The sequence below is a fragment of the Eleginops maclovinus genome, chromosome 2, assembly GCF_036324505.1.
Source record: "Eleginops maclovinus isolate JMC-PN-2008 ecotype Puerto Natales chromosome 2, JC_Emac_rtc_rv5, whole genome shotgun sequence".
NCBI classification, from domain to species: Eukaryota; Metazoa; Chordata; class Actinopteri; order Perciformes; family Eleginopidae; genus Eleginops; species Eleginops maclovinus.
In genome coordinates this window covers 13,372,920-13,936,031 of record NC_086350.1, presented here as the reverse complement: position 1 = coordinate 13,936,031, position 563,112 = coordinate 13,372,920, and the positions used below count along the sequence as shown (strand labels likewise).

Genomic DNA, 563,112 nt, shown 5'->3' with positions numbered 1-563,112 from the left:
CACACACACACACACACACACACACACAAACTTACAAGAGTTTACTGGGTATTGCAAGGAGGGAGGAGGGGTCGGAGTTTTATACATTCTCCAAACAATTCTCTATCCATTTTAGTCATGGCAAGGCTTTGGCTGTGGAGCGGAAATAACTTTGAGCCCTTGTTAACAGTGTTCCCAAACTTTATGTAAGGTGTGCTTTACTCTTTTTACATACTGTTATTTTTAATATTATGTTTTTACAACAAATGTATTGTTGATGTATTGCTTCAAAATATTTCCAAAATGTAAATAAAAGAGAAAGGAGCAGTTCAGGTGCTACAGTATGGTGAACATATTAATATAAGGCAAAGCTCACAAAGAGTCCATTCATTCATGAAATAAAATGGCTAGGTCTTTTCCAAACCTTTATTGCAACAGAATCATAAGCTACAAATAAAAATTGGCTTAGTGATCATCCTATAACATGGAAATATCATCAGGCAAGGTTTGTAAGATATATATCTATATAAAAACTTGGTAAAATTCAGTTTCATCTATTCAGCTATGGAGGCCAATGAATTGAAGGAGGTTCCATCTGCCTATGTCTTCCTTAATTTTTGAATTCAGGTAATCATAGTAGAGGCTTTAAGGTCTGTCTAAATCTTTCGGAAAATACATTTTGGAATATTTTATTGATTTTGCCTTTCAATCCAGGAGAATCCCTCACTTTCATTCATTCATCAATGCTGACTGACTTTCCTGCTATCCCTATTTTGGCAGGAAAGTGATGGTATTCATGATTTTAACAAGCCACAACTTAATTGTCCTTGTATAGGTTGTCTCTTTACTCAAAGTTATATCTCCTAACCCCTTCCTCTCCTCTCAAAGCAGGACTGATGTCCAGATGGTGTGCCCTTCCATGTGTGGTCCAGTTCAGCGCTCCCTGACCGTTTCATGGGCCACAAACCGACCTAAGCACCCACGGCCTCAGCTTGACTCAACCCCACCGCGCACCACCCTTAACCCCTCACCCTTAACCTTCTCCTTCAGGCCACCACCTCCTGCTTTCTCACTCTGTGTCACGCCTCTCCTCACATTTTGACAATCCTAGCCCGCTTTGAGCCCAACATGGTGGCCTGCATCCCTGCTCTAATTTTGGTCGTGATGATTCGGGGCGTCTTGCTTTCTGTCGGTGACCCGCCTTCGTCCCGCCGGGAGATCCGCATCGAGGGAGATCTGGTGCTCGGCGGTCTGTTCCCTGTGCATGAGAAAGGTGCTGGGATGGAGGAGTGTGGGCGTGTAAATGAAGACCGAGGGATCCAGAGACTGGAGGCCATGCTGTTTGCCATTGACAAAATCAATAAAGACACATATTTGTTGCCTGGGATATCTCTCGGGGTTCACATCCTGGACACTTGCTCCAGAGATACCTATGCACTCGAGCAGGTGGGTCAGAGTGTTCACCCATAACATACGGTACACCAGTATAGAAACCCTGCATGTTTGACAATGGAAGATGATGCTGGTTGATATTGAAATACACTTTTCTGTCAAAGGAATACCTTTGGCATCTTAATGGTAAAATTAGCTGGATCAATGTTGATGGTAAGTGCTGGAATAATCCCACTTCCGGAGCTGTGTTGTCGGTGCCTACATGTACTCAGCAGCTGGGAAACAAAAAACAGGAAACTTTTGTTGGTCCATATCATTCGCATTCATCCTCAGCATTTATTTATGCACAAAATGCAAACTCTGCTGCACATGCACTTGATATCTTCCTCGCTAAACTTAAACTTTCCTCTGCTCCAATTGCTCCCTGTAGTCCACTCTTTCCCTGCACACACACACACACAATCGCGCACACACACACACACACACACACACACACACACACACACACACACACACACACACACACACACACACACACACACACACACACACACACACACACTTACACACAAACACATACAAACACGCTACAGCACTGAATCTCCTCCAAATGAACTTCCCTACCCTTACAACAACCAGACTTCTGATTTCTGAACCAGTCTATGTGCTTTTAGCAGATCAGGTTCGGTCCCCTTCGCCATATTATTCATGCTGCAGTCAAAGCCATCGGCCTCTCTTTGCTGCAGTTCTTCAGCTTTATACTCTGGCTTAAATAAACACGACTGAATATCAAAGTAAGCTAAATGTATCATTGTCCATAACATCCTCGGCACCGTTTTTGTAATGGCAATTTTAAGAGAAGCATGAAGGGAAGATTTGTTTTAAGCGGCATCTAGATCACAAATCCAACGAAACCCCAGAGAAATCCAAGCTTAAATATCCTTCAGATCTTTCTTGCCTACAACTACATCACCTCAAGTGAGAAGAACTCATCTTCCTTAGTCAATTGATAGATAGCATTGTTTTAATTGACTGCATTCACAAGCAACATCGATTGGACGTCCACATAAAGGGGGGAAATTTCTCTGTTAAGTTTATGCTGCCATCCACCTAGAAAGAAACTGATCACATACAATATGTAGGTTATCTCTTGTGCCTACATTTACACAAAATACTGTTTACTTTCAACAGAAGTGTGGCTTTTGCAAACAAACATGCTGGTGCTTCATGCATTTCATTTATAATTCAAACAATTACAAGAAAAGACTCTGCTAGTTTCAGTACTAGCAACAATGTAACTTTTATTTGCTTTGTTTCTTTCAAATGAAAGAGTCGAAAGTATTGTTATCATAAACAATAGCTACACTTCCGCACATCAAACCAGCACAACCTTAAAACAATAGCTCTTTTTTTACATCTTATATTTTGAAAGTTGCTCTGCAAAGTAAGTTGGGATGTCAAAAGTAAAAATTGCATTGTTTCCATAAAAGTAAATCTATAAGGGCTCATTAAAAGTTCATATTCAGATAAATGTACCTTGAAAATTCTATCTTATCCACAATGGTGAAAGGATCCTGCTTCGATAACAGCAAATCCTTGATAAGAAATAGAGTTTGAAGCTATTGGTGATGAAGGAAATGAGCCGGATATCAAAAATTGAAAAAAAGCACTTTCCCTCAGGGATTTTTATCTTCAAAAAAACATATTGTATCTTATTTCTGAGCTAGGGATGATGCATCCAGTGATCTTATACAATGAGGTCTTTGACTGATTGTATAAACCTTGCATTCTTGATGTTTGATTTCCCTTATGATGTCAGGGGAGATGATTTGCAATTTGGACTCTGTTCTGAAAGCATTTAAGAGCCCAAAGGGTAAAGCAATAGGCTTTTATATCCCCTTCAAAAAGAAAGACATATTACATTATATAAATGTATCGATTCATCTTTATTTATGCTTCAAATTTATTTTAAAGAATGTTATTCAAGTGTGCAACATGCTGATTAGGAATTATACGCAATATAGACCATATGGTATCCCTTATGTTGCACAACATTGATATGAAATATCTGTGTGGGTTTGTTTTCCAGGCTCTGGAGTTTGTAAGAGCCTCCCTCACAAAGGTGGATGACACTGAGTTCATCTGTCCAGACGGATCTTACGCTCTGCAGGACGACAGCCCACTCGCCATCGCTGCAGTCATTGGTGGATCCTTTAGCAGCGTTTCAATACAGGTATTATTTACTACCACTACCATTTAAAGTGGACATACTATGCTTATTTTCAGGTTCATTTTAGTATTTTGTGCTTCTACTGTGACATCTTTACATGCTTTTATATTCAACAAGTGCTTTATGTTTCTCATACAGCCTTAGCTTATGCATCTCTTTTTGCCTTCTTTCTAAAACGTTCATGCTCATACCCCACAAAGCCTTCTCTACTATGATTGGTTAGCTGGCCAGCTCTGTTGTGATTGGTATACCGCTTTGAGATGTGTCAAAAAGGTCCCGCCCCTTACCATATCACATTAAGTGTAAACACACCATTACAATAAGCAAGTTTCACATGAATTATTACACAATAAAAGACGTTATATTGAACAGCTTCAATTAAACATAGTTCCAAGTAAAAGACACAATGTACATTTAAGCTAGTCATCTTTTGCTGGGAGGCTTTTAGTCTGAAGTAATGCTACTATAACATTTGAAGAGTGACTGAGTGTATTTAATACAGCGCCAGAGATGTTATCAAGTTAGCTTATGTTTGCAAATTAGCATAACCAAGTTAAAGTTTGCAATCTTTTCTGAGCAAGGCAGCCAAGCTTAAGTTGATCGCGGCGTTGATATTACAGCTTGTAACCATAAATAGAACTTGAACACGTTTCAAGGTGTTGTATTAAAAACCATCTCCATATTTCTACATAATTTTAGGTAAAGTGGGAGGGCATACAGCCAATAAACACAAGACAAAAACACATGACAAAAACACAACCTGTATAACACAGTACATGAAAGGGTTACCCGGCGCATAAAAGGGCCTCTTTTACCCTCCAACCTTGACTTCCTTGGTGGCTTCTTGTCTCTTCTTTTAAATGAAAAGTTGATTTCCAGTGTCATGGCGGTGCAAGTCAATGTCTGTTTCACTGCATGTGTGTGTGGGGGGGTGTGTGTACTTATTTCTAAGAATCAAGTTTTTCCATTGGTGTGTTCTTGTGTGTCTCCCCAGCTCTTGTAGCTCTTGTCACAGAGCTGGGTAATTTGCATAGTTTAGCATAAAACCTCCTTCTCTCTTACTCCTCTGTGACTGCACAAAAGCATCCTCCTATCAGTCCTTAAATCCCTAATCTCTGCAACTGTCTTCTCTTTCTCACCCTCTTTTTTTTCTCGCTCCCCATTTGATGTATTTCTCCATCCCTTAAATCTTTGCTCTCTTTCCTTTCTCATCACTGCCTACTTTTTATCCTTCTTTATATGCATTCAGAGGCATCCCTCGCGGCTATTTGGGGAAGAGCTCAGTGTATGCTGACCTCAGCCCGCTTCCTCTCCTCCTCCTTCTTCGCAGGGCAGCCATTGTTAACACATCTGCGCTGTCTGTTGTCCTCCATCAAACATAATTATCCCTTGTTTTGTTGCAGCTCATTGTTGTTGCCCTTTGTTGCTGTTGTTTTTACCTGTCTTTTCCGAGGGCAGCACTGTTTACGAGACCCGCACTGTGCTCTGCTTCCTGATCTATTGCCATTGGAGCTAATCCAGCTACTCCTCCATCCTTCTCTACTTGGCCAGTATTTCTGTTGCCTTCTGAATGAAGTAATGGGGAATTATTGTATGTTTAACCATGCACAACTAAACTCCAGTGTTTTCAGGGCATTTACATAGCATTCATCATCCCTCCCATCCGATCGTACATGTGTGTGTATGTCTTTCTGTATCTCTGTGTCTGCGTGCGTGTGTGTGACTTGCATTCCAAGCAGAAAACACACAGCAGCTTCCACTGCACCAATTTTTCCTTCAGCCCTTTCAGTTTTTTTATTCTTATCCCTCATATTCAACCCATTCCTATTCCTACAGTTCCTTTACTCTCTCACATGGAGAGAGGAGCTTTCAGCAACAGAGTAAACTCTCATGTCCCTACAGACAGGCCTCTTAGCTAGCTGTAATCATTGTTCAGTGGTAGGTAATGGAGCAATGCGGCTACATTTTGCAGCGTGACCTTCCCTGACATTTAAGTCAACTGCCATCTTAAAACCATAAAACCTGCCCAAAGTGCTATAAACAGCCATCTGTGTGTGCATGTGTGTGTAGTACACCAACCTAGTGCAGGTGTCTGTGTATGTGTCGACCTGCTGTTCTGCACTTCAGTGTATGCATTGGAGTGTGTTTTGTAATCTTCTACATTATTAGTCTAATGACATTCTGACGTGTTGTCAAAACAGCTCATAAACTGAGCTATTAATGAAATATAGAGTGATGCGCTCTAAAAGGATTAAACAGAAGCAGGAACAAAATGTGTGTGTAGTGTGTGTGTGTGTGTGTGTGTGTGTGTGTGTGTGTGTGTGTGTGTGTGTGTGTGTGTGTGTGTGTGTGTGTGTGTGTGTGTGTGTGTGTGTGTGTGTGTGTGTGTGTGTGTGTGTGTGTGTGCGTGTGTGCGTGTTTGCATGTGTATGTTTACATGTAGTTGTGTGTATGGGATTGTGTAGGAATTATATTTCCACTGTTGATGTACGAGTAAAATTATAATGAAGACAATATTACCAAACCCTGTTCAACAGTTAAAGGGAATATTATATGGACATCAGTAGAACCCAGATGATGTCCATCACTAATGCATGAGTCAGTGATTCATTGAACCCCTGTGTATGTGTATGTGTGTGTGAGTGTGTGTGTGTGTGTGTGTGTGTGTGTGTGTGTGTGTGTGTGTGTGTGTGTGTGTGTGTGTGTGTGTGTGTGTGTGTGTGTGTGTGTGTGTGTGCGCGCGTGCATGCATGCGTGTGTGTTTGTGTGCACTATTTTGTGTTGACGCCTGTGTTGTCAAATAACCACATCATGCATAAAACAATTCCTACAACCTTCTTAAAATTGTAATTATCATAGTTGATTAATGACTGTGAAAAATTGGCGCACATGGATATCTGTTCTCCAACACAGACCAGTCGGATAAAGGGAAGATTTAACAAAAACTAAAACATTTGTCACAACAATGCTCCCCCATGCCTTTCAAGAGCTGTGGATGAGCAGTTTCATTTAAATTAATAATATCGTTGGACATGTTTAGACATTATTTATACGCACGCTTTATCTGCTGGCTCACCATTCTAATGTGAAATCTTTACGACCACCAAGAACAAACTTACAAAGACACAGACTATTTTGTGGAATTCATTTGCCTCAGGGGACCACATTACAGAAAACTCACAACAAATTGAAAAAATTGGGAGGACATCGTTGTGTAAATAATACATTGCATTCTAAGTAAAAGATAAATTTCCAATATCACTGAGTTTCTCGTTCCCTATAACTGACATGTGGTTTTGTTATTGAGATCCTTTTTCTGCATATCCTCAAGTTTCCCGCTCTCTAGTGCTTCTTTCAAGTGCTCTATTAAATAATTGCAGAGTAATTAACTCTGTTGCTGCCATCTTTGAAAACATTCGCATTGTAAACAACAAGTGACTGCTAAATGCATTCAGTCTTGAGTTTAACAAAGTTCCACACTGCAGCAACATACTTTTAATGTTACTTTGCATAAATTAATAGCAGGTTAATGGGAGCAAATACAATTACATTCAGATTTGATTCAAATTTGAGTTGCTCTGCATATCAAATGAGTGTTCACGCCGAAATGCACACAAAATACAATAAAATTGTTATTAAAATCAATCAGTCAATTCAAATACAATCTAATTCAAGCAACAAAAGGACTAATTCAGATAATATTTTGGGAATTATCCTTTAAGTTCTTGTGCAGACAATGATCATGGTCTCTCACACTGATAATTTAGTGCTAATTATGAAACAAAATCAATAGAAAAATATTACTTTTTTATTTGATACCTCCAGGTGTTGGAGAATCGAAAAAGAGGTACCCATCATCAATATAAAGTTCCTTCGGTTCACTAAAAAGTTGTGATGGTTTAATTTTCAAGAGTAGGTTTGGAATTACTGTATTTCAGCCAACTTATTTCTCATTTCACTGTCTGTCCCCACAGGTTGCCAATCTCCTCAGGCTGTTTCAGATTCCTCAGATAAGCTACGCCTCGACCAGTGCCAAGCTCAGTGATAAGACTCGCTATGATTACTTTGCCCGCACGGTGCCCCCTGACTTCTACCAGGCCAAAGCCATGGCCGAGATCCTTCGCTTCTTCAACTGGACATACGTGTCCACTGTGGCATCAGAGGGTGATTACGGTGAAACTGGTATAGAGGCCTTTGAACAAGAGGCTCGCATGAGGAACATTTGCATCGCCACTTCAGAGAAGGTAAGGCATGGGATGGAATATAATAGAATATGAGTTTATTTTTGCATAGATTTAAGCAACCATTGCTCAAAGAGAGATACCAAAGACCCCAAACTTTAATCAGCAGTGTCACACTGATGTATGGCCTGAAGCTGCACAACTAACAATGAATGGGATACTAAATGTGTGAGCTTATAAAAGTTAGTCTCCTTGTCTTATCTTGTCTTACACACAAATGGAGTTTATATTACAGTGGTGTTATCAGTTGTGAACCAGAAAATGAAAGCTTATCTCTAAGAACTCATTCTGGTTACATTCACAGTCACATTTTTCATCTCATTTGCTACGGCGTTGCATTTTGGTGTGAGATGGAAGTTTGTTTCTTCCTATGTATAATTTTGATTTAAAAAAATCACATTTAAGATATGACTTAAATCTTATTTAGGAGCAAAAGGAATATTTACATTACAACTGTCTGCAAATGAATGTCCGATTTCTGTCCAGGTGGGGCGTTCTAACGCTAAGAAGTCCTATGAAGCTGTGATCCGACAGCTACTCCAGAAGCCAAATGCCCGTGTTGCCGTCCTCTTCCTGCGTAGTGACGATGCCAGAGAGCTGCTGGCAGCTGCTGCCAGGCTTAACACCTCCTTCATCTGGGTGGCCAGTGATGGCTGGGGTGCCCAGGAAAGCATTGTCAAGGGAAATGAGGTCACTGCTGAAGGAGCCATCACACTTGAACTGGCAGCCAATCCTGTGCCAGAATTCAACCGCTACTTTCTGAGTCTGAACCCTGTCAAAAACCTTCGTAATCCCTGGTACAGGGAATTCTGGGAGCAGCGGTTCCAGTGCTCCTTGGGTGGTGTAGCAGCAGGAGGAGGGGGGGGAAATCTTGGACTTGGAGGGACACCTCTCCCGCCGTGTGACGTGGACTTGTCAATGGACAAGAGTAACTTTGAGCCAGAGTCCAAGATCATGTTTGTTGTGAACGCTGTTTACGCCATGGCTCTTGCCCTCCATCATATGCAACGGAGCCTTTGCTCTAACACCAACGATCTGTGTGACAGCATGAAGGCACTTGATGGGCGCAAACTCTACAGGGATTACATCCTCAATGTCAGCTTCACAGGTAAGAGAGCTGGAGAATGGCCAAGAGAGTCACAGATAAGGTGTTTAAGGTGGACGGAGAGTGAGAAGAAGTGAATGTTTGAGAGGGCATTTGGGAGGAAATGGGAAGATAGCAAGAAACAGACAGGAATGTGAGTGCTGTGCCTATTTAAAAGTCTTCTCATGAACAACACAAGTATGTTGTTGTCCTCCTCAGCCAAAGCAGCCAGACCACAGAACTTAAACAGTACTGAGACAAATCCGCTTAATTGCTAAGTATTGTCAGAGCCAGCCATGCCATTGACACCTATTACCCATGCGTAATTGATACGACACTACAAAGTTGCTTTGAGGAATGAGAGCTGCAGTTAATCCTTCAGCCATATTCTTCTCTCTTGAACTAATGAGATTGTGTGTGTTATAATAGCCCCTATAGCAGGCTGCTTGTATGTCTGTCAGTCTCTGCAGAGTTGGGAGAGAAGAGACAGAGGATTGGCTTGAGTGACAGACGGTGTACAAAGGATGCGTTATAAATAAACTGCTGTGTCTCTGGGACTGACACAGGTTTAGAGGTGCTTATTCCTCCACCAACCGTGACCAGGAGCAGACATCAAAACAGCCTAACAAACAACGCTAACACGGCAGCTTTGCCACTAGAAGCTAGGGAGAGAGCAGAAGGGATGGGTGGAAGACGAAAGAATGGTATCACATATGGAGGGAGGGGGAAGGAAGCTTACAGATAAGACTGACAGGCAGAGTCAAATGAGAAAAGAGAGTTTGGGGTAAGGTAAAAGGGAGTAAGATAAGCAAGGGAGAACTGAGGCAATGCCGGAGTGGGACAGGGTGCGTCAGCAGAAGAAGACGATTCTCTTTGAAACTCCACATCTTCATTTCTGCCACAAATCAAAGGACTCAGCTACATTTCTGCATTAGAGGAAGGAGACAGAAAGAAGGGAAGAGGGAGAAAGAGTGTGAGTAAGGAAAGGAGAGAGATAGAGAGGAAATTGTCAAGACGATTGCGGTAGGCACAGATGATAACCACTCCCTTATAGAATGCATAAGAGGGGTGGAAGAGATTAGCAGATTCACACATAGAAAGTTTAAAATTGTGTGGAGTAAGTTGAAGAGGAGGTTTGAATCCCACTGTGATTTTCCTATATCTCTAAGGCTGATCATTTTTCTCCCCCCTTCCTTCTATTCACTACTGATTATGTCCACAAGGTGCATGTCTTTTTCTGCAAGGAAAATTACAGCATGTACATGGATCTTGAATTTTTTACAGCTCAGTGTCAACGGTGACAGCATGGCTCACAGATTTGTCGCTTAAAAACATGCATTCAAAGAATCTGCGTCGGTGAGAGGGTGAGGGTGTTGAGGATGGTGGTATAGTTAAACTGGGAACTGTGGCAGCATTCGCTCTGAGTTATTAGTTTAAACCCCCGAATGACACACTCACAGTGCTGTACATATACATCTTTCCATCTACAGTATGTAAGTAAAGGAGCTGAGGTGAGTTGAGGTTGAATGTGGGGTATGAATACTGCAGCATCACCATCCGCAGTGCTCTCAGTCTGAACTATAGACAGAAAACTAACACTGTGCAGCGCTCTGGATCTCTCTGCCATTTCCTTCTCTCACACACACACATGCATGTTCATTATACACTTTCCACATTGCATCAAAGTTTGATCTATCTTAAATCTTAAGGCTTCCCATTACACTGAATCATTATCCCCTGTCAATAATCCTACAATCATAACACACCGGAGTGTCACAAACCTGCGTGTTACCGACGGCGTATGTGGTGCACTGAGGCATTATGTTGTGTGGTTAGGAATGTGTTTTCATATGCCGCTCTCTTCATCCGGTCTTGACTTGCTAGTTGCTATGGTAATGAAGCCGACACTATTGCCAATTGTTGAAGGGATCTGGTAGATCATGGGAACTGCTCCCTACCATCTAGTAATAGACACAGGGGCACATTTGTGCATTTTTATGAGGCCTCCCAACACAGAACACACATACGTACACACAAGAGACGCATAGAGTCAGCTTTTTTATTTAAAAAGAGGCAGCTTGAAATGCTTGTTTCTTTACCAGCATGAAATTGCAGACACCCCAAACCCACGCACTTCTCAAAGCCATCATTCAACTCCCACCCACCCACCTCCCCTATCTGCAGCAAACATATCAGTATATACACACATGCACGCAGTCTTCTGTTCAAATAGTGGTGATAGATGTGATATTCCCTCTTCTCTGCGCATTTGTGTGTGTGCGTGCGTGTGTGTGCGATATGTCTGTGTTAGCAGAGGCGGTGTGCCTTCAGGGCCATATTGAGCAGCAAGCTTACTGCAACGTTTAGATGCTAGAGAACAACCTTCACTCTTTCTCTCCCTCATTTTCTCTCCGCACTCACTCCTCTATCTCTCTGCCTCTGGCACTCTCTTTCCGTCTCTTTTTCGCTCACTCTTCATCACCCTATCAATCTCTCTACATATCTCTTTCTCTTTCTGTCTACATTCTCTTTCTCAAACCAGAAGTGCCCTACTCTTTCTACATTTAAAAACAGCACATCCCACTCAGACTTCACAAGGTTTTCTATCCTGCCACACCGCCTCTCTGTGCCGATCTGTTTTTCCACTCCTGCACTTTGCTCATCCCTTCATCTATCCTTCACCTTTCTTCAATTGATTCCTTCGTCTAAAGGCTTTACTCCGTCCACCTATATCTTTGCTGCCATCACACTAGTTTTTTGCTTTTCTCTCTTACTATCTCCTCCCTCGTATTCTTCTCCTTCTCCCTTGTCACTTCCCTCCTTTCTTTACCGTTATCTTGTCTCTCGGCTCATCCTCCCTCCCAGCACCTCCTGCTTTTAGCCTGCCGCTTCTTTCTTTTGTCTCATCACCTTTCTTTCAGTCAAGCTGTAGCTTTCTGCTGCTGCACCTTTCCTCCTATACATTTTTTACTCTTGTTCTGGACTTCTTTGGTTCCTTCCTCTGTTCCCCTGAGGCCTGTTGGTCCGTGGCAAAGGCAGCGCCTCTGTCCCTGGTGACTGAATCTGCAAGGAGAACAAATATAGTTAATGTGATGTGTGTGTGTGTGTGTGTGTGTGTGTGTGTGTGTGTGTGTGTGTGTGTGTGTGTGTGTGTGTGTGTGTGTGTGTGTGTGTGTGTGTGTGTGTGTGTGTGTGTGTGTGTGTGTGACATGTGAGTGCATCCCTGTGTACATATCTGTATATACTCAGGGATGTGTGTCTCTGTGGGGCACAGATGTGTAAGGTCAACCCTCTAGGGAAAGAAAAAAAGGGGCAAGAAAGGTTGATCACACCATTAGCGTGCAGGGTAAAGTATATTTATATTTTACCTGAAACAGGTGTGAATCGGCACTTAGAAATAGAATTCTCTATTCCCTAGTCGACAACTAATCAACAGCCAGCTTTGGATTTTTAGTCACACAAAGAAAAGATTTGCCCTTTCTCTATGAGTCTGTAAACCTCTCTCTCTCCACTTTCAGATTACTTATTCCTACTTATTCCCCCCAAGCCCCTTTTCCTCCTCTCTCTCTCTCCCTGCCTTTAATACCCACAATCCCCCTTGGGCTTCGCTTTAGCCCGACATGGCCGAGAACATAATTAATTTCACAGCTTCTGAATGAAAAGCCTGTTTTCACCATGCTTCTAATTAAGCTAGAAGAATAAAGTGTTTCTCGAGTTAGTGGGATTGCTATAAAATGTCTCACAAAAAATCTAGGGTTAGGCTGCTTTATAACCACAGTTTGTGTCAAATTCTGTGTACATTCTGTGGCCGTAGCTCTTTATTTAATGACATTCACAAAAGTTAAGAGAATATTTTGCTTGACAATGCAAGAAATCCTCTTAGATAAACAGCAAAATAGTCAATTGGTCTGAGAAGAGGGCTCTTTGTTTTGCTCCATGGTAATGTGTTTCCAGTGAACCTATACAATGTGAGTGATTTAGGGATATTGTCACTGAGAAAGCATGCTCCAACATCGTATGCTAGTGACACATTGTAGGCATCTAAAGTCACTCAAATCTGGGAGTAATGCTCATGGGGGGATGGGCTGCTGTGGATCTCAGCTGGGTCGAACTGGGCCAGTATGGATGAGGTCACAGAGAATCATTAATCAGCGCTGTTTCAGGGCTGAAGTGTGTTACAGTATGACTTAACACACCACAAGCAAGCCCACAAGCTGCTGTTAGGAAGCAGTTACCACATTCAACTCTTTAAATGATGAAATTTGTTCAGTTCACGGTTCATCAAGTTACATCAGACAGGAATACGCTGTAGAAATGTAGCTGAGGGACAAACTTCCTCTCAGCTGCTCTATTCACCGTCCATTGTGCATCTGAGGAAATGTAAATGCTTTTTAGTCATGCCAGTGGTATGGCTGTATTCATGGCAATGTCAGTCTGTTGGTCCACCACTAGACTGTCATGTGATTTAATTCAGACATTCATGGATCACAGGGAATGAATCCTGTTTAATTGTGTGATTCTGTGTCTTTTCCTGTAGGGCCACCACTAGGTCAAACTTGTCACTTATCCTGTTAAATACATTTTTGCTCAGACATAGAGAATGGAGCCTTTACACCTTTGGTGATCTTCTGATTTCCAAGATGGTCTCTGGTGTAAATCTGTTTTTCTTACTGAATGACTTATTTCCCAAAAACTTGTAATCACATTTCTACACATTATTTAAAGTGGTGCTTTTTTTCTGATTCTTTGTGGGCAAAACTCTGTTTAAAAGAACTGTCCATTAAATCCACTAATGGTATACTAAACAAAACCGTCTTATCCGTTAGTAGACCAACAATTTCTTTAGTCAAAGACAGCCTTCTCCCTTAAGGTTATAAGTTGTAAGAACATTCAGATTTCTTCTGATTTTTTATTTTGTTTTTAGCAAATACGTGCAAAACTATTGTCACTCCCATCAGCTGAAGTTGTACTTTATGTTTAGTTCCTCAAGCAAATGTTAGCAACATGTTAGCAAATGTTAAACAGTATACCTGCTAAACTTCAACATTTTGGAATTGTTCTAATGAGCATGTTAGCATGCTCAAACAAAGCCGTGCATTGCTGCATGGCTGTAGACTCTTCAGCTGTAGAAACCCTCATCACATTTTTTTATTTTGGCCGGGACAGTGCCGAGGGGAGAGAGTGGTCTCCTTTAAAAAAGGACATGGGCTGCCATGATTCTACAGTCACCAGAGTCAGGCTGGCCTTCGCCTTTTCTAACTTGCACCCTCATACACTTTTCCTGATAAGCTGCTCTGTCACGTCAGCAAGGTCGCTGGTGTTGGTTATAAGGAGGAATAACCCGTCTTCTGAGTCTATTGCTCCCTAAATGTGATCTTTTAGAGTGAATTCAAGGACAGCACAGCGCCATCAAATGGGTCTGTAGGCTAATGCCGTTATCTCTTTAGTCTGTATTACACGTAATTACCACATTCAGCTAATTAGGCTTCAGCACACATCTAAGGTCCTAATAAGGTGCAGTTATGATAATTAGCTTGTGGCAAAGTGTTTCTGTGAGTGTGTATTGGTGTCTAGGAGGAGGAGGGCTCTGCTTGTCTTATTGCTCAGTGTTATTAGCAGACTTTATTATCTGCCAACTTGCAATATAATGGATTCATATCTCTTTTTCGTCTGAAGATATTATCACCATCTTATTGAAATCATTTTCATTTAGCTGTCACCTAAACATTTAGCCCCCAAATCCAAAGAAGACTTGACACATAGAATTTCCTGTGACAGAGAGAGAGGAGAAGATAGAGGGTTGTGCTGTCTCTGTGATTTATGGATTTCATAAACCCTAACCCCCTCTGCTGCCATCTGACAAGCCATTCTTCTCTGAACACACAGAGCTTTCACAACAATAGCACAGCTTTAGCCCTTGTCAGGGTTGCTTGCAGGCACACACACGCGCATGCACACACACACATACACCACTAACAGCGGGGTCAGATCTTTGGTACTGTCAGCACAGCCTCCCACAGCGCTCAGAGCAATACCTTAAACCATCACACTGTAAAGTCAAACCTAATGGAGCTTCCACAAGCGTGTGTGTGCGTACATCCTCACACACACATACCCAATCTGTATTTTGATTCATTCCACTGATCCCAAGCGCTACGCTTGACTAGTGATTTCTTCAGTTACCCAGTGACACAGAGATATGAGGAAGGCAGCACAGTATCATCAATGCTGCTGTGCACTGAAGACCGAGAGCCTTGTTATATGTTGAAGAGTGATGCTTTATAAACCCAGTGTACGATGCACTATCACCAGCCACATCATCATTTGACAGGGGAGGCAGCAGCGTATAACACCCAGCGCTGTACAGTGTGTCAGCAGCATGGAGTTGATTGCTCCGCTGTAAAGCCAGAAATGGCACTGTAGGAGTGACATACACTTTGTCTGTGTCAGAAAGACCAAATGTCAGCATTGTCTGGTCCAACACTGCCTGCAGCACATCAAGAAGTTATTTCTTTCAACCAGTCCTTGCCCGCTTCTCTCCTTTTTTTCCTTTCTTTTTTAATAGTTTCAGCATCCTGCCAATTTTACAATCTCTTCTATTCCCACATCCTCAGGGTAGATGGTAATCCTTTCATAACAACTTGTATACAAACCAATTTGGCAGTTTCAGCAGTGTACCTCCCTCACATAATAGACCCAGAGGCTAATTCTATCAATGTGTGGGTAGCCATAGCACTGCCCAGGGATTCAGTCTTCTGCCTTCATGCCTATCTGACTTTATAGGCAGTTTATTAATGATGCATTTGGTAATAAACTTTGTGAGATCGGATTTTTGAGCAGTGTTCTTGACCCTATGTGACCTCAGGGACATCACCGAGCATACCAGGCATTTATAGCCTCTTTGCAAATACTATGGTAACTGGCTGGTCTTCAGTAATGAAAACACCATTGTAATGCCCCTCACTGTCTGTTCTGAATTCCTAAGGCTTAGCTGACCAAAGCCCATTGTCTCTGTCCTCACTGTTGCTTTTAAGATGCATCAATGGGACGTCAATGGGATGATTGTAAGCAATTGTTTAGCTTTAATCTCCTTTTTCCACCCTTCTTATCACTTTCTTTTCCACTCTTTGTATCCTCCTACCCCCTGCAGCCCCTTTCTCTCCTCCAGGCAGTGAAACGTTAGTGAAATTTGATTCCCAGGGGGACGGCGTGGGCCGATACAACATCTTCAGCTACCAGCGCTCTGGCGATCGTTACGGTTACGTGCCGGTAGGTGAATGGGCAGAGAGTTTGACTTTGAGCAACGATCTGATTCACTGGCCAAGAGAAGTGGTGCCCACCTCGCAGTGCAGTGATCCCTGTGAACGCAATGAGATGAAGAAAATGCAGGCAGGTAGGAGACAGAAGTTCAACAGTGTTGTTTTTGTCCAAAACAGTACAAACAACAGCAGTGGCTTTTGAAGAATCTCACACTGTCTCATTCTGCTATTAATATGGTTGTTTCCCAGGTGAGTACTGCTGCTGGATCTGCACAGCCTGTGAGCCTCATGAATACCTGGCTGATGAATTCACCTGCTCGCCCTGTGCCCCTGGCCAGTGGCCCACTGAAGACCTGACAGCCTGTTACGACCTTCCTGAGGACTACATCATGTGGGAAGATGCCTGGGCCATTGGTCCAATTACGATCGCCTGTGTAGGGTGGGTGATAAAGAGCTGTCAACATGATGTCAGTTTGACTGGTCCTGTGTGTGTGTGTGTGTGTGTGTGTGTGTGTGTGTGTGTGTGTGTGTGTGTGTGTGTGTGTGTGTGTGTGTGTGTGTGTGTGTGTGTGTGTGTGTGTGTGTGTGTGTGTGTTTGTGTGCAGTAGTAAAGAAATGGATTAAACCGTGTGCTCATCTGCACATATGTAACATTGAGTTGTTAGCTTACTAGCATTCTACTTCCAGTAACAGAGTATTACTTTCATAATTTGAAGAGCAAAGAGCAGTTTAAAAGCTTGCTTGATTGTAGAATGTTCGTCACCAGCACTTGTATATACTGTTTTGTATTTCCCCACGGTCCTGAACGCCATCAGAGTTAAGGACAATGTACAACTTACATCTCTTTCCTGCTTATTTGAAGATTTAAGGACGTTTACATTACGTTTGCCAAGCACATCAGAGTTAGTCATCATCCTCTTGTAACGTTTAAATGAAATAACCTCATTAGACTCATTACAACAATTTCCTTATAATACTTACAGCAGGATATACAACAACAATGATGATACTTTTTGATGATCAACTTCTTAAAAATGGTGACGTTATTATACTGCCTGTCTGTTTGGCTAAATAACTTCCCGTCTGTCCTCAGGTTCTTGTGCACCGGTCTTGTGTTCTGGGTGTTCATCCGACACAACCACACACCGCTGGTGAAAGCTTCAGGCATAGAGCTGTGTTACATCCTCCTCTCAGGAGTCTTCATGTCCTATGCCATGACATTCCTCTTCTTGGCCAAACCTTCTCCTGCCATCTGTGCCCTCCGGCGCCTCGGCCTGGGCACATCGTTTGCTGTCTGCTACTCCGCCCTCCTCACCAAAACCAACCGAATAGCCAGGATTTTCAACGGCGTGAAAGACGGAGCAGGGGCAGTGAGACCACGCTTCATTAGCCCATCCTCTCAGGTGAGTGATTGCAGCATTGCATTCATCCATCTGCATCAGTCAGATGGATGGATGGACAGACAAACATTGGATCTTGATGACCTACCTTCCTCTCCTCCATTATTTTCAGGTGTTCATCTGTTTAAGTTTAATATCCGTCCAGTTAGTGATGGTGTCAGTTTGGCTGTTGCTGGAAGTTCCCGGGACACGGCGCTTCACGCTACCGGAGCGACGACAGACTGTCATCCTCAAGTGTAACATGCGTGACTCCAGCATGCTGCTGTCACTGGGATATGATGTGCTCCTGGTCATCCTGTGTACTGTGTAAGTGTGTCATAGCAGGTTTAATGTGCCAGCTTCGTTGTGTTAAAGGATCCAGATAAAGGGCTTTATGTTCTCCATCCTGACCACTTTGTCAGTATATTTGGTGCCACATTTCATGAACACCTGGAAGAATCATTTTACATGTTGCTGATTTAAAACTACAACATTCTCAATATGTATATTCTTTCAATTTAAAACATTTTGTGTTAATGGCAACACTCATTTCAGTGGAGTAGGTTTAATTTAGTTGTTTTTTAGATGGTGCCTATCTAATAAGAAATATGATTCCCTTTCCTTAGGTATGCCTTCAAGACCAGAAAGTGCCCTGAGAACTTCAACGAGGCAAAGTTCATTGGATTCACCATGTACACCACCTGTATAATATGGCTGGCTTTTCTTCCTATCTTCTATGTTACATCCAGTGACTACAGGGTATCTTCATCATCACACACAAATACCTTTCTTTGTCTTTTGCACTGCATTGCATTTACTTGCATTAATGTCCTGCCCCCTGACCATACGTGCTACATTCCTAATCTTAAAATTACTAAATGAAACCTTAATCTAAAAGGAAAAATCAACATGTTGGCAATTCTGCCTTCTTGTCAAGATTTAGATGAGAATATTGATAAAAACTAACTTAGTATAAAGACTGAAAATGGTGGACACACCTAGATTTACTCCTAAAACAAGAGTAAAGTCCCTTTAACAACTATACCTTACAGCCACATTCACAAATAGTTATCTATGACGAAAGATATTTCCAAAAATACCTTTAGATTCAAAATATAATCAAATATATGCCCAGGTGTAAATAGCACTGTCTACTACGGATACTTGGGTGCATGTGTCTCTGCCATGCTATACACACCCAGGGTGTAAGTAGCCAATGTGACTATCCACCCAAAGGCAAATAGCCATGTTCACTGTAGTCACCCAGGTGCAAATATCATTGTTTGCTAAAATCACCCAGATGCAAATAGCATCTGCCTTAATATAATTATGTTTGTAGTATTTTGTCCCCTTAACATGAAAACAGTGACAGCATAGCTGTAGTGGCACCTTAAACAATGTATAACCCTGCTGGCAAATGTCCCAGTGCTGCAGTATTGGCATGACAAACAGACAAGCTCTGTCAAACTGCTGACACATGTCCAGGTTTAACGGAAAAGGGGAGTGGGCATTCACCTGATCCATACAAGTCTTGTGGATACACACACACTAAACACACCCTTCCGCAAACACACTCACACTATGCACTGTATCAAAGGGCATAAGAGAGGAGTGCTGATGCCAAGGCCGCTCATTTGATCCCTATAAAAACATCCTCTCTCTCTCTCTCTCTCTCTCTCTCTCTCTCTCTCTCTCTCTCTCTCTCTCTCTCTCTCTCTCTCTCTCTCTCTCTCTCTCTCTCTCTCTCTCTCTCTCTCTCTCTCTCTCTCTCTCTCTCTCTCTCTCTCTCTCTCTCTGGGTATAAACACTGTTTGGCCTTGTAATCTGACTTTAAGATTAGTCAGGTAGAGGCACACCAATATACACAACCATCCACTAATACTCACACACACACACACACACACACACACACACACACACACACACACACACACACACACACACACACACACACACACACACACACACACACACACACACACACACACACACACACACACACACACACACACACAGAGGAGATGTTGAAGGGTGGATTACTAATGTGCTTCTGTGCACTGTGCTCTGATTCTCCATGAGCTGCCGTTATTCAACTCTGTAAAACCTTTTCTGCCACATAAAGTTAGACAAAGCGATCATATGGCAGACTGAAAGAGATATACAGCATACAGAGAGGGAAGTCAAAACTAAAAATGAGATACTGTTTAGTCTGGCCTCTGTTTTCTCTTTTGATTAAGTCTTTTATTGACCCATCCTGTAATTGTTATCCTCTCCACCGTTGCAGGCAAACAGTGTCTGCCAATAAATAGTTACAGCCTCCCTTTACAAGCCTCATTGGCTCTGTGTATGTATGGAGATTGGTTCATTATGTTAGGCATTTCTATACTTAAAATGTATCGATTACCATGTATTGGGTGTTAAGCACTTTGTGTTAGTCATTCAAAAATATTTCTTATGTTAGATTATTATCATCCGTTTAGCTCCTAACAGTACTTAGTGTACAGCATTAGCATAAGATGTATCCATCAAAGTCTGGCTACTACTAATTACAACCTCCTGCTTTATTCTCTCCAGGTTCAGACCACCACCATGTGTATCTCAGTGAGCCTGAGTGGCTTTGTGGTCCTGGGCTGCATGTTTGCTCCCAAGGTCCATATCATCATGTTCCAGCCCCAGAAGAATGTGACCAGCCACAGGCTTAACCTCAATCGCTTCAGTGTCAGCGGGGCTGCCACCACATACGCATCTCATGGTAGGTTACATGCAGTTACCTCATTTTTAAAGAGGCAGGGGTTTAGAGCAGCACTCTCTTTCATTAATATGGCTCTGTCAAATGGTTGTTGCATTCAATATTAAGCTCAAGCTTCCACTTTTGCTAAAGGGGATACAAAATCTGTAATTATGAAATATAACACTGTTTTTCTGACGTCACAACCAAGCAAAGGTATCCAGGTATGAACCACTGTGACTTAAAGGTCGCCTATTATGCTATATTTGAACAATATACTGTAGAGCAATATCTATACAACGCATACTGAAGTGTTTTGCTCAAAATACAAAACAGATCCCCCATTGTAGCATGCTTCATACCCCTCTATTTCTGCCCTGTGCCTGAAGTGCTGATTCTGTGACTGTCGCTTTAAATTTGAGCGGACCTGAAGCTGGTCATTGGAGCGTCATGCATGATCTCTCTCAAGTTTCTAACGGAGATACTCAGCTAAATGCTGCCCTAATTAAACCCCATATTATGTTCCAAACCACATCAAGCATTATTCCTGAAACACTTCTCAGTGTTTACCACTAGAACAGTGACATTATATGTATTATATATACAACAACTCTAATAGAAGTCCCTCTTGCAGACAGACAGAGCTGCGCAAGGGGATTCAGCTTGTGACTGTGTATGGGGGACCAGGCCCAGTCCTGACCATTGTGCTGCCCTAGGCATGGTTTCAGCTGGCGCCCCATAGTTTATGGCTGCTGTACGCAATGTAGGCGTACAGCATTGTTAAACATTGTTAATATTATTTTTTTAAAGTTTGGACTTTTTTTTCCTTTTTTTAATTTACGGCGCCCCCCATGGAAATATTAAAAAGACAAATACATCTGATTGACAGAGAGCTGTGACACTGTTTACACAAAGAAAAAGTTGGTAAACTTTTCAAGTAAAGGCGTGGACTTAGCCCTTAGCATTCACCCATAATGACTATGCCCAGGGCCTGTGGGGGACGGCAGGTTGGGACGTGTCACGTGGGTGGGACATTGCCAGGAGTTCAATGTAAAGCCAGCCCACATTTCTGATATTACGTCAAGTCCGCAGTAAATCTGGATCAGCTTGTTTGTACCCCCGTTTTTAGAGATGTGCGTAAGGAAGAAAAGAGAGAGGGTTGTGTTTTCTGACACTTTGTGAGTCTCCTTACACATCGGGACACATATTTACGTATAAAACACAGCAAAAAGTGCATTTTACATAATAGGGGACCTTTAAAATATGATACCTTTGCAGTATTGTATGATTTACAGTTGCATACAGTTGTATGCTAGTAGAATGACATCCTACTAACATAGGACTGTTGACCAGTAAAAGCAGATGCCAAGAAAGGTACGTAATTGGGCACTTTTTTTTAAATTACCTGCAAATTGACAGTGTTGCTATGTTTATTACCAGTAGATTAAGTCTGCATTTAAATCACCAGTGATATCATTTTTGTTTTTTGACATCTAGACATCCGTCACTTTTTAGATTTTTTTTATTTTATTAAAAGTGATTCCAGGTCAAATGTAATGGAATAATGTGATTTATGGCTGATTTATTGTACGTTTTTCACCAGCAAAATGAGTTACCGTTTTCCTTTCTCTGTTTCTAGCTTCAGTCAGCGCCCACCCCGTCCCAACAGTGTGCAATGGGAGAGAAATTGTCGACTCCACTACTTCCTCTCTGTGACCACATCCTATCCTCTCTAAATCAGCCCCTGCGACTGTTAGCCAATCCATGAACATTGATCCCCTTGACCGTCATTCCCCTCCCCATTCACACACACAATATACACTCAAAACACACACACACACATATGTAGACATACACACAAACAGAGAAACAACCTTCCTTGTGGACTAGAACAGTATTGTTTCAAAAATGTAGAAAATGTGTAACTATAATTAAAATATTTTCTAGGGATGTACATACATGAAATCAACATTGTTGTAAGTAGAGAAACAAAAGAACAAAAAAAGTTTTTAGGAGGAATTTTTGGAGCCTTTGTTTTTGATAGCTTTGTTATGATGCCGTGTAAATAGACATGCGCTTAAACATGGTAGGAGGGTTGTGTGTTCCTCAGTCTGGATGCACATTTGTGGCTTGGCTTGCCTCACCCGCAATATCCCACAGACTTTTTATTCTCATGCTTTTTTGTAGGTCTCATTGTAATAACCAATTATGTATGCATTTCTATTGTGTATCTGTACATTTGTATATTATACTACTGATGGTTCGAACAGCACAATATTGACAGTCTTGTTACCCTAAAATGAAAGTGGACAAAAGCATAAGCTGGATGGTAAAGGATCCACCCATCAATTTACCCTTACTGGGGCAGAACCCAATTTTCAGTTTGATAAATCATCTGTTCACATATTGATAGATTTTCTTTGCATCCTAGATCTGTATAAAGAAACATTGTGGCTGTTTTTCAGGAAAAATATGTTTTGCTTTTGATACAAATGTTCATTTTTCTATTTCTAATCATAGAATCCCTTTATCTAAACGGCCATAGTTCCAGACATGTGTTCCCCAAGGCTACAGTGTGCGCACTCCCACTCTCAAACTGCCTGTTTCTTTGGAGGATTGCTATAATGGATTGCTAATAGCAACTCATAACAAGGCTAAAAATGTTACATCAAATGCATTTATTTTGCCTCAAAACTGTCAACACAGACAGTGCTGCGAAAGTTCTGCCAACAAACACAAATTGGTGTCTACCCAGTAATTATGAATTTCTGCACATGACTCAAACACTAATGAGGGGATTCTGTCTGCTTTGCCGAACACATGTTGAATTTTTCCGACTACAGGGGAGTGGTAGCTTATGTTTTTGTGCCCTGTAGATACAGTCTGTGGTGATGTTTAAAATATGGCTATGTGCCTTAATGTATGTTTGGTAGTGTTCAAAGTAGAGGTTGAAAAGTGATCAGTTTCACATTACCAGCTGCAAATCCTTGTTTGGTAAATGTAAAAGTGACCCCAGTATATTACATGTTTCAGGCCAACACAATGCCAGTTAGTTTATTCCCTAGCGAGCCTTTCGCTATTGATTGTTTACCTGAAGTGTTAAAACAGTGAATCTGAGAAATCCTGCAGTTGAAATGACTTTCTCTACCCCCCCCTCTTCTGTAGTCTGTGATTAAAAATCATCAAATGGACATTTCTGATGGACACCTATCAAACTGATTTTACATTTTCACAGCTTAGCAGCTCCAGTGAAAGAAGGAAGGGGAAGTGAAAAGATCATACACCATTTTGATGAAGTCATGACTTGTCGACTTATTGAAGTGTGCAGTTTACATCTCTGTGTTAAATTTGTTGACGTTGAGAGGCGCAGTGGAGCAGCTGGCTGCGGCAATCCCAGAGAGGCTCACGAGAGGAAGCAAAGCACACAATGTCAGCTGCTGGCTGATCCAATCATCTAACAAAAGGATGTGAGGGTAGAACTCATATGCACAACATACATTACAATTATTAAAACATCCCATCAAACTCGAAATATGACAGACTCTCAGCTGGGTGACACTTGTGAGTTTGGTTCAGATAAATGGCAAAAACACGAATGAAGTTTTTAATGAGAAAATCGAAATCGTTTAAATTAGTGGAATATTTTAGCACTAGCTACATCGTCATTTATTTTAAAGGGTGGACTCATGCAAGAATGCATTGCATTTAGCAAATTATTAATAAACAGATTTTAAATGGTTAAATACTATCATATGCTGTCTAAAATAAAATGTGACTGTTACACTTGATATTTCTAACAAAATATGTGACCAGAATCACTTATTTTCCACCCCAGACAGGCATTTGAAGTGTAGTTTTTCCATGTTGAAATGTGTGTAATGGCAGAACATTCATCTGTTGGCTGGTCTACACCTTCGCACAGCCGCTCTCCTACGGCTCCCTGTGATTATTACACTGAATGATAGATTGAAAGAATTTTAGAGGATGCGCCAAGACGAGCCGACCTACATTGGGGCGTGTGTGTGAGGTGCAGAGAGCGGGAGGAGAGTGTGATGTGGCAGAGCAGAGGGGAGCTGCTGCTGGATTATGTAAAGCACTCCCACAGCCCAGAAGTCACAGCGCTTCTATGGAAGCTCAAAGCATCTCAGAGATTCTGAGTCTTTGTTAGCAGAAGGCTTAGCCATTCACTCAGTGGTCCTGCTCCCACAAGATACACCCCGCATGGCAGGTTGCTATGGACAACCACCGCCACATCCGCTGCCGGAATGTCTATTTGTCTGCATGGAGAGGAGGGTGGAGGAAGGAAGGGTGAGGAGAGGGCGAAAGAAGAGGAATAGAAAGAGTAAAAATGGGTTGCTGGTTGTGATTCAAATTGGCAGTGACTAATGGGATTTGGCTCAGCAAGGCCCAGTACTCAACTCCCAGCTTTTAATGGCAGCACAAATACAGCACTTAACCCGGATTCTCCTCACATTTAGTCCAGACAACAGTCTCACACTCTTCCTCTGACCCTGTCTCTCTCAAGCCACCTCGGCCCTTGAACCTTTCCCCGCCACCTTGTTTCCCCGCTTCATCTCCACTCTACAGTGTATGTGAAACTTTGGTCTCAGCCAGGACCACCTAAAGCCAGACCAACAGAACGGTAACCCACACTTAAACTGAAGCACTTAGATCCGGGTGCCCACCACTGCAGTGTATGCCAAAGAGGCGGCCTTGAGGAGGTGGGAAAAGGGATAAGGGGAAGGTAGAAGATAAAGGCTTTAGAGACTGTATGTGGAAAAGCAAAACGGACTCACACAATAAGAAAATGCATCACTTTGGAATACATCACCTTTCTCACTCCACTGTACTCGTCTCATATACCGACCAACTCTCTGCAGAAGCTTCTTTAATTCGGCATGAATATCCTTTTGATTGAGACAGCCCTCCACTACAGACATTGTTTCTCTATTCAGCCTCTGCCAACTGCCATGTGCTCTACAAAGATCTCTGTGCTGCAGCCCCCTGCTTTACAACAGAATTCGTCCTTGGCCTCCGGGCTTTGAAACAGGACAAGATTTTTGCGGCGAAATGAAGCCGAGGTCAAACTGAATCCTGAACTGGTCAATCAAAGCAATAGTTTTGTGTATATGATACGTGCAATAAAGAGGCTGTGATGACATCAAAATAATAACAAACAAGCAAACAGCTGGTGTCGCCTGCTCGTTCTTCTGTGTCCATGTCTGTCTATCTGAGGAAAAAGCGATTCATTGTGTGTCTGTCTATTAATATCAGATAAAATCTGAACTTCGAATACAAGTGTAGATGTGTCTCTACGGCGCCATTAGCAGCCCCTTACCACCACTGTCACACAGACACACATGCTCTATTCATAGCGTGTTGGCAATGTTGAAAGACGTCTTTAACACTCATGCGTAATCTGTTCCCTAAGTGATGGCACTCCAATTAAACCATCTACTGGAGTGCTCACTGCCTTATGACAATGCACCCCAGTGTGTAAACTCAATCTCCTCGAAAAAGACTGAAAGACAAAAATAAACAACAAAGAAATAACTCAGTCGTTTTCTGTCTTTCACGATCAGGTTGTTGATCGATCTCATGACGATACTGCACATATTTTACATATGTATCACATGTTATTGTTGCCCTTGGCTCTTACCTCCGGCTCCATCATACTGCATACACTTCCTACTTTTGCAGAACTACATGTTGACTCTTTTCTTGTAGCAAGACAGTGGTTGCCCTCTGGTGGTGGGCTCATGTCATTACACGTACATGGCATTGCTATTTATCAATGATACAGCCATGAATGTCATTACCTATTACAATTAGACAGCATGAGTGTTTACTTGGCTAGAAGAACTTGGCTTACTTAAGCAATAGCACCAATATAATCATGTAATAATGCACCATTGCAAGTAAAAGTCCTACATTCAAGATCTACTTGAGTAAAAGTACAGAATTATAGTCAGTAAAATGTGCTTTAGTAAGTATCGATACTAAGAGTATTTGTTATGCAGAAATGATGTGACGTATAGCTCATTTAATGAACAATGTTTCAGGAGTGATTTACTGCTGTGGAGTATTTTGAAAAGTAATCTAAAACTAATGTGTATGAGAAAAACAACACATTGCTTAACAAATTTGTGAAAAATTTTTTGGAGCATCAAAACAATTAATAACCTTGAAAATACCTAATGTCAAGATGAATTATGATATAAAGGGAAACGTCATTTTTGGTTCTGAAAGTGAGCAATTTCCATCATAGGAGGAAATCGTAAAATGATGGGAAATGAATAAAAGGACAGACCAATTGTTGTTTCGGAAAAAAGGGGAAAAAACTATATAGTCCTCCAAGATTATTTTTTTGGCATTACTATGCTTGAAATCTATTTCATACCACCCGCAATTCAAATTAAACACATCTGTCTCAAGGCCTTGCATAGGATCTCCCAAAATAATCGCTTGGCAAGAGAATCAATCAAACTGTCTCTGTTTATACATAAATACATCATCATTTATTTGACCGACATACACACTCACCACCACAACTTCATCTGCATAATATGACATCATCATTTCCAATTGGTCAGCAGTGCGCTTTTCCGCAATACAACAATATCAACTAAGCAGAAAAAACAAACGATGAAGGTAGGACCTCAAATTGGACAGAATATAGCAGTCTGTGTAAACGTTAAAGTGAGATGAAAACACACACATTAGACACAACACAGAATGAATGAAAGTAGGACAGAACATCAATCAAATAGGTCTTTGTCGTACCCTGAGCTATTCTAACTCATTGTCACACTTTGAATCAGAATACAACCAGAAAGGGTCTAACTCACACACCTGCCTCCCAGCACTTTGCTTTCAGTGGACGGTTCTGTCATACCGAACTTTAAGGCCACCATGTTTTTGCGACTTCTCTGAACCTGGCTCTTGATACATGATGTGTGTATATATATATATGTACACACAGTTTGTTCTCCAGGTACCATAGCTCGTAAAGGGGGTGGTTGGCTAAAGTGGTTATTCAGTGAAAAGTCCCATGAGGGTCAAATCTCTCCCCTCGCCTTACCACTTTTCTAGCTCCACACCAACGCTTTTGATTGAGATGAGTTCAGCTGCACATGTTCATAGTTCTCTCCGTTTCCCTGAAATCGAATAACAAACAGAATCATTTCTCAATAACATATTCTAGGCTTTTTCCAAAGACTGTCTCACTGTAAAAGAATGATGCTGTGACTCTCACCTTGGATGCTATGGCTTTCAGTTTGCCAAGTAGTGAATGTTTTTTGTACACAACTTCATCCTCCATGTCTCCCTCATTCTCTCCCTCCATCACTGCACAGCTGTCAGCTCCAGGCATCTCACACTCTTTATTGGCAGACATCACCAATCGGGAGTACTTGTACGCCAACCTAGCAGAGAAACAAGTGACAGAATCAATACTGTGGCGAAAATATATAGTTTTGTCCTGACAAAAGCTGATATGTGACAGGTAAAGGATGGCAAGAGGGAAAGGATCGAACAACAGGAGTTCAGAGGAGAGTAAGAAGTAAAGTAAGTAAATAATAAGTCAAGCAGGTGGGAAAAAAATAAGAGAGGTTCAAAAAACACATTAATAAGGCAGAAAAGAGTAAGTGGCATGAAGTAGGGAGGAAGGAAAGAAGGAAAAATTAGGAAGGAAGAAAATAAGAGAATAGAGTGAAAAGGGGAAAGAGGGGCAATAGGAAAAGAAAAAAGAAAGCAAAAAAAAGGAAGGTGATGAAGACAGGAAACAAGTGTTGAGGAAGAACAAAAGGGAATCGTACCTTTTGTTTTTCTTCCAGAAGTAGCAGGTGAGGGAAACGAGCAGCACTGCGGTGAAAGCCCCGAGCCCTCCACCCAGCTGAACCCAGAACTCCATACCAGCACAGGGCAACGTTTTCTTTTCAGGCAGGGTCATACCTCCCATACACAGCTTTGGTTCAGTCCACACATACAGCAGGGCCTGAGGATGAACATAAAGAATGAAATAAGCCACAGAAAATAAACACTTCTCTCACAAGCAGTCAGAAACTATGAGGAGACTTCAAATGGCTTAACTCAAGCACACTGCATTTCAAGTGAAACACAGACATGTAAAGTGTTGACTTTCATTGGTAGGGGTGTTGGCATCAGTATTGGCTGGGGTAGAAAAAACAGTCTAAATTCTACACAGCCAATAGGATGGGCTTAAAATAAGCAGCCAGTGCATTGTTTTTATTTCAAATCCTTTACTAAAAAAGAACACAGCAACACTATCACAGCACTTTCTCAATTTGTCCACACCCACCTGCTGTCCTCCCTTGCACGCTCCCTCTATCTGATGGTAGTCTCTCTCTGTGCATGTAGGACAGGCTCCTGAGCTCTCCCATAGGAAGTGAAAGGTGCAGCCGTCACAGGTTCCTGCAGGGCACTGACTGTAACATCCAAACACAAGCTGTCACTTCTGCAGCACATCACAGCTTACAGTTACATGAGATATTAGACAGGGAGTGGGAGAAGCAGGAACAGATACCTGGGAACTGAGAGCTCTCCTTTAGTGCTCTTCTCTGGGTTACAGCGAAGTGTCACCACTGCGCTCCGACCTGACTCACAAGATGAGGTCGCCTCCAAGGATCTTTCGATTGGATAATACAGAAAGCACATCAGACCTTTTTAGCACTACATCTTCACCACACAGAAAAAAACGTATGAAATAAAAAAAGTACCTATAATAGAAGTTGATATCAGGGACTTTCTTGGAGCTCTGGGGATAGCTCTCTGGGCTTGCCCTTATTCCATCCAGTGTACTGTCAACTGTCGCTCCTGTTAATAATACAGAGAATTATTCATTTAATGTGTGAATGCGCAATTAGTGTGTCCTCGATTTTCTCTTCAAACACGTAATTGAAATTGAAAGACCAACATGTTTTTGCCTTTCTATCTTTTAAAGGAACAACAGCAGTATAACTAACACCAAATGTAGTTCTCCGTGTGTGCATCTTATGCTCACTAACCAAGGAAAGTGTCAGCAAGGTTAATGGACTGTGAAGCGAGCGCTGTGTGGAAGCCTCGTCCAGTCGCAGGGATCACTGTTGACTGACAAATGAAAGTCTTCACAGCATTGGCTCCTTCACCTTTCTCTCTCTGGGCGTCGTTGACGGAGAGGTCTGTTACATTGTCTGTGCATACTGCTAACTGATCCTTAAACAAAGAAAGAGAGCAAAAAGCAAGGGCATTGCATTTATACACACACTTTTCACTGTATTTTCCCTTCATATGAATGTGTGTTTTCAGCTCTTCACACCTTTCCTCCACACAGGCTGATATTGAAGTGGTGGAAGTATTTGGTTCCTTTGGAAGTAAAGCTGGGGCCGTTTAACAGCGATCCTACAGACCCGAGGAGGCTGAAGTTATAAGTCAGAGTTACATTGCCCTCTGCGTGGGTGAAGTGACAGTCATTGTAACATAAACTGTGGTCCTGTAGAAAAAAAAACCCCATAAAGACAAGGTTATGATTTGTATCATACAGACACATTTAAAAAAGTTCCACAAAAACTGCTGATAGGGTCGGCTCGATACCTTGTCGCTCTTGCTGCCCGCTCCACAGGGTTTGCAGGCGTCTGGTCCTGGCATGGCGTGAGGGACGAGGTAAGTGTTTTGTGGACACTCTGTGCACTGGCTGGTGCGTGCGTCTATGTAGTGTCCAGGTGGGCACGGCACACACATCGAGCTGGTGGGTTGGGTGCTGAGGGCACAAGCACGGCACCCAGACGACACCCCATCCATCGCATTACTCACAGAGATAGAGTAGATGCGCACCACGTCGTTGACAAACTGTCGTACCTTAGAGAGCACCAGAGAGAGAAGGTTATACAAAAAAAACTTTTTCAAGAGACTCTTACAACAACCCTTTAACACGACTGGATTCGATAGGATTTGTTACTTTAACAAAAATAAGTTCTGCCCTCACTTGAAATGCCCTCTTTCCTGAAAACAAGTGCTTTAAAAAGGATAGGTTAATGATTCAAGCTTCCCCTTTTTAGAGCAGAGATAAAGTAGGGCTTTGGTTGAAACACCTTGAACTAACACCATGTCAGATAGTATCTTTAACAACCAACATGAGGGAGTGTTAGGTGTACCAAGTGTGGAGTGGATTTACATAACTACAAGACCCCAGGAAGTTTTCTTATTTCTGGGTGGAACCACCAGACATAAGGTCAGGTTTCCTGATTTTTTTGAAGGACCAACTGACTAAATCCTAGGTCATTTTGAAGTGAACTTCAATCTTGTTTCAAAAAGATGAGGACATTCATTTTTGCATGATTCTTTATTAAGAAACGATTGAGTTTTATCGATCTGGCAATTAAATCAGCTAATTGATTAGTGGTATGAATCATATTGTTAGTAAACCCAGAATATTTTTAGTTTAGGACAACCATAAGTGGAACAATGCAATTATATTGATGTGAACTTGTTGGATCATCTTCTTTAAGAAAGGCATTCAGGGGGGACGTGTGATGACTGGTAATGTAAAAATCATTGAAAGTACACAACTCATACTTACATCTGAAGGTTGGTTGGTCCTCTGGAAAGCCCAGGTGTAGGAAACAGAGGCATTCTTTGTCATGACGTGTGTGTACGTCTGTCTTGTTTTTGTTCTCTCCCATGATTCCACAACAGTAGTACTCTTCCTGTTTACATCCTAAACAGAAACAAAACCATTGAGTTCACATCACCCACATAGCAATATTCATCTAGCGCAAAACATTTAGCAAGAGCGTTCCTCACCATCATGAAGTAGAGCTCGCAGTCAGCTACACACACAGTTTCAAATTCAAATGTGATGCGACCAAACTCTGTCCCAGCATGGCTTGACATGGAAGTAGGGAGCCTGGGGGCAGACGCAAACAGAGAAGAGTGGAATTAAGTCAAAGCAAAAAGAAACAGACAGCTGAGGGAGGAAAGTGACGGAGACTGAAAAACACAACATGAAGTTACATACTTGAAGCCAGGAATATGGATGTTGAGGATGAGGTAGTCATTATCAGAGCTCCCTGCTCCGCTCTGGATATGATCACCTGCCACTTCCCAGCCTAAAACACAGAACAAATCCACACCACTCACAGCTATTTAAAGATCTATATAGTTTGAGATGATAGTCCACCCCCAATAATGGATAGGTGGCTGCAAGGAAGTACAGTAGTCTTTCAAACTGAAAGTTGTGGGTTTGATCCCAGCCTGTGCAGTCAACATGTCAATGTATCCTTGAGCAAGATACTTAACCCTGATGCCATGGCCAACAGTGTATGAATGTGTATGAATGTTAGCTTCCCTAGAGCAAGAGGTACTGCTCTGCATGAATGAGGTGTGGATGGGTGAATTACTTGTAGTATGTTAAGCACTTTGATGGGTCGAAAAGACCCGATAAAGCGCTATATGAGTACAGCCTATTTACCATCACAATGCATACAATAATCGTATTTGCTTTCTTGGAATCAAATTGGGATTAAAACAAAGAATAAAGACTGGTAACTGGGGGACACCAATACAAGTCTGAAAGTGTGAAAACAAGGTGATGTTGTTTTCCTTGGGGCTATGTGATGGACTATTTCTGGATTGTTGTTGTCATCGTGAGGTTGCCAGTGAAGACTCAAGAAAGTTACTGCCCCTGTCCAAGAACTCGTCAAATTCATAATGTGTTAAGGTGAGTTGAAAGGTGCTCACAGGCGGACTAGGTTACCTTTAAAAGGATGCAGGAAGATCTTCTCGCCCTACTAACAGACTTTGTGCTAAGCTAAGCTAACCATCTCCTCAATAGACATTGTGGTATTAATCTTTACAGCTTACTTTCGTCAAGAAAGTAAATAAGCGTATCTATCCAATATTGCTCCTTTCAAAAAGGCATAAAGATTGCAAGAACCAAAGAGCAAAAACATTACAGGAAATATCGTGCAAGGATACCCACCATTCATATTGTCACATTTTGAGTTGCCCACATTGAAACAGGAGGTCTTCATTGTAGGAGGAAGAACATTCCACCATTTATACTCATAACCCAAGCTGGGCTCAGTGCCTGCTGGACACAACGTACATGCTGAGGGATAAACACAATTAAAAAAAACAATTAGGAAAACAAAAGTAGATAGAAGGGAGGATTCAAATATAGATCAACAGAGCTCTCAGTACGTTTCATCCCATCAGAATAGGTCCCAGGTGGGCATGGTGAGCAGGTGGCCGTGTCATTGTTATAGAAACCCGGGTTACAGGGGGGGCAGGGCTCCCTTTTTCCACTTGGAGGCAAAGACTCGGCTCCAGTCACACCCTCCAGACAGATTTTAGGTTCAATCCACTTATATATGATCTGTGTCTGAAATCACACAGAGAAGGAGGGTGATGAAGTAGAACAGAAACTGTGATTACACAATGGCACTTCTCTGGGTATTTAATGTGTAGCTGGCCTCTATTCTCTTACCTTTCCTTCGTGATCACATGCTGTGTGGAATTGGAAATAGTCTTTCCTGGAACATGGAGGTTTTTCTTTACACAGAGCAGATCCTTCAGCTTGAAAAAGTAGGACAGGGCAACATTAAACCACACTGGCAAAAAACTAAATACTGTATCTAATACTAACTAATATAATCCAGAATAGATTTTGGAATTTATAGAAAATGTGTACTATAGTAAAAAAAAAAAAAACAGTATCACAGGGAGGAAGAGGAATAGAAAGAAACACAGCAGTGAAGCAAAGGAATCATAAAATATGCATCAAGAGGTGTACTGAATTAAATATGTCTAACGTTCTGAATGCTCTAGACATTTTAACACAAATTAAGGAGGATAAAATAATCTCAAATGTCAAAAAATGGACAAAAGCTGTCAGAGCAGTCAGATTTATGTTATAATAACGTACGTTATGTTGACTTTGAATAGCTAGCAATTGCATTGCCTCTTAGACAGGGTCTACAGTGACATGCCTTACATGTGGAAATGTATTCTAGGAAATCCCTGTAGAGAAATATACTAAAATAGATCCGGGAGCAAATCACTTGCATCATCAGAAATAGCATTTCTTGTTAAACAAAATCTGTTAAATGTAAGTGCAATAGGAGCTATGAAAAACAATTGAGCACGCACTTGCTACCCCATCTGCTAAATGTGCTACTCCCTTGCAATCACACAAGTCCTCCACACAAAACTAATAAGCATCTTTTTTCATCTGAAGTTAAAAAGTGGCTGAAAATAGGACACGCTCCTCTCTCCATGCTTCAGCTGTGTATGCAGCTGTGAGCAGCACTGATAAGAATTAGGCTATACAGAACAATGCACTGCAGTTTCATTTTTATGTTTCAGAGCTTCACCATTTGGGTGAATGTGAAATACTGCACATCTTTTCTGCATATTGGAGTGCCTTCCTACCTGCATATTCAGTGGTAGTGTTACAGAGGGTGCAGGAGCTGGCACCGTGGCCAGAATAGGTGTTGCGTGGACAGGGATCACATGTGGTGGAGCCTGGGACTCTGCTGAACGTCCCCGGCATACAGGGGAAACACTCTGATGTGTAGGCAACTCCTGGTAAACAATATTTAATAAAAGTATTAATTAATCATGGATTGCAGCAAGGAGCTGGGCAAGAGATGGGAATGTGATTCTGACCTTCGATCTGAATATTTTTCAGCAAAGCAGGCTTTGCCCCTTTGGTCCTCATCAGGACCCCACCTGTCCTCCAGTAAAGGATGTTGGTGCCAGATTTCAGGCTCACCTAGAATACACATGATTAAATGGATTATTAATCAAGCATTGACAAAGCCATTACAGCTGATAAGAGAGCCTATAAGTCTGTCTTTGCTTTTAGCGGTTACAATTAATGAGATGTGCCATCTAAAATTATTGTAACAGAGCAGCCAAAATGCCCGAGCTGCACTCTCGCTGCATCAAGTACATGGAAATAAAGCTGCATGACGAGTATTCTGAAATTAAAATCTGAAAACAGTCAGTAGTTCATATACCTATATACAAGAAAATGAATGCAAAGAGCTTTAATGGATAGGAAAATGGCACTGAATCAAGATATTCTAAAGATACGTTTCAAATTACCATTGGTTAAATCAAAGTTGAGAAAAGAACCATGTGATAAGATTGTTGTATAAAGGATGTAAATTAAAGTGACACAAATCTATGCTGCCATAACAAATGCTACATACAGTATGCAGACTAAATTGCTCCTTTAATGAACCATCTAGTAGAAGCATTTCCTTGGACACATCAACTAAGAAGTATAACAGGTAAATCTAAATATACAATTATTCCACCTAAATATCCTCACTCAACATAACCCTTATCCACACAGTGCCAGAACTGATCTATCATAGCAACTCATTTCCCAGTGTGCCTTGGAAAATACTGGAGTCAATAATAAATGATGCCTGCCTGTTCATGTTTACTAATAGGCTTCCTGCTTGTATCCACCCTTTTGTCACTGCTCCGCCTGAGTTCAACACATTTCATTTAGGAGGCCAGTTGTCAGAACCGTTTCCTCAGAGGCTGCTGTTAATTTTCCAGCATGAAAAACTTACTGTATGTGTCGCCCATTCACCATGATTGGTGAGCTTGAGCCACTTGGTATCAGCAGATTGATCCATCTCCTGACACTGGTCATTCTGGATCTAAACACAGACAAATCATCAGCGTCCATCAGCTGAACCTCTCAACAACAATATCCATTATGGAAATTCAAGCATTCAATGCAACATAGTGAAGTACTGACATTAATGTTTGTCTCATGGTAGGATTGAGTGTTGTTGTAGGGGCATTTTTATTGAAAAATTAAATGTGGAAAAAAAGGTCCTCAGTTCAATATAGATAGCCAAATTGTGTTTGTTTTTACTGCTATGATGTATTCCCACCAAGAAGATTTATATTAACAAATTCCTGGGAACAGAGATTTAGGTCTCACATAGTATAATATGCCGTCTGATTGATAGCTCAAATTAGAGTGATGATAATCTAGGCTATTTTTTACTTATATCAATCATTTTTGCCATTAACATTATAACTGTGCCCATTACATTTTTAGGGTAATCATTTAACAAATAAAGAAAATGCAGTACTCTACAGGCAATCTGAAAAAATATGGCTGGCAAGTATTAAAAAAAAACAGACAGCCTCCACAGTTATCATTTTCCAGGAGCAAAAAGATAATGAACATTTAAAACTCACAAAGAACTCAAACAGCAGGTTGTTGTCTGGATACTGGTACTCAAAGCTGACAGAGCCCTGTTTCTTCAGATGAACAGCATAGATGAGAGAGACTGTGCATTCATCCCTGTTGGACTCCAGGTAGTTTCCTTGAGGCACCCAAGAAGAACTGTAAGACAAAAATGGTGTATGATTCTTTATCGCTTTGAGAGGCCCCCGGCTGTGGAGGCACAGAAGGCCCAGGATCCCTGCTCATTGGTTTTAACCAGTGCAGATGTGTGTAGATCTCTGAAAAGGATCAACGCACACAGGGCTCCTGGACCTGATGGCATCCCTGGCCGTGCTCTCAAGGTGTGTGCAGTTCAGCTGGCAGATGTGTTCACAGACATTTTCAATAGGTCACTGCTCCAGTCTGTAATCCCCACATGTTTTATGAGTCCATCATTGTCCCATTCCCCAAAAAGACAAAACCCATCTGTCTCAATGACTACCGCCCAGTTGCACTCACCTCCATCATTATGAAGTGCTTTGAGCGGTCAGTCAAAACTTTTATCACCTCCTCCCTCCCTGACTCACTGGACCCCCTGCAGTTTGCCTACAGGGCAAACAGGTCCACGGATGATGCCATCTCCCTCACCCTCCACACTGCCCTCTCCCACCTGGACCAGAGGAACACCTATGTGAGAATGCTGTTCATTGACTGCAGTTCAGCATTCAACACCATTGTGCCCTCCACGCTCATCATTAAGCTCAGGGACCTTAGGCTCAACAGCACCCTCTGTGACTGGATCCTGAGCTTCCTGACGGGCAGATCCCAGGCAGTGGGGATGGGGAACATCACATCCTCCACCTTGACCCTCAACACCGGAGCCCCTCAGAGTTGTGTGCTCAGCCCTCTCCTCTACTCCCTGTTCACGCACGACTGCGTGGCCACACACAGCTCCAACACCATCATCAAGTTTGCTGACGCCACGACCGTCATCGGCCTGATCACAGACGGCGAAGAGACAGCGTACAGAGAGGAGGTCAGAGCCCTGACATCTTGGTGCCAGGACAACAACCTCCATCTCAACGTCAGCAAAACAAAGGAGCTGATTGTAGACTACAGGAAGAGGCAGAGAGAAGCACACACACCCATCACCATCGACGGGACTCCTGTGGAGAGAGTCAGCAGCTTCAGGTTCCTCGGGGTAAACATCAGTGTGGACCTGACATGGACACATCACACCAGGGTCATATCCAAGACGGCTCAACAGCGGCTCTTCTTCCTCCGCAGGCTGCGGAAGTTCAACATTGACTCCAGGATACTCTGCAACTTCTACAGGTGCACCATCGAGAGTATCCTGACTGGCTGCATCACCGCTTGGTATGGCAGTTGCACCGCCCTCAACCGTAAGACTCTACAGAGGGTGGTGAAAACTGCTCAGCACATCACCAGGACGGAGCTGCCATCCATGGAGGACCTCTACACCCAGTGGTGCAGGAAGAAGGCCGGTAGGATAATAAAGGACCCCCATCACCCCAGCAACAATCTGTTCTGTCTGCTGCCGTCTGGCAGACGGTACCGCAGCATCCGGACCAAGGCCACCAGACTCAGAGACAGTTTTATACCACAGGCTATAAGACTGCTGAACTCCTGGGCTCTGTGATTGTCTACTCACATCTGTTTATAGTATATTGTTTATAGTACACATATATATACATATATATATATATCTATATATTATACATATCTGCCATATACATCTGTTTATATGTAATATATGCATCTGTCCATACCTCCTCATTCAACAGTGTAAAGTATTTAAATTACTGTACAGTGTATTTAAATACTTTCAATGTATTCCACATATGTTTTACATCCTTAAATCTTTATTGTTGTTACTGTAAATATTCTTCTCTCTTTTGCACTATTTTATTTATCTTATTTGCACCATGTATGTTGAGCTGTTGGAGGAGCATGGGATATAAGATTTTCATTGCCAAAATATACATTGTATATGCTGTGCATATGACCAATGAAACCTTGAAACCCTGAAATTATACACACACAATTACATGTCTAGTTTTTGTTGTGTCCTACTGACATACCTGTTGCAGGTGAGCTTGTCATCTCCGTGGGGACTGTTTTCCAGTGAGGTTGCCAGGCTACTGAAACCAGCAGGCATGGCATCCCATTGGTCGAAGCGGATGCCGCTTCCGAGGGAGTAGCTTCCTGCTGCACACTGCGTACACTCCTGAGACAACATCTCGAGAAACTCCCCGGCTTTGCATGAGAAGGCTGGATGACACAGAGGGAGGTACAGAGTGGTGGAAACCAGAAGAAAATCACACGTTTATTTTTCAACCATGTTTGCATTATTCAAAAGACATATACACAATTTAGACTTACGAAGAGACTAAACATGAAAAACAGATTATCACGCAAATCACTGCAGCATTCAGCCACAGTGATCAGGGAACTTAATCCTTACTTGACTTTTAACTTTTCCTTGTTTAGCCCTCATTTCTTTTTGACCCTGAGCTTTTCTTCATACCTGAGCTCGTGGAATGCCATTGTTATGCTTCTTTATGCTTAAAATCAACCAAAGCAACATGTGTGCGGTTAGAGAATTTTTGTAGCACACTGTGAGAGTAAGTAGTATGTTTTAATGGGCGCTGTGATTTGGTTTATAGATAGATTAATTTATTGTTGACATCGTCTTTGCATCATGCAATGCAATATGGGGCAATCATAATATCCCGTGCAGGATAGTTTTTTAAATGACTACAAGGAAACAAGTGTCAAAAAAGGCACAAAGAGCATGTCCAAATAACAAAACACAGATGTGCCACAAGAAGATGACAATGGCTACATGCATGTGGTGCAACATGTCAGGATAATGATCCTTTGTTATCATATGAATAGTGTACCTTTCATACATATGCAACATATCAATGTAAAAAAACCACTGGCTGTCCATTGAAATGCAGCGTATTCTGTGAGTGGTTTATGTTCAAATCTTACACACTTAAAATCTTCTGATTCTGATTATTATTTTTATCTGAGCTGAGCCATAAGTGAAGTGGTGTTATGACATCACAGGGCAAACTTGTCCTGGGAGATCTGACAAAGAGTAGACTTCTTCGTCTTGTTGATCATTAGTGTGCTATAACACAACTTCCTGCCTTCCTTGATCTATCATGATAAAGGCACCTTTCACCACTATTAACATTTTTGTTAGCACCCCTCTCTCAACAAAGACATACTGCCTGTGACTCACAACTTACTTACTTATCTGTTTCCATGGCAAACAATCCAGCTCTGACAAATACTCAAATAATTACATGGGCCTCTGAATAACTGTGCCTATTGAAAAGCATCCACTTCTAATCATTAATAACTGAGAAAACGTCATTCCCCATTATGACAGATGTTGAAGTGCCACCAACATCTGTCATTAGTTTCTGTCTCATATTAGACACATACCATTATTGTGTGCGACACCATGGCTCATTACCAATTAAGTGAAAAGCATTTATGTGTTCAGTATTTTGCAGCTGTGACAAGTGGGAAAATAGTCCTTCACCCGGAAGGTAGTTGGTTCGATCCACAGCTCCAGCAATCAAAATATCAATGTGTTTTAGGGCAAGATAATTAACCCCAAATTGCTCCCAATTGCATGGCCAGCGGTGTGTGAATGTTACTTTTTACTGCGCAGATGGCACATTTCATGGCAGTCTCGGTATGATTGTGAACGAATGTCTGTGGGAGTTTGCAAAGCCTCGAAAACTGCAGTACCTTTTGGCCTATGGCTTTTCTTTGTGCTTTGTTGTGGTACGTTCAAACGGGCTCAGTCATGATGTAGTGACAGAAATATCAGGATACTGATAAGAAGCTAAGACACACACATCAACTTTTAGTACCACACACACAAACCAAACAAATACTTACTGCACTCTGTGCCACGTACAGGCTCTGGTAGTCCTGGGCAGGCCCCAGGGCTCTGAGGGATGGCCACTCTCCAGCGAGATCCTGTGCTGTCACACTCTGTGTACTCATAGTAGTAATCAGTCTGCCAATTACACACACACACACACACACACACACACACACACACACACACACACACACACACACACAAGAAATCAGTGGCCACGACAGTCTAGGACCCAAACAATAGGCAAATGTAGGCCAGTCAGGTCAGTAAACATCACACCGCAAGAGGCCTACACCCACCAGAGCCCTGAGTCATCTCACTCTGGGTGAGAATGCATCAGTGGTGAATAACTAGCTGGTGTTGTTGCTCTAGAAATGAACTTCCCTATCCAGCTGCTCAAAGCTTTTAAAACATGACTGCCTGCTATGATGTGATAACACTCAAGCCCATCCACTCTTCTGCTGTGGATATACAACATACCATCTCCATGGTGATGGAAGCAGGGGGGTGGCAGCTGGTGGAGGAGATTTTACCAACAGCTTTTCAAATTTTAAGGAGGCACAATTAAGACATTTGATAATAAGATGTTTAATCTGTGGTCAAGAGTAAAAACCATTAGCTTGATGATCTTGCCTCAACAGACAATCTTGCTGTCTACAGTGGACGGTGGCCTAATTTCCTACAGTTTACATAATGTTGCATCTTGACACCAACCAGATTTTGACACTGCAGCACATGCAGGCTGTTGTGTGGGAAATGATTTTCACTGGTGTCTGTTGGTCTGGAGAAAAAGCTCAGTCACACTGATGATGAAGAGAAAGAGGCCAAATCGAGCAGAATTGTCAACAAAACTCAACCTTTAAATGACTTAGTGATTACAGACACAAGAAAATATTCTAAGACAAATGTATTCTCTACTCTGTTGCAGTATTATCCTGTGTTACTCATACAAGAGCTGTGGTCAATAACTGATCTGGCAGACTTTCAATATCTCATCTGCCACACTTCCAGATGACAGTCTCTACTCCTGACTGCATTTCCTGGGCTTTAGACCAAGATATAATGTCATAGGCTCCAAGAACTTTAAACACCAGGTAGCCCTTCACTGGAGAGCTGCAGAAATCTGTAAATCAGTGTGAAAAGAGAGATTGAGCAAATCATTTAAAGGAATGTTGCTCCTCTATCTCGGGACTGTTTGCTATGTGACTAAGGAGGTGTTGAGCTGAGCCAGACCAGAGGGAAGGAAAGGCCACTCCATGCAGGAAACTGATAACAGGCTGAACAGGACTGAGTAGCGAAGTTCAACATACAACAGACCTCAGCAGAGATTCATGCTCCCTATGTTATACGGACTTACTCTCTTTACAAATAGACCAAAGACAAAGGTGCATTTGTCTTGCCACCTGCTGTGCGATGATGATTTTAAACATCATACCATAAATCTGCCCGGAAACGTGTCATCAATTTCTAATCGTATTTGATGTGGTTACTGGATTACCAACTCACTGTCAGTTTGTTCAGCAGCAGCCTGATCTGTGCCTTTCTGTAATGTTAAGATTTAACAATAAGCAGTGAAACCAGATGACAGCCTTATTGATCGATTGTAGCATCTCTCACCTCGATACACTGCCGCTGTCCTTTAGCCCCGTCAATCAACCGGAGCGCGCAGAGGATGAGAGCGCATTTGGCGACAAACCAAGCCGAGGACCGCATTGTGATCGAGGGGGCGAACAACACAAACGCGTCAATCCAAGACAGATGACTTTAGCATAAACCTGAGCCAGATTAAATGTATGTGTCAGATACTAATCGACACCTGCTTCTCCAGTTTCTCGTCGGCAGATTGTAACCATCCACCACCTGCGATTATCCTCAGACTGTGCACTCCAGGGCTGCCTGACCACATCAAGCAGGGCAGAATAAAACTGTACTTCCGGTTGATGTTTTCAAAATAACAGTCGTGACGCATGTTTGGGGAAATAATTGCCCAATAGTAAAATGATTCCTTCTTGTATCTTTTATTTATGAATGACTTGAGTTTTATTTGTATACACTTAAGTGTTCATTGACTTAGTGTACCCTTCACATGGAACCATATTGTCACTTTATTTTGAAGGCAAAACAGTAATAGGCCTAGATCTGGTTCTTTTCTGGCTGGAAATGCTCACTTGATGAAGCTGTATGTGTCTCCTACAACCACCGGCTCTGACGCTACAATGACGTCGCCCAGGGAAAATTAATATTTGTTTTATCTTTCAGATTGGAGAGAAATAAAGAAGTGATGCTCAATCCAATTTGTAGCCAAAATTAGAGGAATTTGGGTGAAATTTTATAAAAATGATTCACTAAATGAGAGCTAATTTAAACTCTCTATCGAAGTATGTGTAGGATCTGTAGGCTAACGTCTCTATAAGGTTATGGAAGATGTTTTGAAAGGATTGAGTTGCATTTGTCCTTATCTTGAAAACAGCTCTGGTTGCAGTGTATTGTTCTAAACCCGTAATTACTGCAGTCCATACCACTGACCACCAGAGGGAAGCAGAGCTCTTTAACCCTTCATCATTACTTCAAGCTGTACATAGGTTTTTATCTGACTATAATGTAAGCCCAGAATTTACTGAGATACAAAGTCCTGGACCGGGTACTGGGGGGAAACTAAATAACTGTTGATTAAGAAGGGCCAGATTTTATTCTAGAGAGGTGAAGGTGAAAACAATATGGGTCTAAAACTGTAAGTTTTGGTAGTGGAATACCACTAAGGAATCACTTGTTTTCTTTCTTTAACAAATGCTATTAGATCCTGTTCAGGTCTGAAACAATGTATGTCTTTAAGAGTCACATGTCATTAATGGTGCTTTCACAAATGGAAAATATTATCCAGCTTTCTTTCTCAACAATGTTCTACCCTTTTTCACAGTGTACGTTTCCTAAAAGTATCCTATACATCAAATGTAAATGGTTTCAAAATTGTTTTCAAAACAGTTTTGAAAGTTATCACAAGCTTTTTATGACATACTTTTGATACTATATCCGTTCTAAGTTCGTAAATGGTTACTGACACTATATCTCTGTTTACGTCCTCAGACAAAAGAGCTCATGCATGTTTCACGATCGCACCCTGTTTCAATTTGTAAGGGGGACACTCTTCAAATGTGTCTTCCGTGTAAGACAGCCGGTCCAGTTTAGTGTTTCTCCTCTTCAGCTTCCTTTGTTCCCTTAATGTGACCAAATCGTTTTGTTGCTTAAACCTACCTAAGGTGATTTATTGCCTTAAATTTACCAAGCCGATTTGTGGCCTAAACCTAAAAAACACATAATACGGAATATTAATATAGATAAGAATTTGCACTATGAAAAAAATCATGGAGGGCATATTACTACAAAGTTCCAGGTCAAGATGTGGGAGACTTGTGCAGTCAAATACAGCAGCCCTAAAATCATCCTGCTTCATGGTAGCTTTATTGTTTAGATTCATTTAAAACAGTTTTAGAACAAACATTTTTATGTTTTTATTTATAATATGACGTGGTTTGGAATAATTTTATAATATAGCATTAAACAGTGAGGTGTTTTTGACCGCTGTCCAAGGTGCTGATCCTGGGACCACCAGGTTTGAAGAAACATTCCACGTGACTTTCCTTTGTTGATACGCCAACACGCAGGATTCCTCCTATTTTAACTCACCTGACATGAGTTTTCCCTTTTCTTTCGTTGGTGTAATGCCAGCACCAATAGTACTTTGCTTGAATCTCAAATATTTCTGCAGCATGATCACAATGTAGCATATTCGTTTGAACTATCATTTGGACCAAAAGTGCACCTGTAATTCAAACCAATTGCGTGTGCAATTCAATTTTATTGTTTGTATAAATTCTACTCTTTTATTAACCTGTTATTCAGTAGTAGTTTTTTCACAAATGTGTGCCCCCTTATATTCTATATGGCCAAGGCATGCTGTTTTAATTCACATTGGTCATCCCGGGCAATTTCAATGGTAGATATCTTACCCCTGATGAAGCTTCGAAGATGGATCACTTCGGATCTGATTTTACCACACAGACTCTCAGTTTTATTGGCCTATATAATTGTGTTTTCTAAACCTTTTTACCTAAAAACTTGAGCCCGCATTCAGAAAGTGGTTGATGTTCTGGTGAGATAACCAAGATAGATGCCTGAAACCAACCACAACTGCATTCATTACCTGCATGTTTGTCACATTGCTCGCTTGATGTTTTTACCAGCAGACGAGGCTTGATCAACTATTAATGAAAGTCTGCTTTATGCGATTGTATGAATATTTAAGAAGCCTGGTCCCAGCACCCAAGGGCAGCTCTCTCTCTCCCTCTCCCTCTCTCTCTCTTTCTCTCTCCCCTCCTTTCTCTTTCTCATCTGAAGCCTATCGCTTACGGTGTTTGCCTGTAACTTGACCTCTTATATTCAACCATCTGTAACACCCCAGTAACCTTTACACTCTAGGCCACTGCTCTGTGATCAGATGAGTTCATTAATTAATAGCAAGGATGTTTAGTGCATGTGTATCTGTAACTGACCCTGAATCAGATGGTAACCAGAGTCCCTGTGGCCCAACCCCTGCCTCTAATTCACAACAGACGAGGGACTACCTGGTCAAGTAATGAGACACCATGCACTTACACACTGCTGCTCACATACACACAAACCCTGAGACTCTCACACACACATCAAGAACACAGAAATGGGACTATGAACTGCTATCAAGAGGGCTACAGTAAGCTGTAAAGAGGAAGCACCAAGACGCTCCCTGCATGCTGGGAATCTCTAATCTTTGAGAGAAAGAAAGAATAATGTGATGACAGATTGACAGATTGACCTACTGACCGAGAGATGCTGCCACAGTCTGGACTTTTAAGGTTAAGTCTGGGATAAACGGATGATCGAGTAGTATAGCTACTGCTGGATAATGCTGCTATGACAAGAAAAGAAGACATGCTGAAACACCACTGAGGATATTTGTTGGCATGGATTAAACTGAATGATTTCCCTGGATAAAGAGATATTTATTTCATATGTCTCTTCAAAAGTGTGGACATGTTTTGAAAGTTCTTATGTAGTCCATTAGCCTTTTTTTCACTTAAAGGAAAGGATGCAAGTTCCTTATTGGGTATCTCATAACCTGCTCAAGTATTGAATAATGTACATAAAGCAATTTCTGACAAACTGATGTTGCCCCACACAACAGGAAGCACCAGATCCACCTGATGTCAGTGCACTTAGGTTTTATTTTATTGTCTGTTTTGGTGATATCTGAATTCCCCAGCATGCATGGACTCCCTTGTTCCTCTCTGGGCCACTGTTTTGGTAATCCGTCTGATGCTAACACTGATCCAGCACCTGCTCAGGAGCCAAACAATTTTAGACGAAGCAGAAATAACAACAGAATTCCAGCAGCAGATCCCATTCTGTCCCAGCCAGAAGCCCTGCCATGCAGCCTACAGGAGCAGCAGCACAGGCAGCCTCACAGGACTGTCAGCTGCATCTCAGATCACTCAACCAGGACCATAACAGTAAATGGTACCAACTCAAACTCAATCTCAATCTGCCACCTGCAAGGCGAAGATGAGGACCTTTACTTTGAGTCCCCCCTGGCCTGCCATAGCCTCTCTCAGAGCTCAGAGGGCGATGAGCTGGAGGGAGAGTTTAGTCCCAAGCTGGAGCTGAAATATCCTCAAATTCCCAGACCTTCCATTATTATTAAACAAGCTGAGGTAAGGTTGCTGTTCTCATCATGTTTTTAAAGGACACATTCAAAATGGTCATTCAATGACAGCAATAAATTAGTCAGGAAAAAAAACCATAATAGAGTAAAATCTACCCATCTGAAGTTGATTGTATATTAGATGTAATGCATTATATCACCACAAGGTGGGTATAGAACCCAAATCCAATTGATTCATGCAACGTGTTGGGTGTAGGTAGACCCTGATCTCCCTCTGTCTTAAATTAATTAATTCACTTCTCATCAGAATGCTACTAGGTGTTCTTCGTTGTCAAGAATTGAAACACACATGTACACTCACACTTCCACTTTGCGGTCAGAGTGCTAGATTGGATGTCAGCGAAAAGAGTCCTGGGTTCAGCTTCAACATGATCTGTGTGCCTCCTGATTTCTCTAACACACTCAAGTATGCCTTGCCATGGTGTGTGTGTGTGTGTGTGTGTGTGTGTGTGTGTGTTTGTACGTGGCTTTATGTGTGAGCTGTTTAGTCTTCATCCGAACCTTGGCGCACACTCTTAAGATTGTCCTCCCTGTTCCAAGAAAAGTGTGACACATTCTATAGGCCGTGGCTCTAATCAATAATGCTGATCAGCAGTGGAAACTGCGGCAGAATGAGAGGGAGGATGGGTGGGCTTCAAAAGGAATCCAGGAATTGACACTGTTGATTATTTCATTCAAGTGGAGACTTCTCATCAGCTGAGGTTTAGACATCTGTCGGCTTGATCGTTTTAGGCCAGAGGCCCTTTGGATACGGACTGGGTTAGTTAATGTGCCTTGAAAGCATAAAAACATGGTTTATTTATTGTGACAATTGGATTCAAGCTTAATTTGAGAAATCCTTGTCCAACGAAAACATTGAGCCAACTGAAACCCTTACCTAACAATATAAAGACGCCCTCATACCAGCCTCCCAATAAAACTGCAGCACAGCCGCTCATAGGCCAACAGCACAATACATGTTCGTAGTGAACACCTACCAGTGTTATGAGACTGAATGTCTACATTTGTTCCCTCCCCCAACATAGCTTCGCTATTATCTTTCTGTACCAGTGCTGCATAACAGTGTTTTAGGAATATGATTGTAACTTCCTGTGGAAACAGGAAAGAGGTTTCACAATGTTTACTTGAAAATGGAATTATAAAACAAGTGTGACACCAAGGATTGCTTCCTCTTTGAATCAATGTATTGATCTAGTGGAGCACAGGCATGATCTGAGCATCTGCATTACCCCTTGTTACGCTCCACCTCCTTAACAGCTGACCCCTTACGAATCACAGCCAAAAGTAATTCCTGCCCTGGAGGCGTTAATTTATGCCCCTCTGTTAAATATTTCAAGGGACTGAATGTAGAAAGGCATATTGTGAAATGTTTGTACAGTATGTCCAGAAAGAGAAATGAGCAGAAGTGTTAGAATGACTCACAGAATGTGACTTTAGGTGCAGCATGCCATACAAGGGTGTGCAATTCCTCTGACTTAATCATTACTTTGTTAAGATACCTAGAACAGCATTCATCTCCTGGGCCACGAGACTTTATCTTTGTATGTGAGTGTGTGTGTGTGTGTGTGTGTGTGTGTGTGTGTGTGTGTGTGTGTGTGTGTGTGTGTGTGTGTGTGTGTGTGTGTGTGTGTGTGTGTGTGTGTGTGTGTGTGTGTGTGTGTGTGTGTGTGTGTGTGTGTGTGTGAGATACTGATGTTGACTCCTCCCTTAAAGCCGGACGTGTTTATGGGACACTTTCAATATCTATATCAGAAACAGCTGTCCTATCTAAGCATTTAGAACAGTACACAAAGGAACCATAATCTTATGATTCATGAAAGAATGTTCAATAGACAATCGTACAAATTCTTGAGCCACACACAGAAGTTAAAGATTACTGTTATTATGGAAATGGTTGGGTGGTTTGAACAGGACAACAGGGAGCAAAGAACATGAACACTGCCTTCTCACTGACTATCCTACAAAGGCCTCTTACTGTATCTGACAGTCATTTTGAATTGTGTTGCATACGACATATTGTAAGAAATAAAAGGGTTTTTTCCTTGACCCTTTTATGGCATTATTTAGACACCATTTGCATGTTAAAATACTCCCTCTTGACAATATGCATAGCAATAATGTGTGACATCAAGTGTGACGAATGTTGTCTAAAATGAGTCATTGTGTTTAGACCCTTGGTCTTAGTCATTTTAGCTCCATAATTACACCTTTCTTTTTTCAGCCTCATACAGGCCTGTTTGTGTGCCTGATCATATGCAATTCATTTGATGTGTTTGTTATTCAGCAATGGCCTTAGAGTGACTGACAGTATCCCTTTGTGTTTCCTTTGCAAACACTCCCTTCAGGAATCAGAATTACAGGAAACGGTGTCTGACAGGTCGGATGGTAGGGAGACAGAGGATGGAGGGTTATCAGGTATGGAAAACAAAAACCAGCTTCCTCTTCTCTTCTCTGTCCGATCCCTTCTCCTCCTCCAGCTCTTGCAAGCGGGAGTTGTTGGGCACAGATTTAACAATGGAAAAAGTTCTGGCCGGAGTCGTCCTGTGCTGATGGAAAAACAACTTGAATGCATGTGGAAAGAAACAGGAACAAGAATTGCTCTGCGTGTGGAGAAATGATAGGGTTCACACAGCTCTGCCCCAAATGTGTTACATATCTTTGTTCCATAAGTTGTCTGATGAGTGATGAGGGAGAGTACATTATCTTGTCTGTCGCAAATAGTGATCCAGAGGAAAGGATGGACATTGTGTGTGTGTGTGTGTGTGTGTGTGTGTGTGTGTGTGTGTGTGTGTGTGTGTGTGTGTGTGTGTGTGTGTGTGTGTGTGTGTGTGTGTGTGTGTGTGTGTGTGTGTGTGTGTGTGTGTGTGTGTGTGTGTGTGTGTGTGTGTGTCCTTCACCTTGTCAGGATGTCAAATGCTGCCAGTTACCTTGGCAATAAGTCTTGGTGCAAATCACTGGGAGGGGTGGTGGGCTACAAATGGGTAACAGGATGGAGTTGAGTGGCTGATTAATAATGTGAATGAGTGTGTACTTTGTATCTCTACAAATGTGGCTAAAGGGTGCATTGGAGTGTTGCAGTGTATGTGTCATTAGACTGCAGGAGAGGGTGTGTAACAAAGCCTTGGCATGCCTCAAACAAGGCTGCCCCATCTGCTCTCAATCTCTCTGTCTTTTGTTTTCCAACCCTATCTGATAAAATAACTAAAATGCTGGTGATGGGGGTTGGGAGAAATAAACACAAAATGATGCAGTTCAGTGAAAAATCCCACTAATCTATGACCTCCAAAATGAAAATATGAGTCAATTAGAGATAACAAAAATGTATATTTACAAACACGCCATGTTTTTCATCACCTAAAGAACACCTTTAGGTTTAAAAAAAAAGAAGGCGCTCCTCTCCTGAACGCAGGGTGGAACAGCAGGAAGAATAATTTAAACAAACTGCACAGCCATTAATGCTTTACTAACCCTGCCCAATGTTTCAGTGCTTTTAAAGGATTAACATCTTAAACTATATGCCATTGTGTCCCAAGCACATGCACACACACTAAAATAGAAAACAAGAGAACATCTGCTAGACAGGGCTCTCTACAAGTTCTGATATTCTAACAAAGAGCACAGTAAGCCTGACAACTGGGGTCTTTATTCTAATTTAAGGTATTTAAACAATACAAGCACATTTTTGGTCCCCCCTTGCACTGAGGATAAAATTGGAGAGATTATGATGCAACAGGTGGTAATGTAAGGACAGAACCTTCTCTGTCTCTCTTTCTCTCTCTGACACACACACACACACACACACACACACACACACACACACACACACACACACACACACACACACACACACACACACACACACACACACACACACACACACACACACGCACACAATTGTTACACTGACCTTGATTTCCTGCAGTGTGTGCGTGCATGTTGTTGGAAGGGCCTTCCTGCTCTCTGTGTTTGAAATCCTGCTTATTCAGCTTATTCACATAAACACAAGGACAGACAGACACTCAGCCACACAGATAGAACCACCGACACACAGACACAGAGGGGACACAAAGAAAGACATAAAGACACACAGATAAACAGAAAAGCAGTTGGACATAGAGAGTGTCTTGTTTCGACACAGTTTATTATTAACTTGTATGAATGGCATACAAAGATCCTTAAACCTGTGAGCTTATGTCAGTGCTCTGAGGGAGTACTTGAGTTTGTTTGTATGGTATGTGTGCACATTCTCTGGAATAAAGGGCTTTTTATGCACATATTTTTGAAATTGTACAGACACTAATGAGTAAAAAGTTCTTATTCCCAATAGTTTGAAGATAGAGAGACATAAACTCACTGAGGGATAAAAATAGACATTGCAAATATTGGGCACTTTTGTCCAGGTCTGTAGATATATCACCCTCACTGTACCCGAGCCATCTGCTCTCATTCCTGGTGGCAGTCATTAGGCTAAGTGGAAAGGCTCTGTACAGTAAAGCTCAATAAATCTGGGTGGCTTGTCCGATTAATAACAGTCTCTGTGACAATATGTAAGGACTGCAGTTAAATGTCCGTGGCTTGATCTTTTTGAATGTGCTCACATGCATGACATTCAAACACATGCAAACACAGACACACGCAGGCATGCAAATGCTGGAAATGGCATGCATGTCATTTTCTCAGCTGCTATGCTAAAGTGAAACATTTTCAATTTGAATAAATTATGTTTATTTTCAAATTTAAAAAATGTGACTGGTAGAAATTAGATAATAACATAATATAAGAAAAAAACATGTTTAATGCAATGTTTGATCCAGATTAAACACAATGAACAACAGAGAGTTAGCCCTAAAAAGAGTTAATGTTTGATAAAAATTACCTTTATTTAAGTATTATTGCTTGAGTCTGCATTATGTCTGCTTCTGCTATATATTTATAACTAGAGAAATGTCTGGGTTGGTATCAAAAAGAGAAATCAAGAAACAGGGAATGCAGTAAGGAAAAAAGGTGAATGACATAGAAGATATATAAATATAGGAAAGAAAAAATATGACAGTGCAGTTGCTGATGTAAACAGAGACAGGGAGACTGGTAATGAAGCTAGGGAACAAGAGATTGTCTCATAAGTGTGCTGAGAGGCTGACACAGCACAAACCTCACAAATGCCTCCATGCCTGTGTGTATGTGTTCATTTGTGCAGAAAGGGACACTGTGGTGTGAGTCATCCAGCTGTGATTGAATTTGCTGAACTTTGGCTAAACACTAACAGGGAAGAGAGGGACAGGCAGGGAAAGCAGCGTGCATTACGTTACCCCAACAACTGTAAACACATCTCAGAGAAAGACAGGCTGACAGTGGGAGTGTTATCCTGATTTTATTAAAAGAATTAGCCAGCTTTATTAAAGCTGCACAAACAGCCTGCACACACCCTCTTTGTGGGCACAGATATACTGTACACAACTCATAAAGTTGCTTACAGTGACCTACTTGGCAATTTCTTCTAAAACCCATGTTGTAAATCTGGAATATTACTTCAGAGTTGTATCTGTGGTTTCTCCCCCAGTGCAGTGATGTTATATGCATAACTGTCAGTGGGTCAGACATGAGGGGAAAAAAGAGTGGAAAGAATGCAATATCTGTATGACACAAGGTAGAAAAAAAGAGACGAGTGGTTTCATGACAAAAAAGAAAAAAACAAAGAAGGACTTTAGATTTCATAATGATTAGTACTGATAGTATACCCCCAGTACCCCCAGTCATGGAGAAGTAGGTCACACACGTGATGTTTATGTGCACTATAATTACATGCAATTATTTACCATCTACTCCTTTCCTGTCCTAGTGTAATGATAATTACGGCTTTATGTTCTTCACAACAGCAATGAATACAATATTTTGTTCTTAAATTTAGCCTATCATTGTCCATTTTTATCTCAGGTTAACATAACATCTTGCCTGAAACAACATCAAACCTCTGCCAAAAAAAATCACTATTATCAGTTTAAAGACATCCCCTCTCTTACAGGAAACTCTCTCTCACCATGGTTTTCAGATAACTGCAATGTCCTGTTTAAAGTGGAGGCCCTTGGAGGCCTGACAAAGAGAAAACAAGGCCTCACATGCAAACTTACAAACACATGTGCACACACAAGAACTGTGAGAAACCCTATGACGATAACAGAAACATCTGTCCCAGGAATCAGACCGCAGATACCTGCAGTGTGAGATAGTGAGGAGGCGGCAGTGAGGCTGTCCACTTCTAGGCAGCGACTGTGATCAAGGAAACCCTCCATTACTGTACACACAGGAAGAGAGAACAACATGACCTTCAGTGTACAAACCAGTGCAGTTAACCTAATCATCCTTTATTTACGGGAAAAGGATGTATTCAGTACTTTGGACTTTGTCTATTTGTCTACATGTGTCCACACGGGTCAGTGCAGGTACACATTGACTTTTTAAACCGTTATCTCATTGTGTAAATGCATAACAGAAAATGTAATTATTGAGGGTAAAGAGCACAGTGTTTTAAGGGGAATTTTGTGTATTTTCTAGAGCATAGGAACAGGGTTTTCAAACCACTATTGGGCGTGTCACAGCAATGTAACTTTTCCCACTCAATCTGTTCACCTCAGTTGTGGTTTATCGGAAGACGTAATGTGAAACTTCAACAGAAACCACTGCCGGATGCAACATTTCTGCATATCACTGGAGCGGTTCGGTGATTAACACAGACCTGTTGCCATAGCAGTGAGGAAGTACTTTCTTCCTATAGTGGTAAAGGTTTTACACCTACAATGACTTGAGTTTAAATAGCGATGAAAGTGTTTGTTTTAGTTGGATACACAATCTATCTTTAACAAATAAAGGTGTCAAAAAGAAAACCTTATGTAAATATGGTTTTCTTAAATATATTTACTTATATATTTTGAATACAAAAAAAGTTTTTTTCTTTTCTAGAGCAGTAATTAGGGGTTTTCAAATTAATATTTGGGCGTGTCTCAGCAACGGAACAGATGTGCTCAATTTCAGTTGTGTTTTATGACAGTTAGTGTCAACGGAAACCACTAACAGATGCTGATCACTGGAGAGGTTATTTCACTTACATAAGCCTTGGCCACTCTTGCATGAAACAGACTTACTGTTGTACAGGTGCCATACTTGTTTGTGCAATTAAAATCTATAAACAGATGTTTTGATATAGTGTTACTGATGGTAAACACAGCTCCCACATTCTTCAATTTAACAAAATGGTCGTCTACACACATTAAATATGGTTGACTTATTGGTATTTAAATGATAATTATGTAAGTTAAGTTTTATTTTAAGGTAATTGTTTATGTATAAAGACAAGTTCCAAATTTTGAGTTCTACACAATTCATTTCCAGGTGTTTGACGAGAAAGTTTTGATATAAATTTATTTCAGCCCACGGCAAGAAAGCACACAAGCATAGTTTAAAAAAATGTTGGACTACAATATGACGATGGATATCGCTCTAACTGAAGGTTTCAAAGCTTTTACTATCTTACACACACTGACTCATACACTGCATACACATCTGTTTCCTGCATGTTGGGAGCTGTGAGTGTTGGGGTCTCAGGAGGGAGTGTCCTCTCTGTCAGAGGCGACCCTCTCATGACTCATCCTATTGTTCAGCTCAACACTCTCATGTCACCCTTCTCTTAAATTATGAGAAGTTCCTAAGGAATGTTTTACTTCTCTGGTGCCCCCACCTCCCACATGTTTGGATTTCAAACCCAACTCTTTGGTCGTTTTCTTTTATTTTTGTCATTTCATTTTTGTCTTGCTCTGGTAATTGTACAGAAACCTAGATTTTTATACAACAGAGATTGAACCCAAGGAGATATTATCACAAAGGATGTAGGCCCCCTGAAATAAGTAGGGCAATGTAAATGACACCGTGAAACTATAGGGGTTTCAATGAGCCGACTTAACAGAAGGGTGGTGGATAAGCAGATTCCCTAACCCTTCATCAGTAAGCAGATTACTCTTCATCACAAAGAATGTGAGAGATACTCAATCTGTGAAAATAACAGACAGCAGACTGATCTGTTGTAATCAAAGTGAAGAATTCACTTCATAAGGGCCTGCTGCATACCTCTTACTTCACTAGTGGAGATAATACATTAACCAAATGATCTTCATCATCTTCATAATTTAGGCTATTTTACATTTACTATTAAAAATACAATAGGCCAACTGATGTATTTTGATTAATACAAAAGAAGTAAAAGTGTCTTCACCAAAATAAAATTACTGATGGCAGGCTTTAACTCTTTAAATGGCTATCTGGACAAAATAGTTTAGTTGTGTGCGCGTGTTTGGGGGTGCGCGAGCCCCTCTATCAACGCCCCGCCCTGAGCGCGAGGAGTCACCCTTATCCACTTCAGATGAAGACAGAGGAGGAGGAGCCCTTCCGTGACGTCACTCCATCCCTCCCACCCAGCTTACATTTACATTTTCTATGGGTCCTCGCTGAGTGAATGTGTGTGTGCTACGGCTACTGAGCAGTTTACAAAAGCAGAGTCTCGCGGACACACCTCGAGCTTAAGAAGTGACCCGGAGACGCACTGATGTGGCCTGAACCACTTTGTCATCTTTAAATATTAAAACTCGAGTTGGAGAAGTCGCGTCGGGGTCGACTTTGAGGTAGGTGTGTACGTGTGTGTCTGGAGCTCGTGTGTCTGTGTTTTTTAAGGTTGTTTCACGAGCGCACTAACAAAAGCAGCACGTTTGAACAGGACTGTCTGTTCCACTCGGCAGAAGCTGCAGGTTTAGGGTTTTTAAAAACTGGAAAGTAACGAAGAACAGAAAGTACCAAGGAGAGAAGGAATGAGATTGCAAAATACAAACTCTTGTTTCATTGTCTCCTTTTGTTGCGGAGCTTGGATGTAGCCAACGGGACAGTGAGGAACAAACACGTTGGGGTTGTTGGACAGCATGTACAGACCATACTGTTATGCTACGTTTACTTTGGAGCTGCTCATTGATACTATTAATGGTACTTGATACTTTGTACTTTGAGGGAAGAATAGTTCAAGAACAACAGTCACTGTTCATTATTTCTGGTGTGTCTGAGTTGTTCACATTAGATGTTAGGGGTGCTTATGTGACATAACAGTTGACAATATCTGTTCGCAGTTGTTCTAAAATATAGTATAACTCTTGTTTAAAGCCATGGCAAGTTTGTTTATATACCATAAATTCATATGTACGTCTCAGGGGGATTTACAATGTGCACAACACAAGACTTAATTGTCACCATAGCCTATAGATAACAATGTGCTCTTGAAAAGCAGATCAGTAGTGAAACAGACTACTAGCAACACAAGAGATCATCTATGGATGGCCATATTTATCCTGTGTGAGTAAGAGTGTTATCGCACAGCCATGACTGCTGCCTTCTGTTTAAAGCACATGGCTTCAGCCAGAGCTGACACACTGGCCTGTGGCTGTCAGCAGTCATAGACCAACTGTCATGTGAAGAGGTGGTTGTGTTGGCCTGTGTTCTTTTTTTTTAGATGTGGCATTTCTTAAACTTGTGTCCTTTAAGGACTCCTTTTATTTTTCAGAGTGCCTTTATAGTTTGTTTAAAGGCTTTAGAGTTGCTGTCAAACTTTTACAACATGTTAAACAAACAGGGCTGAGTCCAGTTCTAGCCAGTGTGTGTTTGCTGGGTGGACGCAGAATAGCAATGTCTGAGCAGCTCTCACGTGTGAGGTAGTTTCACCCTGGTTCATCAGATGTGTGCCAGTGAGAGGAGACGTGACAAAAGTAGATGGTATGATTGAGTATGCCATACTGTCTAGGTGCAGAACTTTCAAGAGTGTGTGTGTGAAGGGAGGGGAAAGTTGCTCGCACATGTGTTAGTCATTTAGAGTCGAGTTTGCTAAACGATTTACATCTGTTTTCTGATCTTTGAACCCCCTCCTTTCTTCTTCTCTCTCCAGTTTCTCTTACTCTGCTGCCCCTTGCTGTCTTATTTCTGTTTCCCGTAAGGGCTGATGCTGTCATTGTGTGTGTCTCAACTTGAATGCTCACTGCTCCATTATTACACTCAAAGGAATTTAAACATATGAATGAAATGTCTATGTTTCCATTCTATAATAGCATGTGTCCATTAGTGTTTCTGGTTCGTTTCTGGGATGTATCATTATAGAATCTGAGTCCATGTTGAGGACTCAGCCTGACCTCAAGAAAAGCAAGGTATTTGGGTCAGGAATGGGTGTGTGTGTCCAGGAGGGATAACTTGTAACCACATGTGTGTTGACAGTATTATCTCCCACAGTACTGCTGGTCTGTCTGTGGGCACACAATCTTCATTACTCAGCAGAACGCACTGATCCTTTAGACCCACACTGCACGAGACACAGTGTTTCTGTGTGTGTGTTTCATGATGCTGTTCTGTTACTAGACATTTTGCTCGCTGGTGAAAGACTGCCCTGTAGCAAATGTTTTTGAGTCTGTTCCCCTGTAATGAGCCATGTAAACATAGAGTAAGGTTTCAGAGGGTCTCTGTCCTCATGGTTTGAGCAAACGCGCCTCTACTCTGTCCAGTTCCAGCCTGCAGGGATTCCCTGTGCAGTGTTCTGTTCATTTCCATGATTTTAAAAATGTACCGCTAACAGTTTTGTTTTTAATTTTACAAATCCGTCAGGGTGATACTTGTGTTTTGACACTAATGCCAAAACAATACTTTTGAGCTGCGCTTAGCCGGGTCGGGTAGGTCCACAAAAGCAAATGTGTATTCATTGGGAATTTGCACTTGTTTAAATATCTTACTTATTGTTATGGCTAAACCTATGCAGCAGTCTTCAGTGCTGTCAGACAGCGATAGAAGTCAAGCCAGGATTTTGACAAATTCAAACTTTTGGCAAATAAAAAAGTTATGACCTAAATAAGATCTTATAAGAAGGGACTGGGCGATATGTTTTCAATACTGTCTCCTGATATAGTTAATATCTCGATTAATGATATTATGTATTTCATCATATAGATAAATAGATAGATGGATAGATAGAGATCTCGGCAAGTCAATAATATAATAATATCTATTTGAAATAATGAAAAAAAAGCCTATTTTTTTAAACTCCAAGATAATTAAATTCAATATTTTTCTAATTTCAAGAACTTTAATGCAAAATGAAAAGAAAACTTTTAAGTGATAGAGGAAATAATAGAAACAATAACGGGAAAAAATATACAATAGTCATTTGAGTTTTTACCCTTACTAATATCATCATTATTTGAAATGAAATATTAACCTTTACACACATAGGGAGTGTCTTTCACTTCAGTGTTTCTTAACGCTGTCGTATACTCGCTTAACAAGACAGCACGTGTAGATCTCGGGTGGCACGCTCACCTCTGCTCAACATTTCATACAGAATCTGTGTGGTTAGCCACCCCGACTCAACGTTTCGCAAGCGGAAACCCTGAAGACCTTTAGTAAGCATTTGACGTTTATTATGGCAGCTTACCTATTCATCCTTGATGCTGTTAACACATTTTAGTCAGCCCTACATGAGATTGCCCTTTTGATGGGCATTTACTAATAAACATTATCAAGTGAAGTCATTTAAATCTCTGCTTTTGTTTAGCTGTTTCCAAATCTGTTGTGAACAGCGGTTTCTGTTCTATAATGTGTTTTTAAAAGAAACCGTATGCGTTACCAGCACTTTCTAAAGCAGGCAGGATGAAATATTATGATGCAATGAAAACACAAGTGAAGCATACTTATAACCCTACAACAGGACAAACTATCTGTTCACTCTGTGCTGCGGTTTTGTTTCTATGTTTTTAGATTCTGACGTCCTGATGTGGTTGTTGAATGACCTGATAGAGCGTGTGTTACTTATGTGTGTTTATGTGTCAGTTCAAATCTAAGTCTTGCGTGACATGCACTGGCTTGACTTTTATTTGAGCAGGCACAGGACTTGATTGATTGAACTGATTTCCAGATGAGATATACCAAAGATTAAAGACACACACACATACTGCGAATCATCTCCTCAAAGAATCCCATCGATTTTCTTGCTGTTATGCAGGAGCTTCAATCACAATAAAGCACCATTACTGTGCTGACCACTTTGCGTAGTCTTGTAGAATGGATAGCACCAACGCATGCACATAGACTCTAAATGTCTTCCTCCTTGCCGCTTGTGAGGTTGAAGTCTAGAGAAATTGGGAGTCTGAGCTGCATGAATCGAATTAAGCTCTTTGTAAGTCGGTATCAAGATATATGATCCTGTCTTAAAAACCAACAGGAACATACGCCCAGAGAAGAACAGAGCCACTTCTTTCTGTTACAGCCTGAAGCCAACATGACGTTCAGAATGTATACAGCTTAGGAAAGTTGCAGATGATTGACTACTATCCCGACTGAAAATATGCATGTACATACTGTGTATTCTTAGCCACATCTCAAAGAGTCAAGAGAGAACAAAGACTGCTTTTGGACACCTGGTACCCTCAGTGTGTGTGTGTGTGTGTGTGTGTGTGTCATCAGCTTGTCTGTCTGGATAACTGTAGATTGTCTGGTTGCCCAAGGTAACAGTTGTTATTGGGGTTTTCTCTACTAGCATGTAAACAAAGAAGAAGCTCCCCCAATCCTCCCCGGAGTGCCCCCCCAGCCAATGAGAATTGAGCTCCCAGCTGGGCCAAGCCAGTAGACGGTGAGGAGGGGCGTGACTCTGCTCCAGGAGGAAAAGCAGCAGTAAAGCACAAAGCTTTGAATCTGGAAGAGGAACAGACAGCAGAGCCATAACAAAGACTCCTCCTTTACGATGGAACGGCACTCCACTCTGCTGAGCCGGACCAAACGGCCGTGGCTTTTAAACTATAGCCTTTACACAACGAAGGAGACAGATATTGGAACCACATTTAAAAGACTTGTTCATGTGTGTGAGGAATATGCAGTACAAGGGCACATGTTTACATCCCAGAGAGGAGGAGTCACAAGCTCATATCTTTATAAGGATGTAGCAAAAGCGCCGATGCATCTGTTTCTGTCCACCTGTTTTTATCATCCTATACATATACATACAGCACGGTGTCAGTGTCAGCTGTGTCAGAGGATAGACCAGCCCTTTGTTTGTGACTGACAGGTGTGACCCCAAACTGTACCCCCTAACCAGTGATTCCCAACATGTGTTCAGAGCCTGGTGTGTGTAAAGACTTTGATTTGAACTTTTGAAGAAAAGTGATGTCCATATGTTGCTGTCACTCCAAGATGTCGGTGTGAGAGTATAGGTCTGTTTGTGCCACTATGTGCTGTTGTGTCCAAAGCAATAATCACTTTGCAGCTTCATCACATTCCAACAGCGTGACTGAAAGTGGTGTCTGTGCCTTTTCAGTCCGCCCCATTCATCCTGTAATCTGCCTCCGCCCGGGGCTCAACATGTGGCAACAGGACGGCGCACTAGCCTCTTCATGAAATGACTTAATTTAGTTCGAAACACTAACTGTCAACACAAGCATGTTTTAATTTCAAACGGGGGGAACACGGCCCGATCAGTTAGTGCTTATCTGAGTAACATCTTTTTAACATTAACATACAAACAGTTCTCAAAAACATTTCGGGGCCTATCAATTTGTAGATCTGGATACTTGCTCGTCTTCAATCAACTGTTAAAATATATGGAAAGAGGCAAACTTGCATTAGAAGCAGACAAGACCAAATGCAACCGCTGTGGGCATCCCACGATGCAACACACACAGACATACATTTAATATAATCATGAGGAAGTGCTTTTTTAATTTTGAATTTGTGTTAAAATAGCAAACTTGGTAGTGCAGAACATAAATATGAGAAGTAGAGTTGTAGAAGTTCCTCTATTTAGGCCCTTAATCCAAAAGGTATAATGTCAGATGTACTTAGTTAAATATTCAAACCTTCTTAACATCATGAGAAAATACAGCTCAAGCAAATAAATAACAACCTATCAGCTGTCTTAATTTTACAGAAGCATATCAGTAAATATTTTTGAGAAGTTTTTCCGGAGCTGTATTTGTTCTAAATTAGCGCCAACACAAATCTATCTGTAATCTATCTGTATCTGTAGTTGATATCTGTGTCAGGTGTTTATCAGTCGAGGTTTAATATTACTGCGAGTGAAAACCAAAACCGTCTTTGGTTAGCCAAAAAGAGCAAAAGTAAGTTATAATGAGAGTCACAGTCTCTGAAATGTTTTAGTGTAAATATTACTCCAGGCTGCTAGGCTTGGCTTTGGGTGTTTACTTTTCTTCATGACGGTCTACAGCAGCCTAGTACTCCCTTAATGACATCAGAGTTTTAAACACACACACACACACACACACACACACACACACACACACACACACACACACACACACACACACACACACAGCACTGCGTAGCTAATGCAGCGCTCTCCTCCCTCACATGATGCGTTATATTATCCTGTCATGGTGTGGGTGTGTCTGCATGGATGTGCATCTGGGTTTTATGAAACCCTGATTGTAAATTCCCATACCCCTACATCTCCCTAGTGACATCATGGTATTGTGGGATTGGGGCGTTTGCTTTTGGAGGTCAGTACATGATGAGGCCCCAGAACTCCCTAGCTCCTCTTCTCCTCTGCGGCAGTCCTGCACTCCAAGGCAGGAAATACAAAACAGATCTCAACCCCCAAACTCTCAAGCCTACTTTGAGGAACTGTTTCCCTACATTTCTCCCTCAGATCTTCTCATGATTTGCCAAAAGCTGTAAACGTTAGATGTATTTGGAGTCTAGATATACTTGAATAGAGATCACACTATATCTCCATTCGCTTCATACTCTTCTGTGGGCTTGAAGCTGCTACGTATGGAATTTAGTTGAACTATTGACAGTAACAGCAGGAGCTGAACTTTGCACTTATGTTTGCACAGACCGATTCAGGTTTTTTTCTTTTTTAACTATTGGTTGCTTCTTTCTTTTGCATGCTCTGGCAGGTCAGTCAGGGGAACCCGGAATATTTTGCTTACACATACAATAAACTGATAACAAATCATGTGGTTTTTTTTTTCTTTGGTCGTAACAGACATGGAATGTATTTGTTGGAATGAATGAATGAAAAGTGTGTGTTTCTATTGTTTGTGTGCTCTGGAAGTACGTGCGTATGTACGTCACGGTGCTGCCATCCTTGATTTATGTGTCATCACTGGGAGGCTTGTAAAGGACCACGTACACGGGGCCCATCCGGGAAATGAGCTCATCGTCACCTCCAACTCTCTGCTTCTCCTTCACTTTCTCTGTCACTTTCTCTCACACACACACCCCCTGCCTGTTCTCCCCCACCCCCCTACAGCTGTCAGTTAAAAGCCCATCTATTTGTGTGTTTTAATTAGGGCCTCTCCTATTTATGGCTGAATGGACGCTTCATTAACAGAAAGACTCAGAGACCCACACTCAGATCCGTCCGGCTTGCAACACACTGTGAGGGGGGGAAAGGGTGTGTGCGCGTGTGTGTAAGACGGAGAGGAAAACAGGGTGTGGGGGTTGCTTTAGGGGTATTGATGACGCAATTTCCCCTGAGGGGAGGACCTCCCATCTGTGAGTGGAATAGACAGGATCTGGCCGAAAAAGATACAGAGAGGGAGCAAGGAAAACTATATGGGACACAGGGGGAGGAAGAACAAGAGAGCTGATCCTGTATCCAAAAGAAATTGATGTATTCATCTTCAGTGCTTCATTAATTTATACTGAAGCAAAGCCAGCAGATTTAGCTTTGTTTTTTATTATGTATGTATCTAGGATCGGAATATAAGCAGTGTATGCATTTTTGAGATTCAGCTCTCAAAAACTGCTCTTAATGGCCAAAATCATGAGGAATAATTGGTGTTTATTTCCTTGTCATTTATTGTTAAGCTTCCTATCAACCAATAAGATGAACCACCCATGAGTTAAAATGGATTCTCTTTGGGTCTGATCTTTTTGAAGTCAAGTCACTTTTTTATGTTAGTGCCAATGATCAGCATGTATAAAACCGCTTGTTAAAATGCTGATCAATCCTTTTTCACAAGCCAGAACCCTCAGCACAGGATAGAGTGGAAAACAAATCCTGCTGGAGTGGGTGTGGTCAGCCATGTGGCCTCAACCAATGGCGGCTAACGGCCCAGCCCCACACTGTGCAGAGCTCTGATGGCCTGCATCCTGCAGGAGGACGAGGGGGTCAGATGGAGAACCAGGACACCAGCTGCTCTCCTCGCCTTCAAGGCAGCAGCAGGAAGAAGGCCACTGTTGACTTATGATATATAAACCATGCTGTTTCTCAGTTTATTACCCAGGCTGTCCATCTAGGAACTAATTCCCAACATATAGTGATCAATCTCTCTCTGTTATTGCCATGTCATTCACAATCCCCTGTTGTAATTCATCCTTTTTCCTTTTAGTATTCACTTATTTGTGTTGGTCTGCTTCCTAGCAGCGAAAAGAAAGAGAATTGCCACTAATAGGTTCTCCACCCAGTTCCCCATCATTAGTCTTTCTGCCCATCTGTGCTCTACACTGTTGGGTTAGAGGAAGAATGCTTATCATGCATAGATATCCGGCTCTTTAACTGTGCTCCTGTATGTTCAGAGGCTTGTCTTGCCTTGTCTGTCCTGAGCATGAACCACCCCGTGGCTTTATCATAGCTTTCTCACTGAACAACGCCGTGATGATGCTGAAAGGAACTCAATCCCTAACGGTGTGGGCTGGAAAACAGAAACAGTCAACAGAAAGAAGCTAAAAAGCTCAATCTTTGGGTTTATCATTACAAGCCACACCTTTTTACATTTCACATGGCCATTTAAATCTAGATTATAGCAGCTATAAGAACTATTAAACGGGTGTGTGTCTGTTGATGAAAGTAGTGTTGGCTGTTGCAGAGCTTCAAGTGTCAGCAGCTTCTTCCTGTCCCTGAATGCTGTGTCACTGAATGCAGTTTGAGTGATGGCAGGTCTCCATGGCGACTTGGAGAAGATGACAGTTGAGGGGGAAATTGAGAAATGAGTCTGTATTATGAATGCACGTCTTTGTGTGGTGTCATATAGCAGAGCCAGGCCGCGGTGATGCAATCACTTAGCACACTGCAGCCACTCTTATCCTGCTCGTATCGTCCTATCAGCGCTAATGCAAGCAGCCGCCACAGGTTACTCTCTCACACACCGCCACGACTGCAAACAGGTTGATCAAACAATATCCAATGACCTTTTTTTTAAAACCTCAAAACTCCTATACATTCACATTTATACAGAAGCAAACGCCTGAGTTGAGTTTTATTCAAAACGTTTGTGTATAGTTCCAGCCTCTACATTTATAAGAATTGGTATTTTTGATTTGGTTTTTGATTGGATATTTCCTGCACATTTCACAGTGCATGAGTCATACACAGGTCATGAAGAAGTCTGGCCAAGAGGGAAGTAAACAGAAGAGAGCTGCTTTCAACTCTCTCTCCTCCTTTCCTAGACTCTCCTCTGACCCAGTTTTTTTCTCCTTTTTTGTTTCCATTGTTTTTGCCACTTTTCTCTCATTTTACCCCTCATTGCTTGGATGTTTTGAATCCTCCAAATGCTGCGCTGTTTCCCTTGGATATCTGGATTCAGGTCTTTTTCTAAAGGCTAATTGTCTGCCTGTTGTCTGGGCTGTAGTGGTGTTTTTCCAAAACCAATAAACAAACCGTTTTAATGGGATTCCTGGAACCACAGGAAGTGTTGTCCCTAAATCGGTGCACCATAATCAACACACTGGCATGTTTGGATTATTGTAGTGTACATTTTTATGTACTAGCAGTTATCAAAATGTACACTCTGTGTTGAAGTGGCTCTTTGTGTCCTTAAGTGGTTGGTTAAACAACATACACTATTAGGAAAAAGGAAGGGACATTGAGTACAACATGCAGAACTAGCAGTGATAAAGCAGAATTTAAGGGGCTACAGGGCTCCAATTTGAGGTTGCAGGTTCCTTTTGAACTCCCTATGTCACTTCCCCTCTCCCTGGGGCAGAGAGGAAGTAGGAGCAGATGTGTTAAGCTAACGGACATTTTGACAACACTGCCAGTCTGTAAGTTCCTCGACCCCCTACCAGCGACATTAACACACACCGCCTTTGATGTACACAGCCAGTGTGTGCTGACACGCAGCGCCTGATTACAGACACAAGCTTTCCTGCCCACCTCTGCCACCGCACAGGCTAAAAACACTGTCGCTACACTCCTGCTGTGACACAAAATGCACCTCGAATGGCAAATAACAACATTACAGCCAGTGACACAGCATGGAGATGAAAAAAACGTGTTAACTTGTTTACTGGTACAGATTTGTGAATCCTTTCTTTTCCAAACTTGACCCTTAACTTGTGTAACTTAAGGTGATAAATTCATGATTTGACTGTTTATCTTTTAGGATTTCCTTTGGCCGCATCATTTAGTAAACAGAATTTTTAAAAGGTTACTCATCTCAGATTAGAAGGGATTACCCATCACTACTACTGTAGTAGTATTGTCTTTTGTCAACATATTCCGCTTTGTCCATCACGCATGTTTGTTCTGATGTATGCTTCCTCTTTGTTCCATGGTGTGCAGCCACAGATCATGTTTATCTCCTTTGTTATGTAACTGGTTTTGCCTCTGGAATGCATGAATATTGACCTCTAGTGGTGTCTTTGAACAATTACAGCAATCCTCTGCGTTTGTTTTGATTCTGAGGACACACTCCCCCACCTTTTGTGTCTAGCACGTGCAGGAAAATGCATCTTTGGTACCACCGATGATTGGGATTGGCTCGCTCGTGTTCCAAAACATCCCTCCATGTTTTCAGTCGCTCATAGGAGAGCCTACAGGCACTGAGTCATTGCTCAGACTGTGGGAACAGAAATGCATGTGACTTCATTATCTAATCTTGGCTCATTCTTTTCCCAACACGCTCCTTAAAAGGAGTAGAATTGTAAAAAGTGAGCATATTCATTATATTAGTGAAAAACACGAATTAAAAAATGATATTATAATATGTTTGTTGCCTTGATGTATGTAAGCGAGTGGGAGGGAGAAGGTGAGGGAGGGTTTAGAGATGGAGGGAGAGGGGGCGGTGAGACAGTTTGAGCGCAGCTATAAAACAGACTTTGAACTCCAACCGGCTCAGTAACAGACAGCTGCAGGAGGAAGCATCTCTGCTGACTGAGGCTCAGCAACACAACAGCACAGAGAGTCCTTTTCTGGAAAATACTGCGCTGACCAAAATAGCAGGGATGACGACCATGTTCAGATATTCCGTGTTTTTGCAGGGTGAGTTAAACCAGAAATAAATTCCATGCATTTTTAGATAAGTGCTAAGCTGATTCAGTCTTACATGTGCTTACTGTGATTTTAAACATTGTTTTAGTTAGACATTTAGTTTTTAAATCAGTTGGTAAATCAAAACTTTTATTTGTCGGTGTGTTCATTTAAAAATATCCTGATATATATTTATTTTAAATGAAGCCTGTGGATATATTTATTGAGGAAAGCAGAGGGGGAAACAACAGCATTAGGCTGCCATTACCGGCAGCAATCTGTTGTTGTATGTGATTTACATGAGGCACTTTCTCGCACGGCAGTTATTTCGCAGCTTTATTATGGCTTAGGTGATACCCCTGTGAACAAAATAGTAGATTTCCAAACACCTCTAGGTGGTGTAAATTCTAAAAAAGAAAGAAATACAATACAGCTCCGGAAACAATCCCTCCAAATTGTTCTTTAATCTTTATCTCTACATATATGGCAGCCATTCCAGTGTCTGTTGAATTCCAACACCGAGACCAATTGTCAATAGTTTTATAGAATACAATAAAAACATTTTTTTTTAACTCAAAGACATATCTATAAATATTAAAACAAGAGAAAAACGATAATGCCGAAGTGGCCCCCTAATTTTTTCTGCAGCTGTATATGGAATACTGGATAAAATATCAAATATGTATGATTTTAAAACATATTATGGGAATTTGCCTACATTGTGGCGTCATGAAAAGGAAACTCTTAGATTTTTGAGGTCATTGCTATTGTATTGTCATTATTGATCCTTTTTCACTAATAGCAACCCCTGCAACACTTGCATAACTATGTGCCTGAAAGATATTGACTGTACTTTTGTGATTAAGTTCCTCATTATATTGCATATGACTTCTGCCAGCAGGATAACATGTTCCTCTTCCCTTAGTGAACAATTATGTAATTCCAGCTCTGAATCCTTTTCATCACTCGAGACCACTCAATTTCTGAGCTCGTGCCAGAGGATCAGCCAGATGCTCACATCACTGTTTGAAAGGAGAAAAAAATAGATCCCCTTTGAAGATTTCTGTTTTCACTGCACTGATACATCCCAAAATTGCTTGAATTTAAGTCTTTATGATTATTTTCGTCCCTTCAGATCCGTGTGAACCTGGTTTAGCACTGTCACCGGGGAGGAGTGTCATGGCGGAGCCCGACTACCTGGACGGAGACTGTGATGAGCTCATCAAACCCAAGAAGCTGATCAACCCGGTGAAGACTTCTCGTAACCATCAGGACCTGCACCGAGAGCTGCTCATGAACCAGAAGAGGTCAGGATAAAGAAAGACACGCCTTTCTCCCTTTGTTTCTTCTTTATTTCATTTGGGTAATCCATGTGGTCATTCCCAGGGTTACTTTTAAAAGCGGAATTCTTATTTCACATTCAGCAGCCCAACATTTTATCATGTTTTATAGCACATCAACTAAATCACAGCCATTTTTATTTCCCAAGCCTATGATTATAGATAACGGTTTATTCATTTATTGGATTGTAAAGCGGTGTTCATGTCCAACACCACCCGGATCATCATCATTTCCTTGTTTGTTTTTGGGAACAACATGACAGTTGCTCCAAAGTAAGTTAAACTAGGGAAACAAAACAGAGTCCAGATCAAGGCTAATGTACTAAAGGAGGAAGAGTTAAAACAGTTAGCATGCTACTTTTTTGTAATTGGTCTGATAGTATCCATGCAGACTCTACTGATGCGTCCCCAAACTCCAGCAGCAGTATTATGTAAAGCAAAGGATATCAAACTTTCATAGGGGGCTATTATATAAAACCCCAAGTGCATTAGTATATCAAAAATGGGTTATGCAAAGGTCAGCGATGTACAGCACAGGATGAACGTGGTGTAGCTGCTGATGCCGGATCATACAACACAGGGTTTAATGCAGCCTGTGTGAGTACCCAGCATGCTACGGCCTGAGCTCACCCTTTTGACACTAAATGTTTGCATTTTCTCTCATCACACAGTGGCAGCAACCTTGTGCCTGAGCTATAAATAGCTGTGTAAACACACATGCTGTTGACAGCTGTTACATCACATCAGCGATGCTCAGTCCCAAACAGGTCAAACAGTGAGGTGTTTTTGTAACGATGGAGGCAGGGCATTATTTAATGATGGAAAAAGGGACCAGTGTGGGAAGGATTAAGAAGGGCCATGCTAGGAATGTAATACAATAATATTAGAAAAATGCTGCTGGATGTTGTTTCTGTTGGGCTAGACGGAGAATGTCCCAGAGTGAGATAAATCTAGCGGGCTTTTGGGGGATATGCTTGTTATGACGGGGCTTTCAGTCGTGTACTGGAAGCAGAGAAAGCTTGCCTGCATAGTAGATTAGTCACGCCAGCGAGAGTGCTGAGGTAGGGGTGGGTGGATGGATGCATGGATGGATGGATTGGCTGCATGAAGAGAGAAACATGCGTTATGTAATGAAGATTACAAAGCAGTCTCCAGCTGAGGGCCTTTCTCTGCTCTGCCACCTAGCTGTGGTTACTCTTCCTACACACAATTGCATCTATAAGTAGGAGAATTTCAGAACTTCATCCAACTAAACTGGTGAATCATTGGAGCAGATGAGGTAATGCATGCGTGGGATTTAGAACATACATTCTTCCCAGTTGGCTACTTGACAGGGTCATGGATGGGGTGGGGGGGGGGTCAGTGATTATGTAAATGATGCCAACAGAGGAAGGAGAGTGTAGTGAGCTTTTGTCTTATTGCTTTCAGTGACCTTGACCCTCCTCCCTTCCTGCGCGTGTTGTTTGCAGCCCGACCCGACCTTGTCTTTGACCCTATGCTCTGATTCAGCCCGTTAAGTGTTGTCACAAGACCCTCTTACTGTCAGGAGAAGCAGGGCATTTAAGTAGTGCCCTCTTGTAAATTAACTCCCACTCCTTGTTGGAACACCGGGGGCTCGGTTATGCAATCTTCACGATTTAATAAAACATTTAATTAAGACATTGTTGTTGCTGAGCAGCACACTGTTTTCTTTCAACAACAAAGGCTGCCTGTGCAGAGTCAGGCTTTCCTGGCTAAAGGAAATATTAGAAGGAACAGGAGGAGAGTAAAGGCATCTGAATAATGTGATTTTAAATAAATTAACACCTGAATCAAGGGCATGGATACTACATTTTGGACAAAAGGATAGCCTCTTAACCCATTGGCTTCTGCCTTTATAGCTGACTCCAACACATCTCTGTTCTCTCTCTTAAGTGCTGATGTAATTTGGAGGAGTTTTGAGCATTGCATAGCATTTGATATTATCCTTTTTTGCAAGTCACGCTCAGACTTTACAAGAAGGCAACCTTTCTGAATGTTGCTGCACGACCCCATGCAGCTGCGTAAGAGGGTTTCACAATTATGTATCACCCAAAGAGAGCTACCTTGTGAGGAGTATGTTAGATATAAATATATTTGGAAGAGAAGAAAAATAGCAAAGGTTTAAACATTCTTTTCCAAAGTCAGTTGCTCAGACTAAACAGACTGGTAAATATGGAACAGTCTGTGATTGGGCTCCAAATCAAAACTTCCTGAAACATGAATGACGTGTTTAATACAGAAGATGTAAAACAGATCTGCATGTCAAATAAGGAGGTCACGGTCATCATCTGTTACGCATGGCTGTGAATGCTAATCTTCCTCTGAGTGGGGCCCTGTAGTGACATCATAAAGCTTTGCTTTAGTAACATGCTGTCTCTCTGATTCTGCACAGGGGTCTGGCTCCTCAAAACAAACCTGAGCTCCAGAAAGTTCTGGAGAAGAGAAAGAGGGAACAAGTTCTCAAGGCTCAGAAAGAGGAGCAGGAGGCCCACAAGAAGAGGAGTGACCTGGAGATAGAGCTCATGAAAAGACAACAGAAACTAGAGCAGGTGAATAATTGAAACTTAAACATTTAACACTTGCATGGATGAAGATTTATATCATATCTAATCACAAGAGAAGATGAATCAATGTATAGATATTGCTATTAACCGATTATAACGTCTATAATTAGTTTAATCAGAATGTCTTTGTTCTTGCAGCAGGAGCTGGAGCAACAGAAAAATGAGGATGAACAGGAGAACACCCCAGAGTTTGTGAAGATGAAGAGCAACCTTCGCAGGACCAAGCAGGAGACCGACGGGGAGGAACGGACCACCTAAAAACCAGCAGGGGTGTCTGGGTCTGGCTGATTGTGCGCGTGTTTGTGGGCACAGAGACGTCAGAAGAGTGTGTACAAAAGAGAGAGTGTGTGGCCCAGGTGCACGCTGATGACCTGGCCATGGTCCGAGATGAACTTCCTGGCTTACCCAACCTAGCAGATCCTTCCCGCAGTGAGGAGAGAGACTTTACTGACTAAAGACCCCCCTCTGCCTGCCTGCCATGGACCGCCAGTACTCACCTCTGCTCCTCGCACCCATTCGGCAGCACACAGCACCCCCTGCAGGAGGGACCTTACACAGACATGTTACATGTAAAACGCCTTTCAGCAAGGGCGCGCAAGTTTCCAATGAGCTCTGATGGAGATAAGAACCGAACACACACACCCATACAAACACACAGGAGTTTTCATCCCCTCTGTTTTCTCTCCTTACTCCACAGAAAGCTGTTGATCTCTTTACTGTTATCAATGTTGTTCTTGTTGTTGTTGTTTTTTTGTTTTCACCTTCAGAATCAAATAAGGAAAAGTGGACACTGGATGGACTCTTGAAGCTGTGTAATGTAAAAGCCAAACATTTGTGCTTTTCTTATTTATGTTTGTAGCTTTTAGCCCAGGTATAGGGGTGGACACCTTTTTTTTAGTTGTTCTGTATTTTTAGTTTGTTTAACAGCATAGTTTATGAAGCCAGAACGGGACAAAGGGAGTGCACGGTTGTGAGAAACACTCATCATCTTTGCTTTATTTTTTGTTATTTTTCAATTCCAAACATGTCATTTCCTCAGCTAATGCAATTTTGAGCAATAGTAGAGCTCCCAGGCATGAGTGACATTTTCTTTATATATTCTGTTGTTTTGTATGAAAAAAGTGTTACTTAATAAATAATTTAAGATTTTGTTAGGGTGGTCAATAAGAGTGAGCGTTTAGCTTCCTGTCCGATCAGTCTTTGTGTGCTTTTATGAACAAAGGAAGTGTACACATCCAGACCATTCCACAAATATTGAATTGATTTGTAGGAGCTCTGCCTGGCTCCTGAAACAACGCTGCTAAGTGTTTGGGAATTATATCTCTGCAGTATTTTGTCTATAACAATTGAGCCATAGATTTGCAAAGGTAATTTCAATCAGTGAATCTTAATAAAGTGGCAGTTTAATTACAAGGCCCACATTCCAATAGGGTTATATAACATGAGAATCTGTGATAACTTTGGATGGTTATTTAAAAATTTCACACAATTATATCATGGGTCTACATTTCTGGTGCGTGGGTCTCTTACAGATGATAACTATTATTCTAATGGGAACAATCAGATTCATAATGACATAACCCTGTGTTCTCCAGAATTTTCTTTTTAATAAACATAATTTTAACACGTTCCAATTATTTTCTTTGGTTTGTGTGCTGCTGAAGTCTGTGGATTGTGATTTCTTCCTAAATGGAAATTGATGCTTTAACAAAGAGAAGCAGTACGGTCATAAATCACACTGTGATGAGCTAAACTTATTTAGTCTGAATTATTTAGGAAAAGAAAGTAATAATCACGAAAGTAATCCCCCTACATTCGCTCCCAGGGAACCTAATACACAGGAGTATTCACCAGAAATGTGATTAGATGAATATATATGTATGTTATGTATAAATATATGTTTTATATTGTATTTTACTTTATATACTGTTGTTAGCATGTGAGTTTCATCCTGGTAATCAATATAATATGATTCCAACCTTTGATAAAACACCTGATTTCAATTTAGAAAACGCTATTCAGGTAGTAAATGATAAACTCCAGGGGGGTGTTATAAATCCTTATTGAAGTTGAAAGGTGAGGAAAAATTGTGTATAGGTTTTCAATAAAAAATAAATAAAAAAACAGGATTAGAGTAATACAATCATTTGATATTGTATGGAAATAAATAGGACACAATAATCTGAACAGCATACCCACAAGGACTGGAGTGTAGCAGTTGTGGACGACGCAGATGTAGCAGAATGAAATGAAAATGACACGTAATGTTGGTCAGCTCCCTAAAGAGGTGTTTATCTTTAGACTGCATGTTAAAGCATCTCCACAAGAGGACAGCAGTTCACACTGGGCGCCAGCTGTCGTTAAACCCAGTGGGGGGCAGTGAAGAGCTACTGCTGCCTCTAAAATCTACGAAGAATAATTCAACCCATGCTCATCAGTAAGCGACAAAGATGGCCGCCTGTGGGCTACTCCGCTCCCTGTCTTCCAACTTTTTCACAGTTTTGCCAATACTTAACCGCTCGGTAACACTTTCACCGTTGCGGCTGGCATCTGCCCCTTACTTTGGAAGAACCATAGCCACTTCTAGCCGATTAACAGCAGGTATTGCCTTGTGAATGTGTTTTGTTGTAGCAAAATTAGCTAAGATTTTCGGTAGCTAGAGGGTAACATTAGCTAGAGAAAAGGACACGACACTGCTGTTTGTCTGTCTGTTGTTTTTCTTGTTGTCAAACTTGACAACTACTAACTACATCAAGTGCACAGCACTCCAAAGTCTCCTACGAGGGTGCTGTTTGTGTTTCTAAGGTTGTTGTGTTTTTTTGCAGCTCTTAATTTCACAGACAAGCACGAATGGATCCGGGTAGAAGACGACGGGATTGGCACTGTCGGTATCAGCAAGTTTGCGCAAGTAAGTTCTCTGGTCACACTGACATTACAGTATGCACAAGTTCCCACAGGTGTACGCAACAAAGTAAACAATTCGTGCAACTTCATTTGACCTTGCTCTCTGCCACTTGCAGGAGGCTCTGGGGGATGTAGTTTACTGTGGACTGCCAGAGGTGGGAACACAGCTGGCTCAGCAAGGTACGATGTTCAGGGCAGTGGGGCTCAGGCTAACATCACAGCACAGACTTTTATACATTTTTGGACATATCAGACACTACAAGATTATGGATTACATTAGTAAAACAATTCAGCAGTTGTATTGATTATGAAAAATCAGCAACCCAAATATTGTGCATTTTATCTCATACATTTTATTTGAGGGAGACTTTACAATACCTAAAATACAACTACATACCTAAAATACAACATGTCTTATCTTTTGGTGGTAAGAATATGAAATAACTTTACGCTGAATAGTTTTTGATGCTGATATGTGAATTTAGTGATTTGAGACTTTTTAGATTACTAGTATAGTGTTAAAGTTTTACTGTTATTTCCCGTAGACTTGATAGCTACAGTATAACCCGCAAAGTGAGGGTGTGCAGTGAGCAAACAACTAATCACCTTAATGTATTTATCCAACAATAATTTTGTTATTAACTAACACATTTTCATGCACCAGCTTGAAAACCAAATTTCCTGTTTGAATGGCGTTTTCTCTTCTGCCAGTTTAAAATCCAGTCAAGTTCACATTGAATTTATGAGGCATAAAAGGTGACATGCAGTGACACTTTTTATGTCTTGGATTAAGGGAACAAGTGTGAAAGCATTCTCCATTTGTTTTCTGTGTGTTAAGAGTTTCTGTGTTACGTAAGCCTGCATGATTTAAATAATAATAATCAAAGCATATTATTATGCATTATAAATCAAAAGCTTTATATTTTTGTGTTGATAACAATCAATTTGTTTTCTACTTTTGACCAACAGTTTAAACCAAATATGTGGTTGTAAACTTGTAGCACCTGTGTTTGGACAAACATACAAATTGTTGTCATGCCACAAAAAAACCTACCCTAATTAAGTTGAACATAACTTAACAATATTTGGCTGAACGTTCTGCATGGTTGCCATTGAGAAATGAACTTACTTTGATGTAAATCTGCCACAGATGAGTTTGGCGCTCTGGAAAGTGTGAAGGCTGCCAGTGAGCTCTATTCCCCCCTGACTGGAGAAGTTGTAGAGGTCAATACTCTACTGGCAGACAACCCAGGTCTGGTCAACAAATCTTGCTACACAGATGGTGAGACAATCAGAAAAATGTGTAATCCAGTTATTTAAAGAAGGCGTTTGAAGGTGAAAGCAGAATACTTTAAAGGTGCCATAGAATGGAAAACTGTATTTACCTTGGCATAGTGGAATAAGGAGAGTTCGGTACATTGAACTGACATATTGTGAACCTCAAACACCATTGTTTCCTCCTTCACGTGCAAATCATGAATATGCATATCACAGCGGTAACACGGGCGAATTACAACAATCCCTGTGTGTGACGTAACACACGGTAGTCCAGCCCCAACATTAGCATACACCAGCTGCTGGAAACACTAATGCTAACACTTACCACTCCCTAACGTTGCTCTCCAATCTCCGACCAACTGGCTGTTCTTCAAATTCATGGGTTTCCTCCTCCGATAAAGGCTCAAACATGTAAGGTTGGATGTCAATAGCCTTCATGGTTCATCTCTCACAGGTTCGTGAACTTCACTTACTTCTGTGGGCTCTGAGGCAGCCATGGATTACTCTTTGTAAACCAGCCAATCAGAGCAGAGCTCGTCATACTTATTTAAATGAGCCCCCAAATAAGGCAATTCAGCTTGTTTCATTCTAGGACCAAATCATAAATGAGCCTGTAAAACCGTATCTGAACATTTTTTGGATCAACCAAAGTTTTATACCTTCTTTGTAGACATCAGAGAACAATTTAAAATACCAGATACATGCTTTCTATGGCACCTTTAAACCAGCATTAGAGCTTACACAGATGATATTTGACTATGACAGTCTAAGGTTGTATGTACAGGTTGAACACCTGACACTAGTCATCGTCTAGGCCAGGGGTTTCCATACTTTTTTCCCTGAGGGCCACATACAGAAAAACATACAAGGGTCTGGGGTATGAGGTATTTTGCCTCATAAGTGAAGTTAACAAAATCAATCAGATGTAGGTCAATTATTCTTGATACTTGAATAATCTTTAAGAAACATCGCAGCTCTCCGTAAGGGTTCATTTATTTAGTTACAAACAGTGTTGCAGCTCACCCTTAAAACAGAAGCCTCGCGTTATAGTAGGGGAAGTATGAAGCTCTCAAGCTGGTTATGTGAATAAGTTATTGAGGTTTTTTTTATCAACTATAATTTGTTTGAACATGTTCAACTTTAATTTACTGAATGTATTTGAAAATTAGGCTTATTAACACATGAATACTGTGTAATATATTATATTTACATATTTAAGAAGTACAATATAATAAAAGCACAAGTTTCGGGTGTGGGCCATATTCCATTATACTTTTAGCATGAGGGCCACAGTTTGGACACCCCTGGTTTAGGCCTACCCTATTGCAAGACAAACTTGACGTTAGTCAATTTACATCAAAAAAGTCATTGCTTTACTCAGCTTTTAACAGTTGAATGCTTTGTTTTTCTGTGCTTATTCCAAATATTTGGCGATTGATTTGAAAGATCAATTAATATGTAGTGCTAAAACATTTTTTACTGTTTTTAGTTTAACCAACCATAATAATTCACAGTAATTTTCTGTGAGTTTTACTGACTAGCTTCATTGTTTTATTTGGACAGTAGGTGGCAGTAATGCAATATCACTGAAGGTAATAGTGCTCTGGAAAACAGTGGCAGTGTTGTCAAAAATGTGTCTTGTGCTAAGCAGATCCAAGTATGATAAAACTCTGACGTTGTCCTTCACTCATGGCTTAATCTGATTCTCAACGCTTCAATACAGGCTGGCTGATGAAGATGACCATTGATAACCCTGCAGAGCTTGAAGCTCTAATGGATGAAGCAGCCTATGACAGATACATCCGTTCCATTGAGGACTAACCCAACACTTTCTCCTTTTTAAACACCACTGGCAGGGAGATCTACAAGCTGTACCTGTTGTCAGCTACAACGCCATGCTTAGCATCACCAGTGGAGCTCCAGAGCTCCACATATCTGACCTGCCAGTGTTGTAGAGCTGTGAATATTAGGAATCATTTATCTACTGTTAAAGACTGACTTTAGGGGACCAGTCAGTCTGGACTGAATATACATACAGTGTTGAATTGCTGCAGCCTCAAACCACCAAACAGAAGAGACTGAGACTCAGGCAATTAAACACTTACAGTCAAAGCAAAGATTTCTGTCGTAGGACTGTGTAAGACATAAAAAACGCACTTTGGTCTTTATGGTATTAATAATAATGTTGGTCTACACTACATGTGTGACAGCTATAATGCACACATGAGTCTGTAAATTAAAAAATAAACATTTCCTGAGACTTTATTTTCTGTCACATTTTATTCCCCAAAAGTTTTTAGTTTTTTTAGAAGTCACTCATGTGACTAAATGTGATCTTTGGTATATTACACCTTAATGCAATGATGGACATTATGTAAGTGTCACATCATATCAACTCATTTGCATCTTTCCAAATCTATTTAAGTCAACCTATTATGTACACACACACACACCAAGTTTTACAACACTGTAAAATAAGGCATTTTAAAGATAAAAAACTATCTGCTGATAAACAGTTTACCTTTGTTTCCAACAAACAACTGAAACGCTGCTCGTACAATCATGTGTAACATATTACAGATATGCGAGTTCAGAAATAAGGACACAGCCTTTAAGAAAGGAACCAGCATGATATTGGCGGACCCAGATACATACTTCTTCAATCCTTTGGTTAATACCTCCGATTACACTTATTCTTAATTAACTAAATGTTCAAATGAGCTTTATTGCAAACACTTTGCAACTTCTCAAGTGAAAAAGAATTGTATTTTCTTCTTTCCAAATGTTTTGCACTTAAATAATATTGTTGCGTAGAATTTGATACTTTTGCATTTTACAGCTAGTTACTGACACTTAAAGCTATGAACTTTCAACCTTGGGGTCACCTGCGTGAGGAGACTGCTCCACCAGGTACTAGGTTCGTCTGGCCCTGCCTCGAGGTGCAGGAGGCAGAGGGAGTCCCTCGATTCTGCGGTAGTTGTTCTGCAGCCTCTCCTTTCTCTGAACTCCCTCGTACATCACACTGGCAGTAAAGTCTCTCTCATTAAGGAAGGCGATGGTCTCATCCCTTTTGCGGCTCACGTATCCTTTCAGAACAGCATTGTAGGGATTGGAGGCAGCATCTGCATCTGGATCTTCGAGCTGGTGTTTGAATTCCATGCGGGTGATAACAGGCAACAGGAACTGCTTTCCCTCTGTCACCATGCCGCCATCCCTGTGTGACAAGCCCAGAGCCTCAGAGACCAGACGTGGGGGCAGAGGTACCAAGTCACAGCCTGAGCGTTTGTCCACATACTGTCCAAACTCTTTCCGCACCAGAGCTACATCTTGCAGGGAACGACTCCTCCGCTCCTCTAGATCTGTAACTATTCGCTCAGGATATGTTTGACCAAAGACCACACCTAGGCAGAGCAAGGAGTTTTGTATGTTAAGGTGGGGAACAAAATATTTAAGGTAGCATTTTCCATACAAAACAACCGTTATCTTATATATGTTCATAATAACATTCTCACCAGCACGGCGTAGCATGGACGCAGGACATTTCCATGGTTTGTGAATAAGGTCATCAGGTAGCTCAGCAAGGTCTGGACACCATTTTCGAACGTAGCTGCCGTTGGGGTCGCAGGTCATGGCTGCATCGACGGGGTGCATGACAAAGTTCCAGTGATCCAGACCACACATGCCTCCATTCTGCCACATCATAGCATCTATGGCAACATCTGCGTCCACTAGGGTGTCCTAAACACATGAGGGGTGCTTATTATTCTGTGTGTTGCTGCTATGACATCTGTGTGAGTGCATTTTGTGCATGTGTGTATGCATGTGTTACCTGAAACCAGCGATAGCCTTCTTGCCAGGGTAGATAGAGATATGCTATTAGAAAAGATGCCACCACATGTCTCATGTAGTTGTTCATCCAACCTGTCAGCCACAGCTGCCTCATGGCTGCGTCTACCAGGGGGTAGCCTGTTCGCCCCCGCTGCCAGGCCCTCAGGTGGTCTCCATCATTGCTCCACCGCAGAGCCTGCACATATGAATAATGCTTTATGATAAACATCGTTCTTAGTGGTGTCATTAAGGCGTTTAATCTTTCAAGACAATTAAGAGTTGTTGAACTTAACATATTTAGTGTTAGTATTTGTTTGTTTGTCATCAAGGTGTCTTTAGCCAATTTCTACCTTGTATGGAGGTCTGAGGGATTCCCAGGGGAGATCAGGAAACAATGTCAGCTGCCAGTAAGCCAAATCTCTCCACGCCAATTTGCGTTGGAACTTCGGGGGTCTACAGCGCGCCCCTTTGGCATCCCATAACAGCCAGCGAGGGCTTAGCTGACCAAAGTGAAGGTAGGGAGACAGACAGCTGGTATTTGGGGCATCTGCCCTGCCTGATTCTTTTTCATATTTATACACACCTAAGAAATGTGGAGGAATCATAAGATACTGTTACATCAATGAGACAGTTCAAGAAATTTCTCCAAAACAATCTTTATTGTGCATCGCTGTTTACAATGTGCATGCAAGATGTCTCACCATCATTCAGAAAGGCCTCTAGTCGGGCACATGCTCCATCCTCACTGAAATCCCAGGATTTGCGGATGTTAGCTGCCCAGTCAATCTGAAGGACAAAATGAAAACAATGAAAGGTTAATGAGTTCATGTTCTAATCTCGACTGTGTTTTGGATTATAACTCTGCTTCACAGCGCTTTTCTGCTCTGGTTACTGACCGTTGTGCCATCTTTCCTGCGGGGCATACGAGCCAGGCCTAGCATGTCCAAAGAAACACCCTGCGGCCAGTGGGCGGGTGTGGGTAGAGATACAGGAGGGTCCAGAGGGGCCCCTAACGCAGACCCTGGGTTCTGTTTACAGCAGTTCATGAAGTGAGACACTGAACCTATTCCTAAATCCAGACAAGACAAGACAGTTCACCATTTATTAGACAACTTGCCAATTAACTTGTACTGCTAGCCGATTTAAGCTTTGATATTTACCAAAAATAATTTAAGTTCTGTTCAACAAATTAAACTGGTTGCAACTTACCTCTGAGTCCCACACCCTCAGTGCTGACAGAGTAGGGGTCTCTGAGACAGTATGAGTGGTACATCTTGCAATCAACACCATCTTTCTGAAGGGCTGACTCTACATCATCATCCCTCTCCTTCAGCCAGGGCTCATAGAGGGCATTAGCCAAGACCGTTCTAGCCCCAGTCTCCCTTACTAGCTCCTTAAGGGTACGCAGAGAAGATCCATTTGCCTTAAGAAAGACAAGATGGCTGCCAATGCGCTCCAGAGACAAAGAGAAACAAGACAAAGCTTGATGAAGCCAGTATTTACCTGTTAAAAATAATATTTGTTAGAGGACATCTGTCTGGAGACATTAAACTCAATAAAAAATCTATATGCAAAGTTATATGTCGACAAAGATGGACAACAATTATTATTTCCACTGTACACTTACAAGCTCCTCCCATAGCCACTGTAATCCCAGGTCCCTCCTCCTCTTCTGGGCTCCAGATGAAGACAGGGATGACGGGTGAACCAAGCTCTAATGAGCCGATGAGAGCAGGATTGTCTCCAAGTCGCAAGTCCCTCCTGAACCACAGCAGAATGGGTGTTGGTGCTGATGGAGAACCGGGCAAACCTACAACCTTCTGGCCAGCATCTTTCCGCCTCTGCCGCCTGTTCTTAGAGCGTTTTGGTTTCTCTGGTTGATTAAAATCTCCCTCGTTTATCATTTGGTTATCTTTTTCATTCGTGTTTTGCTTTGAAAAAAAGTCAGATGGTCTGGAGACACACACAGCCAGACTTGTCCCCGGTGTCTCCATTTTATATTTGTCTACATTTCTTTTCTGATGCTCAGTTTCTCTGAATGTCTGTAGTGAACTCGCCTTGGCTCTAGTTTGTGTTGGGCTGGTGTGATCTCCCCTGCCAACTCCATCTGCTTGCTGGGTGTGGCAGCTTCCCAGAGGCTGAGATACTGATGACTTTTGAGTAGGGCTTCTATGATTCATTCTGTCTGCAGATGGCTGAAGTGGATACTCTCGGCTGGATGTTGACAGCTGGTCATCTTTAACTTCCAGTAGAGAGAGAGCCAATGCGAGTTCCAGTTCATCATCTTCAGTCTACAGTTCAAATAGGAAAATACAATGTTAGTTCTGTTAAAAACAGCTGCTTATTGTCATTGGGGTAGAGATGAAAAAATGCAAATACGATATTTGCAGTATGCGTTTGTAACAGGCATAACAATTGCTAAAAAGAAAGCTGTTGCCGTTTAAACTGTCAGATGTTTGTACTTATAATTTCAAACACCAGGGCAGGTGTTTTACAGAAACTATGCAAAAATATTTCTACAAACCTATTCAGGTATGTATTTTATTACACGTATATACATGTCTGTACGGACATCTCTCTGACTCCCCTGTTGTCTATGTTCCTCATTTTCGAGCACCCTTCATTTTTTATTCATACTTATTTTATTGCTAATAATTAACATAGGGTTATTTATTGGGTTAATTTGACTAAACTCTATGAGAAGAGGAAGTTGCACAAGGCCTTCAGGTGGTATGTGGCTAAATGATAACTTATGCAAGTTTATTTATTGCGCCTGCATATTCATGTTTAACTCATTGCATATGGTATTTGGTCCAAGAAAGCCTAAACACTATGCTCCCATCACAGAAATCATAAGTTAGCTTCACCTGACTTGCTAAGACCATGAAGGAAAAAAGAAGTTGTAGAAAAGAAGTGTGGGGTGAAGACATCATCTTATTTAGAAAGCCAAGAGACAGGTATTCATCTCGGGAGCAGGTATACCAAAAAGTTGATACATGTAAGTGAAAGTGCCACTTAAATGTGTCCATGATGATATATTAGTGCTAATGTTAACGTCGAGGAGTAACGCTAACTAGTATCATAGCTAATTGTTTGCTAACACATTAGCCATGACAACTTTTCTCACAAGTTTGGCTAGTTGGGAGACTTTTGAGTGTTGTGGTTAAGAAGATTCGATGCTGTTTAGATGAGTAAGTAGGACAAAGTCTAACTATATTCAGTATTTGGAAAACAACATTGTTGCCCGAGTAAGCGGGCATCAAATAAAACATTTTTAAATGATATTTGTTACCCTATGGTTGACAAAATGTTATTTCTTTACATTGTATTCTTGTTGTTTATTTTCTTTTAAACCTGTACTTCATAAGTAACTTGTAACCACTGTGTAACCCATTTATCTAAAAGTGCAACTACATAAAAGCTATTTGTATTCAATAAATAACTTTTCCTACTAACCTTAGAGAAATATTGCCGGTAGATTGAGGTGAGGCCGGAGTGCAGGGAGCTGTTGGCGGTGGACAGGGGCTCGATGAGGGCCAGGAACTGAGAGCGGGTCTCCTGGGTCCCCAGAGCGGACACACACATCGCAAAAAACCCCTCTGGATCTTCTCGACCCATCAGAACCTCTCTTAACATCTTACTCACCAAGGCTTTCCTGTCTTGACTAGCCGCCGCTGGAGGAGGCATCTTCAACTAAAAGGTGACAGTTTGTCTATAAAATTAGGTAAATAAACGTTGTGTACACAAAAACATTTAGCACATGATGCGAACCACGTCTTTACCGTACGCCTCAGTGCAGGTTATCAAACAGCTGATTTTAGGTTACACAAGCCATGTGTTTGTGTTTTGTAACCTGCCCAGCTCAACGTTTGTAATCTGTTTATGTCACCAGTAGGGGGGGTAACAGTCTAATACATAAACGCTATGCTGGGAGGCTAGTGAAACCAATGTCTGTTTTTCAAAGCATCTGAGTAACAGTTGAGATTTCCTGTTTACATTTCGTTTATGAGATATTATGGCAGAAGGATATGATAGATGCTACAAGAAAGCCTGTTTTTGTGTCAAAGGTCTGTCTCTCTGTGTTTCATCTTGTCATCTACAGTGTAATCATTCCTTTACCAAATGGTACGTCTCAACTAAAATGTGACAAGGCCCCACACACGATAAATCCAATCAAGTAGTGATCTTGGTTCAGTTTGTATTGATGTAGGGGTGCCATCTCCCTTAAGATAATCTTTCTATAGTTGTTGCATAGCCTTCATCTTGACAGGAATATGGTCCTTTTAAAGTGCACCCTGTGATGTCAGGCTGGAAAACAAAGCCGGGAGACAGTGTACCCAGCAGTGAATTTTTAATCATTGTCTGTGTTGAAGCTGTGTTGGGGTTGCTATGTAATTGATTTTTTTAATGAGACTATGCTTGTGCTTTTGAGAGAACGCAGCAGGGAACAATATGTGACAGTTGTGAACAAAACTCTTAAATGATTTGTATAGTTGATAAGCTTTATTACACTATTACTGAATTGATGTAGTCTTATTCTGTTCATGCTGAATTGTTCTCAATAATTCATTATAAATGTGAATCAGGGCTTTAGGAAATACGGTCTCAAATGTTCAGCTTCTGTCCAAGCAGAAGTCAGTTTATGAAGTGAAGATGTGTTGAGAGCTGCGGTATGTGGTGAGAGCAAGATAGAAAGAGAGAAAGAAAGAGAGGGATTGAGAGAGAGAGAGAATCAATAGTGTTTAGACAGAGAAGTGGAGTCTAAGTGTGTGATCAATAGAGAGCAGAGAGGAGAGATTAGCTGCTTTTCTCTCTCAAACTAACACTGACAAATTGGTGAATTGGTGTATCGGCCCTTGGGCTAAACGGATTGACCTGCTGTTTCCATGTTCTACCGTGTACTGTCAATAAAGATCTGTGTTCATTGTGGCTCTCAATGAAGAGAGTGAATGAAGCAATGGAAAAAAGGAGAAAAAGGGAAAGGAAGGAAGGCAAATGAAGAACTCTAAGGAGGGAAAAGCAAAGTACAGCTCAGGTGCCCAAGTAACCTTTATCCTCACAAAATGTCCACACCTTTGTCTCATTAACAAATATGTGCACACACGTGTATCCTCATGCACACTGTTATAAAACCATAATAACGTCTCCAGGAAAATTAATGGAAAGACAGATTAAAAACTAAGTGAGGAGAAACGGGCCACTGGTGTAGCTATTTGCAACTCATAAATCATTCTGACACACCCACGCGTATGTAGACACGCATAGACACACACACACACATACACACACACACACACATACACACACACACACACACACACACACACACACACACACGTACTGTAATTAACCACAGGCTATTTACTCTCTCCTGCTGTAAATTAGACATGCAGACACAGTTATTACATTAGGGGGATCTGCCATGCAGAATACTAACAGGAGGAGGAGGGGACACGGGTGCACACAACAAACTGCTCATACAAACATAAACACACACACATACACGTACACAAGAAAGAGGGTATGGAAGAATCATAGACTGACGGGAGTGAAAATGAAGCTGCAGCACAGAGAATAGGGGCCCCCAGCTCTTTGTTCCCTGCTGCATTTCATTATCTGAAACGCCAGCCAACACACACGACACACACACACACACAACGCACCTCCCCCTTCCCTAAAGCTGTCTGCCTCCACTCCATGCACACAGCACAAAAAGAAGAAAATAGAGATACTGCGTCAGTGCCATTCACGGGCATCTGGACCCGGTCACGACAAGCATGTCTGCATGGTCATCCTGAGCAGATCAGCCCGTCCAGAAGCTAGACTGAGTTCAACAACTCCCTTCAACCTGCGCTGGCAGAGAGCCCTTCCCCATATATTCTATTTTAAGCACAACAATAGGAGATAAGGACTTGATTAAAGCAAGTATTGATACCCTGTCTTGGGTAGCTTGTCTCCATTTAGCTCATTTGAAGTTTTTTCTTTTCTGGCAGTCCACCTCCTTCTGTTTGTGTGTGTGTCCTCTGGTTCCCCCTACCTCCCTCACCCTCTCTGTCCCTGGGTTTTCCCACGGTGATCGATAGCTCATTACAATCATTGACTGCGGCTCATCAGCACCTGTTAAGGTCTGGAGAGACAGAGAGAAGGTGCATGAGCATCTAAGGCTGTGTGATGTGTGATGTGAGCCTATTGATAAATAGAAAGGATTGGTTTGGAATGAGTCGAGGTGAAATTTGACATTTAAACGGTTGTTTTCTGATTCACATCCATTACTGCGGGTGTCTAGTTTGTCGCCGCTTTATGGTCTGTGGTCTTGGAGAACATCTTATTATGCAACTCACGTGGGTACCATGGTTTGTTGCTATGGTGATTGCCAAGGGAGCCAGCGTATTATAGGTGTTTATCCTAGACAGGAGCAAGGCTACTCACCGTGTATCAGGACATGCTTCAATTTACCACACAGTTTGGACCACACATTCAGATCAGCACAGTCACAGACAGACAAAGACAAAACACAGAATATGGCAGTGTGGATGTTATTCAGTGAATAGATTGTTCAGTATTCATATTCCTGGAAGAAAGACCTTGTTCAAACACTCAGTTGTTGGTTTAATGCGTCACTGCGGGGTTTGTTTTAGGAGAGGACAGGCTGTGAGCAGAGAGAAGCAAGCAGGGAAAACAGAGACTCTGAGAGACTATTAGAAACTATAAACCATGGTTAAAGGCAGGGAGAAATGTGTACAAAAAAAGAGAAAAAATAGTAAAGACATCCCCCACAGATTCATTCACAGTATGTGGTCTAAGAAAAGAGGGAAATTGGCGTAAGAGTGTGAAGTTTTAAGTAAAGGGGATATGAATAGAGTGAATACAATGGAGATCAGAAAAGAGAACAAGTCTGTCAGTCCATACATAAATTACACACATCATTTACATATTCATTATGTTTTGTGTACTAATGAGAGTATTTGCTTAATAGCTCCACCACCACTGGCAGCTTTTGTCTGACACAAGAGATTTTATAAAGGAGAAGAAGAAAACAAGGGAGTAAGGGTCATCTTAGAAATAGTGGGAAAGGTCAATTGTACACAATTGATTTTAGTGATAACCAGATAAGTCTGTGTGTGTGTGTGTGTGTGTGTGTGTGTGTGTGTGTGTGTGTGTGTGTGTGTGTGTGTGTGTGTGTGTGTGTGTGTGTGTGTGTGTGTGTGTGTGTGTGTGTGTGTGTGTGTGTGTGTGTGTGTGTGTGTGTGAGAAACAAAATCTACACAAGAGATGTTAAAGAAGCACACATGTAGGGGGTTGGTAAAAGTTCATTAAAACAACCAAGCTTTATCCAAACTCAGGGCTCTCTTCGTTTTTCTCCTTTTGTCTTGGTGGAATAAGTAACTGCTGCGGTAAGTATCTACAAGGCAGTCACTCAGAGCATTCCTTCAGGTGCCAAAAAAGTCTCCCAAATGACGACAAAGCCCGCCAATATTCGGCACGCATTTAATAAATGAAAAGTTGTGTTAATCAGCTAATGTTGTGTATACATACAAATGCAGTATTTCATACACACAGACGCTAAACGATTCAATTAGTGGATGAATGAAATAAGGGAAGGAGAGAGGGATGGAAATATAGAGACAGGGGGAAGGGCAACGGAGGGATGAGCTACAAATGAGAGCGATGGCGCTGGCAGGTTGGCACAGTGCCATCCAGTCAGGACTTGAGCGGGGCGGGCATGGGCACGGGCGAAGGGGCGAGGTGAATAAGAACGGAAGAGGAAGAGAAACAGACCTCCATACTGCTACCATGGTGCCACCTTGGCACGGGCACAATTGGGCAAAACGACAAGCAGAAAGGGCAAAGAAATGAGGATTTAGAAAATATGAGAGCACAGCAGGGCATAGAAGTGAGCAAGATGCCAGCAGACCCAGGATGACTCAGATGTTAATGGATGAAAGGAAGCAAAGAAGGATGTTAAATGGCGAAGTGGATGATACTACGAAACTGTAAGGTGATACTCAGTGGTGACCGTTTATCAAAGAAAAAAATTTTGCGGTGAAAAATCCTAGATTCCGTTAATTTATCATCGTTTCTTTCTCTCAATGCCAGCCAAAGCGTGCCAGCCAGCGGGCACCATGCCAGCCTTCAGTCATGGCATACCCGAAATTATCAAACAGTTTGGCGAAGAACAGTCTTAGTCAAAGACAAGGGGACTCACCTCTGAGGATTTGCTGCTAATCGCCGCTTGTTTGCTTGGACAAAGCCAAGAAGAGGTGCCCAGGCAACGGTTGCCAGCGATTCTGTGATGGCATCTTTTCAGGAACGGCAAGGGCACCGGGAGAAAGATGGCTCGATGCCAAGCCAACGTAACACACATCTGCAAACACAAACCACCATACGGTGAGCATAATATTTCGGATGCCTTAAATGTTTTGGCAATGGCATCCCCTGAAGGGAAAGACCAGAAACAGAAATGGCACCATGCCAAACGCAAAAAGGGAGGCATTCGCGGCGCCATCAGAAGCCGTAAGAAAGCAAAGTAAATGCGGACACAAAATAGTTGCAGAATGGCTGAACCAGAGCCACATGCAACTAATGGTATGGGAGTAAAAGACGAAATAACATTTCCTCGATGCCAACCCTGCTCAGTGCCAACTACAGCACCAGAAGGAAGCTGCTGCCCATTTCAGAAAACAACAAGGGATTGTACCATTCCATTATGAAGAGGACGAATTTGTGAAAGAAGAGGAATAATGGGCAAAATGAATAAAGGATACAGAAGAAGAAAAACATGGGAATTTTGTGCTTAACGAAGAACAGTGGGAGTGGGTGGACAAGGATGATGAAGAGCCTCTTTCCTTCTTATGCACACCTGGGACACTCTTAAAGGGATATCCCCTCAGCTTGCTGTGTGTGTTAAAGGGAGGGATGTGTTGGCATCATCTCCAGGGTGTCAAGCTGTGTTTCTCTATTGCCAGTCAGGGAGGGTGCTGCAGTCGTCAGGGGCGGGCAACTGTCTGGGCATCTCATCTGCAGCTAATTAACAGCCACACACTAATTCTAACAGCCGATCATAATTAGCGATTTAATCGCTCGTCAACGCTTTGCTCCCCCCTTAAATTGTACCTCCTATTTGGACACGTGCGGATAAGCTAAGGAACGCCGGATCCCCCCTCCCCTCCTCCTCGTCCTTCTTTCCTTCAGCCTTGGCTCCAGACTCCATTGGGATCTTAATTAAGCCTTGGCTTCATTATGCAAATGGAGTACAATAAACGACAGCAGAGGTGGAGCTGGATCCAGACTGAAACCGAACGGTGGGAGGGGAGCACTGGAATTGGAAAACGAAGAGATGTGGAAGGTTACCAAATCGATTATACGATGTGGCTGCATTACAATAATTGTGTATTGTTGTAACATGTATGTCTTTGGTTCACCACTACCAAACCGGTGTGAGAACCAACATCTCGCTCTGATGCTCCATCTCTGTTGCCACTGGACAAACTTTTCTGAAATAACACTGGATCTGCAGAATGTCATCTCTCACAGATCAAATTCATAAGGGAATAGTGACAATGAACGCCTAATATCGCCAGTTGGCCGTTGTCGTGCATACGAAGAAAGATGGTAGAGATAGGAAGAGAGAAAAGAGGCAGACAGAAACACTGACAGTGGCAGCAGCATGGCAGCTAATGTCATCTCAGTTTAATCATCGCATGGGATCATGGGGTTCATGAAAATTCATTTGCATATCATTAAATGGAGAGAGGTTATTTGGTACAGGCAGCCAAAATGGGATTGGATGAAGCAAGAAAAAAAGGCACATGGAGAGGCTCGTTATTAAACAGCAATGTTTTATAGTCCGCCAGCCGATTCATTTAATTTGGGGCGTAATTAAAATGTGTCGGAATCAATCAATCATTCCAACAGGGATACTATCAATGTTTCAGTCCAAAAAAAGAATAATCAGTGGATATGTGGTCAGAGATTTTTCCAATAACAGTTTAAGTGCTTTAGTTTACTGTGAGCTTGACCCATCCACTCTTTTCACTAATTTATCTGAAGGAGTGTATCAAAACATCCATTGTGACTTATCTGTATTATGTCAAGACATCTCACAGTCTCTCTGACAGGTGGTGATGCCACCTTGTGTTAGTCAATAAGAGGATAGCTCACTGCCTTTTTGACCTTAGTAGTAAGCTGTCAGTGGTGTGTATGTAGGTGCGTGCATATGTGCATTTCTCATTTGCATAAGTGATGTAATTAGACCGCCCTTTCACATGCAGATCAGTTTGACAACATGGCAATCACTCCAGCACACACATTCAGCCATACACACTTACACACACAAACACACGCGACAGCACACGCTTACTGCCGTGACCACCCCCATATCATGGGGAGTCTGTTGTCTGTGAGCAGAGAGTGTAAAGATTAACATAATCCAGCTAATAAGTGTGAGTAATATTCACACAGTGACGCGTGGCGTAGACACTGTCCTGCTGATGCGTATTTGTATCTCATTATAGATGTAAAGTACTAAAGGGGGGCCGACGGGGGGTGCCAGTTAGGATGGGGGATGGTGTGGGGTCCCCCAAAAAGTGTGTGTGCTTAAATTTATAGACACAGAAGAATGACAATAAACAGCAGTATTTTTTAAAGAGCTATACAATCAAACCTTTCTGCAGAGGTCTAGAGAGTGTAGATATAATATAAAGCAAGATTACACATGGTTCCTTATTACTATAGTATGGTGGAAATCAGGATAGGATGTGTTTCTAATGTTTCCAGAAAATCAGAAAGACTATTTTACTAACATTTCTAGTAATATCCAGTACTAAGAAAGCACAGATTGTCAGTTTTCTGTAGCAGAATGTAGGAATTATAAATAGAGAGTATTTGCACTTGCAGGCCAGCTCTGCCAAATGATTGATTAGGACGAAGTGACGACCATTAAAAAGTCATTTAAAAGATGGATAGGGACCACATTTCCAAATAAAAACCACTTTATACCTGATGAAGTGCTGAACAAACTCTCCTTCAAAGACATTTACTGATTACTTTTGATGTGTGAGTGAGTGTAATGTGGGAAGCACCCATGTACGGAGTATGGCTCTGCATCAGCTGTAGAAGATACCAAAGCAATCTTCAAGAAACAGTCGGTCAGTGGATTGCTGTGGGTGGTTCGCATTTTAAAACTAGAATTAGATCTCATTTTTTTTTAGATTAAAAGAGGCAGCATAATGTTCATTTGGACATTGATGTAATCTGTCTGCATATACACAATGTCACAAACAGGCTGACACACACTCTGATGGAAATGTATCTGATAACACAGCGTCGATTTCGACTGAAGCCTTATCCAAAGAAGCAGAGCTGTATCTAAATGTGCGAATGTATTTCAGCTCTGTCTCTTTAACTCGTGGCTCCACCACAGCAGCATGCTTTGGGATTCATGCATAAACATGAGCTGGCCTTTCAGCTCTCTCCTCACATAACCAATCTAAATCTAAATGAGCCCCCACTACAGATACACCAGCAGGCAATGACATTACACCCCCCAACCCCAGCCCAATCCCCTACTCTGCCCTTCTACCCCCAGCGACACATATACACCAGCAGGCAATAATTTCACGCCATCCCTCAAAGCCTCCCCTCCATCTCCTCTGCACACACACTCGTACCCCTTTTTGCCGCAACCCCACCAGCTGCACAGTACTCATTTGATTAAGAGGGGGAGGACAGGGAGAAGGAGAAATGGTGGGGGATCACTTTATCAGGATGACTTTCTAAGATGGCTATCATCAGCTACCAAGCTATCTCAAGCCCTCTTCTGTGTTTACTTTGCTATTGTTCTCCCCACCTAGCCGTTTGTCTGGTCCCTCAAACCACAATCAGAACCGTTTTACAGATTTGTTTTCTCTGTCGCATTCATGTGTAATGGTTAAATAAATAGTTTCCTGGCAGAGGTTAGACAAAACTACCAGATACCAGTTTGTGTTTCCAGACTCTGAATTAAAAACACATTATTGATTGTAGTTTTTCCTCTCTGGCAAATTGTCACATCATCCACTGGAAATTTTTACACAAAAATAACCAAATAATAAACCTGCTCTACTACCCTACCTTGTGCTCTCTGGAATGTTGCATGTGAAGATCTGCGTGTCCTAAATGTGCTGTAGTGTGCAATTTTTCTCCCCTCTCTCCTAAAGTCGTAAAACACATTATCATCATCAGCAGCAGCAGAAGCAGCAGTGTAATTCATCTGAGGTCGTTAATATTCATCATATCATTTAGTCACAAAGGAAACTCATCTGGCTGAATGTCACAGATGTAATTAATGAAGTGACCCCAGAGGTCATGGCTCCATTCAACAAACGCCTTCCACACACTGCTGTGTTATACACACACACGGTTGCACATCAAAAGCCTTCCAGCCAGACCCACCACCGTGGAATATACAACCTGGAGTACGAAGCACTTATAACGCCCTTGCATACCACAACGTTCACAAAATGGCTTCTCTAGGTTAAAACACAGGGATGAGACAAGAGCATGCACCAAAAGCAGACTTTATTTAGCTCAGTGGAGTATGGGTAGGGAAAGGAAGAGAAACACACACCAGTAAGGGAAAACTTGGGAAGGAGAGTATAGAGACACACTAAACCACCGGAGCAGGACATAAGGACAGGTGCACATCACAGGTATCTTTTTGGTCATCACTATGGCAACAACATATCCAGAAAAAAAAAGAAAAGAATGGTTTTACCTACAGTAAGGTTAACAGAGTCCCTTCACCATAGAGGACCCCAATATGTACATCTTACAGTCACTATGATCAAGAGAATACGACAGAAATGAAATTAAAATAATCAGTATACAAAAATCTGCCTTTGTGGTATTTGGAATGCACATTTCTGTACAGAAGAAAGCTCATTGGTATTGTCGTAAACATTGGTTAGTTTAAGAACAAAACATGACAGAGTCAGTCAGTCTACATCCTTTGGAAAGTTGGCTGTGATGTCAGTCTAAGTTCAGCAAAGCTGTTTTAGCTGGACAAATGGACTAGAGACATTACAACACAGAAAGACTGACACCGTACCAGTGGAAGGTCTGGGGCTGAACTCCTTCAAATAGCTTACAGTATCTCCATAAGTATTGAGAAGTTAATGCCCTAAGCAGGTTTCTTTAAAACTGGATGCTTGAAAAAATATTTCTGGTATTAGGAAAGCCATTATTATCCTTTGAGTAGGAGTCATTAATATGATACTAAAAACACAAACCAGATGGAATTGAGCCCCACATATCCCTTTGTTTTAAAACAGAATAACAGAGGAGCAGTTTATCAACAGCATCACAGGTATCATTACAGTTTGTAGTCATTAAAGCCTAGTGGTAAAGCGATCAGAGCATGCATCTTCTACAGTATCATTAGAAACTACAGTACATTAGCAGCAAACTGGACATCCTTAAGGGCTGAAGTTCAACACTATGGTAAAAAAAGAAAGAAAAATAAACTGCAACATTTCTCAAGAAAAGTAAAAGTCTTTAACCGCTATATTACAGACTGCCATGGCTCTGGTTTGGGGTTTTGGTTACAGTCTCCAGTGTGCTTATGAGAGGCAGAAAACAGTAGCTTAGATATAGGGACTCCTTCCATCTTTAAAAACAGCAATACATCGTCAAGTAAACAGTAGCGCTTATTTTTGTAGGTCATATGGTTAAAGTATTATCACGTCTTTGGATTTTTGTCTTAAAGCATTAATTATTGTTTAGCTATTATTGTTATATTATCATTATTACAGTTAGAATAAGGACTGGTTGCAAATGAACACAGGAATAAAGGTAGAGAGCAAAAGAGGAAAGTAGGTAGGGAGGGAGAAAGAGGGAAAATAAATTAAGTGTACAAAAATAACATCAATAACATCCAAAGTTTTCTCAGCTTTGCGCATTAGCTCCCTATCTGGAAAAGGGAGCTATGTCTCAATCATCCAATGAAGTATTGAGTCAACCATACAAAAGCTAAATACTGTACATTTACCCCTCACACCATTAAACACTTTAGTTTCAATAAGGTTTTTGTAACAATCTATTACTCAGAGGTGAAAAGCTCAGATCTTTGAAATACAGATGTTTTTGTAGATATTTGTTTAATACTTAGTTGAAGGTTAAACCATGCCTCTCCTGTTTCAAAAACAGAAAAGTACAGTATTAAGATCATATTTGAATAAGAGCCATGTTGAGCTGTTGACCTGAGCATAGAAAGCTTTACATTAATCACATAACATTGGTCAGCCATTGGTATATTCAAATAGAACGGAAAGGCAGTAAGTCACCTTGCCTGAACATATCAAAGCTGTCATAATCTTTTCATAGTCATGACACTATTATATCGAAGCAAGACAGTTTATCTCAATCAATAAGATTTATATTAAGAAACTATTACTAAACACACACACAATGTAAATTTGAGTTTGGTTAAAGTTTTCATATACAGTATAATGGTTGAGTGCTATAAAAAATAGTTTGCCCCGTTCAGGACAAACTGGCCTTTATGTTCTGTGCTATTTGGGCTGTTATCCACTAAAGGAACATACAAGGTGTACATGTACAACAGAAGACTTATCATTGGCTTGTGATGGGTGAAGCTGCATTTTGGCACCGTATCAGTCTATTGGTTATCGGCTCACTTTTGCCAGCTGCAGATTTCACCCATTCACCGTACAGACGTCAGCTCTGCAGTTTGCTATTGAAAACAAACGTGTTGAAACTAAATCCACAAACATGTAAAATTTTGGTTACGAGCTTTGGAATCTGAGTCAGTCTTTACAAAAGCTCTTTGCGAATACCTCCGTCCATTTCAAGGATATTTTTCCGTTGGTTTTTTTTTCATCTTCATCATCTTCCACTGTTAACTGCTTTGTTTTTCTTCAAGTTTATCTTTTGGAGCTCTCTATTTACACTAAAATCTCTTTGACAATTTCTTATCCAGCCTCTTACAGACTGGGATTACATGCTACACAGCTAGTCATCTAGCACTGTCTGGTGGAGGGCCCACTGTGAGTCTGTCATGCAGACTGAGAGGTAGACTGCAGGTCTAGCTGGGCAGTGAGGTCACATACTTGGAGAATGCTCTTTGGCCTCTGTGGCATCTGGTTGGTTTTTATCAAGGTGGTGTTTGGTTGTAGTAAGGTGTCTGATGGAATAGGGAGAGGAGTTCTTTTCAACAAGAAAGAAAAGACCAGGGAGGAGTTTAGGAACAATATGAAAAGGGCAAAGCTGTGGTACAGAAGACTTGGTTTGGGCTCTCTCCTACTTTCAGTTGAGAGTTTCTCTTTGGGCCACTGTGGCTCGGCATCTTTGGGGTGTTTAGGATACAGGTTTGGCAGCAAAGTGGACAGGGTATGTAGAGGTTGACAGCAGTTGCAGAAGGGTTTTTGAGGAGGATGTAGTAGATAGAAGCAAAGGGACCGCGGTTAGCCTCTAAGCTCTGTCTCTCTCCCCCGCGCCTGCGGACAGCTCGGCCTGCTCCCTCTCTGCAGAGTCAGAGCTCAGACTTCTGGCCCTTTTCTCCTTAGCTCTGGCATTCTGGAACCACACCTGCAGAACAAATTTGTACGAATAAATTAGCCATTTCCCATAAAATTAATAGTTATTAAATTATAATTTAAAATCTTTAATAAATGCAGATCAAACCTGCATTTTATCATTAATGATTATTTGAATTATTTACCTGCACCACTCTGTGAGGCAGTCCCAACTCCTGGCCCAGTCTTTCACACTCATGTCGGTTGGGGGTTCTGTGGCTCCTGTAGAAGTCTCGGAGCTGCAGTACTTGGAAGTGGCTCATCTGTGTCCTCTGGCGCTGCTGCTGGTGTTGGTGCTGTTGCAGACTTTGCATTTCACCCCAATCTGAGCTTGGACCCCCAGATCCCTCCGGACTAGGAGACCCTTGATCAGCCGTGCTGGAACCTTCATCACATGGGTACTCATCGTCATCTTCCTCATAGTCATCATCCTCCTCAGGGTTGTTCAGATCAGTGGTTGAAGACAAAGAACACACCGGAAGCTTCATAGATAACTCTTTGTTCATTACGCCATAGCCCTGGTTTGGGATGAGGTTGGACCTAATAGATGGACCCGGTCTATCCATGACAGATGACATGGCCATCCCAGTCTGCCCATTGGATCCATTGCTCATTGATAAGTTGTAGCCTGCTCTTTCAGCCTCGGCCCAGTGGCGTGACCTCATATGGGCATCAAGAGCACTCTTAACCTTGAACAGAGCCCTGCAGAATGGACAGCGCAGGTGGTTCAAGCCCAAGCTGAAACTGGATCCTGGCCCCATTGATCGGAACTGTCCTTTTCTCTCTCTGGCTCGCGTATTCTGAAACCACACCTGTAAAGAAGAGTTAACCATGTTTTAAAATTCAAGATAGACAAAAGCATGAAGTAATTGTTTATGCCTTGCTTTCCACCCATTTCCCTAAGAGAAATTCACACGTTTAACCAACACAAAAATCTATAAAATACCTGAACCACACGTCTTGCTAGGCCTACATCGCGTGCAATGCCTTCCAGGACTCCTCTGGTTGGGTTTGAGTCCATGCTGTAGCGCTGATACAACACTTCAAGCTGTTCAGGGGTTATGGTGGTCCTCTGGCGCTTATCCCTTCGGTGCTCATCCTCAATCTCTCTACCACTCCTTTGGCCTTCAAAACTAGTCTCTGACAAAAGCTTTGAACTCTGTTTCATTGGTGACAGGGAACTTTGAGAAAGGCTGGTGAGGGGGTTACTGGAGTGATCAGAGAGTGTGTTTTGAATTTGTAAGCTGTTTAGGTGGGAAATCATGGGATGTGTTGGATTAGGATGCATCTGGGACATAGCACCAGAAAGCATTTGGCTGGCCATCAGGGTGGAGTTAGGGTGCAGCATCATGTAAGGCATGGTTCGTTCGTTAAATCCAGAGTGGAGAAATTGGACCTGGGACTGAGCTGCCAGGAGGTGCCTGGTCTGATGCTCCTGCCAAAGTTGGATGGAGGGCAAGGACACCGGGCAGACACTGCACTGGAACTGAGCCTGGGGTTGGGGTTGGAGCTGGGTTTTTAGCTGAGTTTCAGTGGATGGACCAGAGGAGGCAACAGGCAGCCTAATGTGGCTTGCTTCAGAGTCTGGAGCAGCAGGAAGGCTAGGTGGTGTATCAGCTGGCTTTTCAACAGCTTGATCAGAAGAAGGACAGTGGGCCTGTATCTGGCTGGAACGAGCTGTGGATGCGGATGTGATGGTGGAAACTGTTTTTTGTGAAGAGGAAGAAGAGCGAGGCTTGGGGCCTTCTGAAACAGTTTCTGGTTGCAGTTTGAGGTCAGGTTGTGGAAAGGACCCTGTTTTTATCATTTGGACAGTTTCTTTACGTTGGATTTCTGCATCTGAAATTCCATTTTGAGTTTGCACAAGAGGTGGGCTCTTGTTAGCCTGGAAAGATATTTTTGTATCTTCTTGTTTCCTCGTAAGAGGCATTGGTTCACCTTTGGCTGTTAAACTGTCACTTTCTGTGCAATGAGAGGAGGAATCAAGGGCAGGTGAGTCAGGGTTGGTGTAATACTCGTAGGTCAGATCCATGGAATTTTCATTGTGGGATTCACTTTGTTCTTCATCCCAACAACTGTTTTCATCATCATCATTCTTGTGGCAGCCATTTCTCTGTCTGTGAAGGTTGTCAAGCTGGTTTTTCCCCTCTAAACGATCTTCTGTCCCCTTGTCTTGATTTTTGCGGGCTCTCTGCCTAGCATTTTGGAACCATACAACAATGATTCTGTTAGGGAGGGACAACAAAGTAGACAACCTGTCATATTCTTCCTCTCTAGGGTAGGGGGTTGCCTCAAACACCCCCTGCAGGGTCTCCAGCTGTTGCTCCGTAAAGCGGGTTCTTGAAGAGCGTCTGCCCCTATGGAACTCTACTCTCTGTTGGTCTGTTGTCTGGGGCTTTGGGGAGGTATTGGCTGGAAGGGCTGGGGAAAGTGAACATGGGGAAAGTGACTGAGCCTTGTCTTGTGCTACTTCTCTTGTCTCCTCTAGTGCTGTGGTTGGTGGGTTATTAAAATTGTAAGGGGAATCCTTGTCTCGCTGGCGCTCTTTAAATAAGGTGTTGCGGAACCAATGTTTTATGACCTTATGTGCCAATCCTGACAGAGCAGCCATTTTGTTGATCTCTTCATCACTCGGGAGGCTGTTTATATCAAAGTGTTTCCTCAGAACAATCAGTTGATCTTCAGAGATACGGGTTCGTGTTCTCTTACCCTGTTGTTCAAGTGTTGTTGGGCTAACTTGGGGTTGTTGTCCTGTTTGGAGGGGGCTTGGTTGAGATGGTTGACCCAGCAGGGCAGGATTGAGCTGTGGAAACTGACCTTGCAAAGACGGGCTGAGCTGTTGCTGCTGCCCTAGCATTGCTTGGTTGAACTGAGATTGGAAGAGTTTCGCAAACTCAGGTTTCACACTTGAGTCAAACCACTGCTGGGACTGGAGACCTGCAGACTGCATCATGACTGAAGGCAGGAGATCCATGGGAAAAGGAATGTGGGGTAGGGAAAGCATTGGAAGCTGAGGCAAGGAAAGAGGAAGCATTGGTATGTTAGGTAAGGTAAGAGGCATTGAGTTTGCTGTGGATGTGGTTTGAGAAGTAGCTGTAGCAGATGTGATGGATGGATCTTGTTTTGGAAATTGTTGAGGTTGAGAAGGAAATAGAGGAGAGGAAGGCGTTGGGCAGTTAGGTGTTACATCTGTAGCTTGAGTATATGTTTTAGTTACGGGATCTGAAAATGAAGGTACAGGGGAGGGTGAAATGCTTTTAGCTCGAGGGATAACTGTTTCTGATGCGGGTTCTGGGACTGAGGATGTTATTGGGGCTACCGTTAAAGAAGTTGAATTCTCCCCAGATTTAAGCTGTGTAAGAGGGTACATCTGGTCATACTGAGTCCTGTATTCTCTGGAAAACCTCTCTAGTGCAGGTGTTGGAAACAGCATCCTATGAATGTATTCCCGGTGGCTTTTTAAAATCAAGGCATCTGAAAAAAACTTGCCGCATTCTCCACACTTTTCCCCTTTTCCACAACATTCTTTCTCTTTGTTTGGGGATTCTTCATATTTCTGCTTTTTCTTTTGTGGCAAATTTTCTGTCCCTTCATTGCCCTCTGCTTCTTTGTTACTCTTGTTATAGCTTTCTATCTTTCCATTCTGTAGTCCACCAAGCTTGACACCTTCTTCTGAACATGCCTTCATCGTGTTGATATCAAAGCAGTCCTGTTCTGGGATCACATGAGTTGATATCTGTGGCTGGTGTCTGTGTCTACTTTGTATATATTGCAGTGCCAACTCATAGCCATAACTCTGCAGCAGGGCTCGAAGAGGCTCCCCATTCACAGCAGCGTAGGGAACTCTGGGAGGAGGACACTGCAATCCATGATGATTAAATGAGGAAGAATCTGTTTCATCATTCTGACTTTCATTTTTAATAGTAGGACGAGGCCTTTCTTCTTTTTCTCCCTCAAAAAAAGAATTGCTCTGTTGGTTGTTTGCTGATCCACTGAAGCCAGCTTTAAGGTTGGCTTCACACTGCACATGATCCATTGGTTGGCTATAAACTGATTTTGAACTTTGTGTCTGGGTTGGTTTCTCTTCTATTTGAGGTTGGAACTCCCTTTTAATTTCTGCATTTACCTGTTCTTTTGGGGTGGAGTTGGCACATACTAAATTACTAAGTTCTAGGCTTTTAGCAGTTAACTCTGCATTAAGATGCATGTCTCCAGACAAGTAAAAGGGCAAAAGAAGTTGCTGCTGCAGAGAGAGCAGGCTGTCTGGTGCCAGAGAAAAGTGTTGTTTAAGAAGATTCTCTGTCCCTAATGGAAGTTGCTGCATCAGTTGAGACTGGAGCAGAGCAGTGTGTTGTTGTAACTGAACTTGAGCCTGTGCCTGAGCCTGGGCTAACTGTTGCTGTTGTATTAGCATTAGCTGGTTTCTTGATGCTATAAGTTCAGCCACTCTCTTTTTAGCCTGCCGGCTGTCAGGTGTTTTTGAAAGGGTTTGATTGGCATCGGGTGCTAAGCCATGGCCTGATAGTAAAGAGGTTGAAGAGCTCATTATGTCTGGCCGTTTGGTAAAAGACTTGGATGCTTCTTCTCTGGTGGTAGCAGCTTGAGTAGTAGAGACTGACACTGAAGAAGCTGCACTAGATGCTGGGGTCTGTGGAGCTGAGTTCTGGGCAGCACGAGCCCTAGTTTGATGAAGGACGGAGCGAAGATGTATGTCAAGTGTAGAGCTCTGGCTATAGCCAACTCCACACAGTCGGCAGCGGTAGGGTCTAGGATCTGGGCCTCGGGGAGCCTCTGGGGCAGCAACACCTGTGCCAGAGTCCTGCAGGGCTCGTCTGGCTCGGTGGAGATGGGACACAGAGTTATAATGGACCAAAAGAATGGTTTTCTGGGTAAAAGATTCAGAGCATATTGTGCATTTATAGGGCCTGGTTGGATCCAGATAGCGGTCCATTGTGGGGTTAGAGCTCTTTTTGAAAAGATAGCTGGAAGTAGGTTCTGAAATGATCTCCTCATGTGGCCCTTTCTCTGGCTCAGTTAAATCCTCATCTCCATCAACTTCCCCAATTATGTCCTTCTCTTTAAATTGTACTTCTTCTTTTTGTCCCTCCTTTCCTTCCATGCCTAGTGCTTCTTCTTCTATCTCTTCATCCTCACCCTCTCCTGCTTCTTCACCCACTTGAGGGGATAAACTCAAATCTTGTAGAACTGAACTTTTATTGTGCTCCATGTATTGAGCAGTGTGAGTTGGTAAGAGTGTATTCGGCCCTTGTGACTCCAGCTGCGAGTGTGTGTTCTGCATGTGTCTCTGCAGGGCCTCCTGACTTCGGCATTGTCTAGAACAGAGGGGGCACTCTGTCGCCGCCCTCATGGCATGGTACTGCCAGTGCAGCTGGAGCTTCTCCTGAGTGGGGAACGCCAGGCTGCACCTGCTGCAACGGAACCGGTAACCATGGCGATCAGAAAGAGGAGGGGTGTCGCCAGGCGGGGATGTGGGCGGGGAGGAGGGGGGGGTCTGAGTTGGGGACTGAGAAGCCAGTGTGCTATTGGGAGGGTGAGTGGTGTTATCTTCTAAGGGTGGGGTGAGTAGAGCTGTGACATCTTTGGGTGCGGCTACATCTCCCTCACGGTTTTCCACTGAAATGCCTGAAAAATACATATAATTACTCATAAATACTATAGTAATAGTACAAATAATAAATAAATAAATGCCAAAAACACATGTTTTCCAAAAATTGCCATGACATAGTTTGGAAGTTACAACTTAATTAATATCTAACTTGTGGTCAGATTTAAAGTGCATTTTATACCAACCTTTGTTTTTCTGAAAATCAACTGAGTCACAGGAATCAGCAGTTTGGGAACCATTTGCATTGTTATTCTTGGTGTTTAGAATTTTCTGACTATCATCTTTCTCTGGTTCCATCTGCACCTGAGGCTGGGGTTGTTCCGTGGACATTGTGACCTGCAAGAAAAAAAAAAAGGCCTGTCAATTTTGATATTGTTTTTTGGGGGGAGGGGGTATTTCTAGTTACACTAAGTGTTACTTTAACTTTCAGACTGAAAGAAAAATGGGATATTACCATATTTTCTTAATCCAACATTATGAATAAAACATTTAATTGTAGAGCATAATAGCAAGCAAATATCAAGATGTATAAACATGAGTGTCTGCACACCCTGTCCTCATATCATAAAACATTAAAGTGTGAATCTGTAAGTGTATTGTTACATCTTGCACCTGCCTGCACAGCAGTAGAAACAGAAAGGCACATCAATTTGGTAATAAGTGTATATGGCTGAGATATGTGGGTCTGCCCTTCAGCTCCTATGAAACCCTCCAACATGCCCCAAGGGTTTAATAAAACTTTACTGAGCTGAATAATGAATTTATTTAAAATCATTCTTCATATAGAAAACCTCCATCTCCACAGCTCCGAGCACTGAGAGAAAATACTATATCTATGCGAACAGCTAGCTACCCTTAGGAAAGGACGGACAGCAAAAGATGAGATTTACATGACAAGAGTTTTCTCTGCTTAACAGCTTCATATGACACACACACACACACACACACACGCACACACACACACACACACACACACACACACACACACACACACACACACACACACACACACACACACACACACACACACACACACACACACACACACACACACAGGAGAAAACTGAAGGTCAGGCTTAATCTAGAGAGCGTAATTGGAAAGCAAGGTACATAATGGCCATCATCACCTCAGTCTGAATTAATGAACCTCAATTACTATCAGAGAGAGTGAGGGAGGGGTAGGAGGGGAAGGAGGGAGGAGGATGGTGGGGGGGGTAGAATATGAAAAAGAGAGAGCACGGAGAGGGGAGGGAGAAAGTATGGGGCATGAACAAAAAAACTGCTTCAGAGAGAGAGTGAGCAAGGGAGGGGTAACGCATAAGAAATTGAGAGAGAGCTTGGGAGAGACAGAAAGGGAGGGGCAGGGACAGAGATTGCTGAATAGGAATGATAGGAGTAGCTGGAGGGGGGAGGGAGGGACAGCAGAGGGGAGAAAGGGTGAAAAGCAGTCAGTCAAGTGGAGGCGAAGAGCGCAAGAGACAAAGGCCACTTAGCATACGGGCCAGGGAGATGGAGGATGGTGATGTGGATAGATGACCAGTCTTTGTTAGTTGGAGAGACACAGTAAAAAGCATGGGGGCCCCTTTTTAGCTTGACTGCACTTCTGGTAATAGAGGGCTACTTAAACATGCATTATAGAAAGACTGGCTTTTCCCTCACTCACTCAGTCAGACCCTCTCTCTTCCACTTAAAAAGTCGCACATACACATACACACAAAATGCACGGCTGCATCAAAGATGATAGCGGGGAGCTACTTAAACATGCATTAAAAAAAGCGCTGCCTTTCTCTCTGGTGCCTTCTTAATGGAATTGTCTCCCTACATTTCACTCTCCCCCATCCCCCATCGCTTTGCCTTCTCGTTTTCTTTTGCTTCCTGACAAACGCAAATACAACAAATACACACTTGCATACACTTACTGTGCTGATGAGCTTGTCTACACAGTCCTGCGCCACACTGTGCACATGTGAGAGATGCTGTCGGATGTGTGGGTTGGGGATTTTCACCTGGCACAAAGGGCACTGGACAGTCTAAAAGAGTTGAGAGACGAAAAGAAAGTAAAGTGACAAAAATGGTGTAAAATGTGTTGACCTGGACAACTGAAAGAGTGCATAGGTTCTTGGAATCACATTAGAACAGCATGTTTTATTTTGTTTGTTACATTTGTGAACATGGAAAACGTAGACATGCTTAAATTATTAAAATGTGTGTCAGCTGCTCACCTGCTGGTTCGGATTCTGCTGGTGTATTCTGGGGCGTTTGGTTGAGTTTTCCATTTCCTCGCATGCAGAGGCTGGACGCTTGACTGAGGGCAATGACTCCCTCTTTTCTCTTTCCTCCTCCCTGGTTTCTTCTTCAACTAAAATTTCACACAACCGCGTTAACAGATTGATATTTACTATGCAAGTAACATACAAGCGTCACGCTATCATTTGACATCATGCTATCATGATATGTTGTATGTTGTGTTGAATTTTATGTATAAGCCTCACCTGTCTCCTCAGAAATCTTCTTCTCTTCCAAGGTATAAGTGTCTTTGGTTGTGTCCAAAGGACCAGTGGTTATCTCACTGGAAATGTCCAAATCGTCACTGAGCTCTCCTGGGAGGGTAAATGAAAAATAATTATGCTACAAAAACATTGTGCCTCAAACAATATATTCACAAATGGTCATGCTAATTGTAGTTTGTATTATCCTTTACATAGAATCCTTCAAAAAGGCTGATGTCTTTGGACCACACTTCATCCATCTTGCTTTCCTCCATATGCTATTGATCAAGTATTGATTCTCCATTAGATTCTCCTCTGAGGTGGAGTAGAGGTAATATGGACTTACAACACATCAGTTCACCTCGATAAGTCTTAATTTGCACATAGACAAATCACAGAATATATTTAATTCAAAGCTTAAGTGTTGAACTACTAATTTTAGACATGTGTGCCGGCAGTTCTCTTGCTCAAGACAATATAAATTCAGTGTTCCTTTTTAACAGACTACAGACTGGTGACCAGCCTCCGCCTCCCCCATTCTTATCCAGGGGATTTGTATTGGTCATTGATTAGCAGGTGCTAGTTAGCTGTTGTCAGGGGTTATTGGGGATATAACAAGGATGTGTATCGACAAATCAATTTACTTTATCAATATCTCAGCAACAGCCATTACATCTTCTCCCTCTTTTCATCTTAATCCCCTGTCTGCTCACTGATGTCAGCAACAGCATGTGCAACATGAAATCAAATACAGCCACACGGTTCATATTCTCACCTGTGACACCATCAGGTCTTTTCCTGATGGTGAAAATGGCTGCCAGCTCTTCCCCACCTAGTGGCTGCAGCTGTAGTAGCCCTTCCCTCTGCTGATGGGTTGGGGTTTGACTGTGTTTCATTACTTGGAGTTTAGAAGAGGAGGAGTGGTTGCATAGGAGACAATGGAACAGCCACGAACCTCCATCAACCTCTCCATCATACTGCCTCAGGAACTAAACGTATTGAGGGAGACAGGAGAAAAAATATGTTATTATTGGACAACAGTTTATAAATTAATTGATTTTGTTTCAAATGCTTGAGTTTTTAATGGGAGTGTACTGACTCGGTAAACCCGGACACTGGCCTCATGGTGTGAATTGAGGGAATGTCCTCGTAGCTTGTCAAAACTGCTGGTCACGTAGTCACAAAGGTTGCACCTCAGCTGGACTGGGTTGCCCTTAGCAATAAGGGCAGCCCCCTCCTGACCCCTGTCCCCACCCTCCTGTAGATGAGCAGCCAGCTGGTACCGGGTGCGGTGTCTGTCAGTCTGACAGTGCAAGGAGAAGTTAGCCCTCAGCGGGGTGGTGTAGCCGCACAGCCTGCAGTGGCATCCTCCAGCAACGAGGGAGCACCACTCAGACTGGGGTAGGGAGCGAGGGGCGTTCAGGTGCTGCTCCACAGACTCTAAGCTGTCGGACGAAAAGCAGGAGCAGACAAGGCATTGAAACACACCCTGGGAGAGGGGTTCAGTGGGGGACATAGATGAGGCTGGAGGGGGAGAGGGAGAGGGGGAGGGAGAAGGAGTCAGTGTAGTCCCGAGGGCAACTGGCTGATCTGCGACTTGTTGACTGGTCAGTCGCATGTTCAAGGAGAGCTCGGCACCTAGGAAACAGAGAGAAATCCTGTGAGAATTGTACCTTTATTTGTATTTTTTTAATTGGATAACAGCATGAGATGATTTACTCACCTGGATTTTGTAGGTGTTTCAGCTGCGGGGCAAGACTCCTGCAGTGAGACAGATAGTAACCTCTCTGGAGCCGTAGCATATTATGTGTGTGTTTCTCGCTGGTGGTGTGTATGCGCAGGTTGCGGGCAATGCTGGTCTCATAGTCGCACACATCACACCGCCACCGCTTACCATGAGAGTGAGTGTGTGCAGGCGGTGTGAGCTTGGTGGGCTGAGGAGTAGGTGTGGGAATAGAGAGTGGGGGCTTGTATGCTTGCTCATCCACTGCGTGACTGTCGGGGGAGCTGCTGTTGTTGTTGGTAATGAGAAGGTGAGAAGGTTGCATTTGACCATTGGAGTGTCCCCCATTTTGAACGTTATTAAGGTGTTTATCCGACTGCATGTGTATGCTGAGGTTGCCTTTCGATGAGGTAGCATAGTCACACACCTCACAGCGGTAGGGCTTGTAGCCACAGGCGTAGGTTTCGCCACGGGCCAAGCGAGGATGGGGTTTCCCCGAACTGCAATATCCACACACCCCTCGTGTTGCACCGCCACAAACACACTTCCCCCCGGCGGCGGCACACACACATTGGCCTCCCGTCTCTGGATGTTTCTCTTTCATGTGGACTTGCAGTGTATGCTGAGACTTATAGTGCCAGTTACACTTTGGGCATTTCAGCGTCTTGCAGGAGTTACGTGAGTGCATTATGGTCATGTGACTGGTCAGTGAATTAGGAGAGAGGTCTTGGTTGAGGTTTTTAAGGACAGCTTCTTTCTGTTCTTCTTCTTTGTCTCTCTCTTCATCCACGTCTGTGTCTAGCTGGCTGTCATTTGGTTCTGGAGCTTTGGCACCATCTCTATTTGAAATGGAAGAGTGAGGAACCCCTGCTGACCCATCATCCTCAGCAGGTGTACTGGCAGGCTCCGTACATGCCAGTGGAAAAGCCAGAGTAGACTGCTGGGATTTAAAGCTCTGAGGAAACCCAGAAATCCAGCCCTGATCTCCCTTAATGTCTTTTACCTCTGTCTCGCTCAGCAGGGCAGAAGAGGAGGACGGAGAAGTGAAGTGCTTTGGAGAGATGGAAAGAAAAGGGGAGGGCTCTGGAGAGGTGGAAGGAGTAGGGGAGGGCTTTGGAGAAGCGGCTATTTTGCTGTCGAGTGTGCCACTGGCCTTTGCCATGCTGGAAGAAGAGCTGTGCTGGCTCTGTTGAGGTAATAAAGAACATTTGGATTTGGTTTGGCTTTGGTTTGAGATGGCCTCCTCCTCTTCCTTCTCCTCCTCTTCCACTCTGCTGCTAAGGACTGCTGGGAGGCCCCCTGTAACTGATGCCTCTTCTACACCTACATGCACCTCCCCTTCTTCCTTCCTTTGCCCTGACAAATTTCCCTCCCCGGAATCTTCCTCCATCCCCTGCTTTTGACATGCTTCATTCTGCTGTGAAAGTCGGCCTCCTCTTTCTGCTCTCCTCCCTGGGTCTCTTCTCTAGCCTGGGACCCCTCTGCGCCCTCCTCCTCCTGCTGAGGCAGGGTCAGGGGCTCTTTGGCAGGGGCCATGGCTGAGGTATGAGAAGATGACCCCTGCTCTGGAATGACCGCTTTGGTCAGGAGAGGAAGAGATAAAGCCTGGGGACTGAGGTCAGCATCTCTATCCTCTCCTCCCCCTCCATCCCCTCCCTCACCGCTGTCCATACCAGAGGCTACAGCTGCCAGGCATTACTACCCCACCTGTGTTTCAGATACAGAGAAAGAGAGAGCAGGATAGACAGAGACAGAATAAAGGGAAGGGGGGAAAAAAGAGAAGATTAAATACATGACTCATGTAAATAATATTGCACAACAGTTGAGGCCATTGATCACAGTCCCTGGATAGCATCTGTTCAATACTTCCTTCACAGTACGCAATACAGAGGCTGGTTACTCAGGGGTTAGCGTTAGCCCTTAATGGGAAAATCAATAGCCTGAGCGCTAAACTAGGTAGAGGAATGCGGGTAAGGGCTACGCAGGAGGTCTATAATATTTCTCAGGGGATAGGATTAAATAAAGAACCGAATGCTTCTGAGCTAAAGAGCTTCCACTAAATTGCCACACTTAGATAAAAGCAGATAAAAGAACAGTTTTTAAAGCCAGTGTATCAGTCTCTGCATAATTTGCTTTGCATTGGTACAGAAATGTTATGAGAGGAAAGGGATCTCTGTTTAGTAGAATCCATTTTATAACACGCTGTGAAAACACAGGGGGTGGTCACAATACAATAAACACCTTGATAATCTCATTTAGTTCCAAATACAATAAATGATTGAATGAGTTTATATTATTGTCCGTTGACAATGTTGATTCAAATCTGTGGTAATTTATGAAGTAATATTTAGTGGTGTTGCAGTGCATTGTTTATATTTCTCCTCTCATGTGTTTAACATTGGTACACCTCCTGTAAATCCCATTTCTTATCAACACACAATGATACATTTTTGTAATGAACTAACCTTTTATGTATTCTGCATTTATAGTTAAGGGTTGTGTGTTTAAAAAAAATCATGGCAATGTTGAATCATTCTCTATTTTAAGACTGCATTTCTTGGCTTTTAAAGTAATCTGGTTTTAATAAAACTAACAAAAGCCAATGATGTTCTTAAATCATACACAGGTGACCATAAACATTCAAGTTATTTATTTAAAATTAATCAATGAGGTTTGACAAAGAATTTTAATCAGAAGAACAATCATGCATCACTTCAGCGTCTTCCCTAAAAATAATAAATCTGGCCTCTCCTTGTCTGTTTCTCGCTGACAGATGGATGCCAGATGAGACAGATACATCTCTCTCCCTCTCTGTCCCACAATCTCATTACTGACCTTTTTTAATCAAGAAGAGACCTTAATGTACCCTTTCACCTTCTCCTTCTACCAACCACTCCCTCCTCCCCCTGCTATAACACCCTCTCTCCGTCTCTCCTGTAGCCACCTCCTCTCCCCTCTCTGCACCTTAAAGATATATGGCTCATATCGGCACTCTGATAGTGCTTTAATGTACTGTGTTTATGTCACAGGCCAAAGACCCTTGCCCACTGCAGCTGTCCACTGTCCCGCCGAATAGTGCTGAGAGGCTGAGCCTGCCAGCAGCTGAGAACAGTCTCTAATCTGATAAAGATTTTCATTTACACTGCAATCAATAACCTGGGTCTATCGGCAATGTAACTATTTATACAAACATTCCTGGCTCTCTATCGATCAAGTGCGGGAAACCATCATTTAACAACGTGTGTGTGTGTACATCTCTGTGTGTTAATGTAGGTAAATCCTGTTGTGCACTGCAAACTGATTTGTGTAATGTCAATTACAGTATACACACACAATACACCAGAAATTCTACATATAATAATGAAATATTAATAAAAAAGAAATATTTGTTGTTAGGGCTGAATAGAAGCAATTTTCCAACATAAAATTATGATGAAACAGCTAAAAGAAAGTGGGAATCTCCATAGTCTGGTGTGTGTGTGTGTGTGTGTGTGTGTGTGTGTGTGTGTGTGTGTGTGTGTGTGTGTGTGTGTGTGTGTGTGTGTGTGTGTGTGTGTGTGTTTTTAAGAATAGAGAGAAAGGGGTGTGAGGTTGAGATAGAAAGACGCCAAGAGAAGAGTTGTGTGGCTATAGCCTACTATAAGAAAAATAAATGTTTGTCTTTAAACGACCTGGACAAATATAGGTGGACATGGGCATATCCTGTTTCGAATGCAACTGTTTTGCGTGAGGACCCGAACACAGCCTACTGAAGTCTAAAGGTACATTTTCATTATTCTGGATACCATGCTAATAGAGAATAACGGACATGCAGCGACTTGAAGTTCACTCCCTGCCTCTGTCTGTGTTGTCAAGTCACTGACAAACACTCAGCCTGCATACTACTTCAGCCTTTGTTTACAGTGGACCGCACCGTACCACACTCCGATTCAGCGAAACCAAGAGTGAACGCGTTCAGTCTCTAGTAACAGGTGACTCAATGCACTAGCAGATCAACAAAAGCTCTATTTGTGCGATTTACAGGCTGCTCTAAGCAAACACCCCTTACTCCCCACCGCCGGGTTGCTTCCTCCCGTCCCTATTAATATCGTAAACAAATGGCAGACTTACATTTCTTCAGCGGCTCTGGTACAAAGCTCCGTACGCTCAGTGTGTAGTATTCCAGAAAACAATCGTGTAGAGAGCCCACTCATTCCTTATGAATGATCCTCTGCGTTTGTACGGAGCCAGGAGGAAAAATGGGGAGAGGGAGAGAGAGCAGCGGGTTCCAAGTTGTTACCAAACAACAGTGTAATTAAAGCTACATATAAGCTGTAGTAAACAGAAGATGGGGGACGGAGGGGTTTGTGCGAGCTCCAGAGGTAGAATGAGTTCTGATCACTGTGGGGGGAAAAACACTTGGCTCTTTATTCCTGCTAATTAGTTTCCTTCAAAAAATGGCTGAGATTACGCCCAGTGCGCATGTGCGTAATTGCGCAGACACCGCTAATTAGCCCGTTTGGATCAATAGGATTCCGCGAGAGAGAGAGGGAGGGGGGAAGGAAGGAGGGAGGGGGAGAGGCTACAGGGGACGCATAAAGAGGACAAGGAGGAGAGAAAAATATTTTAAAAGTACGACAATTTACTACTAAAACGATTATTTTTTTATTACAAATATAATATTGTGGCTATACAATTGCAGTTATACGATACATTTAAGATGGATGTTAAGACAAATCCCAGTTCGTTTAAAAATTCAAAGATAAAACAATATCGCAAATTACAAAATACAAGATTAAATACGAGGAAGTACAATAATGTCAAAAAGTCAACTAAGACCAAAAAAAAGGAATATTAGGCTTTTAGAGGAATATTATGATGCCAGAAAATCTGCAACAAAATGCGACACTATCACGGTGATTCACAATCGAGCACACGACAAGGCCCCGGAGGATTATTTCACTATTTAAGTATTAGATTGACATTTAGTTCTGATAAAAAGACAAAAGCCGCTCAAATTGTAGTATTATGTTCCAGACGTATCATATTATATTAATGAAATATACACATTTATGGGTGATAGCACTCTTTAAAAAAAAGTTGTTTCCTTCAATTGCAAGGTTTATGGCACATGCATAAAGACATTTAAAAAGAATGCGTAAAACATCAAAGTAAAACAATGCTCGCCTGTTTGAATATGAAATGAGACATTGCACCTTTGATGGCTTTTTAACTGAGGCTGCAGATCTGGGTTTCAGGCACTGCCTGCTGTTTCAATGTTCTCACTTTGGAAAAAAAGATAAAATATTTAAGTCTAAATTGATGCGTCCACTGGTGTGCTCGTCATCACGGAAGACCTTTGGGTTTTTTCCTGCTCCGGCCGTCCCATCCTCGTCGGTCTATTGTTATGATAATACTATTGTGAATTTCACGCTGGATGTGCAATATGTCGATCATCCATATTTTAGAAGGCGAATACTGCATTTAATTGTAAGACCAAATAGTATAATTTTACTTTATTTGGTCTTGATTGTTAAAGCTCACATTGTCCTTATTTAGGAATTGTCTAAATATAATTTTATAAAGTTGTGAAGGCTAGAATGTAAAGTGAAAGTCTATATGGAAAACAATAGGAATATTTTAGTCTTATGACAGAAGATAAAAAAAGGCTATAGCATTAACTGCAGAAAGGTTACTATCAGCTCACTGTGGCGTGAAACAACCGCATTACAAGGCCATATCGGAATAGTACATGAATATTAATGATATTTCGTTGTGTTGGTTTTGAGACACTGACATTTTGAATTTGGTTTTTCAGGTATGACTGATTTTTTTTCTTGCATTTGTGCAAGTTTAACAATGTAAAGAATCAATCCATTGGCACGTTATTGCAGTGCAAAATGATTTGGACTACATTTGTAAAATATTCAATAATTATTTCACGATTTGAAAACGTTTATAGTGATTGTCTGTCCGGCTCCTGCCACCAAGTGAAGATTGCAGGTTACATAAATCAGGGCTTGTTTTGTATCTTTACGCCTGCATGGATATGTTCTGTGGTTCTAATGGCTGCAGTTAGAACAGGGACAATTGCATGTCTTTTTATGGGCAACAGACAATGACAGTGAATGGTGATATAATTTTAACGTTAGTCAATATATAAGGTGTGTGTGTGTGTGTGTGTGTGTGTGTGTGTGTGTGTGTGTGTGTGTGTGTGTGTGTGTGTGTGTGTGTGTGTGTGTGTGTGTGTGTGTGTGTGTGTATGCTAGGTGTGCTTTTATGGTTTATAATTTTAAAAATAAAAATGGTTTTACCTAAATCCAAATGGGAATTATTCCTACATGTAGATACATTTAAATACTATAGTGTCAAATTTCGCTTACTTAAAATGTTTACATTTTACACTAAAGGGCTGTGGAACAAATGCAAGTATTCAAATCATCCATCTTAATATTTGCCTCACTTGGTCTGGTTGTAAATTTCCATTTGTTTTTTAAAATTACTTTGTGGCCCCTTAAATTTCAATTACACACACATTTGATTTCAATTCTACCTTCACATGGTAGGCATATGTCACAGATAGCATGTTTACAATTAATATACACGGAAAAACATAGTGCTCTTCGAGGCCGTCATCACATAAATGCACATTTTTACACAAAATAATAATTCTCTCCGGTTATGCGCCTTGAGAGTGTCCAGCACATACATTAAAGGAGACGCTCTCCCTGACTGGCTTTGTGACTTCATTTCCGTTGTGATAAATATAGAATTCTAATATTTTACCGATATTGAACCTCTTATGTGAGTGTACGTTAACAAGTAACACACACACACACACACACACACACACACACACACACACACACACACACACACACACACACACACACACACACACACACACACTATTTTGCACACTTAAACATGCACATGCCGTACTGTAAAACACACCATGCCCTCAGGTGTATGCCAGGGGTTGTTGTTTTCACTGTAATATATAGTTAGCCCTTCCACCAATTTACCCTGTCAGTGCTAATGGGGCAATTAACCACCATAATACCCCCCAGGCAGAGGGAGAGCCAAAAGCTCCCCAACTCCAAACTTGTCTTTATGACATTTATTTGACAAAATGTGGGGGAAGCTGGGGACCCATCTGACACCTTGGAGGGTCCTTAATGTCACTCCCTCCTGTGCCCCCACCCCTTTCTGCCCCAGGGTATGGCACTGAGCAGGCAGCGTGATACATCATGTACAGGAGAGGCCTCGTCCAGCAGGGAGAAAACTTTCACTCCAAAGCTTCAATGGGGAACTCAGATGTACTTTGTCCACTCCTGTGTGATTCCTAATATAAACTGACCTTTATCGTTGGCCATACACACAAACACACTTCCAGCTAACACACTCCAACTTGACCTCTCCCTTCATTTATGCCTTTTTGGTGTCTATAAGTCCCCCTATCTTTGTCTCTGCTCACATACCCCCTGTCCTTCTTACATCCCCAAGGAGGCAATAACCTCCCCAGCAAGTGCTTCCCCTTGAGCCGTTGTCATAGTAACTTGTGGACTGGTCGACATGACAACCCCACCATGGTCCAGAGATAAATGATAGGCCAGAAATGGGGAGGAAGAAGGCAGATGGGGGATTTGCACCCCCTTTAATTTGGTTTGCCTGATTCTGATTCAAAATTTCTCCCTCTAAGGGTGAGGTTCGTTCAGCGTCAACCTGCTTTACATTTATACAGGTATTTACAAATACGGCCAGCCTCTGAGCAACTCCTCGGTTGTCGGCCTTGCTCTACGGCACATGGATGGACGTTGCAAAAAATTGTAATGGCAAAAATATAAACGTAAATAAAAATAGTGGTATTTGGTAGTTTCACCTGTGCTAGTACTATTTTTGATATATATATAAATGGTCGTGCAGGAACCCTATATTCTTTAACACTTAAGAACCCTAACACTATTTTTTGCATTTAACCTAGAGGATGTTATATGCGGTTACCACGAAATTCATAAGGAAGAAATGCAAATATCAGAAAACCAGGAGCATAAAAATAATTACGTATTGAAACCCTCATCCTCCAAAGACTAATTTCCCAAAATCTGAAGACACTTCTCCCAGCACCAATTTATTGTCTCTGTCCTACCATGAGTTAAACAGGTTTAGTGCAATTCTCTCCATCATTCTCTTAGGTGAACAAGGATACATGACTCCCTTTCAAACACAATGCAAACATTTGCCAAAACATTTACTGATAATAAACATGAATTAAAGCCACTAGTATAGTTGGTCTAAAACATTTTAACAAATGTTTTCAGTTCATCAAAACTGGTCTGGTTTTCATTATTGGTCAGTATGGTCTTTCAAGTGGAGCGCTCTGTGAGAAAAACTGTCCCCACTTCAGGGGTCCTGAGCGAGGTAATGAATCCCAACCAGCACCATGGGTGCTGCCCCTCAGCTGACCCTGATCTCTGACCCCTGTATAGATGATAGCAAACTAAAAGAGATATATTGTTTCAGGATCGATATGTACCATAATTAATCAGGATTATTAAATGGATATTATATTTCAAATATATCAAACATTTTATATATAAAATCCACATACTATAATACCTTAACGGAATAATATACCATTATACCAGACAAGCATTTTGAAACCAAAATGTAAAAAAACTAATAAAGACAACGGAATGATAAACGAGCCGAAAACATGGCACCACCCATCGGCTTCATTATTCTATTGGCGAGCCATTTTCTCCTTTCCAACCATGTTAATCAGAAACTGTAATATGACATGTGTTTAATTAAAAAACATTTCAAATTATGTTGTTTGCCACAATTGAATGGTGTTAACAAATACAAACTGGACAATTCCCACCCTGAATATTTAAAAAACTGATAAGACCATGTTGATGAATCACAAAACCTTTAGAGCTCGTGATTTGTTTTATATGCCCATTAAAGTCAGGTTTGATTTTTTTACTTTTTTCTTGCTACTATAATGATATACGTAAATGCATTTGTAGTGACCGACTTGGAGATATTTGCCTTTTATTCTTGTTTATCAGGAATATATTTGCTCAAAAATGCAATGTAACAAAGACATCCAAATTCACTTGTGTACAATAACTACATTACTGGCATAGGAAACATTGTGTTTATATATCTCCTTAATATTTGTTTTGATTATTGTGAGTATGATTCACTCATCTGTTTCTCATCTGGCCTCCTGTTTCTTTTTTCATTTTGCAAATGTTTGATGTTTGTGCTTGTTTTATTTTTTTGGTGCATCTGCCTCTGACAGATACATTTCTCCTTGGGGATCATAAAGGGTATCGTCCCGTTTCATCTCATCTCCTCTTATCACCTCCGCTGTGGCCTCATGCAGGAGGACATTAGTAACATTAAAGATGGATGTAGATAGGTGTGTCTACAAGTAGCAAATATTTAGATCCAGTCATACTCAACCGTGAGTAAATTGAATAGGTAGGTAAGATAACATAACATACTAATACGTATGTATTGTGCAATACATTGTTACATGCTGCTGTGATGGCATTACGTATGCCATCACACATGATTTTTAAATGAAAGAGGAAAAAATAAACAAACAAACATCTAATATGAACATCTCAAAATAGAAAGTATAACAGAACAAAAAAGTTTAATAAATATATATATTGACTGTGTGAGAAAAAATAATCTCTGTAAAATATATACTAAAAAGAGCCAATAACAGCTGAGCTAATGTAAAAGCAGGATATTATTTACACTGAATGTAAATTATATTAGGTAGGTAGGTAGGTTGTGTCAAATCAAATCAAATCACGCTTTTTTTGTAGAGCTTCTTTTGTACACAGTGGTAGCCCAAAGTGCCTCACAAAAACACATGGAAACGATACTATCTCCCTCTTCCCGGTTGCAGGCAGGGAGAGGTGGATATTTAGTTGTTATTCATTCTTTTTCCTTTTCTCCAGTTCACAATAAATAGATTTGGAACAAAACATGCAACAAAAACTGAACAGCAGCGCCCCTCGTTGTTCGCTGTCCGTAACTGAAAACATGCGAAGCAGAGTCTTAACAAGAACACAGATAGCTTCTCGGCCACCTTACATTCGCGGAAGTTGTCGAATCAATGTTCAATGTTCGAAAAAGCATGGAAGACTTGTATACATAGCAATACACCAAACCCTGTTTTACATTAATTGCTTTCCTTACCATAGTTTTCAGGACTTTCGACATGGAAGATGAATGGGAAGAGGAGGTAAGAAATACACTTGGAGTAACGTACCTAGCATTTACAGCTAGTGATACTAACATTAGCTGCGTGTAGCCATAGACTAAATATAAAGAATGTTGCTAGAACGTTAAGTCTAATAACAGTGGGATAATTCATTCATTTTCAGACAAGGCTGGTGGTAATGTTATTTAAATGGTAACGATGTATTTATTTATACTCTTTATTGATGTTGAACAACCATAATACTCTTTGTTAGCAGACAGTGCTGTCGCTGTGTATATTTACATATTATAAGTTGTCTTATCATCTGTTTAGGAGCAGATCGTTGTGGTGGAGCTCTCTGGTATCATCAACAATGACTTCCTGTCCAAGTGTCGAGGAACATGCAAGATACTGGTTAGTATATCAAATACTGTTGCTTTGTTATAAAGAAAGAGAAGAAGCCTGGCCACTATTCATTAAATCAATATCTGTGAAGGTCTCTCACTGTCACTGCAGCAGTCATTCAATTCGTTTTGTCTGTGTGTCCCAGGATATTGACAGTGAGAAGCCCATGATGCAGGTTGGACAATATGTGTTTGCTGGGGAATATGAAGGTAAGGACACATCTTGAAAATCTAAGGTAAAAATATACAGACAGCTGTAAACTTTAACAGCAAGTCCCCAAAACTGTTACTTCAAAATTTGAAATCAAAGTGATTGCTAAATCTTGTTTTACTTGTTGATATAAGGAATGGAAATAGAAATGTTACAGAAGAGAACAAAAGAGTGTCTATGTTTAATGGATTTATCATTCAAAAATTATGTTAAACTGATATTTTACTTGTCATCATTCGCTCTTCAAAGATGCTTTGGGAACCTGTGTGCTGTTCGAGGAGGGACCAACAAAAGGTAAGGCCAGATATTCTCAATGTCTATTGTTGTATTTCTACAGTTTTTTCCTCTTGCTTATTTTGACTTATTTAGCTTTTTGTCTATATGCTTACACTTCTCAAGGAAAAGCAGAAAGTTGTCCAGAGCTCAAGTACATGTGCCACACCACTAAAAAACTGATGATGCAACGAATATTCCTTGTTGAGAAGAAGGAGGGTGAAACCAGCACAGGTCAGTCAGAACTGCTAAACTCACCAAGGTGCAACATCTGTTGTGATTAATTCATTTTTTACAATATTATTTGTCTTCTGATCCAACAACAATAGTCTTAATCTTTACAAAGAATTCACTTGCATAACATTGTTGAAGAACTGAAATATGACGCTTTATGTTTCGGTCCCATAGGAGGTGGTGACAGCGGTAAACAGATGGACACATTGTGTCAGTCAAATCAAGAAGAAAATGCCAACAAACATTGAGAGACAGAAGACATTATGGACAACACAGATTTGGAAGACTCATCAGTGGGTTGAGATATTCAGTCTTTGCTGTATTATGACATTCCTACACAAGTTTAAAAATGTTTGTGAGTATAGGAGGGACTGTCAGAACCAGAGGACTCAAAAAGTTCAGTCATACTGTGAGGTGGCAGTACTATGCACATTTTGACTTACAATGCTTTACATGTAATGCCTTTTCTTCCCTAAAATAAAAAATGAGTAAATGTAACATTTGAAGGACAACATAAATATGGCTAAATAAAACCTTAAATGGAATAGGATTTTAATGTGTTTAATTTAAATTTTCAAACAATGTGATCCATTACATTCTTTCCACATAGGAAGGGTCTTGGAAAGGGCAGTCACAGAAATGTGGGTCAAGAGCTGAGCTCAGCAGCAGGAAATCCTGTCATTGTGCTTCTCTGATATCATTGAGTATTTTTTCTACTTAGCATGATGAATGTTTAACCAGCAGAGGGAGATAAATCTGCTTCAGCTTTAATGTTTAAGTAGAAAATATGTCATGTATCCATTCAAAGAAGTGGGAAGAGCATGAAGACCTTTTGATCAATGTTTTTTTATCAGCACTGCTCTGACTTTTGATTTATGAAGTTAAAGCCAGCAGAAATAAAGGCTTTTCTAATTTGTTGAGTGTTGTATTTGTTGTGGATTACATTACATTTCTACTACAGATAATGTTGTTTACCTTTTGTTTCTAAGTATAATATGCGAAAAAGTTATTCAAGGTATTTTCTATCATATATACAATATCAGAGAAGCAATCATGGCAATTCAATTCTCGGATCTCAGGCCTTCTCCAACTTTTTTATACTCGTCATGAACCTATGCACAAAAAATCACATATAATAAAGTTATAGGTGTTTGTGGTACATTGCAATTGTAAACTTGGAATATATTAAATATATGTGATTAATCAGAGGTAATAATTGAATTTAACCAGGTTCAAACCGTTTGCCAGGTTATTTATTTGTAGCTGTAAGTACATTTGGTATGCAGATAAAAAAATTCAAAGGATTTATCATGACACATTCTAAAAACAACACAGACAACGGACTAATCTCTTGTAAAAGTACACCCTGCTCTGTCTCATTAAAACCTTTATAAAGATGTGACGGTTAAACAAACAGTAAATCAAGTACATTATGGGTTCTTTTAAATACAATCTATGGTTCTGGGCTGCTGATGTGGAGCATGCCTGTCACTTACACTGTGGGGTTTGTTTTATGAATGAACTAAGTTTTGTTGACTTTGAGGACGTGGCGGTTCTCGGCCAATCCAATCACCGGTGTTCCCTTGAAGTGAACCAGTGAGCGAGCGACATGGCACTCTCCTTCTCGGCTCTTGATTGGTCAGCTGGCATTTTAGCACAGGAAGTTCATGGGTGTGTTTCCGGGGGGAGGGTCTTAAACGGTATCGACGAACTTCCCTGAAGACACCGGTGAGTACTCTTGACGGATTTTGGTTTAAAATACAAAAAGTTACTGAAATTCGTCTGTCGTATCACTAGTGTTTAGAAAGACTCAATACGGACTATTACATGGTGACTTATTATTGCTTTTTTTTTCAGTGGACGATTGGAAATGCAGGTCATTAGGTAAAAAAAAAACTAACGGTACGCTAGGTTAGCCCTTCTAATGTTTGTAAAACACCTTTTATTTTGGACGGTAACAGTCTCAAACTGTTGTTACTGACCATAGACTGTTTATAAAGACATATATTTACAGTATGTGTTAGTGACGCGTATCAGAAAGGCCATGGCAGGATGTAACGTGTCCAGACGTGCAAAAGTGAGACTTAAGATACTGTATACGAAAGCAGACACGTTAGCGGTCACCGTCATTAAGTTAGTGAATTGGTCTAACACCCCCACCCCCTCCAAACAGTGAGGTTCTGCTGTTATTTTGAAAGAAACGTGGCAGTCTCTTAATAACACTTGTTAAGCTAGCAGGTTTCTGAATATTTTTTATAAAGCTTAACAAAATAAAGCTTAAACACAACCATAAAAGCATCATTTTACGGACATAGGAGTTTTATGTCAGGCCTATTGTACTTATAGCATTATGATATATTCCAAATACAAGTCAGTTAAACAACACTTGTATGGTTTTAATATTTTTGTTGAATTGTTTATCTGGTGTGGTAATCCAATGCATTTGAAATCAACATCCACAACGTAGCAAAAGTGGAGCAAGTAAGGGATTGCATCATCTTGAACAGATTAGCCTAGCAATTAACCTCATAGTCTAGGAATGTTCTCGAGTCATACACTTCTAAACTGGCATGTGTAGAGTTGAGGAGCCCTAAATTACAAGCTGTGATAAAAAATAAAAAAAACGAGATTATAAAACTAAGATTATCAGGGTCCTAGTTTATAAAACAAAAAGGAGATGTAATACACAGTTTTTATCAGAATGCACTATTTGAGCACCATACTCATAGCTTTTGGGTGTTTATTTTTGTATTACCTCTCGTCTAGACGTGTGCACATAACCAGGATGGAGCTGCGACCCCTTGTGATGTGCTTTGCTCTCTGTGTGGTCTACGCCACCAGCAAACCCACAGAGAAGAAGGAACGTATTCACCACGATGAACCCCTCAGCAACCGAGATCACGATGACAACGAAAACTTTGACTATGACCATGAAGCATTTCTGGGACAAGAAGAGGCCAAGTCCTTTGATCAGCTCACACCAGAGGAGAGCAAGGAGAGGCTCGGGTAAGAATATATGACAGCGAGATTGTGCAGATCTGTTTCTGAATTTGTGTGAATACAAGAAGACTTGGTTATGACCAAGTTTGTCCTCTAGGAGCACTTAAGTTCATATTAGGTGACACACCACTGAATGTCATATGAGGGAAGCTGATTGTTTTTCTTTTATTTCCTAACAGCATGTTGGTTGAACGTATAGACGAGGATAAAGATGGCTTTGTGACAGCTGAGGAGATGAAGAGGTGGATCAAGCATGCTCAAAAAAAATGGATCTATGATGATGTGGATCGACAGTGGAAGAGTCATGACCTCAATGGTGATGATATGGTGTCCTGGGAGGAGTACAAGAACGCCACGTATGGCTACATTCTTGGTACAGCTGCAGACAATCTTTATGTCCAATTAATATATCCCTGACCTGTGTACTGCATGGACACAGACACAAATTGTAATTGTTACTCTGACTTCCAGATGATCCCGACCCCGATGATGGCTTCAGCTACAGGCAGATGATGGATCGCGATGAGAGGAGATTCAAAATGGCTGACCAAGACCATGACCTGAAAGCAAACAAGGAGGAGTTCACAGCCTTCCTTCATCCCGAGGAGTACGACCACATGAAAGACATTGTAGTTTTGGTGAGTGACAAATGCACACAGGTGTAAAATAGATTGATTTCACCTTGTTATGAGAATGTTTTCTGACATTATTATTGTGTCTCAAGACATGCATGTTTCTCATAAAAATAAAGTACGCTTAAATGACAGAACCATATACAAGCATATGTCATATCGACCAAAAGTAGATGGAATGCAAACATGTAATTGTTACCTTTTAACATTCAGCGTTAGATTCAGTTACACAGAAACTTACTAAGAAACTAAACTCTGATTTAGTGTTGAAAATAACTATGCTTTACACCCCTTTCACTGCCATGTGGTTTCTTTTTTTCTCATAGGAAACAATGGAAGACATTGACAAGAATGCAGATGGTTTAATTGATTTAGACGAGTACATAGGTGAGTTCGTAAAGCCCATTTTCATATAAGCATAATCATTGTGTCCCACATGTGGTTTTTAGTGGCAAATCTAGCAGGATAAATAAATACACAGTTAAAAAGTGTACAAAGACATGAGTATTGGTTGATGTTGGAGGAAACCTTATGAAATGAGTGTACAGACAGTATTAGAAGTTCTTGTACAAAAAAAGCATTGCACCATCATCAACCCCATCTTTCTGTGCTGTAGGTGACATGTACAATCAGGAGGGAGACTCGACAGAACCTGAATGGGTGAAGACAGAGAGGGAACAGTTTACTGAGTTCAGAGACAAAAACAAAGACGGAAAGATGGACAAGGAGGAGACCAGAGACTGGATCCTGCCCAGCGACTACGACCATGCTGACGCAGAGGCCAAGCATCTGGTCTATGAGTCAGATACAGACAAGGTACGTACTGTAGAATTTCTTCAGAAATGTTACTCCATGTTTTTTCTACTCAATATTGAGAGAAAGTAGTATGTATGCTTAAAAGTGGTCTTTCACATTACTTACAAAGGAGTCTGTTTGAATGATTGTCCTTCAGGACTACAAAATACTGTGTGGTATATTTGTCTGATATCACAATGACTATTTCAGTATTAATGAAACAAACAAGAACAGAATATGTATGAAATGATTATTAATAACTCTTATTTTATTATTATAATCAAGCCATGCAGTGACGCTTGTCCTTCTGTGTTGGGGGTGTAATGTAACCAACACTGACCTTGTCACTGTAGTTTTTCTGACAGTCATTTTAAGACATTGCAAACTATAATTTTACTTATTTACAGCAGTTACAAAGCATGATAAATGAAAGAGATAAAGGCTCATTTCACCCCAGATTATATTGTAGCCCTTATTATTGTGTGATTTAAGGTGAGATAAAATGTCTTTTTCATAGCCCGCATCTAGTGTGGATCATGCTTCACATACCAAATGCCTACAATAACGACACTAAGAACTTCCATATCCATATTCTTTGCGTACTACTGACACAAATACAAGGCTTATCGTGGTTTTAAATCTCACTCCATCAGGACGGACGTCTGACCAAAGCAGAAATCGTGGATAAGTACGACCTGTTTGTGGGCAGCCAGGCGACCGACTTCGGAGAGGCTCTGACTCGACACGACGAGTTCTAACATCGTCTGCCTCCACGGACTCTGTTCATCTTACTCCTCTAACAGCGGCTGGAGTTTCTCAAACTAGATGAGCTTGTCTTATCCAAAACCACGGACAATAATTTATTTGATTTGTTGAATGTGTCCCATTGTACACACACTTACACTACACATACACAGTGTGCCCTCATCCTGAGGTCTGTGTTGGTTTGGGATATTTAGCCAGCCTTTGCTCTGCTTCCACACACTACTCTTCCTTTTTCCAGGTCAGGTAATAGACAAACAGTGTTAGGTGATAATAGGTCTCTCTTTAAAAGAAAAACTAATTGAAATAGCCATCGTTTTTATGAAACCCTAATAGATCAAATTGTATACACAATATTTACATATTTTTTGCAATGCACTGGAATGTGAAGAGTAAAGCACATTTCTAGACAGTGATATTTATTCTACTTCTATCGATTGATACAATTTGGCCCAAACTGAATACTGTAGTTACAGATTTACTTGTACTTTGTTTTTTCTAGTCTTTGTTGATCATAAAGTGGGAAGGCAGGAGTTTGGAACCAGGAATTAACGTTAGATTCCAGTGACAATGAAGACTATTTGGACTAGTGCAATACAGTATTATCAGTGGGACCACGCTGTGTTTGCTATACTGGTCCCCAAAGCATCCATGTTAACACAAGCTGTGGGTCCTACAAAAGGACACGGTGTCTGTTAGTTGAAGGAATCAATAATTTATGATTTAAGGGCTGATGGATGCTTTGTCCTCGACACTGCCTTCTTTCTCTTTTTCCTCATAAGCTCAATAGTGTGTGTGTGTGCGTGTGAATCTGTGTGTACGTATATTACTTGTTCTCTTGACTTATTTTCCCTTTTTTATGTTACGTTTGGTTGAATTCAGCTGAACTAACTATTTTGTGTGCCAAGCAAAAAATTCTGTCCTGTTTTGTAAGTGGTATGAAAAAAAAGCCTTTTTCCCCCTACAAACACCTCCCCCTCCTAAATATATTTGTTAAGCTTGTATTATCACCATTTATAACCACTGTTGAGAATTTTTATGGTATACTATAATGTATATGACAATGTTTTTTTTACAGGCTCACTGCAGCGGCCACCCTTTCACTAGAGACTTTACTGTAAATATGATGTCGGTCTGCAAACTGAGCACTCTAACAATCAGGTCCAGATTTTGTGATTGAGAAGAATGTCTCAATAAAAACAAATACAATCGGAGCCTTTAGTCGACTGTATTCATTTGACTTGAAGTGCTAGTTGTCATGTGTGGTTAACATGGCGTTAGCTACTAAAGTAATGTTAGTCACACTGTTGAGCCAAGGTAATGTTCTCAGAAAGTTGTTTATGGTAAAAGCAAAACAGACCAATAATAGTATTATGCAGAAGTTGAAAATGGTCTGCCGCATCGGAACCCTGTTCTTTCTATTTTTATTCCTTATAAGGAAATGCTCTGTTTCCTGCTTCACTTCAGGCTGTTGACCTACTGTTCTGTTGGCTGTTGTCTTAGAACTCTTTCCTCTTGCCATGTTTGAGGAAAAACCTTTCCCCTCTAATCCCCCTTTGATGAATAGAGTCTTAACTTGTTTAATCTATGACTCTCGTAAAGTATCACAGAATATGTAATGCATTTTCTAATGATGATCTTAACAAAAGCTTTCTTGTATCTATTTCAGTTCCCCTTGTACTATTTATCAAGAATCTTAGCCTCAAAGTTTTAAGGGACTCCCTTCTCTGTGTTTGTATTGAATGTACAAAAGTGTTAAGATGTGGGTTAAATTGAATTGATGAAATAAGTAAACAGATTACTAATCGGATAAGAACTCAACTCTACATGCTGTATTTATAGTATTGAATGCAGCCTCTTTTTTACCTTTTATTTTATCCCAAGCTACTATAACAATGTAAATGTCTCAGATGTGGAACTGCTATGTTAGCATTAAGAATGGGAACATGACATAGTAGACCTGCCAAACATTAGCATTTTAACCTTGTCATTGTTGACATGTTAGCATTTTTCACATTTAGCTTAAAGTATTGCTGTTACTTTCCCCAGTGTGTGCCTCACAAAAGAAAAATGTAAACTGTCGAGCGTCTTTTTTCAGCAGTTTTAAAAAAGTGATTTGAATAAACTGAAAATGAATCACCAGAATGTGTTACTTGCCTCTCAAGGCTTGATTAAGCATCATATTCAAGTCACAGACCTTAGCATCTGTTTCTGTCTGGAGGGGTGGGTTGGTTATCATGTTCAGTACGTAAACCAACTCCTCTGCTTTGGTAGGCCGTTCACATTTTGTTCATGTTTAAAGACAAAAATGGACGCATCTTGAAGAGACGCATAACAAACTAGGCCTATAAGTATGAAAAGTGTGCAGTAGTTTTTAAATATAATAGTACTATTTAAATAATAAATATGGGGAAAGTGGTCAGAGATAGTTTGGAAATGAACTTTAATCCCATAGAGAGAGGTGGAGCATTTTCATGTCCGTGTCATCTAACTCTCCTTATCTCTTCCACTCTGTTGTACCCCCCGTCACACTCAATTTCCAATATTATAGTGACATCACTTATTAAATGTGATAAAAAATAGGATTGCAACGAGGGGCTCACATCCTCAGAGGCCGGGTGAAGGGAAGGTAAACTGAAGGACCTTTGGGGTGGTGTGAAAACATGTTTGAAGATGTACTCTTTTGAGCACATCTTAAGGCCTTCATCTGAAAATGGGGTTAATAGTTGATATGCATAACTTCAGGGAGAATATTCATTTCATGTAGATTTACTTTTAATTAAAAAAAAGACACACACAATATCATTATAATTTGTAAACATTAAAAGAAAAATATATTTATACTGATTTCTTTTGGGTTTTTGTACTAACCTTGCAATGCTCATCGTATCCTTGATACTTAAATTTGAAATTTATCCTGATGAGTTTGATTTAAAAGACTGTCTTTTAACCCTGTACTGTGCAGTCATAGCCACTTATTCCTGTCATCTATGCTAATATTATGGTTTAAATGGAACAACATAATGTGTTATAATAGTGTGTTGTTAAATGCTTATGTTTTTATTACAGTATACATTGTGTGTCCGCTGTCTGTGTCATCTACCTCTCCTAACCTCTTCCATTCTCTGTTGTATCCCCGTCAGTCAATTTAAAATATTATAGTGACATCACTTATTAAATGTGATAAAAATAGGATTACAACGAGCCATCACTTTCAACAGTTCTTCTTCGTCTGACTCTAATTCATCATCATCATCATCATCATCCTCATTCTTGTTTTTGTCTGCATCCTTATTTCCATCATCAGCCACATCCCTCACCCCGCTGACGCCCTGCTTCTTCTCAAAGTTTGTAAAGGGCCTCATGACCTGAGATTGATTTCCGGCAGCTGGAGCCCCACCTGAGTGCTCTTTGTGGTCCAGTGATGTGGAGGGTTGGTCTCCCTCTGTGCTTGGAGTTAAAGATGTTCGCTGTGGTGTCTCTTGAGGAGTATCAAGGGGAGACGTATCTATAATTACAAGCCTGGCTTTTAAAGGTGCATGCTCTGGGATAGGTGGGGATGTACCCGTCTGCTTGGCCAGGGGTGAGGACAGTAAAGGTGAATATGGGGGTGTCTTCACACGAGGCTTGCGAAAGGGTTTGTCTATTTCTGCTGAAGCAATTCGGGTAAAACTGAATGGCACACTGGATTGAGAGGAGGGGCTGGTGTAGCTGTCAGCGGGGTCATCGCTGGTGGTTGCTTTTGTAGTTTGTGAATCAGGATAGGATGGAGATCTTGTTGTATCAGGTGTTGCAGGGCCAGGACTGATGTTTGGTACATCCTCAGTGAGGTCAATGGATGTATCAGAGGGTGAGTCAGGGTATTCTTCAGATGTAGCATAAATTTGAGCCGTATGTTTGGGGCTCACATCCTCAGAGGCCGGGTGAAGGGAAGGTAAACTGAAGGACCTTTGGGGTGGTGTGAAAACATTGTTGAAGATCACAGGGCTGAGCGCAGACTCAGCTGGGATGAAGCTGGTGTCGGGTGCAGCGGTCGTTTTGGGTGGAACGGGCCCTCGGCAAGACGGGAGGTCTTGGTGGGTGTAGATGCCAGGGTTGTCTGTGAAGATGAAGGAGGGATTGCAAGTTCCATATTCTTCATTGTTGTATGGTACTTCCTCTGTGTGTGACATGCCACTACGGTGACTCGCCTAGAAAGAAACCACAGTGGAAAATAAACCGCTTTTGTAATGCAGAAAGGGAGTGAGAGAAGGATCCTGATTTTAGAGGGACATTTGTAGAAAATGCCAAGCCCTCTGGCTACCAGGCAGCCTAACGTTTAGTTAGACAGGTAGAGTCAATTACTGTGTGAGTATTTTTATTACCAAACTTATGAGGTGCCTCAGGTGTTCAAATATAACCTGAACATGAATGTATTCCTTAGAAGCATCAGTTTGGCAAGAAAAACTCACAAACCAAGGTCTTTGTTCCACCTGAAGCTTATAGACCACATCTTGTGGCCTTTATCTGCAAATGGGGTTAATATTTTATATTCATAACTTAAGTCACCTCGAAACAACTATCATCTCGATGAAAACTGAGTAAACTCGATTCGCTGATGAAGGCCACATGTGTTCAAAAGCTTTGGAAACAACGGATAAGTTGAAACTTGTGCTGAGCATTGTTTGGTCAAGCTGTGTGAACTGTGTGAATTTATTTTTAGTAGGTTTGAGGTTCAGACATGAACTAAAAGGATAAGTAAATCGTGAAGATGAGATCATAAAAAATGTACTATTAGGAGTTGGTTTAGGAAAGGGACATGAAATACAGGCCTTAGATAAAATGTAGCTTTAACTGTCATCAAATAACTCACCAGTTGGAACCACCGTAAGCTCTGTGGAAAAATATGCCGGAGAGAATCTTTCAGAAACTGAAATTTACTGACCAACAAATATTGGTTCATATGGTTATGAAGCTGAATGATCTCACCACATTGCGATGTTTTCCCTGGGCCACGCAGCCTCTCTCCAGCGGGTTCCTCATTCCCTTTTGTTTGTTCTTCAGCCACATCCCCATTGACGTTATACTTCCAATTACAGTCATGATTACTATGCTCAGAAAAAATGCTTTGCCCATAGTGCAGCCGATCAGACGGTCATCCATCAGTGGACTATGAGGGACTGCAGAGTACAGACAGACACACAGTTGTTCATTCTGATCATCAGCCAGCACTGAATGCCAGCGTGCAGAGTGTGTCCTTACTTGATTGTCCCTCAGATAACACGTCAACCACTACAGTAGCAAAGGTGGCGTCACCCGACTCATGGTCTACAGCAGCTACCTGCAAAGTATGTTGAGTTTTATTAGATCATCACCATCTTTTTTTGTGTCTTTATTTATATTTTAATTTTATTGAAAGACTAAGGAGTTGTGCAATTTGATGAACTGGCTTCACCGAAGGCTTCACTAATGTAATATTCAGTTTTTGCAACAAGACATGTCCATGAATATCAATTCATGCTTATCTTTGGTTAGTTTAGAGACATGCTTGTTGATTGGAATTTCTTAGTCAATTAATTAAAAAAAAACTTTTGCATTACCGCTGATCAATTTACAAAACAGTTTTTTAATTTATTTCCAACCTTGCTGTTCCAATTAATGAAACAGTGAAAACCATTTAAGAGCTTCGTTTGTTAATTGGATTTCTTATCGCATTTGAATAATTATATAAAAAAAGTAATAATAATTTAAAAGTATGTTGTCATGCTAAAAGTGTATTATCACTTCTGGGCTGTTACATTTTCATACCAGCGCTGGTGGTCAGCCTAATTATAGACTCACTATCTCATTAGGCTTTCACATAAGACGATCTATCTGAACACTTAGGTATTTAAAAGGAAAGAAAGGATGTGAAATGTTAGCCAACAAAATATAAAGTTCAACACAAGTACAATTTTGGAGACCTAAATATAGAGAACCACCGTTATTGTCACTGAGGCTCACCTCTACAATGTGTTTCTGTTTTGGTTTAAGCTGATCGGTCCTGGCGATCAGAAGACCCTCATGTGTGATACGGAAGAGGTCTGGGTGATTGGATGTAGGACTGATGATGAAGTGGATCTTGGGATTAAAACCCTGTCAATTTTTAAAGAAAAAGGAAGTGATGGGTGATGATGATAAATCAAATATCATGCATGCATATAGTATGTCCTGTGTGTGGAGTACAGTGTAGTACGTACATCGTTAAAGTCTTTATCTTGTACGTGTAACGTCAGGGCTTTGCTGCCATAGGTGTTGACCAGAGAGGATGGGCTCTTTGTGGCAGTTACAAAGCCTTTATATTCAGCCATGTCAAACTCTGGATGAAACTGGTTCACTGCCAAAACTCGGACCAAAGCTGTAGCAACAGAATACTTCCTGGGGTCATCGTCCTGGTATGCCTGGGACAAAGCAAAGAGATAGAAAAACAAAGAATTGAGTGTAACTGGGAGCAAGAAAATGTTATTGCAGAGTGGATGTCTTACCATGGACACTGAGTATGTGCATCTTACCATGACCTGTAGATGCAGCTCTGGAGTTGTGAGTCTGTCTTCAACCCCCCGCATCAGTTTCACCTCCCCCGTATCTCTGTCCATCTGGAAACGGCCATCCTTGTCTCCTAACATGACCACAATCAGAGTTACACATGTACACATGTAAGCACATTTTAAAAATTAAATTGCACTTGTGTGTGTTGTACCTGAGAGAAGACATAGCTGAGTGGAGAGCTGAGTCCTTTGTCTCCATCCACTGCATGAATGGGACCAGGAGAGAAGTCCAACACCACGTCCTGCAACGTGTCACACATTTATGGGTCTTAATGCTTGGTTTTAGATTCTTAATGAAAACACAACCACCAAATATCTGAATAGCATATATGTTAAGTTTAGCAGGATGACAGCAGTGGTTATTTTTTGAACATAACATAAATGCACTTGTTTAACATCTGTGATATGTGTGTGGTGTGATTGGGGTAAGGTTACGCAACAGACCTCTTCCCCCTCTGTGACATTGACTGTGTACACAGGGCTGGTGCAGATACGACTCATCTCATCCTGGAAAAGCAGCATGCAGGGCAGGAACTCTGGGTACTGGTCATCTCCATCCTGGACGATGATGGTTAAGGAGGTGCTGGTATTGAAGTGCTCAGCGGTATCCATTTCCTGAGAAAAGTCAACAGTTCTTTAGAGGATATTAAATTGGTAAAGTTCAATCGCTGCAGTTTCTTTTTCTTGGGAAGTATTATAGGAGCATAGGAATAGATTTAAATTGTATAAATATGTAGATATTTTTACTCTGATGTGTAGATAGCTTACAGAGGCATGGATTGTAACAGTCAGCAGGGTTTTGGTCTCATAGTCAAGAGGTTTTGACAGTATCACTTCTCCACTGTTGGGGAGATTAATCTTGAAGTACTCTGCATCAGGCTGCAAAATATTTACACAAAATCACATGAACAATGGTGCTTTCTCTCTCTTTCTTTGTGATTGAGAGCAAGAACGGTAAAAGACTATAACTCACCGATGCCTGGTCAATAGAGTAAATGATCTTGTCATTATCTGCATCTGTGGCCTTAATGGTAAAAACCACAGTATTCACTGGAGTCAACTGGAAAACACACAGGGAAACAACTTAGCACTTTAATTTCCAGTCCAGCAGTGGCTCAGTCAGTAGGGGCTTGGACTGGGAATCGCCGGTTCAAGTCCCCAAACAGACATGAAATATGGAAAGTGGACTGCTACTTGGAGAGGTCACCTCCTAGGCCCTGCTGTGGTACCCTTGAGCAAGGCACCGGACACCTCCAATCCCTGCTCCCCGGGCGCTGCACAATAGCTGCCCACTGCTCCTAGTACTAGGATGGGTTAAATGCAGAGGACCAATTTCACTGTGTGTGCTCTGCTGTGTGCATGTACAGGTATGTGACGAATAAAGAGGGTTTCATCCTCCGATTCTAATTTAGTACTTTTGTATGCATGCATGTGTTTGTGAACATGCCATACCTCACTGAGAGTAAGAGACGTGACAGTGTCTTCTGTGAACTCAGGGACATTATCATTCTCATTGAGGACCTCCACCACGATCCTGTACACACCCTACAACAACAACAACAACATTAAAACTAAGAGGTTTGAATGCGGTATCATTTACTGAAGAGTTATAGGTAGCATGATGCGGACGCGTACCTGAAGTGTGTCGTCCTCATAACAGGACAACTCAGCCATTAATACAGGACCCTGAGCCTGAGAGATGGGAAACCAGAGGGACAAACATTTTAACACAAACAACACATTTTGTTTTTGTGTCCATTCTCACGTTTGACTAGTCTTACATGTTTTGTGTTTGACCTCAATGTGCACGAATGAATGTGAAGTGTAGAAAAATACAGTAAAGAAACATCAGGGCTAAAAAGAAGAAGAAATCCACATTTTGAGATATTTCTGAAGCGAGGAGTTGATGCTCCTGTGAACATTCTGTTCAATAAGATGATTCTACACATACCTGGTGTCACTTGGTGACTTAAAGCTAAGTTCAGCCTACTTGATGAAGATGCAGTGTTGAAACTTTGAGTGGACCTGGATGGTTTTTAAATATAAATGATTTGCAAGGACTCAGAAGTAGATCAATTGAGAGACTGTGAGAGAGTGAGATTGCTAATCCGGTCCCTTAACAGCTGCCGTGATGTAAGTCTACTGGCTCTAAGGAGGGTACTGGTAAGTGAGATTGTGTTCGTTCCAAGGACAAGGCTGTAAGCTTCAACAATAGTTTGCTCTAAACTTATATATAACTTACCCCAGTCTCCCCTGACTTAGTAAAATAGAATCGCACACGATTTGCAATGTGTGCAATTTATTCATGGTTTCCCTATTGTAAATAATCTCAGATCAGTGTTTAACGGGGAATATCCCAACTCAGTTACCTCGCGGTCAAGGACCTTGTCTTCTGATGTGTTTAGCCGAATGCTTGTCTCATCCAAGAAGAACCAATCAGCATCATTTCCTTCTAGGCTCCAGTGAACCCCCTCCACTGTGCTCTCAGCCATGACCTCAGCAACAACATCTCCCCAATGGCTATTTTCTGGGATTTTTGTGAAGATATCCTGACCATCCAAACATCCACCCCACCCTGACATTCCTGTGCCAATGAAAACACATGCAGAGTGTAAGACACCAATTCATTCTGGCTATGATAGGAACAACTGTGACGTGGCAGTACCTGTGGCTGTGTGCAGACACAGGAGGACCAGCAGTGAGTGGACTAGAGCCTTGGCCTGAAAAAAACTCCATTTCAGTTCATTGAGGGCCATTGCTGGGCTGATTCAGGCCTCAGAGACCAGTTCTTTCTGAGTGGAGAGAGAACATGATTCAAGTCTTAAGGAACATAATTAGGTTAAAACCTTCACTTAATTTACAAATACAAGGGTACACACACTCACTCTGTCCCATAATTCCCTCAAATCCCCTTAAAGTGGGCTTGTGCGTGACTTGGCTAAAAGAGCCATCTAGCAGAGTGGTAGTACACTTTTACAGCCCTGTTTCTCTTCATGTTTTTCCTGACCTGACAATAAATTAGCTATGGATTCAAAATTAAACCTTGGCAGTATATATTTTTTAAAGACGCCTGCTTAATAACTTGCCATGTTTCTTCAAAACAGAATTCAACTTAAGTTAAATGTCAAGCAAATTCAGGTGAGTAATTAATGTCTAACGTGTGAGTCCCTGGGTGCACTGGCTTGTTTGTTTATTTAGGTGTTTAAATAGGGTTGAGTGGGTGAGGGGGGCTTACCAGGGTTTTGGGGCCACATCCTATTGAAACAACAACACTGCCGCAGATGTGAGGGAGATAAACTAAGTTGTCAAGGGTATGAACAAAGAATGGCTCTGCTGACTGACCTGTTGTTGTCAAATCCTCTGCAGCTTGTCTGTGATTCTCCATATCCTCCTGACATATGATGAAAGCAGCGTCACTGTCTCCCAAAGCCCAGAAAAGCCACTGAACCACTCAAAAACAAACTGAGCTAAACAGAACAACAGATTCAACAATAGACAACACCAGCCACCCATTCACACTGATCCCCCCCCCACACACATTCGAAAGCAAACAGCACCTTATGGTGTGTTATCTTGGATCAAAGTCAGCTCAGAGACTAAAGCCTGAGGGCGGGGCTTGCCTTGTCAGGGAATAAGACTTAGCCAATCATTTTAAGAGATGGCAAGAACCTGATGGGGAGGTCAGAGACCGGTGTCAGAAGAAAATTTAAGAGCTTTGTCTGGGACAAAAACACTTGACCTTCATAGTTAGTTTGCTGTACAATGTAAATGTTAAGCAGTCATATTGTCCAGTAAACTGTAGGTCAAGCTATAGTTGTGAGCAAACCAGGAAATTGTATTTTGTTGAGTAAAGTAGGACTTGGCAGCTTGTATCTTACTTTAATTTATGGTATGTACATCTCAGTGTAGAACTTGTTTAAAGTGTACGTACTTTGGCAACACTGCTTGCGCCTGTTGGATTTGTTCAATCAGTGACACGTAACAACTAATGGGAAGTGACAAGGGGATTACCTATCAAACATCGCCTGTTCACTCTCCAAAGATTAACCCACATCCTTTTTCCAACATGTCACAGCATGCATAGTAGGCAGAGACACACTGATACCCACACTTAATTGAGTGTGTCTGCACATATCTCCAGGGCAGCTGAGATGAAAGATGGCTTTCGTCTGGCTCCAGAAATGTTTTGGTTAGTGCAGGCTTGTAAGTGGTGTCCATTGTCAAGAGAAAAACTGGGGGGGGGGAGCAGAGGTGTGAAGTTTGCCTTGGGGAAATGTTGAGCACTGCAGTCTGTGTTTCTCACAGAGTGCAAGTGGATAAACACGGCTCAGATCTTAGGTTTATATTTCAAGGAAAGTTTTGGGAGTAGTAGGGAATTAAGAGGATGAGACTCTGCACTTTAGTTTTTTCATGTCATTGTCTTTATATATTAAGGGCAACAGTAGCAGGGTGGATTCACAATGATGCACAGACTTGTTGATTTGTGCTGTTGTGATTAGACATGGCCACTGGATGTCAGCAGAGATGTAATTAAAAGAATGATGGGAGATGTGTGATAGATCATAGTTGGCTTTTTACAACTCCATTGTCTGGACATCTGTTTCCCAAATGTTTGCCTGAAATGGCATCATTTTTTGATGAGGATAGTTGATTGAATGGAGACTATTACATGAAGTGTAACTCAATCATTTCCTTTCTACACACACTTCATCGGAAATATTTAATCACATATCTCTCACACTTCATGCATATTGAATGAAGCAACCATTGTTCTCTGCATTTTGTGTCCATTGTGTGTAGTCATGTGATTAAATAGGAAAAGACTACATTACAGCAAGGTTTGCATTACCATTCAAATATATAAATTACTAATGAATGTATTAACTACTGAAACACTGCCATATAAGCAATAATTGCAATGAGTGTTGCCCAATTAATATGAAATAAAGTAAATTCAGTATGCAGTAAACTAAGACTCAGACTTAAAAATGATTTTTTACAGGCAATGTTTGACCATAAGACAGTCCGTTGTTTTTCTTCATGGTTGAAAATGACACATTAGTGACAAGATGAATCCTTAACTACATGAACGTGGATCTCTTATCTTGTTTTAATTTGTTCAATTCATCCTGCACATTGACCCTTTGTAGTCCCAAGTGAGAGAGTAACACTTTGTTTTTGATTTCTTCTAAGAGTCATTACTGGATGATGAACATCTTACACTAAAGTACCTTCTTTATGAAGCTTGATTATAAATTAAAGAGGAAATCCTGTAGCAAAAATCTACTCCCTGCTGCTTTATCATTGTTTTCAATCAGCGCTTTCCCCCTGAGAGTTCCACGCCATCCAGAAGGATTGAGTTTATGTTGAATACTAAACCAAGCAAAGAGACCATGTCCTGTGGGAAAACTTCCTAATTGTGATTATTACAGTCTGACTGGCATGAGTCACATACTGTGGTTTGGATTGGTATGTTGGCAGAGGGTGGGAAAAACTTAGTTAAAATCCTGTGTTTTGAATATGAGTGTCCTTTAAACCTGGATTTCCTTCAACAGATATCATCTCAATCTATATTGAAAACAATCTGGAGTGATGAGGGACTCTCCAGTCTGCTGCATCCATAAAGGAAACACCTGGGCGTCCTATCATCACATCTAAAATACTACAAGACAGAGGAACACATGTCTGTCTTTCTGTGCAGCAATCTGTTGTGAAGCAGTGAAACATGACTACTTGTGTTCCCCCCGCCCTCTCTCTGTCTTTCTCTATCTGTGCATAAACACACACACACACACACACACACACACACACACACACACACACACACACACACACACACACACACAGACACACACACACACACAGAGACACACAGACACACACACAGACACAAACACACACACACACACACACACACACACACACACACACACACACACACACACACACACACACACACACACACGAGCGCTTCTGCATGGCTCCCCTCCAGCCTCCAGACCAGGTTTTAGCCGATCACCGAAACGGGGGTCTTTTGGAGTCAACACCACCAAGCAGTGATGGGTGGAGAGATGTTTTTTTCTCTGCCTGACAAAATGAGATAAAACATGGGAAGAAAAGAGTTCACCCACAGCTATCCATCTCGGACTGGAAACTAAACAAGACAAAGAAAAGTCAGTGACCTCACGCGCACTGCACACCTGAACTTTTTTGCTTGCGTGCATATTTTCTATCTCTCTCCTTCGCTCTCAATGGAAATAACAAGTGCATTGGATGATAATAACCAAGGATAGTAATTAGTAATAATCATCAAACTCTTCTCCTTTGTTATCATGGAGTGAAAGTGTGCTGTAGATATTGCCCCAGGGGGAATGTGAGTGTGGGACTGCAGAGAAGTGACGCCCTGCCTGCCTCCAGATGTTTCATGTTTCCCCCGCGCGCTCTTTGTAAAGGTCTGCTCGGAAACAGTGGAATCCTCAACGCACAGCCCAAGGTCCATGTCATCAGAATAAGGTTGAAAAAACGAGGAATACCATGCCTTATGCATAAGTAGTTTGGATCTTCGACCAGTCTTTCCATTGTTTGCGTCTGGAGAATGGAGAGCAGCAAACTGAGGAGGCTCGTGCTGCTGGAGATTCATTTACTCTGTGTCTTTGCGCTGTCTGTGCAGGGGAACTCCAGTCCAAAACACGAGAATGGTGAGTTTACTGCACTGTGTTCGGAGTTTGGTCAACATTTATGTAGGTTTACGTTGTTTATTTTGCTCTTAGACTTTTGATTTGATATGGAGATTAGACATGAGGACAAGACATATTTGACTGTGTTGCAAGTAGCAGTAAGAGTTTAAGGATACGTAAAATAAAGTTTTCTTTTCCAGCAACATATTCTCAAGTAAGTGTTTTATAGTAGCAATAACAGTTTTCGTTAAACAGTTACACACTATTACCTATAATGGTATTGTGCTATTATTATTATTATTATTATTATTATTATTATTATTATTATTATTATTATTATTATTATTATTATTAATGATAAAGTATGTGTAAGCACCATTTAATTGTTGTGTTGTAGTCAAGATCATATCAACTACTTTACATGATTTTTGGGTGGTTTAACCTTTAACCAAGCATTCAATTATATTAGCTTTGAACATGCGTAATCCTTATTTGCAAAATGACTATAGCTATAGTCATATTTAAATGCAAGTACTCAGCATTAGTCAAATTTAACCTACCTGAAGCCTCCATTAGCTTCTACCCACAACTTGGGAGCACAACATGTATCTTATCAACCAAAGCAAATGTAGCAATCTTAAAGAGTTGTATCAGATGTCCTATTGCAATAATTGAGAGGCAGACAGATGTGACTGACTGTATCATGCTGGTTTGTTGCTGTTTTGTTTGAGGTCAGTTTGGCAGCCATGTGTAACCAGCTGATGAAAGATTTCATTCTGATTTCCTTTCCTACAGACTCCCATATAACACAACCCAGAAACCATGGTGTTCTATACAGAGTATAACCTCCTGTTGAGGTGTATAATGTAAATGAGCATGTATTTTTGTCACAAGTCTCTTTTTATCTATTTCCCAGTGATCGACCTTCTGGCAGCCCTAAACATGTCCCACCACATAAGTGGTGTGACCAGGCTGCAGAGTCATGGCAGTGTGATTTACAAACTACGTCCCAGAGCTCCGTACCTGACTCTTCCACCTGAATATTCCAAATTGTTGTTCTCCAACCTTCAGGGTAGCATGGGGGTGCATCTGGTTGGTCATCAGGCACCAGGCTCAACTGCGACTCTTCTGTCTCTCTCCTCTGCATCCTCACCTGTTTTTGAAATCATCTCTTCCACCCTCAATAACACACTACATTTGGACTACCGAGTTGGAGGAGGAGCTCGGGGCCTTTTAAGTGTTGAGTTCCCCGGGAGAAACCCCTTCACAAGGGAGGAGTGGGTACAGTTGGCTGTGAGCCTGGAGACAGATAGACTGGTATTTTTTGTACAGTGCCAAGAAGCTGTGGTCCTACCAATAAAAAGTGAGAGAATCAACCTGGAACTGCCTCAAGATGTTGTTGTCAATCTGGCCAGCACAGCAGGAAAGAGAGACAGCAAGTTTAGTGTGAGTTCTGCAAACATACTCACACACTGACAAGCCCACTTGCAGTTCTGCGTAATCACAACAAAGTTTGAAATATCAAAGAAACAGCAACATAACAGCCTTTGGAGCTATGTAACTTTGTGTCCTAAATGTAAGCCAATACTTCTGCAAAACTAACATTTACATATCATATGTTCCATGTCAATTCAATGCACTAAGTATGTGAGGATTTCTATGTTTCTTTATGAATGCAGGGATATTTGAAGGTGGCAGAGATTTCAATGAAATCGTATCTAAGGCGACCATGGCTTTGTGACAATGTTACAGGTAAAAAAATATAATCTATGCCAAAACTGTAAATCATTTTCTTTGTTACTTTCGAAGTTTTGTTTTGTTGAACAACCCTTTAATTATTAACATTTTACTAGGGATCTTGGATTAATTTCTTTAAAAAAGTATTTGTGTATATGCACACTTTGGAGCACTCACTGTTTGTCTCTACATGAATATCTATATATTTTAGTAAGTAACAGCATGCTGAAAAGCAGACACTGCAGAATGTATGCCAGAGGCTGCAGTGTCATCCCTCTCTCATTTCCTATTTCTCCATTCTTTCTCTTTATTGCTGTCACAAATAATTCAATATGTTATGACAACTCTTGTACTGGGAGACATGTCACATATTTTGTCAGTGAACTGGCCATAAACAGTTATATAAACAATGAAATAACTGATCAAATGTATGTTGCAAAACCTAAAACTCATTACTGGGACTACCATTGTTTATGTGCACTAGATTATATCTTGTGGCCTGAAGGTTTGTTTGTTTATTGCTTCTCAGTGTGGGTCCTCATCTTAACGGTGTCTTTCCAAGATGTTTTTTTAGGCTCAGAACTTGTTCTTTTATTCATTCAGGCATTATTCAGGACTCCTATAGACCTATTCCTATTCTCCTACTGAACTGCTGCTTTTCCCTTCCAGATGCGCTTCCTCCCTCTCAGTCCGCAGATGGCCATAGCTCAGATTCTCCAACTGACAGGAGTCGAATATTCCAGCAGACCGCATCCCCCAATAATCCTAAAACAAGCCGCAGGCCAATAGACCAAACCAACCATTATCACCAGGACGTCCAGAGTGACCAGCTGCACAGAGGTGTGGTGCTGGGGCCCCCGGGATCTCCTCAAGGGGTGAAGTCTGTTTCTCAGGCACAGAAAGATGACAAGCTGAAGAGGCTGGAGAAAAGAATGGAGGAATTGGCTCGTATGGTGGACATGCTCAAAACTGAAGTATGCATTGCACTTTCCCTGATAAAACATGGATGTCAAGTGATATACACTTCAAGTTACATGACATGGCATATTTGTTGTTCTACAGAATTCAAACCTACAGTCACGCGTGCAATACCTGGAGGGATGTGAGTGTGTGAGGCAGCGATGTGTGTGGGAGGGCCGCGAGGTAGATGATGGCCAGCATTGGCAGATTGACCTCAACACTGTGTGTACGTGCACATCTGGAAAGGTCACATGCCAAGCCAAAATCAAAGGTAAAAATTACTTCTTTTTTTTTCTCACACTTACAAAAACACCCAACATATACCAATGATTTTGGCACAATCTCCACAACCTTAAACTAAAACACATTCCACTGGTGCATAGTAGCTAGTCTGCAGAACGCCATCCCTCTTCCACACCCTTATCTGTCTAACCCATGTCAAAGTGGAGACGCATGTTTTTTCTTGACCTCTGACCCCACTGGGTTTCACTGCTACTATCCCCCCAACCCCCAAGGACCAGTGTGTCGGAGACAGCTGAGCTTTTGAGTAGTTTTAGAGTTCCTTGTTATTGTATGGTTATACAGTTACGTTAATAAAGGTAACTGGGTGCAACTGCCTTTCTTAATGGAGTGATAATAACACGTGGGAGTTTAGTTAATGTTGGTCTTTCTCTCTTCGCCTCTCTTATGGTGCACATATTCACCTTCAATGTACAACACATGTGTCAAAAAAGCCCACTGACCCCTTTCTTATCCCCCTCAAGTACTTTCTTTGTCACTGTCTTTGCCTTTTCATTCATCTTCCCCTTAATTGTTTCTGCATGTAGGCCAGAAGTCTCCAATGGCACCCAGTTGATGCACACTTTCAGACTCCCACTCCCACTCCCACTCCCACACACATACACACACACACACACACACACACACACACACACAAACACACACTTTGATCTTATGCATGCTTGGCTTACCAGAGGAAATGCCTGACTGGCACAGTAGGCAGCCTCACAAGCCTCTCTCAAACTCTGTGATTATTGCCCTCTCGCACACAAACTCATTGTCTCTGTCCTTTGGAGAGTTGTCATTAAAATAATTATATTCTGAAATATCCAAGCTAAGCGATAATAGTTAATGAGCTCCTTAAAAGCCTTTGATGAAACAAAATTTGATATTTTACTCCTCAGTGTTTGGTATTTTCTAAACTGTAAACAATTTAATTTTTCAGCAAAATAACTTAAACAGCCACAGAATGGGGAAGTTATGATATATTTCTCCGATCGTAAATCTCTTCCAGAGTTAATAGACTTGCTGGTTGTAGTCTGTTTTACGGCTGGAAGGCTGCAGGCAATTGTGGTTAAAGTTACGGCCCATAAAATATACTGTGTGTGAGAGCGAGCACATGTACATTACATCAGAACCACGCTGCACTGTCATCACTGGAAAGAGAGCAGAGCCAGATGTTTCCAAGTGACCGAGAACAGAGAAAAGTCAAAGACAATTTGGATGGACAAACCAACAGGGACCACCTGTGACTTCGACATTCCTGTGTTATTATTAAACTATCAGTTTGCACTTATAACTCCTGTCTCCTCTTCAGACTGTGAGCCGGATGGTACAGTTCATAATGTGTCCTACAGTAGAGATGGTTGTCAGACATGTACGTGTGAGGTGAGTATATTAATTTTACATATGCTGTGAACCTAAACAACTACTCTGCACTTCCCCTGTTTATCGTATTGTCTCACATCTGTGTCGCTTCGTGCAAACAGGGATGTGATAAGGAATGCATTCCTGAACACTGCCCTTCACTGGACTGCACACACAAAGAGACAGTACCAGGACACTGCTGCCAGCGGTGCAGAGGTAAGGACACAATAAAATTCTGTACACAATAATGTTTATAACTGAAATAAATCTAACGCAAAATATTAAATGTGCCTGTATACAAAAAAATGGTATTCCAAACAATTAACTGGAGTCAAAGTATATCTTGGTTGTTTGAAAAGGACATGTGTCCAACTGTCTCAAATATATTGCAATTTGTTTTATTTGCATGAATAGATTGAAAATTAGTCTTTCCAAAAAAAACATTTTTATTTATTGCCTTTGCAGGCTGCATCCATTCTAGTGTCCAGTATGATCATGGAGCCAAATGGAGGCCGGCAGACAATCCCTGTGATGTCTGCTACTGTTTGGTGGGTCTGATTCTGACTGACTGTTTAACCATCCATCTTTTCTGTCATCTTCATCTGTGTTGACATTGTCCTCTCCTCTCACCAGGAGGGTCATGTTCGCTGTGAGACTGAGCAGTGTAACACCCCATGTAAAAACCCAGCTGCTCCCCCACCCAATACCTGCTGTCCAGTTTGTCAAGGTGTGTTCCTTCGCTTCATTGTAGCAGTGTTGGGTGTCAACAGTTAACTGCAGCGTCTTGCGTGTGTGTGTGTGTGTGTGTGTGTGTGTGTGTGTGTGTGTGTGTGTGTGTGTGTGTGTGTGTGTGTGTGTGTGTGTGTGTGTGTGTGTGTGTGTGTGTGTGTGTGTGTGTGTGTGTGTGTGCGTGTGTGTGTTGTAGGCTGTGGTGTGAACAGTCGGGACTTTCATAACGGAGCTGTGATCCCTACTGAAGACCATTGCCAAGAGTGCACATGTGTGGTATGTCGTTGATCCCGTTATTCCTTATCAAACTTCAATATGTAGGTGATTTGTCAAGTTGATCCTCATAATACCTTTCGCCTCCAGAATGGAAATGTGGCTTGTTCCCAACTTCCCTGTCCTGTCTTGTCTTGTCGAAACCCTGTGCATCGTGCTGGAGACTGTTGCGCACGGTAACCAACCTGCCTAATCTGTTTAAAGCTTGCATCATTGCATCCTTATCCGCTGCCTTTTTTCAAGACAGCTAAAACGTTAACACAGGTTTTAAATATATATGTTTGGTGTATGTGACCTTTAGGTGTGAGCAGTGTGAGTATGAGTCCTTGGTCTATGTGGATGGACAGAAGTTCCCCTCCAGGAGAGACCCCTGCCTCCAGTGCCGCTGCTCTGTGAGTTCAGTCGGAGATTTTCATTTATTTTTAATTTATGTTCATATGACTGGACTGATGATGTGTTTGCGAGGTTTGGTGACCCAGGGGTTTAAAGACAACATGTCAAAGCCTATTGAAACTTCAGAAATGAATGTTATTAAAGTAGCAAATCGTATTAAGTGTGATAATTAAGGTGGGGTTTTAGTAGTGAAAATGGCCAAGATGCTGATGCATCTGCAATAAACTAATTTGGACTAATATATTGAGGCAGATTTATTATTGAGCTGTATAATCAGGCCACTGACTGTTAACCTTTTCCAACAGTATGACAAATTTAATCCCTTCTCTTATTTACCTGTTAGGGAGGTGAAGTGTCTTGTGAGCGTAAGGATTCATCATGTCCCACACTACACTGCAACCATCCAGCTAAACACAAAGGAGAGTGTTGTCCCACATGTGATGGTCAGAATTTCCTTATGTTTGTCAGATTTATTTTGCCTATTGCATGTTGTCTTCCAATTTGAATATTTCTGTTCAAACTCTAGCCAACATAACTAGAGTTTGTATTTGTTTCCATAGAATGTGAGTACGACAGAAGAGTGTACGCTGATGGAAAAGTGTTCATCCCTGCTGGAAGTGGACCCTGCCTGCAGTGCAGGTGTAAGGCAAGTCTGTGCGGTGTATGCAGGAAGACCGTTGTGAAACTTTGAGGATTTTCGTCTAAAGCGTTTCAGTTTAATATTTGTATTGTCTTTACTCACAAAAATAGATCTTCTTACTTCATGTCATCAAAAAATGACAGTTTTTTTCACTTTCTTTTGGATGTTAGAGCACAATATAATACTATAGCTGTTAGGGTTCTGTATGCTCATATAACTTGAATTATACTGCAGTCATAATGTTTTCATATGGTTTCTGTTATAGGGTGGAAATGTTATTTGCCGTGAAGAAAAGTGCCCTCCTGTCCAGTGCTCTAACCCCATTATAGACCCACATCTCTGCTGTCCAATATGCAAAGGTAACACACACATGGTTGCCGCTCATCAATAAGCGCTGCAACTCACAATAATGTCCTCTATTGAATAATCTCTCCAACGTTTTCTCAATTAATGAATACATTATTTTGTCTACTTGGTCCCACAGCCCAATAGGATGTCTTCAAATGTCTTGTTTTAATTAACCAATAGTCCAATGCTAAATGTATTCAGTTTACTATCATTGCACAAATTCATTTTTTAAATATTTATGTTTGAGAAGCTGGCAGCATGATGTTTTTAATTTTTAATTTTTAATGAATACATATTAAATAATGTTTTCAAAATAATGGCCAATTGTTTTTTATGTCAACTGCCTAATTTGATTAAAAGACTAATCATCGCAGCTCTAGAATACATGACAGCTCCTCTTTTCATCACTGTAGCGTGTGTGTTGGAGGGACTGGAATATGAGGAAGGCTCTAAATGGCAACCTGAGGGTCCATGCTCCAGCTGCTCCTGTGTGAATGGAGAGACAAGGTGTACCCACACACAATGCCCCCCAACCGAATGCCTGCATCCCAGCAAGAACACAGGTACAGTAAGAGCGAGTGCGTATGAGCTTTGCTTAAACGCAGGTGACCGTGTAACATTGGTACACTGTCTCTTTCATCTCCCTAGGCTCCTGTTGTGCAGTGTGTGAAAGCTGCACCTACAATCATCGTATCTATAGCAACGGACAGAGGTTCACCAACCCTGACCATCCCTGCAACATCTGCACATGTCAGGTGAGCGTGTCTGCATACACATTTTACACTCTATTTTACCTATCATTGTTTACAATGATGTGTTTAAATCTCCATTCGTATGTGTTTTAGAAGTTTATGGTTTCCAAAGTCTGAATTGAATTGAGAAATGAATATTTTAGATCTTTTGCAGATACTGCATGACAACAAGCCAAGTTTAAAGCTTACGTGCCTTTTTGTCTTCCTCAGCATGGTAGTGTAGAGTGTGAGAGAAGACCTTGTCCCCCACTCAACTGTTCCAACTCATACACACCACCTGGAGAGTGCTGCCCTAAATGTCCAGGTGCTAAACCTCAGACACAGATATCATGAATCAAGTAGCACACAGTGTTTGAATTATATAATTATATTATACCGTCAGTCATCTAGATATAAAGTCTATGTGTTTAAATCTTTCCCAGATTGTGCCTTTGAAAACCGCATATTTGTAGATGGAGAGGCTTTTCCTAACCCTGTGAGTGTGTGTGAGGAGTGTAAATGTGTAAGCGGTCAGATTGACTGCCACCAAGCACAATGCCCCCATCCGCACTGTAACGCGCCTCTTCCTGGAACATGCTGTCAGAACTACTGCAATGGTGAGAAAACAGGAATCCTCTATCTGGAATACAAGTACATTTAACAAATGAAATATACACTACATTCATCTGCATTAGGCTGCAGCTACGCTGGAAAAGAGTATCCCAATGGACAGGAGTTTCCCCATCCTACTGACTCGTGCAGGACTTGCAGCTGCATAGTAAGAAAATCATAATGACCTACCTTTCCTTTAATCTCCTTGGATTTTTATTTGTATTTTATATGTGTTGTGTTTTTTGTAGAATGGGAATGTCCAGTGTCTGATGAAGAGGTGTCCTCTGCTGTCGTGCTCAAATCCAAATGTGCTGCCAGGAGACTGCTGCCCCCAGTGTCCTGGTAAGGAAGTTAAAGAAATGCACTTACAGTACATTTGGTCCATTAACCAACCGTTGATAAGGCATATAGTTGATTATTTTCACTGATATTCCCTCAGCTCCTCCATTGGACTGTGTATATGAACAACAGTCATACAGACACACTGAGCGGTTTTACTACCCGACTGACAGCTGTCAATCATGTGCCTGCACCAATGGGGCGGTTCACTGTCAGCGCAAGACATGCCCCTTTGCTCCGTGTTCTCACCCCATCACACAGCAGTGCTGCCGGACTTGCGAAGGTACATTTTCTCCAACCAAGATAGTTTGGATATCTAGTAGTTTGGGTCAGTTTGGATCAAGCAACTGACACAACTGTTCACAAAAGAAACTGTACTTTTTTTCATGTTTCAATATGTTCCATTCTGTTTGCAGGCTGCCTGTATGAGAGTCGAGAGCGAGCTAATGGGGAGTCATGGGATGATGCATCAGACCCATGTAAAGTATGTGTCTGTCGTGAGGGCTCTGTCCACTGTGAGAGGAAGCGATGCCCCCCGTCCAACTGTAACCATCCCGTCCAGAGACAGTGCTGCATGTCCTGTGAGGGTGAGTGAATATCCCAATTACTGAATATCCTCCACAGACATCTCTCAAAGGTTTTTGCTGGGAACTATTTTCCTGTGGTTTTCACGAAGATATCTTAATCTCCCATTTTGTACTTGCAGGCTGCATGTTTCATGGAAAAGAATACCCTGATAGCACTGAGTTTGCTGATGATAAAGACCCCTGTGGTGTATGTCACTGTTACGGAGGCGATGTTATCTGCACCAAGACACCCTGTTATGGAGAGTGCAGCCACCCTTACAAACCACCCAGAGAATGCTGTGGAGAATGTGAACGTACGTAAAGTCAGAATCAAACTCTTTCCACATTCTTTGTTTTAAAGAAAAGCTTTTCTCATAAATCAATCACTCCAACAATGTTACCTTTAATTCTCCAAGGAAACTTAATTTTTTTCCAAAAATTGAGCAATGTCTTGATGAATTAATGCAGAACTATTTCAAAACATCTGTTTTTGTCAATTTGTCACTCAACTTGTGTTTCAATTTCCAGTTGTATTCTCGCTAATTCACATCTTGTTCAACCTTAATTCTAACACTTCCGCATAAACAATCATGCAACTGTCGATGGCGAAAATGGGTCAAGTGTAATTGTCAAGTAGTAAGAAAACAACAGGATAAATCGGACTTGGATTACACTGCACTGCAGCATTTTGTTAACAAATTGTGATAGAGTAATCCTGTTAAACTCAGCCCATATTTAAGGACTCTTCGTTGTGCAGATGATCATTTTGGGGATGAAGTGTTTCTTAAATGTCTGTCTTTATTTGAAAGGCTGTTTCTATAATGGTGCAGTCCTGTCTACTGGTCAGTCAATCCCTGACCCAGGAAACCTCTGCTCTGAATGTACCTGCCAGGTAGCATCAACACACACAAGCACACACATACATACACATATTCCTGCCGGTCGATCTCTTTGGGCAACGTGTTATGTTCATCCTCCTACAGAGCGGTTCAGTGCGATGCATGAAAAAGTCATGTCCAGCAGCCCGCTGTCGTCACCCTGTCACGAACCCATGTGGCTGCCCTGTCTGTGATGGTAACCAGCATACAACACATTACAGTTCATGACATGAGGAGTAAGTTAATACTCAATATTTCACTCTGTGTGTAGGTTGTCAGTTCCAAGGTGTGACTTATGTTGATGGACAGATCCTTCCAGGAGGAGAGGGAGGATGCCAGGACTGCACATGCTCAGTGAGATGGGAGAAGGGCTTCATTAAGTTTTGGGACTCACCATTACAGCTGCTGTACCTCTCATGTTTTCTTTTCCACAGAGAGGGGAAGTAGTGTGTACTCAGAGAAGATGCAATGCCGTTTCATGCTCACACCCAGCTCTGGATGACTGTTCATGTGGACAGTGTGATGGATGTGACTTTAATGGTCGAGGCTGTTTCAATGGAGAAAGATTCCCACATCCTTCAGATCACTGCCAGCTCTGCTCCTGTCTGGTACTACTAACATACATATTCTATTTGTATCATGTAGACTTTTCTCATTGTTAAAACCTGAAAAAAAAATTATAAGATAATCCAAGCAATGTTGTGTGGTGGTGGTGGAGTTTCCCTTTATTCACATCTCCCTGACCCTGTGAAAAGCACTTATATGTTTTGCATATTGAGTATGAATAACATAGCTACCACTCCATCATGTATTCATCTTCAGATGTTTGTAAGGAATATGACCGATCCTGTAAAGGAAGTGTTTTCAACCTCAATTTGATGTGTGCGTTTCTCTGTATAGAATGGTGGTGTGGTGTGCATGCATGTGTCTTGTCCGAGTGTTTCCTGTGTGCGCCCAGTGACCCCTCCTGGGGAGTGCTGCCCTGTCTGCACAGGGGTTTGTCTTTATCGGGGGAAAGAGTATCAGTCCGGCTCTTCCTTCACCTCGCCCTCTGATTCCTGCTCGTCATGCTCCTGTCTGGTCTGTCATGCATTTTTTCAGAATTTTGCGATTTATTCCATCCCTCCTGATTTTCAGTTTTTACAACTTTTTGTTTTTCCCCTTTTTCCTCTCCTGCGATTAGAATGAGGCGGTGAACTGTCAGAAGAGACCTTGTCCTGTCCGGTGCTCCCACCCGGTCCCTTCAGATACCTGCTGCCCAGTCTGTGACTCCTGTCTGTATGAGGGGGTCGTCCACTCTCACAGTCACACCTTCACGGCTTCCTCCAACCCTTGCCAGCGCTGCACTTGTGTCAGAGGCACCGTCACCTGTGTGCCCCTAGGCTGCCCGCCTACACCCTGTTTCCGACCAGTTACCAAGCCAGGACAGTGCTGTCCTGAGTGCACAGGTACTATGAGTCCAGTAAAATGTTTAACTGAAGCAAATTTGAGGCCCTAATATTTATTTTAAATTAACCCACTTTAAATTTAGTGACTCATTTTTTAAACAGGCACGTTTAAGCACAAATCAAAACATGATACATGAAAACAAACGATATCCCTCTGAACAACATCTGATTGACATATCTCTTTTTCCTTGTCTTTGTCTCTGTCTCTGTCATTGTCTCAGTTTGTATTCTTGATGGACAGGAGTTCACTGACGGGCAGATATGGACCCTGAGGTCAAACCACTGCTCCACCTGCTCCTGCCAGGTCTGACTCCTCCAGTTCTGTCTTTTTCCATCATGTCAGCACTTTCCTGATGTTTAAGTGCTAATCAATGTGAGTCCTGCAGGCTGGTGAGGTGCAGTGTGCGTCTCCTGAGTGTCCCAAGCTGCCTTGTATGCATCAGATTACCGATCCAGGAGCCTGCTGTCCTCGCTGCAGAGGTAAATATATATCTTAAAATAATAATGACAGAAAGAAATAGTACTGTCAAGTGATTACATTTTTTTCCCAGGTTGTATGTATGGAGGAGAGGAGCATACCGAGGGCAGCAGCTGGTTTGCAGACTCCACTCCCTGCATGACGTGCATGTGTGTGGATGGGGTGACCACCTGCTCAGAAGTCCGCTGTCTTTCTCCCTGCATCAACTTCATCAGCGTGCCCGGGGAGTGCTGTCCTGTGTGTGCTGGTAAGAAAAAGTGAAGGTCCACGGCACAAAGGCTACATGTTTCAAATTAGAATATTCATTTGTTTTGGTGCTTGATAATATCAAATGATTGTTGAATTTTTTAATAGACTGTTTATTTGAGGGCAGAGTGTACGGTCCAGGTGACAGTTTTCATCCAGCCGATGACCCCTGCCAGATCTGCACATGTGAGGTACGTTTCATACACAACTGAACTACTGGTTGTGTCATTTTCATGTCAAACTTTGTGGTTATATTGATTTTTTTATTGGTTAATACAAATATGTAGTTAATAAATCATTAACAAAATTGTGAAAAAAGTCCATCACAAGTTCCCAGAACTCAATGTTTTGAAACCCAAAGATTTCTCTATTTTACAAAAAATTAAAACCCATAATCCTCACATTTTAGGCTGGAACCACATAGTATTTCCTCTTTTTTTTAAATACACAACTTAAATGATTAATTAACTACCCTACTGTTGTCTCAGATTTATGTTCTGCTAATTAATTTATAGATAACTGAACTTTTTGTTTTAGGTCCTTTGATAATAAAGGTAAAAGTAGTAGTAATAGAGATAGCTATGGAAGATCCAGAGGTTATAGTGGTTGTTGTAGTTGTTGAAAGTAATATTATTATATTGGTAGTTATAACCCAACCTATGCATGTGTCCCAGGTGATGCCGGATGGAGAGCAACATCTGAAGTGTTACAGAAAGCAGTGTCCCAGTCTGGTCGACTGCCCCAAGAGCAACATCTTGTTCTCTGGACCAGACTCCTGCTGTCCTGTCTGTGCACGTCAGTACTAAACCGCCTTTTGAATTTATTTTAATTTTTATTTAACTTATCTGCATTATCACTGATCATTGGAACTTTTTTGTGTTTGTTTAGAGCCTCTCAGTAACTGCACTTCTGCACTGATTGGTAACGAGGTCTCTGCGACGGATGATCCTTGTTTTACCTGCCAGTGCCAGGTACTGCAGCAAAAACACTTAGCTCAGGCTGTGTTATGAATACAGTGTGTCAGGAAAAAGATGCAATAAGTGAATTGTGAGTCAGTTTGCAGCTGAAGGAAGACAATGACACTGACACAGCATGTTATTGCCTGACATGAAAACATGTATGCAGCCACAATTGAGCTGTAGAAATATCATCTGTACGAATCATCTGTAGGAAATCAAGTACAATTTTCAGTCATGATTAGTTTGACTCCTCTGCACCTTGAGATTTAAGTTGTTGGTGATTATTTAATTACAATCAACATACCATGTGATTCTGTGTCTGTAATTTAGGACTTGACATGGACCTGCTTACACCAAAACTGCCCTCCACTCACTTGCCCTTATAATGAACAGTTTAATTCTCCAGACTCATGCTGCCCTGTGTGTAAAGGTGAGATAATACCATCTTTCCATTCCCTATTGTCTGCTTGCAGTGCCTTTTAAAACAATGAAGTCTTACTGGCATTAAAACATTCAACATTGTGATGCTTCTCCTGTGTTTCATACAGATTGTGTGATAGAGGGTCAGAACAGACACGTGGCGAACGGCAGCAGCTGGACAGACAGTGATGACGACTGCGTCACATGTACCTGTATCGTGAGTCGTACAGAAATACTTGCAATGATTTTACTAATGACTGTAAGATTTAAACTTTTAAAACTATTTGGCTTGATAAATATATTTCAAATTTAACACCGGTTGAAGTTTTAAATTATAACTCAAATCCAATAGAAAATAGTTAAGTCCTACTAAAGAACGCTTCATTGATTTGGAGGCGTAGAAGCTACTTCATTCGTATTGTATCTATTCAGACCATGTACCTCGGAACAAACCTGTTCTTCCTGTGTTTCATCCTTAGTTGGGCTATATTGAGTGCAGCATTGAAGAGTGTTTACCTGAAGTTTGCCTGAATGACCAGAAGAGAGTGAAGATTCCTGGGAAATGCTGCTATGAATGCCAAGGTATCCTGGCCATCCAATAAAGTGAGCTTAAAATACTGTACTATTCTGCTAATTTTAACATTTGTGTGTGTGTGTGTGTGTGTGTGTGTGTGTGTGTGTGTGTGTGTGTGTGTGTGTGTGTGTGTGTGTGTGTGTGTGTGTGTGTGTGTGTGTGTGTGTGTGTGTGTGTATAGACTCAGGAGCATCGTGTTTGTACCAGGGAACAGTGTATCACGCTAGCGAACAGTGGCAGGTGGATGAGTGCACTGGCTGTACGTGTGTGTCTGGAGATGTACACTGTCACAGTGAACGCTGCCCTCCCCTCACCTGTGCAACAGTCAGTACAACAAACAAACACACAAGTCTTCATCATCTGCAGTGTTGCCATAATGCCTCATTATTCTCTGTGTTTGTGTGTGTGTGTGTGTGTGTGTGTGTGTGTGTGTGTGTGTGTGTGTGTGTGTGTGTGTGTGTGTGTGTGTGTGTGTGTGTGTGTGTGTGTGTGTGTGTGTGTGTGTGTGTGTTTGTTTGCCCTCAGGATGAGATGCCAGCCATTGTACCGGGTTTGTGTTGTCCTCACTGCCTTCCTCGTCCAGCCACCTGCATTGCCTTCGGCGACCCTCATTATCGCACCTTCGATGGCCGCATGCTGCACTTCCAGGGAGCGTGCACATACATCCTGGCACAGGACTGTGAAGGTGGAGACTTCAGGTGAGTGGGTCAACATGGTAGTTCTTTATGGAAGTAAACAGGTTCAGTCAAATACTTCTCTATTTGTCGGCCCTGTAAAAAAATCCTTTTAATTGAATGATCTGATAAACAAAAAAATCATCCTCGTTTAAACTGCTTAGTTAAAATACAAGTTAAGACCACAACCATTTAAACTAGGGGTCAGAATTGTTTGTTTTAAGAGTTCAGTTTCTAAATGAGGGAAGGGGTTTAATGCATATTTCTTATTATACAAAATGTGATGGCATGTAGGAAAGGAAAACAAAACATCAATCAGCATGACATTTCAATAACCATAAAAACATTTAATAAAAGACAAATATTCTTTATGCCCTGCTAAATCACTCCTTCTTGTTTGATCAGTATTCATGCCACTAACGATGATCGTGGGCGTAAAGGAGTTTCCTGGACTAAAGAGGTGACTGTGTTTATCGGAGACGTCACAGTGCAGCTACTCCAGGACTGGGTTGTGAAGGTTTGTGTGGACAGTTACTGCAAATTATTTCTGTATAGTTATGTGTTTGTTATGCATCTACTCAGCCATTTTCTACTCTTCAGGTGAATGGGGACATTGTGACTTTGCCATTCCTTAGAGAACCATACATCTATGTAGAACGACAAAGCAACACTATCTTACTCAACACTAACATCGGCCTCAAGGTACAGTATTTGTATTTCATCTTTTGTCTATTTGTATAAGCTGATTGGAAAAAATTTGAGTCCCAGTTTTTTTCACACAGTTATGCTTGCTGGTCCCCCTTTAGGTTCTGTGGAGTGGCCGCTCACATCTGGAAGTGAGTGTGCCTGGATCCTATAAGAGCCACACGTGTGGCCTGTGTGGAAACTTCAACAACTACTACCAGGATGACCTCCGCATGCCTAGCGGACGGATCAGCCTATCAGAGTCTGACTTTGGCAACAGCTGGAGGGTAAAATAAAAACAAGAGAGACCTAGGAAAAAAGTAAAATTGTCATTCAAAACAAGACTTTTATCTGCATGCAAATAAAACAACTGTCATTTTAGGTCACAAACGGTAGCCACTCCCTCTCATCCTGTCGCCCCGGCAAGGATGTGGACCCCTGTAAAGAAGCAGGCTACCAGGCCAAGAAGGGGGCTAACGCTCGCTGCAAGGTGCTGAAGTCTGCAGTCTTTAAGCCGTGCCATCGTGTGGTGCCTCCTGAGCCGTGGTACGGCGCCTGTGTGTATGACCTCTGTGCCTGCGGGGCCAACACTGAAGAGTGTCTGTGTGACACACTGGAGGCCTACGCCAGTCAGTGCAGTGAGGCCGGAGTCATCCTGCAATGGAGGAGCCCATCTCTGTGTGGTGAGGAAAAGAAAAAAGATCCTGATGACACCCTTTCTTAATCAGCTTTTTACTATGAGCAGTGGGAAACAATCAGTTTGACAGTGAGCAGTTAATTGAGATTACATCTATGAGTCATATTTGTATCATTGCTTTTGCGAAGAGGGTTATGCAAGTAGAAAGATAATTCTGTCCTCATTGACAATGTTATCAGGAAACACATCATTTTCAAACCAAGTTTTAAACACTTTTTGTGTAAACATTAATAAATAAAAGGCGTGATGAATAAGAATTTTACTATACGCACTTGCAGTTAAATAATATTCATAATCATTTATTTTTCTAATCTCAAAACATACTTGTTGACTCATGCTCTGTTTTTGATCAAAATCTCAAAGTCCTCCTGCTCCTGTTGTACACTGCTCAGTCCTTCACAACTATTAAGGCTCTAATAATACAAATTGGCAGTTGAACTCATCACAGTTGAAGCTGTCACAGTGTCTCACATTGTTTTTTTCCTTGTCACTGTCTTTCGCAGCTGTGGGCTGTCCAGTGGAGAGGGGCTTTGTGTTTGACGAGTGCGGCCCCCCCTGTCCTGTAACCTGCCTTAACGCTGACGTACCTCTCGGGGTGATAGAGAGCCACTGCTTCAAGCCCTGTGTCCCTGGCTGCCAGTGTCCTGCTGGTCTGGTTCTACACAACAACTACTGCATACAGCCAGAAAAGTGCCCCAAGATCATTCATGATAAACCCCTGTAATTCTTTGAACTGCTCACTATCGAATGGACCCACACTCACACATGCACTGCCGCCTCTAACAATCTTCAATCCAAACAAGGACTGCAGAAGCCTCTGTTACTGTATACTGAATTTTAAAATGGAAAAACAGATGAACCTCCATGACCTGTGGATTTAAAATAGGTAAATCACTGCATTTTAGCGTTTTTTAATCAACGTTTTTGTTTTGTTACATGTAGCACTGAATATTTATACTTCACAAGGATTTGATGTTTTAATTTCACATGATCGATAATATTGTCCCTACTTGTTCTGTTTTACACATGATTTTGTCCACAGCCTTCAGATTATTTCAACAGTATTATTTACTACTTTGATAGTTCATACGCCTCATACTCTCAGGTACTCTTTGTGTCGCTTTTCTTTGTACGGATAAACAAAAACGTCACTAATATTTTTGCTAATGAATTTCTACTCAAGCTGATTTCCTATGAGGTTCCCTTGAATTAAATAAGTCATTTGTCCACTTACATAGGAGGAGGTGTGGAATTGTAACATTTCTAATCAAATAATCACTACAGGTTAGCTTAATTTGCAAAAATGTGACCATAAATTTAAACTTATATCGAGAATAATGTTTCAAATAATAAATGAATAAGGTATGATTATACACTAGGATTGAATGTAGCAGTTCTTTAATCAAAGTTTCTCTCAGTGAACAGCTGCTTATAAAGATCACATAGTGTAATTCTTGTTGTATGTTCCTGTTTTTTGATAAATAATACCAATTACATGTCCCTTTCTCAAGTAATTTCTTATTAACTTGCAGACCCATAAAATAAAGTGTTACCATGAACTTACCAGTAGGATCTGTGATCATTTATATGATGTATGCCACAGGCAAAATAATATACCATTTCACTTTTCAGACAGGTGTAATGTGCAACATGGTCATGTCTCATATTTCTCCCTCTGACAGATAAACTGTCACTTTTGTTGCTTGGTAACCTGATACAGCTGTTGTCCAGAAGACAGCTGTATCTATAGCAACAGCCTGTATAATTTATCAGTTCACAGTGGTGAAAACATGGAGCAGGTAAGCTGTTTTGATGTTGGGTTAGAACTGCATCTGTTTTCTTTGTGTGTGTGTAAACTAGAACTGACCTTTTTGCATTTTTTTGTAGGATTGTATCGCCGGTCTGTACCGATCCCTGGGTATGTCTGTTGGAGCAGAGTTTTCCTCTGAAGAGTTGAGTCTCCTCTACTTCAAAGTGTTTCATTTTCCCTCCAACACTGATGAAGCACATGTGGCCATGAAGAAGGTAGAAACTTAGTCCTTTTTTAAACAAGAAAGAGGATCTCGTTTCATCAAATGTTCATTCGTCATTATGGGATATTTCTCTGTGCCTCTGTGTCTGTTTCAGATTGCAGGAGGTTATAGTAATGGGTCTTGTCTTGGTGAAAATGTGTTGGATGTTCTGCTAGAAATGGAAAAGGAGAGAGAAAAGAAGGAAAAGGTTGTCATTCATTTGGTTTGCTTTTACTAAATTTCACTATGATATTGTTTCGTCATCTCTACTAGCTAAGTGTCAACTTTGTTATCTGCAGCTCTACTGGGACCTCCAGCTGGTGAATGTTGGAAATCTCAACACTCTTTATATGATGGACAAACCAGTTATTATTGATCCTTATGTGCAGAAATGCCTCCACCAAAGTACAGATCCGAACACTTTCAAAAAAGAGATGCATGGGAATGTGAGAGGTGTGCAGAGCCTGAGGAAGGCAGCCAGGCACTGCTGGGCCAGGTTAGCATCTCAATAAGAACTTTAAATGTTACCCAAACACTATGGTCAAGAAGCCTAATTTATGCTTAAGAGATGCTTTTAATTACTTACATATTTTATGACTTCTGTTGAAAATGGGAAGTGACCAATATGTAATAATTTTGCATACGCTAACATGTTGTAAAAGCATCACAAGCAGAACAAAGTCTGTAAACTGCTCAGTAATATCTGATACGCATATATCCACCTAAAGTCTTCCAAATCCTATGATCATGCAAAACTGGCCATCCTGGAACAAGTAAGGCTGATACAGAAAAGCCCTGAGTGTATTCATTTCCATTTCCTTTAAAAAGTCATATTGTATTATTTTAACAATTGCACACAATTTTATTTAAATGATAGGTGAATGTTTTTTATTTTTGTAACCACTCAACACAGCTACCAGTTTTATTTAATGTTAAAAGCTGCCATTTTAAGTTCTTGATTTCTATAACATGTTGATAATATGTGTTGGTGGTTTTCTTAGATTGGCATCAGAGGGTGTGCACAGTATATTGCCCTCTCCCTGGCAGGGCCAAAGCATTGGGGAATGGCATCAGGCCTGGGGTTGTCTCTCCCTGTCAGATGTCCTTCACTTGGTGGAAGTGAAGTATGATGTGGTGACCCACCTGCTTTATACAGAAATGCTGCAGGAGCACTACAGTAAGGAAATGTTTCTCTGACCTTTTGTCGCAGTATAACAGAGAGAACAATCTCTTTAAATCTAAGTATAAATTCCTCTTATCATGGATCCTGCTCCAGGTGCTTCACATTCCTGTGTTTTCTTTTTCTTATTATTTTTGGTGATACCACAGCTCTGAGTATCTGGGAGACCCTGCTGCCATGGCAACAACAAGAGGAAAGGGAGGGGTTGGGGGATTGTGCAGATGAGGCTTTGGTTTCAGGAGACATGCTTCGTTTGTCGGAGCTGCCAGGAGCATTCAGGATATACAGGTGAACACAACAATGATAGTTAATATTTGAATTATTATGACAGTAAAAATAATCAATCTGCAATCCAAAGGTTATTATATATAGAGAAAATAATGACAAAGTATCCAAAATGTTATAAATTGAAAACACAACAAACATCCAAACCTATATAGCAACATGTCTTGGTTCAACAACGGACCAAAAAAAACGATGTTCTTAACGTCAAATTAGAAATCCCCTTCTATGTTTCCTTAATGAGCATCAAACTTGAGCACAAAAAAAAATGACTCTCCTGCAGGGCCTGCCTGAAAAGCTCTCCTGAGTCCAGGGAACAGTCATGGTCTGCCGTGTCGCTCCTGTGTGAGTTACACACATTTCGTCAACAAGAAAAGGACTCACTAACAGCCCTGGGCCAGAGGTAAGTACTTGTTAAACAAATCAAGTGCAGATCACACAAACATGTCTAACACATAAAGAATATAAAATCATTTTGAACACATTAACACCAATTCAAGGAATTGTTTGTGAGATATATATGGCTGTAAATACATGCAGGTCCGCACTGAGTTTACTCATTAATCTCTTCTCTTCCAGGCTCGACAGGGAGAGCCTGAGACTGTTTTGTCTATTCATCAGTTTAGCAACTCTCAGAGCTCAGAGAGAAAAGATGTCCTACAGCGCCCTGCTGGCAGCTCGGCAGTCCTGGGAGACATGGTGAGCTATCAATTGCTCAAAGTGAACAGTGGAAGTGGAAATGACGCATTATCATCAGGTCTTGCTTTATGCACTTTCCACACTCAGATTTACTTGTATGGTAACTTTCTCACATATATCAGGCCACATGTAGAGAGTCCCTGCAGAGCAGAGCAGGCGGCCCTATGGCTACACAGTGAAGAGGAAGAGCAGAAGAAAGACTTTATCTCAGTGTCACCACAGCAGGTAATGTCAGATTTATTGTTCTGAGAAATGGGCAGCTTATCAGGTCATACAGTATCATTGCTCTAGTCATATTCTTCATGAATAGTGGCAGAAAGAAAACCACTCCAGTAGTTTTATGAGCATCAGAACATAACATTGGCCCTGTTACAGCGGGCAGTGCTGCAGTTGCTGGTGCTGACTCAGGAGCAGGAGAGAGAGCACCTGGTCCAGTTGGCACACAGGGTTTCCATGGAGGATTTGCAAGACCCAGTTTGCACAGTGCCTTTAAAGGAGGGTAAATCAATAATTCCTTCTATTTCTGTTGCATGCTTTTCAGATTCCTTTCTCTTGTATTCTCCTCATTTATTTCACTATTGTTTCCTGTTACTTCTGCAGAAAGTAACCCTGAAGCTGCTTTAAGAACTGGCTGTGTAAAAAGGCTGAGACAAATCTATACCGGCCTGCAGAGCACAAATGACACTCAGACCCCCTTAAAGCAAACAAAAAATCAGCCTCATATAAGCAGTCAAACAGCAGTTTGGTACAAACACCAGTTAGAGCATTGTTCACTGCTCCTCTTGATCCATCTGATGGAGCTGCAGGAGGTCCAAGCGACCACATTACTGCCAGCACTGGAGGGCGAGGTGAGTCAGACCACCACAGCATCCAATCCAAAGATTCCACAATCTTTAAATGAAGCAACTGTTAAAATAATTCTGTGTTTCTGTTAGAGTGCAGAGCGTCTCCAAGCTCTGCAAGATGAATATAAATCTGAACTTCAAGCACCGCTCTACACCAACTTTCTCCAACTGATATCAGGTGCCCCTCTTACTTCAATACTCACTACTGATCCAAACTCAAAAGAAAGTAGCAGCAATGAGCAAATTGCAGCTCAGTCCTGCATCAGTGGACAGGTTGATGCTCAAAACAGCAGCAATGTGCCAGATGAAGCCTCCAGCGTGGATTCAGTCAGTGACCTACAGGTGGTGCAGGCCACAGAATGTACTGACGAACAGGACATCTGTACAGGTACTGCAAACACAGGCATACACAGATCAGCAAAAACTCACAGTTGCAACTCCAACATGTTACTTTCCCCCAGGTTGTGGAGCAGTCATGGAGGATCTGCCCTACTTGGAGATCTTGAGTGTTTCCAATGCAACGAGCAATACTCATCAGAGTCACGCCGCAGACGGGGGAGCCCAGGAAGAAGATGTTTCCACCGCAACAAAGAGCCCCCAGAGTTATGAGAAACAGGGCTCACTGATTGCCTTTGCATGGAGCCAACCAGCAGAGGAGGACACCGACTATGAGGCAGCAGGGGCTGCAGGTGGAGAACAGGGCCAGGAAGTACGGTCAAGTGACACAAGCAGCACAGCTGAACACACACAGTGTGAGGAGACTTCTGCAGAGAGTGACAGAGAAGAGAAGAAACCCACTCAGCTCCACTCTGAATCCACAGATCAGTCTGCAGACCAGCAGGGCAGCACAGTAGAACAGGTACTCTCTAAGTGTGAAGATCATAAAACCTTGTGTGACGAACATTTGATTTTATTCTCATTTGAAATTTTCATTAGTTGACCTTGGAGGAAAGAGCAATCTCTTATCGACCAGAGGATGGAGATTTTGAATGTGACCCCCAAACAAAAGCTTTGGTAGAAGAGACCCTGCAGGCTTTAAACATCTTTGAACCTCCTGAGGTTGAGCAGCATGCTGGTGACTACTGCTCTGAACTGGAAAATGACGAGACCCCAAATGTGGACAGAGAAATGCTTGAGGTGGAAATGTGTGCCAATGAGCCGTGGGACCTGAGAGGGCCTGAACCCTCTCATGTGGAGTACCACGAATATAACTCACAAGTCACAGTAAGTCCGCTGTTTCATCTTTGGGCATCCAATGTTTACATCATCAACTTATTTTATAGTACCTTACATCTGCTGTTTCCTGTTGTAAAGGTTGACTGTAGCCCTGCAGGAGGCGAGGCAATGAGGGAATCCACAATGACGGAGAGAGAGAGAGCAAGAGAGCCAGTGTCGGCGATGGAGAGAGAAAGGACAATGCGCAACCTGGTGGACATGCAAAAAAAGGTGGAACAGAGGCAGCAAAGAGATAAAGAGAGACAACTACTGAGGGTGAGAGAAAGGTGTAGAATCAGAGTAGGGATTTAAGCACAACTTTACCCAATAAAGAGAGGTGGAGAGGGGCAATGAAAGGGTATTCAGATGTTGGTTGGAGACAAAGGTGACACTGTTTGTGTTTTAGGTTCAGGAGCATCTGTCCATCATCCAGAACAGAAAGGCAGAGGAAGACCTGCTTGGCTTGAAACACACCGACAGGCTAAGGCACCTCACACAAGATCTCCCACAGGTAAAATGCTGTTTATTAAGAGAATCTGAACAGTTTTGTACAAGTTATTTGTTATCAGCATTTGTATTGTTTTTTAGGAGGATAAGAATCAGCAGAAAACGGTTGTCAGAGAGCGACTGGAGCAGCTGAGAAGAGAGCGCTCCTACGTCATGCAGTCCAAACGAGACAGGTAAGGGACAGCCCTTTAAATTAAGGCAGATGCTATTATCTCCTGGGTGAGTAAGTTTAAACAAAACACAGTAGTAATGTTTACCAGCACCTCCTGTACTTCCTGTCCGTATCCTTTAGGAACACTGCAGGATTTAAGGAACTTCTGGGTCCAGTAGCTCTTCACAGCAGAGAAACAAATGATGGAGCAGACTGAGGAACTACAGCTACTTGAATTCATGTGTAATTAAACAAGGAGTTTTAGTTCATGATGTTGTCAACAATGTCTAACAAAAGTATGTTTTCTTTCAGTTTATCAGATCAAATTCTGATGTGTGCAAGTACAGTTCCTCAGATTTTGTTGCATTCTGCTATTAACACAAAATGAAAAATGTGTTGTTCATATTAAATAAGACATGTCAAATTTGAAGTGAATTGTTTATTATACAGTTAATTATCATTTTGACAAACATAAGCATCAACAGTAATGACCCCCCCTTTAGTTGTGTACATATCCCCGTGGTCTAAATTACATACACAATGAGTCCAACAGGTGCATGTTTGCAGTCTACAGAGGTTCCATCAACTCTTCTATATGTGAACATAACATTTATATTGGCACTGTAGGCCATTACTCACTTGTGTAAGAAATAATGTAACTAAACAACAGACACTGCTGTAGACTTTGAATGCACCTATGGACTGGGGCTGTTGCTATTTACAGGTATATGGGGTCTGGAATATTTTTAACATGTCAAAGGATGTAAGTTTGGCTAACAACACTACGATGGAGAGATATGTATATTACAGAGGTTTGGTGCGGGCCCAGTGGTTTTCCTGCCAGAGAGGAAGATCTCTCGGCCCTGGTGAGCAGAGGGAAATGTCTACATGGGAGAAATTCTCAGCAAATAAACATTCTGTTTTTTACCTCTTAAATTGACCCTATAGGTTCCACTCACACTGCAGTCCAATACAAAGCAGTACTACCTATCGCTCGAATATGCCAGAACATTCCACAGCAGCTCACACACACTGAGCCACTGCATTACACACACACATACATACAAAGTACATAAGTGTCTCCTCAAACCAAATGAACAGTACACAACTTAGGTTCCAGTTCTGTGGTCTCAGACACATTAACATTCAAACAAAACAAAGAAAAACAAGTTTGATTTCCAAAGAAAACCTAGCTGACAGGTGCTTTACTTAGGACTTTAATATTTTAGCAATGTGACAACTGGGGGACCTTCCCATTTTCAAAACATGACCGTTCACTTTAAAGGATGAGGTTCTCAGTAGGCTGTGCAGAGGACACACTTTTAGGGCTGTATTCAGGTCAGCTCTTATGGTAGCAGGGCACTTTGATAGCAGTCACACACTGATTTTTGAACAGGTGTGGTGATATTTCTCTGTAGTGTCCTGTCTGGACCCCGGATATACAAGTGCAAAATCTTCAGCAAGAAAGCAGCATGCGCTTGTGTGTGATAGACTAAACTACACCATATACAAGATAGTCAACAATATTTGCATTTTATACACTAGACTGGTGTTTCCCACACTGAAAGGTAAAAGCCTAGGATGAAAACAGGGCGGTCCCAGTCAAGTTCACTCAGCGAACATTCTTGCTGGAGGCTTTGACGAGCACTACTGTCCATAAACACAAAAATGGCCATCACATGTCCAGCAAATCTCTGACTTTATGGGCACCATGGAACTGACGAGGGAGGGTATACATGTAAATGTATTTGTGTACATCTCTTTCTCATGGAAATTATGAAAGGAGAGAAACCTGCATGTATGCGAGTCATGTCTTGGACGATGTTAGCAATGAGACTGGGGGGATGTTCATGTATTTATGCGTTAATGTGTGCGCACGTCTTTATTGATGAGTCTTTCTATTGGTGTGCACACTGCACCCCTGGGCCATGATGACCCCCTTCCTCATCAGAACTATCATTGTAGGCCTCTCTCCTGGCTCCACCTCCTGACCCTTGACTCTTGTCAAATTCTGTCAGGTCGACTTCCTCAGCATCTGCTGCAATAACAGGGTTCTCAGTGCGAGCAGGCAGCAAGCACTCAAGTTCCTGAAAGATTACAATCGAGTTTAATAAAAAGTGCATTATGACATCACAATCATTCAAGAATAATGAAGTTAAGATTGTGCAAATCAGGATGATTAATGATAGTCACTCACGTTCAGTTTTTCGGGGCTAATCCAGTTGTTTTCAGGGAATTGGACGTCAAACTTGACATAAAGGTCTCCCTTCTCAAACGGGTTTCTGTACTGAGGCATTCCCTCGCCTTTCACCATTCGAACAGAGGCTGCCCCAAAAACATGTGTAAAAAGGCATACAGGAGCAATAAGAACCTTTCCCTATTTTATGTTCAAGTCGTGTACTATACATCAAGAACTATGCTTTATACATGTACATCACTTTTGATCTTTGGCATCACATGAAGTGTTGAAATACCACTAGGTGGCCAAGAACATTTTTGAAAGATTAATAAAAATGACTTATTAGTTGGCTAACAGAGAGTGTAAATCTAGCTTTAATAAAAACATGAATGCAATTAAAGATATCAAATCAATTACAGTGGTATGAAGACATGTTTACCTGGCTCAATGACCTTGCCAGGTGGATATTTGACAAGCAACTGGCGTCCATCGAGGTGTGCAACAGTCATCTGGAAGCCACACAGAGCCTCAACCAGGCCAATACGCTGGACAATGTGAAGGTCGTTGCCATCACGGCGGAATTCCTGATTTAGGTTGAATTCAAAGGTTTGTTGTAAAGTGCCACATCTACATCTAATAAGTGTAAAAACATCCTTTCAATAAAAATGTATATCTTCTTATCTATGACAATAAATAAATACAACAAAGAAATGTATTATTTGAAACCACCTGTTTTTGGTTTTTTTACCTCATGTTCTTTCTCTTGCAGTACCAGGACGATATCTCCTGGTTCGATGTTTGGTGCTTGGTCAGCTTCCCCAGAGAATGTGATCTTCTGTCCATGCCTCATGCCTTTGTCCACATGCACCTCCAGGAGCTTGGTCTCCTTACTCACCTTATGACCCTCACACTTTCTGCAGCGGTCCTTCTCATTTATCACCTCACCTGCACAAGCAGACATACAGAGGTGGGGCAATTTCAGAGGGACGTTGTGCTGGTTTCTGTCAAATATCTGTGTATTTTTAAAGTATAGCAAGTGTGTGAGTGTTAACAGATATTCGTACCCTCTCCATTGCAGTCTGTGCAGACGGACTGCATCTGTTGGACCATCCCAGGGGCCAGCTGTCTAATCATGATTCTCATACCTCGTCCTCTGCATGCCACACACTTCTGCACGGCTCCTGCCTTACCCCCCTGACTAAAAAGGGAAACAGTAGCATTGTTAAAAGGAATGTCTGTAATTGCTAAGATTAAAACTGGTTTCCAATCATGTGATGATCAAATTGAAGCATTTAAAGCAAACTCACCCATTACAGGCACCACACAGAACATTCTTACTGAGCTGCAGTTTGGTGGTTTTTCCATTGTAGAGGTCTTCAAGAGAAACTCTGAGGGACAAAAAATGTATCAGATGTGTTCAACAACACAATATACTTGAAAAAAAAACATTGTAAGAACCCAAACTGTATTTATCTAACAGACTTACTTCAGAGGGTGTACCATGTCATCCCCTCTCCTCCTGCCTCCATTGCGTCCTCTGCCCTGTCCCCCCATGAACCCAAACAGTCCTCCGCCAAAAATGTGGGAGAAGATATCGTCCATGCCAGCCCCTCCGCCACCTCCTTCTCGTAGCCCCTGTTCTCCATAGCGATCATAAAGCTCCTTTTTTTCTGGGGTTGTCAGAACCTCATATGCAAAACTGATCTCTTTAAACTGGAAGACCAAAAATAAGAATCAATCAGAAGGGTTGACATAGATTAGGAGACAAACAAATCAGTAGATCACAGCAAAAAGCCAAAGTTTGGTTTTTGATGAGCCTCTCTGACAAAGTGAAAAGAAAACAAAAAAGACAGTGTCGTCTCTTGTGTCATGTTCTTGCAGAATGTGTCAAATAAAGTCATGGAGCAGTACGCATCAAACACAGATGCGCATTCACTAGGGAAATACCGTTTCATATTCTGTACTTTGATATACTTGTCTTAATACTCAAAGAGTAAGGCTGTGTGATCATAATAAACTAAGTTGACATCATTTCTACATCCCAATTGTTGAATAATTGAGCTTCTGGTGCTGTTGCCAACTATGATGGTGTTGCTGTTACAATGAAATGCTTTGGTGCATCCTACCTTGTCTCCAGCGTCGGGATTCTTGTCAGGGTGGTACTCTTTGGCCAATTTGCGGTAAGCCTGTAATAAACCAACATCAAAGTGAACAAATGTGTAGATACTTGCTGATCTATGTGCCAACTGTGTCAAATAGGAAACCACTTAATGTATTAAATATCCTTCTATAACCAAGGGCTTGACTGTGGGCCTGCTGTCAAAAACATCAGGACACTGGCAGGAGCATCGCTGCCTTTGACATCTCTGACACTCATACTATACTTCAAAATACTTGAACGCAAGGAAAACGAAACGACTTCGGAAGAGCTTATTTTGGGTTAACCTGATAAGGCATAACTGTCATGGTCTTCTGACAAATCGAGAATTCACTTACATAAATCTGAAAGCACTTCATGTTGACATAAAATCCTTTTCAAAGTAAATCACACTGTCCGTTGTCGGCAACCAACTTGTATGCTGATTTCTTTGGTAGAAAACATGTCTTCATGTTACATTAACATTAGTTGATGTGGTTGATTTGTCACAGAATATACGAGAAACAAACATCTGAATAAATGGCTGAAGTCATGTTAGCAAAGGCCTAAGGTTTATTGATTATAAACAACCCCTGATTGACTGATTTTTCAATTGACTCTGGGGTAAACAGAGACCTATGTCGTTAACGTTAGCTACCATCGAGTGACTTAAACGTTATCTAGTAACCACATCCATGTTCATCTATAAACGTTTACTCAAGCCAGGTTTAGCTTTAGTAACTCTTACACCAAATGGCGTGAACAAACCAGGGGGTTTCTTGTCTTGCATTTATTTCACATAGTTGTTTAGACGTTACTTAATTGAATTTCAGCGCGACTTGGTGAAGGCTATTTGCTGGAATGTATCAACTGACGTCAATAGCCGGCAGGCTATCACACTCGTGGTGACCAGTATATTCCTGTTTTCAGGCAGGCTAACAACAGCTTTTTGATTTAGGAATCCAACAGTAGAAACTACTAACATTGTAAACATTGCCGATATTTCAAAACCACCAATGGGTAGCTTTAATGGTGTTCAAAAACACCGTGCCATGAAGTACAGAATCCGTATCTAGCTAGCTTAGCCTACTTGCTAGGCTAGCAAACCCGCTAGCTGGTGCTAAAAAATCCTTAGCTAGCCTAAGCGTACAGTAACCTAGCTCACGTTCATTAGCTTGTTTATAGGCCACATTTAAATTGTAAGCTCTACTTTTATCTACACGGTTTTACTAAACCCATTTGCTTTTTATTTGAATTCGCAACGTACGTACCTTTTTTAGTTCATTTTCAGAGGCAGATGGAGAAACTCCGAGGATGTCGTATAGCTTAGTATCCACAACGTTCGCCATGATGCTAACCGGCTACACACACACAGAAAGACCTTCTGCGGAGGTTCAGCTGAGCGAGTCACCGGCTGGAGCGCTCAGGGGTTGCCAGATAATACGACATACACTCACATCCTTTCAGAAACAAATGCCACAAAACAGCAACCACATTATTTCAAAATTTGGACTAATGTAATTACGTCAAACGTATCCTTATAATGTTTTTGAATGAAATTGTGTTTTTCCATTTGGGCATGTATTAATATGAGTTATTTTAAACATTACTTTGTAGCCTACTTGTATGCTACTGTAGAATTATATTCCACTACAATTCAGATCAAGTATTATCACTTTTAAACCATTGCATTTTCAGGATTTTAGTTTCTAGTTAGTTGTGGATTTCTGAAATAATAGTTAAAAATATGAAGTTCTATATTTGCTATTTTTTTTCAATTCCCCTTACTGTATTTATGAAAGCACCATAATACACCAAAGCAAATTCCTTATATGTGTTAACCTACTTGGCAATAAACCTGAGTATTGTAAGACTACTTTACAGATGTAACATAACAATAACCCCTTTATCCAATACATTTATTGTAATGTGGTATTATGGATTCAAATAGAACTTTAAATGTTCACTTCGTCAGATACTGCTGATTAATACTATGTTAAAATGCCTGTAAATAGCTGTAGATTTACTTTTGGACTAAATGAATGCAGAAAAAACATCTGCTAACATACAATCCAATTTGTTAATTGACTTATAGAAATCGCATTTAATTCAAATAATGCAGAGGGTGTGTGTGGTAGAGATTTTTGGGACCATCTTTAAAGTAGGCTACACTTCGCACTTTGAAGTTTAACATGTGTGAGTTAAGCTTTTTAAGTATGTACCCAAATCTTGGATTTCTATCTGAAGAAGTGTAAAAATAGGTGCATTTAAAGGCCCACTCCATGGGGGCACCAAAATAAGGTCCAACTGATAGCTTGAGACATTTCCAGCATCCCAGGAGATTTTTCATTAGGAAATGATGGCATAATTATATCTGGTGTCAGCCAGACTTGCATCACAACATAAAGCCCCTGTTTCCGGCTTGTTACATTATGATTAGACGTTTCTATTTACCAATTAGAATAGCAACATAACGTAAGGGGAAAAGAAGTCACTACCTTTTTTTTTTTTTTAAATACTTAAATAATACATATCACAGCTGTCATCAGGAGATACTTTTATTAAAAGTGTACATACTTATCGGTTTGTAAAATATGTATTTGTTTTTAATTGAGCTACCACAGAGTATAGGTTCAGCATTTCAAATGTGATACACTTAAATCAACAGAAATATTAAAGTATGTTACTGCTTGCATGTATAACATACATTATTATGATACCATATTTTATAAATAGCCTTTAACTCTCACAGGGCCATTCTGCTTAAAGAAAACGTTTCCTGATTATATTTAAATTGCATTACTCTTATTTCAACATTGTGGGATTGCTTCTTTTTTTTAATAAGTAAATGATCTGCACAGCCTACTTTCATCACTGACCTACAAAGAGTACCTGGACTCTCAGGGATTATCTCTTCAGTAAATATATGCTGTATTTTTCAATAAGTGTGATTATCAGAGCAGTGCAGCTGCAGATGCACATATGGTACTATAATTAATGTGAACACCTGTAACCTGAAACAGGGGCAAAGGGGGAGGGGGGGGGGGGGGCAGAGTCATGGGGTCCCCAGTACACCAGGTGATGAACACCAGTTTAAAATATCCTTTTCCTATGGCTTTTACCTAATCCTTGAGTAGGTTGCAATGTGTTTTACTTACTGATTTTGTTCATGTTGCAAATAATTTCTAAATGTTCAAGGTTGAGATTGGTCCCTGGGCTTTGGGACAGTCCATAAACACTTGACAGACTGGCAGAAAGTTCTTGTGAAGTAAAAATATGTTATTGCATATTCTCTACCACAATTAAAAAATTAAAGGTATTTTACTTTAATTTTTACTTGGATATTTTCATGTTAATATTTTGTTTGAGAATTATGCATCTGAATATTTTACTGCAGTATCACAATTTCCTGACATCACTATTTCAGGGTGCAATAAATAAACCCAGAGTTGGTCCCTATGTTTACTCAGTTGATGGACAGCTGAACTTTTGATTACGTTTTAGGTATCCGCCATTTTGATTCGCAAATCTGACAGATATTTTTGTTGCCGGCCTGCCGAAGTGTAATTTGGACATTGTCAACACACCATAGATCAGCTTCGCCGCTCGGCAGGCTAACCTCCGTGTAACGGCAGTGTTGATGACATTGCAACCGGTAGCATCTTCAAGCTAACAACGCAGTCAGTCATGAACAGCCAGCAATGGGCCTCTGGGTGACCTGACAGCCCAAGTCTCCGTTCAGATTGTAGATGACGACGGACAATATGATGGATACAAGGTAAACGTTGCTTGCTTTTTGGGAGTAAAACATTAGTAACCTATCATAACCCCGGTGCAAGCTGCCCCACTATCAAGTGGTCGGAAGGACGGTAACGCTCGGTCTCAGCCAGGAGGACATCATCCCACTTAGCCACGCAGCCGTGATAAGTACCTGACCAATGTTAGCTTTTGAGCTAATACAAACATCCTTTCACACTGGTGCCGGTATTTCAATACTTTGGTAACGTTAGCAACACGGTTAGGACACAGCTAGCGGGCTGGTTTACGACATGTATGTAGGGTAAGTGAAATGCACCAGCTGTAAACGCGTTGATGGAGATTGGTTACCTGGGATTAGTTTCATACTGCGTTAAATTAAGATAACGGTCTGGATAAGATGACCTTAATGCAGGCTGATATAACTGTTACTTTGCTGTTATAAAGATCTGTTGCTAGCTAACAGTACCCAGCTGATCATAGGACGCTAGAAAGGCCTGTGTTAAAGCTGACATGGTTGTGTTGTTGTATGGAACTAAATATCTAGCTTTGGGGAAAGTGTGAATTAATGAGATAAAAAACACCTGTTTGTTTAACCTCAGCATGTTTATTAAAGGGACGTGTATACTAGGGCAGCATACTCACAGATCGTTATTGTTATGCAATCAATTTGAATGGTGCCTTGCGAATGAGCATTATAATCAACCTTGATTTTACCCTGTGAGCATGTTACAAATGTTCTAAAAGTGTGTGAATTCTGAATTGACAGTAGGCCTATTTAAGATCATGCCCATAATTTTAACAAACACAGGCTGGATAAGCATCTTCATGTTAATCATGGTGATCATCTGTTTAATCCAATAGATAGTGGCCTGATGATTTTATTAAGGTGTGTCTCTGGTCTACTTTAGTTAAAGGAGATGTAATGTTCTGAACCCCCCAAGGCACTGGTCTGTGACAGATCATGTCTGCCAGTGTTTCACTTTAATCATCGTAACACCATTCTCAAGTTTGCACTCAGTAGTAACACATGTCAGCTAATGCATGCCTCAATAATCCACACCCAATTTATTGGCTGACACATTTGTTTTGTCAATTTTTTAAATCCCAAACTATAGAGTGTCTTCTTTCAGGGAGTTTGTTTTGTTATTATCCTCAGAGCAGTCATCAATAGCTGATGTAACTGTATGTGTGAAGCCATTATCAAAGCAAGCCCACTATTGTTTATACACAGATGTTCAGTGGTAATTCAATTGCAGATGCATTGCTTCCTGCTCTCTCCAGTGAGGAGTGCAAGCAAAGTCATTGCAAATGTGCTGACTTAAACTCTTCTTCAAGCTATAAGGAAGGCAGAGCAAGTCATCTTCGAAGTAATTCTGTAAAATGTGTTGATTATTATTTTCAAATTTTTCATTTCCAGGTTGAGTGAAGCGGTGGTGTTTACTACATTTGTGTGAATTTGCTGATCCTGATTGATTTCCACGCCATGCAATGTGAATGAGGCAATAGCTTTTTAGCAACCTCTGTCTGGGGATACTACTCCTTGTCCAAATGTAAGAGCAAACATACATGCAATCGTATTGTTTCACAAAATATAACTTTGCAGCAACCAGTTAAAACATGTTTCCTGCAGCGTACTGATCACCCTGTCACATCCTCTTTTGATCAACAGCTAAGTGTATGTGCCAGTGACGTCAGCCATGTTTTGGAAGTTTGACTTGCACACATCTTCTCACCTGGAAGCGTTACTCGATAAGGAGGATGTCACTCTCAGTGAGCTCATGGATGAGGAAGATGTGTTGCAGGAGTGCAAGGCCCAGAACAGGAGGTCTGTTTATTGTTTACTTTAGCACATCAGCACGATATGATATTATTACATTTCAGTTTCCAGTAATCCCTGCTGGTGCTAACTACTGCTTCTTTTTTCATCATTATGGATTTTTAGACTTCTCCTGTTCATGTGCCAGGACCAGTGCATGCAGGATTTGGTCCGTATGATTACTACAGAGCCCCCTGCTGGCGTAGAGGAGATGAAGCGCTTCAAGTAGGTGCTTGTGTAGAATGTGCTGATGTAGTATTGTATCCTGGAAAATATGTGCTTTGCTGTTCCTGCACTAAGACAAATCTCTTACCTGCCATTTTGTAGTAGAGATGAGAATTTTAGTGTCCTCAGATTTTTGAAGAAACCAAAGGTTCTTGGTCCAACTATGTGAGCTATCCACTGACAATGCATTTTGAATAATACAATACTTACCTGCTAGATATTTTGTGTACAATACAGTTTAAGGATGGACAGACTCACAGATCATTCACAGACACACAATACATTTAAATAACTAAGAACATCATTGACAAGTGTAAATGAGAAGCATAAGTACAACCTTTTTATAAATGTTTAAGGGAAAAAAGGAGAGTTTAACTTGTTCCATTTCTACGCAGCATAGTATTCAACCCACCTTTTACATGTTCTCTTCATTTATTACAGGTACTCAAATATAGCATGTGAGCTATTGACATCTGATGTGGGAGTAATCAATGATAAGCTGGGTAATGAGGAGCCTCTGCTGGAAACTCTGTATGCCTTCCTGGAGCAGCCATCTCCACTTAACCCCCTCCTGGCATCTTTCTTCAGCAAGACAATCGGGAACCTCATCACACGGAAAACTGAGCAGGTAACACATGCGCTCACTCACACAGCTAAATCAAAGGGCATACTGAGAGAAGATGACAGCTAGGTTTTTGTGTTATTGTTGTTATTTAGTTCCCAAAATTACTCTCAACCAAGATAGCTGTCAAATTGTATTTCTCTTAAAAATGGTAACAGAAGAATTAGCCTATAGATACATGGATAGAAATAGATATATCACTATATTTAACTAATGATTTTTGTGTCATGTTGTTTTGCAGGTGATTAGTTTCCTGCGACGGAAGGAGGGATTCCTCTCCTTGGTCCTGAAGCATATTGACACATCAGCCATGATGGATGTCCTCCTAAGACTTATCAGCTGTGTGGAGCCACCCCCTCTGCGATTTGAGACACTTATTGTATGTGAAGAATGGGACAAAATGTATACTTTTACATTTACATGTTACACACTGAGATTGTTTTAATGTGTTATACTTTGTTCAACAGTGGCTGAATGAAGAGAAGCTAGCCCAGAGACTCATAGAGCTCATTCACCCAGAGAGAGATGAAGAGGTAGATAGGCATTTCAGTATTTTTATATTAATAAGTAACTCATTCCAGTGCTGGAACATACTATCACTGTCATTTACATACCCCCTTTACCTACTATTCAATTGCCTACTTGTATCCTCACAGAGGCAGTCCAATGCATCTCAAACTTTGTGCGACATCATTCGTCTGAGCAGAGACCAGGCCAATCAGCTCCAAGAGATTTCACAGCCTGACCCTCTGCTGACTGTGCTGGAGTCGTACGTCAGACAGATAAATAAACAAACACACAGATGCTCGCACTCTCTTTTACATGGAGGTGATGACATAATCAACTGTGTTTCCACAGGCAGGTGTGTGTGGAGCAGTTGCTGCAGAATATGTTCACAGCAGAGACTACCGAGGGCTGTATCGTTAATGGAATTCAAGTTCTTCTTACATTACTGGAAATCAGGAGGCCTGTGTGAGTGTGAGACTTTTAAGCATTTTTTAAACAGTTATAGATTACAGTATTTATAAGAATATTTGTTTTTTTCATTTGGAAAACCCAGGCCTGGTGAAGTTAGTCTCATCTGTCTTGTGTGACCATTTAATAAATGATCTATCTATCCATTTCCTGTTTTTGATATGTGTTTGGTCTGTTTTTTCATGACAGGGTGGATGGTGTAATGGATGCTCAGGGATTTGAGAGAAGCTACACTGTTAACAGCAGTATTTTGTTGGCCATCCAACCACACCTGAAACACTTCCACCAGCTACTTCTGGAGCCACCCAAGGTACGTAACCATAGATATAATCATTTATAGCTCCTTAAGATGGCTGTTATAGTATAAGATAACACTTAATATGATATGCCATCCTTTTTGAACATGCTTTAAATAACAAGGATGTTCTCATTTTGGCCATGTTGCCCTTTTCTCCTCTTAGATTATATTTGCTGTACATTTGTTACCTCTCTTTCACAAAACTCCACTAAACTTTTAGATTCTTATTGTTATGTTATGTGCACTTGCAGCGAAGTCCCATGCTGACCACTCTAGGTGTGCTGGAGGAACCATTAGGGAACACACGTCTGCACGTAGCTAGACTGGTGGCCTCTCTGCTGTATACCAGCTCTGCAAGCCATGCAGTCGTAGCACAGGAACTCTGCCGACTCAATACAATGGACCTGCTTCTGGTGAGATGAGCAAACATGCTGCATTTTCAGAGTACAATGTTGAGAAAGTGATAAATGTTAAATGTACAATTTTTACATATTCATTTCTCAGGACTTGTTCTTCAAGTATACATGGAACAACTTCCTGCACCTCCAAGTAGAGCTTTGTGTTGCTGCCATCCTCCGGCCCTGTGCCCACGAAATGAGACTTCAGCCTGGTTTGGGATCCCAGGAAAAGTTCCAACCATATCAGGAGGTTTCACAAGAGCAGGCTTTGACTGATACACCTTCTGAACCTCCAGCCACCCCTGAAAACTCTGCACACAATCTAATGGTGACTCATGTAGGTGTCTCTGCTTGTGTTTGAAGCAGGAGGCTTAAAGATACTACGAGGAACTTTTAACTGGTTTTTAAACAGTCTCAATGTATTACTGATGTATATAAATGACCTACACAAGTAAATGACACAATCAGCAAATAGAATATATGCCATTTCTTCTTTGCCGCTGGCTCAGATTCCAGTTAAATTATACTGCTGAAAATGATAAGTACCACTTTTATCCATAGGGATCACTAAGTCTAATTCAAATAAGGTTCTTCCTAGTAGCTTTAAATTACATTTAATCTACTGGAACACCCACTGCGGTGAATCTTTCTGATGTATAACAATTGATTAACTTTATCTGTGTCTTTCACAAGTTGTTTCAGCACTGCCACCTTGTGCAGAGGATTCTGGAGGCTTGGGAAGAGAACGATAAAATACAGTAAGAATCTTAAGGGCATGATGTTGATTTTGCTGGCAGGTAGTTCACCTATGGAGTTTCTGAAATGCTTTATTTTTTCATTCAGGTCTGAAGGTGGTATGAGAAGAGGTTACATGGGACATCTGACCAGGATTGCCAACACAGTAGTCCACAATCTAGAGAAGGGCCCAGTTCACACACAGATTAGTAGCCTCATCACAGGTGTGTGTACTGTGGACATATGCACTCATATGCTTATGGAAAAGAAAGAAGGGATTTAATGAACTGCCACTCTACTTGAATTTTGGATACTTAATCCTGCTGTTTTGGTGTTTTGGGATGTAGAGCTGCCAGAGGACTACAGAGGGCGCTGGGAAACCTTTGTGGACCACACCCTGTCGGAAACTAATAGGAAGAACACCATAGACCTGGTAAAGACACAACATTTGATCAGCAGTAAATAATAGCTGTTTGTAACAACACACCCACTTAATCTTCAAATTGATTGTTTTTTCCTTGTCCAGGTTGGCACTGGAAACCCACGGCCTTCCTCAGAGGATGATATGGAGAGCCCCTTCCCTAAAGAACTGACACTACAGCAGGTATACACACACACACACACACACACACACACACACACACACACACACACACACACACACACACACACACACACACACACAATGATATTGAAGTTATCTGGGATGTTAGTCTAAACTCCTATAAAATTGTGTGTTTAGGCTTTTTCAGACTACCAGATCCAGCAGATGACAGCTAACTTTGTGGATCAGTTTGGCTTCAATGATGAGGAGTTTACAGATCATGACGACAGCATCGGGTAAATGATCTAAAGGGCCCCAAGGTCTCACAGTGAACTGCTGTTATTGTGTGTCAATTTAGTAATGTCTACTCTTTACGGCAGAGCAACGTTTGACCGAATTGCAGAGATCAATATCAACATCGATGCAGGCCAGGACTCTGTGAGTTTATTTGTATTATTTACACAAAGGTACTCTCAGTGTGTTCTGTATTTCCGTAATGATTGGGCCCCAGTATTTCTTCAGTAATTCATAAAGATGCATTAAGGAAACTACCTAACACATACCCCACTTGGGTTTTATGTAACCATCATTTTAACACTTGTTATGCAGAGTATTGATGTACACTGATTTAAACTTAACATGTTTGGTATGACCACCATTCTTTGCAGGCTAATACAGCTGTGTTTGAGTCTTGCTCAAAGGAGAGAATTCAGCCATTTGATGATGATGAAGAAGACATTTGGGAGGAGAAAGGGATCAACTTTGCAACACAAACCAAGTCCCGTAACAGGTAGATAAACAGTCAATCCAGCTATCACTGATATGCATGCTGTTTCAGCATTAGGCTTAAAGTTGTGAATGTATTGTCCTCGCTCAATCAAAAAAAAATGTTTTTGTTCCACTTAAGGTTCGGTGGGTCACGGTCATCCCAGGGCCCAGGCCCAGCAGCCAGTAAAGATTGTGATAGGACGACAGCTACTGGCACCGATGCCTCTGACAGAGCAGCAGGCTCAGACTCTGAGGAGGAGGAGGATCCTAAAGATGACCTGGATCCCTTCTCAAGCTTGGCAACTGACACAACAAAGAGTGAGAAATATTTTATCCTGTAGTAATGAATAATTGTTTTGCCACGCACTTTCGGGGCTAAAGGAGTTTTTGAGCATAGTTCTCATGGAAACTCTCTTGTGATCTTCCCACTCAGACACCGGCTGGGTAGCAGACTTTGGGGAGGTGAACTCAAAGGCTCCTGCAGCAGGAGTGGGCTTTTCTGCTTGGGACACTCCAGACTCCAAACCAACTGCCACAGAGGGAGAGGAGAAAGGATGGGCCAAGTTCACTGACTTCCAGCCTTTCTGTTGGTGAGTCCTCATCAATAGGAACTCATTTGAGATATTACATCCCAAAGCCCTGTTTCGAGTAAAGTCTTTTCATAATATGTAAGCTAATAATGTTTTGCATTTCCCTTTCAGTAAACACACAAAAACACATTGAGGCATTATAAAAAAAGCTGGATAATAGTTTTGACTTCAAATATTCAACAAAAAAAAAGACACACTTATAATGGGGATGAATACACACTTAGAAATAAAATGGCTTAGTGTCTTCTTCCAGTTGTACTGAATTTTCAGCAGGTTTTCCCATTTTTGTGACTTACTGTATCTCCCCAGCTCTGAAACAGGCCCCAGGTGCAGCTCTCCTGTGGACTCTGAGCTCAGCGGATCAGGCAACACTAAACCCAACCAGAACCGTAAGTTGCTGCAGCATGGCACGTTTAACTACACTGGGCATCTCAGAGTAAAACACATCATTTGTAAAAAAAAATCACAATTTCAGAACATATTTATTTATATAAATAATACATATTTATCTGGCATCAGAAACCAAGACTGGTAAACTCTGCGGAGATTCAGATATATTATCGGAATCTTAAAGTAATATGAGCCAAACCTTTGTGGAACTACTAATGCCTCTCACTTATTGTGAAGAGGTGAACTCTGCATACATCAATAGTAAAGTCAGATGATTTCCTTCCCTCTGTGCAGCATGTGTATGGAGTGTGTGTGTGGCGAGAAAAGCTCCACTAGTGGCATCGGACAGCTCTTCCTCCAGCAACTCTGACAGTGAAGACGAAGAAGGCAAGAAAGGGTTGGTAACCAGCGAGACCGTCACCACAGAGACCATCACCACGGGCGCTGGCAAGGAGACAATTCGGCTCACCGTGGACACCAAAAATGAAAGGGCAGTCTTCAGCAGGTAGACATGCTCACACACAAATAATGTGCAGCTGCTCTGTCCTTAATTGTGCAGTGTGTCTCCTTGCCTCCAATGGCTTTTCCCTTTCTCTACCAACTTTTTTCTGCACATTATTACTTCCACCTTCTGTTGTTCTTCTGATATTGCCCTCCTCCTGTCTGTTCCCTCCTTTCTCATCTCCTCTTGACTCCAGAGTATTCAGACCAGCAGTCAGACGGTATGTTTGAGGTCCTTTGCTCTGGGGTGCGGAATGTGTTCCTGAAGTTGTATGAAGGACTTAAAGGCCATCACGAGCACAGATGAGCCACTTGTTTTTTTGTCTGCTCGTTGCATTTGCCAGGACGTGATTTAACAATTCCTTGCCTTGAGTCAGGACAAGCCTAATCCATCACAAAAATGTACTAACCCACAACTAGAGGCTTGTAGAACATCTACAGGACGTCACTCCCTGCTCATTCCATGTTCTCACAATGAATCTGTCATTTCAGATGCTGACCCTCGGCATGAAACAGTCCAGTCTCCATCTGAGAGAACACATGGTGGCCTGTTATCTCGTGAAATTACATAAAAAGATGAGAGCAGTGTAGTGTTTTATAACTACTAACAGTATGTCAGATAGCACGCTTTAGACAAAGGTTGCTACCAATCCAGCTTATCATCACTCTAACAAATCAGTACATTAGCAAATTACTAACAAACAGTTCACCCACAAGCATGCTACAATGAAATAACTCCCAATTGGATTTTCAGAGTAAGCAAGTTAGCACAAATCCTCCGCAACTGTGTGCACTAACTCCCTTTGATGTTGGTCGGTCACAGCCATCTATGTTGGAAGAAATAGCAGAGTGGATCTCGTGTTGCTGCACTGGGCATGGTTATGGCCTGTGTGGACAGCTGAAAGCAGACAACTGTTGTGAAAATTTGCCAAGAGAAAAAAAGTACCATCTGCAGTTAGTTCTTTACATTGTGAGCTCAACTGGCTCCTGAGCGATGCCTTTAATCAGTAACAGCTTTTTTTTTTTTTTTTGCAGCGAAGCAGATAAGGTGCCACTGGAGGGACTCTCGATCAAAGACAAGGGGAAAGGCGATGAGAAAGAAATCGGAAAGGGAGAAAAACACGGAGACTGTCCCAATCCAACTCCCGCCAGTCCAATTAACCAGTCAGCTGCTGTCACACAGTAAGTGTGAGTAAGTGTGCGTTTGTTTTCAAACTATTGCTTGTGGCTTGTGTTTTATGGATTATTTTCAGTGACAGTCTTTTTTCTTTAAAATGGTAGTCCCTTATTTTCAGCACTTTAAAGGTCTTACACCAAATGTATGTAAATTCCCCTAATCGTCATTTTGTTTTATCTTGCTTTTCTTAGGTAGTATAAATCCATATATAGATTGATACAAACAATCACAAATTATCCTTGAATCTATTTCCATAATGTTCACCTAGATTGTTTCTGGGTGGTGGCAGATGTATCCATGGGAGATATGTAAAAAAAATTAAAAAAGTCCTTTCTTTAAATCATAATCATCACAACTTTGTGTCTGTATTTACCTTACAGAGAGACGCAGCCCTCTGCTAATGGACCGGCCTAAGGATGCACACACACACACACACACACACTAACACTCACTCACACGCTTCATAACTGTCCATTCAACATTCAACAATGCCACCTTTGCTTCCTGTTAGCAGCCTTCCAATGGCCCTTTTTGTGTCTGAAGAGTGGGAGAAGCTCGGTGTGAGGTCAAACAGCCCTCTCCAGTGTGTATGCTGATACAACACATATTCCCTCAAAAGACCACTGATCTTTCCTGTACCTTCATGATATCATTTTACCTGAACCGCTTCAAAAAGGAATCCATTTTTAAGAGCATCTCATCATACATGACTCTCCAAATTCTGTTGCATATGACATATTTAACAAAATGTTATTTTCCGCTTGAAGCCGGGGGGAGAGACTTTTACCTTTAGTAGTGTTGGAGAGACAGATGTAGTCTGAAATGTTACCTATATTAAATTCAGCATCAAATTTCAGAATGTTTTAGCATGTCTGCTCTCTGGACACCAGATCACAGTTTAGAGACCGTTAACCGTTTACACTTTAGTAAGGAAAACTGTATACAGATAATCAGCCAGGATTACAAAAGCCAAGATGCTAACAAAGCTTGCTTTCATTTTCTTTCTTCAGCATTATGGAATTAATGCCAGGCAGATATTTCATTATTGCAAATGTGTGAGTGATGATACTTTTCATACGTGCTCTCTAAATCATTTCTCAATCCAAAGTCACATGTCTTTGCTTTGATCAAGTGTAATATAAAAGCTCTCTTTATTAATTCGGAGAATCAGATTTTAGCCCCTCACATGTCACTGCCTCCTCAAACCTCTGACTGACTTGTATAGATTAGAAGTGTGTGTGCTGTTGTATTCATGTGTGTATATGTGTGTTACAGTTGTGGTACAGAGTGCATTCTCAGGTCAAAGGAGAGGTATGCAGATACAAAGATAGCACACCTCTGTAACACACAGTGCCATACGCACATGTATTACCAAATCTATTCACACATGCAAAAAAAAGCTCAGTGACGTGCACATACCAACTCATATCACCCTCAGAGCTGTTTAAATGTAATATTGTGAAATTTGAACCTGTATTAGGTTGTGGCTATTCTTGGTAATATGTTAACGTAATATAAATGTAAACAGTATATATAAACATTATATCTATTTTTGGAATAAATCCAATGTATGGGAAGGCGATTGATTTGCAGGTTGCAACGTATGTATTGTATGTGTGTATGTTGTACTGTTGAAATGAGGCAATAATGATGTCTGTGTTTCGGTTGATACCCCAGCATCAGTTCCTGCTCCTCTGATAAATGCTTCCTAAAGGGAAGTTTGGAAGTGTGCGTGAATGTGTGTCGGTACTCTGCTGTATGTATTATTTACTTTAAGGATATTTATGGTTTATTAGAACTTGGGCGTTGTTTTCCTTCATCAGTTTTACAAAATATACCAATCGTGATAAGAAGAAAGCACAATGGTTAACTTTAAAATAAGACCAAAACCATTGTTTTAACATGTATCACATAATGTGTGTGTATAACTTTTCCTATGTATAGGATTGTTATTAACTAAAGCTGAACAAATGTGTAATCAATGAAATACTTCAGATGAATTCATATGAAAACAGTGGCCATAACAACATGCCTCAAAAATAAAGTTGTTCAGGTAATCTGACTTTACGGCAGGCTTGTTTAAAGTCAGTTTGATAATTTATTCATGTTGTTCACATTTGTTGAGTACAACGTAATCATAACGGATAAACATTATGGCAAAAAATGACACAAACAGAACCCAAGTCTTAATAACCTTTTTTCTTTAAGTGTGGCGGACAGTCATGCTTTACTTTATCTTCCTCCTCGTCTCTCTTTCTCAAGGCAGGAGTTGACTTTATTGCATATATGCCTATGAAACTATTTGCATAGATTGTTGTATTTATTTTAAAAAGCACTTTTTTCAAGAAGCACTTTTTGTTTGGTGGTGCACATTATTCCCCACTCAAAGAGGTGGGAATGTTTGACTTGACGAGTGAATTCTGTAGATACTTCAGTAGTTTTTCTTCAATGCTTTCTGCCAAAGTGTGTCTTCCCACCAGTGGTACAGCTGGGTTTAATATCTGTGAAGTAGCCTCCTTTCTTGCAATGGTGTCACAGTTTTTAGATTTATCTGAAGCAGTCTTTGTTTCATCCCTCTCTGATGCTGTTTAACTCATGTGATGAAGATTTTTGGCGGTTAGGAGAAGATTCCACATGCTGCAGAAAGACTTTGAAGATTTATCTTAGTTATTTAGCTTTTATCCATTCAGCATAATGAGCTGTTTGAGTGGAGCTGCACTGAGAGCCAGCATTTCTTTATGTTAGAGGAGAAAAACAGGGCTGTTTTTTGTCAGGGTGTGTACAGGGTCAGAATATGTCAACCCGTCTTTCGCCAAACCTAGCACTGCGTCTGACCCTTACCTTTGTGTTCCGCTGTGTGTGACTGTGGTGTGTGTGTGCAGTGTAGCTACGGGTATGGTGGTATGTTATGCATAATGGCATTAGGTACAGTCATCTTTAAGTGCCGTTAAGTTTGCACATTAGCCTCATTCATACATTAGGTACGTGTATTACAGTGGAGGCCCAAAACTTTAGGAGACAATGGGTGTTCAATTGTTACTTCATTGCATTGTCTGTTACGAAACTTTAAATCTTTCCCACGTTAAAGCCGATTACATCTGTGTACGTGTGTGGTATGGGGAGGATGGTGCGAGAAGGCAGCCGTGTTGTAAATAACCTTTCTTCGTAAAGTGGACTGATGCTGGTGTTTTATTTTTCTTTTCTTTTTTTAGGGAGTATTGTGTCTGTTTCCTGTTGTCAATTTAGCTTGTACATTCAGATATGAACCTAATAAATATGTCAGACCAAAAAGAAGCATGAGCCTGTTTTTGTCTCACGTTTACCTACAGCCTGCAGTAACACAAACACACACAGTCCAAACACAAGGACAGAGATAGAGCAGGACTTTGTTTATAGAAGTGCAAATATGTTTACCTTAGGGGCAGGTGAGTTAGTGGATTATGTTGCCTCATTGGCAATTAATGCTACACCATCTCCCTGCAGTGCAAACATAACCCTGTCTGTCACATAAATCTGACTGTGCTGTGAGTTGAAAACAGCTCCTGTAACAGTGGGGGGGGGGGGGCTGAAGACCCTTCTTTTTTGCCTCACACACTTCTCATGTTCACTTTTCTACACTACTACATCATATATGTCCTCACATTCCTCTTTAGTTTAGAAGTGGAGCACAGAAACTGAACACACCTGCTGCTGCTCCAGCTCCTCTTTGTACTCCTCTCCCTGCCTTCTTTTTTAATCTCTTTCCACCTCCACAGAGGGAAACACACCTTCAATTTGTCATATGCACTAGACTGCTCCCTCTGTAGGGAGAGCATAAATATGGAGGAGAGATTGTGCATGCAGTGGGTGGAAAAGGGGAAGAAGGCGGAGTTGTGTTTTTTACTTTAATGGGTTGTGGATAAACCTGCCAGTCCGCTCAGAGCTGGGAGAGGAGGAGCCTGTGGGGTGTGGGACTCCAGACAAAGGAGACATATACTCACTGACACTGGATCACTGGAGCCAAAAAGAGGAAGAGATCTTCACTTTCTACAGAGGAGACAACCCTCAACTCCTGGACTACTCTTTTTTTGTGTTGTTAGAGACCTTAGTGTAGTGTGTGAGTCAGCTGTATGGATTCACTGAGCTGAGAGATGTTTGTGCTGGAGCAGCTGTTCCCATATGCTGCCTGAAGTGTGTAGAAGAAGTGTGTGGGTTAGTATGTTTGGGATGGAAAAGTGGGGCTTGCACGACAAACAGCTCTGCTCTTAGCTTTACGCCATGGGGGGTTGTCATAGTTACCCCTCGGCTACGAAGACAGACAAGAAGAGTCTTCAGCCTCCTGACTTCAGCAGTGACAAACTGTGAGTTTAAGTTCTTTACTCTTCACTTTCTATATCAGCCTTGCACTTATACTCAGGTTTCAGCTTCCTGTCTGGGAAAAAAAAAACCTTGGATTGTTTTTGTTCCATCTTCCTAAAGTCACTCTTTCAGTCAAAAACAAAAGAAATGAACGTACAGAAAGGGAAGATGTTTTTATAGTAGTGGATAGTTTGGAGGAAACATGACTGGAAAGCTGGCCGCACATGGTTTACTCGAGGAATGTTCTCCATATAAGTTTGTGTGTGTCGTGTGTGTGTGTGTGTGTGTGTGTGTGTGTGTGTGTGTGTGTGTGTGTGTGTGTGTGTGTGTGTGTGTGTGTGTGTGTGTGTGTGTGTGTGTGTGTGTGTGTGTGTGAGAGAGTTAAATATTTGTGTGATGGCATCAGTGAAGGTGGGTTCCTTTTAACAGCGGGAACACATGTTTAGGAGCAGTTTGTTTAAAGATGAGGTAAGAAGTACAGTTTCTAAGCAAATATTTGCTCCAGGATGAATCTTCTAGAGCTAGCTGGCTCCGTTTAAGACAACAGTTGATTTCACCCACACGGCAGAGGTAAAGTTAAACAGATGGCCAGGAGCTGGAGAGCAGGGTCACAGAGGAGTGTGCTGTTTACACACAAACAGACCATTTCAAGAAGCTCCGGGTAGCTTGTGTTAGTGTGCTGACAACTGGTAGCCAAGAGGCGGTGATTGAGTTAACACCATGAAGCTTGAACAGAACAGGATGTTAACAAAAGAAGTTCCTGTGTACATTATAGAAGTGGAGCTAAGATTTGCAATTCTGTACCTAATGTTTACATTTTTCCCTGTCACTATTCTTCCCTCTCTACCTCCTCTGACCTTTAGTTTGGACAAAGACCTGTTGTTTAGACCATTACACTAACTCTTCCTGTCCACATACAGACACTCAATGGGGAGTGAAACCCCATGGTGAGCACTGTGTTTCCCTTATCACATTAGGCAAGGTCACACTGAGTAAACTCTCAGCTGCTGTGTGTGTAGACATCTAAAAACTGCATGTGGCAGCTGCTGGATTCCAGTACACGTTGACATATTCACTGTAATCGAAAGCAATTCCCACCTTAAAAACATCCCAGCTATCAAACAGACAGACTGGAGCAATGATTGTCATCACAGCACTCTACCTGCGTCACATGTCTGTTTGCATAAAGTCAAATCATGCAAGTTTAACTTTCCAGTACACTATGGTATTTGCAAACAAAATCATTCCCTTCCTGCACACATACTCTATCACAAGTTCCCAAGATGCCAGTCCTGAGTTACTGATAACATAGCACTGTAGCTATCAGTAGGCTAGGCTAGTTTTATGAAGTGATGCAGAAAAGTCAGCAGGCCTTAGCTCTGCACAATATCATGCACAATGTTAGTCCTTTGCCTTACTTGCTTTGTAGCCCTGACCTGTACAGCATTCAGCTTTATTAACAGTAATTACTCTGGCTCTGACTGCCTTCATTAAATGAACTACAGGTTTATTGGACTTTTGTCTCTGCGTAAACAGCACTGTTTGTTTGTGTTTGCATATGTGTGTGCCAGACACAGGAAAAGACAGATGAGAAAGCGTAAAATTTGGTTATCTAATGCCTGCAGCAGGAGTAGTTAATCCACTGACCTATCGATTGTTTAACACAGCAGTATTTTCTGTCTCTCTGTCTTCCCATTTCTGTCTCTGCCTCATTAACTCTGCACTGTCTCCTCCCAAGGGGAATTAATAACAATAATCTGGAGGAGCGACCATATCTGCAGCAGCAGTATGTGTGCCAGCTGATCACACACACAGACATGTTTGCCCTCACTGCGCTGCCACCTGGCGTCGACAAGGCAGAGTGGCTTGCCAGCAATAGTGAGTAGACCCCATAAAACACTGCTGAGTTTGGAGTGTTTCTCCTCTTTCTTCTGCTTCTCAGTCTTCCCAACATATTGCAACTAAACAGAGATATATCTTTCCAAGGTGTGATTTTCTTATTTATTTATTTCAGCGGTGGCATTTTTCAAGCATATAAACCTATTCTCTAGTGCACTGTCTGAGTTCTGCACCCCATCCACCTGCCCAACTGCCTGTGGACCAGGCAACACGTAAGAACCGAGCATAATGCTGCTCATATTTTATCACTTTCATATCATCGTATCATGTCATGCATATACTTTAAAGGGTACCTGTTGTGAAAACCTCACGTTTGTAATGCTTGTGCACATGCTTGTAGGTGTATGGAGCGCCTACCGTTTTCTACTAAAATGATCCTCCCAAAACCATAAAAATGTTTGGCAGTGCAGTTTGAGGAGTAACCACTAGTGTTTGTCTAAAAAGATAAAAGCTGTTGAATTTAGTTTGCAATGCTTTTTGGAGCACTATTTCATTTTACAGCATGACCCACCATTCTTTTAAGGGGACCACCCATTTTTCCATATCAAAGTCCTTAGGGTCTTGTGTAGAATTAGAAGAAGTAGTACTCCATGTATAAACTAAAATATGTATAAAGCCTTTGGTTACTCCAGAGAGAGCTGTCACATATGCTGACACGTTTCCTCAAGGGATGTTTACAAGTTGTAACTGAAAATAAATAATCTGAGGTTGTGGGCTAAGAAAAAGTCCATGCTAGTGAAAAATCCTTTTTGACCATGAAGACACTTACAGAGTTTCTTTGAAAGTCTCAAACCACAGCATGTTATATCATAATGACTGTGTGTGCTGATGTTTGGCAGGGTGTATGTGTGGACCGATGACCACGGCAGGAAGCTGAAGTGCTCTGCCCCGCTTTACTTTGACTATGCCATGTCATACATTCAGGAGCTACTGACTGATGAAGATGTGTTCCCCACAAAAGCAGGTAAAAGAGAATTTAATTTATGTGCTATATTATGCATTGTTCTTCATCATATTCTAAATTCCTGAAAGCCATTATCTCTTCCTTCTTTTTCAGGTTCAGTGTTTCCAACAGGCTTCATCTTTCTGGTCCAGAAGGTGTTTTTGCTGTTCTTTAGGACTCTGGCTCACATTTACTGGTCTCACTACAGAGAGACACTGGCGCTGGGCCTGCACCCACAACTCAACACACTCTTCACACACCTCACACTCTTTTGCCGGCAGCACGCCTTGCTGGAGCCGGAGGACACCGAGCCTCTGCAGGATCTCATCACAGCTCTGAGACAGCAAAGCTGAACCTAAAGAGCAAACACACATATTGCACACTGATTTCACATTTACACAATTCCATCACACTAATTAACTTTTTCTTTTTATTACTTTTGAAAGATCTTGAAGTAGTGAAATAGAAAAGCCTGTTGATACAGTATTCGGGAGAAAGAATGAGTCTGTTCTGCTCCAAGAAGCAGTACATCAGACCAGAAAAGGAGTGTCTTGCTCTATTTGTATATATCTATAACCAGTTATTGTGATACTGTGTGAAAAATAATTTTGCATGTCAGTGTATTTTAACATAATGGTGCATTATATTTTCTTACGGTCAATATCTTCAAAGTCAATGTAGTGTTCCTCATAGGCTTAACACAAAAATAAAGAAAACATTGAATCACTCAGTTCGCAATCAATATAAACAACATGTGCCATCATTATAGAGTTTGAACTTGTGATTACACTGTTGTGACTGCATCTGTGTGCAATGACACAATTAGTGTTTGCATCTGCATTATGTATGATTCTGTACACCAAAATAAACATTTATGAGAGAGCATTTTCTGTTTATGGCAGATTTTTTTTAAATGCACATATTATGATATACTTTATCTTGATCCTGTACTGCAATACAGTATATCCAGGTGTTCGGTTAGAAAATAGCCCCACCTGCTGCCAGCACAGAAACCCAGCATGAATCATTTTTCTATAACGTTCACTGTCAAACAACCACAGTACATACTGCAGTCTGTAAGGACTTGTTTTGTTGGATGCTGCATATTAGCTTTGAAATGAAAACTAAATTATGAGAGTCAAATTAGATTTTAAGCAGCTCTGAGGGTGTTTATACCCAGAATAACTGGTGTGGTAACTGTATTTCATAATTACAGGTCTACAATTCAAAAGGCTGTGAGTGCTGCACCTTATTTCAAATCTGAATAACCTCAGACCCATAACGCGGATAAATCAGCACTCACTGTATCCCTTTGTAATCGTTTAGTTTCAAATCTTGCAGTAAAGTAACTGTGCAAATTACTTACGGACTGCACTGTACATCTTCACAGTATCAAGGTTCACGCCTCAATGCCTCTTTTTACTTGTGCAGGGTGGTATTAGGATTAGAAAACTGTCTCTCTTGCCAGCCAGATCCACAAATTCAAGTTTCCATTTTGGCAAAATACACACCATAAATTGTCATTTTTGTAGAGATTAAAAACTGAGGCCAAATGAAAGGACAGATTTGGAGAAAAAAATGAACCACACAGAGGAAAGCTTACAGCTTAACTCATAGTTTAAGATTCACTGTGAGTCACACTTGACAAAGATTAAAATTGTACCTGATGTCCATATCATAAATAAATCATAAATACATATCAAAGACAAATAACAGAAACAAGAAAATCCATATTCCCAGAATCATCCTGAGAATCAGCACGTCATTAAGATTTTGTTTTTCTTTTCTTTATAAAACTGCCAATACAAAAATATCACTAAGCCTGTGTTGTAGATGTAGTTTTAATTTTAATTTATTTATGTTATGAGCATGTAATCCCACATAAAGGCATAAAATACCATCACATTGTTATTGAAGGATGTCTGAAAAAAACTGCTATATAAAACATTTTAATGGATATGTGTGTTGACAATTAAAGCTGGAATTTGCTCAGATTATACTTACAGGTTGTGAAAGTGGCCAGACATCTGATTTCAGTCCAAGGTGACTGGCAGGTTCGTCAAAGTTAAGTCTGAAGACTGAAACTCAGCCTTACCATCGAGAGCCAAAGCACCGCGTCTGCTAAGAAGTCTGAGGTAGTGGTGATGAGTCTGGAAAGTGTGGACACACACACACACACACACACACACACACACACACACACACACACACATAGACGTTTGTTCTTAGGGAAGATAGGAGAAGTGTTAATGCACATGTTGGACTGAGTTGGGGCTCACAGTGTTGGAAACTGAGCTTACAAGGTATTACTGCAAAGTGCTGAGTCAGACACACGCACACACACACACACTCAGCCCTTTAATTAAGGCCTGAAGCCACCTCCACATACAGAGCATTCTTTTAATCAGGTTCAGACTCTGAGCTTCTCATATGTGTCCTTCTTTACAAAAAAGAATAGTCGTGGTTATACAGGGAAAATGAGGAGAACAGGATCGCTGCAACCTAAGCGGAGCCAGATTACATCTCGGCATTGCTTCATTTATTTCTTTGGACGTTTGTAAATCTCAGGACACCTTGACAATAGAAGCTGGGTTACCTGACCTGAACCCGGTTCTACAACTAAATTAATTCCTCTGCTCACACACACATACCGTACATTAATGTCTGATATGAGATCTCTCTCTATATCAAAAAGTATTTTGCCATGTGACCCTCATAAATGAACATTTGCACACCTTTGACTTGTCTAAGGTTACATAATTATAGGGGCTGTGAGTCTTGTAAGCAAAGATTTGTACTGTTATTAGACTATCAAGAAGACTTGATATTTGATTGCACAGTGACACTGCTGTAATCCACACATCAATACCAGCTGTAATGAGTGCAGATACACTCCACATCCATTCATAAACTACAAGAGTGCCTCGAAGTGATCCCTTTTTTATAGTTTTATTGATATTGGATCTTGTGTTAGGTTGTAAAGATAAATGTCAGTTTTAGCCGTTACGTTTTCAAATGTCACAAGAACATTTTACGTTCAATGGACATTTCTTTTAAAAAGGGCAAATGGGCGTAACTAGATTTTACAAAACTGTTACTTTTCAGACATAACATGTGATTTCTATGCTGGGCAGGAGTCTTAAATGCCAGAAACCGGAGCCTTAAGGAAAAGGCACTTCTTTTATCTCCTGTCTGCAAAGCTCTACGGTGAGCTAATTATTGATGGATAATTGTATTTATTAGCTCCCAATCAGTTGTCCCGGTCACGCTCACACTTAAAGGTCTTGCTAATACCTTCAGGCTTTAATTTTAACCTCTGTAGCTTGAAAGTTATCTTGCTCTTTATTAATTTTACCCATAAATAGGCTATGGGAGGGAAATGTAAGAATGAAAATGGTATATTGTAATGTCTATTATAACATATAACTTGGTTTTGGACATTTAGTATATGTATGAAAAAAATGCAATTTTTCTCACTTTTTATTTAGGCTATTTAAAATAGGTTTTATGATTCCCAACTGTTTGCTTTCAGATGGTCTCTGTCTGATTTATTAAAACAAAGTTGATGTAACCTTGAAAAGCCAGATGGTTTTAATGTGAACTCAGTGTGTTAATTCAGCAGTATTTAGGGTCAAGATCACTCTGGCCACCATAAAGGTCCACTGTAAAACAAAATCGAATTAAAAAATCTATAAAGACATCTTTAAAGGCACCAGGACTTTACGATTAAAAAAAAGAAATGGCGAAATGTAGACAACTTTACCTCCATAACCGAGATAGAAGACGAGTTCTTGCTAAGGTAGTTGAGTCCTTGTTGAGGACAGACAATAAGCTCTCCTGCTCCTCCTCCTTCTCCTCCTCCCTATATCAGGCTTTATAATTGAGAGAACTCAGGACTTCAGTGGCTCCCGATGTGAGCCGTAATGAGCTCCTGAGGTTTCACGCCGTTAAAGCGGGTTTTCTTCATTAAAGCGAAAAGGAAAGTGTGCAGAGAGGATGAAACAGATCCAGCTGGTGATGCTGTCACTCATATTTACTGGACCAGTGACGTCGTTATAATAAATTCGACAACTCCGATAAAGTTTTCACGGGACTCCTTCAGTTTAAAAACAAACGAAAAAACAACTTTTTGCTCTTCTTGCCTTCTCCCGGAAAGTGCGTCTCTACTGCGCCGCCATGTGTGCGCTGCAGCCGGCGTGGCTGTGCCTGCTGCTCGGCCTCTTGCCTCTGGAGGTGCAGTCCCGCGCTTTGACTCTGCAGAGCCCGGATCACAGACAGAGGTACCACTCCTCACTCAACACTTACACACTGAATGATGTTCCAGTTGAATTTTAATTCAACGACATTTATGTTTTGCTCACTTTGGCAAAGTTTGATTTATTTTTACATTGAGAATAGGGATGTTGGCACAGTGAAACAGAAATGAAACTGAAACACGTTTATTTTGTAATTCCATGTAATGAATGTCATATTCCGAAATCAACTTCATCATATCATAACTACTGCTTTGTTGTACTATATGCATATTAAGGCTATGGATTTATATTTTTGTAATCAAACAAATGTGTGATGCTTTTTTAAATCAAGATAAATCTAATGGAAAAAGTCCACTTAATCACAAATCCATTATTTATTTATTTATTTATTTACTGTTTTTTTTCTTTTTATGTTTTCGTAAATCGGAAGTGGTTGTTTTTTGTCTTTGGGTCAAACTAAACGAGACACATTGAGCTATGGGAGCTTGCTATAGGCATGTGTCACGTTTTATGGACAAAATAATCAATTGAATCATCCAGTGAAATAATGATCAGGATCATCAATTATAAAAGTCATTAGCTGTGAGGAAGGGCTGCAGATTGGTGAACATTATAGGTGTTTCTCTTGCCTTCTGGCAGACATTAATGTGAGAAAAAGGTCCAAAAGCCAAATGAGGCAATTATTCTCATCAGCAGGAGGACAGAAAGAGGTGAGGGAGATTTAGTGGGAAGCGTATATATCTGCATTCAACTCCTACAGTTTTTAACTTTTTGCATTTATTTTCTCAAGTTGACCAGCTGAGAAAAAGCTGTATGAAAGTTGTATTAATTATTATTGTTTTAACGAAACATTGCTAGCTAAAGAGAAAGAACAGAGAGGATCTCAGTGTGATACGACACTGATAGATGTAACATAATACTGCTGTTTTACAAATGCCTCGAGAAAACAAAAATGAAAGGACAGAGAAAAAAGGGAAAGGATCCTGTTTTAATTTAGAAAAAGATAGAGAGGAAACCAGATTGAGAAAATAATGAATAGACCCAAGAACACTAACGTTGAGCAAAACAGTGGGGATCTGATGGGACAAAAAGTTTTCTATGGGCAGAGTAGTTTTTAAGAGTTACGACAGGAAAGTGAGTGTGTGTGTGTGTGTGTGTGTGTGTGTGTGCGCGCGCGCGCGCGCGTGTGTGTGCGCGTGTGTGTAAAGTTCCTCTTTGAAGAACCCCATGCTGCGCTCCAACTTGGGAGGAATGTTGGAGAAGCTCCTTTTTGCCCTCAAACTCCCCACAGGTTCACAACCTGGACCACCATACTAAGCACACACACACACACACACACACACACACACACACACACACACACACACACACACACACACACACACACACACACACACACACACCCTCTAAACTGAGCAATTTCCAATAAAAGCCTACCTATGCCTGAAAAAATAAAAAACGTTTTCTGTTCTTGTGTTTCATAACATAAATTTAAAATAAAATGACAAAGTATTACAGTATTCCAAATATATAATGAAACACTTAATTATGTAACCCATTTTAAAAATGCAATGCTATACTTTGGTACTTTGGTCAGTCTGTTATAAGTGATGCTGGTGAGATTTTAGGTGAGAGGTGACGCGTGTGCATGTGTGTATGTCTGTGTGTGTTTGCCGTAAAAGTCTAAGGTGTACAGACAGAAGTCTGATAGGAAAATACCATTCAGGATTAGTTACAGGATAAAGATCAAGTTATTCTGGCATACTTTTCACACCAAACAAACACAAACATTATTCCCCTTCATCCCTTACTTTTTCCTTTAATTCTTTGTTTGTCAACTGATGAACAGCCAACACTTCTAAATGGGGAAGTGTGTGTGTACAGACACATATACAACCCAAATGCCCTTTAAACAATCCTCTTTACCCTTTACATTACCAAAAACAAAACAAATGCCTTAATCTGACTGGGTTTCTGAAAGTGTGACCTAATTACCTTTAGCACTTTAAAATTCCAGTTTAATACCTCATTATTTTTTATTATATTGCATTTTCAAGTGTTTCTCGAATGGCATTTTACATTTTTCATAACCTGCATATGCTTTGTTTAACTCTATGTGTTATGCAGTAGAACTACCTTATGATTTTTGTTGGATTGCATGTAACTACATTTATAACATTGTTATTGTAAGTTGTTGTTTACATAAGAGATGCGTACATATGTGCTTTGGTTTGCCCTGAATACCAGTGTCTTGAATCTACCACTTAATTCTATCAGAAAAAGAACACGAGTGAACAGATTACGGTGTTATTTTTCTCAGCTTGTTTAACAACCCTACACCGGCTGAAAGCTGTGGATTTCCAAGTGCTCTTTGTGCCCTCCTACTTTACACGATCTATACTGAGAGTTGCGTAATTTCGGACCTGTGACCTGGCCAAACAGAGCGACTCTGTCTAGCAACTGAACTCTTAAATGTCCGAGAAAAAAGAAGGCATGAATGAAAAGAAAAAAAGGTATTTTGACGTTATCAGAAAGAAAGAAAGACTAGACAGCAGGGAGGAGAGAAAGAAAATACTTCCAACACACTCATGAGGAGGGGTTGGGCCTCTATCCACCATCCACTGTGCTCTGTGTTACTTTCCTGCTCTTACCGTCCCCTGTTGTAAGATGTGTCTGCTGTTACTGATTACTGTTGTTGATTAACTGTAAGTAAAAAACATTTAGTGGCCAATTTAGACTGTTTAAAATTTCATTTATTGACTAAAAGAGGCAAAGGAAACAGCACATCACTCTTTAACTATATTTGCAAGTGAAGATGAGTAAGCAGTCCTTAGTAGCCTCAAGTGTTAATGGAAAACATATTAAGGAAATACACTTGTTTACTGTTGTAACCAGAGTCTGATACTTAGAGAGTTTTTGTCTAGTTTGAGTGCTGACCTGAAGAGATGCATTTGAGAATCCAAACCAAAGCTGGGTGGCTTTCAATGTTACAGTGAGAAGCTTGTGTTGATTGCTGGCCCTCGTTGTGGCAAAGTTTCATACAAATGTCTGCCATATGAGCTCCTGAAGGCACTTCCGCCTACAACGGCTATCGGAGAATCCACTATGAACTAGCTTTTCAAATATCCTTAGGTTCAAACAGTTGAGCACAAAGCAACACTATCACTCCTTTATAGTTGTGTTTCTGGTTACCTGGCAAATGCAAGTCCAATACTGACTCTGTTGTTTTTGGTATTCACCAAAACTGTCATTTTGCTGGAATTATATTAGTGTTTTAAATATAGCATATAGGCTTTCTGGAGATATGGATCCCCAGAAGGACAAATATAAATAAACTGATCAAAAATGGCCAATAAGACCATCAAAGGCTGGATAAATGAGCTGTACAAGTACACTTTTACCCTTTCAGCAACTTTACTCAATCCTGTTGTTAGTTTTTTTCCTCAAAAAAAGGAACCACTACATTCATGCAGTACAAGCCTGATTTCCTGTGAGGCATTTCAGTTTAACTCAGAAACACATGCAGGCGACATGCGCATGACTGCCCAGCATTATATGTGAATAAGGTGTGTGTGTGTGTGTGTGTGTGTGTGTGTGTGTGTGTGTGTGTGTGTGTGTGTGTTGTGTGTGTGTGTGTTACTGCTCTTGCATTGCATCTAAACATTCTCTCTCTCTTTCACTGTATTTCAGGTTGAGTTTATCGAGAACCTCCAAATACCAAAAGTCCTCCGGCTCCGTCATCATGCCGACTATGTCTGATATTTCGGCTGCCATTGACAACCACATCACTGAGGGAGACAGGCATTTCATCTGGAGGGCCCTGTTGCACAAAGACCCCCCGCCGAGGTGGTCCGATCCGTTGCTTGACCAAACAGACAGTGTGCCATTGGAAGCGCCAGCCTGGCAGCGAGGGTCACGGGGTCGTCGCCACGCCAACAATGGTGGCGCGAGAGGCCACGGTCATCTGATGAGGGTGGGGTGTGTCCTGGGTACCTGTCAGGTTCAGAACCTCAGCCACCGTCTCTACCAGCTGATTGGACAGAGCGGGAGGGAAGACTCCTCCCCCATTAACCCTCGCAGTCCTCACAGCTACGGCTAGCACCACTCCTACAATGTACTTACGACTTTATCGTTAAACGTTGGCAGGTTATAGCCTGGCTGGAAATTAATCTATCAATGAGTTCTCTCAACCCTGCCTCCTAGAAATGTAATACAACATTTTCTTTTTTCTTAATTGTCCTGTGAACCTTTATGTTGGCAGGATTATGTTTAGGGGGAACAAAAAGTCGGTATACAATCTTGATTCTATGGTAGAAAACAAAAAGGAAATGTTAGCAGATGTTATAAGTATATTCAGTATTTTTCCACCTTGACACATAAATCAACCTTTTCTCAAATAGAAAACGTGACCTGTGCAGCAACATATTTGCTGTATCAGACGAGTAATGAAAACAGGGAACTTCAAGTAGACAGGATGGTCCTAATTGATCTCAGCTGCTAAGTAGCAAAAGTATAATTATAGAGTTTGGGGTTATTATTACAAGTCAACATCACTCTCTCAGTGAAACTTACAGGTTGTATACACTCAATAGTATCCCCACAGTTAACAGCTTTTAGTCAAATGTAGGTTAACACAGGGTCAACGGTACAGTGACATGTATTGGGTGTATGAGAAAACAGGTCAGAATATCGATAAAACGCACCAGTCCCAATATGTGCAATAGGAACATTAGTCATATACAGATAACATAAAAACATGTTTCGATAATCCAGTAAGACTTCTGGCACATTTGTTTGATTTAGAAGACACTTTATCTGTTTTGTCTAACATGACAGCCTCTTGTTTCATGGAGGTGTGAGCCTGTGTGATTTGGAGATTTCCGCAGCGTTATCAGTCAGTATCGCATATGAAATGTAATGAAACTAAAGTCCTAGGAGTTTTGGCATTGATACCAGACTATTGATTTGTACACTTTATATGTTAACAAGGAAAACTTTGAATGAGGAAAGCCTTCTTTCAAACTGGCCTACATGACTAATGTCTACTATCGTCATCATTGGTGATCCTGCTGATCTGAAGCTACTTGAGCTCCGAGCTAATCCCCCTGTCTCTCAAAAGCACCTTCATCTGCTTCTGCTAACAAGTAGATTTACTGTAGTGCGAACATAACCCAGAATAACGTCCAATCAAACACTGTTAACCCTTCACCCAAAACCCCACAGAGCACACAATTAGCCAAAATAACCACTAATCCATTATCTTTGGACGCTTCTTGCAAGATAGCTTGTCTCTTAACATGGAAAAGCTGTATGGTGCATCATTAAGGTTTTGCCACTAAAAAGTATTTTCTTCAGCCTTAAATCCTTTAATCATTTGTTAGGCCTTGACATGTTGTGCCTTGAAACTATCGTGATAATTGATGTGGATAGTCTTATATGAACATTATAGTCTTTTATTTGTGCGTAAGTTAGGCATAAAAGTGTCAGTAGTTAAATGTTAGTAGGACTGCATGAAATCACTTTTTTCTCCTTTACATTCAGTATGACTTGAATTTTTCTAAATATGTTATTTAACCTTAACTTAATGAGACCATTTTGCTGTAAATATTCCACTAACTTCATGTCCATGTGAGCAACCTGATAAGGTACAAGTGTCTTTTTGTACACCTTATGTTTGGCTTTCATCTTATACTCTGTTTTTATATTAGCAGCCATGTTGAATAAAACTCCAGTCAAACCTTCACGTGTCTTATCTGTCAACAAAATGAGTGTAAACGTAATGCCCTAAGGGTTTATGATCGAAAAATCTTCTTTATACCTACACACACACACACACACACACACACACACACACACACACACACACACACACACACACACACACACACACACACACACACACACACACACACACACACACACACACACACATGGCCTGTGAGAGTCAAGCATAAGGGAAGTGAAAAGCTCGAAAGGGGAACCAGAGCTGAGAAGCCAACAACTGCAGTTCCTTGAATGACCACTTGAAGCTGGCTTCCAAAAACGAGCAATCCCAATTGTCCCACCAGGTTAAAATGTCCATCTCTGCAGCAGAAATACAATGTTACATATTTAGAGTCTGGAGTGTGAATTTTCGTTTTAATTATATTTAGGCTTAACGTTATACATCATTTAGGGCGTTGCCGCTTTGAGTAAGAGGTGGGTACTCTTACAGGTTGCTAGCTGCTAGCTGTCTGACTGCTCTCCATTTTGATCAATCTGTTCATGTGTATAACGGCTTAATGTAATTGTTGAACATATTTCAAACTCCAAACCTCCCGTATATACACGCTTTTTTATAGTTCATGTCTCCAAACTCAAGGCAGGATTCTTTCATTTATAAACCATTTTTAACATTGCAGTCTCAAAAGGCTTTATAGCTACAGCTTTTTACACTAGTACTCTTCAAGTCTATCAAATATATTTTAAATTGTAAAATGTGCACCCTTTTGAGTTAAAAATGTGATGGCTTGTTTTGGCCAATCAGATTTCAGAGTTGAGCTGAACACCGCCCAATATAGATAGCTAATGTGTTTACCTTTCAATGTTTTTATATGGCTACAACTGGCAGGTGTCAACACAATTCCCTTATTCTTTGTAAACTGTGGCTTGTTTGAACCCATTAGTCAATTTAACCTCTGGTCCAACAAACAGAACAGATTTCCTCCTAATAAACTTACACAATAAACCAGGTCATTTGATACTAAGAAATGAACACCAGTACAATCCTGTTGTATGTGTTATATAATGTGGTCAATACCCAGAAATAAAACTAGAAAAGCCACGAAAGCTTTGTTGTTGTCATTTATATGTGTTTATTTTCTCATTGTGTGTGTTGAGATAGGGTTACAGGTTAAGATAATAAATGTAATTTTTGAACAAGTGTGAAGATTATGATAAAAAAGAAGAAAGAATTACTGAGTCATCCTATATCAGTACAAACAGGTAAAACTGCTTACTTAAGCAAGACTCTGAGACACACACACACACACACACACACACACACACACACACACACACACACACACACACACACACACACACACACACACACACACACACACACACACACACACACACACACACACACACACACACACACACACATTCACACAAAAACATACTCAGGGCCAAAGTTCAGCACGCCGTACCCCATTAAGTTAGCTTTAGTTAAAGTGTGACCGGACACTAGTGTACACTTTACGCTGGCCTCCACTGGTACAAGGTATTACCGTTTAAAGCAGCAGGATATTTACCGGCAGGAGGAACAACCCACCACAACATATCATCTGTCAGCCATGAGGGTCATCAACATCGTACGTGTGGCTTAATACCTATCCTGGATATGCTTTCTATTTTATCAAAACATTATAGAATATATTTTAATGAAGCCTATTCTTACTTTTAATACTCATTTAATACTTCATTTTATTTTGAAAGCATATGTGTTTTTTTATTTAGAACCTGAAGATGTTTCCTGCTCTCTGTTTCTCTGCTCTCAGGGTCCAGATCCGTCCCTGGCATATCGGCCGAATTTGAAGACAAATGAAACGAAAGAGAAGGAAGGCTACAGAAACTTTGAGGTAAAAAGAGTGACAAGAGACTAAAAAGACAGAGATGCAAAGTGGTGTCTGTTTGTATTAGCAGAAGATAATCCTTCATTTGCTCTGTTGACCAGTGGTTTACTTAGAAATCTAAGTAAATCTTGAACGTTGACAATTAAAACCACTAAGGTTTTTTTTTTTTAAACAGACGAATTTCCGTTAATTAAGTAATGCAGAAATTGTCAAATATAATACAACTAAACAAATAATTTGATGTACATTTACTAAAAAACGCTATTGTGTTTGTGTGTGTGTTTCAGAGTGGAGATTTAATTGATCGTGTGTTCAACACATATAAGCTGATGCACACTCATCAGACGGTGGACTTTGTTAATCAAATGGTGAGTAAATCAGGAGCAAAAGCAGAAGTTATAATGTTACTGGAAAAAAAAACAATTGTCAAACATCAATAATGAACTTAAGAATACTGATTTAGTGAAATTCTGTTGAGACTGACTGATTGCTTTTGTCAGACTAAGCAAACAAATGTCATTCTGTTCTCTGAGGTGAAGGTCATAGGAAAGGAACCAGTCAATGTCCTGTCTGCACTGAATGTTATCTTTCTTTTTACTTTTACCCTCTGGTTGCACATGGACACTAGCTGTTATGATAAACATTAACCATCTGCAGAAGCTTTCTAAAACATATAATTTGAACATGAATTAGGATAAAACTAAATGAAAGTTAAATACAAAGCTTTTTCAAAATGTTTCTTTTGGGTGCTATCGTAGTTAAAACTGAAACTGAACCTCCGCAATAATGTTATGACTCTTACCTTTTTGCAGAACTCGGTGTGGACGGGTTGCAGCCACACTAAGCTGGGGATGAAGGACGCCATCATGTCTCTTGACCAGCTGGTGGACGAATCCGATCCTGATGTGGATTTCCCCAACTCCTTCCACGCCTTCCAGACTGCTGAGGGCATCCGTCAGGCACACCCAGACAATGGTACCATACTGAGAGGGAGATAAATATACAGAGACTGAGTACAAGAACATACTTGATAGCTGTATTCACTATCCCTCCCCAGACTGGTTCCAGTTGGTGGGTCTGATCCATGATGTTGGGAAGACAATGGCTCTTTGGGATGTTCCCCAGGTAGACACATGGTGTGGTATACCATTTCTGACTCTGAGCAAGCTCAATGTTAAACCAGAGTTAATCTCAAACCTTAATGTCACCCCTTTTTTTATTATTTGCCTCCCCTTAACCTGAGGTTTTCATTTAGATGTTTTGCTTTCCCAAAAATTCTCATTCTTTCTGTGACAGGTCTTCAATATTTGTTTGTCAGTGTTACAATCTCCTGACCTAATCTACATTTTAAATAAAACATACAGAGAAACTAATGAATTCTATGTGTCATACTTTGTGTTTGTGTGTTCTGCAGTGGGCGGTAGTAGGCGACACCTTCCCAGTTGGCTGCAAGTTTCAAAACTCCATTGTGTTCAGGGACAATACCTTCATGGATAACCCAGATGAGAAAAATCCTCGCTACAAGTAAGTATTTTTATCAGTCTGCGCATGACCTACCCCTAAAACTAGGGGTGTGTATTTTAAGTTTCCCATACTCTGATTGGTTGCCTCTAAACTATACAGAACGTGTAGTTCATAGTCCTTCCAAAACACAATGATGTTATGTATTTATATGCCAAAACGATCAAAATTACTCTGCTATACTACCCCCTGCTTGTTTTAGTTCAACAATTATTTACCTAAAGGCTTGCAGTTTAAAGTAATGGGAACCTTTCTGTTACGTAATGATTTTTTTTACACTATTTAGTACTGAGTTCGGGATCTATGAACCAAACTGTGGCCTCGACAAAGTGCACATGTCCTGGGGCCATGATGGTTAGACACCCTAAAACACAAAACAAACATCTACTAGAACATTTAACAGAAGTAAACAGTCATTTAACTTCTTGTTTTTCTTCAATTTTGATCCTGATCTCTTGTATTGTTGTCTTCAGAATATCTTTACAGAGTTTTGAAGTTCAATAACTCCTCCATCCCAGAGGAGGTGAGTATATTATAACATTGGATTATGTTTAAGTAATATTTTGGGGAATTAAACAATTGAAGCAGACAGAAAAGTTGCAAATATTTTCTCACCTCACCAGCAGTGATACTTTTGTCTGTCTTCCTGCAGGGGTTGTACATGATTCGCTTCCATTCATTCTACCCCTGGCACTCCCAAGGAGACTACATGCATCTGTGCAACGAGAAAGACCTGTGCATGCTGCCCTGGGTGCAAGAGTTCAAGTGAGCATCTTGTCCTGTGCATGTAATCCTGCTCACTGCTTTGACCTGAAGCTGCATCTTCTATCCTCTCCACAGTCAGTTTGACCTTTACACAAAGACCACGGAGCTGCCCGACGTCGACAAGCTGAAGTTGTACTACCAGTCTCTGATCGACAAGTACTGCCCTGGAATACTGAAGTGGTGAAAACACTGAATTAAACAGCAGCGCTATATAGAAACAGAAAGTGAACGCTTGAGAAATTCAGAATGATTTGTCCACTGCTCACTGCTTTTTAACAACACTGAATCGTAAATAGACCATATAGCGACAATTCAAGTTTGGAAATGATAAGTATATTTATAAAACTGAAGTTTGCATTTTCAGATAAACATGTACAGAACATCATTTATATTTTATTCTTTAATATGTAATAGAAAAACATACATTTGTGTGGGATAACATTTCTTAAATTGATAGAATTGAGGAATTGATATGTCTAGGGAATACATTTAAAGTGGAGTGATTTAGTTTAGTTGATAGATCAAAAGATCAAAGTAACATTAAAAAGACCTGTAAACACACACTTGTGCAACAACACACACAAAGAGTAACATCAACCATTACTCTCTTAACGAGTGAAACAGATGCCTGCTTATACTTAAAATATTATATTTCTCTTTTCTTTCAAAAATACAAACATCTAGATGATCTGCTGAACAGTGATTGGTTTATGATGTACAGACTGATATAAGGAACATGAACAGCAGTAAGGTGTAGATGGTAGATTTGTTCCATAACTGGCTGATCAGGAATTACTAATAAAACACATATACCTTCTTTGGTCGTTTTTGTAACATTTATAAAGGCAGATGGTGATAACAGTTTATCGTCGGATTAATAGCTTCATTTTAAAGCTTCCTCTTTTCAAGGATCTCCTCTGTTTCTATTCCGTCTTCCTCCTCATCTTCCTCCTCCTCTTTGTCTTCCCCAACAGGGTCTTTTTCCTCTCCTTCGCAGTACTCCACCTCATCTTCACAGTCCCCTCCATCTCCATCTTCATCTTCATCTTCCTCCTCCTCCTCCTCTTCATCTGACTTTCCACCCGTGTCTGGAGAGCTGTCAGGTGCATTTGCTGTGTGATCGGTCATAGCAGCCTTATGAGTGACAGCTGTTCTTTCTGAGTGTTTGTTACTGCTTTGCAATCCGTGGAGCAGACAGAGGGTGGCGCTGCAGGCTATGAGGGTCCAGATGAGTATGGGGGCAGGAACTCCTCTCAAATGAGAGCGCACCCAACGCACCCCCTTGGCAACAGTGGTGTTAGGCATATGAAGTGGTGGAGATTTGTCCTACAGACAAAAGGAGAAGGATATTAATACAAGCTTTATTTACAACTGGGAATGTAAAATTCCCTGCCCACTAGGTCTGCTCATTTAATTCCATTTAAATTAAATCGAAATATGGACCAGTGAAATAATCAAATGGCGGGAAGCACATTGTTTAGTAAAAGGTAGAACAAAAATACAATTTTAAATTAAGTTTTATGTAATGCAGAGATATCCAAGCCTAAAAATCATATAAAACAAACTCTCGTAAAAAGTCACTCCATAATCTTTAAGTATATATATACTATATATATATATTTCATAATAATGAGAACTATACCGAATCATATCATAATTGCAATATCAGTCAAAATAAAGGTAAATGTGCAGCACTACAACCGACAAATGTTTTGGTTTTCCATATTTTTTAAAATATGTTTTATAGATAAATGTACCTTGAGTCCATACTGAGTGAGCATGGTTTCCAGGAAGGTGTTGCCCAAGTGCACTGTGGGATAGAATTCCTCATCATAGACCCGCCTCCACCAACGCTCTGGGTAGGATCTGCCAACAAAGACCGGTCAAAAAAAAGCTAAATATCCTGAAGTTTTCAGGAAGTTTTTGAAACGGAAGAAATTAATAACAAATATTGCCTACATAAACTCACTTAACAAACAATGGTATTGGATGAGGGATTTAATAAACAATGTTTGTAGGTGTTTATTGAGTTTGAGTTTGGCAGTAACATTTCAATGTGTGCTTGCAGCATGTAATCTCAGAGACAGAGAGAGAGAGAGAGCACTGACCCGTCAGCCTTCGGCTCAGTAAACCAGTATCGGTAGCGGTGCGCTCTGAGGTAGGCGGGGGGCTCCCGGTGGAAGGGATATTGTGATACGTCCGTCTGGATCAACTCTATCACTGCACAACATCAAACAAAGCGTTAAGATCAGCTTGTTCCTAAGACAAACACTCCCTGCATTGTATTGCTAATTTAACATTGAATAATTTTGGGTACAGAACATTTTCTACACTTTGCACTGCGGATTGAAACATTTATGTACATGTAGTCCTGGTCCAAGATTGTAACAATGTTTAGATTTGTCCCACACTAACAAGGCATTAGTGCGAGCACAGCGATGCAAATGCCCAGGGCGGGATTCACTTCTTATCACAACAGTGATTTCACACTGATAATGGCTAAACACCGTTTGTAACCAAAAAGCCATGAAGTGTTATTTTTCTCCCCCATTTTAATCTGTTTAATTTCCCTTTAAGAAAATCAAACAATAACAGGAAACAGAAAATAAATGCATACCATCTTTCTTGCCCTGCAGCAGGCGGTACATGAGGCTGGTGAACCATGGAGCCTGTGTTTGATCCCCGAGGGCAGCAAACCACATCTGCCAGTCCAACCGTGGCTGGTGAGGAGTCACCACAGCAGGAGGTGCACTTAGGTTGCCTGGCTTGTACATAAACTCAATCTCCTACAAGGAAAAGAAAAGGAACATACCGTTAGGAATAACTAATTTTGTCAATTACTGCCTCCATGGTTTTACTGTACTGTTACAGATTATGCCAACTGGGAGCATCTCATACAGCAAGTTTAAACGCATTTAAAAAAGTAGAGCAGTCTGTCATTATTAGGCAAACTATTTTTGCTCAATTAATGCTAATGTATGTTTTGTTTTCTCAATCCAGAACCCAAAGATATCTAGCAGGAAATCTCCATATTTGAGAGGCTAATTTCTGGCATATGTTGCATGAAAAAATAACTATAATGATAATTAATTAAACATTTAAAATCATTAAAACAGTTGCTGGTTATTTTACTTTCAATCCCCTAATGATAAGTTGATGATCGGCTCTAGATATAATTAGCAGCCATATTAAATCCTATTTTAACCATGCTGATGAGAACTACTTCCTCTCACCGTCCACGAGACTGCATCGTTGCTTCCCTCGATGACGACCTCTGGCCGCCCACTGACCCCGGTCATCCTTCTGAACAGGCCGTATGAGTTAACCAGCTGGAAGCGATCCACCAGGTCATAGGCCCGACGGACTCCGGGCCACAGCCTGCCGTGAGAGTCGTACTCTATATAGCTGTATGGCACCTGGGACAGAACAAAATATATAAAGAGCGACAGCAACCAGGCTGGGAGAAATAAGGGGTGCACAATTAACTGAAATATGGCAATAAAGTGCAATAAACAAATCCCACGAAGAACAATATTTGGGAGAATGCTAAATATGTGATAAAAAAACATATTAAAATCATTTTTGGGAGCTTATGAAATGATATTTCAACCATTGATGAGTTCCTAACAACACCCACCAGACTGATGGTGAACATAGCAGCAGTGGCAGCAGCAAACACAGACCACTGCAGAGTTCCCCAAAATCGCTTCAGGAAACCGGAGACACATGCACACCTGGAAAAACACATTACCTATGTTATGTTTGTACAATACGCAACATAATCAAAAATATAAACACAAACAGAACGTCATACCTGAACATGGCTGTGACCATCTCCCAGGTGAGAGAGAGGACACCGATCCAGATAGATGGGATAGTGACCTTCTGCAGAAACTGGTTAAACTGGTGGTATGTGAAGGCTGCAAAGGACAAAAGTGTTAACAAAAAACAGCAAAATGAAATTGCTCCTATCCAAAATGACACATCTACCTGTCCTGGAGGTGATGCTGTTCTTTGTTGAGTCCAACTTCAGGTCAAAGCAAATAACTGATCCGAAGATCAATAGAGACCAGACTGCCAGCTCCAGCAGGTAACACAGCCACGAACAAAGCCTGGAGTCTGAGCAGATCAAGGAGAGAGTATTATGGTGAGTTAACGGAATGGACAAACAACTACTCAAACGATATATAGAGCAGTTATGCTAATCATACCATTGTTGCTGATCTTGTCTGCCTTGCGTAGCCAGAAGCTTACATGCTGGTCGTCCAGAAGCGACAGACAGAGGGCCAAAGTCAGCAGGTTGAAGAAATTGTAGTTGCCAGTCAAAATGATGAGCACTTGGAGCAACACCTTCACAAGAGAAAAAAATCCAAATCAACCAATCATTTATTCTGCAGCACAAACCAAAACCGGGGTCAAATATTTGTTTTAATAAAAGTACAACACTTTAGCAAAGCCACGTGTTTAAATTTGCTTGTTTGAGATTTCAGTCTGTGGTAGATTTTTTTTTAAAAACCTACCTGCAAGTAAAAAGCCCCGATCCGGAGTCTGCGCTGAGGGCTGAAGAAAAGCAGCGGTACAGCTATCTCTATGACGAAGGTCCCCAACACGCTCAGTTTCTGCCACCACACCGGCAGTTGGTGGGCAAACCAGGCCAGCGGGGTAGGGATACACTGCGTCTCATAGTGATACGTCAGAGCTGTTCAACACACACACAAAGAAAGAACTGAGAAAATACAAAGCTGTAACATTTGAACGCGCTGGAGAGACAAAATACAGTTTTTTTTTATTGTAATAAAATCCTCTGCAGCTGCAATGATCAGGCAATAAACTGTGGAGACAGACAGATTGTAATCGCCATGTATTATGATATTTGATTACTCTGCAGAGAATGCCGTTTTCAATCAACCAAAGATAAAGATTTCTTGATTAATCTCTTTTTTCATAGTAAACTGAATACATTTGAGTTTTGGACTGGAAAAAGAAGACATTTATATCCTTAGAGTTTGAAAAACTTTTCTGAATGTTTATCACAGTTTTTTGTCATTGTATAGACCAAAGGATTCATCAATTAATCTTGAAAGTAATCGTTTGTTTAAGTTCCAATACCCTTTACACATACTCGCTACAATGCATTTTAAGAAGTACAAAAAAAAAAGAAAGAACCTCACTCCAGCAGACTAATACATACCGGTAAGGCCCCACCATGTGGGGCAGCGGGAAGTGAGTTTCACCACACCAGAGGCAAACATGAGCCTGAAGAGCAGCCAGCGGATCAGCCAGAAGGTCACGCGATCGTGCTCTCTGACCCCTCGTGACCCTCTGAGTAATGTCAGTGGAGCAACAAGGATACAGAGGAACCCTGTCTCCAGGAGCAAGTTGTCCCTGGACAGTGAGGAGAAACAATTAAATTATTGGAGATATAGAGGCAAAGAGGAGACAGAGAGATAGGACAAGCGAAGCGGGGCTGTCATATTAGTTTGTTGACGTCCACAGTATTGTTGCACAGCAGTAGAAGCATGTTAACAGTGGACTGAGGATGGAGTACACTTAACGATAAACCGCCAAATCTTTCTTGGGATCTCTTTAGCCAGCTGCTACTCAGAACACGATCGTGTTAATAACCCAAAAATACATATTGAGTTACATCAAGTCACTAATGTCAGCAACAAAAATTTATTTGACAAACCGTAAATGATGAATGTGCAAATGTACTTTATTCACATTGAAAATCTTTTGGTGAACTTAAAAGAGAAAGACCATTTTTGTCTTTTTCTTTTAACTTTAGTGGCTGCATCCATTTGTTTTTGTTTACAAAATGTGCAATATTTTTAAAGTTTTATTTTAAGTTATCCGGAAGTAAATCCAGAAGTATTCCGATAGGATTCCTTGTTTGTTTTTTTAACTTATCTACAAATCATCACTCACCATTGAAAGTAGAGAAAAACCTGGCCCACCTGAAATGAGAAACAAAAGATGACAGGTGAGAGAGGGAACACTGTGACAAATACATGTGAAAGAAGACTGTGGGTAGTAAATTGTGTAAACTCACCTGGTACATGGACAGGTACAAGGCCCAAAGGCAGAAAAACACCACGCTGTCTCGCAGAGACTCCACCAGCGTTGCAGCGAAGCTCAGTGCGGCCCCTACAAGACACAGCAGCTCCATGGCGGTGTGAGTGTCCACGCCGAGCTGAGGGCCAAACCACAGCAGGCTGGGGGACGACAGCAGTTGCTCCCAGAGAGACTTACCGCTGTATCGCAGCTGCCAACGAGCAGGCAGCAGCCCTTCATTACCATAGAGACCTAACAATAAACATGGGAAGCCATAACTTAAATCAACATAAACAGCTTATGAATTTAAACACTTCAAACCATAGTGATCCCTTTTTCATTTTAAGGAGGAACTGCATTTTTTCACTAAGATTTTTGTTGTTGTTAAACAAACCTTATATCTGTTAGAAAACCCATCAATACTACATATCATCATCATGATCAATGCCTGCACTGCACAGACAAGCTAGTAATGTATGTGGTAGATCATAGTATTGGTTTTATTTACATAACACTTGTAAGCTTCAACACTAGTGCTTCCCAGGTTAAATTACAAATTAAAAGCATTTGAAATGCAATGTATTTTCAACATGCAAGTGTGTTTACAACACTAGGCAAAACAAATGTTTCATAGTTTGATGCGATACAGTTTTAATTGAGAATAACTTACTTTAACAGTATGACTGTGACATTAATTTAAAGATTCTAAAGAAGATTTATAGATTACGGATTTAAAGAAGAAGTCTGCATTAAATATGTATTCCTGTAATTATTTTTGAATTAATTTAAAGTCATGCACCGTTAAATGATGTTGACACTGCATGATCATTGCACATCTTAAACACACAGGGCGTGGGCGAGGTCTTCTGGACTTCTGCTGGGCTACTGATAAAGGGCTTCATAAAACAGCGGGTGTGTGGATACTGTAACACTTGACATTATTGTCGTCTGTGCGCCTTTACAGCAGTTTTGAACTCTCTCTGCAGATGTTAGCTCATAAAGTTAGCCAGGAGAAGGAAACGCTTTCTGAATGCAGCCCACTGAAACTTCTTCCTCTCCACAAGAAGACAAGTTTCCAGCTGAGCTAACAGGCTAACACACACAGTAAGTTAGGTGAGCTAGCTTCCACACAGGCTGCAGAATTGTGAGTCTCACCTGGTATTTGCACGTATAGGGACACAAAAGCAGCCAGATAGATGACCGCCATGCTCCAGAGGAACATGCGCTGTGGCTGGATGATTTCCCCCATGTCGAGGCCGAACTGCTGGAAGAGGAGAGCCGCTGGTTGCAGGGCCGAGTTACCGCTGTCTGCTCCTGGAGCAGAGGCTGTAGCATTTATTGATGTAGCCCGGGGACAGGGACACGTAGCGTGGAGATGTACACACACGGCCTCGGGATGTCGCTGCCGGTGCACGCCTCTATGCTGCATCCATGAGCATCGGATAAAAGAAGTGCAGCTCACTTAGTCTTGTGTCAGGGAGGATTCATTTAACAGCCTTTTTCCTTTAGTGCATTTTTTTTATGTACGCGCGCTTGAAACCTGAACAGGGGGATAATTCCATGCCATGTCCTCCCCTCTATATTTTCCCTCAAGTATTATCATTTTTTGTTCATACACAATATTTATCAGCAAATAGATGTTTTTTTTTAAACCTATTTGATACAAAAGCATTAAAACCTTCAACAAATATGTAGTTAAACCAGCAAGGGAAGTGTTAGAGGATTTCTGAAGTGATCCTGGTAGGACTTTACTATATGAAAGGGAAGTTATTTAGTTTTTTTAAAAATCTTTCTGGGGCGTTGCACTTTGTAGACGGTTCCTGGACCCTGCGCAATCGGCTGCAGATCAGAAGTTGCCCAGCTCGGAGGACGGCGTGTATCGACTTGTTTCGTTAGAAATCAGGTTGAAGCTCCTTGTCAACCTTACTTTGGTTGTTAAGCAGAGATGCCGTATGTGTTTGGAGAACGTTTTGTGTTTGATTTATTGATCCCTCAAGTTTGAATCCGTTATTATTTTAGCGTCTCGCTACAGCAACTCAATGACGCTTTTTCTTTCTTTGCTCCATGAATTTATTAGTCACCGACAACAAGTTACTAATAGCCGCAACGCCAAAACAAGAGACACACAACTCCGCTAGCTCTCTCGTAAAGGACCCTCCCTCCCTCCACCCAACCAATCAGGATTACGCTGTGTCACTCAACTCACAGCCAGAAAACAGTCATAGATTTAATATCTTTATAGTTTGACCAAAAATGTTTGAACTTCCAAACATAAATAAAAAGTCCTTCTTTTGGGTAAATTGATTGCATAGGTACAATAATTTCAGCCAATGGCCCACTATATACAGCCAACAAAAAATGAAATGGTATTGAACAGCAGTGGAACTACAGTGTGTCAGGGCAGTTTTTTTTCCTCAAAAATGATCAAACAGATGCATCTTGGTTTGACTGAGTTTATTGTGCAAGAACTACCAGGCAAGCATACCTAATAATGGCACTAAAAAATGAATCTGCATGCTGCTAGTCAGGAAGCAAAAGCATTTTAGTATGTACATTCAAGTTTTAGACACAGATATCTGAAACTCATCACCAACAGATTAGAGTACCATTAATTTCTGTCGCTGAGTCAAAACATCAAGAAATTCATTTTACAGGCAAAATGAGCTGAAGGTTTTATACATTTTATATTACAAAAATACTAAAAATCTGATTTTAGAGAACATTTACACTGTTTTTGTATATGGCACCTACACCATAAAATGCTTGTTTCCAGCATTTGACATAAATATCAAATCCGGACAGATTCGGATTATATTCAGTACAAGAGCAAAAGTAATAAAGATTGACAAAGGTGTGTGAAATCTGACAGTGATAGCATGATGCATCAAGAAGAGTAACTGATCTTAAAGCTACATGTGATGGAGGAGTTGCTTCAGTCAAAGTGCTTTCGTTTTAAGTAATCAAAATGATCTCAAAGTCTTTGCCATATAAAACATCCCTGCTGCTCGACCCCAAAGTGCAACATTATTCCCATAACCATTAGCTCCCTCACTCCTGCTGTTAGTAAATAAAAGGCATACACATTGATTTGTCGATTTCAAAATTAAGCAATACAAAAATCTAATAGTTTTTATCTATAAAATAGTCACTTGAATACACAGTAATGGCTGTCCTAAAGGAAAAATATTGCCCTTCAAAAATATGTGCATACACCAGAAATACTGGCCTGTTTTTGTTTATTTATTATAGATGACATCATTACTTGACACTGTAGGATGCTGCCTGTGAGCAATACTGTAACTGATTAAGAAGATTATCTATCAACACAAGTCATACAAAACCATTCTTTGGACATTAGAACTGGACACCAATGAACACAAAGATAATTTTAACAAAATGGCATCACATGGTCTGTGTTTTTTTTCACTTCAAATTTTCATTCTCGTGAGCAATTTCCATTTTGAGGAAGAGCACCAGCTTTGTTGAAGTCGGGCCTTTAAATTTGCAAGCTGCTTGAAAACCCAAATCAATCAAATTAACTGATGGTTGACAAGGGCCTTTTCTTTTACAAGGCCATGACTTTTCCTGTGAGCTGTGGATGGACCCATTAGTCTTACAGTAGCTGCCTCACACTCCTACCCAAACTCAAAGTAAATTCCAACATAGTTTATCTTTGAGTTTCACCAACATGGACGGATGTAATACATGGGCAAAATACAGAGACATCCACTTGTGTTTAAAAACACTCACACTATTTAATTCCCAAAGAGCTACATCAGTACCTGCTGCACAAATGCTCTAATGTTTAACATTTTAAAAAAACACAGAGACTCCCATATTAATCCAGACTGCATTTTTTTTGTATGTGTGATTACTTTTTCTATGTTGCCTGCGTCCAAACCTTTGGATCTTTTTACAGAGTTTTAAGGCAGACATAAATGACTCATATTTGGACGGCTAGACTCAAAGAGCTTTTTCACTCAGATAGTGTGTCCTGCTAACAAGCTGCGGCTCAGTGTTTCACTGTCATGTAGTCACATCGGTTCCACTAGGGCAGATCTGTCCGATATTTGTGGTTGAGGGAGTTGGCTCCTGGTCCGTCTCCCTGACACAGATGACGGCATCTCCACTGACATTAATCAGGCACTGAGCCTTGGGGGGTGGGGAAAAAGACACAAAGATGAATCGATAAGAAGAACAAAGAGACCTGTGGAGTGGATGCAGAGAGTAAGTTATTGTGTTTACATGTAGGCCTGTAATTACGTTAATAACCTTTGTTACCTACAGCATGAAAAGAGTGTCCACAGTTCTGGTGTGGGAACATTATGTTCATAATTTGCACCTTGTAAAAAAAAACCATTTAAAAACAGGATTGGTTGTGTATGACCTGTAGTGTGTATGACCTAAGGATTTAAGGAGACAGCCTTGTAATTGCCTGAGGCTGTGGTGATCAATGGGATAAAAAGGGCTCGCTCTGTTTAAAAAATATATACTTTTATGTTTGATGTATCAAGTTTGGATCTTTTAATATCTTCTTCACAATGCTGACTGAATATTGTCAAGAGTTAAGTGGTTTCTAAACGGTGTACTTGAAAGTATTATATCAGGTTTTAAAATGTACTTGTTGGAATGCTTTCTGGGAAAATAAACGATAGTTATGATATGTCATAAGTAGTTATCATGACAGACCTACATATGGACTGTAATAGGTAAATACTTGTGTTTATGTGGGAGTACCTGGTTCTTGTTTGGATTTTCCATCAACATACACTCTTTCATGCTGTAGGACACCACTGCATTCCCACCCAGGGCTGCTACATGGGCTCGAACCATTGCAAACACCTCTGCTATGAATGAATGGAGGAAGCCACTGACACCACCTTCCTGCAGAGGACAAACACACACATTTCAGTTATGTCTACACTTGAACAAAGATCCTGGGGCCTTTGCATGTGTAGCTCGGCTTTGAAGTCATACCTCGCGTAACGATGTTGTCTCTCTTATGAAAAACATGTTGATGATCCCAAGGTACTTGATAATGCGTGTCCCAGGGAGGAAGGAGAGCGGCGTCATCTTCACCACGGCGACTGAACTGCTCCCAAACGAGCGTGAGGAGCGCAGTGAACGAGACCGTCCCTCAGGCAGTGGACTGCAGCGCTCCAAGGACGAGACTGTAAGTTCAGACAGAGCAGGCAGAGGTCCAAAACAGGGAGTTGTGAAAAGAAACAGGAGGAGAGAAAGAGGAAAAAAGACGAAAAGGAACGGAGATACCAGAAAATACTAAAAAACGTGGTAAAAATAATAAAATATATGAACTTTAAAGCAGAAAGAAACATGAATGTGAAATGTTCGTGCAAAAATACAATCCTGTTAGCGTTCTCACGACAGGACTTACACGTGTGCACCTATCTGCGAGTATGTCAGTTGTCTGTGTGCGTGTATGCCTTGACATGCAGTGGTGAGGATGTGTGGTGCCAAGACAATCCCTTGGAAAGCGTGCGCTGCCATGCATATAGTGCAGTTGAAGCAAACAGACAAGACAGTTAAACAGTGTCTGCAGACAGACAGACAGACCTGGACACAGCTGTGTATGCTTACAAGTGTACAGTTTTTGCTGTACAGTGAAGTACATGAGAGAATTTTTTGATATTTTTGCATTTGTGAAAGAGGTTTGGGAAATGGAGACGGACATAGACTGCTATGAGCTGAGCTGGGCACATGTACACGAGCCAGAGTGTGAAAGATGCTCCATCATCTTACTGCAAATTTACCTGACGTGGCTTACATCCATCAAACCAGGAACCTTCAGAGCCACACGTTAGATTGTAAGTTCACTTATGCGCACAGTAGTGAAAATCATACCAGTTCTTGCAGAAAAGCAATGCGCCCTGCCCAACCCACCTTGATCTCTACCACATTGTATGTCCCAATTTCTTTGTGTACAGTTTATCCTAAAATCATGTCATCTCAGCTTAGGTACATTCACTCATGCAAGTGCAGAGAATCAATTCAATGGAATTCCTCCAGTTATTGTCATCAATCCATTTAACCCTTACAGATACAGTTTGTCATCATAGTTGCCAAAGCTACAGGCATTTCAAAGCCAAGCAGCTGATTGTGGATCCCTCTGAGGGGCGGGGCTTCAACGTTCAAACTCTAGCTTAAAGCTGTCGCTTCATTTACGATGCTCCGCCCCCAGCGGCATGCATGGAGGGGTTTGTGAGTGTGTTTTTTGTTTTTGTGTGTGTGTGTGCGTGTGGGCATGTGCATGTGTGTGTGTGTGCGTGTGTGTGGGTGTGTGTGACAATGTTCATGAAACTGTGTTCTGTATTTGTGAGTATCATCACCGGAGTGTGCTAGAGACTGTGTCCTCCTACTTGTCTTAACTGATCCTCGTCTTATGGTGTGAGCTTTCAGCCTAAGCAGCTCTAGCCAGGTGCTGCATCTGTCTGCAAAGGAACCGTAATCAACGGAGGCAGCTGGAGAGAACACAAACACACACACACACACACACACACACACACACACACACACACACACACACACACACACACACACACACACACAGACACACACACACACACACACACACAAACGCAACAACAACGACAACAAGAGAACAAAAAAGAAAGAAAACAGGACAAATACAACAAACAGAAAAGAACAAAAGTGGATGAGGTTTGGGAGTGATGCAGGATAACTCTGTCCGAGGTAAAAAGGATGAAAGTTCAAAACAGGGAAGTGTAGTAGTTGAGGTAGCAGGGAGAGAGGATTGAGGGGAAAGAGGCTCACCTCTGGATGAGACGTTGGTGCTCTCTGGGACACCTGTCACACACACACACACACACACACACACACACACGCACATCAAAATCTAACTTTGCGCTTGGCAGGGAGCGAAAAGGCTTCAGGAACAGTCCCTTGCCCTTGCCACAAGGCCTACACAGCATGTGTTACTTAGCTTTCCCCTCCTCATATGAATCTTTTGTACATCCAAATGTTCCTTTTATAGTGAGTACTATAGCAGGGATAAGTTGCTTGCTCATTGTTCAATTTAAGTGAATGAAAAGTAAGCCATGCTGCTTTACGAGCATGACATCTCATCTAGACAACACCACACGACCATCTAAGTTCACTTCAAACAGATCACACTGGGCCATGACCCAACACTGTGTATTTACCTGGTAAACGAACCATAACCAGCTGATTGTGGCAGAGCTTTGCGGATGGGGTGAGTAAAGAGACTGTACCTATAGTTGTTAGTGGAGGAGATGGGCAGTGCCTGTTATTCAAGCCGGATAGAGGAGGTGGTCAGGAAGCAATTTAAAAATAAAAATGTAAAAATGGCTACCTGAGATTTTGGATGCTTGCTGAGTGTTGCCTGCTGCTGCATCTGCACATAACTCCATGGGAAACTGCAGCTGCTCTTCAGTCTCACCTCCTCCTGAAAAGCAGCACATTAGAATAAATCAGGTGCTCTGGATCTCAAACACAAAGTGAAGTTTCTTTTTCTGTGGTACTGTTCAGTTTTCCTAATTCACCACTACTGAAATAAAGCAAGTAGTTCGAGGGGTTTGTTCAATACTGATACTAGCCTATCACAGCTCAGAGAAGGAGCGTTTAAAGTGTTCAAAGATACAGTAGATAGCCTATCACAGCTCAGAGAAGGAGCGTTTAAAGTGTTCAAAGATACAGTAGATAGCTTATTTTAATTCAAATGTTCTAATTTATTAGAAAAGCCACAAACAAAACATATGTATCACATTTACAGTGATTAAATATGAATAAATATTTGTAGTTGCACAGTATTCTGCAATGCAAATGTTTCTTTAAACAAAAGACTAACCCTGCATTGTACAAAACCCCCACAGATGCATACGTTTAGCAAAGGTATGGTGAAGGTATTGACTGGCTTTGGATGAGAAGAAAACATTAAAAACATCCCCTAAAACATTAAAAACCTTTACCTTTGGTGGCAGGCTTGTCTGCTGGCTTCTCCTGATTCTGGTCTTTGTCAAACGTCATGGCAACGGCTGTAACTGCAACCTGCAAGACGGACAGACAGACGGAGGCACATTAGTAGATATGAGAAACGTTTTGATTGCAATTCAGTTTTGTTGCTAGTGGACAAACCAGAAATGGCCTGAAACCTCTCACCTGTATGAGTTCCTCTTCTGGTACTGCTACAGTGAAGTTGAGCTTACACAGACAGCAGGGGATCATTGAGCGCAACTTGAAGTAAAAACTCTGAAACAAACACATTTAATTCACATGAAACTCTTAATTCAAAACACAACCAATACAGAGACCAATATATAGAGTGTAACAGTCTCACACATGCTCATTAAATAAGTACTGCACCAAAAATGCCGTAATTACCAACTGATAAATACTGGCTTCGTACCTTAAGCAGATTCTCACAAAGGTCTGTGAAGATCTTGTTCAAGCCTTGGTTTGTAAGATTGGCATTACTCAACCTGAATACCCTCACGGATGTAAACATCTGCAAGACAGTGAAAGAAACACATGAAATAACAAAAAGTATACATTTCCTGAATGACAGCTATTTTAATTTCCTGTAGCTGCTAAAAAACACAGCCTTTACACGTCAATGCCACAATACAATTGAACAAAAAAGGCCCCCAAAATTGTTTGGTTAAGATAACAGAAGATCTGCTGTGAACTGTGAAGGATGTTACACTTAATTATTAATAATAACCTGAACTCCTGAAGTCCAGTTGAAAATCCCAGGCATGGTCTCAGTGTTGCAGCTGTAGAAACCTAAACATGGAATGGCAAAAGTTGAAGAGGCAAAGACATTGGACATTTGTTATCAGAGTGCAGTGAGTGCGTAATGATTCACTTTAGGGCTGCAAGATGTGAGGATTCGGTGTGAAAAAGAGTATGGGCGTAGCAATATTGCTTCTTTAAGTATACTAAAATACAACACATGTTGTTGTTAAATTCAATAAATGAGAGTATACAGTACCTGTGGGGGTAGGAGCATCAATGAGGAGGGAGTGGATGTCCTCCACAGCGTCAGTGTCATCAATCTAATGGAAATGACAGCAAATCCTTTCACTTGTCCATTGAAATAATTGCGTATAAACTTTTTTTTGTTGTATTGATACACACCTCTAGGACAAAAGCATCCTTCTTGCCATGGGAGAGGTCCAGTTCTGACTGTTCATCTGAGCTTTCTGAGTGGGAGCGGAAAAGTCTGGATCGTTGCCTGGGCTCAGGAATCGGAGAACCAACAACCTCCTCTGTCAGCTCCTGCAAAGCAAAGGGATAACCTGAGCAGACTGGATGTCAAAGCGAACAGCAGAATACAGCAGCAGCGCACGTCTGCATCTCACATGTTCCTGGGCTGTAAATCTAGTATAACGTCTATGTTAATAGCACACCACATGCTCACACTCACTGAAGTGATGGCTGCATCATCTCTCACACACACACACACACACACACACACACACACACACACACACACACACACACACACACACACACACACACACACACACACACACACACAATGTTAAGGAGTGCCACATACACAGACAGACACACCCCATAACATACAGGTGAGTTTGAATGGGCTGGGTAGATGTATTGTCGAGTACATCAACACAAATACAGATGAGTCTACAGTGGTTTGCCCTTGAGAAGTGACTCTGGAGTACACCTCTAACTGCTCCCAAATTACCCCAGTGGTTATACAGGTATAGTAAAAGCAGTGTAGTATTGTGATTAATACAGTGAAATAATTGTCATGCTTTGCTGCGTCTCACAGCTAAAAGTCGCCGTGCTCAGTACCATGTTTATGCCGCAGAACACCTCAGGGTCCAGGGCAAATAATTTCTTTAATAACCAGAGAGAGACAAGAGGGGTAAGTTTATCACGATTTACAAAGAACAGACTATATAATGTATGATACATGATTTTAACAAAGAGAGAAGTATACCCAAAACAATGGAAAGGCTTAAGCTCGAAATGTACCCCACAGGCACTGTATGTGACAGACACACTTCTTAAGTAACAACTGTAGGTAAAATTCTGACAACTAAGCCCTATACCACATAAAAATGTAAATTTGACCTAGGATAAAAGGTCAAATAATAATATATAATCAGTGTGTATTCAAAGTTTTTAACACATCTTACAAACACCATTTTAAACTTGTTGGGTTCCACAAGCTTTCTAGTAACAGCAAATAATGTATTTATTAAAGCTAACACCCACTTGGTGCTGTAGCTACTGTTGAGTTAAAATATAGAATTGTAGAAACCTACTTAGCAGCGGCATGATAGGGTAGAACTTGCATCACAACGCTTGTCTTCCATATATTAATCTACTGCATGTGTTTCGGGTCTCACCGGAGGGTTTATTTGATAGAGCTCTTTGTTCTTGGCAATGGTGTCATTGATCCTTTTCTGAATGGTGAGGATGTGGTGATCATTGCTCATCTCACCAGGAGTTTTCCCCGCTATCTGGATGGCCCCTGGAGCCGGCAGGGCTGTCAGGTACACTCCTGTAGCAGACTGACCACACACGCATTTTAAGGACAATGTTGCAGCGCCCACATAAATGGCTGATTAAGCTGTTCACTCTTAAATGTCAACCTACTGCCAGACCCAGGAGCATGTTCTCTCCGACACTGATCTGTATGTGCAGGCCAAACAGAGCGTTCATGCTCCGCAGCTTGAGTTTGTTCATCAGCTGAGTGTGCAGCTCGTACTCCATGAACGGCAGCAGGTTGGAGATGGCCGTCGCATTCACTTCACCCTGGGCCTTCTTTTTTAAACGACACAGCCTACAAGACAAAAAGACACTGGCATTAACTCACTTTTATCAACATTTTTTTGTGGTCAGCCTTCAAGCTGCCACAGTATGAACCCTACAGTGTGTTCGGATTACACGTGTGTGAATGCTGAATTCGAGGGAATTCATATCATAAATGACTAAAGTGTTATTTTTATAATTCATTTTTGAATGTGACATTTGACTTCACTATCTATTACTTTAAAAAATCCTGTTACTGTTATTAAAATGGAGTTTGTTTATGATCCGGCTTTAGTGTTTCTTCTGTTGGAAATCAGTTTTAAAAGGGCTTGAAGCCATGCAGCTGTGACATGTTTTACCTGGCCTGGATAAGGCAGCCCTTTCCTGTGACAGCTGCTTCAGGTGGCAGGTCAATTGTTGTAAACAGCACATCAGGAACCTTGAAGACACATAACAATTATTACAAATAACGCTTGCTTTTTTCCACCACATGAACAGCACAACTATTTACATGTGCGAGTCGAGATTAAGGCAAACAAGGTGAATATATTTGAGACCTTTTGTCGCCTGCAGTGGTAGCAGTATGTGAGCTGGGCAGGAAAGGGCATGTTGAGCTCATCGTAGGGGATGTGGCAGAAGCCACAACTCGGGGGAGACGGCTCCTCAAACCTGCAGAAACACACACACCATCTGGTATCATCCTCAGAATCTCAATCCAAGCTGTGCGGACATACAGTGTAAACAAACAAAGATTAAAATCAGTCAGTCATGAATCATATCAACCTGTGGTCGGTGATAACAATATCAAGGCAGCCTTCACGCATATATCGAGGATTCAGGATGGCTGCTGTGCCTGATGCTGACAGGATACACACTTCCTCACTGAGTAAATGCAAGATAGAGGAAGAAAGGGAAGAAGATGAGAACACGACATGAACATGTTACCTGGTTTATAAAATTAACATCAACATCGAGCAAAGCAGGCAGAAAAACGAAATATTTGTTCATGTGTGTGTACTACTACATACCAGATGCTAGTGCTCTCACTGTACCCCACCACAGCATGGCAACCAAGAGCTTTGGCATGAGATTTGATCTCCTGGCGTATCTCCTCCCACCAGGCATCGCGAGTCTCTGGCTCATCTGGAAAACACAAAACTCAGAATCAGACAGTGTTTACAAACCAGCTAGGTGGAAGAATTATCTAATAAAACCTCACTGAACACTGGAGTCTGGCTACTGTTATTAACAGTAAAGCTACACCTAGCGCACTGTTGTCGTTATATTAAAAAAAGAATACTTCCTGACAAGTACAAACACTAAAACAGGAAATATGACTAGCCTGTATCTAATCTGATTTACCTGAAAATAAACACACATTATAATATTACACTCTTCTGATGAAATATGAATTAAACAGTGTTTCAAAGCAAGCCAAAACCAAGTATCATTTAGTGAAACAAAGTAATATTAAGAATGATGAAATGAGAGTTTTAAGGATGATGATGAAGGCAGAGTCAATGGTAAGTTTACTTGTGTGTTTTTAAATGCACATGATCTAAAATAGTTTTGTCTCTCTATTCTTTATGTCTCCTTTCAGAACAAAAGGACACTGATGAGAGATACGGTCACCAGCCGTGTTGTGGCTGTGGTTTTCTGACTATAGAAAGAAGATCCACCTAGATGGTAAAAGAGTAATTACAAAAAAAAGTGCTTGATGCGATTAGTTTTTATACCTTGTTCAAAATTGTTTCGAATTCAAAGGAATTGAGCCTTCATCATAATTAGGCTAAACCATGGGTGGGTTTCAATAATCTCATGAGACTAAGCTCCACCTCTGTTACATTAAATCCTTTGTGAGAGCCTAATCGTTGCCAGTTGTGAGTTTGATCTCACTAATTTCTGGGTCACTGAACAAAGAACACATGAAAGGAGCTACATTAGAGTATTGAGCCACACCCCATGACTCCCTGCGAGGGCCACATGCTGACAGAGCCCAAAAAAAAGAAGAGAGAGAGACAGAGCTTCTGGGTAAGACAGGGGAGGAATGAATGAGGGGAAGACTTGGAGAACAGATGAACAATAATGACTGATGGCCAGGCATCAGGCCCACAAAGTGGATTCCTTTAAACCAGAAGCAGCAAGTCACACAGGCACAGGCTCACCAACGTGCACGGTCATGACCATGTGTACGCTCATGGGCAGAGAAGGGCCATATTCATCCACCAGAGTCCATTAAATCTAGTGCAGTTGTTGAGTTAGATAATACTAGGTGATGGCATACTTCCTCCATTTCCCAAGCTCATGTTTCCTTCCATCCCAATCATTCATCCCAAATCCATTTTTTTATTTTCCTCAAATGCCACCCATAAAATCACCCCTCCTTCCATGCATCCATCCATCCCTCCTTCTCTCTCACTCTTTCTCAGTATGAATACGGCCCAGTGAGTTAGGGATGCACATGCCTGGTCAGTGGCTCTTTGTCACACAGTAAACCTCCTAAACCTCCTCTGGTCTAGACAGGTTTGACCACGATGCTGATTCAGGAAGCATTAGAACAACGCGGGGACAACGTTAGGGGAAGAGATGTAGCTCTTCGGTGCAGCAGGATGAGCTAGGGAGGGGGGAGAGCCAGGCCAGGTTTGATGGGGTGGGGTGGGGACACAGCGCATGCTCAACTCAGCCCAGCACACACTCACACAGATTAGAGAGTGGAGAATGGCAGCTCACTGAATTTATCAATTTTCAGTGAAACACTGTCAGGCTTTTGGTGAATTTCTTTGTGGATATTTAGGCTAGCTATTCTCACAACATCAGTGTTGGGTGCATGCTAAGAGGGCACAAAACTCACTCCAGTGAGCTGCCATAACTCCTGTGGGTGAGAGCAGTAAAAGGGGGAAAATACCTGCAGTGACACTATTCCAGTCTAGCAGTTTGTATGAGCGTGTGTTACCCAAGGCTGGGCCAGAACACACCGTTAGTACAGAAAAGAGAGAAAAAGAAAAAGAGAGACAGTCTAACAAACAAGCACAGCACAACAGCAGCACTCCACAATCACTATGCAAAGACAGACAGAACTCACAGACACTATAAAAAGTACCAACTATAGTCTGGCCTTCTAATACAATCGAAAAAGAAGATGACTGACAAAAAAAAAAGAAAAATAGGGATGAGTCTGCATAGGCGTAGGCAAAATGTTAAAAATAAAATGGAGTAGAGCAGCTATAATACAAAAAAAGAGCATGCGGCAGCAGTCTGAGTCAAGTAGACCCTCACTCCCTGTGAAGTTTACATTTTGTTTACATTCAGGGTTTCTTTATGTATGTTTGAAATGTAACAAACTTATAAAAGTTGATGTTTTAACCTTTTAAATCGTTGCAAGTTATCGCCAAACTAATAGATGGTTCGCATCATCTACATGCGTCCTTGTATGATACAAACAAAACAGGCCCCAAATTGTTTATGTATAGCTACTTAAAACTCCACTGGGTGCCTTATATGCTCTGTAGTTATTATAGTCAGGAGATAGTGACAGTGAACAGAGCTTTATTCAAGTTAAACCTGCGATCTTGGATCAGGAAAAAACGTAGACAAACTATTCTGTTTACACTAGTTAGTTAAAGAGAAATACTGTAGGCTTAATTATTATATGCATAGACCCCTTGAAGATTATCAGTATAATCGAGTGTTTTTATATCTTATATTAGTTTCCCTGTACATCTTATTGTAACCCAGTCAACATTAATGAGCGCTCCCCTGTCACTACATTTTCAAACATCCTAAAGTCAAAGTTGTAAAAGACCATTAAACTAGCAATGGTATTATTTACTGAAGCTACATAGTGGACTCGGATAGGCCAATACCTTTAACAGGCAGGTACTTGCCTTAATAGCAACTGTCTTATTTTATATCTAATTTTAAAAGTTAAGAATCCTATTTGAAAACCTGGTACCTCACCATAGCGCCACCTGCAGCCAACCAAACCAGACAACAGAAGCAGCAGGCAACAGACTGGAGCCATGCAACACTATTGCACCTCACCTCCAGGGAGCAGCACCTCAGCACACAATTAAACAGCAACACACACACAGACACACACACACAGACACACACAGACACACACACACACACACACACACACACACACACGACCAGAACAAACTTTACATACCACCAAGCCAGTCAGTCAATCATAAGGTGAAAGTTGCCCCTATCCATAAAACAGGCTTGACACAGCTGATGAAGAGCCTGTGCAAACTTAATTTCCATCAAAAGGCTACACAGCTGCAGCCCAAAAGTGTGACCAGGAACAGCTTTCACCTGCTTCAGGACTCGTACACAACTGAAGTCTTTCAACATAATTTTTCTAAACAATCAAACTGATAGGGACTAGGACCATACACAGAAAGAGATAGTAATGGGCAGCATTAGGTAACAGCCAGTTGCAACAAAACAGCACACACACACGACAATGTAGGTCAATGGAGGAGCTCACTTATACCGCTCCAACGACAATGGACATTAGAAAGTTATGTGCCTTTGTGCGCTGCACTCACCAGGGTTGTGTATCCGGTCCAGTAGTTTCACAGAGCGAGCGCTGACCACTCCACCGACATGAACCAGAAAACCAGGAGGGAAAGACGTCAAGGTGAAAAAGGGGAACTCCTGCAGATAGAAAACAGCTGTGTCACTTACAGTAAGGGAGAACACACTCTGGACTTGCCAAAGTATTTTTTTACTGATCATCACTGACTGCTCCATGATTACCGGTAATTAACATTTTGTCAGATGTTATGGTTGTGAAGGTGCAAGAATAATATATTTAAATGTATTTAAATGTAGTCTCTCAAGGCATTTAGTAAAAATGTATTGATTACAAGAAACATGTTTTTCTAGGCCCTGTATCTTCAACTGGTGTGTGTAGACTTAAACATGTTGTTGTGTGAGGAATAGTACCAACATGCAGCAAGGATTGAGTGTGATGGTGTGTCCCCCATGCAAGGTTTATCCCTGAGGAGTCCCCACTCGCTCCATTCCAGGCTACACTTGTGGACACAAACTTGAGCATTTCAAATAGATCTGGAAGTGATTGAATTTTTCTTTTTACTATAAAGCCTACATACTGTATTTGGTATCACTGATTCAATCCTTACAAATCTATATAAATGAATCAATTAGGTTTGGAGTTGAGGTGAAGAACACACACACACACACAGGGTCCTGGCTGAAGATCAGGACTCAAGTGTTTACATGCTATCCTGTCCACTAACATGAAAGCTGGTCCTTTGCTTCCAGTCAAATAATTCTAGTCCATGCACTCACGGGAGGAGCTGGAAATACTTGTACTGCCTGTTAGCCTCTTGGTATAGTTTGAAGTAATGGCCACCTTTACAGGAAATCTGAGGGACGTCCAAACATGCATGTAGATGTGATGAATGGCTTTCGCTGGGACAGTCAGATGGGACTTTAGATAAGCTTGTTTCTTGTCCAGTACTCCAGCAAGGGAGATAGCTACTAATTTAACAGATAACTCCTCCCACTCGGAGCAAGGAGGCAAGAATGAGGATGAGGTGAGCGTGCTCATTCCCGTTGTTGACACAGGAAAACCAAATCAGACTCAGGAAAAGAATTCAGAAAGGAGGGGAAGTGTTTGACATGAGTAAACAGAAGGCACACACACGCACGGTCACGCAACCCTTCAAACTTGAAGGGAACACAACTCCTAGCCTCCGAGCCCTCCGGCAAACATGTCTGTGAATCTTTTAGAGTGCGGCGGGGGGGTCCGAGCAAATACAAAAGCAGGGGTCATACAAGGACCGTCTGCCATGCTGCTCAGCCCAGCCTGCCGCTCTGGGATTGACAGACAGCAGAGGAAGGACAGGTTAGGAGTTGATCAGACGTGGTGGTGGCCATCAGTTGATCAGGGTGTTAGGGGATAGGTGGAGAGAGAGGAAGTGTCACACTGATGGGACATACCCGGGCGTTTAACAATAACCCAGAGGAGGACGCTCCCTGAATAGCACAAATGGTCAAAAGGACAAAGAAAGGGAACATTACTTGCCCTTACACAGACCCACTCCCCATTAAACACTTAAATGTAAATTAGTGATCTTTCACAAAAAATGCAGGCGTGTGAAAAAAGTGTGCAACACAGTGACATTGTGAGACATCTGAGACTGAAACACTTAATGCAAACTATATGTCAAAGCTTGTCATAAATGCTACGTTTAGCTCACTACTTTGACTTTGAAGTGTTTATTTCCTTATGAGTTTCATTGCAGTGATGCAGCTAGTCAATCATGACCCAGACTGAAACAAAACACCATGTATGTGTATGTGAAATTCATGAAGCTGAAAACTTGCAGGATAGTTCAGTCTCAAATGTCGGCAATTTAGTTGGTAAATACATGTATGTGAATATGTTGAGTTGAGTCATCGTACCCTCTGCTCGAGAGCCGTCTGCGTCTGCTGTCTGAGCAGGGTCTTCAGAGGCCCCGCCTCCTTCCCGGCGCTGCCTCCACTGCCCATTCCTGATCATAGAAAGGAGTTTCAGTTTTTGCCACTTAAAACACACACATCAATGCACTAAAGAGCCAAACTGTCAGTTGATTATTTACATTGCAGCATTAAGTTATTCTGACACACCAAGTAAAAGCAACAGCTGAAGTAGCACACAACACCTTACACTGAAACAGTAAACAAACCTGCTTAACCCTACACTTTGTTTTCCTATTCAGGTATAAATATTCAACCTAGAATAAAGTTTAGGTATGCATGATAATCACATCAAACTACATGCTGGGGTCGGACTATAAGTCAGTCAGTAGTGTTGTTTCACAATAAACTCTGGGCAGTTGCACCATGCATGGTTAATTTGTTTCGTATAACACCTGTCAAGTCAATCTGAACAGTTCTGCGGTTGACCCAATATACAAGAGAGGCGCCAACACTGTTGTGAAGTTCCGTTACTTTGTGACACACAGCGGTCCTACTATACCGGAGGCTGCCAGCAGCAGGTCCTCTGTGAAGGACACGCTCTTTCTCAGCAAGACAGTGTCTGAGTGGACGGTGAAGGGAGGGGGCGGGGTGCTGGCTCTATGAGCAGAGTTGTGACCACAGATCACTGAGCCAGAACCAGAAAAGGACAGAGTGTCTGTGGAGAGGGTGGGGGAGCTGGGACACAGGAAGATCCCAGGCCTGCTTCTCACTGGCTTCACTATCCAGCAGAAAAACAGATGGAGGGTGCACAGAGAAACACAGATATATTCAGAATGGACAGGCAAAGCAATAAGGAGAGGAGTCAAAAACACAACAACAAGGAGGGGGGTAAGGACGTGACGGGGAGGAAAGGGCAGTAGCGTAGAGAAAGAATAAACTGATTATCAGATGAAATGTACAATTTAGTTTCACTTCCTTTGCTAAGCACCATGCTCAACAAAAGAAGTGTTCTCGTTAGCCAGGGCAGAGAATATGAGAAATAGATGACAGAGCAGAGGAAATATGAAAGAAAGTAAAGGCTGATGAATAAAATGAGGGGTGAGATCGACTTGGGGACTGCTGGTCACCACCTGAGGGGTTGGGGGAGCGGCTCTGGTAAAAAGGGTCTTCAGGCTATACAGTCGTTTACAGCTGAACTGTGTAAAGGAAATATGTCCTTGGGGCAGTGTTTGACTAAACTTACCTTTTTTTCAATGATTAACCATAATGGCTGCTAATGAAGATGTGACCTTAGATCAGCAACAGCCCCTCCTGAGACACAGTGCTTCTATTCAAGACCACAACAATGACGGGGGATGTGGTGTGTCTTCACAAAATGATGCCCATTTACAGAAATTGTTTGTTTTTTTCCAATAATGTGAAAAAAGAAGACACACCAGGCACTGAGGACAAGGGGGAGGATGGGAAATGGCTAAACAAATATTTACAGCACGATTTAATATAAAATAATTTTAACAGAACCATTCAAAAATGTAAAACATAAATAAACAGAAAAAAAAAATACCACCATAGTAGCACCACAATGAGGTGAGGGAGAAGGGAGGGAACAGAATGAGAGTAGAAGATGGGGCCACGTGTCCTTACCCGTCTTGGGCGTCAAACTGAGGTCTGTATCTGATGATGAGGACTGGCGGCTGCATGGCTTGGAGGGAGAGAAGGGGGGAGGGGAGGAGGAGGTGGTGGGGAGGGCTCGGAAAGGGGTTGACGGGCCGGAGGACAGGGTCAGGTCCTCGCCAAATACCGGCCTGCCAGGAGAACATGACACACACACACACACACACACACATCAGTCACCACCTCACCCTCTTGAGTGTGTGGGTGTGTGTATACACAGGATTGGGTCATCCTGCTGTTTTTTGAGGGGAGGTTTCTGTGTTAATGTATGATTTGTTTGCATTGGGTGAGGTGTGTTTGAGGTGCTACAGATGGTTGGAGAACAAAAAAAAAAAAAGCAAGCATGGAAAGCAAAAACACAAAATGACACACACACAAACATTGAACTAAAGAACGCACCATGGCAAAACACAAGAAGGTGAGATTGGACAGAGGGTGAGGAGCTGAAGCATGTGTCCCAGTGGAGGGAAGAAAAGGTCAGGTGACTGTGGAGAGATCAGAGGCCCTTGCAGAAGGATGCAACGGGAAACCTGCCCGCCCTCTATCGTGGGAAAGTGACACGAGGTGGAGGGATTTCAGCCTAGATTGAATGCTTGGTCTTGCTATAAAGAAGTTAAAAGGGTCAGTCTTGCTTTTTTGTCTTGATATCTGATTCTACAGAATGGTGCTAATATTGGACTGTCAACCTACCAAATTCCAGCAAAAATATATTCACTTTTCTCCTTTCATACATAGGTCTACTTCTCTTTGTATTACAAACTTTGAGTCTTTCTTTTGTATTATTTCCTTCCCTGCCTCTGCGTACCAGTGAAGATGAGTGTGGGAACAGAGACAGAGAAGTTCTGGGACAGTCTCTGGGAGCTGCAGGCCGAATGCACTGGGCTGTTGTGGGTCGAGCGGCATCCGTGGGCAAGGGGAGACCTGGGCCAATCAGCACGCAGAGGGAGAAGACAGAGGAGCGATTTGGACACAAGCAGTGAGAAACGTCCCATCCAAATGTAGCCAGAGAGCCAGAGAGGGAGAAAGAGATGCACACAAGAACCAACACCACAACATTGCAATAGAGTGTAAAAGGACACAAAAAAGAAAAAAAGTTCTCTCTCTTTGCCGTTCTTATTCTATTTAAAGCCCTCCACTGAAAATCGCAGTCTCACACAAACATGCACAACAGGGATGCAAAACACAAAAGAAAAAAAGCCCAAAACAGGGACAGCTTCAAAAGATCTGTAACTAACAATAATTTTCTTTATATCTTTAGAATCTTTACTAAATATTTGTATAATTTGCTGTATGAATTTTTTGAAAATAATACAAATATGTATCCCTGACACCCAGAGTCCAAGGTGTTGTTTTTAAATGCCTTGTTTTGCCAGCACATAATCAAAGGTATCCTAAGAAGGACATTTTATATTTGAAAGGCTGATTTTCTGGAATTTGTGCATGAAAAAGTACTTTAATTATGAATTGGTTATCAGAATAGATAAAACTCTAACATTAAAAGACATTTTTAGAAATGTATCCTAAAAAATCCTGAAAGAGAAGAGATGTGGAGCAACCATTGCAGAAACCACCAAAATATGTATCCCTGATATACACAATATCACGTGCACTGACAAATATATATATATATAGTATACATACAAAATAGAGAAAAACATGCACTCAACTCAAGATAAGCCTACACTAATTGGATGAAATCACAAGCTAACCACTCTATAGTCTGGATGAGGACAACAGATTCAGAACAAAGCGAGCTTGATTTTAAAGGCTGATGGGAACAAGCGAGTACTAGATAATAAAAGACGCAGCATAAAGCATGCAGAAGCAGAAAGAAATGCAAGAGCTGTCTAAATGAGCAGACAAGGAAGCGGTTGAGGGAGGGTGGCTGCGTGTACACTGTACATGTGTGTGTCTCAGGATATGTTGTGTGCTGTTAGTTTTCATAGTGCAATACATATGACACAGTAAACAAACAACAACTAAGAGGAATCAAAGATTCTGAGACACACACAGGAGTAACTGCAATACACACACTAGCATTCACTACTTTTTATCCACACGCTCTCCCTTCATGCACACTCCGTTCATCTTTCCCCATTCTCACAAACTCGATTTGCACACAAACTTGCACATTAATGGGGCATGGTCCATGCTTGTGTTGATGGTTCATACTCACTCCTTTCCATCCTTAGAAGGGGAATTGCAGGCATTGGAAGGCGGGGCTGTGTTAGGGTGCATATGTGTGTTGGAGTTAGGGGCGCTTCCAGAGCTGAGTTTGTCCAGAGTGCAGGCGGTACCTATGGCCCGGACCACCAGGCCTGACTCTCCCTCTAGGTCAAAACACTGCAAATAGCCCACCACTGCATTTCCGCCCATCTCCAGTACCTTAAGCCCTATTTTCCTCTGTAGCTCTCCTAAATAAAGAGTAAAACACAGCCATATTAACAAAAGGCAGAACAGGAATGACCACATTTATTTTTCTCCAAGCCAAAATGAAAAGGGGATCACTGGGAATTTTCTTACCGGACATAAGAGAAATGAGCCTCTGCCGGGCCTCATTGGAAGCCCGAGGAGTTCTGATACGGTCGATCCACTGGTACTCCGGATCTTCATTCACCACAAGTTCTTCCACAAATCCGTGAACCAATGCTGCCTTGTAGCACCGTGGAATGGATGTGGCTACCATACACAATCAGACAAACCCCACGTAGAAAGAAAGGATTTTACATTAATTGAGAAAAGTTTATCTAAACTTGTCCTACTTATTCCACTTGTAGAATATAAAGAGGGATCATTCCTGGTTTTACAGTACACTATTGGCAGTGACAAAACTTGTATTTTTGTTCATATTGGAAATTAAACCCTACTTTGAGAATAGAATATCAAAGTGTCTAAAAATGAAAACCTCTTGGCATCTTAGGTAACTGCCCTACATAAGCCATTTTATCTGTAAACAAACAATTGTGAACAAAAAGACTTACTGCAGAAGAACTTGACCCCACAGGAGGACTGTCTGAAGCGGTTCAAATCATTGAAAAGCTCTACTTTGACGAGGACATTAATCTCCCCTCGAATACCTAATAACAAATAATAGAAATACATTATAATAAGGAATGGTACATATAAAAAGGTCTGCAATTATTATGGTCAGATGAGTTTCCTGTATGTACCGTGGATTGTATCATAGATAGGGAACCACCCAGAGATGACAGAGGCAGCCTCACTGCACAGCAGCGGGTCAATGTCAATGTAAACTTTCCCTATGGCATCATTAGCACTGTAAGTATCGTGGTCCAAAACTGTGACCTGCAATGGCTCATCCTGCAAGTCCTCATCATCAACCTTCAAATCAAGAGAGGGAAAGATGAAAAAGAGCAAATAAGAGTGGGATTGGTTGGAAATGCTCAAATGCAATGAATCTATATTGTGCGATGCATTAAAAGAGAAGTGTTTAAGAAGTGTGCATTTTTACCTCAAATTTGAACCATTCTGAGTTCCACTGTGGGTTGAGGGATTTGGGACAGACATCGGTTTTAAAAGTTGTGTTTCCAAACTTAACCTGAGAAATGAAAGACAAAAGACAAGAAGCTTCTTAGAGAAATAGTGAGGTACCAACCATACTGAACCCAAGTGTGAAATACATGTTGTTAGAGGTGTAAATGGTTTCAATAAAGCAAACAACAAGTCATGGTCTTCAGGCTTCACTCACCTCTACAAAAGCATCAGTAAGGTCACTGGCTCTGTCCATCACAGGCAAGTGGCGCCCTGCCACAATTCTGGCCTTCAGTTTCCCAGGCATGATTCACTTTAAAGTTGAACTGTAAATAAAATAATAATAATAATAATAAATGTTTCAAAGGCGTTTTGGACAGACACTTGTCAATGCTGCTGTCACTTACACCAGCGAACTGAGTGGGCCACTTAACAATAGCCATATGTTGTTGACAGTGTGGACTGCTCCTTATTTAACTTACATGTCGATGAGCTAATAGGCTAGCTTCCTTAGCTGAATGTAACGCTTCTAGCCTAATTCTAAATGAGTTATCAACTTGCTTCAAAGATATATATTGAACTACCGTTTAGAAACAAGAAATCAACTGTCAGTTAGTAATATTGTGTTAGCAAAGCAAGGCTAGCAAGAAAATCCACTTAGGGGAACTGCATTGCAGTCAATCTACTTAGCTCTACATGGATCGGCCATGTTTTAACAATAATACTGCAAAGCTATGTAATAATAATATATCCTTGCTAATGAAAGTGTAAAAAGTATCATCCTTACCAGTGCTAGACTATCAACCTGTCAAAGTGGACATTATTGTTGTCACTACTTTTGACAGCCAACCGCTCGTCTGACCTCCGTTTATCTCCCATAACACGACACGTTAAATCGGTGGCTAGTACACCAGGCAGGAGCGTGTCGTTAAAATAATTTTCAAATGAAATTACAGCTTATAGATGTAGGGGCCAAGAAAGGACCGACTAATCAATTAATTACACATATCAGTGGTTAGCGTGTAAAGCTAACTGCTAGCTTCATGAGGGTCCAGCTCATGATGAATGAGTTTCCACCACGGGTTACTGTGTGCTGCCTTCAGGTACACCCCGTATGCTCGTTCTTCCATTCAAAACGCTTCACTAATGTTTCTCTGGTCGGAATAAAAACAGGACCAAAATTAGTCTATAAAACAAATATGTTCACAAGAAGCACACAAAAAAATAAAATATACGCATGGATAAAATTAGCAGCACTGTGAGAACACTGAGGCTTTTTTTCGTGGTGTTTAGGTAGCTACGTACACACAGTAAAAAAAAAAACAGTATAACGAAGTTACCTAAAGGCATCATTAGGGTTCGTCTTGGACATGCGCAGGGAAGGTCCTCTTCCTGATCAGAAACTTATCAAAGAAAGCTGGTACTCATCATTTGATATAAATGACACATTTATTTGTCATGTTATGTCAATGATTGCTTCAGTTTCATTTGAATTTTATTTTATGTTGTATTTACACTGTAACCGGGTCGGAAAATTCAAGCCAATGTTGTGCCTTGAACCAGCAATCTCACTAATATGGAGAGGGGGTCGACTACACTGGTTGTAAAATACATACAGTTGTTTAGAAGTCAATGAGAAAATTAGTCTTTTTATCAATTCATGTATTACAGTGTTTTTGAAAAATATTTGTAACAGTTGTGAATCTGATTTGGCAGGTGAAACTGTTTAATTTTTCAGTTGGTTTTGATGTAATATCCATTACAGCCACAAGAGGTAAGTATCCTCGCAAAACCATTTTTTGCCACCTGTTTCAGAGAGGAAACTTATTATTCAAGCATCCTTGCAAAACTTTAGTTTCACCCTTCTAAAGTCAATCACAATGGATAGCCAGAATATTTTTTTCTAACTTGCCTTTCTGGGCTTCCGTAAGAAATCCCAGAATGATCTTTCCATTTCAAAGGCCTATGTGAAATACTCCAATACTGAGCCATGACCCAGGTGGATTTGTCTCATTAAAACACAAAGCTAACATGTCACATCTGTCTAGAGGAGAAATCAGACCATAGGCTGGTATTTTTGGTCTGAATGTATCTGTGTGTCTATCTAGTAGACAACATTTATGCGCCGTCCCTGGAACTGAGAAGAGGGAGTCATTACTCAAGATTAGGTTACACATGTAAGACCAACTGTGCTATTGTAGCAACCTCGTCTCACCTGGACCCATTTTAAAGGTTACATTTTCCTTTGCTGGCTGTTTAACATTATAGCCCCTTGTTCATTTCACAAGTGAAATAATGATGATCAGGGAGTTATTAAACCCTAAAATAAATATTGTGTGAAAGATGCGTTGCATGCCGTCACGTGAATTTAGGGACTACCCTGAACCTGCTTCTATTTAAAACACAACATGCTTTTGTTCCTGAAGGCCCACAAAACATATCATCACTTCCACAGTAATGAAGCATGCCAAAGCAGGCTGACACCATCAAGGTCAACACTTTCCAACCTTTAAAGGACTGGCATTTACTGTATGTGCCATAAAGAAGATACACACACTTTATATACACATTCTAGTCATGTCACACAGCACACTCATACGACCCAAACGGATTAAGTCATATTTTTTCACTACAATCCCAAGAGAGAAAGACAAATCAAAACACTAAAGTTGTCTGTCTTTAAAGTGATGACATTCATGACATGGTTGCCTTGTAGTCACACATAAACCTGTAGACATCCTGTCGGATATGAGAGAAATATGGCTTTTGTGGTACGCACCGTCACTTCACATCGAAGAAATGTCCTTGGTTTGAATATAATCTGTGGTGTTTCTGTTTGTTCCCCAAGTCCAAAAACATACATAAATCAACTGAATTTGGGCATAGCCATCATTCCCACAATGCATGCTGGGACACCAACTTGTCCATGAAGTTTTAAAACAATACATGCAATATATATTATGAGAAGATTGAGTGAACTTCCCATGTTTTAATCTAAGTCTGTATTTAGTCATAATTACAAAGAATTGCTGCACTTGTGCCAGGAAATGTATAGAGGAAACTTAAGCAGAACTCCTCAAAACCACCACTTGAAACTTCACCAAATGCAAGGTGTCTTTTGTTTTTTCTGTACTGTATGTTCTGTGTATGATGGGAACTTTTTGCAGTCTGGGTCCCAGAGGTAATCCAACCATGTGTTAAACCTTTGTGCCCCATTTTAAAAAATGTGTTCTGATATCCTTTGAGGTTAACAGTGTCGGTGCCAAATATAACAACTGCCATTAAAATCTTATTTAATAATATTATTGTACACCTAAGTTTTTTTCCATCATTCCTAATCTTCTTAACCAAATATTAATTCAAAACAAGTGTGTTTCCTTAATGCTACTGTTTTTTTTCGTCTGTGATATATCAATGATTATCAACAACATTGATTTTGATGCTTTTGTTATGTTTCATGGTGAAACCATGTCAACAGTCTGGTGAAAAAATGTGAATAGTTACATTTTGAAGCCAGATCTTACATTTTTGTCCTGAGGGTCTGAGCGTCTGTGTTTTTACCTACATAGTTTATTATAAACTTGAGATGAAGGATGAGGTTAAATTTAAAATCAAAAACTCACACTCTTGACAACATACATGCCCTGCATGAACACAGCCAACAAATGAAAGGACAAAAATGTTTCCTGGTGAGGCATCAGGTTTGATTGTGACTTAGTGGGCGAACAATGCCAAATATTGGATGACAGACATAGCACCAGAAAGGTTATTGAGTAGCCTACAAGTGTCCTCTGCAGAGGAGCAAAGAACAATCTTGTAGTTTCTGGTCTTTCCCTACACATAAATGCCTGTATGTATTGAGAATCATTGTATCCTTGTCCAGGATTTGAATGACCAGTACAAAAATTATATATTCTTTACTGTAGTTTCAGACTAAGGACATCTATCTATTTGACAGGGGCGATAATTCTGTCAATCAACAGAGCTGTTGAGTTAACAAGCAGTGGTATCCCGTTAATCCCGGTGACCGACCAATAATTTCTGACTGAGAGGTGGGCGGTGTCACATAGTTAGAAACACAGAAGACTCACTACGTCCTTTTTCCAAAGTACTACAATTGTCTTCCTTTACGTCGATATAGACCTGACAACAATACGAGGATTTGATGAAAATGTTAGCAAAAATCCAACAAACAAATCGGATTTTTAAACATAAATGTTTTAAAAACATAATCTGAATCTGCTGCTACTGTGTTAGGTGGCTAAAACAAACTTTGTAATTCTAGGAAAAAGTCCGAGGTAGAGCTGAATAGTAATGTTGGGTTCACACACAGAAACCAGCTGGATGTCAGTCATTTATTTAAAAAAAAAGAAACTTGCTTTGCAAGGAATTGGAGCATTCCATTTTCACTAGCTATATATTGCGGAGTGACTCATTTTCTTAATAGGGGATCTTTGGTACACGTCCTACATATAAAAACCATCTGCTGTTAAATGCCATTCCGATTCTTGACTGTTTACATTGACGCATGTTCTGATTTTGTTTTGTTTACTGGACTATTTCATTTATTTTTCAGATCTATCCTAATCTTATTGTTTCTTTTTCAAAGGTGCAACAATGTCTGACGAGTAAGTTCTTTCTTCAAACAGGTTTAAAGTTTGTTTTTCGATAGTGTTTGTTAGCCTATCAAAGATTTTTGTTTCAGAATAATAACATTGCTTGTATTTCTGATTTCTTTTGTCCAACAAAATCCATGTGGCGATCAAAGTGATGTAAGTTGCACTCTGCATAATTCTCCAAAAATAGTTTAATGTCACTTAAATTCATTGTCTCTATCCCTTTCTCCTCAGTACATGCCACCCCCGATTGCCCCCAAGGGAGAGCCAAAGGTAATAATATTTATATGAACTGACAATGTCTTTATGAATAATAGTGACATCATGATTTTTGTTTGTATGAGTCTGCATGTCTGAATAAGTGAGTCCTGTATTATGTTTTACAGCTTTCCTAAAATAAATCAAACTATTTATATTACAGTTTAATATAGGCTTGCTTTTTTTTTTTTATTGTACCAGTTTTTAAGGTAAATACTGTATAATAAAATACTGTAATACCATTAATGTCTTGTGGGATGAAGTACAAGAAGTTACATAATAATTCACATTTTCAAGTCACATGAGTTAGTAGGCAGCTCCACAGAGGAACACATTTAAAAAAAAATATTACATATATATTTGTAATTAAAAGTGTATTACCTTAAAATGTCTGACATCATCTGTCATATTTTCAGCCCAAATGCAAGATTTCGGCCTCTCGCAAGCTATCGTTGAAGGTAAACTACCCGTGTTAACTTTTTACCTTTACAAAATTAAATGTAAAAAAGAGCTCTAATGATAATTATAATTATCCAGATCCTGTTACTGACTCGTGCAACAGAACAACTGGAGGCAGAGACAATTGCTAGAGAGGAAAATAAGGTTCAGTACCTGGGAGAGAATCTTCCACCGCTCCAGCTCTCCGGTTTGGAATTGGGGGAAATTCAGGTGAAATGGGTTATGAACAATAGGACTTACCATACAGGATTGATTATGTAAAAACAGTAATCATGTGTTTCGTGAATATACTCAACTATAGTGTGGATATTTGTTTGCTGTTTTTTCTTAGAAACTCTGTAAGCAACTTCATGAAAAGATTGATAAGGTGGACGAGGATCGGTACGACTGTGAGGCCAAAGTCATCAAGAACAACAGAGATGTATTTCATGCACCAGGATACACTAGATGTTGTTGTAGTAGCACAAGAGAAATTGGTTCTGTAATCACAATGTCACCAACTGCCTTTCACCATTTCTAGATCCACGAATTGAATCTAAAGGTGCGTGACCTCGGAGGGAAGTTCAAGAAGCCAGCTCTTAGAAAAGTGAGAGTGTCTGCAGACGAGATGCTTAAGGCTCTCTTCGGGTCCAAAAACAAGGGCTCCATGGACCTGAGGGCAAACCTCAAGTCTGTAAAGAAAGAGGACATCAAACAGGAGAAGGTACTGCTACTCAGACATAGAGAGAGAAAAAAAATCTTGAACTGGAAAAAACCCTAATGTGTGTCTTTGTTGTTTTGATACTCAAGGAACTGAACAACGAGGTGGGTGACTGGCGTAAAAACGTGGAGGCTATGTCTGATATGAAGGGCAGGAAGAAGATGTTTGATGCATAAGGGATAGAAGAACCGAGGGAAAATTGGTACAACAAATACATATTTATACATAATGTTAAAAAAGATTCTGCTGTTGTTTTGTCAAAAGTATAATAATCAGTATAACTTTCAAGTGCCTGTAGTTTTTAACATATATTCAAATTCAGAGTTGTGAATTCACAGTACTGCCTGATAATGTTGTTATGTAAAAGAAAACAATAAATGTGTACATATTGCCTCTCCTTTTGTTGCACTCACATTTATTCACAATAGATCTAAAGTATAGGGATGGAAAGTATTGAAACACTCATGTATATTTTTTTATTTATAATTTAATACTTTTAATACTTTAAGTATTTGGTCAAAATTATCATCAGTAGTGTGGATATAATGACTAAGTGGGTAAAGTGAAATAGATTGTAAATCCTTTTAGCCATGCAACCATTATAAAAAAGGAAAGACAACTTTTGTGCCAAATTATGATATCAACAATTTAATTTCTTAAATTGTTATATATATATATAGCCACATGGATATAATTTGTATGTATATTTGTGTATTTTACAAATATGTATTATACAGAAACTAATTGTAGCCTCTGCTGTAATACTGCAACACAGTACATTTTCACAGCCAGTTGTTTTTTTAAACTGTAAAAAATATGTTAATGTTTTTATTTAGAATTGTGGACTTGGCATTGTCCTTGAACAAAGTTACCAAAAGGGCATTGTCGCTGTTTCTCACGTACAGTGTCTCTGCTTAGCTACTGTATGTCATTGACTTGAGAGACAAAAGCAGCGAAGATATTTTCTGTCAGAGCTGGGATATACTTAGCCTTTTCTTTGAACTGGAATGAATTCCTCTCCAATAATAAACAGTAAACACTGTGACACATGCAGAAGCTGTCCTTGGACTGACATCAGAGAGTGTCAGTCAGATGGACGTTGGATGATGGAGGGGTGACACCATGGTTTCGGCAGCCTCCGAAGAATTTATGAGTGCTTGTGAACATCTGTGAAAATACAACATGTGCCTCTGTAGACGCACGTGTACACTCAGATTGTTATTCCTGCTGTCCAGGGCATTTTCATCACCATTGTAAAAGCTTGAAATGCTCCTCATGTGTTTCTCAACTGTGTTGTTAAGACAGAAATATTGTATGTGTCCATTTTTCCAACATTGGCAGTTTGTTTGCTGCTTTAACACTGCGGAGGGGAAGGCTGTATGCTTAAGGTGTGAAGGGTATTCATCTTTAACAACCTTCAGGGAAGCAGAGTGTCTTGCATATGTCACATTCCAATACTACACCTTTATTTAACATTGACATTGATCTAATACCCCCAAGTGAACACAGGACAGTGTTCTTTGATGTCATTTTTAAAAGCTATTTCATTGTACATTTATTTCACGCTCTTACTCTGTTGTGAAGAACTATGTACCATTGCTTTGAAAAGCCCCATAAAAAAAACATTTATTAGGTTCCGAGCACAAAGATCCCAAAGCGGAGGACCTTTGTGATCCGCAGAATTATTTTTATTACTGCTGTATTAAATAGTTTTTTTGAGTTTACCAACTGTTTATTTTTTTCCCGGAAACTTGACAGGTCAGGTGAAAGACATTTTTTGGGGTTGCGTTCATGGGGCTTCAGCAAAAAGCTCTAAAGCACCCTGAACAAAGTTGAAAGGCAGACCCCATTTTTTGTGGGCATATGTAGCATGGCAAGACGCACAAAAATAGATTCTTGGAGGCATATCGTAAACCTAACAGGTAGTCGGCCATTTTTAATTTTATGTTGAATTTTTTACCAATTCTTGCAATTTTCAGGTGCCTTGGTTGAAAAAACTCCTCCTTCTTCGGCTTAGGGATGCATGTACAAGCACAAAACTTGGTGTCATGGCTGGCATATTTGGAACCCCCCCTCTAACTTCGGCCCGGGTGGTCCTACTCTCACAAAAATCACACTGGTCTTATTTATTACCTTGTTTGACCAAAAAAAACAACAATTTACTCTGAGCCAAACCGGTTGAAAAATTAACCATCTCGTGTTAGTTATTATGCATATGTATATGTATGTAAAAGGACAAGAAATCATTTCAACAGCATGATGTTTGTTAAGAGCTTGTTTTACAAAGTATGATTAACTTTCATCTATACCAGTTTTTTTGTTTTAAGTCTATAGCGATACAATAAACAGCCAGAATATCTCAGATTTGTAATATCAGTTGTGATATCTCAGTCCACTATTTCCATTGCATTTTATATGAAAATGAATAAAAGCACACATACTGCAACGGGAATAAAGGCAAAAGTAATTTATTTCGCAGATTTGTGAAAGCATGGTAAAAAAGAAGAAACTGTCCCTGAGAGAAGAGACTCGTACAATAAGGCAGTTCGTCTGCCAGCACAGAGAGATGGATGAGGTATATCTAAAAAATAACAAAGTAAGAGATGAAAGATTAGTAAAAGGAAAAAGCATCAAACATTCTGGTCAAAACAGAAACCACATTTCAAAGTTGTAATGCTTTGCTACAGAAAAAAAGGGGAAATCACACTCATCTTTGCAGTCTTACAAACCAAACCTGGCATCAAACCAGAATTTGGAGCTTTTTAGTTGCCCAAAATAAGAACTGAAACCATTCAACATGTATTACATTTCAAAGTCTAAGAAAGGCACAAGACATGTAACTGGAATGTGAACAATCAGAGAAAATGCTGCCATTAGTCTTGTCTTAAAAACCAATAAACAGTTTGAAAATTATACACAAGATATTTCAGCTACAGTATTTCCTGTATTACTCTACAGTTGACAAGTTTCATGGACAGAAAACAGGTTCTGTGATTTGTTTTAGTTTGCACAGTATAAGGTAAAGGTTATACCAATCAACTTCTATTATCTTTGGTAGGTAGCAGTGTAGGCAAACAAGCTGTTATTCTCCTAACAGTGTTTTTTTGATATTTGACTTATTATTCATATGCCAACACTGTTAGTAATAAGTTGGGCAACTTAAACATATATGTCAGAATATAACCAACCGACCTTTCCTGACAAAACTATATGATACACTCATAAAAAACACTTAAATATTTAAATTCTTTCCAGTTTAAGGCTTTTCCTGACTGTAAAAACAGCACTTTGGGGCCCCAGTACCTGAATAACCGCAGTCACAAAAGAAGGCACATTAAATATGTAATGGAACAACTAGATGGGGGCACTTAAAAGGTAAACTGAGGTACACTCAAAAATAACTTTAAACTCAAATAAAAATCCTACACATTCACAAAAAAAATATAACATTTTCCATAATTTACAACATCAAAAATAAGGCTGTGTTTACTATAAAGACAATCTGCTGTCGAACACAGATATTTCCTTTTGTCACAAACAAAACAAATAATTAAGACTCCTGTGCAAGACTTGCGATAATATAGGTCACTTGTGTGTATACATCCTTGAATTTCCATTTTTAATTCACGTTTTTGTCTTTGGATCAAGGAATTTCCTTTGCAGTAGGTAGTGCAGATCATCATTGCCTCAGTCAGGTGACATGGTGTATCTTCATTTGTAATATCACACAATCAATGGCACTCATCCACCAGTACCCTAGCAGTAGTCAACAGTACAACCAGTGTAATAAACTCTGAGTATATCAGTAGTATTTCCTTAACAACGATTGTTGGATTGCTTTTTCTCCACACAGCTAACATAATGAAGACAGTACCCGGTCTTTTGACACCGTCGCTGTCGGTCAGCAGGTTTTACGGTTAAGTATGTATCAGGCTCTGGCCTTAAAGTGCTCTGGTTGCCGTGGTTGTAACCCTGGCGACCATTGTCATGGTGCAGTGAGCAGGTGACAGGCTCAACTGTGCCTAGGCGAAACACGGCGGTTCCACATGCCACGTTTGGAGTGATAGTGGTGGAAGAAGTTCCTCAAGTACATCCTCTCCACCTCCAGTCCTGCCTGGAGAATCCTGAAGCAGAAAGGAGAGGAGAGTTTGGTAACTTATATCTATATTAAGGTTAATAATTGGTCTGAATCAAAGCAGCTGCAAACTATTTGTTGTTGCTGTACAGATTCCCATATAAATACAAAACTTATCTAATCATATCCTAATATGTATACGACTGGGTTAAATTGACATTGTTGCAAAAAATACAAGGACATTGTTGTGAATCTGTCTATCATCTTCAATGCTTTCAAGCTGTTATTTTGTGATTCATCTGTGTTTACACACTTTGCCCACAGTTATTTTAAACATCTTTAAGGAACATGCATGAACTTGTTAAACCAGAGTATACAAGTCAAGAGACCATTACTACTGTTGGTAACAGCAACAGTGTGTGGCAACAGATCCTTAAAATTGGCATTTTAAAAACAAACATTATTCACTATAAAGTGGAACAAAATACAAACATTGAAAATAGAGGAAATACACAAAGAAAATAAAAGCCAGACAAAGGTTTGTCTGAAAAAGCATTGCGAAACCTGTCGAGGAGCTCCCAGTCTTCTCCTCCCCAGCGGTCTTTGAATTCTTTGGTGTTCATTCCTCCCACTGCGTCCAGATCTGACTTATAGATGCCCAGCAGGCCAAAGCCGTTGACCTCCCAGTAACCTGCAGGTGTTATGGCCACATGTTCATTTAAATGTAAAATCATCTACATCCACACTTCTCCTAAAAATTCAATGCTGACCAGAGCGCTGCTTTTGACGTTTTAACATTTATTAAAGTGAGCAAACTTTAGGAGAGAAGTGGTTTATTTTTAAATCCACCCCGGCCAATTGTTACAACCTGGCAAGTCTGATAGTGTGGCAGTAGCGAATAAGCTGTTAATCCTACATGCCAATGGAAGAATTAAGAGCTTTGAGGTTTCTGTGTAGATTCCTTCCCATCTCTGGAGGCGGACATCTTGCTTGTTTTAATACTGACTACCTGAGTCTACAAAGAAGCATTGAAAGAGTCGGCTATGATGGATTACAAGAGTAACACAATAAGCACAGAACATAGAAGAGCGTACGGTTTCTGTATATATGACAGGCAAAAACAACCCAAAAAGGCTAAGAGAGGCAGATTATCAGAATTAAATCCAGCAACACCCCTTCTCCAAGTTAACTTCCTCTCTCCAACTGTGCTGCACATCTAACACAGGGTTCCTACCCTCACTCCTGACAACTAATTAAACAATTTCTCACTGATTTAACTCAAGATGGGTGCATCAGCATCTACCTTTGGCATCTAATGGCGTAGCCCCGCAGGCTAGTCTCAGCACTATTGGAGCAAAGGCCATGTATCCCTCCACACAGTGCTTCCTGATGGTGTCAATGATGGAGGGAGGGAAGTGGATGTGGAGGTCACAAAGAAACACAATGCTGTGGTCATCCTTAGGGAGAATGAGAAGAGAAAATAATTAAAAATATGTTTTTACTTTTATTTACTTTTCATTTTAAAACACTGTTGGAGAGTCATGTTGCAATACTCACATCTATAAGATCGATTCCTGCTTGCAGACCAGCAGAGCGCTCAAAGTTTCCACTCAGCTTCACATACTGGTACCTGTTATGTTCATCAGGCAACTTTTTAGAGTAAACATATTCTCTGTGATAGTTTTGTTACATACAGATTGAAGTTCAAAGTGAAGAAAACACACATACACATACCTGGGGAGTGAGGATTTCTGCAGAGCCTTCCGCACATCAATGTCCGTGCTGTTGTAGTCGGCGATGATGAGGTTAAAGTTGGAGTCTCTGGTTTCTCTGAAAAGTTGTTCCATATCTGCAATCAGCTGCTGCACCCACCGAGCCTGGTTTTTCACTGAGAGTCGTACAGACAATTGGTCAGTAATGCATGAATAAACAAAGAGGGAAAAAAACAACAGTATTTAACTGTCACACTGAATAGACACTCAAAAAAAGGAAAATATTTATTGTCCTATTATACATCCGATGAAGACAAAACAACAGAAGATAAACAGCATACGAAAAGGAACTATGAAAATGTTATCTACAATCCGTATTTCAATGTCAACTCCCTTGACTTAATACTAAATATATTTGATTACTGAAGTGAATGAGGACCTCTGGGTACTATTATTTAGCATCAGTGTCAAATTAACAATTTTATTGTATTAAATTAATTAAACAGTCTTGCCATTAGATGACACATTCTCCAGGGTGCCAGAAGGATTTTCTCTTTGATATTTCACTTTTAGGATCTAATCCCATGAGGGCTGTCCTTATTAGTGTGCATTTAAAATACTGGCTTCTGTGGTTTCCTTTTTTACTAAAGGTCCATGGAGATCTGAGTTGACATGACATCGATGGCAACATAATGGAGGTCTTTTTTTTCTTTGAGTAACAAAATAATGACTAGGATTCTGTTGTTGGGACATGACTAATAATAGTAATATGACACCTTTTACAGGTAATTGGGTCAAAGAAGTAAATGCTGACATATTGAGATTTGTTTATCATCATCATCTAAGTAATCTTGAAGATTATTGTATTTGTTACAAAAAATTGTGGAATAAAAGCACAAACAGGACAAATGAACAAAGGCAGCGTGTAAATGTAATGAGCATTATTAAGGGTGGATGTACCTGGTACTATGAAGTGAACGGTGGCCTTCGGATTCCAGCGGAAGCCCACCGGGTTACACAGCACCAGCTCAGGTTCCGGTCGTGGGAAACGAAAGTCCTTGCTGTGCTGCCTGCTGTGGCGGATCAGAGTGTAGATATAGTAGGAGAGGCGCAGCAGCTGGTCGTTTGCATCTTTCAGCTCAAGCTCCACAAGGTAGCGGCTGCCCTGCACCCCGTCCATACGCTTCACAACGTTAACCACACGCACCAACGTGAACTGCCTTTAAGGACAGAAAGAATATAAAAAAAACATACTGAAATGCACTTTTATCAAATACATGATTTTAAATGTAAACGTGAACAGGGTAAGACAGTACCTGCTTCATATGTAATTAAAAGGTTGATTCCACAATGTGACAAAGTTGTTTTATTTACTTTAATTAATAATAATTTATTTTCTACTTAAGTCAGTGGGTCTCAAACTATAGGTCGAGCACACCAAGCTGTCCTAAAATAGATTTTAAAAAGTTGTAAGATATTAGGGAGAAGGGAGTTAATAACTGCTACACAAATACTGTAAGACTGTTTTTAGCTTTTTAGTTCTTTTTTATACTGAAATATTGATTCGAATGTAAACCTTTCACAACCTGCAGAGACACCAGTATTCCTTTTGCAGAAGTTAGGGGACAAAAAATTGCATTCTATCTTTTTACCCATTTTACATCTCTCATTATGGAACTCTCATTAAATTGAGGCTGATTTTTGCCATGAAAGCAACTCTAGATTCAGGTGATGCACAGTCACTTGTGCAAATATAAATACAATAGTTACCCGTGGTGCTTTTGGTTGAGTTGGTCCATGAACGCTTGTACAATGGGCAGAGCATCACTGGACTGGAGAAGCACATTGCCTGAGATGTTGCATTGCAGGTCAATCCAATCTGATCGCTGAGCCTGAAGGTCCAGGTGGTTGACCTGGAAGGTCTGGCTCCAGTTGACCTCAGTGTCAAACACTGGCGCTGGGGTAAGATCCTCATCATCCGTACCTTCAAAGTCTTCCCCTGGTCCCCAAAGAGAGTCTCTCCGTAACAATGCCATGTTTCGTTCCTCATCTTCTTCCCCTACTTGATCCTCCACTTCTCTCCTAACTGACTGCTTTTTTTCCATTTTGCCTTTAGCCATCAATTTTGCTCTATTAATGCTATTTTCTAGATCCTGCAGAGGCATTTTCATCTCTTGCTCCTTAACCCTAAGCTGTTTGTCCCTTTGATTTATCATAACTACAGCACGCTCCATTTCCCTCTCAGGAGTCGCAAATTGGTGAATGTCAATTGGCTGAAGATCAATTTTTCTGAATACCAACTTCTGCTGAAGGTCCACTGTGGGGTTTTCAGGCGAAGGAGCATCCTCCTCATCCTTCTCTAAGGGTTGAAGCTTTGAGTTTTTGATTCTCTGATTTTGGGTATTGTTCATTTTACGGGACCTCTGTATATCAAGCCGTTTAGAATTTAGCTGCTCTGAGGGGTCTGCTGATTGTTCCATTGGTTTAAGCTGCCCTCTGTCCGATGGCATCATGGGATTTGTCTTTCCTGGTCGCACAGCAGTCTCTACTAATTTGGGCTTTTGTTTCTTTGCTGGTTTTAACTTTCTTTTTGGTTTTATCTGATCTGCTTTTTTTCCCCAGCCCTCCAGTTTTAAGCCTGCCCGGTTGTGTTGCAGAGGTGGGGGATGTTTTGAGGCTGGTGTTGTTTGCTGAGGTTGAGCTGGTTTCTGTTGCTCTGGCTTTGGGAAATCGTCTTTCCCTTGCCTCCTTTGCAACTCATCTGTGTGCAGTCTTGTGGCTGACATGTTCTTTAGCTTGTTATTAGTGTCTTGCACGACTAAGGAGAACAGTTTGCGCCTGCGTCTCTGAGCATAATCATCATAGTCATCACCATAGTCTGGAAAAATGGCGTTATCAACTTGGTCCTTCCCTGCTTCCTTTTCTCTTTGATAGGCTTCATTGTTAAACTCATCTTCCTCAACTTGCTCCGATTTTCTTCTCTGGAACCCAAAATCTAAAAGAAAAGGCGTGTGTTATGGACTGACAAAACAAGTAACTTAAATGAAAAAATGAAAGTGAAATATACCTTGTCCTATGTTTCCTGTTTTCTGCATATCAGGATGGTCTAATCTCATGTATCTGGAGAAACCAAACCTAGAGACAAAACACATAATTATGCAAAAATCCAAAAGAGGTTAATTGGCCTGATGTTACGTTAAGATCACAAATTAATGAACTGCTAGGACTGAATCTCTTTCTCAAAAATAAAACAAAACCCTATTATCTGTGAACAGCACCCTCTGTTGACCATACTGTAAACTTATTTTAACTATTCTCTGTCCCACAGTGTGGTTTTTTATTAAGTACAGAATGACACTGTGGCAGCGGGATGCGGTTAGGGCGCCGGCTGCTGGAGTGATGGGAGTGGCTCATCCGGAGGCCAGACAGCTGAGCAGAATCAGGTAATGAGTCACTAAATAAAAGCATGTTGGTAACCTGGTTCTGGTCTCTTGCAGTAGGCTGGGGCCTGAGTGAGGACCCTCTCCCCCACTGCCGAAAAGAACGCTGCTTAATATTTTCCCCCGGACAGTGCCTGAGTTAATGTTAATCCCGCCTTGTCCTTCCATCCTTTTGAACCCCTGTGTGAGCAGACACATAAGTGTTGCTACATATGGATCAGGTTAATGTGTGGTGTCTTACATCTTCATGTAGTAGGGACTTTCAGGGTAGAAGCAGCTGTTCTCTGTCTCCATGTGTGTAAGTCGGGTGTAGTCATTGGGGTAGATGTAGGACATGTGGACCTGAGGAGAATAAATGAAACACACTGTTAAAGCTATGAGAGCTTGGTGATAAATCAGGAGCTCTTGTATAATAAGGAATGTCAGAGGGATGCAACAAGTTTCTGCAGAGCTGAGAATATAACAGAACAGCATGTGTAAGGTGCATATTCAAATAATCTCCTAGCAACAATAGTGTTGTTGAGGTGAGGAGGTCAACATCCCTCTCTTATAAAACTGCTGCTACATCCTAACTGCTTAACATAAAAGCTGCATCTCAATGCAGCAGCCACATTTTAGATATTTGCATTCAGTTTTAAATGGTAAGACAGTGTCTGTCCTATCTTAAAAAACTCCCTTAACTTGCAATTTTTTTATGAGAAGGATCCATAGGCTGGATGGTTCAAGACGCAACATATCGCAAAATGTATTGCATTTTGAAAATGGCATACCCAAATGACCTGGGAACAACGGCCTTGAGGGAAAACAGAGTGACACTGCTGACCTGGCTCTTTTCAAAAGTATTTTTAAAAAACTCAAAGGTCACTAGTTTACAAGGTGTATCATACCAAACTGTCGAATCAACATATTGTGGGCTATCATTGGTTATGCATAGGACTATTTCTTGGCTAACCAGTAAAATACGCAAGTCTTGTTGTCACTAGGAGGTTGCAGGGCAACCAGCCGAGACTTCAGGAAGTCAGCACAAATTGATGAACAATGAGTTTGAGGTTTAACAGTCAACTGAGAGAATGAAAGGCTGTGCTATGTGTTGCTTTCTGATCAGTGCAGCATGTCTTCATCATCTTTAAACTAGTTCTCAGAGGGCAGTATATACTACAATATATAAAACATTGCTTAGCCAAACAGGACCATATATTTAGACAAAATAAAAGTGCAACATTGTCAGGACTTTTTTGTGTGAATATTGAGCTCTGAAGAATATTGTGGGTGTAAAATAACAAACTTTATAAATACATACAAACTGCAGTCCTTGATAGCGGAGGAGAGGAAAGTCTTTTATTATGTAGCTTGGTTTGTATGAGCAGTCAGGCAGGACACCTTGTAGAAACTTGTTGTCTAGCAAAGGCACTGCAAACAAACACAACACACACATTCAAGATAAGATTACTTTGAATTGAGAGGGAGGAAATTAGCTGCACAGTACTTGTAATCGAATGGTAGGAAATGGAAGATGAGGTAATTTATCTGATGTGAGGTAAAGAAATAGGTCAACAGTGAGACACCTCTCACCTTGGTAGAAAGAGTCTCGCGGGTCTTCTCTCAGCATGTCTGCTGTACCTTTCTGCTGTTTTGTGGGGGGTTGCACGTGGCTTGCAGCAGTCTGTGGTATGTGAGCTACATCACTCATTAAAAAGGCAGACTCATCTTTGGGACAAATCGCAGGACATAACAGTCAGTGCTGTACTTACATTGCAACAAAGCCAGAGACAAGCAGGTTTGAGGTCTAGACTAATACAGATTTACTGAGTACATTGTTCAAGCAGCAGGATTGTTGAATGGGGTTTTTTGTACTTACTAACATAGAGAGAGATGTGATGGGATTCAATCATGCTGAAACGAGAGCCTTGGTCAAGGAGCTGCCACTGTGTGAAACCAACACAAAGAACGGCATGTCTCTTCCACTTTATGACAAAGGCCTAATATGAATATCAGAAACAAGTAAATAAGAGTCCAATTACTTACTGCCACCTCCACATGGTCAGTCCCTCTGTCGTTTTGCTTGTGGATGACTTCAAAAAAGTACCTTCTTTGAGCAGACAGCCTGTTGGACGGTAAAAGTTCATATTAAGAAATAAAGTGTATTTGTCACATCTGACACAACCAAAACAGTTTCTAAATACAAACACAATATATTAGCTTTAAGTTCAATGTCTGTGTGTGCTCCTTAGTAGTTAATTGCATTTGATACTGTTAAAGGATTCCTTACCTAATCAATGGCCTAAGGACATGCTTCGTTAGGGCATTTGTAATATTGAGCTGTGTAAATAAAGTTGATTTGATACATAAAGGATGCAGCAGCTTCCTCGGTGAGATACACATCTGTTCATCAGTCTCAAGCAAATATATATTTATTTTAATTAGGATTATTTTGTGTTCATCATTGTTTGATTTCTCTGAACATATTAATTTCTGCAAACTTTAGCTGAGCTCACTGAAGCTGACACTTCTGGCAAAACAGGTACTTGTGACAAATCACAAAAGAAGTATGCATCATATAGCCTACTGAATTTCCTGCCTGGTTCCAGTAAACCCCACCCACACAGCCTGACATCACTTTGCAGTATGTAAGCAAATATTTCTATGCAGTAGCAACAAGTGTTCGCCCCCGATGTTGTAACAGTAATGTTGAGTTTCTGCAGTATCAACAACTCTAGGTTGAATTCTAAGAAGTGCATATACATTTTTAAACAGAATTACTTATGCATGGGTTCTTTGACTTAAACTGCTTACGTCAAGGCATTGGTTTGAGGTTCTGTCGTAAGTGGACTTTTCAAACTCAAAATCGAAAAAACAATGTTGATTTTTTATTTTGCTTCATTTTGGACACATTTGGTTATTTTTGCTTGGTATGTGTTGTTTTATGTTCTCTTCTTATGCGTTTGTAAAGGAAAAGTTACAAAGGACAAATGTGAATTCCCGTATAATAGTACACCAATCAGAATTCTCAACAATTCTATTCTTTATGTTGCCGCTGTTAAATCTGATAAAATCACACCCACACAGCCTGGATGAAGCATGGCATTCATGTCTTGTAGAACTACTTAAGGGTCTCCAACAACTGAGTTTTGCAGACAGGCACTGTCATCATATTGTTCCTGTTTGCTGATTTTTTAACATTAAGTCCTGTCCCTCACCAGACTGGTTTGGAGGTCTGACTGGCATACTTCTCAAATTCGCCTGGGGCTGTCCATTCTGTTCCAGCCTAGAGAAAAAATCCCACATGCAAACAAAAATTACAGACGATAAGGGTTGAGGAAATTACACTCAGCTGATTCGGAAGCTCAGAGATAAGCATACCTTTCCAACCCATGCCAATGACCGCAAGTTAAGGGGAGATGCATCTGTGCTGAGCCAAAATTCAGAATTGTCATCAGAGCTCAAAGCAAACACAAACTCTCCTGAGAGACAAGGAGAAAAAAAAGGATATAAAGTGGCTGATTAAGGAAGAGATAGAGGGAGACATATTACACACATGTACACGTTAATAGACCGGAACAAGATGGAAAAGTTCATGTTGTACCATCAATGTAAGGATGTAGATAACCAAATATCCTGAGCCCGTAGTTGGTCCACTGAGGAGAGGCGGCCAGCTTCTGAACTGTCGTCCTGGACTGAAATGCGGAGGAAGGGGAAACACAAAGAGTCAGTCATGATGCTTATTCAAAGTGAGACTACATCATGAGTCCTGGGACTTGAGGATTTAGCACATGGATGTAGAATGCACCTCTGAGTGTAAACAAGCCGTGTGTGTGTTTAAAAACGGCTTGGGTGGAGTGCAGGGAATGACTTTGCACCAAGAAAATATATTATTACAGTATTTTTTCAACAGTTTCTACTGTTCTAACAGTATAGTTTGCATTGTTTTATCTTATTCTATTTTATATGTCTATATTTTTCTTGTTCCTGCTTTCACAAATATGCTAATTGCGCTAATGTTTGGCATTAGTTATTATGTATTTTTCTTAATGTGATAAGTATATTGTATGTTGCAATGTTGAATTAACCTTGGACTAAATATGATAATTGCCTAAACTAAGATGTAGCAATTTTCCATTTGACAAAAAAGCCTTTGAAACTTAAATCTTGAACATGCTAAGTGTGGCTAACAGTTTAAACAATCATTTCAACATAATACATGTCAGGGAACTTAGAAGATAAGGTGTTTACTTACATGAGGGTATAGTGGGTAGTGCAGGTTCTTGTGGAGGTCAGCTGTAGAACTGCCACACCAGTCCTCAAAGACATGCAGATTGGCCTGTCCCTTATACTGCAGGAAGAAAGACAGAGGACATTGTTGGACCACACTGGTGTTTGTGCTGTTGCCAGTCAACAGTTGGACAATTAGCCAGGGACAATTAACCATCTGGCTTCAGAACTTGGTAAACTAAAACCTACTAATACAGACTTCCTTGGATACCACTTAAGAATACAATGACAGAACTAGTTTCCAACTGTAATATGATACCAAAGGCCCACCTACACTTTCTGAGTACACACAAGCCTTGTTTAAAGGGCCAGTTTCCCTTAATTTAAAGCATTACCTCTAGCATTATCTAGCTGTGCAGATGTTTTTTGTTTTATTTATTCGCTGGTGTTTTTAAAATAAATGCTCAAAGTGGTGCTCAAAGCATTAGCACATGTCAATATCTTTAAAAATAATGAAACAACATATTTTTGCATATATGGAAACAAAAGGGATAGTATGTTTTCTTTGTTATTTGAGATTATCTGTTTGATTAAGTTTTATTATACAGAGTGTGTGTGTGTGTGTGTGTGTGTGTGTGTGTGTGTGTGTGTGTGTGTGTGTGTGTGTGTGTGTGTGTGTGTGTGTGTGTGTGTAGGGGGGGGGGGGGTGGTGGTTAACGGAATTATGTGACAATGGAAACCTGTTTGACAGCTGCCAAAGAGGCCATGTAATCTGATCTGTGTGTGCTGGTCACATGATGCAGGTAAGACTAAAGCCTCAGTATAGCAGTCAATCAAATTGTATTCAGCGGTCCAGCTCAATGTTTAGCTGTCATCAGCACAGTTAGTTAAATATTAGCGTGACCCAGGCTCAGTGCTGCTTTTAATAATTTAACAACGTAATATCCTTCTGTTTAAATGTCTGTGATCGAAGGCCACTGGACTGAGCAGCTGGGAAAATCATTGCTTTCAAGCTATCATTTATGGGCCTGCCGCACCTTTTTCCTTCTCATTCCATTTTAAATCTGTGAAGGGTGTGACATTTAATAGAGTTCCTAACTGCTTTTGCTGTGTCCTCTTGTAAAAGTTTTATAATTGTGAGCAATTTTGGCTTATCATTTATTTATGTGATTCAATAATGAATAGCTTTGTGTTTTAGAGTGGAAGTTGGACAAAAAATCAAAAAAATAAATAAACTTTATGAAGTCGTGGAGAAAAAGCTTTCAGTTGAATTTATAAATGTTCACACAATCAAATCATTCTGTCTCTTATTTGCTTCCATAGCAAAGGCTAAACACAGACAATCATCATAAACTATACTTTCGCTCACGAAAGCGCCAGTAGATGGTGAACTTCTATCAATTTGTGATGTAGTCTAAGCTCTCTCGTCTCCTCTTCATAACTACACTTTTTGCAGCGCACACACTTCAGCCAATCAGCTCTGACTTATGAGATGACGTTTTAGTGGGACTGCGAGCGCTTTGCCACACTTGTGTTTTTTTTTTTTGCTGCACACATTGAATGAAAAACTACTCTGAGCATGCGCAGTGTAGTTTTTATTTCCACAGTGAGAGAGGGGCAGCCTGGAGCTCGCCCCACATCGCTCAGCCCGGCTCAATAGGAACACTTCGGACACTGATCACCAGAACGCAGTCCGAAGCAGCAATGTAGAGAGGACTAAACATGATCTTAAAATATATTTAAACATAAATTTTAAACATATTTTGGGAATTATTATTTTAATGAATTTCTGCTGATCGTAGGTGAGGCTATGCCCCAGCTGCCCCCAATGATGAGTCGCCACTGGTCCTATCACCCTGTTTAGTTTTAGTTTGGTGGCAACAGTGATAGTTAATGAATCCCCAGGTTTGAGGATGTTTAGGGAGTGAACGATTTCCAATCAGTGACTTGGCACCAACGCATAGGTGATCACAGGGCCTTTTAAAGCAGGTTTGCTTAATCTGGTCTGCAGTGCCAGACACAGCAACAGCTTCCCCCAAACATGAAGCATGTTTCATGTTTCAAGCAACTGGCCGGAGCACAGCTCTGCTTAATATAGTGGAAACATGATGACAGAGCAATGGAAGCTGCTAAAGAACACTCTTCTGCAGGAAACGTACTGTACACAAAAGCAAATGAGCTGAGGTGGGAGGGAAGAGGGCAGGCCTGGGCAGCTTATTCAGAGTTCAAAAGAGGTGAGACAAAGTGTTTAAGCATGCAGCACTCTGGACCCACTCACACAAACACACATACACACCTCTGGTTTCCAGGTTTGTAGAATGTAGCTGGCCCTCCAAGCGGTTGAATCCTCCACGGAGTCTGGTTGATGGTCCTTTCTGACCTGAATAAACACACGTTAAAGTCTGAGTTATTTTTTCCCTTCTACCTCTCCCTGCACAATCACACACCCTGTTATCACCAGATATTTTCCTGCCACTTGACTTACCCTTTCGTCAAACATGGATCTCCTCCAGCTGCTGCTGTCAGGATTCATACCTGAAGAAATGATAAAAAACAATCAGCTATCAGTCATATGCATTGACTGTCCACAGATGGGTCACACTGTCTTTAGACCTCTTCGGGTGATTTAAAAGTAATGTGGGATTTTACAGGTTGTTGGTAATAGAATGACTTCACTTCGCATTCAAACAAATGTAATCAACCATGAACTGTGCGTTTCTCTAGCTGCTTCTTTTTGTTCGGAAAATCAGCTTATTTACAGAGAGAGGGTGTGTGGAGAGGCGAAAGAATGAATGTACACGTAGGAAGAAAAACTCTTCTGTAAATAACATGGCACAACCACGCCTGAAAATGACCTAACTATGAAGGCCCCCCATCAAATTCAATATTATTAATCTAACTCGCTGGATGTCTGATAGCAGGTATACGTAGCTTATTTCAGGTGTTACCAGATTTCCATTTTTTCCTTTTTCACCCATTTATTGTGGGCTTATGTTGCACAAACAAAGGAGACCAGTGTCCCAGACAGAGTCCCACTCATCCACTCCCTGTTCCAATTCAATGCAGATGACCAGTGAATTTAACTCATCTTACTCACAGCTTCTCATGAGCTGCTATGTCACTCCAGTGTTGGCCAAACGTTTTACTTTGGTAGAACAGATGCAGAAATATTATTCCTTTTAACCTCGACTGGCATCTTTCAAATTGTAGGGTTGTGTGTATTTTAAAGAAGGACCTCTGTGTTTGGGTTTTTATGAGCTTGTGGTGTCATTGAGTGAAGTGGAGTCTGTCATTATCACTAGGGTGGAGATCTCCAAACACACACCCTTGAGACATGTGGGACAATTTTGGCAACACACGTAATTCTAGAGTAGCAGTTAGGAAAACCAAGTGAGGAATATTTTTATCTCCAGCTGCAGTCAGTGCTTTTACTTAGCCTTATACCGCTGCCTTTTCGTCACAATATTACTTTGCTTGTATGCCTTCATCAAATGAAATCATTGCAATCTGGCTGTATGGCTTTGTTTGGTGGACTCAATGACTCAAAGCTGAAATGTTCAAGTTAATGAAATACATTTTTTGCGGGGCGCTACAGGCTTTCAGCCTTTATACAGCATCATCAATGAAATCTGAAAAAAAGAGACTGGAGGATTTTCATGTCTGTTCTCTTTTTTTGGAGACTATATTCCAAACTTGGCACAGCTACCTTCCTGTTGCAGCTCAAATAGAAATTCTACTGGAATGGAGCCAACATTTTTTATTTTTGTATAATTTCTCAAGACCTTGTCATTAAGTTCTGAAGTTGCTTCTCACTATCTTTGTGGATGTGTACTTACATACTTATTTGTTTAATTAAGTCGTGATTTTCTTCTCTATATCAATTGATAGCTCATTCTATATTATTGCATGCCTTTTTTTAATACCTGCTATGCCACTTTTGCAGCAACAATGTAAATGTCCCCGCTGTGGGACTTATAAAGGATTTCTGATTCTGTTATTGGTGAGGGGTTAGAAGGGTTTTAGACACTTTGTTTTGCATCTATGTAAAACGCACAGTTAAGATATTTAAATATGCAGTTTGCATAAGTAAAGATCCCAGTTATGACATTAGTAGTATACTACAGATACATTTTTTTTGCAAAGACGCATTCGATTACCTAGTTTAAAGTATTTATTATTAACTCAAATACAGCTGATACCAAAAGGATTATTTAGAAATTATGGAGGATTGCCCAGTAGAGAGGATGACCAAATACAGCAATGATAAAAACACCCGCCCACACAGGCAGCCTTTTCTCCATCGGGACATTTATTAACTGCAGCACTTCATAGGTTATCTATGTTCTTAAGTGCCCATGTGACCTTCATGTGGGAAAAACAAGCCGTCCCTTAAAGACCTATACCTGCAGAGCTGAGCCTTAGATCACACTTATAGAAGTCACAATCTTACCCTTTCAGTTTTTATCAGGGGACCCTATACTACAGTTTTATGACGACATGGACGGAAACTTTACATTCACTCTCTTTGATGCTCATTTCCTGATTGTGGGATATTGGTGTGCTTGCAGAAGGCAGCGTAGCCTTGCATTTGAGTGTTTAGTGACGTATTCAACATAAACAGTAATGCAATATCTAATCTGGTATAGAGATGTCACAATACTTTAAGATGTTTTGAGGAAAATATGTTGATCAAATTACTATGGGTAAGCAAGACAGCTGTTTTTTGTTTACATGTGATGTTTAAGGGTGACAGATATTTTAAAACTGCTGCTAAATTGAAATAAAGGTTAGTACTCTTAGTACTGTCAAGTTGAGATAGCTATCTAAATTTCATGACAAAACTGCTGTTACATATACTGCTGACAGTCTTGTCTTTATGACAGTGCTTGTATCTTAATATGATATTTGCATTTGCACTGAGGCCTGAAACATAATCTCAGGCAAATACAAAGCCTTTTTTTTTTTTTACTGGAGTAACAAATTACACATACTATTAGATCTTATCCTTTTCAAATAATAATTCTTAAAAATTAGCTTAAGTCTGATTATTGAGTGCACTTTAACAAACATAAATGGAACATAAAACTATGTTTAATGCGTAAGATATACAAAAAAAACTTTAGATTGCAACTTTGTGACACCTGTAAAAATGCTTATATCTCCTTTTCCATTACACTTTTAGGTCTTCACTTTGGCCTTTCAGCTGTTTGAAGGCTATATGTGGTCCTTCTCTTGACAGAAGTCCCACTGTGTTAAAGGGGCTAAAGCCCAGGAATGTGTAGATAGGCGAGCCCTGTAATGTAGGTCTGAGGCATGTGTTTACACGTCATCCGTTTGTTCAAAGTCTGTGTTTCATGTGTTGTTACTTCTCTCTTGTGGGTAGACACCAACCTGAGTATTTTCACTGTTTTCATCTTCATCCATGCCAGGGCGGTGACACCCTTATGTTATACTTGGGTCTGATCTCAATGCAACAGATGGTAAACCAAGGCGTAAATAAGGTAAAGGGCAGGAAGTTGGATTACCAAGTGTGAGACGAGACTTCCTTCTGAGTGTAAACCTGCAATCTGACCTACCCACACCCCCACCCCTCGCTCATTTCCCTGCTCTTAAAACACACACACACACACACACACACACACACACACACACACACACACACACACACACACACACACACACACACACACACACCTCCATCTCTTTAACACGACCTGTTGTTTCACCTGCTCTAGGCTCATGTTTCCTATGCAAATGCATCAAGCTTGATTAAAGGAAAGTAAAAGTATATGTCAGATGTATTCCTTTTAATCCTGTTTTAAATTGTAATCCAATACATCTGCAAATGAAAAGTCATTATCATAAGTTATTTTAAAATGTATTGTGCACATCATGGACATTTAGTTTGTCTTTGGCTTCAACACACATCATTTAACACTCTGTTGTGTTGCGATACACTGCAGTTTATTGTAGGTTTCTTTTTAAGATTAATGCCATCTCTTTTTAAGATGAGTGCCATCTCCACATTAACAAATGAGGTTGTTCGAATATTTTTTAAACAAATTCAGTCCGATTTAACATCACTATAAAAGTACAGCTTTTGTGTGACAGTGAGCCAATGAAATTAATGGAAACAAAATCACTTAACAGATATAAGAAGGAAGGAAGAGAGAAAATATTGAGCATCGTTTCTTTAGATGTTGCACAATTTTTACCTATCGCTGAGTGACCTTTTCATTTTTCCTACAGCCAGATCCTTCTGCAAACTTATTTCATGCACATGCTCACTTTCCATTGTTATGCTGTTGTATCAGTAACATGTTGTTAGACCCAAGGCCAGTCTAAATGATGCATCACTTCAAAAAACAATCAACAACACTTGTTGAGTAAGACCTGTCGTAACCGGCGACCACAGACTTACTAGTATCACCGCTCCAAGCTTTTGCAGCAACCATCTCATGGTACACTGCCACAACTCCGACCAGCAGAATCGCCCCGAACAGGAGATATTTGCCATTGCGCCGCAGTTTCTTCAAGGGAAAAAACGCAGCGAACATCTTGTCTCTCATGCGAAAGCTCCTCCCGAGTTATTCATCGGTGGGGTCACCCGCTTTGTCATCAGGAGGGGACCGACCCCGCCGCAAGCCCGTCCGTCTGCCCGCCACCCACCGCTGCTCCCTGCGGGTGCTCACTACCGGCGCCCTGGATATCCCCAGCGCGCTCGGCCCCTGGTTGCTCTCATCCCGCGAAAACTCCCACCATGATTCGAGGCAGCCGGTAGTCCCCACTGTGAACTCTCTATCATCAGAAAAATCCAGACTGTGCTCCGGCTAGTCAACTATTTCTGTGCACACGAAGCCGCACGAACAACGGAGTGAACAGTGAAATCTCACACCAGCATTTATTTACCCCACAACTTCATGGCACTACAGACAGCAGAAGCCCGAAAATAGATCGGAACAGAGACAGTGCAGCCTTCAAGGTAAAAGCACTGTCAAATCAGGGTAGCGATAAATACATAATTGCTGGGGACACGGCACTTAACTTAGAGTGATTGTCTTTAGTGTACTTTACATTGCCACAAGCATGTAATCATTTCATTCACATTTTAGATAACTGTTTCACAAATCAAAATAGGTGTCACTGTGTAGTTTACTTTGAAATATGATGATACCGGAAACATGTTTTGTGATTAGTTTGACACTATTCGCGCTGGGATTAAGGGAGGAGTGAACATGGGCTGCACCCATCACCCTTTCCCTTGGGATTTACCTGGGACAGGTAGTAGCCATATATCCATATGGGATATTTTCCTTCAGTGTTTCACCAACACGTGAAGTAGTTACCTATATAAAACTTTACTTAGTTATTATTTAATAAGAATTCCTCTTAAGAACCTATCCGTTGCACAGCACTTCAACTGGGCTGTTGTTTTACTAGTTACTTTGATTAGTTTACAATAAAGCTAAACAATAAATATGAAACTATTAACAAAATACCAATATTAGTAGAAATGGACATTCGAGACAAACTAATGCACATATGTGGCAAGTAAGAATTTCTATAAATAGATTGTCAGGTTATTGCAACATATTTAGTAACCTGAACAAAAGTGAATACAAATTGTGCATGTGTGTGTGTGTGTGTGTGTGTGTGTGTGTGTATATATGTATATATATATGTATATATATATATATATATATATATATATATATATATATATGTATTGTTTAACCTGTTGTTTGGTAGAAATCCCTTTTGTTTGTTTTACTCAATAATCAAAATGAAATGCTTTTCTAATAAAATGGTGGTTTATTTGTCCTGCGAGGCAAGCACACAAAGAACAAAGAGAAGATGGCTTTGCTGCTGGGAGAAAAACATATAACTTCCAGGCGATTCCTCCCTCCCTTTATAAACCCCTGATAATGGAATCTTTGTCACAAAAGAATATACTATCCAAACACATCAGATACTAGAGAACGAAAATGAATAGCTCTTTAACTCTCATCTACCTGTAGAGCACAAGCAGTACTGGGCAGTAATCACACTGCAAAGAGATCACATCCGTAAACGGACACCGGTGTCCCTGAGAGAGCTGGATGATCAGATCAGATCATGTTTGTCCTCGGAAAGCAGACTCTGACCTTTTGACTGCTGCAGGTACACACTTTGGACAAATAATAATTAATACATTGTGCAAAAACAGCATTTACATTAGAATCATTTGCAGAATACACAAAGGCCTCCAAAATATAAATGCTAACATGTTGTTGGCATTTAATGACATATATTTTGTGTACAAAACATATTTAGGCATGCCTCAACAAAATATTTTCTCCTTCAATTTGTTTTTTTCCTGTGTTTTCAATAAAATATCAGAAAAAGAGCCATTACAACTGTACACAACTGACTGATGTACAAAAAATGGATATTCTTTATCTGAACAGCAGGTACTGCATGGTAACTGGAAACTGAGATAGATACATTTGGCTTAAGTATTCAAATCCTAAAGTGTTCTATTTAGAATTTTGTGTTGCACTAGCAAGCATATTCCTGCAAATAAACTTGTTTGTCTGGGCAAAATCCTTCTTCTGGCATATGGTTGCATGAGCAAGTATTCAAAATGTGTATGAATATGTAGTTATTTCACTCTGTCTGCATTAGTTCTCACGGTGGTTAGAGCTATTAAGAGCCCCTATTTGAATGGTTGTGTCTCTCTAAATCTCTAAGCCCTGAATTCTAAAGTCCTATTCTTTTTGTTCTTCATGTTCTGGTCAGGGGACACCCAAACTTCTTTAGCAGTGGTAACACACACACCTGATGAGGTGTACTTTTTTAGGTTAAGGAGAGGTTAATTTCAGCCAGAGTTCACCAGTTGTTGCTCTCAAATGGGTCCTGTAGTTATGATACCGCTGCCTCAGGTCAAATTTCCCCACTCGCTATATGGTTTAACTCAGAAGGTTAAAAAGCTTGTAAACTTCAAAACAATAGCTGATAAAAGTTGGTCAGACATTCCTAGGTTGGGGCATTGCACAGCCTTTTACACATTAGTGTAAACTTATAATTTATGTTTTCCCCCTGGTTTGGCGTTCTGATCAAATCTGAAGAAAACTTAACTGAGGATTGTCTGATTTCAATTCTCTGCCACTAAACAGTTATAACAGTCAATAATAAAAATAATAATAATACACACAATCATGGTTTTTTTTTAGCTATTATTTATTACATCTTTCTGTCAGGGCAGACCAAGCAGTGACCTTTCCAACAGACAAAGATATATTCATCACACAACCCATGGCCCGGTTTCAAATGAGCCCCCTAGTCCAGTTTCTGCCCCTTGTTACAGACAGAGTCAAACAGGGCTCACATCTTCTGGTGTACCGTTATTAACAGTCTCAATCTCAAGAGCTGGGCATGCACACTTTCTTACATGTACTTATTACAGTAAATTAAGACTAACACTTAATCGTTCTATTACTTAAGTGTGTCCAGGAGGAGCTTATTTATGTCCTTTCTAGCTGCTTTAAAATGCACATATTCCAGTTAAGTAAATGGTTGTATTCATCCATTTTGAGAACAATACATAAGTCACAAGCACAACACCAGGAAGGGAAAAAAAAAAGTACAAAGTCAATATTTCCCCCAAAAAATGTGAACAGTCCTGTAACCTGGGGGTAATAAGGGAGCTCCATTTATAGGTTGAGAGAGCAGTTCGAACTCATTCCAGGCTAACGTCTTATTACTCAAACTATCCAGCGCTACATATGTACTTTGGGACAAAAGTCACTATGCACAATACACATCACAACTCCATGATTGATCAGTAGGCCCATGAGGAGTGTGAGATGGAAAGCATAACATGAGAGAAGGGGAGGAAAGAGGGTAGTGCAAGGTGAATGGTCTAGCCCTTAACGGGTGAAAGTCCGCACTGAGATGCACTTTTTGCTTACCCAAAATGCTGTGAAAACACATGCACAGTTCAAAGCTGTGAGTCAAACAGGTTCAGGGATGGGGTTGTGGCACTCATAATCATTTATTAAAACCAATTCCCACAGTGCCATCAGCTGCCACAGCAAAAAGCCCGGACACAAAGAAAGCACACACACACACACACACACACACACACACACACACACACACACACACACACACACACACACACACACACACACACACACACACACACACACACACACACACACACACACACACACACACACACACACACACACACACACACACACACACACACACACACACACACACACACACACACACACACACACACACACACACACACACACACACACACACACACACACACACACACACACACACACACACACACACACACACACACACACACACACAAAGACTGAAGAACATGTGAGCAATGAAGTCACATTATCTTCTATGCTTTTGTTTCAATCGCAACTTCCTTTTCTCCATCCTCAACTTCCATGTCATCATTGCCGTTCTCCGTACTCTTAATCTTCCCCACGTCTTGTTCTTTCTGTTTATAAAGAGAGAAAATAAATAAATCAGGATGGCATTTTACTTTAACAATTTTGAAGCGTGACTATCCCACCCCCTTGTGGCCGTTTTAGAAAACACAATCCTCCACCTTTGAATCTCTCTCTGCAAATTTCTGGAACATATTGGCGTAGATGCGTTTGTCCTTCTCATGCTGCTCCTTGATACGTTTTTGACAAAGAACCACCTAGCAAGATAAAATGGAGAAGAGGTCAGGCAACCATATTTTCAGATATATCACAGGTACAACCACAAGATACAACACAGTTTATGTCTTTGGATTTTTACAGTTCAACCAAATAAACCATAGATCTAAGAGCATCTTTCAAAGAGCCAAAGGATCATAAGGAATACACATTTTAACTTCAGCTTAGTTTACAACTACTAAGTGATTAAGACTGTTTAATAAACAGGAAATAAACGCAGCAGCAACGGCTTATATGCCAAATAAAGTCATGCCAGATAGAGTAATACTCTCATGGCAAGATATGGCAATACATATGAGAGCAACACATGCCAATTTCACTGTAGAGGCACGACAAATAAAGCGTATTATGATGGCAAAAATGAGGTAAATAGGACCCAGGTTGACCTCAATCAACACATAGCTTATACCTGGCTCTTGGCAGCTTTGTTGGCAGGATAAAGTTGAACAACCTGCTGGAAATCATCTCTTGCCCTGTCAAACTCCTTCATGCCGAAAAGTGCCTCTCCCCTTCGGAACAAAGCCTTCTCATTAGATGGATCCAACTCCAGGGCCTATAATCATTAGCAGAGGAGAGGAAAATGCTTACAGTACTGTACAGACATATTTATATTCAACACATAATATAATTCATTTGAACGCCTAGTCTCCAACTTGCTATACAGTACGGAAAACGTGTGAACATACCTTTTCACAGTTTTCTAGGGCTTTGTTTGACTCCTGTAGTTTGAGGAAGCACATGGCCAGATTCAGATTTGCCGCCAGTTGCAAAGCTTTTGCTTTCTTCTCGTCCTCCTCTGACAAACCAGATTCATTTTCCAGCCATGATACAATCCGTTTGTACTGCACTGACGCCTGCTTGTATTTCCCCTCCTGCAACAGAACATAGAAAATGTGAGGTTTTATCTTTAAAATATTTTATATAACATTTGTAAACATCCCGATGCTCACCTTAAAATACTGTGTTCCCTTCTCTTTGACAATGCTGCTCTGTTCCAGCTTCTCTACTGTGTTCATCTCCCATGATTCCTTAGCCTGAATAAAATAAAACACATACATCACTTCTGAGAGGAGTAAACATCAACGTCGCGACTGACATTTCATTTGTAAACATTATACGGCAAGTTGTATTTGCAAGTCAGCGGCAAGATCTGTTTACCTTCTCAAAGGCTGCCAGCTTTATTTTGTATAGCAGCATTGCGTCGCCAGGAATGTTATACTTTGCATTTCCAACACTCCCAAAGCCATATCTGCAAATCAAAGACACTAACCATTAATATCTCAAGTGTGGCGTAAAAATACTGTAGTATCAGTTGCAGTTTGACTTAAAACAGCCTTGCAGTGTAATATATGTTCTCCGGAGTATGTGTGTAGCTCATGTTCTAGAATCTTTGATTGAGTTGGCAAAATTTCACGACTGTTATCCATTTGTCTTAAAATTAAGATTGCTTTATTGCTGAGTTATGCCAAGTTCACACTACAAGATTTTTAGCCCAATTGGTCGCTCCCAGAGGGATTTTGGAGCTCGGGGACGATTAGAGGCAAATCTGCGTTAAATTGGCGCTCGGCAGTCAGTGTTTGATCGTTATGTGTGAACTGTTTCAAGAGCGAGGTGAGAGACTCCCCGACGCCCTCCCCGAGGCCAGACAGATATGTAACAAGCTAAATATCTGGACCCGTCGGCGAGTCCAAATCCTGTAGTGTGAAAAGAGTTGTGCCTGGTAATGGGTGCGCCGATGAGCTACAGCCAATGAGAGCGCATGACACGTGGTGAGGAAAAGCCCGGGGAGGAGCTGCACAACTTTCAAAAAAGAAGAAGCGTTGTCCTACACAACAAGTGTGGCAATCCATTCCTTCACCCATATTCTTTTCTTTATCCTCCCCTGTGTTTTTTCAGCACAAAGCATCGCGCAAAACAACTTGCACCGCTTGTTTTCTTCTGACGTCCATGTCGACTGTTGACAAAAACGTCCTTTTTCGCGCGTCGTGTCGCGTCATTTCCCGTGTCACTTCTCGTGTGTTTTCGTGACAAAACGTAGTTTGGAGACCAGATAGACTCCTCTGGGATTTCTCCTGGTGACAGATCGTGTAATGTGTGTGACCCCCTGTCGCCGTTCAATCGCGTAGTGTGCACACCACAACGACTTCAAGACTCCGCAAGCGATCTGACGACTTTGAAAGTTGTGTAGTCTGTGCAAGGCATTAGAATTCAACACAAACAGTTCAGCTTGAGAGATGTAGATAAACACATGAATGATTGGGTAGACTTCTATGAAACACTCATTACAAAAAGATACATTTGTCTTCATATATGTGATCATACTTAGGCTTAATATGGAAGATTGCCTCCTCTCCCTGCTCCATCGCCATGATGGCTTTCTCCACTCCAACTGGCAGGCCGAGACCTTCTCCATCTCCAATCTCAAACTTCATGTCTCTCTCGTCAAAAACACGTCCCTCATAGGAACCCTCCACAGTTACTGAAAGGGTTAACAACAGCTGGGGTTAGATTCTGCCACAAATCTGATTTGTGAGTAAGCCACACAAGCGTTAGCATGCAGTAGATTGACAGATCAAAAAGTTGCAGCTGAGCACAAGTGATGCCATTTCCAAACAATCAATAATATGTATTGCTTTGTTGAGGCTGCCTGTAAATGTGTGACAGCAAAGCAAAGTTAGCTTTAATGCATTTAAAATAATCTTTCTCCCCGTACTAAAAAACAGCAGTTATAAGTAGCTTTTAATTAAACAAGTTACAGTAGTTGCCAGGTTTCATGGCAAGGAAAAAATGTGTTGAGCCCTCAATTAATTGTCTGCTCTAGACCCCATCTATATGTTGCAATTTTTAGAAGCTATAGTAATCTTCATGGATTCAAGCAGCCTCTTCCTATTGGATGAAAATGAAAATGCTGTAAAGCCACCTTATCATTGACCTAATAAATCTCAAGATAAGGCGCTGATATGTATAAACACACTTTTTAATCAATCTTTGAAAAGTCTTATAAATGTCTTGAAGTAAGAAGGTTTTGAGGGCATTAAAATGTCTTAACTCTAAATTGAACTAAGCTGTAGGAACACTGGAATGAGTGTGTCATAATCAAAAGTAGTATTTGGCTTCAACATTTCAGCATAAAATATCAGGTATAACATGTGTCAAGTTTGGTAAGTAAAGTTTGTGTACAATTCTAAAACAGGCTTTCTTTACCAAAAATAAAGAAATAATAAAAAAGGTAGATGGTCTAATCTCTTATTCATTCTTAACAAAGAAATAGTAGTGTCTGGATGATTTACCGTCAACAGAAGCTCCTTCATTAGGCTTGGAATATCCCTCCCCTTTCGTGATAATGCGACGGATAATTCCTCCATCCTCTCCCTCAGTAATGTCCTCGCCTCGAAAGTCAAACAGCTCCACCTAAAAGTGTGCATACATTGGAAAAGTATATTTTCACACCTAAAAGATAATAGCATACTGCATTTCAAACAAGACCAGGGAAAACGATTTACAATATGTAATTTTAAATATTGGCAAAATAACCTGATATCACTGTCACTTACCTCAAAAACCAGAGTGGCATTGGGTGGTATCTTTGGGGGACTTCCTGCAGATCCATAAGCATACTCTGGCTTACAGATGAACTGGCACAACTCCCCCACTTTCATTGTGGCCACGCCGATGTCCCATGCTTTTATTACTTGACCTAAACAGAAGGAAGATGGATCATCAACCGTGGCTGTGCAACAATGAAAGGTAAATGTTCACATCTTAAGGTAGATATCAAACAAACCTTTGGCCAACTCAAAGGAAAACTTCTCTCCTCTGTCTCTGCTCGAGTCGAAAGGGGAACCGTCCAAAAGTGTGCCCACATAATGAACAAACACTTTGTCACCGGTCATAGGCAGCTCTGTGCCTGTGCCTTCCCTTTTGACCAGCTGGAAAACAGACCGCAACACGAGAATTTGTCATAAAAACAGTAGGGAATTTAAAGATCCAAAAAGTCATCTCAGCAACAGACATCTAAAGTCAGGTCCTCGCATTTCTGTCCCGTATACCCACCTTGCGGTGTGATACATTATACATTATAGAAAATAGGGATGCAAAATCACTGTGAATGATTGTGATTTGTAAACGCGTGCGTGTGAGGGTAATAAATGCCCCCTATCACCACTAATAGTTTTAGCGTTTAGTATGTCTCCAATGTTCTAGATCTTTCTAGAGACGCGGACATGGCTGATCATCTTTACGTATGTTGGTGACAGCCTTACTATAAGTTATCTGGAAGGACAGTGGATAAACAGTGTAGCTTGCATACGATGTTTTTATTCAGTGCTCGATATAAGCTAGCGTTAGCTGACGTTAGCCTATCCGCATGCGTAGACAACAAGCAGCCAGGATTAATATGTAGCATCAAAATCGAATCACACTACGATACCTTCAAAACACCCCCGTCTTTCTTTAGTGTGATGTCCTCTCCCTCCATTGGGATGGTGTGCTGTCCTTCACTGGTCTGCTCTTCTGCGGTCATTGTAATGAAAAGATTTCACCCTCCTACTCCTTTGACCTGCACCACAATTTATACTAACACTAGCGAACAGCAGCAGCGGCTAAGCTAACTACTTCTCAAACCACGCCAAGTGCAGCAACAAAAAACCTCACTCACTGGAAAGCTAGCTAGCTAACTAACGCTGCTTAAATCTGTAGCCTTGTTTACTTGTGAGTGCTACTGTAAATAAAATGCACGATACAGCTTCCTGCTAGATGCACTGGTATTGTTGTGCATTCGTCACACTTGTATCCGAGCAGAAAAGGAGCTTTCGTTTACGTTACTTCAGGTCCACGTTGTCTCGCAGTCTGGCATATGACAAGCGCTTAAAAAAGGGCAGAGAAATTTCCAGACATTCTAGGAGGAACCAGGGGATGAGCCCGCGTTGGTGGCGTTACTTTTATCTCAAAGAGATCTACCGGAAAGGCGGTGCACTTACAAAGAGCAGGGCAAATTAACAATTTACAGATAAATAAATGGCTATTTACATTATACTTATATTGAACATAATGTAATAACCAATCAGCCCCGCATTTAATAGACAATATTTCGTAATTCTTTATAGCCCCGTCCACTCAAGCACTGCACTATAGTAAAACACGCGCTCTCTGTTGTATCTTGCACCCTATTGGTCAGATCTCCTCCCCACCACTTTCTGTTGGCGCGGATGTTGAACAGGGGAGGTAAACATTAAGACAAAGTAAAATCGTATTTTTGAAGGCTAACATTATCAATTTGTGGGTAAGTAGCTTATATAAACCAACCATCTCTGTACACATAACGATCAGCTGTAGATATACGACATCAGATAATGTGATATGTTACAAGTTAGCTAGCTTGAGCTATGTAATCCAGTCAGCTAACGTTATACCACAATTTATGTTGGTGATAACGTTTTTCTTTCAAGGTAACTCAACAGCTGGCAGTGACAACTTTGAAAGCCAAATGTTAGCTGCGTTACAAACTATGTGACAGATTTTGAATATATAAGGATGAATAATGATTTACTGCGTTGTGGTACATTCATGCCATCTAGTAATACGAGGCAAATTGAATCATAAACTCGCCATGACTTGACTGCACAAAAGCAGAATCCAACCCATAGGAGGTCAGGATGTCCATGTGTTTCATTTGAGACACAACATCACTATCAGGAGTTGAGGCATGTAGCTAATACACACAGTCTAAACAAACTATGTGCTGTTGTTCAATGATTAAGAGGCTACTTTATTAACCCTTTCATGTCATCTTCCAGGGAGGTTAACAATCATGGAAACTGGCAGGGACACATTTCCATTTCCCTATCAACCCTACAACATCCAGGAGCAGTTTATGCAAGCCCTGTACATTGCTCTGGACCAGGGCAAAGTTGGAATCTTTGAAAGTCCAACTGGGACGGTGTGTATGTCATGTTTATAAAAGAGATTAAAGCAGAAGCCTCTAGATTGTTATTTATATTTTCAGGTTTTAATCATGTGTGTCCGTTAACCCAGGGAAAGTCTCTGAGTCTGATATGTGGAGCGTTGAGCTGGCTCACTGACTTTGAAGAGAAGAGGAAACAGGAGTCAGCTGCTCTGCTGCATGAAGGAGAAGCAGCTCTTTCCACCTTCACTGCTCCGTCCTCCACTAGCAGCTCCTCTGCAGAGCCGGACTGGATCACTGATTTTGTTCAAAAAAAGGCAGACCGTGATTTGGTGTCAAAGTTGAAGGTAAGGAAGTCAATGTATTTCAGATGTGACCTTGGCATGGATCACAGGGATTAACATCTTCTCGCCTGCTCAGTTTGTGAACATCATAGTATGTTTTTCTCTGTGTCAGGACGAAGAATTGAAAAGAAAGAAGAGGGAAGAACGAATAGAAATGATCAGAAATAACGTTCAACTGAAGTATGCCATGAAAAGAAAAGTAAGTGATCTTGCACTGTGGACTTCAAGGCATAGAAGATTCCACATAAATAACAATTATCATACCTTCAGTCTCTACAGCTAAATATATACATTTCTCTAGAGCTGTGAAGATGAAGAGGCAATAAAATTGCTCCAGCTCAGTAAAGAGGAACAAACCGAGCCCCAAGGAGATCAAGAGGATGAGGAACTCATCATTGCAGAATATGAGAGCGATGACGAGTCAAAGACCAGGACCAGGTGAGAGCAGCCATTGATTTGTTACAAACGATATCAAATGTTACATCACAGTGACGGACAACGACAGCAGGGTGTGTTTGCTCTCAATCTTAGATTTTCTGCTACTGAGGAAGACAATGACGACGATCTGGTTGAAGAACATGTTATGAAGGTGTGTGAAAGAGACATTTCAAATTGTAACTCTAACAATATGTGTAACACGTTACTTTTTAGTGAGACTTAATACATGTTTTCAGATTTACTACTGCAGTCGCACTCACTCCCAGCTGGCCCAGTTTGTCCATGAGGTTCAAAAGAGTCCCTTCAGCAAGGACATCAGTCTGGTCACCCTGGGCTCACGGCAGGTATGTGCGCACACACACACACGCACACACACACACACACACACACACACACACACACACACACACACACACACACACACACACACACACACACACACACACACACACACACACACCAGTAATTAAAAGATTAGATTTAGTATTTTGTCTGATAAAGGCTCCTAGAATGATCTGTTTCCAATAACTAATACAGTACCAGAATATCTCAGGTTATTTATACATTTTTAATACTTTTTTTCCCCAATTAGAGAGAACTACAAAAATTGTGAATGCATTTTACAGAGTTTAATTTAAAATGTAGCGTGGGAAAAAAACACGTACACTTTATCTACATTTCTTTCCCTCATAGGCTTGGCTATCAACAGGAACTGTTACTTGTATTCGTTTATTAAAAACCTAATTGTTAACCTTTACATCTAACAGTATTTGCGCAGTAAACATACAATTGTATACTTTCCAGAATTTGTGTATCAACGACGAGGTGCGCCGCCTGGGCAGCAGCCAACGCATCAATGACCGCTGCGTGGAGATGCAGAAAAACAAACATGGTGAGAGCACCTAAAAAATGTAGCTCTATAACTTCTTGTCTTACATAAGTATATTTCCACATTAGTTGAGGTTTGTAAGACAACTTCAGGCTGGTTAAATGTTTGTGTTATTTAACGTAATTTGAACCAAAAAAGTTTTGTTGAGACAAAAATTGAAAGACAGACAGAAAATCTGCCACAAATCAGAGTAAATCCGTAATGATTAAAAACATTTTTTTTAAAGCTGACTCATATTTCCAGAGCAATAAGATCGACCATTACCCAAAAGCTGTCTCAATAAGATATAAATAAATAAGACCAGTTTTGCTAACAACGCTTCCTGTTCTGCCATTTTGTAGAGAAGCAAAATGAAGACGGTGTAAAACGTAAGCGAGGCCCAGCAAAGGCTGTGTGTCCCTATAACAAACCTTCAGCTCTGCAGCAGATGAGGGACGACGTTCTGGGGAAAGTCCACGATATAGAGCAGATGATGAAGCTGGGCAGAGAGACACACTCATGTCCTTACTACGCCACGCGCCTCTCTGTTCCCCCTGCACAGGTGACACTGTCATCCATTTCTCTGGAAACATCACTTGGTTTTCCCTAAATGTTTTATTTTATTTATTAAATCATTACCTTTTTATTTGTGTGTTAACTGTTTATTGTGTCTGAATAGTTGGTGGTGCTGCCCTATCAGATGTTGCTTCATGAAGCAACAAGGAAGGCAGCAGGGGTCCAGCTGAAGGGTCAGGTAGGATTATTTTAGATTCTCTCAACGATTTTCTGTTCAGCAATGATCAGAATTACCAAGGAAATATTCAACATATAAATATTTAATATTCCCTAGTTATTTTAACCTCTGGCCCTCAAAAATACAGTAATGGTTCTGAACAAATTATACGATAACTGCTTGGTTTGAAACTGTTTGAATAGCTGTTAATTCTGCCATACTTTGAACATTTTCTAAAACTTAAACTGGATTTTGTTTTACAGGTGGTGATCATAGATGAAGCTCACAATCTTAGTGACACACTGTCCTGTATACACAGTGCAGAACTCACTGGAGCGCAGGTAAACACTTTTGTACAAAATGTTGATTTAAAATGCGCATGTACTCTGCACTATACCTTACTGTGAATCTTTTTACAGCTTTGCCGTGCCCACTCGCAGCTAACTCAGTATTCTGACCGCTACAAGTGAGTATACACACAGAGATTCATGAATTGAATATTGTATCATCCTCCTGACTTGTTTATATTTATAAAATATCAGGAGCAGACTGAAAGCAAAGAACGTGATGTACATTAAACAGATTCTGTTTGTGGTTGAAGGGCTTGTCCGGGTACTGGGAGGTAAGTGTGTTTTGGCTCAAATAAGAACGTAATTGACGATTATGGCCAGTTAGTCAGAAGGGGTTATTACTGGACATTATGACGTACATGTTATCCTTGCAGGAAAGGTGGGGCAGAATCCACAGACCCAGACTACACAAACAGGTAAATAAGTAATTAACATTTATATTAAAACACATTTAATATGACAAAAGACATTTCCAACCATTTATGTTTATTTTTTTAGGAACTGAAATGCTCACCATTAACAGCTTCCTCTTCAAGGCTCAGATTGACAATATTAATTTGTTTAAGGTAGTTGAAAGTGTTATTTTGCCGTTAAAAATCTACAATCATGGCTTCTGAACACCATACTGCCAATCTGCCAACTGTCATTCTTTCAATGTCACTTTAGTTGCCGAGATACTTTGAGAAGAGCTTGATCAGCAGAAAAGTAAGTGTTTAATATGTATGTATTGATTTATGCCTCATGTGAATATTGACATTCCCACTCTTGAATCCAATTAATCCCCTGTGTCTTTTCTCTGCAGCTGGGGGGCTTTGTGGAGAAGTACGCAGGATCAGGAGTGAGTCTGCACATTCAGAGCGGCTCCAACAAGGAGAACCGCCGCACAGAGGGCCTGAACCGCTACCTGCAAACGCTGCAGAGCAACCAGAACACGGCTCCAGGTCAGAGGGCGGTCACAAGGAAACTAGCATTTTGCCTAAAAGGAGACATCTGTTTTTGGTAGAGCTGGATCTAAGCTGCATGTGCAGATATTGTGGTTCTTTCACACTACAATCTTATCCCTTACACTCAGCCTTTTGTGACATTCTGGCATATTAGTTTTCCTAAACATTTTTTTAAATTGCACTTAATGTATGTTTAAAAAGACAGAAGAAAGTTCAGAAAAAGTAATACAATGTACAGGAGATGTAAGAGGCCCAAAAACATCTCTTATGAAGATACTTTTAGATTAACTGTCATCCTTAAAAAAACACATTGAAAGATAAAAAGAAGATTACATAACTGCTCAAAGTTTAAAGACTTAGCAGTAATACATTCACAGAAATGTTGAATTTACCTAGAGATTTATGTTTACAACTTAAGAGGATTTACAATGAAATCCATTGTGTTAAAAATGTTCTCTATTCAAGTCCTTTTCTGGTATTCTTTGAATAACAAATCATGTAGATTTTTTGATAGTGAAAGAAGTAGGTTATTCTTAAAAAGTTGGTCCTCTATATTTCAATATTTTAACAATTTTAGCAGCACTGTAGCATTCATCTGGTTGTTTTTGTCGATTCCTCTCTTCTCTCTGCTGCTGTGTGCAGTGTCTGCAGCAGACGAGCAGGGGTCAGAGGCAGAGAAAGTGCTTTCTGCATCCCCCATGATGCAGGTGGAGGGTTTCTTCATGGCTCTCACCAACAGGAACACAGACGGCAGAGTGGTGGTGCAGAGGCAAGGTACTGTTTTAAATACACAGCTCCAAAAAAAGGATGGTAAAAAGAATTCTAAGTGTAATGAAATCCCCCCTGTTTTATACCCAGGTACTGTTTCAGAGAGCAGTGTGAAGTTCCTGCTGCTGAATCCAGCGGTGCACTTTGCCCAGGTGCTGAAGCAGTGCAGGGCCGTCATCATCGCCGGAGGAACCATGCAGCCTGTGAGTTATGATAAATCCACTGAAAACAAACCAAGCCTTTGCTGTGTAAGATTTCTCATTCTAAAAGATGTGATATGTAGGTTTCAGACTTCAAACAAGAGCTGCTATTTTCTGCCGGAGTGGGAGAGGAGCGCATCACAGAGTTTTCCTGTGGTGAGTGGCCCATATTTAAAACCAAACCACTTTACAGCTTTTTTGGGGGGGGTCTTTCGTAACTTACTCTCTCTTAGTGATGTGTTTATCAATATTTCTGTCTGTCTATTTTTTGATGAATAATATAAGGCTTGACAAAATCTCAATAACAACCGATTTTAGTTTGAGTGCCAATTCTTCCGTCGGGTTATGCAAGCAGATTGACTAAATAGAAGAATAGTGTCATAAACTTGCACCTGGTTTGAGTCCGGAAGGTGAAATATTGTATCAGAACTGACCAAAAAGAGATGAAAATCAAGCCATTTTGGGAACCAAACAATAAATGAATTATTCATCTAGAATACTTTGTTGTATTATAAGCAATCTGAACAACACAAGTAACCAAAACGCTATTACTGTGTCATGAGTTCTGTGTGAAATTTGAGTTAAGTTATCGTAGTTCACAATTTATACTCACAGAAAAAGAAAGTATTAAGTCTTTGATATGTTAGAATATGCTTTTAAAAAATATTTCATGTTTGTGCTGTTATATTTAAATAAAACAACTTTCTTCCTGCCCTTTGTCTGTAGGTCATGTAATTCCTCCGGAGAACATTCTTCCCCTCGTCTTGTGCAGCGGTCCTTCCGGTCAGGAGCTGGATTTTACTTTCCAAAGCAGAGACACTCCACGCATGGTAACAGACACACTATTGTCTTGAATTCCTGCTCTAATATCGTTGATTGTAGCTGCATTGCTAACAAAAGCACCATTGCTAACGTCTGCCTGTTGACAGATGGATGAGACGGGGCGAATTCTCTCCAACATTTGTAATGTGGTCCCCGGCGGCGTCGTGTGCTTCTTTCCTTCCTACGAGTACTCGAGACGCATCGTTTCTCACTGGGAGGCCAGCGGGGCACTGAGTCGTCTCGCTAACAAGAAGAAGGTATATCACCAGAGAAAACTGTCTTCACCAAGCCTTTACTCAAGGGTGGCATAATATTTCTTAAAGTGCAAATCTCTAAGCTTTCACAATTACTTTTCCAGATCTTTCAGGAGCCGAAGAAAGCCAACCAGGTTGAGCAGGTGCTTAGCGAGTTCTCCCGCTGTATCCAGGTAACTTCGTCACTGCTCAAACATCAACCCTCATCACAAACATTAATGATAAGTTCATCTTGAGTGATTGCCTCTATGATTGACACCATTTGCATGTCTTTTTCTTTTGTTAGAGGTGTGCTGCAGATCCGGGCGGGCTCACAGGAGCGTTGCTGTTCTCTGTGGTCGGAGGAAAGATGAGTGAAGGCATCAATTTCTCTGATGACCTGGGCAGGTGTGTGCAAATTGACAACTGGAAGTTGCATACTGCCTACAGCGTATGGTGCTAAATGCTGTTTTCTGTGCATGTGATGACAGGTGTGTGGTGATGGTGGGAATGCCATATCCCAACATCAAATCCCCAGAGCTGCAGGAAAAGATGTCCTACCTGGACAAACACCTGGTGAGACCTTACTGTCCTCACTGTGTCACAAGCCTGGAAAAAACGAGCACAGGGTCACAGAAGTGCTGAGATGAAGCTTGTCATCGTTCTCATCAGTGTTTTTGTTTTTTAGCCTCACAATGGAGGAAAGAGCCCCGGCCAAGCACTGATAGAAAACCAGTGCATGAAGGCTGTCAATCAATCCATAGGTAACGATGCATTACTCAGCACAACAGATCAGATAAAAATCACTGACAATTAATTGTTAAGGTACCACTTTATTTGGAAAGTCCACCTAAAAATATGTCATGCAGTCTTTGTTACATTTCAACAGCTTAGTAGTTGAGACTGTTTTGATCGGTCTGTAGATGTATATGTGACAATGTAGGTATGATTATAAAGTGACTGTCCAAATAAAGGGTTACCATTATTTACTGACAAGATATGAATCAGTATTTATTAGACTTTATCTGCCAAAAGGAAGAGCCATCCGTCACCGGGGCGACTATTCCTGCATTGTGCTGTGTGACAGACGTTACGCTCGACCTGCGACACTCTCCAAACTTCCCAAGTGGATCAAAGACCGCACCAGCACACACACCACTTTTGGCCCTGCTTTTGCCGCCTTACGGAAGGTAAGGGCAAGAGTCCGCTCTTCAAGAACTTTATCGTGACTAAAACATATTCCAATGTTGTCTTTGTTTATTCTTCTTTCCTAGTTCTTCCTGGAGAAGAAGCAGAAGCAGGTGTAGTGTCACCCACAGCTGGCCTAGACGTTTCCAAAGACAAAGGTTGGGAAGAACTCCCGGGAAACCCACTGCAACAGCGAGCGATCACTGAGCGAATTTAAACCGAACCTAAAAATGCAGATGTAGTTGTTGTTGCTAACATCTTGCTCCTGGCTTGAATTCAATTTTCAGCTAGGTAGGCAGTTTGATCCAACTTGCTTGTATTTCTTGTGTTTGGCCTTGCTAGCTTATGCCTCTGAAATTAAGAGGATTTAGAGAATAACGAATACAAATGTATGATGGCACACTGCAGACAAAGAGACAGTTATCACAACAATTCAGGTATTTCAGTCCTTCAATGTCTTGAATTCAGCTTTGAATATTTAAAGCGTCAATGTTAAATATTACGTAATGCAAACATTCAGTTTATTAAATGTTAGTAAAAGTATATAAAATTTAAACTCCATTTCAAGTGTTATGCAATGCAAAGGTTACATTTATTGAATGTTAAGATGTTGGTGTTATGGGTCGATTGACTTTAAGAGCATCCACTAATTCATTTTATGAAAAGGTTTTACAATGAACATGATCAATAAACACCTTTTTATTTAGTAGTGTTAGTTTTGTTTTCCGCAGACAAATCAATGCACTTATCATTATGAAGCCAATTATTGCCCATTTTACACTCAAGGCTTCTGTTAGCAATGGGCAACTTTTCATCAAATTGTGAAAAACAAGTGATAGGAGGAAAATGTAAGACCTTTGTACAGATTTGACAATCAAATGTTTTCATTATCAGCGTTCAGTGTTCTTCATGTTATGCTTCCCAGTCATCATCATCTGTGGTTGTATGTGGGGAAGGAAGTGGTGGGATGACATCTGACATCCTGGCAAATGCACCGCCGGCCCCAGCGGGTGCGTCACTTGACTCCCCGCCTGCTGGCCCCTTACCAGAGATGCCTACAGAGGGAACGGTACATTATTTACTGCACTCAGCTCTGACCACCTGCCTCAGTATTATCACATATGTCTTTAACGGGGACCCTCACCTTTCCTTCGCATGGCAAGTTTATTGAAGAGATCCGACATAAAGTCTCCACCGCCAGATGCCGCTGCCACCGCTGAGAGACAAAGACGCCCAGTTACTAAATAATCATACAATCAGTATTTCTTAAATCAGTAATTGGAGACGTGAAACAGTTTTTAAATTCCCCAGTGCTATACTTCAAAGTGGAGCACAGGATTAAAGCAAGACTTGTTATCGACTTAGTCGGTATAAGTAGCTCTCTCTAAATATGAAATGTTAGGTCATGACCTGGCCAAGCTATGCAGACAATTTTAAATATGACTGTAACCATCTTAACCTTTTAATGAGGTTGCCATTTAAAACGTTACGGTCACAAAGCCATGGGCTGTGATCATAACATTATGAGAAAAAAACAGAATAGCTCACATCCTGTGATGCTCACTGGGATGCATCGTGTAAACTCATGGTTGAATGCTAACTAGCGCCTGGTCACATTGTGCTTTGATTGCCTGACTTTCTCAACGTTGTTAGAGCTGCATCGTGTAGCAGTTAATAAAACATGAGCAGAACCCCCTCCCCTCTCAAACAATCAGACACCTTGCTCTTGCTCTTTCTGCTTCTTCTTCTCCATCTTGCGCTCTTTAATGTCGCGTAACTTGGCTTTGCCGATGCCTCCGGCGTTGCGGATGGACTCAAGGAGATTTGCACGTCCGTCTGACGGCTCAACCACCTTGGAGGGAGCACCAGCTACAGGGCCTGCAGCAAGAGGAGACAGTTGAAGGGGGGGGGGGATTTTGGGTTTATGCCACTTAATGTCAAAGATAATACAAAGTATGATATTGAAAGGGGAGTCTTTGTGTGTGAGTATGCGAGGATTGGAGGCAAACCTGAACTTGGCGCTTGAGAGACTTCTGGGGGGCTTTCAACAGGAGGGGGGGGTGGTGGAGGTGGAGGAGGAGGGGGGGGAGCTCCTGCAGGAATAGCTGGAGCGAGGGCAGGCTCAGGAGGAGGGGGAGGTGGTGGAGGAGGTGGAACATTAGGTTGAAGGTGAAATCCTGGAAGAGAAAGAGAACTACATCAGCTTTAAACGGTACCCTGTTCGAAAGTAGAGTCTAAACCACAGAACGAAGAAGCAGGTTCAACACCCTTTAATCACAAGGCTGTTTAGTGCTATCCAAGTCGGTGAATCATGCATCAGGGGAACATTCAGAGACCAAAGAAGCACATAGATTTAAGGCACCTCCTTATAACGTCTGTTGTCTTAAATGTTTGAACTCCAGTAGATTTTGGACAACATCTCTGAAGTATCTCACAACAGTGAAAAGTGTGAGTATGTGTGTACCATGTGCGTCGCTCTCCTCAGAGAAGGAGGGCAGATCAGGGATGTTTTGTGTGGGTCCTGACGGGGCAAAGCCGGGCCCGAGGTCTGCGCTGTAGGACAGGTCGTCTGCGATGCCTGGCAGGTCGGGCAGGTAGGATGGCACGTCTATCTCGGGAACCTGGCCCAGGTCTGGCACATAGAAATAAGACTCTGCTGTCTGTCAAAGAAAAATGATAAGTTTAGAGACAACATTTCTTAAATGTATCATTACTAATCGTCATGTTAAATGTGTATTTGTTTGAAAGGGAGTTTGCGGTACCTGTCTCTCCAGCTGCTCTCTCTTCGTGATGGACAGCGGTGCGTCGAACGGCTTATCTTCTTTTTCTGTTTCCAGTGTTGTGTGTGTTTTTGTCACTGCTCCCGCCAGAGGATCAAGGAACACATACTTCTTATATCTATAAAAGCAAACAAATCCAAAAACATGAAGAAAAGATTAAACTATAATCTGTGTTTACAGTAAGCATCTGTATGTGTGTGTGTGGACTCACAAGTTCTCTGTGGTATTAAAAAGCAACAGGGAGCTGACGGAGGAGATGTTTCGTGGCAGACTGCCCAGCCCCTCTTCTGTCTCATCCTCAGACTTCTTCTTCTTGCTCACACACACTGGGAAATACATCAATTTCTCCTGAAAGGAAGATAAAGTGAGTGAGAGGCAGATCTGTAAAATGTCAACCAAGTATTGAGTATCGCAAATCACAAATGCCAAAGTGCTTCTGCACGCACACACGTGGGACATTGCTTCTGTGGGATTTTGAATAATGCATTTCGGCACCAGGGAAAAATATCAGAAGTGTTTACATTTCTCCCGGTTCCCTCTCACATACACACACAAAAACACAACACTAGCTCAACCAAGCAGCCACAGCAGAAGGTAATGGAAAAACTGTGGTGTTCACTATAAAAAATGCAGAAGCCTGCACACACACACACACACACACACACACACACACACACACACACACACACACACACACACACACACACACACACACACACACACACACACACACACACACACACACACACACACACACACACACACACACACACACACACACACACACACACACACACACACACAATCACACTTTTCTCATGGCTATGTTGTTTTAAACCCTTTAATTCCTAATCAAGCATCCCCTTTGGAGCAAAAAAATAAATAGGTGGCTGATATAAAGTGTGCCCTCCTGTGCCATGACAACAGACCTGTAAAAGAATCTGTCCTGGCCTGAATATCTCCAAAACTGCAATGCCAAGGTGCCCAATAAGGCCAATGTAACACTTCATTAAGTGGTTGTCAATTGGTCGTTTAAATTTGGGTGAAACTGAGACATGGATGAAAGCTTATCAGTGCTGCTTGAGTGACACATACTTTTTTATAATATGGTAATCATGAGATTATGCTGATCACGTATGTTTCGTTAGTGATCCATAGTGCTTATGGACCATCAGAAAGAGTTGCTGCCCCTCATTCATATGAAAAGATGTGACTGTGTGGGGACCAGCTCTTAACTTCTGCACAAATACTGATGGGGTCATGGTTGCCCTACAGTCTAAATAAATATGCAGGAGTTAAAACTTTGGCTGCATTCTCTCCTGTCCTCATTTGACCGGTGCGAGAGCGTTGCCATAATTCTCGGCGGTTAGATAAAAGCCATGTAAATGGAAATTAATCATGCATCTATTTATCCTTCTTATGAACCCACAGTTTTGGCAGTGTCAGCAGTATAAAGGCCCCATTTCTATTATGCTAGTATGCACTTTCTTGTCTTTTATATTAGTTATGAACTATGGCATGTGGGCTTAAGGACATTGGAAGTAGAACACAGAAACCAAGGCTCTTATAACAACTTACATTTTTTGATTGTTGCATCAGTGTGGTGTAATCAGCAGTATTTATCTCACCTGCAAAGCCTTCTCATCAAAGGGTCGAAGTTTATTCTGTATCCTGTGTCGGGGGCGAGTTTGTGAGGAGGGGTCTATAGCTTCAGTAAAGATAGATGTGTAATCCTGAAGTCGATCTGGGGCTGGGTACTTGGCACTTGAGAAAACCTTTAAATACAAAAAACAGCTGATAAAACATACATACACAGGGCTAATTACTGCTTTCAATGAGCTTGTCACCTTACTATGTCTCAATCATAGTTGCCATGTATACAGATGCCTGACAGAGTGGAGGTGCTGTGTTACCTTGGTGGCCTTCTTACTGCCTTTGATCTTGTCGACTCGGGCCTGAGCCAGCCTGATCCGGTCAGTGACGGTCTGCAGCTGCCGGCGGTTCTTCTCTACACTGTCTGACACCCTGCAAGCAACACAAATATACCAACATAAATATGGACAAACACAGGCAGAAGAAATTATGTCTGAGACCATATTACATAATCCAATATAGGGTATAACTTTAGACAGCCTAATCCACAATTCCTTCTTTGCAGGGTGCTGAATCAAAAAAATGTATTAAGTAATTGTAAAATGTGCATTTATGATGTTGATGTGCAAGTATAAAACAGATCTTCCTATATCAATTCTATAATTGCTAACACATCATCTTTACAAAGGTTATATTGGCAAAACATTTATGTTATTAAATGTCTCTCTTTTCATGGAGACACTTCCTGTATTTTCAAGGTACCGACAGGACCATCTGCTCATAAACAGATGCTGTGGCATAAAATGTGGCTTAGAGTATGGATTGGACTATCCATTCAAATCACATCATTTTTAGGTCCTTTAATACTTTCAACAAATACTAATGAATTTGATATAAAAACACTTTTCGATTGCTTTTTTGTGTTAAAATAGTTTGTGTGTTACTCCCTATAGTGACAACAAACACACTATGAATAATTGAAAGAATGAATGACCGAATCAAAAATAGTAATTAACGGATAAATGAATATTGCATACCAGGAGAAAACTGTGACACACTCTCATACTATTGAGAATTTGTCACAGTGTGTGTTTTTGTGTAGCTGGGCTTGCCTTTTGAAAATATCTGTAGAGATGGTCTCCAAGTATAGTAATGCATCTGCTATCTGATGGACAGCCTCCTCTCTCCTCAGGTCGGGCTGGATGAGAGGCACTGAGTACACCTGGCCCTCCAGGCAGTGTTTCTGGGTCATCCTAAGGACAACACAGAAAAAGGTTTATGATCAAAAACAAGGTTGAATGCACTGCGAACAGACAAACTTTGATCCTGGCTTTGGGATGCCATTATGGCATTATTCCAAAGCCAACTTTTGATCTGTCCATGATTATAGAAAAACTGGAAGAGAAATGGCAGATTTTTATAGTCAAAGAGTCAGTAAACTTGTTTACAATGACGGTCACTGGTAGAATGTAACCAAGTACATTTACTGAAAAACAGTACGTACAGTAAGTACAAATTAAGGGTACTTTAACTTGAAGTAACTTGACTTTACTACACCTCAGAGGAAAATGTTGTTCTCTAAGCACTCCACTAAATGTATGTGGCATCATTAGTTACATTTAAGATTACAGTTTTTCTTCCCCTTTCAGTCCAGTTAGAAACACGTTTTTCCAGATGTGTTGATAATTAAAAAAGTGTTCCTTTATGGATGAAGAATATCTTTCTACTTCTCAAGCTACTATTAAAGAAAACGCGTGCTAGAAAATGCAATCTTTCAAAGCTAAAAGCTGGCCTGTTTTCCTGCTCATTTTGTTTAGCTTATAAAAAAGCAGCTGTTTTCATAACACATTGTCGTAATAAATATAGATAATATTATAGAATAGGACGCATTACTGTATATTGAAACACCCAACAGTATATAAAATAAGTTAAAATCGGCACAACCTTAATCATCTTCATCAATGAAATGCAACATACATGCAGCAGTGAATAACCCAAACATTTTGAATTTGGTAAAACAATGGAATGGACTATTTGACTGCACAATGACGTGTTTTGATTTAAGATCATCTAACTGATAATATCTGTTTTACCAAAATAGGGGTATTATTGCAGGAGTTTTGTACTTTTACTGTATTGTATTAGTACTTTCACTCATGATAAGGATCTGAAGACTTCTCCCACAGCTGGTGATGCTTGTTGGATCTAGCAAAGCTAACCTGTCATAACGTTATTCAGAGACAGTAGCGTGAACCAACTCTCTTCCCCACCTCATCTGACTCTCACATGACCATGCATGACAACTTCATCAACGTATCTATAACGCTTAGCCTTTAAGGATTATTTTTAAATGTGTACACTGGCTCAAATTATCCCTGTATATGGTTATATCAACAGTTAACAGATAATAAACCCACATGTAGGCTGGTTTAAACAAAGATGTTCCAGAAACACATACATCAGAGGAAAGCCTGTCCATGCTAAAGACAGTCGCCTTAACAATTCACATTAAAGGATGTTATACTACAAATGTAGTCGCATCGAAACTTAAGTCTTACCTGACCATGAGTGCTGTTTCAGTGTTTATAGTTACGTATGTAATTTAATATGAAACGGCTATCGCTGCTAGCATCCGAGCTACCGATTAGCAAAACAACGGATCTGTACTTCCGCATTCATGTGACGTAAGACGACGCAGAAGCTGCCTTCATGTTCTCTGAGAAAAGTCCGCTTTCTGAGGCACCTCAACAACTTGAGTTATACTAGATGTAGGCTAAAACAAATGTTATTTTAGGATTAGGATAAAATAAACTACAACAGCAAAACAACAAGCCTCAAGAACAGGCGAATTATTATTTCATCATACTTTTTATGGGTAATATAAATATAGCTTTTTTCAGTTTAGTCCATAAAAGTTATAGCATTTGTAAAATATATCAAAAATAAAATAGGATGTTCTTTAAAAGTTACCAGGCTCAGAAAAGTAAATGTTGAATACCCTTGTACAGCCTATAGGGTGCGTTCTTGCTCTTTAAGTTTCTCGTGCAAGTGCGTAATGACGCATCGGTCTTCCAGTGCTTCTCCTCCCTTCCTCCCTCCTGTCACATCTGGATCTGGCTCCTCTCATCAGCACCACTCAGCGCAGTGGGAGAGAGAACGAAAGAGAGAGAGAGAGGAAGGGAGGGAAACGACCGGAGAAGCGGAGGCTAGCTCGGTCGGTGCAGCCTCATCCACATCCGAGCAGAATCAAGGAGAGGAGAGCAGAAAGACATCTCACCTTCTCATCCGCACTCACGGATATTTTGCATCTCCTCTGTCCTCCATCTGTGAGTCCAGGTTTCTTTTTTCCTCAGCCTCTCTTCCCTCATCTTGTCTTGGGTATGATGATGAGCTCCAGTCTGCTGGAAAACCCTGTGCAGGCGATTCTGTACCTGCGGGAGCTCACCACCATCGTCCAGAACCAACAGAGTCTCATCCAGACGCAGCGCTCCCGGATAGAGGAGCTGGACCGGCGGGTAGACGAGCTTATCGGCGAGAACAGGCACCTGAGGGACGTCAGGGTACAGCAGCAGCATCCTTACCATCACCACCATCACCATCATCACCCCGACCCCAGCTGCCTTCATCAACACCACCACAAGGACCCCCAGCTCAACACGGGTGCGGGGTCTCTGTCGGACCACGAGGCTGATCCAGCAGAGGTCGACGTTGCTCCAGTGGTCGAGCCGTCGCCTTCTCAATCTATGGACCCGGGGGACATGCAGCTGGTCCCGGCCGACCCGTCCACGGTTGATCCGGAAGAAAGTGACCCAGAAAACGGTGGAAGTTTCCAAAGCTGCCGCTCGTTGGTTCCGATGACCCATACAACCCTTTGTCGATCCCTCTCAAGGAAATCAGAGTGAGTAGAGATTATGAGCGTGTTTGCATGTATGTCCGTCGTAACATAGTCAATTATGGTATAGGGAGGTAAAAATGAATGTTAAAACCTCCTCTGGTATTGAATTAGCTTACCAGTATTGACCTAAAGCGTAGGCTAAATCAATTGTAGCCTGTCCTGAATTCTTTATAATAGCCAATTTGTGTAGCATCCGTCAAAAACTGTTTAATGTTGAGGGTGCACGCGCGCGTGTGCGTGTCCTGCAGATTGAGAGGCGTTTAATTAAGGGAGAAGGCGCTTGCGAATTTCCAATTTTCAGCTGTGTCGCGACTAAGGACTGTGCCAGGAGAGGAAGACGTAGATTATTAAAATGAGAAACTGGATCACGATCACTGGAACATTACATAACAAACAGCTGTAGGCCTATATGTGTGTGTGTGTGTGTGTGTGTGTGTGTGTGTGTGTGTGTGTGTGTGTGTGTGTGTGTGTGTGCGTGCGTGCGTGCGTGCGTGCGTGCGTGTGTGTGTGTGCTGAAAACATTCATTGCACAGTGTGGTCAGCTGAGACAGAAGAACAGCTTCACGTAAGATGATGAGACACTGTGAGTGCTCTGTCCACGGTGCTGGTGCTGGTTTCTCTATTAATAACTACACGGGAAGTGTGAACTCTCACGGGACCTCTGGGCCTCTGATGTTGCTGTGCTAGATGAGATACACACACACACACACACACACACACACACACACACACACACACACACACACGCACACACGCACACACGCACACACACCAGCACCCCCTTTTTGACACCGGAGCCTCATAGTGTATCAGTACATCACCTAATGAGAGGAAATCCATCTTTTTTTCATTCTGAGTGCATGCTTGTATGTTCAGCTCATAAGTCGTATCCCAGCAGGAGTCCTGATTGGTCTCTCTGGGACTCCACCCCCACTGAGGGAGTAACACAGAACAGAGAAGGAGTTGAGAGGAGCGGAGGAGTGCAGAAGGGGAGACATGTATATTAAAAAAGGGAGTTGTTGATATTGATCATACAGTGAATGAATCACCCAACCAAGCATTGCATTTCCTGCTCGGGAGTATTGTGTGTGTGTATGTGTGTGTGTGTGTGTGTGTGTGTGTGTGTGTGTGTGTGTGTGTGTGTGTGTGTGTGTGTGTGTGTGTGTGTGTGTGTGTGTGTGTGTGGATGAGCCTGTGTGTGTGAATACAGTGCCACAGTTGCTCTCTTCTAGCCTTGCATTAAACCTGAGCCTGAGTCGAACTCTCTTGAGAACTTACCCTGCGGCAGCTATTTGTTAGTAGTTTGACAGGAATCAGTGTAACACCACTGCTTTATAATTTAAATTAGTCTAACCGGTGAGGAAGAAATTACAATAAATTAATTGTTATTTTGAAAGCTGGAGGCATAAAACAGCAGAGCCCTCTACCAGTTGATCCTGCAGCAGTGTTGGCTTTAAATGCTCTTCTTGCTCCTGCAGTAGCTGATTGTGTGTCCTTGAATGCAACCTTACATCCTCACCTTCCAAGTGATTTTAAGTCGCTCTGGATAAGACAAGTAGATTAACACCTGTTTTGCTTCTGGCAGGCCAGACAAGTGAGGGGGAGTTAAGGCTTCACTTGCGTTTATAGAGGATTCACCTTCCTGCCTGCTGCACAATCAGCAGATATGCCCTCTGCTTTTCCTGTTGTCAGTGACTTATGTGTCAGCATTATTCTGTATGTTTTTTTGGCCTTTGTCCAGGTGCATGTGTTAGCACATTTGCTTTCTTTCGCACATCTTACATTTCATTGAATGCATTTATGTGAATGTATATCTATATAGAGCCCTATTGTATTTGCCCAGCAGATAAATGACTTGTGGGCTGCGTAGGGTTGGCTCTGAATGTGCTTGTGCGCTTTGTGTTGTTGTCAGTGCATGTGTATGTGTCCTATGGGGAGGTGGGTGGGTGGGGGGGACAGGATCCTCTCCTCCTCTCATTCTCTGTTTCTTTCCAGCTGAGCCTCCTATCTGCCCCACTTAGCCCATGGAGCGAACGGTAATCAGCCATTCTCAGGAGAGAGAAAGGCAGAGAAATATAAAGAGAGCGGGATGCACGCTCACTCGTTGTCTTTGATGGAGCCCTTGGAGGTGTCTAGAGGAAGGAGCTGGAGGCTGACATTGGAGTGGACCCGTGAAAAGGAAGGAGTTTGATAGAGATTGGAGAAAAATAAACAAAGTGTGAGAGAGGTACAGGGACAGACCAAATCAGAGATGATAAAAGGGTGCATTTGAGGTAGCTGTCTCTTCAGTTTATCTATTTTGCTGGCAGACAGATAGGTAGGTTGGACAACAGAGGGACAGGCTGTGGCGCAGTGGAAGGTGCACAATGTTCTGGCACTGCTTGGAATCCAAATGGAGCCGATCTTGTTCAACATAGTGTGTAAAGTACTCTTACAAAACAGGACAGAGAAGAAGGATTATGAGAGGGAGGTCGCAGCACAGAGAGGGAGAGATAGAACATGGGCCGACAGCAGGAGACATGTACTGTTAAAATATTCACCTGTTATCTTTGTACGCGTCCCTGGAGGCGGTTGGCCTTCATGTGTGTGTCTTGTACAGACAGATGGACAGACCCGTTGAGTGTCGGTGTGTGTGTGTGTGTGTGTTTGTGTGTGTGTGTGTGCTAAGCCAGGGACCTCAGCAGTTTGGCCTCTTCCTCAGGGCAACTGTTTTCTATGAGCCTGGCAAAACAATTCAGCATCATACTGATTGGACAGTAATAAGCTTTGCATGTTCAGTGCTTTTAGCCAGGTAATTAATTTTAATCTTCCTCTTCTATCAACCAAAATCAGATGCACAACAGATAATTTATCTGATTAGTGTGACCTTTTGACCCCAAAACTGACAACACATTGACATTTGAACTGCTCAGATGTATGGATTCAATTAGTTTGTATATACGATGTTATGAAGAGAAGGTTTGATTAAAGATATTTTAATCTTTATTTTTTACATTTTAATGGATTCTTTATTCTAACATAAACTGCAATTATTCTGATTCTGATTCAATAAAACCTTTTATGTGCAGATCAAGAAACTTGAAGTAACATTGAAAGCATTAAAGGGGACACATTATGCACATTTTCAGGTTTCATATTTGTAATTTATGCCTCTACTGTGGCATGTTTACATGCTTTAATGTTCTAAAAAGCTCTTTGTTTTTCTCATACTGCCTGTGCTGCTGCACCTCTTTTTTTTTAGAGATGTCCTGCCCCTTAGCCTATCACGTACGTTGTCTGGGAGCACCAGCCAAGTGTGAGTGTTACGTAGTGATGCCATTATGTTATGGAAGTAAACAAAGGACTCCAATCGTGGCGTTCCAGGGAGGACTGTGTAGGAGAGAAGCTTCCTCTGGAGGGAACACAGGGATTTTAGCCTTTGCAGACTATTTACAGAATATATGCAGAAAAACCTATAGCAAACTACAGGAAAGGGAAAACCCCCAAATGAAAGTTATAATAAATTAAATTTTGTTAACATGCATCTGCAGGTTAAAAGTAACTGTTGTGCAATGTTTTATTGGATACATAGTCCGTCTGAATATGCTAAAATATTTTAAACATGTTGAAACGCATGTTTGAAGAGGATCAGAACGAAGCCTTTGTTTTCCGACTGGAGGAGAAAAGCACCACAAAGAAAACAAGTTTGCTGAAAAACACAAGATTTTTGATAGTTTCGAAACCCCTGGAAGCTTTAAAATGAAGTCGATAGCTTTTGAACTGAGAGAAGTACTGAACATTTCTAAAGAATGATAATCCTAATAATTAAGTTAAAGTTTCTCACACCAGGATCGAGAACCAGAGCGGTGGGGTGGATGTCACTGGAGTATTATTCATAGAAACCAACTGTGAGTGTGTTGATCAGAGTTGTTTGAAAAAAACAACGAGCACAGCGTCCTTTTAACTCTGTGTAAGTTGCCGTGAAAAGGTAGCTTTTTATAGCTCCGATTGTCACTCCGAGCGTCCCAATGACTCCAACTGCTGTCACTGTGGGTCTGTTGTCACAAGCAATCATCTGATCCCGGGTCAGAAGACAGTAGCATAATTTCACTGTCAACTGAATTATTTCTGCTCATCATGAAAGGCCCCAATGTGACCTTCACTCCCACCCACACCTCTCAAAAACCAGACATTTTTGTGGTTATTTTTACATCACTGGTGGTGGAATGTCTATTGGAAGGCACAGTGTTGCTTAGCTCAACATCCTAAACATGATGTGTTTCTGTTTTTGTTCTTTTCACTTGAAATTGCTCAAGATAGGAGCACCAGAGAAATGCCTAAATTACGAATGTGCATGTTAAATATATAAGAGAAAAATGAGAGAGGGGAACTTATGAAAAGACAGAGCAGGAAACAGACCTGGAGCCAACCATCTGTGAAGATTGGGTTTGGGAATTCTGCTAAATCAACGCAGATCTGATGAATGGAAGGGTAAAGGGGCATAAACAAGCACATGCAGACACACAAACTGTAAATACTCACACTCAATCTAAGCTTTCTCAGCCTTGGATTGACCTACATAGGGTATTTACCCTGGGATCAGTGCCACATTGTAAACAGAGCCCATGGAAATAATCCAGAAGAGAGCTTTTTCAGATTCTTTCGGGATGTTTGACAAAAAATTAACATGATGAACAATATGGATACATGGCAGACATCCAACAACAGCCAATAAACACCTGAATGACAGGCTGTCCTTGCAATTGAGTCTCCTCTTCCTCCATCTGTGTCTGCTTCTCCTCTATACTCCCTCCTTTGCTTACCTCTCCTCCTCTTGTCTGCCCTTCAGGAGTGACATTCTGCATCAGTTTTGCTGCCCCGCCCCTGAACATCCAGAGGCTGACACCAGCGGCTCATCCGGGTAAGATCGAGTCACAGACTATTTGATTTTATTTATTGCTGAATTTTTTTGCTCCTACTGTGCTTTCTTTCAACAATTGAACACTTCCTGTCCCATACACACTGTATGAACATTTTTTGTCATCTATCTGAGTCAGGTTCACACACCCAGGCTTTTAATCACGCTTGTTAGTGTGTGCACTGTACGCAAGTGTGAACTGGAAAATGTATGGGTATGTGGAGCCTGCGGTAACAATACGAGAGTTAAACGCTCCCTAACCATCCTATAGATCATATGAGAGAGAGAGAGTGGGGGTCGGGGAGGGAACTGATATTGCCACAATGAAATTGCCCATGGCAACCCAGTAATGACGCAACAACAACCACTACCATAGTAACTGGAGAACTTTGAGGATCCACTGTCAGCCCTTTGGCCGTCTGATTTTGTGTGGGCAGCTTGTCTGTGTGTTCATTATTTTTTTGTGTGTGGAGGCATGACTTTTACTTGACGATGTTTGGATGAAGCTTGTAAAACTCTGAAAAGCTGATTTTGTCATGTTTTTCAATGATTACACCCTCCCTCCCTCCAATTGTTTAATCCTCTGAATTCTGTTTCTGAATCCAGTGTTTCCCAGGCATGTCTATTTTTTCTGTTTCTCCATCTGCTGTTATATCTTCCCAATTGTGTTGTTTTTTTCGGTTATGCGTCACTACTCATTATTTATCTGTTTAATTTCTATTCATCCCTTCTCATGGTCTCCCACTCATTGTGTTTTTATGAATATCACCATCTGTCTGTCTGGATTCCCTCACTTTTTTCTGATTTGGTGACTTAACGCTCATTATATCTACACCCACATAGTGCTGATTGGATGAGCAAATGGCACAGCAGTAGTGGACATCTACTTGAGATGAGGAGATGAGGAGGAGACATGTACAACACTGTATAGCTCATGTTATCTTCACATGAAGTTATGTGTGCCTATTGGCTGCAAATTCGCACAAACTCTACACATGAAGCCATCACAACACGCAAAAGTTCCCCAGAAAGGTCATAGGATCTGCCTCTAGTCTAACCTGCCGTGCCTTTTCTCTCCTCTGTGTGTGTTTATTTCCACTCAGTACAGTACTATATGTCTCTAAAGGGACCTTGAGAGATGCGATTTGACAGATGTTCATTTCTCTTCCACCATGACGTCACACATGCAGGCGGAGGATTGTGTGCTTGGTATGTTTGTTGCTGCCACGTTTGTGGGAATGAGTGAGCGCGTATGTGTGTGTGTGTGTGGTGTGTGTGTGTGTGTTGGGGGGGTATAGAGACAGAGAAGGGGGGGGGGGGGGGTGTATAGCGGCTATATCATTACAGAGGCTTTTGCTGTCCAGATACATTAATAGCTCAGCTCTTGCTTTTAAATCCTCTAATGTATTCTAATGTACTCTAATGCATTCTGATGCAGCACAGGGGCATGGCGGTGTTTTAATAGAGTTTTTGATAGAGACAGCCTCCAGCCTGCACACACCAACAAAGTCTCTCTATATCTTCCTGTTTCCTCTTTCCTGTTTCAGCCTCTGGTTCCACTCTCTTCCCCATTTTTCTCTCTATTTCTGCTAACCTTATCTCATTTAGAAGAATATCACCAAGCCTCTATCTTTGACTTTCGGCTGGGGAACGCAGAATATTTGCTTTCACAGCAATCAAAGAAAACAAAGAGGAACTTTTAGTGATGCTCTCATTATTTAACCATGAGGAGGCTTTTTAGTCTCCCCAGTCCTGTTAAGCACTAGTCCCTTTCGTGTAAAAACTATTAGAGTAGGCATTATCTGGGTGGAAGAAAGATTGCACAAGCACACAACATGATACACACACACACACACACACACACACACACACACACACACACACACACACACACACACACACACACACACACACACACACACACACACACACACACACACACACACACACTAATAATTGCAAACCATTATAAAACCTCTTAGGCTGTGATCATAGCTCTATGCTTACAACAGTCCAGTATGGCTATATAAAAGGTTCTGAATAGCAGTGTCAGTATCTTTTAGAGGCAGTGTGACATTGACCATTGTACTTTTAATTTCTTAAATTTGCGCAAACTAAACAAAGCTTAAGTTGTCCACAACAGAACTTTGTCAAAGGGATGTTTTGTGCCGTATCAGGGCAGTCATTTGCTTCGATAAGCCTTAGATGGCTTTCACAGAAATTCACTAATGCTGTCATTTAAAACAACATTGTTCCATCTGTGAACAGGATCTGGGATTGTAAGAGGGGGATGCTCCACAAGCCTCCACAGTCAAATGTGTTAAGTTCAGAGTCAGATTGAGGCCAGACTCATTTTTCTTTTGCTCCCAGCTGCTGCAGTATTATAGAAATTATTGTTTATTACATATTTGAATGTAATCTTTATTTAATCAGGTCTGATTCTGATGAAAGTCTCTTTTCAAAGAGAATTATCAGTGGAGTTAGAGTTGTTTGATCTATTCCTTTTGCCAGTCATGTTTGAATTTGCAGATCTGTTTGTCTGTCTGTTATTTTTGTGAATTCCTTTCATTATTTTTGAAACTCTTACATAAAGTCAGTGACTTATTCTCCCTACATACTCTCATCCTAGCATCTGAACATGGTAAAATAACAAATAAATGTCAATGGTATGTAGGAGACTCGTGAAGGTTTACTTTTGATAACAAATTCAACTAAATGTTCATCCAAGTGATTTAATTGCAATAAAACACATGGGCAGTCTTGTGCACAACATCAGCACTGATTTCCATGGTTGTTAGTGCGGTGAAAAACACATTTGGATCTGCCAAGAGTGCAGAGCACCGCTCTGACTGTGTGAAGCTGGCAGTGCCTAATGAAGACATCAAAGCATTGCTGTGTAAATGAAGCTTGTTGGGAAAGCGTAATGGACTATAAAGCGCCATCAAAAATGATCCACTCCAGATGTCTGATTGCAAAATCAATAAATAGCTGATCACCAAATATTGATTTTTGCAGTCACTCTAGATTTAACTGTATGTTTACTGTATGTTTTAGTATATATTAATTAGTGAAGGAGTGATTGAGGGAATAATTTCGTTCACAGTAAATGAAGGTATTTTTCTTCCCAGGCATATATACTCAATTTCACTCCTGCAACTCGCATTGAAGCCTCAGATATGATCAAATATAACCAGACACATAAACTCAGTCACCTTCGCCCGGGCCATCACTCTCCACCTGCTGCTTCCCTCATGAATCTCTTTACTCTTCGCTTATGTGATGACCTGCCACTGCGATAACAGCAACGTTTTGAAGGTCAGTAGAGAGGACTGATAGCTTTTTGTTCTTATTTCTGCGGCAGTGGACAGATGCTTAGCCTGGAGGATGGGACGTCCTCTGGTGGTGGACAGGAAGTGGAGGGGACCAAGAGAGAGGGACCGAGCGAGTACGAAATCTCACTCGAGAATAAGAACAAACAGGTATGTCTTTATAACATGTATGCACATGTTGATATGGAGTGAATGTTGACTCTTCTACCTTTTTAACAATGAGAAGGTGTTGGAAGGATGATCATTTGACATTGTGTCTTGCGTCAGAAAAAAATATTCTTATTAAGATCTATTTCTGTCTGTGTTGACATGAAAAAGAACAGCAGCAATTTCACTGCCACAGCGACAGCAACGCCAAGATGCTAGGTTGTCATGGTAACAGCTTATAACTGCTCCTGGCGGCTGGAAATGTCTTTATTTCTCAAACCAAATTGCTGAAGGGTCTGCTGTTGCTACTGCTATTGCTGCTGCAGTGTGTATGTGTGTGTGTGTGTGTGTGTGTGTGTGTGTGTGTGTGTGTGTGTGTGTGTGTGTGTGTGTGTGTGTGTGTATATGTGTGTGTGTGTGTGTGTGTGTGTGTGTCTTCCTACATGCGTTTGTGTACACGCACTGTTTTTGTGACTATGCTTTCGGAGCAGACACAAACACACACAGGCACACACACAATCACATGTGTGGCTGTCCTCCTTTTTTCCCCTCCCTATCTCTTCCTCCTCGCCTCCCACTCTCTCTTCTTCGTCTCCCTTTTGCTGGAAATTCATGAGGGCAAAATTCTGGAGGAAGCTGAGATTTTGGGCTGAGTGGCTCTGCCAACAAACGGAACAAAAATAGGCTTGTGCGGATGTTTACTTTTCTATTCATTTTCTCAAAATCACCTTTGTCACAGCCCATCCATCGTGCCTCCCTTGGCCCTTCAGCCAGTATTAGCTGTTGAACGATGATAGATGATGTTTACTTACCTGCTCTAATGCCATAAAACCTCAGCAGTTTTTAAAGAGTGGACAGATAAGTAAGAACGATACTTCTGAAAAGAAAGTGTGAGAGTGCATTTTATGACTCAAATTCTTTGATCCTTTTTAGATGGGAACAAAATGGCATCATGATATTTGCCCTGCTGTTGGATGAATAAACATTTTCAGTGGCTTCTGTGTGCTTTGCAATATGACTCTTGCGGTATCTTCTGTGAGTTTCAGAGCCTTGTAAACATGTTTGATATTTAAACTTACTCCCCCTCACTCTCTTCCTTTCCCCAGATAGAAGAGTTGGAGCAGAAATATGGGGGCCATCTCATAGCGAGGCGGGCAGCTCGTCGTATCCAAACAGCCTTCCGTCAGTACCAGCTCAGCAAAAACTTCCAGAAGATCCGTAACTCTCTGTCGGAGAGCAAGCTGCCCCGTCGGATCTCCCTGCGTCATCCCAGTCCTTCAGGTCGGAACAGGAACACAGCCCAGAGACACAGTTACAGTTTGCATCCTGGAGGAGGGCAGATACCCTTACGCTCTAAAACCCCTCCACCTCCCCCTTGTCGCTCCACCTCTCTGCCACCTTCTCCTGCATCTGCCCCTGCAACCGGTCCATCTCCAGGCCCGGGCTCAGCCCCAAATCAAAACCCTGGACAAACACTCACACAGCTGGAAGACTGCTTCTCCGACCAGGTGAGGCTTTTACATTTTTGTTTCAGCTCCCATTAGTTTAGTTTATTTAGTAATGCAAACAGGTCCAGCAAATAATACATCAAGAAGTAAAGTTTTCTCTGAACCATCTAAAAGGGAAATAGTTAGGAGAAGTGTTTCAAATATTCGATGGATTGCCATGAACTTCTCTTAATCTTAATGAATTAGGTGATCCCCTGACTTTTCATAAAGCCATTGCCAAGTCAATAGTTTAATGTTTCCAATTATACCTTGACCCAAGAAAAGACTTAGTATCTACATTTAGCCGCTTGGATTAATGGCTGGCCCCACCGGCTTGATAGGCAGCATCATCTGTCTGCTCTGTAATCAACCAGCACATTTCTTTGCTCACACTTGTCGAATGAAGCATATTTTGTGTTATTATATTTGCAGCTTCACTCCTTGGCCCAGTCAATTGATGACGCCCTTCGTGGTTGGAGCTTGTCAGAAGGGGGAGAAGGAAAGGGGCTCCTGATGGACCCCGGGGCCCTTCGTGCAGCTGCTGAGAGCGCTTGTATGCCACGCAGTGCCAGCTCGCTGCTCATGGCCTTCAGGGACGTCACCGTTCACATTGACAGCAATAGCTCCTACACCATCTCGTCCGCCACCACCACGACCACCACCTCTCTGGGCAATGCAGGTGGGGGGCCGTCTGGCAGCAGAAAGACTTCAGAGAGTGGGACTAATTTTGGAGATGGCCAGTTTCCAGATGAGCCAGAGTTTCCAGAACCTCCACCCAGTGAGGAGCTGGAAATGGCTGATTCAGGATCAAGAAGGGGCTCTGCAGCGCCAGCTCTGGGAAGAGGAGGCATGGAGGGGGAGAGCGGCTCAGACAGAATGGGCTCCACATCCACTTCTACCTCCACCTCTATCTCCACCTCAGCCCAGTCCAACCAGCAACCTGCTCAGATTTACACCCAGTACCAGCAGTACCACTACACCCATCCTCAGCAGATCCCCGGGGGGCCGAGCCCCGATGCCCTGCAGGCCCTGGTTGTGTCTCTGCCCAGGGACCGCTGCCAGGATCCAGCTTCCTGCCGCTCACCAACTCTATCCACAGATACACACCGCAAACGCCTCTACCGCATTGGACTCAACCTCTTCAATGTGTGAGTGTACCAGCAACACACATACACACAGGCACACTAACACACAGAAAACTGCAGAAATATTTCTGCACCCTCTGGCTCAGGTTTCAAAATACACTTATTACTGTTTGCGTCTAACAAATCTCCAACAGTACTGCAAAACTTCTCTAAGCAGCTGCTCATTAGTGTTTGCGACTGTGGGGAGGAGCTGCATTTTCAGTGCCATCTTGTGATGTCAATGAAAAATAGAGACAGAAGAGGGTGGGGGACGAAGAGAGAAAAAGTGAGAGGGATAGAAAAAAGGAGTGAATGCAGTCGAGAGGCAGACAAAGAGGTCATGAACAATGTGAGAGCCTCTCAGAGTCTATAAATAGAGCTATGGATGTCCTGCACTTATTAGTTAATACAAATTAAAGAAAATTAACTCATGTGCATCTGTGACAGTAGGTCTGACACAGAAGTTCAGAGCTAACAGCGCTCTTCTTTTCCCTTTTTCTTTCTTTCTTTCACACACACACACACACACACACACACACACACACACACACACACACACACACACACACACACACACACACACACACACACACACACACACACACACATTGAGCACCCTTTTCGCTTGAATTTAGTGCTACATATTTTCTTTCTCACTTTGCTTGAATGAGCAAACACATTGCATACGCGCTGTTTAATTCTTAACACTATCTTCTTCTCTGCTGCTGGCTATCTGTGGGCAGGAACCCAGAGAGAGGCATCCACTTCCTGATCACGCGTGGTTTCGTCCCGGACACGGCCATCGGAGTGGCTCACTTCCTGCTTCAGAGGAAGGGCCTGAGCAGACAGATGATTGGAGAGTTCTTAGGAAACAGCAAGCTGCAATTCAACAGAGATGTCCTTGAGTGAGTAGTCATTTTTTATACACTATATGCAGATGCATACTGTATGCATCACACAAATACACATGTTTGGGATTCCTGTTATGAATCAGGTTAAAATCCCTTGGAAGTGTGTTTGAACCTCCCTGACTGGTAAACGCCCACGCTTTACAAACTCCACACTTTGGAACACAGGGTTTCTATTATACCTTCATAGATTTAATGCCCAATGCTGAGAGAAAACATTTAGAAAGCTCCTGAAGACCCAGATGAGTCATTATACAAGATGTGTTCCAAGGGTGACTGCTAGTCCTCCTGACAACTAAACTGACCTGAGTGTGTAAGATTGGCGGTTTTCCCTTTTGAGTTACCACGTTGTGAAAAATCCCTCCTCCTGTATGACACCCTTTAGGTCATCATGAAGACCCCTCTATCATCCTCTTCCCTTAATTGACCACTTACATTAGGAAAAAAACGAGTGCCCAGTTATAGACATTTAAACCTGCACGTGATCAATATTAGTACCTTTGTTAATTACTAATCAACATTTGTTTTATTTTTTATTTTATTTGCTTCGTTTAACTAATTTAATCCCTGTACCAGGGTCAGAAACGAGGGTTCTCTTTTTACTACAAAAAAGAGAGGAGATAAAATATGAAATAAGAGATTTGTTGGACTTTGACTTTAATGAATTCAGATACTTTTAAAATATCTGAAATAGAACTAGCTTTTGGAACCTTACTCAAGAGACACACACAGACACACACACACAGATACACACACACACACACAACCACACACACACAACCACACACACACACACACACACACACACACACACACACACACACACACACACACACACACACACACACACACACACACACACACACACACACACACACTTGCAGCACTAGCATGCATAAATGCAACACATCCATGAAAACACGCATTTACTTAATGCCTTCACACTCACCCTTTTCACAACCAGTGTAGACAGAGATCCAGGATAGAGAGGCTTTTTGCTGAGGTTTTTGCAGAGACTGTAGAAATAGGTCACTGCACTGAACACACACACATACACACACACACAGACACACACACACCCACACACCCTCTATTTCTTTTACTCAGAGACAAGCATGGCCTCAAACGTGCACATGCACATAAAACGCACACACACAGTTCTTCCATTGCGTCCGCCTTCCCTCAGCCTTTCATGTACCTCTCTCTTGCCCCCTCGCTCTTTGCATTTCATTATTTTGCTTTCTCATCCCTCTCTTTGCTTTCCTCTTATCTCCCACTATCATCAGACCCCATTGATGTTTCCACACAGTGTGTGCGTGTGTGTGTGCAAACATGTTGTTTCTATGTGCGTCTTCCAGGTCAGTGGTTCGTTAATGGAGGTATGACTGTAAGAGGAAGATTTGCCATCAGCACTTGGGTACTCATAGTGGGCTGCGCATGCACATGCTCACACACACTCAGCTCACTCACTCACTCACTCACTCACTCACTCACTCACTCACTCACTCACTCACTCACTCACTCACTCACTCACTCACTCACTCACTCACTCACTCACTCACTCACTCACTCACTCACTCACTCACTCACTCACTCACTCACTCACTCACTCACTCACTCACTCACTCACCTTTTCATTACAGTTACACGCTGCAACTAAACCGAATCTCCTTTTTCTTTCCCCTTTGTTTTATCTCTTCTTCTCTTTGTCCATCCCTCAATAGTTGTGTTGTGGATGAAATGGATTTCTCAGGCATGGAGCTCGACGAAGCCCTGAGAAAGTTCCAGGCTCATGTTCGTGTTCAGGGAGAAGCACAGAAAGTGGAGAGACTCATCGAAGCCTTTAGGTGAGACTGTCAACTCGCTTACAACCAGGCTTCGCTGACTAATGGGCTCTGGCTTCACTTTTAAATACAATTCAACACAACAACAGTCCATCACATGACTGAGCAGGGATGGTAAGGGCACTCTAAACTTTTTCAAATGAATAGTCCTTTTGCCTTTGGCCACCTATGCAAAAGAAAAAGTAGTGACATGTTATTAAGCTCACATCTTAGGAATAAAATAAAAGTATTTTCTGATCTTTTTTCCCAGCCTTGGGGCAGCAGACGTTTCCAGAATGGCATACTAATAGAGCGACTGTAAAGACAAAGTGTTTAACTGGTTCTGCCAGCTCACTGCGGCATGCTCTGATGAAACCAAAGCCATGTATAATTAACAAATTACACTGATTGCCTGTAACCTTTGACTAAACTCAGTGGTGTTGGATTGTCAGCCAATCATAGCGGTGAGCTGAGCTGCATGCAATCAGTATGCATTACATTGGCACAAAAAAGAGGCTCAATCTCATAACTTTCTCCAGTGGATGACATTCTGGCCAAATATTCTCTCTAGGCTGTTTGTATGTGCCTGACTTTTGCATGTCTATTTCCATCCAAAATCCCACATGGATAAGTATAAGTGCATGTTTGGTACTCCAGAGGTTTTAGCTCAGGCTAGTTTCCTGCTCATTTAGTCAGTGCTGACTCTTGCCCTCCAGTCACTAAAATGTATGAGCCTATTTGCTGAAAAAGACTCATTTTAATACCAAGAGGACCTTGGAAGACCCACTGTAGCTTGCAAGCTGCTTTTGTTCATTTAGGTGGACCTTCTATCTTTACCTCCAACATACTCCTGGGTAGAAACAGTTATTTATGCTATTTTAACCTCTGACTGAAAGTTATTTGAGTTAAAAACAAAGTGTCCAGGCAAATAAGAGCTTCAATGGTTACTTTATCCCCTGGCTGCCCCTGTCCATGAGATGTCCTGGTAACATACACAGATTGCTCCCAGGACTATAAATGTAATACAAATGCCATCATTGTTTTTTATTTCAGGGTAATTGGTTGCATTGCATTGTACTTCTAATCTGCCTTTGTTGATCTGCTCTACAATGTGACCACCTTGTTTTGAGCCACTGACCCTTTGACCACAATAACAAGATGTGCATCTGACACTTAGATGAGTGCACATGTACTTCAAGTTTTGCTGGCCAACACATTTCAGCATCCATGATGCATTGTTTTTGTTTGTCTGAGTTGTTTACTTCTGTGGTCATTACCTTTCAGACTAGCATTTTGAACAACATTTCTGGTGACTAATCCCATGAAAAAACAACACCAACAAAATCTTAGACCATTTCTTAGCAGTTTCCAAGTGTCTTTCGCTGCCCGTGGCACCTTGCCCCCAGCCTCTTGCTTCCCATGAGTGTACAGCCAAGACAGTGTAGGACAAATTAGAATTTTGATATTATGGTATCAAATGAAACGTCAAAGGATCACCAAGTTACTATAATTCACCCTGAGGGGGATACATACAGTATCAACATTGCTATTTCTTGACCCACCAGGTAGCAAGGTTGATGAATATAAGAACAAATATAAAGGTCAAAAGCCTCAAAGGTTGTGTCATGTGTCATGAAGGTGCTCTTTGATGGGGAACACGAAACAAGGAAGGCCCAAAGCACGCTTCTGGCAAAAAGTTAAACAGACGATGCTCGTAAATGTTAAAAGCTGGGTTTACACAACAACAATGTGTGCAGCACAAACAGCATTCTTCAGGGTGTAGTTTGTTTCTTTGTTTGCTTTAAAAAGCAGCTGGGCTTTGTAGTTTTGAGCAAACGTTACTTTGACTAGATTTAATAGCAGAAATGCTAAGGACTGTTTCAGCCACGGATTTATACACATGTGGTGCTCTGAGTATTTACTGCAGCAGGACGGATTATCCGGGATTGACTCAAAATAAACTCCAGGTCCATCATAATGTTCACCATCATCACCAGTCCTATCTATTAAGAGTGCTAATACTCCAAGCAAGAAATGGTGAGAGGAAAAACAAAGGAGCAGTCATCATGACACTTCCTCTCTCTGCCTCTGATTTGAGGGGCCAATCAGAACACCCACCGCGGTCATCAGTTGATCACATCGCACTCAATCATACGTGCTAAACCCCTGGGTGCAGATTACAAATTCATCAGTGATCCAAGACAACACTGTAGCTGGAGCTGTGTGTACAGGTCAGAAACAAGCAGGCTGTTATCGGGACAGCCAGACATCTGAAGCCATGTCTGTTACGTAACGGTTGTTATGTCATCTGTTTGAAGCGTGTTGTACTCTTGTCGTGAGTAGTTCTTTTATACGAAGCTATATTTGTGCCAGCTGGCATGCAACTTTCATAAGTAGAAATGAAGATAACAGATTGGGAGCTAGTGTTTAAATAAACTGGTTACATAAGATGGAGATCTGTGCATGAAAATGTGTGAATGACGCACAAATACTCACAAACACACGCACACGCAAACACGCACCTAAACACAGCCTGCTTTATTTATTCTCTCAGCTAACATATGCACTTACACATCAATGCACATTTCTACTGTATTAGCTTGCCTATACACTCACACATAGATATTGCCTTGCTCTTGGTCTTTGGTGAATCTGCTGCAGAATTACATCAAGATGACAAATGAGGGGGCTTGTTTTTGTACTATCAATGTACATATGATATCTGGAGCTTTGTTGGTGCCGAGCAAGATCGGTTCTTCCTCAAACAAAGGCATTGCTACTGAACTGTGCTACAGTCGATTGATACCCTATGAGTGGTACTTTGGCCTTAGATCTTGTGTGGGGTCTGGAAAAGGCTTTCTGGTTGTGCTGGTCTCAGATGTGGTCTCTGGCTTGCATATGCTCTGACTACATAGTCCTCTGGAGCAAAGCAGCCCTCTGCATGTCTGCATCCTGCCTGACTGCGGAGATAAAAGCCTCCCACCACTGAAATGGCCCACTGTGTAAGTGCAAGTGACAGTAAGAAAGATAGGGAGGGAGCTGTGGGGGGAGAAAGGGTGGAAGTGAGAGTTTGTGAAGCCTGTGGGCAGCGATGGAGCATAGCATGTCCAAATGCAGGATCTCTGGTAACAAAGCAGACTGGGCAGCGTTACCTCACTTAGGGCAGAGCCATTTGTCAAATGTTTCCTGTCTCCTGTCAGTCTCATTTATGGTAGAGCTCCTCACATCTGAGTGGAAGTTACAGTCAGTGCGTTTTTGAATCAGTCAGAATAAAAAATGATGCAGCTGGTATGCAGAGATATTGGCCTTAATGTGTCCATCTCGCTGCAGGAAAAAGTCACTTTTTTATTTATTACTTTCTAAAACTTTAACAATTTGTACTGCTCTGTATGAACGCCGCGCTCTGCATTTTTGTTAGTTCCATCTAAAATGACATGTCAGGATTTGAGAGTGCAGTTGGGCACAATAACAGAGGAGGGAGCACATCATTACGTTTTGGTACATTGGTTCTGTAAGCCTGAAGATACTACAATGTTAGGAGGTGTTTCTCATATTCAATAAGTCGTCATTTATTATAAATGTGGTAGACAGAATTTGAGAAACACCCCTTGGTGTACAGCAAAAGTGATTGCACGCACTATTAGATAATATTAATATTAAAAGCCTCATGGAGGTAAGAATCATTGTATGACTGTTGGAATAGATCTATTTTTGGATGTACAATCCTGCAGTTTCCTAAATCATGATCCTCAGTTATTAAGATATATTCCTCCAATTTATATATGTTTATTTATGTGTCTGTGTAGCTGGAATTTTCCAACCCTCACGTCAGTATGTTTGATTGCTGTGGTGATTCGGTAGCAGTACATTGGATGTTGTTACATTCAGTTCATATAGTGTACATAAAGCCAAAAAAGATTTGTCTGGGTTGCAATTTAATCTGTGAATCTAAAACTAAATGGAACGGTATGTGTAGGTGTGCTTTTTTGGTATCATACACCCAGCTTATGGTTCAATCTTGTCCATGCTGAAAGGTATTTCTTTGTAACAGTGATTGTAACACCAAAATAAACAATACAGTTAGTACATGCTGTTATCCATATGAATGCAATACAACAATGATATTCGTACATTCAGTTTATTTGCTACTGCTAGTTGAATGCCTTGCACTAAGACTGAAAGTTCATACTTAATGCACTATTGTATTCCATATGCCTAGCCCCAAAACTAACTCTACAATTGTGGAAGAGAAATGTCACATTTTTGATGTATAACTCTTCTGTCACATTTTCCATCCACAGCCAGAGGTACTGTATGTGTAATCCCGATGTGGTGCAGCAGTTTCACAACCCTGACACCATCTTCATCCTGGCCTTCGCTGTGGTCCTCCTCAACACTGACATGTACTCGCCCAACATCAAACCCCAGCGCAAAATGGGCCTTGATGACTTTATACGCAACCTCAGAGGTTAGTGTGTCCAAATTCATGTATGAGAGAAATGCATATCAAAGCTGTATGACTCATTGCAGGGATGGTGATGTTACCCTGTGAGAGAGGCGGTATTATGATGACGTGTTCCTACATTTATGGCAAGTGGTTCTATGAGCAGAGAGTTTGGTTATATAATCGCAACCACATGTAAACACATTTCACAACATTTTCACATAGAGATCCTTCTGTGAGATATGCCAGAATGATAGGGAGGACAAAAAAGAGAGCAGAGGGCAAGGAAAGTCAAAGTTTTACAACAAGCACTTTCTTATCACCCCCTCTTCAACCTCAGTATCAGGCTTTTGAGTGGCAGCTTCTTGAAGTGAAGTCAATTACTCAAAGAGGCGGCGGGTGCTTGCCTCTGCGCGCTACCATCAAGGAAACCATCAGCTGTGCAGGATAAGATTCCTGATATCCTTGACTCGAAGCTCTGCTCCAGAGGCTGTGGCATTGACCTATTTAATTAAGGCTCACTTAGCGTAGATTTAACGATATGAGCTCGGGTTTCCAGAGGCATCCCATCACCTGAGGCTGTCAAAACGGTCTCCATCCAGCGGTTGAACAGATACATACATTTAATGCAACTACAGTTTAGAAATGAGAAGTTTGACTTTCATTCGTACCTTCAGTTAATGGAAGAAAACAACATATGATATATTACAATATCTTGTTTCCTATAATACGTCATAAAGTCATTTTAATTTGTGAGCTGAAGAGGTTTCTCCCTAAGCTGACAGCCTGTTGTGAGGATGTTTGTGCGCTGCTCCAGTGATTAAACCACCACCATGACAAAATGACAGCACACATACTGGGATAAAAGCACATTTTCTCAGTTAAAGCTGCAAATCCTACAGTGAAATTAAGCTAATGTTGCTGAAACATCTCATATTTAAATTATACGAGCTACAAAGTCACTTTGAAATTAAATAATTACTGAGCGTATAGTTTGGACCCCTTCCACTGTGCTGTTGCTAACCTCTTCGAGGATCCGCACAGTGTAATCTTTAATTAACACTGAACATCATGAATAATAAAATCATTTAAAACAAAACAAGTTTTAAATGTTTTTTCTTTTAATAGTGTTGGCATTGCATTGGAGTCACTGGGTCTCAAACTGCTATTAGTTTCTATTAAAAATAATTATGCTAAATAAATGAAATACAAATAAGAGTGCAACCAATTTAACATCATGTATTTATCACCCTTTACACTAATACGGGTGAGTCAGCATGAAGGTATTAAATAAACATTGATATTGGAGTGAGTGATACTAGTGTAATACACACATTCAGTTTGCATTTTGTATGCACCGAATAAAAATCTGGTCTTCGTTCACAACGCTGACTCTGTTAGCAGCTAACAAACAAACTGACTCTGATGGGCCACACAACACTATTCAAGCCAGTCAGCAATAGTGTTCATGCTCGTGGACAGGGTCGAGGCCATAGATGTATGAAGAGAATGGCAGTGAGATTATGAGGGATGATAAATCTAGAAGAGGGGATTTGTATTGAGTGTTGGGTTCAAATAGCAACAATCTTCATCCAGGATCACTAACGCTAAATAGATACTACTGTCTTTAAAATGCCAATGAACAATACATCACAGGGTGTTTCCTCAAGAAACCACTGTTTTTCCCTTGGGCCTCCTTGGTTTACAGAGAACCCAAAAGCAAGTAAATCCCTGATGAATTACAGTAAATGTTGGCCAGGTTTAATAACAGCAGATCTATGTGTAAAAGGAAGATAAAAAACGTTAACACAACTCGTGCAGTACAATCCGTCATATGCTCACTGCTTCAAAAACACATGGATTTTCATCAAAAACAGTTCAAAACAATTCTGACAAAACGAAACACATTCTTAATTTAAAAACAAAGTACGCTGTCAGCTTGAAACATTACATTGACAGCCAGAGAAAACTAATAGAGATAACGTTAGCTTAAATAGCTAGCCAACTACATCTTCAAATGACCACATTTATGGTGGCTGTCTGAAGTCAAGGCCCCGTTGTGTTTTTAGTACTAGGAAATTCAATTGATAAATCTGCTTTTGTTATCAAAGTAAACTGCATGATAAGCTTGACAGACGTCTCAACAGTAAATAAAGGCGAAGCACATACCTTGATAGTGACCATCACACTTATTCTTTTCTGGGCCCTCCTTCCCTTAGGTGTGGATGATGGAGCAGACATCCCCAGAGAGATGGTTGCAGGTATTTATGAAAGAATTCAACAAAGAGAGCTCCGCTCCAACGAGGATCACGTCACCTATGTGAGCCGTGTGGAGCAGTCCATCCTGGGTCTGAAAACTGTGAGTGAATTTATTGTTTGTGCTCCCCCTTTTTTTCTCATTTCAGAGAGCCGTCTGTACTTGTTTAAACTGTTTCCCTTTCTCTTGAGTCATGTTTTCTTTCGCTACATTCTGTCATCTCCATTTTCCGTAGATCCTCGCCGTGCCCCACAGACGTCTGGTGTGCTGCTGTCGTCTGTTTGAGGTGCCTGACGCTAACAAGGCCCATAAACAGAAGCTTTCCCAGCTCCAGAGAGAGGTCTTCCTCTTCAATGACCTACTGCTGGTGAGCAACCTGTTTTCAGTGACTCACTACTATACTCTCAATACGCTCCTGAAACCACCTTTTATTGTCTTAATTTCTCTGCTCTAGATTCTAAAGCTGTGCCCCAAGAAGAAGAGCTCGGCCTCGTACACCTTCTGTAAAGCTATGGGTCTACTGGGAATGCAGTTTCACCTCTTCAGTAATGAATGTAAGATGCTTTTTTAAATCTGCTGTAATTTATTCTCAGGAGTTTCACCCTGGTGCTGGAAATGCTGATCTAACTATCAGAACCATCAACTTAATTTTCTGTCAAACCCAAACTTTGATTGTGTTGCCATAGGGCCACCAGCAAAACTAAATGAACACACTCATGTCAACGAACACTTCCAGGAAATATGCTTGCTTGCAAGAATCTAGCCTTAAAGCCTACATCTGAACACTGAACAAGATATTTTTAGGCAACTCAAATGTGACAATTAACTTCTATGAACTTAAGAATACACTGAAAGTTCTAAAACTAAAACAAGGGAACCACCCAGAGCGACCTGTGAATCACAGGTACCCATTCCCGAAAGCAAACCTTGTTTTATCCTCTATTTGAACATGAAAGGGACATTAGTTTAAAAATGAACACAAGGCTGTATCAACAAATACTTGAAACTAGCTAGACTAGAGAATAAACAGGTCAGCAAAGTGTAAATAGTAGGGTCCTCTTGTCATCGTCTGCTATACAACCAGATATGTTTTGACACCAGTGGAGCAACCTTCTTGATATTGGAGAGAAAGCAGGTTTAAGGCACTTCCACACTGGCCCACTTTTCAGATCAATAAGTTGCAGCCTGATCCTTCACAGTGGCGATAATGGCTTAAAGCTAATTCTAATATTTACTATGCTCAATGAAGCATTCTAAACTCTGTAGAGCTGAGGCTGACTAAATGTCACTACTTTTGCAGGTAGTTCATCTTAAATCAAATAATAAAACACATGAAGGATTTGATAAGACAACATGATTTGATTTTATAATGTGAAGAATATGGATGCCTTAACTTAGTTGTATGTCAAAGAAAATTAAAAACTACTGACGTTCACATGAGCATCTTAATATTCCTTCAAACCCTTTGTTGAAAGTCTTCAAGAAACCATTGCTGCCAACAGAAAAATATTTGGTCATTGAGCTCAGATCATGAGATTTTGGAGGTGTTCTTAGCACCATTTTGGGAAGTTAAACTGAAGTTTAAAAGATCAACAACAAAATATTTCGAAAGAACCTGTTTCCTATTTTAGAATCAAAGTGATAGTGAAAGCAATTCATTTTTCTCTTTGAAACATCGTCGGGGTGTCTCATCAGACTACGCCCATGGCATCACCATGCTGAGCCCATTTACCTCTGAGAAGAAGCAGCTGGTGAGTTTCTGCTCCCCGAGCGGAGAAGAGCTCAGGAAGTTTGCAGAGGAGCTTCGAGAGGCGATCACAGAGGTCAATGAGATGGAGCAGATACACATCCAGTGTAAGTGCAGCACACACACCTCAGCCAACAAATACATACTTTATATTATGACACACTAGAAAAATATATTTAATATTAACAATGCTTTTTTCCTGGTAAATCATTTGTACACATATATGTATATACACATGAATATACAGTGTATGCATGTATGGCTGGTTGCAATCTCCTATCTGTGTTATAGGGGAGTTGGAGCGGCAACAAGGCATCCAGCCACACAGCATACACACCAATGGTGGGCAAGTGGACACACACACAGGACACGGCTCTCCCTCAGGTGCTGGTTTTGCTCGTGCAGCATAAAATTCATAACACCGTATTCATTACTCATAACAATGCATACATTACTCAAGGCACTGTATAAAAATAGGACAACTTCATGGAAGATTGGTGCATGAAAAATCCAACAACACTGCATAAGAACATGAAAAAGGAATACATTATGATTATATTGTTTAACTTTTTTCTTTAATTGTGGCTTTCTTAATGGGTTAGATCCCCTGAAAACAACAAATTGCAGTTTTTGCATCACGCTTTGTTCACAGGTTAATGATTTTTGTATGGATTAAACACCCAAGACACAAAATGTTAATGACTGGGCTTTGGAGTTGCTGGTTTCAAGGATTTTGTAAAAACTGCATATGGATTGCTAGCTGAATCCTTCTGTTTGCCACCTTAATTCTTAGCTGAGTTGTTACCTTCAGCAAGTATTTACCAGACTGATATGAGAGAAGTATTAATGTTAATCATCTAACCCTAAGGAATAAAGCAAATAGGTATATTCCTAAATTGCTGAACTATTCCTTCAAAACTGCCACCTGTGCAAAGTATTGAATCAGAATTTTTAACATTGTCTCCATGAAATTTTAATCTCCCGTTGACAAAATAACACTTTTCTCCCCACAGGCCAACAGGATGTGTACGATAAAACCGGCAACAACAACACAGTAGAGGTAAGTGCTAAGCCACTCTTGCCTCCTTCAGGTAAGTGCATGTGTCCCCTGCTCTGTGGGTGTGGTTCTGTGTGTGCGTGCGTGTGTGTTTGAATGAGCAGCTAGATAGGGACTCATCCCGGGAAAAAAGTTTGCTTTATGCTTTGCTTTAACAGAGCTCGGCCTCAGGGACATCCCCACTATGCAGGCAAAGATACAAAGGCCGCTGAGAGGAGTGTGCAATAGTGGTGCTCCAAACAATCTCTGTACATGCCTCGTGAGTGGATCAGCAGCCACTCTACTTGCTATACAGCATCCCTTCTTTCATCAGCTGCTGCTGCCAGCCTTACTGTATAAGCCTTTGCAAGCCACCATAAGCCTGGCTGGCTCCTAGAATACCATCTAAAGTACAAAGCCAGATAAGCTTGATAGTGTTAACAGTCTGAGTGCGTGTGGGCGGGTGAATGTCTGTGAAACCAGCCCTTCTTTTAACTCAGCATACATTGATAGAGGCTGTTTACCCCTTTCCAATTTCCTCTGTTTCTATCCTTTCCATTCTTTCCTCTCTCCCTCTGCCTCTCAGTCAGTCCTTTAGAGTTGTAAATAAGTGTGTTAGGGAGACGCCACGCCCTCGGTGTCCACTCTCTCCTTTCGTGACACTCCCTTAAACTTTTAGCTTCTCATTCTGCCACTCATTTACCATGTTCGCACACACACACACACACACACACACACACACACACACACACACACACACACACACACACACACACACACACACACACACACACACACACACACACACACACACACACACACACACACACACACACACACATACACACACATACACACACATCAAATTCAAAACGTTCACGTCATGACCTCTGACCAAAATCTCTTCTTATCCCGTTACACTTTTCTGTTTCTGGGCTGGTGTGTGTAAAACATTTTTGAGAGAAAGTGGTAATCATGTAAAACATGATTGGGAGAAAAAAGAGAGACAGAGTATGTATTTTGCATGCGCTCGCTCTGCATACCTACCTGCATGCCTGCATGCCCATGTGCGTAACACACCAGAGGGCTGCGTAGAGGCTGCGTTCAGGCTGGTAACTCCTCATGCGTTCTCTGACTGTTCCTAAACTAGGTGTCAATTCACAACAGGCTGCAGACCTATCAACTGAGCCCGCCCAGCATTGAGTCCATGCCTCTGGCCCTGACCGCGCCGCCCGCCCTACTCAGCCCTGTGCAGTCTGGAGAGCTTCGCCCAGAAACACTCATCCAATGCCAGCAGATAGTCAAGGTGATCGTGGTGGACCAGAGCGGGCGCGGGCGGATGGAGGCCTTCCTCAGCCAAGGCCCAGCAACACATCAGCTCATACAGTCGGCCATGTCCACGCCTGTGCATGTCAGAGAGGGAGACGGCCCTCAGCCTCCTCTGCCGCCTCCCCCTCCCCCTTACAACCACCCCCACCAGTTCTGTCCCCCTGACTCACCCATGCCCCTCCACCACACCATGCCTCTAATCCGCAGGCGCAACTCTAGCGGCTCCCGCAGCATTGTCTAAGTGGCTCCTTTATGAACCCTCGGGGCCGGACATCAGCCTTTCACTCACAGCGACACATCCATGCTGAAGTGCTAGCGAACTTCCTTTGAGTGGTAAGAATAAAGCATTGCTAAAAAAAAAAGCGAGGAATATACTGTGTAAGTCGGAAAAAATGACAGAGAAAAAGGAAACCAACAGGACTTTATTCTTAGTCTTGACTCTGTGGTGGCTTCTTTGAACATGGACTCAATTGGAGGCCATCGCGAAAGATTACTTTTCTTCTTTCTTTTGTCCAACATGTCACCCGGTAGCTGATGGTGTTGTCTGTCTAGATTTCACACCCTTCAAAAGATCTTGTGACTTTGCATTTTTTAAATTTCACCTATCCAACAAATGTGTCTGTGAGCTTTAACTGTGAAACCAAGGAGCCAGCTCAGAAGAGCGAACCGGCAGCCCTGAAAGGACAAGGGATGGCTTTGAATATGGATCAAAGTTTTTGTTATGCTCTCTTTTAGGATATTGATGTTACGTTCACACCTCTTTTTTTGGTCTTTGGTTTGGATCAATCTACATTTCAGCAGGGCTAAGCCAGCTTCTTCTTACTGCAATGCTTTTTTTCACTTGTCTGCTTAATGTGAAGGAACACTCGTGTCAGCTTATTTGTTTCCTTTAATTTCTAGTGAACAGTTAATGATTGGGTGAGGAAATATGCCAAGAAAAACGGGAAAAAGCTCTACCATCTCCACCCTGCTGTGTGCAGAAAAGGGCAGTAAGCTATGATGTTGCTATTCACTCAATTAACCTAAAACCTGACGACAATCATATTTTTTTGTGTTTCATGGTTGTGCTTTTTCCTAAACTTGTGTATGCAGATATGTTCACAGTAGTGTGTGACGGCCCTGATTCAGTTTGCTCTCATAAAGCTCAGGACAGGATTTGCTGCACTGCAACATGTAATATCTGAGAGCAGCGCGCTTATGTGCTGTGTATTCAGTCTGCTTACTCACAGGCAGCAGGGAGTGGGACTGGTAATTAATCCAAAGCAAGACTAAAACAGCCAGATCAAGCCTTTCTCCTTCGGTACATTTACTTGTAATGGGTAACCTAGTGGGTAAATTGCTGTTAACTTGGGATTCAGGCAATATCTGTGCCTAGAAAGCTCTCTTTAGTTTAAAGGTGAACACAAATTGCTCCACACAGGGAGACCAAGGTCACGATCACTCCCCTCTCACAAATTATATTTTTCCTTGCACAGTGAAAAAAATGTTATATAAACAGAGATGCATTCATATACTGAATTTTAATCAGGGGAAAACTGAACATGTCCTTCGAATATTTATTGACTTCATCATCAGGTTGTCTTTCCAGGGTCGATGGTTCGAGCTTGAGCCAGTTTGTACTGCAGATCGCAAATCATCCCACTGAGACACACCAAACACGTCTTGTACCTTTTGCACCACAGAATATATTGGATATAATGTAAATAGATGATATAGATTTATTCTAAAAAAGTGATTGGTTTGCCCAGTGTGTGTATCTACGTATGTATTTGTACAGAGAAGAATCTAGTTTAAAAAAAGAGAATATAATAGCTATTATAATTATTATTTCTATGATTATTATATTTATTATCGTTATGATTATTATTCACATCAGGTGGTCCTAAATCCTACCGCTACAAGAGACAGGAAACAGACAGCTTTTATAGAATAAACTCCAGTTTCCATGGTAACACATGCTATATTAATGCAGATACACATTTATCACGAAATTATACGGTGTCATATTATTATAGATTATTAAGAGATGGCTGTGTCACCTGTTAAGGTGTGTAAAGGGCTACAGTATGCTGTATTGGTGAATATGTGCAGTTTATCACAAGACACACATACACACACACACACACACACACACACACACACACAGCAACAGCAAATCACGCTTATATTTACCTTAGAAACTGCTTGATTTCTTAAGTCAGCACTCCACTTTGTTTACTGTGAAGTCGGACTGACTTGTACAAAAAGCATGATATTGTTTTTATTTTTATTTACAGATCACGGGGGGGGGAAACGATTATATGTTTGTATCATAATTGTCCGGGCATGTTGGGTTGATTGATGTCATTTTCTCCCCCCCCTCTCTCTACTTCCTCCCTCCTTTTCTGCCCGACCCCTTACCCCCAACCCCTGCCTTCTCTATGGTTGTCATGGAGACGCACCAATCTGCATCCGTCACTGTGGAGCACTGTCATTAATCTTTGCACCCTCACAATATTTCTAAAAGGGAGATTTCTTAAAGATCAACATGTTTACTAATGGAATATTTCTTATTTTTTCTGTTCTAAGAGAATGAAAGAATAAAGTAGTTTTTACTCTCTGCCCTGGACTGTCTGTCTCTGTGTGTGTGCTTGTGTTGTTGGCAGAATTGTCTCCAGTATGTCTGCTTCTGTAGCCCCCCCTCAGCCTCTCTAATGAATGTGCTCCAGGTGTGTGAGGAGGACGGCTGAATGAAGGAGCTTATGGGAAATCAGTCTGCAAAGGTGTTTCTGTGTCCTCCCAGCACAGCGGGTCTGAGCTCATTCATCACCAGACGAGAAAGCCATATTGAAACTGACTTGTACTTTCAGAATAGGTCTTGTTGGTCTGCCAAATAAGGTAGGTGGAGCAAACAGTCTTTAATTCACTGGGGTGTAAGGCTAGGTATTTTTTTTCCCAATCTCTACTAGCTTTTCGAGAGAAGCGTTTCAAAGGCCAAAAAACTATGAAAAAAGCAACTACTGCCAACAGACAGACGTCACTGACAGACGTCACCAAAAGAAGATCTTTGAGACTAAAAATGTAAGTATCAAAGCCAGAAAAAATACAAGTTGCTTTTATTTTTGCAAATCACTCTTGAGAAAGGATAAACAAAACGTAAATATTGTCGACTCTTCGTCAGATTTATCAAGAGATTGAAACAAAACACCATTTTGGCTGGCTGAATAAATTATCTTACAAAAACATAGATGATATCAACATAGTACAATAATTACAATACACAGTGGAATCAGTTTGTGCAAAATGCCTGTAAGATTACAGATGTCATAGAGCTCTCACAGTCAGCTCACCGCTTTCAACGTTCCTGAAATTCTGTCTCCCTTTTGTTTCTCACTGTCTTTGAAAACAAGTGGACAAGAGGTTTATTAAAGGGGGTAATCTGCAGAAAAGTGGGTTGAGGTGGAGGAACAGAGTCGTCTGACAGATCGCTCAGTTTAAACTGTGCTGTTCGCTTCCTGTTTCTCCTGCACCTCCCTCTAATGTTGTGTAGTGGAGCAGTTGGGTCCATCGCACAGACCGCCTCCCGACAAGCGTTACTCTCTCTCAGGAAAAGGTGTCTCTCAGTCAGTCTTTACATAGTGGTTTCTTCCCATTCCAGCTCAACATCACCTGCAGACCAGCACAAAGCAGTGAAGTGAGTCCTGTGCTGTGAGTGTGTTGTGTTTATTTATGTGTGTAGAGGTGCATGTGTTTGTTTATATGTCGTTTACCCTCCATAGCGTCCAGGGAGTCCATCTTTTCCAGGGCAGAATAGCTGACAAACCAGATGGACTGGCTGTTGCCTTTGTTGTTTAGAAGCTCTAGCGTACTTTGGTGCAGGAAGATGTACTGGGCCTGACACACACACACACACACACACACACACACACACACACCAGATGTTCATAATAAGTAAATTGGTGTAGAATTAAGTCGGAGTGTCCTGGTAGCTGGTGCTGACCAATTAATCGCAACAACTCTGATTTAATTCCAGCTGGAGACCTCTTAGCCCTCTACTGTCTGATAAAGGCAACTAAATATAAAAATATGCCCGTGTATATTATATATTTAAAAAAAGATATATTAGAATCTTGGACTACTGATTAGATTGTGTCACTTAATTCAAGGCTTTTTCACCTCTCTCTTTCAGGACCCAAACCCAGACGAAATAGTGACATTGAAAATGATGTTACAGTAGATGATCATCTTATCTACTGTATTTAGGATTCAGTTTTTTTGTCTATCCAAGTTTATTTTTTTTTAGACAAACAAAATGTAAATAACAGTTTGCTGAGATTGTAATTAATTGTCATTTTGTGATAAAGATGCACATGTAGCAGAAAACTGATGGGAAGTTGAATAGAAGAATAGAAATCAGTAATTATTAAATACCTCTGCACCATGTGACACACATCTACAATCACTTTAACATCTGCCTTAGCTTTGAGTTAAGTGTTTTAGATAAAATAGTTGTTGGATTGTTAAAAGCTGTCTTTTACAACACTGTGCTCAAATAGCTTGGAAATGACATTTGTGAGGTTATGAAATAATTGTATTGAATGATGGCCTGTTAAAGCTGAGGCTTTGGTTCATATGTGACCGGACTACCGTGCTAATAGCGAGCTGTCTGGAACGCTGCTGTCTCAAAGCATCAAGCAGCTTTGTAGCTGCAGAAACTGCAGGCTCATGTTTCACTGCCAAAATGTTGACACAGGAGAAATGCACAGAACATTTAGAAATAGTAAAAGCATAAAACTGAGTAGAGGCACAGGCACTAGGCAGAGGGTCCCTGCAGACACACACCATCTCTGTGTAAGTAATGACTGAACAGGGTAATTTTAGGATGGGTTCATGCTGTTTTAAGAAGGGAAACCCTGCTCAGCATATGTCTTTAATCCACTGCCAGATCCTTTCCCTTTGTAAAAATAAGAAATTTACCAAATGTTTCCTCATGGGGATGGGATCACAGCAGAACAAGAAGTTTTAAAAAAGTGGGACAAACCACAATGCTACTTATGAGTCTTTGATCATTCTGAACTGTACTCAAGCAACTTAAAAGAATAAAAAACATAAAACCCCTTTTGTTTCTTTTGTGTATCCTCTTTGTTTGTGAAATCAAACCAAAGAAAAACTACAAATACATTTAATGAGAACTCACCAGATTCTGTACCATACACATCCTCTCGCTGCGGAGTTCGGCCACCAGGCCGTAAATATCCACAAAGTCATGATCTCTGACGTGCTGAATGAGGTGGTCGAGAGCGATGAATACACCTGTTCTGCCCACACCAGCACTGAGGGACAATGACAGAGGGACTTTGTCAAGGAAGCTCCATTAGATTAAAGTATACAGTGCATAAACCTTAAGGACCTTGCAGTACACTGCTGCTTTACCTGCAGTGGACCACTATAGTGGTGTTGTCGTGCCTGTGGGCTCGGACAGCTTTGACAAACTTGATGAGAGTGCTGCAGGACTCTGGGACTCCGTGCTCAGGCCACGATGTGTAGTTGAAGTGGCGAACCAGAATGTAGTGCCCATGCTGCACAGAGAAATACATACAAGAAAAAGGATTAACATTAAAATAGATTACATTTCTCAAATGTTTGCCAGAGGTGGAACAAAAGAGATCACTACAGAACGGTTCTTTAATGGATGGTTGGATATTTTGGAATCAATTCACGAAATCTGGTAGCAAATTTAATTTCAGAAAAAAGTGCACCTACATCACATACATTTAATTTGGTTTACATTATTCAGTTAGTTGGAAATGTTGAAAATGAGTGCATTACATAATTGGGCATACAAGCACACATACTGTATGAACACGTACAGTATATGCATGGTGTGTGAGTGTGTAAGGGGTTGTCAGCTTAGTCACCTTTTCTACTTTCAGGGTTCTGACAGTCCAGTCAGGAAGGACTTCCTCTGACACTTTTGAGATGAGAATGTCACTAAACACCGACATCGGCTTATTGTCCTCTGGCCAGTACTTGTGACACCGAATCTGAAATGTCACGCAGGCACACACAGACACACATCAGATCTTAAAGATGCCCCTCCTCTCTTCTGAATTCTATTTCATAGCAGGGTCTCATGACGCACTCTGCCTTTCTCGTAACACTGCGTGAGCATGGCGATGGTGCGGGTTCCTGTTTCCCAGATCATCCTCCAAAAGTCTGCCACTGTGCCCGGCAGAGGACCCTGGGTGGCTATGAACTCGTTTGGACAAAGGTAGCCCTAGAGAGCAGAAACACAGAGACAAAAACTCTATTTGCAAGCTCAAACACCCCAGCAACACACTCACTCAGAAATTAATAAACTTGAGGTTGTTATCCATCTATCTGACGGAATCAGAAAGGGACAGTTATTTATTTATTTATGGTTCGGATTGCTGGTACTCACTGACACAAAGCTGGCGTTGATGAAGTCAGAGCCCGCAGTGCCCGGTTCTGACAGCAGTTTCACTCGGTTGTTATTGTCTAGACACATTTTGATAAGAAAAGCAGGAGAGAAGAATGTGAAATGTAAGCGCTAGTGAAATCCATATGCGGGTATTGTTGGAGCTAACCTTGGTATACTGTGAGTATCCAAACCTTGAAACTTTTTTTTCAGCCTGACCACTTACAAGGTTTGATGTTTGGGAAGCGGTTTTTGGATTTGTTCCAGGGCAGGTCAGCATCGGTGGTGGCCAGGTCCTGCAGCAGTTTTGGTAGCTCCTGGGTAGACAACGCATAATACTTCAATATTAACATACACACATACAAAAAGGTTAAAGGTCAGAGATCGTATTATTTTTAAATATGAACAGTTGGGACTTGGGTGAAAGATACAATGTGAAATGTGTTATTATTACATGTGTTTTGAGTTTGAAAACACTGTTAAACATGTCAGAATGCCAGACAATTAGCTTAAGAATCTATTGAGGTATAAATGAAGGAATATACTGTATGTTATCCATCATGAATATTAAGCAACATGAAAATGCAGAAAACTGTCATTTTAGTTAATAAATTAGGTAGTTAGCTTTGTATAGCACATGATTGTATCACCAAATGCTTATTTGATGGGATCTGCTCTTTTGCTTTAGTGAGGTGCAAAGAAACAAGGAAAAAGCTGGCATTGATTTTGTTTGCACCACTTCACTTTTTACTCCCTGCACTAAATTATTCCTATTATCGGTGTTCTGTGACGTACTCTCTAACTGCAGACTTTCCCTCATGCTCCATTTATTTAGTCATTTCCAGGTTGTTTACTTTTATTTCATCCCAAAGCATATACAGTATGTCTACACAATTTAGAAACACAGGTCCAGGTTGTAGGCAAAGACTTACAGCAAACTCCTCCTGGAACTTGGAGTTGTCGTTGGCGCACAGATCCTCCACATGCTGCAGGAAAGACTTCTTGTTGACAGGCCTGGCAGAGAGGTAAGGAGTGAAGCATTGCATGTGAGGAGTAGAAAGAGATGTACAAACAAGCTACAACAATATGCTATTCAAGTTATTCTAGGATAAATATTTATACATCATATTTATACTGAGGCATACAGAACATGCTGATCTGTGCTGCAACTACTACGTGTATATTCACATTATTTATGCAGGAGGACTTACTTGAGTGATTTCCTGTAGCTGAGCAGCCTGGATGAAAATAGACAGCAAACATCAACCAAAATAAACAAATTAACTAAATAATCACATCCCACACTGTGTTATTTCTGTGCCTGAAAGCTGAAGGGATCTTCACTGCAGAGAGTACGTGCCATTGTAAGATAAAGCAGAGGAGGTTTAACCGTTTCTAATCGAATCTTTCTTTGCATTGCTGAAGACTTGTAGCTACGCAGATCCTTAGCTATTGATAAAGCTTCCCACTTGTGCCCTCTAAGACTGATAAGCTTCCCAAGCAATTTTAAGATAGTGAGTGGGTAAACAAATTAAAATGGTCTCAAGCAGGGGAGTGTCGGCACCACTCTGCAGCTCTGCTAGTGATGGAGGGAAAGGAGACCCTGTAGCCATCAACTGTCGACCTCCACCAAAGGTTTAATAAGCAACACAGATGGATGATTTAGGATGATTTGATGCAGGATTAACGGAAAATGTGATAATGACGCACACATAATGATGGGTAATTGGCAGTGCGACATGCAATAAAAGCACACACACCCAAAAGTGGCACACGCAGGTCCAAAGCCCAACTTACTGGATCACATAAATCTCTTTCCGTCTAAAGAAGAAGGAAGAATACCTGGTGGGAGAGAAGTGCTTGGTGTGAGAGAAGAACAAAGCCAAGGCGAATCAATGCAAGTGTCATGTGCAAGGAGAGTTATTTTGGCATCTTGTGCGACAGGTAACAAGCAAAAGTGTGATTGTATTATAACAAACTGAGCGTAGACAACTGGCGTGTTACGAGATCAGAAGCAGAAAGACACAAAAAGAACCTTAAAGAGGAAAAATCATGCTCATGGTTAAATATGTATTTTGTGCCTCTACTGTAACATGTTTAAATGCTTTAATGTTCAATAAAATGTTAGTGTCTGTTGTGTCCAGCCCCTCAGCCTATAGTGATGTCACTATGTTATGGAAGTAAAGTTCAATGGAGGCGTTCCAGGCAGGGGGGAGTGTGTTGGAGGGAAATTCTCTCTGTAGTGAACTTTGGGATTTTAGCCTTTGCAGACTATTTACATGAACAGAAACCTTTAAAACAGACTATAGGAAAGGGAAAACCCCAAAAAGCATTATAGGGCCTCTTTAAAAGACAGATGGTGCAGCTTAGCTGTGACGACAACATTCAGCTGTAAAAAACCTCCAATGTTGCATCTAAAATGAGTGGACAGTAAAGTATCCTCAGGGACTGCCTCCTTTTTCCGCAGTACACAGTCACTGCATAAAAAATGTCATAGAGGATATTTATTAAGGCTGGCGAATATTTGCAGTAGGACCGTTATATTATTTTTCACATAAGAGATAAGAGTCAGTTATCTGCCGGGAGGAAGCTGTTTTATTTATCAATCTTTTCTCATGTGGATTTTATGTTTTTATTGTTCCTGTTTCTTCAATTCCTCTTGAAAACAAGCCACATTTTATACCTACGATACAATGACTTCTTCTTTGGTTTTCTGTCACTATATGGGTATTCTTTAGATGCTGGGGAAAGAAAGGTGTAAAGAAAGCTTTTACTTTTTGGTGGATGCTTTCTATTGGGGAGTTTTTCCTCTAATCTTAGCCATCAGTGACCTTGATGCATCAAAGCTAAAACTGAATCTCACTTTGCTCCGCACGAGTTTGCAGCACTTATTGCCTGTGCACTTGTTTGTGCCAAAGAAGAAGCTCACACTGAATTTGTATGAGAGGATGGGTGGAGAGCTGCAGACAGGATGACTTGTCTGTTACGCTGAGAATCGAAGGTAAACTATAAAGCCCCAATGATGCTGTGTTGTTTCATAGTGTTGCTGCTTCTATTTTCTGCTCTCTTGTGCTGACAGGAGCGCACATCAAGTTGGCTGCAGCGAAGATGTTCTTGTCGCGTTGACTTAGATTTAGAATCTCGTCTGGGCCTAAACTCATGAATTGTGCATGTAGTTTCAGCTGCCAAAAATGTGTGTGATATATTCGGCAAAGTGAATTCCTTAGATTAAAGGTAATCACACAGACTAACCGGTTGAGTTTTTCTTGTTTGAGCTCCAGATCTGCCACAGCAATCAGCTGATCCAGTTTACACTTGGTCTCTATGATCTCTGCCTCTCTGGGTGAATAAGTCCCGCCCTCCTTCTTGCGCTGATGGATCCTGAAATGTCAATCAAACAAATCAGTTCATAACATGGAAAATACAGAATTCAAAATAATAATAATGGGAATAACAAAATACGCAGTGTGAAACTTCGCATATCCACACATTTGGACATGGTATTCTGTGCAAATATACTACATCAATGTCAATGCAATGTTTAAGTTTATGTATCAATGTTTGCAAATAATTGAAAGCCTGCTGCTATCTTACTTGACGGAGCCACAGATGATAACGATGAGCAACACAGCCAAGGTGACGGAGAGCAAAACCCCCAGAATGATCTGCTCTTCTCTGGTCAACAGCCCGTCCACTTCAGAGAGGAGACAATGTTACACAAAACAACAACATGGGCTTTACAGGTTTTGTATTTGTATTTAGTGATTGGGAGAAAAACAGAGATTAATAAAATTACCTGAAGTCTTGACATGCTCCGAGTACACGGAATCTGTGTATTGGCCATTTATATTAGTGGCTCTGAACTTAAACCTGGTAAATAAGAACGGTCCACTGTCAGCTTTTATTAACGTAAAACATGTTCACACAGTTGTTTTTATTTTGCTGTGTGTGTGTGTGTGTGTGTTGCACTCACACATAGACTGTTTTTGGCTTCAGAGGTCCGTTGCAGAAATTATCAGTGTTGTTCTCCTTTATACAGTCATTGTTCCCTCCGATCACGTAGGTTCCTGCTGTGGTGTTATTGTTCCTCACTGTGGGCCGGCCACGTGCAGACACACTGCGACCACCTCTGACGTGTGCGTCCGTGCGCTGCACCTCGTCCCCCAGAGGACACGGTGGGTTGGGGAACCCCATGTCAGTCAGGTAAGGGGCAGGTCGATGGAAGAATGCATTCTTCCAGTTGGTCAGGTTCTGGATGTCCTTCACTGTGACAGGGTGAGCAAGTCAGTTAGAGAGGAAAGGAATCGCAAGGGGACTGAGTCAAATTTCTGCTGACGTTAAACCCTTTGGCTCATGCATACATTTTGTCTTTTGTGAGCTTAGGGCAGAGTGACGTACTGTAAAACAAGATTCTACTTGAGGCTTAAAGCCCTAACAAGACCGATACCCAAGTGTGCTCAACTAAAAGTGACGGCTGTCAATGTTTCTGAAGAGTCATACCCCCTGACTCGGCCACGATGACCTGAATTTTTGTGATTGGTCCATTGTCGTCACTATAGAAACAGGCAGGCATGCGGATGGTGATACTCCTGTGGGTTACCATGGCAACCCCTCCATGGCCCAGCACTGCCTGGGGTCTTTGCGTTGGCTTGGCCGGAGCTGGAACACACGCACGTGTGAACAAGCAGGAGCACATACACACAGGAACACACACACAGACACAGGAATGTTGAGTCAATACAAAGTGTGTGAAGATGGCATTAATGCCTGTTGCATTCCCATTTACAAACAGGTCGATGCTCTATCTTCTACATCATAAATATACATCTGATGATATTGTGGCATAACGTGCTGTGTCATACAAGGCCTGCATGTTGTTTTACTGAACATGACACTGTGCAGCGGCAATTCTCTGTCTCACATCTATGCTGCACTGCTGCAACAAGAAAGGGAGACACACAATAAAGCACTGCAGAGCGCACATAACAAAGGGCGACTGGTACCTGTGATCCCTGTAGTTATACGAACTTGAGAGCTGGGTGGGCTTAGACCTGCCCCGTTCTTAGCTGAAATCTACAAACAGACGAATAGAAGAAAGGAGGGAAGAAAGCAGCAAGAGACAAGCATGTAGAGGAGTTATAGAAAAATAAAATGTTGATTTGAACAGTCAAACAAGGCTGTGTATGCGTGTGTAATATGTGTGTGTCCTTCACCTGTATGCTGTAGCTGTGTCCTCCCTTTAGACCCTCAATGACAGCGGTCAGCATGTGTTGGTCTCTGTGGGTCACATTAAGGCTGATGTTCTTGACTAGTTGGTCCTTTTCGTAGATGTACACAAAGTAGGATGTAATGTTTCCATTGGGCTCCTCTGGAGGGGTGAAGGTCACCTTCACTTGGTTCACCATCTCTGGTATGACTGATACTACCACGTTCTTGGGAGGGTCCTTGGGCTCTGGGGACAGAGTATAAATGATAAAGGACAAAATTAATTACAGATATATTTACTGTTGAGTAGCAGCCAGTGCTTCTCAGATGTGTATTTCCACATACCCTCCTCCAGCGTTTGAAATTCAATCGGCCCGATAGCTTTTCCATCGATGGCAGCATGCTCCAATGGACCGGTAAAGGCAGTGATCGTCACATGGTAACGAGTGAAAGCAGTGAGCTCAGTCACAACAACCGTCGTCAACTCTCCTGGAGCCCGGACTGTAGAAACGTTCAAACCGGGACCATCCACCTGGTGTAAGGATAGTTCATATGAAAATGTTAATACTGGTATGTGGAATTTTATCTTGTTTGCACACAAACTCGTATCACCACCTAGGTGAAATGTTCATAAGTGTGCATGTGTCTGTAAAAAAACTAATTCTATGAAGTGACCTGCACAAGATAGGAAGTGGGTCCAGAGATAACAGCTGGAGGGTTCCATGTGATGTAAAGGCCGCTGGAGGTGGCGGTCACTTGTAGGTCCTGGGGAGGGTCATCAGGGTCTGAGGGAGGAGATAAATGAAGCGCACATTGCTTAGGATGCTGTTACAACAAGCCTTAATAAATAACGCCAATATGATAAATTATGATGTCTTAGCATGCTAATGTTGATTGCTAAATGCTATAAGAAGATTTTTATTTCAATGCTACAAATTGTTACACTACTTTACCATGTGAAAATTCAATGATAAAGAGAAGCAATTTCATTTTGTGTAAGCCTTGTGAAAGACTTGCCAAAGGCTCAATAACTATTAGAGGAATAATGTTGATTGAATTGTTCAAATCCTTGGAAATAATCACAGGCAACACAGAAGCATCCTATCATCGCTTTGATGTTCTTACTTCCAGCCAAGGTGCGTGCATAATTCCAGTGTGTATATTCTCCAACCCCAGCGTTGGTCACAGCAGCCACCTTGAAGCGGTAGTATCGGTACTTAGCCAGGGATTCGAGTGTGGCGCTGAGGCTACCACCAATGTCGTCCGAAGCATTCACCGACACTGCGACATTAGATTCTATGCAGTGTGAGGTCAGCTCGTCCTCTGGGGCCGGCTGTGCCGTAGTTATTGTGTTTGGTTCGCAAACAGTGGAAAGCAGCTGTGCAATGACATGGTACTCTTTCAGCAGGCCGGGAATGGAAAGCGGTGCAGCCCACTGAAGTGTCACATTGTTAGAGGTGACCTGAGATATGGTGAGGAAACGAGGGGCAGCGGGGGCTGTAAAAGGAACAAAGTGGAAGGAAACAAGTATTCATTCTGTTTTAAGGATGTTAGGAATTAGAGACCAACATTCTACACAATACAATGAGAGTGATTACCTGATTCAGAGAGAGTGGAAGCGGTACAGTTCAGGCTGTCTCCAGGTCCTGCAGAGTTAACTGCAGACACAGTGAGAGCGTACTCCTGGTCTGGAGACAGCCCCGTCACTGTGTACTCTGGTGTGTAAGCCTGGTGTGTGTGTGACTGCGAGTCAACCTCCAGCAGAATCTCGTAAAACATTATCTGCCCATTAGGGTTGCTTGGAAGTTCCCAAAACAGCTGAATTGAATCCCAGCTCACTCCAGAGCAAGACAAGTTCCCCACAGCGTCAGACACTGCAGACAGGGAGATGACATTGGGACATTGTTATACTACCATTAGCTTAAGTAAGCATTCATCACTGTCCACTGCAAGAGGAAGTTCAAAACTAATTCAATTGAGTTTTGGACTTGGTTTTTTTGTCGCACATGATGAAAAAAGGCTGCTACACACATAGTTTTGCAAAAGACTCATGTTTTCATGGAAACTCCAAAAATTCTGGAGACAAACTAACACAAATCATCTTCGATCTTCAACATACAGTATTGTATATTTTACAATATTTGTTTTGTTTTGTTGAGAGCCAGAAACTCTTTGGTAATGACCTGCTGTGCTTGAGGGGGGTCAGTTTTGTGCTTGCAGAAAAACCCAACAGCAGTGGAATACTGACAATGTTTCACACCTGTCTGTATTTGAGAATTGGTGTTGTTTACATGCATTTGTTAAAAGGATAAGTAGTGATAACTAGTTGTAAACTGTTGGTTACCTCCAAAATGAATTGCAAAACTTACTGTATTTGATTGTACATGTGGAGAAAATATTTAAATGGTCTTATTCTTGCATATACTGTATGCTTTGATTTAATTGGGCCTTAAGGGAAAAATAAGGTATTTCAACCTGAATTAAATATACTGTACAAATCCATTTTATATTCACCCTTCATAAATTGTGATGGGTGACCTTTATCGTTCATACATCCCCTGTGTACAGTGTGTACTTTACCTGACTCGTTAGTGGTGAAGGTCACAGGGCTGCTGAACTGATTCCCATGGCCCACTCTGGTGTAACTGTAAACACTGATCTCGTAGGAGCTATGAGGCCTGAAGCCTGAAAGATTCTCGATAGTCGACGGCCCAGAGGAATTCTGAACAAACCCACACACACACACACACACATATAAATCATCCAATCCTGCTTCCTGGAGTGGATGTCTGATTAAATTAGCACACATACAGTATGTGCCCGTGTGTATAATGTTACTGCTGAGTGGTATCTAGAGTGTGAAATTAGAGCTACCGTTAGTGTGTCACTTTTCTTCTCTGGAGTGTGTGTTAGTGTGAGAGTGATGTTGTTATTGAGGAGTGTCTTTCGGTGTGTGAAATTGACGGTACCCTGTGTGTGACGGTGTGTGTGATGAGGTCTCGGATCCTGAAGCCGTACTGTATCACCACTCCATTGGGCTCCAGAGGAGGCTCCCAGCTCAGCCACACAGAGACTGCTGTGTGGTTATATATGCTCAGGTTACGGGGAGGGGACATGGGGCCTGAAACACAAAGAATGGCAAACAGAGAAGGGGACTGAAAAAGACTGTAGTCAGGATACAGCCATAGTTTAATGAATTAATATCATCTAATTAGGATCTTAGAGACATTTTAATAGAACTGTCTATGACGTCTTTGTTTACAGTTTGTTATACAAGTAATTATAATGGATTTAAATCTTATTACACTGTAAAGCTATGGTTTTAAGCACAGGTATTCATAATGCTAACAACCATTATAGCACAATATTAAGCATTTTGTAATGATTTATTAGGTTAAGTATCTAGTAATTGTTTTTCTGGATCATAGTGTATTTTAATTACCATAGTTTTACCATATTTCTCCTGTGAGTATTCGATGTATTACATGTCGAATATATGTAATATACTGTAATGTTAAGCACTTGGAAAAGCGCTAAAATAAATACAATTAATTATGATTATTATAAGTTGTGTTATAACCAATGTTATAAGGTATTACAACTACAGGATTAATAACACACTCATTGATACTATATCAATGAGTGACAAACAATGACAAACATTTATGATACATGACCTTTCAAGTAATTATAAAAAGTGTGTTTATAAAGCATCATAGACATGTCATAGAAAGTGTCACAGTTTTTAAAACCTGTTTTCACACTAACCTCCTTCATCGGTGTGCAGCTGCAGCAGCAGGTAGGGTCCTGAGCCTTTACGCGTAGCAGCTGTTATAGTGAGGTTGTAAGGTGTATATGGAAGCAGGTTGGTGAGGATGAACGAGGTGTTGGGGGTTTGAGTTGTGTTGGAGCCCCCTTGGCCGAACAGAGTGAGGGTATATTCTGTTATCTCCCCGTTGGCCTCCAGAGGGCGCAGCCAGACCATCGCGATAGAGGATGACGACAGATTCTGCGTGGACACCAGCACCGGAGCAGAACTAGGAACTAAGGAGAGATAATTTCACATTAAAAACATAAACCATACTCCATTGATATACGAGTGTGTAGATAAACTCACTATCATCATCTGTCCGCAGATACATTGTGCTGGTATGATTGTAGGCCGCGCCAGCACGAGTTGCCGGGGTAACAGTCAACACATAGGGGAAATATTTCCTCAATCTGGTGAACAGAAACACTGTGTCAGTCGTGCTATGCTTGATGGTCTTGTTGACAGCTGGAGCCCCTTGGTAGGTTTGGTCTGGGAAGATGCTGGCTTCCTGTAAGGTGAGCAGGTAGGTTGGACGGCCATTGGGCTCCAGGGGAGGGTCCCAGCTGACGATGATGGCAGTGGAGCTGAAGATCTGAGCGGTCAGGTTTTTCACTGAGTCACTTGGCACTGAAGAAGGAAACAAGAAGAATGGTGTTACTATTTTTAACTAACAGTGACGACACTGATTCAAAACATTGTAATGTGAGTTTACTGTACTATGAGGCAGTAAATTAGGGCATCAATCAAACATACACACTGACACTTGAGGGAAAATGAAGAGCGCACCAGTCATCATCATTATCATCATTATAATCATCATCTATCACAAGCGCCGTCATAATTACTGGCAGCATCGTTGGAATTTACAAAATCAAAAGCAGCATGTCAAGGAGAACAATTCAGCATGTCAGTATTTTTACAAAACAAAAACACAGCAGTAAGACAGCAGAGTAAACAGACCCAGAAACATTGTCATATAAAATTAATATATAAACAGCACATTCAAAGACATATAGTGGCATTAAGGAAGGGAAACGAGCACACCGAAAACCTCTGGAAAGAACGAGGTTGATGAGAAAATACTCATCCTGTTCATTGTCTCTGCACCTCCAAAGATTACGCCTGGTACACAGGTAAGAAAAAAAGAATGAATGAAGGGGAAAGGGGAGGGGGATCCATAAGATGAGTGAGTGGATGTGAGGGGCCAGGTGTGAGTGGGGGTCTGAGCCCAGCAGGGGGGCTTGGCTGTGCCCTGGAGATCCGGTGCTTTGCTGAGAGTGGAACAACTAGAGCACAGGTAGAGATACAGAGTCAGTATGAGCAGTAATAGTTCAGAACATAGAAAAATATAACTACGGCTAAACAAGAAAATGTAAATCACAGGATATAAATGTGAACCGTTTGTGACAAAGTCTGTGGCGGTTGTCTGCACCATTTTTCCCAAAATAACATAAAAACAAAGAGATCGGAGAGATAAAACTTCACTTTATACACTGAGGATTTGAAGACTAAGTACATCATAATATTACATCCAAATTCAGGTTTACGTGACAACAATGCAATTTTAGCAAGAGCACAGCACGAACACTCTCAAAGAACGTTAGGCTTTTTTATTTCACTTTAATCCTAGTTGTGCGCTCACGTTCCTTTTTTCTCTGTGTCTTTTAATCCCTTACAACTTTCGTCATGCTTTGCAAAAGGAAACGCAAACTGGCTGTCTCCAAGGCGTCACAGGCGGACAAAAATAGAGCCAGTTTGCAAGACCGACTGTTATTCCCTTTTACTCACAGGCTGAAAGTCCCATCTTCAATCGCAGAGTTTTTATGTCATTTTCATTTTTATAAGTTGAAGAGGTTTTGGAAAAAGTGTGCAGACTCACCATCCACTGAGACATTTTGCAATAATATCTCTAGTGTTATGTGTAGTATTTCATGTTTACTTCTATTTATTTATTATTATTTACATTGGTGCATGTGGGTTTGTTTTAGCGGGTGTTTCTGACTGACCATCCTCTGGTAAGAACAGGACAAGTGGCTCGCTCTGGACCCCCCCGTCCCCCTGCACTGTGCTAGAGGTCATCCACAGGGTGTAGTTTGTGCCTCCAATCAGCCGAGTCAGAGTGAAGGAGAGGGCTGAGTCAGGAGAGGCTGGCTCAGGTAAGTCTGACACGGGGACCCTCTATGAAGAACAACAAAATTAGGGGTTGATTTCATAAACTGAAACAACAAGAGAGCGAAATGTGAACAGATGCTTTTCAAATGAAAGGCACACCCAACATGAATTGTCTTTTGTTTACCACAAGCAGTTGGGAAAAATCTACCTTAATTTAGAACAACGTTAAAAATAAAGAAGCTTCTTAAATTAATGGAGAAAAAAATATTTGGCCACGAGGAATAATTTTGTTCACAGATTTCAGAAGTCACTTATTTTGATAGTGTTATGAAGATCATAACATCATATATCTTTTTCAGTCCGTTCCAAACCCAGCCAGAGGGATTATTTGATTTGATTTTTTGTGGGCTTTAGGATAGTATAACAAGCAGTTAACGCATCACTTCTATATTATGAAATGATACAGTTTATATTTGTGAGAGTATTTGTGTCCAACATTCTCTATCTTTTAGCTCAGCTTTGATCTCTACCGAGAAATATAGTGTCTCTTTAGCAGCCAGCAGGTTCACTGTGTTCAGCAGCCTGTCACTAGCTTTGCTGTTTGATGCTGTGCAGGCAGCATGCAGAGTGATTAGCTGGCAACAACTACCTGCTGCTGAAAGAGGGTTACTGAGATCAGTGCAAGGGAGGAAAGTTTGGGTCTCACCTGCTCAGCCAGAGTGTTGTTATAAGAGTAGTATATAGAGTAGTGTACAATGAGTCCATTAGGTTCAGTAGGCGGGTGCCACAGCAAGGTGACGGAGGAGGCGGTCACATTGGCAAAAGTCACATTCTGTGGGGGGTCAAATGGTTCTGAGAGACAAGGATAAATATTCAGACCGTGGAAGAAACTTCATACACACACATGGCGATGAATTATTTTGAGGTAATTTGTCTAAAAAATCTTAACCAATCATCACCTGCATCAGTGGTGATAAAAGTGATGTAGATCAGCACTCCTCCATCTCCCAGTCGGGTCCAGCTGGAGACAGAGGCGTTGTAGGGGCTCTCTGAGTCTACATTAATAACCACTGACGTCCCCGTCACATTCTGCCACAGTTCAGTCGTTTCATTCCTAACAAAGAGAGCCATTAGTTATGTTGCAATAGGTTTCTAAATGTCTATAGTCAAACAGAGAGAAGTAGATAGAAACTCACCAAACTCTGACTTTGTAGTAGAGTATGTCTGAATTGGCTTCGTACGGTGGTTGCCACGACAACTCTACCTCATAGTCTGACAACTTCCTGGCGAGGAGAAACTGAGGAGCTGTGTTTGGGGCTGAGATGCAGGAGAAATACTTTCCAGTGAAAAATCACAATCAGGAGTCTGGGCCTAATCAATACAGACACTGAGGAGTGATGAAAAATATATTTTCAATGGGCAATTAGGAACCTCAGATGGCCCCTCAGGAAAGTGCCCGAGAGAAACTGAATTTTTCCCTGAAATGAAAGAGTGGTTAGTTGAAAGGACTCTGTTGTATGCGCTTCTCAGAGCTGATTGGAGACAAGAGCGTCACGTGGCATCAAACACCTGTGATGTAACACCATTAGCATGAGCTGAAATAGAGAGATGTAACTGAGGAGGAAAAGACGAGAGGAAAGTCAGATTTAATCAGACGCCCTCCGAACTCTGTCATGATGTAATCGTGCAGCATCCTGGATCTGAAAACAAACCCTCCCTCTTTCTCTCTCCCCCACCCCCCTTCTCACCATCCTCCAGTGTAGTGATGTTCAGCGGCTCACTGCTGTAGTTCCCAGGCCCCACACGTGTATGTGCTTGCACCATGACGCGGTAGTTAGCGTACTTCCTCAGATGTGTAATGAGGATGTAGTTGGTTGGGGAGGTGAGGTTCAGGTAGTGACTGGAGTTCCACAGCTGCAGGCTGTAGTGGGTAATGACCCCGTTAGGCAGCAGAGGAGACTGCCAGGTCACGTTCACCTCGCTGGGACTGACCGACTCATAAGTGATGTCATAGGGAGGACTGCCTGGGACTGAAGAGAGAGCACAAGAAGATGCACTGTTACTAAAATCAGAAAATGTGTTATTGTAAACTCGTTGTTTTTAAGTGCATATTAGCTATAGCTGCAACCAACAACAATTGTCATTATTGATGGATCCTAAGATGATTCTGTAAATGAGTAAATAATTGTTTGATCTATGAGATGTCAGAAAATATTTTAAAATATCTATCCCAGTTTCACCAAATCCTGTTTTTCAGTCCAAAAAAGAAATGTGGTTTAGTAAGATGTACAACCCAGAAAAGTAGTACATTTCCATATTTTAAGAGTTTGAAACAGAATTTATTTGTAATATTACTGCATTACAAAAATCTTGACAAATTAATAGACAATCCCTCTACTAATCGTTGCAGCTGTAGCATTCACATTGTTAAATGCATCCATCAACACACCGTCCTCTCCGGACAGCAGGTACAAAGATTCTGACGTTTGGTTGCCGTGGCCGTAACGAGTGTAAGCCCTCACAGTCACGTTGTAGTAGGAGAAAGGCTTCAGGTTCATCAGAGTTGCTGTGTTTGAGGAGGTGTTCAGTAACTCAGAGTAGGACTCGTTCTCATACTGGACCTCGTAATATTGGATCATCCCATTGGCTTGCTCTGGGGCAGACCAAGCCAAGGTGGTGGCGAGGGGGCTGGTGGCTACCAGAGTGAGGTTCACAGGTGGGGAGTCAGGCTCTGGGGATGGACCACCAAGAAAATAACAGCTAAACTTGGAATTAATTGAGACAAAATCAAATCAAACAATCCAATAATTAGGCTGAAATATCCTCACATTAAATCTCGGGAGCAAAATAATACATTCATAAATAAACCAATGATTCACATTTAACATAGCTTCAAGAAGATTTTACTGACATGGCACCCACAACAATAAAACAAGGTATAACAGCTGCACAAACACAACAATAGGTGAAAATAAAAAAGATTAAATGGCATTTTACTTCAAATATCCATTATTACATTTTTTTTACTCCCACTAACAAATGTTTTGAACCTTGTGTTCAGCACATACCGTCCTCTAAGGTGAAAACAAAGATGTCATCTTCCTCCGACAGGGCGCTCTCTCCCACGGCTGTAGAAGCAGCTACGCGTAGCTTATAACCAGTATACTTGTCCAGATCTATACATTAGAAAATAGATATTTACCAACACACCTGTATTATAATGACTGCATAGAGCTGTACAGAAAACATGATTCCTCTACCTGTTATCAATATGCTGGTAGTGTCGGTAGACCACTTGAGGGCCTGATCACTGTGCAGTTTGAGGCCGTAGACGGTGTAATGTGTGATCCGCCCGTTGGGGTTAAGCGGTGGCGCCCAGTTCACTAGTATGGAGGTGGAGCTGATGTTTTGATAGGACACTTCCAGCACTGAGCTAGGGACTAAACAAAACATACAGAACAAGACATGATAAAGAGAAAGATTTCTTTTTTTGTTTTATAATTGTCTATACTAATGACATAACTTGCTGTATTTGTTTAGGGTTGTATACAAATGGTTGAATACACTTGTTGGAAGTCTTTCATGAGCAAATTAAATGTATTGTAATGAAGTGCGAGCACCCACCCTGCTCCCTGGTCTTCTCAGTGATATCTGTTGCAGGACCCTCTCCCACTGGTGTGGAAGCAGTGACCCTGAACTTGTACTCGGTGAAGGGATTCAGATCTGACACCAGGTAAGACAACTCCTCAGACGAAAAGTCCATCACCTCCTCTCTCATTGTTACACCTGCAGCACGCATGCAAGCAGACACAGATGCGCGCGCACACACACACACACACAGAATTTATAAGCACAGATAAAAATACTTTTACAGTGGGCTGCAGTGAACTTAAGGGAAGCAGAGTTCATTAGGAGTTCTCTCGCACCTGTAACACCAGAAGTTGCAGTGTTGCGCGTTAAAAAGTGTGCCGTAATTGATGCATCTTGAGTAAACAAGCGTAGCTGACCTGGGGTCAGGGCCAAGCGGGATGAATCTGAGGTCAGATCTCCAACCTGTGATTGCTTTGTCAGCCAGGGTGGAGGTGTAACAGGTGGCACAGAGGTAGGAGAAAATGCAGAAGTCCCAGAGACTGTAGAGTCAGAAGATTGAGTATTTGTGCTGTCAGAGTGTGAAGCAGAAATGTAACTTGTGCTGGGCTCCTCAGTGACCACGGGGGCAGCGGTTACTTGCGCATAGGTGTTAGTGATGTGGTCGGCAATTCTTGGTCCAGAGTGTGTAAGGCCGGAAGCAGTTGAAGTTTTGGGCAGTGTGCGATCAGGGACAGTGGCAGTGAAAGTCGGTGGAGATGTGATCAGACTGAGCTCAGCTGTTCTCTTACGTCGCCCCGGATTGTTACTGACATCAGGGGGAACAGTTTCATCTTCCTGCAAATCAGTTGTATTCTGAAAGAAGAAAAAACTACACTTTATAGTCTGATGGTAGTTTTGGACCTTTTACAGGTGTTTAAGATATTGTGTCCTTTCCCTGACAGCCATTAAGAGAGGAATTTTATGCTGCAAATCCTCTTTTCTTTAATATGTACAGTATAAATGGATCATTTGAACAGATTTCCTGCAACCTTTTAACTGAACTTTTAAAACTGAACTGCTATCATTACTAAGCTGAGAATAATGAGATTAATTTGTGGTGGCTTTAGATAGGATTAATATTTGGCCTACCATTTCAGCAGTGAGAGTGATGTCCTGCAGCAGGGTGTCGCCCAACAGAACCTGCAGTTTGTACTGTACGATTGGACCATTGGGCTGGGCAGGGATCCTCCAACTCACACGGATTGAAACTGAATCCTCAGCTTCAGCCATTAGGTCCTGCACTGCACTGGGAGCTACTCACACAAATAGGAGTCAAACAGAATTAGACACGGACATAGAAGTACAGAAAACACCTCTCTACACGGGAATATTTATTAGACTTTACTGTGTAATCCTTAAAATTTCTGTAGTTATGACTCTAAGTACATTTTGGAGGATTCATCTAAGTGCAAAAGAACATGTGTTAGTATATCAGTATGCAAGTATACCCACCTTCTGCAGGTGTAATTACATCATTCTCTGCTGCTGGGCCTACTTCTCCAGAAGCTTTGGCTCTGACGGCCAACGTGTACCTTGTGAAGGGGCTCAAACCGGTCAGAGCAAATCGCGTGTCTGCTGTGCTGTTCTCATACAAATATCCTGGGATGAAGGACAAATCGAATAAAGTATGGATTTTAATCAATTTAGAGTTTGACACTATCTATGAATGCATGCAAGTGTGTGCAAGAGGGTATTTTAAAACCTGTAGGTCCATAAAGGTAGAGAACGTAGGTGAATTTTCCTGTGATAATGTTGGGAGAGCTCCAGGACACAGATATAGATCTAGATGTCATATTCAACACAAGGAAGTTTGTTGGGGAGTCTTCTGGGGCTGCAGAGATAGAAATAAAGATGTTCTTAAATTTTGCAAATATTGAATATCCATATAATACAGAAATTAAACAGAAGCTACGGCCTTGTTTGCTTTGTTTTCCACACCTGATTCTGGCATGCGGACCATAGTAGAGGCTATCTGTCCCTCTCCATCAGAGGTGAAGGCAGACACTTCGAATAGATATGCGGTGTAAGGGCGTAGCTGATCAACCCCTACTGATATCGGCACACTCCAGGAAGCTGCAGGGGGCACGGCGGAGAGGGTGATGGGTGACGACGATGCCGTTATCTCCATAGGACTGGGAGTCGCACGGGAAAGGATATCAGCTGCATCCTGCACATACAAAATCATAAAGGACATTTCAAGCCTTATATAATACACAGGGCCGGATTGTGCCTTGGTAGCATCTAAAATGCTGACACAAACAGAACATTTCACAAATAAAAGAGGGTGACAGAATGATGCAGTACATTGCAGTGAGGCAGCGCCCCGGTCATGATGTCCTCTGCATTGACCTCCAGCGTGCGAACCGTCTGTCCTGTACGAGCGTGTTTGGCCTTGACAGCAAACTTTGTGATGAGGCCGTTGATGCGGTGCGGCAGGAACCAGGTAACCAACACATAGGTGTGGTTCTGAGAAAACGCTGTCAAGTTGGTCACCAGGCCAGGGGCTGCAGGAAATGCACACAGATAAATAAACACAGAACATAAATACTTTTAGATTTAAAGATTATTATGTAAAAGGGTGTGCATGTGCATGAAAACTCACGGGACTCAGCTGTCTTGATGTATAAAGATTTGCTGAAGGCTCCTATTCCAGCTGGAGATATGGCTGCTACCTGAATTGACAGAGAGTAAGAGAGTAAGTAGGTATTACTCATAATCATTCATTCGTTCTCCTGTCAATATACAAAGTACAATACAAAGTCCACTTTATTGTCAAAGTTTCCACATGTGTTATACATACAGAAAATTGAAATACCGTTTCTGGCAGTCCCACAGTGCACATATAAACAAGAACATATAACATAAAAAGATAAGAGCGTAGGAAAAAAAAGGGGGGGGGGGGAAACTAAGTAATATATACATATGTTCGACACAATCAACGCAGTTTGACAGTAGTGCAAGTAGTTCTTCAGTGCAAAAAATACTTTGTGCAAAGTACATTTTCAGTAGCAGCGGATAATAGAAAGTGACTGGTGCTGGATGGGGGACGGGTGTGTGAGGGAGGGGGATTAATGTCCTGGTACATTTCCATTGAGGCTGTGGGGAAAGGTGGGTGGGACGGAGGGCGGAGAGGTCAGGGGAGAGATGGGAGCGGGGGTAGAGGGAGATGAGAGAGGGAGCGAGAGGAGAGAGGGAGGGAGAGAGGTAGGGAGGGAGGGAGGAGAGAGAGACAGAAAATTGAAGGGTGGGATGGAGGATAGAGAGAGAGCGAGAGAGGGAGGGAGGGAGAGAGTGAGAGGAGAGAGGGAGGGAGGGAGAGAGTTCAGCATCTGGACCAATAGGGCATGGATTAGCATGTGAGGCAATGATCACAACTGCAACCTTGATACAACATTAAACACCAAGTATGTGGACAGTAATTAAAAGCCCTCTGAAATGATTCAAACAGAATGAATTAAAATTAATGACAAATAAATGAATAATACCAGGAAAGCAAAACACCAATTTAAGTCTGATTATCAGGCTAATGGAGTATTCATCCAAGAGGACAATAATTAATGCCCCCTCCAAAATGTCTTGGAACATCCATCTTCAGCTTCATTTACTTGTAATGAAGCACTGTGGAAGCATTGCATAATAAACACACATTTTAACATATCAATAAGTATGACAACCTAATTATATGTAAATATTTTTTGGGTGATATATATTTTGTTGCAGCTTACAGTATCTATGATTTGATAGTTTGTCAGCTCAGCTTTGGGCATGGCATGGTTTACCATCACACTCACAGGTGACATGTAGTAATATGATACATGCACACACACTCATAAGCATACATGCCCACACACAAGGTAGGTACGATCACGCTGTGTGTCCATTTGTAATAAGGTCATTGTGAGTTAATGAATTCTGAAAACTAATAAGCACGATCCAATTCAAGCTCCATGACAACAGACAGTGGAAAGAGCCTTGGCTGATCCATAGATCTGTTTACCGGATTAATAATGCAATCAGGATCAATTACCAGTATTAAGCCAGATCAAGAGAACAGTCAGCTCCAGTGGGAACTGTCCACATGATAATACAGGAGGATAGGTCTCAGGAAACAATTACAAAAGATATATAATACCACATATAACAGTAATACCTGTGGAATTTGCATGTTTAGAAAATGTTCGGCTGGTTGTATTTGAGTTCCCCAAAGCACATTCCAACAGCTACCCTGTGATGGCATCAACTTTTAGTTTTTTATCCCACCTCAATGTGGTATGTAGAGCCGGAGGTGAAGTCAGTGAGCAGGGTCTCTGGGACGTCCAGGTACTTGGTCACCTGTGTGAATGTGGGATCAGGGTAGGGACACACCTCCTTGTACCTGCAGAGAGAAATCAGTTTTCAAGATCATCATCTCCCAACTGACATTTTGCCACACAGTACAAGGCTGGTTAAAGTCCCAACAGGAAAATACTTACATTTTAGTTTAGTTTGAAGAACAATAACTCAAGTACAAACCATTTAAAAAAACATCTAAGGTACTTGTTACTTATTTGACACATTATTTATATATAAAACTTGGTGTCATTTAGTATCTTTCAATTGATAATAATCATACTTTGATACTTCATTCCCTTTTCTTTTCTTATATTTCTGTACAGTATATGGTAATTATATACGATTATACTTCATGATCTCATGATGACTCAGCACCTGATTGGCATTTGCAAACACTATGTTGCCATACACAAAGACATCAAAGCTTCCCTGTAATGTGAATTTCAGACTTGCAACCTATGAATATGGACCCATGTTAATAGATAGTATACAAGTCTTGAATTACAGTTTTTCCAAGAAGATAACAAAGAATTACCTGATAACGTATCCGTCAATATTATTGCCATTAGATGGCGTTGTCCAGGAGAGAAGAATACCATTAGATCCTACAGCTTCTCCTTCAAGGCCAAACGGTGGTCCAGGAACTGCAGGAGGAGAAGGGAAGTGTGTAGAGGAGAGGAGAGAAGAGAAGAGTCTCATCTTCACTCTAATGTATTTAATATCATAAATAGGGCAAACATCTAATAGTGATATATATTGGTAGATAACTACTGTATTCAAAACTAAACAGAACACAATATCGGGTAAATTGAAGAATAGTGTAGTTGTCTGTCAGGGACTTATCCTCAAAGGGTGTGTGTGTGTGTGTGTGTTTTTAAGGCTGAACTCTAATGAATAAGGTCTCACACAGCAGTGGCATTTAACTGACATTCACTACAGACCCATTCATCCTGCGGTTCAAAAGCTCTGGCTTAAGTTACCTAAGAGGAATTACACAGGGAAGGGACACACACACTCACACGCACGCACGCACGCTAAACAAGGACCGATTTGTACAGCAGAGGGCAGACGAGAACTTGATGGCACTTGAACACCCCAAAACAACACGCTTCGTAGCATCAACTGTGTGCACATCTTACCGCTCTCGTTAGTGTTGATCATACGACTGACTCCAGGGCTGATGTTGTTTGAGGAGGAGGAGGAGGAGGAGGATGTTGAGATTGTTACACTGTATTGTGTCCCCGGACTGACATTCACCACATCGGCCTGTGTAAACACACATTTAGTAATAAATTGTTGATCAAGAATTATTTCACCCTCCTCATGATTTAAAAAGAATGTAACTTAAAGGATTAATGTTTTTAAAAAAGTGTTCATTGCTCTATAAATATACACAGGAATGGGGAAAATGTTCTACCACAATTGCATTAGACTCAAATTTAGCTTTTTTTTTACCATTGCTTCTTTATTGCTTGTTTTTGGCAGCAGTTAAATTCCAAAATATTTAATTTGCTGTCAGATCAAGACATCAAAAAGCAGAACATCTTCATAATTGGGAAGTTGATAATAGATCATTTTAGTAAGTATATGTTTGGAAAAAAAAGCTGAAAAACATTTGAAAATAGAAGCAAGAAAAATCTAAAACAAGTTCTAAAAATCTTCAACAGCCTCCTGTTATTGTACTTTATCATGTAGACAACCAAAAATTCAGAACAAAAATGTAAAGCGAAACCTTAAATCTTCAGCTATCTGCATCAATAGAAAGGTGGGTGGTTGTAAATGGATGACAGCTTGTTTCTGCAAGTGGTTGCATTTGTTTGTATCTTTGTGTGTCTGGGTGACGGAAAACAGTTCTGCAGTCTTTTTGCTTCAGTGTGTGTTTCAACCAACATTTGCTCCTGTGACATCAGTATGTGAAGAATCACACTGGTAGCTTATGTTACCTGGAAATATAACCAAACATTTTACAGTCTAACAACTGATAGTGTTATTATGATCTTCAGTATATTGGCATATAAACAACAATGTGCACACCCATATATTAGTGCTGAATTCTTACCTGTGAGTGTACCTGTCCCAGGCAGAGTGTGAGCAGCAGGACGAGTGAGAAGAAGGCCATGCTGGGTAGCAGAGTTAGCTTTAGTTTAGACACAGCAGGTTAGAGGCCTAGCCAGACATGCATCCAGTGTTAGGGCACGGTGGTTAGCAGTAATCTACAGGTAATCCACAGAGGTAAACATGAATAACTCCAGGTTTAGGAGTTGGTTAGTGACATGAGTAAAGATCACAGGGTTAGTTATCCAGGCATTGAAAATAAACAGCTCTGGATCTTGAGGTATTCCAAAAAGTTGTTATGGCTAACCAGTGAAGGCAGAGGGTCCTCTCATTAGCACAAGGCTAACCTTCTCCCTCTTGTCTCTCTCTCCAGGGAGAGCTGCTTAAGCAAATGAATGATTCAGGGTTGAGCTCATGAGGCCAACTTAATAAATAATGAGATCTATTACTCAACTGTGTGCTCTGTGTGTGTGCTGTGTAAGGTTACATTTTGGGGGGTATCTGACACCTGGCAGCCGGTAAAAGACAGCAGGGGGCGGGATTTGGTTGAATGGCAGGAATGATAATGCATGCATGTTTGAGTGTGCGTGTATTTTGTGCATTTAGAACCATAACTAAGCTTCAAGTCAAGAGCATGACAACGCTAGGCCTCCTCCAAGGTCTTGGTATAAACACAAACTGTACTGTCCGGTTGTCTAAGTGTTTACAATGAGTTTATTTGGTGATGAACATAAGAAAAAGAGTAAATGTATAATTTCAACTACACAGTGTGTTTTATTGTGTGTACCTCAATATATCCGTTGCGTTCAGGGAGCACTGTGACTTTTCCTTGGTTTGGTAAAAGGGTGACTTGGTAGTGATCCACACACCCAACCGCCTGCTCCCAGTGAAGCGAGAATGCATGTGCAGACACATTCATGATACGCACGCCTCGCACACAGGCTGGCACTCATGGAAGACAGTAAAGGGAGTAATGGAGTCAGATAGGTGAGACAGTTTCAGCAATTTAGTGAAAAGGCTATTAGGGTTGGTGATAATACCGGGGTGTTGCAGCCCCTCTTGTTATCATCTACCTGTAGTCACAATCAGAAAGGCAGCGCTCCCTGCTGTCACCCCTCTCACTCTCTCAGCGCTCACGTTGTAGCTGCAGCCAGCCGCCAGACCTGTAACCACGGCAACCCGCTTCTCCCTGGGCACGGTGAGTGTGTTTGTGACTGACGTGTTGGCCACAGTGACTCTGTGAAAGTCAAACTCTCCAACAGCACTGTCCCAGCTCACAGAGACAGAGGATGAGTTCATGTTTTCTACATGAAGGGCACATAATCCTGCTGGGCCTGGAAGAAAATCTTTGTTTTAGTTACACCTTTAGTTTTCATCTCCTAGGCCACATTTTATTTATTTGTATGTCTCACTAGGGCTTTATGTCCTAACTGAGGAATCCCCAAAAGCTTTCTGTAATGCTGCACAGACTTAAGGCCTGTCTGTTTGTGTATGTGTGTGTACCTGTATGCGTGTCTTACGTGTGCTAAACTCTCGGTGGACGGCCTGACTGGTTTCTGAGCCCAGCACGCTCCGAACACTGACACCATAGTCGGATCCCGGGATCAAATCGCTGATCTCATAACGTGTGCCCCGGACAAGCACCTCAATCCAAGACTTCCTGTCCACAGACCGCAGGCCAAAAACAAGCTGAGAATGACAAACAAATAAATCTTCAGAGTCTCTTTTGAGTCTTTACAAATCCTAATTCAAGTTTCAATCACACTTTAGCTTCTTCACTTTTGCGTCTAATAATGTTTCTCCTTTATTTCTGTTACTGTGGGTACGTAATGTGCTTGGTCATTCTCCCTGGTCGGGGCTCTACAGAGGTCATACATATTTAAAGGGTTGGTTACTTAATCTGTGGTGTGTCGACAAAAGGTTGCCAAGATACCAACAGGTGAGTGCAGTGCAGGCCCTGACGCAAGAGGCCTTATTTGTCCAAATTGAGTTTGTAAGAGACATTACCATGGACTTCTCGAAAGTTAGAATGTGGACCAACCTATAATGCCTTCCTCTCCTTCTGTGATTATCAACAGCTGCAATAGTTTCATCTTACCATGTACCCCTCCACCTGTCCTGGTGGTGCTCTCCAGGTGACAAACACAGACGTCACTACCTGCTCAGAAAGAGCCACATCCTGCGCCATCCCTGGATCTGGAGACCATATTCAAATTAACATGTGACAGTAAGTACTGACTCATAATCATTGTTTGTAACTCTAGGTAATACATACATATACACATGATAACAGGTGTGGGAGTGAGCTTTTTACAAACTGCACAGGTTCACTTTGAACCAGCAAGGAAAGAAACTGAAAACTGTTTTGCTGGTCCCTCTATGCTCCACAACTTGTGTTCTTATTTCCATTCTGACACATGATTTATTTCTAACTACAAGCTTACTGGGTTTCTCAAGGTTTATATTGCATTCATTACATACCTTTACATACTTTTATAGTCTTACTTTGTATTGTATTCACATATGTTTGATAAATTCTGACTTATTTCCTGCTACAATAATTTCACACACCACTTTGGGCACACACACAACCTATATTTGGTGTCGGTTACTGTGTGTTTTGAAACTTGGAAACTTACAAGTATGGAGGATCATAGAGGCAGATTTACTCCTTCTTTCCCCACTGGTGCTTATCATTTCAATTGTATACTGGCTTCCGTAACCGAGCCCTTCCAAGCTGTAAGACCTGAGAACACAGTCAGTGATTTTAAGCACAAGCTTTGAGTAAACCATGACGCACTCAGCAGCAGTTCTTGTTGTTATCAGATAAAGTTTGGACATGGTGATTGCATATCTACTCTCATGAAACTGTAATAATTTGTGCACTGGCTGACAAGATTGAGACTGACCCGGCCTCCTGATGAGGAATGATTAGCTCTTGACTGGATGTTTTGTTTTTGATTGACAGGACGAGTCTGCTTGCAACTCCCCTCACACGACTCCAACGAATGAATATGGATGATGCTGTTTTATTGACTAGAGACATCTCCACTGGGCTAGGAGCTGTTGAATAAAAAAACACCACACGTAGTTAGTGAGTTAAACAGAAATATCAGTATGAATGTGTGCGTCTGCATACCTGCAGTGATATTGATGGTGACAGGGGAACTATCAGTAAAGGACTCCTTCTCTGTTCGTACTGCAAAGTGGTAGAGCATGCCTGGAGTCAGACTAGAAAAGGTTGCACTCTGACTGAACACCTTCTGCACCTTTGGCACAAAAATAAGGGCCTTATTATCTTGCTTACAGTAACAGCATACATTGTCAGGAAGAGGAAGGTTTGTTTACCTTGTGTGAATGTTGACAGTTGGAGCAGGTAACCTCGTAGCTGTGAGCTTGTCCTTCTGCTGGATCCCAGAGCAGCTGTATGGATGAATCTGTCACCACACCTTCCTTCACTCTGTTTGGAGGAGCCAGACCTAAAATCACAAACCACCATGTTGTAGTTACTCCTCCAATTATTTTTTCAGCCAAGCACCCCTTACAGTACAAGACAGAGAATATACAGATGACTTGCCCATGAATGTTCGTTGGAATTGTTATACATTTGTTAGATTAGAATATCGTCTTACAGATTTAAAAATGTAAATGTAATTTGTTGAACAATAAAGAAAAAATATACAGTTTTGATAGTTTCTTGATCATTTAAATGAATGTAAAACAGACTTTCATTAAGGATATTTTTGCACCCTGACCCCAATTTATATGCTATTTAAAGGGCTGTATAGGGCTGTATTACAGTTAAAAGGAAATGTGTTTGTCTACAGAGCTTTACAAAAAAAGAGAACTTCGCATTTATTAAAAGTTCTAGTTATATAATAATATCAAAACAAAGTCATCTGAATAAAAACCACCACATACACTTGTTTGAAAAAGAGAAATTAATTCTTCTCCCGAGGCCACCCATTTTATTTTAATTTAGGAGCAAAAATAAAAAGCTCAGCCGCATCAATGACACGGCTTGATTTATGGTTTGCAACAACGGGATCTTTCTGCATTAGGAAGCACCCTGGCTCATAAGGATATTAATATCAAACCTACATTCTTGCATTGTTTCACTAGCTTGAGGCCTGACCTAAATGGTGTTGCGCTTTAAACAAAAAAATGGTAAAAAATGAATACCAAACAGGTAAACTGTAAAGTGGCACAATATGAGGGTGAATTTATTTCATCTATTTGCTGAAATCTGCAAGAAATAAAGATGAGAAAAAAATATTTTCGGTTAGATTTTAAAATCACGGCAGTACAATTGTAGCAGTGATGGGAGGAAGGATGATGAGAGGACTTCTTCAGGTTACAATACAATAACAACGAAGGACCTACTATGTTTTCGAGATCAGTAAAGTAGATATCAGTCCAAATGATTTGCTGACACCTTTTAAGATAGAAGCATGTGTCTGGTTCCTCACTTGTTTTAAAGGGGCGGGAGTAGAAAGGTGGTCCCATCTGCGCTCGGCTTGTGCTGTACACCCTGAGCTGCAGGTCGCTGCCTGGACTGAGGTTGCTCAGGGTTATGATGTGAAAACCAGCAGGGAGGGAGTACCAGTCGCATGCTTTCAGACACAATCCCTCACACATATTTTCACACAATCCTGGACACACACACACCTTCACCCCATCGATCAGACCCAGCTGTGGGTGCTGGATGTACAGTTGGGTGGAGTGTGTGCCCACAGAAAGAGGGACTGCTATCTGTACTTGCAACGGGTCTGCACATAAAGAAAGAGAAACAGATGAAAAGATTGTTTAGAAAATTAGGAGTTTGGTTGAAAAGCACTTTGTACACACCATTAAAAGATTGGATCACAATGTTTCAAGTCAGTCAGAAGCCCTATTTGTACATTGCAACCATTTTTTACTTGCTGAAATCATTCCTCATATTCATTTAAGTCCACCATGTGTCAATGTATCAAAAACAGTTCAAATGAGCTTAAGTTTTTCTAAATGAATGAATTCAAGTTTCAGCATGTTTAGTATAATTCCTTCTTTTTGTTAATTTGTTTTCACTGTGCCTCAACTGGGAAACACTGTCTGGGAAAACACAAAGCTGTATGATCAGAAAACACCCACTGGCTACTTCAGACTACTGAAGCTTCATTTAGACTTCATATAAAGTTTAAACAAAGCGACAACTGTGGATTTTAAAGAAATCATTGAAAACATGTTTCAATGAACATATGGGCACTTGAATGGGACTATGGGACTATTGAAGTATTGATGTATTTTTGTTTCTCTTACCCGTGGTGTGTATGATTTTGGTAATCTCGCTCCTGTCTTCACCCCTCAAAGAGACTACTCCAAATTCATAAGTCTGACCTGGAGTATATGTGCCCAGATTAACACACACAGTCTCATTCACCCAGTTTGCACCAGGACAAGTCTGGTTTATCCAGAGCGAGGTTGAAGAGGAGTTAATCAGTGGTTGCGATGTGATATTATAACGATCTGGTGGGTCATCAGGTGAGTTCGTCCAGCAGACACTCACATTTTCTGTTCCGCTCAACACAAACAGACCGCTAGGGGGCCTCACCGCTAGGAAAAGGAAAAAGGAAAAAGTTTTATGGTTGTGAAGTAACTTGGGTCAAAGCAATACAGTTTTAAGATGTTATTATTTTATCAAAATTACAAGTTGCAATCACAGTTAGTTTCCTCACTTTTGGCAACTAGTTATGAGGTAGTGGTGCCTTCAAGAACTGAAGACAAGTTCAGAATAAGAGCAAATATAATACCTATTTAAGATTGGCATATTACAGCTTTTTTGAGAAGATTTCGAATATTTGGATAACAATAATCCATAATGCGATCAGGAGCAGTCAGAAAATGTCAGTTGTAAAAGATAAACAATATAGATAACTTGATTCAATTAAAAATGTAGTTTTAAAGTCCTTGTTTGCTGCCGCACTTTCATGGTTTACTGAGACAGAACTGAGGCATTACTAATGTTACATCTAGTATGACAAGTCAAAAAATCTGCTGTGAGAAAGCCCTGTTACATGCTTACCAGTCTGCACAGTCACAGGCGCTTGTCCACAGCTCTCTATTCCATACTGGGTGACTGTGTAAACTTCAACTGTGTATTTCCTGTACGACTCTAGCCCTCCAATCACGGCAGAGTATGACTGTAACCCACCAGTCTCAGGTAACTTAGAGATGTTGTTCATTCCAACTATGCTCTCTTTTCTTGAAGACATTTCCACATAACGCACTACAAATATCCATCCGTCCTTTAATTGTGAATCTGTCAGCATCCAGTGGACACTTATCTGACTGGCAGTAATGGGGCCAACACTGATATTTTGAGGAGGAAGAGGTCCTGTAAGAAAGAGAACATAAAGTTTTAAATGACCGTTAGCACAAAATGTGTAACTAATGTGTACGTCAGTAGACTCACTCATGTGCGCAGTCCTTGTTTGACCCAAGCTCCAGGTGGAGGTGGCAGGATAAGAGGCTTGGAGCGTGAAAGAGTAGACGCTCCCTGGAGATAAACCTGCCACAGTTACCCCTCTGGAGGAAAGGGAGATGGGGACCCTGACAATCTTTTTAGTACTCCTAAGGCTCTGTGTCCTCTTTCTGTCCTCTGAATTTCTTATATCATCTTCACCATCTTCCTCCTCTTGGTACTGAAGAAATATCTCAAGTGATGAACTATTTAGAGAGGTCAAGGGCGAAAGGTCACTCCAGCGCAGCTCTACCTGTTGCTCTGTCACCTGAAGCAGGTCGAAGGAGAAAGAGGCAGGCACCGGAGGGGCTGTGAAAGGCAGAAGAGCAGAGTTACATCATAGCAATTGGGGAAAGCCATGATTCAAATAAGCGCTCACAAATTAAATGGTTTGTGTAACTACTAACTGTTTTGCATTACTTATTTTTCCTGAGACTTAGAAATATCAAGCGTTCAGGGCAGTGACGTTCACAAAAGATGCAAAAAAAATGCTTTGATCATTTTAAAAGCCATTTTTTTCACAATAACTTCTCAAAATGTATAAATAATGCACGGGCAGTACATTCTGTGGTTAATAAAGGTATGTACCCAAGTTATTTACCCTGGTAATGGCAGATGAAGGGTAAGGGGATGTTACAGAAGAATGGAGTGAGAAAGTATCCCAGCCCTGTGGCATTCCTCTGAAGCGCAAAACAGTCCGTCCGATTGGCCGGCAGTAATGACATCATAGTGTTTGTTAAGTTATAGGCTGAACCATCAGACCAGCGAGGACGGCCCTTCTCCTGTGGGGGGACAGCAGAAAAACATTAAATGGTATACATGTGACAAGCCAGCTCACTGTCATTAAAGTGAAAGTATGAAAAACAAAACTCCTCTTTAAGGAGCAACTGCTGCTGTGGTGCTTTTTATGTTTAGAAAGTAAACTTCTTTGCCAGAAAATCCCCTCCACCTGAAGTCTTGTTTATCATTCTGTAACAAAAGGATATACCCAAATATGTGAGAACCGCATGGCAGGCAGCCCGAGAGAAACTGTTATTTAGTCTATATATATCAATAAGATATTTTTTTATATATTTAGTATTCTACTCAATCTTTAAATCCTACAAAGAGTAACATTTAATACCTAATTTTTCAAGAATTTTTGATATAAATATAAAAGTCTTTTGAGCATTTTTTTTATATTAACATTTTGCACAATACATCATTTGCTATTTCCTTTTTATAAATACCTCTACACAAACTATGTAAAATAAATGAATTTTAGCTTTATTGAGTGCAGAGATAAGCACTGTTAATTATATATATTACTTTGTTTTGTGTTGTAAAATGTGTGTTATGGAGAAAGGTATTTGTTTTTAATCTATTGTGATGTCGTTCACTTTCAACATAGCCCTACATTCCTCTTAGAGTGTTTTTCATAATTGCGACTGTGTCTTGCAGGAAAGAATAACTGCTGAACTCCTGCAGGCCATAAAAAGCATGCACTGTTTAGTAAATATTTATCAAACAGTTTTCCTGACAAATCCTTTTTTAAATAACTAATTATAAAGTTATTCATAAATATTCATTGAAATCCTCGAGCGTGACCAGTTGTTAGACAAGGTTGGTTCTCATTAGCTATCCTGAAACTGGGAGTGGAAAGTCACAACACAAAGTAATTATACATTATAGCTCACTAACGATCAATGCGGATGTTTCTGTATTAAGGCTACCTGCTGGTCATTGAGTCCAGTCCATAGCAGCAGAAGGTTGTTGTGGTGCAGCAGATGGGATGATATAAAAACTAGATCTTCCTCTGTCTTTATGTCAGCCAGATGACTTCCAGCTGCCAGGTTTGTGCAGCTGAGCTGTGCATTGTTCCAGGCCAAACCAGTCCTTCTTATAGTGTAGCAACTTCTCCCATTGGCCAACCAGCCAGAGGGGCACTGAGCTGGAGGCATTATCATCAAGTAATTATGTCAGAAATCACCTTGCATTCAGTTTATAGGTTGATATTTAAGTTGTGTTGATGTGTGCGTAAATCAAATGTGTACAATACCTGTTTCCATGCCAATGCCAAGGATCTGGCTGATGGTGATATTTAGGTGTTTGAGGAACGTGGTCACCACAACTTTGGCCTTGAAGCGGGTGCCGGGCTGGAGACCTTTTACCATGTAACCAGAGACTGATGAGTTTATGTTGAGGATGTGTGTGACAAGTTGTGTGTGGGTGTTGAAGAGACTCAAGGTGGATAAGGTTTGGTTCCTGTGAAGATTCCACGTCAGGAGAGAAGTGGTAGACGTGCTGTATACATGAAGGGCAGACTGGGAGACTGGAACTGGAAACAAATACAGAAAGAAGAGACACAAAGTAGGGTTACATCGCTACAAGATATACCTCAACATCAATCAGCATACACCAAACACTAATCAGGTATGTCATCTTTCCGTCTGGACTGTGGTTTTTAAGTGTTCAGAGGCACTCACTGAAGTGAAAAGTCTTTGCCTGAAGAATAGTAAGATTTTTGCTGGCACTCAGTTTGATGTTATATCCTCTCGGGTCCTCAACAAATTGCAGGAACATTTTGCAGTCAGGGGAGCATGATGAGAGAGGAATGGGCTCCATATACACCTGCAAAAAATGTGACATTTAATTTAGTTCACAAGATACAAAGCTCAAACTAATACAAATTGAAACAGATTTTTAAAAAATGCTATTGTGTACTTACCAGACGGTTACTTGCAGTCATGCAGGTGACTGTGTAAGTGTCTGGAGCTTCAGTGGAAGGGAAGTACTGAAACACAACCTCAACCTTAACAGGGTTTAAATGCTGCTCACAGGTCAGAAAGACCACCTGAAGAGGAGGTAAGAAACATGTGTTTCAGAAGCCAAATATCCTGTACCATAGGAATAGTGGATATTGGATATTCCACATAACTGGACGTTTTGCAGGCCTTTCTCTTACCTGGCACAAACTAGCAAGTAGCCACAGACGCTCTGTTCCCCCCATTGGAAATGTCACTCCTCATCTCAATCAGCAGTCACGTCCACCTGGATACATACGTTCACTTCTAGGGCGAGTAACAGCGGGTGCTGGTTTTACTCTGTTTTTGGTAGGCTCATAAATGAACCCAAAACACTCACCCTGTGCGGAGACATCGGTTGTGGAAAGTCCCAAAATGTTTGGCTCGCTGACGTACGCCTGGGCGTCAAAAGGTTCACGGTTTGTAACTATTTAAGGCTTAACAAATAGCTTGACATATTCGGAAACTTTCGGAGATCTCTAATTGTTTTCGAGTTTCGCTTTACGCACAACGTGGTCTTTGAATTTAGCGCGCACTCAGGGTTCAACGTTCAATTGCTGCTTCCCGGGAGAAGTAAAGCCTTAAGTGAAGGAGGAAGAGAGAGAGAGAATTGAGAGAGAGAGTGAGAGAGAGAGAGAGAGAGAGAGAGAGAGAGAGAGTGAGAGAGAGAGATTGTTGATGTATAATTTGCTCTGGCTCTTTGTTGGGATAAGAGCAATTCACCATGGCAACCTCAGGCACATGGGCACTCCAGATCTGGGCTCCTGAGGAGAGGAGAGGAGGGGAATGAGGGTTGTGGGGCATACTGAGAGGAAGCAGAGAGGAATCAGAGATGTGACAGGGCTTTGTGGTAAATTGAGATGTGCTCATGGGCATCAGCTTAATGCCTTTGGGTGACCCACAGCTAGTCACAGCAGACAGGTTTAAACATTTTTTTCCATAACCTCTAAAATAAGCATGGGCTCAAAATTGCTCATGGTTTGGCTCAGGCCTTGGGTGTGGTGGAAGTGCGAGCCCATGTGGAATGACAGGAATGTGAAAGGGAGAAATGATTGACAAGCAAAAAGCTGAGTCCACTAAGGGGTTCTGTTATGAAGAGGGGACTCCCACACAGCAATAACCTCTTAGAGGGAAAACACAAACACATGTCAGCACCACAGATGCTGAATCAGGATGAATATGAGCTTTGAAGAAGGGTTTGAGAATGAGAAACCCGAAGGGTGCGTAAAAAGGACACATTTCAGGTCAAGATGGCAGACAGCGTTTCAATAATTCAGACAAAGATACTGTTAAATCTTTTATTCCCCTACTTTACTTCAAAATACAGAAACTAAAAAGAGCGCAAAGGTCACAGTTCCAAAACTCATTAAACTTGACCAACAAAACAATCCGTGGCATAACTTTAATTTTTACAAAGGCTAAATGTATCTTCCAAGACAAACCAGAATATTTTTTAACCAGACAGCGGATATAAAAAATGCAACAAAATATGTGTCAACATATATTAATTGTTAATATACAGTAAGGCTAATGGCATCCTATCATCGCTTGAGAGCACTAGCAAGCTGACTTGGTTGGCACAGCAGGTCTTAAAAGAAAAAACTACTTGAAAACTACCTCCCAACTTATATCAGTTATTTTCAACACAACTATGATCACGGTCAGTGTAATAAAGTCTACTACAGTGACAAATAAAATGAATAATGGCTGGTTTGCTTCTTTATCAGTACTGTAAAAATATTTTATCCCTCTATTCATACATTCTTTAAGCTCTCGTTCACTTTTTCTGCATGGTGTTGTTTTTAGTTCCACTGGCAGGAACAGTCCAGAGGCTCCTGGAAGTTGTAGTCCACCACTGTGGCGTTGCGAGAGCAGTAGAGTGTAACGGAGCGGGTTTGTAGTCCACTCTCGCGGCAGCACTTACAGAACCGGGCGTGACTGTTTATGTTAAAGTTGAATATGGTGGCAGACGGGCATTTCCCATCACAAGAATAGACTGTTACCTGTAAACAGAAGGAGGCTGATGACATATATATAGAGCAATGCATAATCTTTTTATTTGTATAATGTTTTAAAAATGTTGAGACGGCCTCTTAAATTATCAAGCATGCTCTCTTCTCTCACCGGCGCATTGCTCCTGCAGTCATCTTTTCTAATGGTAGTTCGAATGGCCACACGTTTGCATGTCTTACCATCCTCTTTACCTACACACATGTTCACACACAAATAAGATGCATACACATAATACTTTCAGAGGAATAATATTACTAACACCACATACCATACCAACAGCAAAACATGAAGATGCAAGTTCAAACGTACACATAGAAGTGCCCCCCCACACACACACACACACACTGATAAACATATTGTCAAACACAAACACACTTTGATAATTTCACTGTAGAGATCTATCACTCACACAGCCCTGAAAGGCATATTGAGCAGGGCTCTTTGTTGCCCAGCAGTAGGAGCTTTTTTTTGATTGACAGGAGGCTGACGGGGGGCACAGTTCTTGCAGCAGAGATCCTGCTCTCCTATTGGCTATTGACCTAAACTTAACCTTACTTTAAAGCCAATCAAAGCTGGTTTAAGGCACTGAGTGTAGGGCTGGAATGTATAAAACAGAATAGACGTCTGTGTAACACTGGAGCATATTTTGTTTCAAAGCTGTCGTTAACACTTTGATATGGTGAAGCTCTTCGGTATATTTAACATTGCATATTGTCTGAGGGACGGTTTCACACTAGAGATTTGTGCAAGGTTAGATGTTCATGTGTAGTGTGATTTGGCAGTTAACCAGAGAGAGGAAAAACAATTAAAAGCAATTATAAAAATAGACTCACATTCACACAAAGCTTGAAAGTGCAAGTGGATGAGTCACTGAGTGTCCATAGAATTATTGTTAATTGGATAGCAAGATGGTGGTACCTGTGTCACAGTTAGTACTACCAGTGGGGGTTACAGGATTAACGGTAAATGGTAAAACACCCACTCCAGCACCTGGGAGCATCGTCAGGATCGCAGCCGTCGGGTTCAAAGAACGTCATGAGAACACACACAAGGTTACGATTGGTTCAGAAAACACAGTTCAGCGTCACACACAAACACACAGAGGATGGAATCAGTGCAGCTGGCATGCACATGGATTTCTTTTTTCTCTTTTGGTCCACACCGGGCAGCTGGCCAAGGAACTCAGTCATTTGATGTACTACAAAGAGCGGCTCAGCAGGGCAAACTCTAACCCCTGCACCATCTCACATCCTCATTGTTAAAACGCTCACTGTGGAGCACCCTGATTGGCAGAACTGCAAGGTCGCTGCAAAAGCAGGCAAGCGGGCGAGGCTGCAAACCCGAATCCACAGAGAGAGAAAATGTCACCGCTGCATTTATTAAAGCTTAAATTCACACCACCTAGAAAATGTTGTATGCTTGTTATTAAAGAGAAATTAAACAGTCAAACTTTTTGTATATTTCATCGTTTTTTAACAAATATTTCTTTTGGCTGGGCTATGCTGCCACTTAAATAAGTCAACAAAACATTTGGGGACAGACTGGGAAATGAAGTGAGACGGGCCAACAACAGGCTGTATCTCCACCCTTCTACAACAGGCCACACCACCAACCACTCAGCCAATAAGCCCATCCACTGCCAGGCAACAAGGCGCTCACCCTTCTGATTGAAAGCTTTAAGCATTACCAGAAGCATCAAATACATTTAAAGACTCACATGTCCTGCAGCACCCGTCCACATAGCTCTGAACCACACCGCCATTCTGTAGCAAGAGAGTAAGATGAGGAACTACAGTTAATGGGAAACACAATTACAAGGACACAAGAGTCCAAAAGAAACACTTATATCCATAACATGGGTGCACCAATCAATTATCCTACAGCTATAACTGGTAGATAGTAGTTGAAAGTAAATAAATACATGGGTGTCAACTGCTCTATTAGAGAAAAAAAATCCCAAAAATGTTAGCAGGGAATGTTCAATTCTGATACTTGAATATGTATTATATTTCATCAAATTATTTCAATTATGTACATCCTATTGTGGAGCATTAGATAGGTCCAAACTGAATGTAAACAACAAGGGGCTACAAAAGTTTAACCATGAGTTGAGATATATACTTTAGCACATTTAGAGGTCCTGACCTGAATACACTCTGTGTCATTGAAAGGCGGGCAAACCACCCCAGAGGCCAGTATCACGGCTCCCACAGCTGTCTCCATGCAGTCGTAGCGTGTGCAGTTCTCCACCCAGGAACTCCCTGCCTGCACACACAATCAGACTCAGTACTGCTCAGAAAGTGGAGCGTTGAGCACATGTGTATGTGTTTGTTCTTACAGCGAAAAGCTCTGTCGTCCCGTTTTCGTTGGTGAACGTACAGGAGACATTTTTACAGGAGCCGCAGCACACCTGAGGGTCCGTAGATGTTGTGTACACCTGGTGCTATAAGACAATGCGAATACAAACGTCAAAGGGTGAGTACAAGATGCAAAATGAAAGACAAGACAGCTCCAGTAGAAGATATTAATCAGAAAAATGCCCTTCACAAAGACTATGTGATCTATCAGAAAATTCTACATGTATTAATGTGTAGGATACATACTGGCCCACATTTTTGGGTGCAGTTGACGGATGTAATTTCCATGGCGTAGAAGCCAGAGTGTGGATCTCTGTGATGAAGGCAGTGGACAGTGTAACACAACTCTCCTTCAAAGTACTGAACCAGAGACTGTCCGGGGCCCAGCACCGTTACCCCTTGGAAAAGACACACCTCATCCTTTTCTATACAGAAAAATGTAAAGTTAGTAATGTGGAGCACGGAATGAAACAATATCTACAGATTGTCAGTTGTCACACTAGTCAGTTGCTTTCATGCTGGTGTTTCACATACGGCATGTATGCTGAGGACAGCCACAGTTAGGGCTTCCGTCTGAAACCTCGACAGACACTTCCCCCTGAAAGTAAAACAGAGTGCTGACCCAACAGAATTTGCTGACTTTTTCTCCCTTATAGCAAAGACTTGATTAGACATTGACTTGTGATGCAGCTTTTTGCTGACTTACCACCTGACAGATGGGGGAAGAGCTGTCCTCACATTGGCATTCTGGGAGAGACAGAGTGAAAGTTAGAGGTGGCTTAATGCTTGTGGAAGTACGTGACAGGCATATCAACTTCTGAGATTAGTCAAAGTATCAACTCAACACACACCAGCAAAAAAATGATGTATACTGTATGTATGTATGTATGAGTGTTTTACCGCAGTGGTGCCGTGGGCAGCAATGTCCCGGGACAGCAGTTTGGACCAAAGAAAGACCAGGTGCACAGGTCACAGATGATTCAGGACACAGGTTAACATCACACACTGCAACACATAGAGCAAAAATATTAAAATGACTTTGAAGACAAAGACATATAAACACAAATAATCACACACTCACACACTTACCACAATGATACTGCGGGCAGCAGCTGTTCGTTGTGTTTAGATCCACAGCCAGAATTTCTCCATTTGAACACGTTGGAATGGGTTCAATACATGACTCACACACTGCTCAGACAGAAAACACAAGCAATACATTCAGTTGTGTTGCCATAATTGATGGAGGTGCCAAGGAAGGAAACATACCAGATGGCCAACCTCACACCAGAGACTGACCAGTGAACCTCATTTAATACTTACCACACAGGTACGAGTAACAGCAGGATTTGGATCCTCTGACCTCCACTAAGAACTGATCTTCCCTGCAGTTGGGGGCAGACACGGGAGGGCAGGCCATGGGGTCACACTCTGAGAAAGACCAGTCACAGTAACGTGTTTAGTCAAAGTTCACATTAAACATAGAGTATACACAATGTTTAAAAACTTTGCAGGAATTCATAGAGGAACTAAAGCTTAATTTCACCACATCTGTACTCTGGGCAGCAGGACAGAGCACTGTAACCAATCACTAGCCGGTTCCCGTTATCACAAGGTGGAGCATCGCTGTCACAGATGGTCATGTTGCACTCTGGCAAGTATCAAAGTAGAATAAAAGTATGTTAAATGAGTCATATGTTTAATGAAATTGTATTATCTGTCATCTTGTAAACAGGATAGCTACACAAATTGTAAACCACCATCATAATAATAATACACCTATCAAAGGGTGAGACTTGTAGGTGTAATAAAGGGAAAAGATTAAACCACCATTTCTTGAATGCAATGTCCAGAATTCAGTATTTGGACTCACCACAGATCTTCTTGGGGCAGCAGGCTCCTTCTTCCAGCACATCCAGGACATACTCTCCCTCCCTCTCACACAGCGGTGTAGGGACAGAGTGGCAGTCTGGCTCCACAGCCACCACAGAGCCATTCTCCATACACCTGTACAGACAGCAGCCACGAGCAGAGCCATTCCACTCCTCACCAGGGGCCCGGGGGTTACCCTCATTATCCGTGCATACTGGATACAGCAGGATAAAGAAAATTACACAGTAATTGAGTCTGGGAGTAATGTAAGGCACAGTCAAAAACTAATTCAGACTCTCCGATGGTGCAGTTTTCATCACAAAGGCATGTAATTACTCTATCACTCACCACAGCGGTCCTCAGTTACACAATAAGGGGAGTCAGCGCGGTGCAGGATGGTTCCACTGCGGCACACACACTCCTCTCTGATGAAGGAGCAGGTGGTTTCCTCATAGTACTCTCTGTTCACACAGGTGCGGCTGGCGCAGGTGCTCACACAGGGCTGGTACTCCTTACCAGGGGGACACCGCAAAGCTACAGGATGAAAGGCACTTAGCATTACAAGAGCAAATGAAAAACACAAATGAGTACATCTGCGTAAGTGTGTATAATTTCTTCGCCCGTGTCTCCTTACGGCAGAAGTTGTGTCGTCTCCAGCTGATGCAGACTTGATGTGTGTAGCAGACCGCAACGTACGCCGCCAGAAAGTCACACTGGTGATCCTTGTAGTGCAGGTCCCCCGCCCACATGATGTCGCAGAACTGCTCGGGAGAGACCTGCAAACAGACAACCAAACTATAACCATGCAGGGCAGGCTGTATTCATTTCTTGTTTTTTAGGCTATACAATTAATGGTTTAGTCTTTAAAAGGTGAGAAAAATTGTTAAAAATGGCCATTACAATTTCACAAAGTAACATAAAATTCCAATGATAAAATACAATAGAGAAAAACCTATTTGTGGAGCTTGAACCAACAATTGTTGCGCATTTCTGTTGAAAAAACGGCTTAAATTATAAATAAATTCTTAAATTTGTTGAGATTCTATTTTCATCTTAACTCATGAATCAATGACCTTGTGTTTTCAGTACTGAAGTCACGGCACAGTAACTAAACACTATAAGGCTTGTAAAATGCTTTGTGACTACTGTAGCTACCTTGCTGTGGCATGGAATAAAGGCTCTCTGGTGGAGCATGGAGAGGCAGGTGGAGCAGTCCCCGATGGTGCAGTTGTCTCCGACTCTGCGTGTGTGTTCGGTTTCATCGGTGGTGTGGACTCTCCAGGCCTGCAGGAATAGCACCATGTCTCCCACCTCTCTGACCACCGTACCATTGGGCAGCCTCAGGTCATCTTCAGGGTTCCCATCGCAGCAACCTGACGTCACATGCAGACAGATGTTTACTGTAGGTGTGTGAGTGTGTGTGTGTGTGTGTGTGTGTGTGTGTGTGTGTGTGTGTGTGTGTGTGTGTGTGTTTAAAACTGTAAAAAGACATAGTTCTGATTTATTTAAGTGGTAAATATTAGATTACATTACATTACATTTATAAAAGTTACTTATCCATGTTTTTTCTGCTCCCCTGGCCCACAGTACAATGCTTTGTTTTCAAGCCTGTACTCCTGTCTGTCTCTCCGAACTGGTGCCAACCTTTATCTACTATAGGTAATGCACTGACTCTGGATAGGTACCTGATTCAACCCCATTTCAAACAATCTAAACTATCCCTTTAATCATACCAAATGGCCCTCAACATTTCAAATTGTCATATCCCATAATGACTCAAGTCAAAGTGATGCTGCTGTTAGGCATTAAGCCTTTAGGTGCTGATAGCTGGCATTTAGATAAATGAGGCTGGTGATGATGTAGTCAAAGCTGGTGTGTGTGTGTGTGTGTGTGTGTGTGTGTGTGTGTGTGTGTGTGTGTGTGTGTGTGTGTGTGTGTGTGTGTGTGTGTGTGTGTGTGTGTGTGTGTGTGGACTCACCACACAGGCCACGAGTGGGCACAGATGCATTATGAGGAGTGATGTACTGCAGCACCATGATACCGGTGCTGTGGTACCACTGTATGCTGACCCCGCCAGGTGTGTGGATCAGGTACATGCTGCCTGTGTCCTCCACATAAAGAGCGTGACGAGAGAACGGAAGTCTAGCAGGTCTGTAGTTTACGGTCACCTGGAGACAGACAGACACATCAACATACAAGAACCGCATTATTTGGGTGGAAAAAGTTGAACACAGAAAGTTATTTGTAGAAACTGACCTTGCGATCCAGTCTGTTGATTATAATTCTGTATGAGGAGGTAGTAATGTTGAGCTTCTTCAAGCACAGACCGGATGTGCCACCCGTAGGACTCTGAAGGGAAGAGAAATTAAATATTGTAATTATACAAGATAATATTCCTTAAAAAATAACAGATTTGGATTTTTGATGCAAATGCAATTAAAGGGAATTATAGTGGGAGAAGAGGCTGTACTCACAGTTCGTCTGATGGAGTTTACACTCTACAAAGGAAACAAACATTTCACAAAAAATGTAAGATGTCCTTTCAAAGATTTCATATTAGCATCACCTCTGCTAAGGAATTCATGTTTTAGTTCAGTTTGTTTGTCCAGTTACAGAAGAACTACTGGCCAGATTTTTAGAAAAATGTGTGGAGGTGTTAACCATGAGCCCCAAAGAACCCCTTTAAATTGTTGAGCAATTATGCAAATCACCTGGGGGGGTTACAAAAATCATAATTTTAAATTCATGGCAATGGCCTTGGCACAGGTCTTTGTTCTCAGAGTGACCTTGTAACGCTAGATGTTACCTGGCTGGTCGGACATTTCTCCACAGTGCCAATAATAGTCTCTCTAGGCAGGTTAACCAGGATGTAGGAGCCGTTGTCGTACAGAGCCACGTTGTTGCCATCAAATGTGATAACACGCAGGTCGGACATCACAGTGCAGCGGCCTGGACAAGGCAAATTGTATAAATAAACATTTGACATACAGAGATCATTACAGAGAAATTATGGATTATAATCAATGTATCTGGTTTTACTCTGATTTTATTACAAACGACTAAACTTACAGGGGCACTGCCACTGTGGACAGCAGGGGTCTGTGTTGATGAGCAGGGGCATGCCCAGCAGACTGCACTGGGGCTGGGTGGTGTTGTAGCGACAGTGTAGGGAGGAGTTGTGTAGCAGCAGCTCTCCGTTGAAACAGATCAGCTCAGCACAGTCATCGATGCGGTACGAGAACGGAGGCTGCAGAGAGAGATCATAATATGCACATTGATATTACAAAAACCTTGCAATGTTTGTACAAATATCTCCTAAAGTAGCACATAAAGATGTGTTTGAATGTGCTACATTTCTCATGCAAGTGTCTTTTGAAAGATTAATTTCCAAATATAAGATACACATTTTTCTAATGCTTTCATAAAATTAGTTTTATATACTTTTTTAATGTTTTTTTTTTATCTGTTTTTAATTCATGTGGAGTTTCCTTACCTGTGATATTGCTGTGATTCTCTACTAAAGCATGTTGAGCTACATATGAAGAACGTTTATTATTTTTATGTGTATTCTTAATAAACAAACAAACCAACAAAACTCATCCATTGTTTTAAATTCAACACACACATTTTCTTTGTAATCTTTATTTACAGGTTTAAGAAAATAGTGTTTCTGGCTGTGTTCTGAACTTTAACTAGACCAGCAACACTCACTGTGCAGGGAGTGGTGGGCAGGAGGAACGGATGTGTGGTTGTAGCCTCCTCGGTCACAGGAGAGGTGTCGGGGCTCGGGGTTATTTCTGTGGTGATCGGTTCAGTCGTGAGCTCGATGGTTGTTGGCGGTGCTGTGGTTGTCATAACAACAGTTGAAGGTTCTGTTGGGCTGGTGGTCTCTACGGCAATGGTTGTATGGGCGGGTGTAGTCTGAGTAGCGGTTGTAGTTTCGTGGGTTGTTTCAGGGACGGAGGTGGGCGCAGTTGTGACGGCTGTAGTGGGTGGAGTCTCTGTGGAGGGGGTCGTTGGAGGAGGTCGGGGGGAAGTTACTGGGGATGTAGGAGATGGTGTGGTAACGGCAGTGGAGGTCAGAGTGGAAGACGTAGGAGTAGTAGGGGCTGGAGGAGTAGGAGTCAGGGTGACTGTAGTAGCCTCAGTGGTGGTGGGTGCAGCGACCTCTGTGGCTTCAGTAGTTTGAGCGGGGGTCGTCATGGTAGTGCTGTGAGTGGTTGTCTCTGGCGGGGTTGTGGGAGTGAGAGTAGTCGAAACAATAGTAGTGGGAGGAGCAGGAGGAGTAGTAGTTGGATGCGTGGTCAGCGGAGTGGTGACACTCTCGGTTGTACTGGGAGTAGTGGGAGGGGTGGTGGTGGCGGGCATTACTGTAGTGGAGGAGGTAGTTGTTGCTCTGGTGGTGGTGGTTGTAGTTGTAGTGGTTGTGGTAGTGGAGGTGGTTGTGGGGGTGGTAGTCGGGGTGGGCCTTGAAGTTGTAGTAGTAGTGCTAGTGGTAGTTGTGGTTGTAGTTGTTGGTTGTGCTGTGGTGGTTCTGTTGGACCGCGTCACATATGCAAAAGGTGTCGGAGTTGGGGGAAGAGTCACACCTAGTAGAGAAAAATAATATCCTGAATACATAATTTAAATACGTTTAAATAAATAGATTAATGTAAATCATTAAGGGTTCCCACAGCTTCTTAAAAATTGAATTCAAAGATTTCACTAGGACCCTCCAGGCCCAATTCCCTCAAATTCAAGGACCCCATATAACATTGTTTGAGAAAAGGATGACGTTTATTACCGTGACACCATTGATCATTGATATAATAGAACTTGCAGGCTTTAAAAACAACTCACAGGCAACAAATCAAAATAGAAAAAGGTTTGACTGTCTTAACTGTGCTGTGTTGAGTAAAATAACTTCTATTTTTGTCAAATAAAAGAAATTCAAGCACTTCCAATGACCCATTTCTATATTTGTCCTTTATCAAAAACTTCCAGGACTTGCTTTCTTTTCCTTAAAAACTTCACAGACTTCCAACGTTCTCGAGTATCTTTGGGAACCCTGAATAATACATGTAGCAAATTTTAATGACTACTAGAATCTGTCATACTCACAGTCCTCTGTGTAGACGCATCTCCTAGTGACTTCATCAAGGACCATGTTTTTGGGACAACGCGGGAAGCAGCCCTCCACACTGCAACAGAAACAGTTTCAGCACCTGAGTTAAGCATTGACAACGTTGGTAGCATTTTATGGGTGCTTTTATGAGCAAAGCCTCTTACGGAGGCAGGAAATGGCATCGCGTTGCATCTGGGTCGCTGCACGTGTGGACACAAGGGCTCGCACAGGCTTGGTAGCGCCACTCACACATCATACGATAAGGTATCACAAAACTGCTCTCTGCCAGAGGACAGGGAGAACACATCATTAGTTAGTTTTTGTGTGTAAGTGGACAAAATGTGTGTGTTCGCGTTAGGTAGACGCATGTGTTCCTGACCCTCCAGTGAGAAGCTGCTGCTGGCCTTGAACCCCTCGGAGGTGTCATATCTCTGAGCCCGTGCAGCAGTGCGTGTCAGTATCAGAAAGGTTCCAGGTTGGCTGACAAGCTCGAAGGAGGTGTGACCTGGCAGAAACAGCCCCTGGTGCTGGATAAAGGTTGCTCTGCGATTAAACTCCGGCCCTCGACTCCACCGCTCCAACTGAAGACGGCTGCGTCCCGACACCACAAGGAAATAGTTTGGCCTTTCCGCAGACTCCAGCGATACCACAGGAACACCTGGGAATACAAGCAAATGCTGGTTCATGTACCCAACATCTACAAAAAACGTGTAACAGTGTAAATGTGGTTGCTCACGTGATGTTTTGTCCTTCTGCAAGCCTGCTGTGATCATGAAGTTGAAGAGTAAGCCTGGAGCCGGCAACTGCCCCGGTCTCTCTCTCACCAGAGGAAACACTGAGCTGCTGGTGCGGTTCACTCCAAACATGGTGTCGTTGTAAACAGCACTCACCAAGGAAAATGGGCCATCGCCTAGCTCTGTGGAGAAGCACGAGAAGGAGGGAAGAAATGAGTATGGTGTCAAGCTAGCAGTGTGTAAGGTTCAGAAAGGACAAATGAACATAAAAGCTCACTGCAAACATATAATCATCATTCATACGTACCTTGATTATAGTATTCACAATCATAAGCTGAAAGAGAGCAAGTTCAGAAGTTATAAAGCTTTTAATCAGCTCTGACATAACATGTGACCAAGAGGAATTTAGCAGGATATTAATGTTTGAAAAGAGGGACTGGTGAAAGTGGGTCAAAGAGGTTAGCAGGGGTAACATCTCTGACCAACACAGAGTACTATGAGCATGTGTGTGTGTACTCACGACAGACAGAGGGCGATCTCCAGTGTATAGTGACCCCCTGTTGACAGCATTTGTGTGCATATGCAGCGATGGACGTACAGAGACACTCACAGTCCCCCCCACGGTTACAATTGCAAGTGTCTGTCAGGCAGTTCCTGTAGAACCAGGCCACGTCCACCTGGAGGGAGAGCACAGTATGTAAACATGGTTCACAAAAAACACACACATACACATTCTGTATATACACACAGAAACAATCATAGAAGGAAGCAGGTCAATCTCGCTGGGGGAAACTGTTCAGGGGGTGAGTTGTTTTCAATAATTCAGACAGCGCAGGAGTGATGAGATATCAGGACAAAGGAATGTGGGTCAATCTCTGGTGCAGAGGGGATCAGATGAGCTCTATGACACATAGACAAAACACATCAGCTATGAGTTGGTCCGTCCAAAGGCAGGTGCCTCTGTGTTTATGACACTGGAACAGACCATTTCATCCCATCAGAACATTTGCTTGTTCTTTAGTTTTGTTTATTTTAGAAGAGACAAATGAATAAATAGATATTGTGTCAAAATGTCAGTGACGTAAAAGGCTATTCTTCATCTGTAATCTCTTGCCAAACTGTTAGGAGAGGCTCCCTTAAAAAAGACAAAGAACATGGCAAGAATTGAAAAGGCTTCGTAAACATAATAACAATAAGGCATACATTTTAAAGGTTGGAGAAGGACACAGTACTAAAATCAGAAGAAGCTGTAGTGACATTTTTAAATAGAGAACAGCATTGCACAGTTATAAAGAGGATGAACAATAAACCAGTAAAAATCTAATTATTTTTAAAAAATGGACAAAATCAATTAGTTCTTGTATCCAATGTGTTTTATCTCTATGGAAAGTGAAGAAGTCCAGAAGAAGTGAATTAAACAGCTTTTATGAGCTGGCCCCTGTACTATGGTATGTACACAGCTCCATCTATTGGCCACATAGAGAACTACACTTTAATAAAAACATGCAGTGGCTGTGTGTTACTGTTTGTTACTGTGTGTTACTGTGTGTTACTGTTTGTTACTGTGTGTTACTGTGTGTATTGTTAGCCTTGGCTCTCGTGCAGTAATTAGTATTTATCCATGAGGAACAGTGTATTTGCTGCGATCAGTTAGGACTCTTTTCCCATAACCAGCACCAACCCCTACTCCTCTGGTGCAAGTAAGATAACCTTTCCACAGCACACTCTGTACGGACGTGTGTGTGTGTGTGTGTGTGTGTGTGTGTGTGTGTGTGTGTGTGTGTGTGTGTGTGTGCGTGTGCGTGTGCGTGTGCGTGTGCGTGTCACTTAAATGGGACTCACCACATTGTGACAAGGTGCAAAGACATCGCTGTAGAGAAGAGCACACTCCCTCTTGGCGTATGGCTGTCTGCCTAAGTCGCCTTCACACGGTCGCTCAACTACATAGTCACTTTCACACTAAAAAGACACAAAACAAACACACACAAGGTGATCGAGTGTCTGATTACTCTTAAATATCACAGTGGACTCGAGGGAGACCAGCACATATAAATTACAGGAGCAACAGAGGGCTAAGAAGCAAGAGTGAGTGGGAGATAGTCAAAGGGAAAGAGTAGAGAGGGCAAGGGAAAAAAAAGCAATGGAGGAGAGGAGCAGGTCTGATTCTCACCTGTCCCAGGGACCAGCTGTCTCCAAAGGTCTGTGCATTATTGACTTCCATGTGGCTGGATGTGGTCATGTCGTTCACTGTCACACTGTCAAAATTTCCACATAGTCCACTGAGAAGGCCCTTTATGGTGAAAAAAAAAAAAAGAGTTATGTTTCCGGCTACAACTCCTTATATCAGTCCGCACACCTAAAAGTATGTACATTGAAGGACACTTAAAACTATTTATTTATCTTGCTAAATGTACTCCTTGTCCAGACCTTCCACCGGGGTCCAGCTCTGATGTGTACAGTGGTCTTGCGGTCCCAGAGGATGGTCAGGTCCTGACTGGAGAAGTGGATCACAGTGTAGTAGCCGGCTTTCAAAAGCTCAAACTCTGAACCACGACCTACCACAGTGGACGGGCTCTAAAGTAAAACAATCAAGGTAGATTCATATTAGCAGAAGGAATCAATGGATATATTTGAATACGTTTTTTAATATATTTAAGAGCATAAAAGAGAGAGACAGGAACACAGCTTGATTGGTGAATAGAGCCCATACAGGGTTGCCAGAGTTGTCGGTGAAGTAGATCTTGGTGAGACCCACGTGAACGACCAGTATTTTCATGCACACAATGCCGCTCTCATAGCAGTCCTTGTTTTGGGCCACAATGGACACCTCGGTTTCTCCTACGCTCTGGTGACAGGAGAAGAGAAAATATTACTCTTATGATGGAAGAAAGTCTCCTCAGCTCCTCTCATCTCTTTCCTACACAACACAGCAGCCAGAAATATAATATCTGATTACGGTAGATTCAAACTTGAAATTGGATTGTACCTGTTCAATCAGGAAACAGTGTCATTCAGGTTGTTTGAGAGGGGATAAGAAGAGGAAGCAACTCTAGGTTATTAAGACACAGCTCTGACCTCCGTAATGTTCAGGTCTGCGCGGTGGCCGGCGGCCGTTTGGGTCTGATAGGAATGTCTGTTCTGCTAATTCTAATTCTATATCCCTGGGAGCGCAGGAGTCCTGGGGTTTGAAGTGAACACTGGTCTCTTTGTGTCGCCCCAGCTTTGCACAAGGTCTGCTAGCATTACCATGGTGCAAACCCACCAGCACACACACACCTTAATCTGCTCTAATTAAAGACAATGCTCTCTTCCATGGTTTTGCCCCCAGATCCAAATCAGACTTTACCAGAAAACCTAGAGTATCCATCACCATCGTCTCTGACATGCACCAGCTGATTATCTTCCATGTGCACAAACAGAATCATTAAATGTGTAAAGTAAATTGTGTCGTTTTACACCCTCATTTACACATGCAATACTGTACTTATAGAGACCCACACACAGAATCTACTCACTTTGAGCAGGTACACCTGACAGTCAGAGTAGTAGTCGTACTCAAGGCCATCGAAGGTGTGGTAGTGTCTGTCGCTGTAGACAGTACACACGGCTGGACATGGTGAGTAGCTGCAGTTAAAATAGCCACGGTGACACACACTGAAGAGACAGACAGGTGGATGCACATGAGAAGATTAGAAAGAAAGTCATTTTATTAAGGTAGATATAATGTTATGTTTTGAGATACAGGCTAACCAAGTAGTTATAATCTTGGATGGAAAAGGATATGTACTTAATGCAGTAAAAGATTAATTGGCCCACTCTTTTTCTAGCTATGGTGAATACACAGGGGGAATAAATAAAAGGTGTGTACCATTTGTAACATGGTGTTTCCACATTTTCTCCAGGCAGGTATTCAAGGCCCAGCCAGGCACAAGGACAGTTCTCTGGGTAGTAGCATTCACTGTGGTGCATCACTAGCCTTTAGGAAAACATAAAGCACCTGATTTATTAACCCATAAAGCAGTAGTTTAGCATAACACATCTGTCAGTAAAACATAAATAATTCTTGAAATGTAGATTTTGAATACAGTGTGGAATTGAAGGTGTGGAAAGTAAATAAGATAACCTCCACTAGATATTGCCAAGGTGCCCTTGACGAAGGCTTTTAATCTGCACCAGACAAAAGTGTACACGGTTGTGCATGCTCAGTCAGTCTACCTTGAATCAATACAACTCGAAAACATTAAACTTGTACTTCTACCCATTGATTACAAATAAATCCTGACTATCTTCCAGGCTCGTTCATTATAGTATAAAATTCCACTTGCACTTCCATTTCTTACACAATCTGAAATTTGATTTTTATACTGAAATGAAGAGATAGTCCTGACCCTCAGGAAGCTAGGAAATCAATCAAAAGCATACGCATATGACTTGGCCAAGTGGGCTTAAAATTATTGATGGCTCGAAAAACCGAAATACACATTAATATTGGAGGTTCAGCAGGTGCCCATGTTACCCTGAAGGGCAGACACAGCCCGGGACACATGGTGTGTTGGGAGGGCAGGTGAGGTTCAACATCAGGTTACGGCAAGTCGGTGCGCATGCTACGCCTCCTCTCTGCTCGGTGCAGCTGTGGTACACTTTCCCCTCTGGACACTCTCCAACCTCTACACTATCTGGCTCTGCAATAGGCGCACACACACACACACACACACACACACACACACACACACACACACACACACACACACACACACACACACACACACACACATATATACAGTCAAGAAAATCAATGCCTCAATCACCTTAAACATCAAACAGTTAGTCATGGGAAACAAGCTACAACCACAGACATAAGACTCTTGATTTCAGCAAGAGGGACACAGCCTGAAACGGCACTTTGTTGTTTGGAAAGAACGAGAGCAGGAACTGAAGGGAGGGGGGGTTACCTTTTTCCTCTGGCACACACTCCATCTTCCCATTTCTGCACAGGCTGATAGAGGAGACAGGAAGGGAGAAAAAACAGAGGTGAGGGTTTGGGAAAGTGGGTAATGTTATCAAACACAAGGGTAGTTAAAGTGCTCTACATCTCATTTGACAATCACTTAGGCTGTGATTGCTTTCTCGAATGCATCTGACAGTGTGTGCGTAAGAGAGGATGTCACATTATGTGCACTGCAGCCAGGAAAGCAGCACAAAGTTTTTTACTTTTCAGAGGAGGTCAAGGCCAGCTGTGACTTACCAAGGTCCAGAGGCGCTGAAGGTCACCTCCCCGGGCTGTGACACCCCACCCATGGAGTAACAGTGACACTGAGAGCTGTGGAGAAAAAATCACAACATTATTTTAATGACATTACATAAGGAAGGTGATTTCTGTGTGAGTGTTTGCCTGTACCGTGTGTGTGTTGCTGCTTAATAGAAATTGATGACCATTGTTAGGATGATTAATGAAGTCTTACACTTGCACACAGCGCTGCCGCACATCGTCATGGTAACTGCCGTCTGGACAGCCACACCCCTCGGCACAGTCGTTAGGGTCACACGTCTCCGTGCTTGACAGAGCACGACAGTCCCGCCCGCAAGACGACACACAAGAGTGGTACAGCATTCCTCCAAGACACACCAGTCCTGTATAAATACAGTACACATTTGAACGTTTTTTTTATCAAACAGTATGGATAAAAGCAACCCAAACACTCACCGCATTCAGAGACGTGTGATCCGAAATCAACGTTGACGCCGTGTTTGGAGCAGAGGTAGGCGTAGTGAGCCAGCGCTGTGCACAGACAGCTGCTCCCACACCGGCAGGCCTGGTAGCGGCACTGCTGCTGGTAGATGTTTGGACTGATGTAGCCATGACACGGGGCAAACACGCTCCCCATGAGCACCTCACACTTGGATGCAAAGAATACTAGAATACATACACACAATACCCTGTAAACACATTTGAAAGTTTAGTCTGAACAAACTAAGATACCCTGTAACTACAACCTGTATCACTCTCAGTATGAGTCAGATTGCTCTGCTGGGAGTTGCACAGTGGTGGATTTATCAGCTGAGAAAAAGCCCCTCTACACTGTTGGCCTACAGGAGCAAAGTGAGGTTCAGTATCTTATATAAGGACAATTCCACATTTCTGCTTTAGTGGATGGGGAACAACCCAACAATCCTCCGATTGGTAGAAGACTATTACACAATGAACCATAGCTGTGAAAGCGCAAAAAAACCGAATTAAAAACGTGTCTCCTTCCAAATTCAGGGCCTGGATTATACTAATGATGATCCACCAACCTTGTTGTAGGTGGGAGAAGGAGAAGGAGAAGGAGGAGAAGGAGAAGAAGAAGAATGCACAAACCACCACACACATGCAAGAGAGGTGGCGGAGCAGGGAGGCTGCCAGGTACCCGGTGCCAGCGAGCAGATTCAGGGTACGGTGCCTTGCTCAAGGGCACCTCGGCAGTGGCTCAGGACGAGAACTGGCCCCTCTCCAGCTACCAGCTCACTCCATTTTTTTGGTCCAATCGGGACCCTTTGGACCCCAGTCCAAACCCTTACAGACTAAGCCACTGCCGCCCTTATTTATTTATTTTTTAAAGATAGGAACTACTCACATATTTCTATTCATGAAAAAAGAGGCTTGTTGTCATTTGTTGGTAGATTTAATTCTGTATATAAGAAAGTCCTGTGTGTTTTTGCTGCTTTGAGCACTACAACCTGAGTGCTATCTAGTGGCATTCTTTTTGAGAGAAGTCAGACAACTCCCAAGCTGATATCACCAACACTGTGCAACCATCTACATCAATAGCACAAGAGGTAACAGAAAAATGTGTATTTGTTTAATTATGTAGCTTGGTAGATTCATTCCAAGCCCCACCCTTTCCATTTTCTGTTAATTTAAAGAAATAAATGACCGGTGTTTCCAAAATGAAACAGATGAAGTCATTGTTACCATTATGCTGGTTCATTTCACATGGGTCAATGATTGGCAGGTTGACTGGAGCGACACACGCAGATGAAACCTTCCAAGCATTGGCATGAAGCTGAGGAGTGCCCTCTATCATCCCTGCAGGGGAGCTACACACATGTATGTACACACAGAGACAAACATAGTGAGGTAAAGTGACATTTTTGATATTGATCTATAAATGGAAAGCAGTTGCTCACAGAAAGTCATCTCGTAGGTTTCCATTGAACGTTCCACATAGTCCCAGTGTCTGTCCACGCCATTGGCTTTCCAACTGGAGGTAAACCCGTCCCCCACGACCGTCGTAATGCATCCTCAGACCAATCCCTGCCTTCAGCTGTGTGAACACTGAGGTCAGCTTCCGCACATCCACTGCATCTACAAACCAGAAAACAAACATCCGACTAGTGTCCCTATTTTCAGGTATTTTATTCATTTAACGTCCTGTTTCCGGTCTCCAATGTCGTTGAGAGTTTAATTATATTTATAGTACCTCATCCTCCTTTCAGTCAATTTGATTAACAGTCAGAGCATTTCAGTCCACATGTTTAAACAGTCACAGTAAGGGTTTAAGGACCTCAGGGCTACTCGTCATCTTCTCTAAAGGTCGTTTACGAACACACTCTTTGTTTTTATTAACTGAACACTCATCAAGAAGATAGGTACAATAATTATGTTTCACATAAGTACACAACACATTATTTCAGTTTGGCCCGACTGCATTTGGTGTATCAAAGAGATTTGGTGATTTCCTACCATCAACATAGGGCAGGACAGGCACTGGGTTGACACCAATGATCACCTCCCCCTCTCTGGTCAAAGTGATCTGATGACTCACATCTTCATCCAACACCACTGTCACCGACTGAATACACACCTGGTGCTGTATACACACACACCACACAGAAGGGCCGGTTATATCCAGGTAGAGAGGACACTGCATATGTATAAGTGTGTGGACATGTTTGTATGTAGGTAATCATGCACACTACCTCTGCACAGGTAGTATACTGCAGCGTGACTGAGAATCTACTGCCGCTGCGGCTCTTTGCCAGGACATACTGACACGTCCCCGGCTGGAGAAACATCCTACCATCAAATGTCGTCACAAACATGTCACCTACCACCGAACACTCCACTGAGAAGGGAGGAGAGGTAAGGTAATGAAGAGAGAACATGGTCAAATTTACAGTAAACAGATATCACCAGGAAATGTTAGCAGTATCACTCACATAAACACCTTTCACAAACTGTCAACAGCCATAACAGATCTATTTTCAGAATAGGCATAGAATGTTGCATAAATTAAACTTTGAATGATATAAACAAACTTCTCCTTAAACCCAGTTTGAACCCTCAGATATATGTGAGAGCTTAAATTAAATTGAGGTTGTACGGTTTTTTTTTTCTTAAATATCCAAGTAAAGCATTATCTAATGCTGACTTTTTGGAGAATTTATGAAAAATCTACAGATGCCAAAAGACAAAGGCTCATCAAATGAATGTGTATTAGTTTTCGTTTCACTTGCCTGAGTTTAATTTACAGTTTCCTTTTCAGTAACTGTTCTGAAAGCAGGAGCTCACCTGTGCAGTTGTTCTCGGTGCAGTTCCACACTCCTCCCATGCACACGCTAATGAAGAAAAATACAGTAGGTTAAGAGCACACTGATAAAGCTACAGTTTATACACTCACTGGAGTCATGTCCACACTTACCAAACACTACATCCTTGTTGAAGTACATGTCCTTGTACATATGACGTACCATGGTAAACACATGGACACTGAGAGACAGCGATACACGTTCCATTTTGTAGGATAAGACCTGTGGGAAAGAGCATTGCAATTATAGTAAGTTCAGAGGTCAGTCAGCTAGACATAATTACGCTGACATTTAGGGAGATAATTAAATACCATCAGGGCAGTAGCAGCCGTCCAGACAGTGCAGGTTGGTTCCCAGGCACTCTTTCTCAAATGTACAGGTGGGTGGACAGCAACTGATACAGTCTCTATAGACAAAACTCTCCTCACAGCCATCATCTACACACAAACAAACACACAGTACTTGAGTTTCACACAAAGACAGATTACAGAACATGAGCATTGATTTTAACTAATATAGATGCATGTGGAGCTACAGTGGTAACTTACTACAAGAAGGGAAACTGTCTCTCCACTCTCTTACTGGATAACCAACATGTGAGCATGCCCGGGTGTACTCAACCAAGGCTCGACAAAATGTTTCCTCATCATCAGATCTGAAAAAAATGTAATAATAAGACAAAAAATGTTTTGGAGAAACTGTATCCGTCTCAAAAACTAAAGCATATGTGTTGCTAGTGAAGAGCAGGTTTATTACGTAACTGCGCTCAGACAGATAACACAGAAGAGAGGGTGAGGAAAAGTTGAATAATCAATAGTGAGAGTTTTAACTTACACGCAGAGGTCAGACACACAGCTGGCCACAAAGGGATTTGGGTCAATGTTCTCATGACAGGACAGAAATGGGAAGAAGAGAAGTGCACTGCATTTCTCTATGGCATCCTGCAGACATTCACAGTTAAAACAGTATGATGGGAATTTAATGCACATAACATTATGCACAACAGCAAAAACAAACGAATAAACAAAGGACCATGCCCTTAAGACCTTAACAAAGATGCCAGTTTTTTGTAAAGTGTAACTTGACCTGACCTAAAGTGTCATTCTGAAATCTCGCGCAAAGTGACAAGTTCCAAAACAAATAAACATGGGAAAGAAGGGCCCAGGTTAAACGCCCTTCAAGATATAATCATGAAAAATCTGACTTAGCTAGTATCTGCTATCTGGTACAAAATATTGGTTTACTGTGCTAACATACAATGAGTGAAACAATAATACTGAGTATAAATATTGCTTTTATGAGGTCTTACATCCATGTCTGACTCAGAATGGCAGGGCCCATTGAAGTCACTGTCTACTGAGGGACAGGCTCTCTCATGAGGCAGGTCCACTGCCCAGCTGTTAGCAAACACTGCAGGCTCGTCTGTCCGAATGCCTTAAAAAACACATCCAACACATAGTATGTATGTACATCTAACACACTAAACACATGAAACACATACGAGAACTTTGTGGTAAAAAGTACATACACAAGACCCTGTACAGTTGATGTGCCATTCAAACATTATACTCAAATAAAACTACCAAAGGCATGTTGAATTTACAAACACACAGCTGAATCTTATATTCTCTTAGTGCCATCATAGACTGTAGGTGCCAATTCCATTCTAAACATTGTATGTATTTCTTAAATATTTTAATATTATAGTTTATGACAAGATAGAGACACATTGTGTATGGTTATTTATTGTCATCAAACAAGAGGAATCTGATCAAAACTCTTTGTTTGTAAATGTGCCATGGCCATACTATGTTTACAGTCGGAGCAGTTCTACTTGTTACTCTCTTCCTGCGAGCTCATCCTCACTCTACGGGACAGCTCTCTGCTCAAATAAAAGCTCATATTACTAGTCATTTGAGGAAGAGTTATTGCTCCTTCCAGCCATTGAAACCATAGCTATCAGTTCCCCCGTATCCTTCCACTTTGGTCTCTCCAGGTCCCACCGCTACAATAATTGGCAGAATCAGTACTGAGTGTATAATCATAGTAATTGAGGTTATTGTGGGTGCTGAGTGAAGGAATAAGAGGATGAGGGGGCCGGTCAGGCCGGTCTTACCACGGGATGTGGTGAGATCATCCCTGGCAAGGTGGTTGAAGTTCCCACACAGACCACAGGGGGCACCCTGGTGCTCCTCGCTCATCTTCAGGTAGACGCCCGAGCCTCCATCCCAGGCCAATGAGAAGCCAAACACACTCTTCACCAGCAGATAATCTGCCAGTCGCTCAATAAAAACACCGCCCACAGTGTGAGGGAGACTTAACCTGACATTGAAGGGATTGACAGGGCAGTGTCAGAGAAAGTAAGCTTCTTGAAAATCATAACGGTGATGGTGTGAAATACATTTTTTGTTCTATATTTTCTTATGATTTAAGCAAGAAGTTTTTATTGAATACTCTGAAAATCTATCTGAACTTTTCCTACAGCAGAAATGAAACCCACACACGCACCTGCGGCCTCCCTGGTGGACCTGATATCCAGAGATGTGGATCTCCTCCTCATTTGGGAAGAACAGACTCAGAGCTCTTGGGCATGAATACACACTTCCTTCACACACTCTGCTGTTGTGGACCTGAGGACATGTAAAAACCATGGAAGAAAATAAAAGGGTCACAGAGGAATTAGCATGGAAATGTCTTTACTTTTAATTATTTATTTTTTGTTGTTTTCTTTGTTAACATGGAATCTGTGCTTCTTTGATTAAAATTGTATCTACGGGTTTTCAAGGTAGCATTGGAAGGCGATGGGTTGGTTGTGGGGGGTGGCAATTGTTAGTTCTAAGAAAAACATTTAAATGGAAGGAAGATCATTGACTCAATTGTGAATCAGTATGATTTTACCTGTCTTCAATAAAAATACACTTAAAAAAAAGAAGAAAGACAATACGAAGCACAGAAAGAGAAAATAGCACTTTCTGACTTGTATTACTTTGTTAAACAGTTCCCACTTTAATGGTCACCAAGGTTAAGGTTTTGAAAATGTTTAAGTGCAATATAAGATAACTGAGAGAACTCAAACTTTTGTCCCAAATTTGCAAAGCTGTTATTGTAAGGAAAAGCCAGACTACCCTGAATACAAACAGGTTTAATTGTGGTGAAATACTGCAGTGGGTAATTTCTATGTTTATGCTCTTACCCACACCGTGTACTGTGGTGCAGCTGAGTGGCAGTCCTGGGCCAGGATATAAGAACAGGTTCCCGGGAAGAAGAAGTAGATTCCATCAAATGTTTCGAAGTGGTGCTGACCCCACGACCTGCAAATCCCGTCTCTATCCTGGCCCTGGTTAGGTACTGAGAGAAAAATGGGCAATTCACTCAAAAAACATTCTGGTGATGATGAAGGGGATCAGTTTCATGTGGTAACACAAATTAATTTCAGTGAAAATTGACACTTGGTTGAAGTCATACATTCTAGCTCTTTTATCATCTTTATATCTTGTATAATCTTTTATTTCATTAAACTAATCAGTGGAAAAGGAATGTTTTGTTTTTTTAACAAGCCTCTTGTTACAGGAAATCCCCATAATGGGTGACGCCAAGATGCTGCCTAAGACCCTCCCCAAAAACTAAGAGATTGTGGGCTGGTGACAGTGACTCATATCCTTTAATCTGATTAGTGCAAGGCTTTTCAGGCTGAGGGGAATCTGAAATAACTTGTTCCCTATTTTTTGCAAATGATTCTTTACAAATTTTAATTACCAAAAAATTCCAAATCTTATTCAACATTTTTAGAACTGTGGCATCAGCTCGGTTATCCTAATCTTCAAAATGTGCATTAAAGCTTTGAAGCTTGATCATTCTTCTTAGACGAGGCTTATCTTTTTTCTCCAAAAAATATTGTTACTATGGCCCACTTTATTTGCTACTTAAATGCTACTATCTATTCCAGGATTTCATTTCAAGTAACAGTTCAGTTACAGCTCCCTAAGGAACTATGTTGTTTCCAACAGGTGGGCCAACATTCAATTAGTTTGTTGAAAAGAAATAATGTCTTTACAATAATTCTGGCTTCAGATCTCCTGATAACTATATAAGGAGTCTGTTCAGAATATAGAAACTGGAAACTCCATCACTCAACCCTGACCCTATTACCTTAGCGCACATGATTCAAAGAGAGATAGAGAGGGAAATAAAAAGAGAGAGAGAGATGGGGAAATCTGATAATTAATACTGGAGTGTGTGCATGTAATTATCATTTGTTGAATGACACACATTCCTGTACAATTGTGTGCGTAACTATATACTGTATGCCGTTATTAAAAAGTTGTACACCTGCTACTCTGTTGCATACAGGAATGGTTCTTGTTAATCAGCTATAAGGTTGCCATGTGGATGATATTCTGATTAATCTGATTTGAAGACATGCACTGTGCGTGTAAATTTGTGTGTGTGTGTGTGTGTGTGTGTGTGTGTGTTGTATGTGTGTGTGTGTGTGTGTGTGTGTGTGTGTGTGTGTGTGTGTGTGTGTGTGTGTGTGTGTGTGTGTGTGTGTGTGTGGTAAGTTGTGTATTACTCACTGATCTGGCAGCGGTCTCCCAATGCCTGGAACTGAGCACAGTCACACACACCGCTGTCCTGACACCAGCCACCATTGAGGCAGCCACAATATTCTGGGGGGAAAAATAACACACATCTCAAGTTCACTTAGCCCAGTTTATCTGGGTAATGATATTGTTAATCTTCTGTAAATGCAATAATGGAAGCTTCAGGAGTTGTTTATTACCTGAAGAGGAATCTCTGGCTGTGTAGTTGTGTAAAATGCTGCGTGATAGACCACCCTCCGACAGCAGAGGTCTGTATGTCTTGGGAAACAATTAACACTTAATGTAGTTCCTTAAGTAATTCTCAAGCTTTAACCACATCAATGATACATTTCTGTACTGTTGGTGACCTGCTGCTGTAAGCTTAGAGTTGCGTCAGGAATGAGTGGGAGAAAGTCTATGGGTTTGCGAGTGAGTCTTATTCGTTACAAAGACAGCTTTGTGCCGTTTAGGGTGTTGTGTGCATGTGGGTGCCCTGACCTCCTCTGGTTCTCTTAGGTGTAGTGTACCAACCTCCTCCCCAAGGAGATCCCGTTTCCTCCGAAGTGCATTAGCTCTTCTGCACACACACACAAACATGCACATTAGTGGGAAGAAACAGTCAGAGGGGAGACTTAAGTGCAATTTACACCACTTGAATTCAGACTCCAAACTACTCTTAACTGAACCCTCACACGCACAAGTGCACATGCACAAACACACTATGACGCAGTCTCTGCCACACACTCTAGTGACGGAAACAGAAAGTGCAATCATTTATCACTGTCAGCCTATACACTTGGGGCATAATTACCTGTACAATTATAGGGATGATCGTTTTGCTCAATATTAATTATATGTTTACCATACTGTTTTACAGAATCACAATTTAATTCCTTTGATTTACCTTTGTAGTCTTCCTTCAGCCACTGAAAGTCGGCTCTGAGCTCCTAAACACAGGAAAAAATATTATACAAATTGCAAAAATAGAAAGTATTTGTATTGTAGTGAAAGGGAGGTCCAGATGTATTAAATAAGAAACATTTTAGTAGGTTTGAACATACATTACATATATGACATTTATTATAATTAAGCAGTGAGGTGTCATTCAAGGACACAACAATATACATAGGGGCAGTAAGGGAGGGCATTTTAAACAATATAGGCTAAACTTTATTATAAAAGGTAAATGACCTGTGGCAGATGATAAAGAAAATCAGAAACTTGTGCTAAATGCAATTCCCAAAGAGCTTGTAATACAAGTGTAATGTGACTTAATGATGTACAGTTAGATCCACTAATATACCACTATGTTGTTTAATATAGTTCACAATCACATCTGAGTTTAGAAAAAGTTTAAGAGTATCGTAACATTTGGAGCTGTAACTATCATACTCACCCTCAAGTAACAGCAAGTGGGAGATTGAAAACGACATAAGAAGAAATCGTTTCACTGTCCACTTTAAGTTCATCTCAGAGTCCGAAAGGAAGTCCCGTCGAAACGTTAACGGTGCATCTCAATGGTCCCGGAAGGGAAGGGTTTAGGATGTGTGTTAGCACCGGGACGATGCCTGGTCGTTCCTGTAAGACGGTAAAACCTACCTGCTGGCGACAGCCCCTCTGAGCAGGTGACGACCAGCCCCTCCACCTGTGTGGGCAGGTAAGCTGCTCTCTGTCACTCCAACATCCTCAGCCAGCACACAGACTGGGTTTTTAGCCTCTGTGGTCTTTGTGATAGTGTGTCGCTCCATCGCAGAGTTTTTCCCTCTAAAGTTACATTTCTGTCTGACCACATGACCCGGGTATGACACTTCTGACGTAAACATTAGCGGATCAAAACGGCGGTGCCAAGTGCTAAACAGATGGCTGAAAGTATCAGTTAAGTCGCTAATTACACTTGTAATAGTTTGGAAAAAAGCTCATAACGCCCCCTCTCAGATAACATTAATGTTTAACAGTGAGATACCATTATAACATACTGCAATACAACCAAATGAACAGTACATGAACAGTCACAACATAAATATTAGCTTACTTTGTTTGGCTAATGTTAGTTAAAAACAACGTCAACGAGTAGCTAAGTTGCGTTTATGCTAATTTAGCATATCTTTGAAAAGGTTAACGACAGATAGCTTTAGTTAAGCTAGTTAGTTTAGCTGGGCGTAGAACTTTCTCTGAATTGAGTGGGACAAACATATGTTGTAAATTAGGGTGAAGTTAGGTTACCCCGAGCAAATATCTGTACATGTCCTACGGTTAAAATATTCCGAGTACATTTTGTTTGTCATGTTGTTGACGCTCATTCATTTTTGACAATTAAGCTAGGTTTATCAACAAAAAAAATCAGGCCTTACACTTAGCTCCTTAGCAACGTTACCAATTAGCGTTTTTTGGCTTGTTTCCTTAACATCCAAATCGGACTAATAAGTAGCTAACTTTCAGTCAAGGTAAATTAACAAGCCAAGATGTTGAGTTGACACATTGCCAAATAATGTGCTCTAACCCCCTACTATATGCTGATCAAACAAAGAAAAAGGGCAACTATTTTCTGGTTGAAGGTAATTAACTATAACATATTTATTGTGTTTGTTTAAATATTCATTATTTCGCAATTGTACGGAGAAAAAAAACCAAAACATTTGTATTAGCCTTCTTGCCTGGTTACATGAAGCTTAGTTCTGTGCTCAAGTCTCCACCATAGACTTTTTATGGTCACTACACACACCATCTTCTAATAGACCTCCCATGAAAAATGTAATTAACTGGTACATAAAAGTATTAGATGTGCAAATAATAAAGAAAAGAGTTTCATTATTCTAAGAACAAAGATGAACATTTGATCATATGTTGTGACGTTTGCCTGTTCAGCCTTCCTGAATGCGATCCTCCAGAAAAAATGTCTATTATTGATGATGCCACAACTCTTAGCTTTGCATTTCTCTTATTTAGTACTCTCTACTCTCCAATGTATTTTCTTAGCTTTATAAGAATCACTTAAATAATGGTGGCTCTTATTTCATTAGCCATTCGATTGTCTCCCTCGGCAGGTTATTCATGTTTATATCAGGTGTAGGGTGCATGATGTTGACCAGCAAAGAACAGAAAAACACACAGGTTTAAAAAATGTCATCTGTTTTAATAGCACTGTACATAGTTATTCATTTTTCCTTTATACTATTTGAAGTTGTTCAGTCAGAAGTAGTGATTTGCTTAAGGAAGATAATTTCCATTCCATAACAGTGACTTAGATAGGGTCATGGGAGGATATTAAGGGGTAGATTTACATAGTTAAATTCATCTTAAAGGGTTTTTATTGGAATAAGGGAGGAATATCAATTGGAATTAATGTAGTTAAATGCTGCAAGGTCAAAACACATGAGGGTGACTGTTTCATTTTTTGTTTGAAATGAGAGCATTGACTTCATCCTCTGGTTTGAGACCATGCCATTGTGCTATTGGCCTCCGAGGATTTGCCACCATGTCTTCCCAGTGGCGTTGCTCAGTTCCTGTGCTGTTATTGCCCAGCAGCACCTTGCCGATGGCGTCATTCTTCCCAATCTTATCATAGTCCAACACAGTCACTGCTATCTGCACCTTCTATAAAAAACACATGAAAATACATGAAAAATTGCTTCTTTCTTTTTATGTTTTTTGTGTGTTTGTTTGCGTACAAATATGCATTTACCTCCATCTGTTCGGATGTCACTTCAAAGCTAAAAGACTCATTAAAGTAAGGGTTTAAGGTGTGCTTCTTTATCGTTGTTTTCTTTTTCTTGAGTCTTTTTCCATTCTGCATTAAGTGGATCTTTGCGTATGGGTCTAACAGAGAAAAAAAGAGAGGATTTAATAGTTTCGCTTTTTTAGTATAGTATAGTAGTTTAGTTGGTGAAGTTGTCTGTCGCTTGACTCACCTGATAATCCACCCACATCCATTTTCTTCAGGTTTTTGGCCTCCAAAATCACCACCGTAAGCTTCCCTGCAGTAGGCACATACCTCAAGGACAAACATATGTCTCCAAGTCGCTCACTCTAAAACAGAGAAAAATAAGTTAGTATTTTTTAGAGATAAAGTATGACTTTGCAATTACAAAGAGACAGAGGTGACCATTCTGTGCATTACTTTAGGCAACAAATTCAGGTGTAAATATGAAAGGGGGATAATATTTTATATTCCTCACAAAACCCAACGAAACACATTGTAGAACCAAGTTCTTTCACCAAAAAACAGTAATCATTGAGGTTCAAAAGATCAATAGCAAGTTGTTGTTGTCGTCATTTATATTATTTGACTTTGTGCATCCCTATTTCAAGTTCATCTCCTCCACCCTTCTCTCAGTGTGCTCACACCTCCTCCTTCTCTGCCTTCTGCAGATCCCTCCACTCCTGCAGAGACTGGCTGAAGTCCACACTGCTCATCAGTATCTTCACAGCTCCAATGGCGTCGTGTTTTGAGAAACGGTCGAAATCGTACACAGTCATCATCAGTGTTTTCCCGCCCAGCTCCGTGTACGGTACCTACAGAACACATTCACAGATAATCTTTTGAAACATATTTTGCACCATTTGCTGAGCCTGAACCCATTTGGGATCATTTTCTTAAAATGTATTTATCTTTGAGTTTACCTTAAATGTAAAAGTCTCATTGAAGTTCGGTTCAAGGGTCTTCCTGTGTACTTTGGTTTCAAACTTTTTCTTTTTGTCTGGGAGCAAAAATACTTTTACATAAGGGTCAGAACTACCTCCCACATCCATAGCAGGAAGTTCAGCAGCCTGCAAGATGCCGACTATCAGCTAGAATGTGTAAGCAAAGGAATAATAATAACCACAGATGAGAATTTTGATAATTGACAGCAAGTAAATTATTAAATTGGTGAACTTCTTAGAGTTGGCCGATGGTTGGGGAAAATATGTCATAGTGAATAGTGGCATCTCACCGTGTTATCTGTGAAGTTGTAGTCTAATGTGAAATGGAGCCTGCCCAGCTTCTCCTCCTCCTTGGGCTCATTATCTGACAGCTCGGTTTCTTTGTTACCTTCGTCTTTCAGCGGCTGCACACACAGACACACACAGATCACATGCAGGGATAATAAAAAACATAGCTTTACAAATAATCAATGAAGTGCTTCTGTCTCGCAGCTATTTGTGTCCTGTTCCTGCAGTATATTCTAAGCATTGCACAGCCAAAGGTGATTAAACAAAAATCGAGTTACCGTCTAAAGCTTGTTTATTGTTTAAAAGGTACAGTCACTTTTACAGCATCAGTGTGTTTAAATGTGACCTGAATCCTTGAGGACAAGGGAAACACTCTAAAACAGCTCATCTCAGTCCTCAACCTGTACTACAATATTAGCTATGTGCAAAACATCCATTAGTCCTTACAGACACTGAGAGTTTTACCAGTCCTGTGTGACCCGGACATCAGGACTGTGATCCATTGCAAGGACAATACATCTGCAGGGGGACACTGTGTGTGTGTGTGTGTGTGTGTGTTGTGTGTTGTGTGTTGTGTGTTGTGTGTGTGTGTTGTGTGTTGTGTGTACCTCGCTGTAACCTCCATCCATTTCGGTGTCAAAGCCTCCGTTGCTCTTCTCTTTTCCCTTTTTCTTGTCCTTTTCTTTGTCCTTGTCCTTCTTTTTCAAGCACTTCTTCCACACACACACCGCACATGACAACACAACGCACAAACTTACGATGCAAAGGGCAGCAACTGCCCATGATGGCACTGCAAGATCAAATAAACACACACACATTGATGCATAATTGATTTTTTTTTGTCACTTGAATGCAAAGGTAAACGGGGAGGAAAATCTTTATAGATCATATTTTGTGGTGGTGTTATATTGCATTGCAATCTACAGTCAGATGTTTTCATGTCCAATTCTTATGTATTCTGCTTGTTCAAAAGCATCATGGAAGCGATATATGACTTTGATATCACATCGTATATTCAAATACAGGAGGACATTTTTTATGACTTGCAGTTTGCTTCTGCATTAAACATGTGCGTAGCATTACAAGCAGTACGCATTTACAATCCTGGTACGTCTGAACTAATTAAAAATGAATAACTTCAGCAAAAGTGGAACATATAATGCACTTCTACAGGAGATTGCTTTATCATTGTGTCAATGCCTGTTTGGCCTTATCATATGATGTGTGTACCTTCCTCATTCAGTCACACAATTCTGATAACAAGACACCCCCTGCACCTTTTACTGTTTTAGGATGATGTGCAATCCAACTATTGAATCTGTCTTAGCCAAGCCCTTGAATGATGACACACACAGATGACTATTTTATTTATATATGTGAATTGTATGATAAATGGACAGTACTTCGACTTATTAATATTGGTTGTGTGTGCTTTTTTTGTAATTATTTTTGTGTACGTAAGTTCGTAGTTTTTACATTCCATTGCCAGAATATTTTCTGAGCATGATATCATACTTAAAAATCGTCTTAGAATTACAATATTTTCCGAAAATTATTTCTGTGATATATTTTAGCAGGTCTTCGCACCATAACAGTATATCAGCATGATGCTTTACAGTTATATTATTCAAGACATGGCTTTATGTCCAAAGGAACAGAGAATGACCTTAGTGTCTGACTCACTGTGGACGCTGTGCAGTTCACTCATGAACTTGTTGGGACTGTGGCCTCCAGAATGGGCGGGGGTTGTTGTCACATTTGGCAAGTGGGTTGGTGGAGTGGGGGTGCCCGGTGCAGCGGGGGCAACTCGGCGGTTCCCAGTCATTATTGGAGGAGAACAGATCCAGAATTAAACTGACAGAGAAACACAGACGCAAGAAAATATTGTCCAAGCACTCAAAGAAAAACCTTGAGTAATAACAGCAAACTGAAAATGCGCAAAAATCTGATTTGAGGAACAATCAAAACACACACACCATCCAAGTTTCCATAAATGCTATTGATTAGATGTATCTGTAGCAATAATATGCTTATATAAACTGTATGACCATCAGTGTCAAATGACTCCTGTTTCTGCTGGCCTGGCACTAACACTTGAACACAGGATATGCAAGCAGCTGTCTCGGCCAAAGCTGCTGACATGCAGGGGAGAGGAAAGGGACAATCGAAGTTAAAGCGTCACGCGTGGACCGCTGCTGTTCCACTGTGAGCTGCCAGGGGTGAGAGTCATGGACTAAGGTCATGCTCAGCATGTAAACAAAATCTGCCAAGACTCCCATGTTCAAAAATGTTTATATATATTTTTTTGCTATTCTGCGGACATCACAAGTATTGAGTGTCTGAAGTTGAGTCAGCAGATGACGATCTCACACCAAAGCAGACACTGATATCAGTTTATGTCTGCTTTTTCTGAAAAGACAGGCGCTAAACAGAAGCCACTCATTAATTACAGCTGCAGGAGCATCAGCAGGGTGTACCTAATGATGCAAAAAGAACAGCATGTCTCACATGATACAGGTCTCTTATAGTGATCATGTGAGGTATTACAAGTAATATTTCTGATGTGCTTTTGTAAATGTTGACTAAATAATAATGAATAATTCACAGATTTTATATGTTTCACAATTTAAAATGAAAAGATTTTAAATATTCATTGTTAAATATTGTGTCTATGTAAGCGTAGGCTAATGTGTAAATTGGCGTCTTTCAATATGTTTGATGCAGATTATAATGAATAATTAATGAGTGAAAATCCGCACCATATGTCTCCTCAACTCAAGTTAAAACAGCAGTTAAAACTCTTTCTACACCTGAGCCAAAAAGTTAGTTAGTAAATTCATTACAGTAATTCATTTAATCTGTTGTCATTGCACTGTCGCTGAGCACTTAAGAGAGGCTTGTTTTTAGCTTGACATTGGACATTTTCTCAACCTTCACAAGAACCGCATCTCTCATAGAAGCAAAAAAAAATCACTGAATTTGGAGTTACAAATTAAAAAATCACCTATGGTTATTATGTTGCACCTAGCCTTTATATAGCCAATAAAACAATGACCATCACCAATCTGATAATTATAATTTTGTTATGGTTTACACACAGTTACTTTTCACTCAGCATAGTTGAGAGAGAAATAAATCAAAGTACTTTTATTATATAAAACTAAGAGAAAAATAAGGACCCAGAGACATACCTGTATCCAGCAGCAATGGTCAGACACACAGGTACTCCTTCTTCCTACAGAGAGGTGAAGGAGGAGGAGGAGGAGGAGGAGGAGGAGGAGGAGGAGGAGGAGGAGGAGGATAACAGATGACAGGACCATAGAGGGCGGGACAGGCGGAGGAAAACAGTGAGGTAGGAAAGAGTTTTTGTATCACCAGTTCATAGATGTCACAAAGAAGAGTGTAGGTGTATGGCAAACTGGATCAAGGGAGAGACCAAGAGCGAGGTAGCGTAGGACAAGGTGGGGAATAGCAGCTCGTTCTTCTTCTGTTGCTCCCTTCTGTGTGTGTGTGTGTGTGTTTGTGTGTTCTGTGTTCATTGTGTATGTGATCTTGTCCATCCTTTCAGGTCTCATGGGTGCTTATTTGCGACGCCCCACCTCTTGTGACCTCTGTCCCATCCCAACAGGTCACCCTCACCGGGCCACTGATGCATATTCATTAGTGAAGTGACATGGCTCGTTAGCATAGTGAGAATTCAGCAATAGAGGACATTTACATTCACTGTGGACAGCTCTGTAGGTGTGTGTTGGTGTGTGTGCATCTGGCGGGAGCTGCAGAACTGTCTCATATTGTCTATGTATAGATGATGTTGCCTAATTTAGAAACTTAGGATGTGGTTTCTGCAGCAACACAGGGATCAAGTTCCGGCCCCGCCCCGTTCACCTTGAGGTACCAGAGATACTGTAGAGATACTGTACAGAATGTGGGAAGACAGAGCGGGGGGATGGGCAGGGGAGAGTGGGTTTGACATCACCTCTGTCCTTGACATGTGGAAATACACACAATGCATTTTTCTGGCTTTTCAGGAACATTTTAGAGATCAACATGGATTATCACGTATTTTATTAATTATGTGACGGTATGGTCAGCTGGTTTAAGCTCTAAGCATTAAAAGGTTTTAATGTGTAGAAAATAACTTTATTTATTTTTAGCCAGTCCGACAAAGACGGGTCAGACAATTTGAAACACTTAAAAATATTGTGGAAAATTTGGTGCTATATATCTGAAATCAACTAGGAATGTAAAGTTTCTCTGCAAACATTAAGGAATGTCTTTAAATCAAACAGATCTCCATTTCCAGTGAAACAAAGCACACCATATGTGCTTTCTTGCAAACAAACTGTTATTGGTCGACCTAAAGCATATTAAAATACATTTTATGAAATGCATGTGTTAGACTTTTTAGTTGTCTACACCTAGCACCACTTCTATTAGTCATGTAAAGCAATATTATCAGATCATGAAAGTGACTAATGATTTCCACAGAGAAATTGTTCATTTAAACAACAAACTATATGGGTGTATAAAGCAACTTAAAACTCCCATGTGCAGTTTATATCATAATAATGTTATATGAATAACTTTTGAACCAGCGTTTTTAAAAGGAAAATTCCTGTACATTCCTGTACAATTCTTACATGAGTGTTTACAGTATACCAGTGTTCCTGGTAGTAGGGCTAGAAAACAACCCGACGCTAGGTGGCAGCAGTCACTTCTGCTCTGAATTACAGCTCTACTACAAACCACAGAAGAAGCCTCGTCTCTAGGATACGGAGCAAGCGTTCCTGTTGACTGATGGTAAGTACTCGAGATAAAAGCATCGTGAACTGGCGAATATTTGGGTTGTTTTGTACAGACTGGCAGCTACAAACTAGTGTTTTTATGTTATATCTATGGTTTGTTATAAAATAAGCCCCTGTGTGGACTGGTTCATAGCATTTGATTCAGCTAGCTAGCAGATGCTAAGCTATCTATGTAGCTTCTCCCTATTAGCAGTAATCAGAATATAGTTCTTCGAGTTTATAATGGAGGTGGAAGGGGTAAAAGTAGAAGTACCACAGTGTAGGGATACTCTGTTACAAGTCAAATGCCCTGCAATCAAAATGTTACTCAAATAAAAGTAAATATGTTTGAGCATCAAAATATACCTAAAGTACCAAATACTATTTATGCAGATTGGCCCGTTCCAGAATAATATATATATGATTGGATAATTATTGTTGATGCTTTAAGATGTTTATCAAAGATGGTAAAGGTGCAGCTAGTTTTAATGACTTTGTATGCTGCAGGTTAGCTTATGAATGTTACTCCATGTGTAACTAAAGTATAAGTTAAGTGTTGTTTATATTTCACATTATGAATTAAAATCTGCAAAGTAACTAAAGGTATTAAATACATTTAGTGGAGTAACAGTACACTTTACCTCTGAAATGTAGTTGGGTAGAAGTGAAAATTAGCTATGTTTGACAAAAGCTTATGTGGAAACTGCCTGTGATTCAAGAAAGTAAGAAAATATCTTTGGTCTGTTTCCTGTTTGTAAATTGTGTCATTTTTTTTCAATTGAATTGATATTTGTGTTTCTTTCAGGTTGCAGGGATGCTGCCAGTGGAGCGTCTTCATCTGGATCATGTTGTGCAGACTGTGTGTGTGTTGGAGTCAGTGGTCCTGCGCAGTTTTGGCCCTGAAGGAGGGCAGGTGCTTTTCACCAGAGACACGGGACAGGCAATGTTGAGCCGCAGTGGGACTCGCATTCTGACTGCACTACGACTGGAGCATCCACTGGCCAGGTAGCACACACACACACACACACACACACACACACACACACACACACACACACACACACACACACACACACACACACACACACACACACACACACACACACACACTTTGTCACTATGATAGTCTTTGTCACTCTAGTGACATGTTTTCCATTTTAAATATTTGTCTTTTTTTTATTTTAGAATGGTGGTGGAGTGTGTATTGAAACACAGCACTGTAACAGGGGATGGATCCAAGACGTTTATCCTACTGCTAGCTACATTACTCCGGATGATTCATAAAATGGCCTGCAAGGATCCTAATGTGTCCCACGCCTACACCTCTAGGCAAACAGCAGAGGCGTCAACCGCCAGGCACTTGGCTGACAAAATTCATGCATTTGCACTGGAGGAGCTAGATGATCTCATAATCTTGGGAGTAATTCCATATGGATGCTGTCTGTCGTGGGAGAATTTCACTACAAAAACAACTTTACCAGGACCCTCAAACAATCACTGTGTTCAAAAATTGCTGACAACATTTTTTCATTCACGTCTGGGTCATTCCCACTGTGACTTCATGAGCAAACTAACCTGTGAACTGCTGACTCACTGGAAGTTTAAAAGCGACCTACCTCCCTTATCACTTCAGTTCGTAAATGACAACTTGGATGCATTGCACACACCTGTATCAGGCTTCCCTATCAGTTGTTCACGTTTGATTGAGGGGCAAGTCATTCACAGAGACTTTGCTACACCGTGCCCTCAGAGTGAACGCAAGCCAGTTAAAGCTGCAGTTTTTACTGGATACCTGCAGCCAAAATTGCTCAATGCAGGACAAGTGCTGCAGCTGGGATGTGAAGAGCAATGGATGGAGGAGAATTCAAGGAAGAACAGAAGTATAGTGCACTTTAGCGCCTGGACAGAAACGTCCCTGAAGTGTGTCTTTGCAAACATGCAGAGTTTGGGTGTCTCTGTGATCCTGTCTGCAGTCAAACAGTCGGCTGCTGTCCTGGCTTTAGCTGCACAGGCAGAGATGTGCGTTGTGGAGTGTGTCAGTGAAGATGAGCTGTCTCTCTTTGCCCAGTTAAGTGGGGCCTCACCTGTCTCAGACAGCTGGATGATTGAACCAGAGCACGTCGCTACGCTGACCTTTTGTAGACCAATTCTGCTGGGAGCCCATAGGTATAAACATGTCTCTTTGTCTCATATAATGTGTATATTTAAAAGTCCCACAGATGCATTAAACATACATGTATATGGTTTGATTATTTATATTTTCTCAATCTTCTTTTATTCTTGTGACTTTTTCTCCCACAGGTATGTCCATGTGGCTTTCCAGAATTCAGAGGATAGGGTCACGGTCGAACCCTGTAGTCTGGTCATTTGTGGCTTAGGGGAAGGGCAAACTGAGCAGTATACATGCGCATTTCGAGACGCCATCCGCATGCTCCTTTCAACTTGGGAGCCGGTGGGTATGACTGCAACCAGAGCCTCAAAGAGGACCTTGCTGTCAAACAAAAGCACATCTTCACATATGGACAATCAGATCCCCAATACACCTCCCTTCCAGCAGTGTGGGGTGCAGCCAGGCTGTGTAATACCTGCTGGTGGGACATTTGAGTTTCTCTTACAACATGCCCTCCTACAATATGGCACCAGTTGCTCAGCCTCTGTTGACACAGCTATGAGTGGCCTTGCTGTTTCCCAGATCTTGGCAAATGCTCTACTGATCGTTCCCAGACAGATTTACTCCCACTGTCCAAGACGTTTCCTGCAGGCTCAAACAAGGTTCCTGACTTTTATTCAAAATCATTCCCACCCTTTTAGCCTTGTCTACAAACAAGAGCACAGCTCAGTCTTTGGGGAAAGTGCATGTCCTCTAGAGGAGGATAAACTAACAAAGCATTGTTATACTGAGGCTGACATGTCAACAAAACTGTTCATGTTAGACTCTGGCCTTGAATCTGTGTCCTGTAAATACCAGCTACTTCTGGCTGTGCTGCAGTGTCTCTCCAGTATTCTCCATGTAGACACCGTGCTGCACACACACACTGCCTTGCATAGTAAGTCACGAAGACTTACAAACACTTCCAGGGAGGACACAGAAGACGAGACTGAAGACTGAGATTGTTTTGTGTCTAAGGTCAAATAATTAATTTTTTTTTTTTTGTATCATTCAAAATTTTAAGGAGATAATTTGCAGTTTGCTATAGAAATATTTGTAATGCAACTTTATACTTCCACTGATAATAAATTACATTTCATGGCAGCATTGTTGTATCGTTCAGTTTTTGGCTGATAAAATGTTACAATGGTTCTTCACCAATCAGTCCAATCAAGTTTACCAACCTACATCAAACAACTTGGTGTTAATCTCTGTATTTGACAGAATGTGCAGTTGTTATCATATAATTTACTCCATCTACTGTGTTGATGTGTAGTAGTGTGGTAGATTAAGTGTTGATTTTGGCCTCATTTCTCTTGAGTTCTCATCCTGGTTCCTATTTTTTTAACATTTCTCTTCCTTATCTTGGTTTTCCTGTACTCGTCTGGCCAGTACACATAATGTTACATAAGAGGCATCGTCTCACATATACAGTGGTATGCAAAAGTTTGGGCACCCCTCTGAGATTTCATGACAATTTGCTTTTCCTTTATAATAGAAGATCACAGCAACAACATTTGTTTTCCTACAAAGATGTAGACGTTTTAGTGTTTTCCAGACCAAAATTCTTAGGGTAGCATTACATAGTTTTATTATAATAAAATAAAATGCAAAAAATGGGATGTGCAAAAGTTTGGGCACCCTTATAAATAGCATTCATTTCAACACCTGTACGGATTTATAGCTGACAGGTTGCTGCACAAAATTGCTTTGATTAGCTCATTAGACCTTCAATTACAAAGACAGGTGGAACCAATCATGAAAAAGGCTATTTAACATAGGTAATAGCTGGCTGTGCCTGGCCTAGGTTCTTTCTTAGGGAGTGGCAAGATGGGGACCTCAAAACAACTCTCCACTGACCTGAAAGCTAAGATAATCCAACATTATAAATTAGGAGAAGGGTACAAAAAATTATCTGACAGGTTTAAACTGTCTGTCTCCACAGTCAGAAACGTAGTTGTGAAATGGAAGGCCACAGGAACAGTCCGTGTGAAGGAAAGATGTGGTAGGCCGACAAAAATAGGGGAAAGGCACAGGCGAAGGATGGTGAAAATGGTCACAGAGAAGCCACAGACCACCTCCAGAGAACTACAACAACATCTGGCTGCTGATGGTGTAGTTGTTCACCGTTCCACAATCCAGCGTACTTTGCACCAGGAAGAGCTCATTGGAAGGGTGATGTGCAAAAAGCCTTTCCTGAGTGTTAATCACAAGAAGAGTCGCATGAGGTATGCAAAAGCACATCTGGACAAGCCAGAAGCATTTTGGAACAAAATACTGTGGTCAGATGAGACCAAGATTGAGTTATTTGGTCATAACATGAACAGGTATGCATGGCGAAAAAAACACACTGCATTCAATGAAAAGAACTTGTTGCCCACTGTAAAATTTGGTGGAGGATCTATCATGTTATGGGGCTGTGTGGCTAGCACAGGTACTGGAAAACTTGTTAAAGTTGAGGGCCACATGAATTCCTTACAGTACCAGGAGATTCTTGACAAGAATGTTCTAGAGTCAGTCACAAAGTTGAAGCTACGCCGGGGTTGGATTTTTCAGCAGGACAATGATCCTAAGCACCGATCAAAATCCACCAAGGAATTCATGCAGAAGCACAGGTACAATGTTCTGGAATGGCCATCCCAGTCCCCAGACCTTAACATCATTGAAAATGTATGGATTTATTTGAAGAAGGCTGTCCATGCACGGAGGCCAAGAAACCTGACTGAACTGGAGACGTTTTGTGTGGAAGAATGGGCCAAAATACCACCTGCCAGGCTTAAGGGACTTGTCTGTGGCTACAGGAGGCGTCTACAGGCCGTTATTGCAGCAAAAGGAGGCAATACTAAATATTAATGGAATTATTTCTTAGGGGTGCCCAAATTTATGCACATGCCTATTTTTGTTTGAATGCACATAAACATGTTTCTGTTTGACCAATAAAAGTTATTTCACTACTGAGATGTTTCTGTTACCATAAGGTATAACATATGTTAAAATGAAGTTGCTGCTTCAAAAGCTCAGCAAGTGACAAACTGATGCAGTGGTTTTCCTAAGGGGTGCCCAAACTTTTGCATACCACTGTATACACAGTTCTTTTTATAATCAGTGTTATCTCAATAGTGGGGGTGGGGTGTCTGAGAGGGCAACATCCTGCTGTCAACAACCAAATCAAAGGGTACTTCCTTGTGCTATAATCAAGGAAACCTAACTTTTCTCACCTCTTTTTGGATGAAAAAGTGAGTCATTACAAATAACATGACTCACTGCCATACATAATTGTGTACCGTTTACTGTAATCGGTGTATACGCCTAGTTTTGAACACACATTTGGATTAATTGTGATGGCATGACATAGAAAACAAAAACAATTCTTGGCTTTGATCAAACTTTACATGAGTCACACTCGATGGCCATAAATATCAAAGCAAGGAAAGCTGGGGGGAGTATTAAGAATGTATTTTTCCATTGCGCACACAGATTAGATCCTGGATGTTGTTGATGTTGAGTCTTATCAAGGCATCTCCACCCATCCAACACTTACATTCCCCCTGCAGTATATCCTGCAGCGCTATATCTAACATGCCAAGGAAAGTCAGTTTGACAAATATCTTATTTTAATAGTGAAGAATTTGCCCTTGTAGTTAATGTATTTTACTCAGTGACCTTCGGAGAAATGGCTTAAAGGAAAACTACAGCAATATGACGTTTGCTGTGTGAGTAACTGCATGCCGTTGTATAACACCCTCAGAGTCAGTACATTTTATTTTATTAGGCTCTCATTAATTTGTGTCTCTGTGAAACATAGTGCATATGGTATAAATCAATCCAGTCTATGTAACATGGAAAGAACATTATAAAATACATCATCAAAACACATGTACCGTACAACCATCTATGAGTATAAACCTTTTACAAATAAAAAAAGACATTTACAAAACTTGACAACAAATGAAAAGGCGTTTTTAGAAAGGGCATGTTAGGGAAGGAGACAAAAGGGTGGGTACAAATAAAATGTCACAATGTAGAAACCGAGATGCTACTCTAATACCAAGCTAGATAAACCACACAGTTCCCAGCTTAGCATTAGATCGGCTACTAGTCACCATAGTTTGATGTCGGTGTTGTAAAAAAAGGACTGGAGAATTTCCTTGGCTATTGCTGTATCGTGCTGTATTAATTGTGGTTGCCTTTTTCAAGGCCCTGATCCATGACTCTTCTGGCCTTCAAGTGATGGCAATAGAAATGTGATCCATATACAATAATATGATCTTTTGTTTAGATAATTAGCAGTTCACAAACACTAATTACAATCAAATGACCACAAAATTATTCCTGCACTACATTGCCACTGAAGCACAGATGACACCCATTCTATAGTTGGGCCTTATAACCACATCGCATCTATATAGTCCAGAAAGGGGGGGGGCAGTAAGTGTCAGTAGCACAGTTACATCTGATGTAGTATTTAATAATCAGATATATCTGCACACAGCCTATCTTAGATTGTCCCACTTGAACAAGCAGTGTTTATGGCAGTGGAGAGTCTTGTGACTCTAGGAATAGCATCATGCAACATTAATAAAGGACTCCAGGATGTGATGGTAGGTCTCACACAACCTCCCGAGACTTCCTGATGGCGCAGCACAGGAGCATGCTAAAAATCATCCCAAACACCTGCAAGAGCAAGAGAAACGCACATTACTTGTGTTTGTTTTTGTTACTCATCTCTGGCCTGCATTCGTCCTCCAGAGCAGCAGACAATTAAACTTGATGAGTTACAGTAAATCCCACACTTACCATAACAACACCAATGGTGATGCCAGCTCCTCCAATGATGTGTAGCTTGGAGTCAAACACCTCGTCAATGGCATCAGGGCAGCTCTGCAATACACCAGCATAAGTCCTGTCAGCCTCCTCTTAAGCCTATGCTCAACATGATGTGTGGTATTGCACACTTAACAGACAGCCTGAGAGCATGCGGGCTCTTGTAAACCAGTGTTGCCATAGTTACACTGCAAGAGGCAGGGAGGGAATTAGTGTGCAAAGGAAAGACTGATACACTTATGGCACAATTATTTGACATACAGTACGGTAATTGCTTCCAAACACCTTTTAGAATTTATGGATCGTCCTTCCTATTAAAATATTATTTTCTTTCTCTAGCTCTTGACTGAAATACCTGGCTGTGTTGGCATCCAATCTATACGAACATTCAGAGTAGCTTTACCTTAGTAATGAGCTCTTCAAGTGGCTCTCCCTGGGGACAGGTGTCTTTGTCAGCTTCTTCTACCGTGCCAGTTGGCCCGCAACAGTTCAGCTGGGAACAAAATCATGCCTTTAGAAGACAACATGGCAGAGGATATAGTCTTGTTTATATTTTTAGTTCCCAATATGTTGTCATCACAATGTGTTTGCCAGTGTGGTGTATTAAATCTGGAGATATACCAGGGCAGATACTCCCTGAGGTCAGAGGAAAGTTGGGTGGAAGAAGAATGAAAAACAACATCTGGAATACGTTAAAGATACCCTAGGAATCGACCTAGGTCACCTAGTGGGGCATACAGAGTTATTGCCTGTGTGGTGTATTGGGTCTGTTTATATGCAGTTGTTTACTCAATGAGGTCATAGAGAATGCGGAGAGTGATGTGGTACGACAGGAGGTTGTAGAACAAACCTCTGGACTATGTCAGAAGACCTCCAGGGATGAGTAAGACAAAGACCAACGTATATCTCACCTTATTTGGGTATGCGCAAGACATCATGCACGAACGTATAGATCACCTTATTTGGGTCCACATTCTCATAGCACATCGCATTTTGACACACACCCACATTACTCCTATAAAGTGTATGCACAAAGACTGTTCGGGGGACTTCCACAATTGGCTCTGGGGACCCCGCATCGGCCGTGTTAGTGTATGATACTATGCTGTTGTAATAAACCTTATTATATACAAGCTGGTGTCTCCGGAGACTTCTTCATCATCTTCACAAACATCGCTACAAGATATACTTCACTAGTAAAGTAGTGGAGGCGTAGTCCAAGGGTACCCTCTCTCCAAAATAACTTGTAAAGTTCTTCCATACAAATTGGTGCAAAGATTAAAGGAACCCAACATGTTCATGATGTTAAGAGTTTTGTAAATGTGTATTTAGACTCCTAGCTGATTCCTCCTAGATTATATACTGTAGTATAATTGCCTCTGGGCTCACTAATAAAGAAAGTACATGTGCTTATTTTCCCAGACTGTGGTATTTTGCTGAATTTCCAACTTCTAATCGTCATACACATTTATGATATTAGACAACAACGACAACTTTCCCATGGGAATACATTGCTTCAAAGAAATACTTGTGTCAAGTTCCTTTTAGATAAGATCTGAGTCACTCTGAATTAATTTGAAGCTGAAACTAAAAGACATAGCTCACCCCAGTTTGAATCATCCGCAGAGTGTCTCTTAGTCTCTTATCTGAATTTGGCTTCTTGAACTTATTGTAGGTCATCATGTAGGATGTTGTGATGTCGTGCACCACCTGCAACATAGCAGCAAGACGGTAAAATAATACTTTGTACACATCACTCACATCCATTGTGGTACTTTTCATGTTTGTAGCTTTAAGGAAAAGTTCTATCCAAATAAATGAATCAGTGTTACATTTTTAAACTTTGTACGTTACCTTGCTTTGGTTGGAAAATACCCAGATACCAGCCGCAACTTCAATGGCAAATATGATCAGCAGGAAGAAGAAGAACTGTAAAGAGATAAACAAAATTCAATTCTTCTGATTGCTTGAATGTGTGCCTCTGTGCAGGCGTGTGCGCATGTCTTTTGAATGCATGTGTGAACAAGTCACAAGGTCACTTGAGTGTAGCTGAACCTAATTTGCAGGCTCCTCCTCCTGGGAGATTTAGTACAAGAAGATTAGGGCCAGACAGGGAGGGAGGGGGAGAGACAAGTGCTTTGAAATCTAGAGACTCTTCTCCAGCCTTGATACTGTTCAGTCAACAAAGATAAATGTAGCTTATATTTCTTGGAGAGCCCAATGTCAGTCCACAATCCACACTTCAATAACGTGATACTGAGTGAGATTGTGACAAATATGTATAAATCCTGGATATGGTATATGAAACGGTTTTAAATAGTTTACGTTGTATGTTAGTTAAGTCAAAAGAACAGAGGTTTAGGTGATAAAAAAAGTGGTACAAACCAGTCCCAGCATACAGGGGGACTCCTGGATGGCCCCACAGCAGCCCAGAAATCCCACCACCATCATTAGCGCTCCGGCCGCTATCAGGATATAAACACCTACACCCATATACAGAGAATCACCGACATATACAAGCATGTTTTACAGAGCTCACGTAATTCTGAATGTTACTTTGCTTAAATGTTAAGGGATAATGTTCCAGCTCAAGGACAAAGAGCCTCTTACCTGTGTAAAAGACATTTGGAGAGTCTGTCTCTTCAAACAGGCCTTTGGTCTGTGGGTCTAATCTCAGCCACAGGCCTATAGTGAAGACAGCAGTGCCTGCAAGCTGAAACACAAAATCATGTCGATTTTCACATACAGTTCTGCAGTCAGTTATTATACCACTAAATGCACGATGTACACTGTTAGCCTTCAACCTGCTACTGTGACTGTTGAAGCTGTGCATGACCTTGCAGATGGTCAGCCAATACTTTTTTCATTTGTTTACCCACGGAAGAGATAGACTGTTCTCCCCTGCATTCCCTTAGCGGTTGTTTTTTTTTAGGGCAAAGAGCAACATTCCGCAGAGAACCTATACCGCAGCAGGTACTGTGTTTTCCCATCTGTTGCCAACCTGATTTACGACTATGATGCTTAATGCCGTGAAGGCTACATAAGTGTAACGTGACTTTCTGCTCCTTTAAGCAGCATACTTGTTGTGTGTGTGAGTTGAACCATATCTCCGTATGTGATTTAACTCTGCTCCTTCTTGCAAGAATCAATTGGGACCTGATCATTGATTCTCAAGCCTGTGTCGAGTGTTATTTTTCCTGACATTTGGATTTTACCACACAAGTTTAGAATTTTCTTGGTGCGGTCCGAATTTTGAAATGGTTCTGCTTCAATTTTTCATTTCAAATGTGTACTAACCAAATGCTTTGGTAACATTTTTACAGGTTTTTTCAGTAATGAGTCATAGGAGAGGTTTCCACAGTCCTTTTTGTCATCTGCAAATTTCTCCTCTGCAGGATGAATAAAGGTATTCTGATTCTGGTCTAAATCTTCACCCACAACATTTCCAAAAAAATCTATTTAAAATCACATTTTTCAACTCAAAAAGTATAGGTCTAGGGACAGACATTTGAAACTCCTCATCAATGAGATTTTGATGTTATATTGTAGGGATCACATCGATGTATTAAACTCACTAATGGAGGCAGCAAGTGACGTAATATGCTCATCTAATCCAGCTGTGTCTCTGTGCAGTATGTGTGCTTGAATTTATCTAGAAAACATGACATCTACACAAAAACATGGTCCCTTTGGGTTTGTATTGTTGACATGTTTGCTTATACACAGTTTCAACATGTGTATTTAATATTGAAACAAAGTAGCTTGTGAATTCATCAACACGTAGCTGCCTGCATTTTATTATGCATGTATGTACAGATAATCCGCAGCACTGTTGTTGTGCACTTGAACGTCCCTGCATGGTACCAGAGATTGTGAAACATGCTACCCAGACACTCACTTACAGGGCTTGTCAGCATACACAGGTCTGTGAATATTTAACTTTAAAAGTCAAACCAAAAGAGTTTCTGTTACATTCAAAGTGTTTTGCCATTCAGTTTTTACCTATCCTTTGTTCTACAAGGTGTTATGTTACATTGTGCAAACAAAAAAGCAGGTTAGAGCAAGGAACAATTTTGTACTACTAGTCCAGTAGGCTTTTCCGCCTCTTCCTTCCTCTCTGGTTTTCACACACAACCAATCCAACACGACATCATTAAAAGTAAAGCAAACCTACCCAGTAGAAAAATTGGAGGACAAACACAAGATATTTCGCACACTTGATTCCCCCAGCTATAGCCATGCTGATCCAGTCTACACTATTCGTAACTCTGAGTGATTAATAACTAACTGCTTCCCAGGTGGCAGTAAAACATAATGTTGTCAGTTAGCTGGAAGGAGGAAGTGTTTACATTACCACGCCTTCATAAAATCACATGATTTCTACAGTAAGGGAATGGCAAGTGAGCCGTGTTAGTTAAAAATCTGACCTCCATTGTTTATGTGATATGAACTCCTGCGCGTGTTTCTTCCTCTCTTTTGTCCCATGTTTATACACACAGAGCTTGTGTCTGTAACTTCTGCATTTCTGAAAGTTATGCTGGTATACAGATTTTTTTTTTATGTAGCAGGAAGTAGCACATAGGGCTCTGTCTAGGCATGTTAACCAAAAACTTTTCTTTAAATACCTGCCCAGCAGCATATTTCCAGCTCTGTTTTCTGAAATGTGTGCACAGTTAATAGACTGCTATAACATTTGACTACTACCTATGTCTCACAGAAGCTGTTTTATTGAAAGCAGGGTCTGTTAACCCCTTGAAACTTGATTCACTGACACAAAGCTGCACATGGACACTCTTGTTGTGTCACATATTTTTGATGGTGGCTGCATAATGTCCAGTGTTTCATATCTTTGCTTCCTGCTCAGTCCAACACAAATGGAAAGAGTCTGGACTTTAATTTGGTAGGGATGTTGGGTAGGATTTTTCTATGAATTGAAATTCAATGAAAGATGTGAAGATTGTTGCACTTAATGGTCCACCTCCTGGTTTGTTACTGCTATTATTTACAGACACTGTTGATTTTCTTCAACTTTATGGTTGATTTTTTCAATCTTTTTAAACCACTAATGGTTGTGTTGCCTGTGTCATTTGTATCGCCCACATAAGCACAAACACACTTTGGGAAATCCCTGCTCTGTAATGGATGGTTATCCTAGGCTCTATCTATAGCTGCACTGCACACATAATAAACGTTCATAAATGGGCAAAGCATTCATGTGAAACCACACACACAAACAAACAGACAGAACAAGACACACCCTGCAGGCTTAGCATAGGACACAAATAGCCTCCATGGGGTATCTAAGATTCATTCACACACTCGCTCCCTGACATGCGCACCCCTTCACATCACGTGAGGAAGCAGAAGCGTTAATTATTATTATATCAGGGACATTCTCCACCACAATGAAGCGCCCCCCTCCCCCCATTGCGTTTATTAAAATGCTGTGCGCGCCAACTCCAGAGAGTAGTCTGCTCGGTGGAACTGGGTCACTTGGCCAACGGGGATTATTCTTCCAGTCAGCTGGGTCTGCACGCGTATTGGTACGCTTTGTATTTAGTTGTGGACAGTGTCCGAAATAATGCAGGGGCACCTCGAGATTATACTGCGATAAGTAACCGAGGCTTTGAACGCTCAGTACGATCCTGCATCTGGGACGCCGTCCTATTTCATTCACTATAGTAACCTGCTCACACACGAACGTGCATGCACGCAAAGCTCTCTGTCACACGAAACACAGACAGGGTGTATAATTTATTCTTTAAGAACAATACACATTTTCGCCTCAAACTCACCCAGAATACGAGGTTGAAGGCGAACATCAGGTACTTGATGCACATCTCTCCCCCCGACAGTGCAGCCATAGCGGTGCTTGAGCTATCTCACTTCTGCTGGTAGCACCAATGCAAACACTCGGTAGAAAAGAAGACCTTCGAAATAACAGTCAGTATGCAGAATGAGGTTATTTGCCGACGCGTTGCACTGATACGCGCGCCGTGCTGTGCGCGCCTATAGTGGTCCGCCCCCACACATAACGGTCTGCACAGCCAATACCCCCTGTAGACTTTTTTAATTTCTCAAAAATTTTAACTTTATGCTTTTACATTTCTCGTTACATTTTAAAAGAAATGTCAATGAAAGGAAATTAGTCAAATAAAAACAAGGCCTGGTGTTATTATTGCAGGGATTTGTGTGTGAGTTATTCATCTTGTAATGACGTTGACTTTGCTATTTATGGTAATTTTTGCTAAAGTTATCATATTCTTATAGAGGGGCTTGAAATAGCATTTGTGAGACTAAGTGGGGATTTAGTACAAGATTTAGACTATCTCTAGTTGTACAAATAGGATTACAGACAACATAACCATTTTTAAATGTTAGCTTTGACAGAAAACCTTAAAGTATGTGCTCAGCTGTGCATCTTTGCTTCATACAATGGTGCATCCAAGCCCTGAACAGCAGCTTGCGGTGGGTTTTTTGGCCACAAGTTCCTGCAGCACCATGGGCTGTAGGATGACGTAATTTCCCCAGAATAGCAGAAGCGCGTTCAGGGATTGAATATACTACATGAATGAACACGGTGCACGAGCTATGCATCTTCCCCACTCACAGGCCTTACGCACCCACACTCAAACAAACACAAAGTGACTGAAGTTATCATTCCATTTAAAACACCAGTTAGTCATTATCATTCATTTTGGTTATTATATTGTGTGTTTTGTGGTCTGCATCAGATTTTCCATCGCCTAATTCATACATATACATTTGGGGTTTATGAATTTAAATAATGGGTTAATCAATGCTTAAAACATGATTTACTTACGGTTTATAGATTAGTTATTAATAGTTAATCTTTGTTAAGAAAGGATGAACCATTATTTCCTGGAAAAAGGTTTCTGGGCATCTGGACCTTAGGTGACTTGACGGTTGTGCTAGATGTTGTATAGAGTAAAAAAAAAAGAAGATGATGAATCACCGAAGACTGACTTAATTTAGCTAGTGGCTGTTTACTAGATGCATTATCTACCAACACAGCTCTTCATTAATGATATACTACAGGTGCTTTTTGTTATTATGGACTGTAAGGCCATTGCTCTGGTTGAAGATGATTGTCAAAGCATGAAAGTAGGAACAACTAGGTCTAATTGATAATGTCTTTAAAAACAAATATATTCCTATTAGGTGAGCAATAGCTTCACGGTCCTGGTGTTGTGCCAGTATACATCAATCAGAAGGGAGGGTCTAATGAAAACATTTACATTTAAAATGTTGTGTTTCTGCCAGATAATACAATGTAAAGTTTGCACCTGAGAGTGTTGACCCTTACACGTGTATGTGTGTGTGTGTGTGTGTGTGTGTGTGTGTGTGTGTGTGTGTGTGTGTGTGTGTGTGTGTGTGTCTGTGTGTGTGTGTGTGTGTGTCTGTGTGTCTGTGTGTCTGTGTGTCTGTGTCTGTGTCTGTGTCAGAGAGATTTTGGCAGAGTTCAGTGTTGTGTTTGTGCATGTCCACCACCAGAACAGTGTTATTGCGTGAGATATCTCCAGTAAGTGTGTTTTCCAAAAGAATTGTTTGGGTTGGCGTCGATACAGATACGTATGTGTAGACTAATCACTCAGCCAGGCTATCAGTGGGCATATCCTGGTATTGTCCTTCTGAGTGTTTGATGGTGCCAGTCTGCAGGCGATGAGATTTGGACTGAGTCATAGTTGGCCCTTTTTGAAACAACCTAGCGAGGGGAGGGGTCTTACAGGCCAGCTTTAGCGGCTGGGCGGTGGTATTTTCTTTGCTATAAAATAGATTCCAGGCTGGTTGAACATTCGAACAAGTTCCCAATGTTTGACAACGACCCTCACATCATTATGACATTATGACTGTGTGAGGACAAAAATTGTGGATTGTGTTTGCCTTTTCTTTGCAACTCTGTGGATTAACTGGAGACATGGAGGTAGGACTTGCTACAGTTTAGAGAATTGAAGAAGATTACTGTTGTTAAAACAGGCTGGCAGACAACTCAGAGTAATGTGATATTATAACAGGACATGATTCTGATATATGTGATGCTCATGATAATGGAGAGCATATTTACATGTATTTCAGGTGTGCATGAGGCGGTATTTGCGAGAAATTTGGGTTCTGCTGCATCTGACATGTGAGTATCTGAAGGTTGCTCATTTCTTTTTGTTGTGTGCACTTAAAAGTGAAACTCTCTTATAGACCAATATTATTTGAAACATTTTTATAAGATCTCCTCTTTTTTTGTTTTCTCACTGACAGTTGCATATTTTGTATTTTGCATGTGTCCAGCTTTGGTGGCAGGCTTGACAGGGAGATGCAGTCTCTTCGGACAGCACTACGTGCACACGTTTGATGGGGTTTTATATGAGTTTCCTGGAGACTGCAGCTATCTTCTGGCTGGAGACTGCAGCCATCGCTCCTTCACACTGCTGGGTGAGTCACAGTCAGACAGTGCAATAAAAAAAACTAATAGATTTAAATCCTAGAGGCAACTGTTGCTCATCGAGTGCAGATCAGTGGCTTGTGCATAGTCACAGCCATAGGTTTCATTCTCACTGGGATGTATATACTAAAACAGTATAAGTACTTGCACTAACATTTGAAAGACCTTTCAAATATGTTCTCCCTTTACATTTTTCTAGGGATCTATCATTGTTGTCATTATGTTATTTCAGACTGTTTTTGTCAGTCGAAGGTTTGATAATAAAATACATTCATTTTCAACCCATAGGTGATTTTGCTAATGGCAAAAGAACTGGAGTCACTCTGTTTCTGGGGGATGCCTTCGAGCTGCACCTGTCTGTAGACGGACGGCTCTCCCAAGGAGAAAAAAGGTTGAATTATAGAATATTTAAGTAGTCATGAAAAATAATATTATTATGTAAGGAATAAAATTGTCTTGGTCGAAAAAATTAAATCACCCAATAGTGTGTCTCTTTTTTTGTAGACTGTCTGTGCCCTATGCATCTCACGCTGTGTTTGTGGGCTCTGAGCTTGGCTTCTATAAGCTCTGGAGTGAGGAATTTGGCTTCACTGTTACCATTGATAATGCAGCCAACATCGCCTTGATCCTGACCAAACACCATGCAAACCGCACCTGTGGCCTCTGTGGCAACTTCAACTCTGCATCAGCTGATGAATATACTGCGCAAGAGGGTAAGATCATTCAGGACAAAGGGGCAAAATCAACAGTCTGTAACATTGTATCTGAGATATGAGAATGTCTGAGAGTGAAACAAGGGCAAGTTCATTATTATTGGAATCAAAGAAAGGATTTGAGTCATCAGCACTCAGTAACAGGAAGAGTTGCAGTTCAGTACAGGAAAAGATAACAAGGTAAAAGAAAGCAAAAGGAACAGTAGTGGGAGGATGAGATTAAGGAGAAATCTGTCAACTCGTTTATGAGTGCGTTTATGTGTGTGCGTGTGTTTTCAGGATTCCTAACAGATGACAGTTATGATTCTGCAAATTCGTGGGCAGTGAAGGGGGCTGATCAGTCGTGTCGACGAGTCTCAAAACCAAGCCGGTCCTGTAACAGCACCAAAGAGAGTTCAGCGGTGAGAGGGCAATTTACACACAGACACACACACACACACACACACACACACACACACACACACACACACACACACCGAAGTTATACTTCGACTTGGTACAATACTGTGTAAAACATACCCTGTAATAGGGCAGAATTGTGGAACATTTTCTAAACATCTGATCATTTTTACTTAGAAAATCTGGATTATGCCTTAAAAATGTTAAAAGGAAGAGGAAAACCTACTGTTAAACTCTCATGGGGTGGCCTAGAGCTGAAGGTGTCAGCTATGGATCACAGTATCCTCAGTTTGCACCTGTGTTGCATATCATTACCAATCTCGTTTTTCTCTTGTGTCTAATTTATTGAAATCTCTCAGAAATATCATATTGGTGTGGTAGTGTCAAAAACTTGATCATTTTAATTATGCAAATCAAACCTTTAGCTTGTATTGCCCAATTTCAATCAGAAACTTTATTTTTATATTACATTTGTTTTTTTCCTGGTGCAAATGGGCTTTCATTTACAATAGGTATGAGTTTCATTAAAAAAGGAACAGCTGGTAAGTAATCAGATCCGACAGGTGTGAGTGCGGCTTCGTAAAAATGTTTACTGTAGACGTTGTGTGTGGGCTGATCACTGAAAATAAGCCAGTTATAGCAAGAACATTTTGTTCCACATGAACACCCACGTGTGATGAAAACAGTATAAGCTACGTGATAGTGTGAAACCATCGGATATCATCAGCTTCTCCTTCACTAACTGCAAGTCTGATCCTGCGTCGCTAAACAAGATGGTGCTCCAAGAGTGTGTTACTGGGCTTCATGCAGCAGCTCCTAAAGTCTGACTGTGGGAGAATATTGGTTCAAGATCCTACGATATTCTCACCGATTGAGTTTTTTTTTTTTTATAATTTCATCCTGCGCTCTGTTTGCCTAAATTATTTTATTGTTTAATCATCATGGATATTCAGTTTCCATCATGGTGACACTAGAAGCCCATCTAAAAGTCTACCAAACAAATCTCATTATTTAAATCATTTACCCCTTATTTACATGAGCTGACAATATATGACATGACAGCCCATGTATGAAAATAGTGGAGTACTCCTTTTTTCAGCCACAAACAACAAGGGTCTTAAAAAACAGCTTAGAAGCATACAAAAATGAACATCACTATCAATTACTTTTCACAAAAAAACATGATTTCATCTGATATGTTTAAATTGTTTGACTACATTGCTTCCTTGAACTTACTTTTGCATGCATGTGTGTTTATGTAGATTTTGTCCAGCTGCAGTGTGTTACAGACGTCCACTGTGTTTCTGCACTGTGCCCACCTGGTCTCTCCCGAGGCGTTCTTTATTCTGTGTCAGGAGGAGGCATGTCACTGTGACAAAAGGGAGTCGGAGGACTGTTACTGTCCAATCCTGTTGGAGTATGCTCGAACGTGCCACGCCCACGGGATACCTCTGCATGGCTGGCTGGAGGAGAGCCAGTGCTGTAAGTTTTCAGTCAGTACATAAGGAGTTGCAAGCTATAAAGTCACATTTATAACCATTATGTGTGTGTTCAGTTCCCAAGTGCCCAATTGGGATGCAGTACAGTGAATGCACCAAGTCCTGCTCCACAACCTGCCACAGTCTCAACATCCAGGAAGTCTGCAAGGAAGAATGTGCAGATGGCTGCACCTGTCCTGGTAACCTCCCACTCACTGTATCTCCTTCTTTTACTTTCTGTCGCTCTGTGTCTAATATGTCTAACATGGTGTGCGTGTGTGTCTCAGTGGGCAAGGTTTTGGATGGCAATCGCTGTGTGGAGGTATCTCAGTGTTCCTGTGTGCACATGGGACGACATTTCCCTCCAGGATCAACTATCTCTCAGGACTGCAACACCTGGTGAGGGAGGAATTACTTGCAGAAACATTATTTAAATACACAGAAACAGATGTGCTGCTTCATTCAAATGTTTCCTGACTTAATTTTCTCTTTCCTGCAGTGTGTGCCGTCACGGCTCCTGGGAATGCACCAATGAAGGGTGCCCTGGTAAGAGAGACGCACTATACATGTAGTATTACATGACTTTTCACATACTACTGGTATATTACATCCTGAGTTGCTAATCTCAAGTGTTTTGTCTTTGTTTATGTGTGTAGCTGAGTGTTTGGTGGTGGGCCAGTCTCATTTCAAGACCTTTGATAACAAGTTCTTCACTTTCACTGGTCACTGTCAGTATCTGCTGGCAAGAGACTGCACAGAGAGCATGTTTTCTGTCATTATTGATAATGTCCAGGTAATGGATGTTATCTTTAATTATGTGTATTTCTTACATTGCTGCTACTAGCACTACTTGATATTTACAGTATCGTGGCTGTTGATTTTGTGTTTCAGTGTGCAGATGATCAGGATGCCGTGTGCACACGCTCAGTGACACTCAGCCTGTCCTCTCTGGAAGACATGACGGTGAAGCTGAAGCACGGAGGAATTGTCTCTGTCAACAGCATGGACATCCAGACCCCAATGCATCATGGTATGCCACTTTTGCACAATAGTGGATATATTTCACAATCATCTAATCATACTATTCTGTATATGGTGATAAATAATATAAAATATCCTATAATTTATTATTTATTCATAATATACTTTTTAAAATCCATGTTATGGAGTGCTTCTCAACGACAGCTTTGTATGAACAGACAAATCATAAGTCATATTTATTAGAGGAAGATAAAACAGTTATTGTGCTAAAAATAATGTCATTATCATCAGCTATGCAACGTTAGTTATTGGAATCACTGTTAGCTGTTTAAATGTTTACAACAACATTATATTAAATCCAATAAGTCAGTTCACTGTGTACACTTTAACAGGACGTTTGCAAATCCAAAGAACTGCGCAATCCTTCGTGCGTGTGAAATTTGGAGATGACCTTCGCCTGGACTGGGATGGGCGAGGTCGGGTCCTCTTAAAGGTATTAGGAAAGCAATTTTAAGGGGAAAAGGATTTTAATATTGGTTGTGTGATAAGATGAGCAAATACTTTAACTGTACCCTGTCTATCTCAACAGCTGGGACCCCGATGGGCAGGACAAACTTGTGGTCTTTGTGGTAACTTTAATGGTAACCAAGGTGATGACTTCCTGTCTGAATCTGGTCTGGTTGAGGCGAGTCCTCAGGCATTCGGCCAGGCATGGAGGATCAATGGAGACTGTGAATCTACCCACAAACAGGAGACTGATCCATGTGCCATCAACCCCAAAAGAGGTATAAAACACTCTATCATCTATACACTGTATAGATGAAAACATAACAACACATACAGTATGACAAAAAATGAACCTCTGCTCCTCTTTCAGTGCGTTTTGCAGAAGAGGCATGTGCGGTAATGATGTCAGACGTGTTCAGCCCATGCCACTATCTGGTGAACCCGGGTCCGTTCCAGCGGTTCTGTCGGTATGATGTGTGTGCGTGTGTGGACGGGGAGGAGTGCCTGTGCTCTGCTCTGTCTGCATACGCAGCGGCCTGCACTACCAGAGGAGTGCTGCTCCGCTGGAGGTCTCCCTCACTCTGCGGTAACTCTCACATTGGGCTAACAAACAGCTGATCTTTCATATGCACATACACTGGTAAACACCAAAACATTTCATCCTTTTATTTAAGACAGAAATTGCATTGTAGAGCAAATACAAAATCAATAAAATGGGACAATTTAGCGTCCTAAATAAGAAAACAAAACCTTTTGTATAAAATAACTTTATTTATAGAACTAATCCAATAAAAACATTCTAAAAGAGGTTATTTTATATGTCCAGTTTAGTAATACTATCTGTTATAGATTTGGAAGCACATATGACATCAAAGCTATTGAAAACGTTTTTATTATATATATGTACAGTATGATAAATATATGGCACATCAGTAATCAAAAGGGAGGCCACATACATATAGGACCCTTTTATTTAGAGTTTTTACAACATAATGTTCACTAAAATAGGCTAGAAGCATTGTGGTGTTGAAAGTTAAAGTGATTTTGTATCAAACACTCATTTATTAATGGTCCCTTGAGGTTAAGAGAGAGGACTCCGATGTGAGCTAACTCTCCTCTGACTGCTGACAGTCTGTGTAACTGAGGTAGAAGAAGCCACTAGATTTGGAGTGGATGTCCAACCTCAAACTAAGCATACTGCACTTAGGAAATTGTAAAATAATAATTTATTACAAAAAGCAAAGATCTGACGTTTTGATCAGATCTTAGCGTTGTCTCTTATAGTGTTCCAAGATAAAGTGGGAACACTATATATTAGAGCCTATTAATGATCTTTAAATCCAAGAATATATTCATAACTCTCCTTGATGTGATGTTGTCAGAGCTGGAGTGCACTGGAGGCCAGGTGTACGAGGCCTGTGGGAGTACGTGCGATCGGACCTGCCGTGCTCTTTCTGGTGCTGAGGCAGGATGTGAGGGGGAGAGGGTGTGTGAGGAGGGCTGTTTCTGTCCTGTTGGAAAGTACCTTAGCGACTCGGGAGAATGTGTGACAGCTGACCAGTGCTCCTGTCTGCACGATGGACAGCTTTACCAACCCAGTGATGTGTACGCAGATCACAGCAGCATCTGGTCAGTGACTGAGTGTATTCAAAGATGTCACTGATTATGATATACTAATGGATCATTTGTTTTATAGATACGTTTTTTATTTTTTGTCTGCTTTTCTTGTGTGTAGCTATTGTGAGAATGGCTCCATGCGCTGTAGCTCCCCTGAGATGAGCACATTGCTGTCTGACCTCTTCTATGACGATGAACTGGCACCATCCAGAGGTACGATTTCAGGATCCCTATTGAATGTCTGTGTGTTTTAAACATTTTCGTAGTACACTATGTATTTGCGATCTTTAGTATGAGAATTAAAGATCACGCAACTCAGTATTGTTTTGTGTTTGCAGAGCGGCGGTCAGCCCAGTGCCCTCCTCCACTCGTCCGCACAGAGTGTGAAGCAGGGGAAAAAGGTCTTGAGTGTGCCAGAACCTGCCAGAACCTCGATTTGCCCTGTGTCAGCCTCGCCTGCATCCCTGGCTGCCTCTGTCCACCTGGCACAGTATGTGGTGTGTGTGTGTGCGCGTTTGTGTGTATAAAGCACAGAACATCTTGATTGATAAATGTATTGATTTCAGGTACGTCACCGCAGCGACTGCATTGCACCGGAGCAGTGTCCCTGTTACCATAACAACAGGCCATATGCATCAGGACAGAGCATCTCTGTGGACTGCAACACCTGGTAAAATTATTGTTTGCACATATTGATATGAAGAGGAATACCTGCAATTTGTTTCCTGACAGAGCTTTCTTGTTTTCAGTGTGTGTGAGAACAGGAAGTGGCGCTGCACGGAGAAGGTGTGCGATGGTGTGTGCCGCGCCGTGGGGGAGGGGCATTACATCACTTTTGATGGGTTCAAATACACCTTCCCTGGCCTCTGCCAATATGTCCTGATCCAGGTAAGAAAAAGAGACATCCAATAAGAGTTCCAGGGTGGAATGCACACTAACCTGGTTAGAACAGAAAATGCAGCATGGATTTATTTTTCCTTGAAGTCACTATTCTTTCTCCTCTTTTTTTACTTCCACTATCAACAGGATAGCTGTAATGGAGAAGAGGGTTCATTTAGAGTGCTGGTGGAAAATGAGGCCTGTGGCATCGTGGGACATCGCTGTGCAAAAGCTATGACAATCTTCTATCAGGGAGGGTTGATTGTTTTGCAACATGGAGAGGTAACAAAGATCATTTGCAATAAAAGTTTACTTTCTGAAACGCACCTCGTAGAACCAACCGGACATTAATTGCATTTCGTAGAAGAGAAAACTAACAGAACATGGTATTTTCATCTTTGTTGGGATCTTTCTCTCCTCTAGGTGAAGATGAAGAGTCCGGTGCTACAGAGCTCACAGGTGGAGATTGTTAAATCTGGTCAGTTTTACACCGTGCTGCTGGGGAAACACATATCTCTCAGCTGGGACAAGGGAACTCGCCTTCTGGTTCACATCTCAGCCACATACAGGGTATGTATTATGACACAACCTTTGATCGCTTTTTGTGTTTTATCCACATCAATTTGTAATAATCGTGTCCTTTATTTTACATTCATATTACTGTGTGTAGGGCCGGGTGTGTGGCCTGTGTGGTAATTTTGACGGGAACGTCAACAACGACTTGGTGAGCAGTAACAACCAGCTGGAGGTCGACGCCTCACACTTCGGGAACTCCTGGAAGGTTGTTCCCAGCTGTGCAGATGTAACACAGGTAAAGTCTGTTAAGGTTAGAGTAAGGAACAGTTCTCTTGAAGTAAACATTTGATATTTACTCTCTTGCTTGGTTTTAAGGATAATTTAGGGCTATATGTTCTTATATGACTGGTTTAGATGTAGTTGTTCATTAATACTTACAACACCATTCCATACATGGTCCTTTTATTCTTTTTGGGTATGTATAAGTACAACAGCTGGGCAGTCAATGGGTAAGATGATACATTTATTAAAAAATGAAGCACACTCCATGTGCACTGTGATGGATTACCCACCACAGGCAAGTCTGTGCAAGTTGAGTTTTTAACAGCCCGACTTGAAAAAACAATGGCTTTCCGAAAGTTTTAAATTCAAACTTGAAATGTAAATTATGCTTTTGAAAATGGTTTGTTATCATGCAAAGTATGAATGATTTGTAGTTAATGTTCTGAAAAAACATTGATTGGACTCTTAAGTCAGACATGCTGTTTCAACTTGGTTGAGATACGAGGTCCTTTCCTCCCGCTGGTGTCATACTTTACAATCAACACAGCTCCCAGTAGCGCAATCTAGAACAAAAATGAACTTGTGATAAATATTAATGTGTACCAAACTGTCCGATTTCATTTCATATGATGTGAATTCAAGCATTCATGCTTTATATTTTGTCTCCTTGTTACGTTTAACTTTTTATGTTGTTAACTTAATAATTGTATTTTTTTTTAAACATTTTTTATTATTGCTGATGCCACTTATTCCACTATGCCTCACACTGCAAATGACCAAACTGTGAGAATAATAAACACAGTTATTATTCCATGTCCATAGATACCTCTGCCTTGCAGCGATAACATTATAAAGCTGGTGACAGTGGAGCAGTCATGTCGCGTGATCACTGGTCCTCCCTTTAAAGAATGCAACAGCCAGGTGAGTTTGGTTACAGACATAATTGAAACCTAATGTCCCATGACGCTACATGCATTGTTAGGTTCATGCCCTTGCTCATCTGCCTGTGTGTCTGTAGGTGGATGCAGAGCCATATGTTGAGATGTGTGTTGAGGCAGCATGCTCTTGTCCATCAGTGGGCGACTGTGCATGCTTCTGTGATGTCGTTGCAGCCTACGCACAGGCCTGTTCAGAGCGGGGTGTGTCTATCAGCTGGAGATCCAATGATCTTTGTCGTAAGTGTCTTAAATATCTCCATATTCTCCAGACATTTTTCATTTTCATCAAGTCATTTTCTGGCTGAAATATACAAAAATAAAACGTGAACAATAAAGGAATTCTTCTATCCGAAACAAGTCCGCTCCCATGTGGCTTCTCTCCTCTTTTAGAACACATTTTCAATACTGCTGTCAACTGTATTTATAAGAAAGATACCTGTAGTAAGGAATGGTCAAAAGCAGAGGCCATATTTTGTTGCACGATCAATTCAATTGGCTAAAAATGTAACTTCTGTTTCCTCAGCCATTAGCTGTGAGGAACTGAACCCCAGGAGCCCAGGTTTGGGCGAGGAGTTATGCCAGTGGAGGTATAATGCTTGTGGTCCTGCATGTCCGATCACCTGCCAGCACCCAGATCCCCTTCACTGCTCACTTGATTGTGTGGAAGGTTGCCATGCCTCATGCCCACCAGGTGCCAAAAATACTGGACATACAACAAAACATTTGAACATGCACATTCTAAATACAGAATAAATGTAATTGGATCTATTCTTGTACAAATATGCAAATAATTTTGATGACTTATATTTATTTCTATTTTGTAGGCCAACTACTGGATGAAGTGGCGATGCGTTGTGTAGAACCCTCTCAGTGTCAAGTGTGTGTCCATGAGGGTCAGAGAATTTCCCACGGAAACAAGGTCATCCTGAACCATGAGGACCCTGACCACTGCAAAATATGGTAACAACTCTGCACATTTTGGATTTGTTAATACTTTCTAATTAGGTTATTTGTACATTTTAATATTATTTATTTTTCTTTTCTGAAGTCACTGTGAAAACAACACACTGAGCTGTGAAGTTTGTGCCTCCTCCGCCATCTTCACCACTCCAACACCAACTCCTTCCTACGGGCCCTTCACGACCCTGCCCTTTACCACCTTGATGCCTGAGGGCACGTGTGACCGCGCTATGGATCTGGCTTTTCTATTGGATGGTTCAGAAGCCCTGACCGAAGATGAATTTCAGGCAACCAAAGAGTTCATACTCGGAGTGGTTGAACGATTCCGCATGGGCTCGGCTCACACTCGAGCCACAGTGCTGCTTTACCACTCTGGAGTCAAAACATATGACCTGCAGGTAGAGAACTGTATATGATATGTGTATGACACAGCAAAGTGTGTATTCTTGCACAAGTAGGAAGTGCTGCATGATGCATTCTGTGGAATAATTGATCACACAAATGTATCCCATAAACATGCTGACTCACGGAAACTATACTAATAATTAATACCTGGGGAATCTTCCTGTTTTCCCTCATTTATGCCTGTAGGTTCAGAAGTGGCTGTTTAAGAAGACGGTGCGTGAGCTGCATTACACAGGAGGAGATGCAGCCTTCTTGGATGAAGCTGTCAAGTATTTAGTCATCAACATTTATGACAAAAACAAGCGTGACAATGCTGGTCGGGTTGCCATCATCTTGACTGCTAGTGCCAACCCTCGCCCTGTTCGTGCTGTGGTCAAGATGCTCCGCAAGAAGGCCATTACAACCCTTACAGTGGCCCTTGGTCCCGGGGTAAACATGGGGCAGATTAACGACATCACCAAGGCAAACCCAGAAAACAGGGCCTATGTGCTGAGCAGCACAAGCGAGTTGTCCGATCGTCTGTTAGAGCTGACAGATTACCTCTGCACCCTGGGGATGGAGCCTGAGGTGGCCAAACCTCCAACGCCAAAGTCCACTCCGGGTAAAGCTTTGCAGGGCACCACCACCACAACCTTGGCTCCAAACCTGGAGACCAACCCAACACGACATCTCACCAACAGTCCCACTTCCACAACTCCTTCTGGCTTGTCTCCCGTCACCACACCGCCGTCTTCCATCCCTCCAGCCAAAGAAGTGACATTTATACTTGAAGGCTCTGATGCAGTCGGCGAGGTCAATTTCAACAAGTCGCTTCTCTTCCTGGAGGAAGTTATCTCAAAGCTGACGGAGGAAGAAGAGTATATTCGTATCACTGTGATCCAGTACTCGGTAACAGTCACTGTAGAGATCCGTCGGTGGGAGTTGAGGCGCCAGAGTACCCTGCTGCAACAACGACTGAGGGAGATTCGTTGGAGGGGTGGAAGTCGGACCAACACTGGCACAGCTGTCACTACGACCTTTCAAGAAATGGCTACAGTCAAACCTTCCCGTGGCCCCACACCTCCTCAGCTGGTCTTCCTCGTGACAGAAAACCCACCTACTGACACTGTGACTCGCCCGCCTTCTACGAGAACCCACACACAAGTCTATCCCATTGGTGTTGGACCAAAGATACGAGAGATTGACTTGCTACCATTCAGCGCCCCTCAGCGTCCACTGCTTGTTGATGACTACAACCATCTGACAACCCTGGTCCACCGTGTAGTCAATATCACAAAAACCACAGTCCGGCCCCGCTCTCCTACTCTGCCTCCTCTCGTACTCCCAACACGCTCCAGCCTGCCGCCCTCAGGTACAGAAAACACACTTGCTTCCGTCACTCATTCCACCATGAGTCCTTGGCTTGTAATAATTTGTGAGCTTATTTTTGTCCAGTACCCTGTCAGAAGCCTATGGATGTCTTGTTCCTGTTGAAGGCTGGAGAGCAGTTTGAGGACATGAAGACATTTGTCAAAGCTTTCATCAATAATGCAGACATAGGTAGGTGTGACCCAGCCCCTAAATACCCTACCACATTTTAAATGTAATATGGACTGCGTCTGACTGATGTAATGTATTGTTAGAAGTTCTACCTATTTTTAATCTGTCAGCGTTTTACAATAACATTTCAAAAGAAAATAAGAAAAACTACCTGGAGAAGTGGTTTTTACAGCTGAACAGTTTTGTTATTCGTCAAATCATAACTGGTTTAAAAGAAATGTACTTAATTACTTACTGTTGCCAAATTATTTGTATGCCTCTGCACTGATTAGAGCCCTGGTGGGTGATTATTTTTATTTTTATAAAACTATAACATCGCATTAAAGTACAAATCGACTACATATTTAATAACGTATTTATTCAACCAGGTTGATGATCTTTGACATGCTTTCCTTCAGTGATTTAAATTGTTTATGTTATTATCCAGGGCTGAATGGCACCCATGTGAGTGTGCTTCAGTATGGAGACACCAACACAGCAGAGATCACCTGGAAAGAGGAACAAAGCAAATCCCACCTCCTGAACCTGGTGGAGCGCATAACAAGCAGGACTTCTGTTGCCCCAGCTCTAGGTAGTGAACATGTTAACTCACACTTGCACTCACATTAAAGCAGGCCCACACACACAAACGCGTTCACTACCCTGTCTCTCTGCAGGCTCTGCACTGCGATTCGCTGTGCAGATGGCCATCTACAGTGGAGGAAGAGTCGGTGTAGCCAAGGCCGTGGTGATGCTGGTGACTGACAAATCAGCTGATGATGTCAAAGAAGCAGCTGACGAGGCACTGGCAGCAGGTAACTAAGTCACCATTGACATGGTTAACATTTTCACCTCAGTTAGAACATCCAGTGGGTATGTTTCCATCCTTCATCTTCCTGTGTAGTGTCACTTCAAAGTAACTGACAAGTGTTTTCCCTCAGGTGTATCAGTGTTCCCCATCGCAGTGGGACAAGGCTATGATAGGAGCGAGCTGGGTGTGCTCGGTCGCCACGGCAATGAAGACAACACTCTACACTTGAACGGCATGGATCAATTACTGATGCTGCTGACTCTGGATCACGGTTTCATAGACAGAATCTGCAGAGGTGCTTACACACACACACACACACACACACACACACACACACACACACACACACACACACACACACACACACACACACACACACACACACACACACACATACAGTTTCATTTTTCCTAGTAAGAATGGTGTTTTTTTTAGTAAATCTGTTCTTAAGTATAGTTTTACTAATAATGAATGTATATAATTGATCATAATGCTATTGGTCATTACTTTTGTTCTCAGCTGGTCCTCCAGGACTGTGTGTTGATGATAATGGGAATGAGAGAAAGGTGAGTAAAATCTGCTGATGTTGAAGACCAATAAAAGCAGTTCAGAAACAGCCAGTACAGCAATACTTGTCTGTTCACGTTTTTCAGCCTGGTGAGTCATGGCTGCTTGAGGACGGCTGCCACTCTCTCCTTTGCCACCCCAGTGGGGCAGTGACAGTACAAAACCACAAAGTCAGCTGCGACAGACTGGAGCCTCCGGCCTGCAGAAACAACATGCCACCTGTCAGAGTCCAGGAGACCTGTGGCTGCCACTGGGAATGCCCTTGTATGTACATCAGGAGCATAAAATAGCCTCTTAACTCTCTTGCATTCAATTTAACCCGTCTATTTAAGGTGCACAACATTTGCCATGTAGGTTGCTAACAATAACACGTGCATTCAAGTCTATTTATACCAACTGTTAAGGGATCAAGTGTTTCTCGCTTCCTCCTGCCTGCTGTGTGTTTACAGGCATGTGTATGGGCAGCTCCACCAATCATGTTGTGAGGTTTGACGGCTTGGCGCTCAGGCTGGATGGGGAGGGTTTGTGCTCCTATACGCTTCTCACTGTCAGCAAAAGCATCAGTGAAGGGTCAGAGGTCAAACTCCACAGCGGGCCCTGTCAGGACTCAGCGAATTACAACCAGGTCTGCATGAAAGCCATGGAGGTTATCCATGGGCCGCACAAATTGCTGCTGAAGGATGATATGACGGTAAGATGTGTGTGTTGCTAAAGTGAATAAATACATGTGAGTCTATGAAGGGTCATTTACTAACAATGTGTTTGTTGGAGCAGGCAGTGATTGATAGGGAAGAACTTGCACTGCCGTGGCGATTCGCTGGCCTAGAGCTGGTGCGTTATGGAGGAGTGATGCTGCAGCTGAAGTCGGACCACGGCTACATCCTGACTTTCACTCCTCAGAGCAATGAGTTTACCATCACGCTGCTCAGCTCCACCACCTCAGGCCACACTGCTGGACTTTGCGGTAACACACACTGAACAAAAACATAAACACAACACTTCAGTTGGCGCTCCAATATTGAAGATAAAAAACATTTTTGTACAAAGAAAAAGTCCTTATTTAATTCAAACTCAACTGTAACACTGTCTCCTTCTACTGAACTCAGTCCTCTCTCTCTCTGTGTTTCTTCCAGGTGCCTGTGGAGAGGAGAAGTTGAACGTCCTCGCTTTACGTAATGGCAGCTCGACCGCTGACCAGCCCTCCTTTATCTCAGACTGGACTGTGGCTGCAGAGGAGGGTGTGTGTCTGCCAAAGCGGAGGGCAGTGTGTGTGCTCGGAGCAGCGATGGGATGTCAGGCCCTGCGTTCTGAAGTATTTGAACCGTGCCACGCGCATATTCCTGTCCAGGTGTTCCTTGCCAAGTGTGATGAGCAGGCATGTGTGGAGTCCGATGTGTGTGAGCTCATTTCTGCCTATGCACGCCTCTGTAGACAGAGAGGTGTGTGTGTGGACTGGCGAAGCCCCCACCTCTGCCGTAAGTTAGATTTTAATGTGTGTATGATTCAATTCAACGGCAGCAGTTTACCACCCAATCTGAGCCTAAACTTCAGCCTGGACTTTGTGTCACAGCATTACAGTGCCCCGGCTCCATGAAGTATGATGCATGTCGGACAGGGTGTGTGGAGGACTGTGGCAGCACACAGAGGTTGCGAGGAGACCGGCCGGTTGCCAGGGGTAACGAGTCATCCTGCATGGACACGCCTACAGAGGGCTGTTTCTGCACGGAAGGGACGGTTTTGCATCATGGCCAGTGTGTGTCACCAGAAGCATGTAGGCAGTGTGTTGACCAGCATGGACGCACGTATTCGGTGAGACTCATGAGGAACATCTTAATTACCATCTTAATTACAGAAGCACATGCTGGTAGAATTGGAGTGGGCAACCATTGAAGTGTTCACCATTAAAACTGTGCTGTGAATGCCCTCTAGTGTCTATTTTGAATATAACCAAGGAAAATGATTTGATTTGTTTGTACAGTACATGCAGAGTTGGGTACCAGATGAGAACCCATGTTTGATTTGCATGTGTTTGGACCAACAACACATCAACTGCACTGCCCGGCCCTGCAACGATCTCAAAGGCAAGCAGCCATTCTGTTACTGCTGCTTATTTTCATACAGTAGATCTGGTTTAGCAAAAAAAAAATAACAGCAGTGTTGCATTAAGATTTCATTCTTTACTGATTAATCATGTGTGTGTAGCTCCAGTATGTGGCCCCTGTGAGATCCTGAGAGAGAGGAGAGAGTCCAAGTGCTGCCCAGAGTACGAGTGTGGTATGTAAAAAAACAAACAATATGAAACATTATTAAAACGTTCCTTTTCGCTTATCCAATATTACAGGAGCCTTATCAATTGAGAGAAGAAAAAATGAATAAACTAATCAATAAACCTCTCGCTCCTATATGAAGACAAGCTCATTAAAAAATATCTGAATAATTTACTCAAATTTGTATCCAAACATCAACACCAGTGCTCTGTATTTAACAGAGATGGATTGTTCCAGGAGAGTAAATCCTCGACCCACTTTAACATGCTGAATTGCTCTGTCCATTTTCAGTGTGTGATCTGGTGACGTGTGATCTGCCTGAAGTGCCGCGCTGTGAGGACGGTCAGAGTGTGGTTCTGAAAAACCCCGGGGAATGTCAACCTATACACAAGTGCGGTATGCTTTTTTCACATTCTCTGTGATGTTCCAGCTCGGATTTTCTCTGGCACACATACCGACATGAAACAGAGAAATATTTGATCTCTTTTACATTTTTCCTTTCATCTCTTTTCCCCCTTCACAGTCTGCAAAAAGGAAGAGTGTGCTATGCAAGCTCCCCCCGCTTGTCCCGCACATCGGCAACTGTCAGTGAGAAAAACAAAGTGCTGCGATGTGTTTGAATGTGTGTGTAACTGCCAGAACTCCACACACACCTGCCCTGCTGGGTTCATCACTTCCTCTTCTACTAATGACTGCGACTGCACAGAAACCAGTTGCCTGCCCGACAAGGTGTGTGAAGAGTAGTGGTGGAGATCTCCAGGAATCTGAAGTATTCAGATCCTGTACTGTGACTTGTTCTAGTATATTTTATATCATTAGGGTCATTACAAATGAACAAATGTAAAACCAGGACTTTCACTGCTGTAGCTGGTTAAGGTAGAGGTCATCTTAAACCAATTTTAAGGAGTGCAAATAATAATTATTTTTATTAATCTTGTTTCTAAAAATATAAGATATTAGTGAAAAATATGATAACAATCACCCAGAGCCCAAATTGACTCCTTTATAATGTGTGTTATGTTCATCCATGAGCACCAAAATCATTAACTTCTTTGCGTGTTTTGTATGCCAAGTAATATTTATTAATATTCATTTGATAATGTTATATTTGCTTCTTAAATGTGTTAGGGAATATTTTGCTTAGGTGTTTAACCTTTGACCTAGTTCATAATTTTTCTGTCCTCTGTCTGTATTGCCATGGCATAGTTTTTGGCCTTGGAGGTGCTGTTATCTTCATCAAGGAGGGGCAGCCTGGGCTTCCGAAGCCTTGTTGTTCCCACAGTGGGTACAAGCTCATGCTGACCTAAGATTGGCTTTATTTTTTAGGGACAGCTGGGAGCCACTTTATCTGTCCCCAGATGCTCCGGTAAACAGCTTATTTGTGACCTAAAAGACAGTTTTAGTTAGACGTATTGTCCGCGCTTGTTTAGTCTGGTGTTTGAAGAATGTTGATTACCCATTTGGAACTAGTTAAAACCTCTTCTTATTTTTGAGATCTTCAGAGTTGGTTTGGCAACCGCTGTGGCAACTTGTGTCTGCAGTAAATGCCTGGTCAATTCTCCGGCCGCAACTCCAAGTAAATCCATCAGTGTTTTCTCCATCTCTTCAGAAGTTTCCACCACAAAATGTAATTAAGTAAAAGTACAAAGAGGCACGATAAAGAAGACTCAAGTCCCTGACATTTCTAAATAAAAAACAGGCCTTGATTAGATGTGGTTAGTTAAATATTGTGTTTGTTAACATGCATTGGTTCCTATTTCTGTGCTGTTACTGTTGGAATTATCCTGTTTTATCATCATGTGTCTCTCCAGGTGTGCGTAGTTGGCTTCGTGGTTCACCCAGTGGGGAGTGAATGGGAGGAAGGATGCGAGAAGTGCAGTTGCACCCAGCTACAGGACAAAGACACATCACTGCACATTGCTCAGTGTACACCACCTGTGTGTGATCGAAACTGCCCTCAGGTGGGACACACATGTCAAACATTCACATTTGCTTTATACTTCTATACCGTTATTGTAACATATATATGTTTATTGTGTATTTCAGGGCTCCACATACACTCCATCAAACGGAGAATGCTGCGGAAAGTGCACACCGACCAGCTGTGTGGAGTCAGCGGGGGAGATGCGAGGGGACACTGTGTTTGGGCAAAACTTCAGACATGTATGTGTGCAGAGAAATCATACATACCTGAATAATATAGGCAACCAATTAATTCCAATGACTATTTTATGTGTAATTGTCAACTGCATGCTTTGTTGGGTGGAAGTTGTAGAATTGAATATACAGCTGACTGTTTGGATGTTTTAAAGAGGGTCTGGATGTCGTACCTATCCATAGTCAATGTATTACACAAAAAAAAGACACCGAATAGGAGGTGGCTGACCACATTACCAAGATCCAAGCATTGTCTTTAAAAAGTATTTAAATAGTCCTATATTGTGTTCCTTACTGTATGTACAGAAACATGTGTTTTTTGCCACTGCAGCTCTTTCTTTCTCTCTTACATTAATGTGTATCAAATATCTGTATCTCTTTTTAGGTGGGAGAGGTATGGCAGTCTCCGCATGAAAAATGTGTGTTATATCAGTGTGTGAAAGTAAAAGACGAAATGTTCATCTCTGCATCAAACGTCAACTGCTCTGCTATGGAAAATCCTTCCTGCCCGCTGGGAACCGAGTTACGCTGCAACACCGAAGATTGCTGCCCCCGCTGCCACTGCGGTAAACACACATTCATAAACATCACTTAAAAAAGTGATCAGCCACACCACTCGGTAAAGCATGGTGACATTATGAGTTGGAGACTGATCTTCCACTAGCATGGATTATTTAATTTTTCTAAATCATGATGCTGTCACTCAAACACTTTACTGAGGTGCAGATGCATTATCTGTCCAGCAGGTGACTCTCTTACACTGGTGTCATCCCAGAGCTAGTTACCATTACCTGTCCTGAATAAGCCTGGGGTTTAATGCCCTGGTAATTGATTAATTTATATTTGCTTTTCTCTTGACAGCTCCAATGAATGCTTGTGTGCTGAACAACACTTTAATAGGAGTAAGTCATGTGCGCAAGAAAAGCACTGTTCTTTCATATTAGAGCCTTTGAAATAGTTCCTTCAGTGCTCCATGTGTATGTGTATGTGCAGGCAGGGGAGAAGCTGATGATGGACGTGTGCACACAATGTGAGTGTACGGTGGAGGACGGTGCCGTGAGGAAATACAGGCTGTCCTGCAGGAGTATGAGTTGTCCATCCTGCCCCATGGTAACCAACATCCTGTCATTATTTTGTATTATCACCATTATCCATTGTCATAATTATTATCATGACTAACCATTCAATACAAACGTCCGTCATTTCCATCAAAGATTCTTTATTCCACTGACCCCATTCCCTCTCTAGTCATCAACACATTCTAACTCATTTTTTCTGTGATTCACTCCATTCACAGAGGTAAGCAGAGAATTGTTTATTTGAGCAAAATGGTCCTTCTGAATAAAGTCATGTCCTTCTGAGGCCTTCCTTTGTAAACTATCAGACTATATTAACCACATTGTTTTCAGGGATACACTCTGCAAAAGGAGGAAAACGCTTGCTGTGGTCGATGTGTTCCCACTGCCTGCATCATGAAAGGGCCGGATGGAAATCTGATCAGTCTGCAGGTAGGTGCTCAGCAGAGAAGGAAATGCCTGGCTCATTTACAGAAACTTAAATAAATTTAATTAAAATAATAATGTTGATGTTGAAAGCAGCAGAAATAAGACATTTTAAAAAGCAACAATTGAAAGATCAGTACTGACTCTTCAACAAAGTGTTAAAATAATCGTTTTTTGGATGCTATATCATACACCTGTATACTGTAATATACTATACTATACTATACTATACTATGTTATACCATACAAATTAGTACTAGACTGCAATATGTTATTTTAAACCATGCTTTACTACACTTCCTTGGATCAAAACAGTACTGCCGCCAAAATTAGATATGATATAGTAAAAGTTTGTTTGTATCAGAGTAAGTCATATTAAGTTAGCTTTGGTACATTTCAAATGGCAAGAATCGCTTTTTAGCAGCATGCATGAACACTGTATTTGTATGTGTGTTCATCTCTCTCTTCAGGTTAATACCACTAGCGAGGACGGTTGCAACCTGTATACCTGTGGTGTGAACATTAAAGGGGATCTTGTCCTACAAACCAAAGTCACCACCTGCCCTCCTTTTAACCGTCAAACGTGCCTAGACCAGGGGGTATGAAGCTACACAAACTGCCCATACATGCTAACAACTACCCATACATCTCTGTTAAATGTTTCTCTCCTGTTTGATTTCAGGGGAAAGTCAGTCAGATTGGAACAACCTGCTGTGAAATGTGTAAGTAGACCTGTGACCTTTGCTAGATTGTTACAGTGTTTAAAAAAATGTGAACGCTGTGATTTTAATAAGAGTGTGTGCATATGTGAAGGTACGGAGCCAGAGTGCCGGAGGACAGCAGGAACGCTAAACTACATCAAAGTGGATGACTGCCAGTCAGATCATCAAATAGAATTGCACTACTGTGAGGTAAGAGACTACACACACACACACACACACACACACACACACACACACACACACACACACACACACACACACACAAACACACACACACAAACACATGGTGATTAATACTTCCCATCCCCTAGGATTAGCCTGCAGAGTTCAATGAAATCGTTCTTTAACACTGTCCCTCCATCCCCCCCTTCCTCTGTCACCCCATCGTGCTGTCCATCTGTCTCTGTCTGTCTGTCCGTCCATCAGGGCAAATGTCGCAGTAAGTCCATGTACTCCTTGGAGAGCGCTGCTGTGGAGCAGGAGTGTGTGTGCTGTGCTGCTGTGGAGACAGAGCCTCTTGATGTTCCCCTCCTGTGTGCCAACGGCTCCCGCAGCCACCAGACTGTCCTGTCTGTCACTGCATGCGACTGTCGGTCCAAACACTGCACCTAGAGAGGAAGGAGAGATGGGATGAGAGTTATACGTTTATAAATGTAGACAGAATTTATATCCACATCAAATGTACCCACATAAAATGATAAGAGCAAAAATAACAATAAAACAAACTTGCCTATTTCCGTGAGCACTTTTTGTCTGTGTTTTGTTCATGTCTACACAGTAGAGATGGTTGTTTGTAGAGATTGATATCTGTTAAGATGTTTGTATAATTCAAAAATGATATGGATTCTTATCAAGATGTAATGCTTTTTCATTAGGTATAGATTTGAAAACAAAAAAAGTGGATCAATAGTAAATGAAAGTACAACCCTAAAGTAGCATTACTTTATTGTTTTTTACTTTATTTTCTTTGCATGAGCGATCTGAATCAAAAGATTACTCAATAAGGAAAACAATCACTAGGTGCATCCCTTCTGTGATTTATCACACACACACACACACACACACACACACACACACACACACACACACACACACACACACACACACACACACACACACACACACACACCTGACACACACCTCTTGCATTGGTCATTTTCATCAGAGCTTCTTTCTCTCGTGTTTGAAACGGTCAGGGAATTAGCTGCACTGTGCGCGCGCGCGTTAAGCCACGGGTTCGGGATCGCGCGAGGATTGTCTACCATGTCAGCTTCTCGCCAGGCTGCGCACCTCGCGCGTCTTAGCATCCATCTCCATAGCAAAGCACTGATCCTCCACGAGCACTGGTGAGTCCACTTTTTTCTCTTCTATGATGTAAAGAAAGGGTGATTTCAAGCAAATTGCATTTAGATATGTTACTCTTTCAATTCTTTAGCGTGATGTCGGGTTTGAACGTGTCTTTTTGCACTTTGACACTTAATAATTGGAACTATAGGTGCTTGTGTGGACATTAGGATTACTCCGTAAACAAAGCTTCACCTTAACCCCTGTTTAGTGTTGAAATCCCCCGATTGCTGCAGGGTCGCGTGCCAAGGGCTGTTTCTTTTCTTTTTTATTTACCTCTGACCATCTGGATGCACACAACTGTTGCGTCCATGAACGATTAATTAAACACATAGTTATCGAGTAAACACATCCTGGCAACTGATTGAGGATTAATTAGTCAAAATGGAATCTAATTAGTTAAATGTATCCTCTGCTGTGGATGCTGTTTTGTTTTTTTTAAATACAAATGTACAGGCTGGTGTAGCTACAGGTTAAAGTAAAACTCAATGCAAGTCCAGGTGATTTACACTTTTATTTAATTTATAACTAATGTTAAACTAAAGTCTTTCTTTGTTTTAAAACTGTATGTTTCCTGTTATGGCATTAGAAAGGAATTATTTAGATGTTAAAATTAGCAAAGTGTAATCTGCTGTATCTCAGGACAGGCAGTATTAGACCTTTCCTCTGTTGCCCTTTGCCTCGTTCTTGTTAGTGTGAGGGTGCAGCTGACTCTCCTGCCTGTCGGAGAGCTTACAAGCCTTTAAACCCCGGGCAGAGACACGCTTGGATGCATTTGCGCATTCCTCTTGTGCCGTCTCCATGGGGAACAGGCAACTATATATAAACAATAACTAATGCTTAATACTCAGGCATTACTTATAATTATGTACGAAACTAAAAGCTATATCAAGATAATCTAATAAAAAATGATACATTTGATGTCTGGTAAACTCAATTAGCAAAGGTGTGTTTCAGGAAAAATTAAATGCCCCTGATATTTTAAACTTAAATGTTTTCTTACATTGCACACAATGACAACATTTCAAGTTCATTATTTAATTAGTTTATTGCTCTTTAATTATCATGTTGTCCTTATTTTAGGTAAATATATCACTATATCAAGTACCCAAAAAATACTGAACAACTGTTTCACCTTTCATTTATTTGACCAATTAAAATTGTTTTGGTGAGTTAATGTAAAGATGGACCAGGCCCAAAGAACAGCACAAAAACATTTTACAAATATCATAAAAGGAATAAGATAACAGTCACAGATGGAAATATTAGTTATTTTCTAATACGTACAAAGGCATGGTGGTCTGTCTCTAATGTTCTGGTTTATTGAGGCTTAATTTAAGTCTCAATAAACAATTTTATTTGATTAACAACTTGTAAGCAGTCTCTGAGACGGCATGAATATCAGCCATTACAGAAAAGGTATGACTTGTACGCAAAGAGAGAAATGCACCATGTGCTGAGAATGCTGCTAACAACATACTTTCTTTTTAAATGCTGTTTTATTTTATTTTATTGTAATTACATTGCCTTGTTTTTATGGTGCTGCAAAGAAAACATTTCCCAAATTGGGATCAATAAAGTAATTCTATCCATTCATCTATCAGCCTATCTATCAACCTATCTATCTATCCATTCATCCATCCATCTATCCATCTATCCATCTATCTATACAGTATGAGATCAACAAACTCAGAACTCTATGTTTCTCCAAGAACAACCACAGTAGAACTCGTACTCATTCTGTACTGATGTGACTTTAAAACACATCAACTGTCCTCATGAAATGCAACATGAATTGGACTAATCCCAAGAGGTAGGAAAAATACATATGTTTGTGTCAATAGGATATAAGTTATCCAAAATTTGTGTTACTTTATTTCTAAATAACTAACATTTCACCTTCTTTACATCACTTTTAAGAAGTTTGATAAGAAAACATCATTCTTTTGTCTATTTGCTCACAAGTGAATGTAAAAGAGAGAAAATATAGCTTTAAATGTTACTTGTTGTTAATGAAATGTTCCTGTGTGCATTTCATAGTGTCCATACTCAATATTGTCAGCATTTTACCTGTTTTCTGCACCTAGCATTTATTGTCTGCATGCCTGATAGAATGCAAATCGTCATCATTTGTTTTATGAGGGATACAAATCAAAGGTTTCAGCATCCACTGACCTAAATAGCACTGTTTCAAGATAGATTAATTGTTACATAATCCCTTTTTGACCTGCTGAACCCTAAGAGATATATTCTCACTTTCCATCTTTGCTGTGTGTTTGCCAACACATTGTAAAGTGGGATAATCAGGGATGTGCGGGGGTTGTAAGGAGATTGACGTTTGAAGCACTCTATATGTACCCTGATCGGTTGACTGTTAGTGTATTTGTTTATCTCGAGGCTCTCGAGTGAATAGCTTAAACCTGGCATGGGACAATTACTGAAAGCATCGCCCCTTTCTCTTTCACTCACAATAAAACCTAATGATTGAATCTGGATGGCACTTTAACCGGTCATCTGTCTAGATACGATTTAAAGGGTTAAATATCGTATAAGTATATTTCCTATCTTACAACCTGATCAGAAACGGCATTCATAAATGTTTGAATTGAAACATTGCAGAATACATTTCCATTGCTTGTTATAAGTCAAAGTTTCAAATGGAATTAACAGGAACCGTTTAAGGGTGTGAACTATGGAGAAAAAGTCACAGATGTCTTGTTTATAAAAGCATTTGTAGGGACTTTATTTGGCATTAGAAAACGGATGTAGTCTTTGAGCTCAATTAAAACATGTCACGATACTCTCGTCCCAAACTAAATGAATGTCTTGCATGAAATTCCAAGTTGCGTTGTCACTTGTTGACAGAACACACACAGGAAGGGCACCAAACAATCTAATTATAAGGCTTATTGTAATTAACTTAAAGCCATTCAAACTATGTTTCCTGGTAACAATAGTTTTATCCATTTAGCTGTTTCCAAACTTGGAACAGTTGAGAAAGTGAATGGTACATGTTAGGGTGATTAATTGTGTTATTTTTTACTCTTAAAAACACTTTTTCACTTTTTTCATGTCTATGGATTCCACCCCGTCATGCCCATGTGCTTCTGTTTGTGTGAGACTTAACTTCTTAGTTTCCCTTTAACACTTCCGTGTTCCGTAGAATGAGCCTAGTGACCAAATTACCCCCAACAGATTGTAAACTGTGCTGCTTGGATTGCAGCGTGAGCTTAATCTGAGCCTATAGTTTCAATTGGGTGAAAAAGAGATGAGACAGCTTAACTTTGACTTATTTTGCCAGTCTGAAGTATCTACTACTGTGAGATTTTTCAAACACAATACTCAAAAGTAAAATTGATCTAAAACAACGAAATAAAATATTATTACCAATAAGTAAAACATTGGGTTGTCCATTTTTTCCCAATATGACGTTGATAAGCTACATAATTAAAGGACTTCAGACTGTTGTTTTAGTCCTAAAGAACTATTAGATCATCTTACATTTAGTATTTTTAAATCTGGTATAAATTCAATCTTCACAACTGGATATACAATCAGTGACTATGGTCGCAACAAAACACACTAAGGTCACACAGAGGTAAGGGACCATTGTGTTTAAATAATATAATCTAGCTGGGAGTAATGGTGCCTGCATTAACAGATTATGTTTTTCCATCAACAGACACAGAACTGGTGATCGTCCCATTTTCTGAATGCTTAATTCTTGTTTTTCTGTTCATGTAACGACAGTGATGAAACGGAAAAGAACGTGTGCCTGTCACCACAGAAATGAGTGAGCCGTCTTCCAGTCACTCAGTGAAGCTTGTGTCATTGGCCCAATCACTGTCCCAGCTTGGGTTTGAGGCCGCCAATGGAAGTCCTCTCACCCCCCCTGACGATGACGAGCCCCCTCCTCCGGTATGAACTTCTATGAATGTATACAGTCACATCCTGAAGCCTTAACATCCTGCAACATTGCGTACCTAATTGTCCTGAGTACTTCTTAAATTCCCTGTTGTTACCCCTCAACACTGACCCCATACCTTTGTGGGTTTTTTCTCTAGGATTCCGGCATCGAGCTAGGCCCTGGACTATTTTTCTCCGATGGCAAGAGAAAAGTTGACTATGTCCTTTGCTACAAATACAAAAAAAAGCATTCCAAGGCACGCCTTTCACTTGCGTCCAATGGGAGTGTCCCCATTCCGATTACGGGCCGCTGGGAGATGGAGGCAGAGTCTGGGGATGGAGGTGGTCCTGCAGGAGACGTGGAGGAGTCAAAGCTGACTGAGGAGGAAAAGGCTTTAATGAGGGAAGAGTTTGAAGAGGGTCTAATGGAAGCTGGACTACAGCTAGAGCGTGATAAAGAGGTGTGTTTTTGCTTTTACAGTGCTTTCACCGTGATTATTTTTCATGCGCTGTACACTTCTATAGACGTTTATGCGTCAGAGCTGACCTTAAGTGATGTGAACATAAATCCTGTCATGGACGGCTGCCAAACAGGTTGAGGGGAGGATTGAGCTTGTCCCTTAAAACTGATGGACATGCCCGCACTCTGGTTAAAAATAGCATTTATTACTTATTAGTGATGTATTAAAAGATTTTATAATAGTAGAAATGACAGCAATAAGTATGTTGGATGTCTTTTGTTGTGTACATTATATAGGATCTGCAAGTGTGTGAATATGTGTGTGTCTTTGCGTGTGTGTTGGCGTTTGTGTTTGTGAGATGGTTGTGTGTTAAATCAGCTGCTGTTTTGGTTGAGGATTAAGAACACTCGCCATGAGTCTAAAGCCAAAGGCCAGATTATAGGGCCTTATTAGAGAGTGATCCACTGCTCAGAAGTGTGTGTGCTGAAACATGAGTGCACAGTGGGGGAGATTGGTGGGTTTAGTTTTGATTGAATGGGTAGAAGGGGGCACTCAGTGGTCACTGTGTTCTGTACAGCATGTCTATCTGTCCGCCTGTGGTTGAATACGATAAGGATCACATTTTGGTAACTGAGCTATGAAGGTTTCATCCGATTGTTTACTGTTGTGGGTATGACTATGCTTAGTTGTGTTGTTTGTTTGGGCTACAGCGTCAGGAAGTTCATTTACACAGGTTTTCCTCATGATTGGGCAGTTTGTTTTGTATAATTCTTATTCATAGTTGGTAAAAATATGAATCTTTTAATCAAAATGTTTCCTTTGCATAACTGTTTGATGATTTCAGATCAGAATGAGGTAGCCTAATTGTAGTGCATAGAGTCTAATGATGGATTTTCCTGTTGCTGTCGGAAGATTGCTGGTAAATTGCTGGTGACACACAGTATTAGAGGTGTTGGTTGAGCCTGTGCAGAAGTAGCTGTCTTGCATTAAAGTCATTATAGTAATAGCATGGGCAGGTTGTAATTCTGAAGCTAGATAGGTAATAGCTTGTCACTTTTCACATTATCAAATTTGATAACTGGCTACATTACAGTGGCTTTCTAAGAACCTAGTCCAACATTCTCTGCATTCATTTTCTATACTTTGGAGGATTGGGAAGTTCTAGGCTTGACATAATGAGATTTCCTACAAATCAGCCTCATTATTACACAAAGTAGCATACTTACAGGTTTAAGGAAGGCTCATTTGGCTGCCTTTGGTCAACTAACAAGAGCATTACATCAAAGACAAAGGAAGTGAAAAAAAAAACAGACACACAGTTAATCTATTCATAGAGGCCTGTAATCCTAATCTAATTAAACATATACACAATGGTTGAAGTAATGCATTTTGTGTTTTGATTATTTTAATGTTTATTATATGTGTGTATATTGGCAGAGGGCCAAAGGCATAGGGTTTATCCGGCTTCACATCCCATGGCCAATACTCAGTCGAGAAGCGGAGCTCCAGAAGATCAAAGTGGCTGTGAAAAAGGTCAGCAGCCATTTACACACCCTGGTTTTTAATGTTAAGATTGAATGTAACATGAATCATACATTTGCAGAAGAATACTTTGGGTGCACTGAGTTGAACCGATCAAACTCTGTCCATGTGTGTTTTCATTGAGCAGAAGTGTGAGTTGCGGAAACGGATGGGAATTGCTGGGATGTGGGATTCCATTATGAGCAAAATCAGCACACCGTTTCTACCGGACGTTCCTGACTGTGAAGTCCACAGAGACTCACAGACACGCGTCCACTTCAAAACCCTCAAGCATCCTTTTATCAGAGACAAGCTCCACCTGTGAGTACCTGTCGTTCCCGCTCACATGCACACATTTAGTGGAAGGGAAACTAACCCACTTTAGCCGCGCCCTTGACTGGGGACACTCATGCCCTTCAGTTGAGTCATGATAAGTGATTTAGATAACACCCATAATATCTAAATCACCTGCAGGCTGTGTGCTTACATCATTCTTATCATAACATGGTGGAGCTTTCATGTAAATTAATTTTACTGTTTAGACTACTGAAATCCTACTGGGACACAGTAAGTGACGAAATAAGCTTAAGTTATTTCCTTATGTTACCGGAATTATTTGATTAAAAAACACACAAAAGAAAAACTTGCATTTGGGAAATGTTAAAGTCAGTGAAGTCTTTTGATAATATTAATAAACATAAGATAAGATAAAATATGCTTTACTAATCCCAAATTGGGAAATGTTTTTGTTGCAGCAGCATGTAAAACAAAGTTTTGCACATAATTAGAAATAAAAAAAGATTAGAAAAATAAACAATTATATAATACAAACATCTCAAAATAGAAGATAAAACACATTTTAGTCTTTGATTACTTCCTGTCATTTCCTGCAGGTACGACATCAAGTCAACAGAAACCTTATTTGACAACGCAACACGCAGCAGAATAGTGAGTACAGAAGAATTCTACACATTTTTTGTAAGGAAAAATATTTGTATCTATGTAGTTGAGCTCACAATTTGGATTTTGCTTTTTTTGTGTTTAGGTGGCTGAGATTATTTCCCGCACTGTCTGCAGTCGAACATGCCAAACCACTGGTGAGGTCTAAGTTTAGCTGTGGTATAATTCTCCTTATTGATATTGTTCATATGCATACTGTCAGTTAAGTTCATGCTACCTCTCAACGTGCCTGTGACACTGCGTTGCACTTCCAAATTTTGTATTAAGGCATCAACTCATTATTGGCTCAGGGTGTCTACGACTCTGCCTTCCCTCTGCATGATGTGAGTACAACAGAAAAAGAAACTTCACTTGACAATGTTCTCTATGTTTAGGGCCTTTTTGAGTAATACAGCACCAAAAAATTAGATGATAGAAAAAAATACACTTCCAAAAAGGCAGTGAATCTCTATATAAGCGTGTGATTTTTTTTTTTTACAGGGGTCGTTCACAAGGAGAGGGCGAAGGGATCAGCGAAATGACAGACAGGTGAGTTGAGTGGACCCAAATTGTTCAAAGACAACATTTTCTCTAACAGCCTACTACAAATATTGATGAATCAGTTGATTTGGTACCTGTCACTTTTTAGGGGCGGTAACATATATTGTAAAGAGTTCAAAGTTATAACAGCAAAGCACTCTTTTAAGTGTGTGATTCCTTTTTCCCTGTCAACTTACTGTTGGAAAGCATTGAAACTGCAGTACATTGTCATATTAAATCCTATCTGCAATGAAACCAGTGTCAACTTTTGATTTACTCTTGTGTCGGGAACTTTTAGCTCCTCCATGAAGAATGGGCCAACTATGGAGTCATGTACAAATACCAGCCCGTCGACTTGATCAGGTACAGAGCAGTTAGTGAGATCAAAAAAAGTCTTTAGCTACAGCTAGAGTTGGGACTGCAATATATACATTCTGTTCTCATGGTGGTTAACTAGAAAGCTCATGATGAGTCTTAAATGTAAGGGATCTAAATAAACAGTAAACTTCTAGTGAACTAACCATGAACCAATAGTTGTGTTAGGAGAATGTGTTGATATCAGCGCGGCACTAGCCTTCACTGGGATAATCTGGCCTTTAGCTGGGAAACTTTGTACTACTGTGAAACTCGATTGGACTGTAAGCAGGCAACTAGTTAATACATTTGCTTCATTTGAACAGGAAGTACTTTGGAGAGCAAATTGGGTTGTATTTTGCCTGGCTCGGTGTTTATACTCAGCTCCTCATCCCCCCCTCTGTGCTGGGCATCATTGTCTTCCTATACGGTTTATTCACTGTGGACACCAATGTGCCAAGGTAGGCCGATAAAAAAACTCTTACGCATGCTTATCAGAAGTACACTATATTATCACAATACATTTGGAAACATTATTCTCTTTGCTCAGCCAGGAGACATGTGATGAACACCTGAACATCACCATGTGTCCACTGTGTGACGGAATGTGTGACTACTGGCTCCTGAGTACGGTCTGCTCACTGGCCCGAGCCTCGTACCTGTTTGACAATGGAGTAACTGTCCTCTTCGCAATCTTCATGTCTCTGTGGGGTAACTAATCATTCAAAGACACTTCCTTGATCATGTTACAGCTGTTTATTTCTGTAGACCAGCTCAGAAGGAGTGACAGTGAAAGTATTAATAATTGGATAAAGGCATACGAGTTATATCAATAACACGCTGCTACTGTAAATGTAAATGTTCTGTAGGACAATTTTGAGGTGACACATGTTTTTATAAATTCTAGTGGAAAACATTTCTCTAAAAAAAGGAATACTTCACCTCCAAAAAGATCATTTCTAAATCAATTACTCATCCCATGTTAGCTTAAATTGCAAAATGCACATTCTTGATTAATTTATGTCAATTATTTCATCAACAGGCAAACTATTTTAAAAAATCAGGTCCAAACCCTCACACAACTTAGTGTAAGCAGTATAATAACATGTAATTTGTTCAGACTCATCCTAACTGCTACCTAAACAAAAAGCATTTTTACAAAAGTTCCCGACTTTAAAAAGACTTGTGTGTATGCTGACGTTTTTTGCAAATGGCTTGGGAAGTGGTGAGCATACGAATGAATAATAAGACATGGATTAAGAGGTGTTTGTTCTAGATTTGCTCCTGTTAAATGCAGCAAACATTTACTTTCATTAAGAGTTTTCTCTGTTTTTGGATTCTGCATTCAGTGTGAGGGTACACAAGCCATGGCTAGGTAATGGGTCTAGAAATCATAAAACAAGATAAGATTGACTTTATTAATCCCACTGGGAATTACAATACAGCACAAGTCATTGCACATAGAAATAAAATTCAATAAGAAATAAACAATTCTAAAGAGTGAACATCATAAGGAAGTCACCATCATTTTGGATGTTAAGTATGCCTTTAAAAACATTTGCTTAGTTTGGTTTGCTGTTAAAGACGGCTTATATTACTCCATAACTAAAACATTATTGCCCACTATAAGACCTTTCTTGTGTAATCAAAGAAAACGGGGGATACTTTTGTATTGTTAACAGCTAATGATTATTATTCCTTCTGTGTATGTCCTTGTAGCTGCCTGTTTCCTCGAGCACTGGAAAAGGCGCCAAATGTGTCTGAAACATATGTGGGACCTTACAAGCCTTGAGGATGAGGAGGTACAAAAATAGATTGAAGAATACTGACAATAAACACACACCCAGTATTTGGGAATAGACACAGTCTGAACTGCTTGTCTTTGTGAGTATGCATGTTTTTCTCCATGTTGTTAGGTCATCCAGGGTTAACCCCGAGTTGAAGCATGACTTCATTTGTTGTTTCCCTTGCAGATTATCATTTGTGACAGAATAGTGTCAACCCACACATTTACACTTGACCACCAGAGCACTAACACGGCTCTTTACCCTGCTAATGGCTGTAATGGGATTGCTCTGTTCTTAAGGATTGTGCTTGCTGGTGACACAGCAGGGTTAAATTATAAACACTTCCAGCTTTGCAACCCCAATACAATCTGTTTTTTCTCTGTCTCTCTTTATGTATTTCATTCATTGCTGCTTATAGGAGCGAGTCCAGGTTGGTATTATTTATAGTTTTTTTAGTTTAGTTTAATTTGGGGACATTTATAAGCAGTGAAAAGCCATATAATCCAAATCATTTATCCAAATCTGGAAAACGCATCATAAAAGGCATTTTGAATGCAATTACTGTACTTTTATACAAAATGCGATTGCAAATGTTTCACAGTTAATTATTATCTTTGACTGTAAATAGGACTCCAAGTTTTTCTCTTCACTTTGGATTTAGGAAGAATATTCCGAGCTGTCGGGGAAAATACTCCTCTTAATCTTTACTCTATATAAAAAAAACTGTGCTCCCTTTGAGAAAATGTATGAATTTTTAATATAAGTCCCTGGAATAACTTGATTCTGTCCAGGTGTAGGCCACTAATGAAATACAACTGCTTTTTCAATCAGAAATGCCATAGAATATAGCTCTGTTGTATATGTCTGTCTAACCATAACCTCTGTAATTGCTACTGCTGACCAAAGTCAACATACTAAGTTGTGGTGTGAGGTTTTGTGTGTGTTTTACCATGTGCTTACTCTTGTGAAGGAGGAGCTGAGGCCTGAATATGAAGAAGCTCTGCAGGAGAAAAAAGCAAAGGTGAAAGAACTGTCAAAGAAGAAGGTATTGTTTCTGAGCGTATGCTTCGGTTACAATATTGCGACTTGTGACACAAATTGGTTCAAGTGCGGTTCTAACTAACACGTTCCTCATTCTGTTTTGACCTGCAGTTGGCTCAAGTTGGGGATGGTATAGATGGAGAGAAAGACCAAATGCTGGCCTCACAGGTATCACTGCACCCTTCTGTGTGATAGGACTGTATATGGAGACAGTTGCTATTGGGAGACGGTAGGGCTGTTACAACACTTGCTTCATAGCAACATTATCCATATAAGCATTAATTACAGCGTGTCTGAGTTTTTAATCAAACGTGAAGTTGTAAAAAACAACTCTGTCTGTTTGAGTTTATGTCTGGGAACAAAAAGGAAGCCACCTTCACCTACAGTGGATGGTTGACTCCAAAGCTGCTTACCTTCCTGAGATTAGCTCAGATTACTGATAGAGAGAGAAAAAGGGAGGAGGGAGAGGGACAAGAGGAGGGGATTTCTGTCCTATCAGGCGGTAAACACGCACCTGCCAGACAAAAACCATAATGTCTGTGTGAAAAACCTGTGGGCAGAATTAATGTATGTCACTTACTGTTCATGCACTAAAGTACATTACAGTGTGTGTGTGTGTGTGTGTGTGTGTGTGTGTGTGTGTGTGTGTGTGTGTGTGTGTGTGTGTGTGTGTGTGTGTGTGTGTGTGTGTGTGTGTGTGTGTGTGTGTGTGTGTGTGTGCGTGTGTGCATACGTGCATGTGTGTCTGTGTGTGTGAGTCTTTGTTTGCCTGTGTTTTTGTCTGTGTACCCAAGTAACATGCATGTTTTCTCGACAGCTTGAACCAGAGTCCCTGGAGATTGAGGATCACCTTTCAGGATATCTCATCAATGTGTCCACTTTACTACTACTGGTACTGCATTTATATTCATCTTCTTAAAACGCTTTCAACTCATGATTAAATAACGATTACTGTCGTTTTTGATGAGGATATTGTGCGATAGAAATCCGCTGCCTTTTCCTCCTGTCATTGTCTGTCTATTATTTTCTCACAATTATGGTGTTAATAGTAGTGACCCAAAATGAGTGTAAGCAAAAAAAAATGTATTCTGTGTACTTGCTCCAGACATTGAAGACCAAAAAAACAAATGCTAATTCAAAATTAACAGAAAGATAAAACCGTGCTAACAACGAAGAGAGAAAACATAAAAAGTAGAGCAGTAGCAAACAAAAAAAAAGGTCATTTACATGCACTAAAATGCACACACTGATCATAAAGAATAGCCATTCAAAAAAAATCACATTTTGTTGTCTAACTTTAATATTGTGGGCATGTGTGATGTGTGTGCAGATATTCGTCACCTTCTCAGCAGTTTTTGGGGTGGTAGTTTATCGTATCTGCATGTTGAGTGTGTGGTCTATGAACCCTGATCCTGAAGCCAAGGCCAGCGTTAGGATGACCGTCACCACCACAGGCATCATCCTCAACATGCTCGTTGTTCTGGTGTTGGAAGAGGTCTACGGATCGATCGCTGTGTGGCTGACTGAACTGGGTATTCAATTTAATGCTGTCATTACGTAAAGGGTTGAATTGTCACATCTCACAATGACCAATTTGCTGAACAGATTTACACATTTGACTAAAAGAGAATATTTAAGCATGTAGGGTCATGTTACTTATTTAGATTCCTTTGGATGAAAATCAATCACTGTGATTGATTAATAAAACTATGAGCAGGAGTGCGTAACATGATGTGTTGACTTTCTATGCGTCTCCTTTCCAATAGAACTTCCTAAGACAAAGGAAGAGTTTGAAGAGAAGCTGATCTTTAAGTCTTTCTTCCTCAAGTCCATGAACGCCTTTGCACCTATTTTCTATGTGGCCTTCTTCAAGGGCAGGTGTGTGTCTCTTATTAAATCGTACTTGTCTTACTTCTCCACATTGTCTTTCCTTATTGCTTATTATGCAACTTCTTTTCCAACAGGTTTGCTGGGCGGCCTGGTGATTATGTTTATGTCTTTGGAGATTATCGCATGGAGGAGGTATGTTCCCTTACACAAATGTAATGTTATTGTTTACGTGTGTGTGTGTGTGTGTGTGTGTGTGTGTGTGTGTGTATGTATGTACAGGTAATGTGCATCTGTGTCTTGAGCAAAACATTTTTTTTTCCTACAGTGTGCCCCACCAGGCTGCCTCATCGAGTTGTGCATCCAGCTTAGCATGATCATGCTTGGAAAGCAGCTCATCCAAAACAATGTATTCGAGGTTCTCATACCGTAAGTACATAAAGATTTTAACTTACACTTCTCCTTTATTGATCGAACGTTGCAATCTTTGCTCTGACTCTGCACGCTGTTGTCATGTTTCTTTGCAGTAAGCTGAAAAAGATGTACAGAACTATACAGGAAGAAAAGGGAAAGAAAAGAGCAGCAGAAGATGAGGATTCTGAAACAGAGGAGAAGAGACCAAAGCAACAATTTGACAAAGATTTCACCCTTGAACCCTTTGAAGGGGTGACCCCAGAGTACATGGAAATGAGTGAGTCTCTTCCTGTCTTTTGCTCACTCTCTCATTTAGTCACTCACTCCCACAATCAAACAATATAATTCTTTATCTTTGTGTGTTTTACAGTAATCCAGTATGGGTTTGTGACTCTGTTCGTGGCCTCCTTCCCGCTGGCACCAGCGTTCGCTCTACTCAACAACGTCATTGAAATCCGCCTCGATGCTGCAAAGTTTGTCACAGAGATTAGGCGGCCTGATGCTGTGAGGTGTAAAGGCATAGGTACAGATCACACATGAGAGCACGTCCACTCTGTCAGTCAGTCTGACATTTGAATCACTTTTTCCCTCAATCTTTTCTGCCTCTGTCTGTCTCACGCATTTCCCTTTCCCTCTTTGTGTTTTTGTCTCTGTGTCTCTTTTCATGCACATGCTATATCCAGGGATTTGGTACAACATACTCTGTGGAATCAGCAAGTTTTCTGTCATTACCAATGTAAGTGTGTGTGTGTGTAGCTGTGTGTATATACTGTATGTATCTACTGTGCCCCTAAACTGGATGTGCACAAAACGTTACTTAACGTTTTGAATACTGACTAATATATGTATAATATAATATATCATATATCATTTCATACTTTAAGCAACTTCAATTAGAAAAGGGTTCTTCATTATTTGGTACCCCTTCAATTCCACAGTGTAACTCATACACAGCTGTCATAAATACGGACAGCTGTTACTTTACAGGTGCATGTGTATACAGTATGTCATCATCTTATGATATGATACAAGAGCAGGACTGATCGAGATACCATTCTCTCTATTACAAGTCAGTGTAGCATCAAAAACGATTTTGAAGCTGTTAACATTAAAATGATTTCAAGGTAAAAAGCGTTGCTTTGAAGAGACAGTGGATCATCATGTGTAAACAGGAGCCCTCTGGAGTGTCTGTCTAACAAACAAATGTGTTACATTCACTATTTCTTACCTTTTCTTCTAAAAACCTTTGCAAAATAGTTATTTGCGTTAATACATTAACATTGATGTTTGCTAGCTGGCAATCTCCTTTTCTCTTGACTTTGACGGTGCCTTTCTTTACACAATGTACCAGCTATTTTATGAGTTTAGTAACAGAACACCATTGCCAGGAATGTGGTGCCAATTAATTAACTATTGGTTTTGGCTGTACTTGTGGGTTTCATATGTAAAGTAACTAGTGACTTTGTCTGTCAAAATATTGGAGTATAGCATCACAAAACATGCCATAAACACATTGACATATTACGTTTAAAGTGGTCAAAACTCTCACAGGGCACCTTTAAGTCTATATCTGAGTCTACTTCGTTCCTGGGTACAATGTTGTTTACCTGAGCTGTTTCCTGTTGTTTAAATTAGTTTTTTTTTTGTTTGATCTCTCAGTAGTAGGGCTCTATCTAAGAGAAAAAACACAACAAATATTGATATAAATGTAGTTGTTGTAGGTCAATTATATTGTTGGTATACAAATATATAAATATAAATATTTTTTTTAATTAAGTTTAAGCTTTGGTTGAATATATCTGAACACCAGTTGCTGTTGCAGCACTAAATGTACATGCTGATCATATTACAGTCTTGTAAATTCATCACTTCATGCTTGTCTTCCCAGGCGTTTGTCATCTCCTTCACGTCAGAGTTTGTCCCACGTATGGTCTACCAGTACATGTACAGTGAAAATGGCACCATGAAGGGCTACACAGAGCACTCACTGTCCTACTTTAATGTCACCAACTTCCCACCGGGCAGTGCGCCCACCTCCACGCTCATCACCGGAGTCTCTATGTGCAGGTCAGACTGACTCTCTTATCCCTGACCTACCTAGATTTTCCTTTAAATCCTTGAGCCCAGCAGCTTAGCTCTTACTTTACCTAATTACCAAACTTGACTGGAGTATTCAGAAACTGTCAAATGTAGGCAAATCCCCAGATTTTTCTCTGATTATCAACCTTTTTTGATTTATGGTAGTCTATGATTTTCCTTTCAAATACACTGTCTGTGTTTTTCAGGTATAAGGACTACAGAGACCCACCCTGGGACTCTCATGCGTACACCTTCTCTAAACAGTACTGGTCTGTCCTGGCTGCAAAATTGGCCTTTGTAATATTCTTCCAGGTATGAAAATATTATTTATAATGGTGCTAATATTAATGTCTAAAAAGCATTCCCTGATCTCCAAGTCTTTCTTTCTCAAACCCAGCACCAATGCAACCAATAAATATGTGGCATTGTTGTAATAGCAGATGTGTACTCTATCTTATTTAGTTATTTACTCATTCTTCATCTTTTTTTTTTCTGGCACATTAATGAAGTTAAAAAATTTGTAGGGAAGCGCCAAACAAACATGTCCTCTCCTGATACAGATTTTTACACATCAGCTTAGAATGTGTGCTTGACCAGATTGCAGAAGACACTTCATTTTTCCCAGATCTAAATTCTTGGGATTCTTTTATGTAAGCTAACATAAAGCAAGGGATTGCAATGGTGCTTGTCTGAAGCCCGCCGTGACTGAATTAGTTTATCTGAACAGCTGAAGGTCAATCATTAATGTCATTCCAAAATTAAGCCGATGGAGTTATGCATTGATGTAAATGGCAGATGATTAGGACCACTGACACTTCCCTGCGCTTATTAAATCCTATTAATATATACCTTTTGATGTGTAACCTAATTTAATGTAAAAACACCGCCTGTCTTTTCCCCTACAGAACTTTGCAATGTTCCTCAGCATGTTGGTGGCCTGGATGATCCCAGACGTACCACGATCTCTGCGGGAACAGCTGAAGAAAGAGAACATGATGCTGATGGAGTTTCTGCTGAATCAAGACCAAGGAGCACGTGCCAAATCTCACTCCCCCGAACACTCAATCTCCTGCTATCCCGCCATAGAAATTGTGCTGGAAGAACCAATGGAAGAACTACAAGAGCCGCTAGTGGAGGAAGAAGAAAGGGTTGAAAACAATCTGGATGAACTCAGAAGTAACAGTGACAGTGATTTAGAGGTTGGGAAGTCTTTCGAAGAAGTTGAAGAAAAGGGAAAGGAGGAGCAAGGAGAGGAAGGAGAAGATAAACTTGTAGTAGAACAGGAAGAAGAAAAGGAAAAGGAAAAAGATGGAGAAAGAAATGAAGAGGATGAAAAGGGGGATAATGAGCAAGAGGTAGGAGAAGAAAAAGTAGAAGGTGAAGAAAACAAAGAGCAGGGAGTAGAAGTAGGAGAAAACAAAGAAGAAGAAAAAGAAGTTCCAGAGACAGCTGTTCATGATGAAGAGTTTACTGTCAATCTGGACGACTTCATGATGGAGCTGGGTCTGTTAGGTGAGGGGAGAAAACGTGTTGTGTTGGTCCTCTTTAAGTTTTTGGCTTTTGAGCTTCATTCAGCAATACATGTCTTATCATTTGCCACCTTTTCTGTAAAGAGATGTTATCCTGTTTATAATTCCTTTCTGTATTTCTCTTCCTCTAGATGATGAGCCCTCACCAAGCACAGCTAGAGACACAGAGCTCCCCGGCTCAGAGTCCAAACAGGAACACCAGCAGGAACAGATGCCTGCTTTACATCCATCATCTAAAAGAGGCTCATCCCTGAGTCTGAGTGGCTCCAGGGCAGAACTGACACCTTCAGATTTTGACACTAGGCCATTCTCCTTAATTGCTCCACCTCCCAAAGAGCAAGTTTCCAGGGCGAAGGCCCGCTGCTCCACCCTGCCTTCTCGTCAAAAAGAGTCTGAGGCTTGTTACAGCCTGCCGCGGCCCAGCCACTCCACCAGTCTCACCAGGCTCCATCAGGCAGCCACAATTACTCCCCTGGTTCCACTGGGCTCTTCATTATCGGCCTCAAGCAACCAATTATCTCCCCCACACAGACCTGTGTCAACATCACCTCCTCATTCTGCGGAGTCTCCATCAGCCCAACAGCCCCAAGCCCCCAGTGAACTATTTGTGCTGAAAGGCCCTCCGCCTCAGCAGCCACGCTCCAGGGGCAAAGCAAGGTGCTCCACTCTTCCTCCCCGACAAAGAGCCCCCGGTCCTGAGGAGAGCTCCATCAAGCCTAGCCAGTCCACCAGCTTTACAAATCTGGGGGACTGCATCCCCCCCTCCCCAAGTGAACTAAAGCACAACTCACCAGTATGAGGAGAGCTGGAAGGCAAGGGAAAGGGACCGAGGGGCTCAGAGGGAGGGGGAGGACTATCCAGATTAGCCTCTCCCCTCTGTGACTGGAGCCTCACCCCTCCGTCTGTCCTCCCTCTCTGCCCACATGATACCTGGGGTCTGAAGAGGAACCATCGAGAAACACTGAGCGTCCTTTTATCCCCTTAATCTTCATAGACATGTTTTCACCACTCAGAGGTTTAGGGCTGACACTGACAAAGGGAGTGCTGGACAATTCAGAGAAAAGCGGCTCTGAAACTCTCCCTCCCGTGCCAGAAAACATTACCATTGGAACTTTAACTCTTTCTATTCCTTTTTTTGTTGGTTTTTTTTGTTGGTTTATTTTCACAGCTAAATAGCCACTGCTCTTCTATCCTTTTCAGTTCCACACATGCAGCAGTGCTGCCTTGTAGACCAGAGGAAGATGGAAATATATACAGCACCGCTAGTTTCAACACTTATGCCTGTAGATACCGTTTATTTATATATAGTGGTTTTGATATATAAAACATGTTATTTATAATAAATGAAGGTCATTTTTTAATATCTGTTTTTTCTTGCTAACAAGCAAGGTCATAATATGTTTTATATTGTATTCAGTTTTGGCAACTTTGACACAATGGCTTTTATTTCTTACATCAAATGGGAATATTTGAATAATTTTTATTTCTTACAGTTCATTTGAACAAATGACTCATATTCAGCTTATAAGAATCATTTAGGAAGTAAGAAGAATAAAGAAACATCAAATAAAAATCACTTGTTTTCAGAGAAGAGGAACAAAGTTATTAACCCAACAGCACCCACAAAGCACTCCCAACATGTCTCTAATAAATCCTAATCGGGAGAAGAGGGCGGCGTCATCACTGAAAGGCTTATTGAGTTGTTGCTGCTGCCCCCCTGTGGTGTGTGGTGAAGCACTGAGAAATGATTTGGATAGTGAAGCTCAGTGATGTGTTACTTTTCTTTCATATCTTTCTCAAACCTGACCTTACCAAAGTTCTCAGGCAAAAAGACCTTCAAATTGTAATTACTTACTGAAAAGGTTACCCAACAAAAACTTAAAAGAGAAAAAGATGTTATTGTAACCAAAGTTTTTATAATATTTTGATCCCAGACATCTATTTTGAAGTTTCACTCTCTCTGTTTGTGTATGAAAGATCCTTCTTCTCCTCTATCCATAACCTGCACTGGCTCCTCCTCCCGTTCCCCATCACTGAATAGGGCCTTTGTGGGGACTTCCCAGCATTCCAAGGGAATTCTTGCAAGTGAGGGTACACAAACTATCCCACTCTTTTACAACCGCAGCTTCACATTATATCTGTAAATACAAAAATGCTCTGTTAGGGCCGTCCAGCACTGAGCTCACCTCACGTTAAAGGACCTGTTGCAACTTCAAGGTAGCGAACACAAGAGCAGAGAGAGTGGGAGGATCGCTCTGTTTCTATCCAGGTGAGCCACTGCATGCTTTCGAAAAAAAGCAAGATGCCTATTGCAGCCTGACGCCTCACACAATGAGGTGCATCCTACAGATTAGGGAACGCATTAGCTGAAGGGTTAGTTTGCATTCTTTTGAAACTTTTTATGCTGTCTTTGAAGAATATTGTCACACAAGCGGAAATTGTGAACGTATGGGATCTATATAGGGCTGTTATCTGGAGTGGATTACTGAAGTACATGAACTGTGTGAGTAACAGGCTGGCTTCACACAGACAGAGGTCCTTGAACATCTCAGTGGGAATACTAAAGGTGAGTGTGTGTGTGTGTGTGTGTGTGTGTGTGTGTGTGTGTGTGTGTGTGTGTGTGTGTGTGTGTGTGTGTGTGTGTGTGTGTGTGTGTGTGTGTGTGTGTGTGTGTGTGTGTGTGTGTGTGTGTGTGTGTGTGTGTTTCAATGTGCATACATTAGTGAGTTTTTTCTGTAAACATGCTTACAAAGGGATTGAATATGTAGTACCTTTGTTGGCACAAAACTGGAGATTTTAGTTTCAATATTCTACTTTATTCGACTGTGTGTGCACTTTCTGCCTCAGCTTTCGTCTCTTAAGTTGGTACTGGTCAAGACAAAACAACCAGGTATGTACTTGTTATCACATGTTGGCTTGTTAATATTGAGGTTGAGGGACATTATGATGTGAGCTATACCGATTAAATCATGGCATTACACAAAGTATTTCTAGTTATAAATGACTGATTTATGGAAGTAGTTTTCCGACAAATAAAACATAACGTTATCTAATAACTCTGTGATGGGCAGAGTCCACAAGGACAAAAGGGCTTCACTTCTCTAATCTTTTGCTCTCAAAAAAGGTCCTCCTCACCCTTCTTTATCTGTCTTGCCCTTTGACGTCTTTTGTAATTCTCCATCTGAAAATTACTCTTTCTTCACGATTGCAAGTGCACAGAGAAGTGGCACTGACAGAGACAAGTCTAATGTGATTTATGTGAGTCATTTGAAAATAAATTAGACAATAGCACAACAGCTTCACTTGTTTGTGTAAAGTATCACATTTCATTTATAGGACAATAGTGGACTTATGTTCTGGCTTTTAATCAAGACAACTGTAACTCACTGTAACTTCACACTTTAACAATTTTTGGTTGAAGAATAGTGTGATTTCAGAACCTGAACGTGAAACCAAATATACATCATTTGTGTAAAATTTGAATGGTGTTTTTTTGGGTGTATTCTGTGTTTCCTAGCAGCATGTTGCACACAGTCAGTGAGTGGCTGTGGTGGGATCGCCTGTGGCTGCCAGAAAAAGTCTCCTGGTCTGATCTGGAGGACAGTGAAGGTTGTGTTTACGCTAAAGCCTCTCAACTCTACGCTGCACTGCCCTGTGCCCTCTGCCTGCTCTTCATCAGATTCCTGTTTGAGAGGTGAGCAGATGCACCTTTCGTAATAAATGGATTATGTTGCACAAGTTTGGAGGCCTGTTTTGCACAAGATAATGTGTTACACTATACTGACACAAATTTACTGTGATGCAGGTATCTGGCCACACCACTGGCTGATCTTTGGGGAGTCAGGGATCGTGTTCGTCTCACAGCAGAGCCAAACCCTGTCTTAGAAAAGTACTTCTGCAGCCAAGCACGGTTTCCTTCACAGGTCTGTTAACAATTGAGTTAGATTATTCAATGTCAATTACATACATTTGTTTGGTAGAGAATGAAGTTCTTTGCTTGGTGAGAAAAAAAACACTAATCAGAGAATAACACTTTATGCTGATTAAAGATGCAACAATAACACACCAGTTTTTACAGAGTCTGAAAAACTTTTTAAAAAACAAGACATTTTTAAGACAGCCTTTTGGACTTGAAGAACTTGAATGGACCTATTTCCCTATATTCTGACATTTATAGGTTACTCCATTAATCTTGAAGTTTGTTGGCAGATCTTGGCATGATCTTCTTGTGTTTCAGACTGACTTGACGTATCTTTGTAAGAAGACCAGCTGGCCAGAAAGGAAAGTTCAAGTGTGGTTCAAGAGGAGGAGGAACCACGAGCGTCCAGGTTTCCGCAAGAGGTTCTGCGAGGCCAGGTGTGTGTGTGTGTGTGTGTGTGTGTGTGTGTGTGTGTGTGTGTGTGTGTGTGTGTGTGTGTGTGTGTGTGTGTGTGTGTGTGTGTGTGTGTGTGTGTGTGTGTGTGTGTGTGTAATGAAGTGAGAAAAACAAGGATTTAAATGTGTGATGAAACGTAACATTATTATCCTTGTCTGTCCACAGTTGGAGATGTGTGTTTTATTTGTTTGCATTTGTTGCCGGAGTGCTTGCTCTCTATGATGTAAGTAGCTGTGGCTTGTTGACATGTTTATACACCGTTTCTTTTTCAGGATTTGTAAGTAAATTCTTTCATTGAACAAATGTGTGGCTTTACTGCTGTGGTGTCTATTGTTTCTTTCTTTTTGCACTGTAATGTGCTGTGTGTTTTTCTCTTCGTATCTCAGGGTTTTCCACACACTCTGGCTGTTGACATGGAACAGAAACTAATCCCTAACACTCCTCTCAATCTCTGTTTTTGTAGAAACCTTGGCTTTATAATCTGAAAGAGGTTTGGGCAGGCTTTCCTAAACAGGTAAATATGTTTGCTCTATCTATCAGATGGTACAATATTACAGTTTGTAGCAAAATTAACCTCTTAATGTGTCTGGTATGTGTCCATGCAGTCCATGCTTCCATCTCAGTACTATTATTACCTCTTGGAATTGGGCTTCTATCTTTCTCTGCTTCTTAGCCTCACATTTGATGTGAAACGGAAGGTGAGTATGCTGATGTATAACATCAAAGTTATGAAATATTTATTTGAACACAAACCCTGTATTATCCATTTGTGTCATTAAGATGAAGTGATTGTTGATTTGACCTGTGATGTGTATGTGTGTAGGACTTTAAAGAGCAGGTGACCCATCACATAGCCACACTGACTCTTCTGAGTTTCTCCTGGATTTCAAACTACATCCGGATAGGAACTCTTGTGATGGCCTGTCATGACTCGGCTGACATACTGCTTGAGGTTAGTGATGGTTTTTACATCAGTGCATGTTGCAAGTTAAAGGGTGTCATACCTAATGTATAGTTACACTGAGAGCTGCATTGTTGGCTGCCTGGGATTTTGCATTGTCACAGTTCTGCTGCAAATATAAAGGACAATAATTAACAAAGAGTTGAATCAACACTGTTCTTCAGTTTCTGCTCTCTTCATTTGCACTTAAGTATTATTTATATTGATCTCCGTTATTAGCATAAAAGTAAATGTGCATTGAATGAGAACTATTACATGAATATAACTAAATATCAATAACAACCATGACTGCGATGGTGAACTATTCCTGTAAAACAAAGCAGTGACTGTTTTTTCTCACAGGGTGCAAAGGTATTTAACTATGCAAAGTGGCACTGGTCTGCTAACACCACGTTTGTGGTGTTCACAGCTCTCTTTATGCTGACCAGACTTGTCATTTTTCCTTTTTGGTAAGTTTTTGAAATGGAATGATTCTGTATGGTGATTTTGGTCAAATATTTTACAAAATATTGTGTGCATGTTTTTTTTACAGGCTGATACACTGTACATGGGTGTACCCACTGGAGGAGTTTGCTCCCTTCTTCGGCTATTACTTCTTCAATGTGATGTTATTGGTTCTTCAGATACTCCATATTTACTGGGCTGTTCTCATATCGCGAATGCTTTTAAAGTTAATATTCAGTAAGGTGTGTTTACAGGTGTTGTATATTCATGTATGTGAATGAAAGAAAGATATGAAAATGTTGCACATTTTTCCAATGTCTGTCAAGAGCCTTTGGATTGACCTTAATTTACTTTTTCTTTGTGGCACATTTCTGTCCTGCAGCTGGAAGGTGACGATCGGAGTGATGAAGAAGAGGCTGACAGTGATTCACCAAAGGAAAGAAACAACAAATTGAGTCACATTAACGGCTCTGGAGCCAGAGGCCGTGCAAATGGTCACTGACACGTTTACTGATAAAAGGAGATGGACAAAAAGGGAAATGAACAGCAGACATGAGGACCTGGGTTTCAGCAGCTGGAATATAATGGCACTTCAAAAAATAGTAGATACACTCAAGCAACAATAATTATATGCAAAGGAACTGTGAAGGATTGTAGTCAGACAACATAATTTGAAGCTTTGTCCTTTCTGGAGTTCGCTGAATTCAAAATAACTACTAATCTGTTTGAAGTCATTATTAAAAATACAGGAATACTCTTTAAAATGATGTGTTTTTTATGTTGTTGAGAATAATATAGTTGATCATGGAAATTATAAAATTCAATACGTGTTTGTATGTGCTTCAACGTGTGTTTGGTGAGGCACATCGTGCGAAGCTCTACAGGAAATGTTTGTGTATTTAAAATTGTACATGTGTCAGTGCTTTTTCATTGTCCTGCTTGCGTGAGAGACAAAATGAGCAGAGGACTCGCTGGCTCGGTCTGGATCATTGATGTGTAAAGACAACTCTGGTTAACTGCAGTACTAGCACGTCCTCTCGCGACAATCAGCGAGAACTGACTGCAGACTCCTCAATGAATCGCCATCAGTTACCATAGAAACATTCACACAAACCATGGTTGAGCTCAGTTAAACTCAAACACGAAAAAGGTAGATTCACGTTGTATATCAATAGTACACAAAAAGCTGTGACTATCACTGCCACAATGGCTCATTATCGCACAAGTGTGAAAATCGGAAACTGGAATGAGGACATGCGCTTAGAAGAGGTTTGTTATCGTATAATGCTCACAACTTTAACGTTAGCTAGCATAGATACCTAGCAACACAACAGTTAGCGTGAAGTCATTCATCTTCCAAGCTAACAGTATGAGCTGCTTCAACAGGTTAACAAGTTGTTTGTCCGCTTAATACTACATCTCTTGGATAATGTCTGCAAACGGATTTAAAATGGAAATTCAGTAAGCCTATTAAGCTACCCAACTCAGTTTAAAAAAGCAGGTTATCTACTGGGACAACTTCCACTACAAACAACAAAGTATGGGTAATAAGATTCGCTGGCTATTAACTGAAAACAATGTTTGCTTTCTTTGGCAAATGTCAAACAATATTAAACTAGAAGAAAAGTATATCTTTATCGATTCCACTTGTGTTTGTATTGGTAAATCACAAATTCCTATTTACTGATACTGTATGATTCACATGGGAAGTAAAATACTTCAGAAGCCATTCAGTAACAAAGACAGAGCAAGGTGAAAAAGAAAGGGAGAACACAGCTTTTATGAAATAGCAAATGTAAGATGATTATAGCAATATAACTTATTCTACATTATTTATGCATACATTTCTGTTTCACTTATATTGTATAACCTGCTGTGGTGGACATGGAATTTGGGAGGATAAACATTCTTTATGTTGATTTGTTTTCCAGGATGCAAAGAAAGAGTATCAGGAGAAAAAAGACAGGGGTGATCACACTGCTCAGAAAGTAGACTTCCTGAAACAGCACATTTTGAGACCGGTAAAAAGTGTTTAAGCTATTAGAACATCTTTAATAACAACAATAATAATGATATCACAGTGATGATGTGGATGGAAATGATGATGTTTTTTTATTTGTGAAGTTGGATCTCACTGTGACAAACGATGGAAAATTGCACTTTGGAGATATTGTGATGTTGGTCAACATGGGAGGAGAAGAGAGGGCCTGCAGTGCATTGAGCATTAATGCAGATATTAACAGTTTTAATAGGATTCCTTCGCCTGGCATTCTATCCCCATGTGGAGTTGTTGCAGGAATAGGTATTCAGGCCTGCCCACGCACTGCCTTCATCATTACAAGGTATACACATTAATACCTAAAACCACATCCACTTACATAACAGACACCAACTTTCCCAAAGTTAACCTGTAACTCTGCTTATGTGACCACTAGTGTAGACGGCAGTCCTGAAGGGTCGTCTCTTCATTTTGATCAAAGCTTTGCCCTGAAAACAACAAGTGGCTTTGCCAGGGGAGTAAGTGAACACACACATGCATACTGTTTATATAATTAAGACCTTGAGACAAAGACTGTCTGTTCTAGAGGTGCACCACACTGTTTCTTCACATGGAGTTTAGTTTGTATGTCCTGAGGAGAAACCCTGTATGCAGCCCTGTGAGAACAGTTGTGTAATATCCTCTGTGGTCCGGAGGGGAGCTTTGTAAGGTTAAGAAAATAACCCGATAATGAACCTTTTTTTTGGGCTTTGAAGCTATTTTTTTAAGATGTAATTTAGAGACTGTCGTGGATCCGAGACCTTAACACTCACAACATTAATCAATAGAAACACATTAAGACATGGACACAGAAATGGATGAGGTTAAATATTATATTGTTACGTAACAAGCATAATATGTGAAAACACGTGGGGTCTCCCCCGGCTTGGAAGAATTATATAATTCAATACATTGAACTAGATTGCATTAACGAGACCAACTGTTTTTTTACTTTCAGTTAAACAAACCATGATTATGTCATATTGTTTTTTTTTAAAACACCAAATGTTTTTGAATTTACATCTCATTTTTAATTGGTCACTTTATGTGTTCAAAGCTTTTTCTCCTTCTTGCTTTTCTCAGCTTTACTTGACAAGTGACCTGCAAAGTTTTCAAAAGGTAGATCACGTTTTAACATTATTGATGTATTGACTACATGTTCCTGGGGTGTTTTTCATATATTTTATTGTGACTTTATTTAAAGTGTGCAAAGAAGTCCCGGCTGCAAGAAGTTAACTTGGAAGACACCAGTTCCTTTCTGTCATGGTGGAAAATAGTACACTTTGACCCCCAAGAGAGGCTTGAATATGAAGGTCAGCCTGTTCCTGTAAGTATTAAATAAATCTTCATGCTTAAGTAACCTGTCAAAACATCAGACTGTTATTGTCTGTTCAATCTGTTACTAAAATGTTAATTTCATGTTGCTCAACCTGTCTTGCACTGAGAATTTCCATGAAATCTACCACTGCCTTTTCTTTTTTACAGGCTAATATGAGTGTGCTGATCATACACTGCAAGACAAACCAGGCTCTCGCTGTTCTGGGTGATCACATCATTTGGTATATTCCATTTTATTTCTAAACATAATGTAAGGTAAAGTCAATACAGTCTGTCATATCGTGAATCACAATTGTTTCAGCTAGTATAATCCTGACATGACCTTATTATTTTGTCCCATGCATGATGTAAATTGGCTTTTGTTGAAACCACAGCCTCAAGCTCATCCAAGCTACTTAACTGATGAGGACCTCCAATATGGCAGCTGACCGTAAAGTCATTTTACAATGCCTGCAAGCCAGGTGTTGTTCGATAAGTAACAGTTGTCCCCTTCCTGTAGGAACATATATGGCAAAGAGTATGAGATGACGGCTCACACATTCCTAGACTCCCACAAAGCAGAGCAGGACAACAATCACTGGATACTTTGCACCTCTGACCCAGCAGGGAACGGCCTCATCCTTCTCAACCATCCACAGTTAGGGGCCATTAACAAGGTGCTCACACAGGCAAACCCTGGCGTCTAACACAACCCATTTGTTATTAAGATCAACTTAACTTTGCATTTTCAAATAAAGGTTGTTTTCAGTTCTGTTTGAGTGACTGATCTTTTCTTCTCATGCAAAGACATTTTGGGATGGACTCTAAACGGCGTTGTGATTATATGATACACATTAGCTAGCCAACCACCAGGAGGCTTTGTAGCAAGAGGCATTTGATATGTTTCTCCTAACCCAAACAGCACTATCATTGTTTTAGTTGGGCGAAGAAAACCCACTGTGATATTAGACAGTTGGATGACTTGGGCCAATTTCCCATGCATTTGAAAATCCCCCTGAAATAAATGTTATAGGAGATAAATTCAAAAACGTCCCAGTTTGGGATAAATAAAGTAGCTACTTCTGATTCTGATTGACAGGTTTTTTGTTTTAAACAAAGGAAAAGGATAAATAATGTCTCTGCTTTCCCTACAGTGATTCTAATGCGAAGAATGATATGATTAGACCACACAAGTAAAGCAGGGATGAAACACAATTGTGCAGGAACAAATATAGATGTTTCCTGAGTTGTCTTCAATTGCTGTCTTGCTCCTTTTTTCCATGATTGTAAAGTAAAAGGTTAAAAGTCATTTAGGGGTTTAAATAGCCTTTTACAGGTAAACTAGAAACACTACTTTAGGCACCTGCTTCTATAGTTAACATGCATGGATCATAGATAATCATTGCCTCTTATCCAGGGTGCGTTCATGTGAATGCGTTTTAACAACAATAGTATGCAACGCTTCACGATGGTTTAGAAATATTGTATGACCTTTACACTTTCGATGAAGGCGTCATCAAAAATGATTTAAAGGGGACGTCGTAGCAGCTAACGAACATTTGAGACTGCACATCAAAACGATACTTGTCAAATAGAAACGTTTTCGGCATGTGTTTTTTTAATTTACAATCATGCGCTGAACGCAGCGGTGTCACGTTTCAGATGGAGACAATACTAACGAAGTGAGCAGTCACACGTGCAGCAGATGAACGTGAGAGAGGAAGCAGGTTCCACACAAAGGTAACGTAGCGTTTCACCATTTGATGTATGGATGTGATAAAAAAAACGCATCATTGATTCATTCAAATAGATTATATTCAGTGTTTGTAGTGACTGTTGTGTTATTACTATTATTATCATTATTTATTCTTTAATCGAAATGATCTGTAAACGCTATTGTTGTGTGGTCCGGGGACACAGTATGCAGTTGGGCTTTTATTTCAGCCTGGCTATAAATGTAATAAGCGCAAATATCTGAACCTGCATACAAATTTCATAAAACTGATATTCATTGTATCGATACAATTTAATCTAATAAATATGTCTCGTACTGATGATTAGGCTACTGGCTATACGTCTCGGTGGCGTATGGCCTGTCCTCAGATTGCTAATGTAATACTATACAATTATTTATAAGAGCAAAAAGCAATTTAACCTAGTACACATATAACTCCTTATTCTATAAAACACCCATGTATGATGTGTTCTTTTAAATAAAGATAATGCCGATATTATCAGTGGAGGCTTAGTCGTGGTTAATGGTTGCTTTAGGTCGATCTTTATTTTGTCCTTCCCTTTATAACACCGTGCTACCAGACAATATTTAAAGACTACGCCGGTCACTGTGTGGGGAAACCGCACTGACAAATGCACTGAGTAATATGTAGACCACCCTCGTATAACAATAACCAGTCACACAAAGTCAGCTTATAAAATATAAAGTAGGCTATCGCTGTAAATGAGTAGCCTACATATAAAGTTACAACAGGGATGATCCAATATTAAACTACAATATCAGCTTACTGTTGTAAAGCAGTCGCTTAAGGTGGTGTTGGGTGTAGCAACATTTAAGAAAAGATATCTCTTTAACTGTTGTGCCATGTCACAGTGAGACATTTAGATGAATGTATTTAATGAGGAAGATTTGTATTGATTCATTTCTACAGAAAATTAGAATTGTTCTTCATTTACAAACTGCAGACCATAAATTGCATTACTGACTAACTACACTGCTTTGCTTATGTGATGAACAGTGGGGGCTACACTGTGAGGGAATAACCAGTTACTTTTGTTTGGTAGTTAGCTGCTCAACTATACTTTCTACAAACGTTATTTAACTAGAAAACTGGAAATAATTAGTGAACTTAAACCAAGTTGGCATAGTAAGCTGAAAAGGGTGTAGCGTTTTTTCATGATATCGTAATACACAATTATGTTTGTACTTTTCATGCTTATACCTTACCATGTGGGTTATCATATACACAATTTATTTATTTAATGATCAGAAAACATGCAACATCTTGATATGTATTGTTAATAAGATATGAAATGACCAATAAAGAGGTAACATTTTTTGGCAATGTTGCCCAGCCCTACTGTACCTATTGTGTTTTATATGTTGTACTGTATGTCAGTTTAATTTATGGACTGTGCTTTGTTTAACCAGACAATCATGGCAGTGAATGTTCCTGGACTGGTGGCAGTGGTTGTTTTTTACATTGTGATCCTGGTAATTGGGATCTGGGCATCACGGAAGTCCAAGAAAGTGGAGAAGACATGTGCTGGCAAAAAAAGCGAGGTTGCCATCGTTGGTGGCCGCAACATCAGTGTCCTGGTCGGGGTTTTCACCATGACAGGTAAAACATTTGTTTTAATGCCCGTCATTTCGTATTTCTTGATGTACTTATTGTGTGTGCTCTGTGCTCCTTTTACTGTGCTGTGTTTCTACATTAACAAATGTTTTTTCTTTTTCCAGCAACATGGGTTGGTGGAGGTTACATTTTGGGAACGGCTGAGGCTGTTTATTCTCCTTCTCAAGGTCTCATCTGGGCTATGGGGCCTCCTGCATATCTTACCAATTTTGTTTTGGGTAAATTCCCTAAACAAACCATAACACACAGCAGACAAAAATGTTGTGGCAATTGTACACTAAAACAAAATCATTATATTGTTTTAAACATTAAGGACTGGCCTCAAATAAGGAAGGTGTTCGAGAGAGATGTGCCCATAAATCTTGGAAATAAGTCATTTAGCAAGAGCATGCAGCCCTAACATTATCTAACATTTTAACAAGATTTCTTTTCTTATTTTGGGTAAATGGAAGATTCCTGGGGTTCATTTTTCATCCTCACAGGATGGGATTCTAGAGTGTGTGTGCAAGTTTGTGGGTCATAGTTTTTGTTGATACACATCAAGAAGACGCTTCTCATGCAAGAGATTTCTGAAAATCAATGTGATTTGCACATTGCTGTAAAAACATTGGTGGCATTGACGTGTATGAAAGGCTGAAATTATACCCACAAAATGTAGATTCCTGGCAGACTAAAAGCCTGTGCATATAAATAAAGGCTGACCATGGACTCTCACCGAAAAACAATGGTCACGTTTTTCAAAGACATACAGCAACCTTGTAACCCAGCATTGAGTAGAAGTGTTTATAGAGAGGCAAAGCATTTCATGCTTTCATAATACTCCTTTCATTGCTCAAGAAAGAGAATGCCAATTGTTAGAACCACGAGAATGTGCCACGACACCCAATTTTTTAAAATGTCAACCATCATGGCTAATGCATTTAAAAACGTTACTCAAATAATCAGTATTAGCCATGTAAAAGAGGTAAATAAATACTACTATGATCATAGATTTCTGCATTTATAAATTAACAAAAAATGCAGATGGACTTTGATTTGTTCCTGGCAGGGTAGAATTCACATTTAAGTTACTGATTTGTTGCCAGAAGCCAAAATTCACATAGCGCCAGGTTATTATGCAACAGCAGTATTTGACCATCTAAGCTCTGTTCAGCAGTGGCCCAGTCAGTAGGGGCTTGGACTGGGAATCGTAGGGTCGCCGGTTCAGGTCCCCAAACAGACGTGAAATATGGAAAGTGGACTGCTACTTGGAGAGGTCCCAGTTCACCTCCTAGGCCCTGCTGTGGTGCCCTTGAGCAAGGCACCAGACACCTCCTATACCCCCTCCCCATTGCTCCCCGGGCGCTGCACAATAGCTGCCCACTGCTCATAGTACTAGGATGGGTGCTTGCGAAAGGCCAGCTTGCAGCTTTTGCTCAAAGAAGCACTTAAATAATGTATTAATTATCAAAATGATTTCTGATGTTTCTCCATTGTTGGTTTTAAAACCTAATGACTTATCATTTCCTCTTTAATTCCTTACAATATATTTATAATGACATCTCAAGTTATTTCACTTCAACAGTTGTTCTGTTTGTTAACTCTTTTCTTCTTCAGGAGGATTGTTTTTTGCAAAACCTATGAGGTCAAAGCGCTACGTGACAATGTTAGACCCATTTCAGCATCGCTATGGAAACATGCTCACTGCAACACTTCTGCTTCCTGCTTTGATGAGTGATATTTTGTGGGTTGCCTGCATTCTTGCAGCTCTTGGTGAGAAACAATATGTACGAACTCAAGGCTATAACTTTGCCAAACAATATGACATTTCATTGTTGTGTTTGTGTCTCTGATTACTGTGTGTCTTGTTTAATTTGTAGGAGGAACAATGAGCGTAATTCTTGGCCTGTCATCTGCCCTCTCGATCGTTATCTCGGCAGCTGTCTCCATCACCTACACATTTCTAGGGGGACTCTACTCTGTGGCATATACTGATATCATCCAGCTGTCCTTCATCTTTTTCAGCCTGGTGAGAAATACAGAGGTTGCAGTAAAGTAGGGAGTGACAGATATTACTGAAAATAGAGAAACAGGAGTAATGGGACTTAAATAAGACAAATAACTGCGTACGATTTATGCAATAACAGTGGTTTTCTTCTGTTTCAGTGGCTCTGTATTCCTTTTTTGTTACTCAGTCCTGCAGTTACTGATGTCACGCATACAATCAACCTGAACCAAACCATTGGAAGCTCCTGGACCGGAGAGTTGAAGTTGGAGGATGCAGGAAAATGGGCGGATGAGATGCTGCTATTGGTTAGATTAATACATTTTTTTGATTTCACTGTATGAATGGTGGAGTAAGGAAATGAATACAAATCATCCTTAGAATTATCACTGCACACATGCAACCACAGAGCATAATGCATCTCTAGTTCAGGCTTCCCTCACATCTTGACATGAACTTTAATCATTGAAGTTATTCAGTCTGATATGTTTTCTGTTAGTTCTACAAGTGAACAGATATGTTCCCATGCGAGATTCTCGAAAGTCTTTGTTTCTGCAGGCTGCAGCTGATCATTTACAGATCTGGTCAGGTACAAACTAACCTTTAAGTTGTTCAAATTAAAAGGCCTGTTTTAGACAATGTGTACTTATAGGAGGTTAAGCATACGTGCACTAAAATGACTAGTGACTTTCCACAAAGTCCCTGTGGTGCAGCTATATACTTAGCTTACAGGCTTTTTAAGCTGGGTTGGGCAAAAAAAACACTACAATAACTAGGCTAAGTGAAATCAGCTTTGGCTGTTTTTACCTTTTTAAATGTATTGCTTAAATATTTTCAAAGATTTTGCATTCCGGTAACGTCATCTTTGTTATGCCACCCAGCATTCAACATGCCTGACTGAATTTCATTTTCCTGTATAAAAGCAGTCCCATTACACGTGACTGCCACCCAGTGTACAAAAAAGTGTACTACACCAAATAAACAGGCAAAAAAAAAAAAAATCATAATTGGTTCTCACACTCCAGCCTTTTTTTGTTGACGGCAGGCAGACACAACAATTCTAAACAATAACAACAAAAACACATCAAACAGATGGTAAGCATCACTACGACATGTGAGGCTGCAAAAAAGTGGCTACCAACTGGGCTCACTGTTGTTCTATGAATTGCTGGGGTGAGCATTGACTTAAAATCCAGAAGAACATCATCTTCAGACTGTCTGGTGCATGTGTTGTTAAGTTGTTTTCTGATTAAAATTGTGTTTTATGTGTATGTTTTAGGCTTTAGGCGGACTGGCTTATCAAGCTCTATACCAGAGGATCCTCTCCGCAGCTTCGTCTGCTCAGGCTCAGGTCACCTGCTTTGCTGCTGCTGGGACTGTTTTTATTATGGGAATCCCGTCAGTCATCATTGGAGCAGTGGCTTCGACTGCAGGTACATGTGAATGTGCTCACTCAGCTTCGCACACAGAGCACACATACCAATCATTCAGAATACATTATTTTCAGTCATATGTTCTAACAATAAGGTTGCATATGTGTGTCAAAAAATCCCGCTTATGCTTAGCATATTAAACTAATTATAGAACGACATTAGCTCGCTTTCAATTATTTTGCTTCTTTCTCCCGAATGCTTTTTTTCCACATAATCCTAAAAGCTTCTTCCCCTCCCATTATTCTTTCCTCTCGACTCTGACTGTCTCTTTTCTCTACCTCCTACATCTGCTCCCCTTCTTTCTGTCTTTTTCTCTAAGACTGGAACCAGACAGCGTATGGTCTACCCTCTCCTTTTGAACGAGGGGAGGCAGGGAAGATCCTGCCTCTGTCCCTGCAGTACCTCACACCCACCTGGTTGTCTGTGTTAGGGATTGGATCTGTGGCGGCAGCAGTAATGTCCTCAATGGACTCTGTGCTGCTGTCTTCAGCATCCATGTTCACACAAAACATATACAAGATGACTTTGAGGAAGCAGGTGTGTGTGAGTTTGTGTGTGTTTGTGTGTATACATGGTTCAGAATCAAGACAAATGAAGTCCATTTGTTTTTGTCTCTTTCTTCTCTGTTATTGCAGGCAACAGAGCGGGAGTTGAAGTGGGTGATCCGTATTAGCGTGCTGGTGGTGGGCCTGGCAGGAACAGGCCTGGCCTTTGGTGATAACAGCGTGTTCGGCCTCTGGCTGGTAAGCGGTGACCTCCTCTACTGCGTCATCTTCCCGCAGCTCATCTGCGTGCTGCACTTCCGCTCTGCCAATAGTTACGGTGCCTTCAGCGGCTTTACAGTGGGACTGCTGTTGCGTGCGCTGAGCGGGGAGCCGCTGCTGGGGATCCCTGCTGTCATCCTGTACCCCGGCTGGAGAGAGGTGGATGGTGTTATCTTACAGTACTTTCCCTTCAGGACAATCGCCATGCTTGCCTCCTTGATAAGTGTTATTGCAGTTTCCTGGCTGGTGCAGTTAGGCTTTTGTAACAAACTAATTCCTCAGTCCTGGGATTTACTGGGGGTGTTTGAAGAGGAAAAACAGGCACAGGGAGATGAAGTACCTGTTCCTTTGGAGGAAAAGAACAACATCCTTAATACAAAATTATAGGGTTAACTTAAGTACAATCTCAGCCAAAGGATACCCAAACCTTTTTTATGCAAAATTCCTACCAACATTCTTCTCTGCACAGACTATTTCTGCACAATCTTACATGTACTGTATACTTCACCTTTAATATTGATGTAAATGCTTTATATTCACCAAGTTCTGAACAGCAGTACGTGGAGAGTATTTCCAAGAGGCAGTTTATACGTGCTGGCTGTTTGTTTTTAACAGAACAGTTTTAAGGCTACATGTGCAGACCTCAAGATTCTGATCTTAAATTCAGAAGTCACATTTTTCCACATTGTCCTAAAAAATAGCGTTTTTCTTGTTTGTTTATCACTGGTGACACAAACATTTTTGTACTTTTTTAATGTAGACCCTTCCACTCAAACCTTTTAAGTCAATTAATCTCAACCCAGAGTGTTATTTAAGTATTTAATCATTGTTGTACTTTATTATTATTATTATTTGTTTTGCCTATTTGCATTTATTAAGCACTGATGGGCAATCATTGGTGATGCAATACTCGAGGTGTGAGTGTTCCTCAGAAACAAGAAATCCACCAGAATGTGCCTGCTGGTAAAAGTGTTTACAATTATATCATGTTTTAAAAGAGATTAGCATTGAACTATTAACAAATTACATAAATAGAAGTGATATTTTTTAGATGTTTTAGTTGGTTGTATTATCTTTGAACCTTATGTTTTTTTCAACGTGCATTTGTGTGTAAAAGTAAGAACAAACAAATCTAAGCTTATTGTTATCCAAGTCACTGTTAACAGAGTCGTGTGAAGTTCCACAACTTTTGCATTTATGTTTTCCTATAACATTAAATTACACCCCCCTAATATCATTTGCCTCTGTTCTTTTTGAAGGTCTGGTTTTACTTTTATTTTCAGTATTGTTTGACAATAAATTACAAGTGCAATGCCACCTTGGCTGCAGCAGAGGGCGCCAACTAAACACTAAATGGACCTTAAAACAATGAATGTCACGGGATGGTGTTTCCCAAAACTGCCTTTTTAAAGGGAATACAATATGGATTTTTAAAAAAGCCAAATGTTGCTCATGTCCTTTTTTTTTTTACATCGAGTAGAGCTTTATTTAGTTTCTGACCTGAACAACTCGCTTAACCTAAACATCTACCTGAAATATTTCAAGAAAACGCTTATTGTTTCATGAGTTTATAAAGCAAATGTATAATCCAGCCCAAAATGGTTATTAGTCATTTTAGTAACAAAAAAAAACCTCCATTAGCGTTTATTTGTTCCTTTCACGATCTACTCTCGATATGTACAAAGCATAATGTAGTAGCCTATATAAACTTCAATTGCTTTATATGGAAACACATAGATTACGTGACTTGTGACTAAATTGACTATTCTAATATGGTTATGTTATTTTCTGGTAGCATTTTAAACGAAAATGAAGAAAGAAACACTTCTCAGTATATTTCTATAATTTTTAATTCGTATGAACTTTATCGAGAAGGGCATGGTTGGTAGTGTTCATTCATTTGATTAGCTGGATTTCTTCTGATTATGTTGCTATTATAAAACCGCTTTAATTTCCGGTTTTCATTTACATTTATCAACACATGATAAAACTGTAAGGGAAAACCAACACTAAAAATGCAGGTGCGTTTAAATATAATACAAACATGACTTAGCTGTCTACCAAATACGAAAACAGTCATCTGAAATGAAATATTGAACTCCATATTGTCTCTGGATAACTCCATATTGTCTCTGAATCCATGTTTTCATCACACACCTACACTCAGGATCAAATAGCCTCAGCAGGAGAAGCGACGCCCCTCACCGCGGTGCTGCCGCATGTATGGGGTGGATGAACCATAAAGACAGTCCTCTCCTGAAAGTGAGCTCCATGTCACATTTCACCCTGAACCCGTAAGAGTACAACCTATGGTACAATTCCAGTGCACAAAATTAAGACTTTCTGGTCCTGAAGGTTTCAACACAATATGTTCAGAGTCAAGAGGTCCTATAATCAAACAATAACAATACCATCATAATGGGGACAATTCTTGAAGAAGGTATCCAGATTAAAAATAACAAAAAGCACAAACATAGCATTGAATGTAACATTTCAAGAGGGGACAGTTCATACAAATTGTCTTAGTTGTAAAAGAGTATTTTCATTATACATTATCTTAATATTTAGATAAATGTTGGAGTTAACATAATAAGGTTAAGATGATGGTATTGAATCTCTCCATATAGAATACTGTATGTTAATCTTTGTGTCATTTCAGTCCGATAATCTTGTATTAGATAAATAGATATATCTATGTGAAAACTGATATGTGCACATTTGGTTTGAATGTTATTATTGGCAAATCAATTTGAAATTTCATGTTAAAGTCTCACCCAATTTTGTGTAAAAAATCAAAATAGGTGGATGCTGACATTGCTGTTGCCCAAAAGAGAAACACATAGTGTAAAATAAAATGTATTTATCAACAAACTTTGTTAAATAACAATCAACTGGAGATCATATTCTACCTGCTGACTGCACAGTCTCGAACACTTTTTTCTTTTTAAATATAACTCCTTTTAAGCACTTTTGTTTCTTTTTGATAATGACATTGCACATGATTTGATAAAGTTGACAAAGCTATTAAAACTAAGCTCAAATAATAAATAAAACTGTATGTGGACAACCAAACAAGTAGAGACAAAGTCTTACATTCATTGTGAACAAAGCAAATCATTTACGTATCTTGGAAACAAATTTGTTATCCAGTCAGCAACTGGGGGCATTTGATGATTTCATTTCATAACAATTTCATATTTTAACTCACTGAACTTTTCTGCAGCAAGACAGGATGTAACATGTTCCTATTTTAATGTGAACAATACATGAATCATTACAGGCAAAATGTGTTAGTTTTAAAGTAGCACATTCTTTAAGACCAGGCACAAATTCATTGGCTAGGGGGGGCTCAGTATGGGTTTTCTGTTTATGAGCACTGCATTTTTAGAAATTCTTTTTCCTTCTCAGATTGTGAATTGTCAAATTAGAAAACTAGTATTTCAGAAAAGAGAAATGTCTGCGGGGGTGAAGCATGTAGTTTCCCAGATTGGATACATTTGACTTAAACAAACTCAAATGAGACAAATTTATGAGAAACTTTACAAACAAATCCTCTTTCAAGATTATCCCAGCAACTATTAGGAACTCGCCTTATTTGGCCTAATAATTGCACCCATTTTTATATAAGGGAACATCTCAGGGCTCAGGATAATAATAACACTTTCACTCTGCTAGAGGGGGAAAAAAAGTATTGAATTTACACAGGTTGGGATCAAGATTTAAAGTCAAAGTCCACTTTATTGTCAAAATATCCACATGTGTTATACATACAGAAAATTTAAATGAGCATTATCTAACCAATTTTGAGGCTCTTGTAGCCAACTTTACTCAAATATTATACTTTTACTTCACTACACTTATTTGAAAATGTAAATTGCTTGTAACTTTTTTCAAATTAATAATATAGATTATAATCAACAAATTATTTCTGATTGTATTAAACGATCCTGATCAACAATCCAACAACAGTAGCTATAGTTTACATTATAGTTTGTAAAGTGATTCTTGGTTGTTCTGCAAAATAAGTTATTTTGTTAGCATTTTGATGCAAATCGTTTTTGTTACTAGGTTTTTCTACACTGTGCATGGCATTTGTTTTTATTTTTGTTTTAGCATCAAGCTTTCTGGGGTTGCGGTTTTTCAGCGCGGCCGTGTGCGTTTTGATTTGGTATAGTGAGATTTGTGAATCCCCGGGTCCTGATCCACTCCGGGTTTTCCCGCCTGCTCCCGGCCACCTTACCGTAGCACTGTGCGTTTCTGTGTGAGGAGCCGACTCTTGTTTACAGCAGGATTCCACGGAGGAGAGGAGACCCACAGCCTGCATTAACCGAGGGCGAGCGGTAGGATTTCAGCCTCTGGATATACACGCAACGGGAGTTTTTGTTTTCTCTCCTTTATGAGGATAAAGGCAACACACGAAACACTCGTAAAGGGCAACTCCTTGTGGACACATTCTCCCTCCCACCCAAGCCGAGGTCGTCTAGCTGGAGAGCCATTCTCCTGCGTGGCACAAGTCTGCTGTTTTCTTTCAGCTGCAAATCCCGACTGACGGTGTAGATAAATCCAACCCGAGGAGCTGGAAAATTGGTTTTAAAAGCGACTTCTCACCGCGAGCCAGGACTGCTTGGTGGTGACAGAGAGATTATGCTGGTTGAATGGCATAAGCAAAAAAAGGTTTTTCATTCATTTTCCAGCCTCGCAGCCACCACCCCTGTGGATCTGGACGTGTTTTCTGCCCCATACCTCCCCTCACACACTCAATCACACGGGGGATTCTTGAGAGCGACACTGGCGTAAATGTAGTATGGTGTCAAAGGCTTCCAATAATAACATTTAGCCTGGCATTTTGAAATTGTTATTGCCAGGCCTGATCGCACTGTACGCGCACTGCTGTTTTCAAGAGATGGAGACTGAAGATGGGGATTACCATCATTTATCCAGGAAAATCACTGGCGTTTGTGCCATACCAGCCGACGTCAAAGTACCCTGTGACTGGCAAAAATAGCAGACTGTTTTAGTATTATTTTTCTACAAAGGAGTTCCCTGTCATAACGTTGTGTACACGTTTATTTATATTTTTTTAGAGCAAATCTTGGAATCACGCATTTGCAGGCTACCACGGTGTAGCCTTTTTGGGCTACAAACATTTATTGCTCCTCTTTTTCATTTTTCTTTTAAGAAGCCGACGTGTACAACCTTCTTTATTGTATTTTATTTTTATCCCTGCCTTTTTTTTTTTTTTTTTTTTTGAGGGGTGAATAATGCTAAGGAACATGAGATCTGACACACGGATGGGTAGCCCGACCTTGTTTTGGGGTCTGATGCTGTCTGTGTCCACTATCTGCATCTGGTCCACACATGGAGAGAGTAAGTATTCTTTAACTATTATAATATTTTGTTGATTTCTTTTGATTAAACAGGGATTCCCTAATATGCTACACAATGTGCCTATTGTAGCCCAGCTGGATTTAGATTACTGGTTTTGAAAGAGTAATGAGTTAAAATGTATTTATTAAAACAAAAAAGCGGAAGACTTTTTATACTAGAACATGGGCTTAATGTGAGAAACCCAGGGATCATGGAGCTCCCTGACGTGTGCTATTTACTCACATATTAGCTGAGGACCATGTGGTGTAGCTGCCCGTCAGTAGGTGAACACATTCAAGCACCTTTTCTTCATTGTTGTCAGTATCACCTCATTTCATAAAGCAGTTTAGTTTATTGAGAAACAGTCTGATGAACGAAACACACATCGCCTTAATCTCCACGTTAGACATCCAGAGAGCAGGGGATGAATGTAGGGACCGGAGCTGAAGGTTACTACGACCATGTGGCCATTTTGCATTTCGTGGTGTGGCGTCGCTGTGCGTAAAAACCTAAATCAGATTCAAACCTTTGCTTCTAAAAACAGCCATACAGTTAAAATAAACTAACAAAATGACATGGGTAACTTAAGCCGAACTCTTTCATCATTAACGGTCACCATAATACAAAAATAACTAAATTGTAGAAGGTAATAAGGTATCTTCAGAGAACATTCTCAGTAAACTACCTAGAACCCTGTGTAAAGCTATGTAGTGATAATGCACACTTTAACATTCAGGAGGAGTTGAGACCAGTCAGACCCAGTCCTAACTCCATGCTCTTACATTGATGAAATGACACTTTGTGTAAGACACGTCATTACAACAATTTTGTCTCATAACAGTTTCTGGATAAGCTTATTAAACCCCCTCCATTTATCGGTTAGGCTTATTTGAGTGATTTAGCCACTAATTATATAGACTTTTTAAAAATGTATCTTCATAACATGTAACTGCTTTCCATGCTTTAGTTATGACTAATGTCTTGAGCTTCTACTCATTGAATACAGTAACCATGCTGTGATTTAAATGTTTTAAGTTTTAGCATGCACTCATCACTTTGTTATTACCAAAAAATGTCGTTCAATCTAGTAATGTTATTGTTAGAGATGGAATCAAAGCAGATTTTGGCCATTGCTTTAATAGAATAACTAGGTATTAGTAAGGGGCAATGAGGGCTGCTTCTCCTTTTATTGCTTGTATTGCCTATACAGCTGTTTGAACAGTTATCTGTAACCACTCTGTGGCTATCCAGTGAAACCCCTCCCCCCCAAAATGCATAATCTGTCTAAAAAATACTTAGGCCCAGAAATAACTTAATTAAATTGATAAATTAGCCAACTTTTGCCTTTTGTCTGATAGCTCTATTTCGTTTCTTAGTTTTAACAGTGTTATTGTAACTTTAAAAGTACACTTTTAATTAAAACATTGTTCTGTTTTGCTTTTTGCAATTCTGTCAATAATCAATATTTCTTTTAAGACTACTTTCACTTTAAAGCTATTCAAAATCGTGATCCTTGTTAAGTATGGGTTGTTATGGTGCTAATCTCAATCAAACCAGAAGTTCAGCATGTGCCTGCTGGTCAGTAAACTTCTAAATCTCTCCGGTGCATCTTTCCATCTTGAGCACAGATATTGTTTGTCTGCGTAACTAAGGTGACATGGCAGGATTTGTTTGTGTATGTATGTTTGTGTTTAGGGTTTTAAGTCACTCATAAGTTGTCTGTTAAATGTGGGATGTTGCATGTAGACAACTTGACATGGGAAGGAGACATGTAGTCTGACCTCTATTAGCATTTAAATAGAGAAGAAAAAATGTTTTCAGCCCTATTGACCAGTGGTCCCACCACAGCCATGTGGGGGTGCGTTTCTGTGCACCCTTCTGAGCCGGAGAGACACCCATGAACGCTGCAGGGGGCTGGGAGACAAGTGGCTGCTCTCAGATCCCAACGCTCTGTGGTGTAAAACACATCAGACCTTCCACAACAAAGCGTTCAGCAAACAAAGACTGTGGCGAATATCAAGATGGGTCTCAGTAGTTTATCGCTCAGAGATAATGTTTTCTTCACTAGACTGCAGAACTTCCTGCTTTTATCATCACTTAGTGGAAAATCACAGATATCCATTAGGGGGTTGAACATTTTTTTCTCTCTCTGTTCATTTTGATAATCTGTCAACGGCAAAAAAAAAGTAATTAAGATCCCTTTTAACTCTCACCACAGTAAACTTTCCATGCCATGGCTTGCAAGTATGCAGCAAATAAGTCTCTAAAAGGGAGAGAGAGCACAGGGGAGATAGAGACTTGGTGTTTGGAAATAGAGTGTGCAAAAATACACTTGCAAGAGAAACAGACTTGGTTTTGTTGATTGGAAGAGTAGAGAGTTTGTGAACTGTTTTATTGGCTTTTGCTGTCTCTAGTACAGACCAATGCGCTTAACTTCATGACTTGGCACCAATACTATAAGGGTTATAAATAGATATGTCACCAACAACATTGGCCTAGGGTTGTGTGAGTACAGGCAGCCTCTGTCCCGTTGAATGAGGGCACACCAGTGTTCTTGTTAACTTATTTATTAAGGGACATGTTGCTCCGGAAAACTTGAATGGCGGCATAAATAATCAAACGCCAGCGAGCATTGTGTTTGACAGACACCCCTCCTTATGTCTCCCTTTGGGGTATGTTGCAGGGCAGCTCTCCTTGTCGTGACAGTGCAAGTGGCTCAGACATGACTGCTGTCACTCTACTCCAAGGTGCCCCACTCCATCTTGTGACTGGGGCTACACGGTTACACACACTCCCCCCACTAGGCTTTCCCTTCCCCCATCCCTGCCTCGTCTGGATGCAGGAATGCCTGGTCTCACCCCCTGTGAAAAAGTGTAGTGAGTGTTTATAGCACTATGGTGTGTGTTTTGTGTGCATGCATGTGCATTCATTGTGCATCTCTTTGTGTGCTGCAGCAGAACTCAGCGTGACAGCCTGAGTCAGTGGTATGCCCCTGTGTTAGGATGTGGAAGTGTGTCACTGGGCTAGTTTGTGCAGTCAAATGCTGTCATGCAGCTCTTCCATGCTGCCAGCTGAGGTTTACAATGCTTAATTAAACACTTTATTTCAAGTGGCCCGTCATTGGATTTGCTCAACACAGTCTCTGGCCAACCGCACATACATCATCATGGGCGGCCGGTTTAATGGCCCATGGAGTATTGTACAGTTTGTGAGATGATTGCAAATGTTAGCTCTTCTAATGGATTGCTGTATTACTTGAAAGCTGATCATCAAGACCTGAATGTGGATCCGTCCCGATTCTCAGAGGTGTCTTCAGAATCTTAGCGTGGAAAGTTTTCATAGTTTCATTTTAATTGTTCGGTCATAACTTGGTTATTTGGATTGTTGTACTGAATAAAAAAATGTGGCTTTAAACCTTGAGGTGCATGTTGTAACTGCATGGAATTTTAGCACAGGTGCATAACATATATGAAAAGCTAAAGCTTCACATTACAATTTAGAGAGAACATCTAAAATAAGGCTTGGTTATTTACTTTAATTCATTTTCTTTTATGGATTTTCATTCCTATACACAAAAAGAGGCCATGGATTGAAGCTCAGAGAAACTTGTTTTTCTTTTCCCAAACAGCTGCAGTGGTAGGAAAAATATTTTTGGGTTGACTCCAAGAAAGGACTTTAGGCTACAACGCAAGAATCAACGTAGTAAATTCATCACCATTTAATTTTGAATGCTTATAAAATACCTCAGTTTTCCTTCTCTTATTTTGTACGTTTCCTGCAGGCTTACAGACATCCTTAGAGCTATTAACCTTTAATAAAAATCAATGCAAACCATATTTTACTGTAATCCAACAGTAAAATAAATGTTGTTGTTTATAGTGAACAGGTTTTAGTGTGCATGTAAACATAGAGTATTTCACCTCCTGCCCTCTCCCCTTATTTTGGGAGAGGGGGAGTCTTTGTGAGAGAGTTGTTATGATGGAGAGTGTAGTGTTACTGTTTGGGGTTTTGGTGAAATCTGAGCCACAGTGTTTGAAGTAAGGTCCACTGAGGGGAAGTGGCCACCAGACCGCTGGTCAGATGACTTCCAGTATGCCGGGGATTAGGGCCAGTTGATGTGGCAGGTGTGAGAGGATATGACCGCACAGTGACCAGCGTCCTCACTGCAGGAACTACAACTGAGTTTAAGTTGGAACATTTTGATGCTGGTTATTGTCCTTCAGTGTAGGTAATTCTTAGCTGTGTAACATTTGTTTGTTAACATTTGTTTTAGCACAGGCAACCATGAGAAGTAAAAGTCAATGCTTTGGGATTGACTGGAAACAATAGCCAAATGTTGGATTGAAATATCAAACCTTATAAAACACTAACAAATTGTAGCCTATATATTTTGAAACTTTTAATGTGCAAATAGAAATCCTTATCCCTCAATATTTATCACTGACTGTGATTTATTGTTTAAGAAAGTTCATTTGTTACCAAACCCAATATGACATTTCAACTCTTTTTTTTTGTTAAGTTTAAGTTGTGTGATTTGATTAATTTGCCAAAAGTTTCTTAATTCAGTTTTTTTGGAGCCCAATATTCAGTTTATTTAGTTTCATTATATTTATTGTTATTTTTACTTACAATTATAAGTTATGTCTCAACTTCAAAGTGTTTATAAGTTGAGATAAAGGTTGAATGAAAGGTGCATTTAATTAAAAATAGTTATTGATCAGAAATGTTCGTTTGTTCCATTTTAGGAAGACAATGTGCAGACAGTGGAGCATCTCGAACACCGATAAAGGAATATTTGTTTGATATTTTTTATACACATACAATCTTTAAAAGAAAACAATGTTTAAAATGTACCCAGCATGTTGACATAAACATGCTAAATAATACAAATACTCTACTTTTTAGTAGAAATCTTTATCACATTCTAAATCTGTTAAAACGCAACTGATAAACGCATGATGCGGTCTGAGAGTCATGCTTCCGTCGGCCAAAGATTACTGAGTCACAGTTTATGTGAAGTTTAGATAAACAGTGACCTTGGTTTAAATAAGAAAGACTTCCTTTGTGTGTGTGTGTGTGTGTGTGTGTGTGTGTGTGTGTGTGTGTGTGTGTGTGTGTGTGTGTGTGTGTGTGTGTGTGTGTGTGTGTGTGTGTGTGTGTGTGTGTGTGTGTGTGTGTGTGTGTGTGCGTGTGCGTGATGACATTTCCATGGAGGGCCAGGTTAAGGTTTATCAATCCTTAACATGAGCCCATAGATCCCATTACACTGTGGAGATATGTGTGTTTACTCAGCAGTGTGAAGAGCAAAGAAAGGCAGGAGGGAGAGGCAGGCTCATGTACGCATGCTTATCTCTCTCTGTGAACACTGGCTAAAATATCCCCATCAGTCCTCGGTCCTTACTATTTATCAGAACTTGAATTTTACCCTCCTCTTTTTCCTGCTTATTGAACTATACATAAAGGGTTTGATATCCACATTTTAGGTAAGCATTGTTGTTTAAAACGTATGCATTTCTTTTGCAAGAATCAGAGAAGCCTGGAGGCTTAGTTTAAAGCAACATCCTACTCAATTCTTTTCCAAGGAAATGATTGGAATTCCTGGTACTTAACATCCCTAATGAGTACAACAAGGGAATCACAAAGAGGTTTTTCTCCCTGCATTCCTTTCCTCTACTCTTCTCTCTTTCTCTTTAGCAGCCTTTCTTTTGTATAAATCAATTTTAGGTAATGATAAAAGATTATCTGACACACTGAAATACATTTACTGCCTTAGATAGCAACCAATGGCAGAAACCTTATCTCTCCTTAGTGTCAGTATCCCCCCCCCTCCATTTCTCTGGCCAGACACCCCCTGATTTTATTAATGCCCTCATCAGGAAGTGGGGCCTAGAGTTTCTCTTTACTAACAAACAAATTAGTCTTTGTGTTCGAGTGGCTCCACCCCTCCTCCCCCTCTCTCCGGCTGCTGGAGAAGCTGGGAGAAAATTCTCAATGAAACAAAGAGGACATGCAGCTCGATGGCTCACAAGTGGAGCCCAGGGGCATTGGTGTTGATTGGAAAAGGCAAATACTATTTTCTGGTGGAGTAATCGTTTCCGTTCTAAATTTAGAGAAGTGAAACACTCTGACAGGAGCAAATATAGCCCATTCACCCCTGTGAACAATGCAAGTTCTATTTTTAGCAGGAAAAGTTTAGACAAGAAACTTCAAACATGGCCTTTTTTGTTTCCACTGAAGTGAATTGAATTTACTCACAAGTGTTATTTTGAAAAGAAATACAAGTCATTGTCATATGTTTGGGTACATTGGTCAGATGCTCTATTGTTCAATGATTTCTTTATACAATGTTGCCATATTACAAAGGCACTGGTGGCACAGTGTTTATTTTGAGTCGTAACAGTTTAGCTCTTTGCTCTTTATCCCTCGTGTTTTGAACAAGGATCAGAGACTGTTTTTGAACAGGCACTGTGACGGTGTCGCTCACTGCCATGGCATCCTAAGCCTCTGTAAGAACATAACAGGTTTAAGCAAGGAGCTCATATGTCAAGGCATTTCCTGTGCTGACTGTCGAACCTTCTTTTAGACACTTAAAAATAATACGTAACCCTGTTAGCTGGAGGATGTCCCTATTCTGTTACTACATAACTCATTTATTGTTTCATAATTCATTTACCAAATGTATCGTAAGGAGGTTGAGGGATTTGAATCAGTTTTACCGGATAACTTTTCTGTTTTCTGTCAGTGGCATTAGGACAGTGCGGCCTTAACAGGGTTTGAACCACAGGTGGTAGAGTTGCTGGCAGGTATGTTGAAAGGTTAAAAACTAAGAATTTAAAGAAGAAATGACCAACTAACTATAAATTACTTATTAAATGTATACACATATTGAGTCAGCTCTAACACCTGAACACTGTGTTTCAATTTCTAACTTAAATGATTAAATAAATGGTTGAATTAAAAACCGTGGAAAAGCAAAACTTAGTGGATACATTGCTTAAACAGTTGGTGAAAAGCTAAATGTTTGAAAGACAGCATTGTATTGTTAATTAGCATTTGTTGTTTATTTAGCTTAAAGGCCTTAAGAATAAATTGTCAGATAGTTCAATAAAAAGAATGGCTTAAGGCTTAAACTACTTATCTGAAAGTAAAGAGTTAACTCAAAAAATGGTTATATAGTAAATACTTCAACGACTGGTATGAACGGTATGAATTCAAACTTGACCAAACCCTCCTATTACACACACAGCTGCAAAAACATTTCAATTACATGGAAAAATAATAAAATATCTACTTTTATATTATTAATAGTGTAAAATAAGTACCCGTTTGAAATCAATTCACATAAACACATGTCGGAAAACGAGATGTGGTGTCGATTAAAAAGGCAACCTGCTCATTTAATTTGTGAGTGCGGTGAAAGTACATCAGACAAAAAATGTAATGGAACCATTGCATTAGAGAACAATAACATTATGAGAATATAATCTACCATTACTCCCAGGTGTAGTAATTGATAGGCACGATTAGATGGAAGTCGATTGTCATCAATAATAAATGATGTCTTTGTTGTTTGTGTGTGTGCCTGTGTGTGTGTGTGTGTGTGTGTGTGTGTATGTGTGGTGTTGGAGAACGCTCCAGGCCCTGTGGTCTCAAGTGTTGTTTTCCGAGCACAGAGGAATGGCTAATTCAAATGCTGGGGTTATCTGAGGTGACGGAGCAAGATGTTACTGAAGCAATATTTGAATCTAATAAGATGGGAGTAAGAGGGTATATCAACATGTAAACATGGGAACCTCATCGTGAAACAATAACGCCTCTTTGTTCAAAATGTCTTGACCTCAGTAAACCCTGATGATAACATGTCTCTCTTCTAATGATATAAATGCCTGCCTGACAGAAACTTATTTTAGACATATAGCTAAAAACGTTCCTATCACTGTGCTAAATTTGCTTTTCAGAGCTCTGTATTATCTGTATGACAAGGTGCCAGCATAGTCAGTCTTACCATATTGACACACAGGATTATATGCTCCAGGAAGATTACTATAATTAAAATCTTTTGGCAGAAGTAATGTACATACTAATCTATATGTAGCATTGCTGTATTCCCCACTACAGACTTTCATATTTCATCCAAAAAAAGCATTGTTCTCTATTGTACATTTGTGTGGTTAAGAACATTTTGCACAATCATATTTTGTCTCTCTTTGTCTTCCAGTTTGTGGTCCGAGCATCGACATCCGAAATGACATCAGCGAGTTCAAGCGTCTGGAGAACTGCACGGTGGTGGAGGGCTGGTTGCAGATCCTCCTCATCAACGACAAGACCAACAACATCAACCAGGAAGTCTTCCGCTCCCTTAGCTTCCCAAAGCTGACAGTTGTCACCGACTACTTGCTGCTATTTCGCGTCTCGGGCCTGGACAGCCTCAGCATTCTCTTCCCCAACCTGAGTGTAATCCGCGGGCGAAATCTCTTCTACGACTACGCCCTTGTGATTTACGAGATGACCAGCCTGAAGGACATCGGCCTGTACAATCTGAGGAACATCACCCGGGGAGCCGTGCGGATCGAGAAGAACCCTGAGCTCTGCTACCTGAACTCTGTGGACTGGTCCCTCATTATGGATGCTAGGTTCAACAACGTTTTCAATGGAAATAAGAAGGCAAAGGAGTGTGACAATGTCTGCCCAGGCATCATAAAGGATAACCAGCTTTGTCAGAGGACGTCGTTTAATGACAACTACGACTTCCGCTGTTGGACCTCCACGCAGTGCCAGAAAGGTAACGTGAATTCCATGGTGTTTTATTTCCTCCTTTATCCCAGCACATAATGCAGAGAAAAAAAGAAAAAGGAGCTTCAAAGGGAGATGTTTGCTCGATACACGTTGATAACAGCTGTGTGATGTTTGTAATAATAAGTACAGTAAATGCGGATGTGACTTTGATCTATGTAGGTGGTTTCCAGTCTTATAAACATTCAGAAATTTTGCATTTTCTCTCCAGCTAACAAATCCCATGAATCTAGGCAGTGTTTTCCCCTTCATTTCTGTCAGGCTGCAGGATTGTCCACGGGCCAGTGCAAACACTTCCTCTCTGTTCATTATAGAGACCTTGTCTTTAGATCAGGCTATTTGCAGAGTGAAAGATGGCTGCAATATAGAGCACCGGGTATTAGAAAGGCATAGTCAGTTGAGGTTAAAGTTGCTCTGCCAAGAAATGAGCTAGTCTACCTGTCTGGACCATGTCAGTTAAATATTTGCCTTAGGGACTTTTTACGATTTATGAAAAGGGGTATATTGAAGAATTTGGGGGAGGGTCTTCCTTGTTTAACTTCGGCCCAGCGGTAGGGTCATGCATTTTAAAAAACAGTTCAGAGGAGGGTCATATCATATACAGAAACGTAATATCCTTATGATCTGCAGGTTGGAATTTCTTCAGTTTATCGGGTTCAGTTTGTCACACTCGGCTCTCAAGGCGAGTGTAGGAGCTTGTAGCAACATTACATATCTTCACACGATCTCAGATTTCAGAGTGGGAGACAGCTTGTGCTTTTTTGATTGGACATTGGGACAACCAGATCAGCTGTCCCATGCCTCTTCGAATGCAAGACAGTTCCAGACTTTCCAGTATACCCTACAGGCTGTTTGACACAAGACGGAATAAGCAGTGCTCTTTGTTCTGACATCAGATCCAAGTCGTTATTTAATATCATGTTTCTTTGCTGTATCGTTTTCCTCGAGTTATTTTAAAGATATCAAGCTCCTAGTTGTCATTTCTCCTAGGGTGCAGCGGGTTTGTGGATGTTGTTTTTACCAGTGGTTGAAATTCCTTTGGTGACTTCACTTATTAATAACACATTACCCTAACCTAACATTTGAAGAAGTAATCACTTGTATTCAGAAAAGTCTATTTAAATCATTTTAAAGATAATTAAAGTATATTAACAGGTGCTTTAATTTCATCGTGTCTCCGTGAATAACATCACAAAAACCATTTAGATGTTGTTGTGGTGTGTGTGTAGGAATGGTGCTGATAAGATATAATAACAAATGCTGCTTTGTTTTGATGGCTACAGGTGTTGTTATGTGCGGTTTAGAGGGTGATATCAATGCAGCAGCTTCATTTCCCTTTTATGTGTTTATTTTGCATACACTATTAACACATTGGTAGTTGAAGGACACAAGCCTCTTTGTCCTTCCCACTCTAAAGGCTGAATATCCGTACTGTACCGTCAGTGGAGTAAATAAAACGGATACATTTCTGGATTTCTTTCTTTCTTTGTTCAACTTGTTTTGGTCGCCTGCATTCGTGCTAGTTTCTCTGTCCTCTCCTCTGTGTGTAATGGTGGGAACATTTTCCTCCAGCCCTTTTCTATTGAAGACCTGTGTACAGCTCCCATGGTCAGTTAGGAGTCTCACACACCACCCTCCTTCACCCCCGGGGACCCTCCGAACAAATAGTGGAAATCAAGTCTGCGTCCTTTCCCTAGTGATTACTTCTCTCTCTATAGAAAAGCTATTTTGTTTATTGTGGTTCCTCTGTTTATTTATTGGATGCCATATCCTGCCAGAGCTCCCTGCATGTTGTTATTGATTCCTTGATTCATGCACAGACGGCTGTGCTGTTTTGTTTAAAAAAATAGGCTTTCCTAATTCTGCTTCACTTACAAATAATCTACAATGTGAAGGACCTTTTAGTCACGTCTGCTCTTCCCACAGAGGAAGCTATGTAGGGTAAAACTGTTCTCACACGTCAGTCTTGAGGCAGAGCAGGAGTATTGTTTGAACCAGATCACTGCTCTGTGAGGCCCAGGCTGAGGTCAGGGTAAAAGCATTCATCTAGAAGGCCCTGAGGTCTCAAGGCTGCAGATGAAGGCACCGGGGAGCAACACAGTGGGAAAAAGAGGAGGAGTTACTGAAGCAATAATAGGACAGAATAAAGCTAGAGCTCTGTTAATATTCCAGGCTTTATGCCCTTTTGCAACATTTCTCACCCTGTCTTTTTAAAGGCTTGATGTTTATACCTCTCTGCTTCCTGCTTAAGATTCCTCTCTCCTCCCTCCACCCCAGTGCATAATTGTCTTGTTTTTCTCCAGTACAGATGTTCCTTCAAGGGCATTCAGTGGTTTTGTAGTCAATATGGCCCGGTCTCCTCTTTAATTACACTACATGAAGGGGGAGTGCTGTCTGCCTTTAGCCTCTGGGCCCTCTGGTGCTTCACAGAGCACAACATTCCTCTTTCCACATGTTTGTCCACCTATCAGATACTGTTCCCCACAACGGTTGGGGTGTATTAGTGGACGTGAATGTTTATATGATAAGCCAGGTTAATGCTGTATTGAAGTGAGTGGGAGTGTCTGTGTAGGGATTTGCAGATTGGAGCAGAGGATGCTTGCTTTTTAGTGGTGGGCAGCGATGCGTAGAGAGGCCCTGACTGAGGAGCGTACGCAGGAGGAGGGGCACTGAGGGGAATTGCCGACAAATGTCAAGTAAACGAGCTCAACAGCACGTTTGCGCTAAAACAGATTGCTTGGAGGGTTGAAAAAGGCCCGTCACTCACCTTGTTTTTGTTTCGTACCTCATCATCCTCCTCCTTCCCCCCATACTTCTACCCTCTTCATAAACACTGTCTGTCTGTTTCTTCCTCACTTGGCCTGACATCAGCCTGGATCTCGTCTCTGATGTCCTTGTCAATGGTTCTGCTGGTGTTTCCTCCTCCATTTTCACCTCACTCTTTTTCTGCTCGGCTTATCAGGGGCTGTTAACAGCTCTGGCTGTCAGATATCTCTCCGCTGTTTACTTGTCGGGAGACATTCTTTCATCACTGCAGTGGTCACAGCCAACCGTCTTGTTTGGCCAGGCCCTGGATGCTTTGACACCGCACGCTGTTTGCTTTGAGTTTGGGGGATCCCGTGACTAAAACTGTCTGGCCTGCTTCAAATAGCCCTCTCAGGTCTCTGTGTTTGCTGCAGACAGGCCTCCCTTCTGCCCCTGAACCTGAGCCAAAGCCAGATAGACAAGAGGCTTTTAAAATTAGGCAGACGAGCAGGAAAGCATGCTGCTGTGTCCATGCCCAGGCTCGGGACAGGTTAGTCTTCATAGCTCCACAGGGAGGCACACACTTTTACTGGCTACTCCTCACGTTGCTTACATGTCTTCTTTATGTGATAGATTATTAACTTACAGTATGCTGTATAATTCTAAGGAACACCATGTCCTTAATTCTGCATTATAATATGTCCGAACTGAAGTCTGCCTGTGAATGTTTAATGAAGGAAAATGTCCACATACTGACACAGCCTTTGCTTTTTGAGAAGGCAAACCTGAGGTGTTAAGTGGTGCAGTGTCATTTTGCATTTTAGTGTCTGCATTTATCGTGGTGTAAGGTGAAATTTGACGTAAGCAGCCCTGCTGTCCTGTTATGCCACTGACAGTCTGTGCTCTGTGTGTCCTTGTACTGAACCCCTGAAAAAACACAGCAGAGAGAAAAAGCATTTCTGAGCCGTGGCAGTTGCGAGAGCTCTCCACCGGCCTGAGAGACTTTTGCATTTGATAATATGTTTGCTCGCTCTTTGCCAGAGACCCACTTGATATCTATGGTCTGAGTGCTCTGACCTAAGGCCACTTCACATCAGGAAAACAGTTACTTTTAGAGGATGTAGGGTAAGCAGGTTCATACGGGCAGACTGAATCTTTTTACTTCTCTTTCTGTTGTTTTTTCTTTGCAATTATTATAGTTTGATTCATCTTGAAAGAATTGAGAAAGATGGGGCATGCAATATTTTGTCAAGAAACCCCAAAACCTGTCTCCCAATGCTTTTTTGATCCTGTATTTAAAAAAGAGTCACAAATTATGTAATTTACACAAAAACAGCCTATTTCCAGCCAGTCATCTCCCTTGTAACTGGGCTCTGTAGGTTTTGGCAAACATGCTTGCGCTGCACTAAAATTGTTGAGAATTATTGTAAGCTGTGGGTATGATTCACTAGAAGGCATTTATGGCACCAGAATACTGTATGTGTGATTGCATCAAAATTGAAGTTCATTTCCCATGTTCATCATAATAAAAAAGAACCCAGTACGGAAATGTGGTTCAATATTCTGTTTTTAATATGTTTTGGGCATTATGCCTCTTAGAAACAAGCTGCGTCAGGCTGTGGCTACAATGAAAATACTACGGTAATTTGTTGGTCTTGGTCTTTGTTTTAGATTTATTGACAAAATACAATCAGAAGGATAGTCTTTTAATTCATCAGGGTTACATCCAGCTGATCCAGAAAATGTTTCTTTCAACTGTTCATGTTGGTTGTAATACGTTAAATGATTCAGAGAGAAAACAAAATGGAAATCCCTTATGTTTTAAAGGTTTTTGTTCACATATTTCTGGAGTTACCGCACAGCTCATACTTCTTGTTGTCAAGCGTGGTTGCTGAAAGATGGAACTGAGCAGAATCGAGGCTCGGTTTGTGCTAAGAGCCACATTTGCTGATACTTTAGATACATGGCATGTATGTTCAGTTGGGAGGAATGAGTCTGCCCCTTTAAGTATATAAGGTAGAAATTCCTGCTGGCTTACTCATTGCAGTTGTGAGGGGATAAAGAGGGGGAATTCACAGCACAGGCTGTATGTGCAGACTACATGTGCAGAGCAATACACAGGCTTTTTGTTGGAAATAAGAGAGAAGTAAACTGATGACGCAGTTCTTTTGTGTGTGTGTTGTGTGCCAAGGTGGCCCGAGTTCTTATAAACATCTGTCAGTTGTTTTTGTTTAACCAATACCCCACAGCCGATACAAGGAAGCTTTTAAATATTTCATGTATTTTCTGAACCTTATCACAGTCATGTGGTTATAGGGACAGGATGTAGAAAAGGGATACAATTCAAGTCTTGACAGTGGTGCTTTCCTGGGGGCACACTCAGCACCATGACTCAGTACGCACACATCTGATGTTTCCACCCGGCATGAGCTACTCGCACGCCTCTGCTCCATTTTGTACAAAGCTTAGGCATCGTGCCAGTGTGAGTGCCAAAGAGATGGCACTCATCTTGATCAGACTCATTCATTCCTGCCCTCCCACAACCACCAGAATAAAGAAGGGACAATCAAATCCATCATGTTCTCCACTCACATGCTCAGATTTTCTTTCTGTTCACCGGGTCAACGCCACCTCTTGAGAAAGGAGACACTTGGCCTGTGCTCAGCATTTCAACACTTTAATGTGGATGGCCTTTGTAAGGTAACTTCAGGAAGATGTTTTCAACACGTGAGCTACAGTGGTCCTGTGCGCACACGCCCTTGTCTCTTTTATTCTCCCGGAAGACTCGGGACTGTTGATTCAGTGTTACAACTCCATGGTGTCATTGAAATAAATACATTAGAGAACGCAGACAAAGCCCCTCATGGCAGCTCTTCGTTTTCTTTGTGTTCTTGGACGCTTATATCTTTTCAAACAGTGTTCGAAGGGCAAGAGAAGCGACAACAAGCTGTAAATAGCGCTCTCTTGTTGTGTGTGCGAGTTAGAGAGAGAGAGCGGGCACACACCAGCTTCTTTTGTTATTCCTTTACTGCTTCTTCTTTGGCTTAGGTATGTACGGTTACCTTTAGTGGGTAAAAACTAAAAAATTCAAACATGATCTTATGTTTTCATCTATTGCCTTCATATGTTGATTTCCGGGTTTAAGCCAGTTTGGTGTATTTGTAAATTGTGAAGTGAAAAGTAAGAAAAACTTTAGCTAGTTTAGCGAAGCAATTACTTAGTTATATTAACACATCACCTGTTACAGATGTACGAGCCTCTTTTAAAGGAATAAATACATATTAAGGAAATAATCATATTCACTTCCTTTCATATCTTTCGCGTAAATATGAAACTACAACATTTCAACGCGATATGGAAGCGATTCAGTTGTACGGATTCATCTCACTAAACCTTTTGTGTCTCTATGACCTTTCAAGGTTTTGGTTATTACTTTTGGAGAGATACAGGCTGCTGACTGTAGCTTCAAATTTAACAGACAGAAGTTATAGAGCTATCAATCTAGGTATTTAAATCCAGCAAAAGTGTGAATATTGGTATTTCACAAAAGTGTGAATCATTTTTATTGTACTCGTATAAACTAGATGTTTTTATGCCGATAGACATGTCAACAAATAAAGTTGTTCATTTGTTCTTTCTATTAATCTAATTTAGGGGTGGGCGATATGAGGTAAAATTCATATCACGATATTTTTTCACTGTCCAGACGATATCGATATTATATCACGATATATGAGGGGGAAAAAAATCTGAATCACATTTGAATAGCCCTTCTTAGTTAAATGACATTAGTTGAGGCAAAATATGTATTTTAACATCATACATCGACTTGGCTTACTTCGCCGTAAACTCTCTCCCGACATTCCAAGTAAAGTTGAGGCAGGCATTTCTGGCTGAAGTTTGCGGCTCGGGATCTCGTACCTTGGGTCCAGAGTTTGAAGTTACTTTTTGAAACCCACTTTCTCCACAGTTTGGATGGGTACCATGTCCTTCGCAATGTGATGGGTTATAGCCTCCGTGATGTCTCTCCATTTCTTGCTTGTCCTGCTCATAGCGAGTACCGGCAGCGAATGATGTCTGTAGTGATTGCTGAAGCGATTGAGTGGAAGTCTGGCTTGGTCTTTGGTCGAGCTCTGGGCTGATTGCTTCTCGCATTTTGATGCAATCTGCATATTCTCGTACATGCATCGTTTTAAGGTGATTTAAGAAATTGGTGGTGTTTCCACCTTTCGCTAAAACAGCATGGCGACACAATTTACATAGGATATTTTTTTGTTCGAGGTCGGAGATCTTAAAACCGAACCAGGTCCACACGACAGAGGTGCCCCCTTTCTTTTTCACCAATTCGTCATCCTGCACCTGGGTATTCTTTTCTGCCTGTTGACTCATCTTTAATTTTCAATGTCTTCTTTTTCTTCAATGTCTTCTTCTTCTTCGTCGTCTTCGTCTTCTTCTTCTTGTTTTGGATCCACTATTGCTAGCACTACTTCCACGCAGCAAAAAATGCTTGCAACGTCCGCTCATAAAAATAGGTCTACACCGTAAATCCTCAAATTGTGGCCGAGTGCTTTTATTTACTTAGGCTGCACATCGTACTGGCCTTTATTTGGGACAGGCTTGTATATGGACCAGGCCTTTATTTCTTGCTTACCTTCTGTTGTATTGTATTACTTAAATCAAATAATGGGCATAAAATCATTCACTGCATATGCATTTAGCGTTGTGCGTCTCCTCACTGAAAAAACATTCCGCTCAAGCCAGCCCCTGCTTGCTAGAAGTTACGAAATCAGTCACGGGGGAAAAGATTTCCAAAACTTTGTTCTAAACACGCTATTATGCTTATCGCGGACTAAAAAATTCCGTTTCACATCTACATTCATGATTCTACTAGACATTGTGATGTCCTAAAATAATGTCATGATTTTGATCGTTTAAAGTTGCTTTCGCGTTGCCTGTGGAGTCTGGATTGTTCACACGTCTTGCATGCCCTTATAAGGAGCTCGTGACGCGTTTTTGTATGGAAATTAGGTGCACGAGAACTCTGTGCACAGCTGTTTTAGGAACAGACAGGCTGTTTAGGAACACGTCCAGGCATTCATTAATCCAGCGGAGATCTGTCGTTAGGTTAGTCTTCCGAAGACCGTTTGAATATACTTCAGAAGACAAAGAATGTTCGACAATGCGACCCAATATGAACGCCAATTTATGAATTTATGAATACCGCGGTATCAACGATATCTCAAAATTCATATCATGGCGCAGCACAATACCGGTTTTTACTATCATACCGGTATATCGCCCACCCCTAATCTAATTGAATATTTATACAATCATCAGCTGTCAATTGATCAGAAAATCAGAAAAATAAGCATTTGTGATTGCTTCTTTGTGTACTATGTGTTTTCTGTCTCAGTGCATTCCATCTACATCCCTCCCTCCATCTCCTTCCCTCTCCTGGCCTTTGCCACATTTTCTCCCATCTAGGTCACATTCATAAATGTCATTCTTGGGAAGTGTTACCGCCCGATGTACATTCATCCAAAACAGAGACCTTCTTCACTGAGTACCCAGAACCTGAGCCTCTTAAAGCAAGGGGAAAAACTCTATTTGGTTACAAATAGTTTTTCTGCTCAATTGGTTTTATAGGTTGCCTTTGGACTTTTGAGAGGCCTGGGGCAAGAGTGGCGAGTGTGATTGGTTAGAATGGAATTCTTTTTGCCTCGCACTTTAATTTGTTTTGAGTTCCTCCCAAATGCAAAATTGAAAGATATTATATTTGCCTCACTGCTTGCGCAGAGTGTGGTGTAACTCATGAAAAGCCACAAACGTGTTGACTGCTCTTGCTAACTTTTAATGTCCACAACACTGTCTTTCTCTGCATAATTGTCTATGTGGTGATTGCAAGCTAGCAAAGTTCATTCATGATGACACAGTTATACAGTGTGTTATTGTCCATGTATGAACAGCAGGGCTTATTGTCCATTGATGCCGGGTTTCGTGAGTTTATCCGACTCCTGTCCTCTGTGGCCAACAAAGGACTCCTCTCAAAGCACTGACAGATTGGCCTCTTTTCCTAGGTTTCCTCTCATAGATTTGATTGACCAAAATAGGACCTATGTGTCATGCTGCAAGCCTCAAAAAACACACACAAACACACAGGTACTCATGCGCTCCAGCTTCTCTCTCACATGCCATCCTTTTCGTTCACAAATTTAAATCGACTTGTTCCCAGGTTGTGTGTGCCCACTGTGGCTGTGCCTGCTGTGTTTGTCTAGTGCTTCCAGCATGCTTGATGCCGCCTATTTGAGCCACCCATTGCCTCTGGTGATAGGCTGCCTGCTGCCTTCTGGCTGTATAGCTCGGAAGCTGTGACTCATCCTTTGCTCTCACCACTCATTCATAATTCTGAGTGAATAGTATAACTTCCTCTCGCAGAGCCCAGGGGCCCCATGGCTCTGTGGTAGGTCCCCTTTACCCCTGCTCTAAAAGGAAGGAAGGATGCTATCTCCGCCTTTTTAGTGATGCCTCTCAGAGAAGAGAGAGAGAGACGAGTGCCTACGCCTGCTGCCTGATCATTGCCTCTTGTCTGCATGCACAGGCTAGACCAGCCATTTACTCACTGCTGGGCTGGGTTGGCAGTGTTTCCTGGGAGATAATGTGCCATGCCTGCAAGTAAGCTCTGGGAGCATGGGTTAATTCCACAGTGAGAAAAAAAAAAATCTCCTGCTGACAAATCTCTCCTGCAGAGGTGAGGATGTTCACTGACGTACCGCAGGGAGAGGACAGGATCCTGCTTTGCCAGAATAGTTAAGTGAGGTTCCCTGAGGTCACAGAAACACTGCTCCTCTATTTTTGTGTGTGTGTGTGTGTGTGTGTGTGTGTGTGTGTGTGTGTGTGTGTGTGTGTGTGTGTGTGTGTGTGTGTGTGTGTGTGTGTGTGTGTGTGTGTGTGTGTGTGTGTGTGTGTGTGTGTGTGTGTGTGTGTGTGTGTGTGTGTGTGTGTTGTTAGGAGGCAAGGGGGTTGGGGATATAATCTACTCCCTGTACCTTTCCCTCCACACATGGCTAAGATGTGTGTTTCTTTGAAAACAGATCCAATTCCCAAGGGCTTGTCAGTGTATGTCGATGTGGGATGTGTCTTGTTGCCTGACCAGATAGCTCTTGTTTGAATAGGGACATATGTTATTATCAAAACTATTAAAAAAAATACTGGAAAATAAGTAAAGAAAAATGAACTAACAGTATCCTGTAACAGCTTAGCTCAGGATGATTCATGGATCTAATATGTGTGTGTCTATAAAACAGATAGCAGGCAGGCCTCGGCGTGCCAGTGGTGTTTTGCCGTCTGTTCTTTTGAGGAGCATATGCACGACCCGGACATGAAAGAGCATAAACAACCACGCTAAATGGAACGCTTGTGACAACACTTCCTGTCAAAGCTCCCTGTTAGCCAGCATTGATGTTATATTAGCTATCCAAAAAAGTGTTGATCATGTCAGCTGTTTTCAAATCTTCCCCCATGTGTTTCAGTGTCAACAATGCATAAGGCTGGGTCACTTGTCTAATGTCATTAGTCTGCTTTCAGTCAATAACAAAAAAATGGCAATGACCCTGTCTGGTGCGTCCCCTTCCTCTCTCTCCTCCGGTTGTTTTGGTGGGTTCCCAAGGGCCTAGTGCAGTTGTCAGCGCGTATCCTAATGGGCACAGGTGGCTGGGGCTCCTCTGCCTTCTCCAGCCCTCTTGGCATGACTGTTTTGGCACAACGGCAGCTCCTTGGCGGGCCGCCTCAGTGGGCCACTCAAACACAGCAATCACCAGTTGGTGCTTTGTCAGCATCAGGGTGGCCCAAGATGAAATATGGGTCTCAACTTTTGAAATAGGGCTCCTCTTGTAGAGAAATCCAGCAGAGTGCGAAGTGCCGTCATTGAGCTATTCACTGCTAGAATTCTGTGTTCTCCTTCCTGTAGACTCGGATACAAATATATGTCATGACTCTTAAAGTGGTGACATGTTGCTGTGTCATCCCTGGTTCCCTGATCACTGGCCACAGCGTTGCAGAGTTCAGAAGGGATGGGGAGGGCGTAGGTTCGAGTGAATAGAAACTATGCAGCTGTACTGCAGCAGGCAGCAGTCAGACAGCGGCTTGTTACTGTGTCAGATAAATATAGAGGTCTCTGGAGCTCCCCACTGTAGCTCTATCTCTGCCTGCTGCTCGGGGGGAGGGAAAGGCCGTGTCACCTGGGAGCTGCCACTATCCTCATTCATCCTCGCTAAATTGGCTTTAGACTCTCAGGACATTACAGATTATTCTGACTATGGTGACAGATAGGGTAAGGTAAGGTGACAGGATAATTTTGTCTGATTTCCCGTAACCCCACAGGACACCTGCCTGGCAACACAGTGCTGACCCATAATGAGATCATCACAAAGATTTGTCATCTTGCCTAAAGCTGGGGGACGTGGTTTAAATCAATATCATGACATGAACATTTTTCCATTATTACTTGCAACAACTCTATTTCCCTACTGTAAATGCTCATTTGAACACAAACGCATATGCTAATTCTTTAACTTGGAAAAAGGAGTTTGAGAACTCAATTTCCACTTACTAAAAAACAGGGTTTTTTTCTTTAACTACACTGCATTTTCTTGATCATGTAGAAAAACCCACTAAGTAAAGCAACCCTTTAACTACAGTTGTGTAGGACAATTAAAGTTGGTGAAATGTAACATGACATGAAAGTAACATCATAATACTATTATTGAATAGTATCTCAGCCCTTTTTTAAGCCTACTATCTGCTGCTTAATGACAGGCTCACTTATTAACAAAACTCTTTGACCCTGCCTGATTGTCTGTGCATGTTTTGATACTACTCTCCCTCTTTTGGCAGCCTGGCTCCTCCCGTCTACTGCTGATAGAGCAGGATGAATGTTTGACGGGGGTGGAGGTGGAGGTGGAGGTGCATTAGCACTCCTTTCATCTGCTCTGTCCTCTTGTGTCTGATGAGAGCGCATTTGTTGATAAGCGTCCAGCAGGCCTTTTGAAGTCCCAGTCTGGACTTGTCCCCTTTAGTTCCGACGCCATAGCCAACCTCCCACTCCCATTAGCGCATCAATTACAGTGACAAGGCTTGCGGGGCCTGCACTTGAGTGTGCATCAGGAATCGTCTTTCTCTGTGTGGCTGTCTGATAAACATGACAGACACTAGCCCAGAGCTTGCGTGTAAACACCGCCCATCCTCATTCATATTTTATTACTCACTCATTTACTCAGTCTAGCTTCCCCTCGCTGTGATGGCCGGCTTGCTTTAGCTCTTTGTTGTGTTACACCTCTGTTTAACTGGGATGTGGTTTAAAGATGCCATGAGCTGCTGTCGATGAGTAGGTTAAAATGGACCATCTCAACATGATACTGTAAAAATAGGTTAGTGTATTTGCTGTTGTGGTCCGTGTCTCATCCCTTCCCAGCAGTGAGACACTCTTCTGCTCTAAATGTAGTGTTGTGAGCACTTTTCAGAAACAGACATGTACTTGCTTGTAAAAAGCTTGTTTTTGCATTCCACCTACCTCCCTCCATAATATATGGTATTATCTTTCAACCCTTTTCTTTCCTTCTCCCTTCCTCCGCCTGTGTGGGGTAATGACACTGATGCTTCTATTTAGGAAAACCCCTACAACTTCATCCTGCTTTGACTTTCTCTGTTGTTTTTCAACCGTTAATGTTGGAACCGCAACACTTCTGTTTATCTGATGTTTAGGCCCTTAGCTACAGTATGGACGCACATCAATAATATGAGTTGAAAAGGAATGATGTGTGGTAGGGAGGCGGAAACTTAGACAAATTCAATGCATGGTTCAAGTACGAAAAAAGAACCATGTTGTTCTTTCTGTTCATGGAAATAGCTTCAAGTAAAGATGAGAGCCACATTCCTTTTTTGTATGCCTTTACTCTACAATAAGCCTTTTGACCAGCAATAACTTCATGGTTGGAAACAAAACAATAGCTCAATCTAAATTGCTGTTATGAAACATTAGTTTATTCAAGACATGCTTTTTCTTGAATAAGCTAATGTTTTTTTCTTTTGAAATTTTTCTGTTTTTAAAGCTTTATCCAAATCGGATTGGAGGTCATAACTCAGTTGCAAGCGCAAACACAAAAGACCGGCTTGAGGTGTTGGCATGACAACTTTTTAAAGGTCTTAGATTAACTCAATAACTTACCATAACAGAAGTACATGTTTAAATATAAATGCATTTCAAACCCAACTCCAGATGTGTGTCATGGTGTAAATTATTCCGGGGCCAGGATGTTTGTCACTGCCTCCCGGCATGTATATGGCATGTGCTCTATGTACTGTATGTATGTTACTGCATGCCTGTAGCCTGCTCAGGCACAAACTAGCCTTTGTTCAAAGAACTGTGGCATTGTGATGCTAATGTTTTTGCTCTGCGTTTGTGGTCACTCATCTGCACTGAGTACAGTTTCCTCAGGCTGAATTCTGCATGTAGGGGATTTTTCCCTCATTTCTTGAGCTACATGCCATTTTTCAAATGGCTTGCTAATTTTGTTTACATCAGAGTCATTAAGGAGCGAGGGCAGCTTGCAAGCAAGCCAGCGGTTCAAGCCCAAAGACTATATGCATTGTGCCACACAAATAGACGATTGTAATAAATGGATATCATTAGATTAAACACGAGACACACCCCTCACTTTCACCCGGTTCATTATTTTTAGTTCTATGCATGGTAAGGCATTTTGTACTCTCTCATTGCTATGTGTGAACAAGGGTTTTGTCACTGACATCCTCTGAATGTATGATGAATTTCAATTTAAGCAACCACACACACAGGTTTGAGTGTGTATAACACTTCAACATATGTGCTTGCATGTATTGACACAGAAATATAAACACAATGGACCTGTCTACATAAATGTTCGAGAGTTTGGGATATGTGTGGCCCCTTAAGTTTCCAGCATTGGGAAAGTCGATGAAAGGTGATCCAGTGACAGTTGAGTAGAAAGAGGGCTTAGCGTGAGGCTAAACAGAGACGTCCACAAGCCTGATATTTGCCCTTGTGGTGGTGGGCACACACATTACAACAGACTTGGTGCAAGTGAATTCAGATGTCTAGCCACTCAATTTCTCTCCTCGTTAAACCCAACTCCCTGAAGATGCTACAAAACATGCACAATGCCAAATCATTTCAATGTTAAAGTTAAGCAACTGATAAAACAAGAAGAGAATGTAGGGATTGAACAATGGCAAACTGTGCAGGGCATGCTGATCTTTTTCAACATTTTGTTATGTAACGTCATTATAGCAGTTAGCCTAACCTTTCAATATCTGCCCAGATTTTTTTCCCACTGGATTTTAATATCATGTTACTTGCTGATACAGTATGTTGTATAGACTACTTTTTTATAACTTATTGCTACTGCAGATGTCCTCATTTATTGGCTTCGATGCATTTACACTAGGAAAAATTTAATAATTTTATCACATGAACCATAACATAAAATAAGCACACCACTATAAGCCTCTAACTTGACATTGTTAACGTGTTTCAGGCCATGTTGTAGAAAAAAACTCAGGTTTGACACATTGTGTAAGCCAAATGCCGGTTTGTGGTTTGTGTCTGCCATTTCGTCCATGACAACATGCCAAATTTGCTCTTATTCGAAGCATACAACTAGGTTTTCTCCATCAACTGAACCTCAACGGGCTGTAGCCTGCTTCTCTGACCCACTATGACTCTGTATGTGAATGAGAACAATAGAAAGAGAATGCGGGAGTGAAGAGAGCGTGAGACAGACTTCATTTTATCCCTGAGGTGTGGAAAGGTTTGTGAATTGCAACATTAGCAGTGGAGAATCCATAACTCATCTTCTATACAGGGATGAGAGCGGTGGGTTCAATGAGTGCGCTTCTTTAGACCATTATAGATTATGGCTTAAAGTGTGATCTCTGTCTGGCCGATTCATGTGATGTCAGAGACTCCTCTACATGTGCGAGTACAGTCCTGGGTGTACTGTATGGATGAGTCAGATTCTGAGCCACTGGGTTGGCACCAGTTGCATGACTGGCACATAGAGGAGCAGTTAGATAAGCTGGACTCAGGCCTACTCTCTGCAGCCGTGGTATTATTAGCAGCCTCTGGAGGCCTCCTGGTTATAAAAACAACCCAGCTGCCCTTCCTCAGCCTGGTGAGGGGCTGAGGTACCATATGGAATCACATACCTGAAAGTCTTCACACCTTGTGGTATACTGGCAAATGTTTTAGTTAATTGAATTGATTAAGTGACTGGCATAATTATACAAGCACTATTGCAAAAGTAAGGAAATATTTCAGAGCACCAGGGATGCATTTGAGACTGTGACCTTTTCTAGCGACCGGCCCATTTTAGTTTAAGGATTCAACACTTTTTTTTAAGCTCTTGAAAGTTGTGTTTATTCACTTTATTTGGAAGGAAGTCTCTTCTGTGCAATTTTCTCCTTGTTGTCTTTTTTCCTCTACACTAAAACCTCCCAAACTCCCAATCTGTGGCCCCACTACAAATCATATCACTGTATATTAAAATCATCTAAGTACTTGGTACTGTTCAGGCCAGATAGCAGCACACACTAGCCTTTTGTGATTCTTTTTTTCAAATGCAAATATCTAGGAAGTGTTTCCTAGCTTATAAGTGTGTGCTCTGCCCTACACGCTCTTTGGTGCTGCCATGGAGACAGACACCTCTGCATGCAGAGCACCACTTTGTGCCTGTGGGTGTCCGAAAACACTGCACACCAGCATGTGTTTAAACTGTTGGCTCCAGTGCAGTGGGACGAAACAGCCTCTTGGAGCACAGCAGTGAAAAGCAGCGCTGCGGCCTCTTTTTCTAAGTGCAGCGATGGACATGCAGCAGTGATTTATGGAGTGAGTATGAGCAGGGCGGGTCATGTCCTGCCAGAGAGGCTGGCTACTGGAGAAAGAGAATGACTCAAGAGTGAAGAAGGATTGAGACAAAAAAATAAATAAGGAGGAGGTTCTTATATCCCACACCCAGCAGTGAGGTCACATCCACATTGACATCTGTATAAGAGAAAGTCAAGATCAAACAAGTCTTTCACCCCCATGGTACCAGAAATACCCCCACAGCTCTGATCTATGACAGGACAAATGGTAAAGCTTCCCCTCAACTAATCAACACCAGCCTAGGCCACTGACACAGTGAGTGCAGAAGGAACTGAAATGCAAACTTAAAAAATGGATTTACCAGCCAAAAGGAAATATGGGGGAAAATCTGTTCCTCAGTTGGCTGTATATTTTGTTGTTGTATAGACACGTGGGTTGTATCTGTGTGTATATGTTTGTTTGACTGACAGAACTGTTAGTAGGCCTTTTGAGCAAGGCTGACACATTGAGACGCCAATGAGAAGCTTCTCTGTCTCTGTCTTGTGTCTGTGATTGCACCAGAGGCATTGTGCTGGAAAGTGTGTTTGTCTGTGACATTATTTCTTTCGTTCTCCTTTCATTTTTTTCTCTCTCAACTAAGGGACACACCCATTCCGGGAATCTCTGGTGGTTTTACTGACTTTAACTTTCTCATGTAAATACTAACCCTCTGGATAGCCGTATTAGGGTTATCGTACTTCAGATTGATTCAGGATATTGGCGACAGGCCACTGTGGGGATGGTCTGCAGCGTGGCATTTTTCTGACATAGCTCAAAGGAGGAGGTCTAGCTTGTCTCCCTTTGTGGTGGAGAAGGCTGTTTTTGTGTGTGTGTTAGGAGCTGGAGTAGGGGGTGGGGGGAGGTGGGGCCTAAAGAAACAACAGCGACTGCTCTTTGGTCTGTCGCCTGTTTTCTGCCTCTTGGCAGTAAACTTGATCAGTGAAGAAAAATACACGCTCTGCCTTTACAATGCAGCCCTTTGTCTCTGGTCGGCATCGGAACCATCAACCATTTTGGAAATAGTTTCCAGCTTATTAGAATGCTTCCAGACCGTGACTGTTGAACCAGTGAGTTTCCAGTTAATTGCTTGGCATCCTTCCCCACCTTAGGTCTGTCGTGGGCATCCTCAGAGAGAAAAGGCGTTCTGATTGGGATTACAAAGCAAAGGCTGCCGTTTTCATCTCTGATCTCAGACAACAGAAACACATGTGCTTTATTGTTTCAAGTTTCTCCACCGTTCTGTCCCCTCCTTATCTCTCAATCCCCCTGCCTCCAAGGCTCTGATGAGCTGTGAAGATCATGCGTTAGTTAAAGTGTGGCCTCATGCCTTCAACAGTGCCCAGTGTCATTGCTCTATCTAACTAAGCTGCGCTACTCGGCAGAAATGAATTAGCCTTTTTGTGCCAATGGCCTCTTACAGTGGCCATTTGTGGGACGTTAGTTTAGTTTGGACTCTTTATCTGAGTCAGTTAAATCACAGACTCTATTAGGCAATGCAGTGATTCTCGAGTCATTGCATTGGCAGTTAAAATGGGACACTCATCATCTAACACAGGGCTACTTGGTAAAAAACACTTAAGCCAACATAGCTCCTCATTGTTTTCTAAATTGGAAGTGGAATTGGGGTTAAATTGAGGAAGTAATTAGGTTTCTGTGTAAGAGTATTGGCACCTTAAAGTATATTTAATCAGAGTATCGGTTATCATTGCTGCTATCACGTCTGAATTGATCCCTTGGAGGTAATAGGTGCATGGCCCCTGTGTTATTGGATCCAGTGCCTTTCATTGCTCATCCAGGCAGCCTTTACTCGCTCTTAACTGCTTCTCTCTTCTGTGTGCCTGTGACCACGGGCTGAAGGACCATACATCTGCTAATTTAGTTTTCTAAAGTATGCTGCTGCGTGAAATTCAAGGATTCCTGTAATTTCATTGGGCAGATTTATTTTTGCCCTGAGAAATATTCAGAGCCTTGACTGGTCACTAGTGGCTTCTGATGCCCTGCTATCTGTAACCTTAGCAGTAGCTGAGATTTCTGACCAACTTTATAGTCCTGTCATAGTTTACGCAGTGGGAATGTACACATATCTTCCACATATCTCCGTTTTGTCTGCCCTTTAACATTTTACCCCCTCAACCAGGGTTACTTAAGTTCTCTGTCTTGCGGCTGCTCTCCCTGACGGCATTCTTGTTGCATACTGAAGATTCCTCTGTCTATGAGAGAGATAAGGAGAGGGGCCAAACAACAGTAATGAAGAATAGGGGATGCCAAGAAAGGGCAGACAATGTGCATTTTCTGTTAAACAAGCCCATTGGTATTGACTCAGCCTCGTTGCGTCTTACTTATTGTCACAGTGTCGGTATTATTCCCCCGGTGATGTCATGTCTGCCTCATGAAATTGTCTCTTGTTTTTAATGCACTGTATACGCCTTAGTTAAAGTTTGTGTAACACACAGACAGTGCTTTGCTTTAACTGCTTCTGTAGGGCACAGCATGTGGGGGGGTTGTTCTTTTCACTGTCTGACCCTCGCAGGGAGAACTGGAAGAATGCCTATTGTTTCCTCATCACTTGCTTTGTCTGATAAACTGTAGACCAACTCTATAGCTGAAAGCTGTCGACACTTCATCAGCAACACTCCACGTGTTCTCACGCAACTACAGATACATCTTCTTCTTCATGTGTCCTCCTCCTCCCGTTTCTTTACCACTTCATCCTCCTGCTGATCTTCACTTAAACAGCTGCTGAGCTTCAAGACCAGACCTCCTCTCTGCCCGTGAGCACTGTTGGCTTGCTTAACCAGGATACACAAAAAAAAATCCTCAGCGTGGACAGGGATAACATAAAAGACTACTGTCTTTTCTGTCAGTACAATTAATTTCCACCGTTACAAAAAGATAACTCTGGTGCCTTGTAAGTAATGTCATGGACCGTAGAAGGACATAACCCCTGTCCTCTAAGACTCATTTCTCAATCCTCTACCTCTAAGCATGTTCAGGCCTGTGGCAGCTCACTAGCTTTGTTCCATGTAACCCCCCTTCACTGAAACAGTTTTGTTAGACCATGTAAGCCAGCGTGCCTACTGGGTGAATCATTACCATTTCATTGTGTAGGTTTTTTTCCAGTATACCATCAGGGGGGAAAATATAGATAAGTCCTCAAAGCCAATCATGTTGAGTTTTTTGTAGAAGCCAGAGCTTTGTGAGGCTTTGTAACAGCGGATGTCTGCATTTACCACTACGCACCAGACCTCCATGTTTAAGGTGAAACGGCATTTGTTCTTAAGTCTAGCTACTTTCTACTTTAAGCCCATGTTGCTCCGCATGCTTTTGTGAAGATACCTTAGGCAATCAAGAGGCACACCGCTCAAATAAAGAATGCATGACGGCAAGTGATCCGCTGAAACGTCATTCAGCTTAGCTTCATCAGAATGCAGTGTTCAGCCTCTAAGACCCCAACAAATCAGGGTATTTATAGAAAATTCCACTCCATCTTGCCCCGCTTAATAGTCTGATGACACATCTATTATGTTTCCCTTCTTGGGTTTTCACTTTAGCTGTTTTAAAAGGTCATGTGAGGTTGCCACACAGGCACTGCATAATCAGCATGGGCACACACACAGTGGGGTCGCTTTTCCTCTAAATGAAATGTTGTCTTTGCTCATATCCACCGCTGAAGTTACAAGTTTGGGTCCAATTCAGCACATTGTGTGTGTGTGTGTGTGTGTGTGTGTGTGCGTGCGTGCGCGCTTGGCTTTAAGGTATATGTGCTACTGATGGTTTCTATATGAAGTTGAGCGGTGGAAAGGATCCAGCTGTGTATCTGTTTGTTGCTCTTGGCATGGTCACCTTCATTCTTCCACAACTCCTGTCCTGTTCTTTGGATGTCATGCCAACACGGTGTCTTCTTCTAGGCCCCCTACTGACTCTCGCTGTCACTGCCAGGTCGCCTGCCTTTCTGCTATTTCCTCCAGTGTAAATAATAATTAAAAGATGTGGATTTTTCTATCTCTCACATGGCTAACCCTCCAGGTTTAATATTGTGTCTGTTTCATCACAGGATTTGATTAATGGGCTGGAATTGAGGTCTACATGGGGGTCAGGCGCAATTAAGTATGCTGAATTCCACACATTTCACCAAATGTTTAGACTGTTGAACTCTTTGAAGTCTCTGCAGGGTTATGGTCTCCTCCCAAGTATAAGTGGGATGGATGCCTTGGAACCGTTTCCCTTGTTTAAATCTGTAACTGGATTAGAGGTACCCTCTGGAGAAAGGTGCCATAATGATTCAGCACTGCTACACAACAACACATTCAGGCAAACCCTGCCTGCGTTGCTCTCCCACGCATGCTGATGTTTTCTGGAAACAGAATCTCCCAGATGTGTTTGTACGGCCATGTATCACTGCTGGACACCTGTTGCTGCTTTGACACAGGTGTTCATTGCCATGCAATCCTGCTGTGTGTTTTTCTCTCATAGTGTGACCACTTCACAGCCTTACCCCCCATGGAGAGAGGAAGACAAAGAGGGAAATGTGTGTGTATCACAGAAGTGTGTCACTTCACTGAGCTCAGAGTCCTTTGGGACTTTCCTGACAGCTGCCGCAATCTGAAAGCTGGAGGTAGCCTTGTGGTTGCCTTACGTGGGGGCTCAACTCTGAAAGAGAGGGGTAGAGCACGAGACCAGACGCAGCCATGTGTCCATCTGACAAAGTGGGGTTAAGAGCCCGCTGCCATGTTCCATTATGAGCTTAATTTAAAGCCAGAGACAGTAGGAGCACAGGGACGTATCGCCCATCAAGCATGGTCCAAACTTAGCATTTTTTAGTTGTTTCCGTAAACGTGCATGCAAGAACATTGACACAAAGGCACTGACACTTACACAGTTTTGCAAAAATGACCCTGCCCAGGCACACTTCGTTCCCTCCTGTGCACACGGCAGTTCCCTGAGCTATCAAAGACAATTAATGTAGTCGTTCATCTCGCAGCAGTATCTGGTTAACACTAGAGGAAATGTAGGCCGGGGGAGGAGGGAGAGCAGGGGTGGGGAGTGGCAGAGAGTACACTGATGAGGGAGGTCTAACAAACTCCATCCCACTGAGTGAACATACACTTTGCCAACCTGAAATGAGTAGAGCGACGAGGGAAATACAGTGCTGAGACACACACACACACACACACACACACACACACACACACACACACACACACACACACACACACACACACACACACACACACACACACACACACACACACACACACACACACACACACACACTGCAGGATGCACTCACTCCCACTCTCTGATAGCTGCTGTCCGTCACTCCTGAAAAATATGTCGTATTATGTCAGTGTTTTGCGCCAAAGTTTAAGTTTACCAGCTTCTTTTCCTTGCATCAACAGGATCATTAAAAACTCTATAACAATAACAAACATTTAATAAATGTCCCAGAAACCTTAATATTCATCACCATAGATGTGTGATGATGAGACTAGACGTGTGTGTTTTGGTCCCCTGGGGTTTTAATGAGGGAAGCCAAGCACACTTTATTTGCTGTTGTTGGGATTTGATTTTGGCGGTTGGTGCAGCAGATGGGAGGGGTGTCCGGAGGTTGGAGTGCATTTAGTTCTCCCTCCCTCAAGAGGGTGGGTGAGTGTGCAAGGTGCTTTTAAGTCTGTCTTCAGGCAGACAGACAGCTGGTCAAACAAGCTTAGGAGAGCAGTGGGCAGTCTGAGCAGTGACTTAAGCCCATTAGGACCTCTTTACTCCTCATTGGTCAACAGCCCCAAGTTCAAAACTATTTTGATAATATTGTGTCAAGAGGGTGTCAGGTTCCTTGTTCATTCGTCAAACAGTGGACAGAAATCTTTCAGTGATGTGTGAAGGCAACATATACTCCATGTTCAAGTGTTTTTGAGTCTGTGTGATTGAGTGTGACGAGGTGTGCTGTTATGAGTAGGGCCCACTCGATCTGCCCCCTGTGTCAAATAGCACATAGACTAGTGGAATGCCGGACGGTTCACCCGCTTCCCTTGTGGCGGATGGCCTGGCCGGGAGGAGCCAGCAGAACGGGTACCAGAAGGGTTCAGGGGGCATCACAGCGATCGATGTAATGATCTCTGGGGTTGGTTTTTCTGATTTTTGTGAGAACGGGGGAGAGATTTAATTTCAAAGGCATGCCTATTATACGTCTTTTTCTAGTTTTAGCTTTTGAGACATTCTTCCTATCCCATTTAAAGTCCAGTCAAACGGACAACTTGGTTAGCTCAGCATCAGGATGTTATTTATTAGCTAATGTAACACAGCAACAACCATTGCTTTCTTTGTTACCCTGCTCAGGACAGAGAGAACACACCCTAACATTAAAGGAACAGAGGAGATTATTGATGTTGGATTATTTTTGTTTTGCTAGCTCTATCAAAGCTAATCTCAATTTCTGTTTTAGGGGGCCGCAAACAGCTTTGACATCCAAATCGTACTCTCCTTCCCTCCTATCTTTTCCTCCTCCCTCTGTGTGTAACCCACCCAGGCGTCTGGTCAAAGCGCACATGTGCTGACGTCACGCGAGCTGCTTGTGGGCTGACGTCGTTGTTCAGACTCAACCCATATCAGAGCGGGGGCGGACGGGCCCCATTTAGTGTGGTTGCTTTTTAGCTCTGTCCACAATAGCTCCTGTTCAGACCTCACGTCCCACAACCACACACAGATCAAGGGATCAGTATGTCATTTCTGAAAATACTCTTCGCTATCTGTATTCATTCTCTGTGGAAGAGGCATAAGTGTGGGATGATAGCCAGATGTGACCAGATTAGCAGCTGTCCATCGCCTCTGTTGTCTGTCTGGGTTGTGTCCAGTGACTTTAAGAGCCTCACTTACTGTAAACAGTGATAGTGAGAGGAGCAAAGGGGCTGTAAACTGATGGACAGACAAACAAGTTCCTCTGTCATTTTTAACTTATTCAGAAGAAAATAACAACTAACTTCTTCCCTTTCTCTCCCGGCGCGGTCCCCACCTTTACATCTGCGGGAGCTCGCTGTAGGGATTGATGATGTGTCATTGAATCCTCTAGTGGATCAATGGGCTTGTAGCCCGCTGGGGGCCGGCCACTGGCAATCCATCATCAGGGGTCACAACACATTTAGCCCTGTCTCACAAGCATTCATTGTCATTCAAGTGCCATGGTCAAGCAGAGGGAGGAGGAGAGCGGTGTTAAGTTACGTTAGTTGGCTGGCTAAGCGCTGCGTGATTTAATCTTTGATGCCTGTGATGGGGCTGCGACCTTAGCTTGTCAGAAGAATGCTTTCTACCTTAACCACTCCATCTCATGACTCACCCACGCAGCTTGACCTGGGTCAATCAAATATGTATGTCCAAAGATATTCCCACAGCAGATTCAGTCACCACAGTTGTTTATCTGACCCTAAATTAGCATTTTCTATTATGTTGTTGTGATTTAATTTTTCTATTATCTTTCTATAATTTTTCTATCTTATTTAGCTTTACTTTTTTTGCACTGTATATTTTTATATTCTCATTTTTATAAAATGTAGTTCAGGATTAATTACGTCTTCTCTTACATGATGATAAATTCCTGGAATAATTTTTCAGAAAATAAAATCACGCTTAATGACATGTTGTTCCCTTTCAAAGCTGAACTTGAACGTGTTCTTGTTCTGGTCATGGTAGACTAAAGTAGGTCCTTTACGATGACAGAACATGGTAGCTGTGTAGAAGCAGACCCTCCGCTGGGCCCGGCTGCCACCTTTCAGTTGGGCTGCCGTCTGTCCTTCCGCTCACATCTGGATCCAATAGCAGCGGCTTCCTCCTCTGAAGGAGGGACACATATAAATAGCCAGGCAGTCGTAACCACACTATGCAGCACAGCCTGTATGTTGATTCATTCGTTTGCTGCTGTCCCTCTTTTGCACTGCCAACTCAGATATGGCGTACGATGTCGCCATCCCCCCTGCACGTACCCACCCCCGTGTCACTCAACTCCACCTCTGATCCTGCGATTCCCTGGGCTGTGGTGTGACTGACGCACGCACAGGGAATGCTTAGAGCACGTCCACACAGCTCTGTGCCCATCTGTGGAAAGTTTGAGTGGAGTGGGCCCAGGATTGAAACACTGGTAGGATGGCTGGTGGGTGGGCTGAAGGTGGCCTGCGTGGGCTGAAGCCTGTGGGCTGAGGAGGGGAAATGCAATAGCACAGTTATAGCTGAACAACTAAATATGCTGCTTTTATGAGATGCAAAGCCAAGTAACCGTTCCATTCCAGGTATGGAGATTATATAACAAGATTGTGCATTTTCTTTGACAGTTAAAAATAGTTATCTGTCCTCATTTAGATATATGATGTCGAAACAAGAGACATGTCATTTGAGAGGAGCTCTTTAATTCAAGGAGTGTGGTTGACTCTTTCTGTTTAATCCCCAAATGGACCCTTGTCACTCTGTCTGCTATATGTCTGCATGCCATTACCTATACACATGCGCCTTTTGCTTGGCACATGTGCATGTCCTACCTCAGAGGGCCAGCAACGCCTTCCCAAATTAAAACTCAGGCCTGTATCAGGGTAGGCTTCGCTGCAGCCCCTCGATCCTTCCTTCCTTCCTTCCTTGTCTCCTCGTCTCCTCGTCTACTCATGGCTGTAGCAGAAGAGGAGAGGAGAGGAGGGGGGAAGGTGGCTTGATGGAGAAGGTGGGGGGGTAGTCAAGGCTCTAGCTTGAGTGAGTTTTAATTTGTGTGCTTACAGGAGAAGACTCTGCAGAGTGGCATAGTGGGGGGAACACATGCATTAGCGCTGATGCACTCATTCACCTCAGACTAGATACGCACACTTCCTCCACACATACACAAACACACACTCGCAAACAAACACACTCACATGCAGTGACACTTATTATTGCACCCTGTGGTGTTGTCTGAATGGTTCTGGCACTGAAGTCTTTGTTTTCTCTCCTGAACCAGAGCCTGGTGTGCAGACACTGTCTGATTGATCAGTTTATGAAACTCAGTGGCAGACGGGAATGAGCTGCTCAGGGACACAATCTATTTGCTCTGCTTCATTTTGTTGCTCCTTTAACACAGATCGTCCGTCCAGCACAAACATCACCTTGCAAAATGTTTTGGTATGAAAAAATCTCCTATTCCTGGACTACAAAGAAAGGGAAAAAAAGCAAACGTTAAAGCAATGAATCTCATGTTGCTTTGAAAGCCTCGATCGTCTGCATGTGTATGTGTGTGATGTGGTAAAACTGAAGAAACATGGAGGATGTGTTCCTGGGATGGAACTTGAGAATGTCCCCGTTCCCCTCTCGCTGGCCTCTGAGGAGGAGCCACCAGCGCTCGCTCCTGCCCCCGCTCTGCCTTCCCCTGCTAGACGCATATCTTCAGTTTCCCTCCCAGGCCATGAGGGTATCAGGTTTGTTTCGGAGGGGAGGGGCAGGGGGAAGGGGACAGGGATGAGGAAGGCTGGCATATGTGAGGAGGAGAATCAGGCAGACAAATGCGAGGGTGCTGGATGGAAACGGTTAGCCAGACAGAGAAGAGGCGCATGAAGAGATGGAAGGGAGGGGAGTAACAGAACAAACAAGTCCCTCCTGGCCCGTTGCTGCCCCTGACCCCCTCATCCTTAAATTCCGTGCCAGCAGCTGGAGTTGTGAAGCGGCCATTTTATGAATGAGGGTGGGAAGGAGAGAGCAATAACGAAGGAGAGAGAGCAAGAGTAGGAGGCGGGTCAGGTTGTGTGTTGTGTATGTGTGGGTTGGTGAGACGCGGCTCAGAGGCGCTTGTGGTGGAGTTGGTTATGTGTGTGTATGTGTGTATGCATGCATGCGTGTGTGTGTGTGTGTGTGTGTGTCTGTTCAGGCTGAGGAGGAGCCTGGGGTAGGCCCACACACATACACTCTTGCCTCTTCACAGGCTTTGTGTGTTTGTGTTTTGTTCCAGGCTCTGCTGAGACTCGGCGCAGTCTGCAACAAAGGCCCAATTTGGGCTGTGCTTCCGCTCGAGGCTGCTCGCTTAGCAGCCACAGCAGATCAGTCATCAGAGGGAGGAATAAACAGGCACACCTCAACACTTCCATAAAGTCTTCAACAGCTTTAGTGAAGAGAGTCTTTCTGTGTTTTCAGATCCATTTGTTTATCTGCGAGAGGTGAATTGTCTGTAAACATCATTTTAATGCTCCCCATGTTGTCTCAGTCGCACCATGAAATCTACCCCACTGTTATTTTCCCAGGGGCTCACCAGGCAAGTGCACACTATTATTTCATTTAAGTCTAGCAGCAAACACAAACAACATTTTTTCTCTACCAGGTTGTTTTATTCCCTTGGAGGGGGGTATACACATTTATTCCCATATTTATTTCCAAAATAGTCTGAGACCTTTTTTTTCTATTGGTACCAGCGACCGTATTAGTTTTTGTTTATTCGACAATTCATTTAAAAAAGACTCCTCCGATGTACATGCCGAGCTAAAAGAGCACTTAAGAACAACATGAGAAAGCAAGGAGACTCTTTCTGTTACTTTTTTATGTTAAGTGGATCAATTTCCATTCAGACTCTCCTTTTGGATTTTTTTGTTTTACTAAAGAAAACTGTATCCAAGCACAGACACTTTTTTTGAGTGACTGTCACATAGTTTCCCTCTGTTGTCTTTGAGGTCACAGAGAGTGTTCTGCAGTATATTTCACGGATGCTCATGAGGTGTTGAGCTGCCAAGATGTATTGATCTCATGATTCTATCTCTAGCCGACTTGCGTCTCTCCTTAAACCGCGGACACAATGCTTATGCGACCATCCTTGGGTCTCTGCGGGTAGTTAGGGGCGTGCAGCTCCCTTTGATGCATGATGGGACCAAGGGGGCGGTCAAGGGAGAGGGGTTGAAATCTTCCACCCTTTCATTTGTATTTCCCCTAGCGCTTTAGTGCCATCCGGATAACTTATGGCTTTTGGTGAAAAGCAGACTAGTCCTTTGTGAGAGAAAATTCTCTGAAGGAGGGGATGGTTATTTCTTTAGTTTGTCCCCATATTGGAAAATACTTTTTAGTTTTCAGTTTGTTTGGTGGATGCTCAAAATGTCCCCTTATTTCTGCTTTATAAATTATAAATATTAAACACACCAAGAAACAAGACTGGAATTGGTTTCTTATGTATTATCAATTAATAATATATGGCTAATATTTATAAAAGCCAGTGAGCCTATGTGCGCGAGGTCAGGGATAGGGCAGTGTTGTCATGGTGATACCCCCTCTTTACTGTCACTCGTGCAGCAGTAGGTAGCAGGTGCCATTAGAGAGCCAGTCAGTGAGTGCTGGTGGAGTAGCGCTGCAGGTAATGAGAGCTGACACAGAGTGACAGTGCAGACAGGAGGACATGCTGTCACTGCAGCTCAGGGACACGAGGACGTCCTCTGGTGTTGTTTACTCCTCGCTGTGTACATTAATTCTGCTGATCCCTGCCTGCAACGCTGGCCGCCTTTTCCTGCTTCTCCACCTTCTCCTTCTCCTTCTTCATCTTCGTCGTCTTCGTCTTTGTCTTCCTCCCCCTGAGGATACAGAAAAAGCAGCAGCACGACCTGGAGACAACTCAAAACTCTGTTTATGCGTTGGACGTGCTCTGCGTCCAAACATTGGGAACACAGTGTTAGAGCTGGGTGAGCTCAGTTGCTCCCAGCACAACTCTCTGAACTCGTGTTTTCCCTCCGGAGGACCGGCGATGCAGTAATAACATGCTTCAGGTGGGCCTGGCGTTGCCTACATGCAGCAGGAATGTGCTCCTGCAGGCACAATGGGGCTGGGAAGAAGTAGTGGAATGTGCCTTTCATCTGCAGAGACGTCTGCTTCTACCTCTGAACAGTTGTTTACCTAGATTGACAAAAACTGAATCATCAACAGATTTGATAGTCAATTAATCATTGAACCAAAGTTAGCAAAATTGTACTTTTCTTTATATTCTTAATGTGAGGAGCTTTTGTTTTTATATTAACTTGAATGTGTTTTGGGTATTGGACAATTGTAATGGGGAAACTGGAATTTCCTTGAAGCATCTTTCATTGATTTTAAATCATTATTCGAAAACCTTTTCCTGATAAATGCTGAATTTTGGGCTTGGCTAACCCCTGTGCGCATACCAAATATTATCTTGCTAACTAAGGGAAAGGAATACGTTTGAATGATACCTAATGAAAGAATCAACAGATTACTCAATAAGGAAAATAATCACTAGTTTCATTTCTTCTTTGATTTATTTTGCTCGCTGATCATCTTTTCATATGATCCAAGTATAACTCTTCTGACGGGTCAGGGTGGAGTAATTGTAGCTCCAATCAAACCACCACAAGACAAAGCAATGCTTGGAAATGTGGCCAAGGCAAAGGGCCTGGAACAAGAGCCATCACTTTGATGGCTTTTCTTTTGAGTGGTAGCTAAAGGATATGGTCTCCTGTTTCCTGTGTTTGCTCCCTCTCACTGTGTGTGTGTGTGTGATTGATGGCTCATTGATTGAGCAGCGTGCTCCCATTCCCTCTCTCAGCCAGCTATCCGTCCCCAGGCTGTCTGTAGCCAGCCGGCCCTACACCGGCTGTTCCAAAGTATGCAAGTGTGTGCACATTCATGTTTGTCTAAGTGCATTCTGGAGGAAATCACTGATCTAGCAGGTGCTGGTCCTCCTCCCACTCCGGCCTCTTGTCAGGGACTCATTGTTAAGGACTAGATAATATGTAACTCAGAGCCCATTCAGCCCCGGCAATATTTAACACCAGCTCATGTCATGAACATAATATAAGTATAACGAATATAAATGTTACAAACAACCTTGTAAAGTTTGATGCATTTGAATACAATAATCTTAGCTATCTGCTGTTACCAGGTGTAGTAATTTTTATTTCCTGAAACAAGTTCCAGAGCCGCAGCAGTGCTACTGTGGTGCAGTAAATATAGCCTCAGGCCTCCATTTGTTACAGTTTATGATGTGCAATTTGGCAGCTTTCAGGCCAATAATACTTAACAAGACATTTATGAAATAACTGCAACAAATTACTTCATCTGGGGATACAGTTATTCTCAAGTAAATATAGTCTGAACTTTTTCTGGGGATCTGGTTGGTGCAGTGTCCTCCTTCTGCAGGTTCCCACATGTATGTCAAAGGAACAGAGTCGTCTCCTCTGAATTGCATAAAACAGTTGTAAAGTGATTTGTTTCAGGAAGCCCTCAGGCTGAACAAAATTGGGCTAGAAGAAGGATAAGCCTGAAATATTTGTATGAGCTAATGGTGAGAATGTGACCAAGATGCAATACATTTGTTCTTGTACTTTACTTATCACTTTTAACACAGACATTGCTCATAATGAAGATCTCATAACTTAACAGTTTATGAGATTCCTTCGCTTTTGGGTCATAAGAAGAACATAAAAGTCTCCCCAGACTGTGTTTACGTTCTCAGGATGTGTTTTTGTGTGCCTCCTCCCGTGCCCTCTGTTGGTGCTCTAATACTGTTGCAGCCCGGTCCGTTGAGCTGTGTGAGGTCTGTAACGACAGGAAGACAAAGACATATTTTTCTGAGCTGGGTGCTCCCAAGTGGGCTGCATTGTTTCGTACCCCTGTCTGTGTCCCAACTGAAGGAGAAAGTTGTCTGTGGCCATGAGAGGAGGGGGTGGAAGGCCCACTGTTTTCAAACTTTGTCTTTATGTCCCCCCTGACTGTGAGCGTGCCACAGCATTTCACAATGGCAGCCATTGTTTGTTTGGGGGAGAAAGCGTGGGTATTTTGTTTCAATCATGTCTTGAAGTCCTATGTTTGACACAGTCGGGGCTTAGCATTTCCTGTGGTTGGGGGCGGACTTGTTCTCAGTGCCCATTTCCCTGCCTCGCTACTGGCATTTGCCCTCTGTGTCATCCTTTGAATGCTTCAATTTAATGTATGTGCACACTTGTGGTGAAGGTGGTTCAATGTCTGTGTGGAGTCCACACAGTGTAGAGCAGATGCTTCATGAATGAATTTCAATCGTTCTGTTCTTCATAATCTTCTAAAGTCCTGTTAGGAAGATGTAACATTTGTGATATCGGGCTATATAAATAAACTTTGATTGATGCTGCTCCATCTGCATCTTGACCAGTAAACCCCTCTGCCACAGTCATCAATCGTACTGCTGTCCCCTTGAATCCTCCTGTTGTGCTATGATGAAATTACATGCACCCACTTCTCCATAGTCAGTTTAACGGCTTATTTCTCATGGAGGGATGTGATTCTGGACTGAACACAGTGCTGATTGTGAGCTGACTTAAACACACCGTGGTCACCCTCCCTCCTGTCTCCGCCTCCACCCTCCTCAGACAGAAAACACCTGTCTGGCGGAGCGATCGATCGCTGAGATTGAGACCTCCCCAAACAGCAACATCCCTTAACTACATGTCGGTTTTAATAGACTGGATAAATAGCTGGTCTGATTTCTCTTTATCTTGCACATATTTTATGTATTAAGCAATTATTTCTCAATGTGCCTCTTCATGGGGTCTCTTTCTGTTTGTGCGTCCTTCTCTTTTTCTCAGTTAATATCTTTTTGTTTCGTTACTGCAGATATATTCCAGCGCAGCCCAACTGGTAATTTAGTGAGCTGTCTGCTTGTGAAAATGTCAAACTTTCACAATAATAATAGCATGATGCGCCAGCCAGCCAAAACTCCTCACTTGGCTTGTGTTAATTAGGAAAGGCTTGCCTGAAAAAATACAGCATGAGTGCAGGGTGTTTATATGCGTGTGTCTGTGATGTTTCTTTTTTTTTTTTTTTTTTACTGATCCTTCCTTTTTCTCTATCTTTCCTCCTGCTGAACAAGACTGGCCATGTAAGCTGAGGTCCCTAAAAGGGGCACATGAAGCTGAGTGTTTGTGTGTGTGTTATAGAGAAGGGGGAGAAAGAGAGAGAGTGCAAGCGAGGGAGACATGTCCTGGTCGAGTGGACAGAAGGAGAGCAGGAGAAGGAAGAACTGAACTCTCCACCCACCCTGAAAGAGGAGGTGAAACATGGGGATAGAGCCATGATGTCACTGGCAGCCAATAGGAAGTGTGGGCTGGGGACTGTTTAAAGCCTGTCAGCTGTCCTGCTCCATCCACACCGACTGCCCTCTTCTGCTGTTGGTACAGTGAGGCCAGGCACAGCTTTACCCTTAGCCTGTCCATATCTGGGGCTTTGGCCTTTAACCTCTGACCTTTGACCCACCTGCCTTCCTGGGCCCATACAGCCAAACACCCTTCTCCCCGTCTCCCATGTACTTGAGCCCAGTGGATTTGCCACCAATACCCTGTCCCTTAACTAAATCTGGTAGAGATTAGATATGAGACGACAGGTTTCTACTAAGTTTTCTACTGTTTCATGACTGTACTGCTTTAATTTGAGATCAATTGTGAATGCGTCACTGTAAAAATCCGATTAACGGTGCCACTTATGTTGAAACTGAGGAGCTGTGTCTGCGCTGAGCCTGTGAGTATAACTTACTGAATGTGACGTAACCCCCCAATTTGTTCCGAGACTTGTAAACAGTGATGTTTTTTTTGTTTTTTTTTACTGCACAGGCTTTGTGGAACTGCCATATTTGGTGTTGTTGTTACCAAATGGCTAATGAGGAGTTTACTGTTTACTGCTCTGCAGTGGATTTTATGTATAATTGGTGCCTTTACATTTACATGGTAACCCACAAGGGCTTTTTGATTTTCACCTACAACCACTTAAAATGAAGGCGATGTTTAGGGAAATAAAGCTCCTGCTTTTGGTATTCAGGAACACTCTTTGATGTGAAAGGATCAAGTGAAAACCACCCTGTCGTTAAATGCTGCCATACATTTCCCATCATCGGTCCTCTATGGTCTTATCAGTGTGCAAACGTGACACAAAGTCAGCAGTAAGTGCCTTTATTCTTCTGTGTTATACAGATATCTGTGAAGTACCTGCAAGCTGCAAGCTTTTACCTCCCTGAGTAGATAGGAAATTGGCAAAACACAAATGAGGTTTGTGTGTTTAAAGTTCAACCCCTGACAGGCCTCTTTCATGTGAAATGAGTATTTTTATACGACGGATACCTGATCAATACAATACCGTTTTACTGTACCATCTGGGACCCTGGTATCTTATCAGACCATTACACTTGAAAGGGTTCGCCTAAAGTCTCGGCACAGGCTGTCCTGTTGGAGAGAATAGTCTCAGTGTCCCGTCGTAACAGATGTTAACTCTGGCCACAACTGTCCCTGCTGAACCCGCAGCTTGTCCTTATTTAAGAACGAGTCAAGCCTCTCAAAAATGTTACTGTGTGTACCTTAAAGAAACGCACTGTGAAAATTAAATTAAGTAGAGGAAAAAGGAAACCCTAAATCCAGATGTCATATTTGAAGTGGCTAATAGGACTTTACAGAATGTCAGGCCCCAGTGAGGTGGCAGACACTGAGGCGTACTTGCCAAAGAGAAGAGGGAGATGCACTGGAGGATTGGGCAGAGCAACGACATTTCACCGCAGTCTGTCTGCATGTGCCAACAGCTAGCCACTGTCATCTGAAAGACAAGACTGCAGTCAAGCATACTGACAGTCTGCAATTTAAACTATGTGAACAGTTTGGTAACATGGACCTAAATATGACACCAGATATACACACAAATGAAAACTAACATTGAACCTCACAAACTCTTAAAATGTAGCCGAACTGAACACTAATTCCAGGATTTACAGTCCACTGCTTATCAGTTCCGTAATCGACTAATGGCTGCCCCAGTGTTTGCAGAGTGCTCCATTTTAACCTGGTAGGAATGCTCGTACTGAACACAAACTTAACCCAATCAGCTTTTCAGCTCAAGGCAAATGTTGCTATGCTTAAAATGATTAGGGACTCCTCCTTGAACTCAATTTGAAATGAAGATGTGTCATTGTGAATCTAGACGTAGTGCCAACCGGGAGAATGTATGCCGGACGGCGTGCAGGACGATGTCTGGGCACCGTGTGCTGCAAAGCTGCAGATGGTCATCTACAGAAATAGGTATTGGCAACAGAACCACTACTATTCTGATGATCTGATAATCATAGTCTGGAACAAGTTTGAGTATATAGTAACAATGTTATAAGTAATGAATGCTTGGAACATTACTGAGTCACACTTTCTTTTTAAACAAGGTGTTTATTGACGTGAGGTGGAGTTTGAATGTGTTCAGGATCAACATTGGTCCATTTGGATGAAGGTTGGCTCTTGGTAGCTGCCTGTCTGGGGACAGGTGGGTACACACAGCCAGGTGTTGGACTGTGCATGCAAACACCTGAGCCAAATGTAGCAGTTAGCTGTTCATTTTATGTGCTTAGTTTGTTATGTTTCTGTCCAGCGTTGTGTAGTGAAGCTTGTGTTTGATGGATACCATGTACAGATTGTCTTCATGTCTTCTCTGCATTCACAAGAGGGATTAGAGTGTGATGTGTACGCGGCTGGAGGGATGTGAGAGGGCTTGACACGTTCTCACTAACCCCGACCAGTCACCCAGCTAGCAAAACAGCCAACCAACACATCTCGCCAGCCAGCCGGCACAGCACTGCCAGGAAACACACTGTATTTAATGAAGCAGATCTGGGAAGTCAGATATTTTTAGAAGCCACTTTTAGTAAGAGGAAACACCTCAGAATCTGTTTAAATAAAAATAAACATTGCCTATCTTAGCATCTTATTTAGCCATGCAGCTTGTAACTGTCAATCTCTGAAACTGCCTGCAACTGATTTCTATGAATGTCATTATTGAGCTCCACTAGTGGGGAAAAGACAAAAACAATAAACTGGCAGTATTTTGTCAAAATTAATTTCCTCATTTTTCTTCAAACGACAAAATCAGCATCAGAAAAGCAGCAGGTGTTGCACCTGCTTGTCATTAATTTGGACATAAGATGTACTGAATTAACATCTCTGTAAAAATAATAGATTTAGAAGAGTTGTTCTGCTAAAGAAATCTGTGCCGTGATTGGCTTATATGGCCAGACTGTTTTTTAAACCCTCCTTGTCATGACAGCCACTGTAAATGAGTCCTCAGAGTTAGTTGGAGTGTTGCCTGATAAAATGAGGAAGATTGCCGCAGAGGCCCATCTTTATGCTACAAATATGACTTCAGGCGTGCTTCTGTTGAGGGATGAACTGGGGCTCTGGGACTTTGGGCCAACAAGAAGTCCAGCCTACTGGGATTCAGAAGTTCAGCTTTGGCCCGGCTTAGTTATGAGGTTTGACCCACCGATCAGAATTACACACAAACATTTGGACTCCCTGTGCAGTAGGCCTAGCTGTCTTTTATTGAACTTGGACGTGTTTATATGCACTGTGTTACAAATCCTAATGCCAGATTTCTTTCTACATCTTTCTATACATACATTTACAGTGATTCTTTTGCTATAAATTAATCATCGGGTTATTTTTCTCAACAGCTTCCTCTATAACATTTCAGGAAAAAATTTAAAAAGGCCTAATGACATTTCTCATAGACAAAGGCAACATCTTTAAATTGCGAGTTTTATTCAACTTACAATCCAAGTTATTTAAAGTACACAGCTTTCATGTAATTGATGTTAGGACATCCCTACCAATCACATTTAATCTCAATTAACCCAAATTTGAATTTAGATGTCTAATCTCAATCACTTGCAATGCAGTATTGTTGTTAGGTACATTCTACTTGTCACTGTTTTGGTAACTGTTTTAGGATGTCTTTGATAGCTCCCAGACCATTGCCGACCTCGTCAGTGATAAAACACAAATTGCTTTCACATGTGACGGTGCTGCATACCTGTGTCCTGTTAGTAGGTGTAAACAACAACAACAACAGCCGCAGCTGCAGAATGGTGTGTGTGTGTGTGTGTGTGTGTGTGTGTGTGTGTGTGTGTGTGTGTGTGTGTGTGTGTGTGTGTGTGTGTGTGTGTGTGTGTGTGTGTGTGTGTGTGTGTGTGTGTGTGTGTGTGTGTGTGTGTGTGTGTGTGTGTGTGTGTGTGTGTGTGTGTGTGTGTGTGTGTGTGTGTGTGTGTGTGTGTGTGTGTGTGTGTTGTGACTGAATGCGAGTTAGGGGAAATGCCACGCATGCCTGAACACACAGACCAGCACATAGTTGTGTGAAAAACACATTGCCGGTCTTTAGTGGGCATGGGAGTGGAAGGGACCCAGAAACAGTGGGACAGGGAGGAGTGGGCTCACACACACCTTTGTGTGCAGGACTGAACAGATTTAGCCAAGCTTTCCCGAGCCAGCTGTCTGCATGAGAAAAATCACATCATGACACGTGCAGTGTACCCCTTTGGAAAAACCCCACTGATCAGCAGAAAGGTTGATATTACCCAACATGCGCAGACAGACACATTGTCTGAACAAGTTACAAGTACACAACCTCGTATTACATCAGTCCATCCCGGCACTTGAGACACTATCGCTTGAATGGCAAGGCAGCTCTGGAATCTCTGATGCGGTTTGCCACTCGTTCTGAGTGGAGGACACATCCTCACTTTGACCGTCTGGGCAGATGTGGTTTAAACAAGTGTCTGTAGTGATGCACTAGGGGCTGCCGGGGAGGATGGGTATGTGGACTGATGGAGCTCAGGGAGCTGGGGGGTCAGCCTGAGATTCGGCAGCAGCCCCTGATAGGCCTTCTGTCTGCTACTGTGCTCCGGCTCTGCTACCTAACTGTGTGCTGCTGCTCTCAACTTTGGTAACCTGAGCTCCTCGGCCCTGACTCTGTACAGAGTGGGAAGCTTCACATCCCCACGGTGCAATGGATTACTATAGTGTGCAGTTGAGTGAATAGTTTTGTAAATGGAGGTGATGTAGAGATAAATGTAATCATGTCATAATGGAGCTATGGCCCCGTTCACATTGTGGAGGCGTGATTGACACCTAAAATGCAGCTACTACAGTAACCTTCTTCGAAATCATGCAGGGACAGCAAAGTATGTCGTGGTTAGGTTCTTATTTTAATACATTCTGCTAAACACCTTTGTTTTTCATCCCAGTCTCCCTGTCGTTTTGTATTAAGCTAACATTCCAGCTAAGGGACAACACTATTTACCGGAATAATCGTACTAATGCTTGTTGTTGAGTAAGCTACGTCTGTTCGGGTTTTTTCCTTAACTTATGGTTTCTCCGAAACTGTGGAAGAGCCATGCTTAGTCACTATGACTACGACTCAGCTCAAGAGAGGACTTGTTTACCATCTCTGCTCCAGACTCAATAACATGTCAATCATCGGGATTAGCACCTCCCCTTCCTACCTGCTATTGGTCCAGCAGATATCTCCCAGTCTAACCCCGCCCTACTCTTCTCAGAAACCCTCCTCCCTGCTGCCCCTCCCCTCCTGCCCCACTGTGAATAATGAATGATTTCCCAACTGTCTGTCACGCTTCCTACTTATCTCCAATGACGCAGGGAAAATAGGCTGCTCTTTGATATGTTATGAAAAGGGAAATGTTTCATCTTTTATTGGATATTTTTTCTTTGTTTTACTTAGACTTCCACCTATTATTGGTTTAGGAAAATTACACCAGCTCACCAGATTCTTTATATCTTCACACAATACTTCGGCTTCAAAGGTGGCGGAGTGGTGTTGGCAGTAAAAGTGTCGCCAGCCTCCCAATGTAAACAGTGTAGTAGTCACTTACACAGCGTGCTCTCCAGCAAAGATGACACAACGTGCATTCATATAATGAGCATTGCTGCACTGCAATCCTCTCTTTCTCCCACGTCCTTATTCAATAACGTAATGCATTTTTGAACCCTTTCACCTACCACACACACACACACACACACACACACACACACACACACACACACACACACACACACACCCCCCGTTCTCCAGTCAGACAGTGTTGAAATCTAGCCGTCTTGTTATCAAATTGAAGCAGCTTTTTTCGCCTTACACATTGTGGGGAAAGAGGAGGGGTAAGGAATGATTTCTGATGGGTCACATGACCCTGAACCTCCCTTTGTATGTTGCGCTACAAGAAGGCGAACCTGACAGAGGAATACATTTGATGCTTACTGCCTTTTTTGCTCTTCTGCATTCTCATATATATTTTTTGTCTGTAATTGAAATTTACATCCTTCGATGTTGTTATGATTTTGAAATCTCAGCTAAATGTTTCCTCGTGGTTTATCTTGCATGACACCTCCACAACAGTGTTTTTTGCGAAAATAGCCTCCTCATCTCAAGTTTCCCTGGCAATTTATTGCGTTGTCATTGTGTTGTTGCAGCGGAAGAAGGGATCAACATCCCCTCCTGTGAATCCTCTGCGGCCTGAAACACACTATGTTAAGCAGATTCTTAACATAGTGAAGCAACCACAGAATACCTTTTGAACAAAAAACAAACAGTGCAGTCCTTGTCTCAGCCTGTCCATGATGACTTCTTTGGGTTGAAGGGGTTCACAAGCTGTTCAGTAGGAGCCTCTTTAGTGCTGACTGTTGTGTAGTGTATGACAGTGCTAGATTAGGAAAAGGCTGGTTGTTGGCAGGGGGGTTCTGTTTCTTATTAATGTAACACAGTGTCTACTTAAGGTCAAGTGATGATTCTATTTTAATCCTGCTCATATCAAACATCCACTGGGGGGACTACAAAGATGATAAGACAAGCCCCTTGTTAGGTAGTCCCTTTCCTTTGAAGTAGTGGAAACCCACAATGCCCTGCATAGCTATGTGTAGAGAGCAGCAGCATGGAAATAGGGCCGCATTAGTAGTATCTATTAATAGAGGATTGTATCCTTGATACCATGGGTTGTTTGGTCACACAGTGAAACCGGGGAAAGACTTATATGGATTTAAGTCAGCAACTCCCCCTCCCTCCACTTTCTTCTTGTGGAAGGTATGCATGTTTGGAATTTCTCTTCATTGAGGAATCTGTTAAAATGATGCAGAGAGAAAGGGACCTCCTCCAATAAGGCTTGTTAGAGTTTGCTTTGGCTGCCCCCTTTTGGTTGGATTCCAAGAAAACGAAGCCGTCTGATGTTTCCCTTTTTTTCTCACTCTGCACATGAGCCACACTGATCTACCTGCTTTAAACACACTAAAGTCAACATCATATTTACAATCAAATCACAGCTGTCATGTGAGAACCTGTGTGTGATTTGATGCATTTGATGCAATAGAATAACAAAAATAAAAATGTTTTGGACCAGATCCAGAATACTTAGATGCAGTATTTATGAATACCGCAGAGCCAGTAAACTCCCGGTATGCCAGAGCTTGTACGTATTGTGAGTGGGAAGCTATAGAATGCATGGGAAAAGCCATATAGCTTAATACTCTTACTCGCATTATAATAAAAATACTCTCGCTGCAGTAACTGCTGTGCAATCTCAAGGTCTGTCTTATGAGGAGACAATTATTGGAAATTCCTGAGGTACTGCAGTGTGTTGTACAGTAAACATAATGTATCAGGTCCACTGAATACGTTTACATGTATGTACATTTAAAATAATTTTGCTACCAGACCACTTTACCTCTTGAACTATTAGATTTGACTGAATATGAGAGGCAAGCATTTGAGAAACTGTCAGTAGTGATGATCATATTCCTTCCCCTGTGAAGCTAAACTGGGGTTGGTTCTGTGGGATGTGTGTTTACTCTGCAGCATTACCGTAGTGCACAGTCACGTTCTTAACCTACGCAGATGTTTTTGTAAAACATGAAATATTCATCAAGAGATTAGCCAAGCAGCCGGCTTCACTTTCTTCGCTGATTAACGAGGAGAACCACCGATGCTCAGACACGGCTTTTATTAAAAGCAAATAAACAAGCGCAGTTACTATTTGTTCTTAGCCCTCTGGCACACGTGTATATTTACATACCAATATGCATGTGCACACAATTTACACACACACACATGCACATGCATTCTTTATTATTTGTACTCCTGTAAAAGTATCTGTTATGGGGATCGCTCAAATAATGACACCAATTAAGTAATATGTTAAGTGTCACCGTCTTGCTTATTGTATTAACACACATGAAAGTGGTGAAATGTGTGTTTTAGTGTAGTTTTGAGTGTGTGCACATTTCCTTCATGCTCGGGCTTTGCACCAGGAGGCGGTTGCTAAGGAAACAAGACTTTACTGCTTGCACAATTCAAATATGCAAAACAGATTTTAAAAAAACTATTTCTTATCTGTTACACGTTTTCCCCTAAGAAAACTGACAATTGACTCAGTCTGCCCCAAACCAGCCCTTTATGTAACAGTGGACAATCATCAGCAGAAAGCACCGTTACACCAGGCCTTTTATAGATGTATGTGCAATTTTACACACACACACACACACACACACACACACACACACACACACACACACACACACACACACACACACACACACACACACACACACACACACACACACACACACACACACACACACACACACACACACACACACATACACACACTCGTATTAAAGTAGGACACCCCTGCCTGTAGTGTCTCAAGCTTATCTAGCAGTGGGAATCATTTGCTTTCTACACCTTTTACATGTGGATTTCCAAAAGTGCTTCTCTACAAATAGGCTACAGTGAAAATGCTTTTGAACTTTGAAAACAGACGTCTTTTATTTACCAATTTTCGTCTTCTTTACTGTTAATTCAAGTGTGAAGTTGATGCGATTATCACAAGTACATGGTCAATTCACAGGCACTAGGCTAACTTATTTTTACCTTGAATGAGTAACTTTTTTCTTTGTCTGTGTCAATGTTTTTATTTTGAAATATTCTCCGGAGTTAAAGGCTGGTAAGGTCTGTTCAATCCATCACACAAACTGATTCACATCTGGCAAATGCGTGTTCAGAGTAACAGGAAAATCCCAGTTGTTATTGATAACCTATTGTGTTTCTCTTTGATGCTCAGTACCTGAAGAGCTTCCTCTGCTCGGCAAATTCCTCATATGTGTTAACCTGTTTCTGAATCTGATTCTAAAACAATGAGCTTTTATTATTCATGTTGCTCAAGCTTTAGTGATAGTGGGATTTTGTTCCGGCTGCATTTGTCTTTTCTTCCATTAAAGAAGAATATTCATGACAAATACTATGCTGTGTTTTCTGTCCTGTGGTTTACTCACATTTTAAAGATGTACAGAATTTTAACCTTATTTTCTGGTTGCAGATTTGGGTTGAGGAAATAAATACATAAATATACTACCAATAATTTGTTTTTCAAAATAATAGATGATACTATGGTCTACTATGGTATTAATTATGGAGCTTTATGGTCTGACTTTATGAACTTGATGATTTAACAGGATGTTGATTGTAGTGCTGGCCAAGCTGTACATGCAAACTGGCTCCATACTCCTTTTAACCTATGTATTACTTCCTGGCTCGTTAATAAGCAGATGATATTGGAAACTCGTCTTTAAAATCACAAGCTATTAAACGTGTTTACTGTACATGACCTATACATCACAAACCTTGCTTTGTAAGCATTAGTTTTGTATCTTTTTACCTTTATCTTCCCTGACTCTGTTGAAATAGTGTCCAGCAGTGCAGACTGTTTGTACCCACCCAAAACTGACCCCTTCCCCATCTTTCTCTGTCTCCTCCAGTATGCCCGGAGAACTGCAAGCTGTCCTGCACAGACAGGGGGGAGTGTTGCCACAGCCAGTGCCTTGGCAGCTGCACTGAACCCAACAACGACATGGCCTGCTCCGGCTGCCTCCACTACTATCATGAGGGTCACTGCGTGCCAGACTGTCCCCCAGACACTTACAAGTTTGAGGGCTGGCGCTGCATCAGCATGGACTTTTGCTCCCAAGTGCACCTTGCCGGAGACCCTCACTTTGTCATCCACGGGGGAGAATGTACGCCCGACTGCCCCTCTGGCTTCACCCGCAATGAGACTAATCGGTAAAGACTTACCCTTCACTTCTAGTTTAGGTCCTGGTGATATGGAAATGCAATGCCAGGTGACAAACTGAATATACAAAATATTAGTAAAAACTGCTTAAAAAATATACATTATGTCTAAGATCTGAGTAGGTTAATGTTCTGTATTTGATTGTGTATGGGATCATAACCTTTCACACAGGAAGCCAGAGCTCTTAGAATTAGCAGTGCGGTTTTCATCAGTATTCACAGACACTGAAGGTGCTTGTGTTCACTGTGTACTTTTGCATAATGAGATCATTTGAATAAAATATCCTTGAGATAAACTTCACCTGACTCTTCACAGGTTCCTTTCATAAGCAACAGCTCAGAGCTTGAAGTGCTAAAGGTTAAGAGCATGTTGTGTTAGACTATATATGATTCATGTTTAAACTTCCCACTGTGTTTAGAAAGAGGGAAAGTTTCTCAACAAAGTGCTTTTTTCCCTCACCACTATTAGATGTTATATATTAATACTCAAAAGTCTTTGAAAGAGACTTCCTTTGTTTGACATTCATCTAGAACAAGAACACTTATCTGTATGCACCCATCCTCCCTGATCTGTCTTGTCAGTTCCCTAACATTCATGCACACTCTGCTGTATGTTTTTTGGCCATACCACTGCTGTTTTGTCTCTGAGGTCAATACAGTGAGTCACTCTCTCACGAAACACAGTTCAGATGAGGGCCCATAAAAGATTAAACTCTGGAGATGACCTTGTATCTTGCAGTTAGACTTATTTGCCTGAATCCTTTGGAATGCTTGGGAGGGAGGCAGTTGACAAATGACTTCAGGGTGAGGAAGAAAAGTTCACATAGGATTTCTGCTCATTCTCTGACCGTTATTCCTTTTTTCCCCCCCATGTCTCGCGTTCCCTCCTTTTCTCTGCTTCTGCTGTAAACAGAATGTTATGCAATGCCTGCAATGGCCCGTGTGATAAGCCCTGCACATCCCCCGTCATCGACTCTGTGGATGCTGCTCAGTCTCTGAAGGACTGCACCATCATCGAAGGCAACCTGGACATCAACATCCGACGTGGAAGTGAGTGCAGCTCTGCAGAAGCACAGTGCAAACACCACATTTAATGTAAATGCTGCAGTGTAAATAAGCTTAATAAGCAATACTACACTCTGAGCACATATAATATTAAATGTGACTACAAGCTGTTGCATATTAATCTATTGCAATCCTTTATTGACTACAGTATACTTGCTTTACTACACTGTGTTGCACTTGACTGCACAGCAAATGTTATGATTACTGAGACAGATAAGGGTCTGATGGTCTAAGCTGCTGGGATTCACAGTGAGGGCCACAAAATCAACATTACATCTGCTTCCTGCACTCCAACCCAATTATCACATTATGCTTTAATGCTGTTTATTTGCTTAGTTGACAGGGTGGCTCACAAGCTAATCTCCACATATGATAAACAACTAAGTGCTCACTGGGATATTTGCATTAAGAGCTTGTCTCGGTGTCATGCAACTAGCAGAGACCCCTCGAGAATTGTTTTAAAGTGGCTTTTAAATGCTGTGTGTGTGTGTGTGTGTGTGTGTGTGTGTGTGTGTGTGTGTGTGTGTGTGTGTGTTCGTCCCCAGATAACATAGCGTCTGAGCTGGAGAGCTTCATGGGGCTGATTCAGACAGTGACGGGCTATGTGAAGATTCGACACTCCCACGCACTTGGCTCTCTGTCCTTTCTCAAGAGTCTGCGTTTAATCAATGGGCAAGAACTCATCGACAAGTATGTTGTCTTTGTCTGCACTTTTTGTCTGTGAATTTGTGAGCATGCTTATGAGCGATGACTGGAGGAATCAGAGGAAATGAGCAGGGAGGATGCCACCAATATATCATTGACGTTACATAAATGTCAAAGTGCTCGATTTCTACATTGATGTACATTCATATATTGATATATAAAAGTCTTCTGCAGTATAACTTCATAAATTATAGTCAGATAGGCCTGATAAGTGAGTATTGCTTCAATGCAAAATGTAACTCACAGGTCTATCAGATTGTGTTAATCAGCAGCAGTCTGAGATATGAGGGAGCATTTTTTTTGTAATGGCCAAAGGGGTCATGGGAAATCCTGTTGCCCTTCTTCTGGTAGCTTCTCCTTGGATAAAGTTTCACTCAGAGGAATGCTGTTGAGGATGGCAGACATTCCTCTTGCTCTGGAGGTGTTCTGCTGCGTTACCAGCTGTCGTAGCTAGAGTGTTAGCACGCCTCTGTTTCATGTCCTCTGAACAAACCCAGGCACTGTGTCAGACACGCACAAACCTGACCTCATGTGACACCTATTCTAGTGCTTAACGCTGCCACCAGGTGGCTAAAGACGGCTTTTTTCAACCAAATGTCTTCACCTTCCACGGTATGTCATGCTTTTGTTGGTCTTTATGAGTTGGTTGTAACCTCCTCTTATTCTCCTTCCATTATCAGCATGTATGCGTTCTCCGCCATCAACAACCAGCACCTGCAGTACCTGTGGGACTGGAGTCAGCACAACCTGACTATTGATAACGGACGCCTTTTCTTCCGTCGTAACCCAAAACTCTGCATGTCTGAGATCCACAAGATGTGGGAGAAGACGGGCATTAACGTGAAGCCAGAGGAGGGAGATTTCCGTAACAACGGAGAGAGAGCCAGCTGTGAGTAAATTCACATAAACTTTGACACATGGATTCTACATTTTTGTAATGAGTGATCAATGTGTGGGGGCGTAGAGAAGCCATGATCTGTTGTTTTAATATTGCGTGTGTCTCATTGTGAGTTCTGCTTTGACACAACAGGTGAAAGCTATATCCTGAAGTTCAAGTCGAACATAACAGCAAGTCATAATATCACGCTGACATGGGAGCGCTACCGCCCACCGGAATACGACCTCATCAGCTTCATAGTCTACTACAAGGAGTCGTGAGTATTGAGAAGGAAGAAAAATGTCAATGACTGTCTGTCCTGGATGCTAGAATTTATTTTTTTGACATCAATTCAGAACTTTTCAAACACAGGATTCAACTCAAAATCAAAGCTATTTCACGGGAAACAAATAAATCTTAGAAGATGATACCTGTCTGATTTGTATATTTACTGCAATCATTTCTAACTATGTGTACTTGACGTTACTCGCAATCATTTTACAAAGACAATATTGAAGCGTTTTGGTTGATTTCCTGCCTTTGGGCCTCTCTGATTTCAAATGACCAACAGAAGAATCTCTTATGCAATACAAACAACCACAGCATGTGTCAAACGTCTGCACATTTTTGATATCTGGTTTTGATTACCTAGGTCTGATTTTCTCATTGAACTTGTACAAAGCAAAACAAATGTCTGTCTTGAAAGCAGGTATCAGTAGATGTATGGTATGCTTTTTAAAATAGAGGGGAAATAAAAAAAAAAGTCATTCATATCTTACAACATGGCCTAGAAGGTCTTTTAACTCAATTCTGTTCGTAGATCAAAGTCATTTTGATCTTTTGTTTATGCACAGATGTTTATTGTGTCTTTATCAGGCCTTTCCAGAACATCACAGAATTTGACGGGCAGGATGGCTGTGGTTTAAACAGCTGGCACATGGTGGATGTGGATTTCCCTCAGGAGACAGACGTTTACCCGAAAGCCAGTCTTCCAAACCTCAAGCCCTGGACCCAGTATGCTATTTTTGTAAAGGCCATTACCCTGCAGGTGGAGGACAAACACGTTACGGGAGCAAAGAGTGATATAATCTACATTCGCACACGGCCATCGCGTAAGTCTGAAAAACTGCTGATATAGGTGCAGATAAGTTCAAATGTTGTCTGTATATTAGTCATTGCAACATAACCTTCACGCTTACAACATTTTATTATAACATATCCTGATTTTGGTTTTATTGCAGTACCGTCTATGCCCAAAGAGCCCCGAGCATTTGCCAACTCCTCCACCAGGCTGATGGTGAAGTGGTCCCCTCCAGCCTTTCCCAACGGAAATCTGACCTTCTACCTGGTTCGCTGGCAGCAGCAGCCTGAGGACAGGGAGCTCTACCAACACAACTACTGCTCCAAAGGTGTGCATTACTCAATCTGCAAAGCAATAACTATCTGAGCGTTCCTACTGATATATTCTTCCTTGTCATTTAAGAAAAATAGTCAGACTTTCTGAGAGATGTGTTTATTGCTTTTTTGCTAACAAAAAAATACTAAAAATGAAACTCATAAACACTATTCTCATTTCTGTATGTTGAATATGAAGTTACATCAAGCAGCTATTTAGTTGGCTTAGCATAGACAGGAAAAACGGTTAAGATGAAGCTATATACAATACAAGTGAGCTAATTTAACAAACTGCTTGCTGTAGCTGTATATGACTGGGTATAAAGGTTCCTTATCTTACGCTCAGAAAGGAAGTAAATATTATTAATTAATTTAATTAATTTAAAAATGAATGAATTCACCAATAATGTTAAACCGTTCCTTTTAAAATACAAAACTGCAGGAAACGTGTCAAAACATATGATAAGCTGATGCAGAATGCTTCCCGTTGGTAATTGCTCTTGGTTTCTCCTAAAAACAGAGCTGAAGGTCCCGATTCGTATCCCGGCCACGGGTAACATTGACATGGATGACTGCACCAAGCCGACCAAATCCGATCTAGCAGGCGGGGAGAAGGGCCCGTGCTGCGCTTGCCAGAAGACACCAGAGGAGAAAGACCGGGAGAAGGATGACCGAGTCTTTTTCAAGATTTTCGAGAACTTCCTTCACAATGCAATCTTTTTGCCAAGGTACAGTAAAACATTTATGTAGTGGAGGTAGTGGAGGGGTCTCACATTGACTCTTTAAAACGTTTACAGCTCCTGCTACGGTGCTTGTGGCTCTTGTTTGCCTTGATGGGTCAGAGTGAGGAATGAGGTGGCGGCCCGGGTGTAATGTCTCCTCCGTGGAGCTGACAGGATCCAACTATGGGACCGTAGATGGACCTGACGGGGGCCCTTTTGTTGGGCGTTGCAGATGAGGAGACACGCTTAGTAGGATCCAAAGCCTTCTTAGCGCTCTTGTGGCTTTATGTAGCCATGGCAACAGTGGCACGGGGGATGTTAGGACCTAGCAGGCAGCAATTTAGGCAACACAAACAAACCCAGGAGAGAGATGTGATTAAAGAGTCTGAAGGGCCTAGTTTGGCTGCTCACTCCGAGCTGCTCAGGCTTTTGTTCTCCATAATAGAGAGTGACATCTGTGTTGTGTTATCATTTAACTTGCTCGTGGCTAAGGATGTTTCACTGTTTCAAAGACTGTGTTTCAATGTCTCCTCCCACACTCCTTTATTCTCATAAAGGCAGTGGCACACAATCTATGCATTTGTGAATTGGTGCCATAACATTTCTTCTCAAGCATCCATCAGGGAAAAATATGAAGGCTTTTGATATACTTGTCTCCAACTAAACAACACTCAGCATGTGTCTTATAAATCCATAGCTTTAAACGAGCCTCCAAAGTTCATTCAGTCAAACAGCGTATGATGCCCTTTTTCCTTCCTTCGCCACACTCTTTTGGAATTGGATCGATATGTATTTGGGGGAAGAATAATAAAGCAGCTTGGGGTTCCTTCTCTCTTTGGCTGTGTTGATTTGCTATAGTATAGCTGTCTAGGAAACAAGTGGATGGCAGATCTGAGGGCTACAGCGAAGTGCTCACAGAGGCTTTACTGTAACAGAGCCAGCCTTATTACAGACCACTCTAGGGAAAGGGCTCCAAATCTCTAAGGTTTTTTATAAAAGTTCAGGGTTTAGACCCGGGGTGAGGGGAAAGAGCGCGGGTGTAAACAGAAAGAAGAGGAAATGTTTTCCATTCTGTCCCCCTCCACCCGGCACTCCACTCTCCGCCTCCCCTCGTATGCTCTCTTTTTCCTGGACTTGTTTTTTTCTTCTTCTTTTTTCTGTGGAGGCAGACAGCTGCCAGGAAATGTACAGTGAATCCATCTGGAATTTTAATGAATGAGGGAAGAGCCCCATCAGCGACTGAAGACAAACAGAAAGTAGGGAAGGCAGACTGATTTAGTGGAGGAGAGGGAGGGTGGGTCCCAGTGTCTGTTGAGGACACCAACACCTCTTATCAGCAGCATTTCTTTACTGTTACTGTGGCTGAGGGAACTAATAATAAATACATATAAGATAAATGGATGAGGTCTCCGTGGAAGTTTCCGTTGGATCCAGAGATTTTGCCAGCCAAGCGCTAATAATGTGTTCCACCGACTGGATGTGTTGTCACGTTTTTCCTCTCCGGATTCCATTGCATAAAGGTGGTTCTTATTTTAGCAGGCAAGTTTAGGACACTAAGTGTAGTAACTCACTAGTTATAAGGTCATGCTTCAGTCAGCTGGGGACTCTTTTCACAGTGTTATGACTGCCCTGCTCAACCCAACACTCATACAAATCCCGAAATTGGATCCCTAAATTTGTCTTTTATCTGGCCTCTAGGTTGAGTCCATCCAACTCTCGTCCACTTGTTCTATCACTTTAGCTAGTGCAAATCTGGATCTGTCAGTACAGAACCCTCCTGTCTTATATTTATGATGTATTTTCCAGTAGTAACAGTAGCAGTTTCTGAGTGCTGGACTTACCATAACGGGTCATAACGCTCCTGTTATACCTGTCAGAAAGGAATGTTGACATGTTGGTGCGACTGGTGTTTCCCACGGATCTGTGTGTGTGTGTGTGTGTGTGTGTGTGTGTGTGTGTGTGTGTGTGTGTGTGTGTGTGTGTGTGTGTGTGTGTGTGTGTGTGTGTGTGTGTGTGTGTGTGTGTGTGTGTGTGTGTGTGTGTGTGTGTGTGTGTGTGTGTGTGTGTGTGTGTGTGTGTGTGTGTGTGTGTGTGTGTGTGTGTGTGTGCTCACAACAGATGACTCCCTGTAGCTTTGCTCAGTCAAGTCTCTGTGTTTTTATTTTTTATTACTCCTGGCAGAGGTGAAAACATCAACAGAAAAATACTTAACAGCTATTTTAAATTAATTATATAAAAGTTTTAGTCATTTTTTAAGCAAACAATGTCTTAAATTCTCAGTTTCTTAATTGTGATGATTGCAGCTTTTGTCTGTCTTGTGTAAAGTAGTTTCTTTAAGATATTTGGGGATTTCGAAATGTTGGTCAGACAAAAAATGCACTTTTAAGGCAACACTTTTGGCTTTTTGTCTGTGCTGTTTCATTTGCTGTAATACAGACCTAACCATCTGTTCATTTTGTCCTCATTACGTTTACAAACAACCCCTGAACATTTACCACCCTGCAGCAGCTCCAGATACCTGTTTTTACCTGCTGTCAATACAGCTTGTATCCTCCAACTCTATCAGTCAGGACTCTTTCTTTTTTCTGTGTCAGTCTGAGCAGACTTACCCTGGAGGTTTCACAGGTAATAATTGTAGGCAAGCTGCCCTGTGGCATCTGCTGCTGCAGTCACAGGTGTCGGCGCCTGCTCGCCCTCAATAATGACAATGTCCTGCTCAAGGAAGCTCAGCAGCTCCGCATCTGCACTCTGAGACCACGGGTCGGGATTTGTTGGAGAGAAATGTTATTTTTCTCTAACTGTGAAACATCTACGTGTATGTCTTTTTCTGTTTCTCTCTCTGTACACCTTGCTATGATCTGTCTGACCTCTTCTTCCCACGCAGCTCCACAGGGAGTCATATGCAGCATCCGGACACATGGCCCACACACTCTCATTAAAACCTAGTTTAGCGAGATGCTTCAGCCTTGTTAAAATATATTTTGGGGGATATAAACCTGGAAGTATTCATTATGATATGATTTCCAGGACTTCATGTAAACCCTTTTGTTTTTTATGGTGATAACAGCGCTCACCAATTCTGCATTCTTACAGCAGTTGCCTCTTCTGTATTTCAGACCTCCAGATCGTCGGCGTAGAGATATTTTTGGCTTAGCTAACAACACACTGATGCCTGACGGTTATGGTAGGGGGAACACCACCTTGGTCCTGGAGATAACGGTACAGATGGGATTCCTCCTGTCAGGGAGTATCCCTTCTCGGAAGAAAAGAGCGCAGCAGAATCTTTAGACATCTCCAACCTGCGGCCCTTCACCGTCTACCGCATCGACATCCATGCATGCAACGAGGAGGTGGGGCGCTGCAGTGCAGGAGCATTCGTCTTCGCCAGGACCAAACCTGCAGGTAAAAAGTGACCTGGATATGATCTATGGTTAAAGAAGTGCTGCAAGAAGTTCTATTTTGGTGCACTGTAGACACATGCATGCTGTAATGTGTGTGTGTGTGTGTGTGTGTCAGTCAAAGCAGATGATATTCCTGGAAAGGTGATCTATGAGAGGAGTGACAAGGTTGAGGGATGCGTGATGCTGCACTGGCCGGAGCCTGTTATGCCTAATGGACTCATCCTGATGTATGAGATCAAGTTTCGGCTGGGAACTGAGGTGAGTGTAACTAAAGAGCCCCTCAGACAAGTTTTAAGATGTATCAGAATACAAAAGATCACAGCACATTAGCACAAAGATACTTTTCGCCTTCAGCAGATAACATTGTAAATGGTCATATATTGACCAACACTGCATTATTTAGCCCACTGAAAAGGAATTACACTATTTGGAGCGGAGCAAGAGAAGGATAGATCAGATAGTGTCCATACTGGCTAAAAGTCCATACTGGCTAAAATTGTTTAGGTTATTATTTTTTTAAAACATGCCCAATGCTTAGTGTGACACTCTGTACCTGAACCTGACTATTAACCTTGAAAGCTCACTGTCTTTCAAACAGTAACCAACATCTGTATTTCCTTTCAGCCTGAGAAACACGAGTGTGTGTCTCGGCAGCAATACCGCGAGCACAGAGGAGCTCGGCTGACCAATCTTGGATCGGGGAATTACTCCGCTCAAGTGAGCGCAACATCACTAGCAGGGAACGGCTCCTGGACGGAGAGCGTGTTCTTCTACGTGCCCCCTCCCAAACGTAATGCAACATTTCTTTCACATTACATTCTGTATATTGGAATGTTGACTGTGTTAAAGTAGATACGACAAAAATCTGTACTAAGTTTTGTTTTGTTTTATCTTGCAGGAGATGATGGTGTTACGTTCTACTTGGTCATAATAATTCCCATCATAGTGACGCTTTTCATAGCCTGCCTCACCACCATCCTCTTCTTTGTGAACAAAAAGAGGCAAGTATCTTTATGAACATGCTCTCCACGTTGCCACACAAAGCCTCTTGATAATGTTGTTCTACCTCACTATGCTCATGAAACTTAATGACCAGTGTAATGTCAATTAGACTTAATAGCTGTTTTCATTAACATTCCCCTGCGGTAAGGAGTGTTGCGCATCCCATCCACAATCAGAGCAGCCTGGTGACTAACTCTGCTGTCTTTTTGTCAACAGGAACAGTGACAGATTGGGAAATGGAGTCCTTTATGCGTCTGTCAACCCCGAGTACTTCAGTGCTGAGAGTAAGAATATTCAATATCTTGTCAGTTTTCTCACTGTTGAGCTTCACTGTGTGTATGTGTTGTTGACGTGCCCTCTGCTTTGTTGTGCCAGTGTACGTCCCAGATGAGTGGGAGGTGGCCAGGGAGAAGATCACAATGCACAAAGAGCTCGGCCAGGGCTCCTTCGGCATGGTGTACGAAGGCCTCGCCAAGGGAGTGGTCAAAGACGAACCAGAGACACGAGTCGCCATCAAAACTGTCAACGAGTCAGCCAGCATGAGAGAGCGCATTGAGTTTTTAAACGAAGCCTCTGTCATGAAGGAGTTCAACTGTCACCATGTGGTAAGAGGGCCTAGCAATGGCAACTGAGCGAGAAAAGACTAAAATAAAAGCAGATGCATCCTCCATAATATGGCTGTAACCAAAGCACAGTTATGTTGAACCCTCTCGCAGGAAAGTGCTCTCCATTATGATCATTTCCTCATGAATCTGTAAGATTCAAAATGAAAGGTGTCAGCAGGGCACAAGCAGTACGCTGTGTTCCTCTTTACTGAAGCAGCTGCAGCCTGAGGCAGGGTTTAGCCTCCTGGAGGTTGTGTATATTCTCTCATCAGTGTGATCAAAGTCTTATTAACTATGTTAAACTGATTTTCCCTTTTGGAAAGCTGAAGTAACAACCAAGTCTGGCTGCCCTTTAATAAATTATTAAATTAAAATGTGTTTGATTAGATCCTCAAAACAAGTTACAGAGAAACATTTTTTACTGATATAATGTAAAATATAAATTATGAACAGTTGGAACATTTTCTGCTCCTTAGTTAATGTTCTGATGGAGGGTAAAGTAGTCCTCCTATCATATGTTCTGCTTATTTTAAAAAGGATTTCTTGAATACTAACAAGAAATACATGTGCATTAATGCACGTGGGACGTTATTCTATCTGACTTCACGGAAAGAAAGACAAGTGTTTTCCAGAAAAAGTGTTTTTGTATTGTTTTCTGAGGTATTCCTGGATCAGCTTCACCACCATCTGTAGTTCAATTTGTTCCAGCTGTGTGAATCTCCTACATTTCCTTTGTGCAGTGAATTGTGGGAGAATTGTGTCCATCAGCAGCTCACTGAGAAATTACGTTTACTTGAATGACTGTTTTGAATATAGTTTATCTTAGCTTAGATTTACTGTGGAGCTTCCACGCCATCTCCAAGCAATTATTTATTTTCACTGTTACTTCTTTACTGGGAAGACATCTTTATTGTCTTCATTGGAAGTGTTTCTTGAACTCCCTTTAGTGCTTACTGATAATATGTTTTTTTAAGAATTAAAGAAGATGGAAATTCACTGAGAACTCAATCAGATAACTTCTATAATAACAATTATTTTTAAATTTAAATAGTGTAAATATAATTTCAGAAGTCCACCTTTTTTTCTTTAGATTCATTAAGATGCACTATTTTGATTATTGTTGTGGTGGAAACTTCTGAAGCAATGGAGACGAAACAGAGAGACGCTGGAGAGCAGGAACTTGATGGCAAAACACTGTTGGGTTTATTCGGAGTTACGGCCCGAGAATTGACAAGACATTTACTGTAGACACGAGTTGCCACAGCGGTTGCCAAACCACCTCCAAAGATCTCGACAACAGGAAGAAGTTTTAACTAGTTCCAAATGGGTAATCAACATTCTTCAGACGCCAGACTAAACAAGCTCAGACAATACTTAAAGTCTAACTTAAACTGTCATCTAGGTCACAAATAAGGTGTTTACCGGAGCATAATGGGCCAGATAAACTGGAGCTAGCTGTCCCTAAACAATAAAGCCAATCTTAGGTCGGCATGAGCTTGTACGCACTGTGGGAACAAGGCTGCGGAAACCCAGGCTGCCCCTCCTTAATGAAGATAACAGCACCTGCAAGGCCGTTAGCCTATGACAGAGGAGGACAGAGAGGAAAGACACAACTGGCTAACTTGAAAACAAGCAGTACACAAGCAGCTGTGAGGAGACCAATGGTCACGTGTGTGAAGAGGTCACAGGCCTGAGCGAAAGGTTACAAGCTTACACTAAATATTCCCTAACAATTGTTATATCTCAGGTTTTACTTTTCAACTGTGATTTTAGTTGTAAAACAGACAATATCCCAAATTTCTTTAAAAATACAAAACATCTAAATCTGTAATGGATTTTTTTCCTTCTCATACCTGCCCTGACCTGTGCTGTGTTGTTGTTTGTTTAGGTGCGGCTGCTGGGCGTGGTCTCTCAGGGTCAGCCAACCCTGGTGATTATGGAGCTAATGACCCGCGGAGACCTCAAAAGCCACCTGCGCTCTCTGCGTAAAGAAGTAAGCAGCTTTTCTTGACACACAGACTCACTCACACTCACATTTCAGCTCTATCAGTTGCTGTCTGTACATAAATAGGTGACAGTGTGAGTTGTCACAAACAAGCAAATGTGTGAACACATACACACATCCTGTCCTCCCTTTTTTCCTTCTGTCCTTCACATCCACATGCTCATATGCACTCATAGCATCCATCCCTCACTGATCTGTACCTAGTGTCCAGTATTGTGGCTAACTGAGCAGTGTTTTTTCATGCTCTTTACACTGTCGTTTCATCCCCAGAACTCCACCACTCAGGTCCTCCCCCCACTCAAAAAGATGATCCAGATGGCAGGGGAAATCGCAGACGGCATGTCGTACCTAAATGCCAACAAATTTGTCCACAGAGATCTGGCTGCCAGGAACTGCATGGTCGCTGAGGACTACACTGTGAAAATTGGAGGTAAGTCAATTTAATACAATGCTTTCAGCCTCCCCTGGTTGCTCAATGCTAAACCCACTTCACCGACCTCAAAAATAAGTGTTTGGATTTCAGTGAGTGCCTGAGGCAGTGGAGTCTTAATGTAGATGGACAGATGGAGGGAGAAGGTGAGGGAATGGATGAGCTCTAAGGAGCTTCTTCTCCCACACAGAGTGACTGATATTACTTGTTTCCCTAACCTGTGATTCCCTTTTTTTTCTCCTTCAGATTTTGGCATGACCAGAGATATTTATGAGACGGATTACTACCGTAAAGGAGGGAAGGGCCTGCTGCCTGTCCGCTGGATGTCTCCTGAGTCGCTGAAAGATGGCGTGTTTACAACAATGTCTGATGTCTGGTAAGAGAGCACATCACTCCCTTACACAATCTCACAGCCTGCACTATGCATGTAGAAACCTGCTGTATTATAGCGGGCTCACAAAGTATTCCAGAAGTTTCGAAATCAAGGTTGTTCAATTAAAAGGTACAGAATGTCCTCGTGAAGAGATTTGGAAAAACATTGTCCACCTATTATTTAATTCAGGTCTACATATTTGTTTGGGTGGATGAGATACACTAAACTAATCCATGCTGTGGAGCTAAAACTATAAATATATATAACTTCACGGCCCGTATTCTTAACAACATTCCAATTCCAAAAACCATCACAATCTTTTGGTTTCCAGCTGGCTCTCCGGAAATTCCTCTCTCTGTGAGAGGATAGCAGGAAAAATTGTCTTTTTTTTACTGACACCTTTTTCTATGCCAACTTGCTGTGAAATCTCAGTTTACAGTTCTCACTTTGTATTTTTCTTATGCAGAGATGTGTTTACTAGCTCCCTTGCAAGTTTTTGTTTCCCAACTCAAACTGTCCCACGGGTCAGTCCCTAAGAGTGGGCCTAAACTGCTCCAGATGTTCTGAAATGAGAGGTTGCAGTGCCAGCACAAACCCACCTCCACATTTGCATTCTCCATCTTCCTCTTTGATGTTGCACAGATGAAGTTTAGCGTAAGAAGAACCCATTATGGGCTCCTCAGGAATCCACAAGTAGGTGAATTTTATTTTGTTGATCGGGAGAAGCTGTCTGAATGTGGCTTCTTCTGTCAGCACAAGACTGTTTCAGCCACTTGTATGCAGTGTTATAATATGACTGTTTAAAAGACTGTTGAATGGACTCTCTGAACTCATTCCAGTTGTTATATTATGCTAAGCAAGAGTGAACAAATATTGGGTTCTTTGTTAGTGAGGTTAAGAATTTTCTTCATGATTAGTTTCACAGCACGGTAGCTTGAGGTTAAACCGAGAACTTTATATACTAAGGCTGGTCCTGCAGGAATGACATCACTGTGGTTCACAGACTGCTACACTGATACAGACAGTTTATATTACTCTTAATACTTAAACACCACCAGGTTTTAGATTTCACTTATGCTGCCGCATAAACTTGTCAAACATCTGCTGCTCAGTGACTGTTGTCAGGTTACTCTGGCCCGATTATTACTTTTTAGTCAACAGGTCACCTTTTGAGTAAAAACAGATAACGCAGGGATTTAAAGTTTCAGTATTGAAAGTTACTTTATCAAGTTATTTGGCCACTTGGGAACAGAAATCTACAACAAGCTTATTATTACAACTGCAGTATGTTAATAATACTATCTAGAGAAGGAAGAGGAGCAAGCTGTAAACACAACACTGACATAATATCACCTTTCAAAGATGAGAACTGCAGTCAGAGGGTTCTGTGTGGTATGTCGCCACAAGCCTCCCCTTTCACCGTACATATAGCAATTTGACCGGTTGTTAGATTAAAACAGGGGTGTCCAAATGCGGCCTGCAGGCCATTTTGAATCGGCCCTCTGCAAATTCTAAAAGTATAATGCAATATGGCCCACAAATTAAACTTTTGCTTGTCTTATATTGTACTTATCAAATATATATGTTCAAATATATTAATGAGCCCAGTTTTCAAATAAAATCAGTCATTTAGAATTGAAAACATTTTCTAACCAATCTTACTTGATAAAAAAAAATAAAAAAACTTGTTTCTATTACAAGCTTGAAATTGCAACCTTCATATTTCCTCTTATTATCAGCAATCTGAGGCTTCTGTTTAAAGGAATGAGCTGCCAACAACATAAATGAAACCGTTAAGACGATGTAGGCTGTTTTTTTCTGAACATGTTTTCAAGTATCACACATTATTCACCGACATTTGATTTGTTTTGCTATCTTATAACTTAACTTTTGAGACAATATTCACCTCTGTAAGTGGCCAAGCTCTCCGTATATTTTTCTGTATGTGGCCCTCGGGGAAAAAAGTTTGGACAACCCTTTGTTAAAATATTGATATGTGCAGCTAGAGGTACATTTAAGCAAATATTGTATACATTTTTGCTTATTATAAGATAATTAACTACAAATCTCACAAATGTAGCCCTCACTTAAAGTCACATTGCCAAACCACACCTATAATATAGAATATACAACAACAAAATCAGATATTATATTCACTATTTTACCTCATGAAAGCAAATACGTTTTTTTTTGTACAAAACCACCGGCTGCCTGAAATGAAATGTGGGAAAACACAATTCAAAAGTTTACGTTGAAAGATGGTTAGCACTAATGGAAGGTATACTGTTCATGATTTGTATTTCGAGATAAATCAAAAGAAACCACATCATTTTGCACAATCATGCACTGGTTGATGATGTTTTAGCCCTCGGATCTACATCTGGTACATTTCAATAAATTATTATTTAGGGATAATTACAAACAAACGAAAAAAAAATGGGTTTGAATGTCCTAGAGTACCAAATATACAGTTGCTTAAGTATGATTGCCAGTGCCGCCTGTGCTCCTAAATCTCCTTCACTCCGTATCATTTGTTTCCACAGGTCATTTGGTGTCGTGCTGTGGGAGATCGCCACCTTAGCAGAACAGCCTTACCAGGGCATGTCAAACGAACAAGTGCTGCGTTTCGTCATGGAGGGAGAACTCTTGGACAAACCTGACAACTGCCCTGACATGCTGTAAGTGTCTCTTATGTGATTATATCAAACTTCTAAGGCCTTTCGGGTTTCTGTTTCAACACCCTTGACGGACGGTATTGTTTATATTATCCTCTACCGCCTCGCACAGCATTCTGTGTCGATAATATTTTGCCTGGGGTCTATTTTAAGTTGTGGTTTGAAGTGTTTAGAATATCATGTGGTGTGTATGCTTAGGTAGAGCCAAGATGAGACTGACATTAACGTCACAGGTTAAATGTGGTACGTTGACAGCATGGCCCCGCTAGTCAGCTGACAGCAAGAGCCCTCTTCACCTATCAGCCTCGGCCCATAGAAGGGAAGCCGGGTACCGGGAGTGAAAGATGCCCCTCATTCCTGTCTGTCCATCAGCAAAGGGAGTGGGATAGATAGAGAAGGAAGTCATTGATTCATTTATAATTTGATAATGAATCACCCGGCTGTAAGAGAAGAGACGTCACAGCATGCGTGCATGCGATGCTGCATGTATGCATCTCTCCTCTCCCTCTCTGACCTCAATAAGAAGGCATTTTGCTCCCCCCCCCCCCCCCCCCCCCCCCGACTCTTTGTGGCTGATCTCACCTTAGAAAGAAGGCTTGTTGAAAAAAGCAAGAGGGCCGAGTGTTGTGCAGACACAAACCTCTCGTTTCTATGGAAGCCTGACTGTTTTGTCCCAATTACAGGAACGTGTGGATTGTGTTACAGAGGTGGTGGTAGTGGGGGGTTATCCTCCTGGTCTGGGAGCAAAATATGGGGAAAGTCAGACCTTTTGCCGCTGGTTGCCCGTAGTGGAGTGACTTAATGGATATTTCCAGAAGACTGTAGAAGTGCAGTGAAGCCAGTAGTCTACACAAAGACTGAATAGAAAGATACAACAAGAGAAAGAAGGCTGGACAACAGACAATGGGAATGAGTCATATTTTGAGAGCATTGAATGCCTCCTTCTTGTTTCGGCTTTCCCATGGTCAGGTAGCTGTGGTTCACTGATTGGATTTCCCATGTGTCTGTCTAGAGTTTCCTAGAAACAAAAAGTGCATTCTATCTCACAGGGCTGGTCGAAAATGAAACACAGACGCTGCGATTACATTAAACAACAGGATTTATTGTGGAATGTGTATCACTCACAGAGCTATTATACATCAAGGTTTCACCACACTGGGGATGTTTCGTGCGTCATGTTTCTCAGCACTGTTGCAAGAAATTCCCATTCAGGGTTAATGAACATTTACCATAGATGTTGGAGGACGTTGCTCAGCAAGCTTAGCTTGAAATTTTGTCTGTGTCGGATTTAATCTCAGTATCTCAACGTTCTTTTTGTCCATATTTTAGTGTTATGAAATGTTTGCTGTGTCTAAACTAGTGCAGATTGTTTTATATTGGCGGATTGACACCAACAAGTTAAATTATTTACAGTTTATACATTGAGCTTGCACTCATTACTCACTCTGCTCAATACGAAATCATCCTCAACGTAAACAAAGTACAGAAAAGTATTACAGAGCACACCACTGAGCTATGTCGGTCCCAAAGGTAGCTTACAAGTTAAAGTAAATATCAAATTTTATCTGTAAAATATTAAGTATATGGCATATTTTGTTTGTTAAAATAGTATTCAATGAACTAAATTTAAATAACAGGTAAACAATCACAAGTGATGTGAAAAAAATACACAGTTAAAAAGTTAAATGGAAGTTGTTGTTTGACCTGAAGGATTTATTTTGTGCCACCTGAGGAGTACTTATGTATAACTGTGGGCTAATGTCACTCGTCAAATGTTAGTGCCTTTAATTTAACAGTAATAGCATGTGTCGTTGTGTGCCATGATTGGCAGAATGATGACAAGATGTCAGGATTTACTGCTGTGTTTGTTTTCTAAATTTGCATCAACAAGCCTTGTGTGCTGCAACAGATGGTGGGGAAAGAGTTCTGAGCAGGCAGGAATATGCAGACACGTTACCCTGGAGTGCCGGCCGTGATCCAAGCATTACACGTCTTTAATGGGAGCTCTTTACCGCCTGGGTTTGGACATTTGAACGTCAACTTTAAGACACTTGCTGTGCTGCTGAAAAACAAGCCAAGGCTGCCCCCCTGTTGCCTCAGAGTACGAAGCGTGGCTCGTGCTTAGGAAAAGATTTACCCATAATTCTGGCACCAAGCTGCAGAGGCTGTTGTGGACTGCAGAGAGAGGGAGAGCAAGAGAAGAGAGGGAAAAGCAAGAGCGGAGGGGAGATGACTGAGGTGTTTATGTCAGCGGGCCTTTGAGAGTATTCTTAGTTTGTTTGTGTATAATTGAAGTTGTGGTGTGGTGTAGGGCCACACAAAACTGTAATAATTCTCCCTTTTTATGATGTTGTTTTGACATTCCCAAAGCTCGGCTGCTGGCCTGGCACAGACCCTACGTATGATTTACTGTGCTGCTGAGTACATGCTACATCACGGATCCTACTGTATGTGTTGTAATGTAGCAATAAATAAAAGATATCCAAACTTTAAATATCTTATTTGAATTGACATGTTAACTAAGACTACTGTCAACAACAAACCTGTAGGAAATAATCAGCAATTCAATAGATAAGCGCAGGTGTTCATGATTTCACACAATCATTTTAGTTTGTAAGAGCTGTTTATACAGCATATAAAATTCACAGCCTATCGCTGCCCTTTTTATGTGTATGTTACCTTTTTTAAATAGTATTTTGTGTCTGTTTTAGTGTTCTAAAAGGCACAAAAAACCTTTTCAAAAAGAACAAAAGCCTCCGGTAAATCCTTTATTGAAGTTGTAATTGAGTGAGAAGCAGTTCAGTATACTAATGTAGTTTATGGTACTATATTATTGTACTGTATACATTTTTTGTTTTGTTTTTCATGCTCAATACTGAACTACAAGACGGTATTACAAGGGGCTTTAACTTTAGTCTCTCCTGCCACCTGCTGGTGAGAAATGTGAAGTATTCCCACTCTAACGTTTTAAGTCTTAACTGCTCAGCACTTGCATGCCCATGTATATATCGAAATAGTACTGGCTGTGAAACATTCCAATTACACACTGAGATGGGGGAGAAAATTCACATGTGTTATTTGTTCATTGGAGGCCTCGATGGGGCTATTTTAAGGCAGCAGGCCACATTAGTAAAATTAAGTTGGTGTCTGCCAAGTTGATGGTATTTTCAGAACTAAATTCCTTAATACAAAACATACTTGTGTAATGTCTTCAACTTAAAAACAGAAAGCGTGTTAAATGCCTTAAAACATACCATACATCTACATTACTGACCTTTTTAATATTTTGTACCTAACTTGCAGGTTTGAGCTGATGAGGATGTGCTGGCAGTATAACCCCAAGATGCGTCCGTCCTTCCTGGAGATCATCAACAGCATCAAAGAGGACCTGGAACCTCCCTTCAGGGAAATGAGCTTCTTCTACAGTGAGGAGAACAAGCCACCAGACACTGAGGAGCTGGACATGGAGGTAGAAAACATGAAGAACATTCCACTGGACCCTGCATCCACCAGGCAGCCCTCTGCTGCTGTCGCCCCCTCGTCGGGGTGTACGGGAGGGACGCCGCCTCCCTCTACCCAGCAGTTGTCGCCCATGCAAGGCCCAAGTACTCCGCTACTGGGAGCTGTGTCACCTTCCTCCCCTGGGCCAGGGGTCTCAGCCTTGGCGTCTCCAGGCCAGGCCTTGGACAAGCACTCAGGACATGTATCGGCCAATGGACCCGTGGTGTTACTTCGGCCTAACTTTGACGAGTTGCAACCCTATGCACACATGAATGGGGGCAGAAAGAACGAGCGGGCGTTACCACTGCCCCAGTCGTCGGCCTGCTGATATCAGACCAGCTCCTCCTCCTCCTCTTCCTCCTCCTCCTCCTCCTCCTCCTCCTCCTCCTCCTCCTCCTCCTCCTCTTACACAGGGTAACACAAACCTCTCATCCATTTCTCAAGGAGATATGGATGAGGTAAGAAATGACTTTCTTCTACTGTGTGCCAGTAGATGGTCTTTCCAATCCTTTAAGGTCAAACATAAACTGTAAAAACAGTGAGTGAGTACAGAAACCTGCAAAAGCATTTGGAGTTTGGCGTCTCAGACTCGACACTGGGGAACTCCTTCCTGTCCCGCCTGTATGTCAGTCCTTCAAAAAGGATTCAGTGCAGGCATGTGTCCTGACAGATTTAGACATGAACTTAAAGAAAACCTTTTTTTTTTATATCTGCCAGCAAATCCAACAGAAGAGCACTTTTTTCCTGGTGATTTCAGAGAGGATATTGTGGATATCAGAGAGTGTATTTATACAGAAAACGTGATTCTCTCTATTATATGGCAAAGCTCAATTTCTGAATGACTTTCCATCAAAATTACTTTGTTTGCATGAGCATACCGGCTCGTGTGATGTGAGGACAGTTTTGACTAAGATCATTGTTTCTTATTTTCTTATGATATGTCTGATCCCATCAGAAGCAGGTCAAAATGGAAGAGGAGGGCCTGTTGTGTATCTGCCAAACTATTGCCAAATCAATTTTACTTTCTTTCTTCGGTTTCATATAGATCTCCTTTCTGGTTTAAGGCTGTGATTCAGAGTTGAGATAATTTTGTCTACAAAAAATACCCAAATTATTTGGTGGTATTCAGACCTGATGCTTATTTTTGAGACTAGCTGATCCTAGAGCAACTGTCTGTGTGTCTTACCCCTGGATGGAGGACAGTGTTAGCCTTGTGATACTGGAGAACCCAGGATAAGGACAACATCAATTTTTTTCTAATCAATTAAAAGTCCCCTATTATATTATTTTCCAACAATATATTATAGGTCTCAGTTATATACAAAACATAGATACAAAACAACAATAATAGATTTAATCTGCAACTAATTTGAGAATCATTTCAATAAAATGTGTCCTCCAGTTCCTCATGTGTAAGGACATTTTGTGTTATGCTATAGCAAACTTGGTATAATTCAGAATCAGAATCAGAAATACTTTATTAATCCCAAACTGGGGAAAAAAGTTAATTGAGTATTTTACAAGCAATTAGCATATTAATTGATATAATAAGCCCTACATTTGTAACATTGAAATGCAAGCATGCTTTTGCTTACCAAAATGCTTTGTTGCATGTCCATTCATATCCAACTAAACAGACTGAAGGAAATCTTCATCACTTCTGAGGGGAAGAGCACTTGACTCGAGTCAGCCAACTCTGAATTACAGCATTAATCTGTCTTTGTTTTAATACCAGTCTAAATCTGAACAAAGCATTATACGTCTCTCAGTGCAAATCACTGAATTTCACAATCTAGGGATACAACTCTGCCTCCGTTTAAATTTTTTCAAACGTATCTGACTTATCTTTTAACTGTGCATTTCATGTGGGAAGTCAACATCGCTCTCTGTGATACGGCTGTTTAATTAAATGGCACCAAATACACCAAAACAGACACAGACCTGAGACAGAACAAAGAAGGATGAGATTTTAGTAGCCTGGAGATGATTTTTAAATCACAGCAGGTCTCTTTTAGAATAGTCATTAGTTTCTCTACATTTCAATCACATATAAAGGTCTTACGGTTGTATTTTAGACTGAAGGATCATTTTTATACACATCATTGGTTTTGTCACTTTTTTAAACCTTTATACGGTTCAAAATGTTTGCCTCTATGTCTGTACAGAACAAAGCTGCTATTTTATTCTTTTCCTCTTTTGGATGTGTATGTATGTATGTGTATATATATATATATATATATATATATATATATATATATATATACATACATACACGTATAAAGAAATCCTTCAGGTTTGGTATTTTATGGTCTCCACTAAAGTCCATTTCTTATATCTTCAAAGTCTGTTTAAAAAAACTAGAAAATAACAAAAAATAAGAGGATTTAGATAAAAACATTTTCGTTTTTCTGTTACCCCAAAAGGTTCTCTGTAACACTATATTTTGTTCATTGCCTTTTTATTTTTTATGAAATCTTTCCTCTTGTATTTGTTTTGTGGATGTCTATATTATTATTATTATTATTAATATTATTATTAATATTATTATTTGGAATGGACACCTTAGCTCGATGTGTGAGTGTGAACTTTCTGCACCCTTTATGTACTTGTTGTCTAGCACTGCGCCTAGCAATGCCCTCTAGGTGCAACTCAATCTCAGGTCAAAGTAAAGGCTTTGCTTTCTCCACACACTCCATGATCGTCCTCTACTCGTCTCAGCTTGTACCTCCCCCTTTATCCCCCATCATGTTTGGTTGAGTCCAGTAGTGCCCTCTCTCCTCCCGACTGGCACCTCACTGACCTCTACAACATACTGTACCTGTTTCCCGGTGCCTCCTGTTGAAGTCAGTGTACCAGATATTTACTTTACACCAGATCTGGTATTTTAACCCATCCATTTCTTGCCTGTTTTTGAATCAATAGGGCTAATTGGGTTGACTTGTTTGCCTTACTTATGCCAACCATCTCGCAACCATTCGAAATCTGGTATTTTTTTCTTTTTTTTTTAATTAAGGGCAGTATAACGCCACTTCTGCTAATGTTACTTATTCAAGGTGAGGTCATGTCTTTATTGTTTGTCTTCATAATCACTGCTTCTGAAAACCAAATAAAGGATGGGTTAAAGTCCAGGGAAGGGAACACATTTCAATGTCATGAATGGAAAAAGGTCTTAAAATAGAGGCTGGATAGTGAAAGTGTTTTGAAGGATTTCTCCTAATCTTTTGGAAATGTTGCCTGGTGATGTTTTTTCCTCTGAAGTTTTTCTTTTTTCTTTTCTGTAGTAGTGTTATTTATTTATTTTTTATTCTCTTTTTGTGATATCAGTTTAAATCACTGTATAAATGCCCCATGATTCAGTATAAAGTTGGACTTTTTTTGTATGTATCTTTGGTGTCATGACTGGGGGACGTTTTTTGTTTTTCTTTCCTTCAATTATATATCTACCTCACTCTTTTTAAATATATGTATGCGTATGGAAAACAAGTACATCTCACTTTCAATAGTTAGTATAGAAACCTCATCAAGATAAACCTCACAAAGCAGAATAGGAAAGGAGCTGGAATATCTGTGTTGTAAGATCAGCCCGCTGATTTCTTTCCCAATGTTTTAATATCTCTTAAACTACAAAGTAGAGACAGAATCAGTGTAAACTAATGTTGGGTATCAAGGTGAGAAACATAGATATGTGCACCTATTATTGAATTTGACTAGATATAGTTTAAAAGAAGCTTACAAGAGAGGTAGTACAAGTCTAAGATAAGACAAGACACCGGGGCAGAACGTCAACATCAGATATCCCAACTCCACTGACTCCCAACATATTTTTACAACCTTAAATCCTCACAAGACAAATCTAAAATGCATTTATATAAAAGTCAGAACAGTTATTATGTGGAATATTTAAAAAGGGAAACAATGTTTTATTGACTTCCAGGTTTTGCTGTTGACCTGTAGCCTGCAATGCTGCAAGATAACGGCACCTCCTAAACATCCAGATGACAATTTAAAAACATATATTTGGTTATGTATTTGCAGCAGTGCTCTGAATGTAACAAGGACTTTTTCTGTACGCAAAACCATCTTTGTAGAGATGGCAGCGTTTCCTTCATTTCTAAAACAATGTACAACTTCCATCATTTATCATTACATATCATGCCCCTGTAAACTCTGTGTTTACCTTCACACCATCACTCCCCCTGTCCAACTATATCTGTTGCTCTAAGGGAGAGATCATTTCTGTCTTCTGTTCTTCGATTGTTAGGAAGTAAACCCAGCACGCCTTTTCAGAACTATTTGTAGTGCTACTAACCGTAATGCTGCTGTTTGAAACAACTCAGTGGATCTTATATTGTCATCAAAATGTTGAGTGTGATGGTGGCAAAGAAGCTTTTACATCTCAAAAACTTCTCTTAAAACTTCAGTTATACTTCCTCTCACAGCGGCTACTTGGAGAATGGTGTGCAAGGGCTTCTGGGCTTGAGACAAAAAATGAATTTTTGAAAATTCAGGCTGACATTTTTACCCAAAAGCAATACAATGTAATTGTTCTTCTAAGTTCTTACTAAGCACTATTTTAGTGCATGATTTAAGAGAATAAAGAAGTGAACTGTACTTGGGTTTTGAAAAAGAGTCTGACTGCTGCTGAATATCACTTTGGTACCGATATCACCACTTACAAGCAGACAGCTTGTGTAGTAACGTAACATATCTGTACATTTATGTTCTTTCCATTTAGATTTATGTAATGATAAAATAGAAACTCTTCAGTTCTGGGAGTAGGCATTACATTGACCTGGCGTGTGATGAATCACTGATCAATTAATAGTTACGATTAGATCAGAAACTTGTCATAACTACAGCATTTACATAATAAGTGGACGTGTAAAGGAAAGGCATGTTGTGTATATTACGGGTAGCAATGGAACAGAGTAAACAATATGATTAGGAAGATAGGATAGGCATTAGTTTACAGCTTCACACTAGTTGCTTTGACCAGATTTCAACGTAAACATACAGAAGCTAAAAAAAAAAACATTACTAAACTTTAACTTTCATCCTCCTGAATGTTCTTCATGCAAACCTCAGGTTTATGAAGGATGCGTCAGTGCATTCAAACTGCAATAATAAGTTTGAGGTTTATCATTATCATGCATCTGTTTTTATGATTTGCATTCCTATTCCTTCTGAGGGGGCCTTGGTTTAATGCTCTTATTTTATGACAATACTTTCACTAAATCTTTGTTCATAACCTGATCGGGGAAAGAAATAATCAAAAAACTTCACCAGACTGTCTTTTTTCAAGCTCTGTATCTGAGGCCTCAAAGTTTTTTCACACCTATAACTGAGATGGGGTATTTTTGACATGCCATCTCCAAATGTGTATCTGAGAATTTCTTGTATTTTCTTTTTTTTCTGAAATTTTTAATAAATAAATGAATGAGAACTTTTACTGTTTGTTGTTTTTAATTCCCCCCAAGGCCACAGTTTCTAACAACATAGTTCAGCATTGCAGTTCCTGTTTGTGGTGTGTAATGTCTTTAAGAAGATCAACCTCGCTGTAGATGCCAGCTTAAGGAAGTCTGCAGTCATCATCTCTTTATGCAGTTTCTGAAGGGGGCTCCAGCTGGTGCAGCATGGTATGAACGAGGGTCTGCAGCAGAGGTAGTAGATTTTCCTTTGAGGTCAGGCTGCCAGATGAGGGTAGATGGATGAGAGCTGCCCTCCTCTGACCGTGATACAGCGAGCAGTAATACGCAAATTCACACAGGTACCTGGGCCGCAGTGAAGTAAGCATTTATTTACTTAGTTTTACAGACCACTGGCAGTCAGAAGACTATAAGCTACCACAGGTTTTTGTTTTTCATTTTGAAAGAGAAAGCAGTAACATCTTGTAAAAATTGAGGTATTTGGAGGTCACATAAGCCGTTTAAGCTATTCAAAAAATGTAATGATCTACTAATGTTTTTGTAAAATCAATTAATGACACAACTGTAAATCAAAAAAGATGGGACACATTTATTATATTCTTTAAGCATAATTTGTTATCAATGTGGGGAAGTTAGTCCGGAGGTATTGCATATACAGTGGGGCAAAAAAGTATTTAGTCAGCCACCAATTGTGCAAGTTCTCCCATTTAAAAAGATGAGAGAGGCCTGTAATTTTTATCATAGGTATACCTCAACTATGAGAGACAGAATGAGAAAAAAAAATCCAGGAAATCACATTGTAGGATTTTTAAAGAATTAATTGGTAAATTCCTCGGTAAAATAAGTATTTGGTCACCTACAAAAAAGCAAGATTTCTGGCTCTCACAGACCTGTAACTTCTTCTTTAAGAGGCTCCTCTGTCCTCCACTCGTTACCTGTATTAATGGCACCTTTTTGAACTCGTTATCAGTATAAAAGACACCTGTCCACAACCTCAAACAGTCATACTCCAAACTCCACTATGGCCAAGACCAAAGAGCTGTCAAAGGAGACCAGAGACAAAATTGTAGACCTGCATCAGGCTGGGAAAACTGAATCTGCAATAGGTAAGCAGCTTGGTGTGAAGAAATCAACTGTGGGAGCAATTATTAGAAAATGGAAGACATACAAGACCACTGCTAATCTCCCTCGATCTGGGGCTCCACGCAAGATCTCACCCCGTGGGGTCAAAATGATCACAAGAACGGTGAGCAAAAATCCCAGAACCACACGGGGGGACCTAGTGAATGACCTGCAGAGAGCTGGGACCAAAGTAACAGAGGCTACCATCAGTAACACACTACGCCGCCAGGGACTTAAATCCTGCAGTTCCAGACGTGTCCCCCTGCTTAAGCCAGTACATGTCCAGGCCCGTCTGAAGTTTGCCAGAGGGCATTTGGATGATCCAGAAGAGGATTGGGAGAATGTCATATGGTCAGAAGAAACCAAAATAGAACTTTTTGGTAAAAACTCAACTCGTCGTGTTTGGAGGAGAAAGAATGCAGAGTTGCATCCAAAGAACACCATACCTACTGTGAAGCATGGGGGTGGAAACATCATGCTTTGGGGCTGTTTTTCTGCAAAGGGACCAGGACGACTGATCCGTGTAAAGGAAAGAATGAATGGGGCCATGTATCGTGAGATTTTGTGTGAAAACCTCCTTCCATCAGCAAGGGCACTGAAGATGAAGCGTGGCTGGGTCTTTCAGCATGACAATGATCCCAAACACACCGCCAGGGCAACGAAGGAGTGGCTTCGTAAGAAGCATTTCAAGGTCCTGGAGTGGCCTAGCCAGTCTCCAGATCTCAACCCCATAGAAAATCTTTGGAGGGAGTTGAAAGTCCGTGTTGCCCAGCGACAGCCCCAAAACATCACTGCTTTAGAGGAGATCTGCATGGAGGAATGGGCCAAAATACCAGCAACAGTGTGTGAAAACCTTGTGAAGACTTACAGAAAACGTTTGACCTCTGTCATTGCCAACAAAGGGTATAAAACAAAGTATTGAGATGAACTTTTGTTATTGACCAAATACTTATTTTCCACAATAATTTGAAATTAATTCATTAAAAATCCTACAATGTGATTTTCTGGATTTTTTTTTCTCATTCTGTCTCTCATAGTTGAGGTATACCTATGATAAAAAATTACAGGCCTCTCTCATCTTTTTAAATGGGAGAACTTGCACAATTGGTGGCTGACTAAATACTTTTTTGCCCCACTGTAACGTTGTTTTTTGTCATTCAGAAGGACATTTGTTTCAGAGTGCAGGAAAAGATCCCTACCTGCCAGCATCTCTTGAATAAATAACATCCATCCCTACTCGTCTGAACTCTTTGGCGACAGCCTTCATGTTAACGACTGAGTCCAGTTTCTCTGGTCCTCCTTCCACACAGCAGTGACTATCAGGACAGACCCCGCACACATCTTTTTCACTGTATCCACTGTTCTTCGCTGTTTGCTCCAGAAAGACGACACTGGAACCTTTGGCTACGCCCAGATGTACAGCAAACTGGGGCACACAAACACGAAAGGTAAGTTAAATATTTCCCTTTTCATACGATAATCAGTCTGTAGTTATGCATTTCGAACATTATTTATGTCAGGGCTTAAGCTATCATTCAGAAGAGTTACCCTATTATTCTCTGAATGTGAGGTTTTGGCAACAATTTGCTAACACAAAAATCTAAATTAAAGTTTTTGGACCAATTATATCAACATTATGTCAATACATGGGGACAATAAAGGGATGTGAATTAAGGGAAATCCAATATAACTGAAAAATAAAACATTTAATACTATATTTTTTGTAGCTACCTCAACTTTTCATGGTTACAGGGACTTCCAAACTCAATATTATTATAAAAACGAATTGGCTCTGGCCTTGTTTTTCACTTGAAAAATGTATTTTTACCTTTGGGTGAAGAGTTTGCCAAATCTGAGTAATGATTTGCTGAGTCCTGACATAACTCACTGGCACCTCCTTGTTGCAAACATGAGTCTTCTCTCCTAATCCAACCAACTTCAAGCCCTTGAATGAAGACGTAATAGAAATGTTAAGACTTTATGTCCAAAAATGGTTATAACACAAACCGGCAATTTTTAAAGTTGTTTTTGTGTCATTACCTGGGCTGCTTTCCAGCTGGGGTTCACTAAGAACTGTCGAAAAGGTCCAAAGCCTTAAAATATGGGATTACAAATCTAAATGAACGCCGGTTTGAAAACTTTGTGTAATCATGAGCAAACATGTACTATTTTACCTGTAACCACCACGATTTCTTCTCCACTCATAACGCAGTCAGGTAGACAAAGTCAGTAATGTTTGCTACGCAGTGAAATCAGAACACTGAAAAACATCAGGGTTAAATTTAGCCTCTGCAGTTCACCTTTATGTCCGCCTGGGGTCGCCGTTTCCCGGGAAATAAACAGTGAAACCTCTATGTGGAAGTGATGCATTCAGGGGCTTCCAGTTAGTTCTGTCATCCAATTTACTGGTACCTTATAGTCACACTTTCAATGCGCCGGATAGTTAAACAGAACTATCGTTTTTTTCGACAATTAAATAATAAAACAAATACTTAGTTATTAAATACACAGTTACTGACAAATCATTGGTGCGTTAATTTTATTTAATTTGTCACCACTAACATGCGGTTTTCAAGATAAAACATGAATACAAAAAATGGCTAACATATAAAAACAAAAATATTTATTTGACTTTTCAGTGAGCGTAACAACTATAGACTACAATACAAAAAAAGCTATTGTCAATGGTATTAAATTAGCCTATGTTTAATCTCCTCATAGTATCATTGTATTTAATTTTTCAGAATCCAGCTTTAGTTAAGATTATTAAAGTTGTTTTCCCAGCACTCTAGGTTATTACTGTAACAGGTATAATATTTCAGATGGCACTCAAACTCAGCATAACATCTGCCAGGGACGCGGACGCGCTTGGGGCGATCCTGTGGGGAGGACACGCCCTCCTCCTGCACTTGTCAAAGGGCACTGATCGCAAATGACATCAGTGCACAAAGACGCTCACGCAAATGACACCGGGACACCTAGAGTAATATACAAACAGGACTTTAAACTCACTTTTTTTACTAATTAGATACCAAAATGATGCCTTTCAAGAGAACTTTTGAGAACGACAAACACCAGCTGCAGGAGCTCAACAGCAGACTTTTCCAGTATCTCTCTCGAACGAAGCAGCTGGAGCAGGAAAATGTGCATCTTATTACTGAAATAAACAAACTGAGACAAGCAAAGACGACAGAACTGGAGCCGAAGTGTAAGGGCGAAATGCGGGAGCTGAGGAGAATGGTGGAGCAGCTGTCGTTTGAAAAGTCCCAGGCTGAGATGGAGAGGGAGAAGCTATGGCGGGAGTTGCAGATGGTCCAGTCCCTGTGTAGCGAGCAGACTGGTGTTTGCAGGGACATCGGAGGCGAGCTGAAAGGCTGCGAGAAGGATCTCCAGCACGCTCACAAGATTAATATTGAACTCCAGCAGCGTTTGTGTCAACTAGAAAATGAGTGTAAATGCTTGGAAGAGGGGCAAAGGCAAGAAAAGCACCATTTGCGGCGTCAGGTGGACTCCCGCATGGTGCCCATCATCACGCAAACTTACCGCGGGCCTCCTGCAGCCACCATGGAGGAGGTGCAAGAGTATGCCCTCAGTCTGTCCGAAGGATGGATGGAAACCTTTGATATGTACCAGAGGAAGGTGGAGGAGATGGAACAGTCCATTAAAGAGGACCAAGAGAGGATGAGCGGTTTGCAGAGGGAAAAGATGATGTATGCTTCTGAGTTGGACAAATTACGCAAAGAGGGAGAGAAACAAGGGCAGATTCAATACCGCCTTGAAGAAGAGCTGATGCACATGCAGGAGAAATTCAGGGTGGACTTCAGTGAATATCAGGTGAGGAAAAGTCAGAAAGGCTAACAAGAGGGCAGCCTATATTCATACAACAGAGAGACTTTAGTGAAATCAAAGATTAGGAGATTTATTTTCTATTTTAAGAAGTCCCAAAATACATATGTGATACAACTATTAAATAATCAGAAATATGTCCACCGTGCCATGAGAGAGGGGGAGGGTACTCCCTCTTGTCCCTGCCACACCCACTGTGCTTGAAGGCACTGATGCAGCTGTCAGAGGCTGCTGGAAAAATAACACTGTTTTTCTTAACAGCAGTAAACAGCAATAATTATAACATATTTCTAACAGGAGTAATTGTCATACCTTCAGCCTGTCCTGAAAGTATAATTCAAGGTATGGCTTTGATTTAAATGTATCTGTCCCTGATACTTAATGTCATAACCAACATTACGTGGTGCCTGACCAGTCTGTGAAAAGCACGGGTGATCTTGCGTGCAACATTTGACCTCAGTATAAAAGGATTGAAAAGCTTACATTTTTTACCTCCCTAGTACTTTATAGGTGCTAGATTACTCCAGCCACTTAAACCAATTAGCTTTCAGACTGACAAAGCCGTATTAGCCTCCTATAGATGGAGCACTTAGCAGGTCTGTGCATTTCAAATGACTACACTGGTCATACATTTCTCCAGTTACAGTAGTCCCTGTAGTAACATTAAAAGATTGATGGTGTAAAATGTTCATGGACAAATGACAGAAGAAGTAACTGGATTAGGTTGTCCACATATTAGTGTAGTATGATAGTGGGATCAGACTTAATTTTGACAAATACAATTCAGCCAGTTTGCTTTCTAAGTGAGCACAGTTTAGGCTGCAGTAAAATAAAATGTGGTCACACACTTTGGTGGTCAGTGGTTAACAAGGGAGCACACTTTTCACTGTAGTTTATCGTTAGATTACAGGGATAAACAAACAGTATATAACACCCAATTGGACATACCACAGATGTATAAAAGCAGCATGAAAACTTTTAACTATTTTTTTTCTTTTTCTCTTTCCCCTTTAGATGATTATCAAGCAGTTGGAGCATGAGAGGAATTTGATGGCTGACACTATTACAGAAAAGATGCGAGACCATCAGCACCTTCTGCAGGTTAGGATGGACCTGGGCATGGAGGTGGCTGCCTACAGGTAATCAGCTCACTTATGTTGTCAGTTGTCCTATCAAAACAGATCAAAAAACAAATCAATAAATTGAGAAAAAATAATAATTTGTTCTATTTCTTGTAGATATTTGCACTGTTGTCATATGTTCATTCATTTTCACATATTTATCCAGTTTTGTCTGCAGACTGCTGTTTTTATATAAATATTGTTGAGCCTTTTATGGATCTTTTAATTTCATTTTGTTTATGTATGTAAGGTATATACATATATGCATATATTTTGATATATTTCGGTCTCCCTGTTTGAACCACACACTCAGAGATATTGATAATAAAGTTGATTTTAACAATAGCAATTACTGCATTCTGTTCAAGTGTCACAGTAAATAGTGACAGTGTGACAGGACCCTAAAACTCATGTTGCTAAATGGAATTCAGCCCTCTTTAGTTTTTGTAAGTGCTTTCCTACAGTTTTCCTGTGTACATGTCTTCAGTTGTTACTGTGGTACACTTCTTGGGCCAGAGTAAAAAAGAGCTCAATCTTAGCTTAATTCGTGATTTCATTAAACACAAATCGAAATCAGCTGCTGGCGTCCTGCTTACCTTGGCTCTTAGTCATCTGAACTTTACTTAGATAAACTGTAGAAGTAGCTCACATTTTTACAAATAATACAGTAGCTGAGCATACATTTAATAAGGTGTTAAAACCCTCCCTGTGGTTTATTTTAAGTGTTTATTATGGGTTATTTATATCTGCCATTTCAAATCCTGTCTAGCCTTCTGCTCCTAACACAGCCTAGTCACAGGGGGTCACACACTGACAGACTATTTTTACTAAAAGTTATTTATAAAGCAGTTAAAGCAGCTTTAATAAAACCTTCAGTCATTTTGTGATTTAGTGCCTGTACAGTTTGAGAATGCAATGCATTTATATACATCGCTGTCGTTGTCCATTCACTCGCTATGGTTCTCGCATGTCACTGGCGCCATGTACTCCCCATACACACACAAATATATCATGACCTTTTACATCATATTGTTTAAACATCTTTACAAGTTTGAATAGTTTTTGAGGGAAACTATAACGCTAACAGTATTGCGCTATTCCCCATGTAGCCTAGTGCTTACACTACATGGCAGATGATATGCAGGCAAACATGGTTTGTTATGAATTTTTGGAATAGACAGAATGTTTTCTCAGAGACGTGGCAGCGGTATGTGTTTTTGTGTGTGTCACAAGTCAGCTTTTGCTTTGGGATTCGTGGGGAAGTGTGGACAGCCCCCGTTGTTACTGTTATTTTTAGGTCAGTCTTTCGGAAGACGGTCTCCGGAGAGGTTGTTCCTTTTTAAGGCACGTTGGTTCGGTGTTTTATGTTTTATTGAGGCATAGCCAAGGATCGGTGAGATGCTAAAGCTAATTATTACAATGTCTTTATTACATGACATTGGCTCTTTATGATTCTGATGATTACCACCCTATATGGCCAGGTCCTGAGTCCATACTGTCTTGTAAGCCTGTTAGTTTGAGGGGGCTGAGATGGCAGATCTGAATGATGTTCACCGTCTCGTGAGGTATTTGTCTATGATCTTTTAAATACTATATAGGGTAAAAACTGTTGAATAGGAGGATAACCAAAGATATATAATGTCTTATTTACCCTTGTCTTTAAATATGTTTTGTATATTGTTTGTTCAGGGCTCTCCTGGAAGGTGAGAGAATGGATCTGCAAGATACTCATAGGAGGGTGACTCAACAGCAACGAGAAAGAATAATAGGTACTGTATTTCAAATTATTTGTTGTTGTTACATGTTGCTCACTAAATCTTATTGTCTAGAAATAGTTTGACATTTGGGCAATGCTGTATACTCTTACTAATGAGAAGATCGATACCACTCTTATATAAGATTGGTTTCGATCTTCTTATCTCTTACCAAGACAGCAAGCGTATTTCCAAAATTGCCAAAGTATTGCTTTTAGTAACAACCTAAATATTCATTGATTGTCTGTCTCAGATATAAGGATGCCTGCCCAGCCCTACACTCAAAGAGCTTCCACCTCAACTACCAGACAACATATAAATACCAGGTACACACCGCCAACTTCAAACCTGACAAGATCCCCTCTGCCTTCCTCTGGATCCATGAGTCCCTCTAGGGTCATTCCTATTTCAGTTGCAGGCAGAGCTCGGCACCAGAGTCCTGCATCTCGAAGGGACATGATCTCATTCACCAAAGCTAGAGCTTCCACCTCTGCCCCTGCGACCACGACCACCTCTGCCACCAAAGATAAACTAACAAGCCAGAGTGAATACCAAATTAGACAACATGTACAGAAAACAGAAGCAGAGGCAAACACTGATAAATTCAAACAGGATTCTCAGGTGGAGGATCAAGCCAGTCACAACACTTCCTCCTCTGCTGAGACCAGATCGGTGAGAGTGGTGTCCCCGCAAATGATGAGCCTGAGCAATAAAATTGAGGCAGAAAACAAAAAGAAAGATGAAAAAGAGAAAGATGATGTGAATGGAGGGTATTTCAAAGACAAAGGGAAAACAGTGTCTACGATTGTCCCTAGTGAGAGAAAGATTTTTAATTCTGTGTCTGTAGAGGAGATTATTGAGAAGGCGATGAGACCAGAAGGTTTGGAAGCTAAGGCTAGCTCCCCTGGAGAATCGAATGTTAGGTACCATGTGGAGAAAACTGAGCAGGAAGATGGAACAACAAAGACCCAGATTGTGTTGGAGTCCAAAGTGGAAGAGGAGCTTGATTTGTCTGAGGACTCTGCACTAGATGAATTACTGAGCCGAGGGGTTATGAAGGTGTCACTGGAAGATATCAAGGACACAGCAACAGGAAGCATGATCAAGAACTTGCTTAGTGGCCTGCAGGGAAGTGGAAACTTGGAAAATAAGTCAGTGAATGTGGAAATCATTGAGGAACCGGTGGAGTCTTACAATGATGAGGATTTTGAGGTTGAGCCGAGATCTAGTTTTTATGAGCCCTCCTCAACATATTTTAAAATTGAGGAGCTAGAAAATATCCCTCATGAGGCTCAAGTTCAGAGAAGTGACCGTGAGGAGATGACAGATCAATTCAAAGGTGAATCCGATGTCCAGGAGGTTTCTAGAGGGAGTGAATCTTCATATTTCTCCCATGACCAAGAGGCAGACAAGTACTTCGTCTCCACACCAGATGATAATCTTTCTGAACCCGACGATGGTGGTGGCATCACTTCATATGGACATTATGGTATGGTAGATGACCTGTCAGATGAGAGGTATTATCAAGACGAAAGTCTTCCATCCCAACGAGTGATTGTGGAGGATAGTGACGAATACAAGTTCATGTCAGGTGATCACTCGTTTGTCAAGGATAGTTTTCCAGAGTGCATCATTGAGGAGGAGGTCCGCGTCTCCCCTGTAGTGCAGGAGTCAATGCTCGAGTTCCTGAGGGAGGACTCTTTGGAGCCCAGAGAGCAGCTAAAGGGAGCTCTAGAGAAGCTACATACCTCAGTGTCGGGTCCACTGAAGAAGGAGTTGGCTTTCCTCTCCAAAGTGAATAGTGAAGGTTCACAGAATGTGGAAGTCAAAAAGGTCACACAGTCAAGTGACAACGGCAACATGACTATAGTTGCAGAGCTAAACGTCTCTCAAAGCCTGGAAGACTCTGGGATGCTGGAGGCAGAAGATGATATATCTGAAGAGCAGATCATGGCAACGCTCAGATCTTCTAACCCAAGGCTTGAGAAAGCCTTCCAGGGTGGGGCAGGAGCAGGATATAGCTTTAGAGTCTCCAAAGAAGAGGATGTTGTGACTGGGGAAGAGTTTGAAGGCTTTACTAGCGGAGGAGGGTTTTCATCTGAAGTCGCTGAGAAACACATCAAACTAGGCCCATCAGAAAAGTCCTTCACCTTCCAGATGGACGTAGAGGGCAGCCATGCTGAGGCAACCTCAGAGCAAGAGCTGATATCTCAGGCCTTGCACGCCCCGGTGAATATTTCTCATCAGAAAAGAGTTGCAACAGTTTACCTTGAAAGGCCAAGCGATGATTAAAAACAAAGTGCTTACCAGTGCTACTATTCAAAGTGCACATTGCAGAGTCCACACACATAGCATTAATGCAGACACTATAAACATGCTGTTGGCTTTGCAGTCAAACATCTATCAGATTGATTTTGGTCTTTTACTGATTCATTTGGCCAGATGAACAGATTTGTATGGTATTAAGTTTTGCAATATTACTTAATAAGTCAAATAGGCTGGTTTACATTAGGATTGAAATATCTGTACATCTATACTAATCCTGTCTGCGCTGATATGTGTTAACAGATATACAGCTTGCCTTTTATTATCAAAGATGTTCAGTTATGCTCTCTAGATCTCTATATTTTTGTACCGACCCTTGCTGCAAATCTTACACAGCCCATTCTGCAGTTTAGAACACCCCGTCACATCAAGCCAACCAAATGACAGTTGGAGTTTCAGATGCTGTGAACTGTTTGCAGATTGAAGCTTTAACGATTTTTTTTCACTTTGGCTCAGCTGCCAAATGAAACGGTTTAGTAAACTGCATCCTGGAACAAAGTAGTTTTTTCTGAAGCAGTAGTCAGTGAAGTGTAAAGCATAGAGTGAAGCTTGTAGCTGAGAATGGTATAGTGTTGAACAAAAGAGGGTGACTTGTCTTAAGAAACTTTACAAGTCTGAAAGCTGCAATTGAAGTGTGTTGTACGTAAATGTGTCACTTAAAAGTGTCTGTAAAGTAAATAACTGTCAGTTATTCTCAGATTATTTAACTTCACTCACAACTAATGGCTAATGTTGACTAATTAGAAAAAAATTGTTGCCTAATATACAACCAAAGCCTAGTTACATTAAACATGTAATCTGTGTGAAATGTGTCTTTACATGCCGTGTGTCAGTTTCTCATTTTACAACAGCAAACATGTAGTTAGGGGGTGGGAATTTATAATGGCAAATCATACCATTTAGAACGCTAAAATAGGGTTGTCAATATTAAAAGGTTATACTAAGATGATACGACAGTGAAAGAAAGGTAATTCATTAAAAGGATACAGTGATAGTGTTGAACATTTAATCACATGTAGTTTGATGTACAGTATGTCTTGTGTAGACGCCTTTTGGCTTGTAAGCATTTGTTGGCAATCACAGTGACGACAGGAAGGATTCACCTTTGCTCGAACATACGTGTCCATGACCGTGACTATTTTTGGATGAGCAGCTTAGCAGAATTCACTGCTCATTAGGTTTTGTTATGTTGCGTAGTAGTTGCAGAGGCAGAAATGGTCCAGTTTGATTACAGACTAGTCTTGCATAATGTGTCTGCAAAATGTACACTTTGTAACTATCAAGTCATTTCTTCAAAGATTGGCTAACCCTTGGCTCTATCATGCTAAAGTAATGTGCAAATACACAAAGTTAAGCATCGATGCTTCATAAATATGTTAATTGTTAGAAATATACTGAATAAAACCTTAACTAAAAATACCTGCATTTAAGTGCCCAGAGACAGCATATATCCATAAATTCTACTCAGCAAACTGCAATTATCGAAACAAAATATGATTACATCAGTGCACTTAACCTGTGGCTTGATTAGGAATATTTGCAAGGTTACTGTGCATCTATGTACAAAGTGTAATCTGGATAATGTGCCATTTCTTTGTATTAAAATGTGTTCATCAGCATACAGAAAATCTATTGATGTATGAGGAATGTTTAATGAGTCAAATGTCCAACATGTCTTTGTCAAACATCATTGCTTTTACTGACATAATCATTTATGTTTAACAACTGGCATTATTGCTTATTGGTGAAAAAGGTTCCAGCCCATGTTGAAATTGATTAACACAATTAAAATCTATTGTGTGTATGATTTCTGAGTGTGGGTATTTCTTCATATGCTACTAATATTACTCAATATCACATTATTCCATTAGACATGACAAGCCAATTGAAGGTCATTATCAACATTGGTAGCTGTCTGTGTTATTATATAAAAGAAAGACACACTTTTTAAATTTGATATAGTTCTAGGTCCAAACATGCAAGATCATTGTTCTGACAAATTAATCAAATAATCGATTCTAAGAGTCAGACATTGAGTGTCCATCATTGCCAGCGGATGGTGAAAATGACTGTGTGTGAGGTTTTGTTTTTTTTCTCCCTCGCCTCTGCTGTCTCTCAGCCACCTCTGGTGCCCTGCAAAACATACATTACAGGTTTGCATCACTGAAACATGAGCTTTTCTGTTATTTCAACAAATTCCTTTAACCTTAAAGCATACTATTATTGTAAAATCAGCTAATAGATAATGTCTCACTACAAAACTTAATATAAAAAAAAACTTGATATAATATGATAATTTAATGTAAAGTCTAAAGTCTTTACCGGGCCAGCATGTCCACAGCTTTTTGTGTAGCTTTTGTCTTCTTGTGCTGAGAGCCGTACAACAAATTCTGGATCGCCAGGCACTGGAATTTGAAATAAAAACATTTATGACAGCAGAATGAGTGCTCAGTGGAAGTTCAGGGGTGCAACTCACATTCATTGAGGGGAATTTACACTTCCTAGCAACATTTGAATACACCAAACACCCCAAAATAACTCCTGATGCAGCCAAAGGTTTAGGAAACACCTGTGCTGACCACTCAACAAGAGGGGGATCAGATAGATTTAGGAATCACCAGCCCATGAACCTGAGGTAATTAACTCAACAACTTTAAGTCTCAGCATAAATCATTTTCCTCCTACTTTTTTTGGTCCAATCAAATAAGAGGAAACTCAACAGCTTCTAATCTCTATGACACCAGAAAATATTGCCTTATTTACCAGAACCCAGAAAAGTTAATCACAAACACAGGCATTTGATAACATTTTGCTCACAAAGTTGTGCAATAGACTTGAAAAAGCCTGCTTGTCATTTCTGCATTCACCATAAATAACAAGATGTGAGACAGTTTTATAAAAATTTGGAAAGAGAAAAGTTTCTCTCTTCACCAGGCAAAGTGAAAACACTCTAACCTGGAACAGATCCATCTGGCCTCCTGAATGTTTTCGCTGTTGCTAAGGTTGATGTAATGGAAGGCTTTTTTTTATAAGCAGCACTACAGTTGAAGGGGAATATGTGAAGTGTGTGTCTGTGTGTGTGTGCCATTGTTCTCTTTGTGTTTTTAGTTAATCATATGTTCTGTACCCGTGTATGAGCCAGGTTTCCTTTGGAAAAACAACGTTTTGCAGATGGTTTCATGTTGACATATCTGCTCTTCGTCAGGGTGCTTCAGAAAGGTTACTAGCAGTATGGGGTGTAGAGAGAGTCCTGATATACCCTGTCCAAGTCCCCCTTGCGCTAGCGTCTTAGATGTCAAAACAAAACAACATAGCAACCAGGCTCTTTTTACTTACAGGCATGTCATTACTAGTATCAAGAAACCCCCATTTACTGGTGTATTTTAGTATATTTGATGAGCGCTAGAACTGAGCTCATGTGGCAAACATGTGCAGTCCAACAGTATGTGAAGAACAAAAACGCATTACATAAAAAATAAAGTAAAACAGTAACAGAGCAGGGACATGGTCAAAGGCGGCTGTGTTTTCAGAGAATGTGTGCTGAAAGACATAGGAATGTCACTTTTGTTTCAAAGGACATAATGGCATGCCCTCACTAATTGGGGTCAGTGTCTCTTTAATTGACAGCATTTAGCAAACAGCCGAAGTTGTGTTGCCCATCTGTCTGGCTCCATCCAGACTGAGGAAACACAAGGTCCCTGTGTGTGATATTTTACACTAGAGACAGCGGCTCTGCACACTGCACTCTTCCAAGATTAGAACACGACTCTGATAGCACTGAGCTTAAGGGAGGATGTTAGAAATAGCTCATTCCAATATGACCGGGACTCTTTGTCGGTATATTTTGAACTGGTCTCTCACTGGTTTAGATGGACACACCTGCTGACTCCTGGCCTTTTATTAAACCCTCTTACATATTCTGGCAGGGACTATGTCATGTTACCCCATCCAGCATTTATAATATGCACTTACAGGTTGCATCCAAGACAAACATTAGTTGTGCTTTTTTGGGTTGTGCAATTTGATATTACCTTTGTCATGGTCCTATGGGCCTGCTTGACCCTGCTCTCACTCATCTCCACACTTCCTATCAACTGAAGGGTGTCTGCTACCTCAGCAGTCAGATCACCAAAAGTAGATCTCTTTGTCGCAAGAGAAGCTCTCTGGATCTCCACACATCTCTGCAATGGTACATTGAAAATAGGGTAATCATCACATTCCGGGTTAGCAGGTGGAATACATACCCTGACCATCATAAACTCCGACGCATATTTGGATAAAGTAATGTTCATGGGCAAAAATATGTGATGTCTACTATGTTCTTGCCTGAAGAAAATCACAGAAATGGCATTGTCCCATAGTAAATAGAGGTGTAATTGTTAGTGAGTGTATGATTGTGTGTAACCTCTTGCTGGCCACTGAGGAGGAGGAAACGACAGAAATCATCCTGGGCCGTGAGAAAGGCTGGATCTTGTGGGCCTGCACAGTGTTTGTATGCACTCAGACTCTGCTCAAAGTAGTGACCTGCAGAGTCTGCATCATCGTACAGAAAAACATACAAATGATGCTGGTTAACTAAATATTTGAGAGGATGAATGAAAATAAGGGAAGATAATGGGCAATTCAAGTCCTAATTAACCCTTTGTTGCATATTGCTCAGGCCTGTGACAGAGAATAAACTCACCATTGTGACGGGGCTCTGCTGCAGCAGAAAGGAGGAGAGCCAGGTTGTGGCAGATCTGAGCCCCCTCCAGTTCCTCTGGGCTGTGACTCATAGCAATGGCATGAGCCTAGCGGAAACACCCACAAAGATATCACATATCCGAAAATAAGAGGTGTTGGAACACTACCTAACAACAAGTCATGGCCCTGAAACACAAGTTCTTCCTGTGTTTATATACAGTGTGTTTTGCTGGAAGAGTGATATACCCCTTGCCTTGGAGAGATGCTCTATGGCTCGGTCCAGATGACCTTTGTCCTGTTCGATGGCAGCCATGTCCCTGTAGACGGAACATGTCTTCTCTGGCTTACCACAGTCCTTCAGCACTTGCAAAGACTTCTCACACTGGCTTAATGCATCCTCTGGCCTGTTTTGTCTCCTATAGACCCTATAGAGCAGAATGGACGTACAAACGGAAGGACTGTCAGATACTGAAAGACAAACATAATGACAGTGACCAGTTCAGCCCACTATAAAAAGGCAGGAGGGCAGAGTTGTGATTAGAGTGTGCTCTCTTAGCTTCACTGCATTCCTGTGTTTTAAAACGTCTGCTCTGCCAAAGTGTACTTGATACATACACTGAAACATTACTTATTTTTTAATTCAGAAAAGCTATGTATAACACTCAGTATTTACCATCTGGTGTACGGTATATACCAACAAGCCTTTTACTTCATTATCCCAAGCCTGTTTTATATGACAAGAAGTAACGGCTTGAGATTGAGCCAAAACAGGACCCTGCAGAGTGGTGAAGGCTTTTGGCTGAAGGCTGCATTTGAAGCCTGTTGTACAACAGACTATAAAAGGGAAAGCTTTCACAGTGACCTTTTAATTGTATCCCTCTATGTGTCTCTAACAGTCTCAACTAGGACTGACTTACCAAGCTCCCAACACCCTTACTTTACCTACATCTTCTCAGACTCTGACAAACAACTCCTGCAGTGTTTAGAGTCTCAATGTCTAAATATGGGGATGGGAACCACTAAAGCAAATCTGAAGATGAGAGCATGGTCATTAATGGGACAACGGTAGCTCAGAGATCTACATATATAACAATGTCTAACTAGATCTGTTAATCCAACATGTTTTGAGTCTATAGAGTATCAGGGCTATAAGGACTCTGGCTAGCATCAGGCTACTCTACTAACAGCTTAAACCATATAATGGACTCTAAATCTAATTTATCTCTCCAGTTGAGGGGATGGTCTTTCTCAAAGGGCACACCGCTCACTAACATAAAATCTGTAGCTACACTGTTGTCCCACTGCAGAACAGGAAACCCCCTTCTCACAAATCTTTCTCCTGACATCCAAACTGCACTGAGTATAGTTTTATACTACCTGAACTGCTCATATGGTTTTGAAATGCAAACTCAATCGGTAACAGCATGCAATTAAAATATACATTTTTATCCAGCATGCCTTCCAGTACTGAGTGCATGCAGTAAATTGAAGGTGGGTCAGCCTACGTGGGAACCTAAAGTGTAAACTCAACCGTATGATGTCATGCTCACATCCCAAGGCCACATGAATCTGGGTATTCATCTCTAAATGTTTAAATGTCAGTAGCAGAGGGTACACAAACACTGTGATGGCTCATTACTTAAAATTTCCCATGAATCCAAGATTATCCTAATGCTATGATGGATATCAGGAGTGCCCCGCCTATAAGTGTTCAAGGCAGGCACTTCAGACCCTTTTAGGGCAGCAGTGATGGCTGAATCGGAGCTACATTAAAGTATGGCTTCAGTCCTGCATGGACAAACAGAGACAATCCCCCTCTATCCTCTCATGCACTAAGCATATCCTGGCAGGACAGTAATATGCCACATCCCACTGAAAAATCTACTAAGAGTCAACAGGGCAGTGAATTAATATAATTAGGATTTGTAAACGTGTTGCCAAGCTAGCCACACTGCCTCCTTTTGTAAATGTTTCCAGAACATAGTTGACGCAAGTTGCTCAGGGCTTTCACTTGGAAAATCATACTAAGGCCAAGCCGAAGTAAAAACAGAGACAGCTTGCTCCCAAAAAAATCTGTGTGGTATGTTAATGTGGTTAAAGGACGTCAGGGAATAATATGAAATAAAAAACGACCTGTTCAGTCTTGGGTAGTGGCTTTCAGTCATGCCACACATTTACAACCCTGTTGGTTTTATTTCACCCACCTAATCAGAAACAATGTTAAAACTGAAAGAAGAAAAAACCTTTTTGTAAAGAATACAAGCAGATGCTCGAGCCCAAGCATAAGAATACCTCTGGAGTTTGGCAAATAATGGCTATGCTGTGCGTTAACACTGTGTCCGTGAATCATGTCAATAGCATACATTAACAGCAATGCAACAGCAAAAACAGAAACGTTTGCACAAAGGAGGTTAACACAGAATGCTTTTCAATTAAAATGATGTATGATCCTTTAGGGTGGAGAGATTATTGGAACATCCCTTTATTTATCACTCTAAACATATTTAATTCAATTAAAACTGTCAAGTCAGATGGAAATTTATGACAGAAGTTAGAAAGACTTGAAGCACATGAAAACACAGTGAAACACAAACTCACAGACATACACAAACACACAGACACACAGACACACAGACACACACACACACACACACACACACACACACACACACACACACACACACACACACACACACACACACACACACACACACACACACACACACACACACACACACACACACACACACAAACCAGAGACACAATAGGATTACAATCTTCCATTATAGCTTTTCTATCTAACATTCCTTCGACACACACTGTACATGCTCGTTGCAGTACCTGCAAACAATGATACATAGGGTGTTTTGAGAGGTTTGTGAGTGGGATGGTGGATGAGAGTCTCAGTGGGATACTTCTGCCATAGAACAACACTCTGTCAAGCCAGCCATCCATCACTACAGCTGTGGTTTATGTACACACAGCAGGTTATGCTGGCCCTCTGTCCAGACCTGATGCAGGGTTCTTGATTATCCATTTGCATTAAGAGAAACACCGGGCCAACAACAGATCTAAACCTAACAATAAATATTCCATCTGGCTGATAATAGGTGCACACCTTGAGTGTGAATCTAAAACCGAGCTGGATGTTTGGACGAGGATCTAGAGCAGAGTTGAGCTTTTCTTTATTGTTGCAGGCTTTGGTGGGAACATTCCCCTCCATCACAACAGTCGACTGACAGAGCTTTAGAAGCATGCCAAATTCTTAGCCATCCCCCAACAAAAGAGATTTAGCAAGCTTACACACAGGCAGAGTTTGCACATTTTTTCAATTACAGACATTATGTAAACAAACTATGACTCTGTGAAACAGAACAAGATAGCATAATTTACAAATTCCCATTTGTGTAGCTCACCTCAGCTACTGATAGGGTTTGTTTACTCTACATGCTACAGGAGTAATGCACCAGTTTACCTAGCAACAGGATTTTCAAAACATTGGATCGTACATGCTTACCTGTAAGAATGGGCCCCTGTATAAACCCTGTCCGTACTGTCTTTGCTTAGATACTTATGAATCAGTCTGAAAACATTGTTTTCCACACTAAAAGTAAGAATAACTCTTTGAAGCACAATCATTGTGAGCTAATCAAATGTTTTTATTTGAAATAGGACTGTATTTTCAGTTTGAAAGGTTTTTCAATTTCACAAAGGTTATAAAATGGTTGACACTTGTAAATTATAACTTTCACATACAAGGATTAACAAGATATAAATAATGATTAATGGGGTGACCTAAACCAAGGTAAGGTTATACTTCATTTCCTGGCTTAATTATACACCCACAGTGATGTAAACTGCCAAGTGGCTGCTATTTTTATTTGCCAGGCTGCACAGTCTGTTAACAGATCACAAGCCTGTCCCACACTTGAGGTAAAGGTGTCCTCACCATGATCTACTAAGTCTATAATCTTTTCCCGAGCATGTAGTATTGCCCTTGAGCCTCTGTTGTCAATACCACAACCAGGTTACAAACGCATTTGTAAAATGGTAGACACAAATCAATAATATTGTAATGGTACTAGGTCTCAGGTAAACAAAGCAGCTGACATTTAACAGAGAAAAGGCAATATCTAAGAGTAGTGGCGATGGCGATTAAGTTAATAGTTAAGAGGGAGAGAGAGGATAAAAGCTTTTATAGAAGAGTGCCTCTAGTTGAGCAGTGACTGGCTGAGTGGACATGCAGAAACGTCTCCACCCAGCAACACACCCACTCTGACTGCTGAGAAGAATCAACAACAAGGGGAAATCCTTCTTCTTTTTTTTAAAGTTGGTTTTACTAGCATGACTTGCTCAGGAAAAAATACAAAAAACATGTAAAAGGTTGATTTTTTGGGCAAAATACAGGAATGTGTCGCCATCTTGTGGCCATACTCAAATGTAAGATGCGGCATTTTAAATTTGTGAATTTGGAAAAAGACGTTATGAATCCCCTCTGTAAATATCAAGTTGATTGGTTTCTATTGCATATAATAGGATGAAATGCAAATTGTAATCTTCTTTAAAATGATCACTTTTCTATTTTTGCAAGATATCTGCTCGTCAGAAAAAGCTGAAATAAATGTTATACTACTGTACCTGAATAGACCAGTAGAGAGTTCCATCTCAGTCCTCATCTTCTCTTCCTGGTTGATGCCACCCTTTTGATGAAGCTCCTCAAGAACTTGTTCGGCCTCAAGAAAAGAGGATTGTGCCTCCTTGAGAGTTGAAAAGAGTCAAGGAACTATTTACTTTTAGTTTGATATGATGATTCTGTCAATCGCATATATTATTGTTAAACCTTTCATGGCAAGGATATTTGGCGGTCAGCAGTGAAGCGCCTCCCTGAGTGAGGTGTATGTTCAGAAGACACAGGAGAACCTCAAGCTTTTCACATCTGCCGGAGGAGACGGAGGAGCAGAAAGGAAGCAGATCTCTGGCCAGGGCTGAGTGCTCCTGGGCCTGCAGTCCCCAGCCTTGGGAACAAAGCATCCATAATTGGTTGTAAATTGAACAGAAGACAAACTCAAAATCTCAACATTATCCACAATTAACCATTAGATGGTCATTATTAGAGGTAAGTGAATCATATGAAAAGTGACTCATGTTGTATGTACCTAACTAAAATATAAAGCATGGGCAGCTACATAGATTCTTAATTATTGTGTGATGTGTTTGTCAGCTTCGAAAAATACTTAGCATTTTAATCCAAGATGTGGCACCTGTCTAAGGTAAAGCAGCAGGCTTCTAAAAATTGTAGGTGAATCAGTATATGGTTTATGTATCTGTTTTATGAGACAATTCTTTGAAAATCGAATTCATAATAAAAACTTTAAAATGTAGGCTTACTAACAGTATTGTAGTTTTAAAATTACCTTTGAACTGGAAGTATGCTTGAGCCAGTCTGGCATGGGCCTGGGCTAGTTTCAGATGTCCATCTCCATAAACCAGCCTAGTCAGAGCCACACAACGCACCAGGTCCTGGATGCAAGCATCAGTCTGAGCAGATACAGTTAATAACTGTCAATAAATGCAGATTCCGTTCACTGTACCAATGCATCACATGCTTATTAAAATCACTGTATTTGAAACTCTATTTAAAAATCTGTGCAAATAACTGCAAGTGCATATCCTGATCTAAAATCTATGCTACCTAGAGTCCTCTGATAGAAACCAAGATGCTGTTTAATGTTTACATTTTATCCACCTTTCTGATCATTCTCTACTGTTAAATTAAAGAAATGCATCATACATACCTGGACACATGTGACAAGAAAAACCTGGATACGTTTATTGTATATGAACAATCAGGTTTATATTTGAAGGATGCCATTGAGTGGTAATTGATCTTATCCTGTACTATACCCACCTCTTGGTTGTCTTCAAATGCCTGAGCTCGTCTGTTGAAGTGTTTGAGTTTTTCTTCAGGTGCCATCAAAATAAATTCCTTCTTTGCATATCCTGTTTGGGATGCGTTCAACACGTCTGAGTAACAGGAAGGAGATGCATTCACACCCCTGCCGGTGGTTCCAATGCTTTCAGGTGATCTACAAGTTTGGTCACATAAGGTACGTATACATTATTTTAAAAGATGGACGAACGTTTGTGGAAGTCAGTTTCGAAAAACGAGGTGAATGGAACTCTAGTGGGCTTCTGAAACACACACATTTACCCATTAGTAATTCATTCAGAACAACCTTACGTACGGTTTTGGACTTCTTTGGAAGTAAGAAGCTAAAGTTAGCCTACCATCAACACCTACCAGTTGTCAACAGAAGCACAAACGTTAGTAGCTAAGCTAATAAGAAATCACTTACTCAGCTGGAGACTCGGAGGAGTTGGGTCTTGTTTTTGTCAATCCGTGATCATCAGCCATTATTTACAAACAATCTACGTAACGTTACCGCGCCTTCAGCCGTGTGTGTTCTTTCCGGTTTTTGTTTCCTTGGTTACACTCTCTTTATACATCCATGGCTACAGCGACTATCATTACGTACTGTTGGTGCTCTGCCAATTTAATGTATCAATATCAGAGAATTAAAGCGGTTGTGCTTAAAATAACCGAACACACATTGTTTACCTTACTTTACCTTACGCTGTGGTACCTTATGCAACTCTGAAAACATGTCACTGACATAAACTGTAACAGACTGTCCCGAAATGCACCAGCACATTGAGAAAGTGCGGTGCATTCAAGAACCCTGCACAATGTCTTTACGGTATGATTACAGAGTTCCTACTTATACCGAGTTTGCTTGTGCTCATGTTTAGCCCACTGGTGTTTTAACTTAACATATGTTGCCTAATAAGACATTTGCTCCAGAATTTGTGGGATAGCTTGAACCAACTTTTTTGACTGGTAGGCTATGTGTTCCTGTTAGTTTGGTTGATGTATACCATCGTGGGTTTTGTGTTAAATTATCTTTGTTATTCGTTATTAGAGTTTTGGGAAATGGATTAATTCCTACAGTTACTTCTATTCGAACTAATTAGAGTAATTGGAAACACCTGCGTTGGTATATTAACTTAAATTGAACATTTTCCATTACATTTGCAGAAGGAACAACAAATACATTGATTTGTTTCTTCTAGCAGGTCATAATTGCCTCATAAACAGTAGGTTCTCAATCTTCTGTGTTAACATTTCGTTTCAAGACAACTTCTTTTTCCAAGTTTTCCTACAAGTGGTTGCATATTCGTGTACACATGATACCCAGAGCTAAGTAGTGTCTCAGCATAGGGAAAAAAGGGTCATTCCAGAATTGGAGGACATTTCCTGTCCCACTAAAATTATAAATAATCCATGCCCAAAATGCTAAAACATGCACTTTGTTTGTGTTATATATACTTGTCCATGGACAAAATGTGAAATCAGTTGTAGAAAAAGTGGTTTCAAAATATTATTTAAAATATCAAATCGCTCAAAAACACTCTCTAAAATGGCATTTTTCTCTTGTCCCTACTTCTTGGTGACCAACTTGCATGTCTAATTTAACATTTAAAATAGGCTTTTTACTTACATGTGTTACTATTTTTGTGTTAATACACGTCTTTTGCAATTGTCATAGCAGTTTGTTAAGTCATAAACCTATTTTAAATAACATTAATCTGAAGGTGTGTCCCTAACATGTGCACCACCCTGTTACCCAAACCAATTAACCTTGGCAGAGGAAGTTAAAAAAACTGCAGTTACATGACACAGAGGAAATGTGCTACTGCCATGGATTGATGACGGGTAGACCAAAGCTCAGTTATTTTTCATATTTATTGTAGTGTTTCAGTTTAGAACAAGTGTGGCACTCTTAGCCACTCAACCCTTTTACTCATATTTTCACAATAAGACAAATTCAATTAAAAGTTATCTTTCTTTAGGTAAATAACTAAGTTTGTCCTTGTCTTGAAAGTAGTATTACATTCTGCAGCTAGCATGAATTCATAAATGATAAAGCTAAAATAAGCATTGATTTGCCTGTTACTATAATTCAATCAATCAATCAATGGGAAATGACAGACACAGGGTTGTGCAATAGTAGTACAATTTATTATTTGTAGAAAAATTACATTTTGATATATAATTTAGCATAATCTACATGTTTTAAAATGTTCCCAGATTATGAATTCCGTTTAAAAAAAAAAATTAAAGTTCATTGCTATTGATTTTAAAGTTCTAGCCCCCATTGAGCGCTGTTGAAAAGCAACAAATAAAATATCTAATAGAAAGTGTACCATTAATGCCTGAGCTGGCAAAATCATTGTTTGTGATGCTTTACTTCCTGTTTTTATCAATACATAAAAAAAATAAATAAAGGATTCATTTTTTTTTAAAAGTTGTGATGTCAAAATGTCCTCCCAATTCTGGAATGACCCAAAAACTATTAATAATGTACAGAGGGGAAATGAAAAGGTGTCTAACAGGCTCATCATATTGCCCTATGTGGTTAACCACATGTTAACTTTCATCTTAATGAAATGTCATGCAATTTGAACTTTAAAAAAAAGAGGGTTGTACAATTCATGTGAGATTCTTAAAATGTTTAGAACATATACATTGCAGTGTTATACTACCTCCACCAGATGTCAGTATAGTTACACAATAGTAATCGTCCCCAATATACTGTAGATTTACAGTTGTGCTAGAGGGAGTATTATAATATAGTTTTGCTCTTTTAAGAAGTGATGGCTTGGACTTGGCCTCTCCTAAGGGTATGCTAACTTCAAAGTGTTAAACTTGAGATATGTTAACCCCAGCCAACATCTTTTATTAGTTTTAGCCAAACTGCATCCTCAGCATTGATCAGATTACTATTTGATGTTTTCTTGTGCAGATCTTGCTTATTTTTAGCTATCTTTAAGTGTGTCACCTACTCATGCCTACAGTCTTACAATACTAAAACGTCTTCTTAACAAGTATTTTTATGATGTAATCGAAAGCATCACCATGAATAGAAGATAGATCTGCAGTGCAGTCATTGAATCGGAATATGTAGAAACTAGTATCTTTGTCGTTATTGGTTAATATACTCCATAGAAGTGACAATGTTAACAATGACCTTAAAGTAGTTGAAAGTCAGCTGCTAATAGCTCATTAGTTTTAATGGGTGGGTGCTAAATGGACTGAAGTCACAGTAGTGCACCCGGTTGAGGGGTGCCACTCAGGCAAATAATAAACAATGAACTTGAAAGATGTTCCTCTACGGTTTTATAACCTTTTGTAAAACAGCACAATTTAGTACATTACATTTTTTTTGTCTGGTACTCTAGAAGTGCACAACCAGAGATAAAAAAAACAAAATGTTATTTGCTAACAGGCTCTCTCTTTGGTCGAAATCTCCTGCAAATAAAACAGATTAAGTATTCTATAGAACACAATCCTTTCTCCTCTTTGTAGTCACTTATTTTGTAACAAGGAGTTTAAAATGTATTACAGTGATGTACAATGTTCTTCCATTTAATAAGAAGAATCCAATTTTGTAGGAGTAGATTTAAATTGGGAGTGTAGAAACTGTACGAGGAGATCAAGAACTGCACTTTTTTTTTTCAGAATTGGACCAAATATATCTTTAAAAATACAAATAAGGAATTGCTATGTTTCACATAATTCTACACCTTCATAGACATAAATACTACATACCAATAGCAAGAACAGGAAATGTACATTTCCTTGTGAAAATATCCTTTCTCACATCAGTGCCCAAAATCCATGCCAAGTAAACAAGAAGTAAGGTCTCTGTGGCTGCTTTGAGAAATTGGTCTCTGGAGAGAGTTTTTTACGTTAATTTATTCTTTATCAGGCTGGCAGTGTGTGTACTGTCACCACTTTTAAACTCAGGGCAGGGCACATTTTGTGTGCAAGACTGCCTAAGATAACTTCTTATGGCTCCTTGGGATGGCTGCTGCCGGTTGATTCTGGCAGGCCATGAGACAACCCGTTTATTTGTTTGTTTGTCCCGTGAGTTTTTGGCTGGCCGTTCAGGGCTCTGTTTGGCCCCAGTCCCTGTTGGGCTTCTATTTCTGAAGCCCAAGTGGCTCTTAATGAAGCTGGTAGGGTTGGCATGGGCCCTCAGCAAACCCAGGCCTGATCAGACCCTTCTTTTTCTGCCTTGGCAGCCACACTCCATTTGCTCCCTCTGGCTTCCTAATTTAGTAACGGTGGGTAAAAATATGCGCTAACGAACAAGGTCTGGTATGTCAGGCTGGCGTCCAGAGAAGAGGGAGAGAGGGGAGGGGTGAGGAGACGAGGATGTGTGTGTATGCTGTTTTCACAGCAGGCACCCAGTGACAGGGGTATAGTCACTCAGACCTCTCTGACATCTGTGTGTTTGCGAGTATGTGTAGACATTCAGGGGAGTGTGTGGGGGTGGACGATGAGAGGTGGAGGGTGAGCACTTAACATTTCTAACTCTTGCCAAACTCTGTTCAAACACTTCTAATCATTCTTCTGTTTTATTCCAACCACACTGTGAGGCAGTGAGGTAAATGGTATAGAGTGCAAAGGGACTTATTTTTGAAAGAATCATATTTTCGTTGAAACCTAAAATCGAATGGCCTCCCGCACACTGTCTGTGACTTTGGCATAAGGAAGGTAGTACCTGTAACTGGCATGCTTTTAGAGTTGTGTTCTAGGCACCATAGCGTATCATGTAAGGTGGTGTGTTTGGTTATTTTAAGCCTAGCTGTTAAATCCTCTCAATGAAACATTTAAGTGGAAGAGCAACAGCAGTTGGTCACGCTAGCATGCGCAGTTTTCAAATATCCCCACCAGAGACCAGCACTCAATTTTTTTTAAAGAACTTTTAGATTGCTGTGTTGTTTAGATTACGTTATGTAGACATTAGCTAGTCATTGCATTATGTACATTACACTATGTTTATACAGACACATAAACTGAGCAATAATTCAAATCTTTTGTTGTTTTTTGAGTGGTATTTGGCTGGTTTATATCCTCACACATGCTTTTCTTTTCATCTATTTTTAATTATTCAGGATGACGCCTCCAATTTACGAGCCCTCCGTCAAATATCTTCTGGATGAGAGCTCCAGAGAATCCAGACCATATTTCAGGTATTACTCAATAACTATGAAACCTATAAACTGTGACACCTCAGTGAACATTTTGGCGTTTATGCATATGGTTTGAACCTGATCTTTGAGGGCATACTGGAACTGAAGGGAAACCCTTTTACATGAAAGCCACAGAGCTTCCTGTTTCAACTCTATGTATACTGTAGGTTTAGCTACAAATCATTCAGGCAGCAGAGGAAAAACATGTTTTAATGTATGTTTACCCTTTAGACCTCAGGCTTCCAAAGTTCTCCATTTTCCATGGACCTGCTCCAACAAATATCAACAGTGAATATCTTTATTGAGGCCATTTCTGTGAAAAGATACTGAAATGGTGCCTGTGAATTTTCTTGTTATCATACAATGGCTCTAAAAATGTTATTTAAAAATGAGTTTTCTTACTAAGGTGATAGGATAAATTATGTAAGTGTTTGTTTTAAAACAAAAAATGCAATTATATGTTGTTAATAGGGGTGTTTAATTTATGGTTTTGTAGCTTACAGCACCGACTTCCAAGGCCTGTACTTGCAATTACTCCATTTGCATCTGTCAAGACACTCGACCATAGAAATCTGCCCTCCAGCACTTTAGCACTTGCCCTTCCTGTTCACAGTTTAAGAGGCTCATGGCAACAGTGTCAACTTCACTTGTAAACCAAATGCTATGGATGAGAACAGAAAACCTCCTTGTCTGTTGGAAAGCAGTAAGAGAAGCTTTAAAAAGCAGAATAACAACTGCTCAATGTACTCGTACTGTTTCTTAACATCAATTAATCGAACTAATAAAAATCACGTGATAAATTACAAAAAATGTGTCACGCATTGGGTTTCACAGAAACTTTGGGTGAATTCCTTCAAGTTGTGCGCTGAACTTTTGCCACACAACAGTGCGTTCACAGACGGCCTTGAGTAACAGACCACACTTTCGACATGCAGCTTGTTAACCATACCAGTGTATACATCGGCCTTACTTAGCCTAATAACAAATTATAAGATATGTACATCACAACTTACATTTTTAATTTTTGATCTAATGGCTGTGCATCATTATATGCATTTTGTACATTATATAATGTGTAATTAATATTGTTTCAGTATAATAGGAGTCTTAATACGTTAAGAGATCTATCTCCATGGAGCTATTTTAGCAGTTTCCCAATCAAACATTTGTGTGTTTGATTGGGAAAATACAGTCCACTTAGTTGAAGGCCAACGAGGTAATAGAGACTATATAATATTACCTCTTAATGAACAACTCTACCGAGCTAAATGCTTTACCTGTTAATACAGGACGGTTCCAGTGTTGCATAACAGGAAAACAGTTTATGGATGCTCTTTTCCAATAAGCTAACTAACTCACTAAGCCTTTTTGGAATAGTTTTTGCCTGACAAATATGTCACAGTTATTTGTTTAAACCACAAAGTAGCATCTACCTTTTATACAGCTGTCCCCACTTCCTGTGCTACTTAACCCACCTACCCCCACCCCCTGGCAATGAACATCAGTCACACTTAGTTTATAGAGTAGGAACAGAAAGAGTACAGTATTCTATTATTCTCTCAAGTTATTTTTGTATATAAATACAAAAATAACTTTTGATCCCAGGAGCTGTTATGGAGTTAATACTCTGTGATATTCCTGTTTTTTCTTTGAGAACAACACAGTGCATGTATTTCCAAATGGAATCCCACATTTGGTGAGAATCGGCACAATTAAAGCTTAGTTGCACAAGTTGTTAACCACTTTAATAGTTGTAAGAGTCGTTCTATCCTCAATCGCAGAAAATATGCCAATGTTTTCACAGCTGCAGCACTTCAGATAAAGCATGTTATTCCCACATAGAATAAGAAATGTGTTTCAGTAGTGTAATCAATGTATTTGTGCAAGTGATGCTGCTGTAAAGAAGTAGAAACAAAGCCGAGCACTTAAGCCAGGCACCCCTTCCTTTGAACTGACTGAAGCTGTCCACAGCAGAGACATGATAGCACAGTGCTATAAGATAAGCTCTCTTTCCATGCAGCAGCATACTTCCATGCCAGCGCTTTTTAACAATAGTTGTGTATTCATATGTGAATTGTTCTCTGCTAAGGCAAAGACTTAGAATGGATAAACTTGTGTTTATCCTTACCCAAACCTTGGCCTAATTTGAAGCATATGCAGAAAACAAATCTACTATTGTTTCACCACTAAATCTTCTTCTCTCCTTTCTATTCAATGTCAAAATCAAAGATTACTGAGAGCTTTGGAGGTGATATTGCCATTCTCTGTTAAGACAATGGTGCACTAAACCAATAACTGTGTTTTGTGTGCTGACAGCGTGTACGTTCCTTTATAATTGCAGTTTTAGCAGCACTGTGACAGGGAGATATGTGTATGGGGGAGTTTCATCTTCTTCCAATGTCCCTGCAATCAAGCTTTAGCTGCTCAAACATGGATCAGCAGGGGTTTGTCTGTATCTCTGCAGGCCCAAAACCCACACACACACACACACACACACACACACACACACACACACACACACACACACACACACACACACACACACACACACACACACACACACACACACACACACACACACACACACACACACACACAGGACAGCATTGCCAGAACATCCCTTGGTGCACTGTGGTCCAGCCTTTTACTCCCATCACCTTGTTCTAACTAGGGGAAACATCTGCAAGTTGCCAATTTGCTTAATCAAAGTGCTGCAAACAATTCATGGTTAATTGACCTATGCTACGGGAGGGACCAGAATGAACAACTTTACCTCCCTCTCTAACTACATGTGTAAACTGTATGGCGAGTGTCCAGTTATATGAACTTGAGATTTTTTTCCACCTCACTTTACGTAACCTATAATCCTTGATAGACATTTAATGTGCAATGAGTCAGCTAGCTATACTTCAGAGGACTTTTTCTGACATCATAATGAGAAAACTTTTTTTTGTGCTGTCACTTTGAGCAGGATCTTGACTGCAGAAGAAATTGAGGCCTTCTGCTTAAAGCTGAAATGAATAACTTGCACTAAAGACTTGACCAAACCACATATTTAACCCCCGCCCCTAAAAAATACTTCCAAAAGGAATGGTAGCTAAAGGAACATCAAAAGGGGAGTTTTGTCACTTAGCTTTGACTGTGAATGTGAATGAGAGGCTAAATGTCTGCCTGTGGTTCTCTGACCTTTGTGGCTCCTCTGCTGACTTGGTTCAGGTAAGTGCAGGTTGTGTGATGCAGTGGTATCAATAATGGAAGAAAGGCAACCCCCTCCCTCTGGCTGCTATGTGGGTCAGAGGAGGCTCTCGGTGGATGGGAGAGATTGATGAAGAGCACCAGGGAGAGGGTCTACCTCACAGCGGTGCAACCCAAGCTGCTCCCCGTGCATTTGTTCCGAGGCCCCCTCCTGAGCTGCTCTGGCTGACGCTCTTTAAATGACCTTCAAATTAGCCTTATATTTCTGGGCTCCAAACCCCTTCAGGGTCCTTACTGGAAGGATGGTGGGTCTTGTTCTCACTCTCTTTCTGTACTTTTTCTTTTGTTATCCTCCTGTTGACCACAGATAGAGTAGAAAACAACAGAGAAGTGGCGTTATGACGCAAAGGTGACAGATTTTCACTCGTGTTGTGTCTCTGATGTAATCAGACAAGTGAGCTGTTATGTCCCTGTTTGCGTAATTACACACACACACACACACACACACACACACACACACACACACACACACACACACACACACACACACACACACACACACACACACACACACACACACACACAAACCAGAGACACAATAGGATTACAATCTTCCATTATAGCTTTTCTATCTAACATTCCTTCGACACACACTGTACATGCTCATTGCAGTACCTGCAAACAATGATACATAGGGTGTTTTGAGAGGTTTGTGAGTGGGATGGTGGATGAGAGTCACAGTGGGATACTTCTGCCATAGAACAACACTCTGTCAAGCCAGCCATCCATCACTGCAGCTGTGGTTTATGTACACACAGCAGGTTATGCTGGCCCTCTGTCCAGACCTGATGCAGGGCTCTTGATTATCCATTTGCATTAAGAGAAACCCCCCTCGCTAATGGAACCTAATGACACGGCGGTGTCATTTGTATAATTTTTTCATGCAATCACTATTTGCAAGGCTTTGATTTATGAATTTGTTCCGCTGCTTTCAGTATGATTTGCTCACAATTTATGTTTATTGTGTTCAGACAAATTCACATCTCTCTACACCTGTAACGTACTATTAAAGGTGAAGAAGCTTGTCGCAAACTCAGCTTAACAACTGACAACAATCTACAGCTAATGATAGAATAAACATTTGTGTGATCACTCTGAAACTGTTAGTTGAGGCTTGGCTAAATGTACGTCTTAGCTGTGCGCACACTGCCTAGCAGCCTTAAAGGTGACTTTATACAGTACAGGCATATGTTGCATCCTGTTGGGAAAAGCTTTGACTTTTGTTTCATTTTTATTCCACAGAGGTGAAACCTTACCTCCAAGAAGACAATACAGCTCCACACTGCATTATACATGTTATTTGCACAAGTGGCACAATTTGTCATGGAGAGCTTTTAACATCCTTTTTTTTTTGTGAGATGGTGAAGAAAAGTGCATGGAAACTCTTAACTCGCCAAATAAAGGTATTGTAGTGATTTCACAGCAATTATGCCTTCATCAGAAAAAAACATTACTGCATATTTAAATAATACCAGGTATTCCTTTTTATAATTTGTATTTCTGATTTAACTGAAAAGTCAGAAAATTAACACCAAAATTCAAAGCAATCTCTTTTCTTCCCAAGTTCCCCCTTGCTTGCTTTTGATGCTCCGCCAAACATTCTGAGTTAATTCTAGAGCTATCGTGATGGAAAATCGACAGACGGGATTGTAACTCACAGGCAGCGAGAGAGTTAGAGAGCAAACATCAAGGGGAATCAAGTTGGAAAACATAATAAGTCATCGTGTTAGCTGTGTGAAGTAAAAGAAATGGTGTGAAATAGGCAAAAGGACAGCCAGAGGTGGGGCATGACTGATGGCTGGGTAGGATGGGGGCTTGTTGCTCCAGAAGGGCAAACCTGACCTGATTGATTGGGTAGTGTTTGAGAAAGGCCCCCATGCCCATTTGCTTATGATGCTGGAATGCTCTGGTAACATTTTGTAGAAGGGGTAAAAGAAAAATGATGAAAAGCAGCCAATGTAAGATGTACCGTAAAACTATTGATCGTGAATTATAGTTTTGGCACTTTCAGGGGACATATGCACATATGGCAAATAAATGTTGTACTGGTCACAGAAAGGGCAATATTGTTTAAAAAAAAACAAATTTGAAATGATGGATATGAGGAAAAGTTACAGAGGTGTTATGTGTCAGTCGTACGTGCAGTGTTTGGAAGACTACAAGTAAGGCTGGTTTACAGTCATGCAAGCAGCTCTGTGAGAGTTTGGATGCTTACATAAGCATGTTAACAATTGCAACATGGTGCTGTTTAATGTTTACCTTGCTCAAAGTCTTAGTTTAGCTAATTTGTTAAGTGGTGCTAAAACTACCCAAAAAATGTTTGTAAAACGTTAGCTGAATATGGTATCGGACAAATTTAAATACCATTTTTACCTGATGATGGTATTAAATGAAAAGGGAATGGATCAAAGTAATTAAAATTCATCTTGAGGTTAAAATAATGTCACAGGAATCCACTAAATAGCTGTCACAAAAAGACTAACATTAACCTGCTGGTGGCGCTAGATATAAATTCATGGGGTCACCAAAGTCATTAGGATTCTTCCTCTGGGGGTCATGATTGTCTCCTCATAACAATCCATGCTATGCTGTTGAGACATTTCAGTCAGGAACAAAGTGGTGGACGGCCAATAGACAGTCTGATATAACTATCCCTAGAGCCATGCCGTCAACATGGCCAAGAACATTTATTTTTTTGTGTATTAAGCTTAACATTTCTCTTTTCTGCTTAATTTTTCTCAAGCTGCACTCCGTCATTACAGTATTATAATGAGAGGCTCAGCATTAAACTTCAAATCTAATCCCTCCAATCTCTTGTCTCTCCTAAATAGTGTATGGCTTTGTTCCATGAACTACAACAGAGAGAAACACTTACTTTTGGAATGTGCTTCACTGAAGAGCTTTTCTCCATCTGGATAGTGGAATTGCTCTTTCCTGACTATCTTATATCTATCCAGAGAGGTTATTACAGAGAGAGGGATATCATGGTGCTTTATCCACAGACATGGTATAAAAACAATCATGGAAATGTACTGAACGCTCTGGAAGAACATAGCCAGCTGTTTGGCTGTTTTAAAGGAGGAAAGAGGATACATGCTGCTTCCACGTTGCACTTTTCCTCTGCTTTTGCCTCTTTGAACTTACTTCAAACATTAGTCAGTGTGTGTTTAGTGTCATGCCAGCCATGTGGATGGCATATGCTAACATTGCAATTGGGCTGGCTGGTTAAAGGTGTGTGCGGTGACCACTAGGTCTTGGTTATGTCTCTGAGGTGTAACTTTGATGTCAGGTGTTAGATGCCAATAGTTGAAAGACGATGACTGAGGTAAACGTGTGTATGGAAACAATTCAGACGCACGCAGTGTACTACAGTAGCCACATTAAAGGCCCCTTTGTGGGGCTCTGCTACCTTGCAGATGGTCAGCTTCCCTCATCCATTAAGTAATAACAGTGCTCCAATCTCTCCCCGGGCCAGATGTGCTGAAGGTGTGACGCTAAATGGAAACAAATCAGCCAGACTTTACTCTTTAATTGAGCACTGGAGTGTTTATTTTCTCGAGACTGTTATAATAGACTCCAAAATTCCCTTAAAACGCAACTGTGAGGGCAGATTAGCCCATTTAGCACCTCTAGACGCTATTTTCCACATGAGACAAGTCTTAAGTGCAGTTCTGCTGGTGGCAAGACCTCCACACGGGACTGGCCACATCTTTAGTCACTCCTTATTTCTGCTCTGTGATCTTGCACTTAAAGGCACCCCTTGTAAAAGCAGCAGTCGCGGGGAGGTCGCCCTGACATCTTTATCATAATTGCCCTAAATACCCCCATTAGAGAAGCTAGCCAGTATCCTCAATAACACTAGTCATCCCTGGTAGCACTGGTGCATCTAATTGCCTGGGCCTTTTTGAAAGATTGCCTGACATCAGCACGGCTCCCTGTGGGCTGGCCCTCTTCATTCCCTGCCCAGCAAAGCATATCGTTATCGCAGCCAGCGAAGAGACCCGGCCTCCCTGCTCCTGGATAATTAACTGTCTGGCTTAACTGCATAATGGAAAAAGGAACATTGGAGGTATGGTAGTTATTCAAGCGGGCCTTGGAGAGCAGAAGTATAAGACAATACTGGGGTCATCCATGTTCACCATTTTTCAGTGGGACGGGTAATAATAGGGATAGGAAGTCATATTGTTGGCTGGTTATGGGGGATTGGTTTCATATGATAATTAGGCCCATATGCTAATGACTGAGAAGCTTGATGAATTCTTTCAGCCCAGCTCTCCACTCTAGTGCTGGCTCTCATATCAGCTGTCCCCAACGTCCCCCACTTCAAAGGCTTAAACCTTTTTTACATAGCACTACATTCACTCTTTCTGCTTCACAATAACAGTCCCTATCAGTGCCCCCCGCCCACCAAAAACAAAGAAAAAGACAAGAGCGGCTTCATCAGCAGGAGGGAAAGTAAAGGGACATTGTTTGACATTTACAAGTCTCTTAACGAAATGCATGATGCACATCCCTGTGAGTGTGTGCACGATAGTGTAATTAGAACATGGCAGGCATGTGTTTGTCTTTGTGTTGTTGTATGGTGGAGGTATCAAGGACAAGTGCATTAATGAGCACCTGGAGAGGAACAGCTTGTGTCTCCTGGTTAGTGTGACCGCGAGCAGGGCGCAGACTCCTTCACTGACTCAGATGACGTGACTGATGGAGGGGGAGGTTTCTGTCAGATCTGGGGCACTCCCAGGAGCTGCAGTTTGTCTCCGCTGACAACAACGCTCACCAAAGGGGCTCCCACCCCACACATCAGCTGAAAAGGCGAAAGAAGATGTTGTCCTTCCCTCTGTTCTTTAAGTCCTACAGCTCCTCCTTTACAAAATATATATTTCCTTTGAAATGTGCATCTTCTATTGTCCTTTTATTCTCTGAAAGTATGACATGTAAAGCTAAAGTGTCTAATTGTCTAACATAAATGCACCTAAATGTGGTCAATGATCTAATCTAAACACTTTAAAATCTTGATTTTATTATAAAAAGCTCCTTTGAAATCCTAAACTCACATGATACAATTTGGTATCTCCAGATGGATGATGTCCAAAAGCGTCTCTATTCAAACACAGAAACATTTTTGTTCTTTTTTACTGTATCATCAACTCTAATTGTGCTTAGTTCTTCAGCAGTAAGAGTCAAACCCCATGAAAAGTCTGGCCAAATAAGGATGAAATAAATATCTTCCAAATGTCGTATTGATATTTTATGAATGGCAAAGGAACAAAGAACTAAGAATGATATCCTCAGTTATATATGGATTAAACAGGATGCATATGGAGATATGAGAAAGCAGCTGGAGTTTGGAGTTTGGCATTGCTTGAAAGTTTGCGGAAAGACCGCGTCCAGCCCATAAAAAAAAAAAGGACATACAGAGCCATCCATACAAATTAACAGTCATAACCATGTGTTTGTGCTGTGACATTGATACTAACTGTGTTATTAGATTTGCTATGTGGTATGACATTGCACTATTAATATAATTACATTTACACTTCTCACTGCATTATATTCACTCAAGTGTCTCCCATCGTCATCAATGCACAACAAAACCATGCGTTGTCTTGTTCCCAGAAGTAGCTCTCATAAAAGTTACAAAAATGTACAAGTATGCAGAGCAGTATGCAAACAGGGCTTACGAATGCATACCCCATTTAGAGCCATTGTAGTGCTAAAACTAACTTTCATTAAACTCCCATGTTTGTTTTAAGCTTAAATAATACGTATTGCCCCGGAAAAAGCAGTTTGATATTGCTCCTTTAGAGTTTTTGATTTGGTCTACCATCTTTATCAGCAAAAAGATACTTTTTTTATAGTGTCTTACACTTCATGAGAACTGGGCAAATATGCTAAAGAAGATTGACTGGTCCACAACATCTAATATTGGACCTTGCCCTAAAGTTACAGTGTTTAGTCAACTACAAAATGTTTTCTAAATTTGTGTTCTGCAATGGGAGGCATGAGAAATAATGAGAGACACGTTAACGTTAACAAGTTCCACTCAGTGATGGGTTTTCCAGTTTTCATTCTGCTGGTGACAGAACTGCCAGCTTTATACGGTACCATGGCCCCTCTACAACAGCTTAAAACACACAATCCTCATCAAAGTGAAGCTTCCCTTCCACTGTTAGGGAAAATGAAGCTCGGAAAATTGTGGCAGCATACCACGCAGTTCTTCTCTTCTCTCTGACTTCTTATTTCCTGCTTTTATTCATTGCACTTGGCTTTGGTGAACTAAACACTAGAACAGGAAGAAAAGGCTCAAGGTGTTGAGATTGGGTTCTGTTTTAACCAGAAACAGGCCTTTTGAAGTCAGTTTTCCTACCACTCAGACTTACTTAGAGGTTAGTAGTATGGTGTTTGAAATGTCAGAACTGAAAGTGTAAGTAGTACTAAATGAATGCTAAGGATGGATGTCCACAGACTTGATTAGGTTATTGATACAATGCTTCCTTCTAGCAGTTTCGTTATCTCCAGCTGAGCCCATTGGGGACATTTTTGCTTGTGTTACAGCTGCCCATGTTTACCATCCTCCACCTCAGGCTCTTTCCACTGAGAGAAAGATGCTGGCTAGGGTGTAACTCAGCAAATCCCACCTGGATGTGGCATTTGTGACAAACAACCTAGGGGCATGGCTGCCATCCTTTTTCTTTGCACTCCCGGGCCCTGCCGCTCCTCCTCAAGCCCCTTCAACAGTGCTTGTAAGCTCCTCAAACAACCTCTCATTTGTGTCTTGATTAGTGCCATATAAATTTCTGTATGTTTTCTCCCAAGTATCTCTAACATCTGACATGGTTGTGTTACTGCATGCTATCTTTTCCCTCTCTTTCACACACATGCACACTCTTCATCACCGTGATAGCACATGAGGGGGAAGATATAGTTATTCAGGGAATTATCTGCCTCATTGGTGCCATATCTCATCTCATGCTTTTCTGCCAAATGGCCGTGTTTCCATGGAGCCTGCCTGTGTTTACTGTGACGTGCCATGGCAGAGCCCTTTCTTGTACAGAGGGACTTAGCACACAGCAGTGGAGGGTATTTCAGTCCCCGTTTGGAGTTTTGGGGCTTACTTCTCCAGCTCTCCCCCTTCCTCCCACCTGCTCTCCTTGCTGTTTCTGCACTGGGTGCCTGTGTGGCTGTGTGTCGGTGCTCCTGGCCCTCTTCTTAGACAGACAAGGCTAATTGAAAGGGAAGGCTGCTCTCTGCTGATCAGCTCTGACAGCAGTGTCTTGCCAGAGGTGGGTGTGCCACCCCATGCTGAGAGTTTTCACAGCAAAATAACAGTGCTGTCATGAAAAACACAGACCGTGCCTCGATTACTCGGGCAGCTTGCCAAAGGAGCCAGATGAATTTTGCGGACATAAGAAAGAGGGGAAACCCATTTTGTCTGCTTTACCACTTTAGGGAGGAGAGCTGTGCCAGCATTTAGCAAAAATATCTAACAGGCATTCTGCCATTTCATCCAGGGTTAGAATGCAAGAAAACCACATCTATTGTTGTCTTTGAAGAATGCAACAATTAATGATCCTGTTTGATCACGGATGTACAGTCTGTCAATTTTTTTAGCTTTCCAACAAAACATAATAAAATGAATTCATTCAACAACTCACCCCCATTTCATCAAAACTCACCAAAGTAAGAACAAATTCCAAACACAGGAAGTTTCATCTGACTTTTTTACATAACAATTAAGGAACATGCAGGGAACAATTTTCAGTTTTAAAGTCAAAAGTCCAATATATGAACCTTAAATGGGTCTATATTTTCAGGCTTTTCTAACGAGAAGGTGCCTGGTTTTTGTGATTGTTTCATGGAGCTGTAATAAAATAAATGCTGATGGCAGAACTAGAATCCATAGAAATTGATATTAATGTATCATGACTAAATTGACATTTTCAGATGAACAGATGAAGTCCGACATCAATCCCCTCATCCAGCAGATCATTTTCATTTGCTTCAGGTTCTTGGATAAACAGGACCTCTTTTAAACTTTTGTCTTGTGTGTTACCCTGCTCGCAGGGCCTTCCCACTGCCCATATCAAAGGTGCCATGACTTGATGCAGCAGGACAGGCTGGGACCCCTCAGCAGGCCTACTTTGGACAGCTGTGATTACTGCTGACAATAATTTATGGTCCCCCCTGATTGAAAACATGAGAGCTAGAGATAGAAAGGCTGGTGCGGAGTCAAGGCATCACCTTAAGATATAAAACTGAGGCCCCAGCTGCTGTCAGAAGCAGGGCTCCTGCCAAACTCTGCAGGCCCTCTGCCCATCCAGACAAACACATTCTCTCGTTTTGCTTTCTTTTCTCTATCTTTACATTTCCCTTCTCCTTCTCTTTGCTTGGTTAAAGGCCTCCTTCCCATTGCTGCTCTCATAATTTCTATCATGCTAACCCATCTCATACTGTATATATTGCCTAGTTTGTGCAATACCAACAGAATGTCCACCATAAAATGGATGAAAGCTATGTGTAATTCTAAAATGAAAAAGGAACAAATACTTATCCACCCTGGCTGATCAGGTGTCTCTTCGGTGAGTTTTCCCAGCCCTGAGATTACCATGCTAATCCTAACAATAGCGATGTGCAGCTGCTTTGAACAACTATCTGCACCATTGTTTATGTTGTCATCCCTGCTGGATTGTACTCATGAGGAGTAACCATTTGAGTGGATTTGCATTTAGTATTTCAATGCCATATCCAGGGATGAAGATCTCTTCCTCTGAAAGGATATATGTTCTGGGTATTATGTTCTATTTCTAAAAGAGGCCTTGAACTAAAGAGTGGGGGTAGCAAAGCTCTTGTGACTATGAAACTGGAATTAAACAATCCCTAGATTGAATTGAAAAGGTTTTAAATGGAATCAGATTGAATGAAATGTCAAAAACACTTGAGTAAAAACAGATTTGATGTTAAGAAAGGTTAGCTTGAATCCTCTCTTTAATATATTGTTATGGCTTAATGGAAAACTGATTGTGTTTTTAAGGCATGTTTTTAATTATTTCTAATTCTAAAAATAATTAAAGCATTTAATTTTTTCATAAAATCAAATTTGAGATACATTACAGTTAAACAATATCATATGTTTGTTCCTTAGCTATACAATATGAATTACTGTTGATTGTAATGACTTTATGTAATCTGTGCCATTTTAATAAAAAAATCTATTAAGTATTACAATTTTGTTCTAGTAAAAGCTTTATACATTTTTACACTAAAACTGCTACACATCCAATGGCTACCTGTAAAAATAGTTTCCTAATCTAAGTACAGAATATGTTTCCTTTCAGAGAACAATGGTTTGCATCAGCCTCAGAGTCATGTCAACAAGAGATGGCGTGGAAATTCCCCCCAAAATTAATGCTGCACGACTTTGTTGTTCCAAACAAGCATCTTTATTCACATGACTACATGATTAACAAACAAAGTAGTAAGAAAGAGAAATTAGCCACATCCTGTAAATCAAACAAAGTAACAATTATTCATTGTCCGATTTGTGGGTCAGGTGCCAACCTCCCAGGACCCAGAGCAGAGTCAGCAGGTAGAGAAGTTGGATGGGTGATGAAGACATCATCAAATAAATAAAAACTATTTTGTTTCCCATTTTTTTATTATAGGGAATGGAGGAATGCTATTCAACCTACAAATCTAAAAGGTTACTTGAAGTAATATTTGCTCACAGTGTGTTTATAAATGTACATAAACGGTGCCATCAGTGCATGTTACATTAACATCAACACATTTAAATTTAGATTTAGATAATTGACACAAATCAGCTGTACTGATGACTTATTACAGAAAAAATACTATCTATGAAACAAAGTCTTGCTATGATTTGGCAACGATGAATGCAACCTGGACTGATCTCTGGGGAGTGGGAGGAAACCATAATACCAAATGAGACCCAAGACCTTCGCGGTTAAAAGGAACAACTCAATAACCTTGTAGGAGGCACCTGTGCTAGTTTCAAACTTAATAATGCAGTATATTTCTATTGATTCAGGTATTTTGTCCATGACATTTCCTTAGAAACTCTGCAGAGCTCTGATTAAGTGAGTGATGTGAGTCCTTGAGGCATTGAATTTGTGTTTGTAAAGATATTCTTTATCTTTGAAGATATACTGCCAAAGAGCATAAAGTACTGATGTTTAATGTATTATATTTAGTAGGAGTATAAATACAGTACATATTGAGCATATTACCATCCATGTGAATATTTTTCAGACCATATGCAAAATAGTAGACAGCATGTTTTCAATTCATTTTAAAGGCTGTATACACATTTTTTGCCAAATAAATTTGCTGTGTTATGAAACCCTGTTTTCATTTTGTTTTTTATTGAGACATAAGCCCTACAAAAGTAGCTGCTGTTTGTAAGTTTTATCCTTGTGCACCTGATTACAGGGTCAGACGCTGCACCTTGTATGCCTGAAGATAGCTTTTTTTCTTAATCTCATATGATTACCCTTTGCCACTAGCTAGTGGTCTTTAATTCCTCCTGCTGTGACTGACGTTAATTCCTGCACTTTGTCCCAGAGAGAGCACAACCATTAATCACTTTGTCACCTCTCACAAGGGACTCAATGGTGTCCATTTATCCACTAGAAAAAAGACAATACTGTATGTTCATACCGACATCCATGGCTGTGTTTGATAAAATAAGGACAAAGCAGCGGATTAAAATCCACATAAAGATAATGTTATTTTTTTCTTGTCAAAATGGTTAACTTCTGTCTTAATCATACTTACATTATTCAATTGTTCTACTATAGGGGAGAAGATGCAGAAAATGAAGCCAATGTTATGGCAGATCGTGCAGTTTTTTCATGGTGGTTGTTACTGTTTTTTTTAGCTCAGAGAGGGCTTATACTATCAAGCGTGCTATCTCTTCTTCCCTCTCATCTCTCTCTCCCCCCTCCGCCTTCCTCACTTACATTTACTCTCTGCCACCTGCACACACTCGCATATGCACACATCGATGACATAAAAAGACTGCTTTCTGATGAATAAATTTGTATATTTTAGAACCTTTCCCTGTTTTAGCAAGTATTCTCCAGAGGCCCTGCCTTCTCCTCTCCTGAGTTCCCCTGCAACCCAGTGGAGTCATTAGTCTGCTTGCTGTGTTGAACTCTTTAATCATCTGTGTGTTACATAAAAAGAGGACTATTCCTCAGTGACACACAACGGCATGCTCAGCTTGGTTGGGGCTTGCTTTGATGTGTATAGGCTGTTGTGTTGTGTCTGCTCTGTCGGCTTCTTCAGGCTCATTTTTTCCATTTCTCTGTGGAGGTGAGATAAGATGTCAGTCTTCCTCTTGTTACAGGACTGTGAGTGTATAGTTTGCTACTAAATAGGAGCATTGGGCCTTCTAGACTTACACCTATTACAGTTATGTCTCAGGTTTGCGTGTGGTGCCTGCATTCTGGGTGATAGTGACCTACATGCATGGTTTTGGTTGCTAAAAGTCCCTTATTATAATTCAAATATTTACATTAACACTTTATTCACAGTTCTCTTGTGGTTACAGTATAACCACACATGTTATAATTAGTCTTTGAGTATATTTGATTTAAACTTAATGTACACACACCCAGATGCACATATACTTTCTGCATCAGAGCTCCACAGGGACGGAGGCAGGCGCCTGCTGCCATGGTATCAGGTTGCAGGTTTGTCAGACACAATGGTGAGGAGTAGCCCGCGGCTCGGCCTGAGAGGGCAGAACAATGGAGCCGCAGTGCAGACGGAGCAGCAGAGGGCACGAAGAGTCGATCTGTCAGAATGGCAGATCTGCAGGGGCTACTCCGGCCCCGGACCCTCTCCTCACACATACAATGGAGAGTGGGAGGTCAAGTGCAGACGGAAATGGAGGGGAATTCCCAGCATGCTATAATAAAATGGAGTCCTCTATTTTGGTGAGTGAAGGAATAGTCAGGCTACACCCAGAATACATCATAACTTTCACTGAATACAGTGAAGTCATTTCAGTGGGTCAGCGTGCAGCTGGAGATAATCAATTCACAGGTCACTAGTTCACTGCTTTAGACCACTGCTCATTACTTTTGCATAAAAAGTAAATGGCTTCTCTGTCTGACAGCTGAACTTGTACCATGAGACCGTAACCATACTCTCTTTATGGTTATCAGAACTTGTTACTGCAGAATAAATTACATTTTCAGAGGGGGAAACATTTTTTTTAACACAAGTCACTTTCAGAATTTTATTGTAATAATGTGAAAGATTTTGCAGTCCACATCTACAGTAAATTGGCAGCGAAATATGTGGAGAAATCCAATTGAATCACATCAAGCCATGACATCCAATAAAGCTGAGTGTGTCTGATCTCCTACACCAGTTACAGGAAGAAGCATATCACTTTAGACAAATTCTGCTATGAGTTTATACGCCACAGCCATAATATCTGCATTCTCGCCTTTTATCTGTAGAGCACATGTACACTGTCCCAATCTGTTTAAGGGGACTAGGCGTTTAGATGGGGCTGTGTAAAAACCGAGGTCCTGAAGACTGCTGCCCTCATAGTGGTGACTAAGGGGGGCTAGTGAAAGCCAGATTTCGTTAAAGCTCTTAATAAGGCACAGTGTGATATATAAGCCCGCATGCGGGAAAGCTCTGTGTGCAAACACTTCAACAACTCGTGTGATAGGGCAATCTGTGTATGGAACAGCGGATGGCCTAACAACTCTGTTATTTCACACACAACCCTATTTGGCCTCTCTGATATCCTTAATTTGGTAGCAGAATTTGATATAGTGCTGCAAATATTTGCTTAGGCACACATTTACTCTGTTTGCCTGGTATGTTACAGTAAACAAACCGCAATGGTGTACTGAATGCAATAAATATCAAACAGTGCATGCAATTATATACTTCACATATCTGGCCCTCTACACTGAAAGCACACTTTGTGGACGTGGGCTCTATTTTGACACATCGTTATTCCCCTTCCTGACCACCTAGGGTTACGTTCAGAAATGAACTGTTTATGAGATGCCCAGGGTGTGCGGAACATTTTTAACCCATATTTCAGTGTGAAGGGACCTACAGGTTTTGATGTTAACATTTCACAGTTTCACAGTAGCAGAAACTACATTAAAATGCACAGAGAAAACAGCTATCAGTTTTATGCAGATCTAAGGAGTTTTATGCAGATCTAAGGAGCTTAAGTAGGAGTACGTACTGGATAACAGGTAGGTTTTTTTACTTTACTTTCTGTACCACAAGCTCAATGTTTGCTATTTTTGTTATTTTTCTTTACCTTGACAAGTTCTATCTTGTGTTTTCGCTGTTTTCGCCTCTGGTCTCATAAAAAAAATATATACATAACTTAAATGTAATACTTCTGGTGTGATTAATTACCTCCATCTCAAGCTCCAAGTGTGAGTAGTGAGTGTGAGATCAGTAGAAAGTGGGGCATCAGCGGTCAGCTGTATTTGGATTATAAGTCAACATGCTTTTAGCTGCACTGTTCGCTGAATCAGCTGTTTCTTGGTAAGAATAGTGGATGATCTTAATCCTGTATATCCAGGTAACCTTCTCTGAAGGGGGGACAAGAAGAGTGCAGACATTAAAGTCAGGCAATGTGTAGACAAGGACCACAACAAAATAATACTCATACATGAGTGAGGATCTTTTGGTTTTTCTTTTTTCCTTCAGTAACTGCAGATGCCAGCATGCAACCTGCCATGCTGTAAAGAGGAAAAGGAATAAAGGGTGCTGTTTTAGTGTTGTGACTTTATTTCCTTCCCTGTTGGATACATACATACATACCCTGTAGTTTCAAAAAGGCACCAGCAGTTTCTATTACTTCTTGAGAGTTGTTCTGAAGTAAGCTTTTCTCAGGATGGTGACAGCTCGCAGCGCTAGTGTGAAAGGAGGAGAAGACAAAGCACTCTGTACTCAGAGGCTGTGTGTGATTAATGACAGAGGTGTGTGTTGCAGTGGGCACCCTCGGAGCAGCTACAGATCAGTCTTCCTGTAAGACAAATCTGACACTCACCAACCCACCGCCCCACCTGCTACCCCCCTCACCACCATCAAACCCTCAGCTCCTCACAGCCAAGTGCACCGAGCACGACATCGCACTCATAAATCATCCCAAACAAAGCATGTTTAATCTGTGACGCGCAGGCCTGACACGCAAATTTATTACCTGTTGTAGGAAAACTGCATGTGCCCGATTGAGTCAAGCCTCTATTTACCTTTTGAGAAACCAGTAAAATACTGGAAAGACAAAGTCTACAACAAAGAAAGATGATGATGGCGGTGTCTTTCAGGCTGGATTCAGGAGACAAAGCCCTGCTTTACTCAACCATCCCGCTGCCTTTTCATGGCGGATGACATGCTTGCAAGACTTTCCCGACTGCACTTGCCAAAAAGATTTAGGGATTTTTCTCAAGCACATTTGTAAAACATGAATACCAAATTATCTCTTGTGGATTAGAGTTGGATAGTTGCTATGTGCTGGTATGAGTCATAATGCTTAGTGAGAACTGGGCACCTACTACCTACAATTGTGATAGGGTAGGTTTTTAGAAATCATCCGTGCAGTAATAGAGCATTGTGAGATTAATGCTTCTAACATTGTGCTTGTGTTCAAAGGCAGCAACGTAGAAGCAATTCAGACAATACCATACCAAAAAAAATGTTTAAGGAAATATTTTCCAATGTTTTAAGGTGTGCAATCCATTAGTCAAAAGAGGTCTAAGTGAAAAACAGAACTGCATTTTGAGAATTTAGAACAGTGTGTCTTCTCTCATTGCTGCCTAAAGGTAAACAGCGACAGTATATTCACACATATTCTTGCTATACAGTCTGACAGACTGAATTACAGTAGCATTAGCTTGATGTGGAATCATTGCTAAAATACCATGGAGAAGTGGCTAAAAGGCAGACATTATACAGCGGTCTCTCCCACACATTCTTCTTGGCATTCTCCCTTGATCCTGCTCGTCCTCGACATGTCTTTGCACTGTAGATGGTGGCAATGAGAAGTGATGGCACCTGCTGACTGGCTTTGGCGATGTCAGAAACTCACACGTACACTCGCAACAAGGTTTTTGCTCATGATGCAATCATCAAATCAGAAAATCTGTGAAATTGAGAGTGAATACTTAGTACATAACGATCGTTATGCCTCACAGAACATCAAAGTTTTATCGACAAAAGTCAAAGGCTTTATAATTATAATTTTCTACATCATTTTAAAAGTATAATCACAGACATTTACAGATAGCTATTACCTTAAAAAATTAAGACAGTGTCTTGTCCCATTTAGCTCACAAAAAAAATGTATGTTTGTAGGTATGAAAGCTGCTAATATCTTCCAGCAGCTCATGACATTGTGAATTATTTGAGTCATTCCAGGTGATTAATTAAATAATACTTGAAATTAGGGACAAAATGAGTAATGGTAAGAGCAGTTTCATTCCTGACCTTGTTCAATTTTTAATGAGCTCAGTACGGCGGAGACTACATTTTTATAAATGGAGCTATAGGCTCATGTGAATATTGGAGATAATTAAACTTGTGTTATTATCTGGATTTTTGTACATCTGCAAGAAAAAAAGGGGCCCATCAAGCAAGCTACACCACCTTGCAGTTGATAAGCATTCAGCGGTGTGATACACAGAGAAAAATACTTTAGGAAACCCAAGAGACTGGTAATCTCAAGAGAGATCATCAGCTCATCATAAGGACCTTTGTATATGCTGTCGTTCTCTGCCTCAGGAAGAGCACAGATGCTTCATAACATACTGCAGAGTGTCAAAGTTGTACAGAAGTGAGACTCACATAAACAAGATGAGAAACATCACAGAACACTTGACAAGTTGTGCCTATCATTAAACCTGTATAACAAATACACAGAAACGACATTGCATGAATGTTTGCCTGCAGTTGACTACACAACCTAACTGGACACTTCTCGTGTGTCCCACATTCACACGAGATCTCATATCCCCGTGTTATCTGCTCCACTTTCTTTAGCTAACTGATATCATGAGGGTTTTCATTTCAAGTGTCGTTCCCTCACATTAACAGTTGTGTGCTATTCTTTGCTATTTGGAGCCGGCAGGCCTTGGTTACTTTTAATTACAGTGGGTAATGAGAGAAGAGATCCAAACTGTGAGACATAGAGTATTTTTAGATCTTGAACTTGATTATCTAACACATCGCTGCGGTCTCCTCAGACTTTGTTGAGAGAGTTTTGTGCCATAAATATGATTAAAATCAATGTGGATGGAGGGTTTTGGCACTTTGAAGTGATCAATTAAATCATTCAAGGCATGCTTAAGTGGTTTACTGTAACAAACCATTTCAACTTAATTTATTTTTAAAACTACTTATACTACATATTTGTTTGTTATTCCCAACCGGTGGTTATGTATGTAACTCACACTGCAGAGTATATTATGAGTAACTTTACATTTCAGAGACGTCATTTTGAAAGTCACAGAAACCACAGTCAGGTATATATCAGCGGTGTTTAAAAGTGGAGGATCAGGGATTGTTGAGGGATGTTGTGGGCTTTTCAGGAAGGCTGTTTTAATGAGCTTGAGATAATAACAAGTTATTTTAGAGCTTGGTGGTCAGATTGTCTCAGAAAATTGTGACTCAGTGATCTGTTTGTGCCTTTCTCATTTACAAAATAAACATGCATTTCTTTACTCACTATTGCACAGTAGATCAAACTTGACTTATATAGCCTAATAAAGCTCTCTGCATGAGGCGCGTGTTTTAGTCGCTTTTTTAATTGGAGAGAAAGAGTGTCTGGGTCTATTTGTGGTCTGGTGCAATGTTGAAAATGCCAGCTGTCGAGCATCAAAGCCCTGCTGGAACAAACCGTTATTTGGCATGTCCCTGCAACTTGTTGAAATGCATCACTTTTTATATCATACAAAATACG

General features: G+C 41.2%; 39 protein-coding genes and 1 long non-coding RNA gene across 67 annotated transcripts in view; 23 read left to right on the top strand and 17 right to left on the bottom strand.

Moving 5' to 3' along the window:
* The window catches only part of grm3 (glutamate receptor, metabotropic 3), a 37,811-nt gene extending 12,344 nt beyond the window's left edge, over nucleotides 1-25,467 (top strand). For 2 of the 3 annotated variants that reach the window (XM_063874571.1, XM_063874563.1), the window contains 11 exons: nucleotides 871-1,425; nucleotides 3,461-3,604; nucleotides 7,576-7,845; nucleotides 8,329-8,950; nucleotides 16,077-16,319; nucleotides 16,435-16,624; nucleotides 17,279-17,588; nucleotides 17,698-17,891; nucleotides 18,191-18,323; nucleotides 20,139-20,316; nucleotides 21,932-25,467. In XM_063874571.1, coding sequence (XP_063730641.1) covers nucleotides 1,108-1,425; nucleotides 3,461-3,604; nucleotides 7,576-7,845; nucleotides 8,329-8,950; nucleotides 16,077-16,319; nucleotides 16,435-16,624; nucleotides 17,279-17,588; nucleotides 17,698-17,891; nucleotides 18,191-18,323; nucleotides 20,139-20,316; nucleotides 21,932-22,008 — 2,679 coding nt within the window. In that variant the 5' untranslated portion in view covers nucleotides 871-1,107 and the 3' untranslated portion in view covers nucleotides 22,009-25,467. Of the gene's footprint in view, nucleotides 1-867; nucleotides 1,426-3,460; nucleotides 3,605-7,575; nucleotides 7,846-8,328; nucleotides 8,951-16,076; nucleotides 16,320-16,434; nucleotides 16,625-17,278; nucleotides 17,589-17,697; nucleotides 17,892-18,190; nucleotides 18,324-20,138; nucleotides 20,317-21,931 lie in introns of all 3 variants that reach the window. The other variant, XM_063874579.1, reaches the window with a different exon arrangement.
* Nucleotides 25,468-26,773: 1,306 nt separating this feature from the next.
* elapor2a (endosome-lysosome associated apoptosis and autophagy regulator family member 2a) lies at nucleotides 26,774-41,288 on the bottom strand. The gene is made up of 22 exons (XM_063874551.1): nucleotides 41,037-41,288; nucleotides 39,434-39,554; nucleotides 37,591-37,780; nucleotides 35,521-35,668; nucleotides 34,878-34,967; nucleotides 33,958-34,063; nucleotides 33,721-33,873; nucleotides 32,777-32,865; nucleotides 32,491-32,671; nucleotides 32,270-32,398; nucleotides 31,307-31,397; nucleotides 31,093-31,195; nucleotides 30,869-31,006; nucleotides 29,884-30,147; nucleotides 29,609-29,782; nucleotides 29,319-29,505; nucleotides 29,031-29,127; nucleotides 28,838-28,939; nucleotides 28,613-28,739; nucleotides 28,110-28,288; nucleotides 27,548-27,716; nucleotides 26,774-27,449 (listed from the first exon to the last, which is right to left on the bottom strand). Exons 1-22 carry the CDS (start codon nucleotides 41,130-41,132, stop codon nucleotides 27,381-27,383), a joined length of 3,003 nt encoding a protein of 1,000 aa, XP_063730621.1. The 5' UTR covers nucleotides 41,133-41,288; the 3' UTR covers nucleotides 26,774-27,380.
* A 12,334-nt stretch (nucleotides 41,289-53,622) lies between these two features.
* Nucleotides 53,623-70,001, top strand: fam107b (family with sequence similarity 107 member B). 4 transcript variants are annotated; one of them, XM_063874673.1, is made up of 4 exons: nucleotides 53,623-53,843; nucleotides 65,583-65,754; nucleotides 68,201-68,357; nucleotides 68,511-70,001. In XM_063874673.1, exons 2-4 carry the CDS (start codon nucleotides 65,627-65,629, stop codon nucleotides 68,628-68,630), a joined length of 405 nt encoding a protein of 134 aa, XP_063730743.1. In that variant the 5' UTR covers nucleotides 53,623-53,843; nucleotides 65,583-65,626; the 3' UTR covers nucleotides 68,631-70,001. The 4 variants fall into 4 exon arrangements, with proteins under 4 accessions (XP_063730743.1, XP_063730752.1, XP_063730735.1 ...); XM_063874682.1 differs by having other exon boundaries at nucleotides 53,651-53,847; XM_063874665.1 differs by lacking the exon at nucleotides 53,623-53,843 and adding an exon at nucleotides 64,232-64,459 and having other exon boundaries at nucleotides 68,514-70,001.
* Nucleotides 70,002-70,771: 770 nt separating this feature from the next.
* Nucleotides 70,772-74,819, top strand: LOC134858651 (glycine cleavage system H protein, mitochondrial-like). Its single transcript, XM_063874647.1, has 5 exons — nucleotides 70,772-70,973; nucleotides 71,198-71,280; nucleotides 71,393-71,456; nucleotides 72,427-72,558; nucleotides 74,278-74,819. The coding sequence occupies exons 1-5, from the start codon at nucleotides 70,823-70,825 to the stop codon at nucleotides 74,373-74,375; spliced, it is 528 nt and encodes a 175-aa protein (XP_063730717.1). The 5' UTR covers nucleotides 70,772-70,822; the 3' UTR covers nucleotides 74,376-74,819.
* On the bottom strand, nucleotides 74,790-80,154 carry si:ch1073-390k14.1 (deoxyribodipyrimidine photo-lyase). Its single transcript, XM_063874590.1, has 9 exons — nucleotides 79,839-80,154; nucleotides 78,010-78,673; nucleotides 77,592-77,885; nucleotides 77,279-77,451; nucleotides 77,084-77,168; nucleotides 76,733-76,965; nucleotides 76,384-76,578; nucleotides 76,067-76,292; nucleotides 74,790-75,955 (listed from the first exon to the last, which is right to left on the bottom strand). The coding sequence occupies exons 1-9, from the start codon at nucleotides 80,067-80,069 to the stop codon at nucleotides 75,468-75,470; spliced, it is 2,589 nt and encodes an 862-aa protein (XP_063730660.1). The 5' UTR covers nucleotides 80,070-80,154; the 3' UTR covers nucleotides 74,790-75,467.
* Nucleotides 80,155-88,953: 8,799 nt separating this feature from the next.
* LOC134858561 (zinc finger homeobox protein 3-like) lies at nucleotides 88,954-106,011 on the bottom strand. The gene is given in 12 exon segments (XM_063874536.1): nucleotides 88,954-91,967; nucleotides 92,101-92,766; nucleotides 92,901-97,597; nucleotides 97,766-97,916; nucleotides 99,500-99,610; nucleotides 99,803-99,933; nucleotides 100,073-100,180; nucleotides 100,845-101,058; nucleotides 101,169-101,707; nucleotides 101,793-103,229; nucleotides 103,232-103,499; nucleotides 105,903-106,011. Coding segments are annotated over 11 exon segments (8,403 nt in total). The 5' UTR covers nucleotides 103,464-103,499; nucleotides 105,903-106,011; the 3' UTR covers nucleotides 88,954-91,850.
* Nucleotides 106,012-111,845: 5,834 nt separating this feature from the next.
* gtf3c6 (general transcription factor IIIC, polypeptide 6, alpha) lies at nucleotides 111,846-114,036 on the top strand. 2 transcript variants are annotated; one of them, XM_063898129.1, is made up of 6 exons: nucleotides 111,846-112,041; nucleotides 112,333-112,413; nucleotides 112,550-112,613; nucleotides 112,864-112,908; nucleotides 113,014-113,121; nucleotides 113,296-114,036. In XM_063898129.1, the coding sequence occupies exons 1-6, from the start codon at nucleotides 112,018-112,020 to the stop codon at nucleotides 113,367-113,369; spliced, it is 396 nt and encodes a 131-aa protein (XP_063754199.1). In that variant the 5' UTR covers nucleotides 111,846-112,017; the 3' UTR covers nucleotides 113,370-114,036. The 2 variants fall into 2 exon arrangements, with proteins under 2 accessions (XP_063754199.1, XP_063754207.1); XM_063898137.1 differs by having other exon boundaries at nucleotides 111,881-112,041; nucleotides 112,339-112,413.
* A 728-nt stretch (nucleotides 114,037-114,764) lies between these two features.
* On the top strand, nucleotides 114,765-119,524 carry calub (calumenin b). 3 transcript variants are annotated; one of them, XM_063904926.1, is made up of 7 exons: nucleotides 114,765-114,849; nucleotides 115,888-116,127; nucleotides 116,301-116,494; nucleotides 116,593-116,759; nucleotides 117,080-117,140; nucleotides 117,370-117,569; nucleotides 118,202-119,524. In XM_063904926.1, exons 2-7 carry the CDS (start codon nucleotides 115,907-115,909, stop codon nucleotides 118,304-118,306), a joined length of 948 nt encoding a protein of 315 aa, XP_063760996.1. In that variant the 5' UTR covers nucleotides 114,765-114,849; nucleotides 115,888-115,906; the 3' UTR covers nucleotides 118,307-119,524. The 3 variants fall into 3 exon arrangements, with proteins under 3 accessions (XP_063760996.1, XP_063761005.1, XP_063760988.1); XM_063904935.1 differs by lacking the exon at nucleotides 114,765-114,849 and adding an exon at nucleotides 114,930-114,951; XM_063904918.1 differs by lacking the exon at nucleotides 114,765-114,849 and adding an exon at nucleotides 114,979-115,005.
* Nucleotides 119,070-128,447, bottom strand: LOC134878735 (cadherin-related family member 5). Its single transcript, XM_063904947.1, has 16 exons — nucleotides 128,219-128,447; nucleotides 127,542-127,668; nucleotides 127,246-127,460; nucleotides 126,512-126,568; nucleotides 126,329-126,421; nucleotides 125,850-125,936; nucleotides 125,645-125,755; nucleotides 125,321-125,491; nucleotides 125,042-125,118; nucleotides 124,841-124,961; nucleotides 124,529-124,729; nucleotides 124,293-124,424; nucleotides 123,552-123,630; nucleotides 123,279-123,469; nucleotides 123,163-123,183; nucleotides 119,070-122,500 (listed from the first exon to the last, which is right to left on the bottom strand). The coding sequence occupies exons 2-16, from the start codon at nucleotides 127,630-127,632 to the stop codon at nucleotides 121,478-121,480; spliced, it is 2,670 nt and encodes an 889-aa protein (XP_063761017.1). The 5' UTR covers nucleotides 127,633-127,668; nucleotides 128,219-128,447; the 3' UTR covers nucleotides 119,070-121,477.
* Nucleotides 128,448-131,007: 2,560 nt separating this feature from the next.
* kcp (kielin cysteine rich BMP regulator) lies at nucleotides 131,008-149,149 on the top strand. 3 transcript variants are annotated; one of them, XM_063897763.1, is made up of 46 exons: nucleotides 131,008-131,574; nucleotides 132,470-132,999; nucleotides 133,233-133,305; nucleotides 133,960-134,264; nucleotides 134,353-134,521; nucleotides 135,848-135,918; nucleotides 136,020-136,113; nucleotides 136,363-136,445; nucleotides 136,531-136,624; nucleotides 136,823-136,902; nucleotides 136,990-137,075; nucleotides 137,201-137,291; nucleotides 137,636-137,735; nucleotides 137,853-137,938; nucleotides 138,198-138,291; nucleotides 138,694-138,843; nucleotides 138,929-139,035; nucleotides 139,243-139,336; nucleotides 139,455-139,628; nucleotides 139,707-139,789; nucleotides 139,872-139,965; nucleotides 140,063-140,245; nucleotides 140,379-140,549; nucleotides 140,669-140,842; nucleotides 141,338-141,420; nucleotides 141,512-141,602; nucleotides 141,678-141,760; nucleotides 141,841-142,014; nucleotides 142,307-142,486; nucleotides 142,590-142,854; nucleotides 143,076-143,158; nucleotides 143,241-143,334; nucleotides 143,406-143,579; nucleotides 143,687-143,769; nucleotides 144,253-144,373; nucleotides 144,467-144,549; nucleotides 144,868-144,967; nucleotides 145,086-145,174; nucleotides 145,437-145,539; nucleotides 145,713-145,855; nucleotides 146,057-146,229; nucleotides 146,611-146,722; nucleotides 146,806-146,907; nucleotides 147,012-147,176; nucleotides 147,272-147,572; nucleotides 148,090-149,149. In XM_063897763.1, exons 1-46 carry the CDS (start codon nucleotides 131,472-131,474, stop codon nucleotides 148,308-148,310), a joined length of 6,312 nt encoding a protein of 2,103 aa, XP_063753833.1. In that variant the 5' UTR covers nucleotides 131,008-131,471; the 3' UTR covers nucleotides 148,311-149,149. The 3 variants fall into 3 exon arrangements, with proteins under 3 accessions (XP_063753833.1, XP_063753849.1, XP_063753841.1); XM_063897771.1 differs by lacking the exons at nucleotides 131,008-131,574; nucleotides 132,470-132,999 and adding an exon at nucleotides 133,062-133,129; XM_063897779.1 differs by lacking the exons at nucleotides 145,713-145,855; nucleotides 146,611-146,722; nucleotides 146,806-146,907; ... (1 more) ...; nucleotides 147,272-147,572; nucleotides 148,090-149,149 and having other exon boundaries at nucleotides 145,437-145,560; nucleotides 146,057-146,200.
* Nucleotides 149,150-150,000: 851 nt separating this feature from the next.
* On the top strand, nucleotides 150,001-154,903 carry LOC134881558 (uncharacterized). 2 transcript variants are annotated; one of them, XM_063909005.1, is made up of 15 exons: nucleotides 150,001-150,094; nucleotides 150,600-150,775; nucleotides 150,928-151,066; nucleotides 151,344-151,463; nucleotides 151,640-151,759; nucleotides 151,882-151,984; nucleotides 152,135-152,258; nucleotides 152,360-152,607; nucleotides 152,695-152,992; nucleotides 153,066-153,463; nucleotides 153,553-153,828; nucleotides 153,919-154,095; nucleotides 154,226-154,330; nucleotides 154,408-154,499; nucleotides 154,619-154,903. In XM_063909005.1, the coding sequence occupies exons 1-15, from the start codon at nucleotides 150,033-150,035 to the stop codon at nucleotides 154,692-154,694; spliced, it is 2,514 nt and encodes an 837-aa protein (XP_063765075.1). In that variant the 5' UTR covers nucleotides 150,001-150,032; the 3' UTR covers nucleotides 154,695-154,903. The 2 variants fall into 2 exon arrangements, with proteins under 2 accessions (XP_063765075.1, XP_063765066.1); XM_063908996.1 differs by having other exon boundaries at nucleotides 153,541-153,828.
* Nucleotides 154,897-160,257, bottom strand: dnaja2b (DnaJ heat shock protein family (Hsp40) member A2b). The gene is made up of 9 exons (XM_063909017.1): nucleotides 160,065-160,257; nucleotides 158,783-158,842; nucleotides 158,143-158,369; nucleotides 157,964-158,044; nucleotides 157,721-157,854; nucleotides 157,405-157,601; nucleotides 157,096-157,240; nucleotides 156,675-156,802; nucleotides 154,897-156,564 (listed from the first exon to the last, which is right to left on the bottom strand). Exons 1-9 carry the CDS (start codon nucleotides 160,140-160,142, stop codon nucleotides 156,376-156,378), a joined length of 1,239 nt encoding a protein of 412 aa, XP_063765087.1. The 5' UTR covers nucleotides 160,143-160,257; the 3' UTR covers nucleotides 154,897-156,375.
* A 2,028-nt stretch (nucleotides 160,258-162,285) lies between these two features.
* ppp6r2b (protein phosphatase 6, regulatory subunit 2b) lies at nucleotides 162,286-174,885 on the top strand. 5 transcript variants are annotated; one of them, XM_063905590.1, is made up of 25 exons: nucleotides 162,286-162,571; nucleotides 163,970-164,102; nucleotides 164,222-164,377; nucleotides 164,495-164,593; nucleotides 165,035-165,221; nucleotides 165,457-165,594; nucleotides 165,683-165,748; nucleotides 165,872-165,984; nucleotides 166,074-166,187; nucleotides 166,380-166,500; nucleotides 166,740-166,901; nucleotides 166,993-167,214; nucleotides 167,580-167,644; nucleotides 167,730-167,845; nucleotides 167,969-168,054; nucleotides 168,148-168,225; nucleotides 168,364-168,461; nucleotides 168,546-168,603; nucleotides 168,834-168,955; nucleotides 169,073-169,251; nucleotides 169,367-169,523; nucleotides 169,833-169,912; nucleotides 170,208-170,418; nucleotides 171,450-171,596; nucleotides 171,972-174,885. In XM_063905590.1, exons 3-25 carry the CDS (start codon nucleotides 164,250-164,252, stop codon nucleotides 172,003-172,005), a joined length of 2,781 nt encoding a protein of 926 aa, XP_063761660.1. In that variant the 5' UTR covers nucleotides 162,286-162,571; nucleotides 163,970-164,102; nucleotides 164,222-164,249; the 3' UTR covers nucleotides 172,006-174,885. The 5 variants fall into 5 exon arrangements, with proteins under 5 accessions (XP_063761660.1, XP_063761678.1, XP_063761645.1 ...); XM_063905608.1 differs by having other exon boundaries at nucleotides 166,993-167,223; nucleotides 171,450-171,606; XM_063905575.1 differs by having other exon boundaries at nucleotides 162,287-162,571; nucleotides 166,993-167,223.
* Nucleotides 174,886-175,508: 623 nt separating this feature from the next.
* LOC134859064 (MOB kinase activator 2) lies at nucleotides 175,509-179,656 on the top strand. Its single transcript, XM_063875363.1, has 5 exons — nucleotides 175,509-175,931; nucleotides 177,668-177,807; nucleotides 177,944-178,040; nucleotides 178,668-178,792; nucleotides 178,886-179,656. The coding sequence occupies exons 1-5, from the start codon at nucleotides 175,849-175,851 to the stop codon at nucleotides 179,122-179,124; spliced, it is 684 nt and encodes a 227-aa protein (XP_063731433.1). The 5' UTR covers nucleotides 175,509-175,848; the 3' UTR covers nucleotides 179,125-179,656.
* A 3,037-nt stretch (nucleotides 179,657-182,693) lies between these two features.
* On the top strand, nucleotides 182,694-188,768 carry adm2b (adrenomedullin 2b). Its single transcript, XM_063910302.1, has 2 exons — nucleotides 182,694-183,051; nucleotides 186,718-188,768. Exons 1-2 carry the CDS (start codon nucleotides 182,948-182,950, stop codon nucleotides 187,124-187,126), a joined length of 513 nt encoding a protein of 170 aa, XP_063766372.1. The 5' UTR covers nucleotides 182,694-182,947; the 3' UTR covers nucleotides 187,127-188,768.
* A 1,419-nt stretch (nucleotides 188,769-190,187) lies between these two features.
* Nucleotides 190,188-193,746, top strand: miox (myo-inositol oxygenase). Its single transcript, XM_063910293.1, has 10 exons — nucleotides 190,188-190,382; nucleotides 190,569-190,649; nucleotides 190,931-191,011; nucleotides 191,456-191,618; nucleotides 191,701-191,768; nucleotides 192,058-192,167; nucleotides 192,451-192,518; nucleotides 192,638-192,687; nucleotides 192,817-192,929; nucleotides 193,005-193,746. The coding sequence occupies exons 1-10, from the start codon at nucleotides 190,365-190,367 to the stop codon at nucleotides 193,111-193,113; spliced, it is 861 nt and encodes a 286-aa protein (XP_063766363.1). The 5' UTR covers nucleotides 190,188-190,364; the 3' UTR covers nucleotides 193,114-193,746.
* lmf2a (lipase maturation factor 2a) lies at nucleotides 193,241-200,435 on the bottom strand. The gene is made up of 14 exons (XM_063910282.1): nucleotides 200,139-200,435; nucleotides 198,982-199,235; nucleotides 198,858-198,886; nucleotides 198,121-198,314; nucleotides 197,450-197,628; nucleotides 197,141-197,279; nucleotides 196,920-197,048; nucleotides 196,744-196,849; nucleotides 196,567-196,663; nucleotides 196,163-196,345; nucleotides 195,547-195,715; nucleotides 195,038-195,149; nucleotides 194,687-194,795; nucleotides 193,241-194,255 (listed from the first exon to the last, which is right to left on the bottom strand). Exons 1-14 carry the CDS (start codon nucleotides 200,410-200,412, stop codon nucleotides 193,818-193,820), a joined length of 2,412 nt encoding a protein of 803 aa, XP_063766352.1. The 5' UTR covers nucleotides 200,413-200,435; the 3' UTR covers nucleotides 193,241-193,817.
* A 987-nt stretch (nucleotides 200,436-201,422) lies between these two features.
* c2cd5 (C2 calcium dependent domain containing 5) lies at nucleotides 201,423-222,443 on the bottom strand. 3 transcript variants are annotated; one of them, XM_063904770.1, is made up of 30 exons: nucleotides 222,160-222,443; nucleotides 221,590-221,698; nucleotides 221,353-221,439; nucleotides 221,051-221,222; nucleotides 220,862-220,957; nucleotides 220,404-220,559; nucleotides 220,057-220,294; nucleotides 217,851-218,011; nucleotides 216,210-216,298; nucleotides 214,325-214,433; nucleotides 210,797-210,911; nucleotides 210,552-210,650; nucleotides 210,326-210,437; nucleotides 210,128-210,207; nucleotides 209,613-209,799; nucleotides 209,363-209,527; nucleotides 208,803-208,847; nucleotides 208,119-208,259; nucleotides 207,973-208,036; nucleotides 207,703-207,764; nucleotides 207,388-207,486; nucleotides 207,141-207,230; nucleotides 206,951-207,029; nucleotides 206,335-206,427; nucleotides 206,165-206,233; nucleotides 205,776-205,808; nucleotides 205,331-205,462; nucleotides 203,961-204,154; nucleotides 203,721-203,867; nucleotides 201,423-203,135 (listed from the first exon to the last, which is right to left on the bottom strand). In XM_063904770.1, the coding sequence occupies exons 2-30, from the start codon at nucleotides 221,677-221,679 to the stop codon at nucleotides 203,010-203,012; spliced, it is 3,330 nt and encodes a 1,109-aa protein (XP_063760840.1). In that variant the 5' UTR covers nucleotides 221,680-221,698; nucleotides 222,160-222,443; the 3' UTR covers nucleotides 201,423-203,009. The 3 variants fall into 3 exon arrangements, with proteins under 3 accessions (XP_063760840.1, XP_063760847.1, XP_063760856.1); XM_063904777.1 differs by lacking the exon at nucleotides 208,803-208,847; XM_063904786.1 differs by lacking the exons at nucleotides 206,165-206,233; nucleotides 208,803-208,847.
* Nucleotides 222,444-225,837: 3,394 nt separating this feature from the next.
* On the top strand, nucleotides 225,838-227,802 carry tnni1c (troponin I, skeletal, slow c). 2 transcript variants are annotated; one of them, XM_063896485.1, is made up of 7 exons: nucleotides 225,838-226,004; nucleotides 226,223-226,261; nucleotides 226,663-226,704; nucleotides 226,784-226,915; nucleotides 227,037-227,126; nucleotides 227,226-227,408; nucleotides 227,495-227,802. In XM_063896485.1, the coding sequence occupies exons 2-7, from the start codon at nucleotides 226,226-226,228 to the stop codon at nucleotides 227,579-227,581; spliced, it is 570 nt and encodes a 189-aa protein (XP_063752555.1). In that variant the 5' UTR covers nucleotides 225,838-226,004; nucleotides 226,223-226,225; the 3' UTR covers nucleotides 227,582-227,802. The 2 variants fall into 2 exon arrangements, with proteins under 2 accessions (XP_063752555.1, XP_063752561.1); XM_063896491.1 differs by having other exon boundaries at nucleotides 225,878-226,144.
* A 2,055-nt stretch (nucleotides 227,803-229,857) lies between these two features.
* b4galnt3b (beta-1,4-N-acetyl-galactosaminyl transferase 3b) lies at nucleotides 229,858-247,741 on the bottom strand. Its single transcript, XM_063912063.1, has 20 exons — nucleotides 247,263-247,741; nucleotides 243,327-243,376; nucleotides 243,138-243,221; nucleotides 240,867-240,962; nucleotides 240,216-240,306; nucleotides 239,993-240,093; nucleotides 239,830-239,897; nucleotides 238,658-238,736; nucleotides 238,491-238,557; nucleotides 238,205-238,339; nucleotides 237,933-238,042; nucleotides 236,874-236,974; nucleotides 236,260-236,327; nucleotides 234,963-236,187; nucleotides 234,153-234,412; nucleotides 233,215-233,368; nucleotides 233,038-233,110; nucleotides 232,784-232,937; nucleotides 232,045-232,171; nucleotides 229,858-231,529 (listed from the first exon to the last, which is right to left on the bottom strand). The coding sequence occupies exons 1-20, from the start codon at nucleotides 247,408-247,410 to the stop codon at nucleotides 231,418-231,420; spliced, it is 3,303 nt and encodes a 1,100-aa protein (XP_063768133.1). The 5' UTR covers nucleotides 247,411-247,741; the 3' UTR covers nucleotides 229,858-231,417.
* A 3,356-nt stretch (nucleotides 247,742-251,097) lies between these two features.
* On the bottom strand, nucleotides 251,098-256,446 carry fkbp4 (FKBP prolyl isomerase 4). The gene is made up of 11 exons (XM_063907561.1): nucleotides 256,010-256,446; nucleotides 255,365-255,509; nucleotides 255,135-255,277; nucleotides 254,871-254,991; nucleotides 253,903-254,059; nucleotides 252,739-252,829; nucleotides 252,531-252,614; nucleotides 252,267-252,452; nucleotides 251,990-252,133; nucleotides 251,466-251,561; nucleotides 251,098-251,354 (listed from the first exon to the last, which is right to left on the bottom strand). Exons 1-11 carry the CDS (start codon nucleotides 256,100-256,102, stop codon nucleotides 251,253-251,255), a joined length of 1,362 nt encoding a protein of 453 aa, XP_063763631.1. The 5' UTR covers nucleotides 256,103-256,446; the 3' UTR covers nucleotides 251,098-251,252.
* A 309-nt stretch (nucleotides 256,447-256,755) lies between these two features.
* Nucleotides 256,756-265,076, top strand: ddx11 (DEAD/H (Asp-Glu-Ala-Asp/His) box helicase 11). 2 transcript variants are annotated; one of them, XM_063912692.1, is made up of 28 exons: nucleotides 256,756-256,861; nucleotides 257,376-257,518; nucleotides 257,614-257,829; nucleotides 257,939-258,025; nucleotides 258,128-258,264; nucleotides 258,358-258,415; nucleotides 258,501-258,608; nucleotides 259,069-259,156; nucleotides 259,495-259,694; nucleotides 259,812-259,886; nucleotides 260,129-260,206; nucleotides 260,285-260,331; nucleotides 260,408-260,487; nucleotides 260,590-260,631; nucleotides 260,714-260,781; nucleotides 260,882-260,920; nucleotides 261,018-261,156; nucleotides 261,802-261,933; nucleotides 262,018-262,130; nucleotides 262,211-262,283; nucleotides 262,854-262,957; nucleotides 263,057-263,206; nucleotides 263,308-263,376; nucleotides 263,490-263,590; nucleotides 263,674-263,758; nucleotides 263,871-263,946; nucleotides 264,218-264,372; nucleotides 264,457-265,076. In XM_063912692.1, the coding sequence occupies exons 2-28, from the start codon at nucleotides 257,390-257,392 to the stop codon at nucleotides 264,487-264,489; spliced, it is 2,682 nt and encodes an 893-aa protein (XP_063768762.1). In that variant the 5' UTR covers nucleotides 256,756-256,861; nucleotides 257,376-257,389; the 3' UTR covers nucleotides 264,490-265,076. The 2 variants fall into 2 exon arrangements, with proteins under 2 accessions (XP_063768762.1, XP_063768753.1); XM_063912683.1 differs by having other exon boundaries at nucleotides 264,218-265,076.
* On the bottom strand, nucleotides 264,807-271,416 carry wash1 (WAS protein family homolog 1). The gene is made up of 11 exons (XM_063912706.1): nucleotides 271,302-271,416; nucleotides 269,856-269,996; nucleotides 269,064-269,175; nucleotides 268,779-268,925; nucleotides 267,362-267,498; nucleotides 267,133-267,268; nucleotides 266,835-267,030; nucleotides 266,380-266,547; nucleotides 266,090-266,248; nucleotides 265,515-265,586; nucleotides 264,807-265,425 (listed from the first exon to the last, which is right to left on the bottom strand). Exons 1-11 carry the CDS (start codon nucleotides 271,307-271,309, stop codon nucleotides 265,283-265,285), a joined length of 1,419 nt encoding a protein of 472 aa, XP_063768776.1. The 5' UTR covers nucleotides 271,310-271,416; the 3' UTR covers nucleotides 264,807-265,282.
* Nucleotides 271,417-271,866: 450 nt separating this feature from the next.
* Nucleotides 271,867-299,961, top strand: iqsec3b (IQ motif and Sec7 domain ArfGEF 3b). Of its 3 annotated transcripts, none has more exons than XM_063899536.1 (15): nucleotides 271,867-272,641; nucleotides 277,467-277,538; nucleotides 280,897-281,014; nucleotides 282,118-282,519; nucleotides 282,931-283,646; nucleotides 284,366-284,527; nucleotides 286,255-286,377; nucleotides 290,655-290,821; nucleotides 293,017-293,156; nucleotides 293,290-293,421; nucleotides 293,509-293,608; nucleotides 294,750-294,908; nucleotides 295,093-295,185; nucleotides 295,815-295,861; nucleotides 296,988-299,961. In XM_063899536.1, exons 1-15 carry the CDS (start codon nucleotides 272,124-272,126, stop codon nucleotides 297,405-297,407), a joined length of 3,369 nt encoding a protein of 1,122 aa, XP_063755606.1. In that variant the 5' UTR covers nucleotides 271,867-272,123; the 3' UTR covers nucleotides 297,408-299,961. The 3 variants fall into 3 exon arrangements, with proteins under 3 accessions (XP_063755606.1, XP_063755624.1, XP_063755615.1); XM_063899554.1 differs by having other exon boundaries at nucleotides 297,005-297,271; XM_063899545.1 differs by lacking the exon at nucleotides 295,093-295,185.
* Nucleotides 299,962-300,244: 283 nt separating this feature from the next.
* ptprq (protein tyrosine phosphatase receptor type Q) lies at nucleotides 300,245-326,919 on the bottom strand. Its single transcript, XM_063898654.1, has 45 exons — nucleotides 326,828-326,919; nucleotides 326,250-326,418; nucleotides 325,803-326,063; nucleotides 325,517-325,677; nucleotides 323,814-323,940; nucleotides 323,210-323,318; nucleotides 322,603-322,717; nucleotides 320,945-321,014; nucleotides 320,647-320,846; nucleotides 320,281-320,509; nucleotides 320,045-320,173; nucleotides 319,795-319,941; nucleotides 319,432-319,595; nucleotides 319,092-319,155; nucleotides 318,337-318,498; nucleotides 317,973-318,152; nucleotides 317,781-317,888; nucleotides 317,162-317,443; nucleotides 316,461-316,742; nucleotides 312,907-313,227; nucleotides 312,558-312,833; nucleotides 311,759-311,910; nucleotides 311,370-311,511; nucleotides 310,388-310,663; nucleotides 309,915-310,286; nucleotides 309,465-309,574; nucleotides 309,135-309,321; nucleotides 308,798-309,036; nucleotides 308,588-308,657; nucleotides 308,085-308,243; nucleotides 307,558-307,849; nucleotides 307,381-307,454; nucleotides 307,179-307,278; nucleotides 306,837-306,965; nucleotides 305,382-305,426; nucleotides 304,796-304,822; nucleotides 304,517-304,598; nucleotides 303,811-303,901; nucleotides 303,588-303,664; nucleotides 303,288-303,422; nucleotides 303,064-303,189; nucleotides 302,579-302,724; nucleotides 302,343-302,478; nucleotides 300,916-301,039; nucleotides 300,245-300,814 (listed from the first exon to the last, which is right to left on the bottom strand). Exons 1-45 carry the CDS (start codon nucleotides 326,915-326,917, stop codon nucleotides 300,777-300,779), a joined length of 6,975 nt encoding a protein of 2,324 aa, XP_063754724.1. The 5' UTR covers nucleotides 326,918-326,919; the 3' UTR covers nucleotides 300,245-300,776.
* Nucleotides 326,920-331,479: 4,560 nt separating this feature from the next.
* On the bottom strand, nucleotides 331,480-334,535 carry LOC134874599 (uncharacterized). The gene is made up of 8 exons (XM_063898667.1): nucleotides 334,352-334,535; nucleotides 334,173-334,258; nucleotides 333,936-334,061; nucleotides 333,694-333,838; nucleotides 333,267-333,545; nucleotides 332,941-333,158; nucleotides 331,817-332,010; nucleotides 331,480-331,537 (listed from the first exon to the last, which is right to left on the bottom strand). The coding sequence occupies exons 2-7, from the start codon at nucleotides 334,215-334,217 to the stop codon at nucleotides 331,822-331,824; spliced, it is 1,002 nt and encodes a 333-aa protein (XP_063754737.1). The 5' UTR covers nucleotides 334,218-334,258; nucleotides 334,352-334,535; the 3' UTR covers nucleotides 331,480-331,537; nucleotides 331,817-331,821.
* An 847-nt stretch (nucleotides 334,536-335,382) lies between these two features.
* Nucleotides 335,383-360,708, bottom strand: otogl (otogelin-like). The gene is made up of 58 exons (XM_063910895.1): nucleotides 360,636-360,708; nucleotides 360,144-360,186; nucleotides 359,771-359,816; nucleotides 359,440-359,518; nucleotides 359,234-359,326; nucleotides 357,853-358,007; nucleotides 357,168-357,289; nucleotides 356,776-356,981; nucleotides 355,969-356,093; nucleotides 355,494-355,600; nucleotides 355,208-355,314; nucleotides 354,971-355,096; nucleotides 354,773-354,881; nucleotides 354,643-354,689; nucleotides 354,051-354,196; nucleotides 353,815-353,941; nucleotides 353,259-353,436; nucleotides 353,044-353,168; nucleotides 351,796-352,005; nucleotides 351,554-351,722; nucleotides 351,337-351,411; nucleotides 351,044-351,087; nucleotides 350,608-350,773; nucleotides 349,960-350,067; nucleotides 349,607-349,745; nucleotides 348,802-348,936; nucleotides 348,519-348,665; nucleotides 348,262-348,381; nucleotides 347,934-348,050; nucleotides 346,612-346,768; nucleotides 346,399-346,425; nucleotides 346,094-346,273; nucleotides 345,737-346,015; nucleotides 345,522-345,639; nucleotides 345,354-345,433; nucleotides 343,965-344,842; nucleotides 343,323-343,500; nucleotides 343,060-343,202; nucleotides 342,728-342,751; nucleotides 342,510-342,602; nucleotides 342,232-342,421; nucleotides 341,409-341,626; nucleotides 340,888-341,029; nucleotides 340,602-340,787; nucleotides 340,255-340,467; nucleotides 339,928-340,032; nucleotides 339,705-339,812; nucleotides 339,471-339,572; nucleotides 339,282-339,386; nucleotides 339,088-339,128; nucleotides 338,916-338,979; nucleotides 338,628-338,806; nucleotides 338,363-338,467; nucleotides 338,170-338,289; nucleotides 337,742-337,787; nucleotides 336,943-337,014; nucleotides 336,136-336,215; nucleotides 335,383-336,014 (listed from the first exon to the last, which is right to left on the bottom strand). Exons 1-58 carry the CDS (start codon nucleotides 360,706-360,708, stop codon nucleotides 335,814-335,816), a joined length of 7,878 nt encoding a protein of 2,625 aa, XP_063766965.1. The 3' UTR covers nucleotides 335,383-335,813.
* A 1,773-nt stretch (nucleotides 360,709-362,481) lies between these two features.
* Nucleotides 362,482-367,425, bottom strand: syt1b (synaptotagmin Ib). Of its 2 annotated transcripts, XM_063909104.1 has the most exons (9): nucleotides 367,360-367,425; nucleotides 365,852-366,022; nucleotides 364,777-364,958; nucleotides 364,171-364,284; nucleotides 363,860-364,027; nucleotides 363,584-363,751; nucleotides 363,148-363,265; nucleotides 362,922-363,055; nucleotides 362,482-362,833 (listed from the first exon to the last, which is right to left on the bottom strand). In XM_063909104.1, the coding sequence occupies exons 2-9, from the start codon at nucleotides 365,991-365,993 to the stop codon at nucleotides 362,627-362,629; spliced, it is 1,233 nt and encodes a 410-aa protein (XP_063765174.1). In that variant the 5' UTR covers nucleotides 365,994-366,022; nucleotides 367,360-367,425; the 3' UTR covers nucleotides 362,482-362,626. The 2 variants fall into 2 exon arrangements, with proteins under 2 accessions (XP_063765174.1, XP_063765182.1); XM_063909112.1 differs by lacking the exon at nucleotides 363,860-364,027.
* A 1,473-nt stretch (nucleotides 367,426-368,898) lies between these two features.
* bbs10 (Bardet-Biedl syndrome 10) lies at nucleotides 368,899-372,204 on the top strand. Its single transcript, XM_063909725.1, has 4 exons — nucleotides 368,899-368,968; nucleotides 369,758-369,957; nucleotides 370,138-371,118; nucleotides 371,254-372,204. The coding sequence occupies exons 1-4, from the start codon at nucleotides 368,966-368,968 to the stop codon at nucleotides 372,059-372,061; spliced, it is 1,992 nt and encodes a 663-aa protein (XP_063765795.1). The 5' UTR covers nucleotides 368,899-368,965; the 3' UTR covers nucleotides 372,062-372,204.
* A 2,641-nt stretch (nucleotides 372,205-374,845) lies between these two features.
* Nucleotides 374,846-381,940, bottom strand: cd9a (CD9 molecule a). 2 transcript variants are annotated; one of them, XM_063909930.1, is made up of 8 exons: nucleotides 381,721-381,940; nucleotides 378,536-378,638; nucleotides 378,311-378,408; nucleotides 377,780-377,854; nucleotides 377,531-377,635; nucleotides 376,329-376,418; nucleotides 375,899-375,982; nucleotides 374,846-375,775 (listed from the first exon to the last, which is right to left on the bottom strand). In XM_063909930.1, exons 1-8 carry the CDS (start codon nucleotides 381,787-381,789, stop codon nucleotides 375,710-375,712), a joined length of 690 nt encoding a protein of 229 aa, XP_063766000.1. In that variant the 5' UTR covers nucleotides 381,790-381,940; the 3' UTR covers nucleotides 374,846-375,709. The 2 variants fall into 2 exon arrangements, with proteins under 2 accessions (XP_063766000.1, XP_063766007.1); XM_063909937.1 differs by lacking the exon at nucleotides 381,721-381,940 and adding an exon at nucleotides 380,100-380,274.
* Nucleotides 381,941-383,728: 1,788 nt separating this feature from the next.
* vwf (von Willebrand factor) lies at nucleotides 383,729-404,344 on the top strand. Its single transcript, XM_063911333.1, has 53 exons — nucleotides 383,729-383,870; nucleotides 384,023-384,074; nucleotides 384,230-384,373; nucleotides 384,672-384,774; nucleotides 384,888-385,096; nucleotides 385,376-385,497; nucleotides 386,758-386,977; nucleotides 387,051-387,173; nucleotides 387,261-387,372; nucleotides 387,473-387,519; nucleotides 387,630-387,766; nucleotides 387,865-388,003; nucleotides 388,347-388,447; nucleotides 388,544-388,739; nucleotides 388,832-389,047; nucleotides 389,844-390,090; nucleotides 390,197-390,291; nucleotides 390,417-390,568; nucleotides 390,645-390,748; nucleotides 390,828-390,966; nucleotides 391,105-391,239; nucleotides 391,381-391,527; nucleotides 391,628-391,768; nucleotides 392,578-392,676; nucleotides 392,774-392,930; nucleotides 393,217-393,384; nucleotides 393,518-393,653; nucleotides 393,742-394,051; nucleotides 394,245-395,409; nucleotides 395,493-395,597; nucleotides 396,025-396,168; nucleotides 396,254-396,391; nucleotides 396,518-396,682; nucleotides 396,907-396,953; nucleotides 397,041-397,218; nucleotides 397,404-397,645; nucleotides 397,729-397,918; nucleotides 398,088-398,429; nucleotides 398,525-398,763; nucleotides 398,933-399,035; nucleotides 399,157-399,228; nucleotides 399,513-399,617; nucleotides 399,745-399,950; nucleotides 401,033-401,182; nucleotides 401,268-401,384; nucleotides 401,764-401,944; nucleotides 402,240-402,280; nucleotides 402,372-402,488; nucleotides 402,788-402,886; nucleotides 403,351-403,479; nucleotides 403,563-403,602; nucleotides 403,694-403,791; nucleotides 404,029-404,344. Exons 1-53 carry the CDS (start codon nucleotides 383,865-383,867, stop codon nucleotides 404,212-404,214), a joined length of 8,556 nt encoding a protein of 2,851 aa, XP_063767403.1. The 5' UTR covers nucleotides 383,729-383,864; the 3' UTR covers nucleotides 404,215-404,344.
* A 531-nt stretch (nucleotides 404,345-404,875) lies between these two features.
* Nucleotides 404,876-422,920, top strand: ano2a (anoctamin 2a). Of its 2 annotated transcripts, XM_063898522.1 has the most exons (28): nucleotides 404,876-404,948; nucleotides 408,697-408,864; nucleotides 409,011-409,313; nucleotides 410,751-410,846; nucleotides 410,983-411,155; nucleotides 411,728-411,782; nucleotides 411,880-411,931; nucleotides 412,062-412,117; nucleotides 412,275-412,322; nucleotides 412,612-412,676; nucleotides 412,994-413,128; nucleotides 413,218-413,378; nucleotides 414,387-414,469; nucleotides 414,873-414,884; nucleotides 415,425-415,499; nucleotides 415,607-415,663; nucleotides 416,313-416,387; nucleotides 416,826-417,027; nucleotides 417,262-417,373; nucleotides 417,460-417,517; nucleotides 417,651-417,751; nucleotides 417,850-418,013; nucleotides 418,107-418,259; nucleotides 418,420-418,472; nucleotides 419,625-419,803; nucleotides 420,022-420,127; nucleotides 420,721-421,327; nucleotides 421,476-422,920. In XM_063898522.1, exons 2-28 carry the CDS (start codon nucleotides 408,736-408,738, stop codon nucleotides 422,141-422,143), a joined length of 3,978 nt encoding a protein of 1,325 aa, XP_063754592.1. In that variant the 5' UTR covers nucleotides 404,876-404,948; nucleotides 408,697-408,735; the 3' UTR covers nucleotides 422,144-422,920. The 2 variants fall into 2 exon arrangements, with proteins under 2 accessions (XP_063754592.1, XP_063754595.1); XM_063898525.1 differs by lacking the exon at nucleotides 414,873-414,884.
* A 533-nt stretch (nucleotides 422,921-423,453) lies between these two features.
* On the top strand, nucleotides 423,454-428,007 carry cers3b (ceramide synthase 3b). The gene is made up of 12 exons (XM_063909124.1): nucleotides 423,454-423,910; nucleotides 424,192-424,234; nucleotides 424,862-425,038; nucleotides 425,150-425,267; nucleotides 425,582-425,700; nucleotides 425,885-425,942; nucleotides 426,183-426,233; nucleotides 426,325-426,417; nucleotides 426,543-426,671; nucleotides 427,023-427,129; nucleotides 427,213-427,366; nucleotides 427,507-428,007. The coding sequence occupies exons 3-12, from the start codon at nucleotides 424,866-424,868 to the stop codon at nucleotides 427,624-427,626; spliced, it is 1,122 nt and encodes a 373-aa protein (XP_063765194.1). The 5' UTR covers nucleotides 423,454-423,910; nucleotides 424,192-424,234; nucleotides 424,862-424,865; the 3' UTR covers nucleotides 427,627-428,007.
* A 201-nt stretch (nucleotides 428,008-428,208) lies between these two features.
* On the top strand, nucleotides 428,209-431,188 carry cfap161 (cilia and flagella associated protein 161). The gene is made up of 8 exons (XM_063909136.1): nucleotides 428,209-428,393; nucleotides 429,056-429,145; nucleotides 429,249-429,466; nucleotides 429,560-429,641; nucleotides 430,246-430,281; nucleotides 430,367-430,489; nucleotides 430,648-430,721; nucleotides 431,000-431,188. The coding sequence occupies exons 1-8, from the start codon at nucleotides 428,331-428,333 to the stop codon at nucleotides 431,184-431,186; spliced, it is 873 nt and encodes a 290-aa protein (XP_063765206.1). The 5' UTR covers nucleotides 428,209-428,330; the 3' UTR covers nucleotides 431,187-431,188.
* Nucleotides 431,189-432,017: 829 nt separating this feature from the next.
* Nucleotides 432,018-439,268, top strand: LOC134859135 (high-affinity choline transporter 1-like). Of its 3 annotated transcripts, XM_063875482.1 has the most exons (9): nucleotides 432,018-432,219; nucleotides 433,646-433,835; nucleotides 433,955-434,068; nucleotides 435,447-435,602; nucleotides 435,710-435,858; nucleotides 435,996-436,142; nucleotides 437,114-437,267; nucleotides 437,587-437,804; nucleotides 437,903-439,268. In XM_063875482.1, exons 2-9 carry the CDS (start codon nucleotides 433,652-433,654, stop codon nucleotides 438,416-438,418), a joined length of 1,638 nt encoding a protein of 545 aa, XP_063731552.1. In that variant the 5' UTR covers nucleotides 432,018-432,219; nucleotides 433,646-433,651; the 3' UTR covers nucleotides 438,419-439,268. The 3 variants fall into 3 exon arrangements, with proteins under 3 accessions (XP_063731552.1, XP_063731557.1, XP_063731546.1); XM_063875487.1 differs by lacking the exon at nucleotides 433,955-434,068; XM_063875476.1 differs by lacking the exon at nucleotides 432,018-432,219 and having other exon boundaries at nucleotides 433,622-433,835.
* A 3,042-nt stretch (nucleotides 439,269-442,310) lies between these two features.
* Nucleotides 442,311-516,960, top strand: igf1ra (insulin-like growth factor 1a receptor). The gene is given in 22 exon segments (XM_063901806.1): nucleotides 442,311-443,398; nucleotides 451,617-452,180; nucleotides 492,446-492,746; nucleotides 493,669-493,805; nucleotides 494,366-494,510; nucleotides 495,206-495,414; nucleotides 495,556-495,679; nucleotides 496,279-496,514; nucleotides 496,644-496,811; nucleotides 497,318-497,525; nucleotides 500,636-500,732; nucleotides 500,735-500,921; nucleotides 501,036-501,178; nucleotides 501,545-501,710; nucleotides 501,819-501,921; nucleotides 502,139-502,206; nucleotides 502,298-502,527; nucleotides 504,416-504,520; nucleotides 504,803-504,962; nucleotides 505,209-505,338; nucleotides 507,879-508,013; nucleotides 511,314-516,960. Coding segments are annotated over 22 exon segments (4,248 nt in total). The 5' UTR covers nucleotides 442,311-443,292; the 3' UTR covers nucleotides 511,840-516,960.
* pgpep1l (pyroglutamyl-peptidase I like) lies at nucleotides 516,956-520,372 on the bottom strand. 2 transcript variants are annotated; one of them, XM_063901827.1, is made up of 5 exons: nucleotides 520,234-520,372; nucleotides 520,100-520,152; nucleotides 519,888-520,004; nucleotides 519,259-519,485; nucleotides 516,956-517,198 (listed from the first exon to the last, which is right to left on the bottom strand). In XM_063901827.1, the coding sequence occupies exons 1-5, from the start codon at nucleotides 520,262-520,264 to the stop codon at nucleotides 517,108-517,110; spliced, it is 519 nt and encodes a 172-aa protein (XP_063757897.1). In that variant the 5' UTR covers nucleotides 520,265-520,372; the 3' UTR covers nucleotides 516,956-517,107. The 2 variants fall into 2 exon arrangements, with proteins under 2 accessions (XP_063757897.1, XP_063757889.1); XM_063901819.1 differs by having other exon boundaries at nucleotides 516,956-517,282; nucleotides 520,234-520,371.
* A 596-nt stretch (nucleotides 520,373-520,968) lies between these two features.
* synm (synemin, intermediate filament protein) lies at nucleotides 520,969-528,912 on the top strand. Its single transcript, XM_063904997.1, has 4 exons — nucleotides 520,969-521,893; nucleotides 522,920-523,044; nucleotides 524,716-524,795; nucleotides 525,034-528,912. Exons 1-4 carry the CDS (start codon nucleotides 521,096-521,098, stop codon nucleotides 527,070-527,072), a joined length of 3,042 nt encoding a protein of 1,013 aa, XP_063761067.1. The 5' UTR covers nucleotides 520,969-521,095; the 3' UTR covers nucleotides 527,073-528,912.
* Nucleotides 528,098-538,472, bottom strand: ttc23 (tetratricopeptide repeat domain 23). Its single transcript, XM_063904998.1, has 11 exons — nucleotides 538,145-538,472; nucleotides 537,697-537,874; nucleotides 537,203-537,326; nucleotides 536,647-536,803; nucleotides 536,427-536,552; nucleotides 532,042-532,213; nucleotides 531,790-531,895; nucleotides 531,511-531,638; nucleotides 531,137-531,286; nucleotides 529,428-529,510; nucleotides 528,098-529,238 (listed from the first exon to the last, which is right to left on the bottom strand). Exons 1-11 carry the CDS (start codon nucleotides 538,201-538,203, stop codon nucleotides 529,124-529,126), a joined length of 1,398 nt encoding a protein of 465 aa, XP_063761068.1. The 5' UTR covers nucleotides 538,204-538,472; the 3' UTR covers nucleotides 528,098-529,123.
* Nucleotides 537,763-543,657, top strand: LOC134878821 (uncharacterized). The gene is made up of 3 exons (XR_010167743.1): nucleotides 537,763-537,895; nucleotides 542,811-542,888; nucleotides 543,385-543,657. It is a non-coding gene; the product is annotated as an uncharacterized LOC134878821 (long non-coding RNA).
* Nucleotides 543,658-563,112: the final 19,455 nt, after the last annotated feature.

What these genes read in the sequence shown, in the direction of transcription:
- wash1 (XM_063912706.1), bottom strand. An exon ending in CTCTCAAGCGCCAAGTTCAG is followed by an intron (nt 266,249 to 266,379) that starts GTTTGCCTCCAA and finishes CTCTTGCTGCAG; the next exon opens with GCCCTGTAGCTGGTGCTCCC. An exon ending in ACTTGCCATGCGAAGGAAAG is followed by an intron (nt 265,426 to 265,514) that starts GTGAGGGTCCCC and finishes TTCCCTCTGTAG; the next exon opens with GCATCTCTGGTAAGGGGCCA.
- LOC134859135 (XM_063875476.1), top strand. Translation starts at nt 433,622, where the DNA reads ATGGACTGTGCTTTGTTTAACCAGACAATCATGGCAGTGAATGTTCCT. An exon ending in CGGGGTTTTCACCATGACAG is followed by an intron (nt 433,836 to 433,954) that starts GTAAAACATTTG and finishes TTCTTTTTCCAG; the next exon opens with CAACATGGGTTGGTGGAGGT. An exon ending in TCTTACCAATTTTGTTTTGG is followed by an intron (nt 434,069 to 435,446) that starts GTAAATTCCCTA and finishes TTTCTTCTTCAG; the next exon opens with GAGGATTGTTTTTTGCAAAA.
- cfap161 (XM_063909136.1), top strand. Translation starts at nt 428,331, where the DNA reads ATGGCTCATTATCGCACAAGTGTGAAAATCGGAAACTGGAATGAGGAC. An exon ending in AGGACATGCGCTTAGAAGAG is followed by an intron (nt 428,394 to 429,055) that starts GTTTGTTATCGT and finishes TTTGTTTTCCAG; the next exon opens with GATGCAAAGAAAGAGTATCA. An exon ending in ACCTGCAAAGTTTTCAAAAG is followed by an intron (nt 430,282 to 430,366) that starts GTAGATCACGTT and finishes CTTTATTTAAAG; the next exon opens with TGTGCAAAGAAGTCCCGGCT.
- miox (XM_063910293.1), top strand. An exon ending in CTCTTTGGGATGTTCCCCAG is followed by an intron (nt 191,769 to 192,057) that starts GTAGACACATGG and finishes TGTGTTCTGCAG; the next exon opens with TGGGCGGTAGTAGGCGACAC. An exon ending in CCCTGGGTGCAAGAGTTCAA is followed by an intron (nt 192,930 to 193,004) that starts GTGAGCATCTTG and finishes TCCTCTCCACAG; the next exon opens with TCAGTTTGACCTTTACACAA.
- si:ch1073-390k14.1 (XM_063874590.1), bottom strand. Translation starts at nt 80,069, where the DNA reads ATGCCTCCTCCAGCGGCGGCTAGTCAAGACAGGAAAGCCTTGGTGAGT. An exon ending in AGTGGCTATGGGAGGAGCTT is followed by an intron (nt 77,886 to 78,009) that starts GTAAGTGTACAG and finishes TATTTTTAACAG; the next exon opens with GTAAATACTGGCTTCATCAA. An exon ending in GTCCATGCTACGCCGTGCTG is followed by an intron (nt 75,956 to 76,066) that starts GTGAGAATGTTA and finishes TGCTCTGCCTAG; the next exon opens with GTGTGGTCTTTGGTCAAACA.
- gtf3c6 (XM_063898129.1), top strand. Translation starts at nt 112,018, where the DNA reads ATGGAAGATGAATGGGAAGAGGAG. An exon ending in AAGATGAATGGGAAGAGGAG is followed by an intron (nt 112,042 to 112,332) that starts GTAAGAAATACA and finishes TCATCTGTTTAG; the next exon opens with GAGCAGATCGTTGTGGTGGA. An exon ending in GAGGAACATGCAAGATACTG is followed by an intron (nt 112,414 to 112,549) that starts GTTAGTATATCA and finishes TGTGTGTCCCAG; the next exon opens with GATATTGACAGTGAGAAGCC.
- cd9a (XM_063909930.1), bottom strand. Translation starts at nt 381,789, where the DNA reads ATGGCTGCACTGTCGGGGGGAGAGATGTGCATCAAGTACCTGATGTTC. An exon ending in CCTTCAACCTCGTATTCTGG is followed by an intron (nt 378,639 to 381,720) that starts GTGAGTTTGAGG and finishes TTTGTGTTTCAG; the next exon opens with CTTGCAGGCACTGCTGTCTT. An exon ending in CCCCCTGTATGCTGGGACTG is followed by an intron (nt 377,855 to 378,310) that starts GTTTGTACCACT and finishes ATCTCTTTACAG; the next exon opens with TTCTTCTTCTTCCTGCTGAT.
- ppp6r2b (XM_063905575.1), top strand. Translation starts at nt 164,250, where the DNA reads ATGTTTTGGAAGTTTGACTTGCACACATCTTCTCACCTGGAAGCGTTA. An exon ending in TGCAAGGCCCAGAACAGGAG is followed by an intron (nt 164,378 to 164,494) that starts GTCTGTTTATTG and finishes ATGGATTTTTAG; the next exon opens with ACTTCTCCTGTTCATGTGCC. An exon ending in ATACAATGGACCTGCTTCTG is followed by an intron (nt 166,902 to 166,992) that starts GTGAGATGAGCA and finishes TTCATTTCTCAG; the next exon opens with GACTTGTTCTTCAAGTATAC.
- kcp (XM_063897763.1), top strand. Translation starts at nt 131,472, where the DNA reads ATGGAGAGCAGCAAACTGAGGAGGCTCGTGCTGCTGGAGATTCATTTA. An exon ending in GCTCGTCATGCTCCTGTCTG is followed by an intron (nt 142,487 to 142,589) that starts GTCTGTCATGCA and finishes TCCTGCGATTAG; the next exon opens with AATGAGGCGGTGAACTGTCA. An exon ending in CTGCTGTCCTGTCTGTGCAC is followed by an intron (nt 144,374 to 144,466) that starts GTCAGTACTAAA and finishes GTGTTTGTTTAG; the next exon opens with AGCCTCTCAGTAACTGCACT.
- calub (XM_063904918.1), top strand. An exon ending in CACGTATGGCTACATTCTTG is followed by an intron (nt 116,495 to 116,592) that starts GTACAGCTGCAG and finishes TCTGACTTCCAG; the next exon opens with ATGATCCCGACCCCGATGAT. An exon ending in TGATTTAGACGAGTACATAG is followed by an intron (nt 117,141 to 117,369) that starts GTGAGTTCGTAA and finishes TCTGTGCTGTAG; the next exon opens with GTGACATGTACAATCAGGAG.
- ttc23 (XM_063904998.1), bottom strand. Translation starts at nt 538,203, where the DNA reads ATGGCTGATGATCACGGATTGACAAAAACAAGACCCAACTCCTCCGAG. An exon ending in GCTTCACTGCTGACCGCCAA is followed by an intron (nt 536,553 to 536,646) that starts ATATCCTTGCCA and finishes ACTCTTTTCAAC; the next exon opens with TCTCAAGGAGGCACAATCCT. An exon ending in GCTGTGGACATGCTGGCCCG is followed by an intron (nt 529,239 to 529,427) that starts GTAAAGACTTTA and finishes TATGTTTTGCAG; the next exon opens with GGCACCAGAGGTGGCTGAGA.
- LOC134859064 (XM_063875363.1), top strand. Translation starts at nt 175,849, where the DNA reads ATGGGGGGTTGTCATAGTTACCCCTCGGCTACGAAGACAGACAAGAAG. An exon ending in GCCTGTGGACCAGGCAACAC is followed by an intron (nt 178,041 to 178,667) that starts GTAAGAACCGAG and finishes GATGTTTGGCAG; the next exon opens with GGTGTATGTGTGGACCGATG. An exon ending in TGTGTTCCCCACAAAAGCAG is followed by an intron (nt 178,793 to 178,885) that starts GTAAAAGAGAAT and finishes CTTCTTTTTCAG; the next exon opens with GTTCAGTGTTTCCAACAGGC.
- otogl (XM_063910895.1), bottom strand. Translation starts at nt 360,708, where the DNA reads ATGAACTTAAAGTGGACAGTGAAACGATTTCTTCTTATGTCGTTTTCA. An exon ending in AACCTACGAGATGACTTTCT is followed by an intron (nt 353,169 to 353,258) that starts GTGAGCAACTGC and finishes ACATGTGTGTAG; the next exon opens with CTCCCCTGCAGGGATGATAG. An exon ending in GCAGAAGGACAAAACATCAC is followed by an intron (nt 346,016 to 346,093) that starts GTGAGCAACCAC and finishes TTGTATTCCCAG; the next exon opens with GTGTTCCTGTGGTATCGCTG.
- LOC134878735 (XM_063904947.1), bottom strand. Translation starts at nt 127,632, where the DNA reads ATGGCCCTCAATGAACTGAAATGGAGTTTTTTTCAGGCCAAGGCTCTA. An exon ending in CGTCTCTTACTCTCAGTGAG is followed by an intron (nt 125,937 to 126,328) that starts GTATGGCATGTT and finishes TGTGTTTTCCAG; the next exon opens with TTGACTCCAGTGAATACTGT. An exon ending in CTGTTACAATCCATGCCTCT is followed by an intron (nt 125,492 to 125,644) that starts GTAAGCTATCTA and finishes GACTTTTCTCAG; the next exon opens with GAAATGGATACCGCTGAGCA.
- ano2a (XM_063898522.1), top strand. Translation starts at nt 408,736, where the DNA reads ATGAGTGAGCCGTCTTCCAGTCACTCAGTGAAGCTTGTGTCATTGGCC. An exon ending in ACGCAACACGCAGCAGAATA is followed by an intron (nt 411,783 to 411,879) that starts GTGAGTACAGAA and finishes TTTTGTGTTTAG; the next exon opens with GTGGCTGAGATTATTTCCCG. An exon ending in AAGAACTGTCAAAGAAGAAG is followed by an intron (nt 415,500 to 415,606) that starts GTATTGTTTCTG and finishes TTTGACCTGCAG; the next exon opens with TTGGCTCAAGTTGGGGATGG.
- b4galnt3b (XM_063912063.1), bottom strand. Translation starts at nt 247,410, where the DNA reads ATGAGAGACAAGATGTTCGCTGCGTTTTTTCCCTTGAAGAAACTGCGG. An exon ending in ACTACCCACTATACCCTCAT is followed by an intron (nt 240,307 to 240,866) that starts GTAAGTAAACAC and finishes TCCGCATTTCAG; the next exon opens with TCCAGGACGACAGTTCAGAA. An exon ending in TCTACATCCTTACATTGATG is followed by an intron (nt 240,094 to 240,215) that starts GTACAACATGAA and finishes CTTGTCTCTCAG; the next exon opens with GAGAGTTTGTGTTTGCTTTG.
- fam107b (XM_063874658.1), top strand. Translation starts at nt 64,423, where the DNA reads ATGACGACCATGTTCAGATATTCCGTGTTTTTGCAGG. An exon ending in ATATTCCGTGTTTTTGCAGG is followed by an intron (nt 64,460 to 65,582) that starts GTGAGTTAAACC and finishes TCGTCCCTTCAG; the next exon opens with ATCCGTGTGAACCTGGTTTA. An exon ending in CTGCTCATGAACCAGAAGAG is followed by an intron (nt 65,755 to 68,200) that starts GTCAGGATAAAG and finishes GATTCTGCACAG; the next exon opens with GGGTCTGGCTCCTCAAAACA.
- fkbp4 (XM_063907561.1), bottom strand. Translation starts at nt 256,102, where the DNA reads ATGACCGCAGAAGAGCAGACCAGTGAAGGACAGCACACCATCCCAATG. An exon ending in ATGCCACTCTGGTTTTTGAG is followed by an intron (nt 254,992 to 255,134) that starts GTAAGTGACAGT and finishes GCACACTTTTAG; the next exon opens with GTGGAGCTGTTTGACTTTCG. An exon ending in TGAAGGAGCTTCTGTTGACG is followed by an intron (nt 254,060 to 254,870) that starts GTAAATCATCCA and finishes TAACCCTTTCAG; the next exon opens with TAACTGTGGAGGGTTCCTAT.
- synm (XM_063904997.1), top strand. Translation starts at nt 521,096, where the DNA reads ATGATGCCTTTCAAGAGAACTTTTGAGAACGACAAACACCAGCTGCAG. An exon ending in TGGACTTCAGTGAATATCAG is followed by an intron (nt 521,894 to 522,919) that starts GTGAGGAAAAGT and finishes TTTCCCCTTTAG; the next exon opens with ATGATTATCAAGCAGTTGGA. An exon ending in GCAACGAGAAAGAATAATAG is followed by an intron (nt 524,796 to 525,033) that starts GTACTGTATTTC and finishes TGTCTGTCTCAG; the next exon opens with ATATAAGGATGCCTGCCCAG.
- lmf2a (XM_063910282.1), bottom strand. Translation starts at nt 200,412, where the DNA reads ATGCAGCATAGAGGCGTGCACCGGCAGCGACATCCCGAGGCCGTGTGT. An exon ending in TGTACCTGTCCATGTACCAG is followed by an intron (nt 198,887 to 198,981) that starts GTGAGTTTACAC and finishes TTCTCATTTCAG; the next exon opens with GTGGGCCAGGTTTTTCTCTA. An exon ending in ACTGAGCCGAAGGCTGACGG is followed by an intron (nt 194,796 to 195,037) that starts GTCAGTGCTCTC and finishes CTTTGTTGGCAG; the next exon opens with ATCCTACCCAGAGCGTTGGT.
- elapor2a (XM_063874551.1), bottom strand. Translation starts at nt 41,132, where the DNA reads ATGCGGTCCTCGGCTTGGTTTGTCGCCAAATGCGCTCTCATCCTCTGC. An exon ending in GACAGCGGCAGTGTATCGAG is followed by an intron (nt 39,555 to 41,036) that starts GTGAGAGATGCT and finishes TGTAATTGGCAG; the next exon opens with ACTGATTACTACTATGAGTA. An exon ending in GGAGAGCTCTCAGTTCCCAG is followed by an intron (nt 28,740 to 28,837) that starts GTATCTGTTCCT and finishes TGGATGTTACAG; the next exon opens with TCAGTGCCCTGCAGGAACCT.
- ddx11 (XM_063912683.1), top strand. Translation starts at nt 257,390, where the DNA reads ATGGAAACTGGCAGGGACACATTTCCATTTCCCTATCAACCCTACAAC. An exon ending in GGGTCCAGCTGAAGGGTCAG is followed by an intron (nt 259,887 to 260,128) that starts GTAGGATTATTT and finishes TTTGTTTTACAG; the next exon opens with GTGGTGATCATAGATGAAGC. An exon ending in CAACCAGAACACGGCTCCAG is followed by an intron (nt 261,157 to 261,801) that starts GTCAGAGGGCGG and finishes TGCTGTGTGCAG; the next exon opens with TGTCTGCAGCAGACGAGCAG.
- bbs10 (XM_063909725.1), top strand. An exon ending in CTGGAGCATCCACTGGCCAG is followed by an intron (nt 369,958 to 370,137) that starts GTAGCACACACA and finishes TTTTTATTTTAG; the next exon opens with AATGGTGGTGGAGTGTGTAT. An exon ending in ATTCTGCTGGGAGCCCATAG is followed by an intron (nt 371,119 to 371,253) that starts GTATAAACATGT and finishes TTTCTCCCACAG; the next exon opens with GTATGTCCATGTGGCTTTCC.
- syt1b (XM_063909104.1), bottom strand. Translation starts at nt 365,993, where the DNA reads ATGACTGGGAACCGCCGAGTTGCCCCCGCTGCACCGGGCACCCCCACT. An exon ending in TGGATGGAGGTTACAGCGAG is followed by an intron (nt 364,285 to 364,776) that starts GTACACACAACA and finishes CTGTGTGTGCAG; the next exon opens with CCGCTGAAAGACGAAGGTAA. An exon ending in GGATGTGGGTGGATTATCAG is followed by an intron (nt 363,056 to 363,147) that starts GTGAGTCAAGCG and finishes TTTCTCTGTTAG; the next exon opens with ACCCATACGCAAAGATCCAC.
- LOC134858651 (XM_063874647.1), top strand. Translation starts at nt 70,823, where the DNA reads ATGGCCGCCTGTGGGCTACTCCGCTCCCTGTCTTCCAACTTTTTCACA. An exon ending in AACACAGCTGGCTCAGCAAG is followed by an intron (nt 71,457 to 72,426) that starts GTACGATGTTCA and finishes AATCTGCCACAG; the next exon opens with ATGAGTTTGGCGCTCTGGAA. An exon ending in CAAATCTTGCTACACAGATG is followed by an intron (nt 72,559 to 74,277) that starts GTGAGACAATCA and finishes GCTTCAATACAG; the next exon opens with GCTGGCTGATGAAGATGACC.
- dnaja2b (XM_063909017.1), bottom strand. Translation starts at nt 160,142, where the DNA reads ATGGCGAACGTTGTGGATACTAAGCTATACGACATCCTCGGAGTTTCT. An exon ending in CACAGACTGCAATGGAGAGG is followed by an intron (nt 157,602 to 157,720) that starts GTACGAATATCT and finishes CTGCTTGTGCAG; the next exon opens with GTGAGGTGATAAATGAGAAG. An exon ending in TGCAAGAGAAAGAACATGAG is followed by an intron (nt 157,241 to 157,404) that starts GTAAAAAAACCA and finishes AACCTAAATCAG; the next exon opens with GAATTCCGCCGTGATGGCAA.
- adm2b (XM_063910302.1), top strand. Translation starts at nt 182,948, where the DNA reads ATGTGTGCGCTGCAGCCGGCGTGGCTGTGCCTGCTGCTCGGCCTCTTG. An exon ending in AGCCCGGATCACAGACAGAG is followed by an intron (nt 183,052 to 186,717) that starts GTACCACTCCTC and finishes ACTGTATTTCAG; the next exon opens with GTTGAGTTTATCGAGAACCT.
- ptprq (XM_063898654.1), bottom strand. Translation starts at nt 326,917, where the DNA reads ATGGCGCAGGATGTGGCTCTTTCTGAGCAGGTAGTGACGTCTGTGTTT. An exon ending in CTACCTTTATGGACCTACAG is followed by an intron (nt 319,942 to 320,044) that starts GTTTTAAAATAC and finishes CCTTCATCCCAG; the next exon opens with GATATTTGTATGAGAACAGC. An exon ending in TGTGTATGGTACAGAATCTG is followed by an intron (nt 301,040 to 302,342) that starts GTGAGTTCTCAT and finishes TGTGTGTGTCAG; the next exon opens with GCCCAGTACATCTTCCTGCA.
- iqsec3b (XM_063899536.1), top strand. Translation starts at nt 272,124, where the DNA reads ATGATGATGAGCTCCAGTCTGCTGGAAAACCCTGTGCAGGCGATTCTG. An exon ending in GACACCAGCGGCTCATCCGG is followed by an intron (nt 277,539 to 280,896) that starts GTAAGATCGAGT and finishes TTTCTGCGGCAG; the next exon opens with TGGACAGATGCTTAGCCTGG. An exon ending in AGACTCATCGAAGCCTTTAG is followed by an intron (nt 286,378 to 290,654) that starts GTGAGACTGTCA and finishes TTCCATCCACAG; the next exon opens with CCAGAGGTACTGTATGTGTA.
- cers3b (XM_063909124.1), top strand. Translation starts at nt 424,866, where the DNA reads ATGTTGCACACAGTCAGTGAGTGGCTGTGGTGGGATCGCCTGTGGCTG. An exon ending in ATCAGATTCCTGTTTGAGAG is followed by an intron (nt 425,039 to 425,149) that starts GTGAGCAGATGC and finishes ACTGTGATGCAG; the next exon opens with GTATCTGGCCACACCACTGG. An exon ending in GGGCAGGCTTTCCTAAACAG is followed by an intron (nt 426,234 to 426,324) that starts GTAAATATGTTT and finishes GTGTCCATGCAG; the next exon opens with TCCATGCTTCCATCTCAGTA.
- LOC134881558 (XM_063908996.1), top strand. Translation starts at nt 150,033, where the DNA reads ATGCATGGGAATGTGAGAGGTGTGCAGAGCCTGAGGAAGGCAGCCAGG. An exon ending in GCCAGGCACTGCTGGGCCAG is followed by an intron (nt 150,095 to 150,599) that starts GTTAGCATCTCA and finishes TGGTTTTCTTAG; the next exon opens with ATTGGCATCAGAGGGTGTGC. An exon ending in TCACACAAGATCTCCCACAG is followed by an intron (nt 154,331 to 154,407) that starts GTAAAATGCTGT and finishes ATTGTTTTTTAG; the next exon opens with GAGGATAAGAATCAGCAGAA.
- vwf (XM_063911333.1), top strand. An exon ending in GCTGGAGGAGAGCCAGTGCT is followed by an intron (nt 386,978 to 387,050) that starts GTAAGTTTTCAG and finishes GTGTGTGTTCAG; the next exon opens with TTCCCAAGTGCCCAATTGGG. An exon ending in GCCAATATGTCCTGATCCAG is followed by an intron (nt 390,967 to 391,104) that starts GTAAGAAAAAGA and finishes CACTATCAACAG; the next exon opens with GATAGCTGTAATGGAGAAGA.
- c2cd5 (XM_063904770.1), bottom strand. Translation starts at nt 221,679, where the DNA reads ATGCCTGGGAAACTGAAGGCCAGAATTGTGGCAGGGCGCCACTTGCCT. An exon ending in AGTGAGAGCACTAGCATCTG is followed by an intron (nt 210,651 to 210,796) that starts GTATGTAGTAGT and finishes GCATTTACTCAG; the next exon opens with TGAGGAAGTGTGTATCCTGT. An exon ending in CAGAAGAGGAACTCATACAG is followed by an intron (nt 207,030 to 207,140) that starts GTGAGAGGTTTC and finishes TCCGTCTTGCAG; the next exon opens with GTTGCAGTTACAGCCGTTGC.
- tnni1c (XM_063896485.1), top strand. Translation starts at nt 226,226, where the DNA reads ATGCCACCCCCGATTGCCCCCAAGGGAGAGCCAAAG. An exon ending in CTCGCAAGCTATCGTTGAAG is followed by an intron (nt 226,705 to 226,783) that starts GTAAACTACCCG and finishes ATAATTATCCAG; the next exon opens with ATCCTGTTACTGACTCGTGC. An exon ending in AGGACATCAAACAGGAGAAG is followed by an intron (nt 227,409 to 227,494) that starts GTACTGCTACTC and finishes TTGATACTCAAG; the next exon opens with GAACTGAACAACGAGGTGGG.
- pgpep1l (XM_063901819.1), bottom strand. Translation starts at nt 520,264, where the DNA reads ATGAGTGGAGAAGAAATCGTGGTGGTTACAG. An exon ending in AGAAATCGTGGTGGTTACAG is followed by an intron (nt 520,153 to 520,233) that starts GTAAAATAGTAC and finishes CCATATTTTAAG; the next exon opens with GCTTTGGACCTTTTCGACAG. An exon ending in TATTCAAGAGATGCTGGCAG is followed by an intron (nt 517,283 to 519,258) that starts GTAGGGATCTTT and finishes ACTGCGGCCCAG; the next exon opens with GTACCTGTGTGAATTTGCGT.
- LOC134874599 (XM_063898667.1), bottom strand. Translation starts at nt 334,217, where the DNA reads ATGGGGGGAACAGAGCGTCTGTGGCTACTTGCTAGTTTGTGCCAG. An exon ending in TGACTGCAAGTAACCGTCTG is followed by an intron (nt 333,839 to 333,935) that starts GTAAGTACACAA and finishes CATTTTTTGCAG; the next exon opens with GTGTATATGGAGCCCATTCC. An exon ending in CTGGACTCAATGACCAGCAG is followed by an intron (nt 332,011 to 332,940) that starts GTAGCCTTAATA and finishes GTCCCCCCACAG; the next exon opens with GAGAAGGGCCGTCCTCGCTG.